The sequence below is a fragment of the Lycorma delicatula genome, chromosome 1 (genome assembly GCF_047948215.1).
Source record: "Lycorma delicatula isolate Av1 chromosome 1, ASM4794821v1, whole genome shotgun sequence".
NCBI classification, from domain to species: Eukaryota; Metazoa; Arthropoda; class Insecta; order Hemiptera; family Fulgoridae; genus Lycorma; species Lycorma delicatula.
Window position 1 is genome coordinate 372,219,916 of NC_134455.1, and position 576,716 is coordinate 372,796,631.

The 576,716-nt window shown below is 30.7% G+C and overlaps 4 protein-coding genes and 1 long non-coding RNA gene across 6 annotated transcripts; 1 reads left to right on the forward strand and 4 right to left on the reverse strand.

Moving 5' to 3' along the window:
- Positions 1-3,147: 3,147 nt before the first annotated feature.
- On the reverse strand, positions 3,148-93,623 carry Lon (lon protease homolog, mitochondrial). 2 transcript variants are annotated; one of them, XM_075353685.1, is made up of 15 exons: positions 93,089-93,623; positions 80,508-80,596; positions 76,283-76,449; positions 72,423-72,619; positions 64,793-64,984; positions 60,401-60,616; positions 53,378-53,466; positions 44,901-45,162; positions 36,550-36,710; positions 25,286-25,394; positions 19,077-19,244; positions 15,095-15,184; positions 12,068-12,451; positions 9,393-9,557; positions 3,148-3,498 (listed from the first exon to the last, which is right to left on the reverse strand). In XM_075353685.1, the coding sequence occupies exons 1-15, from the start codon at positions 93,509-93,511 to the stop codon at positions 3,334-3,336; spliced, it is 2,877 nt and encodes a 958-aa protein (XP_075209800.1). In that variant the 5' UTR covers positions 93,512-93,623; the 3' UTR covers positions 3,148-3,333. The 2 variants fall into 2 exon arrangements, with proteins under 2 accessions (XP_075209800.1, XP_075209799.1); XM_075353684.1 differs by having other exon boundaries at positions 72,423-72,673.
- A 462-nt stretch (positions 93,624-94,085) lies between these two features.
- On the forward strand, positions 94,086-266,981 carry LOC142317274 (death-associated protein kinase 1-like). Its single transcript, XM_075353687.1, has 23 exons — positions 94,086-94,305; positions 106,547-106,759; positions 107,740-107,884; positions 109,135-109,337; positions 115,499-115,651; positions 121,414-121,474; positions 176,023-176,175; positions 187,485-187,682; positions 193,133-193,333; positions 201,234-201,388; positions 204,032-204,152; positions 206,502-206,733; positions 207,924-208,039; positions 209,619-209,832; positions 215,217-215,323; positions 220,221-220,373; positions 240,459-240,647; positions 243,556-243,771; positions 247,667-247,846; positions 253,091-253,297; positions 257,735-257,947; positions 262,771-263,002; positions 266,507-266,981. The coding sequence occupies exons 1-23, from the start codon at positions 94,247-94,249 to the stop codon at positions 266,650-266,652; spliced, it is 3,867 nt and encodes a 1,288-aa protein (XP_075209802.1). The 5' UTR covers positions 94,086-94,246; the 3' UTR covers positions 266,653-266,981.
- A 57,433-nt stretch (positions 266,982-324,414) lies between these two features.
- Positions 324,415-363,967, reverse strand: LOC142318437 (uncharacterized). Its single transcript, XM_075355024.1, has 7 exons — positions 363,778-363,967; positions 355,977-356,111; positions 349,997-350,140; positions 349,684-349,806; positions 341,921-342,046; positions 332,051-332,188; positions 324,415-324,725 (listed from the first exon to the last, which is right to left on the reverse strand). Exons 1-7 carry the CDS (start codon positions 363,890-363,892, stop codon positions 324,457-324,459), a joined length of 1,050 nt encoding a protein of 349 aa, XP_075211139.1. The 5' UTR covers positions 363,893-363,967; the 3' UTR covers positions 324,415-324,456.
- A 78,430-nt stretch (positions 363,968-442,397) lies between these two features.
- LOC142318438 (uncharacterized) lies at positions 442,398-447,273 on the reverse strand. Its single transcript, XR_012754910.1, has 3 exons — positions 447,176-447,273; positions 444,216-444,367; positions 442,398-442,477 (listed from the first exon to the last, which is right to left on the reverse strand). It is a non-coding gene; the product is annotated as an uncharacterized LOC142318438 (long non-coding RNA).
- Positions 447,274-472,129: 24,856 nt separating this feature from the next.
- Positions 472,130-499,623, reverse strand: LOC142317275 (invertebrate-type lysozyme 3-like). The gene is made up of 4 exons (XM_075353688.1): positions 499,467-499,623; positions 479,080-479,265; positions 474,878-474,951; positions 472,130-472,522 (listed from the first exon to the last, which is right to left on the reverse strand). The coding sequence occupies exons 1-4, from the start codon at positions 499,525-499,527 to the stop codon at positions 472,364-472,366; spliced, it is 480 nt and encodes a 159-aa protein (XP_075209803.1). The 5' UTR covers positions 499,528-499,623; the 3' UTR covers positions 472,130-472,363.
- Positions 499,624-576,716: the final 77,093 nt, after the last annotated feature.

Genomic DNA, 576,716 nt, shown 5'->3' on the forward strand with positions numbered 1-576,716 from the left:
AACAATCCATGATGTTTGTGGAATCGTACAAATGTCATATGGGTCTGTGCAACGTAGGTCTATTTTACAATTGTCCTTTGTAATACACAAAATGAACACCTGTTATACAGTGAGAAGAGACCAGGTTTGGAATTCATGGAAACAAAAGCCTCAGTTTACTGTTCTTACAATTTGACTTGGGTCCAATCCAGCAGGTACAGACCTGCTGGACTGTAAATACAGTCCATACTGGAGTATATGTTTACTGGATTAGTGGACTATAAATAGCCCAGTAAGACCAGCTACAAATGAGTTATATTAGGACAAGTCTACGACAAATTATGGCATCAGTCCTGCAAGGAGTCCAGTGAGGAGAGGCTGTGAGTTGTGTGGGTTTGGCGGAGTTCTGCGAACCCATCTAGTGAGGCGTTACAACGATGGTCCAGCGAGATGAGTCATAGGTGTGAGTCTGTGAAACAAGGGTGCAAGATGTCAGTCCAACGAGGAGAGTCTTGAATCCAGTTCTATATTAGTAAGATGACACCATGAGTAATTCCAGTAAACAAGAAATACTATTGGTGAGTTACAGTAAAACTATAAGTAAAAAAGTGAAATAAATAATGCAATAAATTTCATTCATAAACTGTTAGAGTAGACAGCAAACATAGTTGCAATTGAACTTATACATGATTGTTTGTTAATATAAGACTAGTGGTTAAAAAGGGTTAAGACTAGCGATTTCTTTTCTTAATGGGTCTGAATTCTACTTTTCTATTTATCTACCTGGAATAAATTTCAAACGATTATTTATTATGAACTCTGTTATGTAATCTGTATTTGTTATTTACTATTGACATTTATCACTATTTGATGTGTAATATTTTGACTGTTATTCTTTGTTGATTACGTTATGTATTATGCTCTGTTTTTGTCATATTTACTGTTTTAATTATGTTATGTATAATGTCATGCATTATATTATGTATTAATTGTCTGATTTATTGACATTGTAATATTATTATTGTTTATTACTACTATTGGTACTAGTATCCGATTATATTATGGTTATAATTACTATATTAATATTTGTGTTCATTAATTGTCACTAACTAAATCATTATTGTATTTATCACCATTGTTATTATTATTAATTTTTCGGGTTGTAATTATGAACATTTTAAACCAATAAACTGTAATTATATAAATACTCTAAATTGTCAACCTCTCGATATCCTGTTCGAACCGCAAAACACGTGACACTATTTTACAACTTCCCACTCAAGGATTTTAAAAAGAAAACAAAATGAGTTAATGGTTTTAATCTTGTCAGGCTTTTACACTGTTCCTTTTCATCTTAATAAACATAGCAGTATGATGGTGCACTGATTAAAAACTATGACAATACTTTTCTGAAGTAACCTAATCATAGTTTCATGATGAAATTAATAATTTGAGTTTGGCTGGTATTTTTCTTTCAAACAAATGTAATTTCTTTGTAATCACAGTTTTGTAGAAGTGAAGAAGTGATATATTAATCTTCATTACCAATGTATGGGAAGGTTATGTTATAGTATGTACAATTATTTCTTTTAGTATTTAATATTAGAAATATTTAGAAGTAGAGTTTTTTTTTTTAACAAGTAAAACTTCATCTATATTTATTTAAATTACCTTAAAATTCACATAACCAAATACTCTAGAACATAATTACATAAAAAAGGTGTAAAATAAAATTTGGGTGAAGCAAAATGTACTGGGAAGGGAGGTTTATTAATGTGTAGGTTTAATTAATGTGCATCAATCTCTTTTGATTGGTGGTACATCATCAAAAATGTAGTGGGTATAAGTCAAGTGAATGCACTTGTTTTTTGGCCAAAAACTTAATAAAAAAACAGGGGCCACTACCATACATTTAGAAAAAATTTACACACGTGCTCAAATCACATTAATGTGTCATAATAATTTCAAATGTATTTTCATACTTCTTAAATTAAATTCCAAATTCATAGTCTGATCTTGAAAAATAAATTCATAGCAAGTCATGTCCTCATGAATAAAAAAAATTGGAAATGTTTTAAAAATTAGGCCCCTGTCTGTAGTTTCATCAATTAAATGAAAATTGCAGACACAGCAGAAGTAAATCTTTTCAAGCTTAATGAATAATGACAAGAACAGTGTCTATATATAAAATATTCAGTTACAATAAGGGAATATACAAGTGAGCATTTCATTTGTTTGAATCATTTTTTTAAGGATAACACCTTTCAATAACTCTTTAACTATATGGACATTATGGAAACACTCATGCTTTAAATGTTAATGAATGAATATTATAATGCATCCTTCTAGTACATCACTTTCATTATTTAAGAATTTTTTTTTTGTATTTTTGCGGGGTTTAACAGTTTGATTGATACTCATTTTTATATCATAAAATTAAATTACAAACTAAATTTTGACATGTTGAACTCAAGCTTTTATGCACCCTAAATTAACTAGGGAGGGATAAGATGGGACTGGCATTAATTCAGGAAAAATCATCCAGAAACTTTTCAAAAGCTCTTAATTATGCTGAGGTCTTTATATATAGATCTATAGACCAAAAAATGTGAAACAGAAGCAAATATATGAGAAGAAAACATATATAGATCTATAGACCCATAAATGTGAAACAGAAGCAAATATATGAGAAGAAAACAGTAGACTAATCAGTATTGAAGTAAAATATGAAACAGTTTAGTAAAACATGTGACAGAAAACTCTAAGTGAAGAAAGTTGGAATGTAAAATAAAAGAAGAAAGAAAAATATATGAATAGACTACACACTTCTCTTTAATGTTTCTCTAAGGAGAATGGAAGAAAAAATGTAAATGAAGACCTTTGCTTTATCACTCAACATAAGTAGAATAATAAACAGAACTATCATACTCATATCAGTACTTATAATAATAATAATAATGGAACACTACCACAAAAGAGCATTAATCATTTCAAAACATTTGACTTAAACAGGAATCAGTAATATATTGGTTTAATCAACATAAACCTTCAGTAGAAAAATTATAAAACCTCTTTTATTTAGTAACCTTAATTTTATTTTCATGAATAAAAACTCAAATCTAACATTAAATAAAATATTATATATAATACAAAATATAAAAAAGTATATGAGATTAGATCATCATTTATTAGAAATAATAGAAAACTAAAGATAACAAAATTGTGTACTCTTAGCTGTATGAACGAGTAGTATTAAAATAATACATTGTACACCTGAACAAAGCTGGTAAAAGAAAATAAATGTAAATCTGTTACAACAATTACTTTAAACTACCATCACTTATAAAGGTGTTGTTAGCTACTGCCAGAAGAAAACTTTTCAAACACAATATCATAAACTTGATCATAATTACTAACAAAATGAACTTCTAAACCTTCAGTTATAAAACTTGGTAAATCATCATAATCCTTTTTATTTTCATCAGGTAGTATTATGCATTTGACTCCAACTCTCTTGGCCTGAAATGTAAAAAAGTGAGATATACCACATTAGAATATAAAAACAATATACATCTGATTACATAAAAAGAGGTATATATGAATTATATTTGAATATATTAATTTAAACAAATTACACACCAAAGATTATACATCAATGAAGTTGTTTGCAAAATTTTGCATTGTTAAATAACCATGCTAATGACAGTTCAGTGTAAAACAATAATTATGATATAATTTAATTTTACAATAACTTTCTTACACTTAGAATTAACTATTTTCATAATGATTGAATTACAGTGAATCAATGTTATTAAATAGGGAAAATTCTTTATAAACACATTTTAAGTGTTAAAAACCACAGATTTATAGGTGCATAAAGTGTCCACAAGTGATGACAGAAGAATCCAGACTGTCTGCAGAACTGTAGTATGCAAAGTAGCAAATATGTATTGAGATAATAATACTCATCTGTGTCTTGGTAAATTAAAACTGAATCATTTTTCAACTATTTGTTTTTAAATGCAAGATGTACTGTTATTAAGTAAGATCTCTTAAAAAATAACCATAATATAAAAAAAGATTGCGAGCATTTCAGATGAACAATTTAAGTTTGAAAATAATAATGAGTTTGTTAATAAATAACCTTCATTATTTGAACTTTTATGATACAAATTGGATACTAAAATAACTACAGATATGCATAAATAAGCAAAATGATTCAGTTTTATCTACAATGACAGAGGAAGTAACAGCATCTTAAAAAATGAAAAAAAAAATGATATGAGGGATGTTTGTACAAAAATAAAGACAACCTTTTTCCTGGAAAAGTTTTCAGAGAAAAAAAATCTTTTATTTTTCAACATAATCTCCGTTTAAGTCTACATACTTAATTGACGCTCAAGTTTTGTGATCTTATCCTTATAGTATAATTTAATCAAAGCCTTCAAAACAGCTGATGTTTCACAATAACTTCATCATTCCACATAAATCTCTTTCCAGCAACAAGGGGATGTGGAAGAATTTTGTGGCATAATTCAAACAATTTTTCTGGCACAATTACAGAAGAGTGAGCTGGTGTATTATCTAGGTGAAAAAGTACCTGTTTGTCATATGTGACTTTTTTTTTATTTCCTCATTTGGAAAACCCAGCAAAAAGGTGTAATGTTGCCGAATTATCATTTTATGCTTCAGAAGATTATGTCAATAAAGATAATGCCACAAGCACCCCAAAAGAGAGTGGCATTTCCTACTAATGGAATGGTTTTTGCCTTTTCTGGAGCAACTTCCTTCATAGCAACTCAATGTCTTAACTGTTCCTTGATTTCAGATTGGTAGTTACATATCTAAGTTTCATCAATTATTAAGAAATGGTGAAAAAATTCTTCTTCATTATTTTGAAACAGCATTAAATCATGTTTAAAAATATTTACTCGTTCATACTTTATGGTCAATTGTGAACAAATGTGGTAACCATCTTGAGGACAGTTTTTGCATCTGTAAATGTTCATGTAAACTATGATCAGTTCATTTGAAATACCCCTTGTCTCGAAAATCTCTTTCCCTTTCAATCGTCTATCCTTCATAAATATCATAATTTTTTTTTCAATATTCACCACGATTGTAACTTATCAGGATGTCCAGAATGCTCTGAGTGTGTCATTTATGCTCATAAGATAACTGTGAAAATAACCAAACCAATGAAAAATATTTTGATCAATGGAGTTGACTCACTATAATATTTATCCATCTAGGCTTTAGTTTTCTGTACACTTCTACCTTTCAAAAAGTAATTTTTGAAAACCAGATGAAATTGTCTTGGCTATTTTTTTTACAAAATCACAATACTTGATAGACTCAAATGACTGATTGCCAACAACATAATATGAATGTATCCAAGTGAAACTACATATATACTCCCAGCGGAGATGTGCAAAACTATGAGGTGTGTGGGAAAAGTAATGAGACTGACGTTTTACTTACCAAAGTTTTTATTTTTTCAAACAACAATATCCTCTTCAAAGTAGTTGTCTTGGGCAGCTATACACCGGCGGAGTCGTTGTTTCCACTCCTGGTAACAGCGATGGAAGGCTTCAACTGGTAGGGCTTTTAACTGGTTGGTCACATTCTTTTGAATGTTCTCCAGAGTTCGAAAATGACATCCTTTTAAGACATGTTTCAATTTCGGGAAAAGGAAAAAGGACTCAAATCAGGTGAATAGGAGGGTTGAGGAACCGTAGGAATGCGTTTTGAGGTCAAAAATTCCCTGATGGAAATGGCTGTGTTACATGGGCATTGTCATGATGAAGCATCCACTTGTCTGCAATTTCTGGTCTCACGCGAATCACTCTTTTCCTGAGCCTTTCAAGGACACCTTTGTAAAGCACTTGGTTGACAGTTTGTCCTGGAGGAACAAATTCTTTATGCACGATACCCCTACTGTCAAAAAAGCAAATCAGCATGGTTTTGATCTTGATTTGCTCATTCTAAATTTTTTTGGTCGAGGAGATGACGGAGTGTGCCACTCCTCTTCACTTTGCCACTTTGTTTCAGGATCGTACTCAAATATCCAGGATTCATCACCGGTGGTCACACGATTGATGAATTCTTGGTCATTGTCAACCCTCTCAAGAAAATCAACGCACACGTTTCTTTGATTGTCCTTCTGTTCCATTGTTAGGTTTTTCGGCACCAATTTCGCACAAACCTTTCATATGTCCAAATCGTCTGTCAAAATTTGATGTAGATGAAAGTGTTTAAATTTAACCGTTCACTCATCATCCTTATTGTTAAAAGACGGTCTGATCTCACAAGAACCCTACGCTCAACGTTTTCATCAGATTTTGAAGTTGAATGTCTCCCTGAGTGAGGTTGATCTTCAACGTGTTCTTGGCCTTCCAAAAATGATTTGTGCCAGTGAAAAACTTGTACTCTTGATAAGCAATGTTCCCCATAGGCCTGTTTCAACTTTTCCAAGGTCACAGTTGCGGATTCCCCAAGTTAACACAAAACTTGATTGCACAACGTTGCTCTAAATTCCGATGCTCCATTTTCATAACACACAACAAAAACACAACTTCACTGATTGCGCTGTCAAAAATAATGTGTTGGCTGAATGGAGTTGAAACTCATACTGAGCATCTGGAAGGGATGAACAAACCGGTCTAGCACAGACCGGTAGACACAGCATTGCCAGATCACTCGCAGTGTTACCAATCTCATTACTTTTCTCACACACCTCGTAAGAATGATCTCAACAATATACAATGACCAGCATGTCAAATTGGATAGCCTTATCAAACATCCTCTTACTTCTTCAATTCTTTGAATTAGAAGTTGATATCACATTAAAAACAACAAAAATTAAAATAGAACTGAAAAAATTTTTTTTTTTTTTGGTAATTTCTATAATGTTTAAGAAATCTAGTTTTAAAGGATTTGTTTGTTTTTCCTATATAAATACCATCATAATTATTACAATTAATTTTATAAATTCCACACAGGTTGTTTATTTCATTATTATTATTCTTTAAATACTTATTATGTGGTTATAATAAAATATAAAAAAAAAACAAATAATGAATTAGGTTTATCTAATATGGCAGACCATCTAATAAACAATAAACATTCTATTTCTGAAATTAACAAAAATGTAGACATTAAATTAAATATCTCAGAAAAATATTATGCATATAATTACAAACAGAATTTTAATTTGATAAACCACCACACAGTGTTTGAGGGAGACAGTCTTATAAAAACTGCAATAGATAGCAGCACTTTTTTTAAATTAATAAGCATTTTCATTATTTTAGTATTTTAAGATTTTTACTATGCAATAACAGAATTATTTCTATCATAACTGAGGATGCGAGATTCCCATAAAAGTGTATTCACAAAAAATTAAGGTAAGATATATTTTTTCTTAATATTCTGTACTACACGGTTTATTTAATAATATATATATATCTTTTCGCATATAGACTATGTCATTTTCATTTACTGAAAGTTTTCTTGAATTTCGTAATAATATACTTTGAACATAATAACAATTTCAAGCTATGTATCATCTTATAAAAATCCAATACTACACAATGATGATCACAAAAAAATTAAATACGAGGTTCGTTCAGAAAATACACAAACTTTATTTTTTTAATCTTTATTATTAATTTTACAGATTATTGGTCTTTATGCCCTACTAAGTACTCCCCTCCCCTATTCAAACATTTTTTCCAGTAGTGTTCAAACTTCATGAAGCAATCGTGGATAGCTTCATTTGAAATGACCTTTAAGGTCCATGACAAATTTCCTTTAATGTCATCAACAGTCTCAAAATGGCCTTTTTTATCACAGATTTTAATTTTGTAAATAAGAAAAAATGCAAGGATCCAGGTCTGGCGAGTGGGAGCTGGGGAAGAACAGTCATCTGATTTTTGACACAAAACTGATGAATTGACAAAGCTGAGTGTGCAGGCGCTGTGACAAAGGCGAGTGTGCTTGTCGTTGTGAAGGAACCACGAGTTGCCTTGCCACAACTCTTGTCTCATTTTGTGGATTTTTCAAGTAACCGTTGTAAAACGCCATGATAGCAAGCATGGTTTATTGTTTCACTTTGAGGCAAGAATTCAAAATGCACAAGTCCATTAAAATTGAAAAAAATAGAGAACATCACATTGACACTGGATCAAGACTGATGGGCATTCTTGGTGTGGAGATCCTTTGCCAATCTAATGTGATGATTGAATTTTTGTCTCAATCTCATAGCCGTAAACCCAGCTTTCATCTTCTATGTTTCATCATCCTTGCCTTGTTCAAGAAGTTGCTGACAAACATCCACTTGATGTCTTTTCTGCAGCTCGGTCATCAAAAAAGGAACATACTTTGCTGCAACTTGAAGGATATTCAATTTTTCAGTCACAATATCATGATATGATCACCAATCGAGATGCTAACCTTTTCTGCAAGTTCTCTGACAGTCAATCTGTGATTTGCATGCACCAGATCATTGATTTTCTGAACGCAGGTGTGATCAGTTGAAGTTGAAGGCTCTCCTTGTCGAGGGTCTTCTTCAATTGACTGATGACCACTTTTAAATCATGAAAACTATTTGTAACATTGAGCACAACCCAGAGCATCATAAAAGAATATATGTAAATTTGTTTGAAAAAACTTCCACTTAAGTTAGCAAAAAAAAACTTATAACAGGACTACCAGAGGAACAACATCCTCTACAAAGTAAAAATGGAATCATTGAAATCAGTCAATTTAGTAGAGTACAGTTTAAACTGAGTTGTAAAATAAAATGAGAACAATAGTTTTAGCTTATGTAAATTATTATTCTCTTAGGTAACATAGCTCTTTGTAAAGCTGTGATTGGATAGCTAAAATTCTTTATTAAAATAACTTAAAAGATTTGTTGCCAACTTAACAGCAACCAATGTAATCATTCAAGCTAAAATATTCTTTCATTTATTACTGGAGAAATTTTTATTGATTTTTAGAAGAACTTCAAAGTTCAAGAAATGACTACCTACACTGAGTTAGTAAAACAAGTAAAAATAAAAAAATTACTAACATTCAAGAATATTAACTTTTGAAAAAAATTTAAAAAAAAGTATCGCAATAAGTTTTGGCAATTTGGAAAGTAGAAGGTGTATTCTTTGCAACAAATCATACTTGTGCTGAACATTAATTACAAGGGTTAAAGCTACAACTAATTACACATAAAAAACGGGCTACACTAAATCATTTTTGAAGTAAAATCATAAATGGAATAATACACTCAAGAAATGTTTATAAAAATAACATCAAAAATTATATATCCCTTTTGACTATTCAATAACTGAAGTAGTTTATATATTACATTTAAATGTTATTATAAATAAAATAATTTTAATGTGAGATAAACTGACCGCAATAGTTTTTTCTTTGATTCCACCAACAGGAAGTATTTTACCATGCAATGATACTTCACCAGTCATTGCAGCATCCTGTCTTATCGGTTTATTTAATGCAAGCGATAGGAATGCCGTGACTATTGTACAACCAGCACTAGGACCATCTTTTGGAGTAGCACCCTGTAAAAAGCCATAACTTTTATTAAAGTTTAAAGGGAAAAATGTTGTAAAATGGATATTAAATATAAGATATAAATTATAATATTAATTTTATTATGTAACATTGTATATTACTGTATGATAAGTTTAGAAAAAAAAATGACATAAGATACATAAAGGTTACACACTGTGATGAATGCAAATTAAAATTAAAAAGTCAAACACAAAGATCCTTACAGCACAGCTGTGAATGTCACTTTGAAGAATTGGTAATGGATAATGTGAAGAGTATTTTACATTACTGGACAATAAAATAGAAAATCAATTAAATAAAAAAGATTTATTAAGTAGTATCAATCACCCTAACTGCTGAGAATCCAGCTTTTAACTGCAGGGACTTGCAATCCCAACACAGGATATATTGTCCTAGAAGTCATATTCTACTGAACTTTGACCTTTAATTTATTGTTTTTCCATAGTTTTAAGTTTGTAAAAAAACAGTAACCTCACTTAAATATCACTATTATCATAACAGAATTAATTTATTTTATAAAACTTGAAATATTTAAAGATCATTTAGACCTTTTAATATATAATAAATAAATCACATCCTTTGAGTATGTGATGGATAAAACTTGAGATCAATACAGAATTAAGTTAATAAATTTCAGAAATTTTTTTTATTTGTTGCTAAATTTACAGCTGTATTAGCTGTATAGTTTAATATTTACAGCTATAAAGTTTAGTCTTATCACACATGATAACAATTGGTAGAAATAAAAATAAACTATCTTACTACGTTCAAAATTTAGGCCATTATACTGGGAAATCTGATATCCCTTAACACAAGAAGTTAAAATACAGGGTAGGCTAAAAGTTTCCCAGTTTTCCCTACATCCAGATATAACTTGTAACATTCTATAACAAATTGTGGAAAGTTTGTTTTTACTGTTGGTAGTAAGCAACTAATATAATTACTACAATTGTTATTCAGTTTATTTTTCGTATTAAGATTGATGACACCTAACTACACAAATCAAGAATAAGAGTTTTATGCTTCAGTGTTTGTAAAAAAGTAATAAAGATAGCGCTACTGTCTATGAAAAACTCAATGTAAGATTTCATAAATCTCAGTTGACCCATCAATATTTATGGACATGAAACTTGAAAATACTGAAGGTGTTGGGCAAGCTCCATATGATTAGGTAGGCGTAAATCTAATTTTTCTTTAGAAAACACACAACTTACTGCAAAGACATTAGTACATAGCCCTCAAAAGTCAACCAGAAAGGTTTCCGTAAGGCTGGAAATACCCAGAAGTTTACAAACAATTCTAAAGGGATTGAAGTTCAGATAAGTATTATTGGCCAAGATTACTTCATCAACTTCATAAAGATGATTTTGACAGAAACAAGAATTTTTTTGAGGAATTTATTATTTAATGTGAAGCAGATGATCATTTCTCAAGTTCAGTGATACGCTCTTCAAATTGAGTGGTTAATAATCCAGTACACATGCGTTTACTGGTCTGATAAAAAACTTCACATACTTATAGGGCAGAAACTTTATTTACCAAAGTTTACACTTGTATGAATTAAAAAACAATTGACATTCTTCAATAGACTTGTAACAGGGAATTCATACCTTAACATGTTATTCCTGAGCTATTTAACAACCCTATGGTTGACAATAAAATGAAGCAACTGTGCACCATGCTCTTTAAGTTCAAAACATTCATAAACATTTGAGTTCTTGCAACAATTAAAGATATTCTGGCACTCTCTTCAAGCAAACATCAAGCAAATGTTTCCTGAATAGACAGGATGCCAGAGAGAAATAGAATGTCATCACAATTGGAATTCCAAAATTAAACATTTTAAATATATCAGTCACTTATTAAAATTCTCATATTATTCCAAAGAAAAAACTATTGATAATTCCAATCATTTTTAAAAATAGTGTATAATTAGGATTATTTATTTATATAGTGTTATTTTATGGGAATCATACATGGAAACAGCATGACTAAAGTATTTCATGGTGTTATCAGTGGATGTAAAGATTTCATGGAAGAAAAAATAAGGAATGAAGATATTCCTGAGAGACAGAAGAGAATTTGTGTCTAGGAAGCAATATAAGTAAATTATATAAACAAATACATACATGTAATGGGTATAACACATATGGCATGAAGGGCCAATGAGCATGATGTTAGGGGTGTATCATGGAAGGAAACAATGTCACAGGTGGATCAAGAAATCTTAATTAAATTGTGTCGGGTTAAATGGTTTGTTTCAGTCATATGTTTGCAAGCTTCCGCTTCTATTCAATATATGATTTATATGAAAAGGAATGTAAAATTATAGTCAGATATCAACTAGACTACAGTTTTATACTTTAAAACAAAATATTAACACTTTAAACAGTTTTGAAAATTTTGATAAATAAGTTATGTTCACATTTAATAAAACTTTTTACTCAACAATAAGTGCTGTAATTGATTCTATATAATTATAATAATAAAATATTACCTCAGGTACATGAAGATGCAAGTGATTATGTTGTAGAAACTGGTTCTCTGGATCAATTCGTAACAACTGAGATCTTGCAACAATTAAAGATATTCTGGCACTCTCTTTCATCACATCCCCGAGATGTCCAGTAAGTTCTAAACTACCTTCTCCATCCTTTTCGGCTCCTTTAACTGGCAATCTGCGCAATGATGTCTCTATAAACAAAGTAGAACCACCCATAGCAGTCCATGCTAATCCCATTACAACACCAGGGGGTGTCTCTGTATATAGTCTATCATGGGTGAATACTGGCTTTCCAACAAATTCATGGAGATTTGATGGGTTCACGCTAACTGAACTGGTTTCATTCTTTACAACTTTAAATGCCACTTTTCTCATAATCTGAAAACATTATATATTAAATCTCAAACACTGTATTTAAAAAAATAACAAAGATATTTTAGCTAAAAAAATCCTATTTTACCCCACTTCCACTTGGAAAATGAATACAGTCAAACATAGTTATAAAAAATTTCAAAGAACCAAGTGAATTTGTTTGCTAAATTCATTATTTGTTTTAGAACCATTATGTGGTATATGGTTAAATGAAAATGCATGGACAAAGACAAAACAGTATATTTATTACCAGAATAATAAAAAATAATTTATAAGCATTTAATAATAAATAATATATAGTAATAAATTTATTTAAACCAATTTTCACCAGAAATAACAAAACATTAATAAATTTAGTTAACTTATGTATTATCTTTAAAATTTTATTGTAATAACATTCTTAAAATTACAATAATGCATTTAAAAAAAATAACTGTTTTAAAATTTCTATGACTGAATCTTGTCTAAATCTATGATTAAAAATTTGCCTATGTTGCAGTTGACTTAATAATAGTCACAATTTAGGAAAAAAATAAATAAATATAATATTTTGCAAATTTTTATATTTATTATTTAAATTAAACTACAAGATGGATTTTATTTTATATTTTAGAGAAAGAACAAAAAAATTGTACAAATTCGGCCCACCAGGCTAGTCTAGTCGGTAAACTCGTCGTCACAAATCACTTAACAGTTAATTTTCAAAGTTGAAAGTTCTGAGGTTCAAATCCTAGTAAACGTTATATGGATTTGAATACTATACATTGGATACCGGTATTCTTTAGTGGTTGGGGTTAAATTAAGTATACATTTCAGGAGTAGTTGTCCTGAGTTTGTACAAGACTACACCTAATTTACATCATGTATATCATCCTCATTTCATTGAGCCATGGGGGTTGCTTATAGTTCACTAGTTGAACAGATTGCAATGTACAAACTAGGAATATTAAATTTCTGTGTAACAAGGAATATGAAAACCAATAAACTGTTTTAAAAAAAAGTCCCAAGTTATTCTTCTGGTGAATATCATTCATCTGAATCTATTTCTTAATTTACTTCGCTACTGGGAATTCTTCTTTAGGAAGGTTAAATACCTAAATTCTAATAATTCAAATCAAAGATTCAAAACACTGTCTTTCCTTATGAACGTTTTCTTGGTGTATATTATCCTCATCTGATTGGAATCACTGCTAATTTGTGTACACTGGAAATGCTTTGTATTATTTCATTATTCTTTAGAATTCTAGAACTCACTACATCAGTATATACAAATTTACAGATGAATTTTTGAAAATGGATAATAAATTCTGAGATTTCTTGATTGAAGCGAATGAAATTTTCTCAGGATCTAGAAATTCTATAAATCCTTTTTTTCTTTAGAAAAACAGGATTTAATTTATATTATTTAAAACGCCACTAAAGAGAAGAAATCTATAGAGTACAATAATTCTGATGTTCTCTGTGTTATGTGATGTGTTTTTAGCATTTGTTCAATTAAATCTAAATCTACCAGTTAGTAGAAATAAGAATTGAAACCTTTTTTAATGATTCCTTGATCTATCAAATGTACATACAGATGTAGAATTCAGTAGCAAGTAGTCCAGTTTTATACTTGTTAAACTGGCTAACAGGATGAGCTGGACAATTATCAATTAATAGTAAAATCTTTCTTTTTTTTTGGAGAAATTCATCTCGTTGCTTAAATTCTTTTCCAAATACTGGATGACATCTATGACTTATTGTTAGCTATATAATTAATGGGGAGATGTTGCACATATTAAAAACATTTTGCTTTTCCAAATTTTCTATTGCTAGCCACTTTTTTTTGTCACTGCCAATCAAGTTAGCAAAAAGCAATTATTTAATACTGTAATTATGTAGTTAGCACACTATAATTATGCAGTGAGTCTGCATATTATAGCGCAGCAAGTATATTTTTAACAAGCTTACCACCAAAATATTTTTCATGAAAGAAAAGCGATTTCAATGTACCATTTAAAACAAAGAAACAAAACAAATCCTTCCAACAGGAATAAAAATTGTTGAGAGAAACAAAACTATTTGCAAATGATATAACTTATTTCTCAACAAAAATGACTGTATCAATGATTTATGACGTTTATGATTTATGCTTCATTATATTAAAATTATTATAAAACATGAAGAATTCCAATACAGTGTGTCACCTAATTATTTATTTGACATCTAGCGGCAGCATTTGATACTATCTTAAATATTACAATAATCCATTTAAAATGGATCATGAACTGCAATTGACCAGGTAGAGCTATGCTGAAAGAAGGAAAGTGTGGTAAATACACACATTACAGTAGTGAGAGAGACTAGTCAAAGAAGCAGAGGACACTGTGTGAATTCATAAGAACTACAGTTGTTAAAGTAAATGGGTAGTGTTACTTTGAAGTATACATTAATTAATTGGAAATAAAATCAGTAATTAAAAAGTAATGAGTGCTTGAGGTAGAAAAAAAACATAATTATTATAGGTGCTAGTATAACTCTCCACTAAATGATACATATGAGTTAGAATTTGTGTTGAATCATGTGAAATAAAATCAATGACAATGTTCTACTAGCCTTTAACTCAATACTAACACTTTGAACACTTAATCAGCAATTAATATTTATTACCTTTTCAATATGTTTCTGAAGATTTCTTACACCACTTTCTCGACAATATGCCTTGATTAAAGTCTTCAAAGAATCATCCTCAATAGATATCTATCAACAAAATATGTAAAATAATAAAATTATTTTAGTTAAAAAATGTTTCATTAAATATGAAATACTACATTGATTTCAATTGTAATTTCAGGATCATGAATCCTGAAGAATATAAGAAATTATTTATCTGATAATTAAAAATCCTTTTTATGATATTATTAACATATTATTATATACACAACATGACACAATGTAATTGAAGATTCTGTACTTGTTAAAACACAACAGATGGAGAACAAGTGCAAGCCAATAATCAATAACCCCATTATTTGCATTTGCTCAACTCTACCATTAAAACAATTTGTCTGCTAGTTAAAACTTCTTATTATACAAGGGTTATTTTTTTTCAAGGTCCAATCGGTCATGAAATAAAAACCCGCGCAAAAATCGGATGAACCTTTGCGCATATGTGTTGCACAGCGTCTCTAGTATGGCCTTCAATCACGCCACGTCACTTCAATTAGTTCTGAACACGCAGGTAGCACGTAAACATGTCTACAACAATAGCATCTCCCGCCAAGTGTGAAGAGCGTGCGGTAATTCGATTTCTTCAGGCTGAGGGGTGTAATGCAGCTGAAATTCATCGACGAATAAGTAATGTGTACGGTGAAACTTCAATGAGTGACAGCAAAGTGCGACAATGGTGTAGGAACTTTAAAGCAGGATGTGCAGATGTTCATGATGCAGGCGGTCAGGGAAGGAAGCGAGTATCAACCGATGATCTCGTTGAGCGAGTGGATGACGCAATTCAAGAAAATCATCGGTTCACAATTTCTGTATTGAGTGATTCGTTTCCTGAAATTTCAAGGTCAGCTCTCTATACCATTGTGAGTGAGAGACTTCAGTACCGCAAACTGTGTGTGAGATGGGTTCCCAAGATGCTGTCCGACCATCACAAAACAATGAGAATGTACGCCTCCCTAACGTTTTTCCAGCGCTACCACAATGAAGAAGATTTTTGAACAAAATTGTCACAGGGGACTTGACATGGGTCCATTTTGAAACTGAAGAAACAAAAGAACAATCCAAACAGTGGATGCATTCTCATTCTCCCAGTAAACCAAAGAAGTTCAAGTGAACCTTCTCCAACAGAAAGTGTATGGCTACTGTGTTCTGGGACCGGAATGGAGTTCTCCTGGTGGAATTCATGGAACGTGGCATGACCATCACTGCAGCCTCATACTGTGTGACTCTTCAATGACTACGAAGGCAATTCAGAATAAGCAGAGAGGAATGTTGTCATCAGGCATTGCCTTTCTCCATGACAATGCTCGGCCACACACTGCAGCTGTAACAAAGGAGCTCCTGCAGCGTTTTCGTTGGGAAATGTTTGATCACCCATCATAAGCTCGGACTTGGCTCCATCCGATTTTCACCTCTTTTCTCACATGAAACGGGAACATGAACTAGGAGGGCTACATTTTGGCACAGACATCGAGCTCCAGACCAGCGTAGAAACATGGCTGAAAACACAGGCGGCTCCGTTCTATGATGAGGGTATTGGAAAGTTGGTACCACACTACGACAAATGTCTAAATCGGAGTGGCGACTATGTAGAGAAATAGCGTAACTATGTAAGTACTTGTTACAAATAACAAATTTTTTATTTTCACTGTGGTTTTAATTTCGTGACCAATTGGACCTTGAAAAAAAAATAACCCTCGTATATTGATATTTATGTCTGGTTAAAATATTTGTATTACTAGGTTTCAAAATTTAAATATACTGTCTTCTTAAATCTTTCAATCACTACTTACCATTCTGATTCCCAAAAATCTATTATTTATTGGCAACAAATATACACTCCATCTATATATCTACAAATGTGTAGCAAGTTGAACAAAAAACAACAAAAAAAATATGAAGTGCAAATTTAGACTAAAACTGATATTTCTCAATTTCATTTGATATTGATAATTTGTTTTTGGGAAAATATTACAACAGAAAATCAGCTTTTTGGAAGTGCTCAAAATTCATTTGAGCAGAATTCTGCCTGAACATATTGACTTGATAAAGATTGATAATAACATTTATAGTATATTTTTAACTATTAAGCATCGTTGGACTATAGTGATTTTAAGTGGACATTTTATTTATTTGGTTAAACCGAATATGGTTTTTAAGCAGAATGTGCTTAAAAACTGTGTACCATATTCTTGAATGTGATAAGTGTAGAATTAGATTATTATCCTATTTGATTCATTTTTTCCGGTCTTTTATTTTACAGAAAACTTTAACCATGGCCTTGAAAAAGCCCAGAAAAAATTTTCTGGAGCAGCACCACCACTGATTTTAGCTACGAGCTGCCACTGCAGATATTCCACCAAAATGTTTTATATTCTACATAAAGACTTTGGCAATAAATTATGCCAAAAAATATGAAACTGTATTAATTAAGGGTGCATAAATTATGGAGAAGTTAATGTTTTTTCAATTGATATATATTAAATAATATGTAAATACGGAATACAGAACAATTCTACAGTCACCTGATTCTAAAATTCAAACAAGGTACTAATGTGGTAATGAAGTGTTTCAAAAGGGACTCTTTTAAAATTAACCAAATGTGTGGTAAGATCTTATTTTAACTAAGGTGCTAACACTCAAGCATTTAGGGTATAACATGCCACAATGGAATTTGTGGTATTTGTCCAATTTAAAAAAAATAGAATAAAATTGAAGTGTTTATTAAACATCAAAATTCACATTCATACAGTAGGATTGTAGGAGTGTAGTTCACTCTAACAGTAGGATTTGTTTCATCACAGCTCTGAAATAAATGCATACTAATAAAGAGGCAGCCTCTCAATTTCAGTCTGATATTGAGAATCAATCTCAACTGTATCAGTTTTCTCTCTAGACAAACTGCCTGCCATGGATATTGAGTTTTTGGATTCAAGTTTTTCTTTATTTAATCTCTTTGTTACTTTCTGTTTTATTGTGCAATTCTTTGAAACAATTTTATATCTTATTTTGAATTTTTGAAATTGATTCCTATATTTTAATAGGACAAGGAGTACGACATTATATAATTCTAATTATTCTACCTATATCTGATTTTGTTTGCTCAAAAGACCTTGTTCAGTGGTGAAGTTGTAGAAGTTTCTTTCTAGATTCCCCTTCTTTATTTGATAGTACCACTCTCCATTTTCTTTCTACAGACCGAGTACTCAAATTATGTTTTTTACATAATTCATTATGTAATTACAATTGTAGTAAAAATTGTACTCAAAATTGTTATTTTACTACAAGAAGTGAGCAAGATAAAACTTCTTTTCAGTCAGAAAATGGATAACTAATACACTAATATTTGCTCATACAAATTGTATTTGATAATTTTGCTTATCAATGAATATAAGAAATTTATCACTAGAAGATGAGTTTTGATTAAAATAAAGGCCCTATCAAGGGTAATATTCTTAAAAAAAAAAAAAATAATAATCTAATCCAGGCAATGTACATGACATGAGCACTTTTACATATCAGGGCAGATTAAGAAAGCTCCAATACAAAGTACATGGCTACTATATAGCAAATCTTGAGTTTAATTTCTGGAAAGGAATTAAACTCAAGATAACAATTTTTCATCAACATTTCTTTTGCTAAAAAATGTTCAGTTTCCCTTCACATCTTATTCTTTTCTTAAAAAAAATGAGTAAAAGGATATCTGAGTAATAAAAATTAACATTTTTTTTTCTTACATCTAATTAAAACATTAAACCATTGAAAAGTGATAATAAAACATAATATTTAACTTAAAAATATTTGTAGTTTGATATCTGGTTAATGAAAAATGAATTACTAATCAAGATAAAAGCATCATAATGCAGTGAAATTAATCATATTTAAATACAACTAAAGTTTATGTTCATAAAGAAATCTTGCTCACTTCATCAGTTTTCAGTCCACAATCCTTCATTGCCTGTGGTATAAGATATTGCTTTGCTATGGCTATTTTTTCTTCTGCAACATATCCTGATACATCTATCATTTCCATACGATCTCTTAGAGGTTCGGGTATTGTGTCAACAACATTTGCAGTGCATATAAATAACACCTAAAATAAAACAGCTTGATTTAATATAGTGTTAAATAAAATCTATAAAATTATTTATCTGCTTTCAAAATTTATAAATACCTTTAACTATATATAGTACTGAAATAAATTTTTAACTAAATTTTAAATTAACAAATAAAATAATAGAACAAAGATCATGGTAAACAAAATGATAAATAATATCCCTTTACAACCTATGAAATTCTACTATAGGTGAAACATCTTGGAAGTAGTACACTGTAAAATAAAAGGCTGAAGAAATCTCAGAAGTTGAAGAAACATCAGCTAATAAAATTGATTCCTGTACATAACACTGAAAATACACAATGATGGATGCAATTCACAACAGATATGACTATTATCTCAGCATTTAGTGATCAGTAGCTATTTATTAACCATAATCAATGTATTTTAGCAAGTTTAAGTTATGCGTGCTAGTGTAGCTGGCTGTTTTATTTTTTAACTGCTCTAAGTTAGCAATAAAAATGTTCACAACACAAACAAAAATATTAATAACAAGATTAGCTCAATAACATTAAAATACCATATAAGATAGTAAGTAGTACAGACTGGAAGAAGGGGAAATATGAACTGTCCCAAATATAAAAAAAAATTTGAATAAGAAGAAAAAAGACAGGTGTAACACAAAATTTTGAAAAAATATAATAAAAATTGATATAAATTTGATCCAGATACTGGCACAATATATATTACATAGTATGTTTGGTCCTGAGTAAGGTAGTTTTAATTACAATAACATTCAATAACCACCCACCAGGTTGGTCTAGTGGTGAACATGTCTTCACAAATTAGCTGGTTTCGAAGTCGAGAGTTCCAAAGTTCAAATCCTAGTAAAGGCAGTTACTTTTATGCCGATTTGAATACTAGATCGTGGATACCGGTGTTCTTTGATGGTTGGGTTTCGATTAACCACAAATCTCAGAAATGGTCAACCTGAGACTGTACAAGACTACACCACTTATACTCATACATATCACTCAATACCTGACGGTGGTTCCCGGAAGCTAAACAGGAAAAAAACCATTCTATAACATCTAAAATGTTCTGAAAATGACAAGTAAGAACTAATTTTAAAATTCCAATACTCAAAGACATCTTTAACCCTTTCAACCCTGAGCCTAAAATTTTGATAAAAATTTTTTACCTAAACATTTTTGAGGAGGTATCTTAAAAATACTAGTGCTTTAACCATCAAAACTGTAGGGTATTGGTAAAAAATTAATTTTTCATCTTCTGTAAGTGCTATTGTTGAGGTGTCAAAATTTTAAAAATTACTCTGAATCATTTTCAGGAATATATGTGGGGTCCGCATTGTTATCATCAAAAAGAATTGAAATTTCTAAGGCCAATGATCCATCATCATTATTAGTAAATGTAGCACCCAGCTGTCGGTCAATTTCACTCAATCTGTCGGCTATATTTTCAGCCATAGTTGTTAAAACTAATAGTAAAACTATACAAAAAAGATTCAAATAAAATCACTATACACATCAAAATAACACAGGAGAACTGGCATTAAAATAATAATAATAGAACACACAAACGAGCTACTAGCAAACTACACAGTAAACAAATCAATAGCTGACATCAGATGTCGGCTCCGTACAGTATATATATTTCTTTTGTTACAGCAGTTTTTAAGAGTAATAAAATATTTGATAATAATTACCAATGTAATATATTAAGAGTAATATGGAATGCAAAGAACACGTACTATTTTTACAAAAATATAAAAATAAACAGTTTTAAAGCAAAAATCCCTTGGCGACGATATACTGTTGCCTAGTATTTTTGATGGAGTTAATAGAGACGATTTATTGGCGCCATGGGTTTTTAGTAGAATACTTTGGCGACAGTATATCAATGCCTAGGGTTTAAAGGGTCAACAAAACTTATTCATATTAAAAGAGAAATAAAAATATAGTTATATAATCAGTTCAACTACTGTCTCCATAATGTGTCAGCTTTTTGGCTAGTTCAACTAAATAATGATTATTGCTTTAAAAAATCATAAGGGATGGTTAAAACAAAGAAGAAAAACTTAATTTCTTTACCAATTAAAATACACATTAACAATTAGACATTTTGTTAATTGGCATTATTTATTTATAATAATCATACCAAAACAAAAGCAAACAGAAAAATATAAAATGCGAAAAAGTACAAATATTAAAATGAAATAATTGACAAGGATGTTGAAAAATTGATAACAAAGGATGAATAAAATGTACAAACAAATTATTAAAACAAAATGACATCTGAAGTATTAAAAATAATTGTTTGTTTTTAAACTTTTTTTCTTTTTCCTGTTTAGCCTCCGGTAATTACCTTTCAGATAATACTCAGAGGATGAATGAGGATGATATGTATGAGTGTAAATGAAGTGTAGTCTTGTACAGTCTCAGTTCGAGCACTCCTGAGATGAGTGGATAATTGAAACCCAATAACCAAAGAACACCGTTATCCACGATCTACTATTCAAATTTGTGTAAAAATAACTTTACTAGGACTTGAACCCTGGAACTCTCGACTTCCAAATCAGCTGATTTGGGAAGACGCATTCACCACTAGATCAACCTGGTGGATTTTCTTTTTAAACTATTTCTAGTAAAACATTACTCCCTGATTCCTGCTAAAAAAATTTTTGGCAAGATGGGTGCCGTGTTTGTCTCAGAGAAGAATAAACGGAATTGTGTGGTCAATTCTGGGGCAGTTTTGGTGCTTTTCCGTCATAATCCTGACACGTTTCTGCATTGATACATAACTTTTGACAAAACCCAGATACACTACTACACTCCAGAGACAAAGGAACAGTCAAAACAGTGAGTTTTTGAAAGCGAATGGGCTCCAAAAAAGGTGAAGACGATGAAATTAACCGGCATGGTGATGGCCACGGTTTTTTGGGATGCATGCAGTGGTATCATCTATACTGATTACTTAGTAAAAGGACCAACACTAAAAAGTATTATGTGTTGTTACTGCACCGGTTGAGCGGAGATCAAGAAAAAACATCATTTGAAAAAAAAAGATCCTCTTCCATCAAGACAATGCACGGGTGCACACCTGAGCAGCTTCGATGGCCAAAATTATGGAATTAAAGTTAGAATTATTACAATATCTACCATATTCACTGGATTCGGCTCCCAGTGATTTTTTATTTATTTCCAAACTTGAAAAAATGGCTCGGCAGGCAACGGTTCATGTCAAACATGGAGGTAATCACCAAAACTGATGCTTATTTTGAGGACCTTCTGAAATCCTATTTTTTGGACAGCTTAAAAAAGTTGGAGAAACGCTTGGAAAAGTGCATAGAGTTAAAAGATTATGTTGAAAAATAAAAAAAAATATACAAAATAATTTGTTTTCTATCTTTTTCTAAGGATTTATTGAACGACCCTAGCAGTATTTTCTAACTTAATTATGAAAAAAATTATATAAGTAAGCTCAATTGGAAACAGACTTGCATTACAAACATAACAAATCATAAAGTAGATAAAAGAATGATATAATGTTAATGAAATCAAATATTGATAATGCAAAAAAAAACTTTTAGATTAACTACTCAAAAAGAAAAAATAAATAAATAAAAGGTCAGTTTAATAGCAATCTTAAAATTGAATACAGTTAAATAAATAAATTAAAAAAATGTAACCATTATATTCAAAATTGAATTTAGAAATTAAATTTGGGAAAATTTTTATTATATAAGTTGGCAATATTATCACCAGATCAACAATAAGATTTTGTGTACTTTATCTAAATAATATTGTAAGTTTGTAGAAATGAATAAAGCATGATACATACGAGTACATATCACAGCCTACAAAAGCCTTATCAATTTGCTAATGAAGAATATGTGAACATAATTTTTGTTTATGGATTTCATAATGGAAAAGTATTGGCTGTACTTCATGAATATCAAGCAAAAATTTCCTAATATGAGATTATTTATGAGAATTTTCCAATTCTGCAGAAGTTGTATAAAACAATCCTGATATGACATAAGAGAGCTGTCCAAGCAATTTTAGATTTAGCAGGGTATTGTATTAACAGTAACAGAAAATGATCTGAATAATTTTAGAAATTGTATGCATGTAACTTTTATTTATTTTTCATGGATCAAGACAGAGTGGTCTGTTCCAGCAACCACTTTTCCTAAGTTGAGCTTTGTCTCTTCTTTCTCTTAGGGCACAATATTACTCCTGTAGTGACAAACAGTGGAGAGGCATTTAAAAAATAAATTTATTCTTTTGTTCTTTACGTTGTTTAATGATAGGACTAGCCATCAATGGGCTAGTCCTTCCTGGACTTCATTTTTTATATGGTCTTTTCTAGAACATTCCTTTAGAGCTCTTCAATTTTTTCTGCTTTTGGAATTTATTCCTTGTACCAATGCTCTGTCTTTTTATATATATATATATATACACACCCTTCATATCAATATCTCTTCGCCAATTTCTCTGTTAAATGATTCTAATAAAAGAGTTTGAGTGCTATAATCTTGAAGTGAAGAAAACTTTTCTCTATCAGCATTATCTTTAGTTGAACATGTATTTTCTTTCAGCTGGCAAACAGATAAACTTCTCCAACCAGAAAAAATTGGTATGTGAAATCTCTATTTTACTCTACAATTCCTATATCCTGGAAATGTTTTGACAGTAGTTGATTAAAAATGATACAATATAGAACAGATTTTAGCTTTCTCACTGATCATGTGCACTTATGGATATCCTTTTTATGTTGAAGGTATTAGTAATTTTTGAATGATTAAATGTTACAAAATTTCTTAACAACGTATAACTACCATTTAAGTTTTTTTACTAAAAGTACAAGTACCAATACAATTTTTTTTTAATCTGTTCTATTCCTTTTCTGGTGATCCCAGAATATTAATTTTTGCTGTCATTGTTGCTTCCAATATCCATTTATCTTTACGTTTTGATATTTTAGGTATACTGTTTTGAAAATTCCTTCCCTATTCAAGAGTTCCTCCAGACCTTGCCAAACATATAACCCCCAGGTAGAGGCCAGGAGAATATGAGCGCTGTGTAGGTTAAGTATGGTGGTAAGACTGCGATCTTACTGCCTCCAAATAACACCTGTAAATATTTACAGGTGTTATTTGTAGGTTTCTATGCTTTCTCTGCTGACCAATTTCTTTCTCTTTCACCAATGAGACCATTAATTGGTTTTCAACTGTAATCTTAGGGAGGGACCTGTAACTGGGAGGTACCATTATTTATCTACCTAGCAATTATTTATCTATTTTCAATAGTTAATTTTACTATAAAAAATTTTTTTACCAAAAAGAGTTCTGTTTGGTTTAAAATTTTACCATTTTTCTGGCATGTTTAAACTATTTTACTATAAATAAAAGTAAAATTTCTCAACGGTGTTTGTTTTCAATTGATTTTACTTACATAAATTTTCCAAGAATTAAATCTGCTACACATTTTGTTAAACATTTTTATTTGTTCATTGGAAATTAAAGAAAATTTACACTAATCTAAAAAAAAAATATATAGTTATGGAATCTTTTAATTTTTCATACGAAAAAATTATAAAACCACTAACTAATTTTGCCCCATAATTTGTTAAAAAAAATTCTGTATAGTGTAATTTTAGCATTGTATCAGATTGAAATTTTTAGATACTCATGAAAATACATTTCTGGGCCCATAACATATGAATGTTTTTCATTATTTTAATCAGAATAATATCCTATGAAGTTTAGCAGAAATTTCCAAAAATTCTCTATATCAAGGACTGGATAGAATGAAAAAAAATATGCAGGACTAGAAAGGCAATGAATTAAATTTATAACAAGTAAGACACGTATACAGAAAATGGAAGAGGAGAAAGACAAAAAAAGAAAGATTTTGAGATTAAAATCTTAGTAAGTAATGAAAAGTATAGGGAACAAAAGAAAACTATTTTAATCAAAGTAATATAATAATAATTATATTAATAATAAAAATGTATGAAAAAATAAAATATACTAATTACAAAATGAGAATTACCTTTGACAAATCTGTTGGTACATCCAAATAATGATCAAGGAAATTGGCATTTTGTTCTGGATCCAACATTTCAAGCAGTGCTGATGATGGGTCACCTTGGAATCCTCCCCTAACATAAAAACAATTCTTTATTTTACATGAAAAAACAATCAATACCAAAAATATTTATATAAGCAGTCAAGCATGTCAGCATGTAAAGAATCCATTCAACCTACTGCCATATACGGCATATCAACGATGGGAAATGGGTTACATATTAAGTAACAAATTTGGTTTTAATGTTTGTCAACTACTTTTAAAAAAATTAATTTCAAAATACAAAATATACACAGGATACACATTCTCAAAAACCAACAAAAGAGAGCAAAACATCAACCTTTAAGAATAATAATATAGTATTTAACCTACTGAATAACAAAAAAATTATAATTTAAATTATATGTTCATTTCAAACATATAATAAAGGTGAACTTCTTAAAACTGTTTATTGTTATCTTTATTGAGAAACAATAACACTATCCCTAGCAGCGAGTAAGGATTCTTTTTAGAATTAAAAGCAAGGTTCAAATAAAGTATCAATTAATTTAATGCAATTAACCCAATCCTGATAATAATTAGCAAATAATAAAGATCAATTTTCTAATAAGTAATTCAATTAATAAGTAATCTTATTCAATAATAATGAGAAAAAATTTTAAAATATATTTTTGGCTTTGATATTTTTTAACCCTCGAAGCGTTAAGTGTCGATTAAATCGACAGATATATGGCCTATGGCTTATAAATTGCAACTGTCGATTTTGCTGACAGATGATTCAGCTCATGTTTTGAATTAACAGGTTGACCAATCTTCTTAACTGTACTATCATTTTAAACATAAAATTTCTATTTTTCTCATAATATACTTTATTTCCATTGGGAGCACTTTAGCTATTTTCTACAGCAATGAAAATCGAGGTAGCATTTGTGTGTTAGCTATCGTTGTTTACAATGGTGTGTTGTGTTTGCAGTTTGTCCTTGTGTTTATGTTTAAAATATCTTGTTTATTGCTAGTTATAGTAAGAATTTCTGATAAAAAAGTCTCATAAAAGTATATTATGTGATCCAAGTATTATAAATAAAACCTACATTTTGAACAAAACATACATAAAACTCTGCAGTGGTATTCATAACCTGTAATATTGTGTTGTCTGATCTTCATCTATTTTAGTTGTGCTTTACACCATTTTTAGTGTTAACAATTTTTTTTTTTTTTTGGCTTGTTTAGGTGTATAACAACACTGTTTATATTATAAAAACATGGCAGGGATAAACGGTTACAGGATAGTGCAATAGAAGATTATGTTTAAATTAGTGAAAAATGACTCTGACATTGATATTGAAGACCCTGATTATGTATCAGAGTCTGACAGTAATTCTTCTGAGTCGGATTCAGAAGATACTGCTTCTCTACCTGGGCCTCCAAATAACTCTCAGCCAGGGCCTTCAGGGATTAGTATTACACATGGACTGAGATACATTCAGATGAAGAGACTTCAGATCCTAGCAATGTTTTTTCTGTTAGAAATGTGCCCCTACCAATCCTATTCCTAGGAATGCTCCAATAGAATATTTCTCTTTGTTTTTCCCTGAAAACCTTTGGCTGCAATTAGTTTGCAAAGCTAATGAGTATGCCAGGAATGTAGCTGCTGAAAAACAAGAGTGGCTTAAGGCATAAATTCAGCAGACTACACAAGTGAGTTGATGGTAACTCAGCAACAACGAAAACTTTATGGTTTGTATATAAACATGGGATTGATTGTTAGGAAAAACCACAAATCCTGCTGGGATACTTGATCATCTCAACACATACCCTTCTTTAGTAAAACAATGTCCCTGATGAAATGAGAATTGATTAGCCATTTCATGCATATTGATTCTAAAGCAAATACACCAAGTACTGATCCAACTTATGATCCTTTTCAAAAACTACGATACTTCTTAAATTTTATGAACTCCAAATTTAAAGAAAATTATAAGCCCAGCCAAAACATATTCATTGACTAGTCACTGAAAAATGAGTTGGTCTATATAGTGTACTTGGCCAATAAATGTCTTGCATGATTTGGGATTAAAAAATTTGAGTTATATGATAGTAGTACTGGCTATATCCACCATACTGAATTATATATGGTAAAAACTTCTATGTACTTGGATATGAGTCTGTTCCATTTACTCATGCCATAGTAAAAAAGCTGTTATAATCATGTAACCTTTTACAAAAAAAAATTTCAATTATACACAGATAATTTCTATACTAAGATACCTTTAGTAGATCTTATTGAAAATGACACTTTTCTACCTGGTACAATCAATAAAATTTCAAAATACCTACCCCAGGAATTGGCGACATAAATTCAAGGAAAAATAAATAAAATATTTCAGAAAAGGCAAAATACTGCATGCTGGCTTCAAAGAAAAAAAGACATAGAAGCCAGTTTATGCCTTATCTACAGCTTTCAATGCTGCAACTGTAGATAAGCTATCAAAAAGTGGAAACCCTAGACACACATACCGTATCTGATTCACTGGTACAATCAATTCATGGGAAGGGTGGATGTAAAAGATAAATATGTTAACCATTTATCTTGCAACCGAGCCACTTGCAAGTTTTGGAAGATCTTTTTATTATTTTAGATATGTCAATTCTGAATTCATGTATCATAAATAAATAAAACTCTGACCAAATCATGTCAAGAGAAAAATTCATAATTTCAATAGTTGAGTCACTTTACATGAAACTTGATAGACCTTCCACTTCCAGTATAGCATCATCTGAACGTGTTCTAACCCATCTATCTAGAAGACAGGAAAGGATGTGTGGAGTTTTTGGCCATACAAAAAAGCAGGGAAGATCATCTTACTGGTGTCCAGGACGTAATTTGGGGATTCATATAAATTGATGGTCACAACTTGACCACTATTGTAGATCAGATAAAAGGAAAAGACATAAAAATTAAAATTATTCTACAAACTGGGCTTTTTGATGTGTAAATAGTGTTATAATGATTATTTAGAGTTAGACATTTACATTTACACATTACTGTGTAAATAATGAGACTTATGTTAAAATAAATTTTCTCAGTGAGAAGAAGGAACTAGCCATTTTCAATGAGTGTATTTACATTATACTTTTTTTCATACTTTCATTTCTACTGCATGTAAAATAATGAAACAAAAAGTTTTTCTTAGAATAAAATTTTCTATTACATATACATCTCAGAATAAGTGTAATTATTCACTTATTTGAGAAATGTGTGCAGTAAAAAAACAGATTTCCCTCTTCAAGATTATATTTCTCACTTTTTTATTTTACTAAATTATTACTTTACATTAATGACCAAAAATATTAACTTAGCAATATTCTTTGAGATTTTCTGTTTAATTTGGTATGTGTGAGTAATAGGCCTGATTTAGGGTAAATATCATTAAAATACCATAAGTTTAGGAAAAAGACTATATATTGTGCAAAATTATTCGGCATTTTAAAAGTGATATATTCACCGCTTTGAGGGCTAATGAATACTAATAAATTCAATAAAGTACTAACAATAATAATGCTAGTCTGACTGTACGCTTTGTGGTTCAACTGCATGCTTCCACATACCACACAATTCTGGTGAGTCAATGTTGTTCTTTTATGAACAATTTATCTTTTCTTAGGTAGATGTTTAATTTCTGAAGAAAAAGCAATTTCTGTTCTAGCATATATACTTTTCAAGCTGGTCACGAGATTTTTTAACAGTTATGACCTACCCTATCCTGGGTAAAAATCTCATCTCTTGAAAACTTTTAGTCGGCTTACTGCTTGAAGAGGATGGTAGAAGAGTCCACCATCCTCTCTCTGATGATGTTGGAAGCGTCAACTAACCTGTTACTTCGTCAAGTACCTGTTGACTTGGTTGCAGTTCTAGTAGCCCTGGCAAGGGCACAAAGGATGCTATTCTGAGGATGATGGATATAGCTTCAGCCATAGAATGCAAGTATGTGTTTGGTGTCTTTTTGGACATATCTGGGGCCTCCAATAACTTGTGGTGGCCCTCAGCATTGTTTCAACTGCAGAAGCGTGGCAGCACACAAAATGAAATAAAGACTTTCAAGCTATTTCAGCAACAGGGCCGTCATCCGTTGTGATGGCTTAGAAGTAAGAAAGATCCTGTCAAAAGGTTGTTTGCAGGGCAGTGTTTTAGGTCCCCTCATCTGGATTGTCGAATTCAACTCTCCGATGCGGTTGAGGTTGTCCAATGGCTGTCGCATCATCACTTATGCCGATGATGGGTTACTGCTGGTTGAGGGAAACTTGTGGAATGAGATAAGAGTTCAGGGCAACTCAGGAATGCAAGGTTCTCAGGTGGTGGAGTCTTCAGTGCAGGGAAGACCACTATGATGCTTCTGAAAGGCCATTTAGCTGAAACATGCGTGAGTCTAAATGGGCGGCCTTCCCATTATGTATGTTACCATTCAGAAGTATCTGGTGTAATCCTTGATGAGAATCTTCGATTCAAGAAGCACTTTCAGTTCGTCGCAAGGAAGGCAATTGACGCTTTCTTTGGTGTAGAGTCATCCATCCCTACTGGTGGTTGAATTTCCATATCATGTGGATTCTTTACAAAGGTTTCTGTGAAGCCATAACGTTGCAATTAGTATGTGAGGCCATTGTATGAAATTTCAGAGTTATAAGGATATTCTATTACAAGCCCAGTATCATCTTTTGCTAGTAGTTGTCAGAGGCTACAGAACTGTCTTGCGAGAGGCAGTGTTTGTGATCGCTGGCATGATACCATCGATATCCTAGCTACAGAACATAGAAAGCATTATGTTTCTAAGAAGGAAGGCATTCTTACCCCAGGGGATATGCATGAGATTGCAGACCAAGGTTTCGAATCTGGGAAGTTGGGTAGAATGAATCTTAAATTTGTCGTTATGTGCATGGTACATTCCTGGATGCGACAGGTTTGTGAGCGATTAGGTGGGTTTTCCCCTATTGGTATATTACGGAATTTCCGTCAGGACATGGTGCCTTTAGGGAAAGACTGGCTAGGCTTGGTTTGGTTGATTCAGGCCTTTGCCCGGATTGTATGGTTGATGACACTGTGAACCATGGCCTCTATGTTTGTCCCCGGTACAAGCCTGAATGTATCAGAAAACTTGATGTGTTAGGGAACTTGTGAGAGTTAACTCTTTCCTGTATCTGAGGGTCAATTGGAAGATCTGCATAAAGTGGTCCATTGTGGCTGGCTTCCTCCATTTCCTTGCACTGCGTAGATCAGCTGAGGGGGTCTTTCTTTTCTTTTTCTGTTTAGCCTCTGGTAAGTACCTTTCAGATAATACTTCAGAGGATGAATGAGAATGATATGTATGAATGTAAATGAAGTGTAATCTTGTACAGTCTCAGTTCGACCATTACTGAGATGTGTGGTTAATTGAAACCCAACCACCAAAGAACATTGGCATCCACGATCTAGTATTCAAATCCATGTTAAAATAACTGACTTTACTAGGACTTTAACGCTAGAACTCTCGACTTCCAAATCAGGTGATTTGGGAAGACATGTTCACCACTAGACCAACCTGGTGAGTTAGCTGAGGGGGTCTAAGTAGAGTAGTACTCTAGGTGGCTAGGGTTCCGCCTGCACAGTTGATTGGTTGGAGGTAGGTGCGTGCATTGGCAGCAAATCACAGTTAGTTGAATTGGAAATCATGTTTAATTGAGTAAAGTAACAGTATTGCTGTTGGCAGGGTGGTGTCTACACTACCAAGAGGTATGGTAGTCAATGCCGTCAAGAGGTGTGGGCACTATCTTGCTGAGGGTAGTCTGATTGAATGTGATGATAGTACATGTCATGCGGAACTCTGCAATGGAGCTGAGTAGGAGCAAGAGATCTGCTCTCGACTCCCTGGTAGACCAAATTGGAGTCTGTAAATTGCAGTTAAATATTAAAGGCTTTAAGTTGATCAGTTGTAATCAATTAAGGGAACTAGATCTAAATTGCCGTTGTTGTGATCAACACTTTTTGTGGTGTGCTTTAGTGCTGACTTTAAACTCATTCACTTCTGAAGTATGAGACATTTATAGTCGATTCTAACTTGTTTAAGTATTGGACTAGGCGCGGGTTTGTGCTTCTGCAAACTCGGTTAGTTAGTTCAGAGGGCAACAATGTAGGACAGAACTGAGAAGATATCTGAAAGAAGTCTACAGCAAAGGTAAAGGCTGAGTTAAAATTCACTGATGTCAATGTCTAGCAAGGTATTTACACCAGTGGCACCCCAACTGAGGCCTGGCTGATGACTGTGAGATGTAATCAGTTAGAGGGTCAAAAGATGACCTCCATTAAAGCCCATCAGGGCTAGGGATAGAGGGGCTGGTGTGGCGACCAGAATCATCACAAGGTGGGGGGAGTCTTCCCCTACAGGGGTTGGCAGGGGTTGGGATGCACTTCCAGTAACTCATTCTGTTTCACCATCCACTCATAAAGTGATATGGGAGTTCATCCTATACTTTAATATACCTTCGCCATATGTTATTCTGAAATAATGGAAGCAACAACTGCTTCAAACCTGTGCCTCAAATCAGGTAAATAAGTAATTTATTTGATTTTCTTTAAAAAACCTAAAGAAAAAATCACATGGGATAGGATCAAGTGAGGTTGGAGGCTATTGCAAAAAAAGCTGTCATAGAGTCTGTGCTGACTAATCCAACAATTGGGAAAATGCCCTTCAACCAATCCTGTGTAGAGTTTACTTTATTTTTAACTTATTTATTCAGTTGTATTTTTCACTAGACATGACTTTTTTCAGAAATTGTTTGTTTTAATTACATCATAAGATTCACAACAAGAAAGTTCTGAATTAATTTGAACATTTAGCAAATGTCTAACAGTAGATACTGAAAGTCTACCCTTTTCTGCAGATCAAATGTTCCCTGTAATTGAAAAAACTCTCTCAACTGGAACAGATTCCCAGGCAAAGACATTGCAAACTCAACTATTTTAAAAATATTTCAACATGAAATATCAGTCTTTTGAGACTCCTTAAAAATTGCTTTCCATTTCTCTTCAGTAGTATCTGGTACTTTTTCAGAACTTGAACCACAACCTACCCTTTGGTTTTGAATTACTTGGTTCGACAATGTAAGTTCATCAGTATTTATGGAATCTTCTTATGGAATTTATGGAATTTCATTACAATTATCTCTTCTAAATCAAACCAGGCAATTTCAGTTCATAAATTTATCTACTGAAACTTACTAAGTTATCAAAACTGGTTCTCCACAACTCTGTAATGGATACTAGAATTATAAAAATTGTCTATGCTTGAGAAGAATTTTTGTTACTGAATATCATTATTTTCTTTTAGTGTGCGTACCAATTCTTTGGCAGAAGATGGTATAAATTTGTGGGTTTTTATTTCCTGAAGTTAAAAAGTTAATTCAGAATATGTCTGAAATGCTTCTGTTGCTGTAATAGAATTAGTTTCCAATTTCAGAACTACATTATTAAATAACTGTAGAGTACCATATATAAATTTCAAAACAGATCACTTTCCATATTTTCAAAAAAACAAATAATAATTTTGAGCAATTGTCACAAGATAAGAAGTATGATTTTAGGCCATCAAAAATGGAAAGAAATCTTTCTATTGCAGGTAACAAACTAAGGAACCTTGTGCTGCTATGAGATAAAACGTTTTTGTAATCTGTTTCTACAAATTCACAAACTCTTTAAGTTTCATTATTCTTACTGTATATGTATGAAAATATTTATAAATTTTTATAATAACTTCTATGTCCAGGGGTAGAGAATCACATGCTATTTGTACTGAATTGTGTACAATGTGGGCTGAACAACCAATTCCTAAAATAGGTCTATCTAAATCACTTTGAACTTTTCTGAACACATCTTCATTTCCCTTTCTCTTCACACCACCAAAATTGCTGTTAGTGTTATCAGCAGTATAACAAACCAACTTTTCTTCAAGTTTGTATTTTTTCACACACTGCAAAATGTTCTGAGTCAACATTTGAGCAGTTTCACCTGACATAACATCAAAATTTAAAAACTTAACTTGAATTCCCTCCTCGAGATTGAAATATCTTACAACAATCAGAGAAAATTTCACTTCATTTCTGTTTGTTATCCATCATTACTGTTACATAATTAATGTTTTCCAAAGAATGCAACACATTATCAAATATAAATGCTGAAATAATGTTAACAATAATTGCCTCAGTTTTGGTTCTAACAAATAAAAATTTTGGTCGCATAACTTTTTAACCACTTTAGATGTGCAGTCTGATGTTTTGAAACTGAGTTCATGTCTAGTAATGTGGTATGAAAATGTAGGTTCTTTAACAGCACACACCATTATCACTGTTATTGTTACTCCCATCTTTGGCTTTAAAAAAAACTCTTATGTTTGCTGAAGCAGTAGCATTAATAGCACTCCTATGTTTAGCTGTTTTCACGTAGTCTTCAATATCAACGTGAGTGCAACAGAAAATTCTCCAGTACATAGTGTGCAATAAACACGTTCATTATTAATGTCATTACACAATTTCAAAAATTTGTATTCCTGTTGCAGGTTAACATTAAACACACATTTTCTTTTGTCTATTGCTAATCAATGATACAAAAAATGAATAGAGATAAAATGATCAAAAACGTGTACACAAGTTACTTTACACACAAAAACACATTGCTCATGTTGTGTTACCAAATAACTAAGTAAAAAGTTGTGGCTACACCGGTAGCCAAGCCTCCATCAAAATCAACATCAGTGCTTGCTCCAAGGTCAGCTGGAGATGCACGGTTATAAGAGAATGTTTAAAAACACAATGTCAGACATATAGTTCTGAAATTAAAAAAAAATCCTCGCGTCATAAAATTCTTAAACCGGACAATTTTGCAACCCTGGACAGCACAAAAAAACCAGGACAAATGTGAATTTTCCCCTTCATTTCTTACAAATGGCAAAAATATTGGCAGGATTTTTTTATATGATTATTCATATTAAAAAATAAATCACCAGAAATTAAAAGATAACACTTCTTCAGTTTTCTAAATTTCAATTTTTGTAGTTGGTTATATTAAGTTGGTCCTTATTCAGTGTTAGAAAGTTATTAGGCAGATTTCATAAGAAAGCTACCTATTATAACGGGTACCACAATTTTAATTCAGGAAAATTTTGACATATCTATGCATTTCACATCCTCCAGACCCCAAAACCACTGTAAGTGCAAACATTTATATATATATATATTTCACTTTCTTGTGGAAACAATAACTGTTGTAATTTTGCGTCAATCACTTTCAAATTGATACATGAAATATAAAAACCAAAATTCTCGGCCTAGTTCGTTAATGGGCAAAATCAGACCACAGGGGTGGTCTGATTTCACTATAACTTTCTTACTAAATAAAATATCAAATTCATTTAAAGTTCCAACTATCCTTTGGATAAAGGCCAAGGGGTGGAAAAAATGGGGTTTCAAGGACAAAAACACCATAGCTCCCTTAATAGGCACAGGATTGAATCCTGTTTAAAATGTAGTTAGTCCTCTAAATATTACCTTAACATTTTGTCTGAAACGATTTTTGATATGACCAACCCTTACGGCAAGGGATAACCAAAATATTGTTGGAATTCTAAGAAGAATTGACTTCCCATACGTGTAACATGTGAAACTTGTTTAGATATGAAACCAATGTCCTATAGAGTGAATTTGAAGTCACACATTTAAACTGCCATGAGTTAGTACTGTGTATATTTTAATTTTTGAAAGTGACAATATTTTATGTGGGTATAATAATATTTTATTGTACTTTTAAATTATCTTCACAACTTTATTGTTGTTATATTTATACATGCTTTTAAATAAAACTCTGAAAACATTGTCTTTTATTATCAATACAAAGAGACAAACCTAGAATCTCCCACTACTTCTCAAATAGATATTGTCAAACAGTTCAGGAAAAACCATAAGGAAGTCTTGATAAATTTAGCAATAGCTTATAGTCTAATGTGAAAACTTAGTGTCTGTAAAACATGGAAAGTAATGTCTGATACGAGCTCGTACAATCCGAGTTCACCTACCCCTATTTTGTCCCAGTGAAATCTATCTCCGCCTTCCATCATGCTGAAAGAATTTTTTTTCTTATTTGGTATTTCAAAAAGTTGAAATTTAAAGAATTAAAATAACACTGTTTTTTACTTCTTGGGTCTATTTTTTTGAAGTCAGTTTTATTTTATTTGCATTGGCTTTTTAATTATATAACATTTACTGATGGTAAAGAACACTTATATAATTTATATAATTTGTATGAACAACCTTACATATTTTAAAAGAAATAATGTTATACAGCCTAGCAAAGTGCACAGATAAGTCCAAAATATTTCATTTTTGTGAATGATAAATAAATATACAATTTTGAAAGTAATCACATTTTGTTATACCAATAACATTTTTAAGGAATTTTCTACACACTATGACCATAACAGGTATGTATTATGTTTGTTAGTAAAAATTAACATAGTAATGAAGGTAAAATCATAAAATAGTAAAATTATGATTTCGTAATACAACTCAAGAATTTTCATCACTTATCAGGTAACAATTAAAAAAATTTAACTACAAAAAGGGTAATAAAAATTTGTAGGGTTTGAGCTACTCATCAAATATGCACTAGATTTTTTTTAAACACTGAGCCACGATTCAAAATATTTAATTATCAAGGCTGATAGGTAGGTTGTACTTTTTCACATTACCCATTTTTTTTCATTATATCTTCTTTCCAATTAACATTCAGTAGGTGGTGATCAGACCCTATATGGTTTTCCATGTTGAGGATGCAGAACTTAAAAAGCTTTAGTAAATCCTTGATATTTGATTGGAGGGCAACCTGAGGTCAACTCAGGGAAACTGTTTTAAGTCTGTTGGCTAACAACAAGCCTAGTGGCTAAAGTAACAATCAAGGAAAGCCTGATCTCCTATCTCTAAAGAAAGGAAAAAAGAATTGTTTCAAGTTATTCTATTCTGTAGATTAGTTACATAATGACTGAATGTTAAAAGGAAATGAATAGTACTAAATTATAAACTCTCCATTTGTAGCCAAGCTACTGGCATATCATGTACAAAAGAAAGTAATGTGGTTTTCCACTGTTATCTTCAACATGACAAAAATAATTTTGCATAATATTAATATGCTAAGATTATGATAAACTACTTACTTGCCAATCTTATCAATTTCATCAATCAATACTAATGGATTTTCTGTTTTTGTTTTTTTAAGGCACTGAATTATTTTTCCAGGCATTGCACCGACATATGTTCGCCTGTGGCCTTTAATTTCAGCAACATCAGTCATGCCACCAACACTGAATCTGAAATACTGAACACAAAAAAAAGTTAATTTAACAATATTAGAAATTTTTCTAATAGAATGCCAAATAATACCATTCCATACCAAAGTGTGTGAACATTTTGATTTGATAATAAAGAATTAAAAAAAGAAAAAAACAATGTCAGCTTAATTAAAAATGGGCGTTTTTACTGTTCAAAATAAAATGATAGGAAAAGTAAAATTCAGAAAAATAATAACTCTTATTTCAATGAGAGAAGGATGTTTTCAGAAAAATAAATGTTGGTTTTGTCAATTTTTTCCCCATTAGACAGAGACTGCAAATATTTTTGCACTGAATTTTTCCAGGAAACATTTGGTACAAAATTATTTTCTCTGTACTGTAAAAAAAATATCCAAAAAAGGGAATATATTAATAGAATTTTGACATTATTAATATACAATGATATTTATCACACAAAAACATTTGGTAAAACTTTACCATACAAAAATACCATATAACATCATTCTTAAAAGAATATTTAGACAAATCATTACATCTATTAACACTACATCATCTTGATCACTGGTTGACCATAAATGTATTTTATCACTTTTTGCTTTTATGTCACCTATGCTAAAGAGCATAGGTAAAAAATGATGCTAGCTAAAAAACTTATTAAATCAACTTGTTCTACATTAGAACTTAACATTTTTTGAACTGGAACTGATAATGTAAAATCAGTAGAGCCAAAATATTAGTTTGAATTTTATCAGAATATTATTTTCAATTTAAAAATGAAGGCTGGTTAAAAAAATAATTACGAGAAGAGCAATTTATTTTATTTAAGTTATATTTCAGCATCAGTTTCTGGAGTCACTACCCACCCAATTACTTATTTAATTCATCAGTTTTTGAAGACACTGTTAAAAATCTTTTAGAACATGTAATAATTAATCCCACATATGATGTTCACATGGTTTCCAAGGTTATTCTAACCTTGATTTTTGCAAAACGATGGAGGTAGTCACTTGGCAGTAAATCTAGATTGTAAAATAAGAGACTAAAGTTGACCATTTGTACTGATCAAGGAAAGCCTATATGTGACCTGCAGTTTATTGCTGTACATTGTCTTGTGAAAGAACCACACTGGAAGTATTCAGTACTACTTAAGTATTGACCTAGAAAATGTTTTTCAGCATTTCATAATAAATTTTTGTTGTAATTCATATACTCTATGAATTAGGTCAGCATAATTCTCTTGCAGTTCCAAAATGATCTAGCCATATTTTTTTAATTTGAAAGTTCATGCTTGAATTATTTTTGGTTGTTAAATGGAGTATTTATCTAGTGTTTGTACTTCTCCTCGGTCTCTACAATACAAAATTGACCCAAGTCTTGTTTTAACTCTGTAGATATTCATCCCCCATTTTACTGTAATGCACAAGAATGTTAAAGACACAGGCATTCTTAGTTTTGTACATTTCATTATATTACTTTTGTATCTACCTTATACAGAACTTATGGTAACCTACCCTATCACAATTTTATGGCATTCAAAATTTTGTAAATTCTCTTAAAAATGCAGGCGTTGCAAACAATGTGTTATAAACTGACACAATTTATTGAATGAGTTAATCATGATTTGCTCTTTCCCTCTCATCGCGCATGTTTGGCACCTTTCTCTGAATTTTAAGTAACGACCTCTCATAGTGCTGTTACTTGTACCATTATTACAGTAAATGTTATACAAACATCAAAATACCTTGGTGATGTTGTATTCTTCAACTTGCTAAAAATGGATCACATATTTTACCTCCCAGTTGTAGGAGTAATAATGTAAGGTTCCGCACATTATCAACTATAGTTTTACCAGAACAGAACAGAATGAATGATAGACTGGGCACGTAACAAGATTATAGACTACTAGAGGTTATTATGCAAGTCTTGTCTTAAAATTGTGATTGGCAAGTGTGGTGTTTATTTTAAACAGCCCGTTGAAAGTGGATTTTGGAATAACCTATGTCAATTATCCTATTTATAAATACTTTCACGGTTCATAATTTTTTGTTTGAAATTAGAATTGTACACATAATATTTTTCAAATTTATATTACTAATGTTATTAACAATCTCAAATGTTTGTAAACTATATTTATCAAATAATAGAAAATAATTGCAGAGATATGAAACTGGTAAAATTATAATAGAACATACACAATGAATTCTGTCTGATTAATTTAATTCTCAATTCTGTGATAAATTTATTAATAATGATATTGATAACATTGATAGACAAAAAAAATTTTTTTAATGTTTCTCTAAGTATGATACCATTTCTTGAATGGCTATTTTGCATACATTACAGATCTGTAAATACAATTTTTCTATCACTCTTAGTTTTAAATAAATTATGTTTCAAAAACAGTTAAGGGAAAATAGTTAAAATCTGTAAAATTTATAATTTTGCATGGCCATACCTGTGTAAGAATGACTTCGCTGATGCTTTTCTTTTATAAATAGCCTAAGACACATCTCGAATTAATGTCCAACATTAATCGGCTAGTATGTTAGCATTCAATTTCCCTTTACAGCAGTTTTCCATCACCAAAATCGTCTTCGTGGACATGTTTACCTTGTTCATCACTTACGTCTCTGAGATTGTCCGGGAAAAATCCAGATGTGAGTGGAGGAAATGTATTTTAAAAGACATATTACATCTTGCAGCTCTGTGTGAAATAACAAGTTGATTAACAATATCATGCTAATTGTCAGATTTATGTCTTTAAAAGAAGCTCAAGCTGCACTTTCTACATTATTTAACATCGAGTTAAATACATCATCTTTGACCAACTCTCTTATTTGAGGACCAACAAATATTCCTTTCTTTAATTTCTCCTTCACTTAGATTCGGAAATTTCTGTCTGATGTACAAAAATCTGGGAATATCCTTCTTCATTGCTTTTACAAAACTTTTCATTAGCCATAGCTTGATACGGAGAGGAGGTAAAACTACAAGGGTTATTTTTTTTCAAGGTCCGATCAGTCACGAAATTAAAACTACAATGAAAAAAAAAATTTTTATTTGTATCAAGTACTTACATAGTTACGCTATTTCTCTACATAGTCGCCACTCCGATTTAGACATTAGAACGGAGCCGCCTGTGTTTTCAACCATGTTTCTACGATGGTCTGCAGCTCAATGTCTGTGCCAAAATGTAGTTCTCCTAGCCAGCGTTTCATGTGAGAAAAGAGGTGAAAATCGGATGGAGCCAAGTCCGGGCTTATGGTGGGTGATCAAACACTTCCCAACGAAAACACTGCAGGAGCTCCTTTGTTACAGCTGCAGTGTGTGGCCGAGCATTGTCATGGAGAAAGCCAATGCCTGATGACAACATCCTCTCTGCTTATTCTGAATTGCCTTTGTAGAGTCACACAGTATGAGGCTGCAGTGATGGTCATGCCACGTTCCATGAATTCCACCAGGAGAACTCTATTCCGGTCCCAGAACACAGTAGCCATACACTTTCTATTGGAGAAGGTTCACTTGAACTTCTTTGGTTTACTGGGAGAATGAGAATGCATCCAGTCTTTGGATTGTTCTTTTGTTTCTTCAATTTCGAAGTGGACCCATGTCTCGTCCCCTGTGACAATTTTGTTCAAAAAATCTTCTCCTTCATTGTGGTAGCGCTGGAAAAACGTTAGGGAGGTGTTCATTCTCATTGTTTTGTGATGGTCGGACAGCATCTTGGGAACCCATCTCACACACAGTTTGCGGTACTGAAGTCTCTCACTCACAATGGTGTAGAGAGCTGACCTTGAAATTTCAGGAAATGAATCACTCAATACAGAAATTGTCAACCGACAATTTCTCGAATTGCCTCATCCACTCGCTCAATGAGATCATCGGTTGACACTCGCTTCCTTCCCTGACCGCCTGCATCATGAACATCTGCACGTCCTGCTTTAAAGTTCCTCCACTATCGTCGCACTTTACTGTCAATCATTGAAGTTTCACCGTACACATTACTTATTTGTCGATGAATTTCAGCTGCATTACAGCCCTCAGCCTGAAGAAATTGAATTACTGCACGCACTTCACACTTGGCAGGAGATGCTATTGTTGTAGACATGTTTACGTGCTAACTGCGTGTTCAGAACTAAACGAAGAGATGTGGCGTGATTGAAGGCCATACTAGAGATGCTGCGCAACACATATGCGCAAAGGTTCATCTGATTTTTGTGTGAGTTTTTATTTCACGACCGATCGGACGCAATATTTTTTTGGATTCAACTAAGGGCTCATGAATAATATTTTTCCCATTTGTAGTTAAGTTGTCTCGTTTCATCCACTCTTTGGTAACATAATGTTTATCACTAGCTCGGCTGTCCCATTCGCAAAGAAAACACATGTACTTAATATAGCCTAACTTCTTGCCTAACAAAATAGCTATAACTTTCAAATAACCACATACAAATGTTCCAGCTATGTTTTTTATAATTTATTTTTTCCAGAATGACTTTCATCACATTGTATGTCTCTTTCAAATTAATACCATGGTATAGAAGGATATTTGTTACTGTTGTGTAGTAGAACCACTTTTAAACTATACTTGGACGAATCTATGAAAAGGCACCAGTCCTCAGGTTTATGAACTTGTCCTAAGTGCAATATAAGCTCATCAATATTTGTGCAATAACCAAATTATTTTCATTAATAAAGTACTGAGAAAGTTCTTTTTCTCGGCTTCAAAAACCCAAAATTTTTGTTTTTTTTTTAAAAGTAAATTCCAATCTTGCAGTCTTGATATTAACAGCTCAACTTGATTTTTTGATAAATTTAAATCTATCCTAGTCATTTAATTCACCTTGTGATACAAGATGTTGCTTATTGGAAGATAATTCAAAATCAAAATCATTGTTGTCTTCTTTAGTACTGGCTGATTCTTCACCACTGCTTTTGAAACATACATTCACAGGTGACTCAGGAACTGTGAGGTACAGGCCTGATTGCAAATTGCAATGAAGGATATTTTACAGAATGTTTAATTTTTTAGAAATTTCATACACACTTGTTAAAACAAAATTAACAATCGGTTACATGATCCTTTGGTTCACACCAAACAATAGGTACACCAAATGACAAAGCCTTCCATATTACCTTTTAGCCATTCTCTTAAATATATAGAATTAGTGCATACAATAGGAGGAACCCATGTCTTATTCTGATCACAAATTTTACACTGAAAGTAAAAATGATATGCTTTTTTACTTAAAGGTGTAATGTTTTTTCTATTTGATTTTGCGGTAAAGTCACCACAAACATAACAAAGGGCATCCATATTATTTACACAATTTCAAGGCATTATGACACTGCACTGTTAACAAACTTAAGACAGCAATAAGACTGAACAAAATTAATTCATTCCTAATTCCAGTGCTTAATACAAACAACACAGCTGTGTTTACAGCTTCATGTTTTGACCTGCACAGACATGATTAATCTTGTCCACGAAGGCTCACTTTTTAGTATTAGATATGATGTCATAATATGTAACTATGATATGATTTAATTCTTTGTCTAGTACTGTTTATTTATAGCTTACAAATTATGTTAACAAAGTTAAACAATAAAAAATGAGCTAACAAAATATAATGTAAGAGCTTAAAATGCTACCTATATGTTGAAAAATGAAAAAAATCCTTTAATTAAAATTTAGACATTTTTCAAAAATGGATAGTGACAGAAAGATTCTGAGTTCATATTCGTTTCAGCATTAAAAAACAGATTAAAATCATGTATTGCATGTTAGGAAACAAAAATTATGTTTATCAGCATAAACAATAGATAGATATATCAAGTGGATTCTTTGTTTAAATTAATAAAATAAAGAAAAATTTCATATTATTAAATGATATGATAAATAAAATTTTGTTTAATCGATACTATTACAGAAAGAGGGTTTTTATGTTTGGGATAAACAAAAAAAACTAGCCAATTTATTGCTACTAAATTTTTAACCATGTTTCTTGGTATAACTAAGAAGGTTTAAAGATATAGTTCATTTACAAAACAAAATATAAATATGTAGTAGTGGAGGTTTACTGGTTGAAGCAAAAACTTTAAACTGTGAACAGGGTTTGAACTGAATAATTTGAAACAATTGAATGAATAATATTACATAATAACAGAATTAAATAAAGTAATCTATCTATATCTATACTACGATATAAAGAGGAAGAAGGATTCTTTTGTTCGGGATAAACAAAAAACTACCTGATCTAATGGTAATAAATTTTTACCCATCTTTCTTGTCATAACTGAGAAGGTTTTTGGATATATTTCATCTTAAAAATGTCTAAAAAAGTATATATAATACACACACGAGGCTCGGCTGATAAATTTTGCACACTAGCTTGCTACACACAGACAAAATGTACTATCACATTGGGCATGGCAGCACATGATAGCTAAAATTCCCCTCTACAAACCTGCAATGATAATGTGTTAAAATCCGTTTACCACTTTGTTTTCAGTAGCAGTTAAAATGGAGTAGAATACGGACAATATGTCAACATGGTTAAAACAACGCGCAGTGATAGAATTTTTAATGACAGAAAATGTGAATCCTACGAATATTTTTCATAGTTTAAAAGCGGTTTACGGTAGTGAAACTGTTGACAGGAGTACTTTAAATAGGTGAGCATTGAAATTTCGCGAATGTCTGCTACAAGACGCATCTTGTAGCAGACGACCAGTTTCTGTGACTGACGAGAAACATTGAAAGGAGGTGGACGATTTGTTTCAAAGTGACTGGCGAATCACCCAGCAATGCATCGCTATTCAGTTAGGCATATCTAAAGTATGAGTAGACCTTATTATCAAGCAACTGGGTTACCGTAAAATCTGTGCATGAGGTAGCACGCAAACTCTCTGATGGCTCTCCACAAGCTGAAGTTTGAACCTATTCCACATTCATCATACGTGTTGGATTTGGCTCTGCGTGAATTCCACTTCTTCCCTCATCTCAAGAGGGATCTCAAAGGTAATCATTACACCAATGACGATGAGGTGAAGGAAACTGTGGCCACTTGGATCTGAGAAAGACTGCCAGAAATTTTCAGTGATGGAATGCAAAAACTTGTCATACGTTTCAGTGATAGAATGCAAAAACTTGCCAAACATTGGGAAAAGTGTCAGTGTAAACGAGGATTATATTGAAAAATAAATACTCCACTTTGTAGCTAAGTTACTGAACTTTAATTCATTTTTATTTCATTCCAATATCTCTTTTTATTTCTATGCTATACATATATGTGCAAAATTTATCAGCTGAGCCTCATATAATGTAATAGTAGAAATTTGGCGGTTGAAGCAGAACTTTAATAAATTGTGAACTGTAGTGTCTATCACTGTGGGTTTGAACTGATTGATTATGAACATTTAAAAATCAATTTCTAGAGTTTTTGAGTCAATCTGAGTTTAGAGGATTCAAATTTTTTTTTTGAAGAAAGGTAAAACATTGTTTGAACAATAATTGTAGATTTTCCTAATCCCAAGTATAATAAACGAGATATTCAGTAGATTTGGGCTCGCAAATACTGTTCAGATAAATATTTAAAAACCAATTTCAATTTTTTTAAGGGGTGTAAAGGTATAAGGCATTGTGGCTCAACCACTACAGCCACTACCACTGTTACTGTATATGTGACTGGCTGCACCTACCTTCGGTTACTTGACCAATAAACATAAAATTAAAAAAACTACCACTACGGAAAAAGCAAGTAACCATATAGCACAAGAAAAGTTGAGATGGAAAGCTAGTTTATCTAATATAACCAATATGGATTATGTGTACTCTTGCATGCGTACAAAACAAAAATTACAATTTTATAGTAAAAAATTATTTTATTTTTCAAAGAAAAATAAAATCGATTTAGTTTCAAAATTTTATTTAATAAATATAAAATCAAAATATTTTGTCAGTGAGAAATTACTGAGCTATGCTAATCAACACCATAGTTACTAGAACAATATGACAGATAACAGTAAATTTATAATTTGCAATTTACCTAATATGTTTAAAACAAAATAGATACAAGCAGAATATTGCTAAACTGAGTGTATACTTGGGCCCAACCTAGATCATATTGGAATGAGAAAACAGTCACAAATTACTATAGAAAGTTTAAGGCTATTAAAATTTTGAAGTAATTTTCTGAAAAGATAGAAATGTTCACCTCTCTATTAAGTGCCCTAGCAATTGATCTAGCAATACTAGTCTTTCCCACACCAGGAGGTCCATAAAAACATAAAATTTTTCCTTGTGTTGACTTCTTTAATTGACTGACTGCAATAAATTCCAGAATCCGTTTTTTGACATCATCCATCCCATAATGATCCTCTTCCAGGATTTTAGAGGCCTGGGAAATCTCTAAATTTTCTTCACTCCGTACACCCCAAGGTAATAATGTTAACCAATCCAAATAATTCCGAGTAACACTGAAAAAAAAATAAAAATAAAGGAAACCAGGTATAAAAATGCACTTTTATATAACACAATAGTTCCAAAATTCAATATTATAATAATTATACAAGTTATAGTGAAATATCTTGATAAAATTTTACTTATAAATTTATAAGATGAATCTCTGACAAATGAACACAGTGATATAGTCCAATTTCAAAATGTCAGCCACATTAATCTTTAAATATCTCTGCAATTGTCAGTTTAATAAAATTATGTTTTATTGGATGATTTTATTGTGAACAATTCATTATTTCCAAAAGTTTAAATAAGATTTGAACAACTTATTTATGATTGAAATAATTTAATATAAAGAAATGATTATTTTTTTATTTAACAGCATAATTACAACATTTTAAAATATTATGTCTCACTTTAAAAACACTCAAAACGTTTTATTCCGTAAAACATTTTGCAAATAATTACAAGCAACTTCTTCAGTGGAGTTACTGATAGGTCTAAAATAACTCCTCTGAAGAAGTACTGCTATTCAGATCTAAAAGGGGCTTTGGAAGAAAAAGATCCAATATTCTGAAAATGATTTTTCTAATAATTTTGAAATAGTTTTGTGTTAAACTCCAACTTCTCCAATGGGAAAATCGGTGCTTATTAGCTAATAACGATTAAAATTTTAATTTGAACCATATGGTACACCACTTATTTGAATATAACTGGAAATCTTTTCTGCAAAAACTCCAATAAAATGTAAATTATCATTTAAAATCAACCTTACTGTTAAACATTATAAAATAAAATTAGCTTAATTTTTTATAATATTTCATTTAATTTTCCTAATACAGTCCATTCGGAAAGCTGCTGTGTACTGTAATTATGGAGTGTAATGATGAATCTTTCTTAATTTTTACTTTGTAATTTTATTTCATTATTTTATAGAAATGGATATTACAATAACTGGAATAGTTTATAAAAGTAGTAGGAAATGACCTTCTCTAACATCAATACAACGCTGCACACGTTTCAATTTATTTTCAAAAACTATAAACAGAAGATGCCCTGGAATGTCTCGTGTTTATTTTTTTTTCCGGATTTAATTTTTTTTCAGTGGTATCAAACAGGTGATAATGGAAGCCATTATCACCTGTATAATATGCCAATATCAGATCGGTTTTTAGTACATCAATTATATGTGGTCTGTTGAATATACTGCTTGTTTCGCTGCCTCCCCCCATACAAAGTAATCCAATGGAGCCAGAATGCGTGATAGTGTAGGCCACAAACCCCTCAAAATGATTCATTCACAAAAGACACTTCATAAAAAAAGTCGCTGACTTATTAGTTGAGCATGTTGTGGCACTCTTTTTGGAACAATCGTGACTGATTTCCTTTTCTGTTAATCAACAAATGGAGTTTGTTAAAACAGCACAATAATATCATTATTAACTGTATTTTCAAAAAGAGATTGGGTCCACAAGGCGCATTCTACTCGCATCAACCCAAACTTCAATTTTCACTTTGTGTAAACATTATTTGTGTAATCCATGGGAGTTAGTTGTTGACCCCAGACATGTATTTTGTGAATTAATATATTCTCCCAGATGAAACCATGTTTCAGCTGTAAAAAACATAATGTCAAGGATATCTACAGAATTTTGGTCAATAAAACGTTTAAACCACTGACAATAATTTAGTCTTTTGGCATGATCTGTAGGTTTCAGTTCTTGAACACATTACTTTGTAGGGGAAAAGTTTCAGTTCTTTTCTTACAGTTTTATGTGTGGTAGCAAGTCCGATATCTTGCTGCAGTGCTAACTTACGTATTGATGTTGATGGACTTTCAGTCATAGCATCTAAAATATCAAACAGCTTCTGTTTGTTTAGGTATTCTTGCACTTTGATCAGTGTCTTTAAAAAGCATGTTTCAAAAATTTTTCGGTAAGAGTTTGAACTGCACTGCAGTGAGGAACAGGAGTATTTGAATACGTTTCAGAAAAGTAGTGCTTCACTAAATCAGTATACTTGTCACCTTCATGAAAGACATGTTCACAGAGAAAAATGCATTCCTCTACCGAAAGAACCATACATTTTTCGCAATTATTGATTCCGATAAACAAAACAACATGAAAAAATGAAGCACCTTCAATCTCAACTCAGCAACTGATGTCTTGATTTATTACTGAGCAATGCCCAATGAACCCACAGGGCAGCCAACCTAACGCCAAAAGAACAAAATGCACCACATAATTCTAAAGGATATTACACAGCGACTTTCCAAACATGCTATATGAATAAACTATTACCTCAACGATGGGGAAACTATAATTATATAAGATACTCAAATATTCAAGATATCTATCAACTTCATAGACAAAATCTCTTTATCTTAGCCTCAATTTACTCTGGAATGTTTGCTATTCTGGCAAATACATTTTTTTTCAAATACCTCACAGATAAAAATTCTCACTTGCCATTTAAAGCTAGTAGCACATTACTACATTTAAAGTTGTGGTGTACTATTCTCAGGAAACAAGCACTAGGAGAATTTCTGACACTGATATAGATAAATAAGTAGGGGTACCATAAAAAATGAACTACATTTTTGTAAATGTTCCAGAGGAATGAGATACATTAGCTTAAGTAACATCTTGATTCAAAATTCAAGTTCTCTAGTCAGTATTCTTAGCAAAAATTAAGAAACAATTAGCATGTCTACAAAGATATAAAAGGTACTTGTCCATAGTAAATAGAAAACTGATACAGATGCTAAAACAGCATGTACACATTTTTCTTCGGCATGGAAGTAACTGTTCAAGAAATTCCTCATTTCATTTTGATTAAACAATGTATCATTGGCAAACAAAATATCAGTCAAAAATACTGGTGAAAATGGTTTAAATCTACCAATTTCAGGGAAATGCTGATGGGTCCAATGAAGAGGTAATCAAGAGATTTTCTAGTGCTAAGAAGCTTCATATATACGTAAGTTATCTGTGAGTTGCATCCATCTGTCTTTCCAAATATCAAATGCATGTTGCATTTCACAATTTTTATAAAAATTATCACAATTTATACTAAAGTAACAATTTAAAGGTTTCTCAAAACAACAATGCTTAAGTTATCTGTTAAAAATTAAGATCACTTGCATTTTTATTCTGAGAATTCAACTGACTGAGTAATGTTGACTGTTAATGTGCCATGTCCCACTTGCACTAGCTGTATCTACAAATAATTTGGGAAATTGTGTGCAAGCAACAGAGTTCAATTATTGTGAGTTAAAATAAATTTTCTATTTTTTCATTTATTGTTTTTCCTTTTATCTCTGTTAAGTACTGTCACAGGATCTCTTATTCTTCAGAACATGTTTTATAAAGAAATAATTAAAAATATAATTAAGACTACAAAATTATAGAAAAGCCAAAATTGTCTCAGACACTGAAACAAAATTAATCATTTGTTTTTATTACAATCAGTTAATGTACATAGTGAAACTACTTTTTTGGTACCACATTTAAATATATTTTAAAATATAAATTTTCTTGAATAATTTTAATTATTCTTTTCGGCTAGTCTAACTTTACAATTGTATTTTGTTAATTAATTATATCTTTATTGCTTTATAGTTTAGGAAAAACTTTTCATCTCTCAAATGGAAAGTTGTTAGGAGGGAAAATGGCTACGGCAAAATTAAGTCAGATTGTGGGTGCATCCAAATCCAAATCTGACCTTGCACGAAGTTTTGGTTGCACAAATTGGAGTGGTTGAAAGGAATAGTACAAGTCATGGGGGAATAGCCTGCCAGGATTTAAATAGCAATAAATATTCAGTAAACTGTAAAATTGTTAACAATAGCATTAAAATTTTGGATTACATTTCAGGCTTAGTGTGTTATTAGCTTTTTTTTTTTTAATATGTTAGTGTATTTGATGTCTTTTTGTCTTTTGCCTTCAGAAACAGTTACAGAAGCAAATAAAAAGGAAAATTTTTCAAGTTTATTAACAGATTTAATTTACATTGAAATCCACTTACATTAAGTTTGGTACACAGGAGGACAAAAGGGGAACTAGTTTTGGTGTAAAAATCAGGCTCGCAAAATTTGTTGATTTTGAGACATGTGATTACATTCTTAGGTGGTATAATAAGGTTGTAAGTTTAACTAGAAACGAAAAGATATATTTAATTTTGGTAGTATATTTGAGTGGTAGTAAGGAAGAGGAAGGTGGTAGTAAGAGAATAGGAGATAGATTTCAGAAGATTAGAATGTTTTTCTGAGGCACTTGGAGATGGTAAAAATATGCTCATTGATGACTGTTAACAGTAGGATAAATATAAACCAGGTATTGCTAGAAAGATTAATATAAGAAATACTGTGAGGAAATCTAAAGATATCAGAAAGGGGAAAAGTTTTTACAACTATGTGACATTAAGTTAGTTATCTTAAACTGGAGGATCAATGATAACAACCAAGGAGGTTTTACATATTTATGGACACTAGGTTCTCAGTTACTGATTTTTGCTATATTTCCTTAAATTATATAGGTAAAATTAAATGTTAAGAATCAAGGCTGAATATTATTCAAACCATATGCCGATGAAGATAGAAATTTATCACTTCAGTGGAAAAGTTTTCCGATGAAACCTTTCCATTTCTTCCTAAACTTAGGTCATAGATGAAAGTTACTCAATATTGGGATGCAAACAATTTACAAATATATCAGTTAATATGGATAAAGGAAGCACTGGTGGGAGAGGTAAACAACAGCAGTAGTTAGACTATCAATGCTGTAAGGCTATAACCTGAATGTTAAATTTATTTAGAAAATATAATTCAGTGAGATTGCAAAAGAGTACATAAATGTCTAGGGTTGTAACAAAGAATTATGCAAAAGGAAAAAGTCATCTTTGAAAATATCTTTTTAAAAGGATGAGGGACTTAAAAGACTTTTTGAGAGGATATCTTATATTTAAAAAAATAGTGGACTCAAAGGCAATGTACAATGGAATCAGAAGAGTAAATAAGCTGTTTTAAAAGATTGTTTACAGGTGAACAGAGATAACTCAGAAGATTTATGCAGCGTCTTCTTTTTTTGTAAATCATATGTTAGATCAAGAAATAATATTAACAGGATTACAATCTGTTACAAAAAGGGCAAAAAATAACACACATAAGTTACAGGTAAGATTTCATATGAATTTTTAAGTGTGAGCTTGATTTTTATATGCTGTTAAAATTATATACTGAAATGTTGCATAAAGATGTACTGGTGGCCTTCACAAAAATTTTCCTCCTTCACAAAGAAGGCAGATATAACCTAGTAAATAATTATAGAGCCACTTCAAACACTGATGCTAAATTATTCACAGAAACTCTGCTCAAAGATTAGAAAATTGGGTCCATGCAAATAACATTTTAGTGAATACAAAGCAGATTTCAGGAAGAGTTACTCAATCCCTGATAACATTTTCAATTTATTTAGCATTATCAATATGTGTTAAAAGAGAAAAAAAATATGCTTTTATCGTGGACTTAAGTCAGCATTTGATCCTGTAAATAGACAGGCAATTTTTTTACAAATCCATACTTCAGGAATATAACTAAACTTGTAAGGATTTTAATGGGTTTTTACAAAAAAGAAAACACATCTTTTGTGTGGTATAGCGGGGGGGGGGGGGGAGATCTGACCCAATGTTTTTAAAAGAAAACGGGATTAAACAATGTTATCTTCTCTGTTTACCAATTATTTGGTTGATTTTGGTAAAGGTGGTATTAATAAATAATTTTAATATTAAGCCACCTAAATATGCAGATGATGTACTTCAGGCATCTGACTCATACTTCAGAATACCTACAACTAAACTAAGAACTTACATTCATTATGAATCCTACAACATAGCATTGGAAAGGGCAGATAAAATGGAATTTGAAATTGAACAGAAAAAAGGATTGATAAAGAGAAGATAGATTGGTTATTTTTTATTTGCTATTTGGAATGTAAAAAAGAAGAGGAAGACTCAGAAAGAGATGGTTGCTGGAAGATGGAGAGGAAAGACAAGTGATAAAGGTGGCAATATGGTAATAAGATTGAAGTAAGGTAGAAGAGGTCAGGGTTTTTCTGAAGCTATGGTGCCAGGATAAGTAATATTAAAAAAAGAAGCTTTTGTTGATGTTTTCACATAGTTGAATGTTAATATCTAATTTACTAGTAAAACAGCAATATGTAAATTTTAATTTTACTATTACATGTATATTTATTATATCTATTAGTAAATAATATATTTTCTTTTTTAATCATTAGCTAGTGATGTCCTTTTGAGGCAAGTAAGAAAGTAATCTATTCACCTTGTCAGTTTTGATCAATACAACTCTTTATGTTGTCCCTGGGCTTTAGATAGCAGCAATACATTAAATCAGTCTTCAGGCTATAACCATATATAGTATTTACTTTGTAGTTCTAAATAAATGCATCTTTTTTAATGTTATCTTTTCAGATAATATAGCATGAAGCCCTGTTTCTAGAACTTTCCAACATTCATATTATAAAACTGAATATGAAAAACAATAATAACAGGTGATAAAAATGTAGCTATAATAATACAACTTTTTCTGAACTGGGTAGAAGATGTTTTAGAAGTGAGGATGAACTGTTGCTTGTGCTCAACCTTTGGTTAAATACACTGGTGTGGCTTAGAAAAAGCTGGCAGTATATTACCAGCTTTTTCTACATATCAATAAAAGTACATAAATATGACTTGGTTATTCATTGCTTAAATGTTCTATATAACTCAATTATTTTAATAGTTCATGTTAGAAAATCTGAACAAATTCGAAGTGATGTAGGTTCCACTTCGTAGAAATTATTTACTATTGATATTCTACATGCATATAATAGGTGTTTTTTTAGAGTGATAGAACACTGAATTGAAACAAAGCACATAGAAAAGTAAGTTTAAAGCCAATTTTGTTTTTATTTGAAAGAATTTTCTGACATCTAATTTTTGAAATAATTTCCAGCATATGTCTACCACAACTAGCTTTGAGGAACTGGATTCGATCAGTCCAATCTTGAACCACTTTTCAAGTAATTGGGAATGTATTTTGTTAATAACACAAGTTATGTTTGCTTCCAAACATAACTCGTCAACTGTTAAATTGTTTAACTGACATAAAACGTCAATTGTTGCTGGTTTATTATCATAAACCAGAGAATTTACATATCCCTAAAGAAAATAATTCAGTGGTGTTAGGTCACATGATCTTGGAGGCCAATTCACTGGACCATTTCGTGAAATAATTTTGTCGCTAAATTGTTCTTTCAATAAATCAATTGTTTTGGTAGCAGTATGAGGTGTAGTACCATATGTTGAAACCAAAACTGTTGCAGGTCGAAGTCATGCAAATTTTGAAACAAATAATCACTGATCATCATGTAACGATCACCATTGACAGTAACATGCACTCTAGCCTCATTTTTAAAGAAATAAGGACAAACAATGACTCCAGCATGAAACCCACACCATACAGTGCAATTTTCAGGATACATTGGAGCCTCATGAATTTCCTGAAGACTGGTCTTACTCCATATATGGCAATTGTGCTTGTTGACATAAAAATTTAACGAGAAATGAGCTTCGTCACTAAACACAATTTTTTGATAAAAAAGTGGATCAGTTTCCAACTGATTTAGGCACCATTCACCTAACAAATGACACTTATTATGGTCTTGTGGCTTCAGTTCTTGCACCAATTGCATCTTGTGTGGGTGTAAACCAAGATCTTTACATAAAATTTTCAATGCAGTGGATGGACAAAGTCCAAGTTGTTCAGAACGGGGACGAATAGACTCATTCGGATCTTCTTCACAGCACTGGCACTGACAGCACCGATATTTTCTTTTGTATGTACAGTTCTCTGTCTTGTAGTTGGATTTTCATCAAGTAGAGTAAATGTTGTTCAAAATTTATCAATTGTTCAATGAATAAATTGCTCTGATGGATGATAAGGAAGTGCTCTATACGTTTGACAAATAGAACATTGATTTTGGAAGTATATTTCCACAATTTGTAAACATTGTTGTGGCAACAGTATTTTCATGATTATTTGCCAGTGCTTAATGGTCTGACATGATAAAACAAAATGTCATCAAAACAAAATAATGACAGCTATCCCTATCGAAAATTCTATCACTCTAAAACACAACACTCATTATATATATATATATATAAAGCTATTCTTACTTAAATTCAGAGGAATGACTTTCCAAAAAGCCCAACTTTTTTAATTCTTCATCAATAACTTCCATCACCATTTTTGGAACCACTTTATCCTGCAGTAAACAGAAAAACAACATTAGTAACAAAAACAATCTGAAAGGGACTAATAATTTTCAACAAGATTCTCATTATTTAATGTGGTAAATATGAACTTAATCACTGAATTTTCCTATTTTGTACTCTGGGACAATGTTTTGCAATTTTAATTTAAGTAATTTGAACAAAACTTTTCAATGTGCAAATAAAACCAGAACATAAAGATAAAAACCATGTATTTATTCAGACAGCAATGAAGATAACTACCAACTTCTAAAAATATTTCTATATTTCCTATAATAATGTAATTCTAAGGAAAATATTCACACACAGACATACACGCACACATGCACATGTAAGTGACACACACATAATGAAACAACATTATTCACAAAAAAATTTAAAGAAGATATTTACACAATATAAAATCTACGATTTATCACATCTTGAAAAGGTAAACAAAGTAATTTTATTAATTTAGAAGATGAAACTACAAGCAAAGATATTGCCACCATCAAATATATATACATACACATCAATTTGACATATTATTTGATATACTGAACCACAGGTACAGCCACCATCAATAGCTATATTAGATGGTGATATCTCTGATTCAATTTCATTATCTTTTTCACTTCCTTCCTTTCCTTCTTTGTTCTGAGAGAGAGCCCTTTGATGAGATTCTGAGATTCTATCGACTCCTACATAAAGATCCAAATCTGTTTCTTTAAGAGACTGCAAAATGTTAAACAGTTTGATCTACTCACTTGGTGGAAGATTGTTTTATTAACATAAACACTGTTTGTTTCTGTGTTTACAAAAAAAAGGCCAATGTATCAAAATGAATTTTTTACTGAATTTAAGTTACATTTTCCCCTGCTTTTTGCAGTAAATGAAATACAATGAGAAGATAAATTTTTCAAGTCTTACAAAATTAACTTCTGGAGATTATTCTTATGTATCTTATGACCCTCTGGTCATAAGATAACTGATAAAATAATAATAGTACTAGACAGAAAGAAACATATTTTAATTTGTTTATGATGTCAATAAATACCATACAGTTTTCTATCAGTTAAAAAGTTTTCCAATCACCCTTTTTTAAATTATAACCCATGAATGATTTTTTTCTTAAAAAATATCAGAAGTCATAAGTTTTCCCAATTTGTTACTTTAATACTTTACTAGATTTTTAATGTTTCTGAAATGTCTCAGATTCTTTGACTTACTAATAAGGGATGTTTTCCCATTCTTGATGTATGGCACGAGTTAAATCAGTATCACCTTTTTGTTTAGAAAATTTTCTACTGACATACATTTTTCAACTTTCAAATTTTAAATTCTGTCTGGAAGTAATTTATATGATATTCCTGATTTATTAACATTCAATATGTCAAATTTTTAAAAACCACCACTTACAAACCCCAACAAAATTTTTAATCAGGTATTTCCAGGTATTTAAATTAGCATCACTTATTTTTTCAAATAAAATATTGTAACAAGATTAAATTTTTCTAGCCAACCATCAGAACCTTTAATAGTCAGAAACTCTATTTTTTTTGCAAAGAATTCAGTTTTCTTTTTTATTACAGAAACATTCTACTATTATATTTAAATGCCTCATTTGTCAAAACCACTGCAGAACTGCTTGATTAATTTGGTCAAATTCTGGTGATAACTTTTTGAAGTTACTACTCTCTTTGTTAAAATATTTCATTGTTTTTTCCTTGGTTTTCCATATCACGCCTACAGATAAACTAAGTTAATTAAATTTTGTGCAGACATAGACTTAATTAACACTGCTTTCTGACTCATGCATTATATTAATTTTTTGTCCAAGGATAAATTTTTTCACTTAAAAGACATTTATAAAAAAAATAAAGTGACTTAATAACTAATGAACGCTAGCTGCAAACAGCAACTGAAATCATTGTACACAGAAGGATATTGGTCAAATGTAAAGTGACTGTTTAACTTAACAATGTAAATGTAAAACCATTTAACTTAATAATTACAATTTATCTTTCTTTATTCAGGTATAAGAAAAAGAAAGTTTGTTAACCTTAAATGAAGGAAAATTGATTTCTGAAGGGTAGGCAATAAGTACATAAGGAAGTTAGTAGCAATGGCAAAAACAAACCTGTAAATTTCTTGAGAAATCAGAATTCATAAACAAAAATATCATTAAAGACCACAAAATATCGTTAAAGACCACATCTATATCTGAAAATATAGATATGCCTATAACAAAAGAACAGACTACAAACTTCTTTTGGATTACTGAGCTGTCATTTCAAGAAGAAAATGAAGCATAATACAGGATCATATATAAAATATCCTATGTATTTTATGATTTAAAACTGTATAATCTATTGTATTGAAGATGATTGTGACCATATAGGATAATTACTCTCAGGGTTGGTAAAACAGTTCTGATAACATGATAATGGGTTTTGTTATTGCAACATAACATTAAATATCTTTAATACTGTATTGTATTTAATATTAGAAAAAATAATCACCCAATGGTCAGGAAAATATTGCTGCTATAGTGATTGCTGAAATTTTATCTGGCACAGAAGAAAAAGTAAAATATATTACACAATGTAGAAGTGTAAATGGACTAGTAAGTAAATATTGTTGCAAAAGAAAGTGCTGCTACAAAGACCTTTGCAATAACAAGAATTCACTGAACTTATCCTATGAAAAACACAGGCGGAACTTAACATAATACTGTGATTAACTTTCGATACATATAAATATTTTTTTCTAACCTTATAGTCAAAGTAAGTCAAGTAAGTAAGTGTTTGTGTTTAATTATGTTAAATGTATTTGTTGTATTATTATTTCATACATAATGATAAAATGTTGAACAATTCTGCTCATGAACTTTTCTCAAAAGGATGACAATACCTACACAGAAATGATAATAAAAATCAGCAAGCATTTGGTGATAATTCTATATAGTGGCACAAATAAAAGTACGATAAAAGTTTCAAACATGAATTTGATTAACTCAGTTTTTGATATTGATTACTGATCTACATTCTGGGACGTATTTTTTCAGTCTACAATTTGATAATAATATATTAATATTGGGTGATGTGAATAAAAATCAGTAATTACTTTTCTTGACTGTTTTTTAAGAAATTGCTCATGAATGTGAGAATAAAATATTAGAAATTGGCATACTTTTATCTTATCAGGTATTTCTTTCATTATTAGTAATTGTTTTTAACTACACACAAATACTGATCCTGCATAGGTAATTTCTTAAAAGGGTATGAATAAAAGCGACAAAATACTTATTTTTATAAGAAATTACTTATTGATTTTTAAGGTAACCCAGACCAACCTTATAATCATTTATGGCTGCATTTATGTATGTTCATAATAGAAAAAATTACAAAAGGAGATGGCATGTAAGTCCAAGTCGATGCAAAGACCTACTCTATTTTGAAGAAGAATTAATTAATCATTTAAGTGACATTTTCCTACTGGACGAAGTAAACGAGAAAAGGGGAGGAACATTATCATTGAAGCAGAAAATGGAAATATTTCTTCAATATCTTGCAGACCAAGGCTTTCAGACTGGAATGGGTTTTGATGTTCACCATGTCAGTAAGTAAAACATTCAATTAGGTTTTGGACAAAATAACATCAAAAGTAAATGACTGGATTCATATCCTGCAAAATGCGCAGGAGGTTAACAAATGCAAATTTATACAGAGTTTGAGGTTTAAAATGTTGTGTGCTAGGTGCCATACATTGCACCTGTATTGGAATTAAAAAACTGGCGCAGTTTGGTGACTGTTATATCAATCACAAGGGTTATGCAAGTATTAATGTGCAGGTAACTTGTGATGCAAATGAGAAGGTAAACAGTGTTGATAATTCATGCCCAGGCAGCACCCATGAGTCGTATTTGGAAATGCAGTAAAACACTGGAGATAATGGCAAAATGTAATGGGGCTGCTTGTCTTTTGGGAGACAATGGTTATGCTACTGCACCATGGCTGCTTACGCCACTTAGAAATCCTGATAGTAATGAAACAAAAAAAACTTTCAATAAATAACTAAGCAAAGAAACAGCAATTATTGAAAGTCTTCAGATAAATCAGTGGTCTTCAAATCAAAGCAGTGGTCCCATTGTTGGAAAACCTGGTTCGACTAAAATTAGAAAAAGTTCCAAAACTTTTTCTTGCTTGCGCCATTTTACACAATTTTGAAAAACTATGAATGATGTATATGAAATAGCAGATGAAGGAATTTATGCTGATGAAGAAATTTTGGAAAATGAAGAAGTAGAGTAAGAGTTAGATAGACAGATAAAAGAAGGAGAACAGAAGAGAGCTGAAGTAACGGGTATACTTGGAGTTAATTAATAATTGAAATAAAAATCCTAATCTTTAACTCTTTTGTCCTGTGTATTTACATTGAACCTTTTCATATGATTAAAATAAATAATTAATGTTACAATGTAAGAAGGTAGTTGTGTCTAAAAAAAGTTGTAAGTAAAAAAAAAAATTATTATATGCATATAGGGTCATATGAATACATAGGCTGGTAGAAGCTGCATACATAGGCTAAAACGTACATTTGTATGTATACACATACGTACATCTTACATGTTACAATGTAAGAAGGTAGATGTGTGTCTAAAAAAATTGTAAGTAAAAAAAAAAAAAAAATTATTATATACATACAGGGTCACATGAATGCATAGGCTGGTAGAAGCTACATACATAGGCTAAAACGTACATTTGTATGTATAGACATACATACGTATTTAAGTCTATGTATGTGCCTCATATGTATCTGGTGAAGACCACTAAATGGATGGTTTGTTTTTTATTTATTAATTTTTGTTTTTTTCGTTATAACAGGATGGGATAAAAGAAGACGAACTTAGTTACAAAACATTTAGATAAAATATCACAAATTGAAATAAGAAACGTTGAATTGGTCATTAATTTGTTCATTGGAAGATGCAAACAAAGTGGTGACAGTTTCCTTGCCGTTTTCCGCTTCTTTTTGCAATTTTTTAAACTCAAGTAAATCTATAATTTTATTTCTTCTCTTTTCAGTTTCACTTTTTCTCCTTTCATTTGAGTTCTGATGAGTTGTAATTGTTCATTGAGAACAATTCTCTGTAATTCGCTATTTGACAAGGGAGTCATTTCATTAGTGTGACCTGTTTTTTGTTTCAAAGTCTGCTTGGCATTACAATTATTCGCATCAGTTACAGAAAGTACTGGTGTTTCACATTCTTCAGGAGTATATTTATCTTTCCCATCTTCAATTCCAGTATTTGCTGCCACTGGAACTTGTTTGAAATTGGGATTTTCATATTCTTCTAGGAGGCTTAACAAATCCTTTTGCCAATTTAATAATTTTATTGCCTTGTTACCTGTTTTCTTTTTAATTTCATGGTTCATATTGTTAAGCATTTTCTTTATTTTGCGTGCACTATTCAAATTCTTTCAAAATGTTTTTCTCATGCTTTTTCTTTAGAATAAATAAAATTAATAAGTCAAAGACTTATTCAAAACAACTTGATTTCTTAATACATTTACTAAAGTTGCCCTACCATCAGCCACATAATTGGTATCATCTAAAACCAGTGAAAATTGTGTTTCTTCTTCACTCTATGGCATGTTTAACAATCCATTTGAAAAGTAGAGTTGACTAGCAAGGAATATGTGATATACTGAGATGATTAACAGAAATAACATATCATGGACAAACATAAATCATAAGGCTCTTTCTGGTTTTGTACGAACAAGTTTAAACATGCAGGCTTGTTTGATATCTTGATACCGTCAGCAATTTCTTAAGAGAAAGAAATACTTTTACTTAAAATAAACTACACGCAAACATAAGAATAAAAGTAATTACTTATAAGAAAAAGAAAATGTTTAATCACTATCTTTTAAGAGAATACTTTTCTGAGTAAGTAATTACTTTTCATAACAGGTAATTACTAATCAGTATTCAGTATAGTTTATTCACAACACTCATTATTCTACTAAATTATACACACCATATGGTATTCCTAAAAAATTAATTAAAAAAAAATCAGGAGGAATTTCATGGAGAGAAATTTCAAATCACTTTGGAAAAAAGCCTGATTAATTTTCAATCCTCAATGAGGCAACTGAAAAATTTAAATAAATGACTAGAAAAAGAGATTCTCAAATTTTTTCTGATTAAGAGACCACCCAGAAACATGAATTTGAAGCAAAAATAAATTTCTAGTGACCCTATTTCTAGAAGAAATTTCATATCAAACATATGAAATTCCTTATGGGTTTTTGAGTATGTCAAACAATAAATCTTCCATCATATAAAACATATTTTGCTAACATATAAAAGCAAACATATTTTGCTTTTGTTGATTATTGAAGATAATCAACTCTTCAATAATCAACAATTGACGCAATCTCTCACTTAGTTCACACATGTTAACTTATGAACTGATTGATCATTGTACAAATGATGCTCATTTTTTACTCTTTTTGTTTTCATCTGAAAGTTTAAAAAGTTTATGAAAACAACCAAATTTTTATAAAAAATCTTTATTTATAATAAATAATGAATTTATTTATTTATTTATAAATGCAGAAGATGAATGTTTTGTTTTCATAAATTCATTCTTATTTTATGGTTCTGAGTCCAATTTATAAAGAAATTCAAACTTTAACAGAAAGTAATGTAGTCAATAACTGAAATTTGACTGTAGCTAGTATATTAAGATCTCAAACAAATCAATTATTTTAAAGTAGATAGTAAGCATATAATGATTATTAGTTAAGATGAAATAAATGATGGCTACGAACCGCTATCTTAATTACATACTAGACGTGGAACTAAGAGATTCTTTGAAAAGTAAACAAGAAATCTAAGGGAATGTTATAGGGATATTGCTCTTATGTAGCCTTATATTACCTTTAATCGTTCTCTGAATTTTTCTTCAATGGCATCCTTATCATCTTTTTCAAGGCCAAGCTCTTTTTTTATTGCCTTTAACTGCTCATGTAATATGTATTTACGATGTTGCTGTTTAACTTTTTCTTCAACTTCTTGTCCGATTTTTTGCTGTAACTTAGTAAGCTCATATTCTTTTTTCAGCAACTTTAATGTTAACATAAGACGTTTAGGTATCTAAGAAAAAACAATGTATAAGATTAGATTCTCATTACAATAAAATCACCGATAAAATATATATAAAATAAGTAATTATGATTTTTTAAATAATAGCTCACTTTAATGCTTTTCAATTTCTATGTACACAAATGAGTGCTTAGCAGTGATCACTAATTCTTCAGATTAATTGTACATTTATCAAAAAACATTCAAAAAAAAAAAAAATGTTAAAATAAAGCAGATGTATGTCCTTTTTCCAGTCATCTGAAAAAATCAATTCTTAAAAAGATTCGATAGAACTAATTTTACAGTAGCAAAGATGAATAATTATTTTAAAAGAAAATGATTTATACTTGAGGAAAATGTCCCAACATTTGCCCCAACATTTTTTTTTTTAATAACTTTGTAGAATAATGCCTACCCAATTTAGTCATCATTCATTATCCAATCAGATTGAACATTTATAATCTTCTCACCATTTTAAATCCTGAATTTTAAACTAAAGTTATTTTTTTCTATATTTACACATTAAAACCCATACATACAATTTCAAAGCAATTTAAAATCATTATAAAAGTTTTATTAAAATACCAAACAAGTTAATTTTTCAAGAATGTTTCATAAAAATTTTAAATATCTTCTAGTCTACTGAAATAAAGAAAACTGATAAGTAAATCAGCGATTTTTGCTGATGATTTAATGATCTTAGACAAGAATAATCAAAGTTACAAGATAAACTGATGACACGGAATGGGCAAATACTTTTGAAAATATGCAAGAAGTAAGGAGACAATGAATGAAATGTGTATATATATATATATATATGGAGGGATCAATGAATATATCAATACAATTTGTTAAATGATAAAAATTTACTTACCCTGGTACAGACATTGAAATAAACTGATAATTGGACTAGAAGATCATTAAGAGGTTGGAGAAATGACTTAGATCTTTCCAATGTGAACATCTGTGCCTACAATTACTTATGCAGCAGTCATGAGTGTCTGAAAGGAAGTTAAGCGTGGCTCAAAAGAGGGAGTCAAGCACAGTTTATGATGAACACTGGGAAAAGCAATAAGAGATACCATCAGGAACTGTGACATTACGAATTCATTAAATTTAAACAACATAAGAAAGAAAATTGAGAAAAATAGATTGAGATGTTTTAAAGATCAGAGACACCTTGAGAGAATGAAAGGAAAATGAATAAGAGGTAGACCATGTGCGAGACAAAAAAACTGAGTTAAAAGGTTATGGAGAAATAAATTATTTCACAGAAGGTGGTGAGAGGAGCCATTTTAGAGTGACAGGAGATTATGATTAGACTTTATTAACTCCACCGATCAAGAGAGACAACTCAATAAATATGTAGATATGTATAGTCAACAATCATAAATTATATTTGTGTATTTAAACATCTGAATAGTTTTATTTGAACACTCCTCCAGTACTGTTTGCATAGATAACGAAGGCAATATTAAACAGTAAATATTGGTATGGTTATGAATGTTAATATATCATACATATTAACCCATTGATAAAATTATAAATAAATATTGAATTTTTTAAAGGTAAATCAAATAACCATATGTATGTAACTTCTGTAATAAATAAAATTGTTCTGTAATGTTTCAGAAACAATCAAAATTATGTCTTGGAATTCTTATTTATTTAAAAAAAATAAATAAAAATCTCTTCTGCTTATTTTCAAAGATGTTACAATATGCAAAGTAGAGGTGAAGTCAGTATTAGGCAGTATTTAATTCAGAGTTACATGTTTAGATTTATTCTTGTGAACTACAATATGTTGTATCAGTAATTACTAAGTAATAGTACAATTAAATCAATAATTATCAATTTTAATATTTAAAGTAAATAGCATTGAGATATTTTTATTAGCTGCTAATATAGTGAGTATAACTCACAAACATTAATAAAAGTTAACTTAAACTACATATGTCAACAAGTTCCAATACAGTTAGGATGCTAACTGAGCTGTGTTTCTCAGTATTGTTGAGCCTATACCAACACAATTTGAAATTATACACAGAAATTTATTTCCAAATAATGTTGCTAGGTACTAAAATTTACACAGTTTTAAACTTACAATCACTTATAATGTTTTTCTTGCAAGTGTTGCACTCACAATAGTCAACTACACACTTACTAAAATAACTTTTAATTTTAATATAACATGTCTTACTAATCCTACATTAAAACTGATACATTCTGCTCTATTTGTAGATAATACTAATGAAATTTAGATTATTATAGTTCCATTATATTATCTGCAATAGATCTAATATTTTGCTGTAAGTAGTTTTTACATAATGCTAGTTTTATATTAAATTAAATAAAAATAAATTAGTTTAATAATATATTATCTATTAAAAATATTAGTTTTAAATAATAAGAAAAAACAGGCATGGTCTCTCAATATATTTGATTAAAAATGTTTAAAAGTCTGATTAAGTCAGATTATACATATCCTTAAGTCAGATTATACAGATATGTATAATCTGACTTAATCATATGTATATGTATACATATAGAGCAGCAGTACATATGGATATGTACTGCTGCTCTGTAGAAGTATATACACAAAATAAATCAATTTTTTGTCAATTAATAATGTTTCATTAAAATATTTGATATATCACTAATTCTTTATGTACAGTTTTTATACATACCAACTTATTTAAAATATAATTATAAAAATAACAAATTTTTCATTTTTAAAAGCTATTTTACGATATTATTATAAAATATAATTTTATAACTTCAACAAGTCATTAAAAATATGTAAAAATTATATAAATATTTCAGCAAAATATCAATTTAAAATATTGCAACATTAAACCTACCACACAAAGGTAAATGAAAAATACATTAAAAAAGAAAAATTGTTAGAACACTGATATTTGGACCAAACAATGGTTATGAAATGTTTCAATAATTTTTATATAAGATTATAAAAAATGAGGAAATCAATATCAGTTACTTTCATAGCAAGAAAAAACAACCAGTATATAGGAAGTACTTCTATAAAAATATGTAATTTTAAAATGACAATTCCGGTTTTGAAAAACTATATTTATTTTTTGTGATCTACAGTCAGGCATTTGTTTGTCATATCTGTAAGCATTTCCATGTTCCTGAAAATATTTTTAATACTTCACCTTTCATTAAATTATGCATATGCACCAATTATAAAAAAAAATCTTTATAAATCTACATTCTAAAAAAAATAATTTAAAACTTATTAATACATACAACCATAAATGCTGATACCTTAAAACAAATAGAAATAATTAAAAATAACAATAAAATTTCATATGGTATTGAAGATATACACACAAAGTTCTAATTAAAGAATTTTTTTTTAACTTATGGGACCACCGTTAGGCATTGCTTCAGAGTATGAGATGAATGATTTGTAACATGTGAAAATGCCATGCCTAACTGGGATTTGAACCCGGGACCTCCAGATGAAAGGCCGAGATGGTACCACTTGTGCCACAGAGGCCAGCAATTAAAGAAAAATTAAATAAATACAAAAATTATTATTAAAACATTTTATAATTAATATTACTTTTCATTCAATTTATATTATTATTATTAACAAGTTACACTATTGTTGTTTTTAATTAAAATCCAAAATGTAACAAGCAATAATAATTACATTCACATAAATAAGAGAAGCAACTCCTTAAATCCTCAAATTAACAAATTAGTACTTAAGATCAAAAATTCTAAAATACAATATGAATTATCCAATCAACTACTTAATACAAGCAGAACAATAGTCATAAACTTTCCGAGTAACAGTTCTACTTTAATTTACTAAAATACAGATAATAGTATCATCTTAAAATTGAGTTTATTTCAAATCATTCTTTATAAATGACTCTCACCTAATAAGTAGATCATTGATCTAATCGGTGACCATTGTACAAATGCTTGTAAAAAAAAAGTAAATTTTAATTGAATAATTATATTCTGCTACTAGGATGAAAATTAAATTTATATTTATTACTGTATTTATACCTGTATAACATGCACTCGTAAATAAACAAAAGGTAAATAAATCAATAAAAAGAGCAAAAGTAACAACCACCACTAATTGTATAAATTTTTAGTTCCAAACTAAACAGTAGATTACATACAATAAAATTATACAAAAATTTTTACATCAGTCTCTTCTAAGACTTCTTGAAGTTCCTTAGGAGATGCCCCAGTAAGCGCTGCGCCTAAATCTGACAGGTATACAGGATTATCAACTACTCTATGCTCTGGGTTCAACATCTGGGCCAAAGATTCTCTGAATAATCTATTCATATGAACAATATCTCTTATAGTTTGTATTACTTCCTGTTTCAATGCCTGCAATAACAAAAAAGTAGTTTTAGTAATAAAAATAGCACTTTATGAAATACTTTCTTCACTAAAAATTTATCTAACATTAAAAAATTAGCAATAAATGTATAATTTTCTAAAATAAACCATCATATAAGTTTATAAAATATTTTGCTACCTACAATACAGCCACCAAATTTATACTGTTACATGGGCTGGATGAAATGTAATGGCCAATCGCTCATAACTTGCAGACATTGCATAACAGTAAATTTTATCTGCTATAAAACAACTGCCGTTTATTTTCCATGTATTTATCATTTACATCTACACATTTGTCCCAAGAATAAACCAGTTTTCTTATTCCTATTCAATGAAGAATACTGGTGGTCTTTTCTTGATATACAACCTTACAGCATCATCTATTGTAAAATAAGAACAATTAATATTCTTCTTTAATTGCGAAAAGAAGAGAAAATTGTACGGCACCAAACCTACTGAGTGTGGAGGTTGTGGAATAGGTCCAAATTTCAACTTCAAAGAGCCTTGGAGGTTGCATACGTGATGTGTGTAACCAAACATTATTGTTGCAGAATTATCGGCCCCAAGGATTGTTGAACACAACACACAAGTCTCCGAAGGTGCTTCGACATCTTAATATACATCACACAAGATTTATAGTTTAAGCTTCCAGATAGCCAATCATGTTCTGGGAATTCCAGAACACTGTCAAGAGAATTTTTTCTGAGGAGGGTGATAATGTTTGAATTTTTTTTATTGTGACAAACCAGTGTCAATATTCTATGCTCTGCAGTTTTTCTCCTGGGTTATAATGATACACCAGTTTTGTCTTCCTTCAAAGTATTGAAAAGGAAGTCATCTCCATTGTCACAATATAATTTCAGAAGCTGTTCACAAAATTCCTTTTGTTGTTTGTTCTCTTCTATATTTGGAACTGCCAAGAACAGATTTACAATATTCCAAATGTATAATAATGCATCCTATTCATTATTCAAAGAAGCCTATACGGGTAGCAATGTATTGTGTGATACCATGGTCACTTTGAAACAATTCATCCATGTCCTTTTGGTGCTTCTTGTTAATCACAGAAACAGGTCTGCCACTGTGAGGTTTATCCTCAATATTCACTTTACCAGCTTGATTCACAAAATTTTATTGCTCACCTGTTCACAGTACTTTTATCAGCAATTTCATCACCATAAACAGCTTTTAGATGACAATGATTATCACTAGTGTTCAATTTTTCTGCAGTTAAAAACTCGATCACTAAATGTTGCTGACATAACATCAAGATGACAATACCTGTTGCTTTGTGGGACATTTAGTTTGGTCGTTATGTTCCAATGTGCATTAAATTTCAGTTGCCACTTGTATGTAGTTGGTATTTACATTGGTTCCCAAAAATTTGATTATGTTTTGCATATAAAAGCATTTTCTGCAATGGACACAGAAATAAGTAGATTAATTTGCTCCATTACAGTTTCTGTCCCAGTCTTTCTTACGATAGGAAGTATTTGAAGCATTAATAATACATAAGCCACTATTTAGAGTTGATGTGTCACTCGCAGACCCTTATAAACTGTACCTCTATGGACTTTTCAAGCTAATAATTCAACAATATTCTTAGTAAAAAACTACTCCAGCCTTCATTTCCCCTAGTAGTTAGCAAGGATACTTTTATTTCTCCCCCTTCCTGAAACTGCTCAAGGAGAGCATTGCCTCTAAAAGGGGAGGAGTATCACGCTATCAGATGCCGATATTCAGAGTGCCTGTAGCCTCATTGCCAGAGATGACCCCTACATGCTCGGGGGGGCCCTCTAAGCACTCAACCATGGGCCTGTCCACCCCGCCACCCTCCTACGTCTCATTCTTTGGCAGGTGTACTCATACATATGTAATTTATCCATTACCTTCTTAACATAGTTTATAACCACTCTCCATTCAACACCCTACAAAATTATACATTGCGTATCCTCCAGGCTGAACATATCTTCCAAACCCAATGTGTTTAAAATCTTTCCAAGTTCCTCATCGAAACACAGGCAGCAGAAGTGTACATGAAAGAGAGTCTCCTCCTAGTTGCAGTCAGGGCAGGGATCCACGTGGTCCAGAGCACATTTGTACAGATATGCCCTGTAACCACCATGGCCCACCAGGAACTGCATTAAGCTGTATCCCAGCGAGCCATAGGTCCTTGTACACAAACTCCTGATGTCACTAATGAGGTGGGAGATCCACCAATCTTTAGTACCTCAGCCCCACCGCCCCTGCCAGATCTCCATTAATTATTCTCCTACCTGGGATGATATGCACTTCCTGTCTCCATTTGGCAAAGGCCTTTGCTCCCAAAGTCCCCTCCTCTGCGACATAACTGAGTCAATCGGCACTACACCCGCCTCCTTAGAGAAGATTCTATACGCAGCTATGACATGTAAACAACATTGTCTATGGATCACCTCTAGCTTAACTAGATATTTTGCATATCTAGTTACTTCAGCCCATGGCATACAACACTCCCCCAAGTAACCTTCTCCAATGCAGAATCAGTTCGCCACTATTTGGGAGGAGGCTGGCAATCAGTCCCACAGACCTCTCAGATTTTTTAGTCGCCTCTAAGACTTGTATTCCAAATCTTAGCCTAGTGTCTATCCATATGCTGAGGTGCTTAATTAGCAAGAATGCTTGTCTGTATTTCTCAAGATAAAATATGCTGTTTATAGGTGAAATCTATGAATTAAATCAGATTACCTGCAACTGTTAACAGTTATGGGATTCAATAGACAAAAATAATAGGAATCATTCAACAAAGTAAAATTTTTTGAGGTTATAAACTGAAGTTTGCTGATTATAGACTTAACCTAAAATCACATGATATGCTTCAATCCTATTAAAAGCAACTTTGTACAAACCGATTTTAGTTCCAGTATTGAAGATGAATAACCAAAAATGCAAAATCACTGTCCGTAAATAAAATAATTATTGAAGCAAGGCAAGAAATGGAAAATAAATAAATTTATGTGATGTTAGGTACCATGACCAAAATATAAATGGCTATAGGTGACTTTTTTCTTCTGTTAAGCTTCCGGAACCACAAAAGATATTAGTTCAGAGGATGATGTAAATGAATGTACATGAACAGTCTCAGTACAGTACAGGTCTCAGGTCGACCATTCCACAACCTCCATGGCGTAAGTGGTAAGTCAACCATTCCTGAAATATGTGGTTAATTGAATCCCAACCACCAAAGAACATACGTATCCATGATCTGGTATTCAAATCCATACAAAAGTAACTTTATTAGAACTTGAACCTTAGAACTCTCAACTTCAAAATCAGTTGATTTGCGATGATGAGTTTACTACTAGACCAACTCGGTGGGTCGGGTTGGTGACCTTTCTTTTCTTTTCTTTTCTGTTTGGCCTCCGGAACCACCATAAGGTGTTACTTCAGAGGATGAAGTGTATGAATGTAAACAAATGTAGTCTTGCACAGCCTCAGGTCAACCATTTCTGAGATGTGTGGTTAATTGAAACCCAATCACTAAAGAACACTAGTATCCACGATCTAGTATTCAAATCCGTATAAAAGTAACTGGGTTGGTAACCACCATGAGAAAAACTCATTACAGAAATCAGAATAGGTTAATAACAAACAAGTATCCAACAGTAGACAAATTTTTAAACCTATATTTATTGTGTGTATCAATGTTACCTAACTTTTACTTTTTTGTCTTTACAAAATTTGTCACTACGTGAATATCAATGTCCAATTTTTTTCATTTTGAATGCAATGTTTAAACAAATATAAAAATCATAAGTTAATTTAGTACTTATGAAAGTTACTGCTAAACAGCATGGTGGATGGACTGCAGCCAATTCAGCAAAATTTAATGCTGTATTGAATAATATTTACTTATTGAATAAGTTTAGGAATTTGTTTGCAAAAACCATCCCCAAAAGGATTAGAATTGTATTATTTAATCTCTATTTACATCTTCTACTTCTGCTGCAACAGAAGCTTGAAATTCAACAAAAACCATAACTTCAACATCTTAAACAGTTTTCCCTTTAAAATACCCCTATATAAAGTGAAGTTGAATTAAGGAATTTCATAGTTTCCACATACTTTGTAATCCAACTGCAATAAAATGTAAAATTTGGTTCTGTAACAAACAATATTTAGAAAAAAAAAATTAGCTTTCTTTTAAGTATCTAAACAGTTGTTAACCATGTTTATTAAACATCAGGACCAAATGCTTATTTATAATAGCAATCAATACTTAATTTTAACTTCAGATGACTACTTAATTTTATTAAGAGAATATTAGAAAGTAACAAAACTTTATTAATTGCAAGGGTCAGTCAAATATAAAATTTGATTTTTAACATTTATTAGTACAGAATAAAAACTCAAAAAATATTTATTGCTTTTCTATACAATCTTCCTGAAGTTCAGATATTTTTCCCTTTGCGTAGGTGCTTGTGGATCCGTTCTGAATAAAATATTTGAAGACATGCCATGAGCCAATTGCTCATGAACTCCTCTTCTTCACTATTGCTCTAGAATCAATTCTCTCAGTGCCTCCTTCAATGGTTAAAACAAAAAGAAATCTCAAAGGAATAAATCTAGATTTTATGGTTGATGCTTTACGGTTCTCCCATCAAATTTCATCCAGTTCATTCCAAGTGCTAATTACTGCGATGCCTGGTATTGTTGTGAAAGAGAATCACATCTCTGATTGGTTGATGAAGCCTTTTACTTTGTTCAAGAGTTGGCAGTAATAAAATTTACAGTGTGATGTTTGTGGAGAAAATCAACAAGCAATGCCTCTTTCCAGTCCCAAGAGATGTTGTGAGGACTTTTCCAGCTGATAGATACATTTTCACTTGTAGGATAAGGCTCTCTACACCTATGCCACTTCATACTCGCGGTAACTCTGGAGTATAGTGAAGGTCCAATGTCTCATCTCATGTGAATATTGATGGAAAAAATTAATTTCCTCTTGTTGAAATCAATTCAGTAGCCTTTGAAAAATTTCTTGTCAAGCCTATTTCTGACTTTTTGGGTCAAAGGTCTTGGAACCCGCCTTGCACAGAGACTTTACAGAACCCAAGGTACTTTGTGTAAATAGAATGGGCACTTTCATGACTAACATCCACTTCTGAAATAAATTCATCAACTGTAAGATGCTGATCTTACAGTAAATATCTTCAATGAAATTTTGAAGATATACCAACTGTAAAAGGCTGTAATATAACCAAATTTAATTCAGGAGTCTTTTAAGTAAAAAATAAACTATTATCATTCATTTCTCTGAGCATTATTAAAATTTCTATCAAAATAATTTATTTATTTCTACAATTTTAAACTTTTTACTTGTACGGGTCAATACTAAAGTTATAAATAAAAAACGTCAGAATTGAAGTAACCTGACTAAACTGGAATTTCTAACCAGCATTATTTACTTTAATGACACAGAGAATCTGTTAGGCATTACATCTTTAGTTCATATTCATTTACTTTCTAGATGTTAATAACAAATATTCCAGATGCTCCACAATCATTAGATTTTCAGAGAACATTAATATAATTATTAGATCAAGTACATTTCAAAATACAATTCCGATTAACTTTTGTTATATAAAGAAGAAATAATTTATTCAAGATATCAACAAAAAATTATTTTACAATTTCTTTAAAATTAGATATTCTTCATTTATTTTTCAACTTCAAATTTGGTAAAACTAACACCAATCGAGTAAATCATAATTTTATTTTTTTGTTTTTTGTTTCGTAGTTGATAAAGTGGAGACTGGTTTTAAATATTTAAAAAATCTTGTCATAAATTTATGTGTTGTTTTTTCTAGTGATTTGATTTAGTGCATCCAAATTAACTAACTACAAAAGAACTTTTTAAAAGGAAATGCATTTCTCGTCGGTAATTACTTTTTATTGTAAAATAAATATATTTCGAACATGATTAAAAATAACTACCCGTACAAGTTTCATTAAACATATTTCTGAGTTATATAATTGGAAAAGAGTTAACTGATATAAAACAGTACAAAATGGGATTTATCTGGCAATGTGCATTATCTTTTTTTTAACTTGAATACGTGAAACATTATATTCTGAACAATATAGAGATAAAAGCTAACTTCTCTATTTATACAATAACTATTAATTTTGCCAAATAATGTTAAATACAATCAGCTGTAAGATTTCCAAAACTGAAGGGAAACTGGGCTGGATGCGGAATGTACAGAACTCTTCAAATGCTCAAGGAGTTTTCTACCTGGCTCTAAAAGTATGAGAATTACTGAAAAAGAACATTAGAAAAGTAACAAATTTCAATTCTGACCTGAACTTCTTTTTCACTGGTGAGTTTTTCTGTATCTTTGAATATGAAATAAATCTTTTAAAAGAACAATATCAAGATAGGAGGGGTAGGACAGTAGGGCTAAAATTTTCAAGCTTTTTATAATAAAATTAAATACTAAGTTACATATATGCATGTCATTTCAGTGATCAAGTATTTTCTTTTCACCTTTCTGTATAGATTGTAATTTTTAAAAACAAATAATACATAGCACTTGATAATCATTAATAATGAGCTTACACAGAAGTTCATAGAAGACAATTAATAAGCAAGTATTACCGTAAGATAAATTTATAAGAATAAGATGAAAGAAAGTTCATGCTTTATATGCATTAATCACTTACCAGATAATACATATGCAAATCAATACTTTACATTAAAACACAGATGCTGAATTTTACTTAATTCATTGATCTCAACTTATAGGCTCATGTGTTCTAGTGAGGGCAATTTATATTTCAACGGCAGCAATGTCAATATGGAGGAACCCAGTGTTAATCCAAGCAACCCTATCCTCACATAATGGCAAATGCAAAAACCTAACTTCAATCTTAAATGAAAGTAATTTGATATAATTTTTTTAATATTTTCCTTCTGTAATTTAAGTCTTTACAGAACAATAACAAATTTTAAAGATCACAAGTTTATAATAAACACTCATAAATTAAAAGTCAGCAACTACTTGAATTATTTGCAATCAGTTGGAACAGAAATCACAGGAGTAGGCAAACGGGTGAAATTCGGGGTGGTTTATTTTTATATTCTGCCATTGACAAGGGAGAAAAATGCTAAATAATGGCAAAATTAGATTCTCTTGTTTTAACCATGAATTTCACAATTTGTGTAATTCATACATAACATTTTTCTACTAATATTGTTATTTTTATATTTAGCATAAAATTTTTATATTTATTTTTTTTTGTTTTACTGTATTTAGCAATATAAATACAGTAAACCAAATATAATAGCAATACTATCCTAATATTATAATACTTTAACCTACCAACTAATACTTATTAAAAATTAAGAAACTTATTTATTTCCAGAAGTAATTTTTCTACCCACCTTAACTTCTTCAGTCATTCTAAATTTTTCATGCTGCACATTTTCTACTTCAACCATAAGTACCGGTTGTGGTCCCACCTGTTTCTTTTCTGTTTCAGGAACTGTTTGACTCTGATCACTTGGCTGGGTGCCTGGCTGAGCTTCACCTGCAGGACGGGATTTTCTGTTATTTCTCTTCCGTCTGAACCGCTCGGACTCTTCAACAGACACGTTAATCTCCGATTTTACTATTGGAAACTTCAGGGTCATCTCTGTTAATAAAAATCAAAACCTACACTGACCGAACTCTTCGTCTAATTAAGACATAAATCGGTCAAGGAAAAGAGGATAAGGACACTGGATATAGAAATAAATAAGGTTTACTTTAGATAAGGAAAAATATAAAACTTTGCAATACAAAAGCTATCAAACAATGATAAAAAGGACAAGGACATTGGGCAAAGATGTAAGGTTTACTTGAGGTAAGGAAATATACAGTGCATTTGAAAATCACTGTGCAGTAAGCTTTAGAATTATGTGGTGCAATCTGTTCCTTTGGCGTTAAGTTGCCCTATGTGTTTGTTGGGTATTGCTCAGTAATTACCAAGAAATCAGTTGCGATTCAACGTGCTTTGTTTTGTTTATTGGAATCAATAGTTGTGAGAAATGCAACAATTCTTTCGGTAGAGGAATGCATTTTTCTTGATGAACATGTCTTTTGTGAAGGTGACAAGAATACTGATTAAATGAAGAACAAGTTTTCTGAAAAGTTTCCAAATACTCCTATTCCTCACTGCAATGCAATTCAAACTCTCATTGTAAAATTTAGTAAACAGGCTCTATTGAAGGTGCTGATCAAAGTGCAAGAACACCTAAACGAACAGAAGCTGCTTGATATTTTGGTTGCTATGGCCGAAAGTTCATGAAAGTCAATGCATAAGTTAGCACAGCAGCAAAATATTGGACTTGTTACTACACATAACGCTGTACGAAAAGAACTGATACTTTTTCCCTACAAAGCAATACGTGTCCAAGAACTGAAACCTACAGATCACGTCAAAAGACTAAATTATTGTCAATGGTTTAAACATTTTATTGATCCAAATTCTGTAGGTATCCTCAAAATTATGTTTTTTACAAATGAAGCACGGTTTCATCTGGGGGAATATATTAATTAATAAAATACATGACAATGGTCAAAAACTAACCCCCATGGATTACACGAATAATCTTTACACAAAGTGAAAATTGGTCAAAAAAATCAGGGTCAGTGTGAGTAGGATGCGCATTGTGGGTCCAATGTTTTTTTGAAAATGCAGTTAATAATGATCGTTATTGTGCTGTTTAACCTCATTAGTCTGTTAACAGAAGAGGAAATCAATCATGGTTGGTTCCAAAAACATGGTGTCACAACACATACAACTAACAAGTCAATGACTTTTTTATGAAATGTCTTGAGTTATTGAATTATTTCAAGGGATTTGTGGCCTGCATGATCACCTGATCTGACTCCTCAGGATTACCTTCTATGGGGTCAGCGAAACATGCAGTATATTGCAACACACACATACACGTTTGATGAACTAAAAACTGCAATAATGGCATACGTATGAAACATTCCAGTACATTAGCTGGTTAAAGTGTTTGAAAACAAACTGAAACGTGTGCAGAATTGTACTGATGTTGGAAGAGTTCATTTTCAACACCTTTTATAAATTATTCAAGTTATTGTAATATCACTTTCTATAAAACAATTAAACAAAGATACAAATAATTATCAGTTACATTACGCTGCCATAATTCCGGTGCACAGCAACTTTCTAAACGCACTGTAGAAAACTTACTACTACAAAAAAATTACAGAATATCATGATAACATCAACTGATAATCTCAGAGAATAAAAACTGTTTTAAGTAATTTTAATTTATAAATGTTATAACAAATCAATTAATTCACGGCAAAGTTTTTTTTTAAAAAATTACATTGTGAATTATACTAATGTGTAAGGGTTAAATGACAGCATGTTTCTGCAATATATTTATCCATTAAACCAATCATACACAAAAGAAAATGGTCTTAACTCATGAACCTGATGTAGATAATAAAACAGAAATTGTCTGAAAATTTTAAATTTGAAAGTAACTACACAAAAAAAAGTTTTTTCAATATTTCTGAGCATTAATTAACATTCACGTGGAGAATAATTGCAATGCCAAGCATTTTTTGAAGGGAAAGATTTATATTTTTTTTTGTATAAAACGTCAATTTTATTTAAAAAGGATTCATATTCACAAATGTATAATTTCGGAAGTACTTTCACAAAAAACTAATGTGAGATATGTTTTAGGTCAATATTCTATAATAGGTAATTTATTTTATACAATTTAAATATCATTTAACAGTACAGAGGAATAATATGAATCTTAAAACGATTAATTTCAGTAAAATAAATATATATTTAAACAGTACAAAAAAAAGTATAATTAAAAGTGGACAGATCTGTAAGAAATCTACGAATAATTCAAATATTTAAATTATTCAAGCTAATTAAGGAACACAAATACACTAAAAGAACAATAGTCTATAACCTATCTCCTTCTCTAAAACCAACTAAATAACTAGTACTAGTCTTTAGATTGTTTTCCCCTAGTGTAGAAAAAATCTGACTTAGTAAACTAAAATAATTTATGCTTCCTTAAAACCATTCTAACGTGATGAATAATTTTATTCTCTTTTCATTGCTTGTTCAGTGAAACTTACTTATGTGGTATAGATGTTTTTAAAATATCTATTTCCCATTTTTCAAGTGCATAAACAATGTATTGGCTGGATAGTTATCTAATATTATAATTAACTGAAATGCAACTTTTTACCTGGAATTTAATTTAATTTTAATGTCCTAGATATTCAATTTTGATATAACAATGAAACTTTTTTCAAAGTATGTTTGTGGTCTCCTGAAGTTCCCTAAATCCTTTAAAAAAATCTGCAAGCTCAAAACTATTGGTATGGTAATGGTTTTTTTATGATCAAAAATATGTATAATGTACACTCTTAATTTATGTTTTTTGCTATTTTTTATAAACAGCTATACATCTATTTTTTCTAGTTATTCACTTCTATTTGTTTATTGATTGTGTAAAATTTTAACGAGTGAGGCAAGTGAAATGTTAAAATAAAAAAGAATCACTCCCTCTGGTGGTCTATGAGCAACATCTAATTAAATTGTACTTTTTCAATCACATATTTTATTGTATACCATTGTTTTGAATCCTTAATCTATATCCGGTTATCACTGTCAGTAATAAATCTGAGTATTGTTTTTTTTTTTTTACTATGTTCTAGTATTCGGTTTTGCTTTAATACGATGTATCTTTTTAAAGCATTATTAAAAAGTTAATTGTTTTTAGTTGCATTTACAGTTCTACTCTTTTGTTTTCAGTTAAATTTTTTGTTTTATTTTCAATAATTTTTTTGTTTGCTGAAATGCATGACCTACTCTGTTTAACATCTGAAAAAATCCTTTGGAAGCATTAATAGACATTATATAGAGATGTTAATTTAAAATTTAATCAAAACAGATTTTTTTTCAACCAAAATAATTTAGCTTTAGCATTACCAGTTTACTCTCTGCTGTATATAAGACAATTATATATAAGTTTATAATTACATCAATTATGCATGTTATGATTAACATCAATTATGACTATATAGAAAAAAGTAATGACAATGGAATATAGTTTAAAATAAATAAACATAGCTTAACTCTAGAATATATAGTATAAAAAAAAAATTAAATTCTACTTTATTAAGTGATAGAGTAAATGTGAATAAAATTATTATTTTGACAAATATGCAAGATGAGTATTATTTTATTTACCAGGTGGTGAAGTATCTTCTTCAATGACTTGACCAACAATTCTAATACGACGGTGTGAAACTACAACTAACAATAAGCGTTCTTTAATATCTCTTACTTCATAAATTTGACAAAATGTTCCCATAGAATAGACATCATCCAAATTTGTAACTGTATCCTTCAAATTTCTAAAAAAAAAAAGATTACTTACACTTTCTTATGGATAAAATATCAACAAATCATAAAAAGTCTATATCCTTTTCATCAAAAGAATATCATCACATTTTCATGCAACTTGGCTGTCATAATTGTACATCAGAAAGGTTACTTCACAGTCAAGATAGATTATATAAATGTATTTTTTTTACAAAAATAAGGATAATGAAAAAAATTAACACTAGTAACTTTAAATAAATCAATTATGCCAAATATTCTTATGTAAGCTATATACAATATTATTATTTTTATTAACCTCAAAAATACCGGCAATCATGTTGCTGTTGCTAACCGGCCGTTTGTGTAGAACTTAAAATTGAACTATTCACAGTAATAAAAATGAAATTACTATAATTCTTAGAATACATAACTCATTAAGTGATTTCTTTGACTAATTTTTTCATTCAAATAAAAGTAAAAACATACTTATCACTGATTTTTATACTATTTGTAAAATTAGTACAAACTAAATTTTGTATTAAGATAACATGCCTTAAGGTAATATAAATGTGAATACATTAACATTCTAAATTCTAGAAAAAAAATGTAGTCTTAATTTTTTTTAAAAATACAATTTAATATTTATCCTCTACTAATAAAGATTGAAAAATATTTTCACCTGGTAAATATACTAACTCCTATATTTATGGAGTTTATTATTCCTAACATTCCAGTATGATTTGAAAACTGTACCCCTATGATAATGGTGCAATTAGTAAAAAAAATTGAATCTTATTTAAGAGATGGAATGTATTTTTCCTAAACATCTGAAAGACAATATGTTGCTCCGATCTTGGTAATCCCTCATTTAGAGAAAAAAATAACACAAATTTAAGGTTGACGGCTTAAAATAGCGAAACAAAGAAAAATTAATGGAAAAATTCCCGTTTATTCGTGGTACTATATTATCCCTATTATCCTTTTCACAGAGATAAAAAATTACTTATATTAAAAAAAGAAAAATAATTTAACAGATTTCAATCAGATACTTAGAAACAGTCTAAAATTAGAAAGATTTTTAACGGTGAAGTTGCAGAAAATTCCTTTAAAATATTATTTCTAAAGATATCTTTTAGCAAGCTAAAAAAATTGTTAAGTCTTCATTTCATTGCTGCTGGTGGGTGGGTGGGTGCACTGAGAGGGAGGTCATAGAGCTGGCAGTGAGCCAGGACAATGGATGGCTCAGATTGCAGGGAATGGAGTTGGCGGTCTGAAAGACACAGATGCTGGCTGTTGTGGGTCAGTGTTGAACTTGTGAAGTTGAGATCAGGCTAGGCAGATTCAGGATAATGGAGTCACTGCAAGTGAAGTACTTGGGGCTGCGGTTTGATCGGTCTGGCTGGTATGGCAAACATATAGCTGAGGTCACAGCAAAGGCAGAGACGCCAAATCAACCTTAAGAAAATTGATGGGTACCAATAAGGGTCCAAGAATGGCAAAACAAAGGCTGTTAATAGCGGTGGTGACCTCTGTGATATTCTACGTGGTACCAGTGTGGTGTGAGACCCTATAAGTCAAAAGATATTTAGGAAGGCTGGCCTCGCTTCAGAGAAGGGCCGTGATCAAAATCATTGCAGCATAGAGAATGGTGTCAGGGGAGGCTGTGGGAGTCCTGGTGGGTGTCCCGCCAGTTTGACTGAGGGCTCTTTAGTAGAAGTGAGTCTTTGAGGGAATGCTACAGCCTGATTCCATGGCCCTCCTACTTTAGGAGTGGCAGAAGAAGTGGGATACTGTGAATACGGGAGCTTGGACCTTTCCTTGGCACCTCGTAGCCTACATGCTATGAGGTGCCAAGCAGTGGAAGACAGTTGCGGGAATGGTTGCTGGGCAGAAGCAGGAGTCAGAGTACAGCATGTAGAGAGCAGACTGATTGTTGTGTAGTCTTGTGGTGAGGGGATCTATTGCTTTCACGAGGAGATCTAGTAAAATGATAAAGCATGGGATGAAGCGTGGCGACGTCTAGAGCTAGGGAGGTAGCCCGCAAGCCTAGGGTGTTCTGGTCCACCCACATGCAAGAGTGGGGGGTCGGAGCTACCGATCATGTTATGGGGGGTCTTCAAGGTGTAAGCGGACAGATCGTGTAGGGTAAACACCATCGTAGGTTATGGACAGGAAGGGCAGCTCTCCAGCTGGCATAATTTTCTGCCAATTATTGAGATCTTAGTTTCTGTGGTAAAATTTTGCAATTGTTTTCTTTTATATTGTATGTAATTAGTGCCAAAAATTATTTATTGTATTTATATCAACATCATGTTTTATTTAAATTGTGTTCTTTATTTAAAATTGACATTTGGTTTGTGTTATTGTTCTACTATTTGGCCTTTCATTTTTTGTTTTTAGTAAATTCGTCTTGCTAAAATGACTTACTATCAGGAAGAAAGGACTGAATTAATTTTTACATACAGAGAACAAAATAAATGTGCTAGAAGAACTGCCTAAGCGTTTAATGAACGACATCCAAAAAAACGTTTCCCACTCTTACACTGTAAAATTTATAAAAAATTTCCAAGAAACAGGATCCATCATGAATAAGAAACATGCAGAGCATTAGATTTTACACGAATCAACTTTGGTTAAAATCTTGGGAAATGTAGAAACAAATACTCAAGAGCTCAATTCGTAAAATATCCCATGAAACTGGAGTTTCTTATGGTTCTGTTTTCACTACATTAAAATTGAATAAATTTTTTCTATATAAATTTCAACTTCACCAAAAACTAAATGAGGATGATGTTGATAATAGAAGGATTAAATTTTGTGAAGAAATATTTCATGTAATAGATGCCAATCCAATATTTACGAAAAATATTTGTTTTTCTGACAAAATCACCTTTTTTTCTAAATGGCTTTGTTAATAAACATAACTGCCGATACTGGAGAGATGTACATACTCATGTTTTCAATGTTGGAAACACCCTGAAAAGCATCCAGAAAAAATAAATGTGTGGGCCAGGATTTACATAATTAACCCAGTATTTATTGATGGGAATTTGACAAGTGAAAAGTATTTGCAGTTGCTGGATGATGTTACTTACCCACTAATACTCCATGCCTTAGAAAATCAGTTAGATGATAATGGAAACATGTTACTTAACGAAGACATATTTCACTTTCAGTAAGATGGAACATCTGCTCATTGTTCACTTCCAGTTCAACAATGGTTGGATTGAATGTATCCTGGGCATTGGACAAGTAGAAGAGGAACAGTTGAGTGGCCGGCAAGATCTGCTGATCTTACACCACTGGACTAATTTTTTGTGGGGTCATTTAAAATCAATAATTTACAAAGAAATTCGTGCTAACATGCAAAAGTTGAAAAATAAAATTGTAAGAGCATGTAGGGATGTAACTAAAGAAACTTTAAAAGTATAAAGTGAATTTCAACAAAGTCTTTATTATTATTTACAGGAAAATTAGAATAATTTTGAAGAAATTATTTAAAAACTGATACTTTTATTTTATTGAAGTAAAAAAAATATGTTTCATTTATTATTTCTTAAGAACTTTTATTGTTCAAAAAACCTTCATAACAAAATAAACTAATGAATGATTTAAGCTTTATTTTTTTATTAACAATTAATTTATGAAATAGTTTTTATTTAATTATTAAGTTTATCTGGTAATACATTTTTCAACATGTTACCAGTAAAGAAGTAGGTACTTTATTATTGGTTTTTCATATGTTTAACTGATGTTATAATGCTGTGTTTACTGGTATGTTTTTTCAATGCTAGAGGAACCCTAAAATTCATATTTTTAACAAGAAGGGACGATTTCAGACCTATTGCTTTGGGTCAGTAACACTGTATCCCAACATAACCTGTTCGGAAATTGTTTGCTAAAAATTACAAAATTGAATTTGATTATTTTTAAGCTAAAGGGAGAAATTAGAAAGGCAAAGTCCAACTAAATATTAGATATTGACGATAATAAATAAAGCAGTTATAAACTTTTATAACAAAAAATTGTTCTGTTATACAGCCTATTATATAATAATAACTAAGTGGTAATGTTAATAACTGATACTTACTCTTCATTCTTTTTTAAAAACAGACCACAATACGGTTGATTCAGTCTTATTTTCCGTCTTAGTGTATCAATTAGGTGAGGATCAGATACCTGGAAAATATTGATAAATATTAATTCATAAATATAAAAAAACTACTCAACACTCTAAAAATTAGCTAAAAAGGTAAGTCATTGTAAAATTTTAGGAAAGTATCAGAAAAAAATTATAAATAGTTTTTAATCCAATTAAATAGTAGGGGTCAATTTTTTCTTACTATTCGCTAGTTAATTATTCTACAATAACATTTGTGTTTGTAGTGATCATTTATTAGACAAAAATTAAATATGTATTTTAAAAAAAAATTATTCTCACATTGATTCTCAATATAACTTCAACTGAAACTATGTAATAATTATTCTGTTGTCTTTAATAATGATATCTGAAAGTTAAATTAAGGAATAATATAGATTATTTATCAGTTTTATTGTATAATATTTTTAATAACTTGAATTAAAATAATGTATATTGAATATAACATTTATGAAACAATCATTACTTAAATCTTAATTGTTCATTTACTGTTTTCATTGTATGTAGCTTTTTTTTAAATATTAATTGGATTTTTATAATCAAATAAATTAATTTTGTGATATTAACATTCTTTCTACGTTTGAATATTTATGTATGTTTTTGTCAAAATGACAGAATAGACTTTTGTTTTCTAGAAAATTTGTCTTCCAAAAAATCTTTAATTTCTTTAAGTTTTTATTTATCATTCAAATGTAACATTTTTTACACTTACTTTCTTGATATACTATTTTATAAAAACCTGAATCTGTTGTAGTTTTTATATGAATTAGAATTATTTTTATTAATAATTTTATTGTAAATTTGTTGTTTTCGATAATTTGAATTTATTTATTAATCATCATTTCTATTATTTTATGCTGCAATCGTTATTTGTTACTAGATTTATTAAATTTAATTCATTTAAAACATTGCTGTCCTATGTATTTTAAAGCTCTATTAATCATATTTTAATATTTGTTACTTTTTTTTATAGATGGATTGATCTTTCACTTTTTTTATTACCAACAGTAGTTTTCTATAATTTTTATTATTTAGTTTGTTTTTATCTTGGTTCTACATTACAACAATTTTTTGAATCTCAGCTTTAATTAAAGTTACAACTAAGAGTGTATTAATTAAACTTTTACGCAAAGGGTATTTCAATGAAAAATATAAAGAATTTCTGGGCATGTTATACAATTGAAAATAAAAAATTCATATAAATATAGGTTCAGAAACACTTTATTTTTGATTTACAGTTGTGAAAAATTTTCACCCAGATTTCTACTCAAAGGGTACAATAAAGCTGTATTGCAATTTTTGAAAGTTAAATTAAGGAGTAAATTTTATCATTTTACTATCATTGTTGACCTGAAAAGTTGAATAAAGTAGATCTCACAACTGTATAATTTTTGAGAAAATTATTATAAAACACAAAAAATTGTTATGTTGAACAAAATAATTTTAGGCTTTAACATACAATAACTTTGTTAAATTGTCGTAAGCAAATAAAATTTTGCATCAAAATTTTTAGAGAATTTAATTTTATGAATATTTTTAAGCAAGTGACTTCAACTGTAAACAAAAATTAAAAAATTGTGAATTTTATTAAAAACAAAACAGACTGGAAAGTAGCAGAAAAATACTGTATTTTAATTTTAAACTGAAACAAGAATCATTTCAAAAATATCTAAAAATAAAATCAATAAATAAGTAAAAATACATTACAAAAACTAAACCGACAACGATTGTTAACGTCTATATGCCTACAAGCGCCCATGATGATGATGAGGTAGAGTGTGTATACGAAGAGATTGATGAAGCAATTAAACACGTAAAAGGAGATGAAAATTTAATAATAGTTGGAGATTGGAATGCAAGCATTGGAAAAGGCAAGGAAGGAAATATAGTGGGTGAATACGGGCTGGGCAAAAGGAATGAAAGAGGGGACCGACTTATAGAATTTTGCACGAAGTATAATTTAGTAATTGCCAACACCCAATTTAAAAATCATAATAGAAGAATATACACTTGGAAAAAGCCAGGCGATACTGCAAGGTATCAGATAGATTATATCATGGTTAAGCAAAGATTTAGAAATCAACTCGTTGACTCCAAAACTTACCCTGGAGCAGACATTGATAGCGACCATAATTTGGTGATAATGAAATGTAGATTGGGGTTTAAAAACCTGAAGAAAAGGTATCAGATGAAGCGGTGGAATTTAGAGAAGCTTGAAGAAGAGGAGGTAAAGAAGATTTTTGAGGAGGACATCGCAAGAGGTCTGAGTAAAAAAGATAAGGTAGAAAATGTAGAAGAAGAATGGGAGAATGTTAAAAAGGAAATTCTTAAATCAGCAGAAGCAAACTTAGGCGGAATAAAGAGAACCGGTAGAAAACCTTGGGTTTCAGATGATATATTGCAGCTGATGGATGAACGTAAAAAATATAAGAATGCTAGTGATGAAGAAAGTAAAAGGAACTATCGGAAATTAAGAAATGCTATAAACAGGAAGTGCAAACTGGTGAAAGAAGAGTGGATTAAAGAAAAGTGTTCAGAAGTGGAAAGAGAAATGAACATTGGTAAAATAGACGGAGCATACAGGAAAGTTAAGGAAAATTTTGGGGTACATAAATTAAAATCTAATAATGTGTTAAACAAAGATGGTACACCAATATATAATACGAAAGGTAAAGTCGATAGATGGGTGGAATATATTAAAGAGTTATACGGAGGAAATGAATTAGAAAATGGTGTTATAGAGGAAGTTGAGGAGGATGAAATGGGAGAAACAATACTGAGATCTGAATTTAAGAGAGCATTAAAAGATTTAAATGGCAGAAAGGCTCCTGGAATAGACGGAATACCTGTAGAATTACTGCGCAGTGCAGGTGAGGAAGCGATCGATAGATTATACAAACTGGTGTGTAATAGTTATGAAAATGGGGAATTTCCATCAGACTTCAAAAAAAGTGTTATAGTCATGATACCAAAGAAAGCAGGGGCAGATAAATGTGAAGAATACAGAACAATTAGTTTAACTAGTCATGCATCAAAAATCTTAACTAGAATTTTATACAGAAGAATTGAGAGGAGAGTGGAAGAAGTGTTAGGAGAAGACCAATTTGGTTTCAGGAAAAGTATAGGGACAAGGGAAGCAATTTTAGGCCTCAGATTAATAGTAGAAGGAAGATTAAAGAAAAACAAACCAACATACTTGGCGTTTATAGACCTAGAAAAGGCTTTCGATAACGTAGACTGGAATAAAATGTTCAGCATTTTAAAAAAATTAGGGTTCAAATACAGAGATAGAAGAACAATTGCTAACATGTACAGGAACCAAACAGCAACAATAACAATTGAAGAACATAAGAAAGAAGCCCTAATAAGAAAGGGAGTCCGACAAGGATGTTCCCCATCTCCGTTACTTTTTAATCTTTACATGGAACTAGCAGTTAATGATGTTAAAGAACAATTTAGATTCGGAGTAACAGTACAAGGTGAAAAGATAAAGATGCTACGATTTGCTGATGATATAGTAATTCTAGCCGAGAGTAAAAAGGATTTAGAAGAAACAATGAACGGCATAGATGAAGTCCTACACAAGAACTATCGCATGAAAATAAACAAGAACAAAAGTAATGAAATGTAGTAGAAATAACAAAGATGGACCGCTGAATGTGAAAATAGGAGGAGAAAAGATTATGGAGGTAGAAGAATTTTGTTATTTGGGAAGTAAAATTACTAAAGATGGACAAAGCAGGAGCGATATAAAATGCCGAATAGCACAAGCTAAACGAGCCTTCAGTAAGAAATATAATTTGTTTACATCAAAAATTAATTTAAATGTCAGGAAAAGATTTTTGAAAGTGTATGTTTGGAGTGTCGCTTTATATGGAAGTGAAACTTGGACAATCGGAGTATCTGAGAAGAAAAGATTAGAAGCTTTTGAAATGTGGTGCTATAGGAGAATGTTAAAAATCAGATGGGTGGATAAAGTGACAAATGAAGAGGTATTGCGGCAAATAGATGAAGAAAGAAGCATTTGGAAAAATATAGTTAAAAGAAGAGACAGACTTATAGGCCACATACTAAGGCATCCTGGAATAGTCGCTTTAATATTGGAAGGACAGGTAGAAGGGAAAAATCGTGTAGGCAGGCCATGTTTGGAGTATGTAAAACAAATTGTTGGGGATGTAGGATGTAGAGGGTATACTGAAATGAAACGACTAGCACTAGATAGGGAATCTTGGAGAGCTGCATCAAACCAGTCAAATGACTGAAGACAAAAAAAAAAAAAAAAAAAACATTACAAAAAGTGTTCAAGATGTTGTTGATCACAGTTTATAATAATCTGGTTGACTTAAAATTTCTTGGAAAACTCTTCTAAATGTATCAAGATTGTTTTATTTTATTTCAACTGTATTGAGAATTCTTGTCATTAATTCTTCTTTTCTAGTTACTTTTTGTTCATTTACAAATTATTTTATATGACAAGATAATAGTCTATTGTTTTTGTGAATCTTAAATTCCAAAAATTTTTAACTTCTTAAAAGAATGAGAAGTCCTATCAGTTGAAAAATGATTTCTTGTTAATAGTAGAATGTCTTCTAAGAGAGGTGACAAATTACTTTCTAAGAAATTTAAGTACACATTTCCTGTAAGGTGGTTTTCGAAAAGTAATAGTCCAATAACATAAAACTTTTATTGAAAACAACTTTCTATATGTTATGTGGATTTTCAAAACTCCAATGATATTATTTCATTAATTTACTAACTACATTTCTTCAAAAATTTGCCTAATTGATAAAATAGAATTTACATTGTGATGGTTGTTTTGAAGTCAGTAACAGAAATTTAGAAGCAACGGAAAATATCAATATAGGGAATTTTTTTTTGTTACTACTGCAAACTTAGAAAGTAAAAAGGTTCTAAATTTTTTTTTTCAAAAATATTTCTTAACAATGAATTTTCATTATTAATATGTTTAATATAATTAAATTTAAATAATGCTATTAAACTGCTGTTTTATTTAATTTTTTTTTAATTTATTTTTTTAATAACTTTTTTAATTTCTACATAATTCCCAATATCAGCTTAAGATAAGACCAGCTTAAGATTCAATGACCTCAGTATTTTCCAACCAATCACTGAAATCATTCTTGTTTTGTTTTAAAATAGTGTTTTTTTACTACTGTTTTGTTTTTAATAAAAGTAAAATTTTTGCAACTTTTCATCACGTTTAGTTGATGTTACTTACACACATTTTCTCAGAATTAAGTTCTCTAGAAACTTTGCTGCAAAATTTTATTTGTTTACTGGCAATTTTATGAAGTTATTGTGTCAGACAAAAGAAATTGTATTTTGCGTCACAATTTTTTGTTTTAAAATTCAGAAAATTATCAATTGGTTATGAGACCTGTCAATTCAATTTTCAGGTCAAAACTCATATGAAACTGCAAAATTTAAACCTTAATTTAATCTAAGTTCCAAAAATTTTAGTAAGGCTTCATTATCCTTGGAATAGAAAAATTAAGGGCAAATTTTTCACAAGCTATAACTCAAAAATTAAATGTTTCTGGAACTACATTTAACTTATTTTTTTTCTGTATTTTCACTTGTACACGTCCTGAACCTTCTTTCCAATTCTTTGTGAGGTACCAAGTATGTGTATAAAAGACTATGAGAATTTAATTATTTTTAATACTTTCCATTTGAAAATTGTAAGATGAAGTGGTGATCATCATTAAAGCACTCATGTGTCAAGCATAATTAAGCAGCTAATATTGAATATAACAAAACATGATATATGCAATATTTATATTCTGCATCTCCTGTATATCACCGTTACTAATTACAGACTTCCAACAAACACATTAATAAAATAAATAACCTGAAATTTTTTTAAAAAACTAGTGTAGAAAACAAATTATGAGACTACTATTTTACTAACAGCGGTAAAGTTAATTCCAAATATCACAAAAATATTTCCATGCCTTTTAAGAAGTGGATTAAGTATTTTCTGGGCAAGCAGAAACTGATTTTGGTTTAAAACGATGACAATCAGTACTGAAAAATAATTAGAAAACTACTGTTAATAATTACTGAAAGTATTGATATGATCTGATGAATATCAACATAGTCTTAGAACTTATCTGTTAAATAGTATGTTTCTAAAATGGTGGGCTGGCTGTACTATTTCAGAGTTTACTTGTAAAACTGAACAAAAAATATCCTTAGGAAAAATGGCATCTTCTCCTTTGCCCACATTCCACCATTTTGTTATTTTTATATAAAAATTTATATCTCAAGTTCAGATAACGGAATCACATTAATATCTGGTAAGCGTCTTGGTAATAAAGTTTTAAAATTAGCAAAAAATCAGGACTTAAATACCTTTGTAAATTACAAAATGGCAGCCATGTTTATCTTTCAACCCATTATATCTCCATAAATATTAGTTTTATCAAAATTTATGTTATTAGCTAAAATATTAAGCCTTTTATTTGAAAAAATTACATTTTATTTTTTTAAATCGGTTAAAAATAGGCGAATTATGGCATAAAATCGATGTTGTAATTTTGTGTCTGTTTTCATAACCTCCACTTTACGTTTAATTCGATTGCATATTAATTGTTTTTATTTACTGTTGATTTTAGTATTGTAAATTAGTAACAAATTGAGTAATAATTTTTTTACAATAATAAACCTAATAATTAAAAAAATAAAACAACTACCTGTGGTAATCTTACATTAATTATTGTACATTAGGTGTTCTTAAACAGTTAACAATTGTTAAAAGTTATCAGCGATGTTCAAAGGGTCCAGCATTAGAAATTGCCAGTATTTTTCTGAGAGATTGTCTTAATTGTTCAAAAATTCCGGAAGTATCTCTAATTTCTTGAAATCCATTTTGGATCCTTTGTTGAAAGACTTCAATGTTGAGTTGAATAAACAATAATATGTTTCAAATGGCCCCACAGGTAGAAGAGGGTTTATGTAAGGTGATCGGACAGGCCAGGGCATTGGCTTTCTGCGGCCTATCCATTTTTCATGGACAGTTTCATGCAGGAAATTTGGTATCAACAGACTGAAATGTGCTGGAACTCCATCATGGTGAAACCACATATTTCCTCTTAATTTTAGAGGTAGGTCTTAGGTAGGTTAAATGAGCAAGATAATTTTCTCCATTTAAACGATTTGGTAGAATGACAGGACCCAAAAGATAGTCATTAAAAATACCTGCCCATATGTTCAGGGAAAATCTTTGTTGATGGCTACTTTGGAAGGTACCATGAGGATTCTTGTCACTCCAGATACGCTAGTTGTGATAGTTTTGAATACCATTCCTGTTGAAAAAAGCTTCATTTTTACATTGTTAACATGATCAACAGTAATAGATGCTGTATAAAATTATTCAAAAGTGAAAAATTAACATCAATTGTTTTATTATTATTTAATATTAAATCTTATTGTGAGAAAATTATTACTTAATTTGATACTAATTTACAATACTAGAATTAACAATAAATAAAAACAATTAATATGCAATTGAACTGAATATAAAGTGGAGAACATGAAAAGAGAAACAAAATCACATCAACTTTCTGCCATAACTCGACTACTTGTTCACAGATTTAAAAAAATAAAATGTCACTTTGTTCAAAATAAAAGGATTAATATTTTAGCAATAATATTTACGAAGAAATAATGGATTGAAAAATAAACATGGCTGCCATTTTGTAATTTGTGATTTATTTAAGTTCTTATTTTTTGCTAATTTTAAAACTTTATTACCAAGATGCTTACCAATATTAATGTGATTTGTCTATTTGAACTTGAGATATAAATTTTTATATAAAAATAACAAGATGGCAGACAGGGGAAAAACGAAGGAGAAATTCCCATTTTTCCTAAGGATACTTTTTGTTTAGTTTTACAAATAGAATCCGAAAAAGTATAGCCTGCCCACACCATTTTAGAAACACCCAGTATAATGACATGAGGCTAATTTTACATAATTACTTTTTTATACATTTTACTTTGGTTACTAAGATTCAAAAGCATTAGCAATGGACAAAGTTCATCAACTCATGTGTTTCCAATTTCACTGCTGTGGTTATCTTCCTACAACTTCTAGGCAAACAGACATATTTAAATGTAATATATATATATATATAATAACAACTGGGAAATATAATAAGAAAAAAGGATTCAAAATAATGTTATTACAACAGTAATTACAAATTGTTAACAGAATTACTGAAATTTTAATACAATTTTTACTCATTACTGAAATCATTAAAATTTCATGCATTCATCATTATAATTGGATATTATATAATCTAATTATCACACAAATTATTACTTAAAAGTTATAAGTACTAAATTGAAACAAAGTGAAAATAAAAATATTATTGTCTATGATGCAGAATGTTAGAATAATATTAGAACATTAATAAAATATCAACTGAAAAAAAAAGTAGACCATACAATGAAATGTTGGGGTTAATTGCCAATAAAAAAACTATGTTATCGTGTTTTTCTAAACTGTATTAAAGGTCAAGTGAAAATAATCACAACTGCAAATTATATTTTGAACTGCATTACATGCATCAAAACAGATGCAGGTAATGCACTAAAGCATCTAAGCCAGAGTAAAGAATTGCTTTGAAGTAAGGACTGGCCTCCCAAATAAGAGAAGAAATGAGAAAAAGGTTATTTAACAAATAATATAAAAAAGGATAATAAAAAAATATATATTTATATATATATAATAAGAACTGTGTATCAAATAACAAACCTTATACTGAAATTTAAGAATCAAATATCAATAACCCCTTTCAGTGCTACTGGGCTGCTTTTGTAACCAAATGGTAGGCTTTTTTTGTTGAATTTTGTATTGGGCTATTTTGTTTTAAAATTGTAGTACTAGTAAATATGAGACTATTAATTGATGTTCAAAAAACAATTACATAAAATTTATTTAATGTCTAAATGTAAAAGCCTATTTCATTTGATTTACAATCATCAATAGGTATGGTGAAATTAGAGTAACAAACAACTTATATTTATTAATAATAATAAAGTAAAAGATGATAATGATAAAAAAATAAGTATAATTAATAACTAATAATAAATAACTTTTACAAGATATTACAAAAATAAAATTCTCTATATTTAAAAAATAAAAAAGCATTCACTAAAATTGATGAAGTATCACTTGAGAAAATTTCCTGTCAGAGGTAGAAAGAAATTTAGCTTATACATACAAAACAAGTGAAGCTTTCAATAATCATTGCCCACTAAGGCCTAATAAATGTCTATTTACAGATTGGATAACATAAGCCAATTAAAGAAATGTTCCTCCCTAAGGGAAGGAATAACCGTTTTAATGTTTTTATGATGGAAGACTTTTACAGACGGAAGGCTTTAATTTAATTCTAAAATGCTATTAAACATGGATGATTCTTTATTTTCATTCAAAAATTTAATTTCTACCTCAATGTTAATAAAGGCTTCCCAACTATGTAACACTTATTTATTACAGACATTTTTTAAACTTTGGTTTTTAATAAACTAATTTTGTGATCAATCTTAGCAACAATGGGCTATAACTGATTTCTATCCTCATCCTAGCTACATGTTTGTATATGAAACTAATTAACATGTTACTGTTTTTAACTGATTTATATTTTAAACAAAACTGTACTGTTTAACTATCTCATTCTAGCATACTATAAACAATTTATTTTTTAACTGTATGCTTACATAGTTCTTAGTATATTTTATAGCAAGTGGTACTTATATTTTTAACCTTTATTTTCATATCATAAAAAACAAGCTGTATAGTATTATATAAAATACACAAGCGACTCATAAGCACAAAATTCTATATCTGTAAATTCAAAATAGCATTAAAAAAAAAAATTTACAGCAGATACATCAATATACTTATGTATATTACATTACAGATACAATATACTTATGTATATTGATGTATCTTTCCTGTTTTATAGTGTAAATGGATACAACCAACCCATATTTTTTTTTTGTAACTGGTAAACGACTGACAAGATTAAGTTAACTTAAAATACATAGAATAACTTTAACTGTTTAAATTTCAAACTAGTCTCAAATCACTCAAAAATTAGCATAATATTATGAAAGTGTTTTCAAAAGATTACACTTTAAATCATGCAATGATTTAAAACATCCAATTACAATTTTGAAAAACTTCCCTTTTAGCATTTTTGTTGGATTTAAATAGTTTATTAAAATAAAATAGATACCAGTTGAATAAGGTGTAAATATAATATTCAAAATAAAAACTTTAAATGAAGGATTAATGGTAACATCGCAAATATTACTACTGAGATAAAGTACGTGGTCAAAATTTATTGGGAAAGCTCAGTTGATACACAGGCTAGTGATGGATTGTTAGGCCAGTGGCTAACTTCATGCTACCTATGACATCCTGTCACAGTTAATTATATCCTTCACTGTACTACTAGCAGTACTAACATTACTTCAAATACTCCAGGTAGAAATACTATCCATGTGTTTTTGCTTTCTAAACTTTGATGAGTAATAACTGTGGCTGTAAAGATAACACTACAATTGCATCATTAGTTGCAGGATTTGATTCAACAATTTACGAGAATTTTATTCTTTATATAGATTTTTAACCTCAGGAATTTTTCTATATATATATCACAACAAATATATAAATAAATAACTTCCATTTCAGAACATGCACATGCATAAAAAAAAGTTAAGACTAATGTATTACATTTAATATGTAATATAAATTCATACATTTTTTCTAATGCAACATAATGGACAACATTTTTTTAAAAATTTTAATCTAAATAAAATCTGGAACAATATATATATATAATCAAACTACAATTAGTTTTTAATATTTTCATTTTTAGTTACAAGTGAATCACATACATGGTCTAGTAAAAATATTTAAACACCAACAAAACACTTAAAGATGTTTTATTATCAAATATACTTATTAAAATTTAGAATTTTATCTGACTTTATAATATATTATAAGCCTATACAAGATGAAAATTTAATTTTCTGAATTTTTTTTTAAGATGAAAGAAATAAAACATCACTTTTACAACAAAAGATCTCACTTTACAATACCTGAGATTCACATACTGTATCATGTAGAAAGTACAATGTAAAACAAAAAAATGCCTCACCAATATACACATACCTGGCATGATAATGGATGAGCAAAAACAACAAAATTATTCTCTTTAAAAAATGAAAATATACATATATTCAAAAGAAATCAGTAATGAAAATAATTTGCTGAAAGAAAATGAGACTGGTCAAAGATAAATAAAAAAATTGTCTTCCTTTCCACTAAATGAAAAAACGGTATTAAATAAAACGGTTACGAATAAAGTCATTGAAATTATTAGTATTCATGATTAATAAAGTCAGCTAAATACCTCACTAGTATTTTTTAATGGATTCCTTGAATAACCCAGTAAAAAAGCCATATCATTACTGTTTATGAAGAACTACAAAAGTGATTTAAATAGAAATTACATAAACTTCTGTTTATGTGAGAATATTATAAATTTTTCATAAGGTTATGAGAATAACAAATAACTTTTATGATTCAATTTGATCTGATAAAGCAAAGTTGATTAGTTCAAAGGTAAACTTTTTCAATTCAATAACCAATTAGTTATAGAGGTGAATTGTAAATTAGTCACACAAAATGTCCAATTTCATATATACCACATTAAAAAATGTGACACATTTTGAGAATAAAGCATTCAAAAGTAAAGACTATTTTTAAAAATATGTCTACTGGTTAAATACCCAGATTTCTAATTTATTAGAAATGTTTGCTTTCTTTCACATACTCCTACGTTTTATTTCAATAACATTCTTTTAAAAGAAAATAAATATTATTTCTTTAAAATTACTCTTTTTCATTTTTAGTCAACATATTAAACCTGCTTTTAGAAAACTGACTTGTGAGCAAACTGTGTGATTCTGCTAACTTTGCAAGGTTATGCTATATTTATAAAACGTTGGTAGCACATTAGTATAACTGTGGAGATAATTAATGAAATCATACATAAGAAGTGATTTTTAGCAGAGGCATCCTCCAATGTAATGTATATCAATAAATTTGAGGAGAAGAAATAAATCTTCTGATAAAACTAATTTAAAATCCAAGGATTAACACTCTTAACGATCAAAAGTTAATGATGGCTGTCACCTAACTTAAAAATCTGCTGATGGTATATCAAGAGCTTAAATTGTAATGAAGATGACACAATACTTGGAATGAATATCATAATAGAAATAATTGTAAAAAATATAAATACAGTTAAGTCATAAGATAATTCATGAATCTTACAGATATGATAAAAATTAAAACAAACCTATCCTAAACAACCAACTGACTTGTTAATACAAACTACTGTTATGACAGCTGTATCTTTATTAAAAATTACATTAATCTAGGCCTTTATTAATATACTAGTACTTACTTCTATTACTTTCGTAAATCTAGGAAAAACTGGATTTCCAGAGAGCGCAATTAAAGGTACATGCGGCCAAACTTCAGGCACAACCACCGTAGCCGGCACAGACTCAGTTTCTGCTGCTACTACTCCTTGATAAGGTTTGCCATCTGCATCTCCGTCATCCTGACCAGCGGCGGTGCTATAAAGCCTTGAACTACATCTGTAGGCTCTTTTCTGTAAATTCCCAATGTATGTTCTAGCAATCAACCGACGATCACCAACTGGTTTTATGTTAATAAGACTCTTGTGGTAGGTAGAAGCAATAACTTCATCATGATGCAATAGCTTTATTTGATTAACTCTACAATATGAACTAATATTACAACCACGAAGACAATTACTAAGAAAGTTAGTGCTTCTTGAATGAAAACTTCTACACGAATGCATTGTAAAGATCAGTTCTTTTTTTAACCAGTAACTAGTAAATTTTATAAAGAATGAGTTATTTCGAAACTACCATAACCTACAACATGCTTAACACCAAGAAGTATCAACTCTGCCTTCGTTCACTTCCAACTTTAGAAACACAATTGTTTTAGCGCTCCTAACTGTCAACGGTAAAAAATGTAACTGCATTAACTAATATGACAACATAACTAATTGCTGACTTTTATCTATATAAATTCCATATAATTGAATTAAAATTTTTATTTTAAAAACAAAATGAATACACGAATGAGTTATCAATAAAGAAAGTTTCAACTTCGACATTTTACAACGTTAACAGAAAAAAAGATTAATTTGATTTTTATTATTTCGCCATCTTATTTTGTTTTGAAATAATTACTTTTAATAGAGTGAAGCCTTATTGTAGATATTGATTTTGTACTGTATTTCATTTTTTATTTGCAATCAAATACTTTTTTTTAATATCTTTAGCATACTCTATTTTTTTTTTTTTTTTTTTTTTTTAATAGTCGATAATTTGTAAGAATCAAAAGTTGACAAGTTGTATTATCAATCGAAGGGACATTCATAAAAAGTATGTTTTCATTTCAGCCTCCCCCTCCCGTGTAACAGTTCTGTCAGACGGTCAAAATGTCTAGGATTAATGTTTATCATAAGCTACTTACGTACACTTATTTCATTTTATTCGTTATAGCATAAATATTTCTTTGTAATATGAATTTTTCCCTGGATTCTTTTGAAGATGTGTATGATGTTTTTGAGGAACTGGGGAAGTAAGTATTTTGTGAAATTGAGTATTTTCATGTTTCTTGTTTATGCAAGTCTTTTTTTAACAGTACACTATATATATTATTACAAGTGAGGTATTGTTTTCTTCGAAGATGTTTGGTAGTAATTATAGATTTTTTCCTGTAAGCAAATAGATGTAATTTGTGAAGTGAATGTTTACGTTATAAACAATTTTACGTGTAGTTGGAAGTAACCTTAATTAATTTTTCGTCATGAACTAGCGTTCAGAAAATTAGTTGTATTTAACGTTCACTCGTGTTTATCCAACGATTACGGGTTTCCTTTTTTTATTCTTGTCGGAATATGTATTTTCCACATCAACTATTTTTTTATAGCTAGTTTCAACATAGACATCAATATTGTTCACATTGCTTGCTGCTTTATTTATATGTATAAATACATTTTTTTTGAGTGTATATGTTATGTAGAACTTGCATTTCACTGTATATTAAACCTGTACTACAGATTTAAGTTAAGTACAGGGTAAGTTAGTTTTGTGTCTGCTTCGATTTTTTTTTCATTTCATAATGTAAACTGATTTTTTGTTCACAAACATTTATTTTGATCCCGTTTTTATTATCAAATGTGAATGTAAAACAATATTCCACTCAAGCTAGTGAGAAGTTAATGTTACGAATGCAATTGATTTTTAAAATAAATTATTTTTCGTCAAAGTTTAGGAAGCTAAGTTGACGCACAAGATTGGGATGGACTGCTGGACTAGTGACTGATTTTGTGCTGACCTACAGTGCCTGTCGCATAATACTATCCCATTTTTCTGCTTTACTATTAACAATGCAAACAGTTCTTCAGATATCTCAGGTAGAACTACTGCAGCTATGTTTCTACACTTACTAAAATTCGATGAGCATTATTTGGCATTACTGCAGAATCTGAGTGCCACTAAAATTTCAGGGTCCACGGAATGCAGTATTACTAACATTTTGCGTTAGTATTCACTGAAACTGTTAAAATTGCAGTGATTTTGATTTTGTTTTTGCATTTACTGTTTGTGATTAATCCTTTTTTATTTATCTGAGCCATTCCATTTTATGAATTATAATTTAATCTATGTTGTCACATCCTTTAAAATGTATTGCTGCCTTTCAGGTTATTTTATTTTTATCACTTCATGCAAGATTAAGTTAATAATTTGATATTGTTTTCTTTTTGCCTGTGTTTTTTCTAAAATTATGCAATCTATATTGGTAGTGATGTTCTGTCAATTATGCTAATGGTTTTACTTGTTTTTCCACATTATTTATTTTCCATTTGTTATACCAGAAAAGCAATTTCTGAGTGTTTAATAATAAATATGATTTTAGATAATTGACACTGTATCAAGTTCAGTTGTTTGTTTATAATTAGAGATTGCTCAACTGGATCAGAGAGAGTAACACTTGTTTGCACTCAAATTTTTCCCACCAATGACCTGTCTCTTTAACTTTGCGCAAAACAGATGTAAATTTCTCCCGAACAAGCATTCTTGTTTTATGAGGCTGGCTTTCTTAAAGCATTCATGAAATGTATTAATTATTTGTGACATAATTTGGCCTACTCTTTGTCATTCACACACCCAAACACATTTTACCAATTGCTCCTCAACATTATAACTGCATTCACTCATATCAACTGTGACTTTGCTACTTATGTAGAAGAACAAGTAAGTGCCTTGTATGATCTTAAGAACTGAATTATTAATTGCTGTAAAGAAATTATTTCTTAGAAATTGAATACCAGTGAATTATTTCAAAACTGTAGTAACATATTAATTGCATGGTAGGGTTCGAGGACATCTTAAATGTACTGTACAATAATACGTTTTTATTTGGACAATATAAAACGTTTTCATTTGGACTGTGTAAGACTTGATGTGAATGGAAGTCCAGATAATTCAGAACTGTCTGAATATATGAGGTCACAATTTATGTGAAATGTAAAGTACAGAAATTTATTTACAATCATTGTTAATTTCACATTAATAATACAAATGTACAATAGATATTTATTATTATTAAATGTATATTCTACATATTAATATCAAAACCAGAACCAGGTTGGAACAGAGATGTTCTTGTGGAGTAACTATTGAAATTAATAATCATAAAATAATGAATCTGTATAAGCCACCTGCTGTGGCATGGACGGAATCGTATCTTCCTTTCACCAGCCACTTCCACATTATATTGGATGATTTTAAATCACATCACACTTTGTGGAGCTATGAGAAAACATTATGAAAACCAAGGTGGAACTTTAGTAAGGCAAATTGGAAAAAATTCGCTCAGGATCTTGATAACGACATACGATAGATATAGCCTTGTGTGGAAAATTATAATAGATTCATAATAATTATTATCAGTACTGCCAACAGGAATATCCCAACGGGTTTTAGAAGATCATACATCCTGGGCTGGAATGAGGAATGTCAAGAAATCTATGATCAGTACATGGAGAATGACAGTTTAGAGAATGCAACTACTGTATGCACTTGATCATGAGTGGAGGAAAAATTAGAAGGAAGTAATTAAAACTATCTATTTCCAATACTCAAATCAAAGGCCTGGACCTTGTTTAAGCGACTGTCTGCTGAGAAGCATGTTACAAAAAAGTAACCATTGATCCAAATAGTATTGCACATAAGCTTGTCAATATGGGTAAATTCAAGTGAAAAAAGTTTTTAGAAGGAAAATCAAACTGTCAATAAGTCACCCCTTGCTCAGAGAACATAATTTTCATCACCTTTTTAGTTATAGGAGGTTGATCAGGCAGTTACATTCATCGATACATGTAAAGCTGCCAATACAGATGAAATCAATCCTGAATTCCTGAAGAACTGTGGTCAAAATACTACAGAGTGACTGAAGACTTCCTATAATAGCTTATAGACAAAATTACTGTCCTTGAAAAATAGTAAGATAACAGCAATATTGAAACCAGGCAAATTTGTGACAGATGTTGCTAGCTGTCATCCAATATCACTGCTGAACTTATGTTATAAGTTGTTAGATAAGGTATTGTAATATAGGATAAAACAATAACTGACAATGCCCTGGCTTTAGAGAAGGAAGAAATTGTGCAGATCAGGTATTTGCAGTTACCTCCAACATTAGAGAAATGTTACAGCAAAAATTAGAAGCAGGAGTGGCATTAGTAGATTTATATTCAGCATATGATACTGTTTGGAGTTATGGACTACTAAATAAACTATTAGGAGTAATCAAAGGAAAAACTTTTATTAACATCATCAGTAAGATGCTGAGAAATAGACAAATCATGGTGCATCTTGGTTAGACAACCAGAGTAGGGCAAGACTACTAAACAACGGTTTTTTTTGAGGTGGAGGAACCCCATTCATGGGCACCGAAGCAGTGTCGAACTCGCTAACAGGTTCTGTAAGCAATTACAGAAAAAATGTATGTATCCCTGCGCACTACCGACTAAACCTCCACCCCACCTGTGGGAAACTGCTAATAAAGCATTACTTCTTTAAGCGCCCACACATATATTTGGTTTTCATTTCACAAGCAATCATCATCTGCACACCACAAATACCTAAAGGAGGAAAACATCCAGAAAAATAGAACTAACAAGTACTAAGACATACCACACACATTTATTCATACAATCAAGCCAACACAAGACAAGTGCTCAACAATCATGAAGATATGGCCACAAGATATAACTTATTCACCAAAGCATACTCAACAGTAAATTAAATTTCCACAAGCTCACCCAGAGTACACATACATAGACACAACTCAACTACTTACCAACTTATTACTTACCCACACTAACATCAGCCATAGTCACTAAAAACATGAGCAAGGCCCTCAGGCACCAGCAGTGGAGTGTCTACAGCCTCACTGAACCTAAGCAACCCTCCTCATGCTCAAGGGACTCAGCCACAGACTTGTCCAACCCGGCACCCACCAACGCCACATTCCCTTGCAGGCCGCACCAGTGCTCGCCTTCTGCTATGAGTTGCAATAATAGTCTGTTGTTTCACACCCTGAAGCATTATCTGCTGAAAATCCTCAGGTCTGAATATGTCCACCTGACCCAGGGCATCCAGCATGCACCTCAGTGCATCCTTGAACCTTATACAACAGAAGAAGACATGGTACGAAGTTTCTTCCACATGGCAGGTTGGACAGCGGTCTGAATGGTCAAAAGGGAACCTAAAAAGATACAACCTGCAACCACCATGCCCGGCCAAGAATTGCATAAGACCATAATGAATTGATCCATCAGTCCTACTGCACCAACTCCTTACATTCCCAATAAGACAGTAAGTCCACCGACCTTTCTCTACCACATCCCACCGTTCTTGCAAAGTATTCAACAACTCTTGTAAATTGGCCACAATCAATCTCTTCTTCTCTGAAAAAGGAAGCATCCTTTATTCCCTATACTTCTTTCTGTGAGCAGAAAGGTCAATTGGCATAACACCCACAAGCACTTCTGCAGCCTCTCTTGAGATTGTACGATAAGCTGCCGAAATCCAGAGGAGCATCTCCTATGCAGCGCAGTAAATATTCCCATATACCTCAGAACATCTGCCCAGATCTCTTCCCCATATAAGAGGGAAGAATATACTACACTTGATAACCTCCACCTGAGTTCTCCAGGCCCACTGGTGTTTGGAAGTAAGATAGCAACCGCACACATTGTTCTCTCCACTCTCTCACAACTTTCCATAACATGGACTCTGTAACTCAATCGAGCATCAATCCAGATGCCAAGATATTTAATGGCCATTCTGGAATAACCCTCCTTCCCGCCAGTACCAATGACAGTGTTTGACGTGTTTTCTTAGAGATTATAGGTACTATCTCCGTCTTTTCAGGGGCCAACCCCAGCCATCCAAGTGCTGATCCTAGTATACAATGCCTGAATTTTGTTCACAATCTGTCTTTGTGGTAGCTCTGACTGCAAATAATATGTCATCCGCATAGCCGACCACAGCAACTTCCTCCAGAAGTGAAATTTAAAGGAACTGTATTTCATAAGGTTGGTCCAAGGACCAACCCCTGTGGCACACCTCGATCAATAGTCCATACAATCGTGTCATTCTCCGCCATATAAGTCAGTTGCCTGTCTCTTAAGTAGACAATAATTTTAACCGATATGCAGGAACCTGCAGATTCCAGAGAGCATTCGCAATGGTGACGTGAGAAATGCAATTGAATGCATTTCTCATGTTCAACTCCACCAACATACACATTTTACGCTCTGCAAGATACATCTGAGCTGTGCCTATCACCTCCACCCCAACAAGTGCAGACCTGCCAGCTTGAAAGCCATATCATCTCCCCGAGAAGCCGCCTGCATCCTCCATTGCATGAACCAGCAACTTTGCTGGAACATATGCTCCATGATTTTCCTCAATTTATTAATCATCGCCAGTAAGACGATGGAAGCGCCACGTTTTGGCACCAATACAAGATACTGTGCCTTTCATGCTTCGGGGAATACCCCCTCGCTCAGACAAGTATTACAAACATCGAGAAATACATCTACATTAACTCAGACTGCCAATTTAATCACAAGGTTCGTTAATGCATCAGGAACAAGGGCCTTGTCATGAGGGACGCGCTCTATCACTGTGATCAATTCTTCCTTTGTGAACATTGATAATTCCACTATCTCACCTGAGGTAATCGCTGGAACTCCATCTCAGTGTGAAAATAATCCATCAACGATGTGCTGGGCTGCCTCCACATCCATAGCAGTGGGTACTCTAGGTCTCACAGCATACTTAACAATAATCTTGTATGATCTCCCCCATGGATCCTTTTCGATCTTTTCAATAAGTTTGCACCAGCAAGCTTTCTTGGATTCCCTTATGAGCTTCTGTAGCTCCCTCCCTCTCTGTTTGTAAAGTATTTTACAATGTTCCCTAGCTAAGTGGAAATAAGTCCTCTGAATTTCCCCTCTGGCCTTTAAGCATTGGTAATGTTTCCATGAGATCTCATTCCACCAATAAACAGGTGGATGACCAGCCCTATAACACCTTTGGAAAAGGAGACCATCATAAGCCCTCATCAATTCTAATAATTATGTTTAATATTACTTATATTACCTTTAATATTGCCTTTTATATTACTAATAATTGAACCTTTCCTTCTGCCACTGTGATCTCAGTAACCTTCCTCAAATCAAGGCCCTCCAGGAATAACTGGGGATTCATTCCCTTCACATTCCATCCTTGAGTCCCACACTCCATCCTAGGGTTTGCCCTATCACATGATGTCTGCCATCGTCAGTCGTCATAACAACAGCCTGGTGGTCACTCCCTGTGTAACCTTCCCACATCTGTCAGTCTCAAATTTTAGCCGCAAGAGCGGGGGTGGTAAAGGTGACGTCCACTGTAGTAAAGTGACGTCCATATATGCCTCTCTCCGGTAAGTATATTCCAAATTGCTGCCGTCTCAAGAAGCAGTCTACCCCATGCATCAGTGTAGGCAGAGCCCCATGATGCAGACCATTAAAATCACGCGCAACTAAAGCCGGGCGATGCACAGCTACATCCTCAGTAAGTATTGCCAGAGCCTCCTTATATTTATCCATGCTTATGTTAGGCGACTTATATACGCTGTAAAAATAGGCGTCACTGATCTTCGTTCTTGCAAACTTACGTTCACACAGAGTCCCTTATCAATAAAGGTGTACATACCCAAGTGCAGAAATTCCATCCAACGATTCTATTCAGTCTGCTTGAGAGTGAGGTCGATAAGGCTTGGAGATGAGTACTATATCAGCCCCCATCTTCGAAACACTGCACCAAAGTGTCCTGTGCCAAAGTCACATGGTTCAGATTCAATTGAATCGGCTTCAGCTTCATTGAAGGGTTGTTGATCACCCAGTCCTACTCTGGGTCGTGGTTTTCTTTTGCATTGCAACTCCCTGTGGACATAAAGTAGCTCCAGTACGATGTCCTTCCTTTTTGCATGTTAAACACCTTGTTTTTTTTGCATTCTCAACAGCATGGTGCCCCTCTTCTCCATAATTAAAGCAGATATTTCCCTGCTTTCTCTGTGGCAGTTCCTCACCACATGCCCAAGTTCAAAACAACGATAACACTTCAAAGGCATCTGAATAACGTCAGCCTGACAAGACCCCAGTCCAGCTTCACCCTTCCTTTCTGGATGACCTCCTCTACTTCTGTTATTAGTGCTACAATAACCTGTTGCTACTAATGAAAAAGATTATCAATGCAGTGACACCAATCAATGTATTTAGGGGAATTAACTAATTGACCTGTGAAATGTGCATGAGAACTGGCCCAAAAGTTTATAGAGGTGGACTTTAATATCAAATAAAATGGCAGATTCTGTGGGATGAAATCTACGACTTCTAATAGATAGAGGCAGTGCACGTGCAAATGCCAAGCTTTAATCTGTTAAGATAGTTGTGATGCAGACGTAATTGCGTAAAAACTGGACATGGTAGGTGTAACCTTATGAACAAATGGGAATATCATTTATGACTGGTTGTGAGTGTGGTGAGCCACTTCACTGATAAACATCTAATAAAGTACTGCTCACAGTGAGCATACAAGGGAGATCCATAAGACATATCATACTACCCCACCTGGAGTTAAATGGCTAAAAAAACTGGATATTAATTGGTAGCTACATTGAAATTTTTACTTATACTTATGAAAATATTATATATACATTTGCTGTGTGAATATTTAGTTTTAATTTCTTGGACGCAGCTTATTTATATGATTAGTAAATAAAGAATGTTAGTAGAATCAGTTCTGAAAACAATACATTTACCAAATAGAAAATATGTTGTATACTGTTACATGTTTTTGAATCAGGATGGGTGTCTTTGATGGCTTACAAATATTGTCCATGAAATCCATGATGAATAAAAAATCCATTAATGGAACTAAAACTTCCATAGCAGGTCAATCACACAGACCAAATTTTACCAGAAACCATGTTCTTAACCGTAACAAGCAAAACAACATTGAGACTGAAACAGGAAATTCCTCTTGTTTAATCCAAAAAGCACTTCTGAATATTGATCTTTAACCATATAGTTGTTTAAAAGTCTCATAGATCTGATTTCACTTAACAAAAATGATGATAATTACACAAGTTCAAAAAATGTAGATAATGTGATGTTCAAATGTTAAAAAAGAGGTTTGCCTAGATCTTGAGCCTCGGTGCAGCTTTCTTAATCATAAATATATCCACACAACCAGACCTGTGATCCCACTTCAAAATAGTGTAAAATGGCTTAAATAATTTTTGATAATATAATGGTGTAAAATGCTTGGTAAATTGTAATCAGATAGAGCCAACTTACTTCTCCTTTAAATTTTTTAATCTGGTCTATTACCCTCGCAGCTTGTTACACACTTCATTGACATGCAGATTGAGAACAGTGCCACCGCGCACTGATTTCTTTGCGGTGGTTGTGATGAACGTTAAGCATCTGTGCTGTAAGAAGCATCAGTAAAATTTGCTCAATATGTATTATGTTCATTAACATAATACATGTATTATTATGTTCATTGTATATTTAATAATCCTTAGTATAAAGTATGAAAATGCCATTTTTGGGATTAACTTTTAACTGCATTTCAGTAGGCTTGAACGGAAATCAACATTATATTTGGCTCAGTGAAGTAGGCATGGAAAACAGTGTAACTGTTTTTCCAGTAGCTACTTTTTTCAACTTCTTTCTATGGAAAAATCATAATAAAACATGACAAGATAAGATGTGATTCTTTGGAAAGTGAACTGAATGCTAGGAATGAGCAGTGGTTTTGTCATGATGGAGTTTTCATTTGCACAATTCCATAGGTCTAAATTATTTTAGACCTATGGAATTGTCTAATTGTGGTAAAGAATAACTTTTTCTTATAAGTAAAAAAAAATTCTTCTTTTGTTTTTGCCATGAAGAGTTTTTCCATGGTATTGGAATAGGCTGAGGTTTTCTGTGTTAGATATTAATATGTTAAGTTTATCTGACTTTTAAAGAATTTTGTAAGGAGAAAATGTTTACTTGCCGAATCAAAATTGTATAGGTTATATTATTTTTTTATTTTCTGTTAATTTTTAACTTGAAAAAACATATTTCATTCTTTCTATTATTGCTAGTGTGTTTTTTGTAAACTATTATTCCTTTATTATTGTTTAAGAAATGGTGCTCTAGTTAGTTTTTTTTTGGTCTTCAGTTGTTTGACTGGTTTGATGCAGCTCTCCAAGATTCCCTATCTAGTGCTAATCGTTTCATTTTGGTATACATCCTACATCCCTAAAAATTTGTTTTACATATTCCAAACGTTGCTTACCTGCACAGTTTTTCCCTTCTACCTGTCCTGCCAATATTAAAGTGATTATTCCAGAATGCATTAATATTTAGCCTGTAAGTCTGTCTTCTTCTTTTAACTATATTTTTCCAAATACTTCTTTCTTCATCAATTTGCCACAACACCTCTTCATTTGCCACTTTATCCACCCATCTGATTTTTAACATTCTACTACTACAACACATTTCAAAAGTTTCTAATTTTTTCTTCTCAGGTATTCCGATCGTCCAAGTTTCACTTCCATATAAAGCTACTCTCCAAACATACCTTCAAAAATCTTTTCCTGACATTTAAATTAATTTTTGATGTAAACAAATTATAATTCTGATTGAAGACTTGTTTCACCTGTATTATTCGGCATTTTATATTACTCCTGCTGTCTAGTCAGTCAGTGTTATTCAAAGTGTTAGAATATATTGGGAATTAATTTATGCTAAAAAAGAAAATGATTGCGACTAATTGATGAAAACAATAGAGGATATATTTTCAGCTACAAAATACTATTTTATAAAAATCTTAAAATTTCTGCCTACCCATCTTAAATCTGAGTTTATTTTTTAAAATAAAAGAATGGTCTAGTCATATATGTTTTTTATTTAAATTTTTTTTTTTAATAACTGAATTTATTTCTGAGATATCAGTAAACATAGATGCAGAAATGCAAATATTGTACGTATAAGGAATGAAATGAGGGGGGGGGGTTTAACGTGCTGTAGGAATTTTTTTTATTACATTTCATCTTCACATGGAATTTAGTAATTTTCTTATAACAATTATTGTTGTGAAACCTCAAACATTATTTAAACCATTAACATTTTATTGAATTCTTATCAGTAAAATACATAATTGCAGATACTAAAATATGATGGCAGTGCTGTAGAGATGATAATGTTTATCTGAATCGGTACAAAAAACTATGAATTTAAAAAATTTATGTAAATTTTTTTGGAAGTTCACTTTTTTATAGTATTTATTCAAATTGCTTTCCTTTTAGAGCCTGATTACATACTAATCTAAAATAATTTACATTTAGAACCTGTATCTTATTGGGTGGAGTGTGAGCAGCTTTGTATGTTATATTCTAATTTATGTCTGTCTGTATATCTGTGTAAGGTATAGTTATTGATGAGTTTGGGTTTGATTTGATAAACAGTATGTTTTTGTGTCAACCAAAACATAATCCAGTAATTATATTTTTTGATCTGGCTGGCTGCTCCATATTGCTGAAACCATATTTATTTTCCTGGCTTATGGAATATACTGATTAACATAAAATTAACTGTAGTTTTTGTAAAATTTTTTCTGATGTAGCTAGAAGGCAAAAAATTTATGACTGATCATTTGGTCCAGGTGTTCAGTTTTTGATGTTGATGCATACCCTTTATAATTCACTGTGGATTACTGTCACTTCAATATTGACCGATGTGTTAATCAGCATGGACATTTAATAAAAACAGTTTCATCTGAAAATACGATTGAATCAGTAAAGTTTGAGTTTGCATGAAACTTTTTTATTATATCACAGTATTCAATCTGATGATCACAATCATTCTAAAATTTGTGCATAAATGTTGTAGCTTCAAAGAGTGTAATCATAATTTTTAAGAACATTGTTAATTGAAATACTACTAATGTCATTAACCAAAGGCAGCTTTCTGAACTGTTGAATAGGGGTCTTCAAAAATATCTGCAGTCGATCTAATGATTTTTCCTCATTAGCAGTAAATTTTGGTTTATCCAAGCAGATACAATTAGTTATATTAATAATTTTTTCAACCCATTTTCTTGTCTTTTGGGCAGTTGATTGATTTTGTTATTTGTGTGCTTTTGGGAGATTATTTTATAACAGATCTATATCTGTTATAAAATATTGATTGTGAATATTGTACTACTGTAATAAAGAGATATATACTGTAAACTGTATTTTTCATTTTAGTTTTCAAATTGGGAAAAATATATTCTGTACAATCTTTTTTTATTGCCTGTATGACTCAGTTCTTCAAGTTGTGCTACTGGTGAAAAAATATTGATTTTTTTTTTTTTTTATAACCTTGTTTTGTGGTATTCTTTATATTTTATTTATAATTATTATATTTTATTCCATATTCTATGTATTTGGCAGCAGAAACATATCTGGTTGTCCATCCATTAGATTTTTAAAAATTTATCTTTAAGGATTTGTGGAGAATACAAATTTGTTTACATGTATATCTGTGTAAGGTATATAGTTATTGATGAGTTTGTTTTTTTTGTGTCAACCAAAACAAAATCCAGTAGATTATATTTTTTGATCTGGCTGGCTGCTCCAAAAGTGCCAAAGGTAGATATAAACTGGTAATATACTCTTAATTCTACTATGAAAGAGAAAACATTTTGTAATTTCTGCTACTATTTTTTTTTTTTCAAAGTAGGAAAATTTTTTCTCCTTTGTGATCAATTAAAAAAAAATTGTTTGTTTAAATTTATTGAAGCATGAAAGTACTGAATTGTGTTTGTTCAGTTGTGTTTTTGAAATTTATATGTAGGTGTTTTTCAGTATTATTATTATTGTTATATTTGGTTACAAAGTAATAAAGTGGTTTTTCTGAAATATTATAATTTGTTTTTTTAATTACTTTTCATTTTATTACTTAATGACAAATCTTGATCGATGAACTAATTGATTTTTTAGACAGTCACTTAAGGTAAGTAAAGCAAATAATTTTCAGTGAATTGTCCAGACACAACTATAATTTAAAATCTGATATATCATAACTTATATGAATAATAATTGAAGTTTATCATACCTTTGAGTAGGTTTTTCTTCAACTTACATTTTATTTTCTAAATTTAAAAATAATTTAATTTTGTTGTTGGATCTTCTATTTATAGTTTATTAATGTTTCTTTCAGAGGTCACTTTGCAGTGGTGCGAAGGTGTGTCAATAAGAAAGATGGTTCTGAATATGCTGCAAAAGTTATTCGGAAAAAAAGAGTTTGCCGTGGTGTATCGATGGAAGATATACAGCGGGAAGTTGAAACATTATCACGATTGCATCACACAAACATTGTCACATTACATGAAGTCTATGATACTGGACAGCACGTTGTATTATTGTTGGAGCTGTTAGTGTTTCATTTCTTTATTATATTAATAATATTGTATTGCAGGTTTAATTATTTTTTTATTCTCTTTCACAGTTCAGGTATAGAAATTACTAATTAATATATTTTATTTAGAGTTAAATGTTAATATTTATGTAAAAATAGGTAAATAAAAATCCTTACTTATTTGTTTTAAAATTATATACCTAATCTGATTTTTATTGGTTGCTATTTAGTAATTATTAAAATAATAAACATGATATCTTAGCTTTATTTAGCACTGAACATGCATTGTTTGTTTTAAGATTATATTGCTAATCTAATTTTTATTGGTTGCTATTTAGTAATTATTAAAATAATGTGATATCTTAGCGTTATTTAGCAAATAGTTACTGAACATGCATTGATAACATTTATTCAAAAAAAAAAATCAGTTGGGCTTCTAGGCTGAAAGACTGTTTTTGAAAAGCTAAGATAAAATTATCTGCTAAGTGTGTTAATCAGTTTCAAACTGTCAGTCGTTGTAGTTAATTGTGAGTGAGTAAAATTATTATTTTATTGACACCTAGGTTCCTCATTATGGAATTAATCAGCAGCATATTATATTTTATTATCAGATACATTTTCAAAATTCCAGTTGTAATTAGAGAAGTCATTGTCATCATGTAAAGCTCCTGCATTTTTCAAATTTGGATAGCAGATTAGTTCATGTACCGCCTAGACCTGTATTACAGTAAATATCTTCAAACAAATTATGTGAAGAAAAAACATTTCCCAGATGTCATTAGCAGAAATACACTTACAGTAGGCTCAACTCATAAATGCATAATTTAGCATTTAACTAAGCTGTCTATATACCATTTAAAAACAGTGTGTTAGTCATTTTGGTAATTATGTACACTATGTATCTTCTTTTTGCAGACCAGTTCTTCAAAAATTGTTTTCATATTGTTATTATTTTAGGTCATTTCTTATTTATGGTTCTTAATTTATTGTTTTAGTGTCACTGGAGGAGAGTTATTTCATTTTGTTGAAGAACAGACTGAAGGACATTTAACTGAAAAACAGAGTGTTCATATTATTAAACAAATATTAGATGCTGTAGCACATATGCATAATTTATATTTAGCACATTTAGATCTTAAGGTTAGTTCATTTATTTTATGAATATTAATATTATTTACAATTTAGTATATATAAGGGCTTTTTATAAATTTAACTTAAACATTCTTTATACTTTTAACTTTCAAAAGATATCACACAAAATAAAGGATAAAAATTCAGAGTAAGAGCGGATAAATAATTTCATATGATATATATACATATATATATATATATATATATTAAGAATTTTTAATTTAATTTAATTTAATTTTTTTTAAATCATTTCTTAAGGATAATAACACATAATTCTCCATAACTCTATTAGAGAAAATATTTTTAATGAAATATTAAAAATTAAAATGTGTTTTAAGTAAAAATTGAACCTGAAGGTTCTATTGCAGATGCCTAAAAAAAAAGTTTAAATCACAGAATCATTTTTACAATGATTCAGCAATAAGACATCTGGTAAAATTTATTTTACAAGATGACCTTTGTTGTGGAGTGATAGTGTCTCACTCTTACATTTGGAAGATTTTGGTCTGAAATGCCATCATGCTGACATTTTTTATATCTCACAGTTCATCGTCCATAACCAACTATCTGGGCAGCTTCCTTGTTCTAGACAGCCTTATTTTGTACTTTGCAACTGTCTCTCTCTTTGTGGCTTGATATGTAATTTCTTTTCTTAATTTTATCAAGGCTCAGGTTTCTTGAGTTTTCATTTCTTGCAAATGGATTTTTCTCCAAATGGGTAGTATGTTTTTTAGCCTTATCCTTATTTTAAGTTGAAATATAATTAAAATAAAATAAACATTAAAAAAAAAATATATAAAACACTCTAAGAACCAAAAAATAATATTTTTTCATTTTTTTTTGCTTCATACTGTTTGAATTCTGTACAAATTAAGATTTAGCAAGTTCTGGGTAATTTTTTTTTTTTTAATTTGATGCTGAATTCTAAAATTTTAAATTTAATACATATTGAAAAAAAGAGTTTGTGTGTTTTTTTTTTTTTTTGCTTAATTTGTAATATAAGAGAACATTATTATATTTTAATTTTGTTAGCCATGTATAAAATTATAAATATTGAAGTGACTGATATATAAAAGATTTTCAATAATCATTAAATGATTTGATATAGTAAATTACTCTTTAGTAATTACCATTGAATTTCATTACTGTTGCTTTCATTGAGTACCTTTTTAAAATCCCAAAAATATTTTTTTGTAATAATTATTTTTTAAAGTATAATTTTAGCAATTTTTTTTGTTATATATCTTTTATAATTGCAGCCAGAGAATGTACTGTTAGTTGAGAAGTGTGAGTATCCACTTATAAAAGTGATAGATTTTGGTCTTACACAACAGTTGGATACTGTGTCTGAAATAAAAACTGTTTTTGGGACACCTGAATTTGTCGCACCTGAAGTAATAAATTTTGATGTGTTGTCTCTGGCAACTGATATGTGGTCCATAGGAGTTATCACATACATATTGTAAGTATTTATATTTTTTCATTTTTTTGGGGGGAGGTAAGAATTTTAAAGTTTTATGTAAATAACTTATGATTTTTTTTATATTTTATGACAAAAAAAAATAGTTGAAAATTCTTTTTATGAAGTATGAAAATTTTGCTTCTTTAATTACAGCCATTGAGGACTTAAAATAAAATTTATTATTAAATATCTAATTATTATTTCTTTATTTCCTTTATCTTATTTAGTATTTTAATAGTAGTAATTTTTAATGTTGAGAGAGTAACGAGTGGTATATTAGTTTTGTTTTTGTTACTTTTTAAAATTTTTTATATTTTTATTTTGAACAATTATTAATATTAATTACTAATTTTAACATTATTTCACTATTCATGTGTAATAATTAGATCTCTCCTACTTATTTGTCTTCGAATAGATTTCTCTGTTAAAATTGGAGGTTGAAATCAAGTTCATATTGGTCTCTTTCTACCAGTTTTAATAGTGGTGTTTGCTATTCAAATGTTAAGTGCATGTGATGAGTAGATCAGTGCGTGCTGGGATCAATATTGAAGTATTGGCTCATGACTAGTTTTCAAGAATTCATGTTATCAGAATATTTTTATTAATAAAATTTTGATTTTAACCTATGCTAGAAAAAAATATTTTTACAGTTTGTTTCATTTTTCATCTTGCAGATTGAATTTTTTCTTTGTTGTTGAGTTCTTGATTTATGAATTTTAAGATATGTGTGAGGTTAGGGTGATAAATGTTAACACCTTGTGGTGTTAACGTTAAATCATTCTATTGTTATTTTCTGTATTTTTCAAATTATATCAAACGATTCTATTAGAAACATCTTTTGTTTAATTTTTCAGTAATCCTACAGTTTGTATTAAAATATTACAAATGACTTGAGACACAAATATAAATGAAGTTATTAATATTATTTTAGATGTTTTGTATTTTTATACAGCTAGCTAAAGGTTGAAATAAAAATTCAGTTTAATGGTTTAGATTTAAAATTATAATTAACATTATCTTTTTTTTAGAATGAAAAAGTTTAGGGGGCCCCTTAAACACTCAACTGCGGATTTATTCGCCCTGGCACCTTCTGACATCTCATTTCCTGGCAGGACTTCATAAATATGTAACTTATCCATCACCTTCTTAACATAGTTCTTAACCACTCTCCATTCTTTAACTCTTCTTAGCATTATGTTTTGTGTGTCCTCTGGATAGAACATTTCTTCCAAGCCTAACATATTTGACATTCCCTGCATTCATCATCAAAGTGCATTATACAGCTACACTCTGAAACTGCCAGGAACTGTGTTAAACTGTATTCCAGTGAGCCATGAGTCCTCCTACACCAACTCCCAATGTCGCTTATAAGGCAATGGGTACATCGACCTTTAGTGGCTTGGTCCCACTGTTCCTGCCAAGTCTCCATTAATTCATCTGTTAACTGGAATGTTATGCGCTTTTTGTCACTTAATGGCTTCTGCTCCCAGAACCTTTTCTTCTGCAAAATAACCAAATCTATCAGCATTGTATCCACCAGGATTTCAGCTGCCTCAGAGACTGTTCTATATGCTGTTATGATTCACAAACAACATTGTCTATGAACCCAACTAGTCTTCCGCGATATTTTGTAAATCTTGTTACATCAGCCCAAAGCTCTGCCCCGTGTAGCATTGTAGCATACGTAAAATGCATTTTTCACAATTACAGTGACAAGGGTAGAGATTCCTCATCATTCCCCTCTTGCAGCTCTACCAGCCACCTCACACACTACCGCCGCAGCATTGAGGCTGGACCTTCCCCTGTGAAAACCATACTGACTAGCAAAGAGTCCATCCCCCTCCTTGACTGCCTGTGCTGGAGCATACGCTCCTGAATCTTGCTCAGGGCATCTATCATCACCAGTGGCCAATAAGAAGAATGGGAGTGCCGGATTTCTCCCAGGTTTCGCGACAAGTACCAGCCCCTGGGACATCCATATCTCAGGAAATATGCCTTTCATGGGGCAACTGTTGTAAACCTCAAGAAAAACCTTTGGCTCAGCCTGAACCGCCACCTTGACCACCAAATTCGGCAGCCAGTTTGGACCCGGCATCTTAGCCGTTGGTAATCGTGTTGCTGCCTCCAAAAGTTCAGTTAAAGTGAAAGAAGGAGGGCTCTCCTGTTCACTCCTCTCATCAATCCTAAGCTCCTCTTTCGGGAAGAGCCCGTCTATTATATTGTGAATCTCATGGATATTCTGAGTAATAGGGACTGTAGGTCTTAAGGCCCTCCTTACCAGTATGTTGTAAGGCCTGCCCCCTTGGATACATTTCTACTTCCAAAATTAGTTTCTTCTAAGATCTATTCTTAGCTTCTCGGATGGGTTTAACAAGATGCTTCTTGCATTCATGATATCTATCTATAAGGATGTCTCTAAGGGCAGGGAGGTACACATCTCCGTCATGCATCTCCTAGCACCGTGGCAAGCCCTCCTCTTTTCTGCGATTTCAGGGGTCCACCAGTAAACTGACAGTGTTGGGTGCTTCTTTGTGGAATACCTTCGCGGTAGACTGGCACACATCACGTCAATTGAATCTACCAAACGAGATGCCTTCTCCTCCGCTATGCAGCTACAAACCCTTTGCTTACTCTTCTGAGGTTAAGCACTCGTGTAAAACCACCATGATCCAGGTTTTTGGTGCTTCAACCAATGAATGTCGGAAGGCTTTCTTCACCAGATTCTTCCTCCATTATTGTTGTTATGACCAGCTGATGGTCACTACCAGAGAAGCCCTCCCACACCCACCAATTACCAATACACCTGGCTAGCCTTGAAGTTACAAACATTATATCAAAAATAGATCCTGTTGCAACCGACCTGAATGTAAAAACATCTACAGTATTCAGACAGATAAGGTTGAGCGCTGCAGCTGTTTCCATTAATGTTCTTCCATGACTGTCAGTCCTAACAGATCCACAATGCATGGACCATGCATTGTGGATGTACTGCCCGGTCATCCTCCCTTCACACACTGATATTTTATGAGTGTAGGTAGCACACCTCTTGCCATAAATTTCCACTTGCATTGGTCCTATTTTTCCATCATTATTTCTTCTTATTTTACTGAAGACGTTGCTTGACGTCTTCAGTAAGTCTCTGCTTTCAGTCTGGGGAGTAAGCCCTCTGCCAATACTTCAGCAGGTGGTACGCCAGTAACAGCCTGGCCAGGCATGACCTCCATGTCCTCTCATCTGGAAGTCATAGGCTGAAGAGAAAGTATAGCTGTCGTCACTGGGCTCCCTCCATAACGATGGGGAAAACTCCCCTTTATCTACTCCGTTGAGTTTGTACTTTAATAACAAAAATTATCAAACACTAGTATATAAATACACAGTACGAATCAAAACACTCTGTATCTTGCTAGTGAATAAAATTAATTATTTATTCCACAATGTTATCAGTACCGATAACCCGATAACCACTATTGATACTGTTAACAACCACCCCGGTTTGTCCAGTAACATGTAACAGTGGCAGTCAGATATATCCTATTGCCAATGGCAATACGGTCGCTTAGACAAAAAACACTTAATAAAAAGTAATCCGTCCTCCAAAAATCAATCTTCTTTAAAAAAAACTTCAGATAAATTCCACTGACCATTGCATTATATCCCAATCAAATAATTAAACCGCAGAACCAATAAACACCAAAAAAAAGCCCAGATCGCACCAAAACCACATCCATACTCACCAGAACTTCTAACTCGACTACCACAACCTGGACCTAGCACAAGTGTAAGAAGGCCTACAAAGTGTTGCCAAAAAGGAAAAGATAATTATAAATTTATCTTGCGAAATGATAAAATCTTTAAAGTGCGATTCCACACTTTTTTAATGACTGTGATTCTCTGGTATTAATCCTAACCTTCAAATTTCAGAAGATGCTCCCAAACTAGACTATTTTTGATAAGATTCTGATGGACTTTATAATCAATGACACTAATAAATATTATAAATATCTTGTGGACAATAATATTATTACTTCAGAGAAAGCAAAAAAAAAAAAAAATGGAAAATACAACAGTAAATAAAATGTTTACTTTTTGGGCCTTTATCTCTGATGTCTCATATAAAAAAACCAGTGAAAGACTATTCATCAACCAATAAAATGCTAGAAACCCCCTTTCTTGGTAAAATTATGAATAGAGACCAGTTTTTCATGGTTTCAAGAACACTGTATGTCAGTGATTCATTTAATGCTCTAAATGAGAGACTGTTTAAAATAAGATTTGCAGTAGACCCACTTGCGACAAAAATTAAAATTTTTATTCTTCCCTTTCAGGGATTTATATTTTGATGAGTTCTTGGTGTTATACAAGGGGAAATTAATTTTCAAACTGTATATCCCTTAAAAAGACACTTTTTGGGATTCAAATATTTATGCTTTGCGATGTGGAAAGTGGGTATATGCTAGATTTTATCTAATACACTGGAGCAGAAACAAAATTGTAAATGTCACAGAACTTGGAATTTCTGGGTCTGTAATCTCAAGTTTCTTTCCCCATATTTGAATAAGTCATAATTTATTTTGTAATAACTGGTATACAAGCCCTAAAAGTTTTCAGTTTTTACATGACAATAAAACTGGGGCTTGTGGCAGAGTTAGATTCCATAGAAAGGATTCCTCAAAAACTTTCCAAAAGAAATATCAAAGGTGAACATGAGTTGGGAAACATGGATACTTTACTAGCAGTAAAAGTTATTGATAAAAAACCTGTTCATATGCGCTTTCTTTCATCCATGAAAATAAAACAAAAGATTCTAATAAAATAAACTTTCAGACAGATTTACCAAAAAAATAAAAAATAAACATAGCAGCTATAGAATACAGTAAAAAGAATGGGTTTATTTGAAAATCAGACCTGCAGATTAGTTCACTAGAGTGTGCTAGAAAGTGTACAAAATAATTCATGAAATTATTTATGCATCTTGATATTGCAATGCTGAACTTGTATCATCTCTACCAGGTAAAGACAGCAACAATACTCAAATGCTGGACTTCAGTCTGGCAGCATTCCCAACAATTATTTGAAAAATTCACTGATCCTAAAAGTAGTCCACAGGTCCTAAAAGGAGGCCACTGATTTTCATAAGATAATCCTCTTTTCCTGAACCTGCCCTTCAAATGACTGATAAAGATTCCAGGAGTCAACTCCAGTGTCATATATGCAAACATACTAAATAGAGTACAGAAAAGGAAGGACACTCAATTCATGTGTAAAGAGTGTGATGTAGGCCTATGTGGTCATCTATGCTTTTTGGAATTATCACATCTTCCTGCACTTTTAGAAACTAGTCCTAAACAGATTTGTAAGTAGTGAACAGTTTAGTGTATAAATAGATTATTGTGTCTTAGAATTCGGTTAGTTGATTTTATTTTTGTTGGAAATTATACTTGAATTTTTATGGATGCTATTTTGTTATTAGAATTTGTTATTTTGCCCCCCCCCCCAGGGGGGATTGTTACTTTGGCTATATTTTCTAATTAGTAGTTATGTTTAGTAGACCTATATTTAATTTTATTTTATGCTTATAATGTAAAGAAAGAAAAAAGAGAACCGTACCAAACTGGTAGGCATACCTGTACAATATTTTGCTTATTAGTGCAACATTTATTTTTAATTAGGGATTCTACCCTAATTATACTTGTTATTTGTGACTTTCTGACAATTATTTAATAATATCCAGACCCTAACCAAGTTAAAAAAAAAACACTGGAAATCAGTTACTGTTAGTACAAATTACATAGTTTAAAAAAAAATATATATATAATATTAGAAGAAAAAAACTCAGGCTGTAGGCACAGTTCACTCTGGAAATATCTAGGTATTAAAAGGTTAAAATATTAAAATTCAAAAAATCCAAAAATGGTTGTTAGATTTACCTGAAGAGTATTTGCAAGCCCAAATTTAGTGAATATTTTGGTTCAGTGTAGTCAGAAATGGTGAAATGACCTGATATTTTATAAGCAAGGTACTATAATAAATTCAGCTTTTCAGATGTTTTCTTAGTTGTATCCATTAATGGTAAGAAAAATGTACAACATATATCAAAATGTAATATGAATAAAAAAATATTGAGAAGTTGTATAATTAAATTTTTTGTCATTTTTTATCAGATTAAGTGGTGCATCTCCATTTTTGGGTGAAACCAAGCAAGATACATTTTCTAATGTTTCTAGTGGAACTTTCTCATTTGATAAGGAATATTTTGAAACTGTTAGTTCTCAAGCTAAGGATTTTATCAGCAGACTTCTAGTCAAGGACCCCAGGTATTAATATTTACATTTTCTTTTATGAATTAATCTACCTTATAAAGTAACACCAAGGCTGTATTGGTTCTACATATCTCAGTCTCCTCTACTTTAAGTATGTAGTGGGTTGTATACCCAAACTGATATTAGAGAAGAAGTGTAGGATGGGCAAAAATAATGCTGGTTTTAAAACTAACCAAATACAGAATCTATTCAAAACATCAATATTCAAAATCAACATACACTCATAGCACATCGAACAACATACTACATGTTTTTCAATTATGAGTGGAATATAATATCAGACAAATTTCCTCCAAGGCTCTGCTGGAATGTTGTCATTCTTTTGCTGAAGTTTTCCATCACTTTAAAATGTATAAGGTGTGTTCAGAAAGTAATGTCACCAAGTCTACAGGTATGAAAAAAAAATTTGTTTACATAATAAGAATAATAACCTGTACATTAAAGTTATTCAAAATATTGTCCTCCCGCGTCAATACATCCAGCGGGATTTCTAATCTGCAAAGGCGTCCTGGAAAGCTTGTTCAGGAAGTGTGTTTAAAGCCATTTCACAAGCTGCTTTCACGTTGTCAATTGTTCTGTAACGACATCCTTTCAGGGGGAATTTCAAATGGGGAAACAAAAAGAAGTTGCAGGAGCCAATTCAAGACTGTAGGGTGGCTGGGGCAGTGTTGCCATGTTAGATTTGGTCAGATAGCTGATCACGGTGAAGGCAGTGTGGGCTTGTGCATTGTCATGGTAAAGTTTCTAGTTACCGCTGATGTCTGGTCTGATAGGCTGGATCCTTGCTCTCAGTCTTTTGAGGGCTTCTATGTAAAATGTAGAGTTAATGGTTGTCTCGGGAGGTATAAACTTACAGTCAATAATTCCCCTGTTGTCAAAAAACACAATGAGCATGGTCTTGATCTTTGATTTGCTTATTCAAGTTTTTCTTGTGGTGAGGGGACACCGAGGTGTGCCACTTGGCACTTTGCCTATTCGTTTCAGGTTCATACTGGAATATCCACGTTTCATCACCCCTGATAACATTGTCCAAAAAATGAGGATCATTTTCAGACATTTCCAAAACATCCTGACAAATTTCCACTCTGTGAGATTTTTGGTTGTTGGTCAAAATTCTTGGGACAAGCTTCATACACACCTTTCTCATGTGCAAATCCTTGGTCACTATCTTGTGGATGTTAGTTTTTGGAATATTTAACATGTCAACCATTAAACAAACACCCATTTCACAGTTTGTTAGCAAAAGTTCTTTCACACTAGTCATGTTTTTATCGTTTGAGAAGCTTGACTAGCTTCCAGTGTGAGCTTCGTTGTCAACCTCTTCATGGCCTTCCAAAAATGCCTTGTGCCATCTGTAAACTTGCCTTTCTGATAAACTCTCATTTCTGAAGTTTTTCAAACTTGCTGAGCCTCACATAAAACTTGATCGCGTATTTTTGTTCCAGTGAGTGCTGCATCGTGACTTGTACAAGAGACGAAATAGAGGTTTACAAAATCGCTTGTCCTTCAAGAGCTTGGAGACAACTGAGCAAGCACTTGCTCAATAGTTGACTTACACCACCATCGATCCCGGCGGATGGTAGAGCGCGCTGCAACATACAGTTACTTCACAGTAAAAGTATGACATTACTTTCCGGATGAAACTTGTATGTCTGGCTCAATTTCTGCAGTCTCTTGTTGAATCTCCTCTTTATCTCAGGAATTGTTTGTTGAACCCTTTCACAAACCTTCGACTTCAAAAATCCTGAAAGAAAGTATCACATGATCGTGGTTTTCAAATTTGGTCAGCATGGTTTGAAATTATGTGACATGGGAATTTCTCATTTAACAAATCAAGTGTTTCTCCTGCAGTGTGGGATGTTGCAACATCTTGTTAAAAACTACACATTGTTGCCCCCAGTTGAGTTTAATCTTGACCAGAAAATTCAGTCAGCATATTACGCTATCATTCACCATAACTGTTATTGCATTTCCAACCTCTTCCTTGAAAAAATATGAGCCAATAACTATACCAGACTAAAATCCACAGCAGACTTTCAATAGATGTAACTGAACCTCATGAAGAGCTTGTGGATACTCTATGTGATAACAAATTCAACAATTTTGTACGTTAACATCCAGTCAAAATGAAAGTGTGCTTGATCACTAAAGTGCTGCAACACAAAATTTGCAAACTTTTAGTGTTTAAGATGACTCCTTGGCTTAATTTGTTGAGTTACCTGTACTTTAAATGGGTGCTTATATAGATCTTTTTGTAGAATTTTCTGTAAAGTTGTTCTGGCTATCCCAAGTTCTTGTAAACAATGATGAGTCTACGTTCTTGGATTTGCTGCATCACTGTCATGTATTGACTTGATGTTATCAAGAGACTGGCCGGTGCAAGGGGGACCAGATTGTTTATGTCTTGCTTTCTGTGCCAGATATTTCCTGAACTTTATAAACTGTTTCTGCAAAACACTCACCATATTTGTAGAGAATTTTGATAACAATGTGCTTTTCCTTTGCGTAGCATCCGTGGCTACTAATTGGAATTAACACATATAAGATAAGCAAAAAATTCAAGGTTGATAACTCCAGATGAAAATGGCAAGCAATTTCAAACCAGCATTATTTTTGGCCTCTCCATTATTATGAATAAGAAAAATGGTAGGTAGTGAGAAAGACAGTGTAACTTTGGAGTTGCCATGCATGAGAAACAACTCCACTTAAAGAAATTTAATAGCTTCATCTAACAGCAGGAGATTATCCTGTTTGCCCACAATCCCTCAGGTAATCATGAGACTTTTACCTGAATGGGAATAGTATATTACTAATGAACATTTTTTCATTGATCAGTTTAATAAATGGATGTTTCAACAGCAGCCTCTTTTTCTCTATGGATTAAAGAGTCATGAATAAATAATTGCAGGATTCATTAAGGATTAATCTGGAATGTCAATAAATCTATATAGTATGAGAAGTATTCGGTTAACTACAAACAGTTCAGCCAGATTCCCATTGGATTGAACTAAGTGCGACAGATTTCCATTTCTGTAATGAAATAATTCAGAATTTCAGAATAATGAACAGTCTGCAAAGAATTCAGGGACATGTATGGTTTCTGTAAATTCAAAGTCAAACTGCAATTTATAGATCTCATTGAGCTTTTGAATAAATTCAGATGTTTTGATAACTGAAATCTAGTGTTTTGATAATTCAGACAGAACTATTCATGTAAATTTTGATTGAAAAAGCACAATTTTTACCTTTCCTTTACAAAAAAAAAAAAAACATTACAGTGATGAACTTTTTTCATAAAGAAAATTAGTTATTTGTTGCTTATACAGTCAAGCAAATGTCCATCTTTGGAAATATTTCTTTTTGTTTTTGTTAAGATTTTTCCACACTATGCTAATTCTTTAAATATACTTTAAATGATTTTTTTTTAAAGATGTGCTTAAATTAACAACACAATAGTAAATTTATTTTCAGATTTAAATTCCATGTAACTTAAGTAATGGGGAAAGAGAAAGTTGTAGATGCTAAGTTTCCATTCTCTAAATAATAGTAATTTAGTTAAGTAAGTTACAAACCTGAAATTTAGTTAAGAAAGTTACAAACCAGATAGTGGTATGGTGGTTTCTCACTTTCACCATCCTTCCATTTTTCCCTTTGATTGGATAAGATTGAAAATAAATACACATCTGTTTATGATTAAAACGTTTTAATATTTTGGTTTATTTTAAGTAATTGTGTGGTTTTTCAACAAATGTGTAACATGAATAAATACATTCATACCACATTTCAAGCAAAGGGGACTGGCAAAAGAATTCATTAAAAGTAATGTAGCCAAAATCTGGATAAAATAAGATAAATATGTTTTAAATTAACAAGGTAATTAATTGCCTAATTGATTAAAAGCAAAATTAAATATTTATTTACACCTACATAACCATAAATAAAGAAATAGTCTTAAAATGGAAGAAAAATTGGAAAAAAGGTTTTGGAGGAATATTTATAAAAAAAAATCTATTTTTCAAAGGGGCATGAGATTGGATTTAAAAACTTTCAGAAACTTCAGTTTCACTTATAAATCTAATATTAAACAAATAGAACAAACTAATGAAGTTATTAAGTTATCATCTTGATATTTTTTATAATATCTTGAAAGTTGTTATTCTTTCTTATATATCATGAGTTTTAATGATATAGATATATATATCATAGAATTTTACTTCTAAGAAGTTCTTACAAATAGTGTTTTTTTTTTAAGAATATTCTCCTGTATAAACTTGCTGTTCTTTTTTTTAAACTTTCTGAATTTTACATTTGACATAAGTAGGTAAAACATTTTATTACTTCTTTCTGTGTAAAAACCTTTATTATTACTCACTCTTGCTAACACTTTTTAATTTAATTTTACACACTTATCTTGTATTTGTGATCATCAGTCCAAGGGCTGCTGCATGAACCTAGGTGTGAACAAATTTTCAGTCAGGATACTTTGCACATGGGGACTCCAGAGGTGAGTAGGTCTGGGGAATGAAAAAATCCTGTTTGGAGGTCACTTACAAGTGACATGTAATAAAAGTGAGGACCCTGTCCCAGCCGAACGGGTGGGACCCATGTCGGAAAAGGCATAGCAGGGTCCAATATTATGGTCACCTGGGAGGTTAGATATCAAGGTATCCGTAGTTCTGAGTTGTGCTTGTACAGTAGATCCAGGCTAGGGGGTAGGGAATTATAAAAAAAAAGATACTTTTATTTTGTAGCCAAAACTCTGAGACAAATACACTGTTAAAAAAAGTACAGTAGGATATAATGAACACTCTGCTAATCACTAATAATTAGTTGAATTTATTTATTAATTTGATTCTTAGAAGCTATGATATCAAATTTTATTGTTAATTTAATAGAAATAACATTATTGTGAGCATTGTGTTCTATTTACATGATTAGATTGTATAATTTAAACTTATATTTTTTCTGAATAAAATGGTTACATTTTTGTCTATTGAAATATAGTTAGTGTATTGATACGGATTTTTAACAATATTAACCAGAAGCAAGATTTATTGTTTTTCTCTGATATGCAGAAGTAAGAATCAGTCATCAGGGTAAAAGTGGATTTCATCTCTGAACAGGGAAATTTCAATTTTTTTTTTTTTTCAGAGAAAAAACTTCATGGGAGGATTATTTTGATTGGTATTGTATTTTGCCTTAACAATTAGTTAGGCTGATAAAATATTATGTGAAGTACAGTAGTCGTTTGAACAAGTATTAATGACACATGACTGTACATGTACAGTGGAACATGTGACTTTACTTTTCTCCTTAAAAGATTTAGTGGTCTATCCATTAAGTTTCTGAAAACTCATGGAATGCCTAATTTTCATTATATTACATTCTTTCTTTGTGTAGTTTATCATCAAATACCTAACTTACATGTTGAAAGTGTAGCAACACGTGATATGAAGGAAAGTTTCATTCATTTATATAATACAGTTTGCTTAAGGTGTTACAGTAATATGTTTATAAAGGGAAAAGATTACTTCTTATAGCTGCTAAAATTCAAGGTCAAGTTATTTTGGTATTTTACAAACAGTAAAATAACAGTGAGTTTAAAAAAGAAGTTTGGATGATAAAAGGTTAGCGCTTGTGGTTACCAGTTACAAAACTCTTACCAGGTTACCAGTTACAAAACTCTTAGTATAATAATTATTTGTTTATAGTTTTTTATGTTCTTAATTTACTCAGTTTTGTTTGTTTTCTTTTAGGAGAAGAGATACTGTAAGAGATTGTTTGAAACATAGTTGGATTAAGGATAACATTGCTTCAGTAAGTGTTAGATTGTACTTCAAACTAATAATAATTTTATATCACCAACCATTTAAGGTGTGCACAATTAAACATGTAAATATTAATATTATAAATTTTTGTGAGAATCGTTCTTCTTATGTTATTTATATATTGCAATTTATTTTATCACTAGGTGTAGGTGAGTTATTTTATGTAACAAGGTTTATTTTTGTTTGCTATAACAAATTATTTCTTAAAATATAATTATCTTTAAGGTTTGTAGCTTCCAAGATTTGTTTTTTCTTTAAATAATTACTATTCGGTATCTTATTGATTTTACCAACTTTCATAGATGTTTGATTTGCATGCAGGTATTTCATTTAGGGAATGGTATTTCTAACCCCATTTCTGAAATTTTTAAGACCAATGCTATAATAGTTCACCAGGTTATTATTGTTTGTTGACATGTAAGCAGATCAATACTTTTTAAATGTATGGAAATTATATATTTTTAAGAGTAAAAGTTAAATCTTTATTGTGTTCAAACATATGTAATAATATTTTTTAGTGTTTGTTTTGTTGTTTCACATACAAGAAATTATTTTGTTTTCTTGTTTTGCTCTGAAACATTGATATTTTATTCTGTATTGAATTACCCGAGTTTAATAAATAACAAGATTATCATTCTTATCTTCATAGAATAAAGTAGCAGTTGTACATTCCTTCTTAAAAATAAAAAGTTGGTCATTACAAGAAGAAAAAATTTTCAAATTGTTTCCTATTTCATTATTACTATATTTAAATAGTAAATTACCTTGATTTATTGGTTGTAAGCATTATTCTCACTGCAAGAAGAGAAGAAAGTAATGAAGAAAATCTTTAGAAGTATGATTAACAAGAAAAATATGATCATCCTGTTAGAAATAATGAGAAAGTACAATTTTACAGAAAAGTGTGTCTGTAAAGAGTTAGAGGGTTAGAAAAAAACAAGCTTGTGTTAGTTTGAATATGTAAGTAGGATGGAAGACTAGCTGGAAAAATGTAAAAAATTGAAAAACATTAAAATTTTGAAAGAACAGGAGAATGTTAAGTGGTAAATACATTGGGTTTCTGATAAACTCATGCCTAATCTTCACTATGCTAAATTTCTTCTTTGCTTATATTTATCATCAAATATCTAACTGACATGTTGAAAATGTAGCAACATGCTATACAAATAGGAAAGTTTCATTTATTCAGATCATCCAGTACTTGTGTAATCAGTACTTTTGTATAGTCTTGTACTTGTAAGCTTTAGTGACGAGATTTTCTGCCAGTGTCGTTTATGTTTCTTTTTGACTTTTTTTTGTTTCATTTCCCCTGGAAGGGGTTATCCATTATGAAATCTATCAATGTTTAAAGACTACTTTTACATAAACATTCATACTACTGATAAACTAGTGATTCACCATAATACTTTTTAATGCAATGTTATTGTTTTTGATTGTGATGTTTGAAGTAAAACTCAAATTTGACTTGTATACATTATTCAATGACTTATATATTGTACCCTGATAATGTCACATGTTCATTACATAAGTGGTGTGTAGATTTGCTTTGTTTGAGAGGAAACAATACCTGTTGTCATATTGAATCTGGTCATATTATGTATCATCATGAATTCTGCTTATGCAAACTTATGAAATTTTAATTTCTTTGTTATGATTACTATTTTAAACAAAAAATACTGTTTCTGGATACTTAACACTTACCTTATTTATTTAATTATTATTTTCTTCTCCAATTGTGTGGGATAGTTATTTACATATCCTTTTTTAACATAATAAAATTATCCTTTTTTTATAAATTAATTGTTAATTCTTATAAATCTAGTATCTGATTGTTGGAAATTATTATATTTGATGGAAACAATTAATGCTATATTAGTAAAAGTGTAAATTGATCTTTGCCTGATGGTACATAATTTGAACTGTACCATTCGTTTATGATAGTGATGTCATTGTTATACTTATTATCATGATAGTCTTTTTTCACAGATTGACGTACACTTCCAAAAGCTACTAATGGTTATTTTAAAATTTGATGTGACATTTTGAGTGTTTAAAAAATATTTTGTATCTGTATGTTAATTAATTCTGATAATTATGAATTAGTAAAAAATGTCTTTCATTCTTTTTTGAAAATATATTTTAAATATAAATATGCTTGTGAAAAATAACTAAAGAAATATCTCTTGAAGAGAATGATGAAATGCCATAGAACTTTAAAATTATTCCATATTAAACAACACTTTAAATATGGAATATTTTCTTCCTAAGGCCGCACAAAATTAATTAACTATTGCTTCTTTAGTATTTTTTCATGTTGTTCAATTATGATAAAATAATAAGTAGATAAGATCTACTTATTAATACATATCCTCATTCTTTGATGTGATATTTGATTCTGATTTTGTGTGTAATGTCTGTATATGTTCTTTTCATGTGTGTGTCCATATACGATCAGTCTATTTGGTGTAGTATTTAGTTTAAATCACTGCAATTTTATTTGTATTAAATATGAAATTTACAAATATGCAAAATTTGACATATTGCTTATAAACAAACAAATAACTTACAAATTGAATATATCTTATTCCTGATTTGTTTCTAACTCTCTATAAGACAGGTTCCCTTAGCAATCAGAAATACCATGATAGAGAAGCTGATGATTAGCTCCAAAATGCCTTTAAAATATGTTCCGTAATTTTAAAAGCAAGTTTAATATTTAATCATTTTAAACCATGAATTATAAATAAAAAATGGCATATTAATTCACTTCTATGTTTATCCATATCAATCTGTTCTGAGGTAACAAACAAAATGGTTGCAAGTTTTTGTGTTATATTTTCATCATCCAATTAAGCTGGTGGAATGACATTTTTACAGATTTGGGTTCAATTAATGATATTGAGTTAAAAAAAAAATTAGAAAGATACTGTACATGACAAAATCATTAATGAGAAAGTGAGATAAAATAAAGTGAGAATAAAATGTTAAGTTTAATTACTTGCTTAAAAATAATCATATATGAACATTTTATATTATTATTATGCTTAATTTCTTTTAATTTTAAATTACATCTGTTAATAAAATAAAATATTCATTTTGTAACAACAGTAAGATTACAAGAATATTGTTTTTTTACAGTCTCATACAAGCGAAACGTGTCCAATATTCAGTTGGCTGTGTTTTCCGTATAAACTCTATTTCTCCCTGTTTACATGTCATCATGAAAGATCTGAATCTTACTAAATAAATTGGTCATAAAAATGTTATCAAGGCAGTTTTTGTAAACTCAGAAAATGTTGCTACATAAAAACTTTGTATTAAATAACATCTGTAATTGTTTATGATGAGTGTTTTTGTGAATAACATCAGTGACCGTTTAAATTTGTGGATATAGATTGCAACAAAATAAAAGTTAAATTGTTGCCTTATCTCCTTCATAAATTATATTTTAAGCCTTTTCTTTACTGTAATTAGTATGAATTAATTGAAGTGAGTTTTACTTAATAAAATCACAATTGGTATGTTATTATTATAAATATTTAATAGAAAGAACTGTTACCAAAAGGAGGTGTAAATAAATTAACAATAAAATATATTTTAAAATCAACAGATGTAATAAGATTATTTGTTTTATTTTATATTCTTAATTCATAAAAATATATTCATATTCATAAATTCTAATGACTTTAGCATTAGTTGGATATTTATGTAATTCCTCGGTAGGAATCGGTAGCTCCTGAATAAGCCCAGAAATATTTAACACTTTTTTACAAAGCTCATCTATGGAAGCAACTCCACCCACCTAATTGTGCCAGTATGTCATGTCTCAAATTGGTGCTGTTTCAAATTTCACATTATTTATAATATAAATTATAAAACAAGAATAATACAAAGAAGTGATTTATAAATTATGCTTTGATTCAGAAAATTATTATTAAATATTTATTATTTAGAATTGTATTATTACAAAAATTAGGTTGGCAATCTAAAATAAATTAAAAGTTATATAATTTTGAACCCAGATTCCAAATAAGTAAACTAGCAATACATTGGTTTTTAGTCATTAAAAACTCATTCAGTTATGCTTTTATTTATAAAAAGAATAGGATACTTAACAAAACATAACATTTAATTTGAAAGAAATGTTAATGTAAAAATTTCATGAAATTTCAAACATGTAAAATATATAAAATACATTAAAGCTTCCCGTAATGGATACTTCCTGATGATGGATTCTTCTTAATAACAGACACTTTTAGATTCCCTGGCAGATTTATAGTAATATTAATGTATAAAATACTTCTAAATAACGGACAGCAGGAATAGAAGTTGTAATTTTCCTTGTTTTATTTTATACTCATTGCGACAAATTGGTTCATCTATTGTGAATTGCCCCACTTCCCGCATAGATGTTGATGTTATGATTTCAATCGATTCATCATCCAGCATGATTTGTCATCAGTTGCTGTGCAAATGTATATGGTTCATTGAAACATGTAATGTTTTTGTTTCGGTATAGTACTGTATTTTTTCTTATAGTACATTTTCTATATATATACGTTTATGATACATTCAGTTTTGTGTATTTTATAAAAATCCTTACAACCATCATTATTGCAACTTAAAATATCTCAAAATTGTAAATGCTTGACATTAAAAGAAAAAGTAGCAGTTATAAATGTATACAAAAAAACTAAACGTTTTGATGTCAGGAAAACTCAAGATATGTGATATCTTAAAAAGCAATCTTGATATTCTAAATTCATGGACGAAAATGACATTCAGTTAGGCAAATGTGCATTTCCTAAAACGCCAAGCTTAGCGGCTGACAATTTGACTTATGAGTGGTTTTGCAGGGTTCGTGCTAATTAAAATTCTAGTCACTGAAACTTTGATACTTGAGAAAGTCCTAAAGAAGTCAGTTGTAATGAATTTAAAGTATCAGGGGGTCAGGTAGATAAATTGTGAATTAGCGATAACTTTTCACATAAAAATGTTTGTAGTGATGCTGGTACTGTAGATGATAATTTTGAGTCCGAGTGGAAGGAAAATTAAATGAAATGTGTGTGAGTTAAAATGAAAAAAACATTTTTAATGTGATGAGATTAGTTTCTTTTCTGAACTTTTCCCAGTGAAACAGTGTGTTTGAAAGAAGAAAAATGTACAGGGGGAAGATATTAAAAGAAAGAGTGATTGTTATGTTTGCTGTGAATATGCCCATATGAATTTGAAAATCCACAATAATTGGCAAAGTTGCAAAGCCACAATGTTTTAACGGTGTGAACATAAATTTATTAGAGATTGAATGGTATTCAAATATAAAATCTTGGATGATTAGGGACATAGTGATGAACTGATTGTTAAGTTTTGATCGTATAATAGGAAGGCAAAATAGGAAAGTCGTACTATTCTTGGACAATATAAAATCCCACCTTAATGTTAGCGTAAAAAATGTAAAACTGATATTTCTTCCCCCAAATACTACTGCAATATGTCTGCTGCTTAATAATTCAGAACTTTAAAATTCACTAAGCATTAATGTGTCTGGATTATGGATTCATATGGCTATAAAACAGGTTGCTATTACGACAGTGAGAAATTGTTTGGTAAAAACCGATATTAAAGCTCCACAAAGTAACTTCCATTCTGACATTGAAAATCTTACTGAACCGAATGAAATTTCTGTGGAACGGATGAATTACAAGAACTTATTGAACCGTTTGGAAAGTATAAAGAGTAACCAAACATTGATGATGCACTCAACACAGAGGACATAGCGACTGACATTCGTGATCTTGTTGCTGCCTCAGATTTGACTACTTCCAAAATGAATGACGATTCTGTTGATGATGGTAATGACAATGAATAACACAGATTTACCTTCATGAGTAAGGAAACAAGAGAAGAAGTTAGAAAATTAAAGCAATATTTCTTATAAAAAAAATTGCCAGAAGGCATTATTTTAATATTAGATCTGCAGTCGCTTATTGAAGAAATATATACCAGGACTTAGTTCAAATAAAAGTAGACTGCTATTTTAAACCATTACATATAAATAAATTGTATGTATCCATATTTGTTTTTTTATTTTAATTTTTACATTATTTTTTGTACATTTGTTCTGATTAATATTCTTGTAGCTTCTTTGACTAATATTTTTATAGCTTACATTGTTTTTATTCCATTTTAGTATAGTACAGTAATTTTATTCTCTTATTTTATTGGTCGATTAGAATAGTACAGTATTATTTTTCTTTTATTCAAATATGAACATAAAGGACAGTGATTATTTTTTTTTTTTAAATTAAAAAAACTTGAATTTTACAAAATTGTATTAATTAGCAACTAAGTCTTTTTAGAGTTTAATTTACATGAAATAAATACACAATACTGTTTTATTCGAAGTGTTTTTTTTTTCTGTACAACAGTCGAACATTATAATACTGTATTCACATTTTTCTGAATAGCTGTCGCCTCTAAATAATAGACAGATTGTTGTTGCCGAGCTGTGTCTGATATTGGGAAATTTTACTGTACTTAATTTTTATAACCATTGAAAATTTGTAACTCTTTGAAATGGTTACCAGCTAATCAAAAGTAAATTCATCATCTTTAAGAAAAATGAAAATCTTTAGGGATATTCCATTCTGTACACCATTTTATTAGTTGTTCTTTTTACATTGTTACTATGAATTTATGCATTTATTTATTTGAACTACCCAAATAAATGATTGTGTTCAGGATCTTTATCAGGAATTTCAGAATAATGTACCTTAATGGAATGCACTGATTAGATTTCCTCTGGATTAGGATGCCAAACAAAAATTATTTGTTATTCACAAATAATATTAATTTCCATTGATGTTAGACTTACATTTTTAAACCTAGTACATCTTTTAACTAAAAAATACCATACAAATATAAAATACCTCATCATACAACACAGACTTCTTATATAACTCAGTGAAGTACCATTACTTTTTAAGTTTAAAATGTTAAAATAGTGCCCTTAAAAAATGTACTTCAAAAGAAAAATACTGTTAAAATATTTTTGTATAGATCCAATTCAGCTTGTTATTGTGCATTGAGATATTTTTGAAAAATAATGATTATTTTTTATAGTTACTTTTTGTTCTGTAAAGAGCAGTCATTTTCATAATAATAATAATAATAATAATAATAATGATTAGTTTTACATATTTGGTAAGTTTTTAGGGTAAAGTACTTAAAATTTTATTAATTTAATTTACTCTTTGTATTACTTTTTTTTTGTTCATGTATCTATAAAATAGGTGACATCTTAAAAAATATTTTTCAGTAGAAAATTATAAAACAAGAATAATACGAAGAAGTGGATTGTAAAGTGTTCTTTGATTCAGAAAATTATTGTGAAATATTTAATGAGTATTATTTGGAATTGGATTACTATAAAAATTAGATTGGCAGTGATGTTTAAACATCAGTAATGATTTTTTAAACTAAAACATGTATGAATGTTTACATTTGAATGTATTATGTTTTTGATGAGGGTAAAACATAATTTTTCCTTGATTTTGTTTTTATATGATTCAGCATGTCATTTTAGATAATTATGTAAAGCGTAAACTTTCTAGGTTCTGTAGTGTTGGAATTTCTTTTATATGGATTTGAATACTAGATTGTGGATACCAATGTTCTTTGGTGGTTGGGTTTCAACTAACCACACATTTCAGGAATGGTCAACATGAGACTGTAACAGACTAGTTCATTTACATTCACACATATCATCCTCTGAAGTAGTACCATACGGTGGTTCCGGAAGTTAAACAGAAAAAAAAAGAGTTAAAGAATACACATAATTTTATTGCAATGTAGCAAAAATTCAACATTCATTTTAATTATGAAAGTTTTTTCTTTGTTTCTTAATTGAGTTATGTAACTTGATATTACCTATTTATAATCAACAAACCAATCTTTAAGGAAAGGAAGTTTTTATTCGAGTAGAATGTGTTATTGGCTAAAAGCTTTCTAGTACTTTTAAAACTTAGATTTTCGGATTGTTTTAAGTTGTTCAGGCTTTTTTTTATCTCCCTTGTGTTGAGACTTTTTAAGTGATTTTGAATAATATTCAAATTTAATATTTCTCTAATTTCTTGCATAAATGATATCATTTTTTTTAAAACTAAAGTTATATGTAACATTTTATGTGCAGTTTGGTTTTTAACTGTTTTCAGAGAAGAAAGAGAGATTCCCAACACCATCTTTCTGTGTTTTTTTTTTATGCGCTTCACTTTACTTTTCACCAAATGGATAGATTTTGATGATCTTTTTTTGGAGGATCTTCCTGTGGTTGTGTTTTATGTTTCCTGTTATATGTTTCTTCTAGTGTTAATAAATGATTTTTAAAGTAGAATATTAATCTATGTAGATGATTTTGAAATGAATTTTAAATGTTTTTTTAAAAATATCTTCATATTGCAAGAACTAATTGTTGATAGCAATCATTTTATGTCTGTTCTTTTGATTCCATTTCTTATTTTTATTAAGACTGTAGTTTCTTGTTTTTCTCTTTCTTAACTCCTCATTTTTATATAGAGGGGACTTCCTTTTGGGTCTGTCCCATTTTATTATTAAAAATAATACAAAAATGTAAAACAAAATAACTAAAAAATAATCCAGCTTAAAGAACTTGCTAAAAAGTTATGCCCCTTTCATTTCTTTATATCTCAGTTGTTTGAAATAGCTGCTGAATTAAAGGTTAGTATTTTTTTGATAATTATTTTTAATTTAGTGAAATGAAAATCTCTTTGAATTAATAAACCAAACCTTTTTAAGCTTCTTTCAGTATTTGGAAGATGTCATAATTTCATTTATATATTTGTTTTGAGTAAAGAGTAAAGTTCCCTCTTGGTATGTAGTTATTTAATTCTCCTCATGAATGAATGGAAGTAGAAGGTTAAATAAGTAATTAAAACTGCATTGTTCACTTTCAAAGATTTATGTTTTTGTTCATATTATCTAGCTTAATTTTATAATTTATTCAACCATTGAAATGAATTTTGTATATATTTGGTAGTTTTTTTTTTTTTATTGAATGTAGAATCAGGAAAATACAAAACATGTTATGCATAATTTCAATATTATTACTACAAAACTGAAATTGTGGTAGATTAAACGCAAAGAATTGCTAAGTATGTACTGAATTCATTATTATATCAGCCATTTATACATAAAGGTAAATATATAAAGCATTATACTTCATTGGATTGGTATGACTGAGAATACTGTTAAAAAACAATACTAGCCTAAATGTAAATTTTTAATTTTAATTTTGTTTACTTTTTAAAACTCATCTTTAGTCTTAATATAGTACTGATACCTATTTTCTACTGTGAAAGCCTCACTCAGCTTTTCTGTCTCAGGAGTTCGCAATAATTTTCTGTTTTACCTTAGTGATGTGCTTTATCTAGATATGGCGTCAAGAAGAAGATAAAACCATATGGGGATTAAAAAAAGTCTGTCGATGGGAGAAAATGTGGTTCACTATATAACACATTCATTGTAAAAAATAGTTATTCTATCTTTATTAAAAATTGATAATTGAAATTAAAGAAGTTGCTCTGCTGGAAACTTTGTTGAGATGTGACAGCTGTGTTTTTTACTCAACATTCCAATCACATGTTGCACTTGTTGAAACGGTTATTAGTTATTTCAAAGATTGAAGGTTTTCGCTTATCAATCGGTTTTTTTTTTACAGTACTGAGTGTGGGTTCTTAGTACTCTTTATGGAAATTTAGTGAGTATTTTTACTAATCTTGAAGAAAATTAATTAAATTACATGAATTTTTCCAAGAATTTCATAAATATGATTCGTAGAAGTCAATTTGATAACATAGGATTTGAAAGATACATGTAAGCTTCATGATCGTGATCAATTTTCTGTAGGTACTGTTGATTGTCTTCTAATTTTTGTTTATCCATTGCCTTTTTAAATCTATCATCTGGTTTTCTCAAAATTATCAAACTTATACTTCTTTGTCTTTTTATCTTCTGTTTCAACATACTTGTACACTAGACTCATTGTGGCCTCTTTGTAAAATATTATCACTTCTGTTCTTTTTCCTGTTTTAACAAATGATATTAATTAATGTTATTCGATATTTGTTAATAATATTATTCTTAGATTAATTTTTATCCAGTGTCATAAGTAGATTGAAATTAAATTTAAATAAATAAAAGTTAATTGTTTTTAAAACAAGAATCTAGGTTTTTCTTTAAAAAAAACAATACGTGATTGTTCACAGCAAAACTATCAGCAAATATGTAGGTCAATTTGTATTCATTTATTTGAAGTATAAATATATTGAGTTGTCTGGTATCAGAAGGAATGATTTAAAAATTACATCATTTAGTTATCAAAATGCCGTTTAAAAAAAAATTGTTTCTATAAAAATTAATTTTATTTAATTTAGTTTTATTTATTTAGTAACTACAGGCTGACATACAATTATCGTAATTCTTTTTTTATGATAAATTAAAAATGACTTTTTTGGTTTTATAATAACACGAAGTGTTGACTAGAATTCAGATCTTTACACATGGGTGGTAAAAAGTCCTACGGTTCATCCTAGAGTTTGGTGGAGCAATTATTTACATTTTAATTATTGTTCCAATTTTAAAAAGAGTGAAGTTAAAATATTTTCCTTGAGATTGATATAATTTATTAAAATATGGCAAAAATGTTAATGAACATTTTCAGCATTTGTAAACATTTTCAAGCCTTTTAAAGGTTCTAATTTCCAATTTAATTTCTGTCATTGGAGTTATAGAACTTTTTAACTTTCAATAGAGAAAAAACAATTTTAGAATTTAATAATGTGCAATAATCTATGCAATATTCAGACTATACATTGATCCTTAAATTTGACTGTACTCTTTTGTTGTAAACTTCGCACACCAAACATTTTAGAACAAAACTTATTTTGTGGTTTTTATTTATTTGAAAAACCTCCAAATGCATTAAAATTTCAATTTTTTTTATTTTTAAATTAATTTATTAATAAAAAGACAATACAGCATTTGAACTATTTTCATGTGTGCTTTGAGGACAGAAATAAGTTTTTTTTTTTTTTTAATTTCTTTAACTCCTACGGTGAAACAAAAAAAAACTTCAGTTCTCTTTCTGTTTACCTAAACAGAACTGAAGCTTTCCTAACCCCACTAAAAATGAAAAAAAATAATGTTCTGAGAGAAAATTTTTTATTGTAAATTGCATGAGCTCTCAAAATTGGTATACGAGATGTATGAGAAAAGTAATGAGATTGGTAACACTGCGAGCGATCTGGCAACGCTGTGTCTACCGGTCTGTGCTAGACCAGTTTGTTCATCCCTTCTACATGCTCAGTACGAGTTTCAACTCTGTTCAGCCAACACATTATTTTTGACAGCGTCATCAGTAAAGTTGTGTTTTTGTTTTGTAATAAAAATGGGCATCAGAATTTAGAGCAACGTTGTGCAATCAAGTTTTGTGTTAAACTTGGGGAATCCACAAGTGTGACCTTTGAAAAATTGAAACAGGTGTATGTGGAACATTGCTCATCAAGAGTACAAGTTTTCCACAGATCATTTTTGGAAGGCTGAGAACACGCTGAAGATCAACCTCACTCAGGGAGACCTTCAACTTCAAAATTTGATGAAAACATTGAGCATGTGAGGGTTCTTGTGAGATCTGACTGTCGTTTAACAATAAGGATGATGAGTGAACAGTTAAATTTAAACACTTTCACCATACATCAAATTTTGACAAGACGATTTGGACATGCGAAAGGTTTGTGTAAAATTGATCCCGAAAAACCTCACAATGGAACAGAAGGACAATCAAAGAAACGTATGCGTTGAACTTCTTGAGAGGATTGACAATGACCAAGAATTCTTCAATCGTGTGATCATAGGTGATGAATCCTGGATATTTGAGTACGATCCTGAAACAAAGCGGCAAAGTGAAGGGTGGAACACTCCACCATCTCCTTGACCGAAAAAAATTTCTAATGAGCAAATCAAAGATGAAAACCATGCTGATTTGCTTTTTTGACAGTAGAGGTATTGTGCATAAAGAATCTCTTCCTCCAGGGCAAACTGTCAACCAAGTGTTTTACAAAGGTGTCCTTGAAAGGCTCAGGAAAAGAGTGATTCACGTGAGACCAGACATTGCAGACAAGTGGATGCTTCATCATGACAATGCCCTGTTGTCACACAGCCATTTCCATCAGGCAGTTTTTGACCTCAAAACACATTCCTACAATTCCTCAACCCCCCTATTCAGCTGATTAAAGGTAACAGACCTTTAAATGGTAACAGAAAATCAATGTTGTCCGTAAATCGTAGATTGTATGTAAAAAAATCGACATGTTCAACGCTAATTAGAATTATGTTGTTGCATTGCACTATTAAAAGAGTGAAACAAATGAGCATGTTGTAATTTTTTTTTTTAAACTATGATTAATAGTTTTTCCTTTAATTTTCAAGATTTGTATATAAATAATAATTTTTAATAAAAGCATTTTGTTTAAAATTGTTTTCAATTATTCTGTTCCCAGCTGTATAACATTTTTTAATAGTATTTCTATTTACTTTTTTATTTAATTTAAATTAATAAACTTTTTTTAAATTAATTGTTATATCACAGAAAAAATTTCCATAAAGAGGTTTGACATTTTCAAAAGATATATTTCAAATATGTTGTTAATATTTGGAGCATTTCAGTAAAATTCAATGATATAATTACTTTTATGATGTATAAAATAGTTATGAAAAATATTATCATTTGTTATTCCTTTTTTTTTAATGTTTTGTTGTTTGTATTTCATTTTATTTGCATAACTTATTTTTAACATAACAAAGCACTGTGTTTGTTTGACATCTGCTGCGTTATTTAGTTCAGTTGTTTGTTTTAAGATATTACTTTGCACATTATTTCACTTGTTTAGTGCATTTATTCTGTTGATGAATAAGAAAATGGTAATATTTATGCGCGTATGAGACATCAGTATCATCTTAATGTTTATATTTATGGTATTGTTATTATTAATATAAATAGAATAGTTTTTTAAGTTTTATTTTTAGAATTCAACTGAGTCAATCTTGTAATTATATATATAATTACAAGATTTGTGTATAAATAATTAATTTATGAATTAATTTTTATGATATATCCTATGATGAATGATCTTCAAGTCTGTTATATATATAATATTCTATATAAAATATTTTTCATTTATGAATATTGCTTATTTTATGAACAAAAATATCTGTATTCTTGGGAATCATTTATATATTATGTTTAGTTTTAAAGAAGCAATATTTTTTATATTTTGAGCACTGACTGGTTTTTATGTGTAGGTGTATTTCTTCACTAACACTGAATTATGCCTAGGACTGATCTTCCAATTTTTTATGTATTGCCAAGAAATTGAAAGTCAATTAGTTAATCGTGTTTGTAATAGTACAATTTTTTTTATAAAATTTATACATTTTATTTACAGTTTATTTCTACATTCGAGTAGCTGTTTATAAAATCGCATTAAGCATCATAGCAGTATAATAACAAATTATTATCTATAATTGTAACACTTCTGCTTTAATATTTTGTTTTCTATATGAGCACTTTCATAATGATCACGATGTTACTTCATCAGATTCAAATAAAAAAAACTGTATGTTAAAAATTAAAACAGAAAAGATGTATATTTCATTTTCTAGGTCAATAATTTTAAATTATGAAAAATGAATATCTGTATCAACATTTATATAAAAAAGCTTATAATAATATTAACACAAAATTCAACAAACCAAAAAAATAACTAATTATCCAAATAATTATAAAGATTATGTTAAAAAGGCTGACACCACAGTTTTTTTGAATTTCCTGTCATGCGGCTGTTTTTCTGATGCACAGCTTACACACACATATAAGCACAACTTAATTTAAAATGTTTATCATTTTATTTAAATATAATACTTTTTGTTTATTTAATTCAATGGTTATAACTAAAGGGTGTGCACATATTGTATTTTATTCACTTGGGTGTAGCAGTACTAGCAGCCTATTTAAATACTTTTTTACACTTTAAATATTATTCATTTATTTAATTCTACCGCTCACCTGTGACGTCACAACATAGCAGATAACTACTAAAACTGTAGATCAGTGCTATATTAGCGCTTCTTGTGGTGAGAGGATGTACTATTGATGCAGTATACCCACTCAGCCACTAGTTTATTTACAGCATTTTTCGAGGTGGGGGTGTGATTTTGCAAAAAATAAAATTTTTTCAAATATTATTTCTTTAATTGTTAACAAACACTTTAATTAGGTGAAATCTCAAGATGATTTCGCTGTATAGATGACCTTGCTGTACAGTCTCACTCCCTTGACCTTTTAAGTTGAAAACTTAATGGCATCAATGCCTCATATATTGAAGTAATCTGGCCAAGTTTGGTAATATCAAGCCAGTAGTTCTGAAAATGTAAGAAGGGCAAGACCAAACAGACACACACACGTACATACAAAGATCCAGAAAATTTCCATCTGGCTTTTGTTTTTTGGGTTCCTTTTGTGTCAAAACGTCAAGATCCTGAAAACCGCATATGCCCAAATTGGACTGATTACAATACTTTCCCCTCTAAAGCTGTAGCTGTGCTGTAGCAATAGATAGAATAATACAGTAGTAACAGATTACCTTTTTAAAATTCCTAATAATGAAAAAAAAAAATTAATAATTGATAATATAGCATATACAATAAAACATTAAAAATATAAAGAATAATAATACAGACAAGTTTAACTTAAATGATTAGTTTAAAAATAAAATTAATGAAAATAATTCTATAAGTGTTAAGGTAATCTTTTCCATTCTTATTTATTAAGATTAATGTAAGTAAAGATGTACTCATTTATAAAAACCAACTATTTAAAAAACTGAACAATTATTCAACTAATAAACTCAGTGAAAAATTAATTAAAACATTAAATAATAACTTTAACAAATTTATAAAGATATATATATATATATATGTATATATATATATATATACATTAAAATAATTCCCCACTATGTAAATTTTCAAGTCTAATAAAAATTCATCCCGCTAAAAGATTATCCAATTAGACATTTATAAGTTGTATTTCACAGAATTTCAACATTTTTCTAAAATTTTCTAAAAGAAACAATATAAAACTTTATATACTTATAGCATTAAAAACAATATTGAAACTATTAAAGAACTAAAAGAAATAAAATTAGATAACAATATTTTAGTTTCTTATGATATAAATAATATGTTTCATAAAAAACCAATTAAAGAAACTTTAAATATTGTTAAAAAATTATTATATAATTCAATAGTTCCATTATAGATCAAATGTTACTATTAAAACTCACTCCTAATCACAATTACTGTACATTTAATAATCAATTTACATTCAGGAAGATGATTTACCAGTTTTGAGGAGGCAATGCCTCCTCAATAATTTTCTTTAACTCTTCTTACTGAAGCTTCTCTAAATTCCACCAGTTCATTTGACACCTTTTCTTAAGGTTTTTAAATCCCAGTTTACATTTCATTATCAATAAATTTTTAATTGTTTATATCTTTGCAACTGCTGGTTTATTTATATGTTATGTTAATACAAAAAAGGTCTTAAGTTTTATAACAAAGAAAATTACACATTATTTATTCAAATCCATTCATAAATAACAAAGTTATGGCAAAAATTCTTGAAGTGAGTCTAGGTGACTCTAGATTGAAAAACCAGTTTCATTTCCTCCCAAATAAAGTAAATAACTTGTTATGACCTCAACTGGAATAGTTTTATTATTTTTATCATGTAATAAATTATAATAATTTAATAATATTGAAAAATAATTTGCATCACATGTTTTTAATGAACAGTTACTGGTTATTATACAAACTGTCTTTTTTTTCAATTAAAATTTATTTACAAACAATAAATTATTGTGTTAGGTAATAAAACATTAATAAAAGAAACTACAATAGCAGTTCAAAATTGTTGCTGTCGTTCAAAAATGATTTTAATTATATTTTGTGTATTTTTAATATTAATAAAATTATTCCAGTTGAGATCGTGTTAAGTTATTTAATTTATTTAGGGGGAGATTAAAACCAATTTTTTAATCTAGAGCATTGACTGTCAACGTTTTAGTTCTGCAATGCTCATATAGAAAACAGAACATTAAAGCAGTAAGTGTTACAATTTTTATTACTGATTATAATTTAAGTAACTATAGGTATAGTTATATTTACCAGTAATCAGCATAATATGTATGCATAAATACTAATCATCTGTAATTTCTCTCAGTTTTTATAATCTATTGATATATAGAATATTATAACATCGTAACAAACCTGAAAAAGTAATTAATACTGTGGTAATTAGTATTTAGTACTCTTTATTACGGTAGTAACATAATATATACATTTTTTATATCTATTATTATTATTATTTATATATTCTACAATTTGTTTTGGTCACTGTGGACCAAACTAAATGTTTTCACAAATTTTTTTCATTTCCTTCTTTTCTTTTTGGAACTTTTTCATTTTCAGGGAGAGCTCTTTTTTCCTCTCCTCTGACCATGTGTTTTTGGTTTTCCTTTTTTCAACCTCCAAAAAAGATTGAAATTCCATGATTTGTTGGATTGTTTTTTTAGGTTCTCTATCTAGTGTTAGTTCCACCTTCATGTGGTGTTTGTCTAGGTCCTTTTGTATCTCTTTGTACCAATTAGTCTTTTTTTTTTTTTTCGATAAAATTCAAAATTTTCTTTGCTATTCTATTTTCATTCTTCTAATATGTCAAAAAGATTTTAATTTTCTTTTCTTAAAGGTTATAGTGATTTTGTCAGTATTTTTGAAGAGGTTCACATTTGATATTAATATACATTTTCATTAATATTTATATCTATATTTATTTATTTACGTATATTTTTTGTACTATCAATGATAGTTATATTTACAAATTATCTCTTTATTCTTTATTTAATAAATTAAACTACAATTGCAATTAGATCATGTCTTCATGGTAAAACATCACCACAAAGAGATCAACATTTGAGCCCTCTGAGGCGTAGACACAGACTCATATCATTACGTAGTAAAAATTAGAAATAACTTCATTCTGTAAAGAAAGCAACAAAGCCAAGCCCCTAAAACTAAAAGAAAAGTAGACCCTACCCAACTAAGCAAGAATAAAAGTTACTAAAAAGCAACCAAAAAAATAACAATCACAGATAAACTTAAAGACCTAGTCAACAACCTTAAACAAATTGCAGAAAAATTGTTCCCAATAAAACCCCATAAAAAGCATCAATGGTGGAACAGCAAATGCGACAAAACAGTGGAGAAGATAGATGAAGCATTGCAATTACACCCCCCAAAAATCAGAAAAATCCTTCCGGAATCTAATAAAACAAAGTAAAGAAACCACCCAAACCCTAAAAAAAATAAAACTACACCTTAAAGACACACTGAAATCAATAAAGGAATAATTCAACAAAATGCAGTCAAGAGACTACCACAAAAGCGTCAAAAAACAACTCCAAAAATATGAATCCCCAACTCTACTAACGAAGTATGAAACCATATCTGGTCTATAACAATAAAGACAATGTGGAAATCCTAGCAAAATATTTTGATAAACTCCTAAATTGCAAAGAACTAACAGAACTTCTAAACTTCAACACTAGCGCCCTAATAACAACACCACCGGTAAACATCAACCTCCCCATGATAAAAGAAGTCTACCAAGCACTGGGTGAGATGAAGAATTACAAAGAAACGAGAGAAGATCAGACTTGTAGAGATCTGAAAACATGCAGGAAGACCAGAAAAATCGCCCTTTATCAACAACTGCATAAAAAGACTAATATTGGACGACAGCCCTCATTCACCTGCTACACAAAAAAGCAGACAGTGCAGACCCTAACAGCTGCAGGGGAATCTTACTGCTAGACATAACATACAAAATTCTTTCAAGAATCATCCTCAACAGGATTGTTTACAACTCAAGAAAAAACTAGGAGAATACCTGGGAGGTTTCAGACCATGGAGGAGCTGTCAAGACCAGATCATAAGTCTCAAGCTAATAATGGATTACTACAGAAAAAGTAGCAGAGACATGATGATAATGTCTGTAGACTTAAGAAAACATATGCTTGCATCCATAGAGAAACCCTACTAAAAATTCAAAGACATCTTGGACTGCATTCCAAATTAATAAACATGATAAAACTGACCATCACAAGCACTTAAGTAAAAAGTGAAATTCAGAGGCGAACTGTCAGAACCATTTGAGATCAAAACAGGACTGTGCCAAGGCGATGGATTCTCACCGCTACTATTCAACTGCACTTTGAAAATGGTAATGAGGGAATGGCTCAAAAAGTGCCCCCAAAACTATAAATAGTCCAACAAATAAAAACAAACTGCCTTGGTTTTGCCAACGACTTGGCACTGCTAGCAAATGACATCAACAAAGCTAAAACAAGATATTAGAACTTGAAAAGATTGAAATTAAAATTCTCCTCAACATATTTGAAAAAACAGAACTTTGCCCCAAAAAGCAGCACAATTAAAAGATAAACTAAACGGTAATAAAATCAAAGCAGAAACTTAATTTAAATACCTCAGAGAAATAATAACAAACAATGTAGATGAAAAAACCTCAATTCAAACAAGAACAAACAAAATAGCCAAAGCACAAAAATTAGCCTGGTACTCCTATAGTAAAATATGTCTATCCATAAACGTAAAAATAAGATACTGCAACATATTTATAAAACTGGAAGCCACATATACAGCAGACTTCCACCTGAATGAACAATCAAAAACCAACAGACTCCAGAAAATCGAAAGAAGAATTGGAAGAACCTGCATCAACAAAAAGTACCAGAAAAATGGTTAGTAGTTGATCGTGTCAACTACTAACCAAAGTCATGTACAAAGAATTAGAACCCATCACTGATACCATGTGTAAGAGGAGATAGAATTCTTTGGACACATCATGAGAATGCAGGATTTGAAACTTCTGAAACTGGTACAGTACATTCCAGTCTCAACTGTAAAAACACCAAGACAGGATTTAGGTGGATCAGAGAAATAAGATAGGATCTGAAGGAAATTGGTTACACTAAGGAACACAGACAACATAAAATTAAATGAAAAAATATAGGTCAGAAACACTCCCTTCACACTCAAAAAAGAAACTCATAATGCAAACATTTTCAACACCAGAAAGGACATGGTGATCAGAACATACGAAAAAGTTCTGGGAGGACCACAGGCTCAAACATTCCCTTCAAAGAGACCTGGATAATGGATAAATTAAAGTGATATTATGCAGTCATAAAAGAAATCAAATTACTTAGAAGAAAGACATCTCCTACATCAAAAATATTTAGCTTTTTATCTTTACAACAGATATAATTAAATTTATAAATAAAATATAAGAAAATAATATAAAATTAAATAATGTGTAATTTTGATATGCTTATGTAATATATTTACCCTTTAGTTGCATTGATTTTGCTAAAACACCCCAAAAAATTAAAGAAAATTATAAACATTAGGTCAAATTATTTGTTAAGAAAAACTATAAAAAGAGCTCTAATGTAAATTTTTCATAAGATAAATAGAACAAAAGTTATTACAATTTAAAAACATTCAGCCCTTAATTTTAGACTTTTTTATTATAGAAGTTACAAAAAAAGTTATTGATGTTAAGGTAAATATCATTATCTACAAAAAAGCTCGTTATAAAATTTCTGTGGGAGTTATAGTTTTCAAAATAAATGAAAAACTGATTAAACACTTATTTTCAAGATGGGGACCAAATGGGGTGCTCCCACCTCGAAAACTCAAATTTATAATTTAAATTCAGATTTGACCACATGAAAAAAAATCACTGCCTACCCAAAATTTGTGGTTCGATGGCGGATTTACTGCACTACTTGTATTTCAAATTATTTAGATGTAAATGAAGATGATGTTTTATAGCCAAGAAAATGTGATAGTAAATATGAATCAATTTGAATTTATCAGCCGTATACAAGGGATACAAACAGGGTTCTCTATTTTAATAATGAGTACAAGCCTGGCATTATTCAGTGAATAGATACTTGCATCTCTGCACTTGTACAGATATATGCATATCTGTACAACAGTTATACAATAATGTTGTATTGTGTATTATTAAATTTTTAGTAAGTGAAGAATGCTAGACAGCCTAATTATATGTGTTTGTGTCTTTTTTCTAAAATCTAAAATCTTGTCCAAGTTCCATCTAAAATCTGTTAGTCTTAAAAATCAATTTTAAAATGAGTCTCTCTTAATTCAGAGTGTATGAGCAATGCAAATCATTTACTTAGAGTCAAAAGAGAGTTGAAAATCCAAAAACTATATGCTTGTTGTTCAAGAACCTTAATCAGTAAAGACAGCAGACTGAAATTCCAGCAGTTATTTAAAAAACATCAGTAAAATACTATTAGGGAAGTCTCATGCAATTTTTAAATAAGTATTAGGAGCATAGAAATAATAGTAAGAGCAAAGCAAGTAATAGATGAGTTCTCTTCCTTTTACATCTTGAACTCGAAGAAAGAAAGCTAGTTATCCCATAACTTTTAATGTGTTATATAAATGACAGTTCAGATTTTAGACAAAAAATAAACACACGCATATAGTCAGTCTGGTAGCAACTAACACTCTACAAGGCTATGAAAATCACACATTTGCATTAGGTTCTTTTTCTGGGTTTTTCATTAGGTGTATTCAGCTACACTGACTTTTGCCACTCAAACCCAAATACATTCCGAGAAAAAGGATAAGGTTAAATTCTTTTTTAGTAGATCTCATAGGCTGAACCCACCGGGTTGGTCTAGTGGTGAACGCGTCTTCCCAAATCAGCTGATTTGGAAGTCGAGAGTTCCAGCGTTCAAGTCCTAGTAAAGCCAGCTATTTTTACACGGACTTGAATACTAGATCGTCGATACCGGTGTTCTTTGGTGGTTGGGTTTTAATTAACCACACATCTCAGGTATGGTCGAACTGAGAATGTGCAAGACTACACTTCATTCACACTCATACATATCATCCTCATTTATCCTCTGAAGTATTATCTAAACGGTAGTTACCAGAGGCTAAACAGGAAAAAGAAAAGATCTCATAGGCTGAATAAAAAATAAATCCTTCCATAAAAAATGAGAAAATAAGTTATAGCTATTGTAAATTTATTAAAATATATCACTTTAAAGAATAAAATAGGTCATACCTGTACTTTCTCCTTTTTCACACCAAAAAATTATTTGGTTACACTGCCTATTAGGAAATTATTAATTAATACACATAAATAACCACAGAAAAAGTTTTCTGTAAAGAAACACTATATTTGATACATTTGCTTTAATTGCTAGTGGATAATACATAAATTAATCAAATAATGTTCAGTTTCTCTAGTATTTTTAATAAAGAAAAGAAAATTGTCTAAGTAGTTCAGAATTACTGTTTTTTTAAATTTGAAAAAGTTTAGTTTTTATCAAAACAGTGCTAGAAGGTTCAGTAAAACATACAAAATAGAGATCAGAAACAAAAAAAAATACACATAAATTGTATGAACTGTATTTAAAAGTTAATTGGAGATCAATTTTCCAATTGATTTGTATATAAATATATGTCTACTGTTATGTTGTGTGAAAAGTTTATCAATTTACCAATTAATTTGTATATAAATTAATGCATACTCTTATGTTAAGTGTATTAAACGGTATTATAACCTGACACCAAGATACAAGTCACTTCTTAAATTTGAATATCCATTCTTAATAATAACAAACATCCAGTGCCAAGTTTAAAGAGGAAAGTGTAAAGTGAAGTGGTTTTCCACTATCTTCTCCATTAAGCCAAATATACTGTTGAACCTAAGCATGCCAAGCTTACTGAAATGCACTAGTTGTTCACCCCTTCAAATAAACTCTATTATTTTGTTCACCACAGGACATCTGTATAGTAAATATCACTACTCTCAAAGAAAGCAATTATGATTACATTGAGTCACAGCCATTAGAAAGGCATGGACAGTGTAAACTACAGAAAATGTTTTCTGTAAAGAAACACTATATTTGATACATTTGCTTTAATTATTAGTGGATAATACATAAATTAATCAAATAATGTTGTTCAGTTTCCCTAGTGTTTTTAATAAAGAAAATAGAATTATCTAAGTAGTTCAGAATTACTGTGTTTTGTTTTTTTAAATTTGAAAAAGTTAGTTTTTTTTATCAAAACAGTGCTAAAAGGTTCAGTAAAATAGAGATCAAAAAAGTGTAAAAATTAAAATTGATTAAGAACTAAAAGTTAAGCCGGTTGTAGAACAAAGTAAAGATGGACATGGTACAACAAACCCTCAGAGTAGACAACCATATAAAGAAAAGTATTTTTTTAAATTTCAAAATCCTTTCAAATTAATAAAAGTAATATGAATAAAGTTAACTTTTCAATCATTAAAAACCTGTTTTATTGGAATTATTGTTAAAAGAAAAATGATAACTGTATGCATTTTAATACTGAAATGTAACTCATAGAGAAGCCTGTAATATAACAGGTTGTTTTGTTTGTAAATAATTTATTTGTTACATTTGCGTCACAACTGTTTTTAGATAATGGGTAGTTAGTTATTGGTATAATGTTCTGAAGGATGTAATTTCATGTAGTGGTGGACACAATCCATATTATTGATTGAATTCTTCCCCTCACCTTACTTCCCCTTTTAATTTCTTCTTCCTCTCATACCCTCCCTCATTTCTGTCAGTTTACATTCTGCTTCATCCTTTTTTTATTTTTACCTTGCAAACTCTGATTCTCCTATTAAATTGATGTCTGTTAATATAATGTAACATTTGAGTGAACAAGATTCAGTAACCTTTTTGCACGGTCTTTTTTTTGTTGTGTCAATTTCTTATTTTTATTTTCTCCAACTGTAATAATGAATCCATATTATTTTCAGGTAATATTAATATATTTTATTCATACCGATAAATTATTGTATCCCTTACTACCTGAAATTTACATAATATTTGAAAAAATATCACCAGAGATCTGTGGCAGTACCTACTTAAAAATAAAGGATATGAAGTATGAAGTAAGGATGAAATTCTGACAGTTGAAACTATGTTTAATTATCCATTTTCTTTGCATTATAAAGTCTAATTTTATCGATAGGAGTTTCTCTTTAGTTTAATAATTATATAATGTCGATGTCTTTTGGGCTTATGAACCTGTTAGTTAATGCCTTAAAAAATCCATTGAAACCTTTTTTAATCCACATTTATTTCTCTTTCTGTTTTAATGAAGAATACTTCTGTCTATGACCACATACCGTAGAAGTAAGCATCTTTGATGCAATGTTTGTTTGTTTCCTCATTACTTACCTACATGTGTATCATATTATGTGCAGTTTTCACCAAATTGTAGGTAATTTTTAGGAGGAGATATATATTGGTGTTTAATGGTATTAGTTTTGTTCGTTCTATCAGAATTATTTGGAAGATACATATTTAATGAAAATAATTGTGTTTTGGAATAACCAATGGGATATTGCTGCCAATGCAATTATTATTTTTTATATGGTACAAAGATAACTGATAGATTACAAATATGTCAACATTTTTATTAACACAGTATTTACTTAAAAAATTACTGTCACATTAGCCAGTTGTATTAATTAGCCTACTTATGTTAGTTGATTACTAACATTTTATTCACATATAATTTCATCCTTCTGATCTCCTTATTTAATTATTTACTCACTTTAATAGTAAATAGTGTATAGTACATGACACTATAAGCACATTGAATAAAATTCTAAACTTATGTCATTGACATAATTATTAGTTAAATAATTATAACAATCATGATTGACATCATCCTATCCTGACAAAATTGGTATAATTCACATCAAAAACAATTTAATTGTTATTTCGTAAACTCAAAATTCATAAGGTAGATGCAGTTTTATCATACAGCAAAAAAGAAAAAGCAAAAATACAGCTAAAATATATTTAAGATTTCTATTTGAGACCTTCTATCTAAGAGATACAATGCTCTATTTATGTTATCACACACTTTATCGGCCTGTTTAACTCACTTTAATTTCTCATTTAATTTAACAGCTACAAATTACAATGTTTATCAGAATTTAACAAAATGTTGAAAAACTAGTTTCAGATATTTAACAAATTTTTGTTATGATTAGTATTAAACCAAAATTTATAACTTTTTTTTTTATTACCATATCTATATTAGGGAAAATATTCATTTGTACAGGTCATTCAACATAAAAGAGGCCCCATCACTGAGTTCAGTCTCTAAATCTGCAAACACTTGCATAATAGTTTACAGAAGTTGTTGAAAAATATGTCCATATACTTCTACGTACTTGGTAATACATTGCATTTGACCATGTTCCTGGCTACTGCTGTTAGGTGTACCCTGTCTATTTGTTTGTCTTTCCTGCAGGGTGTGTGGATTGCTCCTGTGAGCAATTACTTTTAAGTAACCCTCACAGAAAGAAGTCTGGACTAGTTAGATAAGTAGCAATTCAAAGAAAATATGCGGTTTTCAGTAGCCCCGTTCTGGTAGTTCTGACTGTTAAATACTCACCAAGGTGAAACCACACTTCATCTGTGAAAAACAATCTGAAATATCAATGTTACCTCTAATTAAGTTTCTGAACCAATGACAGTAGTGCACCCTTTTAGCATAATCAACATTAGTTAGCTCATGGAAAACCTGCATTTGATATGGATAACATTTCAGAATTCTCCTCACTGCAGTATGGGCTGAACCTATAATTTGTTTCATGAAAGTGGAGAAAACCATTAAAAGAGTGCAGAAACAGTATGATGATTTTAATTTAGTGCAATCCATCTGGTAAAAAATTCATTACCTCTTCTCTTTACTTTTATCATAAAAATGAAGTAAAAATAACTTGTAATACAAAAATTAGAAAATCGTGATAAAATTATATATTTATCTTAAAAATACAAATTTTAAGAAAGTACATTACCACTATATCAAAATTTCAACGAGTAAAAAAGAAACACTATTTGTTACCTCAGTGTATTTCTTCAAAAACCCCCATAAGCTGTAGTCTGTTGAACTGTTGTCATTGTTCCCCAAATTTATCACAATATTTTCACACAAACTGTCCATGTCCTTTCTTCTGTAACTACTTGTAGAATATAATTTTTCAAAGCATTTGCATCTACTCTTTTAACACCTACCAATAGATTTTTTGCATCACTTAAATGAAATGTTGTGTTATTACTACCAATGTAGTCTTTATCTTTTTTTTTGCCCATATCAATTCTGTTGGGTTAAAATTGCAACAGTATGAAGTTGCAACACGACACATTTTTTTTAATTTTGCTACTTCATCTACTCTATAATGAAAATGTATTTTTTTAACTGATTTTACTAATCTTATAAGTTCTACCTTTAACATGTCTTTGATGTATGCGAGTTTCTTTGATTTTTAACAATTTGGCAATTTCCGGTTTTTGAGGTAGAAGTGTTTGGAATTTTTACAGTTTTCAGGCACTGTTACTGCACATTATTCATTACTTTTACAGATCCTTCAGCAACAATTGACAATTTTTTTAAACCCTGCATAAAATTGTCGCTATACATTTCATTGTGATGCTCTTGGGAAGATCTGGATTTAAATACTCATAATCACCATTCAAAAACCCATTTTGACTTCCTATGTACATTATTATTAATTATTTATCTTTTACAGTTAGTGTACAAAAATATTTATGTCCCTCAATACATTGAGGTAATAAATTTTTTTTTCTGTTTTACTTGATGAGATTTTAATTTAGTATAATGTACTTAGTTAAAATTTGTATTTTTAATATAAATATATAATTTTAAAACAATTCTCTTTTTTTATGAAAGTCATCCCAGTTGATTCATAAAAGCATCTTTTGCGCTCTTTATTTCTTTATCTACATATACCTTTTCCCATACAAGATCCGCATTGACCTAAGTTTCATCTAGATAATAAATTGTCTTATCCTCTTCAAGAAATTGCTTAATTTCTCTTAAATATCCTCTATGCCATGAAATAATATCTTCGCATTCAATCAATAAAGAATTATTTTTTCTGGACATGAAATGAAAATTCATTGATTTTAAAACATGATGTAAGATACTTCTATAAAAATTCTTCAGTTCAGAATCAGTATTCATGGCATATAATACTTTGTTCAACTTAGAAAACTCATTATTGAAATAAAATTAATGAAATTTTTTCCTGATAATGGTTTTTAGTAAAATCGACCAACTTTTCAATCGTTTTCATATGCTTTCGGTCTTTTTAGGGCTATAATTTTTATTATCAGTTTTGTGTTTATTACACTGAAAATTGTTCTTTCGCTAATGCCTGTTGCGCTACTGCTTTCCAAGCAATGTCTCTCAGTTTCAGGGTTAACTTTTTTAAGGTTATATATGCATGTCTGATTATTTTTTTTCATAGCTGATGAAGGATTTTCTTGATTTATATTTCATAACAGAATCACTCATTGTGAAAACTCGGGGTAAATTAAAACTATGAAAATAGCAATGAATTAAACTGTTACAAAAGTGGACAATAAAACTATCATACCATATGGAATAGCACAATAACACAGATTTAAATACTTTCTTTCACTGGATTAAATGATGGTGTTAAGCATTACAAATGCTGTTATCATTATTAAACATTTATAACAAAGCCTCAACAAAATTTTTAATTGCTTGTCATCAGCATGCCACGGGGCCAGACAAATGATAGCTTAAATTACATTATTATATGCATAAAACAATAATTGTACTTGCACATGAGAATGACAGAATTATTCAGCCTAAACTATTGAGTTATAACCCACACATACTGAATTCATATTTGTATCTACTGCACCGTTTTGTGACGTAAAGATTAGTGAAATGTCATTTTTCCCACTGAGTCTGTAGAAAGATTTATGAGAAGATCTTGTAACTGCCACTTTAATGTCTTGTACGACTTACATCATTAAAACTGACCTTTGTCAGGCATGTTTCAGGTCTAACACTTTTCATTGGTGCTTCCTTTTCAAATTTCTCCATGAACATTCGCTGGCACACAACATGAGATTTTGTCTCTAAATAAGTTTCCATCATGATTACAAGTTCTTCAACAGTTAACAGAATTTTAACAAACAACAACACAATTATGCAACTTTGTTCAAAAGCCAGTGCTCAACACAGATGCCAGTACTCAAATGTGCAGGGAATAAACAGTCCTCCCCACTCCAGCTCCAGTCTTATCAACATCTTGTACACTATTTTACCCATCTCACCAGTATATGCATTTTAACAAAGATATGCATTTAGTATACTGAGTAACTTAAAAGAGACTTTTTTAAGTTAAACACTATTATTTGTGTTTATATTTCAGCAGTTCATCATAGATTTTTGATGTTAGAAATTTTGAGTGTTGGTAATTTTTTATTTTACCATTACCTAATTTAACATTTAAGAAAAAGAGAAACAGTAGAAGTTAAATATAACTTGGCTCAGTTTAATAACTGTCCTTTATGACACACCTTTAATAACTTTCTCCATATTTGAATTGAAAGATAACTTTATTGTTGTGTTTATAGTTATAACATATAGAATAACATAGTTATAAGAACGTAAAGAATTTAAAAAAATTAGTATTTATTCCACAAGAATGTAATTGTTTATTTTGTCATTACCTAGCATTATATCATTTATGAAAATAAGAAAGAACAGGGGTAAAGTATAACTTGGCCCACTTGTAGTGCACCTTTAATTACTCCCTTCATAAATGAATTGAAACTTGTAATTTTATTTCTGTGCTTATAGTCATAACATTTCCAAGGCAGTTTACTAAGATTAAAACAAGTAATTTAAAAAAAAAATAGTATTTAGTCCACAAGATTAAAGTATTTAAGGAGTATATTATAATATTGAATTAAATAAAGTAGACAGATTCAGGAATTTCTTGCAATATTTTGTTTTAGAAAAAGTACAATTTTAAAATTTTTTGTGTTTTATTAAATCACATCAAAATTTAACGATACTTTTATTTATTTTTTATGTTAATTAACATTCCGGTAAATAAATAAGTAAATCTTTCTTCTGATCAGTACATAAAAATCTGTTGTATAGATCATGCCAGTATAAGATAAATTATGATTGTAAAAACAAATTATAAGATTAAAAACACATGTATTTAAGCTGTTATTAATTATTTAAATACAAACTCATGAAATAATAATATTAAGATCAATTGTACATTACATATAAAAAATTCAAGATAATTCGCAATTCAGAAGCCGCTATTGAAAATTATTTTGAGCACATATAGTATTTATGTACATTGAAGGGATGCTAATAACAGAAGTTTTTTGTTTTTATTTTTAATTATTTTTATTTATTTAAAAATTCATGAACAGAATAATATTGTTCCCATAAAAGAAAATCTTTTAATAATATTTTAAATAAATTGGAGGGAAGATTTTCAAATGGTTCTATCTGTTTATTAAAAATGGCAACAGAAGTATAATATCTGTTCTACTGAAGTATTGTGTTGAGTTATATGGAAACACAGTTCCATTGTCTGGTATTGGTAAAGGTGTATATTATTTTTTAAGAATAAGTGACCATTCTTTTTAGTAACATTTTCTGGTATAATGTAGAAACTTAACAACCATTCTAAATTATTGGATTTTTATTATATTGTATTAAATGATGTATGCAAAAAAAAAATATTTTTTTAGTGACATATATTGGCTTAAAAAATATTTATAATGAACTAAAAACAAGAATTGTCTTTTTTTTTAAGATAGATAAATTAGCAAGATACTGAAAAATTTATATTGTAGACATGATTTTTAGATCCTCTGCTAGCTCAGTTGGTAGAGCGGTGGACTGTAGTGTAGACATGTTTTATCTAGCTTATTTTACTATAAACTGCCAGGTGATGTCAAAATATTTTTACAAGATAATTTTAAAAATCCATTCCAAGAATATTTTAGTGAATAGTTGATTTTATTTATTTGATAATTTTTCATTTTAAATTTAATAAGCTGACTCTAAAAGTTGGATCGATTTATAATTATGTTTTTTAATACTATATAAACAAAAGTATAAAGTGAATTAAAAAAACTTAGAGAACAGTACTTTTTTCAGTTATTTATTTATTTATTTATTTATTTATTTTTTTTTTTTTAAGTTGATGCCAAATTAAAAACAACTAACTCATACTTTATGGTTAATTTTAAAAAGGCAAAATTTAACAAATAATAGAAAATTTCAATTTAGTTTATTTTTGGAGTTGGTTTTATTTTTAAGATTATTTTACACTTAATAAGTTTATTTTTATTAAAAATTTTGTAGGTCTAAAAAAAAATGAAAAAAATAAAACTTCCTGCTATGTGAAATATAACATTTGCAAGAAACCTCTTTTGATAATAAAAGTAAGAAAATGATTACAAACAAACCGTACACAAATTTTGCTATCAAACATGAGTTGTCTTTAGAATGCAATAATTTATATTATTGTTCCACACTAATTTTTTGAAATTTAATATTATTAGACTTTTTTTTTTAAATTTTCATCCAAAAATAATGCCACTATTATCTATCATTGAACTATAAAAATTAGTACTAAGTAAGCATTGATGGTATCAAAAAAAATTTAAATACCTTTTCAGGTAGTTTATGAAGGCATCATAATCATAATCATTTGCTCAAAAAATTTTCCACTTAAGTAACATAAATAAAACGTTAAACTGGAACAACCAAAGGGACGTTTTCTGGAAAATAAGGAAAAATCATCAAAATTGGTCTATTTGATGAAAATGTGAAACTGACCATATTAAAAAAATATATTTTTAATATGTATATATAATTCAATGATGAAATAATTATAATATGTATGTACAATGTGTACCTCAAAGAGGTTTACATCTTTAATTTCTTGTGATTACTTTATTTACCAGCTGATTTGATTGAAATCTTGCATGACAGCAAATTATAAAGATTAAACCATAAAATTTCAACTTTTTGTTGCTTTAAAATAAAATAGTTACTGTTTAGAATAAAATTACAATTTTCAGTCAAACTATTTATTTTAAATGGATTTATTTTTTTTTACAGAAATATATTTTATTCAAGGGATTTATGAAAACTTAGAGATTTTGAAGGATTTGCCAAAAAACTCTTAAAATTCTTTAAGCTGAAATTTTTTCTTAATTTTAAAAAAAATAATGACAACTCAAACCGTAGGTCATCTGCACATAGCATACAAGATCTGTTCAGAACATTTTTTATTACGCACTAACAGAGATATTTAGTGACACGTGGTTGGCAGCATTGTTTTGCATAACCTCCTCTGTAACACATGTTCATGTAACAGATGAATTGTTGATACAGTATCTCGTTTCATTTTTGTGTTATTATTATTTGAGTGTAACGTGTTTAAGTGTTAGTAGTGATTTGTTTTAACATACAATTTTTGGAAGCAACAATACAACATAAAATTATGCAAACTAAAACTGGAGAAAACTTTCACAGAAATGTTTCAAGTTTTGAAACAAGGTTACACAGATGATGCTCTGGGTTGTACGCAATTACAAACGGTTTTCACAATTTAAAAGAGGTTGTCAGTCAATTGAAGATAACTCTCAACCAGGAAGGCCTTCGACTTCAACTGATGACATCCATGTTGAGAAAATCAACAATCTGGCCCATGCAAATCGCCGATTGATTGTCAGAGAACTTGCAGAACAGGTTAGCACCTCAATTGGATCATGCCATGACATTGTGACTGGAAAATTGAATATACATTGAGTTGCACAAAATTCATTCCTCGTTTGATGACCGACAGAAAAAAGAACATCAAGTGGATGTTTTTCGGCAACTTTTTGAACAAGCCAATGATGATGAAACATTCATGCAAAGGATCATAACGGGAGATGAAAGTTGGGTTTACGGCTATGACATTGAGACAAGGTTCAATCATCACAAGGGATTGATAAAGGATCTGCATACCCCAAGGAAGCACGTCAATCTCAATCTGTTGTCAAAGTGATGCTCTCTTTTTTTGATTTTATGGATTATTTATTTTTTTATGGGATATAATGGAATTGTGCATTTCGAATTCTTGCCTCAAGGTGAAACAGTGAATCGTGCATACTATATAAAAAGACCAGTTGTGGCAAGACAACCATGGTTCTTTTACCATGATAATGCGTCTACACATTCAGCTTTGTCAATTCATCAGTTTTGTACCAAAAATGAAATGTCTGTCCTTACTCACCAGACCTGGCTCCTTGCGATTTTTTCATATTTCCAAAATTAAAATCAGTGTTGAAAGGGCACCGTTTTGAGACTATTGATGACATTAATGCAAATTTGTCATGGACCTTAAAGGTCATTTCAAATGAAGCTAACCAGCAGTGGAAACACTGCTGGGAAAAGTGTGTGAATAGGGGAAGGGAGTACTTTGAAGGGGACAAGGACGTAATAATCTGTAAAATTAATAATAAAGATTAAAAAAATAAAGTTTGGTTATTTTCTGAACAGATCTCGTATATTGATAACAATGCTTGACAATTAACATCTAATCAGTTTTAAGAAATTCAATAATTTCTTCTATGATCCTTATTAAGGCTTCTTCAATATTATTCAAACTGAAGTAAATTTTTTACTTATTTACAACCAACTGGTTACATGATTACACTTGATTACATTACATGGTTACACCTCTACTGTAAGGGAAATTGTTTACAGATTAGGTTTATGTGGAGATCACAGTAAAGAAGATTTTTGTTTTTATATTCATGAAGGATGATTATATTTTTTTACTCCACTCCTTGTTTTTAGCAGTGAAGTCTTTCAATTTGCATGTAGGTTGTAAACTATCTTATTGGCTCTGTATGGGTCTTTCAAATGCTATAACTTAGTGTAACACTTCACTTGTGTCCTGATACAGACAGTGGTTTATGAAAATAATTTCAAGGAACTTAAGAAATCAACTAACAATTGTTAAAATTTACAGAACAGTTGTTCAGCAATAATCTGAAAAGCTATATTAAAAGCTTATCTGAAAAGACATATATTAAAAGTAAAAATGTAATGGTATAATAAAAAAACAGTAATTTTTGATAAAATTCTTGACTGAAGTTTTATTTTTTATTATTTGTATTTAAATAATAGGAATATGTTATGTAGTTAAATTCGCTGAGTGATTTTTGTCTGAATAGATTAATATAAATGGTTTATTTATGAAATAATTTAATACCCAGGTTGTTGTAAAGTAACAAACTATTTATAGAGTTTTAATAGTTGATTCTAGTATATTAAGAGCTGAAAAATAATATACACTGGAATTTAAACCAAGAACAAATTGTACGAAGCAAAAGACATTGCCATCTTGTAGTTTCCTTACTCCTAAAATTTCAAAATGATTCATACCTTCTCATTTTCTGTCAATTATGGAGTTGAGTATGCCTGCTATTTCAACTCATTTATAACAGTATGCAATGATTGAATCTGTAACAGCAGAAAAAGTGAATGATAGTGTCTTTCATTATCATCTAAAAGCCATTTATAGTGATGAAACTGTTGATCAATGAACTGTGTAGGTGGATAATACAATTTTGTTCATCAGAAGCTGGTAAAGTGAATATTGAGGAAAAACCTTGCACTGGTTGACCAATTTCTGTGACATGAGAACTGCCAAAGGAGGTGGATAAATCGATTCATAATGACCTTCATATGCATCATATAACAATGCATCACCATCTAGACAGGCATAGCATAGAAAACATGTGTGTTGTGTTCAACAATCCATGGAGCCAATAATTCTCTAACATGTAATGATCAGCAAAACACACGGCATGCAATCGCTGAGGTTTTTGTGAGGTTGAAATATGAATCTATTCCTCACCTTCCATACACACCAAATTTGGTGTTCTGTGATTCCTACTTCTTTCCTCAATTAAAAAGGGATATTAAAGATATTTCATCACAGATGATAAACTGATCGACACAGTTAAGATCGTGAATCAAGTAATGACTACCAGCATTCTTCGTTGACAGAATGAAAAACTGGTTTGCTATTGGGAGAAATCTATAGCTGTGACTCTATGGAAAAATAAATCTAAGATTATGTTGCAAATAAGATGTACTTTTACACCATAGTTATTTTATTTGATTATGTCATTTCATTTGCTACTATTAGAGAATGCCCGTTACATTTCAGCCACAATTATTATTATATGATTATTAAGTGTTTATTCTAATACTTATATTCATTCTTTGAATTATACAATCATTAATTCTTTATTCAGTTTATTTTCCTTGTTAAAATGTATCCGTAAAAGTATGTTTTAGATCATAAATAAATAAAACTTTTTAATGCAATGTAAGTGTATTGCATTAATAAAAAAACAGAAGACATTTATCTTATTGTTGACTGTTCTTTTTATTAAGAACTGATTTACAGTTAAAATTTTAATAGAAAGGGGAAGAATATGTTTGGTTTATTGATTTAGGTATAATCTAGGTTACAAACTCTTGTTGTAAGAATAAACTTAATTGCTATGCAGGGAAGTAATTACAAATAGATCACTTTTAAACAAGTATATATTGTGTTGCATTTATTTTGTAGCTTTTGCTTGGTAGAAAAAGGAAAACTATTATAAAATTTTATTTAGAACAGTTTTGAAAGTTTTTTAAAATGAATGTAGTAAATTATTTTTTATACAGAGTGATTCAAAGAAACGGGAAATTTTGAAAGTTGTGTTGGTAGCCATGGGCGATTCGTACCACTTGATAAGTGGCGCCAGCCTCTCTAACCTAACCTGCCATTTAGTTGTCATGGATCCTTGGAGTGGTGCGCAACATGCATTTGCTATCAAAGCGTTTTACAAAACCAATGACAGTGTGGAGGGAGCGCGTAGAGAATTTCGCCGTCATTTTAATCTGGGATGGCACGACCGTGTTCCATCAACACATGCAATTAAAACATGGATATCTAATTTTGAGGAAACTGGTTCGGCAATGAAAAAGAAACCTCCAGGCCGTGAGCGAACCGTCCGTACACCATAGAATGTTCAAGCTTTACAAGATGCTGTCACACGAAGTCCACATCGGTCAATCCGTCATCTCTCAGCATCTTTACAATTGCATAGTTCAAGTGTTCGAAAAATGTTAGTGAAGGACTTGCAATACCATCCACACAAGTTGCAGATCGTCCTGGAACTAAAACCGAACGATGCAGTTGTGCGAGCACAATTCTGTAATGTAATGCTTCAGAAGGTAAATGATAATGAAGAGCTTGTTCACGAACTGTGGATGTCAGACAAAGTGCATTTCCACCTCAGTGGATTTGTTAACAAGCAAAATTTCAGATACTGGGCACAAGAAAATCCTACACAGCTACACCAGCATCCGTTGCACAGCCAGAAAGTGACCGTGTGGTGTGCTATGTCATTTTATGGTGTTGTAGGCCCTTATTTTTTTGAGGATGACAACAGTCTTGCGATTACAGTGACGTCGGCTCGTTACATAGCCGTGCTTGAAACCTTTGTTGTGGAACAACAAAAGAGATTTCCACCGATTCTTAACACAGCCTGGTTTCAACAAGACGGAGCAACATCATATACTGCACGAATATCGATGGCAGCTGTACGCTGATTGTTTGGACGTGTCATTTCACGAAATGGTGACATTAGATGGCCTCCCAGATCGCCTGATTTCTCAGCTTGTGATTACTTTTTGTGGGGTCACCTTAAAAGCAAAGCGTTCTTCAGTAGACCTGCTACAATGGAAGAACTGAAGGCAAAGATCCGAGAAGCAATTGCGGAAATTCCAGTTGAGATGTTACGTCAAACCATGAACAATTTAACGAAGAGACTTCATGAGTGTTTACGTAGAAGAGGAGGTCACCTGGAAGATGTCATCTTTAAAAAATAAACTAAAATGTATGTATCCTAAAATGGCAACATTTGTACAATTACATGAAATAAAATTCATTTTCTAAAAAAAATTTTTTATTAACGTTATTTAATTTTTTAAATTTCCTGTTTCTTTGAATCACCCTTTACATTAAAAAAAAAATAATACCTACATAATAATTTAATAGCTTTTTTGGTAAAGTAACATATAATATCTATTTGTCGTTATAATAACAGTTATTTTATTGTATTATGAGGGGCGGTTGAAATATTATACACATAATGTTAATATGTTTAATAAAGTCATTCTGAAAGTTGCTATGCAGTATGCTTTAGAATTATGTGGTGCATTCTGTTCTTTTGGCGTTAGGTTGGTTGCCTTGTGGGTTCGTTGGACATTGCTCAATAATAAATCAAGATATCAGTTGTTCAGTTGTGATTGAACTTGCTTCATTTTGTTTTTGTTTCACGTATTGGAATCAATAGTTGTGAGAAATGCAACGGTTCTTTCAGTAGAGGAGCACATGTTTCTCGTTGAACACATCTTTCGTGTAGGTGACACGTATGCTAATTTAGCGATCACAAGTTTTCTGAAAAGTTTTCAAGTACTCCTGTTCCTCACTGCCATGCAGTTCAAACTCTTATTGAAAAATTTCAGGCAACATGTTCGGTTGAAAATGCTGATCGAAATGGAAAACCACCTGAACTAAATGATCAGAACTTGCTTGATATTTCAGATGCTCTGACTGAAAGTCCATCAAAGTCAATGTGTAAGTTAGCACAACAGCAAGATATCGGACTTGCTGTTGCATATGTAGCTGTAAGAAAAGAACTGAAACTTTTCCCCTAAAAAGTAATGTGTTTCAAGAACTGAAGCCTACAGATCTTGCCAAAAGACTAAATTATTGTCAATGGTTTATTGACCAAAATTCTGTAGGTATCCTTGACATGTATTTTACAGATGAAGCACGGTTTTATCTGGGAGGCTATATTCACACAATGCATGACTGTGATTGACGACTAACCCTCATGAATTACACAAACAATTTTTACACGAAGCAAAAATTGGAGTCTGGGTCGGTGTTGGTAGAATATGCATTGTGGATCCAATCTCTTTTTGAAGATACAGTTAATAGTTATCATTATTGTGCTGTTTTGACAAACTTCATTAGCCAGTTAGCAGAAGTGGAAATCAATTACATTTGTTCCAACAAGCTGGCACCCCAACGAACACAGCTAACAGGTCAATGACATTTTTACAAAATGTCTTTTGTGAATGAATCATTTCAAGGAGTTTGTGACCTGCATGATCGCTCATTCTGACTCCCCCAGATTACTTTCTATGGTGGGCAGCGAAACAAGCAGTGTATCAACCACCCAGGATTGATAAAATAAAAACTGCAATAACAGCATAAGTACAAAACATTCCAGTACAGCAGCTGGTTAAAGTTTTTGAAAATAAATTGAAGAGTGTACAATATTGTATTGATGTTGGAGGAAGTGATTTCCAACACCTTTTATAAATTACTCTTGTTATTGTAATATCCGTTTCTATAAAATAATGACATAAAAGTACAAAGTAATAGTTAAGAAAGTTGATCATTACACTTCCATAATTCCAGTGCACAAAACTTTAAAAACACTGTTTATAAAACACTTTCAGAACAACTGTATATATTGAAATATAATGTACGTTTACATTCAAAAAATATAGTTAAACAGTTAAATATACAGATGCCCTTCTACTTTTTTTTATAAAAACTAGAGAAGAAATATACTACATTATTTAAAAGTTGGCATTGTAAATTGTTTCCTATTTATGGAGTACACTAGCAATTGTCATTTTTCTTTCTTTGTTTATACTTACTTTCTCTATGTTTTTTGAACTCATTTTCTATTACCTTAATTTAGAACCCAGAATATATAAGTGTTGTATGCACATATCAGTGGGTGTGTTTGTCTGTTTATGAATGTGGATTCAGTTATCACATAGAACTGATTTAACCTCTTGAGCATTGGTCTACATAGTCAATACATCACTTTTGTACCAAATTTTTTTTATAAAATGAATAAACTGTCACGAGGAACACTTTAACAGTTTGTCAACACAAGTTGTGAGAAATATATTGAGTGAAAATAAGGCTTTGATGAAAGGGAAAATTTGAATAATTAATATATCAAATGACATTTTTATTTTTACCTGACTGCCCTCTTTATACTATTACTCTTTTTTAAAAGGCACAACATACATATCTTTTATATGTAGCTTTAGGTACCATTTTCAGGCCAGGCATCCACTACTTATATGCAATCTTTACCACAATTTAACTACATGTTAAGTTGTAGATACTGTAGTATAATCAAAATAGTATTTTTAATTTTGCACCAAAAAAGAAAAATAATAAACTATTTCCTACGTGCTCATAGTTTTTACCCTTTTTTTTGATTGCTTTATCTTTAACGTATATCAGTAATTGTAGGACATTCAGTTGTACGTAAAGAATAGGTACCTAAAGGCAAAAAAAAGAAAAACAGTTCTTAGAAAATGCTACATAAAAATGTTTTTTTAATATAAAAATAGCATGAGCATAACATTTTTTTTAATAGGTTTCTGTGACAATAAATAATAGCTTTTTAATTATAAACCAATTAGAGTTATTAGCTCCAATAGCTCTCTATGACAAAACTTCCAGCATTAATTCTTTGTTGCTCAAAATTTAAAAACCGATTTGATTGTTTACATTACTAATTTAGGAACAGATTTACCAACTGAATATTGTTCACCATAATTAAAAATTTATTGAACATTTACCATGTTTCATTATCCTTTTGGGAAAAGTGGTGTAAAGCAACTCATTAGCTAATTTGTGAGAGTAGCTAGACCAAGTAGTCTGTTTCATTTTGTTTACGTCATCAGTGTTTTTTCTAATGGCTAACCCTTTGTAATTTTGCAGTAAATCTGTTGATAGTTCAGTTAGCTGGCTCTTTTGTGAGAGTCTTAATCATCAATAAAAATTACCCTAACATTTTAGTTAACATCTTAGCCAGTCCAAACTTCTGCACACAACCAATGCATTTCAGTTTTTTGAATCGCAGATCATCTCCGAAGATTTATTTTTAATTACTTTGGAAAACCTTGAAACCACCCTCACCAAGATATTTAATATAATGAACTTCTTGTAATAGCACTAGTTATAAGAAAATGATAGCCAATCTTTTTTTATGAAAGAAAAACTATGCAGTCATTTTTATTTATTTATCCATCTTTTTCAAAAAAATGTTTTTCCTGAAGTGGGAAAGAATGAAGTTTTTTTTTGTAAAAGAAAAAAAAATCATTTTCACGTTCGCATAAGCTTAAAAAAATAAAATAAATTCGTTTTTAGAAATATTCTTCAAAATATTAACAAAAAAACTTATAATGAATCAAAAGGTATGAAAATTAATGTATTTGTGTAGTAATTTATGATTAATTTAAATTGAATCAATATTAATTATTTTGAGAAATAGTTTGAAAATGGTAATGAAAAATAGTCGGAACAAAAGTCATGTTATAAGTTGAATTAATAAATAAATATTTTGACTATTAATTAAATAATGCTGTTCATGTGGAATGATTATGAAATTGAAGTGTTTTATTTTGTTAAAATATATTCAAAAAGTTTTCAAAATTTGTAAAAACTCGCTTTATACTTTTTAGTCATATTTTAATCAAATTATTATTATACATTGCATGAGTTGAATGAGTAGGTTAATTTGGATTTCCAAAGATATCATATACTGAAACCCTGCACAGCTGTTTTGCAATTTTTTACACCCGCACCCTTAATTTCCACCTTTAATTTGGCAGAAATAATAATGGAATATTGTATTGTCATGCGACCTTAATAACTTTGCAAAATTTCATTAGTCGGCAATGTCAGGAAGTACAGGAAGTATGCTAAATTAAGGATACAAGATTTGAGGACTAACATGAAAAAAAAAATATTTGAGTTAAACAGAAGCAATTAATAATAAAAAAACTAATATTGTTATTATAATAAATATATGAGGATGAAAAGTAATTTAAAATAAATTTAAATATTACTAATTCTTCGAAAAATATTGTACTGAGTGAAGAGTGAAATACAGAATTGCATTTATTATTAAAAAAAAGTATTTGGTGTTAATGTATATTTTTTTTTAATGTTGTGTTAATGATAGGGAATGTATGCCAAATTCAAAAACAATTATAACAACTTTTAGAATATTAGGCTGCTGAATATTTCTAAGCCTGGGTATTCTACCATTAAAAATTACATGGTTTTCTTCTTTCATAAAAAAAAAGTATTTATTTACCCTTCTGAGAAATTAAATTTTGTAAATTAATTATTAAAATGTAGATCATTAATTGGTTGTGATGTAGGATTTTTTTTGATCAGCGTTTTTTTTTTTTTTTTGTATCTTACTTTGTAATTCATCAAATGAGTTTTGATGTATCTGTCAGCTTTTTTTATATTTTGTGTATATTTTTTATCCTATTTTACTATATCCTACATTCTCAATTATATTTTACTATTTTTTTTACCTTTTACTTTCACCTCCTACATGTCCTGCCATTCTTAAATGAATGAGTAGTTACTACCTTAATAGAAAATTATCCACTATATGGTTCTTCCTTTAGCAAGAATTTTCTACACACTTCATTTTTCTGGGTTAATGTATTTGTTTTCAAATTTTATCAACTCATTTGCAAATAAAATTATAATTTTCATTAGTCTATAATACCACATCAGTACTGATATCTAGTTTACCTAGTATACCAAGATTTTAGAATTAGAGACCACTATTAAAAAGTATTAGTATTATAAATTTAAGCCTGTTTAATATTAACCATAGAAGTGTAGTTCTGTGTAAGCATTGATGCTTTCTGTGATGCATTCATTAGTTGTACAGAAGTTTTATGAGATATTTTTTTTTGTATATAAATATAGATTAATAATATTATCAGGGTGTATCACAAACTTCTCCATGGACTTTCATAACTTATTTTATTTATAAAAATAATGGAAAAATTTCATATAAACATATATCCTAAAATGCTTCGTTTGCAAGTTACAGCTAGTGAAAAATTTCGTTTGGATTGTAGCTATCCCAGTAAAATGCAGTAGTACTGAACTTTTTAAGATGTTAATTAAGGGGTATAATTAGTGATTTATCATAGTTTTTCACCAGAAAAATTGAATAAAGTAGATCTTAGAACAGTACCTTCCGTAATTTTTGAGAAATCTGGCGTGAAAGCCAATAAATTGGGAGTAAAAAACCCTGTTTTTATGTTTTACATACAGTAACCTTGTTAAATGGGTAATAAACACATTAAACTTGTAAAACACAAGAAAAAACATACACCCATAAAACAAAACTTTTAGTGAATTTAATTCTGTACAAAATGGTGTAAGATAAGTTGAATAAAACAAGAAAAGTTAAAAAAATTCAAATTTTATTTATAAACAGTACACTAGATAAATTGCATTCACAAAAGTAGACAAGTTCAAAAATGAGCCCACCATTTTCAACACATTTCTTGGCACACTTTTGTACTACTTTTGTTGCTTTTTTTAGTTCTTCAGAACTGTCTTTAAGTTGCTCAGCCACATCCATAATGCGGACAATTAATTCTTTATGAGAATACATTTTTGTTTTGTATACAATATTTTCAGCCATCCCCAGACGCAAAAATCTAAATATGTTAGATCAGGCGATTTTGGTGGTCAGGAATCTGAACCTCCACAACCAATCCATTTCTGAGGGAAATGATGATTTAAGTGAGTGGAAACAGCATAAGAGAAATGGGGAGGCGCGCCTTCGTGCTGGAAGTATACTTTGCATCTCAGCACTAGAACATCTTCAAGCAGCTGCAGCAATTCTTGAAGAAACTGCAAGTAGACCTCGGCATTTAAGTGGCCAGGTAATATGAATGGTCCAAACAGCTGATTGTGAAGAATACTGCATCGTCATTGATGCTAAATCGTTGTTGAAAGTTGCCTTCCATAGGATATACTTCTGTTCATGTATGCTCATTCTGTAAGTTGCTGATGTTTTATCTGGTTTGAAATTTGACTCGGTAAACAACGTACTTGTAGAGTTGTAGATTTGTATTCTTACAGTTTCAGAACTTCAAGTGAAACGAATCGTCTCCTAGGAATAGATGTTGAACTGATTGTTTATGATAAGCATAAATTTGTTTTGTTTGAGTGTTCTCCAAACCATCAGTGCAAATCTCTGATCTGCTTAGAAAGATATCATGTATGGACACCTGGACTACATTGAATTGCATCAATAATAATTTCATCAATAACAATGTTGTGTTGGACAGATCTATCGTAGCTGATATGAATACTAGGTAGTGAACCCGAAGATTGTGAAAAGTCACACTAATTATTTTGGGATCTGGAATGCTGCAATTTGGAAAACATATTTCATATTCTACGTAGCAACTGTAATTGTATTACCATTGTACACACCCAAAATGAATACCATATCAGTATATTCCTCTGTTAAATAAGTATGGCATTACTTCAATGGCAAACCAATCATATTCAAACTGAAATTCACAGAAAACCTTCTTCATTAACAACAGCACAGTTCATAGTATCTGATACACTTAACGTACCTTACAGAATGCTTTAAACTAATACAGTAATGCACATAATTTATCAGCTGTTGTTATTTTATTGCCTCCTTTGAAATAATAATTTTTCAAATAATTTATTGTATTTCTGTCGTTAATAAAAAAAATTATTATCTAAGTAATTTTTATTTTACAATTGTATAATTTTAAGTTTTTAAAAACTTTTTAACAGTAAATTTTGTTTTTACAAATTTTTAACATCTCAAAAAAAGAATTTAGTTTTTGTTTACATTACTTAGTACATTTCTGACAAATGTAGTAATGTACTGTTTCTAAATTAAGTTCAAATTTTTCTTTGTTTTAGTCAACTTATCTTTGACCATTTTATTCAGATTTAAATTTTCTACAAGTTTTGTTTAATAGTTTTAAGTATGTATTACCCATTTAATAAAGTTATTGTATATCAAACGCAAACAACAGTGTTTTTTACTCCAATTTGTTGGTTTTCACCCCAGAGATCTCAAAAACTACTGCAGATAAGATTCTGTGTCTTATTTTTTTTCGATTTTCAGGTCAAAAACCATAGGAAGTCACTATTTCTGCTCCTTAATTAATGTCCTAAAAATTTAAGTACAACCTCATTTCAGCAGGGTAGCTGAAAAGCAAGCGAAATCATTCACTAGCTGTCAAATGAAGCACTAGGATATAATTTATGAACTTTTCCATTATTTTCACAAGTAGAATAGGTTATGAAAGTTCCAGGAGAACTTCATGATACACCCTTATTTTAAAAGTAATTTATTTATTATAGTAATATAATTATTTATATTATTATAATATAATTATTAGTAATATAATTATTTAATAATAATTACATAAATATAATATCAAGTTTGAATAGAGTTAAAAAATAAAATTATGTGTAAACAAAACTTTGCTCTTAGAATAAAATTGATAATATGAAAATAGTAATATTTAACTAAAAAGCGAGTATGTTGTAATGGTTATGTTCCTAAAAAATTTTGGAAAGTTTGAATTCATAAAAAATAAGCTATATTGTGGGAAGAGAATTGTGGTGGTACATTAGTTAGACGAACGCCCCTTGCTCCAAAATTTTTAATTTATTTTATTTTCCATCAAGATTATGTTGTTTGAAGTTAAATTTTAAAATTTCAAAAAAATATTGTTTTATTTTGTTAACAAATAAAGTCTTTTTCATCATCTCATGAGAACTTCTCATTTAAAAAAACACCCAAATATATTGCTGTCATTGCCATTCATTGATTAGAATTCAAACTACATATTTATCAATCTTACATCCATCTATGAATCCCTATGCAATTGTTTTATCTATATTTAAAATTAGTTAATTATATTCCATCTAGTGAATAATTTTTTGAATTGCTGGCATAGAATTGTCTAGTTCTTTTAAAAAATTATCTTCAGATATAGGTATAACTGTGTCATCTGCGAAGAGGGTAATAGTGAATGATTTAAGATTTTGAGGCAGGTCATTAATAAATTAAATAGAGCAAGGGATCGAGAACACTTCCTGTAACACAATATGTTCTAATTACTTGTTTACAAACTGGGAGTTTTTTAAACTAAACTTTTTATATAAATCTGATGACATATTCTCAGGATAAATAGATTGTTATATAATAATTTTTACGTAATGTCTTCCTACTTTTCATCTCTAATTTGTTATTTTTATAAAATATTATTTATTGTACTGTATTTACTTATTTTTTTCTCACTAACACTGTGTATTAATTGCATTACACATAATTTAATTTTTTTTACTGCAGAAATTGCATTTTATTACTTGTTTCTTATATATATATATATATATATATTTATATTTTATTATTAAATGAAATTATAAACTTATCATTAATTTGATTTGTATTAATAGCAAATTTTACAATTTATTACTCATCTCTTCAATTAAAAAAAAAATCAACTTTTATTATAACTATAAACTACATATGAATCAGTTTTAGATGATAAATATTCTGTTTATTCAATTAGACTTTGTAATCTATCATATGTAATATTGTTTATAGTGATTAACACATAATCTAATCATGTATGTGCAGTAAAAGTGACCATTCTGCTCATTATGAAATTGTATTTTCCTAGCAATTGTAAATATTTATTCAGACATGTGCCATCATCTGAATTAAAAATGCTGTTGTCTCTAAGAATTTGTCTCTTGTAGAATGTTGGAAAGCCTGTATTGTGATTTGTAAATTACAAGTTAACAAGATCAGTCTCTCAGGAACACATAAAACTAATTAAGGAGTCAGATAGCAATTTCTGGTATTGCTCAAACTTTCAAAAATATTTGTAACAACTTTGCTAGAAAGTGGATAAGAATGATTTAATATTCTCCTACTCAATCAGTTGATTTGATTTCAAAACAACTGTTTACAGACGATTAATTTGTCCCATAATTTCTCTTCTGCAGCCTTTCCTTGCCTTCTGCTTGTTTATTAATACATGATTTTTGTAAAAATGTTGCACTTTCTATGTACTTCAGTCTCCCCTCTTACTGTATACTTTGTGTATAATATTTTTTCTAGTATATATAATATACATCTACTGGTCTTTATATAGCTTTACATGTAATGCATCTATGGTACAAGCGACAGTAAATCAGGGTTGCTTTTTCGGAGAGGAATTTTATTAACTGCACAATCAGTCTCTGGGCTGATCTAATTAAAGATGTTACTTTTAGGGCTGATTATCACTTGTATTCTAGTAAATTTGATATAGCTGTAATGCTGACATGTAACAATATGTTTAGCTCAATAAGAGGATAGTGGAAAACCACCTAGCTCCTCATTTGCTTTTTAAGTATAGCGTAGGATGTGTTTAATTTTTGATGATGTCTATGCCTTTTTCAGGGCTAATTTACTCTTATCCCTAGTTACCCGCAATTTTTTTACCTTATTGCACTAAAAATTAATAAGGACATTTTAATGTTATTTCCTTAATTTTATATCTGGCATAGTAACTTAAAAAAAGTTTGTGAATTTTTGTGTGTGTATATGCATATTCACACTTGTAAATTTCATAATTACTACTTGTATATGTCTAATTAATTTGTAATTAGATTTCCAAAAAATACATTTTTCTGATTATTATATTATTAATCTGTTTCTGTAATTGTTTATATCGTATCACAATGTTTATTCATTTATAAATAAACGTACGAATTGATTTGTGAATAGTTGATGTATAAATTAATTTATAATAATTAGACTAAGAATAATACAATTAATCATTTTATGAAAGTGCTTATCAGTATTGAATAAGTTACTTATTGACCTCTGAGATTAAATTGATTATTTATTTACATATTTAGTCAATACATTAAATACAACTTTCTATATATAAGCAGTGTTTGTAGGTAAAGGATAGATATTCTGTTTTGATTAGTATGTTTTGTCTTTTACTGACATCAGTACATGATTTTAAGTCTATTATTTCTTGTAAGTATTGCAATTATTAGTGTCGTCATTTTTCAGTACTGTGCTGTAAATTTTGTTATTTATTTGTTGAATTTCTGTAATTATTTTTTAATAAATATTGTTAGACACAAAATTCTATTATGCTTTTTAAAAATATTTGTGTATATTGTTGTTCTGTGAAATAATTTAAGCCGTTTTGATGTGTTATATCAGGACATTCTGAGATGTCAAGCTTGGTTTATTGATAACTGATTTACAATTTTTGTTTTATATATCTGTATGAAGTGACATGTCTCATTACATTTAGCTGTAAAAATTATTTTTAAATAAAAGTTCATCTTTATGGTAGATTGTATCCAGATCATCCCATAAAACAGTATTTGTTTATGTCTGTTTTAGAGCTTCCATTATGAGTAGTTAATTGAAGTCATATTATTTGTAATTATATTTTAACCAAAAATGTCATAACATATATCACATTTGTTTTTATATTTTTGCTAATAAAAATAAATCTGTGATATTCTAAGTTTTATTTATGGCAGAGTTTGTTAATAATGATAACTGATTCTATTTTAATTATCTGTATTTAATTTTAACTGAAGACGTTAAAAGGTTAATTATTAATTTTGTGCATTGATATAAGTTTTGATATATTTGTGCATTTATATAATAAAGATGGATACTTGTTTACTTACCACAAAAATCCACATATATTTTTGAATAGTTAAATTCTGATTTTTTTTAGAGAGTTATATTTTTATGCAGTTAATTTACTTATGCCTTCATTATTCATAATTTGTTATTCCAAACATTTAGTTGCATTATATTGCCCATTTCATTGGTACCAGCAACGCTACAGAATAAATATTACAAGTTAACACAAAATAATATGAGGTGTGTTCAAACAGTAATGAGAATTTTGAAATTTTGCAGGTTGTATTAGTCCGATTCTCAGGATTTTTTCGTTGTTGTATTGGTAAACATGTCTAAAAAGTATATGTACATTTTTAGCCATATTGGATGTTTAGTCTAGAAACTAAGGCTCAATCGTCCCAGTGGAGGCATTCTGGATCACCAATACCAAAAAAAACTCGACAAGTATGGTCCCTCACTGTGTTCTTTGACTTTAACAGCATAGTGCGTCATGAGTTCTTGCCACAAGGTCAAATGATCAATAAGGAATATTACCTACAAGTTCAATGCCATTTACGTGAAGCAATCCAAAAAAAAGCTCAGATTTGTGGTGAAACAATTCATGACTTTGACACCACTATAATGTGCCTGCTCACACTTTATTGCTTGTTCGTCAATTTTTAGCCAAAAACAACACTGTAATATTACCTCATCTGCCTTATTCGCCAGATGTCCCCGTTTGACTTTTTCTATTCCCAAAAATAAAGAGAATCTTAAAGGACCGTCATTGTTTAACCATAGATGAGATTAAAAGCGAATAGCTGAAAGAGCTAAACACCATTTCAAAGATCGAGTTCCAGAAGTGTTTCAGGGATTGGAAAAGTGCTGGCTTAAGTGTATAATATCTAATGGGGACTATTTTGAAGGGGATGACATTAATGTAAATAAAGAAATAAAATTCTTTCCAAAAAACAAAAATTCTCGTTACTTTTTGAACATACCTCGTACATATCAAATTTAATTAAGATTTGATATTATTTTTCTTTTGGTTAATGAACAAAAGTGGGTAATATTAAGAAATTGATTATAATATAGTTGTATCTAGAATCATCTATATATAGCTTGTAGCAAACATGTTGCTTCACTAGCAACTGTTTGATGGAAGTATAATAAGGATTTATATCTTTAGCTTTTAAAATCACTAATTGGAAAACTTCAGTCATTTACAAAATTAAATGATTTAAGCAGTTTACAATTTCAATATAAGTTTCAAATAAGCACCTATTTTTTTTTTTTTTTTGAACACTTAAAATAGCTACACCAAATATTTTTAGGAAATAGAAGCTACTATGTTTATCATCTTATCACAGTTCATAAACAATATTATTTATTGTTCATATGATATTATTTAAGATTGTACTTATTTTAAAGGTTGGAAAAAATTCAATTAGGTAAACCAGAATTTCAAAAGTAGCTCATTGGCTACACTAAGTTATATTGAAATCACATCTTTGTTTATCTAGATCAGTTGGATTATAAGTGATCTGGATGAATGTTCATTCAGATAACCATTGTTGAGTTCTAATTAAAAATACATACTGATCTACTGGCTTAGGGATTTATTAACCCACAATGCAGCTATCTATTAATTAGACAAGTAAATAATTCTTTTAATTAAATTAATGAAACAGAACGATTAAAAAACCATTATTAATCAAACTAAGCCTATGTAATAAATAAGTCTCAAACTAATAAAACTGAACAAGGTGATGATAATACATTTTTTAAATTGTGTATAAAGCAAAAAATACTATATTTAAATTATTTTAAAATGATTACATTTTTAAGTTTGGTACCAAATTAAAAAATAATAGCCAACATTTTTCCTGACCTCAGTTTAAATTTAAAAATTAATTGGAAAAACATCAGTTTCTATTAAAAGTACCATTCTGATGAATTTTTTTTTTTAAGTTTATTATTTTTGTTTAAAAAATAGTTTGATCTACAAAACACATCCATCACCTATGTGAAAAAGGCTGTTAAAAAAAATCATAAAGATCTGAAACTTGTGTTTGAAAAAAAAAAGAAAAAAGGAGTACCAAGAAACAGTGCAGAAACTGCTAATAAGCTTAAGATAGGCTCTCTGGAAGGGAGAGGTATTTATTGTTTGTAAGCAAGCTTCACAGATAATCCTTCTCAATTTTTGTCAATACTTTGAATATCAGGATAAAAAAATATATATATATACAGTATCTTTCATAAGTTTAAGAACAAGTTAAAAATAACCAAAAAATCAGTATTTCATGACAAAATCTTTATTTTTTAAAAGTAAAAATTAAAATAACAGAGATAACTCTACAACATTTTTTAAATGTTTAGTGTTTTGTATGACCTCCATATGATTTTAGGCATGCTGCTACTCTATCAGGCATTGATTCAATCAATTCCAGACATTTTTCTTTCGTCACCTGTTGCCACAGACTTGCAATTTGAAGTCGTAACTCAGCCTTATTTTTAGGTTTTCTTTTAGCAAGTTGCAGTGCCATCCAATTCCATAAATTCTGAATTGGATTTAGGTCAGGACTACGAGCAGGCCAGTCCAAAAGTTCCACATCATTTGCATCAAACCATGCCTTGGTAACTCGTGATTTATGACAAGGTGCATTGTCTTGCTGGAAGATGAAATTCTCATCCAACAGGTTATGGACACTAGGAAGCATGAATTCTTCCATTGTTTTTATGTACTGTTCATTGTCCCATCCATTATTCTAAGGTGTCCAGCGCCCTCTGAAGTTATGCAACCCCACACCAAGAAGCATCTCCACCTTGCACAGCAGGAATGGTGCAAGCTGATATAAACTTTTCGGTTTTTGTTCACCTGACCCTAATTTTTCTGTTTGAATGCAACTGGTATCTGCTTTCATCAGAAAAGACAACCCTTCGCCAAGCTTCTCCAGTTCTTCGTTTGCTTGCAAAACTGACAACATTTTGACTTGTGGACAGCGCTTAAAGGAGGCTTTGCTAATGCAAAGTGTGATTCCATTCCAGATTCTTTTAAACGTCTAGAAAGAGTGGCAGTATAAACCTGAATTCCATGATTTTGTGCTACTTCTGTCGCTATATCAAGCAAACTAGCAGACTGATTAAGTTTTGATACGTTTATAATTGCTCTGTCTTGCCTCATTGACGTTTTTCATGGTCGACCAGATCATGGAAGGTCAACGACAGTTTCTTGATCACGATATTTTTTAACAGCTTGCTCTTCTGTACGCATGTTTTTGATATTTTTAATTGTTCAGCAATGTCTCTGTATGTTTTATTTGCTTTCCAGAGAACGATTACTTGCCATTTTAATTCTACACTAACACTTTTCTTACCTGTTATTAAAAAAATTGTTCACCAACCTAACCTCAAAGAAACAAATGCTAATTCATCACAGTTTTGGTGGGAAACAGCTGATAATAGTACCAACATGAAATTTTTAATTACTTTTGGTATGCCTGACACTCCAAGTTGGTGTACCTGACACTTTAAAGTGATTTGTACGTTTTTGAACATTACTCTCTTAAAAACAAAAATTTCATAAAAATGTTAAAATCACTTAAGCCCTTTTAACTTAAAAAATACATTTTTTAGAATTTTTCTTATTACTCTATTGAAAAACTCTAAAATACAGCTTTTAAATGATATCACACTCATTAACCTAGGTTATATATTTTACGAGAAATAGTAATTTCTTTATAAAAAAAATGAGCTAATTTTAGCTCATTTAAAATATTTAAATGACTCCATAAAATTTGAAGCATCTAACTTAGAAGCTTGCAGTTTTCACCAAAAGATGTATTTTTTAAAGCTGTTTCTCACAGACAAGATTTGTATGTAGTTCATAAGTTTAAAGACAAACTGACAAACAGTTTTTCTAAGGTGTCCTTAAACTTATGAAAGATACTGTATATGTATGTGTATATATATATTTCTTCAAATTGTCTATGTAGACAGATTTTTGTTAAAAAAATAAATTATCTTTCACGTAATTGTTTTTTATCCACGACATTATGGAGATGGTATATATGTTTGGGGTAAGAGGTTGTGTGTGTATGGTTGTTACCATTTTCCTCAACTGGATTGATTTTGATGCGGTTTTTGGTTTACATAGGTTAGGTATCACTTCAGAGCAGGTTCTTAGAATAGTTTTATGGTTATAAGCCGTCAGGGGGTGCTGCGATAGATATGTTTCTTCAGAACGGCTTTTGAATGTTTTTAAGTCTTTCTAACTCCAGCAAGACTACATTATTGTGTGGATTATTAAATAATTTTCGCCGGTCAAGTATACTAAACTTTCATCATCACGATCATCAGCCTATAAATGTCCTACTGTTGGGCACAGGCCTACTAATTTTTAAAGAGCAATAAATAACAATAAAATTTAAATAAAACCAGTAAACTGTGTAGTTAAGCTTTAGTTATCATCATAGTCGCACACGATGGTTAATCAAAATTTTAAGTTTTATTATCTTTAAAACAATATCACAATGCCATAGAGAATTATAAGGTAAAAATACAGTTATTTAATTATTTAAGTTTTTTTTTGGTGTGGGTTTTAAAAATTTTTAATTATACTTTTTATTGTTGATTATTCACCACATAAGGTTGAAGATTGTTTATAGGAATATGGAATGGAAATTTTGTAGCATATGAAAAATGACATAACTGATCAGGAATTAACCAAGGACCTTCTAGGATATTATCATTTCCACCAAAGAGATCTGTGAACAGTCAAGTGTTTTTATTTATAAGGGAACACTTAATATTAAACCATCAGAAGAAATTCCTGTACAAAATACAAAAACAAAAAGAATCATCAACGTCAGTAAAACCTAGCTTATTAAAAAAAGAAACGCCTCTAATTGAGACTTCCTATTATTGAAATCAGTTAAAGCTTAATAATTTTGTTTGTGATCATTAATTATTTCAAATGAAAGCCTATTAGGACTCAAAATAATTGGAGTTGTATTTAATACATACATTAATAAGTGAATGAGCAAATATAGTATTTAAGTGAGTAGACCTTTAAATACTATAATACAATTTCAAGGCACGTCAGTCTTACATTTCAGAAAGAATATGTTGTTGAAAACTATAAATTCATAAGGAAATTCCACAGGAGTTCTTTCTATTTCCTTAATTTATTCCTCTTTGAGGATTAATTTATATTGATATTGAAAATAGTAAAATAAATTTTTACTTTGGTATAAGTTTGCATTTTTTTAATATAAATATATATAGATTTAAAACTATACTCGTATGTTTTACTGATAAGTAAATGAATTGAAAAATAGGTTTGATAATACTGAGATAATGTTATTAAATAATTTGATAAGAAATTTCATTCAATTATATGCCAGGTTAGCTGTATAAAACAAATACCGAAAATTATAAACTACATTTAATTTGTTGCTAATTAAAAGGTTTAATATTATAATTATTTTATTGAATCATTGATAGTTTTATTAATTTTTGTGGCAATATAATTACAATGGAGTTAAAATGTGAGTTAAATCATAATTTTATTAATAACTGTTATCCTCATTAATGAATGTTAAATTAAACATAAATATTTTTTTATTTGTATCACAACATAACTAAAGTAAAATAACCACTTGTTTAGTTTTCCTAACCATTAATAAAATTTATATTCATGATTTTGCACATTCATTATATATAATGAGATCAGTAATCATATTTTTCACTTTGTAACCACATCATCATTTTTAATAAAATTCTTTGTTAATTCTATGTCAGTATTCTAAAATGAATTTCCTACAAATAATTTGTAATACTTTAATTTTTCAAAACGGATTTTATTATATGGAAAATAACTCTTGCCAATTTTTTTTTGCCGGCCTCCGTGGCGCGAGTGGTAGCATCTCGGCCTTTCACCTGGAGGTCCTGGGTTCGAATCCCGGTCAGGCATGGCATTTTTCACACACACTACAAAACATTCATCTCATCCTCTGTGGAATGAATTGCTTGACTGCGAACCCAGAGGCAAAACAAAAAAAAAAATTTACTTTAATTTTTGTGACAAAAATTATAATTCTCCCATTTGGAATCATAGTTCTTCTTTAAAGTTTAAAAAAGGTTATTTTCTGTTGCACTTTATTATGAGTATGTAATGTATTTATAGAGCTGAATGTGGTTTTTTATTATTTTTTTTTGCTTTCTTGTAATGTAAGATTAATGCTTATTCTACTGTAATGACTGTTATTATGATGTTACCAAAATTCAACCTCAGAGTTGAGATAAATTCATTATATAATTTTTATTAAAATTCAGTTCAGCAGTTTGTGTGAGTTGTATGAATAAATGTACACAGTTTGAGGTAATGGCTGATTAACAAAATTGATTTCTATAAATAAAACAGTAATGTAAGTAATATGCAGATTTATCTTTACTATTATTTAAAAAATGAAATAGAAATTTATTGTAGGGATATCTTAGATGGGTGCTATAATGATTTTAGAATTTTTTTGGTCATATATATTGATTTGTTGCTGTTTTTTTTTTTTAAGAAATTATTATTCAAGTGAAAAGAGGAAAAATCATTTTTATACCGATGAAATAACTCATTTAGAGAGAAAAAAATTTTTTACCAGGACTTTTATAAGTGGAAATGGTAAAGGGCCTTATAATAAACATAAAAAATAAATGTGTGTGCATTGGTAGTGGACGGTTGATTTGGGGGATTGAAAAGAGGTGAAAAATGGTATTATTGCAATTTCCGGCAAAAGTTGACATCAAAAAATTTGTGGTTATTTAAGATGCAGAAAGGTATACTTTCACCAATTTCGTCAAAATTAAATTATTTTTGCGGAAATGAAAAGTAAAAAATGAAAAAGAAAGATATTTCGCATTTTTTCACGAAAATGTTGAGGTTATGATAAAAAGTAACCTCTACAAAAGTTGTAGATTTTTGCATGATCTACAACTTTTGTATTGGAAAAATTTTTTTTCAACCCCCAATCCCCCCAAATCACCCCTCCACCACCTTTGCTCATACATTTATTTTTTTTACGTAAAAAAAATGTAATAACATTTATTATAACCCCCTTTACCATTTCCACTTATAAAAATTCAAGTAACAATTTTTTTTCTCATGTAATTTGGTTGAACTAGTTTGGAATGCAATATTTAACTGTAAAAAAGGATTTCATGTATTCAGCTAAATTTAAAATTGTGTTAAATGGTTTATTTTCTATTATACCTGCAACATTTGACGTATATTATAAAAACGACTGGTAAAGTTCTTAAAAATATGTGTAGCAACATAAGGAGAGTGCCAGATATCCATTTTTGTAAATACTAAATTTTTAGGACTAATTAAGTGGCAGAATTAGTGATTTGTTACAGCTTTTTATCTGAAAATCAAATAAAATCGATCTCAGAATCATATCTGCACTACTTTTTGAGAAATCTGGTGTTAAAACTAATTAATTGGGGTAAAAAAACCCTGTTTTTATGTTGGAAGTAGAACAAAACTTTGTTAAATGGATTATAAATACATAAAACTTTTAAAAAAATCTTGTAGAGAATTTAATTCTGAGCAAATTGGTGTAAGATAAGTTGAATAAAACAAAGAAAAGATAAAAAAATTGAATTTTATTTACAAACAGTACATATATTATAACAATATATATAAAACAGCAAAGGCAGTAATAAATCGCTTTGCTCCTCACTTTCCGTAATAAGACAAACATATATTAATCTTGTTTTTCTTGGATATGCTTCATGAGAGATTTGGCTTAAGTATCAATTTATCTACAAATAATTAGGTTATGGTCATCCTTCATAAAATCAACTGTAAAAAATTTTAAAAAAATTCATAAATTTCTACTAAAATTACGTTTTTGGTTACTCACAAAATATACTCACAACTTCATCCAGTATAATGTTCAAAAGAGTTACAAGAAATCGAAAGAAAAAGATTATGTTATTGTTCTCACTGAGGCCTATTTACGTAGTTTTTCCTACTTAAACATATCACAAAATTGTAGATTGAATTCGTATTTAATACACAAAGTCTGTCAGTATTCGAGTATCCATAACATATGTTTTTACACCAGTTGGTAAACTACTCCAAACAATAAAGAATTAAAAGATTTTTAGGTTTTTAATAACTTTTATCTCAAAAAAAGTTTTAATTCAGCAAAGATGTTTTATTAGAATTTCAAACAACATAAATTTTTAGTTTTTTTACTTGGAGTTATTTAAATTTAATAAAATATTAGTCCACCAAGCTAATGACCATAGCAGTTAATGCCCACTCTTTCATATAGAGATGGAATTCCTGATTACTAAATGTGAGCTGTGTTTTTTATAGACAGAATTTTTTTGCAGTTCAAATTTTAAATTAAAATAAAATTAAGTATAAAATCAATGTTTTTAAAATGTAAAGCCAACATAAAAAAGAACCTTGGACTAAAATATTTCCCAAAAAAATATTTCTTTAATTTATTTTTAAATCTTGGGTTTTGAAGTCTATAGCATTTAAGCGATAAGTTGGTGATAGTTTATTTTTAATTTGGCTCTGGTTTTAATAGTCAACATTCAAGGAAGAATTAATATTATTTTTTATTTTTATAAATGTTTCTTAAGTTCATTGTATTTGTTTTATATAAGTTTATTTTATTTAATATTCTAAATATATAGATGATTATTAGATATTGTTATATTATTGTTAGGTATATTAATTAATTTGTTTCAGGAATTAATTACTATGGAACCAGAAGCTGCTAATGATAGTAGCAACAATAAACAAATTCCATTAAGTTTGGTTGAAGCTGTAGAAAAAGGAGATAATAAATCAGTGGAAGATGCACTTTCAAGAAATGATATTGATCTCTTTCAAGTAAATAAAGTAAGTAGTTAGTATTTTGTTGTACTGTTGTTTTTAATATTTGTTACTGAAGATGATAATTTTTTTAGTAAAACATTTTATGGTTTAGAGACTCAAGTTTCTTTTTGTGGTTTTGAAACTTTAATACCTTCTTAATATTTAAAACTTATTAATGGGAATATAAAGAGGTGTGAATATATATATTATATAATTTTTTTGCAATTTTTTTGTGTATATATATATATATTTATATTATATACATTATATGCATATATATTAGAATTGAATTATTTATTAATAAGCAGTAGAAGTGAATTAGTAATTAATTACAGCCGTAATTTAAGACGTAAATTGATCTACATATTTTTCAAAGACTATACAATATATTTTATATGTTTATTTAAAAGAAAAATATACTGTTTCTAATCATCTAGAAGTATCACCTTTATGTAAAACGTTATTTTAAATTATTTATTTCTTTTAAATTCAGTTATGATAAAAGAAAGTTTTTGCTATTTTGGCTATAGGTGTGAAATTTACCAGCAAATTAAGAATAACTCGTGGTAGTAAAAATATGATCCAAGCTGTGTCACATTTTTTCAACAGTATTTTCTTTAAAAATTGTAACCATTGTTAAATAATAACAATAATATTGACAATTATAACTATAGTGTTGTTCTGATTTGATTTTGTTGTCTTCCTTATTTCTTCCATGTTGATAATTTTTTTTACGTAAATAATACACATTTTCTATCTCTTTTCCGATATATTATGTTTACTATTTGATATTTCTTTTCAATATATACCTTTCTCTTACATTTCATTACTTTTATTGTATTATGCTTTATTATCAAACTGAATTTTACTCTTATTAATGATTCCATGCCACAACATATATACATACTTCCTCTATCACATCCATATTCTAATGGTTGAATTTTTATTCTTTTGTACACAGATTGTTACTCTGGCCTCAATTTTTTGTTTTGATTTCTTTAATTTTTCTTCCTTTTATAAATGTAAAAAAATTGAGGATAATTAGAATACTTGTTTTATTCCTTTGTGTACCATACCTTATTACTCCTTTTTTCTACTCTTGTAACAGCAATGTATTATTTTCATATTCATATAGATATGCTTATTTTTCTATACTTCAGACTTTTTTTTAATTTTAAATATTCAAAAAACAAATTTTTCGTAACAGATATCAAATATAATTTGTTTGTAAATTAAACAAATTGATTATTAGGATTTACTGGATAAGTAGTTCACAACTTTAATTTTAATGATTATGATGTTAAAATAATACTTTCATTTTTAATGATTCTGGTAAGCTTTGTAAATAAGATATTTGTTTGCTCCCTTAAATATTTTATTCAAGAGAACATGAAATCTGTGAGACACATTCGTGTTTTATTACATGAAAGTACATTTCACACTCTGGTGAGCATGTCTGCAGAAAATCACTTCCACAGCTGTTGTAATTCTTTGGCGCAGGTGGTCAAGTGACTGGATTTGTATTTGGTTTCTGATGTCTTTAATATAGTTCCAAAAGAAGAAATGCATTGGCTCAAATCAGGACTCTGCAATGGTCAAGCAATGGGAGCTTCTCTGCTTATCTAGCCTTCTGGGAACCTACCATTGAACCTCTTTTGCATAATTTCTGCATGATGTGGAGAAGCTCCATCTTGGAGAATTAGGCCTTTCATATTTTCAATCTGTGGAAAAACAAATTTCTCTAACAAATCCAAGTAGACTATGCCTGTAAAAGACTGATCATGGAAAAAAAGGTCTAAAAGTTCAATTATATGTGATACTACACCAGACATTTACTTTCTGATAGTTGCGAACAAACTCCATCTATTGTGTGAATTTTCTAGCCCCATACTCAAAAGTTATAGGGATGCACAACTTCATAAACACGAAATATTGGTTCGTTAAAAAACAAAAGGTACTGCAGGTAGTTTTCATCAGCAGAAGTGAAATCTAACATTGTTCAGAATTGAACCAAGTTCAATTCAGAGTTCAACAAAATTGAACTCTTTTTGACTTATCATTAGGTTTAATTTCATGGAATGTTTGTATTTATAAGCACAAAGTTTCAATTTTTGTTTACAACATCATGACAGTTCTTTTAGGAGTGTTTAGTTGGCGACTGACCCTACGAACTGCATTTTTGGGCTTGATTGGGAAGACAGATGAATTCTTTCTGTGTTTTAGGCCTGTCTGGTGAGTGTCCTTTCAAAACCGTTTTGGTTTACAAAAACCGTTTGAACCACTTATGTATCCTTTTGTCACTGAGTATTTCTACTTTAATACTCAGTTTAATTTCTTGGTTTGACAGTCACCAATTTTGTTTCTTCAAATTAGTACACGCATTGAGTTTTCTCTTGTGTTGTTGCCGTGCTATTTAAACGTGGGTTCAAAATGGGTTGTCCTGTGCAAAAGTCCAACACAGCCGCTACCTGATGGAGAATGTGTAAACTAAAATTTCATTGTTGACAAGATTATGTATAAAACACTATGCAATGCTACAAAATAAAAATTATATTTGTTCTTGATATCCTGACGTTCTTTTACAAGCACCCAGTATTTCAGAAAGTTTAACCACTTTATATTAACACCTCAAAGAAAATAAAAATGCTTACCAGTAAACTAGTAAAAAAAATGAATATATAATTTAATAACGGTTAACAGTGTAAAACGTTTATGAGTAAATTTTATCCATAATTAGTAATAATTGATTGCGAAGGTTAGTAATTAAAGGTTAACCTTTCATTTATTAATTTTTTTTTTATTGTTTGGTCTGAGATGCAAAAAACAGTATAAATGGTAGCTAAAATAATAATAGACTATATAAGCATAAAATTTCCTTGTAGAATATTATTTATTTGAGGAAATTCCGGGTCCATTACATTTTACCTGTGAATTTTTAAAGCCAGTGTAGAGATTGACACTGGAACATGACAATGTTTCTCATGCATATATCTCTGAAAGTTAGATTTCACTTTAATGAAATATTTAAAACTGAATAAAATGGAAAATTTCTATCAAGTTAATATTGTATAAGGTTATTATTAAAAAATCAAAAAGGTAAATAAGAATAACAATCTGGACATGAAAATTGTAAGTTAAAAAATATAAGTGTTTTACTTTCATAAAATGATTTTTTTTATAATTTTGTGAAAGTTGCATGTGAGTCTGGAATTATACACATACATCTTGAATTCAACAAGTGGTGCTTTTATGCAACAAGTGGTAGAATTACAATCAGTTTTATTGGTTAGCATATTGGCATAAAAACTTCATGCTGGTCTTAGTTTCAATTTTTGTCAAGGGGCTGGCATTTTTTCAGCTATCAATTCGTACATCTCATATTTCTCATTGAAATATGTCTGTAGCATGTCTGAAATTATAATTTTAAAATAAAATAAAAATATAAATTAATAAAAACTACAATTAATAAAAACTACTACTCCGTTTTAAGATTTTTATTTTTAAGAATATACAAAGAAATTATTGTTTGTTAATTTGTGAAAATCATTTGTACATGTAAAAAAAATTTCAGAAATTAGCATTCTGTACAACAATAAATATATTAATTTTATAATTGTTTTTGCAAAATATTGATATTGTCGTTGAGCAAAGAATAGTCACTTTATCGTCAGTAATAGCGGGTTTTTAATGAATTTTTAAAAAGTGTTAAATTTAAAACCATTTATTTCTATTCAAAATATATGAAATGGATTATATGCTATTTTTTTCTATTCACACATTTATAAATTTTATTGTAACAAAATTTTATATTAGTTCATATTTCATATAACCTTTTCATTTGTTATTTTTTTTTAGCTGTTTGTTTTTCAAATTTGTTATCTTACAGGTCTTTCCACTCGCATAAAACAAAAATACTTATTCCCAAAACTTGATTTACAAGGATTCATTAAGAAATGGCAGTCAGATTTTAAATAGCTGATGTTATTATCACAATATTTCCTATTTGTATGTTACTAAAAGTTGTAAATTATTTTTGTTAATTGAATCAGCTTATTATTACTAGGCTTTCAGTACAATTAGTTTATGTATATATGGTACTTACATTGTCGGGGTTTTTTTAACAGCGTGCTACAGTTTAGAAGGTATATGCAGCTCATATTTGGAGGCCTATTTATTATTTATTTTTTGTTTTAAAGGAAGTTTCCATTTTTGTTTGCTTTAAATTGCATCTTAGTTGTTTAAAAATATACATTTATTTGTTACAATAAGTCATTCATGAATGGTTTTTTGAAGTTAGTCTGTGGTCAGCCTTTTTAAATGTTTCTAATAGGAAGAAGCAGAAAATTTTTTTCGTACTTTTTGTTTCTTATATTAATTTATTTTTTAATTTATCATATTCTTTATTAAAAAAATTAGTACTTGTAGTATTAGAATATGTTTGAGTAACTTAGACATAAACCAGTTTGTCTGGCTTTTAGTGTTTAATTTATTTTTTAGCTTGTTTTAATGTTATGAATAAAATAATTAGTTTACCAAATACCAAACTGAAGCAAATCAATAAATTCAGTTGGAATTATTTGTTTTTATTATTAAAAATTAAACGTTTAAATTCTTCCTATTTTTATTTATTATGGAAAAAATATTAATATTTAAACAAAAATATTCGATGACATTACTTTTGTTTGAATTTTTAAAGTACGGTTTGTAATTTATTTTTAAGGATTAAATTTGGCTTACATTTGTATTTATTAATGTTTACTTTGAATACTTAGTATTTAATTTTAGGCATTTTTAGTTAAGTTTTTTTGTGTTGTCTAGTCTTGGATAATGCATAAAAATTGATTTATACATATTGATAATACAAGGGTTATTTTTTTTTCAATGTCCGATCGGTCACAAAATTAAAACCGCAGTGAAAATAGAAAATTTTTTATTTGTAACAAGTACTTGCATAGTTATGCTATTTCTCTACATAGTCGCCACTCCGATTTAGACATTTGTCGTAGCGTGGTACCAACTTTCAATACCCTCGTCATAGAACAGAGCCGCCTGTGTTTTCAGCCATGTTTCTATGCTGGTCTGCAACTCGATGTCTGTGCCAAAATGTTGTCCCTCCTAGCCAGCGTTTCATGTGAGCAAAGAAGTGAAAACCAGATGGAGCCAAGTCCGGGCTGTATGGTGGGTGATCAAACACTTCCCAATGAAAACGCTGCATGAGTTTCTTTGTTACAGCAGCGGCCGAGCATTGTCATGGAGAAAGACAATGCCTGATGACAACATTCCTCTCCGCTTATTCTGAATTGCCCTTCGTAGACGTTGAAGAGTCATGCAGTATGAGGCTGCAGTGATGGTCGTGCCACGTTCCATGAATTCCACCAAGAGAACTCCATTCTGGTCCCAGAACACAGTAGCCATACACTTTCTGTTGGAGAAGTTTCACTTAATCTTCTTTGGTTTACTGGGAGAATGAGAATGCTTCCACTGTTTGGATTGTTCTTTTGTTTCTTCAGTTTCAAAATGGACCCATTTCTCGCCATGAAACGCTGGCTAGGAGGACAACATTGTGGCACAGTCATCGAGCTGCAGACCAGCGTAGAAACATGGCTGAAAACACAGGTGGCTCCGTTCTATGACAAGGGTATTGGAAAGTTGGTACCACGCTACGACAAATGTCTAAATCAGAGTGGCAACTATGTAGAGAAATAGCGTAACTAAGCAAGTACTTGTTACAAATAAAATTTTTTTATTTTCACTGTGGTTTTAATTTTGTGACCAATTGGACCTTGAAAAAAAAATAATCCTCGTAATTGATAAGCTTTAACAATGAGAGGCTGTAAAGGTTTCATTGTTTTAATGTAGTAATTTTCTTGCTTTGCAAAGTGAGTGGTAATTGAGGTGAGAAATGTGGCATGAGGGCTTATAAAATGATTTCTTTAGACATTGGTTCCATCTATCTTAACATTGTTTTAAACTCATAGAATTGCTTAGTGTATCAAAGTTAAATATTACTGATTTAAATAAATGGGCAGATGTTTAAAATATTGGCATTATCTGTTAAACTTTTTTCAGTTGTCCTGTAACCGGTGAATCACGTAAAAAAATGTTATAGAATCGTTTTATCTGAGTTATAAAATAACCCAATTAATAATTGCTTGAATACGTGAACAAAATTTTGTTCATCCACGTTACAAATTAATGGTTCAGGTATTTTTAAACAGCAACTTGTAAACTATGTGTCAGTGGACAGGGTACAAAAATTGGCTCAGAAGATCATGTGATCACTTAGATGTGATTTTTTAGTGTAAGAAATTATGAAAAAAGTTTTCTTTCACAAAAGCTTAGAAATTCAGAATATTTAAGAAGAATCATTAATGTAAGATTTGAAACTCTAAACAATGACAAGAACTGTGCTGTACTTTTGTATATCTTGTAATGCTACATTGTTAGAAGTATATTGTTGTAATGGATGACAAACACTTTTTAATTTATTGCAAGAGAAGGTTATGCTCAAATCGTTTTATTGAAATTTTACTTAAAATCTAAACGTAGATGGACATTTTGATTGTTAAACAATTATCAGTATAGGCAGTGTGGATAAAGTGTAAATAAAAAAATTAATAGGCAAATCAATGAAAGTAAAAAAACACAAAATAATTACAAAAAATATCAGCTAACTAATGGACAGTACATAAGAAACGTTATGAAATGATTGATGTAATACTACAATTTAAAAAAAACCTAATAAAATAGTTTTAGGCCAGTGTTCTATTGGGATTTGCTTTTAATTTTTGTTTTTTTATTATCTTTTATTTATTTATTTATTTACATTTTTTTCTATTTCGAATACTGATGATTTTGATTGAAATGGCAATCTAGATTTAGAAATCAAGTAAAATTTTCATAAATTGATTTTGAGCTTAATCTTGTCTTAACAATAATTTTTTTCAACAACTATTTGGCTTAGCTGTTTATTTATAAGTTTTAAAACAAGTTAGCAACTATTATTTTTATTTTATAGTTAATTTATTTCGCTGTTGTATATTTATCTGTTTGACCATGTAAAGTTCTGTTCCTGTAAAGCTATTCAGATTTTAGATTTTATAGTTCTATATTAAGTATTCATTAATAATAAAAAAATTAGTATTAGTTTTTCTACATCTATACATATGTCACCTGTAAGTACTCATTTGTTTTATTATTTTTATAAGGTAGTCTATAAAGTAGTGATTCATCAAATTTCAACCCATGTCAGTTTAGAAGTTGTTTATTTTCTATTTATTAAAATTCTGCCCTACTATAAAAAATTACATTATTACATTTGTATCATATATTATGTATTTTTAAAAACTGAATTATTAGTGGTAATTTGTACAGTGAAATTTCTTTTAAGTATTTTGTGTAATTACAAGGTGATATTTAAAACAGTATGTACTATGCTATAAAAAATTAACATCTCATCTTAACTTTTACTGTCATCATCATTAAGTTCCTTTATGTATGATAAATGTATCTGCACTCAGAACTTAAAACATGTTATTTTGAGATGAAAGACTATAATCTAAATTACAGTTTAACAGTTGGTTTACTCAAATCCCTGGCCAATATTCAAAATAATTAAATAGTACTTTCAACATCCCACATTGATAAACATGTAGGGGATTGAAGGAGTTATCTAAATTAACTAGACTTGTTGATAAATATTTTTTAAAACCTAAGAATTTAAAAGTATTTTATAGAAAAATTACTTTCTGCTCTCTGTAATATCTACTTAATGTATAGATTTAGAATAATCTCAAAATCTTGTTAGAGCCGATTAGAAGGCAATTCCGAAAAGGTGTACCTGTAACATACAGCATTTATATAACATTTGACTGGTGATTATGGTTAATCAATCTCCCAAACGTTAAGATGTATTTTCAATAGGAATACTACAATCCTTCTAAATGTATGCATAGTGTGGAAATAATACTTTTGCTGATTGTTCTTTATTTTATTAACAAGAAAAATCTCATACCCAAATCTGAAAATGAGAAAATAATAGTGATGATACAATGATGATTATGATTTTTTAGTCCAAAATTGTGTAGGATATTAAGATCTCTGTGAGTTGCACATTTATGTGACACTTGTTGAAATACCAAACATGATAATACTTTGATTTATTCTTACTCAATTACTACAAAGTATATTAAGAGTTCATATTGACTGCAAAAATTAACCTTTGTGCTTAATTTCCTTGACCTCAATTCTGTTTTAAAAGCGTTCAGCATATTGTGTTCATAATTATCTTCACTTGCCTGTCTTTTTTTAGATTCAGTGATCTAGGTATTTCAAGTAGGATGACTACTCCTTTGTCTTGGAGTCATAATATTCAATTGAGTTACTACCAGTTTCAGTTTATCTCTTGCAAAAAAATTGTTTCTAAAAAAGTGGCTTGTTGTGCGATCATCCAGTGAAGTAGATGAAGCTTGGTGCAAATGTCAACTATTTTGTCAACCGTTAGGATCCTGGAAAAACTTTGGTGTTATTTGGTCTGGTTTTAGTTCTTCAAAATTTGAGCAATCATTTCCTTATAAATTTTAATAGATTTTCAATAAATAACTGAACAATTCAGTTTTTATTGGTGCGATTTAAACATTTTGAGAATTTTTTTTGTAAAAGACTTATGATTATTTTTAACTGGCCTCAAACCACATGCTTTGAAAAATGGTATCCAAAACTGTAAGGTTGTTTGACAAAAAGTTGTTGAATAATGTTGGTAGTATCTTTATTGCATTTTTTCTGAAGTTTGCCAAAAATTTAATATCCTTTGTTATATCAGTTTTGAAAATCAACACGCAATACATTTTTTTTTTGTCTTCAGTCATTTCACTGGTTTGATGCAGCTATCCAAGATTCCTTATCTACTGCCAGTTGTTTCATTTTGATATACCCCTTACATCTTACACCCCTAACAACTTGTTTTACATATTCCAAATGTTGCCTGCCTTCCCAATTTTTCCCATCTGCCTGTCCCTCTAATATCAAAGCGACTACTCCAGGATGCCTTAATATGTGGCCTACAAGTCTGTCTCTTCTTTTAATTTTATCTTTTCCAAATGCTTATTTTTTCATCAATTTGTCACAACATCTCTTCATTTGTCACTTTATCCACCTATCTGAATTTTAACATTCTCCTATAGCACCACATTTCAGAAGCTTCTAATCCTTTCTTCTCAGATACTCTGATCGCCCAAGTTTCACTTCTATATAAAGCGGCACTCCAAACGTATACTTTCAAAAATCTTTTCCTGACTAAATTAATTTTTTATGTAAGCAAATTATATTACTGAGTAAAAACTTGTTTTGCCTTTGCTGTTCACCATTTTATATCGCTCCTGCTTCATCCATATTTAATAATTCTACTTCCCAAATAACACAATTCTTCTACCTCCATAATCTTTTCTCTTCCTATTTTTGTATTCAGTGGTTCATCTACAGTATTTCTACTACATTTCATTACTTTTGTTTTATTCTTGTTTATTATCGTGCTGTAGTTCTTGCGTAGAACTTCATCCTTGACATTCATTATTCCTTCTAAATCTTTTTTAATCTCAGCTAGAATTACTATATCATCAGCAAATCGTAGCATCTTTATCTTTTCACCTTGCACTGTTACTCTGGATCTAAATTGTTCTTTAACATCATAAAATACAAAAAAAATTAAATACTTCATAAATACCAAAAAAAAAGAAGAAAAAAAGAGATTTAACTGCTAGTTCTATGTAAAGATTAAAAATGTAACAGGGATATGGAACATCCTTGTTGGACTCCCTTTTCTATTATAGCTTCTTTCTTATGATCTTCGAGTTTTACTGTTGCAGTTTGATTCCTGTAAATGTTAGCAATTGTTCTTCTATCTCTATATTTGAACCCTACATTTTTTTAAATGCTGAACATTTTATTCCAGTCTACGTAATCAAATGCCTTTTCTAGGTCTATAATTGCCGTGTATGTTGGTTTGTTTTTTTTTTAATCTTCCTTCTATTATTATTCTGAGTGCTAAAATTGCTTCCCTTGTCCCTATACATTTTCTGAAATCAAATTTGTCTTCTTCTAACACTTCTTTCACACTCAATTCTTCTATACAGAATTCTAGTTAAGATTTTTTATGCATGAGTAGCTAAGCTGGTTGTTCTGTATTCTTTACAGTTACCTGCTCCTGCTTTCTTTGGTATCATGACAATAACCCTCTTTTTGAAGTCTGACAGAACTTTCTCTTTTTCGTAAATATTACCCACCAGTTTGTATAATCTATCTTTCTCTTCCTCACCTTCACTGTGCAGTAATTCTGTTGGTATCCTGTCTACACCAGGAGCCTCTCTCCCATTCAAATCTTTTCAAATACAGGGCAATAAACATAAACTTACTCTTAATGTCAACTTAGCTTTGTTCCACTTGGCCTGCTGGCTCACAACATTCTAGTATTTCATCTGGTAATGGTTTGTTGTCTTTAAGCATAATTCTGGCTGAAAGGTTTGCAGATCAATTTGATACTTCCATGTCATACAATTGTACAGATAGATAATAATGTACATTTAGGAAAATATAATCTTGAGTGATAGGAAATATAACCTTGAAGAAGTAATTAGTGATCAATAAGCTGTGCTTATTGATCACTAATGTGCTGCTTTTATTAAATGAGTAGGGAAGTAAAAATTTGTTGATTCATCAAGGGTTTGTAAGTAGGATAAATCCACTATGTTGATGAAGTCTTGAACTAACCCTAGGAAGGGTTGTTTGTTTATCCTGTATTACAGTTCCTCCATATAAATCCTATAGTCTTAGAATCCACCCTTTTTTCTTATCCTTGACTCCTTTTCCTGTATTTTTATTTTTATGTGTGTAAGTCAGACCCTGCTAGATCATTGTTTAAGATGTGAAATTTAAAGCCAGAACACATCCTTGTGATCTGCTTGAGATAGCCTTTAGATCAATTCAGAGACTCTTCTTTCTCTCTTATCTGGTAACTGCAGAATAAGCTTAATAGCTTAAGTTGTGTCACCTAAAATTGGATCTAACTTAACTTTTCTAAATATGAAATACAATGGTGTGGCAACTCTCTTATAAACTGAACCTGTCCAGAATATTTCACATACTAAGTGGTTTTTATAGTTTATTAGTTGTGACTAATCTATTTTTATAACTGAATGATATCTATATTTATACTAATGTTTTATTGAAGAAATCATAAAACTATTTCTAATTGGTCAAAAAATTGTTTTACTCTTTTTATGTTTTATTTTCTGTTAAAAATTATCTTTTATAAACATGATTTATTCATTTTTCTACAGAATGGTGAAACTAGTTTACATGTAGCAGCTCGACTTGGTAATATATCAGTTGTACGAATTCTTGTTAGTGCTGGTGCCAGTTTGACTGCTACAGATTGTAATGGGGAAACACCACTCTTGCATGCTGCAAGACATGGTCATCTTGATACGCTTCAATTTCTTATTATGGCTGGATCTTGTTTAACTACACAAAATAAGGTGAATTTTTTTCTAAATATGGATATAAATGTTTTCCTAAAAAAAAATTTGTGTATCAGTCAGTAAGTTAAAATTTCTATAAAATTTCATTCATTGAGTAATAGTGATTAAAAATAATAGTAAAATCCAGGTATATATAGTAATAATAAGACCATTCACAGGTTCTAAGCATTATCTAAAATGTTTGCCTGTTTTCTTGTAAACATATTTGAAGGTTTATGAATATTTTAAAACTACAATAATAATAATAATAATAATGTTGGTTTCTAAGTTATACCAGAAACATCAGTTACAACTTAGATAAAAAATATGCTTTATTTATCATTTTCTAGTTAAATTAGACATAATGTGGAATAGTAATATCCCTGAATGGTTAGCATAAATTTTGGTATTTTTGTGACTTTAATTTTTGCTAATTAAACATAAGTAGATTCTTTAAAAACAAATTTTTCTTTAAAATCATGTGTTTAATGCATTTTATGGTGAGATTGAGTGATACCTGTAACATTTTTGATTGAATTGTCATCTTCTGAATCATGTCATCATTCCTTCTTGATCCTAATAGCTTTCTAACCTTTCCATAGCTTTTGCATAACAAGCAACTGCTCCAGATACAGAATTTTCATAAAGTCACTGTACATGTGTTAAATATCAACAAAAAACTGACTTCTTTCTGTGTCTGTATTCTTTATAAACTTTGAAGATATGCTTGTTCATTTGAATTAGTACATTAATTTCCTGAATACTTACTGTGAATATTTGATATCTCTTGCAGCTTCTATGTAAGACGTCTGTATAGTTAAAAAGTAGGAATATGAGTTGAACCACAAAAATTGTACTTTCATCTTCTTTGAAACAAGTATAAATTGTGACTGTTCTTCTGTAATAGTGTAAATTTTATCAATCAGCTTACAGAAGCAAATGTCTGTTACGAGGGTGGGGTGAAAAGTTTGGGCTTCATGCAGAGATGGCATTAGTATGCTTAATTTCCCAATTAAATGATTCTTCATTAGTTTAAGAGTTTCAAGTCACTGCAACAGTTAGTATAGTATTTACAGTCCATTTAAAATTGAGAATTAAGGCATTTTTTTGGAAAATGGAAAAATTGAAAATTCATGCAAGTCATTAAATATTTTTTTCTAAAATACTTGAGTGTTAATGAAATTAAAGAAAAGCATCATTGAGAGACTCAGTGTTTAAATTGAGACTGCAGAAATGCAAAATGGAAAATTAAAAAGAAACTGCAGAGTTTAAAATGGGTCATAGATGCACTACTAGCGATGAACCACACTGTGAATGCCCTTCTGAAGTTACTACGCCACAAATGATAGAAAAAGTGCGTAAAATTGTTTTGGCAGATTGGCGAGTAACAGTAAACCACTAAGCAAAGTCTGTAAACTTGTCATCAGAATGCATGCATGATTTTTTGCACAAACATTTAGGAATAAATGAGCTGTGCACTAGATGGGAGCCATGTTTGCTCACACCCAACAAAAACAGTAATGAAAAAACATTTCAAGCAATTGTCTCAAGCTCTCAGCACAATCCCCAAGAATTTTTTAGGTCGATTTGTGATGTTTGATGAGACTGATCTGGCTCCCAGTTACTATCACTTATTTTTTAACCTAAAAAAATGGCTTGGAGGGAAGAGGTATTTCGCCAGCCACTAATGGAATTATTGCCGCCATAGATGCTTATTTTAAGGTATTGGACAAGTCGACATTTATAGACCTTCATGATGACTATGCTTAAAAATAAATCAGAATGTACCCAGAAAAATGAAGTTTTCTTATCCAGGCTGGGAACTTTTCATCCCACTCTCGTATGTTTTAGACTGCACATCTATATGAGAAAATTACTTAAATCTTTTATAATGTAAAATCTATAGTAAGTATTACTACCTGTAAATGTCTATTAATCCCTTACATGAACTCATAATCCCTTTCCATATGTTTTGTTCATCTGGATATAATTCATGAAATTCATGTAAGGAATTTAGTGAAGTGGAATTCACTGTTAATGAAGTCAATCATTAAGCAATTCTTAATGTAAATTTTTCATCAGGATTTTGAATGATTATATCAAGGACAGCTGATAGTTTTTACACTTTTCTTCATCATGTTGTCTTCTTGCTTTAAATTCATGACATAATTATGCCATAGTTATGTATTTTTGTTTAACCACAAAAAAGAAACAAGTTGCCGATAAATTTCAATAAGTATTTTTTTTTCACATCAAAATACTGAATAACTAAACATATCCCTTTTTATTAGGATTAGTCCTAATTAAACAGCCTATTAAGCATTACAATAAGCATTAAACATTATATTTATAACGGCCTATTAAAACATAAACTTCTAATGGGGTGGCTGCTGCTGTTATCAAGTACTATGAAGTGGGTGTTGAGACCTATGAACTGTATACACTCTCTCTTTTTCTGTTTCGCCTTCAGAACCACTGTAAGCTATTACTTCTGAGGATGATATTTATGAAGGTGTAGTCTTGTACATTATCAGGTCAACCAGTCCTGAGATGTGTGGTTAATTGAAACCCAACTACCAGAGAACACCAGTATCCAAGATCTAGTATTCAAAGCCTTATAAAAGTAACTGCCTTTACTAGGATTTGAACCTTAGAACTCTCAACTTCAAAATCAGTTGATTTGTGATGACGAGTTCACCACTAGACATTGGATTATAAACTGTATACACTGTTGATATAGAATCTTACTAAAATTTTGTTTATCTGCCATTGAAAATGTTTGATCATTAATACTTTAATATTGTCCTTTAAATAAATATCTTGGGTGTCAGTTTCATTGTTACGATATGTGTTGTAGTAAGTGTTTGGAAACAATGCAGTCTTTCATTATACATTACAGTAGAACAAAAATCTCACACAAATTAATAATAAATAGTTCTAGTTTTGACTTACCATTATTACTAAAACTGTGAAATCACCACTGACTGAAAGATTTGAATGCAGTTTTTTTTTCCATAAAAAAAAGTTTCATCTTTATGTAACCCCCTTCATCCAGTCTAATATAATCATGTAGATTCTTCATTCTTTTACATTCTTTTAAAGATTTGTTTTCTCCAACCAACCAACCAACAATGTGTGTGCGTGTGTGTGTGTGTGTGTGTGTGTGTGTGTGTGTGTGTGTGTGTGTGTGTGTATGTGTGTGTGTGTGGGTGTGGATGGGCAAATTCAATTACTGTTACCAGCTTGCCATGCCTGATATAGTGCAATGTAAATGTACCAGTAAACATGTAGTCTGGAATAGACCAAGATTGATCGCTCCTGAGACGTATGGTTAATTGAAACCTAACCACCAAAGAACACCAGTATCCACAGTTTAGCATTCAAATCCGCATTAAAGCCGCTGCCTTTAGAAGGGCTCGAACCTTAGAACATTTTGACTTTAAAAATCAGCTGATTTTGCAGTGACGAGTTTAATCAAGTTTAATCAGACCCGGCAGTAGCTGGAAAACTAGTTGGAGAAAACAACATTTATATAAAGATTTGTATATATGTATATATATATATATATATATATATATATATAACATGATATTTATGATTAGTTATTTATATATAGATATAAATATCAGCAAGTGATATTTTCTGTCAAGTGCATAGAAATAATGTGATATTTTATACCATGAGTCTTTAATCTTCAAAGGTTTTTGTGGACTGTGGACTCAATAGAATTAATTTGAAACGTTTAGCTTATTTTATTAAATACATGTGTATATAATAAATTTATAAAATAACATTGATAAAAATTAAATGTAAATCATTGGCATTAATCTTTGGTTGTATTTAATTTCATTCATTATTTGTAGAATTTGTAATAAATAATAAATAAATTTTAGTAATTTACACCACAGAACTTGAATTTACTGATTAAATAACAGATTAGAAATTTCCTAATCAAAATTGGCATATCTCAGTTTTCTTCTCAATTAAAACTTTTAAAACTTAATTTTTCTAAGTAAACAGTATAATGTTAATAAATTATTACACAAGAAATGATTTAAATACATATCATCCTCTGAAGTAATACCTTACAATGGTTCCAAAGGCTAAACAGAAATAGAGAAATAAGATCACATAAAAAAAAAATGCTGTAATAAAATTTAAAAAATCTTTCATACCTAAAAAGTAACATTTTCATACCTCTAAAAGCAACACAGATTGTTGTATATTTGTTTACAATGGATTGTGGCCCTCGTCAATATAGGTTAGAAATATTAACCTGAAGATGAAAAGAGGTTCAAGACCCATGTTTTATACAACATTAAAACTTCTTCCCACCATAGCTTGAAATCTAGCTCACATATTTTAAGGAATAGTATTAAAAAATATATTATTCATCATCAGGACTAGATAAATTAATATGTATCTAAGAGGAATGTCTGTAATCCAAGAGACATCTTCATTATACTATTTTAATTATAGGAGACACTAGATTGAAGTTATACAGTAATAAATTTTATTATACATTCACTTATTAAGAAAACATAAAATAATATAATAATATTCTTACATTTTTTTCCAAAACATACTATTTTGCAACTAATTTAACAATAGGAAATCAGGTTTAAGTAGCATTTTAATAAAATTTAGAGAAACTTACAAAGTTATTTTTTATGTAATTTTTAAAAAAGAAATTTTAAAATTAGTCATGGAAAAATTTGCCACAGATTTTTGCCCTTAAAAAATATACTAAAACTAAAATAGTAGGTTTTGGAAATAAGCTACTCAATTATTGTGAAAGTAGATTTGAAGGGAAAAAACCTTTTTTTATAAAATTTGCATAGTGCACATATTAGAATGATTTGTTAACACTATTTCTAAAAATTATTGAAAATGAGATTTATAATTTAAAAACTCTAGTTTGCAGTTCAAAAAATGTAAAGTTTTGTTTATATTCTAATTTTTTTTTCAGTACATTGTAACACTGAAAAAGAAAAGTGATGTTACATAGATAAAATTTACTGAATTACTTAACTTACTCTCATTTTTGGTAAATTAATTTTGACTACCTCTTTTCTATTGTAATTTTTAAAATTAAATTCGGTGCAGTTTTGTTTTTGATGTAGTGCATTAAAATAGAATACAACCAATAAATGATTGATTACTACCTGGCAAGAAAATAATGCAATCAAAACATTTTGAGAAAGTAACAATCCACTGTATTGTAAAATTCATGCTTCTCAATAAATTAATGCGTAGTCAAATGTATAGTTAGTTATACAGTATTATAAATGTAGTAAGTATACCCTAAATAAATTAATCGTAAATAAATATTAAAAACAGAATAAAAGATGTTAGATTTTATGAAGTTAAAATAAAACTAAAAAGGTAATTTTAGTAAAATAAAATTATACATATAATTTATGGGTTAGTTTTCTTAAGTAATAAATCAACGTTTTATTTTAATACAGGAAGGAGAACATGCATTGCATGTTGCAAGTGCATGGGGGCATCACAATTGTGTCAGTACTCTGGTTGAAAATGGTGCTACTACAGATACTGTGAATAACTTTGGTGCTTCTCCATTGCATATTGCTTTATCTAGAAGAAATTCAGATATAGCTCTATACCTAATACATGTTGCTGCTGCAGAATATGAACTGCAGGATATGGTGGGTGAGACTTATTTTCTTTGCATTATATTTACATATTTTCAAATATTTAGTGTTAAATTACATTATTTATTTACTAACAGTAAAAATATTACAACTATTATTTTTGACAAGTGTTAATCACTTACTGTTATTGGGGCTTGGAAGACTTTTGACCTTATTGTTTTAGTGACAACATATTTCACTAAATGTGATTCAAACATCTTGAATTAATTGCTTAGACCATTATGTGAGTAAATATATTGGCATGACATTTTGTAAGTATGTAATTTTATCAATTTTTTCGTGGTTGGTAATGATTCGCTTAGAATGAAACATCAAACCCTTAAATCTTCAAAAGATTCATTAGTTCTAAGTTTGTGTAACTTATTTCTAAAAATCATTACTTTGAGACAATTACAAGACTATATAGTTTATTTATTTATGTTTTATTTAATATTCATTGCTGATTTGATATTTTGTGATGTCTTTGTCATTTTATATTTGATTTGATTTGATATTTTTTTTTACCCTTCAGTCTCAACTATATCTGATAGCCTACAAGACTTTATGCATCCTAATCTCTGTCTTCCTGTACTGTTTAACCTTCTATGGTTTCTTCGGAAACCAAATTCACTAACACCTGATTTAATAATTTATGGTCCTTTACCTTTTGCTCTCTTTTCAGAAGATTCTACTATAAACTTCTTTGGACCCCAATTCATCTTAAAATTTATTTATTATGCAATTTTTCAGCCCTCTTAATTTTCACCATTCATCTGTATTTTGTATATCAACATTCATTTGAAAATCTTCAATTCTTTATTTATTACTTTTTGTATATGTTTTGCTACTATAAATTGTTAAATTCTATACAAATGTGTTTAAGAATTTTGAATCCCTTCATCAAAAAATTCTGCTTCCTAATTTTTCAGCTACTCATCTGAGTGACATCTACCTGGAGCTCCTCATCATCATCAAAGCACTTAGTTGCCAGCCAGTTTTTCATTATACACTTTAAACATGATAAATCCATGTTTAATTTCAAACAAAGGAAACTTAATCAAAAAAGAAAATAAAACAAAAAAAAACATTAAATAATTTCACACCACTGTCTCACTGCACCATTACTCATTACATCTTTCCCATAAACATCATAAAGTTCCAATAAATCTAAGTGGTTTTATAGTTTTATGCCAAAAGAAATTAATAATTGTTCTCGCTTCATAACTGGCAGGATTTTCTATTGGGGTATACATTTAAAACAATTGTAAAAAATTAAGACATGTCACAGTCTTTTATATAAACCAGCATACATAACCCACAATGCCTACTGAGTCAGGCTAGCAACAACCACTAAGATGGTGGCATTACCCTTACTCCTTCGTATATAACAGCAAAATGTTAGTTTAACTTTCTGAATAATCATCATAATATATTAAAAATAATAAAATTACTGATTATCAGAATAATAAGATAATACTTTAAAATTAACAATAAGTTGATATTAAGTTTGATGCCGTAGCTAAAATCTGATTGCCTTCTTTCTTTTCTTTTCCTGTTTAGCCTCCAGTAATCGTTCAGATAATACTTCAGAGTATGATATGTATGAGTGTAAATGAAGTGTAGTCTTGTACAGTCTCAGTTCGACCATATTTAAGATATGTGGTTAATTGAAACCCAACCACCAAAGACTGTCGATATCCACGATCCAGTATTCAAATCTGTGTAAAAATAACTGACTTTACTCGGACTTGAACGCTGGAACTCTCAACTTCCAAATCAGCTGATTTGGGAAGACACATTCACCACTAGATCAACCCGGTGGGATAAAATCTGATGGCCTGACATTGGAAAAGGTTACTCCTATAAAATAGTATAGCAATTCCCAAGAATAATATCCTCTTTCAGGGTTATCAAGGAGAGTGAGGAATGAAGTGGTTTCCTGTTCAGTGACCTGACAGTGTTTGATATTAACATTCCAAGCCTATCAAAGTACAGCTGATATTCATTACAAGTAACACCTTCACTTTTAAAGACTGGTTGTATATTGTACATCATCACTCTTGAGAAAGCAATTCTGATTAGTGCCACTTGTACTTCAGATGCTTTACATATGTCACAATCAGAAGAAGGGATGTGACAAGTTGACCAGCATATCTTTTCTATGGCAAACTAGTTGCACACTGCCTCCATTCAGTATGGAAAAGTTTTTGTTATATGAAAATTTTGAATTTAAAGATAAAAAAAAATTAATTTTTTTTCTGTAGGCTTAAAAGTAATTATAAATATTCTAAAAGGAAATAGTTTTTAATTTTATGGTGGTTTTTGAATAAAAAAACATTCCTGTTAAAGGTTTTTATTCAATTTTTTATATAAACTTTAATTTTATTTGACTTCTGTATTTCAATTTCTATTCTTTTATATAAAATTAATAAAATCTCAATTATACGTGTGAAGAACTTCATAAAGAATGGATCCCAGAACTCAAAAACCTTTTAAAGGTTTGGTTTTCTTGCAAAACTAAATGAAGTCTTAAGCTCTGCCCTGCCCTGCTCTGCATTATAGTAGTGTAATCTATTTAAAATGATAATCCCTTCTCAGATCTAAAAATGCTATCTAGCTGACTTTATTTTTAAGCCTGCCTTGTAGGCATGAGTATGAGGTTGATGAAGGTTAAATTGACAGTGATACATGAAGAAGCTATGGGAAGGCTGAACAAGAATAAAAGTTAATTCAGAAAGGTTTAGAATAAGAAAGCTAACTGGCTGGAATATGTCATGAGAGGAGAGAATTTGATTAAAATATTGCTAGAAAGATCAAATTTGGCTGAAAGTAAAAGATAGAGTAAAATATGGACATAGTGGAGGACCTGTGATTCTATTTTTCTGACTAAGGGCAGATGGCCATATGATGATAAGATCATAAATATTATTTTTTCCTATTAAAGTTTTATTTATTCCTATATTTTCATTCTATTTATTTTTTTCCTATACAGTATAGGAAGTCACTTAATATGTCTTGCAACTGTATATTTTTACTTTTTTGTACAAAGTAATATAGGAAGTATTGTGATGTGAAAAATTTCGTTCTTTAAATTGCATCTTCTTTCTTCTTTTTTTCTACTTCCTCGTACAAAGTAAAGGAAGTATTGTGATTGAGAAACATTTTGGTTTTTATATTTCAACGGAAATATCTATTTTGACCATCCTTGAATCCATTTTAACTAGTTTTGGCATGACATACATACGTATGTATCTCACATAACTAAAAAATGATTAGCCGTAGGATGTTGAAATTTTGGATTTAGCACTGTTGTAACATCATGTTGTGTACCTCCCTTTTTCATTGCAATTGAAATTAAAATTAAAATTTTAATTAATTAAATATTTGGATCTTAAAGGGAAGGCACATCGCTTCGAATTAGACTTCATATCCTTTTTTTAAATTATTTTTTAATTTAGTTTTTTAACTTCTTTTTTAATTAAATATATTGAATTAATAATTTATTAACCCGTGATTGTAAAACAAATTTGCAATAAATAATAATTCAATGATAAAAAAAAATGAAAAGAATTATTAGTTAAATAAAATTTTATGTATTTTTAAAAATGTGTAAATGTAATTTAATAGGCATTACATATGTGTATATGCAATAGATTTGGTGAAACATCTGATTATTTAATATTAATCGAAATTTATAATTTAGAATCATATTATTTTTGTATTTTCTAGTTTAATTTTTATTTAACTTTATTTAATTATTCTGGAATTTCTGTTAATTTTATCTACATTAAGTTAACTACAGAGGTGACTGAAAAATAGACCCTCACAAGAACAACTTATACCCTCACAAGAACAACTTATACATAGAGGGATACCTGCCCGATCTTTAATAAATTGCAAAAAAATTCTTATCTTTTAGTTCATTACTCCTCTGGTATTATCGGACAATATTTTCCCTAAGTCGGAGTTGATCATCATTTCATTTGTTTGTTTTTTTGTTGTCAATCATTTAATCGCTCTTTGGTTTGACATAATTGTTCTAATCATAATTTGTGTATATGTTTTCTAGTTTTCAAATTTTCTTTCTCTCTTTATATTCATCATCCTCTCTTAATCTTTTTATTCTTTCTTTGGTTTTAACATTTTCTCTCTCTTTATATTTATCATCTTCTCCTAATTTTTTTTCTTCCCTTGTGCTTAACATTTTCTTCTCCTTCTTATTTATCTTCTTGTTGTTTTTTGAGATATATTTCTTGATGTTATCTTTCTTTTTCCAGTATGATTGTTTCTTTTTCATTTTTGATTATTCACCAAATAATCCAATAATAAAAACTGAATATTTTACACCATTAGGTTAATTAACATTTGTAACCAGCAAACAGCAGTTCACTAAACTGAATAGTTAAATTATTATTAATACACCAGTAATCTAAAACTTTTGTTAATCAGCAACTCACAAATATACAAATATTACTGATTTAGTAATACGAGTAATAAAAGGACTTTTACTTTGTATTAATATTTCATTTAAGATTGTTGAATTAATAATTGTATAAGTATTTAATGTTAATAAAAACTAATATTTCACCAATTCTGTAACTGTCCACTTTATTGGAGAATTTGAGGATCATATCTCACTTTCAAATGAAGTAAGTTTAAATGAAGTGCAGCAAAAAATGTGTATATGTAATTTAATAGGCGTACAAGGAAGTCATGTGCTGTCCATAGAAGATTTTTTTTTTTATAATAGAGCCTCTATGTAATTAAGATTTTAATATAGTTCTGAAATCATCATCTGTCATCTATAGTTTAAAGGTGGCAGGAAAAGAGAAGAAGGAGCTTCCCTCTTCTAACCATAATACAAGGCATGGTTCAAAATTAAGGGCTGATCAGTAATAAGATGAGAATAGTTGAAAAAATGGAAAATTTATCAATGATTTCTAATACTTATTTACTTTATTTTTACATATATGTTTATTATTTACTATTATTTATTTATTTTTTGTACATATTTCATTTAATTTTTATACAATCACCAATTTGTTCGAAACATTTTTAATATTGTCTAACAAGTTTCTACAAACCCACTGCACAAAATTCCACTGCCTGAAATTGTAGCCACTTTTGCACCTAGAGTTTCAACTCTTCACTTTCCTTGAATTAACACACAAGCCAATTTTTGTGGTTTAGGAAGAGATGGTAGTCAGTGGGCGCAAGATCATGACTGTAAGGGAAGATGGCCAAAACTGTGAGGGAAATTATCTTCCATCCAAATTTTTGAATAGTTTCTGTTGTGTATGCAGCCATGTATAGAAGTGAGTCATCCTGAAGAACAACAATTCCTGATCTCACCATTCCCCTTCGTCGATTTTGAATGGCAGGTTGCAGTTTGAAGGTACTTCACAGTAGACTTGTGATGTGATGGGTGTTCCAGTTTCCAAGATTTTCCTTTGAGACTGGGCTTGTTTTAATTTTTTCAGTTTAGATGAAACAGAATGATACCACTGCACGGATTATTGTTTCATTTCAGCATTGACATATGAAATCCATGTTTTGTCATCAGTGATAAAATGGGAAAAAATTTCTCTCCCTCTTGGTTAAAGTGGTTGAGAAAAGCACATGCAGGTGTCATTCTGTGATCTTTGTGAGCACTTGTCAACATTTTTGGCACCATCATGCACACAGTTTACAATAGCTTAGAGTGTCAGTCATGATTCTCTACAATATTGTCTTTAAAACTTTTGGAAATTTTGGAGAAAGATTGCTAATCATAAAGCAATGATCTCCCACTTTTGCATTCACACGTTCAAACAACATCGTCAGTCTGAACGTATGGCCTACCACTTCTTTGTTCATTGTGAACATTTGAATGACCTTCCTTAATCTAGCAACACTATTACCTCACTTTTCCTTCACTCATTGCAGCAGACCCGTATGTTTCACATAATTGACAGTGAATTTCAGCAGCATTGTGTCCCCTTGCATTTAAAATATCATCACTGATTGTAATTTACAATTGGTGGGATTTGTTATTATTGCATTTATTTTAACACACTGTCTCACAAAGGCAAACAACAATGAACTAATGAAAATTTGGTGGTTACATGCCCATCAGACCACTACTGCGCATGCATGAACCAATCATTGTTGCTAATCACTATTTCCCTGACTCAATGGCCCTTATATTTTGCTGTAATAATCATTTGTAAATGCTTAACACCAGATACCATAAAAGTTTATAGACAGTAAAACTTTTAGTAACAGTTTAGTGTCCTTGATATGCTACATGAAAATTTTTGTAATATAAAAATTAATGAGTTATTTTATTTATTTTAAAAATTGTAACCAATTTAAAAGTAGTAACAATTTCCATAACCAATTTATAAATATTAATACTGTATTTATTTAGATCATTGTATAGATTTTTAGAGTAAACTTATGAGGTGTGTGAGAAAAGTAATGAGATTGGTAACACTGCGAGCGATCTGGCAACACTGTGTCTACCAATCTGTGCTAGACCGGTTTGTTCATCCCTTCCACATGATCAGTACGAGTTTCAACTCTGTTCAGCCAACACATTATTTTTGACAGCGCCATCAGTGAAGTTGTGTTTTTGTTGTGTGTTATGAAAATGGAGCATCGGAATTTAGAGCAACATTGTGCAATCAAGTTTTGTGTTAAACTTGGGGAATCCGCGAGTGTGACCTTTGAAAAGTTGAAACAGGCCTATGGGATACATTGCTTATCAAGAGCACAAGTTTTCTGCTGGCACAAATCATTTTTGGAAGGCCGAGAACACTTTGAAGATCAACGTTGCTCAGGGAGACCTTCAACTTCAAAATCTGATGAAAACGTTGAGCGTGTGAGGGTTCTTGTGAGATCAGACCGTCGTTTAACAATAAGGATGTTGAGTGAAGAGTTAAATTTAAACACTTTCACCGTACATCAAATTTTGACAGACGATTTGGACATGCGAAAGGTTTGTGCAAAATTGGTGCCGAAAAAACTCACAACTGAACAGAAGGACAATCGAAGAAACATGTGCGTTGATCATTTTGAGAGGATTGACAATGACCAAGAATTCTTCAGTCGTCTGATCACAGGCGATGAATCCTGGATATTTGAGTATGATCCTGAAACAAAGCGGCAAAACGAAGTGTGGCACACTCCGTCATCTCCTCAACCGAAAAAATGTCAAATGAGCAGATCAAAGATCAAAACCATGCTGATTTACTTTTTTGACAGTAGGAGTATCGTGCATAAAGAATTTGTTCCTCCTGGACAAACTGTCAACCAAGTGTTTTACAAAGGTGTCCTTGAAAGGCTCAGGAAAAGAGTGATTGGCGTGAGACCAGACATTGCAGACAAGTGGGTGCTTCATCATGGCAATCATGCCTCAAGTCACACGACCATTTCCATCAGGGAATTTTTGACCTCAAAATGCATTCCTACAGTTCCTCAACCCCCCTATTCACCTGGTTTGAGTCCTTGTGATTTTTCCTTTCCCTGAAATTGAAACATGTCTTAAAATGATGTCATTTTGAAACTCTGAAGAACATTCAAAAGACTGTGACTGACCAGTTAAGCCCTACCAATTGAAGCCTTCCAGTGCTGCTACCAGGAGTGGGAAAAACGACTCCGCCGGTGTATAGCTGCCCAAGGGAACTACTTTGAAGGGGATAATATTGTTGTTTAAAAAAATAAGAAACTTTGGTAAGTAAAAAGTCAGTCATTACTTTTCTCATACACCTCATATAACTATAATTTATTGATTAGACAGTAATTATTATCCAAGATGTTAGTGATGTTTACTGTGTGAAATGCAATTATGTACGTGATCATATTTAACATTTACCCTAGTAGATTAGTGTTTGTAATTTTTTCTCTAAAATGTTTATTTTTTTCTCTAAAACAGGCAGGTGATACTCCTCTTCATATAGCTGCAAGGGAGGGCTTATTATCAGTAGCACAAGCTTTATGTACATTAAACTGCACAGTTGATGTTGCTAATAGACAAGGATTGTATCCTATTCATCTTGCTGCTAGACAAGGCCACACAGAAATTGTCAGGTAAAACAATTGTATTTTCATTAAAAATTTTGTCATGAAACTACAAACATGTCCATCACAATTGCCATTTCTTTGATAATTTAAATTAATAAAACAAATATAATTTGTCTTTTCTTAGAAAATATTATTGGCTGATAAATAGTGTGAGAAAAGCCATTAGTTCATCTTTTAAACATAGGTAATTATTCAGTTGAGGTGCCTCACCCTGAAATCACAAAAAAACATATCAAATCGTTGTAAAATCTTTTGAAATGTATTTTATGATGGAAATGAAGTGTCGGAAAAGTAGGTATTTGAATATTGATACACTCGATAATGCAGATTCTCACCTCCAGAAAATGTAGAATTCTTTCTTATTCACTACATTACTTTTATTATTTATAACGTATTCATTACATTACCGTGTTGTCTGTTATTCTCACACGACGTCTAAGTTTTCTGAGTTTTCTTTATAGAATTTACAGTGTTCAGTAAGTAAATAGAGTCAACTACGATGGATGAAAAAAAAATCTGCTGGACATGAAATGTATATCTAAGAATTGTGAATTTACATTTATTACACTTAATCAATTCTCTCAGTCAGTTGATAGTGTGAGACAATTTTTTTACAAACATGGCATTTTGCTGAAACACAGGTAATGTCCATCGTGTAATAACGAAATGAAGCTGAATGAAGATTGACACATTTTCCATTGTAGAAAACGCCTTTGTGTATTTAACAAACATAAGAAATATGAAAGTAAGTAGTGTAATTGTAACCATTTCGCAATACGCCGATACATGGTTAGCCTGATAGGTTAGAATTACCTGTTATTTTACGTTTCTCCATAATATGGTGTGTAATAAATCCACCTCGGCAAGATATGTTGTGTAGTGATCTAAATTTATCGTCTAGTACTGTGGTAGATTGGAGCAATTATTTTTGAGAAATTTGTTTGAATATTTGTGTACTAATTTGAAAAAGGTTAGAGGAGTAGGCAAAGTTGTAGAAATCAATGAAGCCAAAATCGGTGAATGAAAATATAATCGTGCCAGAATTATAAACAGAAATTGGATATTTGGTGGAATACAAAGAGACACAAAAGAAGTTTTCATGGTTTCAGTACCAACACGTGATAAGGAAACTTTGCTCTGCATTATAAAGGACTATGTGTACCCAGGTACTACAATTATTAGTGACTGCTGGAAATCTTATGATTGTTTACAAACAGGAGGCTTCCAACACTTAACTGTGAATCATAAATACAATTTTATAGATCCGGACACTGGGGCACATACGCAGACAATGGAACGTCAATGAAGGGAAGTAAGAAGCAATGTGCTGCGTTATGGAAATTCCAAACACATTTCCATGGACATATGGCTGAATTTTTATTTTTATTTAATTTTATTTTTTCGCAATCTGATTCAGATTAACAATTTCTAATTTATTTTCATATTTATATCTTTAAATATAATGTTTCACTATGATATAAGTATTTTTCTCGATTTTCATTGTGTTATTTGTATCAATATGTAAATTTTTACTAATTTCTTATTTTCTGACACTCAAAATACATCATTAAATGAATAAATATTAATTTTGAATGAATCTGATATGTTTTTTTGTGATTTCGGGGTGAGGCACCTCAACTAAATAATTACTAAAACATATTTAAAACAATGAAAAAGTGAGTACTTTTTCATTGTTTTCTTCTTTATTTTTTCTTTTCATAATTAGCATTTTCGTTTTGCAGTACACTTCATCTGACAGGTAAATTCAATACGTTATGTATAAAAATGTTTAAAATTAAAATTTTTTTTTCAAAAAAGAGAAAAGCCAAAAAAGTTAGAATTATTTAAATATTATTTATATATTCTGTCTGTTAAAATACATTTGATGAATTTTGGTAAACTATATCAATCTTCAATGATGCGTTGTTTTCAGTTACTTTTAACCAGTACTGGTACTTTAGTACCAGTTTATATTACACTAATGTGAACTATTTTAACAAAAAACGTTAAATTAAGATATGACTTGAACATTTTTTCCGTTCAGTTTAGATTTATTCCACTCTTTTTAAGTACTAAGAAAATTCACTTAACACTCAAATATCTTTCAAATGTAAAGTGTGCTAACTTAGGAAGTCTGTACTCTGGGCATTCGGTAATTTTTTCCTGAAATGACCAGGAAAGCAACAAACAAATTTTTCTTTTAAGAACTCCCTTGCATTTTCTCAATATCATTCAAATACCTGAGAGTTCAGTTTTTTGCATAGAAGAGAGTTGCCAATGCCATTGCTCTAAACAAATAAATACAGCCACTATCTATCATAGTTTTCGTAAACAATGATGTTCATTCCAGTCATTATAACTAATAGCTAATAACTTCAGATACTGAAAGCTATACTGGACTGACATCATTGGAAAAAAACAAATGTGGACTGATCATGTAAGCCTGTAAAAGATGTATGTGAACAAAAATGAAGTTTTTTTGTTTTAAGATTATGATCCTAACTCTCACAGCCAAGTAGAATGAACTCCATTTGATAGAAGTTGAATTACACAGTGTGATCTATGAGTTTATGTCTGTACAAAGTTCATTTTTGTGAATTATTTTGTAAAATGGTTGTTATTTCTTTAATTTTTTACTTTATTTAACAGGTGTCTATGTTTGGCTGGTTGTAATACTGAGCAGAAGAATGGAGATGGTATTAAAGCTGAAATTACAGCCATTAAACATGGTCACAACGATATTAGTTTTTTACTTAACAAAATGAAAATTGTAAGTAATATTGTTTGTTATCATTAACATTATAATTATTGTACTACTATTTTTATTCCTTTTTTTCTTTAAAGTATTACATCTCATGACAGTCTACTAAACCTAAGTGCAAGTAATCAATTGATTAATTGCCAAACTTAGTAATTTTATCCAGTTGTCGGTCGACAACTACCCTGAGTCAGTCAGTTTCAATAGTTAAACCCCTGTATTTGATTTTAGATAATAAGCACTATTACAATATCATTTGTTATATTTCTTGTTTTTATCCTGACATTTTTTTTTTTATCTTTCTTCGCATAGAAAACCATCTTAGATCTTTTTTGTGTATAGAACATTTTTCTTTTGTCTTTTATAGTTGTTTTTTTTCCTACTCAGAAAACTCGCTGCTTAATGATCAATACACTGTGAACCTATATTGGATGAGAGTTTATGAGAAATAGTAGGCTTGTATTTACATTGTAGGTTCCTTAGTTTTTTGTTTTTTTTATGTGACCCACATTCAGGAACTAAGACTGTTTCACAAGCAGGTGGTAGCCATCCCAGTGAGCCCTGTTTAAAGCAGCTGTCTGTTAGTTGCTAAAAAGTTACAGCAAAATGTCAGTATGGAAGAACTAGAGCAGAAATTAGCCTATGGTACTCATCCAAGGAAGAAGGAATGAAGGATAATGGAAAAAAGGGAAGATGAAGATTGACCTACAGAGTTGTGGTACCTCTGTACCTCTAGACAACTTAGGACTTCTTTACTGTGAGATTACAGTAAATGAAAATAGTGCTTTATATCCCAATTAGCATTTTTTCAGATGTTATATATTTTTATCTTTACTGATATACTTAATATTGCTTGGTTATCCTTGTAACCGCTAAATTTTTTCATGCCACAGCTAAATAACACATTTTAGTATGGTATAAGCATAAAAATATTGCCCTTGAGTGAGGCGCTAAATGTGTGTGTAGTATTGTTTTTTATACAGCAGACAACTCATGTGGTTTGTGGTCGCTGTAGGTTTTAGATTATGAGAGCAGCTGGTCAAGCCATACACAGCCCATTCTAAAAGGCTTTATGTGTACTCATTTCCTATGGCTGATTTTTGTTGGCCCAATTTTTTACCTTAGTATGAACAAAACTTTCATTATCAAATCACCATTTCTACCTGGAAAGATATATCTCAAAGGTTATACTTATTTCATTTTGGAGCTTCTTACATTCCAACAGTAAATATATATTAATCATCTCTTGTAACGTTTTGCGATGGATGTGTTACATGGCATATCAAAATGCACAGGGGTCTGATCTGCATTACCTATCTGCAATAATTTATACAGAGTAGCTTGCCATTTGCGTAAAACAAAATAATGAAATTGTACTACTTTTTCCATATAATCCTCTGGCAGTTTTTGGGCAATAGACATTCGTCTTCTCACACATAAGTGTGCTGCCACATGAATCTATGCAGCCAACCACAACTTCCTTGGAATATTTCTTTTGAAATGTTTTTACTTGCCACTTTGGGAGCCTTACATTGAATCATATCATATGTAACACAGAAACCTTGTTTCTTAATTCTTCAGAGTAATTAAAAACTTTCACATTACCTCAGGATACTCGCCAAATTTAGCCCCCTCTGAAAGCATGGCGAGAAACATTTGTGTTTTTTAATTTGTCTTTAATTTTTCACCTGTCTCACACCAACTTTTCACTAACAGAAAACTATTGTTTGGCCACTCTTTTACCATGTTGTTAGCATAATCAGTAACTGTTAATTTAAAACCACTGTGTAACTACTGTATTTCCCCATTTTGTAAAGTTATAGTGGTAGTTATAGGATCACCGAACAAAATACTAAACACACTATTATGGAACAGGTTGAGATGGGTTTTTATGGCACAACAGATATTGAGAAACTGACAAGTATATAATAACTAATGTTGTGGGCATCAATGGCCACTTCCCTACACTTTCTATTAATTGGCAAAGTGAAAGAGTGAGAGAAAGTTATGACAACTGCCCAGGGCTATCGTCAGACTAACAGTGTTGCCAGTTTTCATTTTATAATTCTGAGAAAACCCGTATAGTAGGTTATCTAAACTAAAGTGCATCAGTATGCAAGAAAGGTTTTTAATAGATAGAGTATTACCATTATGCAGTGAAACAAGATATTTAGCTAAAGCTAAATTAATTTTTTTTTGTATTTTAATTGTAATCCATTATTAAGCTTCCATGTTGAGCTACTATTCCAATTACTTATTGTTTTTTGCCCTTACATGATCAGTTTTAGGATATTATTGTTTATTAAACTAACTACTTATCTATTAATGTGTTTGCTTATTTATTTATTTTTTTTTTTAAAGAGTTCAACTCGGGAGTCTTATGTACGACAGTTAATGCCATTAAAAGAGCCAGTACCCAGAATTAATATTCAATTATTTGGTCATTCTGGTGTTGGAAAATCAACGTTGGTTGAAACATTAAAGGCTGGATATTTCAGTAGTTTTTTTAGAAGACATAAAGCATCTGCCTGCTCATTTACTAATGGTACTACTTCGGCTTCAAACATTACTGCTGCTGCTGCTATTACTCGTTGTAAGTATTGATTCTGTCAGCCTTATTTCTATCAGAATATATGAATAAATGATTTGTTATAAGTAATTTTATGCAATTCTTCAGAGTACATTTTTACAAAATTGCTGTACTGCCACCAAGTGAGACCAACTTATTAATAATTTTTTAAATCAACTTATTCTCATGAGTTAAATGTATAAAGGGAACAAGTCTGGTACATGTTACCATAAAAAATTTAAAGTTGATTTTGAAAATTAGATGAGTTGAAAAAATATAAAATGAAGAGTTTTAAAGATAAATAGAAGAGGAAAGAAATTTTTGGCAGAATCTCTTAAAAAAATGAACAGTGTTGAAGGGCATATACTTATGTTTAGTTGGTTTGTTAATTGAAGAATGCAGAGGATAAACATTGTTTAGGATAAAAGTGTACTGAGGGTAGAATTCTAGGTAAAATAATTAAGGAAAACTAGAATTTATAAATAGGTAACTTAGGATAGATTTAATAATTGTGAGATTAAAGGACTAGCATATAACAAAGGAATGAAGAGTAGCCTCAAATCAGACAGTAGCAAAAGAAAAAAATTAATAAATACGCAATACATTTATATTCAGAGTTTACATATCTGTTGCGTACATGGCATTTGTATAAATTTGAAAATTATCTACTCATGTATCTTTTTTTTTAAGCCAGGAGCTTGGAATCATATTCAGAATTTATTTTAGAACAGATTTTGTAGTTTAAAAATAACATTAGAATTTTTATTTCTGAATTCTGCAACAATTACTGAATTGCTGAAAGTAATTGATATTTTCTACTTGAAAATTCAAAAGAAAAGAGACTATTATGTTTCATAGATATAACAAATAATGACTTCAAAACTTAAACTCTAACGTTCACTGAATTTAGATACGTGTTACATTTCTATTTAATTTTTAAAAAATATCGAATGGAATCTGGTAAAAAAAATTATGAATCAATCCAAAAGAGCTTAAAAATCAATTCTATGCACTGTTATATTGAGTATATGCCATTTTAAATTTGTATGTAATTAAAAACAATAGCTCATGATATTTATAACCTTTGTATGGCCATGAAAACACCCTAGCAGGTGCTGTACGCAATCTTAAGGTTCAAAGTTTTAAATAGATGAATTTTCTTACCATTTATACCTGGAAATGATAATTTGATTTTATGTTTGGTTTTTTTTCAGCACAGCCAAGTTCACCAAACAAAATTCACATTGAAATGGATTTAACATCAAGACAAAATTCACTCAATTTTGATTTATATAATTATCACTATACAAGGGGCATTGATGTTCAGCAGGTACATTCTAAATTTAGTTTTAATTAATGGCTTGAAAATTCTAATTTTGAAGGGTTTTTCAAGTTTACAGACTGTTTTTAAAATTATGGTTTATATATATTATATTGATAGCAGTTTGATTTTATCTTTTAATTATTATTTCACTTTTTACCTAACACATATTATTAATTTGAACAGATTTACTTAAGATATTTACTCTTTATCAGCTAAACATTACTGTTTTTAAATTTCATGGACAGGTATAATTTGAAGTTGTGCATTAAACTTTAATTTTGCTTTGCTATAAATAACATACGAGTAACTGGACTCTACAACAACTCAGTTTATATACTATACTAACCATGTATGAAGAAGATTGAACATTTTGAATATTTAATTATCTAATTATTTATTCCATTTGACTTTTAACCTCGTTAGTTAATCAAACTTCTATCTGTAACTGGACGGTGGATGCTCATGATTGGAGGATATCTATAACTTACTGAGGGAGAAACTCATCCCAAAGGATAGTTGGAATTATCCTGTAACCCGTCTACACGTACCATACCTTACTGGCCATAAAAATTAGAATCATTCTTTTTTTTGGGTTATCTCTTTTTTCTTTAGATTAAAGAAAAAAATTTAGTATTTATTAATTTTTACCTTTTTTTCTTTTCTCTTTAAATTAAATTAGGAAAGTTATCTCTTTTTTCTTTAGGATGTTTATAAGTAGATCCACAGCTTGTAATGAAGGGTAAAGTAGAAAAGAAATATATCTAGTAAACTTATCAGTGTTTTCACTTGGCACCTGCAACAGTATAATGAAACTACCAATTCTTCCTGACATATATAATTAAACCCAACTCAACTTTCTAATTATAAACCTCTATTTACAGATATCAAAAAAATATTGCAATAATCAAACAGTTTTACTTAACAGTTTTATAAAATCATGTCGTTGAATTTTTCTGTACTATTACACGTTATCTGAAGTTACATACGTCCCCTTTGGGTATAATTAAAAACAATTTCCACAAATTCTTTATCCGTAGATATTAGGTTTGATAAAAAAATATACAGAACTTTTAAATTTTTTAGGCTTTATAATTTTGATTAGAATTTTTTTTTTGTTATATTGGTACACATGTCCTTAATATATATTTACATTGGTAGCCATACTGGATGCTTAGTTTATTGTTGGCTGTTGAAAAGATTACTTGTGTTTTGAGAGTAGATGTTTGGAAAATCTGGAGTGAGATATTCTTTTGTTGACTTATGGTGGATGTAGTGGCTTTTTGAAAAATGTTAGTATGAGCATGCAAAATGTTTCTATCTTCTTTAGTAAATTTGAATTTACGTTAATGTGATTCAGGTTTGAGCTCCATTAACGCCTTCTAAAATTAAAGATCTCTTTTTTTTCATAGATTGTAGTATTTATGATTTTTTTAGATGTGGTGGTAAATATATCTGAAAGGTTTTAGACATACCTGTGCATTTTTACAGAGAGGTTTGTTTGATAAAGGTCCTTGTAAAAACAATTTAATTAATGCAACCTTATTACAATTTACCTTATAACAATTTAACATATAATTATTTCTAGGTATCATTGCCAATTGTGGGTGATGTAACAACCTGGGATTTTTCTGGACAAGATACATATTTTCCACTGTACCATCACCTTGTTACTACTGATGGTAGTAATGCCATACTAATTCTTGTGTTTAATTTAGAAGATTCTCCTAGTATACAGCTTAGACAGTGCTGTTTCTGGCTTTCATTTTTACAAGCTAGGATACCACCAAATGAACCAATTGGTAAGTTGTACTTATGTATTTCTTCTAGTGAAATTTATTTAACATGTTTGTGTAAGAATGTTTTGTTTAACACATTTAATTCAATTGTAATTTCTCAACATTTAATTTCCGAGATGCCATCAATTCTCTAAGTGTTTTTCACAGAATTGTTCTGATAGTTCTTTAAAATTATTTTCACGAAGCTGTGCTGGCTAAGATTGTAAAGAAGTGTTTAGTATTTATTAATAAAACAACAAAAAAAAGTTACATAATTGAATGATATTGAATTTTTAAACATTTTATTTTATGTAAGTAAAAAAAATCACTTTATGTAAGATGTAAGATGTTACAACCGGTTGTTTTTTTTTAATGCACTTTTTGGTATAATTTTTTTAAACAGAAATTTAAAAATTTTCATAACTTACAAAAGACTTGGTATAAAAGGGATGAGTCAGAAGACTGCCTGAAAGCTGAAATTTATAAAGAACATCTGCCAAGTTGTACATGCATAAAAAAGATTCTTAAGATTGATAAGAAATAGCAAATATTGTTACAGCTTTTACATCTGCCATCACCAGCACCATACAAAGTGTTTAAATGGCATTGATTGCTGTGTTCATTAGCCATAAAAATTTTAATATCGTAAAATGAAATGTTAAAATATTATAATATAGAATTATTAGAACATATTTTATTAAAGCTTGATTTTGTCCATTGACATTTAACTTTAATTCAGACCCTTCAATATCCAAGTTTCTAGCTAATCCTTGACATATATAATGTAGGAAATATTTCAGGGAGTAGCTGCTTGGAAATTGAAGGATGTATAATGCAGTGTAAAATTTATTATTATTGTGTAAAATTTATGTTTACAGTTAAATTTTGTTATTTTAATTTTATAGAATATTATCACTTTCTATCAAAAATGATGATGCGTGGGTTTGTTTGTCATATGTGCTCACATTTTTATTTCAGCTGCTGTTAGCACAGAGTGGACCAATGGTGGCAAGCCAGGCAGCTGCACATGTCTCTCTCCTGTTAGAAGCAGTCCATTGTTAATTAATTTACAAATTGTTTAATTTCATTTCTAAGCTTAGATTATTTTTACTTATATTTTATATTTGTATTTTTATTTATTTATTATATTTATTATTTATTAATTTTATTTATTTAATTTCATTAATAAACAAAAGGAATTAAGTTGTTATTTAGCAATTTAAGTTAATATTTAAAAAAGAATTTTCATTTAGCGGGAGATTTAGCAATTTAAGTTAATATTTAAAAAATAATTTTCATTTAGCGGGAGATTTTTGTTTGTGCGCAGCCACCCAGTGCATCGTGTCGTCCACTCTGCGCCAATAGCAGCAGCTGGACTGGCAACTAACACAAGCTCACATGAACACACATAAGCTAAACGAACACGATGGTGTCTCTAAGCCAACTTTCTGTTATCAGTATGGCTAGTGTTAAGCATTATATTTCTATTAAAAATTATTAAATTCTATTTTTACTCACTCCTTAAGCCTATTGTAAGTATAAAAACTTGCTGTTTAGAAAAATATTCTCTACACACTAATATTTCTTTTCTTAAAATATTTCTGTAAAATACTTAATATTGCCACAAACATGACGGAAAAAACGTATCGAGTGTCCAGGGGACAGAGCCCCTAGCTAGACAGTCCAGTGAGCAAAACAACCCTTACCGGCTAGTGCGTTTACAGGTATGTAGATCAGCTTTGGCCAACCAACAGCACACGTGGCATGCAGAGTCACAGTGAGTGGCATGCAAAGAATATAGAAATAGAAACTTTTTGATATGTCAACTTTGGACAAAAAAATAAAATCTATCATAATTTGAAAACATAACGGAAATAATAATTAGTGATTTATGTCTACCCTACAATAATTACTTTGTTTTCAGTAGAGTATACGAGTATTCAGACTAGATTTAATCTAAATGGTAGGAACTTTTTGCTTGCTAATCAAAATACATAGAAACAAGTTTGTTTTTTTGTGGTGCTAGTGTAGTAGTGCCCAAATTATCTTGGTGCAACATTTCAAACAAAACTATGTCAATTTTAATAAAACATTTTCCTCTTGGTTCATCTTTGAGGACAGAATTCGTTAAAAAAAAAGAAAAAAAATCCTTAATAAGCAAACAAATAGTTTTTAAAAAAAAAAGAAGAAGAAGAATTAACATGAATGGTCCAAGCTTCTTATGAAATTTCTTTACTTCTAATGAGAAAAAAGAAACCTTACTCTGATGGGGAAGAAATTATCAAAACTAGTTTCAAATCTTTGCTAATTACACTTCTAATGCAAAATTAATTAATTAATTATGATGCCTCGCATAGCTGTGAGCGTTAATACAAATTTGTGTCTTCATTAGCCTCATGTAAATATTTTTCTCTAGCAGTTGATTTTTAGCATTTCTCTAGCAAGTATTTTTGTACGTTGTACCGATGAAAATTTTGATGTTATTGAAGAACTTTTAGACGTGCAGCAATTAATATCAGTGAGAGGCGAAGACATCTTTAATGAACTAACATCAATCATTGAGAACAATAACTTACGATGGGATAAATTAGATTGCACATATAAGGATGGTGCCCAAGCTATAACCAGTAAAAATAAAGGTTGTTTATGACTATTCGAAAATTGCTTGCAAAGAGACATTTTTAACTATCACTGCATACTGCATAGGGAGGCATTTTGCACTAAAGATATGAATTTATTTATCGTTCTTGTACCGGTAGTGCGGTGTATAAACAGGATTCAATCACACGTGCTTAATCGCTGAGAATTTCGTTCCTTGTTTCCCTAAGAGGTAGAAGAAGACTTGACAGATTCTGGAATCCTTGTGAAAGCGTCTTACATTTTTTGAAAGAAAAAGGTGAACTGTACAATAAGTGCTTGCTTTTAAAAAAATGCAGACCGGCTGTGGAATTTAGTTTTTCTTACAGATGTTATGGAACATTTAATTTAAATGTAAAACAATGTAAAAATCGCTTGTTTCCGATATTGTCTAGTTCTATATCTTCTTTTATAGTTAAACTTTCTCTTTTTTTTTAAACCATTTTAATAGAAAGAAACTGATACATTTCAAACAAATGATAGAGTCAGTAATCAAATTTGACAACCTTTGTAATTATGATAAGTATGAAAACTTAATTTCTAAATTGTCTGATTTGAAACAAGATTTAATGATTTCCAAAACGACAAGAAAAATGTTGAACGTTTTACAAACCCCTTTTCTATTGCTATTGAAGACTTGTGCCACTACTCTTCTGAAATTCAAATGGAAATAATTGATCTTCAGCACCTTAATGTTTTTAAAAATAAATTTAAGAAAGTAATTTCAATCCCTGGTAGTGAAAATTATATTGAGTTTTGGAAATTTCTCTCAACTCCTGATCTCCCAAATTTGTATGAGTTTGATCTGAAATTTGTTATGGGTTTGGCCCCGCATATGTTTGTGAGCAGTTATTCACAATTATATATATATGATAAAAAATAAATTCCGATCAAGGATATCTGATTCTCATTTAAAAATCTTGTTATTGTTGGCTTCTCCAAAAATCAACCCGGATATAGATGAACTTGTAAAGACCTTGCAAATTCATTAGAGATAATTTCCTTTCTGTTGAAATAGTCTTCCCCTTAAACACAATTTCGTAGAAAAATTAATTTTTTGTAGAACGTTATTATTTCTGAATAAATCTTATCATTAGTTTTACAGTAATTTATATCTGTAATAACTGTGCATGTTTGGATTAATTTTTTACAATTTATAATTTGTCGCCGAATGGCTTCGACAGGATGCGGCACTTAATAACCTTATGGTGGTCCTGAAAAGGGCTGTTGTTATCGAATGGCTTTGACGGTTCATATTTCATAACCTTGTGGTGGCCCTGAAAGGGCCGTTTTTTGGATTAGCTTTGAAAAGAGCTGTTGGGTGTGAAAACGTTTTTGGGGAGTTGCAGCTCACTCATTGAAGTCCGACCAGACTTTCCCTCAGCGGCAGTAGTTGGGGCCCCACTACAGTGTGGCAGTGGTGGCCCCTAGAGCCCCGCAGTATTGGGTCGGCCATCACTGGCACGGCCGAGGCAGTTCTCCCTGAGCGATCCCATGCTGAGCCGGCTACTGCTCCGAGTTTGCCGGCCAGGGCAACTGAAACCCCGCGAGCTGGAGCTGAAACGGGAAGGTAGCATCCGCGTCCAGCGATTCCCTTGGCGGGCCGGTCAGGCCTGCTGCTCCAGTGGGGATATTGGCATCTGCTGAGAGCTCCCACGTTGAGCCGGCCAGGGAACTTCTTCTGTCTTCTTGGTCTTCTCCAGGTGGTGGTCGACGATGAATGGCAAATTCACTCTTGTGCACACTCTTTTATTGGAGCCAGAGAGTGGTGGGGCTGCAGCGCCACTATGGTGGGAGAACTGTGCAGTGGGAATGATGCTTGTATGAGCGCGTCCATATACTGTACACTTGCTCACATTGTTGCTACCGTTATCACCCGCCGATATTAAATTAGGCATATGTGGTAACAAATTATATTTCATAATAAAGTAGCAATGTTAATATTCAGCTGTCAGTAATTCATTGTAAAATTAAATATTTTTACTCGTTATTGTTAAGTCAACATATCTGTATAAACTTTTTTATTAATGTTATGTTAGCATCATAAATTTGTACAGTACCTAATTAAATTAAAAAATATCGTGTGAAATATGTTACCTGTGAATTCGTAACCATCTGAAAAACTGAAATTTTTTAAATTTAATTTTTTTCATTTTTGTTCTACCTGATATGATATTTAGGATAATATTTTTAAAAATAAGTCCATTAAGAAAATTATCAGATAAGACATACCTGAAGTCATAAGCTTAAAAATAAAAGAAAGGTAGACAGTGGATAGAACTTGGTCATGAAAGTGGCACTCTTAAGATTCAATTCTCAAAAAGTGGCACCTATTAAAAAATATTGGCCACAGATGGTCTAGATCATTGTACTAGCCATGTTGAAACACAACATGACTCTATGTTAGTATATGAACCCCAAGGCACGTAGGTATCATTAATAGTGTTAAATAAGTGGATAAGCATTGATTTCTTTCTTTGTATCATATGCTGCTGGCATTCTCTGGTGTTTTATCAGGAAGGAAATGTGAATAAAAATCCTGCCCACTCTATGAAAAGCATTCAAAAGATTTTAATCAACATATAATATGAAATATGTACCATATGAACAGATATTCATTGTATACATGTGATATAGTGCCTATCCTTTAACTGAGTTGTTCATACTTTTTGATATATAGATGATTACTGAGCCTAATTATTGTTCAATAATTTATTTTTGTGATAGAATCATATGCTTTTATTAAAAGTAATGTTCATCTTATTGTTTAGGTCCATGTGGTAAGACTGCAAATACTGCTTATGTCATGCTTGTTGGGACTCATGCAGATAAAACTAGGCTTGGTCGGAATTCACACGGTGAATATTGCAGTTTACAGGTTAGTGAACTCAGCATCATTTTAAAATTATGTTTTCATGTTAAGTATTTTTTTTTAATTTGATATAAATAATATTATTAAGTGGAATTTTCTGTTTGTAATCGTTTTTAAAACTTTCTAAACATTCTACTTAATTGTCCAAATATTTTGTTGTTAGTTGTTAATATCACGTATCTCTATGTTCATTACAATTTTTCAGCTCTAAATTTATAATCAATTCTATACAATTTATTAAAATAGTTTCTGATCTATATTGAGTTTGTTAACATAAATTCATTTTCTGTTTAATATATTAAATTTAATAAGGAAATTACATTCATATCCCTCATTTTTAAACATACAACATTTTTAAACAAATGTTGCAATGTAATTTATTTTGTCATTTTTGTTTAACTTTTTAGGCTTATTTAACTTAAGCCTCAACTTTTTATCTTCATGAAAACAATTAACAGTTTAAAAAGATATTTAAAATAAAGTCTTTTAGCTAAAAAATAAAAACTTAAATTTTCTATTCAAATAGCTGAACTCCATGGCAGCGTAGTAGTAGCATTTCAGCCTTTCATCCAGGGGTTCCGGGTTCAAATCCCAGTCAGGCTTGACATTTTTCTTATTCTATAAAATTCCATTTCCATATCCCCACATACAACCTTCAAAAACTTAAGTGGAATTAATTCAAACCAAAAAAAAATAAATAAAATAAATGCAGCTGTTGCTTTTATTTAGTTATCCTAGCTTTTATTTATAAAGTATCCCAGCTACTTTATTGTAGCTGGGATACATGAGGCTGTAGTCACTCACGTTTTCTGAAAGTAATGATGCTCACCACACAGTCAGTCCCTGTGATGCGTAGATTAAGTGCAATACTTAGAGGCTTTAATATAAAATGCATTTTGATTGGGTTGTCAATGCTGATATGCAACATTATATTTGGCTTGGTAAAGAGCATGTTATTTTTAAAAGAATTAATTTTTTTGTGACTTGTGAATAATTTTAAATCGCCTACACCCCATACAGTAATGAAACAATATACATCACACCTAGTACTTGTTTGTTTAACCTATTTTTTTCCCATGCACAAATGCACAAGCTTCAAGCTTATGTGGAGATATCAAGCAAAAAAAACAGCTGGTAGTTTTTGTAAAGGAAATTGTAATGAAATTTAGGATATGACAGGTGTTTGCATTAAGTTTAATATTTGGAATATTTAATTTCCATAATGTTATAAAAATATATAAATTTCATTATAAAATGAAAATAATGATAAATCCACTTCACAGAAGTGGGTTGTATCTGAATAAGATGCAAATTTCTACTTGTTACTTAATAAAGCTTTTCTAAACAGGAAACTATATTCCTTCACCTGTAAATAAACTCTTAGTCACCAAGCTTCAAAGAATTAAACTATTTTTAAAATAAATTTTAAATCTACAATGACACAGTACTGTAAAAAACAGTATAGTGTATTTTGTTTTACTTAATTGTGATATTATATTATTAATTTTCAATATTTATAATTATTTAAATATGTTATTAACAAACAGATGTCATATTATTATGAAAATTAAAAAATAAAAGTATATATTAGTAAATAAAACATGTAGCTTCATAGTGATTTATTCTATACAAGGTTACATTGATCCTTTTTTTGTTTCACTTCTTACATCATATTTTCCATTTTTTTTTTTTTTTTTTTTGACAGAGTTAACATCTTTCAACATAACATATTTATGAAAATATGGTAACGGCAAATACAGTAACATTCTTTCAGTTATTTCAGAAATGAATCTCAATCAGTCATTTTTCATTCACTACAAAGAATCTACACCATATTTCCATACTTCATATGTTATGGTTAATTAATCATTAAAAGAAAACTTTCTACTGCTAGCCAAATTGTACATTAAAAAGGAAGGTTTACTCTGCTTTTTAAATGCTTAAAAACTTAAAATCAAGAAATTAACATACAAACATTTTAAATTTTTACCAGTACATAATTATGTGGCAAACTAGGGATCCAAACTTTCTAACTTTCTTATGATGTAATGAAACTGTAATTTAAGCAAATATTTTCATATTTTCATTTTAGAAAGTACGTTAAGTATTGTTTATAGTGACATCTGTTGGTTTGGTTGGTATGCTGTTAATACATAAATACAGTATGTATATTGTTTATAATTACATTGGTTGTAGTGTCATATCAGTTAATATGACTTATTTTTTCTACTGCAATACAATATTTTGTCGCTTGTAATGACAGACAGTAGTGACTCATCAGTAACACAGTACATCTACATTGTTGCTACAGAAATATTTTGACGGTTAAAATGTGTCACATTTTCCCTTTTACCTGCATATATACTATAGTTCTTGTTTTTCTTATCTTCTTCTACCAGATTATTGTAAACTGAAGTAGCCACATTCAGTTGTTATTAATATATTACTGTGAGCATATCATATCATGCATGGACAGTATTTTATTTTATGTATCCTGTGTAATTCATGCAATAGTTATTTAATTATGATTTTGCAAAAAACATTCACGATAGAGGAAAAGGAGCACATTATCTGGTGGCTAGGGAATGGTGAAACTAATAAGGACATTGCCCGAGAATTAGGCATAGGTCATTTGACAGTATTGGTGATATGGAAGAACCGTGAAAAAATTAAGAAAAATTTTGAAACAAATTCTATGAAATCAAAAAAATTATGGGCCTAGTCATCATAATGATGTAGATCAAGTGCTGCTAAAATAGTTTAAATACCAGAGTTTAAATATCCCTATTAGTGGCCCTATATTGCAAATTAGGGCGAACATTTTTTCTGAAAAATTCGGTAAACCACATAATATAACTTCAGCTTGGATATAACGGTCCATCAATGTCATGATATTGTGTCAGGGAGAATAAGCAGCGAGGCCACAGTAGCTCCAACCGGTGTGTCAGAAAAATGGCTGGAAACCATTTGGCCAAAATTAGAAGAGAGCTATTTGGACTAAAAAATCTATAATGCTAATGAATCCGGCCTTTTTTTTAAACTGACACCAGAAAGAACCCTTCAGTTTAAAGACAAAACATGTTCAGGGAGAAAATTATCAAAAGAAAGACTAACAGTAATAATTGTTACAAATATGACCGGAACTGACAAAAAAAAACTTTTGGTTATAGGAAAAATTGCTAAACCCTGATGTTTTGAAAATTTGAAATCGCTTCCTGTACAAAAGTAGCATTAAAGCTTGGATGACAAGTGATATCTTTATGTCTTAGTTATGAAAATGGGTCTGTGAATTAAAGATTGAAAATGACAAAAGACTGCTATTGACAACTATCCGGCTCATCCACAAGTTGAAAATCTTTCATGTATAAAGTTAGTGTTCTTACCACCGAAAACAGCAGGAGTCTTACAGCCCTTAGATCAAGGCATGATCAAGTCAGTAAAAATCCTCTACAAAAAACACCTAATTTTACAAATGATACAGGATTTAGATTAAAAAAAGGAAATACAAATAACAATTCTGTATGAAATAATTATGTTAGAAAGATCATGGAATGAGGTTTCTCCTCTGACTGTAAAGAATTGCGTTTAACATGCAGGATTTTTATCACAGACTGGCGAAGTTACTGACGTCACATGTGAAGAAGAACCTTTAGCGGAATGGGGCAATAGTCTGCAAAACCAGTCGTTGTCAAATGCATTGTTTGAAGATTATCAAAAGATTGTCAAAGATTTAGAGACGCTTGAAACTAAGATGATGATGTAGTGGCTTCAGTACTAGCAGAAATAGACGGGGGAGGGACGTAGGTAGTGACAACGAAGGTAACAATAGCGATAACGATGAAGACATCAACTGCCAAATCTTCCAGAATTTTTAGCAGCAATGAAAACCGTGTGCCAGTTTCTCAGTTTTACAGAAATTACTAATGAAGAAACAAGTAGTGTTTGTTTTGATTTAGAAAAGAACCTTCAAAAACTGTATTACAACACAAAATGTTAAAAAAATAAAATAACTGATTTTTTGCAGAAAAAGTATTTTTTTCAATATTTCTCTATCTTCTTTTACTCTACCATATTTGTATTTATTATTGCATAGTTTTGTTTTTTATATTATTTTATTACAGAAATAAATTATTATTATTTTACTGTATTACATTACCAGTGTAGATGGCATATTAAGGTAGTACCACTAAGCTAGCTACCTAAACATCGGTTATTGTGACTATCGGTTATAATGACCTAAAATCATCAGTTCCTTGGAGGTCACTATAAACGATATTTACTGTACTTCAGTAGATGTTAATATAAAATGATTTTTTTTTTGCAGACAAATCTATGTTATTCAGAAACTTCTTAGAGCATGAGTAGCCTTATCATATACAGAACATGTAAGGAATGGTTAAGGTTACTACACAAGAGAAACAAAGGAATTGTTCTGGATTTGCATGAGCTAGCAAAAAAAAACAATGTTTATAAAATTCAAAAATTCATTGATAAATGAAATAAAAGTAGGTCATAAATTAAATAAAATAATCCAGAGTAGTAAAAATTGAAACAGTGATGTGTTCATTTAATAAATTATTCCCAAATATGAAAATATATAGAGTCATTATTCTATAACTTTTCATTTCAGCTTTGTTAAAGACTTATCTCACACACACATGCACACATAGTGGTTCAGTCAACTCATATAAGTACATTCGTGAAAGATTACTACTTTTATATAGTTTCTTGTATCCTGTTTGATTGAATGTCCTCATTGTAGGATTGGATGCCATATTTTTTATTATAGTTGTATTGAAAAATCGATTACAGAATCAGTATATAGTTTTTTAAACATTTTGACAGTCTCTGATGTTGATTATGGTATCTACAATGTAATATTTACTTTTTGTTTCTTGTTTAGGCTCAAGTTTTAGTTAAACAATTACGAGAGAAATTTTCAGCCACATTTGAAATATATCCAACAGTAGTTCTATTAGATGCTCAAGCAGCTCATTCAACTGGTATTAAACAATTGAAGACTTGCCTTTCATCAATTAAATCTAAATTAATTCAGGTTAGTAAATGTTTTTAATTTATTATGTTTCAAAATAATTTTATTAATATATATTAATCATTATCAATACAGAAATTTTTTCTGTATTATATATGGCAGTAATTTGCAGTACCATTTTTATTAATGATTTAAAAGATTTGCTTTCAGATAAGTATTTCTTTGTTAGCTATTTTATCGTATAAGTTGTGATTATTGTTAATTTTCTGCTTTGACAGTGCTTTTAGTCAAAAAGCTAGCTCTTTTGTATTTAAAAAAAACAATACTACGTCTTTCAGTAATTTAAGGATGTAGCTTTATTCATCTAAGTTAATAAGTTAAATTTTAAGGTTAAGATATATATACAAACCATTTCATTTCCTGATCTATTTTAAGTTTATTTATTTTTTTTAATAAAATTAAAATTTGCTTATTGTAGAACTCACTATTTTGAAACAAGAATAAAATTGCATTCTCAGCATTTACTAAACTTGAATGTCATTGTGTTGTGTAATGGATAATTTGAGAGTGATAGTGGTTAATTGGCTTGGACTTGACTGTATGAAGAGTTGTTTTTAAATTTTGGGGTTATTTGTCACATTGTTTCTAAAATTCTGCAGTGTAATGCTATTATTTATATACCCTGCTATAACAGGTAGACACACTAAAAATAAAAAAAATTTTTTTTATCGATCGTGATGATGAGAAACAGCATGAAAGATAAATTAGATGCTTGTGAGGAATGGAACCTAATGAAAATGAAGAAGTCTAGTATGCTAATCACCATATCATCAAGCTGGCCACTGATATGGAATTTATTATTTATTTCAAGCACACTTATAATTACAGCTATATAAAGAAAATGATCTTTTCTGTTTGTTCACAATAACTGAAAAACTAATGAACCAATCATTATGAAATTTTAACTGTGGCTTTCTTATGACTACTGGAATATTTACCACAGTTCAATCCTCATCAATATTTACTTTACAAATTATAAAAAAATATAAATAAATAGTCTAGACTTCTAGTAAATTCAATATCATTGGCCATACCAGTCATTATATATATATATTTTTTTTTTTGACTTCTTCAGTCAGTTATTATGTGATTTATTAAATTTAATGTCACTGTCTATAAAGATCAATTTGTATTATTATCGTAATATACATAAAAACAAATTAGTTTGATAATAAAATTAAAGAGAATGACGACAATTTTACATATTTTTGTTAACAACTAAAATTTTGTTATTCATCCAAATTAATTTATTTTATTTGGTAAGCTGTGAATATTGAAAACTCAGAGAGCAAACAGCTCACTCATAATTACTAAAAACTATTTCCAAGTTCTATATGCATGCAGCATGGGCAAAGGCATGACAGGGAATACTAATATATTTAAATCCTATTAAAAACCACCTAGTACAGAATATTGAGATAAGCCTTGTCTTACCTTAATTCCATTGCATAATAAAAATACTCAGTGATAATTGTATATTAATTTACATGAGTGCTGCTATCTGTTGCAGTTTTTATAAAAACATCTCCCTCAAACACTGTTTAAGGTTTATCAGATTTAAATTTTGTTTGTATATATATATATAAATATATAAATTCATTGAAAAATATTATAATTAATTTTATGTCATCTTTATTAATTTCTAAATTTTTGTTAATATCAGAAATAGAATGTTTATTAAGTGGTCTGCCACATTAGATAAACATAATTTATTATTTTTGTAATTTTTATAATGTTCAAAAATCTAGTATTTGTTTTTTAAATATTTTATTATGTGGTTATTGGATTTGTATGCTGGTTTAAATATTTCTTTATTATAAGTTTTATTAATGTTTTCAATGATATTGTCAGTGTATGAATACTTTATGGATATTTTTTCTGTCTCATTACATATTGTTTGTAAGGTAGCTATTTTGTTATTGTGTTTTGATAGTTGTTTTTTCTTCCATTATGAATCATGAGACCTTGCCGATGGTGAGGAGGCCTGAGTGCTCAGTGATACAGAGTAGCTGGACTGAAGGTGCTACCATATCGGAGAGGTATCTGTTGTTAGCTAAACTAAGAAGTGATTCCTGAAAGAGGGCAGAAGTTCTTTCAGTAGTTGTTAAGGGCATAGGTCAGGAAGACTTAAATGGCCATATCAACATCATTCAATCTTCTGAGTACTGCACAGCTGAAAGCAATGGAAAACTACAGCTGTGTTTTTTCCAAAAAAATGTAGCTCTCTGCATTTTCAGGTAACAAAGATGGAGGCGCCTTCCTTGGTGAAATATTCCGAAGGTAAACCAGTCCCTGCTCGGATCTCTGGGTGGGGACTACCAAGGAAGAGTCACCAGAAAATTATAAAATAACATTCTACAAGTCGGAGCATGGAACTTTCTAACACATAACATATAAAAAGGGATGAAAATTTAATAATAGTCTTGGATTGAAATGCAAGCATCAGAGAAGGCAAGAAAGGAAATATTATGGGTGAATATGAGCTGGGGAAAGGGAATGAAAGAGGGGGCTGACTTATTGAGTTTTGTAAGAAGTATAATTTAGTAATTGCCAACTTCCAGTTTAAAAATTATAATAGAAGAATATACACATGGAAAAAGCCTGGTGATACTGCAAGGTATCATATATTTTATAGCATGGTTAAACAAAGATTTAAAAATTAACTTCTCGACTCCAAAGCATATCCTAGATCAGACATTGATTGCGACTGTAATTTAATGATAATGAAATGTAGATTGGGGTTTGAAAACCTGTAGAAAAGGTGTCAGATGGATTGGTGGAATTTAGAGAAGCTTAAGGAAGAGAAGATAAAGAAGATTTTTGAGGAGTACATCACAAGAGGTTTTAGTAAAACTGATAAGGTAAAAAATATAGAAGAATGTTAAAAAAGAAATTCTTAAATCAGCAGAAGCGAACTTAAGCGGAACAAAGAGAACTGATAGGAAACCTTGAATATCAGAGGAAATATATAGTAAGTCTGAAAAGTTCTTGAACTAAATTTTTGTAGTCGATACAAGTAGTGCCATATCTCGGACAACCAAGGAACTGTATAGTATGATGTCTGACGATTGTGTGTACAAAATTTCATCACGTTTTGTCATTCCAGTCTCGAGTTATATTTGGCCACGTATAGTGTGTTCATGTGACCTTGTGCAAGCTCGCGACATGGAACAGAGAAGCGCAATAAAATTTTGTGTTTGACTTCAAAAGTTTTTTATTGAAACTTATTCTTTGAAACAACAAGCATTCAGTGATGAAGCCGCATCTCATACTACAACATACATGTGTTAGGAATGGTTTAAAGACGGTATAGAGTCATTGGATGATGACGAACCAAGCAGGAGGCCATCAACAGCTGTTCATGACGAAACCGTAATGCAAGTGCTCGCATTCCTGCTCAAACAATCTCACCTCATCCTTCAGGCCGTAGCAGAAAAGCTAAAGATCGGTAAACATGCGGTACATACAATTCTAACAGAAAGAATGAACCACTGAAAGGTGTGCTGACGTTTTGTTCCACACTTCTTGAACAAAGAACAAAAACAGTTGTGTCATTCTTGCGCTCAAGACTTCATTGAAACTGCCGGTAGCGACCCATATTTTTGCAAACAATTGTAACTAGGGATGTAAGCTGGTGCTTCATGTATGATCCGCAAACAAAGTGAGAATCCTCTGTTTGGTTGAGTCCTGAAGCACAAAGATCGGCAAAAGTCAGGCAGAAAAATGAAGAATAAAAAAAAAATGTTGATTGCAATCTTCAACTCAAAGGGCCTGATTCATCATGAATTTGCCCAATCTGGTCAAACCAAGAAATTCTAAATTTTATTTGGAAGCAATGAAACACTTGATGCTTCACATTTGTCGAATTCGGCTCGAGTACCAGGATCCAAACAGTTGCACTCTCTTGCACGACAATGCCCTGGCACACATGGCAACAGTTTTAACACATTAATTCGCCACAAATCAAATCACCATCTTATCCCTTTTTTTTATTCACCTGACTTGGCTCCAGCAGACTATTTTCTGTTCCCGAAACTCAAGTTGACAATGAAAGGCCACTTTTTCGAAAACATTCCAGCCATCCAAAGTACTTGCATCAAGCAGTTGATGGCGATCCCACAAAGTGATTTCTCCAGAATGTTTTACAGGCTCTAGTGGTGCTGCAGCAAGTGTATAACTAGGGAAGGGTTCTATGTAGAAGGCTGATGTGAGTAAATTCATTTATCTTTAAATTTGTATTTTTATTTAATTTTGTTCGGGAATTTTTCAGACTTACTGTGTATTGTAGCTGATGGATGAACGTAGAAAGTATAAGAATGCTAGTGATGAAGAAGGGAACTATCAACAATTAAGAAATACTATAAACAAGAAGTGCAAATTAGCAAAAGAAGAGTAGATTAAAGAAAAGTGTTCAGAAGTGGGAAGAGAAATGATTACTGGTAAAATAGACAGCATACATGAAAGTTTTGTGGTACATAATGTAATATCTAATAATGTGTCAAATAAATATGGTACACCGATTTATAACACGAAAGAAAGGTCAATAGGTGGGTGGAATATATTGAAGAGTTATATGGAGGAAATGAATTAGAAACTGGTGTTATAGAGGAAGAATAGAAGGTCGAACAGGATGAAAAGGCAGATACAATACTGAGATCTGAATTTAAAACAGCATTAAAAGATTTGAATGGCAGAAAGGCTCCTGGGATAGACAGTATACCTGCAGAATTACTGTGCAGTGAGTGAAGAAGCGATAGATTATACAAACTGGTTTGTAATATTTACAAAAAAAGGGATTTTCAGTCAGACTTCAAAAAGAGTGTTATTGTCATGATAGAAAGAAAAGGAGCAGATAAATGTGAAGAATACAGAACAATTAGCTTAACTACTCACACATGAAAAAGCTTAACTAGGATTCTGTATAGAAGAATTGAGAGGAGAGTGGAAGAACTGTTAGGAGAAAACCAATATGGTTTCAGGAAAAGTATAGGGACAAGGGAAGCAATTTTAGCGCTCAGATTAATAGCAAAAGGAAGATAAAAAAAAAAACCATCATACATAGCATTTATAGACTTAGAAAAGGATAACATAAACTGGAATAAAATGTTCAGCATTTAAAAAAATGTAGGGTTCAAGTATAGAGAAAGAAGAACAATTGCTAACATTTACAGGAACCAAACAGCAACAGTAATAATCGAAGAACATTAGAAAGAAGCCATAATAAAAAAGAGAGTCCGACAAAAATGTTCCCTATCCCTGTTACTTTTTAATCTTTACATAGAACTAGCAGTTAATGTTAAAGAACAGTTTAGACCCAGAGTAACAGTGCAAGATGAACAGATAAAGATACTACGATTTGCTGATAATATAATAATTCTAGCTGAGAATAAAAAAGATTTAGAAGAAACAATGAATGGTATGGATGAAGTCCTACACAAGAACTACCGCATGATAATAAACAAGAAAAAAATGAAAGTAATAAAATGTAGTAGAAATAATGTAGATGAACTACTGAATATGAAAATTGGAAGAGAAAAGATTATGAAGGTAAAAGAATTCTGTTACTTAGGAAGTAGAATTACTAAAGATGGACGAAGCAGGAGTAATATAAAATATTGAATAGGACAGGCGAAACGAGCTTTCAGTCAGAAATATAATTTGCTTACATCAAAAATTAATTTAAATGTCAGGAATACATTTTTGAAAGTATATGTTTGGAGTGTAGCTTTATGTGTAAGTGAAACTTGGACGATCAGATTACCTGAGAAGAAAAGATTAGAAGCCTTTGAAATGTGGTGCTATAGCAGAGTGTTAAAAGTCAGATGGGTGGATAAAGTGACAAATGAAGAGGTGTTGTGACAAATTGATGAAGAAAGAATCATTTGGAAAAATATAGTTAAAAGAAGAGACAGACTTATAGGCCACATAGTAAGGCATTCTGGAATAGTCGCTTTGATATTGGAGGAGCAGGTAGATTGAAAAAATTGTGCAGGCAGGCAACATTTAGAATATGTAAAACAAATTGTTAGGGATGTAGGATTTGCAGGGTATACCGAAATGAAACGTCTGGCAGTACAAAATCTTGGATAGCTGCATCAAACCAGTCAAATGACTGAAGAAAAAAAAAAGTGCTTTTATAAATATTATTAATTAAAGTAGTATGATATCCATTTTCAAGTGCTATATATTTTATATTTATTTCATCATTTCTTATTAATACTGTAACATGTAGCAGCATTCATGTAAATTAATAAGCAATTATCATTATTTTAGTATTTTTATTTTTTGATTTAATAAAAAAATTATTTCAATCATGACTGAGGATGCGGGATACTGCGAAAGTACTTTCATGAAAAATGAGGTAAATATAGCTTATCTCATTATTCAGTACTAGGTGGTTTATTCAATATAATTTATCTGTACAGAGGAATAATATGAATCTTAAAAAGATTAATTTCAGTAAAATATATATATATTTACATATATATACACATATATATATTTATAAAGATCATTTCAAGAAATCAGGGCATAGTCCCCCAAATCAAAATAAAGAAAAAACTTTATATCAACATATGTCTAGAAACCCTTAATTTACCGGCTCTGTGCCATTTTGTACCTTTAACATAAAAATTTATTTCTCGGGAATGGTTATTCTTATAAAGGTAAAATTTTTTATACTGCTAAAATATTTAGATGTTTTACTTGTATATAAATAATGAACATGATCTCTCAATCCATTTTAAAATGGTGGCCATAAAGACTTTTTAATTGTTAATATCTTTGCAACTACTGGTTTATCTAAATATTATGTTTTACAAAAAATCTTAAGTTAATGTTAGAGAAAAAATTATACCTTATTTATTAAATCTGTACATAAATAACAAACTTATGACAAAAGTTTTGAAGGAGTAATTCTAGATTTAAAAACCAGTTTTCATTTTTTCCTGAAAAATTAAATAACTTTACAAATCTCAACAGGAATAATTTTATTAATGTTAAAAACATTCAAAACATTTACCTCCTATGGTTTCCATAGGGGTGTTGCATACAACTCTCTTTAAATGGCCCCATAAGAAAAAGTCAAAAGGACTGAGTTCGGAAGACTTTGCAGACCATGTTACTGGGCCTCCTCAGTCAATATATCTGTTTGGATATGCTTCATGTAAGTAATCTCAAACTTGTAATCTGTTATGAGCTGGAGCCCCGTCCAGCATGAACCACGTTTTGTTTCATGTTTTTAGTGGCAAATTTTTGAGTAAAAGTAGGAAACCAGCTGTCAAGAAATGTAAATTTATTTCATCAGTGAGCATTTCAAGTGAAAAACAGATAAATAGATTATCCAGAACTAAGGTCTACCAGAACTATAGGTCATCCAGAACTAAGTGATAACTAAATGAACTAAGAAATAAGTGATCAGCTCATATATATACAGAAAATTGATATTGGTGACAGTTCTCTGAAATGGCATGAGAGTTTTCAGTTGAACACATGTAGGTGTTACTAATGGCCGATCTTGTAAATTTGGCTTCATAAGGAAAATATCATTCAAAAAATTCAGAATAGTACATTTTCGCATAAGCCATTGGCAGAGCCAAACACAGTGAGCATAATCTTAAGGTAAAATAGATTGTACTTGCTGATAGTAATAGACATGGAGTTGCTGCTCATGTAAAATCTTCCAAACTGTTGCATTACTAGCACTGAACTCAAGGCCACCTCTAGTTCTTTTTTTGGGATGGTTAGATATAACATCTAACGCACCCTTCTCGAATCTGGGTGTACATATTGAATATAGTCATTCTGATTTACCACGTTTTTCAGGTTTTAAGATTCCTGTGTTTCTTAAGTCATCTATGAATTGATGAATACATTGTGTGAGAAGATAACACTCAATTGGTAAAGTGTTCCTGATAGAGCTGTTTCGCCTCTCACTGGGTAAATAGCAAAAGACAAACTGGGTTATTAGTTTTTACATTTACAACAATGATTTATTAATTACAACACTACTGATTTTCAATATTATTTAATTGTAATATTATTAAATTATTATAATTTATCACATGATAACAGTGATAGAATTATTCCAGTTGAGATTGTGTGAAATTATTTAATTTTATTTGGGAGGAAATGAAAACTGGCTTTTTAATCTAGAGTAACTCACTCAAGAATCATTGCTGAAACTTTGTCATTTATGAATGGATATGAATAAATACAGTGTCATTTTTTTTTTGCCATGAACACTTAATATTTTTTTGTTAGCATAACATTTAAATAAACCAGCAGTTGCAAAGATATTAGCAATTAAAAAGTTCACATGGCTGCCATTTTAGAATGGATTGAGAGATCAGGTTCATTATTTATACACAAATAAACCTCAAGTACCCTAGCAGTATACAAAATTTCAGCTCGATATGATTAACCATCCCTGTCAAATAAATTCTTAAGCTAAAAGTACAAAATAGCAGATAGCCGGTAAACTAAGTGTTTCTGGACAAATGTTGATATAAAGTTTTTTCTTTACTTCGATGTGGGGGACCATCCCCTGAATTCTTGAAATGTTTTTTATAAACATCCTGTATATAATTTTTTTAGATTAAATTTACCTTATTAATTTACAAAAACCGGTTTTTATTGTATTCCACATTTTCAGTTGGTATTCAGTTCTATTCTTTTTCATTAAAAATTATTTTTTTTCATAATTTTTTAATTTTGTTCTTTAAATTAGAGAATTCCATTTGACAATGTAAAATATTATAATTTCTGGAACAAAATTGACAAATTGTTAAAAAATAATAAGTTGTAATGTAAAAAAATTGAATTAATACAAATTAAAGATCTGGGATATCACAAAAATCCGTTATTGGAAATTAATAAGGTAAATAATTTAACTTATCTAATTACTGTTTTGTTTTTTTTTTTGTGTGTGTGTGTGTGTGTGTATTATATTAATAACAGACACAAAAGTAAAATAACTTATTGGAAATTAAGAACATTCCATAACTAGTAATTAAATTGATTTCATTAATACAGCATTATACTCCCCCTCCCCTTTGTGAAGTTCCTTAGGTAAAAATGTTACAACAATGTATTACAACAAAGCAGAATTATAATTTACATTTGCACAATTCTCAGTGCTCATTTATCAGTGTTCCGACTCGATATTTAAAATTATCTTTGAATACATCAGGCCATATATCAAATTTTTAACCACTGTCAGATTTAAATTACATTATTAACAATTATACTGGAATGAATCAGTTCTTGTCGATTTAACATCTCTTAAATACTTGCCTATTTTGTATTTTGTTTTTCAAATTGAGTATGTTGTAAAATGGACTTTAAAATACTTCCTGAATGACTAGCTAAAATGTTTAAAAACATATTTTCTGTTACAAATTAACTTGATACATATTAATATGTTGTAGATTCTTAAGAGAACCATTCATGTTCATTGTACTGATTGATAATGTTATGTTTGTGACACTTCTGTATGGATTTCTTATGATTTTAGAAGTAATTAGCTTGTAATAATACTTTTCTCTTTGATAAGGGAAAAATATTCATATGCATACAGAATGTATAGTGGCATAGCAAATGCTTAATTCAGTGAAATCACATAATTTTCTGGGTAGAAGAAACATAAAAAATTATATTTCTTGCCAAATTAGTCATTACTTTTGTATCTTATTACTTATTTATTTTATTGATATCGTATGCTCATTTACTTATTACATTTTAAATGACATTGAATCATACATCTTTTTTTAAGTAGTTGTATGCTAAAGTTCTTCAAATTAATTATGATTGTTCTGTTTAGTTTTTTAAATATATTTTATTATTATTTTAGTTGTATTATTGTAAAATTATTTAATTTTACTGATAATATTAATGATAATCAACAGTAATAACAATAGTGTAGGGTTGTTGTTTTATGAGTGTGGTGATGGTAATAGTGGTTAATTGGCCATGGTAGCAGGATAGAAAGAACGTGTCATCTGGTGATGGTGGTGGTTTTGCTTTTATTTATGGTGGCGGTGGTGAAAGTAAAAGTCAGCTACACAACAAGGGTTATCGTCTACTTCGTGAATCTCCTACTAAACAAGACACATTCCCTACAAAGTTAAGTAGTGTTTAAGGTGTCATTATTCATTAATCATTTGTTGTTTGTGTTTTGATTTAAGCACAGCTGTTATTGTAATATTCATCCATTCAGTTTTCATTTTCTATTTTTTTTTTGTTCTCTTTTTCCATTAAATTGTTGTACTATTTCAGTCCTAAATCTTTTCTTTTTTTATAAGATAAACATTTAAAGATATATTATTGGTATTTCTTGCAGTTTCATTGTTAAACATTAGAGGAACAAATGCTTAACACTTTGCTACATAATTTGTGTTTACCTAATTACTATTAAAAAATATATATATATATATATATATATGTTTAATTTTCACCATATAAAAGAGTTATGCTTTGTTTTTCGTATTTAACATTTTTTTGTCTTATATGACTTGAGGAAGCTTTCTAAAACAGCTTATAAAAATAATGTCTGGTTATTGCTGAATTTTAGATTATTTCAATACCACCACCTATTCAGTCTTAATAAATATCATAACTTTTATTTTTATTATGTGTATTGTTATCTCTGAAACCTATATCCCTATCCCAAGGAGAGTTTAGAGATGAGGATTTTGAGTCACCTTATTTCACAGCCAATGGTTTTGATGGGAATGATGTAGGTAGCACCATTCTTGGTGGTTGGATTTCAATTAACCACACATCTCAGGAATGGTTGACCTGATGACCTGAGACTGTACAAGATTACACTTCATTTACATTCATACATATCATCCTCATTCATCCTCCAAAGTAGTACCTACGGTGGTTCTGGAGGCTAAACAGAAAAAGAGAGAGAGGTAACACTATGCCCAGTTTCTTTTAATTTAACCTTTGTCAACAAAAATTAGATACAATTTGTTCTTTAATCATCTGTAGAATCATCTATTAAGTTATAAAATAAATTAAATTTAATTTTTACTGTTTATAACACTTTGAGTTTTGATTATGGATTTATATTGTGATTTATTTTATTTTGTTTGTTGACAGAATCCTAGATCATTAGTGTTAGTTTTTATAGGTAACCGTTTAGTTTTTGTAATTATTCATATAATGGTAATTATAAACTGATGTAGACATAGTGAGGGTATTTTTATAAGTAAAAATTTATGCAAGAAAATCTCAAATGTGATAATAAGTAAAAATTAATTTTGTGGAGCAATAAGGAAACTGTATAAAAAATATAAAAAAAAGTTAAAATAAATACCCAAAAGTTACATTTTTGCAAAATTGCAAAGAAATTAGTCCAGTAGTTTCAGAAAACATACTGTCATGCATTTGGAGTGTAGAATTTTAATAATATTGTATAGATATTTGTTTATCTAGTTAGAGTTTTTTTGTGTTCAGTTTAATTTTACCTTGCCCAGAGATTTTTCACTATGTACCTTCTTTCTTTATGTATATAAGGAAATTTAAAATCTAAAAACCATATTTATTACCTTAAATTTTTACAGAACGTAACAATAGACAATTCATCTCAATATTTGTTTTTTTATTTGCAAATGATTATACTTTACAAATATGTATTTTTAAGATGGCAACCAGCAGCACAATGTGTTTTAAACTGAAAAATTTATCTTTTTTTCTGTTAATTTTAAGAAACATTCCTATAAAGTATGTGCAGATAATTATAGTGACTATAATTATATAGTGACTATTGTCACTTTATTACTCCATATAGTGACAATAGTCACTACGTAGTGAAACATTTTTAAATTCGCCAAGTTATAGCAACTATTTGATTTTTTAAGAAATTTAATTTTTAAATTTAGTTTTTAAAAAATATATAGAAATAATAATTTTCATTAATTTTATAAATTCATAAAAATTCCTTGTAGTGCTGAAAATATGTGTCCAAAGTTAGTATTCTATATAATGTACATTGCATGTTAAAAATATGCTATATAATAATTAATGTTAATAATAAGTTTTTATCAATTTTTTAAATTAACATTAAGAAAATAGATTTATTCTATCTCGTTTATACCATATTTATAGGGAGATATGACAGAATCTACATACAGGCTTACACACTGTATAATAGTTAGGCCTACCATACAAACTTTTTTATTTCATTTGATAATAAACGTTAGCCTTTCTTGTATTAACTAACAACATGAGTAACTTGAAAATTATTTTATGCCTGAAGTTACTTTACTATCGTTTACAATAATGGACTACATATTTATCCTACTACTTATCTATATCTTAAAAGAGGTATGTAATGGGTTCAGTAATAATTAGAATTAATTAGGTATTACATAAAGTATCTTGAATAATATGTTTTAATAATTAAAATAGATTGTTTAAACAGATTTTATTAAAAGATAAAAAATTAGCTAAAGCTTACTTTGTAAAAAATCTAGGGAATAGAGAATAATTTTTTACATTTATAACATGAAAATCATTCTTGTAGTAATTTAAAGATTTCAACCTCCAGTCATGTAATATTTTTATTATTAATCAACCTCTATTTTTTATAAAAGTCTGTTATTTGAATTTGTTTTTTTGTATAGTATACCTTGTAAATGTGCTTTTTGTTTAGTGTACCTTGTAAATGTGACTTCTGATTGAATTAAGTCATAACTTTTCACTAAATTGATGTTTTCTGTGCTTTGAACCATTTGAATCTTGTTTGTATGACATTAAGAGCCTTATCCAATGAAAGAAATGTTTTCTTTGCTGCCTTCATTTTTGTCATTTTTTATGTCTTTGTACTTATTTTCTTTTTTAATCATGCACTCTACTGTGTCTTTGTTGGTTATCGTTTTATTTGTAATTGGCGTGCTTTTATATATATTTGCCTACTGCATCACAAATGTCTGTTATATCTGAATGTCCAGTTTTATCTTTTAACTGACTAAATGCTAATCAGTGTTAATCGACCATAAGCTGATAATTCTTCACTTGTTTCCTTATTTTCTTCTCTAGCATGAAAAATTTCTTAGAATCAGACCTAGTAGTTTTGAATTTTATTTATTATTTCTAATTTTCCTTATATTATCCTACAAAATTAAATGTTTAACAAGAAACATTTTTTGTACGAGAATAAGTATTCATGATAAAAAAGATTAAGGCAACATTATTTACCGGTATGATATCTGTATCTGTGCTATATACAGAACATAGAAATAAACTGGGAAGTGGTGAATTATAAATTTCCTACATTATTATATTAGGTTCCAGGTTTGAATTCGTAGTGTTATTCATGTAATTCAAAATTTATTCCTCTTTATAAAAAAGTACATAAATAAAATAGGACATTTAATGAAATAAGGGAAATTCAAAAAATTGATCCATTAATTAACAAAACATTAGTAAAATAATTATGTAGCAAAAGAGTTCACATTGGTTTTACCCAGCAGGTAATATTTTATTGAATTTAATAAAAATTAATCTATTTTTTGTTACAAAACTTTAATATGAGTCATCATTATCTTGTTTAAATATTCTTCCAGGCCACAAAAATATCCATTCTTAGCAGACCCTTGATACACCTTTATTTTTTCGTATAATCTTTCAATAAATATTATCGTAATTTAAGATAATTTATATTACTCCATATTCAGTAGTTGTACTATTCAGTATATTCTATTCTTAAAATTTTATAAAAAATAAAACATCAAGGCATTGTTTTCATTTTTCTCAGTATTACCTATTCCGTCGTAATCCCAAAATTCTATTTAATATTTTCTTTAATTCTGGCTATTATTATCTACGTTTATACTTGTGCATGTTGATGGTAGGAACCAGAGTATTTTTTTTAAATTTTAATTCAGTGATATCTGATTGTAGCTTACATCAGTAATGAATGCATCCTTATTCATCAATAATTCTCAGTTTCCTACTGGTATTTTGAGTACTGTTGTTTATTCACTTTTCACCATTTCATTTGATTGCTTTGTTAAAAAAAATAAAATATATATATATTAATATTTTTATTAAAATAAGTGTTAAATTTGGTGTGCATAATTTTTTTGTCTTTTAAAATAGCTAGTGTAAGGATCGTTCTCTTTTTTCAAATGATGTGGCATTTAGCATTTTGTGCAGTGGCACCTTTTGATTTTCAATTAAATTTTTTTAATTATTTTTTATCTATCTTTTTTTCCATTATTTTCACTAGCATTATCATTTTCATCTACATTTTCATTGTTGTTTGGCAGATTATGACACTGTAAAAACCAGCGTTTGACTTACACCTGTATTTTATGTAAACATGTCTTATTACACACATGTGTGTTATATGTTTTATTTGTAATGAACTTCACAATTTTTTTAAACACTGTAGCATAAACACATTGTTTTGATTATGAAGTATAACATTTACTAATTCGTGTTTATGTATAATGGTATATTTTTGTATAGAGATAATTTAAAACATGTACAAATTTTTGTTTATTTCATTTTAATTAAATGTTGTTCATTTCTGTGTAGTAATGATTTAATATATTCATTAAAATGTCTTGTTGTAAGAACATATTCTGAATTATAGGATTACATAACTTTAATTTTTGTGGGTTTTTTAACGTTTTTATATATATATTTATACAGATTATTACTTAGTTCATAGAAAATTTGTAAAAATAACTGATTACCTTAAAATATTATGTATATTTAAAGAAGAAAAGATTATATACAGACAAATCTGAAAACTTCAAGAAATGAAATCTTTTATATTCATAATATTGATTGAACCAATAAATCCAATCATACTTCAGGTAAGGAATGCAGCTGTACTTATAAAATAATGTTATAAAGAAACTGTCTCTAAACCTATCTTGATTAGAATATAATTTTACTTCTATAAGTGTAGAAGCTTTTGTATTGGAGTAATGTAGAGTTAATGCTTGTCTTCGCATGCTGGACAGGAGAGGACAGTTTGAGGCCCAACCAATAGTTTTATTACAACACTAACAACTCTTAAATACAGATCTACCATGTGCTGCTTAGTTCTAATTAAAAACATATCTTGGCCTAACATCCCAACTAGAAGTACTCTTACCACTTGGGTAAGGGATACAGTTGATCGAAGGCCCTGAATTAAGAAAACTGCACTAGATAAGTTTAAGTTTCCTGAATAACATACAAATCAAATAAGCATTGTGATGCTGTTATGCATTCATTATAACTAGTTAAAGAATGATTCATCATTAGTTAACAACAGTTTCATTTGAAATATATGTATTTAGTTCATCAGTTCTGTTCACGCTGTGAATAATCATATCAGTTTGATTAATTTTATTTTGTCACTTTGAATTTGAAGTTTAAACAGTTTTTTTTTAAATCTAATAATTATTGAGCAGTTTTTTAATATTACTTTTTTCCTTTTCTTTTTCCCAGAACTTTTGAATCCAATTGTAAAAATCTTGAGAGACTTGAAATTAATTTACTTAAAAAACAGCAGTTAATTTAAATACAAAAAAAAAATTATATATCCTGCAAGTAATAAATCGTTTACTTTAATTGATCCTAAATGTTAAAAAATTGACAACTGGGACAGTTTTAAAAGTAAGCAAAAAGTTTTAGTTTATGTTCATAGTGCAGGTTCTGTTCAGTTAATAAATATAATGGATTATTGTTATGGAAGAAGTGGAACGCTTGCTCATAATTGGAATCAAAATGAACATAGAAATTAATGCTTCAATGCAAGATTGATTCAAGTCAAAAGAAATATAAAAGCAAAAAGTATGCGTCTGAATTTTTAATAGCAACTGTGACTGAAAGTTGAACTGTACTAGTATACATAAGATGCATAAATACACTGTTTTATTTATGTTTATGAATCTTATCAATATGTTTTAAAATTTTTGTAATGTAATGGTGCTATATTTGAACTGAAAGAATAACAGATTTTTAAGATTCATTAATAACTAGAAATATGTTTACTGATGTTTACATCAGTAAATAAACACCAGTAAATGTGTGTTACATTTTCATGTAATACACATACAAATATACATTTCTGTGTGTGTGTGTGTGTGTTGTAGTTGTAGTTTTTTTATTAAAAATGTTTTATTTGAGACATGAAGTTTAAAGTAAAGAAAAAACCGAAATATGTGTGGATATAAAAATTTTGTGTGTAATGTTAAAAAAATAAAGTACATCCCTAATTTATGAATTTTCTCTATAATGTATAAAAAATAAGTTATTGACTATTCACACAAAGAAGGGAAGGGATTGTTTTGTTATCTAAATATGTTCTTGCAGTAATTGTTAACATATTTTTATTATCAATCTCTCCTGCAGTATATCTAAGAAACCTACTTGGCCCAGAAACTTGCCTCTTCCATCTGACTGAAAACTCCTACAATCCAACCAACAGTAATTTAATCATTTCATTTTCTTAATATTTTACTACATGGTTTAGTAGAAATGTGTGCTATTATGAATATACAAGGTCTTTTCAGAAAATAACTAAACATTTTTAATTGTACGCCAAAGGAGATATTTAGTGATATGCGGTTGACAGCATTGCCTTTCGCATAACCTCCTCTGTAACCGCATATTCTTTGATTATTGATATCTCGTTTAGGTTTCGTGTTATTGTTATTTGAGTGCAACGTGTTCAAGTGTTAGTAGTGATTTTTGTAACGTGTGATTTTTGATGATTGAACTTTTGTCTCGATGTCGTAGCCATAAACCCAGCTTTCGTCTCCCATTATGATCCCGTGCATGTTTTATCGTCATTGGCTTGTTCAAGAAGTCGCAGACAAACATCAACTCGATGTTCTTTCTGCGTTCGGTCATCAAACGAGGAACAAACTTTGCTGTAACTTAATGTATGTTCAATTATTCAGTTAAAATGTAATGGTATGATCCAATCAAGATGCTATCCTCTTCTGCAAGTTCTCTGACAGTTAATCAGCGATTTGCATGCACTAGATCATTGATTTTCTGAATGCGGGTGTCATCAATTGAAGTCAAAGGCTTTCTTGGTCATTGATCAGCTTCAGTTGACTGATGACCACTTTTAAATCATGAAAACCATTTGTAACATTGCGTACAACCCAGTGCATTATCTCCGTAAACTTTTATCAAAAGTTGAAACTTCTCTGTGAAATGTTTCTCAGATTCTCGCAAAATTTGACGTTGTATCGTTGTTAAAATCGCACATTACAAAAATCGCTACTAACACTTAAACATGTTGCAACAATCCAAGAAGATGTGGTTATAGAGGATGTTATGCAGAACATAATGCCGCCAACCGCACGTCATTAAATATCTCCATTGGTGATTAATTAGAATTGTTTGGTTATTTTCTGATCAGACCTTATATGTAATTGAAGACATAAAAATCCATGGTTTCAATCCTATGAAAGTTCACATTCATAGCCATGATTTTATATAACAGAGTAATACAGAACTTGATTATTTAATCAAAATACTGAATTTTAACTTTACAAAAAGGTTCAGTGAAAGGTCAATTATAGGAACATGATCTTCCTATAATTGAGCCTCTAACAGTATGATTGTGTGATGCTAAAAGCTTGACTTAGGACATGTTCTCCAAGAACCAATCAGGTTGTTATAGCAAGAGTCTACAGAACTGCTATATGATCAGTGTAATATCTAAGTTTTTATATGATATGGCAATCAGTAACAATTTTTAGGAAATTAAAAAATTATTATTTACAAAGTAAACTTTGCGTATACGTAAAATGCCAAACTTTCAATATAAACTTGTGTTATTTTTAGTTATTTGAAATATTGTTAAGTTGAAATTTTCTAATAATTATAATGCAGAATCAGGATAAGAATGAATCTCTTTTTTTATTACCTATTTTAAGCTTTTCATTGTGTTAAGAGTATGATACATTTTAATATTCAATCATCTAAATCATTGAATTAATTGTAAGATTTTTACAATTTAATTATCATTATTCATTAATTATATGTTCATTATAAATTAACTATTAGTATTATTATTTGATTTTATATAACTTTTCAAATGTGAGATATGAATTTGTTAATTTAAAAGTGATTTGCTTTCAATCTTTAAAAGAATTTTTTTGTTTATAGTTTTTTTTTTTAATGTAACCGCTTTGTAAATTAAAAATATCCAAAAAGGTTTTGGTGCACATTTTTTAAGTAAATTTTTTTGAGTAAATGGTTCAAAGTAGTGATATAAATCAAGAGCATGTTATATTTTAAGCTCATTCTTTATTTAGTGTTATTTTAGATTGTCGAATAATTTACATTCTGTTACAAGTAGCTGCACAGAATTTTCTTCTTGTTTTTTTTTTTTTTATAAATGTGTGTAATCTATTCTGAGGTAAAACAGAGATTTAATACAAAATTGTATTCTTTTATCTTTTTCTTAAGTCAGTGATTTGTATAATTTTTTGTGGCATGCACTTTCTGCTACAATGTATATATGACGTTTATTCTGATGGTTTGTTAAGATGTCAACTTATTGTAATGTTTCCTTTGTGTTTCATACGTAAAAGAAAAACATTATATCAACTTTTGTCGATTTGTGTGTATTTTTCTGTTTGTGTACTATTGTGTTTGATTGTCAAAACTTTTTTTAACCAAATTTACTGGATAAACTTGTTTTAATCAGACATAGAAATTTATAGAAAATTGAAATCTTAGCTCTCTGCTTTACTTTCAATTGAAATATTTTCACCTTTGATAAAACAGATCCTTGGCATTTATTTTCTCAGAATGAAATTTACAGGTAAAAAAAAAAGTGATGGAAAACATTAGACCCACTTCTCACTTGATGATACATTTTTATAATTTACATACTAAGAATTCATGTTACCAAAAAAGTTCATATACGAAAATAAATGTTAAAACAACTTTTACATTTCAAGATGATTACATATTCATTTAGTTGTAACTGTATTTCATGATTTACTTGCTGAAGGGATGCATTTAAAAAAAATTCAAGCAAGACTTAGGGAAGCAAGCAAGTTTAGGGAATAAAATATAGAAACTCTTTTTGTGAATTTTAAACATGTTATCCTTATTTGCATTGAAGACACAGTCATTTTATGATGTACTCATTACGAATTTGATTTAGTAAAAGATTTTGAGGTGGCAAGAATTAAAGCAAATGAAATTTGAATCAATTTTCATGTGAAATGCTTTTAAACATTTTGACTCATGGTTCCATTTCGAGTAATTAGTTGATAAGAATTAGTATCTGAAGGAACAGTCTATTAATTCAGCTCAAATAAAATGAAATTCAAATAATCAACATAGAAGAGTGTGAATTTTGTAAGCTTGAATTTGGTAAATTTTACCATATTTTGCATGTTGAATAAATAAACTAATCTAATAATAATAATAATAATTGTATAAAATTACAAAAAATTTAAAAGATTGATTTTCAGTTTAATGGAGATTACGTTTACCTACCACGTGTCATTTGGTATTTGCTTAATTTATTTAAGGTTATCTTTTTTCATGCATTCTTTCATTTAAAACCCGTGTTTTGTCCTCTTTCAAGTGTCCAATATGTTCTGCATTTAAATGTTAATGTTATTGTAATTATTTCAATATTAATATTCGTTGTTTGTTAAAAAATAATAAATTGGATTCAAATTTTGTTTTACATCACAAAATTGTTTACAGATGTTTATTATGATAACATTTAATGCTTTATTTTAAATTATTTACAAATAAATCTGTGATTAATAGAAGTCTTGTTAATTTTAAAAAAGTTCTTACATTACTGAATAGGTAATTCATGAATAATGTTTCAGGACTTATATGAGTAATATAGAGTTTAATTTTTATTTAAAAAAGTATTTTTTTAACTGTTTAGTTAATGTGAATTTTCTTTAATTACATAAAAGAATTGGTTTGAGAACCGTATTTATAATTTAGTTTAACTTTTTAATCAAAATAAAACAAATTAATTTTTATTTACTTTTAATATTGTTGTTAATACTTTCAATATTGTATTAATAATCATAATTATAATCTCAATTAATGGCAATTTTGTTATAATTATAAATATAGGTGGTGCCACAAATGACTGGATTTTGTAGTGCAGTACTATCATGGTTACCTACATTAAGAAAAACATCATCTACATTCCCTGTTCTGTCTTGGGATGCATTTGTTGACATGACTCGAACTCAAGTTAATCCTCTAGCTAGTGATGGACACATGCGTGAACTGTTATCACAGCTGCTTCATATGGGGGAAGTAAGTTATTTTCTGTATTAATTACATTAACATTTATGTTTTCTACAATTTTGTTGTACACTTGGTCGTCTGTAGTTTAATCATAAGCCTTATGTCTGTGAAGATGATAATATAAAGTTTTAAAATAAAAAAAAAAATTATCTCATAATTAATAGTATTAAAAGTTTTCTTCTCTTTTTGTTATTAAAAGTAGCAACAAAAATTAGTGAAAAGAGATATTTTTATTTTCTTTTTACAACATTGCATGATGTGATTTTTTTTTACTGTGCTTACAGTTTATACTGGACTGTATGTATTTATATTTATATATGTAATTTTAACCTGCCAGATTAGTCCAGTGGTTAAACTTGTCGTCATAAAATCATCTGATTTTCGAAGTTGAGAGTTCTAAGGTATGAGTCCTTGTAAAGGCACAGTTGCTTTTATATGGATTTGAATACTAGACTGGACACCAGCGTTCTTTGGTGGTTGGGTTTCAATTAAGCATACATCTCAGAAGTGATCGACCTATGTCTGTTCCAGACTACATGTTTACCAGTACATTTACACTTACATTGCACTATGTCTGCAGCTACATCAAGTCTGGCAAGCTGGTAGACGTAATTGTATTTGCCTATATACATACACCTAGACTCAACAGCAGCTGGAAAACTGATCTGATTTTAGAAAATAAACATTATATAATTTCTTTCCTTCTCTTGAGTTGTGCAATTAATAATTATTTATAAAAATGAGATTTGTATAAAACTTTTTGAATCTGTAGACTTATTATCAGTTATAAAATACTATATCAAGTAATGCATTACCATTCGTTTAACAAAATAGATTACGGTATGAAACACAAAGCTTAAAAATTTAAACACAAAACAAAATTAGACAAAGAATGTATGTAAAACTAAATGAACACATTGATGAAAATACAAATAAAAAAAGCATTCAAAAAAATAAATATTGTGAATATTTTATTAATCTATTTGAAAAAATAAGATACATAAACTTAGCAAATATATTACTTACAACAATAAAAATACAATACAACTGTTAATATCTACAATAGTGAAAATTACTACTACATTTTAAATATATAAGTCAGCAAAATATTTAAATCACAAAATGATATCACAAGATAAATCTAACAATAGTATATCATTTATAGAATTAACTAATTCAGAAATGCTATAAAAAAAGTGTCGTTAGCTTATTCTACCTGAGAAGATAACCATTCCTGAACAGCTGTTTTGACATTGTCATTGTTGTCATGGTGCTGACCATCGAGGTGCTGCTTTAAGTGCAGAAACAAGTTATAGTCACATCAGGACTGTATGGTAGGTGATCAGTTTGTTCCTAGCCAAATGACACAATGAGATCTTAGGTGTTATGAAGTGTGTGTGGTCAATCATTATCGTGAAGCAGCACAATTCCTGTACTGAGCCTGCCACACTTTCTGTTTAAGATTTTATAATGGCAGTTCAGTCATGATGTCACAATGTATCTTTGCTTATATTGCTTCTCTCCAATGTAAAAAAATCAATCAGCAACGGTACTGCTCCTGTTTATCCCAAAACACACATTGCATATGATTTTCCAGGCCGATATTGTTTGCTTGAACTTCAATTTCTTGGGAGTTGTTGAGTGTCTCCATTCCAGGGACTGTTGTTTTGATTCCAGTGTAATGTAAGACACCTATGTTTCGTCACCAATGAGAATACATCTTAAAAACAAATCACCTTCATTGCTATATCTTGTGAGAAAATTCAAAGCACTGGCCAAACATTTGTTTTTATACAACTCATTCAGAATTTTTGGTATTAAGCACCACTTCCGATAGTTCAACCCATACAATTTCATAGAGAATACGATGTAAAACTCAAGGAAATTTATTGCATAGTGATGAAATCATAAACCGTTTATTCTCAGGGGCTTTACCATTACTTCTCTGCACCAGATCATCAGTAATGACAGACGGTCGCCAACTCCATATCACATTGTATATGTTTGTACAGCTCTCTTTAAATGCCCTAGTCCATTCTCTCACCATTCCATTGTAGATAGTGTTATCTGTGTACACTTCACTAATCTGTTGATGAATTTGGCTACTTTTGTACCTCTTGCATCTAAGAAATTGATTTTTGTAGCACATGTTTTACAATCAGCAGCACTGACTATAGTCACAGTCTTTTTAAACATGCACAGGAAACTGTAAAAAAAGACTAACAATCATATAATGGTGTCTGTAGCCAGCCAATCACAGATATAATTATTCAGTGCATATGCACGAAATGGCAAGAGCTGCACTGTAGTGAACTTATATCAGAACAGTACTTACTTATAAAACTTACCTCATATGATTATCTTTCTCATACAGTAAGAATCCTTAGCTTTAATACTGTCTTAGTTTTACTGTGTTAATTTCTCAACATTTATGTCAAAAAGCATCAGTGACATTCAACATCTTTGTCATATTCCTCTTCCCATTAAAAAGAAATTTCTTCTGTAGATCCACTTTCTAAAGCGGGGTTGCTCTTATTTCATATTCTTATCTACCTTCCCTTTTATCCTTAACATAAACATTGTCATGGTCCTTGTATCACAAATGATTTAAAACATGTTGTCCTTTAGGTGTGAAATCCTTTGTATTGTTTTTCTTTGATGAAGTGACTGTAACAGTCTTAAAAGGAACTTGAACGGTTCAGGTTGGAGCATGTATATCATAGATCATGATAACTAGATCAGTCTACCAACTATTGTACTTTAAAGTAAAGTATTTATGTTTGTGATGGTAATGAAACTGTAATATTAGTAAGATGTCATGTTACAAAATAATATACTGAAAACTTGAAAATGTGTGTTAATTTTTAATGTATTACTTTCATTGATCATTTTTTTTACTCACTTTTTAATGTTTTAGGTTGTATATATAAAATCCACTTTACATCCTGATTTGTTAGTCATTAATCCTTCTTGGTTATGTGGACAAATCATTGGCCAATTATTATCTATTGACTTCATTGCTCAAGCACGCATTACAGGCTGTTATACAGTTGATGATTTTCAAGTTGCATTTCCTGAAGCTGATGCCTTGGCTATGTTACAAGTTTTAGAAACTTTACACCTTTGTGTCCAGGTACATTAAGATTAAGAAAATAATAATATTTAAAAACAAAAACTACTGTTTTTAGTTAATTTCAAATTTATTATTCTCATCCAAACAAGATTTACATTATAATTTTATTTTTATTACCTGATTGTAGAAGATGGATAGAGAATCTTATTTTTTATTTCTTTATAACTCGAGAACAGAAGAACTCTTTTAAAATAGTATCAAACAGTTCTCCTCAGTTGTAGAAATGAGACTGGTACATGATGATTTGAATGACAATATGCCACATGGTAATAATATTTTATCTAGTAGGATATAGCCTAATATACTGTTATTATTTTATGTATTACATACATATGTTAGAACATGTATGTATATGTATTAAGTTAGAAATTAAGTATTAAATAAGTTAAAAACTAATGAGTTAACGTTAATCCAATAGTAACTAACAATTCAATAATCATATAACTTCATTAATGAGTTAAAAACTTAACTCATTGAGTGTTGGATTTACTATTTGATTTTTGATTTTTTTTTTCTATTTTTTATATGTATTTATCATAAATTCAAAGGGAGTCCGTATAAAAAATAAGTAATATGGGATTAAAATGGTGTAAGAAGACTGGAAGTGCTGGAAGCTTCAAATTTGGCTTGGATATTCACCTTAAGAATAAGCAACCACAAGGTGTTTTTTTCTCACTCATCCGTAAAGTGATGAAAAGACAAGCAAATCTAATTTTAAATACCAGTGCATCTCATTGCAATTTAGATGGAATGCTGAAAGTTATCAGCAATATCACTCCAATGATACTTGTCTAGTATTTAGCCAGTGGTCATGGGACATTTAATTAAAACCATCCCTAAGAAGGATATTTAGGATTCAAATTGTTTCAGTTATATCTGTATTTCTTCTAATTGTGTGTTACTTATAGAAATGTGAAATTCAACATTGTCATTTCAATATTCTATGAAAAACAATCTGCCTTTTCCATCTAAACTGTTTGTAAATAGGTTGTAGATGGATTGATGTTGAATTTCATATTTCTTTTGTATTTTGCAATCCATTTGTGATAGAAACCAGAATTCAATTCCAAATCTACTCCAACTCTATCTAAAAAGATGAAGCTTCCTTTATAAACACCATTAAAGAATGAAAATTAGTATGCTTGTGTGTCTCAGCAGTATGTCACATGAAATTACTACACTTACTTTTGTCACCTCTTTGTCATTATTTTTTTCATTTCTTGAATAACTAGAAATTTTTAATTTGAACCACAACTCTGAGAGTAATTTCTGACTTCTGGAAATGCTTTTTGCTCCTGTTTGCAGCTTTCACTTTTTCCAAGAACTGGCACTAGTATGCAGTATTTTCAGTGCAACATTTGTGGAGAAAATCAACAAAGACGTATGCCTTACCAAACACTAAAGACAGTTTTGAGGTTCAGTTGACAAATGCGTCTTTTCCTGCAGGGCAAAGCTTTTCACTTCTACACCATACTCTCTGATTTTAACTCGGGAGTGCAGTGATGAATCCATGTCTCATCACATATGACTGATGCAAAAAATTATCTCCTAGTTGAAACCAATTCAGTAGCCTTGATAGATTTCCTGTCAGGCCTGTTTTTGATTTTAGATCAGAAGTCTTGGAACCGACCTTGCAAAGACCTTGTGGAACCCAAGGTACTTTGTGATATTGGAATAGCACTTCCATAACTGATACCCAATTCCAAAGCTATTTGATTAGACATAAAGACAATATCTTCAATGAAGCATGAATTGATCAAATGTTATCATCAATCACATTTTTCCTTGAATACCTATTATCATCGAATTTACCAACACAATCTATTTAAAATTTTGGAAGGTTTGGTGTCTTCAAATCCTCAAATTATTGAGAAACTTCATTATAATGCATTGCACAACTGATGGTGGAAATATCTCTCTGATGCTACTGACTAGAGAAGCGCAAACACCAAGGTGGTAGAGCAACCATCCCCTCTGTATATATTTAAATCCCAGCCCACTCATATTTGTATATGAGCCGTGAAGACAAAAGTATAGTTTATATGTGACTGACAGTCAGAAAACAATCTGTGAGGGGTTAAAAAGTAGAATTCATAAAATTAAAAAATCAGCACTTCTTTTTTGAGAATTAGTACTTCACTAAGTGCATAGGCATATATCAGGGTTGAATAAAAGAGATTGATTATATGTACTTAAAAAAAAAACAATTTTTAATTGTATGTAAAACTGATGTGTCCCTAAAATGTACATATATTTATTTATAACTACTCTGATTTTTTTAAATTAAAAATCTTAAATTTTTCATTTTTAATATTTTCCGCGATTCAATTTAAATATCTTCATGTTAATTTTCACTAATTATACATTCTTTATTAATTTTCAATTAAAGATTACTTCTGCTAATTGATTTATTTTTAGTTTTTAAGTTTTATAATCTGTTTTCTTCCATGATATAATTACATTATATGTATAAAAAAGTTATCATTTAAAATTGAACCACTTGAAGTACTTTTAAAGTTGACAATTTGTTACAAAACAAGCAAAAGAAGAAATGATCTTTATAGATTTGAAAAATGGTGTATTTTTATGAATATAGAATCAAACTTTATTTCAGTCCTATCAGTGGCACATAACATTTTCAGTAAAAATTTAGAAATTTTATTTTTTATGGTGTTCTTGAAGATTTTTGTGTTCTTTAAAATTTTACACTTAGATTGTATTGTTTTATTTTTCTTTCATTAAAACTATTTTATTCACTGTTTTAACTGATATATTGATATACTTAAACAGTGTATTATTTTGACCAGTTTGTTATTGAATAACTGTGGTATGAGATTTTTTTTGTTAATAGTTGATGTATAAGTCAGATAAAAGTGTATTTAACAGAATAAATATATAACAGTTATTCAAAAATAAAGATACAAAATTTAAAAAATACTACGAAGGAGATTATTTTTTTACTCTTAGCTGTGTTTTGTCTTTTACAGTACATGCTACATGAAGAGTTTACCAGATCATATCACAACATTGGGCTTAAAGTGTCAGGTGTGAGGACACACAGTTTTTTAATTTTATTCAAAATAGGAAATCCATCATACGATAAAAACAAACAATGAGGAATATTGGTGAAAAATGTTTTCCAAACTTCCTAATGTGTGATAACACGTACCTACTCATTGTTTATATTATACAGAAGTTGTTGTAGACTTTTAAGCAGGAACTTTCGGCTTAACATCTTTGGCACTTTACACAACTGTGTAAATGTGTAACTAATATATATATATCATTAATAGTTTATATAATCACACATATATATATATATCATTAATAGTTTATATAATCACACATATATATATATATCATTAATAGTTACACGTTTAGTTAATAGAATGTGTAACTATCATTAATGATGATTAATTATTTATTACTAATAAGTTTTTAACATTCATAAAATGTGTGAAGTTAAAAAAAAATCTGGTTAAAAAATTATTGATGGCTATGAATAATGGCATTAATAAGGGTAATAAAGATTCAGTGAATATGCGCTTAAGAAATTAGGCAAAAGAGTTGTATAACGTCAGAATCAAGAAACTCCTTCCCATTTTTACCAAATGCATTGATGTTATGGTGATTATTTGAAAAAAAAAAATATTTTCTAACTGTGTTGTATTTCAAACTCAATTTAATGATTTTAAAGTATTTTCAGACTTTTGTACCTTTACTTAATGAGTCGTCTTCCCCATTTTTTTACATCCATGACAATCTTACTATCAACATTATGGTACTGCTTTTAGGAAAAACTTACAGAATAATTATATTTAATAAGTTTTATTTTAAGGTAAATAATAAAACTCAATTTTAATCTTGTTTTGGTGTTTTTAATTTTTATTTTAAGTGCGAAAATGATGGTGAAATTGAGTATGAGTTTCCATGTTACAATCTTGTTGAGACAGTTGAGGGATTGTGGGATGAGAATGATCCACGTTATACTGGCGATAGTTGTTATGGTGGTGTGAGGCTTCATACACCACCTGGAACAGTTCATTTACTACATTCTATTTTTCCATGCATTCAGGTATGTTATTTTTTAATGATTTTTATTTTTAAATGCAGACTCATCTAATTAAAATCTATATGGAATTTTAATAAATGTTAATAACTGTTTTTTAGTTAAATTATAAATCTTATTTTGAATCTTATAAATTTGTGGACAGTTTTTTAATGCAGCTTTGAAATTAAGTAACTGGCTAATAGATATATAGTCTTTTTTAGATTCTGGATAGGGTAGTCAATTGAAAAGTATTCTAAAATGATTTATCTTATAAATGTAACATAAAAATCTGATATGACTTCCTTGTACACTTATTAAATTACATATACACATTTTTTTTTATGAAAAGTACGTAAAGTTTTATTTTGTTAATAACCTCTGATATTTTTTCATAATTTTTTTTTTTTTGTTATTATTGAATTATTATTTATTGTAATTTTTTTTACAATCATAGGTTAATAATTATTAATAAATCAATATATTTAAATTTTACAAAAAGAAGGAAATGAAGCCTGATTCAAACTGATATACTTTCCCCTTACAAGATCCAAATAAATATTTCATTAATTAAAATTTCATTTGGCTGTAATTCTTGAACCAATGAAAATAAGTACTACTTATGATATATCATTGAAAAGCTCTCAGTGAGTGCTTATTGCTGCAGTTAAGAAGTCAAAAATCCAAAATTTTTAATTTTTCAGGTTTTTTAGACCCTTTTGGTTCAATCGATCGCAATCAAAAGGGGAGGTGCACAACTAGATTTTACAACAGTCCTAAATCCAAAATTTCAACATCCTACCGCTAATTGTTTTTGAGTCACACAAGATACGTGAATACTGACGTCACGCCAAAACTAGTCAGAATGGATTCAGAGATGGTCAAAATGGATATTTCCGTTGAAATCTGAAAACCAAAATTTTTTGTGATCACAATACTTCCTTTACTTCATTCAAGGAAGTAAAAATTATTGTGAACTTAAATTTTAATTTCAATTAATAAAACTTTATTATAACCTTTACATTATCATCATACTTCCTAATGGAAACTAATGTATAGGTGAAAGATACTTCAAATAAAATAAATATGATTACTTAGCAACATTTACTGGCTTATCATTGCTTACAGAACATATGTTACATGTTTTTTAAAGACTACAAAATAATGCTTCAACAATATAAAAATGTTTATAGCTTTATGAAAAAATAAACAATTAACAGTATTAAACAATACTATGTAAATTATGTCCCCAAAATTACCTTGAATTTAAAATAAATTACTGTCAGATAGAAGTAGGTCTCTTAGCAGTGTTATCTTAGTTAACACTGATTATGTAATTGAAGTTACGAACTATGACAACGCCAAGTTCATAACTTTATCCATGTACATGTTATTTTACTTTAGATCTCTTATGTAGATAATGTACAAGTCTTAATTATTGAAAATGAATACATCATTAATAAAGAAATGTATGACATAAATAACTTTACTGATAAGTAATTGAATTTTTATCATGAATAATACAAATTAAATCACTTTGTTATTTAGGTACGAAAACTTAATAGAACTGATTTTTAAAAGCCTTATTAAAAATTGGTAGGTAATATTTTAATTCTACATTCTACATTTTTAATTCTACATTTTATATTGATTTTTACAACTCAGCATTAAGAACTTTTTAACCCTTTAATCAAATTTTTTTTTAAAAATTGAAAAGTTATTGTATTTTTATGTAATTTTTTTAATTTTATATGTATATGTTTTTATTTTATCTTAATTCATTTTTTATTTAAAATATGGATGTGCTTATAAGAATTGCAATGGTGATAGAAACTTCCTTATGGATAAAATAAAGAAGGACTGCAAAGAAATAGCAAGCATTTACTGAGGCTCTCTGCAGTGTAGAAATACATGTTTTTTTATCCTAAACTTTTTAACTAATGTTCTTGAAGTTTTGCATAAAGATGCTGAAAGTAACCAAATTATTTCAGGTTATGTCATAAAACCAAAACAATTATTTGTTGATTACAAAAAAATCTTTAATCATTTATATAGACAACCTTTATTTATAAAATCAGAAATTAAAATTTTATAGAAAAAATAAGGTGAGCTCTAAAAGAATTTATTTTATCAAAAAAAAGAAATATTAAACTTAATTCATTTAGTGAGTTAAGGCTTTAGTGAACAAAAAATGTTTTATAAAGATTTCACCCTAAGGTTTCAACAGTACATGTCACCTTAGAACCTTACAGTAGCCTTGAAAAGGGCTGTTTAAGGTTTTTGGGATTGATGGCCCTGTAAAGGTAGCCCTGAGAAAGACTGTTGGGTGCAGAAGCTGGTCTCCAATGATGTCGACTCAGCAGTAATCACATAGTTGCAGCTTGTTCATTGGGATCACACCCCAAGCTTCCTCAAAGCAACACTTGGATCCCCACTACAGCATAGCAGCGTTGGCCCCCAGAGCCCTGCAGTGTTGGATTGGCGGCATTGGTCATCTTCTGCCAGCATAGCTGAGGCGGTTCTCCTGGAATGATCCCACACTGGGCCCCGAATGAGCAATCCCATACTCCTGCTGGGAGCCCAATGGCCAAGGCACTTGAAGCTCAGCTAGTTGGGGCAGAAAGTTAGTGTCCATTCCCAGCGGCTCCCTCAGCAGGCCGGCCAAGAAACTTCTATCTTCCTCTTGAGGTGGTGGTCAGCGACAGAATGAGCTTGTAGTACTGGAACTAGTCTTTTGTAAGCACCTGCAAGTGGTGGGAGTGTGCGTGATCAGTAGGCTTAGTGGGAGGGGGATTGTGCAAGCATGAAGGTATACTGTACTCCCACTGTCATCTGAACAACTAGCGTTGCACTTGCTAATATGAAGTTTAGCATGTATGTTGCAACAACATATACATATAAGTTAAATTGAAACCTTCCTTCTTTTTGAACTGAATGAAAAACAGAAATTCTAAATTACAATTTATAAGTGATTATGCCATTAATTTTGATAATTGCATATAGAGATCATTAACCTTTCCATTGTTAACTAAAGTCACATAATCAATCTTGGAAAAAGAAACCCTATTTAAAATTTTTACTATCTCCTAACATAAAATATATACTTATGAGAGCATGTGTGCTCTTGATGAAGAATAATTTTTTTGTGGTATTCAGTCACTCAGGAAACATACTGTAGGAGAAAAAAGTAGTAGACAAAAATTACATCTTGTACAAATTACTGCAATTTATAAAATTAAGATAAATTGTAATAAAGTGCTTCAGTAAAAAAAAAAAAAAGTTTCGCTATTTAACTAAAGTAACTTATTGTATGATTTACTTTGAAAATTACTACTTTTCATTTATGTGTTATTCTGAGTAAAATTTCCACCATTTTTTTTAGATAAAAAATAATTAATTTTATATATATAATAATAATAATAATAATAAGAATAATAGAGAATTATTATTAGCTTTAGTTAACTTTATCCTTTAATATAATTATTCTCAAAGCATTATTTTATCCTTTATATATTTTGAGTAAAACAGTAGAAATTTTTTTTAAATGACAGTCTAATGTTATAAAAATTTTATTTTTATTTTGTTAAAATTAAAATTCAGTATTTTTAAAACAATTTTAAATAGTTTTTAACTTTTAATTGTTTTTTTTTAATTTTTAACATTTTAAATAGATTTTTAACTTTTTATTGTTCAGTTTTAATTGGAAGATTTAAAAAAAAAAAACGTTTCTAATTTTATTTTTATTTGTCTCTTGAAAGGCAACCAGTTTGCTATTTTTGCAAAAAAAATTTAGTATGAAGAAGACCTAAAGAATGATCAGTTAAAAAAGAAAGGAGATAAAGGAGAAATGGAAAATTTGTTATACATCTGTTGCTCCATTTATGGCTTACATGAGATAATGGGAACAAGAAACCTTCACTTAGACATTTCAGTTATAATGAAGGTGTTGAATTTACATCAACTTGTTTTATCTATTAAAACTTTTTTTTTTAAATTGTTGAATCTATTGTTAAAATGCTGTATCTATTTTCACAGCTAAGATCCATCTTAGAATTATATTGCTCTAGATCATTGATTCTCAAACTTTTTCGCCCACCACCCACATTGAGAATCAAAGGTTTTCTAGCACCCCCAAAACTTTTAAATTTACCATCTGTTAAAAGTAATAATTGCAATTGCTGTTTTTAAGATTCACTCTTAAAAATAGCAATTGCAATTATTGTTTTTAAATGTGGCATATCCTATTTCTGAGCTGAAATTTACATTTTAAATGAGAGAAATTAAAACGCATATTTAATCATATTTGGAAGTATTTTTATTAAAATTGCTTTCATAAAAATTACAATTGCATCTATATAATTATATAACAACAATGTAACGATAGTGTATATAATATATCACTATAAGATAGTGATAGCATATTCGATATAATAATAATAATAATAATACAGTAATTAAAACAAAGCTTTTTGAAAAATTACACTTACATTATATGAAGAATGAATCTGATGTGCTTTAACGAGTTTGTTAACATCAGGCTCGAATTTATGTAAAAACAACTGTAAGTTGTTGCATTCAGTAACATGCAGCCAGTTTCACTTTTTGGTTAGCAATGTTACTACAGCAGTAAATCCATGTTCAGACAAATACAACGATGGGAATGCTATCAGAAATCGTTGAACAATCAACCATAAGCCAGGGTACAGTTACAGGATTGGCTTTTGCCAATCCCGTAATTTCTTCAGTTGTTGTCAGTTCTAAAGTTTTTTTTCTAACTGGGATGATCCTGCTGTGTTAACATTTGAAAAAGAATCTAACACCCAGTCTGCTATGTCCATATTTAAAATATCCTGGAATCAATGTTTGAAATCACAGTGGAGGTTCTGCATGTGTTGATAGTAAAGAAGTAAGTCATCGTTGTTGAAGGATATAGTTGATAAATTAGGGAAGTTATTAAATTCACTTCTGCCAATATGTCTCTTGTGTAATAGCAGTTTGGCTAGCAAACCAGCAACAACATTTTTTTTTGTTTTAATCAAGTTCAAGTTGTCGTGTTGAAGCTGGAGATTAACATCATTAAACAATTTATATAGGTCTGTCAAATATGCAATATCATTCTTTAATGTATGCAGGCGTTCACTCAGGTTTCCTTTAATGTTTTTAATGTTGGACCCATTTCCTTGTTACACCTGTTGCATAAATAAATATGAATCATTAATATAACTTCTAAAATTGTTCAGTTTATTAATAATTTTTTTTTTTCAAATTCAGGTTGAATTAAGAGGTTGTGATCCAGAAAATGATCTATATCAGTGGTTCAGAGGCTCAAAATTGTCATCAGGGTTGTTGGAAGCTTTAATAACACTTCATGAAGACCAAGGTGGGACTGATTATATTGAAATCAAAGTTCGTGGTCCTCCAATGTCATCTACACTTTGTTTTTTTCTTATTGAGGAGCTGTTAAGTGTTATTGATCAGGTGAATTAATTTTATTTTTTCTTATTTTCACTTGAAGGCTTTCACATATATAACATATTTTATGAAAACTAAATATGCCATACAAATTTTAAATTATAACAAAATTAAAATGTGATTATAAATATATTTATTTTTCAATCTATGTTAGCTAATGTTAAAAATTGAAAATACCAACTGTAATATTTTATAACAAATTCAATAAAATGTAAGCAAATTTAAAAAAATTATATGGTATCTTTCATATCAGGTAAAAGTTATTCAACTTCATTGAAATTTGTTCATAAAAGGTCATAATGAATTGCAGAAATAATAATTTTCCAAGTAATATCTGTAACAAACATTTCAAAAGTCATTGAAATAAAAAAAAAAAACTGCTACTGAAGGTCCATTGAAAAAGATACAAACCAATAAGATTTTTTTTTTTGTCTTCAGTCATTTGACTGGTTTGAAGCAGCTCTCCAAGATTCCCTATCTAGTGCTAGTCGTTTCATTTCAGTATACCCCCTACATCCTACATCCCTAACAATTTGTTTTACATATTCCAAACGTGGTCTGCCTACACAATTTTTTCCTTCTACCTGTCCTTCCAATATTAAAGCGACTATTCCAGGATGCCTTAGTATGTGGCCTATAAGTCTGTCTCTTCTTTTAACTATATTTTTCCAAATGCTTCTTTCTTCATCTATTTGCCGCAATACCTCTTCATTTGTCACTTTATCCACCCATCTGATTTTTAACATTCTCCTATAGCACCACATTTCAAAAGCTTCTAATCTTTTCTTCTCAGATACTCCGATTGTCAAAGCTTCACTTCCATATAAAGCGACATAAACATAAACATATAAACATATACTTTTAACAATTTTTTCCTGACATTTAAATTAATTTTTGATGTAAACAAATTATATTTCTGACTGAAACCTCGTTTTGCCTGTCCTATTCAATATTTTATATTGCTCCTGCTTCGTCCATCTTTAGTAATTCTACTTCCTAAATAACAGAATTCTTCTACCTTCATAATCTTTTCTCTTCCAATTTTCATATTCAGTAGTTCATCTACATTATTTCTATTACATTTCATTACTTTCATTTTGTTCTTGTTTATTATTATGCGGTAGTTCTTGTGTAGGACTTCATCTATGCCATTCATTGTTTCTTCTAAATCCTTTTTACTCTCGGCTAGAATTACTGTATCATCAGCAAATTGTAGCATCTGTATCTTTTCACCTTGTACTGTTACTCCGAATCTAAATTGTTCTTTAACATCATTAAGTGCTAGTTCCATGTAAAGATTAATAAGTAACGGGGATAGGGAACATCCGTGTCGGACTCCCTTTCTTATTACGGCTTCTTTCTTATGTTCTTCAATTATTACTGTTGCTGTTTGGTTCCTGTACATGTTAGCAATTGTTCTTCTATCTCTGTATTTGAACCCTAATTTTTTTAAAATGCTAAACATTTTATTCCAGTCTACGTTATCGAATGCCTTTTCTAGGTCTATAAACACCATGTATGTTGGTTTGTTTTTCTTTAATCTTCATTCTACTATTAATCTGAGGCCTAAAATTGCTTCCCTTGTCCCTGTACTTTTCCTGAAACCAAATTGGTCTTCTCCTAACACTTCTTCCACTCTCCTCTCAATTCTTTTGTATAGAATTCTAGTTAAGATTTTTGATGCATGACTAGTTAAACTAATTGTTCTGTATTCTTCACATTTATCTGCCTTGCTTTCTTTGGTATCATGACTATAACACTTTTTTTGAAGTCTGACGGGACTTTCCCTTTCTCATAAATATTACACACCAGTTTGTATAATCTATCAATCGCTTCCTCACCTGCACTGCGCAATAATTCTACAGGTATTCCGTCTATTCCAGGAGCCTTTCTGCCATTTAAATCTTTTAATGCTTTCTTAAATTCAGATCTAAGTATTGTTTCTCCCATTTCATTCTCCTCAACTTCCTCTTCTTCCTCTATAACAATATTTTCTAATTCATTTCCTCCATATAACTCTTCAATATATTCCATCCATCTATCGACTTTACCTTTCGTATTATATATTGGTGTACCATCTTTGTTTAACACATTATTAGATTTTAATTTATGTACCCCAAAATTTTCCTTAACTTTCTTAACAATAAGAATTAACTCCAATAAATTCATTCATTATTAACCTACCACCTCAATAAAATTTGTCCCTCTGATGAAATTGTCCAGTAATTAGATTATACATACAGTTTCTTTTCTTCATTATGTAGTAACAGCTTCTTTACTTTTTTTTGAGTTGTTTAGGATCATTAGTTCAATAATATTAATACCATATCTAGTTGTCTAGAATTAGTAAGTGAATAACACTGAAACGGGTATTGCTGTTTTTATTGTAGAGAACAGTTGTTGAACGCAAGTAGAAGGTGGTTGATTGGGGCCCTACTGAGCCCCAATCAAGAAATGGTTACCTTTTCATCTGCTAAAAGATGTCAGTTTGATGCTATAGTTGGAACTAGAATGGAGCCTGTCCCAATTACGATGGCACCTATCCAAAGAAGAAGGAACAAAGGGTAAGGGAATGGGTGGGATGAAGAAAGGAGTATGATCAACCCATAGAAACTGCACCTAAGAAGTTTACCCATCTTTTCGCCTAGTAAATGGGTAATTCAAAATTAAAATCCCACAGCTTTCTCAGAAAAAGAAAAAAAATTTCATACAAGATATGTCCTAGCCAAATAATCATCAGCTGTCCTATTCTGGATTCTCTGATTCAACTTCTACTCTCATCCACTTTTCTTATTACTTCTTCATTCAACATTTGTTTGTCTGCTTAATTTTCTACAAAATCCTCCATACCTACATTTCAGATGTCTTCAGTCTTAATATCCCTTCTTGGTATCAATTTTTCACATGCATACAACAGCATACTCCAAACATAATAGTTCACAAGACACTTACTTCTTAAAGTATAACTCCATTGTAGTATGTAACACTATTTCTTTGTATTAAATGTTTCCTTATCCGTTAGTATTCTTTATCTCATTAATACTTTTGTATTCTTATATTAGAATGCATTATAAGTGCCTGTACTGTTTTACTTGTTTCAAGTTTTCATTACTTTGTATTAATATAAATTGACTAATTGTCTCCTACCATTTTGATTTCTTAGGATTCATTTTCATACCATAGTCTGTCATAATACTATCTAATGTTGTAATCATCTGTTGAATATTCTCTGCTTAATCTCCTAAAATACTGTATTAGTTGTGAAACTTATTTTCCTTTCTTTACAGCTGACTCATTTTTTTGAATGATATCTTTATTATACAAATTATATAAGAGTAGAGTCAGGCAGCACCTTTTTTTTTTTTTTAACCCACCGGGTTGGTCTAGTGGTTAACGCATCTTCCCAAATCAGCTGATTTGGAAGTGGAGAGTTACAGCGTTCAAGTCCTAGTAAAGCCAGTTTATTTTTACACGGATTTGAATACTAGATCGTGGATACCGGTGTTCTTTGGTGGTTGGGTTTCAATTAACCACACATCTCAGGAATGGTCGAACTGAGAATATACAAGACTACACTTCATTTACACTCATACATATCATCCTCATTCATCCTCTGAAGAATTATCTAAACGGTAGTTACCGGAGGCTAAACAGGAATAAGAAAAGAAAAAAGGCAGCACCTTTATCTTACATCTCTTCCAAGTTTATCCACAGTTTATATACAATCTTGTTACGGTATTAGGGATGATGCAATAAAACTTTTAACCAATATGTTGACATTTAGAGTATTTTTCAGTACTTTCACAGTATAAAAAATTTTCAAATCAAAAAGTTATAAATATAACTTTGAGTAGAAAATTCTATGATTATTGTTTTAAACAATTACACTCACTCTAAAACTGTTAGTTATTAATTATCTAGTTTCTTATACCACAATATTAAACAATGTTGGTCCTATTTTCACTATGTACGTATTTGTTTGGCCAAATGAACGTAACAGTCTGTATAATTTAAAATTTGATAAAATATAATTATAGCTACTCTATAAGTAATCCCACAGTGCCAAACAGTAGGTAATGTACTATTAAAATTGCTCATATAATATTTACTAGTGATTGTGCATGAATGTTACATGGTTTTAAATTTTATTTAAACAGGTTATTATTTTTTGAAACAAAAACCATACTGATTATGGAAAAGAAAACTTTGCTCAGGTCAAAAAACAGTACCTAAACACATAATTGCTTGTGAAAAATAGCGTTTCATTGAGTAAGAGTCATAATGAAAGTGTGACAGTCTAGTAAAAGTTTAAAAAAAATGGATAATTTTATTTATATTAATTCATAATAAGTTTTAAAAAACTTAAAGCTCTGTTAATCAGTTAATTTTTTTTGGCAGTTCATATTTTTTTACTGATCCATAAAATAATCATGTAAATTTTAGGTATTATTAGAAATGAGTCCTGGATTGGCAGTTGAAAAGCATGTATTGAGTGTCGCAGATCTACGTACTCATTCAGAACCACCTCACTGTTTTCCTCCTTCTGAACTTATGATGGCTCTTTTACAACCTACTCGCTTAGAAACAACTGTTTATAATCCACTTGCTGATTGTTATGAAAATCTTAAACAACTAGTCGCTTTTAATGATTCTGAGGTAATTTTTATTTTACATTTTAGTTCATTACTGTTTTAACTTTATTTGTTTCTACCAATTTCATTCATTCATCAACCAATTGAAAATTATTAAAAAAATGATTTATGTATTTATAAACCTTCCTGAAAATGTGTTGGCATAGTTATAAAACTAATATTTTAACTAATGTAACTATATTTCAGTTTTTGTAGCTTCATTATCGTTTAAAATTAATTTATTAATTTGTAAAATTCTTTCAGTGTTAATATCCAGAATTTAAAATTTCACTCATATTTTTGTAAAAAATATCAGATCTATTGATGTTAACAGTAAGTTTTTACATTTCATTGTAAAAGAAATGTGCCACAATACCATGTTTGGAAATTTTATTTTACTCATTCTAAAATTATTAACAATATTCTAATTTTCTGTAATTTATTACTGTTGGATTGAATATGTAGGATTTTATTTGAATTGTATCACAAAATTGTAAAAGAATTAAATAAAGTATTAAAATAAAATAAATTAAGCTTAAAAAGTAAACATAACAAGAGGTAAATATGAAAAATTAAAAAAACATGATTGCCTTTTCTTTTGGTTTGGTTCCATGTTGATTTTGTATCATACTAGGAAATATTCCATTTGAATTTCGAAAACCGGAATATTGGTTGCAAAGATATGACAACATATCCGAATAAACGTGATCTGTTAGATCAAGAGTGTACCTGATGTGATGCATGCAAAAGTTAGCTTTCAACCTAACAAATTCCCCATTTGAATTTTGAAATCAGACGATCGTTTGCAGAGATATTATAAGAGCACCCCATTGCATTTCCCAGAACAACACCTCAGGGGCACCACGTTTGTTACCAGTAGATGATGACGATTGATCTCGCCTCACACGAGGTGCTCAAATTGCCTCACCTCCAGTCTCCACAGGAAGCCCATTGTTATTAAATAGAATTTTTTTAATTTATTTAATTTTTTTTTACTTTAATGAAAATTTAATTATTCTATTATTTTTGTAATATTTTTCAATCGATTGATTTGAATCATTCAGTTCAAACCCAGCTCACACAGTGATAGAGTTCATTAATTCAGTTCATTAAAGTTTGTGCTTCAACTGCAAATCTTCCACTACTACATATATATTTTTATATATATGTACGTATTTATAGAGCCTGTGGTACTCCCGGTAATGTAAGGATTCCAATGTAAGACATGTCTGTTACGTGTAAGGATTTTGCAGGGTCATGCATGTAAATCGGTTCAGCCGTTGAGCTGCTACAGTGAAACAAACATGCATACATACATATATACACCGTAACTATACTACACTCCTTTTTGGGCAGTCATATAATAAAACATTAGTAAATATCATACATATGAGTATATATCACTAGTGATTTTGATGATATAAATTTAAATTAATAATGATTCAGTTTGAAATGCATTTCATAACTGAACTTATTTCTAGCAAACAAAGGAAATAATTAATATTATTGCTGTTACAGTAAAATGGTTAAGTAAATTCTTTTTGTGTTGATATAGAATGACAGTAAAATTATCATGAGAAAATATGAAATTTTATTTCATATTAACAATAAGCATGTGATAAGTATACTCCTCAGGTATACTCCTACAGGTATACTCCTCTTTTGTTAATTGTTCCAAGAAAAAAAATCAAATAAAATTATGGTTTATAATGTCTTCTCAAATTGATAAACATTTTTAAAAAATTATAAATATAATATTAAAAACAGTTTACCAGTGTATTATTTGATTTCCTCAAATGTTTTTAGTTATTATGCCATCTTCAGAAGGAATTTATAATAATTTAGAATTAAAATATATAAAAACTGTAAAATTCACAAAATAAAATTAGGACATAACAATAGATCGTCATAAGATAAAAATTTTGTAAATGTTAAAGTCATAAGTTAAATTAAATAATTACGTCCTTTTTATAAGTGTCACAATTGTTATGAATTTGGTTGATTATGGAATTAGTTAAGCCAACTTATTTTAAATTCAGTGTTAAATTTTGCCAAGAGAAAGGACTTGCCATGGGATCACTACTTTTGGCAGTTATGGCAGACATTTTTATGAATAAATTTGAAAACACAATTCTGCCTACAATAATTAATAAACATCAAATTAACCTGTATAAAAGGTATGTGGATGACATTTTAATTATTTTTAATCTGCAAATTAATAATAAGAAAAAAATATAATAGTTAATAAAATCAACTCATTGGATGAAAACATTAATTTCACTGTGAACCAAGAAATTAACAATAGCATTGACTATTTAGATATAACAATTAAAACTTTAGTAATAATAAAAAATTGCACAGAAACATATATAGGAAACCAACCCAACAAGATAATATAATATACTGTAATTCCTCTCATCCATGGAACCAGAAAATAGCCACTTTCAATTCCTTAATTTACAGAGCAATTAAATATCTTAAACATAATATTATAAAATTAAATAATGAATTAAATAATATTAAATACATTGCCACATTGAATGGATATAATGATAATTTTATAGAAAAATTATATTTCAAATTAAAAAAATAAATTATATATAAAATAAAAAATAAAACTAAAGCATAATAACTCGGGGAAACAAATATGTAAAAATAGAATGTAATTTAAAACTGTAGAAAATGTAATAAAATATATAAGTTTTTTATTTTAAAGATAGCATATGCCATTAATAATAAAATCATAAATTATATAAATAATAGAGATTCAACTAAAACCATATCAACTGGAAATAAATATAATTTGAACGGACAAGGTGTGTATAGTTTAAAATATGAAGATTGCGATTTATGTTATATTGGTATGACTAATCGTTCCTTTTTAATCAGAGCTAAAGAACATATCAATTGCATAACGAAGAAATACAAAGATTGTTTGAATTTTTCTAAACATATTTTAGATTCTAAACATAATTATAATCCATAGAAATTCATAGAAATATTAGATTACTCTAATAATTTTTTTAACACCGTTAATCTGGAAAAATTCCACATATATAATAATAATAATAACAAATTAATAAATGAATAAATTAGATTCAAAGATGTCATTTATATAAACAATTATTAAGTTGGCCAAACTGATTCCACAATCAACAGAATTCATAACAATTGTGACACTCTTACAAAACTGACTTATGACTTTAACATTTATAAAATTTTTATCTTATGATGGATGATCAGTTGTTATGTCTTTAGTGTTATCTTGTCAATTTTACATTTTTTATATATTTTAATTCTAAATTATTATAAATTCCTCCTGAAGATGGCAGAATAGCCAAAAACATTTGAAGAAATCAAATAATATATTGGTAAGCTGTTTTTAATATTATATTTTACCAACAGTTTGAAAAACTTATTTTTTTTTTTAATTTTAATTTTAGTTTTAAATAAAAAATAAACAGTGCAACTTAACCTTGTTTTGTACATTATATTAGTTGAATCAATGAATCACTACTTATGGAAACATTGCGATTCTAATAAAATAAGTTTATTTTTTTACAACTTAATATGTTTCTAAACTGCAAGTAGTTTTTAGATCATAAAATGTTTTTTATTCTTATTGTTGTAGGAAAAATCACTAGATTAAAGGAAATAAAAAGGGAGAAATCTGTTGACACACTAAATTTGTGTAACAGATTTGTGTATCTTTACATTTTGTCAGTTTTACTGGTTAAGTTTTTTATTTGTAATTTAATATGTCTACCAATTAAATAGTGTCAAACATAGGACAGGTTTGTAGTATATCACCTTATATGAGAATTATATCTATTAAAACAGGGTTTTTAAGCAATCTGCTAGAGGATTAATATAAAGAGGTTCTGGGTTGGTGTTTATCTTTCTGGTACTCATAATAGAACATAAATATTTATAGACTTGGACTTGGACTTTGGTGAAAGCTGTGTTCTTTGTGGAAACATAGTACTGTTTAATATACTGTTACAATAAATATAATTCTTTTAATAATCTGTTATTTTTGTTAGATTGTTTTCTGTTTTGAATTTTATTATGAAAATATATAAATTTTGTTATCCAGTAATGGAATTTTTTCCAGCATCCGGAATTTTATTTAATTACTATATTTTGTTGGTTTATATTTCAGATAATATTAAATTTTATTACAGATACAACTTTCTAAAAATCATTTAAACTGAAATTATTGTTTGTTTTTTAAAGTGTATTAAAATGTTCTTTGTTATAAGATAAAAAAACCAATTTTTTATTTTAATTTCTTGTTTTGTTGTGAATTCTGTTATTTGATTTTGTTATTATAAGAAGAATAATAAGGTAAAATAATTTATTCTAACCTAATATTTTTATCTTGCTGCATTAGGAGAGTAGAAGTTTTTACAATCTTTATGTACATTTGGGGTTTTGTAATTTCAGAATGACTGGTACTGATTTTCATGAAAATTTTATCAAACTTTGTATATCATTCCTTCAAGTACAGATGACATTGATTTGCATTCATGTTTGTCTAACAAAAAATTATACTTTCATTCATTCATTTTGAAAAGTTATGTACTGATTAAATTTATATTTTTCTTGTGTACAGTTAGAAAGTTATTAGATCTGGTAGATTTTATCGGTTATAGTTTAGAAATTATTTTAAAATGTAATTCATTTTTACTAAGTTTTTGACAATGATGGTCAATGATGAAATTAATATGTTCTAAATTAGCTCATTGGTAGACCTTTTGTAGATCATTAATTGTATGATTAGATGTAAATGTTCTGATTAAAATAAAAAACTATTTGTCTTTAATTTTGTTTTTTTAATGCTTCAAGGTTGAAAGTGTAATGGTATGTGCTGACCAGCTGTCTGTTGGATGTCTCAGTTCCATATACAGACAGGCTCTCTGTTCTATGCTTGATCCACCTGATCCTCTTGGTAAAGACTGGTGTATGTTAGCATTACAGCTTGGTTTAGCTGATTGTGTACCTGCCATAGAATCATCAACAAATAGTCCAACAGCTACACTGCTTGATTTTTGGGCTACAAAGCAATCATCATCTCTTGGTAAATATTAATATTGAGTAATATTTTTTTAAATATTTTTTCCTGTTTAGCTCTTTATTTAAAAAAAAAAATGTTATTTTCACATAATTCTGCTTATGAAAGTTCATTGTTTTTTATAATTTTATGCAACCGCAGGATGTTAAGAAATAACAGAAAAGTTTATAGTAATATGTCCTCAGGAGAAAATGTGTGTTTGTTAGGTACCATAGGGAAAAAATAGTAAGTTATTAGTAAATATTTTGTTTTTCTGAATAATAACAAAATTAGAACATGTCAGGAGTGGTTATGGTTACGTATGCTTACTTCATAGATAAAAAACAAAACTGTCTTTCCAGCAATCGCCTGAATAGATCATGGAAAACTATGGTAAATAAAACCTTGATCAGAAAAATTTGATGAAGTACACAATTAATTGTGAAAATGCTAATAAATAATATAATTATGAAATAAATAAAAATTCATACACTGTTAGTGAAAATTATACAAGAATGTATTATTTATTCATTTAACAGAAATAGAGAAAATTCAAACTTTTATTGCTATTTCTTAATAATTCATCTGATGTATGTATAAAAATGTAGTTGTTTCTGTGAGTCTATAATTGGGGTATTGTAATTTCAGAATTACTCTTTCATACAAAAACTACTTAACCGATTAAGCTGAAATTTTACATGAACATATGTTTTATACCTGGAAAGAACATAGGATACTGTTGTTATTTCACTGTTTCAAGGTAGTGGCTGTTTTAATGGCATACTGTAACAACTAGATTATGTTCCTTGTCGATATTCAACTTTATTATACTCAAAATGTTGATCAAATTGAATTCAGAGACCACTTGCTGTATTTTAAATTAATTTTTTTTTTTTACAAAAAAGTCTGTCTTTTCTGATATCTCTTTCAGTTATTGAGAAAAAGTAGCTTTAAAGTGTGATGATGTACAGCAGCAGCGGCTCAACCAGCATTGCTACTGTTACATGTGTATGTGACACAATCGGCTACTTAACTAAAAAAAAATAAAATTGCCTGACTAAAGATGTGTTTTATTTTAATGAGTTCATTTCCTAGTAGTACACCAATGGGAATATCACATGTGGTATTTGCACCGGTGGTATCCTGACTGAGAGAAAAACAACGCTGAGTGATGCCTTTTGCTAGGGTTCTAAAGATGACTTCTGGTAAAGCCCATAAGGGCTAGGTACAGAGGGGGTGGTGTGGTGACTGAAACTGCCATATGGAAGGTGTCTTACCCTACGGGGTCAGGATGACCAAAAAAATAAAAATTGAGAAACAAAGTTTAACAGTCACCTCCTTGTTTGTCAGGTAATGCTTAGAACTGTGCAAAATACTTTTTTCCCCGGCTATAACTACTGTTTTTAAGGTGGGAGTTGACTATTTTGACACATTCTTCAGATCACTGAAATTTCAAGTCTTGTGCTGATCAAACTGTTGCTCTGAAGAAATTGCAATAGACTGGTAGTTTTTATAAATTGAATAGGCTTCAATTGTTGTATATCAGAATTATTCGCATAAGCTTGAGAATAATGAATGCAGTGGGGGTCCAGACCAGCTGCTATTATTTAACAATTCTTTGGCTGAATAAAATTCATTTCTTTTTTTTACAGGAAACTTATTTTTTTATTTTAAGTAAATTGGTGTAAATATTTTTAAAATAGGTTCATAAACCATTAAAAACAGACTCATGATAAGGTAATACAAACTTCCTGTGCTGTGTAATGCAAAAAGTTTTGTTTGTTTCTATGAAGGTTTTGTTTTTGTTGTCTTTGTAAAATAGGTCACTGTGTTTTTGCGGGCAAAGGTTTTTCATTCATTTTTGTCAATAGATTTTAGTAAATTAAGATTTTTAATTTACCAAATGTAAGTCTGCATATTTACAGGCACCAAACAATGATCGGATAGTTAGCACTTGTTTTGTAGGCAACCAGTCATGAGAAACAAATTGCTCATAAAATTTGCATAGTTGTACCAAGTTAATAATTATACCAGGCTTACTAAGGAAAATGAGGAATGAAGTATTTCCACTTGCATTATTCATTAAGTCAAAGATTTTGTTATACATCTGTATGCCAAGCCCACAAAAGCTTCATTCTGTTAATTTCAGGGTCTGGCTACTGGCTGTTTATTGAACATCATTACTTTTAGAAAAGGCAACTCCAAATATTGCCTCATATCTTAAATGCTTTACATGAATCTCAGACGTAAGAAAAATTGAGATTAAATAAATCTCCATTTGATCTTGGTCAGTCTTAATTGGAAGTGTCAATAATTTTAATGTTTTAAGCTAAATGTACAGTTTCTACTGGGATTGCCTAAATCAATAACACTTGTTTTTATTTCTTACTGTTATTTTAAAATATTGCTAAAATTGTTAATTTTATAGTTTTTTCTATTTATTTTTCAATTAATATTTTTTCCCAGTGTCTCTGATGATTATTTGTCAATTGGAATGGCCTTGTAGTTTTAGATTTTAAGTAAAACTTTTGTGAACAGTTAATAATTTTAAATTTCATAACATTGTACTAGCATTCTCTCTCTAAAAAGATTTTCTGTTATTGTAATTTTGTGATAACTAAATTTCTTAATTGACTCCAATAAAAGGAGGAGATTCTCCACACGTACTATATTATTTTGTAGAGGAAATTCCTCTAAGTCTTGTTTAAATTACTTTACCAGTTTTTTTTTTTTTTAACAGAGGTACAACATATATAACTAATAGATCTTTTTCTTTTACAATCATTATTGCTTAATATTGGATTATTCTATTATAATGATTCATAGCTAATGTAATGTTCTGGTATTTTAAATATTTTTGTATGAAAATTTAATGAATAAAATTAATTAGAAAATTAGGTAACAAAATTATAGAGTACATATTTTCCCATTCTAGAAACCCTAGGTTATTTGTGACAGAGATTTCTTGCATTTTTTTTTGGAAGAATCAAGATACAGTCAAAAAATAATAATACATATTTCTATACTTCATAGAGTAACTTCACACTTGATTTTTGTTTCTTTTAAACTTGAAAAGCCATTTACAAAACTATGTAAGATTTATGATTAAACTAATGAAACACAAACACAAAAACCTAGAATATATTAATTAAACTGTAGTGATTGTACTATATAAATTTGTTACAAGTATTGGTTGCTCAGCATCGACTTGATCATAATTCTACATACAACAAAAGACAGCGGGTGGAAAGTTTGGCAAGGAGAGAAGTATTAAGAAGAGAAAACAGAAAAAATATAATTTTTATCAGTCTCAAACAATATACAGTCAATATATGAAATAATTAAATAAACATCATTAAATAATATTCTTTAATATGAAATTCTGTTCCTATTTTCACTTTGACAAATGTAATGATCAAAATGCTTGATCAGTTAAGGATTTAATAGTTAAGTCAGTGTATCCTCAGTTAAGGATATACGTGAATTTTTGAGTATTAATTATATTCTAATAATTATTTATGATGTTTGTAGGTGAACTCATAAAAACACTACAGTCTTTAGGTAGAGATGATGCTGCAAATGTAGTTTTACGTGGTGCACCTTTGTATCATGTATCACAACAGTTGATGGAATGTTCTGATACACCAAGTATCAGTTCTCGTAATATATCAAGATGAGAATTTGACTATCCATCTTTATGGTTCTATCACAGCTGAATTGATATAGCTGTAATTTATGCCATTGATCTGTAAATGGTTAAATAAATCAGTTGATTGATAAACATCGAAGTTCAAAGTTTGTCATCACATTTTGGAGATGTTTATTATAATAGTGATATCGTATGTTAATTCATTTTATAAAGGTTGTATTATTCTTTACTATATTATATCTTTAATTATTTGTAAATAAGTAATTTTTTTGATGCTATATGCAGAGTGAGTGCATTTATAATAGTATGTGATGGCTTAGATTGAAGCAGTAATAAGCCATATAAAAAAATTTTGATTTATTTATGACCGGGTTCATAAGCTTTTTATATGAGTAAAAGAATTTTATTTAAAATTTTACTATCAGTTTTATCTTATTGATAATTGAATTAATAGAAATGATATTTAAATGATTGATAGAAGATAGATATAATCTACAAAAATATACTTAAGATACTAGATGATCTTAACATTCTGTAAAATGGATTAACTAATTACTGCATTTCATGACAGAAAATCTGTTATCAGCAGTACCCTTGTTAGTTGCACTTTCATGTGATCACTCGTGCCTTAGTGCTGCATGAGTGATCTTCCGAGTGCTTCTTATCTATGATTGTAAATGTTTATATTCAGTTTTTTGATACCACAATTTAAATAGTCCCTCCATCTCTTCTTAGGCCTTCCGTTCTTTTGATCTTAGTAGATCCTTCACAGTATTCTTTTTCCATCATTATCCTCATCAGTTCTGCTGTTTGAACAGTGTTGCTTCTTGTAAATATGTTAAAATGTTAAAATCTCCTTTTTTTAACATTCTCTGAGTCGCTTTTTATCTACTTGTTAATCAATTGTATATTCATTTTAATGAATCTACCACATTTATTAATTTTCTATTGTGTCCTTCCTGTAGTAGTTCATGTTTATGTTTATGTGTCATATATAAGGACGTCTCGAACAACTACAGTACTTTATAAACTTTAATTTTTATTATAGAAAACATTTCCCATCTTTTCCAAGCCATACAACGCTACTAATAATATTATTTTTTCAATCACCGTTTTCATTTACGGCTGAGCCAATGTAGAACCAAAGAACATTTAATGGTAATGGTTACACCTAAATTTTTTGCAGAATTACTACCTGCTGATTGTCTACAACTCCAAAATTTTTTCATCTCTCTCTACTCAGCCTCATTCCACATCCTCCAGTGCTTTTCTCAGTTTTCTAATAACTTTTCCAATCTATTTCTTGAATATCTACCCAAGCAGCACTTACATTCATTACCATAAAAATTTAATACTAGAAGTCATCAGCACAATTTTGACAGCAAACAGTACCTTCAAAGAATAGATGTTTTCCTACTTGTAAGATTAATAAGTTTTCTCTCTTTAGAAGCCCTCTGAATATCTACATTTACTTCAATTTTCACTTAAGTTTTCTACAACAGAAAAGTTCTGGTATAGTAAATTTTGATTGTTTTTCACAGTCATTTCTAGGGGTTAATAAATATGAATTGTACAAATATTTTACTAAAGCTACTTAATATTATTTTTTGTAAAATTTTGTTTTACTTATTAATGATTTCTTTTTTTTGTGAACCCTGTTATTACATATATCGTATATTTATTTACTGTTTTTAATGGTTTGGTGTAGTTAAGTAATAATCTTGAGTAATAATCTTGTCTTTTGACAGAATTTTGAAACTTCTCTAAATCTAATTTAATGTAACTTAACAGTTTTTTATCACTTCTTCAATTACTTAAATATGTTTGGTACAGAAACATCCAATAAATTGCACTTGTTAGCTATGATAGTTATAAGGGAAAATGGCTGATGGACTTATAATTTCCTGATAACAGTAGTGTTATATGGATTGACTTGCAAGGATTTCCATATTCCCATAAAAAAAAAATAAGCATCGTCACTGTTAAAAATATTGAGTAATTTAAGTGATAATTTTATGTTATTAATGCTATTAATTTATGCTAAAAAAACAGTATAGGAATTGTCTATTTTTAATAAATAAATTACATTCATTCTGTTTCATAATCCATCGTTACAAAGAGAAAAATTTATTTTTTTCAAGTATGCAGAAAAAGATTTGTTATTTTAGTTTAAAATATTATAGAATCATTCAGATTTGTGAAATTATATCATTCTTTAGAATGTAAATGTTTTAACAACCTGCACTCAGTGTTATTTGCTTATTTTTTTATTTGTGAACGAATTTGTATTTTATATATTGTTATTTTTATATTTGTTAATTATTAATAATTGTTTTGTTTATTAATTTATATTTTTGTGTACATAAATTATTGTTAATATAAAAAATCAATCATATTCTTATTGTATTGCTAATTATTATGTGATTTTAAGTTATTTATATAAATAAAATATTATAATATTCATATATTTATTTAATGTTATATTTTTAAGCACTGTGTGCATTTTCATTTTATATATATGTTTATTTGTATTAAAAATATTTAATATCTATTTGTATATTACTGATGTTAAATCAATTTTGTTATTAATATGATTGTTGCACTTTTTGTTTGATAATTATCTAAAGATTATATTATTTTATTGTATTAATCTTGTAATTACTATTTTTGTAGTTTCTTTTTTAACTGTAGGAAAATTGTTTAAACGAAAATAATAATCAAATATCGTTATAATTTCTTATGTCTGGTTATACTTTGTTCAGATTTTTGTTGGTATTCTTTCTTTTTTTACAGGGGATGGTGTTTATTTCATTATTTTGTAATGAATTTATTGTGATTGTTGTATTATTGTTCATAAAAGAAATTTAATTTATATTTGTTAGTGTAATTATAAATGAATTATAATGAATTTTCTGAAAGAAAACAATAAAATGACATTTCTGGAGAAAATTTATCTTTCAGGAGGATTAGGGTTGTTGATAATTGTAATAATAATATTAACTTAATAACTTACTGCTGGGGCACCATGAATCTCAGTTGATTGTTCATCTTGAGATAAGCCTCCTCCACATTCCTTGTCATCCACCATGTGAACTCCACCTCTCAGTAGTTTAAGCCCTTTACTACCTGGTCATACCATCTGAATTTTAGCAGCACCGCTGTCTTCTTCCCTCCATTATAGCGCTCATTACTCCTATTAGTCTTGTTCCTTTTTTCTTCCTAAAACTATAACCAGCTAATTTATCCTTCTTGCTTTTACCGTAGCTATAATATCAGGATCTTAATATAACCATCTTAGTTTTCTGTTTTTTCTTATCCTCCATACTCGTCCTTCTTCAATGGGATCCCATATTTTTCTCAATATTTTATCTTCAAAGACTATTAGATGTTTTTCATTGTTTTTTTATATGACCCTTTTTTTTACTGCCATATGTCAGAACAGATTGAATAGTAGTTTTATACACCTTCACTTTTGTTATTTGAGATAATAGCTTTTAGACATCAGCTTTCTGCATGCATTCAGGTATCTCCTGGCAGTTGCTAATCTTGGTGGAATCTATTCATCTTCTGAATTCGTGTTATTGATAGTTACACCAAAGTACTTAAACCTATTTATACACTCTACTGTCATTGTAATTAGTGTTTTTATCCCTCTAGTTACATTCCTTCTGAAATGAATTTTTTTAGTTTTCTCTTCATTCATATCTAGTCCAACATTTTTGGTTTCTTTAATGAATGTTTCTGTTAATACCCTAAGATCTTCTATTGTTTCAGACATAATTGCTATGTCATCCATGAATGCTAGTATGTTTAAGTCCCCCCCCCTGAATTTTTTTCCTCTCTTCAAGCCTTTTTGTTCTCTGTAGAGCTTCTTCCACAGCTTTATAGTATTGGGGAGATATAGTCACCCTGTCTCACCCTAGTATTTATAAGAAAACTTTCAGATACATCTCCATCCAACTTCACCTTTGCCCACTACTACAATACACACATTTTAGTAAGTCTAATTAACTTTCTTGGTATCCCATGCTTTTCCATACTTTCCCATAAGCCATTTCTAACGATACTGTTGTGCACTTTCTTAAAAGTGTATGAATGTTGCAAAAAACTCCTTATAAAATTCCCAATACTTTGATATTGATTGTTGCAGTAAGAAAATCTGTTCAACTGTAGACCTTCCTTTCATTAATTCAGTTCACTGCTCCTCTATAATTGTCTCACTATAAGAATTTAGCTTCACTGACAGTACTTTATAAACTGTATTTAAAAGGTAGATAACTCTTGTAATTTGAGCACATGTGCTTGTCCTCTTCTTTGTGGGTAGGATTAATTATTCCTTATTTTCTCTCTTCTGGATTGTCTCCTTATCCCACATAGTATTACTCTACGAATTTCCTTAATTAAACATTTCTCCACTCTATAACATGTCATAGCACCATCACAGCCTGGTAACTTGTAACTTTTACTGACCTCTCCACCTTTTCTTCTTATGATGGAAACACAAATGACTGGACATGGTAATATTTTGCTACATCCTTGTTGCAGTTCTTTTCTACAGGTTCACAGTTCCCTAAAATACTCTTTCCTTACTTTTTAAGGCAGCTTACCTCTCCATCATGATATCCCTGTTTTTGTCCTTTATTCCATAATTTCTAGCTGAGAATCCAATAGAAAAATTGTACAGCTCTGTATAACATTATTTGCTGTTTTATCATCCTCAGCACTTTTGAACTTCGCTTCAATATACTCTCTTTTACATATCTTATTTACTTATTCACTTCACAATATGCTTTTCCATTGATTTCTCTCCTTTCCCTTGTTCTGTTTGATTCTGAAGCCATTTCTGTTACATCTTTCGTCTTTTTACAATAATTTTTTGATGGTTGTAAACCAAGAGTTTTTCTTTTCTTTTCACATTTACCACTTAAATAGTCTCTTTTATCACTTTTTTTAAATCTTTGAGTAATAAATTGTAATTATTTACCTTAAAATATTGCTTATTATATTTATAAATTCATGCAAGCGCTTTCACCATAGCCATGGTTTCTTCAGGTGTTTGTTAAATAAAATCTTAAGTTAATATTAACAATTTTTAGAGATTTGTTATTCTCTCAGTTATTTAATTAAAAGTGAATTGCTATTATAAGATACTATATGCTCAACCTGGTGGTGTATTATAAATAACTGATCTAATATATTAAAATTGTCAAAAATTAATTGTTAGGCTACAATATTTCATTATCACTATTTTTAATTATGTCATTTTTCCATCACTATCGTTTTACATTTATTATAATTTATTTCTAATATTTTTATACTACTAAATTATTAAATTTTTATTTTTGTTTTTTTTTTTATATGTTCTGCATAATTTTACTTTTGTTCTGAATATTTATAAACTTGTAAATGTGACTTTTGTTTTGAATATTTATAAGCTTACAAATGTTCATGGTAACTTTTTTTAATCGTTCCATTAGACTTACCTGTTTAAAACTTTTCACAATCTTCTTTACTGCATTTTATTTTATATCATAAGTTACTCATTTCTAGATTCACTATGATCTAATGAACCTAATTGTTATTCAATTAAAAAACTGATTGTTTGTAAATTTTCATTAACACCTAGCTGTCTTGAATAAACCAGGGTTCTCATATCAGGATTGTATCCCATGATTGTTTCTCATGCCCATCTGAAAATGATGTTTTTTGTTTTCTTTTCTTTGTCTTTTTATGGTTTATTAACAATGATTTGTAAATTTTACATGACATATAAGAAATAATTGAAAGTTCTATATGCTAGCAGTATTGCTGTAGCCAATTTGTATTTTTCTCTGGGATAACATTAAACTATAAATAAAATTTATAGTTTTTCATTATATTAATATAAATGTTATTATTATATTTATAATAATAGCCTTTGGTTTTCTTTATATAATATGCTGTAGAATCTATTTAATTAAAAGTAAACCCATTTAATATTATCCTAAGAAGGATTTGAAGACCACTCGGCTCTTTCAGCCTTTGAACATAATGTGGAACCACTGAATAAAAAGCAGTCTTTGAATAGGTTCAGTGGCAAATATTCACTCACATCCAAGTCAAATCAAGAATACACCTACTCCAAAGGTTTGTATGTTCTTAGCTTGGACATGATAGGGTCTGATTTATACTCATAAAATCAAACTGAGAAAAAAGGGATTAAGGATAAAGAAAATTGGTGTATAATAATAAAGGGTAATCCTATCTATCAACCACTGCAGTGCAAAATAATCAGCCTTACACAAAAGGTCCTTCAATGTTTATTCTAAGTAGCTGTCATTAATTCACAAAACTAACCCCAACCTACATCAGTAGCTTTCTTTACCCAGGATGAATGCTTCTAATTATTGATCATTGATTTTTTTTATCTTCATTAAAAGTTATTTCCCTCTAAATAAAGAGCCATCCAAGACTGGGCTCAGTGTTAATGAAAGAACAGCATCCTTGAAAATTTTGATATTTTATGGTAGATTTTATTTTTTAAGAAAATTATCAACCATACTTTTTTTGGTATAGATATTAAAAATTACCTTCTAATGTATCTGTTTTCTATATGACAAACTCAAATAACAAAATGCTTGTTTTGGGTATTACATGTTTTTTTGTTTTTTTACCCTCCGGATCCACGTTAGGCATTCTTCAGAGGAGGAAGATGAATGATTTGTAGTGTTTGTGAAAATGCCATGCTTGACCGGCATACAACTAAACTAAACATATTTAGTTGTATCTAACATGTACAATCTTTTATAAAAATAATGAATACAAATTATTTTTATTTTAGTTAGTTTTAATTTAATTATTAGTAATACAGAATTTATTACTACTGTTTTCAAAAACACCATATACTTTAAGTATTGTATGTGAAGTTTTGCAATCATTCTTGCCTTCTTCAGTACTCACTGAAGGCTGAGTTATAAAATATTAACCTTCATTTCCCGTAGACAAAGTAACATTTTAAAAACTGGATAAACTATTTTAAAAGTAGAAGGATTTATACTGTTTCCCAATTACTGTAGTACATAATCATGAAAGCAACTCTTTAAATAAAATCTTAGATATGGAGTTCATCCTCATTCCTAGCATCCACATGCAGTCAAAATCAATTCAACAGTTTCAGTATTGATATAAATGAAAGCATGATAAAATGACTATGCCTAAACAGACAATTTTTTATGGATGGGTGTTTGCATCAGGGTGGTGTTTTTGGAATTTTTTCTTTCTCATCTAGTAAAAAGGGATTTAAAAAACTAAAGTGGTATTTATTCAACGATTCTTATAACCACAAAGAAAAGTGGTCAGTAATTATATCATTTATGCAATAAATGTTTGAATAAAAAAGTAATAAAAAAATGAAGAAAGACAGTTTTACACAGTTAGGCTAACTGTAATAGGTTTATCATTTTCAGAATCATAATAAGAAATTTTTTAAACTTTTGATTTTCATGAAATAAATATTTTTAGTATGATGAATAATTTTGCACAGATTAGAATTTATTAATCACAATTCAAATAAATAAAATATAAATTGTCAGTATGACATATACATGTATTCTACATAACAATTAAAGATTTTATTTATTGCAATAATTTTGGTAGTATGTTGTATATATTAATGATAATTAAGACATAATTTGATCATATACATGACACATTTCATTATCTCTCTCTAGCAGAATGTAAACAGAACTAGTGCTGCTCTCTCATCTGATTAAATGGTTAGTTAGTTTTTCATAATATTATTATTATTATTCTTTAACATGTAATATTTAGTCATGCAGCACTTAACTTCCCCCTTTCCCTTCCTATGTATATATATACATAAGAATATGTACACAAATAAAATATATATATATATATATATATTATTTTTATTTGTGAGCAGCCTGTTATAGCTAGTCTTTACTGTCGTCCAACCAATTTAGTATAATTTCCTGTCATTTGTTAAGCTTAGTTCTTTATTTTAACCATTTATGTTAATTACTTTATAATCTATCATTTGTTTAATAGTGTGCTTAACATTATCACTACTTATCTGCTTTGGTAATGCTGCAGCAACTTGATTCTACATACCTGATTGTAGTTAAAGAAATTATCTCTATTTTTGCCAGTGGTGTTCAGTTAACAGTAGTTTCTTTATGTTGATCTACACAAAACTAGATATGATCAACATAAAGAACTATACTATACTTGCTGTACTATGCTGAACTATACTTAGATGTCTAGACTGTTATGAGGCAGTGTGATCTGAAAATAAATGAAACATCTCTCATTGCAAATTGGTTTTTGTTTTAATGAAGATATGCAAGTTAACTGAGAAGTCACTTGCCCATTTATAGTTATAACAAACACTATGTACCACTCTAAATCTGAACAAAGTTTAAAAACCTTTTTTTAATCTGTTTAATTTAAATAAGACTGAAGTTTTTTTAATAGTTTATAAATACTTTGTTAATGCTACCTATATTTATATTGTTATTTTTTAATAATTTTGTTATGCTGTTGTAAGTTTTTTTTTTGTAATATTGTACAATTAGAGGTATGATTAATCACTGCCTTAAATGTACTTAAAAATAAAAACTTAATTATTATTTGCTTTGTTAATATAATAGTTATATTATCAAAACTTAATTTATTAAAATTAAATTATTTTTTTAATTACGTGAATATTTTTAAATGGATTTTTTGTTATTATTTAATGAAATGTTATGTTTGTTTTAATTCTCTACATTTTAAAATGTAACATTTGCATTTCCTGAAATTTTAAATAAATTGTGATGGTGTAGAAGAAAATAAGTTGCACTCGTCTAAAAAAAAAAATCCAAATTATATTCTGCATATGTTGCTAATGTTAGGTTCTTATTCTCACATTCATAAATTATTTTGTAAAAATTACGATTTTTCATGGTAAAATTACTAACTTTTATATGGCAATTTTCCCTGCACTTTTGCAATGTGATTATCACTTGATGTTGATGACTCATCAGATTTTTCATTCTTTTTTGTTTTACATAATCTTAAATTATTAAACCATTCTTAACACTATTTATGATTCATGTATCCCTCTCCATAATCTTGCTGTTACATTTAAGTCTTGATGAAAGATTTTTTTAATTTATAATGAAATGTAACATACATATTCTTCAGTACACTGAATTTTTTCATAAAAAAATGGCCATACTAAAAAACAAACTAAAAATGACAGCATCTGAAGTTGCATGAGAAAACTCTATTATGCAGTAGTACTGGATTGATGGGTCTACATGATTGGATTCAGACACTTTTTTCAAGTCTGTTTTCGTTATGGATAGGCCTTAATGAAGAAGATGATGGTGATTCATTAGGGAAGATAAAAGATGTAGCAGAACAGCAGCAGCAGCAAGTCATAAGTTATTTTTCAACTGTGTTATTAAAATTTACTTTAGGATGTGCCCTACATTTATCAAGAAGACAAAAATGAGTAAATAAGATTTTTGTCTTTCATCTATTTACTCGGGTGTATCTCGTCTGGTAATACAGATTACCATTTCTATATATTGTCTAAAAACTCTAATTATTCAGCACACTAGAACTATTGAAGCACCCTAGAACTGATGAAATTTATTGATAATTTTTAATAATCAAGAAGAGTAAATTAAATAAACTCTTTCTAATATGATACATTTGTAAAGATCTCCTGTTACGAAAATAATGTCACATGCTTAAAAGCAACGTGATGTAAAAAGTAGAAAACCAGTATGCATAGCTACTATGAGCTGTGCAGTAATCCCTAAACTTCTAAATTATATCGAAAGTTCAAAAATTATATATGTTTAAATTTTCTGATTACATACATTTTGTATTAATTTTTAAAATACAAATCTTCATGGATGATTATTTATATTTGTTTAAAAAAAAAATATTTTTGCATTCCTGTATTTCCTTAATGTTAAATCTCAGTGGCCTAAAATATTATATTTTTTAACATGTAGTTAGAAAACTTTTCTAATAAAATATTACTTGTTCAACTTTTTTTTCCTTCTTTATGTTTATGACTTGTATCATTATAAAACTGTACCAATAAGATAGTAAATTAAAACTAATTATAAAAAATTGAAACACTAATTATAAATGTACCAATAAGATAGTAAGTGTTTTTATATACTTACTGTCTTATATCTATCCACTATCAGTAGCATTTTGATTGATAATGTTAGTTCAGTCACTTAAGTATTTCCTTTGTTGGCGCTTCTGAATATATATTATTCCAAGATATTTACTCTTTGTATGAACTTTCTCTTTTATATAATTAATTTACCATATAAGCTCAAAACTTATGTGTGAAAATATGGTACAAAAATTTTGTTGCATATGAAAAATTGCAACCCATGATTTTAAACTGACAAATAAAATATTAAGATGTTACTCTACTATAGATTTAAATCATATTTCTAATTGGTCACAATTTTTCTGGTTCAATTTTAAAAACTATTTAAAGGCTAATAAAATGTTAATTACTTTTTTAAAAGTCAGCAGAGTAATGATGCAGTTTTTTATCAGAAAACCTTCTAAAGAAAGATTAATCAATCAAAGAGTTAACACAAATTCTTTAATTGTGTATATTTGAAGTCAGCTAGTTATCTGATATCTATAAATATTATCATTTTCTTCACATTTTAACAATATTAGTAAGCTATTGAAGTTTCCCTTTTCATTGCAAATATAAAAAAAACCAAAAGGTAACTTTAAATGATTATTTAATACAAAATGAGTTGTTTCACAAGTTGAAATTTACTTTACAAGATATTACCTCATACTTCTAGGATGTAGTGGCAATTTTAGTAGTGTTTATGATGATAAGTTTTTGATGAGTGTGACTTAGTTTGATTCGTCCTTTTACTACTAAAATATATGTATATAAAATATGTATTTTAAAATATAAAATATGTATATTTATTGAAAATTCAAATAATTCATTAACATATTGACCACTGCATTTATAAAATTTAGTATTATATGAAATATAAACCACCAAATTACAGTAATTAGATAAATTAAACTTACCATATTAATTTACAATAATCGATTTTCATGGTCAATCTTCAGTTTGCATTGAATTCTATAACTACATTAAAATACATTCTTTCTATAATTTTAATGATTCATTCCAGCAAAATTTACATTTATGCTCATAATACAATTTAAAATTTCAAAACGAAAAAACAATTCTGTATAAAATGACAAATTATTAAAAGATATGGTGGGTATTTTAATATAGTTATAGAATCCAATACCAATTGAAGATGCAAGATACTGCGAAAATCAGTTATTGGAAATTAATATGGTAAGTTCAACTTACCTAATTATTGTGATTTGGTAGTTTATATTTCATATAATATTAAACATATGAGTATATATTTATAAATATAAATAAAATTCTTTCAATATACAAATTCAATTTTGTAATAATTAATTATTTTACTGGAATTCATAATCAATCTTTGTGATAGCAGTAATTAATATTGTTACTGGATTTTAATTTGACTTCTACTTAAGTATAAATGTAAATGTATTAGCTTATTTTAAAGTGATAGATACATTTCTGAATTTTTGACAAAGAAAACGTTTTTCAGCACTTAACATTTAATAATACAGTGTATTAGGAAGAAAATAGTAGAAGAAAGATTTTTTTCCTATTAGTTTTATTATTAAATAGTTTTGCTATAACTTTTGATATGGTTTTGTGTGTGTGTGGGTGGGTGTGTGTATATTAATGGATCGTTTTTAATATGTTTTTTTTAAAGGGACCATGAAAAATAGAAGGAATGCTAAAGATTTACTCTTAATCTTATTCATTAAAAATGTTGTAATTTTTAAAATATTAATTTTCTACTGCACGTATTATTGTAAAGTTGTTTAAATTTCGTGTTATTAATGTAATTGAACTATCCGTCAATCTTTTACAGCATATTGCTGAAATTTATTTGTTAGAGGTGATCATATAATTGTTTTATAAGAAATTGTAAAAATTTACTGCACAATATATTCTTAGTAAACATTTGCTCATATTTTAGCAATTTTTTCTATCGCTAAATACTATTAGATTAAGTCTGTGAATTTGGGTATATATTTATTCGAAATATATTTTATATTGTAAATAAGTTTATGTAGTAGAAAAAAATTATATATTCATATCTACCTCTTACCGATTTACTACAGAAATAATGTCAAAGATTAGTTCACTAATACATATTTGCATTGTATCATCCCATATTCAGTTTTGTTCGATTTAATTTAAAAAAATTGGCTTTTTCGCCTTAAATTTTAAGCTTAAGGCAAGGCAAATAGCTTAAATTTTGCTTAAACTAATGATAACTTTAATTTTATAAATTTTTCACATACATTCCAAGTAAGTAGTTATAAGCGAGGTTTCTGTGGAAGCTGGTTTTTTTGTTTATTTTAATTTTGTCTTGAATCAGTATATTAAACAAATAAATTGTGAGTAAATACATAATTTTTATGAAAACATCAAGAATGATATGAAAAACAAGCAAATTTTGTAATAGAGTATTTGTATTTTTGTACATGTTGTAATCAACATAAATGATAGAACAGTAAAATCTGTTTAGCAGAATATTAATTTGTGTAATATTCTATTAAATATTCAGTTAAAAAAAATATCCTTAATAGGGATGTAGATAGTATAAATAAACATTGATAAGAATAGTGGATAAAGGAAAAAGGATAATGGATAAATCTGCTTTTAGAATAATAAATGATTAGAATTTTTTGTTTTTTTTTCTTCATTTATAATGCTGGTTTATTTCACATGATTTTATAGATTCACTACTGTTGTAAATAAATTTAACCAGTTTTGGCTATGGAGAAATACTTTAAAATGTTTTAATCTTCTTTAGACCATATTCAGTGACTATTACTGCTGCTTTTTTGCTGGTATTAACTAATTATATGTCTGAAAACTTTTTTATTTAAGCAAATACATATTTAGAACATGATTGATGAATGTGTTGGATTTAAATTGTGTCTACTTTGCTATAATTGTTTTATATTTTTTTTTAAATTAATCAGTTACAGTACCACTTATGAGTAGATACCAAATAACAACTTGAATAATAGTATTAAAATTGACAGTAGTTTATTAGAATTTGTAAAAGATGTTGGAAGTGTCAGTACAGCTTGTAAAAGAAACTGAAGAATAAAAATATTATCAAGATAAAAATATGAAGCATTCAAGGCAGTGTTCACTCTAATATTTAGTGACCTGTGTGTGCAGGTTTTTTGAAAATAAAAAATTTGTGTGCAGCAGTTAAAGAATAAAAAAAAGAAAAGAATAAAAATAAAAAGAATAAAAAAAATTTTTTTGCATATGACATAAAAAAATGATAAAAACAAGAGTATAGACAAGAGAATATTACTACACAACAAATACCAATATAATTAATCATTTAGTGTACAGCTGTGTGGCGTCCACTTGTAAATTAGATATAATTATAATTTTAAAATTACATTTAAAATCAGCATTAAGAAAGTGGTCAAGACAAACGAAAAAAAAAAATAGTAAAATTTTAGTGACTTACCTTGTAAAAACATAATCTGGTTCTAATTTTTTTTGACTGCATGTAATTAACTCAAAATTGTGTATTATTAATATTATTCCACAATTTAAAAAAATAATCACATAAATAACTAGATAATTAAAAATATTTATTATAAATTTTAAACACTGTTGAAATTACCTAATTTTACAACTTTTCTCTCCTGTCTTTTATTTTAACCAATCTGAATAAACTTCATCTATATTAGCATTAACATAAGATTTTACTCTCATCAACATATCTAAATGAAATTCGTTTAATCAATTTCTATGTTTTGTTTTAATTAAATTCATTAAACTAAAGCCCCCACTTGCAATCTGCACTGCTAGCCAAAAGATACCCCAAATATCTAATAATTTTGACAATTGGTTAAATTGTTCATTATGTAAAGAAAGCATTACAAGTTTACAAAATCTTTAATTTGTTTCAATTTAATTTTTTCACACAGCACATTTAAAGTCATTATAGTATTCTGATGTTACAAATTTATCTCCAACGAAAGTCTTATATTTAACCTAATAATCCATAACCAAAATCACATAATTATAGGGTTTACATCAAAGGATATCCAGTCTTCTACCTCATCTTTTGGAAATTTTTCTTCTAAATTTTTGCATAGTAAATTAATAAATTTTAACATATCTCTTGTATTTACTATAATATTCCTGTCAGTAGCTTTTTGGAAAAGCATGCTCACCATACTGCTCCAGGCAGTGTGGCAAATAAGATATTGTTCTTTTATTTTACTTATTTTTGCATGAGCAAATTGAAAAGCATCAAGTGGAATTAGCTATTGGCACTGAAAAATTTGAAATAAACACCAAATTCTTTTAAAATTGTATTTAAAATTTCTAAATTAATTTGAAATTCAATATTTTCTAATTTCTTTTAACACATTTTTCAATTACATCATATTTATCATTAAAGTATTCAATTATTGCTTCAGAATTACAAATTATTGTCATTACAGAAAAATGTTTCGATAACCATCTCTCATTCATTCATGGCCTTGAAATCTATAGCCTCATTTTCAGAAGCATCAATAATATCTTTAAATTTACTTCACTTCATTGTAAATCTTGAGAATAGAGTATAAAATAGTTCTTACCACAGTTTCAGTATCTTGTCTCATTAACTTCTTTCAAAGTGTCAGAAATGCACAAATCTTCACGATGTGCAACATAATGTTATTGAACCAACTATGGTACACTCTGTTTTAATTTAACCGCTACACCATTTCTTTTTCCCAACCCGTGGAGACTCTGTCAGAAGTAAACATAACAAATTTTGTAAATCAATCTGGTTGTCTACATAAAATTGTAAAAACAACAAATAACTGAAGAGGAATCGCAGGACTTTAAAACTGGGTTATTCTACCAAAAATAGTTTTATATTGATAAGATTTTCTAAATATAAAATATAAAATTTCATTGTAGAGATGTCTATACTTTTATCAATAATTAAGATATGGAAATCAGCCAATTTAACTTCATTTATCATCTCTTTTCTTAATAATTTATTAACTACTTATAAAAATTAAAAGGCATAATTTTTACTCCCCAACTTTCTGGTATTTTGTCATTTTTACTGCCAATAATAAATTGGATCAATTAAAATTTTTACCTCCTCAGGATTTGATTTTTTTCTCGCAGTCATCTGGTGTTTCTTTTAATAAACGTACTAAACCAACTGGTGGTAATAAGACTTCTTAATTTTTATATACTTTCTAAGTGGAATTTACTAATTAGATGGCATTCAAAAAGTCCAATCTCCAAATATTGTCCCACATTTTTCCAATAATAAAATCACTATGTGCCACAATGGGATAGATGTGTATCCATGTCTATCCTGTCCATCATGATAATAAAAACAAATAATACCATTTTCTTGATGAAACAATAATATTTCTTTTTACTGAATTCATATTTTATTATGCTATTTTGGAGAATCAGTTTTCACAAATTCACTAAGGCAAAATCTTAAATTCGTTAGCTTTTTTTTTTTATTTTTAAACTTCTGTCCATTTGTAAAGCTATAATGTAGGGTTTTGGTAATGTAATTTATTAACAAACTTAGAAAATTTAACTTATTAACAAAAGTTATTATTAATCAAAGAATATTATTAAACTAATTATTTATTGTACCAATTATTGTAATAAAATTATTTTACTGAAACACTGATAAAATTATTTAATAACAAAAGTCAATAATCACACAATTATGATTTTAACACAAATAAGCTATTAGCTTAAACACTGATGCAATCTTATACACATTTGGCGCCATAAGCGTGACAGGGATTCGCAGAACTAGCTGTACAAATGAGCATCACTATATTACAGCCTCACAGTCACCACTGACAGTTGCTGCTATCTACACAGACTTTATCACAAATTTTTATAAGAATTTATCATACACAGAATTTAATTTGAACTTAAACTAACATATCAAATTTTAATTTTTGAAGCACCTGCACCCAAAAATCTTTTGTACACATGAAAATTTTTCTTTTTTTTAAAATCTATGTGAGCGCGCATACATGTATAGCTAAGAGGGAACACTGATTCAAGGTACTATCAACTCAAATAATGAATGCTTATAAAATTATTAAAGATTTTTGGAAGCTCATCCAAATGTGGACTAGAAATTATTATAAGATTGAGCATCATCAGTTAAATGAAATATTCTGATCTGAAAGAAAACTAAAAATCTAATTTCTCTAATAAAAGTAATTAGTAACATGTATTAATCCCAAAAATAATCTAATAAAATATATTTATTTGAAAGATAAAAATAAGAGAAAATAATTATTAACTTAATAATGAAAAAAGAACTTGCTTACTAAACTGATTTAATAAAAATATTAAAAAGTATAGTTCCTAAATGTCATTTAAATTAATTTATTATCAGGCTTTTCTAAAGTTTCTCAAAACAATGAAACTAAATACATATTAACATTTAAAACTTTTTGCCTTTGCCATTATTGTCTAAAGTCAATTTTCTACAATTAAAAAAAATTTGTATAACTTTTAAACAATCCTAATTTAGTCAAAAGTTTTTTTACAATCATCATTGCATTAATGATGACCAGTGCAAGGGATTTTAAAATTATTTATCTTTTGATATATTTTTCCATCTCTGATATAAACAATAATTTACGAGTAATACCTTAATTATAAATTAATTATTGTGATTTATAAAAATTTGTATTAGTGACAGTGCTAATACTTCATTCAAAAAAGTTTATTTAGTCTACTGTATTGTCCAATCCCTGTTAATGTATAGGCCTATTATTATAATATTTTATGTAATGAAAAGATTTTTTTTCTAAAAAGACTGTCCATTAAGTGATTTTTTTACTGTACATATTTGATTCAAACTTATTTCACGATTGATTTAGGAATCATATAATTTGTTGTTCCTGTGTTTTCTTTCTATATAAAAAAGGTCACTTCCCGGTCTCATATTATGTTAAAATATTATTGGATCATTTACCATGACCAAATTTTTTGTATAAATAAAGATATCTCATACAAACCCAAAAACCTTACGGTTTTACAAAATAATAAATTTTTAAAATCATTTTTCTTTCAAATTACAGAATGTTGAATTATGCTTAACGATATACTTTTATCTACTAAAATTAAATATATCATACCTGAAAAAAGAATGGGAACTGTAAAAATAAAGGGATTGTAAAATAAAACAATTTAAATTAATGTTTGATTTTGAAGAATTAAGCTTTAATATAAAAAGATATAGTTTTGTTTTTTTTTTAATTTGTTAAATTTTTTCATTTTACAATGATTATTTATCATAAATAAATAATCATGTTAAATTTTTAATGATTTTCCTTAACCGTTGATCACTTATTTTGTTTTTACTAGCATTATACAATTATTGCTATGCGTTTTAACGGTTTAGCTAAAAAATCATACCGATTTGCTGGTTGCTTAAAGAATGAATATATATATATATATATATATATATAAACAATATATTTGTAGGTTAAACTGTAATTAATTCAATTTGACATGTTTATTTGAATGACTTTAGAGACCATTTCATACTTCCCTTTATAATAATTTGATACATCATTTGGTTATAAAAAGAAATTTAGATTGATTAAATCTAATTAAATCTTATATGAAAACTGAAACATGTTATCTGTTTGATGAATCATGAAAGACAAAAGAAAGAACAGTATGATTTAATAAAAGAAAGGTCATTTAATAATCTGTTGATTGAATTATATTATAGGGTCACAGGACTGTTTACAAAATAAAGAAGAAATCTTTACATGATTTCATGTTTGAACAAGCATGAAATTAATGTCATAATTATATTAAAAATATTTATACCAAAAATAAAAACAAAGAATGAGTATGTTTAATTTTTAAAGAGATCACCTTGTTTCGTTTGAGGGTTTATGCAGAAAGTAATATGAGTCTTACAATAAGAAAAAAGTAACCAATAAATCATATTTTACTTCTACATACCTTAGATACTCATAATCACATTTAAGTATTTATCATAATTGTAATAAGTTTTTGTATATTCTCATTACACTGATATAATACTAGTCATCTATTCAGAAATACAATAATCACGACCTTTAACTTTTTATCACTTGCAAAGGATATCCTTGTTATTAACTTCTTCACTTTCATGAAAAGATAGAAATTGTAAGCAATCCAGTAGTCCAGTCTATAGAAGGATGGTCAAAACTTCCCATTTAAATTGTTCAAGGAGTTGTATTCTTTGACCTGTTGTATGGGGTTTGATTTTGTTGATGAGAATCATGCTGATAAGTGAAGCTTGTAGACTTATTTTTGAATTTCATGATTACAATGCAAGAAATGTAAGACAATTTTTAATGCACATCATCATCTGTTAAGAGGCCAAACACCAACCAGTGCATTCATCATAATTAAGTTTTCCACATTAAATTTTCAATATCATTGTAGTGCTATTGATTCATACATAGCATCATCATAATGCTCAATACTGGCAGACCTATTTATGTCAAAATGAGCCTGGGCCCAGACAGCACGTGTGGGGTTTGAACTAAGCTGAGTTCACTAAGGGAACTAGGACTAAATTTCGTTGTTGCAATCAATATCTTTGGTGGTATGTTGTGTTTAATTGCCTCGATTTACGAAACATTCATGAAATTCGCTCATATTAAGTAGAACTTTGGTGCAGGTTTGTGCTTCCACGAGCTCGGTTAGCTAGTTCAGAGGGATGTGATGTAGGACATTCAAGATGTCCAGATGAGGCCTACAGCAAAGGCAAAAGCTGAGTTAATAGATCACTGATACAAATGTCTACAGGGTCATTTACATCGATGACATCCCAACGAGGCCAGGCTTATTACTATGAGATGTAAAAGGTCAGAGAACAATAGACGACTCCCATTAAAGCCCAACCGGTGTGGAGGGGCGGTAATGACCAGAACATCACTAGGCGGGTGTCTTCCCCTATGGGGTTGGAATGTAGATGCTCTCCAGAGAGTAATTGGCTAGATCAGACAGTGCATGGTTGGTACCTGGAAGACCAGAAGGTCCCCATTTTAGTCCTGGATGTGAATACCTTCAACAGTGTGCTCTGCCCAGTTGTGATGGAGGAGCTTCGGCATAGTAACATCAGCCAAAGAGTGGTGTTTGGTGGCTTCAGTGAGTGAGTTTGGTGGTGGCACTGAACAATTTCCTGCATGAGAGGGACTTGCTGATGGTGACGGAAAGGGGGATGTACGCTTCTAAATGTCTGGGGATGTGCCTCAGGGTCCTCTCCTGTGGAACCTGGCCTTTGATGGAGTCCTGCAGCTGGGTTTCCTGGGGGACATATAAGTGGTTGCCTATGCCGATGTATTGGCACTGTTGGTGACTAGCCATACAGAGGAGGAGGTGGAAGAACTGGTAAATATGACTGTGAGATGGGTGAGTGCTTGGCTTCACAAGAGAGGCATGGAGTTGGCTCCCATGGGTCCTGGGAGGTTGAAGGAAAAAAAGACCTATTTATTGAATTTTCCAGAGGATTTTTGTTAACCACCTTATTTATTTTGGATAAAAACATAAATTAGTAGCATTATATTTAATTTTAAAGGCTTATTCTTGGACTTTTAGTAATAATTGTGAAAATTTAATATATGTGTGAGAATTAAGAAAATTAAAATGTATAAAATAGAAATGTGTGGGAAAAAAAATATTTGTTTAGTATCTAATTGAAAATGTATAATTAGATAATATATAAAAAAAAATTTGATGTATTAATTTAGGAAACCATATTTTCACTTTTTTCACAAATTTCAGATAATATGAATGTCTGAAAAATAAATAATAATTTATAAAGGAGGAAAATTCTATGTTATGCCAGTAAGACTGATACCCGTTATGCAAAAATATAAGTTTTAATAGTGGGATTATTTTATTCCATATAAGTTTTTTTAAACATTTACTATTATTATTAGAAGGTAAATTGTTATTATCTGGTAAGCAACCTCAAATATTCACAAATAACATAAAATATTTCAGTTGTCATCTTCATTAATATCAAGAAAATTTGAATTATTTCATTATTTTAAATTAAATAATTGCATAAAATAAAATGTCACTTTCCTTTCATAATTTATCATACATTTTTACAAATAAATAGTGAAAAAGAAGATGTGTCAATAGAAAGACAATGTCAACAATTTTGCACATAAGAATAGATATTTATTGATAAAATCTGCTCAGTCAGAAATAAAAAATAATAAAAGATGTCACATCTAATAATGTGCTTCAAAACTTCTAGAGTAGACATTTCAAGATGTAACTATCAGCTGTCAATGAATCTTCCATGATTGTGTATTTTTGTGATAAGAAATTGAATGGTAGATCTCATTTCACGTGATGCAGGATTTTTTAATGTATAATTATTTATAAAAAGTACATAATTAACATAAAAGCTTCCAAAGTAATAAAAACTCACAACATAATACTGTAACTGGCTACTGATACTAAATTGGCTGGTTGGACCTGTAATGTACAAATTAGCTTTCTACACAATCCTTGTGCGCAAAGCTTTTTCTTTTATTCCATTTTTTATTTATTTATTGCATTCTGTGGGTAATAATGAATAACATGGGAACTTAAGATCAAATTAATTCCTGATATTATATCAGTAATGGCAATGTTAAGTTGTAAAGTTTTTACAAAAAGTCTGTTAAATATGAATGTGACAAACTACATTACCCTAGAAAATACACATGGTTTATTTATATCTAGAACCTCCTTTATTCTTCATAATCTGAAAAAAAAAAGTTGTTTATTAGTTTAACAGTTGTTTCATTCAAAAGTAATAAGACAAGCAAAAATTCATTTTTTAGGGGGTAATGTAACGTCTATTGAAGTATGTTAAAAATAGGAAGAAAATAAGGAAGTATAATTAGAAAATAAATTCTTTTCTGTGGTCTTTTTTGTAATATTAATATTCTTGTAAATTTATTTATTTAAATAAAACTATTTTGTTTTACTTTGATTAACGTTAGCTTATGAGATGAAATTTTTATACATATTTATTTTGGTTAATTAACTTTTTTCACTGATTTTTCATTGCCTACTTGGACTATACTTGGTGGTTTTAGTATAAATATTGTAAGAATAAAGAAAGAAGTATGTACATTAAGTAATGCTAATTTCCATATGCCTATTTTACTACAATGTGCCTTTAAAACTACACTACATGCCATTACATTACAAACTTATGTTTTAGATATCACTGGTTGGTGGCATAGCATTGTGAGTTTCCTAAGAGTAATAAGTTTGAATGTGAACAATAATTTATTCCTAGTATTAGAGGACTCTTAAAAATTATCTACTGTTCACTAAGCTCTAATTTCCAGTATCACATTTACTGACCTGCAGTTTAATTCAGTCACTCACACACTATATAGTACCAAAACTGATTTTACTACACCAGCTCTCTCTTTGTCCTGCTGCTTTTCATACATCATTCATTAGCTAAGGAACAACATACTGTTTACACTTAAGTATTCATAACTGCAGATTCAAACTCCAGCATGCCTGCTGAAGAGATGTCCACTTACTGCCAGTTTTCTATACGTTCAGTAAGGATTTTTATAAGAAGATGGACCTGGTTGGAAGCCCAGCCTAGATTTCAGGCATGGCATGGTCAGAACAGTATAGTTTTCCAGTTCCTGCTGATGAAATTGCTTGGCAATCATTTTACCGATAGCTAGACCTAACTTGACACATCTACTATGCAATGTCAATACCGTGGAGGTACAAGGCAGAAACATGTGTTACTGTGTCAGGTTAAGATGTGAGATGGGCCCGGCATGAGTATTAGCATCTCGGCTTTTCATCTGGAAGTCCCGGGTTCAAATCCTGGTCAGGCATGGCATTTTCACATGCTACAAATCATTCATCTCATCCTCTGAAGAAATACCTAAAGGTGGTCCCAGAGGTTAAAAAAAAAGGGAGATGATCCACTCAGAGCAGTTCTCATTCTCTGCATTTGAAAGAACAGGCTTCCTGCATTCTCTTAAAGATAAGGTCGCCATTCCATACAAGGGCTCCCTCAAGAGCCAAAACTTCAGTGTTAAGTGTAAAATTTGAATAAATATCTATTGACCCAAAGAACATTTTACATTTTTTCCATGTCACTGAAATTTGACAGCTTCTTATGACACCAGAAATTGGTCATTTTACTAAAAATAAATTATATTGAAAATGTCATAAACTGAAGTATTAAATTAAATAACTTGAGGATGGGAATAAAACAGAAAATTACTTTAAGAAAAAACAATGGTAGTATTAATGTAATAAACAAATACATTATTTTTTTATCTAATTTCATTACCTCAGACACATTCAGTACAGTAATTTTAGTACTCATGATGAATTGTGGAGAGTGTCATTCAGGCCTGAAATACCAGCACATCACCTAATCCATATTGTTAAGAAAGTGTAACATTATTATATTCTGCAGTTTGTTGTTGATATTAATTTGTACTGAATACATATTTTCAGAGCCCAACCTTACTTAACATATAAATACTAAAGTTGTTTTATTTATGCAATAATGACAAAGACTATAAAAAAAAGTATTGTGATATTTTGAGCTTTGTTTGGTATGTACAAGTCCAAGTAGTTACTCACTGAAAACCTTTTAATAGTAATATTTCTACATCATGAAGAGTGTATAAAATCAATGAACCAATTGTTGGTGAGACTATGCAGAATGTTCTATTCAATTCACAGACAAAAATCATTATACATACTGTCAGTTCTAGGCTTTTAGATGTTCTTTAACAGATCTTAGAGATCTTTCAAATGTATGTATTTCATTTAAATAATTATATCACTTACATAAATATAAATTAATTTTTTTCTTTATGCCTTTTTATGGTCATTTCTGAAAGTAAATGGGGCCAGTTGTATTCCCACTTACCTTCAGGGGTATAGCTGAGCAGTTTATTGTTAAGTTTGATATTTTAAGCACTGCTATGAATGGGATTCTTTATTTCATTTTATAGTTCTTAAGATAAGATTTGAATTTTTGCTCTTCTGTTTAACCTTTATCCCCAGTGGTGTTCTATGGGTTTTGAATAGACATTCACTGGACTTAGCTGAGGTCATGAGAATCAGTTTGAGTTAGCCATTTAATCAGAATAGTTAAGTCTAGATTTATCTAGATGGCCAGCCTCTGTGGCATGAGTGATAGCATCATGGCCTTTCATCTGGAGGTCCCGGGTTCAAATCCCAGTCAAGTATGGCATTTTCACACACGCTACAAAATCATTCATTTCATCCTCTGAAGCAATACCTAACATTGATTCCAGAGGTTAAACAAACAAAAAAAAGGAGATTTATACAAACTGTTTTTCATCATGTCTGTATAAAAAGCCCAGCCCGGAAGTGAGATGCTATAAATAAAGCTGGACCTCTAATCCCTTATAATTCATAATGCATCCACTTATATTGTACTCTTGATGAAATTGATCTTATTCAATTATCTTGATGAAATCAGTATTTGATTTTCAGTCCAATAACTGTTTGCAGAAGTCATGAACTTCAACTTCAGTTTTTTGTTGCTGCTGAAAGAATAGTAGTAAGACAGATGTTACACAAAACTCATCTGGTGATTTAAGTGACGCATGACAGTGAGCATGAGCAATTGATGGGTTATCTTTAAAGCTGGTAAAACAGTTTCTACTTCCTGGCAAAAATATTTTAGACTTTTCTATTAACTTTTATTCTTGTAATGTTAGTAAAGATTGTAATTAAAACTAGATGAGATTTTGCTTCAAACTTCTCAAAGAGGGTTATTAGTAATAAAAAAATTTATTTAAATGAGCAAAATTCATCAGAAGAAAAGAAAATTAAACATTATTTTAGAACATGCTCACCTCAGCCATCTTTCACGTTGAGACCAATAATTTTGTTAGCTCACAATTTTGACATTTTTATCATTTAATAGGAATTTTAAAATTATTTAAGTAATAAAATTAACTTCTTCAAAGCATATTGATTGCAAAATTTTTCAGTTATAATGTTATAATAAATATAGCATCATGAGCTTAACCATTAAACCTAATTGATACCATTTTCACACAATCAATTAAAGGAGAGAATTAATTATTTATTAAAGAAAAAATGGAATTAATTAACTTGTGCACAAAACAAAAACCTAAGCAAAGAATCTTACCTTTTATATACATACTCCCCCTTCTGCTACGCTATAGTGTTCATCGCAGGCTTTCATTTTTTTCTCTTCCTCTCTTTCTTTATTGCACAAACCTGCTCCCACTCTACACATTTATGCTCGTAGAACTGCACATACTCTCAAACCTATTGCATTAAAATTTATGTATTATATTTGGTTATCAAACTTTGTATCTCCATGCCATATGCACATCACCGTTCAAAACTTCAAACAACTACTGCTCAAAGAAAACTCAAAACCAAACTTGGCCTAGCATATTTCTTCCAAAGCAGGGCATTTATCAATAAAATAGGTTATGTGGTTTTCTTCTCCTAAATTACATAACGTGCATAATAATTCACCTACCCTCATTACTACAGTTAAGATGCCATAATATATATCTTGTTTTAAAAGTAGTAGATATATTAGTTCTATTAAAACTTCCTGTAAATTACCTTTATTTCCCAAGTCAAAGTTTAACTTTGAAAGAATTGTGAAAACTTGTCTTTTCACTTCTAGCATTTTTTCCTAAAATCCTATCTCATACTCTTCACTTAGGTATGCACTTGTTTTTTCATAGCAGTCTCCCATTCATACTGTTACTTATAGATTTCATAAGAAAGCTACTTATTGAAGGGGTACCATGATTCAACTTCTGGAAAATTTTGACATATCTTCATGATTCACATCCCTAGGACTCCAAAACCACCGTCAGTTCTAGTTTATATATATATATATATATATTTCACTTTCTTGTGGACACTATAACTTTCATAATTTTGTACCAATCACTTTCAAATTGTTCCTTAAAAATAACTCGCCCCAAAATCTCGGTCGAGTTTGTTAATGACCAAAATCAGACCTTGGGAGGGTATTCAAAAAAACAAAATGTCAGTATAACTTTCTTATTAAGTAAAATATCAAATTCATTTAAAGTTCCTACTATTCTTTGGATAAGGGCCTAAAATTTATCTAAGTAAAGTTTTTTGATATCACCAATCATTGGCTCAGGAGGTGGAAAAAATGGCGTTTCAAAGCCAAAAAAATTATACCCTCCTTAATAGGCACAGTATTGAATCGGTTTAAAGTGGTTGTGTTAGTCCTTTAAACATTACCCAAAACTTTTATCTGAAATAGTTTTTTATATGACCAACCATTACAGCAAGGAATAACCAAAATATTGCTGGAATTGTAAGATGGGGCTTGTCGTATGCTAAACATGTGAAACTTTTTTTTCACATGCATCTACTGTCATATCTAATAAATTTGAAGTTTTTCTTAACTTTAAGGTGGAAAGCTTTTTTATCTCCTACTTAACACCAGTTAAATCTACCTCTGGCTTCCAGCGTGCTGAAAGGGATTTTTTTTCAATCAAACCTTTTAGCCAAACTGTTCCATTTCTTGTATTACCCCAATCTTTTTTTGACTATCAAAGCCAAAATACACAGTAAATGGTGATCAGTAAATTCAACATATCTATTGTATATCTACAGTTCATCTTAAAAATATTAAAAAAATAAAATCTTTTTCTTTTTTTAAATAAATTGTATACTTCAGTGCATTCAATGATATTAAGTATAATTTTTTAATAATAATTCTAATACTCAAAAGCTATATAACTCTATTTCTGTCTGTCATAACTTACCATTACCTAAATATAGCTTCAAAAACATTGTTTTTTATTAATTACTTAATTCCACAAATTATTTTAGCCTGTTTTAGGCATAGAAACCCTTTCTTTTACATTGTTGGCTAAGCGGTATTAAATTCCTACATATATAAGAGGTATATTCACTAGTATTGACATTGAGTTCTAATTAATTCTCTGATTTTTTGTTTTACTTTTCTTCTCTTCAGTGTAACAGTAATAGTTATTATTCTGATTACTAGATTAACTGCTATATTTTTATTGGTTAGTTTTTATTAAGACACATTAATTATTTGACTGTTTATTACATTACATTAGAACACATAAATCCATATTTCTGATAAATTGGGGGCATGCAATTTCTCCCAGAATAAAATAATGTTATAGACATTGAAAATGTAGATACTACATTATACTTGACGTTAAAAGCTACTCATTCAGTCAGTAAAATACAGTCAGTAAAACACAATAAAGTTACTTGTAAAATTGCTATACTAAAGGCTTTGATTTCAATTCTGTATTTAAAAATCGTTTTTAAAGTTATGCTCAAATTTTAGGGGACCAATTAATGAGCTTTATATGTGTTGCCATTATCAAATATATTAATGTGGTATGACTGAGATTTATGTTAATTTGGTTTCTTAACATTATAAAAAATATTTAGAATTATTATTTTAATAATTTTATTTACCTCTTCAGAGTTAATACATCATAGAACAATTCAGTTTTAACAATCAAAAGTAACTGAAATATGTCTACAGTTAATTCAGGCTAAAAAAATACAATGAAATTTGTACTTCTAGCACAATTCACAGAACCACTTACCACAAAAAATGTATTATGTTAATACTTGTTTTATGTATGCTAACATTTTTGAGAAAGGTGGTTAGAACAGAATTGTACAAAAAACTATTAAAAACACAGGAACCCAGGAATATACAAATAAAACTTTTGACTAAAAGTTACACAGGAAACATTAGTTTCTAAATATAAACATATATAAGCATTCGACACAACAGAATTTGGTTTTGCAAATAACCTTCACGTATTAAGTTATTTTAATTTTACATATATTTAAAGGTAAAGACTTTTGCATTATATAAATTTACATCGCCTTTTCTGATTAGAATTAATGCACACAGTAGATTATTTTTTTAACAGAAGGGATACATTAATTTCTTGCTTTTACATTTTCTTATGTTTATAACACATATAAAGTACTCAAGGTACAAAAGACACTAGGCAGTTTGGTTTCTCTAAAAGTAATGATGTTCATATTATAACTAGTACCTTTGATCTATAATGTGAAGATGTCTGTTATACAGATGATAATCTTCTAAATTTTCAGTGGGCTTGATGTATTAATCTACTACTGTATGTTTTGCTCAGTAGAGGAAGGTAACTTCATATTTTATATTCCTTAGTAAACCTGGCATGAGATCGTGACTATCTTAATCCTATTTTAGAAGTGACTTATATCTCATTTCACTCAATAACAACCATTTTGGTTATGGCATCTAACATTTTTTTTAAATTTATTGTAATTAAATTTAATTGCAGAAATCCCTTATATTGAAGGAATTTTGTAACAACTTTAGATGTTGTTAACAACTGTATTGCTTCCAATGCCAGTGATGAAGGGACCATAAAAAAGTTTCAAAAAATTATTTTGGAAGTATAACTCATCAAATTGTAAAATAGATTTGTTTAAAATTATATTTATTACATTCTGTAATCTTATTCCCATTTCCGTAGGTGTTTGAAAATTAAGGCTTAAGATATTGGAACATTCTTTTTTAAGGCTCTTGTATACTGTCCCTTTAATCACCTACTAGAGAATTCTACAAGCATATGTTGTAAAATTTAAAACTCTTTCATAATTGTTACTTAACCGTAATCTAATGACAGATTAATGGTTTAATATTAATAAAGTATATTTTGTTCTAAAATTGGCCATGTTTTTATTTTTTAATGAAATTTAGATTCGTAGTAGTATTTTTTCACATATATCTATAAAAAAAATAATTTGCTGTAATAACAATATAACATATTTTTTATCAAGATGTGCTAATACTCATTTCAGAAGTATTGTTTTTTTTTTCATGCAAGTGAACCATTTATCTGTTCAATACATTTCGCTTTCTTATTACTTCCTTCATTAACTTATTCATGTTCTTTCACAATAATCATCTAGCTTTAGCTTTTTATTATTTAATCTTGATCATTTTTTTTTTATTTGTATTTGGAATTTATCTGTTCCTGTATTACTTAATAAGTGTATCACTTATTAAGTGTGTTTTTTAACTTTATATAAATAATTTTGTTATTCAATCAGTATTGTATTTATATTTTCATTAATCTGTCATTGTTGGCTGTTGAGTATTTTGTTCACTGTGCCTTTATTTTTTATTTTTTTACTTTTTCTCTGGTTCTTAGAGTTGTAAATATCTCAGTCATCTTTACTGACTACATGTGTACAGATATAGATCATCTTGTAAAGCTACACATTTTGCATTACTTTAGTTACATATGAATTGGCACTGTGTTCAGGAGTTGTCACATAACATGTTTTATAATTTTCAAAAACAATTTAGTATTTTAAAAGTTTCATGCTCAGCTGCTTACTTTTTTTTATCATTTATTGTTTACAAGTTTTATTTTTACTTATGTCTTCTACTTTTTATTGTATCAGTAACACATATCCTTTGAAATGTTCACCTTTTATTTCTCTTTATTTCGAGACGGAGATTGTAAACCAGTTATTGTCTGTGTGTTTTTTGTTTGTTTAAATGTATAAAATATTTTTTACTTTATAGGAACCAATCATTTGGTAGTTGTATAAAAAACTGTTTTCTGATTCCTCTAATTTTTGTTGTATTTTTTGTTTAAAAAATTTTTTTTTTTTTACACTTACTATGTACAGTAAAATATAGCTAAACAGTAACGATTTGTACCAAATTTTATTTGAATATATGGTCACAATTAATTGGCATTAAATACAATGAGAAGTACAGTCTGAAAGTAATGGTTAATGTATCTTAGTTATTACATTTTTTATAGTAATATTGCATAAAGTACAGGTGACTATATTTAAGAAACAAATTATTAGATGGCCATTTTACTTTACTAATAAAATAAGGTGCTTAATCATTTATTTATTTTTTTTTTATTAATTTCTAAAATATATTTTTTTGCTATTTTATTAAAAGGGCACTTAAAAAATTATGAGAAAAAACTAATGTGCATTGCTATAGTAAAAATTGTAATGTAACATCTTAATCAGTTGGAGAAAAGTAATTTCTATAAATATTTTATCAACGTAATTCATTATGAACTATTATTTTTTTCAAAAAGACAATTTTTTAAATTATTAAAGTAGCATAAATTGGATAAAGCATATGGAGCACAACCAACCAACCAGTAACAGAACCATTTATAGTATAGCAGCTTAATCAGGTGAAGAAAATATTTTTTCTGACATCTTTAAGCATCTCATTTACTATAAACTTTACAAGATTTGTTATGAAATTAGAATGAAATAAGAATTATTATTTTATTTTTAACTTGCTCTATTATATATACTGATTTTGGATTTTTTTCATTTAGTAGGTCACAATAAAAATTAATCTTCTCCTACAGTATAATTTTGAATAATAGATTTCTTTTTTGTTAGAAAATAGATCTCATTAATAGAATTTTTGATTGCATAGGTAATACTTTTATAAATTTTATTCCCTACAAAATACATATTATATTAAATGATTTTATGGTTAAAAAATATTAATTATAATTATTTAGATCTCTTTATAATTTTCAATTGTTAAAACTGACTTCAGTTACTTTTAATAATAAAAATCATGTTGATCAAGCTGGCTGTAATTTGTTATTTTTGGAACCAAAAATATTGGTTATGTTTGGGACCAGAATAATGACTGAAAAAGAGTTACATTTTATATTTAAAGACTTACATTTTATTTAATTTATATGAAACAGTTATCTCCAAAATTTATTATTTAATTAATTAGAGTTGAAAAGTTTATTTTTTATATTGTTTTTAACTGTTTTACAAACAAAATTGCATGTTGATAGATCTTTATATATTGGTATCTCAAATAACTCAAGTTTAAATGTTTAGTTGCCAGTTGAGCCAGTATTAAGCATCATTACCAATTAATTGTTTTAATAGTTGTTCCATATTACTATAGAACCAGTTTAAGTTCCAGTTACAGGTATGATTATCTTTTAGTAGACTGAGATTACCACAACTTTGATTATTAGTGTTCAATTAGTGACAGTGTGTCAAAATAATTAGGCCTAAGACTGTTAGCCGTGAGTGCCAAATTATAAGTGAGCATATTTTAAAGCAGAATAATTTCAGTTAACCCGCCAGGTTGGTCTAGTGGTGAATGTGTCTTCCCAAATCGGCTGATTTGGAAGTCGAGAGTTCCAGCATTCAAGTCCTAGTAAAGCCAGTTATTTTTACACGGATTTGAATACTAGATCGTGGATACCGGTGTTCTTTGGTGGTTGGGTTACAGTTAAGCACACATCTCAGGAATGGTCGAACTGAGAATGTACAAGACTACACTTCATTTACACTCATACATATCGTCCTCATTCATCCTCTGAAAAAAAACCTGACCGTGAGTCCCGGAGGCTAAACAGGAGAAAAGAAGGAAAGAAGAATTTCAGTAATTATGTAGACCATCAGTAGTGAAGTGAAACAAATTATAAAAATAATGATTTCTTTTTTTTATATAGTAAATGTTTATGTAAAAATATAGAATTTCAAGATTTACATATTAATTTTAACTTGAAATCAATTTTAAAGAATTTTTAAATCTTGAAAAAATCAATTAAAATAGAAGACTATTTTCTCTTAATATTGATAGTTTATTGTATTATTTACTGGCCATCTGGTTTATGTTTATATGTTGCTTTCAGCTGTTAACTTGCTTGTGGCAATTAGTTTCAAAGATAAAGATTTAGTGACAAAAACTAGTTGCCACAAGGTTTGAAATTGTAAAAAAAAAGTGCTTGAAGTTTCATTATTAAACTAAATTTGAAATATTGAGTTATAACAACTGGGCTTTCATTCTCTATTTATCTTTCGTTTGAGAGTTTTTTTTTTTTGATAGGATTATTTCATATAATTTAATTTAACACATATAACATTGAATACCAGACTATGTACATTGATTTAGAAAAATTGATTACACACCGTCAAAGTTAGAGAAATTAAATATATGTATGAGATGTTTGTCACTCATTTACATGCAGTGAGTATTTGTAGTTAAAGAAAAATTAACTTTGAAGGTAGTGAAAAGAAAGCATTATCTCAAGAATAGTGTTGCTAATGTTACCTCAAGAAGAAATGAAAGTATCCCAATGCCAACATTACCACTTTGTAACTATATTTCTCCCCTAGAAACATACTAAGGCATGTTTTGTTTATTACAGTTGTTCTTGTTCAGTTTGAAATGAAGTCAATACTAGTCGATTTTCAACTTAATTAAAACAGTGTACAGGGATTAAATTTTTAATTATTGAAAACATTATGTCTAATAAATTGATGTTGATTACAAGCTGTTAATGTTGATTAAAACTGCTGACATACTCATCTAACTTGGAAGCATATTAAATTGTTTCATTTCATAAATCTGTACAGATTGATTAGAAATGCCAGATGATCCTTGTAGTGGACGACAAATTACTGTGACATTCAAATCATTTAATTGATAGATATGGTAACTCAAAAATGAATCAGATAAGGTTGGAGCACTGAAAAATGAGTTATCATATTATTTGTCAACTCGCACACTGAAACTTTTATGGATTCTGTGCATGGGTGTCAGAGGTAAATAAAAAAAAGTAAATAAATAAATATTTTATTCAGAACAGTATACACTCTTACATTACACAGATCATCAAAGGGAATGGGTAAGTTGCTAATTCATTGGACAAAGACAGAACATTTCTAGAATTTATTGTCAGTAGGGATAAAGAAGTAAAACTTGATTTAAAGCATTACTCTAGAGTACAAAAATTTTTTTCTTTAAATTAAATGGTTAAAAGTTATAATAATAAATAGAATAATAACCATGTGAAATAACAGTAAATAAAATGAATTGAAATAATAAAGAAATAAGTAATTATAAAAATTAATTACTTAGGATATTAATGAAAATATTTGTATATATATATATATATATATATATATATATATATATATATATATTAAACGAGGATACAAAATAGATTTGTTTTTTAAATTATTTTCACTTATAGGGGCAGTATTCCAAAAAAAATATATATTATGTAATTTATTTTAGATAAATTGATGTGGTAGTTCTTTTGAATGAGTCAGATGTTTTAAAAATGGAAGCATAATTAAAGCCCCTTTTCAGGGAGTATTGTAATGTTATGTAAAGAAGTTCTATTTCTTTTTTTTATAGAAGAATTAATTGTTTCAAATAACTATTAAATTGGTGTCTCAAAGAAAAGAAATGGATTCTGTTTCAGTACTGTGACTTATTTGTGTGATACATCACTTCAGTATAAAATAAAAAAGGCAGAGCATGAAATATCACTGAAATCATCTCTTCAAGTGAAAAATTTTAAATGTAACTTTCAGCCAAGAGAATTATTTTTTTTTAATTCAAAAATGCTTATCTTTCCATCTGTATGGTGGTGGTGGGCAGGAATTCTTCTGTATATATTGAAAAAAAAATGAAATGATCTTGTTTTGTTTAATAAATGTTACAATTATTACCCACTAAAATTATTGTTATTTCACATTTACTGAATTTATGACCAACCTTTAAAGTACATTAATTAGAATTTTAATATTTTATTGTTTATTAGATTTGAAATTTTTGGGGCCATTTTTATCATTATTGTTATATCTATTGAACATTATATTCTGTGTGTTAGATATGAATAATTAATTTTAATATAGATAAAAATTCATTAATCAGCATCTACTTTAATTTCTTATTAATATATGTAATTCTTTGGCAGCAATAGATTATATATGAAATAATAATGTAAGCTCTTCGATGTTGTGTAGGTTTTTTCCAATTTTCATCAGTCTTATTAAGCTATTTAGGTTAAATGTGAAAAACTGTTGTTGGTAAACTAATTTTAAGTTTAAGGAAAATTTCTATGTTGCTTTCATTGTCGCGTGAAATTAGGTTTAACTTTTAACATGAATAATATTCATTGTAAGTTCATCATAGTACATACATATTACTATAATATCAATTATTGTTCATTAAAAATGTATATTTTGATTAACTTCAATATCTACTGCAGTTTGGTTTAACTAAAAACCTGTCCTCGACCACTACTATTAGATGTAATCTAGAGTTGACTCTGTAAATATAAATATTACTACGAATAGTTATTGTTTAGTGCTCAATCTTTCTTACTACTTTTTAGTGCTAGTTTTGCTACTTAAATATAAAATATATTCAGGTAGAAAAATATTAACATATACTTTAAGATAAATAAAAATAAATATACACTGAAACTTGAGGTATATAAAATAGTCACTTATTAATAAGTAATATATTAGTACTTAAGAATTTATTTATAAGGTATTAAGGTTTAATACCTAATTTAATTGAAAAGTTAAATATTATTATGTACGTAGAGGATACATTATATTGTAAAATATTTAACAGCTTTATGTGGTTTTGTCATGATAAAGTTGTTCTACAAATGATTTACCCACCATCTGTGCAATTTAAAGAAATTTAATTACTTCTTGATAATATTCCATATGTTGTTTTATTAGTTTCTCAGCAGTTTTGTAGAAATTAAATAAATCATTTTTTGTATTTAACTTTATTATAATAATACTGGAAAATAATTTTGTCTTTTTGATTTGTTTGGATTGGTTTATCATAATTTTATAACAGAGCATTTTAGTGAAAATAATATTTTTGTTTAATCTTTTATGCTCTTATTCTAAAACTAAATTAAAGAATAAAAGTGAAGTGGGAGTCTGCTGTCTGCTGTTCATTCTGTTAAAAATTATTATAATAATCTTTACCACTTTCAGTGTAATTTTTTTTTTAATAGTGTATCAAAAATACAATTAGGGTTTTTTTTAAATATCAACTTCAAAAATCTACAAAACAAAAATGGGTTGAGACAAAAATTTTACATTTTGATCAAGCCATTCTTTATGACGATAAGTTTCAGTTGAAGCAATTGTTATAACATATCTTATTTGTAATAATTTTATGAATATTGATAGTATAACCCTAGAGCGACATGAATTTGATTATGATATAAAAAGTAAACCAAAGAATCTGGAAGCTTATAATTGAATTGTAAAAGAAATAAAAATTACATTTAAAGACGTTACCAGTTCTTCTCTCAATGTGGTCTACTAAATTATACTGTTTCGATGGCATAAATTACCATATGATCTCAAAATGTAGATTGTTACATCTTTCTTATAAATAATTAAATTATTTCATATAATTGATACATTTTTTCTGTAGATTCATAGTCAGTTATTTACCTTCAAACTGTTTATTTGATGTTAATATTGAATAATAAAGCAGTACTGAAAAAAAATTTCATTACGTTTAAATTAACAATTACTGTAAATTATTATATGGTTTTACTTTCATTTTAATGCCTTTGTTACAATTGCCATACTCTTATAATAGTAAAGCTGACATAAAATGCAGTTTTTTTTTTTGGTTTGTTAAATTTTTTTATAAATATATTGCAAGTATATAAATTCTAGTATTGTAAATTACAATACAATAAATAATACAATATTTAAATTCAATAGTTTTATTCAAATTACAATATTTGAATAAAACTATGATGAAATTCCAGAAAAAGTGTGAAATAATAGAATGCAAAATTAAAATTTATTTGTTGAAATATTTGTTTAAATTTAACAGTATCAACCATTAAAAAAATCTCAATATTTCTCCATGCTAATAGAAATAAAAATTGAGGATATATTGAAGAGGATTATGAAACATGATAACCTTTAAAAATTATTGAATATTAAATGATTCACTTTCAAACTAGCAGAATTTTTTTGTACCAAAGACCTTTTAAAGCTATTTATTACTTCCTCTTCATTAGGGTGTGATTCTTGGCCTCCTGAACTTAGCCCCGCCATGTACCTCAATCCTCTAACTGTCTTCTCCAACTGAAAATGGCAAGTGTCCTTAAGTCACACTGTAAATCATCCAACCATCTATTCCATGGTCTTCCTTTTCTTTTTTTATTATACATTGTTTCCCTCCTTATCCTTCTAGTCATCTTCTCTTCTCCCAATCTTACCACATGACCCACCTACCTAACTCTTCCCAATTTGATGAATCTTACATTATCTAAATTTTCCAGCAAGTCAAAAGAAAGTCAGATTTCAACATTAGTTCTTGTTCTCCATCTTTCATTCACAGACCGGTCCAGTGATTCTTCTCATTACTTTTCTTTCAAAAACTCTTGGCTTCAGTTCATCATTCACTCTACATACCCACATTTCAAAACTTCATCCAGCTGAAGTGAAATTTTGAATTAAGAAAATTAAATTTTAAACAAAATACAATCAATGAAAGGATTAACCTAAATGAAATTGTAGAGCATACAAATCTGATCAAATTTTTGGCGACATTCCCTTGTAAAGTAAAATTACCTCAATTTTTTTCTCTAATTGTAGATCGTTCCATAATTTCCAATAAATAAAAATTAAATAATTTAGTATTTATTAATAGATGGCAAGTAACAAAATAATAAAAAAAAAATAATTGAAAATCACCCTGATAGTACGTTCACTTAGACAAATGTCATTTGCAACCTGAACTTCACTTTTAGGATATTTTAAAAGGTTTTCTGGTGTTTACATGCGTAACTTCTTTTTCTTCATTATTGTTAGCATTGATTGTTTTTTATAATTTAAAATTTAACATCAGCTGAATGTAACTCATTGGCTGGGCCAGACTTTAAAAACACCAATTTAAAGGCCTTTAAATTTTGAAGATAAGTAACTAAAAAACTATCAATTTTAGAAAAAATTCAGAAATAAAATTTTTATTTTTTTTCAAAGAATTCGATTCTACAATAAAAATATAGTAGGTTACTATTTAAAAAAATTAAGTTGACCTTGAAATGACATTTATTTGACCTTATCGAGGACAACATAAATTGTGAATGTATTTCCCCCTTAAAATGGAAAAACTTTAATAGGAAACATTTTTTCCTAAAATATGTAGTTTTTGAGATATTGATGTGTCTTAATTTAAATGGATTACCCGGTATACTATAATACATTTGTATACTACAATTACGTACCATCTTATCACCCTTTTTAAAAATTGGGTAAATCAAACTTTTCTTCCATTCATCAGGTTTCCTTTCGTTTCTCCATATCATCAATATCAATTTATAAACTTTTGCTTTATTCTATCACTTCCATATTTAAGTCAACTCACACCACACATTGTTCCCAGGAGTTTATTGCGTCTTAAAACTCATCCCTGGTACGGTCTGATACAACCATATCATTGCTTAATCTGCTGTTACTGTCAGCGCCAACTCAAATCCATACACTCCCATCCCTTCTCTTTTGTTACGGTCTCTCATCGTGGTATGGCTGTTATTAAGTTGCTCCTCCACATCACCCTTCTCCTTCCCATTCAAAACCTCCTTAAAGTCCTCAGTTGATGTCTCTAAAACTTCTTTCCACCTTCATCCTTGGCTGATATGCCTTTCTAAACCAATCCACTTCCTTTCAGCTTTGATTTCTATCAGATAATGCCTCCAATTCTTCCACTTTCATCATTGCCACATGCTTCTTGCATCTCAATATTGACTTTACTCTTCTTCGCAATTCATTGTATTTATTCTGAGCATTTCTTGTATCCCTTTGCATCATCCTTTGCCTAGCCTCATCTCTTTCCCGCATTACCACCTCATACTTCACATCATACCACTCGTCATTTCTTCATGCTGTCCTCACTCTTATTATCTCTTGAACCACCCTTTGCAAAACTCCATTTATATTTCTCCACTAACTTTCCACATTTACCTTCTCCATTGTGTCTCACACCATCATATCACTTCAGCAAGCTCCTCGTCCAACCTCTCATGGTACCTGTTTCCATCTTTCTTAACCTTCAGTTTATCTACATCCAACTTGCATCTCTTCATCCCCCTTTCTTTATGTACATTGGCCAGCCTTGATCTAAGTGTGACTCTAATCAAGAAATGTGTGAGTCGCAAATTCAGCCTTCTCATTACATGGACACCTAAAATCCTCGACGCGTATCTAGCTGTGACTAAGACATAGTCAATCTGATTTACCACATCCAATCCCAGGACTTTCCAACTTCTTAGGTATATCCTTTTATGAGGGAATCCTGTGCTCTTAATTAATATCCCATTACATTCTGTAAATTGTAGTTGTAAGAATCCATTAGTATTTGACTCCTCATGCAGAGAATGCTGACCCACGACATACCTTACCGATGTGTCTCTCCATACATTAGCATTCAAATCCCCCAGTATCACCATCATGTCATACTTCTGAAATCTAGCTGTGTGAATTGTTTGTGTAATCTCAAAATGAAATTGATAGCCTATCCTTTTCCTATTATAATCATTATAAATTTTTTTCTATAAAAAAGTAAATAAAGGAAATCTAGTCTCTTAAGTATACAATTTAAAAAAAAAAAAATATTTTATCCATCTCATTAAACTTATTTTTTTTTTTAATTATCAGATTTTCATAACTCACAATTTATTCAAGTCTGAAAATTCATAGTGTTTCCTGTTTTTGTAGTTTAACGTTTTTTATCTGAGTTTAAATTAATAATATTGGGAAATTTTTTCTTATTTAAAATGACAACTATACATAAATCAAAAAATATGTAATAATCAACTTAAAAATTGTCCTAATAACAATTCTCATAAAATTTGTTTTTTCCCTTAACTTTTAATCTTTTAATGAAGGATTATTTTTATTTAATGATCATCATGTAAATATTACTATTACATACATCATGATATTAGTAGGAAATTGAGATTTTTAAAAATAAAGTACTTTTATTTTATAATGTTTTCTACTTTTAATAAAATTAGAAGTAATTATGTACTACTGAAATATAAAAATACATTTAGAATCAGTAATATAAATTTCAGAAGTTTTCTGCTAATTTTATAAGATCTCGCTAAATAAAAACATAGCTTATCAGTGTAATAGCTAAAAAAATCAAACTTAACCAAGTCAATCTATCCAGCTATTAATAATAACTCTTCTGGCACCACTGACATCTAAGAGTTTTCACAGTAATTACAAGCACTCATAACGGTCGACCATAGTATAGCTCTTGCCACACAGTAGCTTCTCTTTTGTTGAAGAAATATAAGCATGCATTTATCAAATATACATCTCATGTATATTTAATTTTAAGATAATCAGTTAAGTTTTATAATGGTCTGTTTATTTTTACAACCATACTTAGTCTGTTTTTTTCTAAGCACGTCTACATTGTGATAATTTCACATTTTTAATGTATTATATCTTTTCCCCATAAGTGTGTAACAAACCTTTATAGATTATGTAAGTGGCGGCTCATGTATAGGCCTGTGGAACTGCAGTACTCCCTATTTTCACTTCATATTATCATTAACATTTAATGTAATCTTTTTTTTCTTTAATTTTTTTTTATACTTGTACAATATATGATCCTTAAGCTTAATGTCAGTAGCCATCCACAATTTTATGAAAAAGATACAAAAATCTTTGTATGGAACTGTGCACTTCACAGTTTCAGCAGTGTGGTGTTCGGCTGTTGTGTGCATGCACACATAGGAAGCTGCAAGCAAGGCTGCAAGGGAAAGAGAGCACTGTTGCTCTTGCAATGCCAACCCTGGTGTGCTGGTAGAAGGTAGTTTTTTTTTTTACTCTACGTGTGTATGAAACTTCCTTGTTCATTCCCTTTTCTAGTTTAGTCAGTGGAAGGAATATGAAAGTAGTTTAGTTTATTTTTTAGTTGTGATCAGAAGATGGCGGAAAGCAAAGGACCTTCGATTGCCAAATCTGTTTTTAAGCACAATGTGCTTAAAAATTGAGTACCATATTCTTGAATGTGATAAAGTGTAAAATTAAATTATTATCCTACTTTCAGCTATTCCATTTGATTCATTTTTTTTCGGTTCTTTTATTTTGCAGAAAACTTTAACAATGGCCTTGAAAAAGGCCCAGAAAAAATTCTCTGGAGCAGCATCCCCACTAATTTTAGCTACAGACCACCACTAGAATACGTTTTGTTGTAACTTTAATTATGATTTCATAAGGTATGTTATTAGATTTATTTACCTCAAAAAGAATTATTTTAAAAATATTTACTGCATACCAGTTCTACATACTGAAATACTTAGTGCATTACGAGTTGCACATGACATGATAAATCATTTGTATGTTGTAGTTGTTTTTAAACTACATTTCATTGACTGTATTAACCAATCTAATCATTTTGTACTAAAACTATATTCTAATGTTTTTAATTGATTGTAATTGTGATCGATATTATGTTATAATACACATGTCAATTTATAAAATACATTTTTGCACTATTTATTTTAATTGACTTTTAAAGTTATAAAAATAAATGAAAAAAGAAACATTTAGATATTATTATCATAATTAAAGACTTTTTTTTCAGAAAAATGATCACATCCATAATTGTAAAGAAGTAAAATTATTTTGATATGAAAAATTATGTTTTAGATTAAGGGTATAAAATAATTTAAGGGTATAATTTGAAATTATTAATACACAAAAAAGATTAATTTTCTATTGTGTTTGTATGCACATTTTTTGAACAAAGAAATATTTTGTAGGTAGAACATCTTTTGTTTCATTGTGCTGTTGTCTTTTACTTGAAATATTTGATTTAACATTCAACCAAATGTTTATTGTTTAAATAAATCTCCTACATGTTCTGTTTGAATTATTGCTCCCATATGACTGAAAGATTTAATTATTATTTGGTTGAATGTTTATTAAAATAATTTTACCTACTGTTTCCAATTTTTTTGCTTTTATATTGGTAAAATGGTATTGTGTAAGTGTACTGTTTGTTGTCTTTCTTGAAGCTTCATGTAAAAATGAATTAATAACAAATTGAGTATTTGAGAAACTTATGATTTAAAGCAGATACCAACTTATAATACCAAATATAGTACATTAGTATATATAGTACCAATTATAATAAATTAATGAATATTTATTTGTTAAAAAAAAAAAACAAAAAAAAAACAATACTTATTACTGTTAATATTTGAACTGAATATAGAGATTATTAATATATAAATTATATTTACATATGATTAAACTATTTAATGTTATAAATGTTAATTCATTGTGCTGATTTTTGAAGGACTTTAATGTATTAATTTCTTTGTGTGTATATATAAAGAACCATCTAATAATAGAGTATAAAATTTTCCATATAAAGAATTTCTTTTCTTTCTTTCTTTCTTAAATTCTGAATTTTTATATTATCATTATTAATATAATCTTTAATTCAGAATAATAATATTTACTGTATTAAAAAAATAAATGCTATTAAAAGAAATTATCTAGTTGAGATTATAATTAGAAAACAACTGGCAAGCTCTTATGTTAGCTATTCTTATTTTAAATCTTAAGAAAAAATCTAAAACAAAATTTCCCTATATATTCCAAACCTTCTGTTCAGATGGAAAAAGAATTCTTTTATTTAAAAACATTTCATTTATTTTTATTATTTATTTTTAATTAAATATAAATATTACTGAATTTATAAAAACATTATTAATTATTAAAAACAAAGCTTTTTCATATTTTAAAATTATAATTTAAAATCAAGAGTTGTACTTTATTACTTTTTTGATGGTTCATTATAAATAAACAAATATACATATATGTATGTATGTATATATATATATATATATATATATATATCTTCTAGAATATTATTTTACTTACTTCTTTTAGAATATTATTTTTTTTAATAAATTTTCTTGTAAGTATTGTTAATCATGTATAGTCATCACCATTATGTATATTAATCTATTTCTGCATGTTTGCTAATTGGTCTGGCCATTTGTCTGTGATTGTGATTGAAATTGATATATGTTATCAAATTTAAAATTAATAAATATTTTGATATAGCGTTGATGATTATCATTATTAAAGTATTATATTACTGTAAAATTAATTACATTTTTAAAAATTTGTTATTAAATTTTCTTATACAATCATTTGTTCCTAAATGTTCTGCATTGCTTTCTGCATTATATATATATATATATATATATATATATATATATATATATATATATATATATATATATATATATATATATAAAATTTAATTTTATAAAATTAATTTAAATTATTTATTTTACTCATATTTTGGCCTAGATAGTACAATTAATTAATGCATTTTCTATATAAAATGTTTTTGCAATTTTGTATAAAATTAAATTTATAATCTTATTTATATGCTCATACTTAACATTAGAATAAGTTTAAAGGAATTCAATCTGCTAATAGTTTTTTATTACAGTTTTTGTATTTTAAAGAAGAGCTAGTAGGTAAACTGTCTTACTTTTGTATTGGTTAGTTTTTATAATTTGCATAAATAACTGTTTGCTTGTATGTTACTATGTATTATGTTTATATATTTTGTCTCCTAAAATACTGTCTTTCAGATTTTATCTATAAATACTTTTTTCCACCTCCTACTTTTTAAGTTTATTTTCACAAATTATATTACTAATAATTATCATTTATCACAAAATATTTAACAATATAATCAAGATTTATTATGTTGTTTCAAAACTTGTAATTTTTGTAATGAAATGATACCAGTTTTATAAAATATATCAAATTAACATACATTCCAATCAATTTGTGTAAGATCATAGGATATAAAGAAAAGAAATATGTTTATTTTTGATGTGAAAATGATTTATTCTTTCAATAATAAATTACATAAATAATATTAAAAAAAAAACTTGGAATTGAAAGACCACCAAATTCAGTTCTACTGAATTGTCCTTTATTCATCAAATAGCAGATTACCTTGCTTTGCTATAAGGCTCAGAGCTTTAGCAAAGATGTGGCATGTATTATTATAGGTAATAATCAACTACTACTACTACTGCTATTTAATAAAGATTATATCAGTTATATAAATGACAAAAGAATCAGTAGACCTTATTACATATTAAACACAATAACTAAAAAGTTCTTAATCTTTTTCTCTTTTTGTTTTTCCTCCTCTTCATATTTCCTCATTCTGTTCCATTTAACTAAATCTAAACGTTGTAAAACTATATATATTTACAATTTTTTGAAGTACAGCTTTTTTGTAAAAAATTAAAACAGCTGTACATTTTTGAAAATAATAGATTTTATATTTCTGGTAGCTTTATACAAATTCGATTGTGTGTGCTTGCACATTTATAAGCATACACAGTGCACAGCAAAGAAAAATTAAAACTGAACAATAGAATTGTTTAAATAGGAAGATGTCAGTATTTTGTCTTATACATAATAATAATAATAATATAGGTAACAATACAGATAGCAACACATAAACATTAGAAGATTACAATACAGATATCAATACATTTTTTTTTTTATAATCAAAAGTATTATTAGTACTGTGTTCTTTACACAATGTAAAACTTTGTTGTCATTTCAATCTCCAGTTGAATTATTAATTTTCACTTGCCTTCATGTGACAAAATAAAAATATAATGTATCAACTATTTATTAAAAACCACTCAACATAAACAAACATTCAAATTGAATATTAATATTAACCATTTTGTTGATACAAATTTGTTATTTGTATTTTTTAAACAATTGGTCTGTTGGAATAATTAAACTGTTCCAGTTTTAAATAATGGTCAGATAAGAGAGGTGGATCAAAAAATAAGTTGCCCCCTTGTTGTGTTCTTGAACTGAAAGGAATATATATTAATATCTTGTGGTGGCGGCTCTGGTTGTGTTGTCTTACGCCCCCCCCCCCCACAATAGCAATTCTGTACGACATTCAGTATGTGTGCAGTGTTGTTAATATGGCGTGTCCTCTAGAGGTTTTGTTTAGCATAGAAGTGTGTTCAGTAGTTTAATTTTTGTGGGCAAAAAATTACAATTGTGAAATTCATCATCAAATTGTTAAGGTATATGGTGAGAAAACAATGTTACGTCCCATGATCACAAAATAGTGCTAAATGTTCAAAAACGGAAGAACAAATGTGACTGACCAAGTGCATGCTGGGCTTCCTTCAACTGCAGCATGACGGGTAACACGGAATGCATAATGATGCATGATGCATAATGCATGATGTTGAGTAACCAGCACATTAAAATTAGAGAGATTGCAAGTGAACGTAACATCAATTATGATAGTATGTTTGCGATTATTCACAATCAGCTTGGTTACCGTAAGATGTATGCCACATCTGTCAACCGACAACCACAAACATCAATGTTTTATGTCTGCTGTTTCTTTTCTTTACATTATTCCAGACTAGTCCACAGCTTTTGGAACAAATCATCACAGGGGATGAGAGATGGGTGCTTCATTACACTCCTTGAGAACAAAAACGAAATTGTACATAAAAATTTCACAAAAATGAATGGAGACACAAAAATTTGCCACAGCCAAAAATAGATGAAAACAACTCCACGTGGTTCAAAAAGTTATGCCGACAGTCTTTTTCAATTCTGAGGGAGTTTTTTACAGTGAATTTATTCCCCGAGGAACAACAATCAATGCTGAATCTTACTGTGAGACTTTAAAAAAATTGCATAAAACCATTAAAGATAGAAGACTCAAAAGATTGAGCAATGGGGTCGTTTTTCTTCACAACAATGTTACTCCTCATTCAGCTCGTGACAAAGGAGTTACTGCAAAAATTCAAGTGGGAAGTGTGGTTTCATCCGCCTTACACCCCTGACCTAGCACCCTGCAACTACCACCTGTTTGGACCTCTAAAGCGAGACCTGGGAGGGTAGTGTTTCACTAATGATGATGAACTGAAGGAAACAGTCTGTAAATGGTTAAAGGAAATTGGGCAAAATTTTTATGAGAATGGAATTGAAAAACTTGTCACAAGGTATGAAAATTGTTTAGAAAAAGTTGCTGATTATGTCAAAATATAAATAAAAATACGTAGTTTTTTGTTAAATAAAATAAATTGTCTTATAAATATGTGATTATTAACTTACTTTCTGATTGTCCCTCGTTATTAAAAGGTGTACATTATATTTTTCTTTTATAATCACAATTAATATTATTATATTGCATTAATACTGAACTGTTTTGAACACAAACAATTTAGAATTTTGATATAAAATGTCCTCTCCCCATTAACTCCTAAATTTCAATAACTCCATACCAGATAATTAGTGAAACATTTGATATAGATTACTGCAGAAAAATTAAAAATCTAATTCTTAGCTAGTACTAAAAAACATATGTAATTATAGTTAGGCACTTGCCTAATTCAAATTAACTATCGATAATTTAATTCTTAATAGAATACCATTATGTCACTTGTCATCAAAAATTATCTGGTATTCTGCATGGTGGAAGGTTCCTTACGACCACTTCTCGACTCCATCCATTTTTGTCCAAGCCTTCTCCTTCCTTCCTTCCTTCTATCATCCCCTTGTAGTTTCTAATCCTTACCTCAACTATTACTTTCATCCTTCTTCTTTCTTGCTTCCTTTTTCCTTTTGTTTATCCTTCCAGTGCAATTGTCAAGATTCCACTTCCTGTAACTACATGTCCTGACTAGTTCCTTTTATTTTTTTGTATTTCCCACGTAATTGCTCTTTCTTCCTTAATCCTGTTCATTACTTCCTCATTCATCTCTTTATCCACCTATTTTACTTACTCCAGCCTTTTCCATATCCACATCTAAAAAGCCCCAATTCAGTTATTTCCTCTTCCTCAACAACCATGCTTCAAGATACTCCATTCATACCACTTGTACAACCTTTCCTTAATTCTAAGTTCAGACTTTACTGCTTAGTAATTCCCTTTTCTACTAAAGAATTAGCGTATTTATTTTTTTTTCTTTTATACTCTTCCATTCTTGACTCCAAGGACATTAAAATCTTTGAAGTGTATATCTGCCATCAGCTAGAATTACCATATCATCAGCAAACCAACATTAATTTTTCATCCTCCTACTTTTATTCCGTCTTCATTTTCTTTTGATTTATTCTTTATCATATCTTCAAAGTAAATGTTGAACAGTGTTGATGGGAGGCAGCATCCTTCTTAACAGCTCAACCTAGACCCACTCAGTCAGTTATATTCTTACTTACTTTCATTATAGCTGTTGGTTTCTTGCATAATTCTTAACCTTATCTCTAATTCTCTTTCCTTTTCTGAAGCTAAACTGTTATTCTCCTGCATTCTCATACCTTATTCTTATCAACCTAAGATTCTTAACAATATTTTAGCAGCATAGATTATATTAAACTTATTGTTCCTCACATTATATGTGATTCACTAATAAGAGTGGTGAGTTTCAATATTTCATATCAGCCTTCCTCTCCAAAATAATTTGAATTAGCAAGGTTTAACTATAGTACAAAATACTATGCAAAGGTTGTTGTAGTTCAGCTTATAGCCAGCTTTTGTTTTTTGACTTTTTGTGACAGTTTTATCTGATATCCAGGTAATTATCTAATACCTAGTGTAAGTTGTAATACAAAGAGATTTGGGTGTTATCCAAGATGCTGTTATACCAAACTGAGCAATAAATCATTCTTATTGGATTTCAGTTAATGGCATTAATCAGGAATATGACAGGAATATGACTATATATAATCAGACCTGAGTCTGAATCAGACCATCTTTCAAAATTGTGTTTGTAAGTGTTATGTTGAAAATAAAACTACAATAAATATATAAATTATTAAATAATTACTAATCAAGTTATCAGATATGGAAAGAGTGAAATATGTAGTACAATATAAGGTAGTTATTATTTGTTGGTGAATCCATTTAAACTTATTAATAAAAGAAAATTTTCTTGGTTGAAAGAGCTTTGGCTAATGGAGGTGTCTTATCGTATTGATGTACTATATACAAGACCAAGTATTTTCTTAGTGTTATAAAACTGGAAGTATAAACCTAATTATAAATGAAAAAGTCTCTTGTTTACCTACACTTCATTATAATACTTTTTTTTGTTGCACTTGTTTTTATATGGTAAAACAGTGTATTGTAAAACATTTACAACTTTAAATGACATTATATGTGATTCTATTTTATAACATAGGATTATTCTTGCTGTATGTAAAAAAATTGTGATATTGTATTATAATATCTTTATTTATTGCGACATTATTATATAATCAATTAAATTAATCTCTAAATCATTCTGCACTTATGTAATATTTCTATAGTGTATAGTGTACTAAATGTTAAATCTACTGTTTTTATATTTTCTTCTTTTTTTTTTAGTGCCTTATAAATATTTATTGCTTGCTCAATTTATTATTAAATGCTTTTTAATCAAGTCTAAAAAACATTCTGAGCTTATTTTTTTTAATAATATTTATCATTGTAGAAACTTGTTTTCTATAATGATTTGCTGAATGAAAAAAAATTATTTCTTTATTATTTATATTATTAAACATTCTTATTTAAAAGTTATTAAAATAGCTTTTTTTATTGGCTGAATTATAATAGTAAAAATTTTAATTGTAAGAATATTATGCAATAGGTTCTAACCTGGAAGAAATCGTCTCTTTGAATAATATAACTTAGAAGGACTTTGTCTTTCAAGGTTATAGAAATAATTTGGTGAGTTTTTTTTTCAGATAAATCAATTCTATAATAAAGTAGCAGTGTCCATGTATCTATGTAACATATTTGGCATGTCCGCTTAAAACATTTATAATCTGCTCAATACACATTTACAAATAAATTAAAAACTCATATCTTATTCGCTGTCTTGATATTGTTTTTGTGCTTTTTCAGATATTAAAATGGTGAAAATTCTAAATACTTAATTTTTTTATGTTATATTTTTCAATGCTGTGAATTCTCATTGTTCAAAAAGGCAAAAAACTAAGGTCTAGTGATACAATATATATATATATATGCAGGTGTGCATATATATATATTGTGTATATATGTGTGTGTGTGTGTGTGTGTGTTTTGGTTCTATTTTGTTCATTGTGTCAGGGCAAGAATATATAATCATGAAATTTGATTTGACACTCATTGTACTACACTCATACACTCATTGTACTTTGCCACTGATGCTATTAAATTCTTTTACAAAAGTTGGACAGTGGGTGGGCCCCACAGTCCAATGTTTGTAAAAGAATCCTACGTTTTTTTTTTCATTTATTATTCAGTTGTTTTTTTAAAATACAATACTTCATCAATTATACCGATTGTTATATTGAGGTTGTAGAATTAAAGCATAATAAAAATTATAAAGTAGAAAAAAACAAAGAGTATGTATACTTTTACTAAAGAAAAAATAATTAGATCTTGTGTAAGGTAAGAAATTTAAGTTCTTATTCTGAAAAGCATATTTGATGATGAGTAATTACACACTATTAGATGAATTAAATTTATTAACCTAATTAGAACTGTTATTCGTCTACTGCTGAAACAATTAAACAGTCCTAACTGGAATTTTCAATATTAGGTAAATGTAACAGTTTTCCAAAGAAAGGGAAAACTTTAAAACAGCTCCTGTGATTTAAAAAAAAAATTTATTTAATGATTTGTCTAAAAAAACAATTGCAGGCATCCACTCTCACATGATGAAAATCAATTATGCTTTAATTACCAGCTAGATAATAATTAGTTAATTCTGTCTTATAATATTATAAAATTATAACATTATAAAGTGATTAGTCATTATGAAGTTAAAAAGTTATAGTAATTATAAAATTATAGTCATAGATATCCAAGACAAAATATAATTTCAGTTTTTATGAAAAATAAATTTAAAATTACTTCTTAATCTAAGTATACTTTTAGTTCTCAAAACTGCATTACAGTTACTGCATCAGTGGTATTGAACATCAAAAAACTACACTAAAACAAGCTTTCAGTTGAAGCAACAATAAAACTGAAACAAAGAATATGGTTTAAAGTAAACCATTTTGTAAATATATTAAAATATGATTCTAGAAAATTATTTTAATTTGCATTTCCTTCATAAATTTAAGTTAATATGAAAAAATTTCATTCTCGAAAAATTTGATTACTTCATTTTTGTGTAACCTATGAATACACCTACTTGGATGTTAGAAAATTTTTTTTTATTCTAGCTAACTACTACAATCAGTATTTTAGAAATCTCATTACAAAATATTATAAAAACGGTTCATAAAAATTTTATTTTGAAGGAATTTGTGTGTGTGTGTGCATGCGTATGTGTGTATATATATATATATATATATATATATATATATATGTGTATGTGTGTGTGTGTGTATATATGTATATATATATATATATATATGAATTGTTTTCCTGAAATGTTGATTTTTTTACTATACTCAAAGTATATAACTGCATGCATTTTTGTAGTGCCTTCTGTGCAAGCATTTAACATATTTTAAATGTATTCTGTATATTACAGTCAATAAGTACTGCTTTATTATGATTCTTTATACTTCTTGTAAGTGTATTTATGTTCATTCTAAATAGTAATAATCAGTACAATACAGTACAGTCTTTTCTTATCCTAAAGGGAAGGATGAACATGCAGAAGATTAAAATCATTGAAAGATAATTTATTAATATTAAATGCATGGTTTATTTTTTGTTATTCAACCAAAAAATGTACTTATAATGACCATTTGCTATACTATATAAAAGAATGTTTGTTTATAATTTTAATTTAGAATCTAGTTATTGCAGTTCCTCAATTTGGTAATCTATGCTATCCAAAAATAAATTGAATTGCCTGTTACCCATCAAGTCTTCCTTAAAACACTTTATTTCTGCATGGGTCTTATGTTTTTAAGAATCTCTTATGATTATTAAACTAAAATATTTGTGCGCTTACTTGTGCTTATATCTGCTCTGGGTAGAATGATATAAACTACTAAATAAAGTAAGTAAATACCACTTTAAATTGCATTTTTCATAATTTAGATTAAATTATACTTCCATAAAAAATGAACCATTATAATTTTGAAAACCATGTTAATCTTTAACACTGTGAAAATTTCCACTATTATATAACATTGTTTTCATCGGTAACTTTTAACAAAATATGAAGGATCTAGTTAGAATAATTATTGTATAGTAGAGAATTTTTATGAAATATATTTATTAAATTCAAAATTTGATTGACTAGATAGTACGGTGACAGCATACCACTAAAGGTGTCCTATGTTCAATTTGCAGTTAGGGTCTAAAAAGGTTTTAATAAGTCACCCCATGATAATTGCATATCTCAATTGTTGAGCAGGTTAAAACTATCAAAAAAATAAATAAATTATTTTATTTTATTTAATTCAAAATAATTAATGAATAAGAAATCAAGATAGACTATTACCAGTTGTACATTTACGGATATTAGTTTCAGGATATGCTTCCTTAATATTTTCCAATGTTTGTATAGAAAATATTGGTATGTTAATTATACACTCAAACTCACTATATTGCCTATTTTCTTAACAATTACATGAATATAAAATTTTCTTCATTGTAATTATTGTTTATTTTATAATTACATCAGGTAATTATTTTATTCACATGAATTAACTTTCTAATATGCACAATATATGAAGAGAAATGTATGGATATTAATTTTTGTATTCTTTTGTATGTTATGAGTGATGTCTGATTTCATTTAATAGCATTTTAAAAGTATGAATTTTGGGGTTTCATACAATTAGCATATCAGAAATGTTGCTCTTTAAAATAATCAGAAAAGCTGTTTTGTCTATTAAACAATAATTTAATTACTAAGCACTAAAGCAAAAACTTTCAGTTAAAATAACTTAATAATGTTGTAATTTGTCATGCTTCGTTAAATAATTGTTTAAATGTTGATTGTTAATTTTTTATTTATTGTATTTACATATTAAAATATATATATATGAATGAATGAATGAATATATATATATATATGTATATATATATATATATATATATATTCATTCTTATATGTGTACCTTTCATGTAAATTTCATGTCTTATTTAAAAGAAAAAAATACCTCACTTTAGTTTTATAGAGTAGAAGATGTACCATATTTATGTATTTTTTATAATTTATTTTATTTATTCTGTTTTATAAGTTAACTATAATTATTTTAAAAAATCATTGTTTTAAGTTAAACATTTTTTCTTATTAAGTTAAAAATAAAAAGCAGTTTATATTTTTCGCTTGAAATTGTGTTTTGTTTACATAATACAGAATTTTTATTTTCCTGACTAATATATATTATTATCTTTTATGACTGCATAAGATCACTGTAATCAGTCCATTATCTAAGTCTGTTCAATGGGACAGTTTGGGCCTTGTGGTTCTCTCAGTACTTTATCGTACGTTCTGATCTTTGAGCCCTTTCTAGTGTTGAAAATGTTCATGTGAGTTTAACTATGTTGTAGTGTTCATTTTTGTGTTTAATAGGCATTTATTTTTTATTTTTTTTATTGTCCAGGTTAATTTTTGAGCTTTAGCTAGTTTGTTTCTTCTTATTTGGATTGAAGTTTTTTTCATTTAACTTTGTTATTATTTCACCAAGGTATTTAAATTGGGTTACTATTTTGATTTTATTACCATTTTTTTTTTACTTCTTTTAATTGTGTTGATTTTTGGGGCATAATTTCTGTCTTTTGAATTATTTTTTTTGATGCCAATTTTATTTTCAATGTTTTGAAGTTATGATATTTGTCTTTTAGCTTTGTTGATGTTATTTACTAGTAGTACCAAGTTGTCGATGAAACCAAGACAGTTTTTTTTTTTATTTTTTGGCCTATTTTTACTTTTGGGGGCATATTTTGAGCCGTTCTCTCATTACCATTTCTAGAGTGCAGTTGAATAAAAGAGGTGAGAGCCCATTGCCTTGAGGCACTTCTGTTTTGATCTCAAATGGTTCCGAGAGCTTGCCTCGAATGTTACCTTTGACTTAGTGTTTGTGAGGGTCAGTTTTATTTTTTTTGTTTGTGGGCGAAAAACGCTTGGGCGTTATCATCGCCCGGTAGTTATTAGTAAAAGGGTAAAATAACTCCGAAATAATAAACTATACAAGGTGTAAACGTAATATTAAAAATTTAATAAAACAAGCCAAGAAGGCAAAATAAAACTCAAAACTAATACCACAGACAAAGTTGATAAAATATAAAAGTTAAAATAATAGATTAAAGAAAGTATATAAAACTTACCTAACTCCGATGTGTTGTGCAAAAATCCCCTATCCGGATAGTAAAATTAAATACATATAACCAAAAAATCAAATTGAAAATAAAGGTTAAAATCATTAAAAAAGCTGTCCTTACAGAAAAACATATACGAGCATATTAAATCCTTTGCAGTAACCCGGTACTATGCAAAAAGAGAAACATCCGTTCCAAAATCTCGCTATCATTGCACAAGATATCACGAATGCTTCTGGGTATATTAAACTGACGACGCAACGCCGCATAACATATGCAATCCACGAGAATGTGGTGCACAGTCATGCGGCAGTTGCATCGTGTGCACAGCGGTGGGTCTTCTCCTGACATTAGTTATTCGTGTGTGACCCTCGTATGTCCCAACCGTAACCGGCAGAGGACCACTTCCTCACGACGAGAGTTTCTGCAAGAGGAGCCCCGCGGCAACACTGAATCCTTAATCCGTCGGAGTTTATTATCGACGGTAGTCGTCCAGTCACTTTGCCACCTTGCTCGCAGTGATTGTTTTATATGAGTGATAAAATCAAAGGTAGTAACTTGGGTGGTGAAAGGAGGCTGAATACACGCTTCCTTGGCAGCAGAATCTGCCCTTTCGTTACCTAGAATTCCAACGTGGCTAGGGATCCAGCAAAAACCTACCTCCCTGTTGCATTAATCTAACTCAGCGATTTTATCATAAATGTCAATGACGACAGGATGTCTGGAATAAAGGTTTTCCAACGCTTGGAGAGCACTGTACGAGTCACTGCAAATAAGAATGCTCCTATATTTAGGGCCAACGATACTTAAAGCCCTATCCACAGCGAGTAGTTCCGCGGTGAACACAATCGTAACACCGGGTAGGCCAAACATATAAGTAAGTCTATTCATTGATAACAAAAGCACAACCAACGTTACCGTCATGTTTCGACCCATCAGTGTATATCACCACGCCTGGGTTCGACTTGGTGAGGAGAAACTGAAATATCTGCCGGAAAACAATAGGTGGCGTTAAACGTTTGTCGTACGTCGTAAGATCAAACGTAAAATATACATGGTTTATTCTCCTCGGGGGATTCGTGCACGGACATGATGGAAAGAACGAGAGAGTGTCAACATTTATACGCTGCAGCAGACGTCGTGTACGGACACCCACAGGTGCAGTACAACGTGGACGGTTCTCATACTTCCTCAAATTAGGATTCTTAAGAACTGGGTCAAAAGCTGGGTGATTCGGCTGTCCGCTGAGACGGGTAAAAAAGACAACAAAAGCTGATCTCGTCTATCCCAAAGTGATGGCTCGCCACTGTCTACAAGTAAGCTTGCGATAGGGTTCGATTTAAACGCACGTGTGGCAAGCCGAAGAAAAGCATGATGCACACGTCCAGCATTTTAAGTACGGTTTGACGAGCTGAAGAATAGGCGACACAACCATAATCCAAACGGGAAGGAACAAGAGAGTAGTAAAAAGGTAACATACACGACCGATCGGCCTCCCAGTTGGTGTTACTAAGGTCCTGCATCATATCTAAAAGTTTGAAACATTTTGTCCTCAATTCCTTTATATGTTTCATCCAGGTAAGACTGCTATCAAAAAGTAAACCCAGAAACCTGAAGTAAGTAGAGACATCAATAAGCTCTCTGTTCAGAAAAACCAGCGGATTAGAAGGGTTCCGTAGCCGAGAAAAGACTACACATTTCGTCTTGTCGGGTGAAAATGTGAAACCAGTAGTTCCTGACCAAGCCTCAAGGCGAAATATAGTGTTCTGTATCAGTCTTTCCGCAGTGGGTGTAGAGCGGCTCGCAACGTAAATAACAAAATCATCAACGAAAAGAGAACAAGAGACAGGAGCCTGTACACAATTGGTAATGCTGTTTATGGCCACAGAAAATAAGGTGACACTTAATACACTACCTTGAGGTACACCATTTTCCATGACGACACTGACTGAAAGTGAATCGTCTACACGAACACGAAACGTTCGGTGATTTAAGAACCCCGGATAAAAGCAAGCATATTGCCATTGATTCCCCACCTCCTAAGGGTGTCAAGAATGCCACGTCGCTAGGCCGTGTCGTACGCCTTTTTTTATATCGAAGAAGATAGAAACGAGGTGTTGGCGGTTCAGGAAGGCGTTTTGTATGGCTGTCTCCATTGACACCAAATGGTCAATGGAAGATCTCCCTTGTCGGAAACCACGCTGTTCCGAAGAAAGAAAGCCATGTTTCTCCAAGTACCATGCAAGCCTGCGGTTTAACATTCTCTCCATTACTTTACACAACACGCTTGTTAAAGAAATAGGGCGGTAGCTTGAGGGATCGGTTTTGTCTTTACCAGGCTTTAGTACTGGTATAACAAACGCTTCTGACCAGCCGGGCGGAAAGACTTGTTCGGAGAATAAACCATTGTAAATACTCAAAAGATGTTGTAGTGCTGAGTTAGGAAGGTGTGAAAGCATACAAAGCCGAACGTTGTCCGGTCCAGGGGAAGTGTCACGTGAGTTCTTACGAGCGTGCAACAATTCTTTAAGTATGAATGGAGTGTTCAATTCACCAACCAAAACACCAATATTTAACGCAAACATTTCCATCTGTGCTTTGTATCTCTGAAAGTCGTTACTATATGATGAAGTGAGAGACACCGAGCGGAAAGATTTTGCTAAAGTATTTGCTACAGCCAAAGATGATGAAAGGAGTTCTCCTTCATCGATGAGACCGAGAATAGACTGCCCTGGCGACCTGAAAATTGCATGGATTTTATTCCACACAGTAGACGTGGGAGTAGTACATGAGATGGTGGTCACATACTTTGTCCATGAATTTCTCTTAGCGTTCAAGAAGACCCGACGACATACCGCTATAGCTCTGCGGTACAAATTTAGATATTCAGTTGTAGGTCTATTATTGAATTTGCGTAGTGCCTGCCGTCGATTCTTAATGGCACATTTGCAATCATCGTTCCACCACGGAACGGAAGGACGTGTAGGATTACCCGATGTTTGTGGGATATATCTACTGGCAGTTTCAAGAATTATGGACGTAAAAGAGGTTATTATGGTAAAGAGTTTAAAGTTATTCAAGGATGTTCGCACCGACGTCATACTGCAATTGGAAGGCTTTGTGATATCCATCCCAATCTGCCTTTCCAACAATCCACCTCCGTGGCCTTCTCCGAATATCGTGGTCCACACCGAAACCAATAACAATTGGTTTGTGGTCACTGCCATGAAAATCATCAAACAGACCAATCAAAATGAGGAGTAAATTCGGCGAGCATATGGAGAGATCGATGTTAGACACAGTACCAGATGATAAAGACATGAATGTACGAGATCCATTATTCAGCAAACAAAGGTCCAAGTCCTCACATTGTGTACTATATTTCCTTGAGTGGAGCAGAAAGTCGAGCCCCAAGAAACATAATGGACATTGAAGTCTCCTACTATTAACGATGGAGATGGTATTTGTGTGAGGAGGTTTGAGATATCCAGAGCACTGAACTCAATGTTCGGTGAGAGTTACAGATTGCAGATATGTAACTTGAAGGGGACAGATATCCTCACTGCAACAGCAGGAATGAGAGTGGTCAGTTGAATCCTTCTAGCCGATACTCCATCCTTCATGAAAATAACCACCCCACCACTCTCTCTACCATCTACTACACAGTCGTATCTCTCACAGAAGTATCCTCTGAGTGCTACCGGGTTATGTCGCAGAAGATAAGTTTCCTGGAAACACCTGATAATCGGATCATGTACTTGCGCCAGTACCCCAATATCTTCAATGTGAGACCGTACACCTGAACATTCCACTGAAGAATGTTCATAAAAAAAATAAAATAAATAAATAAAAAAAATAATAAAAATAAAATAAAAAATATAATAATAATAAATATACTTAGGAAACGATATAGAATTTAGTTGTATGTGATTCTGTTTTTCTTTTTCGTGTTCTTTAACTTAGATGACTCCGACGCCCTCGGGTCGGGAGGTTCTTCAACCATATCCTCCAGTATATGGGGTGATGGTGGAGGAGACTTATGAGAACGGAATGTCGCTACTGACATCCCAGGGGGTGGTTATGTGGGTTACCTTCGTAGGGATCTTGTTAAATGGCTTACTGCCAGCTGTGGTAAACTCTGCCCATACCAGTAGTACTTTGGGAGCAGGAATTTTTGTATGGACTACACTGTTGGATTCAGTTATTGCGACGCAAGACTCACCTTTGTCAGCCCGGAAATAGTGTCTGTAAGCAAAGTAACTTGATCAGAAAGCATTTGAACGAGTTTCTTAAGTTCGGTGCAGGATCTGCTCTGTGGAGTATGAACAGGTGAAGTAGTCTGTTTTGACGCAGTGGTGGCGAAGGACACATCAGGTTGTACGAGGTTCTGTGAGTTAACTATCTTCCTATACTCCCTGTCAGTTTTATTGAGTTTATTAATTTGGTATATAGTCCGAGGTGTGTTAGAATTTTTATTAGGGATCATCTGTGGGTGCAGTCATAAGCTTTCTTTAGCAAAGTCCTTAAACAGCATATATGCTATTTAAGGACTTTAAGCAGGTCTTTGATGAAATAGATAGGATAAAAAGCCCTGAATGCCCCTGAAAGTTATGGAATACTTAGAAAACTAATTCAGCTTGCACAACTGATACTCTCAAGCAGCCTTGGAGGTGAGTAGGGAATACAATATGGGTTGCGAGGTTAAAAGGGAAGTACATTGTCCGTTCTGCTCTTCAACATGGTTCTACATGAGACATGGAAAATCTTGATACCGAAGGAAATATTACCTAAATGATCCAGATGGATGCATATGCAGATGACATTACATTGGTAACCAAGGATATGTGATAACTGTAAGAGATTTCTGGATATTGGAGGATGAGGGAAGAGATGTGGGCCTAGAGGTGAGCGAGGGGAAGACTAAGTATATGAGGATAACCACTCGTGCCATGCCGGCCTCTGTGGCACGAGTGGTAGCATCTCGGCCTTTCATCCAGGGTTGATGGAATGGTGAAGTATGAATCAATGACTATGCATTTGAGCAGGTAGAGTATTTTACATATCTTTATGCATTATTCGCTCAGCAAAATAAAGTTTCCAAAGAAATTAAAAAGTAAATAATACCAAATAACAAAGCATATTTTGCATGTATGATATTTAAAATCTAAAACAATCTCCTGTTTTATTAAAGTGAAGATGTATAAAACAATTTTTGTCAGATGCTGAATGCAGCTGAAAAAAATTGCTGCTAATCCTTGAAACGTAAATAATAAAAATATATGGTCCTATCAGTTAGAATGGAACCTGGAGGTTAAGACATAATGAAGAAATAGAAACTATATTGCAAAAAAGAAATATTCTAAGATTCATCAGAACCAGGAGAATTGGCTGGCTGAGCCATTTATAAAGAACACCAGCATTTCAATAACAGAAACAAATTCTGGATGCAGAAATAAAGGTACCAAGAAGAAAAGATATACCCAGAACTTGATGGCTCTGGATGAGACAGAAGATTTGAAGAACATGGGTGTTTAGGTGTTGTGAAAAGGAGAGTTGACACAGATTAGAGATGAATGGAGACAAGTTGAAGAGGAGGTCAAGGTCCACGTTGGACTGTAGTCATAGAAAAAAGAATATAATATTCTTTTGGGACTATTTTCCTAAAATTTTTGGGAGTTTTGTGAATATCCCATTTATGCTGGGCGAATCCAGGATCTCAGTGATAACCCACTGACCTCAAGTTACTCACAATGCCTCTGAGATATTTTTATATAAAAAATAATATTGTTTAGTATTTATAAAGCAACCTCTTATTATATTATTCTAGCTGAAGGTGTTGTGCTAGGAAATCTAAAATTGTAAATTACCTCCTACTTTTGTTTGTTTTTTTCATTTATTGTATTGCAAATGAAAACAGATATATTGTCAAGTCAATTTGAAAGTATGTTTATGAAAAAATTGTATAAAGAAAATCTATTTCATATTAAAAATGTTCTCCTTTACATGATGCCTTTTATTAATGTTTCCAGTAATTTCAGAACATAAATCTTCATTTCTTTATGAATGATTTAAAGGGAAATTTTGAAATCTTTTGTCAAAGAATTTTATACTCTGTATCTGTACTGCATTGTGTTAAAAGTGAAGACCCACCTTTTTAGGGTGTTGATATTACTGCAAGAAGAAAACATTGTACTGAATTCTACTTTTGCCATGAATAGTATGATAGTATAATAGTTATAAACCTGTATGTATGATAGTTATAAACCTGTATTTATAACTATCATTAACTTTTCATAAAATGGAATTCCACAAGTTACTATTAGTTCTTAAGTGTAATTCATACTTTACATAATTAGTTTTTGTTTGTATAAACATACTAATAACAATTAGAAGCACTTTATTTCACATAAACAAATACATACTTAGTAACAAAGATAGATATCTAACTGATATGAATATATCATTGATAATGTAAAAATTAATAGCAACAGACCCATCTGCTTGGAACTTTCATTTGCAGAATTATTGTTATTATTTCTTGGTGGTAAATGATCTTTACAAATAGTTGGATCTTCATCACTCTCATCAGCACAATCAGCTTCTTTATCACAAGTCAAACTCTTCTTTACAGTCAAGTTAACACACTGGCCACTTTTACATTTGTGTTGATTATTATTACACATTCGATCCTCTGTAAAATAAAAAAAGTAATGGTTAATAACATAGAAGCTGTTTTCTTTTACATGTATACTAATAGTTCCATAACACTGAGAACTATCTGGAAGAAATACTTCAAAAAAAAAAAACAAAATGTGCAGAATATTTGTCACAATCTTAGGGAACAAAGACTTACCATTATGGACAAACCCCACTGTGTATAACCTTTTGGTCATAATGATAAGGATTTTCCTTCCTGGCATAATTAATGTTGGTCAGTAATATTAGTTAACAATATTACCTGCATAATGTCAACATTTAATAAACAAAGACTGTAGAATTCAATATTCATAAAAAAATTATATCTGTTGTAGGGCATTAACATATAACTGACTTTATAACAAACTAGTGTAACAAGATCAGTATAATGAATCTGGGTGATGGATTCCTTCCAATTAAGAAGAAAGTATGAGAAAATAATAATGAGAGAAATTTATTAAGGGAACTAAACGGGATCCTTTTCTCAGGCTAACAAGTCCGTTTAACAATCTGTTCTTTGTAATACTGTCAATGGTACATCTCCAACAGCTGTTTTTCAATGAGAAGGGTTACCAGACTGGAACAGGAATTCATGAGAAAATGTAAGGGTACAGACAATGATATTTCTTACACTTTGACAAGGTTCTGGTTTTGCAGGTCAAGTGGATATAAGTACTCCAAAAGAAGGAAGTTAAGGATCGGTATGAAGCGAGTAGCTTGGTAAGGCCATGTTCGACGTGATTGTGAGACGGCATTATCAGTCAACTTATTCTTCTAATTGTTATCAGTTGTAGAACAATGAATGAAGTGTACATAATAGGCATTCCAGAATGGACAATGGGTGAATGCAGGCAGTTGTTCGGTGAGTTATTGGTAGACAGTAGTGAAAGTTACATATTTAAATTCATTCACAAGTGTAAGGTAGTTTTATTGCAAACAGCAAAGGTATGAGCAGAGAATGGAATTGAATGAAGTTCAGGCTTATCTAACCTTGTCTTGTTGTTAATGCAATATTAGGTGTTAATATTAGCAGTCATAACGTCTTTAGACAATTGGACTGTATTCTGGATTTTATGATATAACTACCAACTAACAAATTTTGTCCTTATTCTAAATATTATTTTGTATGTTATTTATTCTCTGTTATTAATTATTATTATTATTATTGGTAGCGACCACCAATAGCTCTGTCATTTAGAGTCCTAGATAGTGCACGAGAGCGCCCGGGGCCCTCACGGCTGATGAAAAGATGCATCAATAAAATCGACGAGAAGAAATTCAAAAGAAAGATCTCCTTAGAGGTAGTAGCCTCTGAAAACATCACCAACGGGGAGAACGCTGGCGCTGAAGTCGTAGTTGCTTCGACCATGTAGCTGATCGCTTCTGCATGCGATGCTTCCATGCCCCACGGGTGACCGAGGCACCGGAAGCGACCCGTGTACTGGTGGACACCGGAGATTGCGGAGTTGCGCCGAGGGTGTCTTCGACTAAGACGAGTGGCGTAACGTGCAAGAAGTCGCACAGACGCAAACGCCAGATCAGATGAGTATAAGACGGCAAAGAAGCGGCTCCGTCGAGCCATCAACGTGAGCAAGACAAGCTACTGGAGAGAGCTGACGGAGACCGTAGATGCAGACCCTTGGGGGCTGGGTTACAAAATAGTAAGTAACTCGGCGATTAGGGATCTCGCGGTCACCAGTTCCACCAGACGAGGCTAAAGCGGAGCTCGTCGTTAAGATGTTGTTCCCGGCACCCTCGGTCCGTACCGAGCGGGACATCAGCGACGTGGACGACTTCCCACTCTTCTCGATGGAGGAACGGGTGTGAGTCCTACGGTCGCTGAAAGGAAAAAAAGCCCCTGCTACCGACGGTATACCGGCCGAGGTGCTCAAACTTGTGGGGCGCTGTTTTCTTCTAGACATGTACAATGCATGTTTGAAGGCCGGGTCTTTTAGCGCGAGATGAAAGATTTGCGCTCAGAGATCAGTCTTGCGCTGATTCCCAAAGGTAAAGAAAACCCAAGTCGCCGTCCTCCTATCGCCCATTGTGTATGCTTGACATAGCTGGGAAGGCATTGGAGAAGCTGTTAAAGAAAAGACTGGTTGCGGTGATGAATCAGGCAGGTGGCCTGTCACCTAACCAGTTTGATTTCCGGCAGGGTCGGTCGACCCTAGATGCAATTCAAGAGGTTGTTGAGGCAGTGCGGCGAGCAGAGGACCACAATCATTTTTCGCGACTTGTGATCCTTCTCGTTACGTTGGACTTAAAAACGCTTTCAATTCCACACGGTGGAGCGATATGGTTCGGGCTCTAGAGCATTCGTTCCATATGCCTCAATACCTCCTCAGAATGGTGGACGCATACCTGAAAAACCGCGGTCTCATTTACGAGACCGCGGCAGGCTGGCGTAGAACTACGATCACGTCAGGGGCGGCGCAGGGATCGATTCTTGGCCCCGACCTTTGGAACGCCGTCTATGATGGCTTGCTGAGGCTAGAGATGCCTGAAGAATCTGTAATGGTTGGGTATGCTGACGATGTTGCGCTACTTGTCGCAGACCGCGACGTGGAGCGAGCCCAACTAAGGCTCAGCCGAGCCATGCACAGAGTCGTTGCCTGGCCGGACGACCATGGGTTGTCTTTAGCCTTCATCTCGATTCCCCCCCCCCCCCCCGAAGGGAGAAGATCCCACCTCGTAGCGTGTCCGGTCGCTACACCACCCCCTCCGTTCCTAGCCAGTAGTGGCTTTAACGGAGGACATCTTCTCGCCCTCTAACTGATTGTGCCACACAGCTTTCAGTCCAGGCCCCGCAGAGATGCCACCGATGCAGATGCCCCGAGGGACATCTACATCGGTAAAAATTCACCCCGAGATAGATTTACGTGTTTATGCCTTCAGAATGAAGACAACGGACACCTGCAGCTACCACGTCGCCCTCAAGAACTAAGCTAGAAACCTAACGGAAAGAAGACCCCGCGCCTAGATCCAACTATTAAAGAGCCACTTTTGTCTTTAGCCCTCAGCAAAACGAATATCGTGTTTCTAACGAAGAATTGTATCGAAACCCTTCTCTTCCTGCGGGTCGAGGTGGAGGTCGTCGAGACCAAGCCGGCCGCAAAATCCCTCGGTATGATCATTGACCCGAAACTCAGCTTTGCTGAACAGCTTCGGAGAGCCGCCGACAAAGTTGCGAGAGCCGTAACTTCTCTCAGCCGGCTCATGGCGAATGTCGGTGGACCGAAGGCCAGCAGGCGGCGATTGCTGATATTGACGGTGCATTCCATCCTGTTATACGGGTCGGAAGTGTGAGCCCAGGCATTAAGAGCTGCAAGAAACCGGAAACGGCTCGCGCAGGTGCAACGCTCCGCAGCCTTGCTTTTCGCTTCCACGTATCGGACGGTTACCGAGCCTACAGTACTGGTGGTCGCCGGGGTCATACCATTGCTCTTTTGGCAACGGAGCGCCAGGTGACCTACAAGAGGTGACGGGTAAGCGAAGACCGGGAGACCATTGCCAACGAGGAACGCACATGCTGCGTTCCTCCCACAGTTCCGGGTCGAGTCCTGGCGGAAAAGGGGGTGGTTTTGGTTGGTAGTCTGTTGATAGTGATTGAATAATACCATCAGCGGGAGCCCGACACTCCGTGCGTAAATGCATTTCCACCTCCCTCCGCAAAAAAAAAAAAAAAATTATTATTGTTAATATTATTAAAATACTATGTTATTAAATTACTATATGATTTTATATTTACTGTACACTGTGAGAATAAAAATTCTTCTATGAAAATTGCTAAAGCAATTGATAATGTTTTAACTCGAATGAAGATTTCCTTTCTTCCCTATTTGTAATTTAGATAGTTGTAGGTTTATAATTGAATTTTAAATTTAAATTTTGATTTGCCGTATATTCAGTTTCAGTTAAATTATCATTAATTATCACTATTTCAGATTTATACAACACATTTTTTTGTTATTATCGCTTCCATCAACACAGTTATTATCATTATTACATACTTATCTAGAAAAATTAAAAATTTCCTATAAATTTAAAAGTGTAAAAAACCAACAGACATATACACTCACATTCACAGACAGATATACAGATCCTAATTAATAAGTATGTATTATTTATATACTACACTTACTAATACAGTACAGCTTACTGCTGTTAGAACTTAATATTTTGGTCAATTCTTCAAACTACTTCAGAGTGTTTGATAGAAAATGAATGTTTACTGCATTTTTTCATAAATTGTTTAATTATCTTCCTAATTTAAGATTTTATTATAATCGTATATATTTAAAAGTAGAGAAGTATAAAATCTCAACAAAAACACATACACTTTACATAAATATATTCTAATATACTATACATTTTTGTTTGTGGCTGTTAAGATTCATTACTCTGCACAATACTTAGCTTTACTTTTTAATGTCTAAAAAGAAAATCTATGTTTACTAAATTTTTCACAAAATTCTGTAAAATATCTTCCTTTCTGAAAATTCTATTCTATTATAATTGTTTATGCTATTTATATAATCATCAGGACTATTATAAAAAATGGTGATGAAACTATACTATTTCTTCAAACAGCAATAATGAAAATAAAAGCAATTAACTACAAAAAGTACACTATAATTTCTTTCTGATGAAAGCTTATCATGCTTTTTCAACAAATTGAACAGTTTACATAAAGTATTTTTATAGAAACAAGTAAGGCGATTGTGAAAAATGTTTGATTTTAAAAAGAGGGTTATTATTGTTATTTTTTTTCCTCAGTGTACCAAAAAGATAAAATCCATACCAGCTTTCATAATTTTTTCTTTGTTATTTTGTATAGAACATGATTTTTGACAACACTCTTCATTCTTATTTAAGTAAATCATCACAGTATAAAAGACAAAGAAATTGCTTGATACTAGTTAAAAAGTAGAAAATAAATAATAAGTTTGGTTTTAGAATAGATATAGAAATTAAAATTCATCAAGTACCATTTATCTCATTTAATCATTATCACAAAAATTATCATAGTTTAAATATATTCTGTAGAGATCAGATTTTACATTTAACAGAACCAAAGATGGTGACTGAAGACTTTCTCTTTCTTTCTTTTTTCTGTTTAGCCTCCGGTAACTACCGTTTAGATAATTCTTCAGAGGATGAATGAGGATGATATGTATGAGTGTAAATGAAGTGTAGTCTTATACATTCTCAGTTCGACCATTCCTGAGATGTGTGGTTAATTGAAACCCAACCACCAAAGAACACTGGTATCCACGATCTAGAATTCAAATCCGTGTAAAAATAACTGGCTTTACTAGGACTTGAACGCTGTAACTCTCGACTTCCAAATCAGCTGATTTGGGAAGACGCATTACCCACTAGACCAACCCGGTGGGTTGGTTGACTGAAGACTGTAAGAAAAGTAATTACCTGTTACCACATCCTTATTGCAGATGTCTCTTAATAAACTGATCTCAGTCATCTGTCTACTGAGTCTGTATGAAACATTATTTCATTTTCACACTTGTGTTTTTTCTGTGCACATATATTCACCACAAAATCAAGAACATTTGCAAAGAAATTATGGATGAATCATCAGTACGGCAAAGGTGTCAAAATTGTAATACAGAGAGAGAGAACGACCATGATAATGAACGAACTGGTTGTCAGTCTGTCATTATGGATGATTTGCTATGTTGTATTGATATATTCATCAAACAGGATCAATGTGTTACTCTTGATGAAATAAGTAAATACTTTTGATCTATTTCTTGCATCCATGAAATTGTTACTGTTCATCTAATGTACAGAAAAGCTTGTATGAGGTGTGAAACTTGCAGGTTAGTGATGAACACAGAGAAACCAGATGATGCTGTGTTTTCATTTTGAAAATCATTTTGAATTATTATGCAAATAATTTAGATGAATTCCTTACACATGACAAGAGAAAAACAAGTTTTGTTCCAAAGAGTTAATGTAGTTTATGGAATGATATCACCCCCTTGCTCACCAAGGATAAAAGAATTTAACCAGGCAGTTTCTGCTCAAAATGCTATGGCTATTGTCTTTTGGAGCTGAAAAGACCCACTCCTTGTTAACTTAGAGCTATGGAGCTGCAGCAAATGTTGATGCATACTGAAAAACATTAAAAAAAGGTTTTGACTGTCCGTTCAAAATTGCAGACCACATTTTGTCCCTTAAGAAAGATGCACAGCCTCATACTGTTAAAAAAAACAAAACCGTTGCTACTATAATTTAAGTAGAAAATTATTTATCATCCATCTACAGCCCAGATCCAGCCCTTGGTGACTATCACCTAATTACTGAATTGAAGGCCTTTTGTAGAGGAAGCACTTTGAGAGTGATGAAAACTTGAAGAAAACAGTGGTGAATATTTACATCAATGAAATGATATCAGAAGAGTATGATGTAGAATGCATAAACTCATCAGAAAGTTCAATAAGTGCTAAAATTTACACTTCGAGTATATATTAGTGAAGCACTCTGAGGTTAAATAACAAGCTTTCTTCAGAAATCATGGTTGGATACTTTTTTTATCATAAAATCTGTCTACTTTCTGGATGGCCTTTATACTTAACATGACTATTTACTCAAAGTACATAGGAGGCAACAACTCAAAAGTTTTAAATTGAAGGGGTAAAATTGTGACAAATCACTTGTCCATATTAATTATTTAAAATATAAGTATGATAATAATAAAGAAAATATGTTAAATACATGAAGATATCAACTAAAACTAGATACATGTTCAATAAATAATTATGAATCAATAAACAGTAACTGCCGTTGTCAGTCAATAGATGAAGCGCAGTCAATAAAACATCTTGGAATAATAATGAACGATCATTTGAAGTGGAATGTCCATGTACAGTATTTAACATCAAGACTAAAATACCTTATTCATACGTTTTACAAAATAAACAAAATTTAAGATCTTGAAATAATAAGCACTATATATTTTGCAAATGCTTATTCACTTTTTCAATATGGAATTGAGATGTGGGAAGAACATATGATATCCAAGTTAATAAAATACTAATCCATATGAGGATTTCCTGTGAGTTGAAAGTAATGCAATACCAGTGCTTTTTAAATTAAAATATTCTTTTTCTTAAAATAGTAGCCTAAATTCTTCATGAAAGAAATAACAACTACTAAAGGAATTTATTAAAGTAAGTTTGGCTGTTAATTGATGTAGGTGAATTTCAGAAAATATTTATAAAATTATTACAAAGTGACTCTTAACTAATTATTTATTTAATACAGAAATCATAAAAGAAGTTTTGAATTACTTACTACACATATTTTTATTTTCATCACTTTTATCAGAACAATGGTTTTCATTGTCACATACATTTACTTGGTCAATACACTGTCCACTGTCACATCGGAACAAAGTTTCTCCATTCATTGCACTTTCACATTTTCGCTCATCTGCAAAATAAAAAGAAACTGTTCTTAAAATTGCTTTGTATTCTTATTTTTCTTTTTTTAATAATCTGTGAATAAATTTAATTCATCTAATTATTTAATTTATAAATTACACAACTGTTTCAGTTTTGCTAGACATGTCAAAGCATTCTGTTATTACCAAAGTGTGTTAGTACTCCTTAAGGCATAAATCAGTTGCTAGTAATTATTAAAGTTATCATAAAGTAACAATTGATTTTTTTAAATTCTTTGTAATACTACATGAAATGCATTTCATAAAAACATTTGCTGTTCTTTTTTAAGAAAAAAAATTGACCAGTTCTGAAATATATTGTTCACAGACAAAAACAGCAAAAAATAACCATATTTTGTTTGAAGTGTGCAACATATTCTCACTTATCAATGCAGCAATACCTATTCTTTCATCAGTAAATATGCTTATACTGTGGACTTATTACTTGAAAAATATTAAATTGTAAATTACACCTTATTAAAGGTTTCATTAAAAAAAAGAGAATCCAAGTAATCCAACATTAGTGACTGATTAGCCTTTTTATTAACAACAGATACGCAGCCTCTTTATCAACTTCTGGATGAGAAAGATTTCATATCTACTCAAGTGATATTAACAACTAACAGTAAATGAATTCAACTTGAATGTTTTGAAAATGCACCAGAAAAATGAAAATCAACTGCATTAACATAACAAGTGATGAATCTGGCCGCGCTATTTAATAATTAATAATTGCTAAAATTAATGTTTTATATAGCCATGTTTTATAATTTGCCATACATACAATTAAGTAAACCTCGTAGGGATTAAGTAGCCACGTAGGAATTCCAGGTAATGAACAAGCAGGTTATGCTGCCAAAGAAGCGTGTACTCAACCTCCTTTCACCACCTGAGTTACTACCTCTGATTTTATTAATCGTGTAAAACAATCACTGAGAACAAGGTGGCAGAGTGACTGAATGACTACCGTCGATAATAAACTCCGTCGATAATAAAGATTGCAGAAAACCTCAACGTGAAGAAGTAATCCTATGCCGATTGTGAATAGGATGTACGAGTACCTAATGTCAGGAGGACATGCCCCCCTTATGCACATGATGCAACTGCCACATGACTGTGCACCACATTCTCATAGACTGCATATGTTATGCGGCGTTGCATCGTACATTTAATCTACTCAGAAACATCCGTGGTATCTTGTATAATGATAAAGAAATTTTGAACCGGATGTTTCTGTTTTTTCATAGTACTAGGTTAATGCAAAAAATTTAATATTGTCATATATATTTTTTATGCTAGAAGAGTTTTTGATAATTTTTTTCCCTTACTTTCAATTTTGATTTTTTTGTTCTATGTCTTTAATTTTATTATCCGAGTAGGGAGCCTTTTGCACTCGCTATCGGAATTAGTTGAGTTTTATATAGTTTCCTTTTTTTATTATTTTACTTTTTGTATTTAAAGACTCCGTCTGCAATATTAGTTTTGAGTTTTATTTCAATTTTTTAACTTTTGTTTTAACTTAGTTTTACATTTTTTATTATAAAATTTATATTAATTTTAAACCTTATTTAGTTTTATTTTTTTAGTGTTATTTTACCTTTTTATTACAGAAAATTAAGGGCGATGATAACGCACAGGTGTTTTCCGCCAAAAAAAAAGAAAAAAAGTAAACCTCAGTCCAGGAAAGTGTCCATTTACTCAAACGAGCCTTCCCGCCTGCCAGCTGTAAATCCGGCATGGCAGTTCGGCTCGCTGGTTGGCTCTTTTCTTTTTCGCTTGTGCTCACTATAATGGGGCTCACCCAAAGGTGTCCCCACCGGTTCGGGTCTTTTATCTTTTTGTTCTTTCACCCCATGTAGTCCCCAGCCGTTAATTGGTACCACCACGCCTCGTAATACCGGACCTCGCAACTGGGGCTATCCATCCCTACTGGTCTTAAAACTCGTGTTTTCGAACCTCTTCATCCTTCTTTCTTAAAACTTCGGTCGCGTATTTGTCAAACGCTCGCCAATTCTGTACTGTCTCAATCATATATTTGACAAGATCTTCTGAACTTAAACCAGTTAAACCCTCCTGGTCCCGGAGATCGTTTTACTCCTCACAGTGAAATACTGTGTATTCAGCAGAATCCTCGCCACAACGGAACATGCAGCGAAGAGAGCTGCATCTATATGTAGAGCTGAACCTATAAATGTAATAATCATACGCGCCGTGCCCTAAGAAGAACTGCGCAAGCTGGTAATTCACTTTGCTGTGGGGGTCTGTTAATACATGTAATGAGTTCCGGCAATAACCTTTTTGTCCAGATAGACCTCACACCCGATCTCCATCTTTCGTTCCAATCATCTAATATTTTCGCTCTAGCGTCCTTTCTGTCCATGCCTTCGTAAACCAGGATGCGCTTTCCAATTAGTAAATCAATAGGGGACACATCTGCCAGTACGCAAGCCACCTCGTACGCAACCATCTTTTACCCAGAAAATATTCCCAACAACGTCCTTCTATGCACTTTCTGTAAATTGCTCAAATTTTGCTGAACACGTGCCGCCTTACCCCAGACCGACGTGGCATATAACAAAACTGAGATAACTGCTGATGAAATCAGCCTTCTCTTAGATGCTCGAGGAGCAGCATGAGATAATATATCAGTAATTCAGTGACTGAACGGTCGTATCCGCTCGATTATATGTATTTGCCACATGTGTGCTAAACCTGCATCCTTGATTTATTGTGACCCCTAGATACTTGATAGAAGACCTGACATGAAGGGGATGATCACCACTCTCAAATTAATTCTACCAATTCTCCTTCTTCCCGTGAGTGTTATGTACTCATATGCGTTGGGTGATAACTCGTGACCTTTGTCGCGTATCCAATTATTGATAATAGCAAGTGCCATATTTCCACGCTCCTCAATCAGCCTCAGTTCTGCCGCGAACCAGCACGGCAAGATCGTCGACATATGCAGTCGTTTCCGAGCCCGCAGGAAGATTCAAAGCAAGGACACTATAATAAACTATTAGCCATAACAGGGGGCCCAATACGGACAATTCTGACAGGGCCGTTCAACGTATCAGCCACTAACCATTGGTCCTTAACGTACTCTCCGATCTGTCGGTGAAGATCATTAGTTATACCTTTCCGCCTCAAAGCCTCCATAATCACCTTCTACGGCAAAGAACCGAATGCGTTTCGAACGTCGACAGCAATGAGTAACGGTATGCCCCTGGTCTTCCATGTACCCCGGCCACTCACTCTACGACCTTGGAGACAGCTTGGAGCGTCGAGCGGCCCCGCCAAAAACCAAACTGGTTAGCGTGTATGTCAGCCCCCGCATTCAACTCTTCTATCACACACGAAGCCAGCATCCTCTCGACGATTTTGCCCGTACAATTGATCAGGCATATTAGTCTATACTCCGGGATCCTCTCATCCCTACTCTGCTTAGGAAGGAAGACGAAACGCGAATCTTTCCAGCACCTTGGGAATGTTCTATTCACTACGCCATAATTAGTAACTGTCATCTCCCAAGGTGCACGTCTGATCAGTCCCTTTAATATGGCAGCCGGGATACCGTCTGGGCCAGGGACCTTCCTGCCACCTAATCTGAGTACTGCCGCAGAGACCTCTTCTATTGAGAAACGCTTTTGCCACAATCTATGGCTTCTCCTTCTTTACTGCCCTCACAAGGGAAAAGCTTGGCAACTTTTCTACACGTTTGTTCTTCTGTGAGAACAGACAACCGTTGGCTGAACCGCTTCATCGCGATCCGGTACGCCCGTTCCCACGGATCCGCATCCAGCTCTTCACAGAGCTTGCGCCATTTACTGGTCTTCGATCTTTTGATCTCATAATTCAAGGCCCGTCTGCTATGACGTAGAATTGTGCGGCCGCGTCATAGGCTGCACGACAAGCTCTTCTCAGTCTCTGCATACGGCGGCTATGACGCTATAACTCTCGTCTCATCTGAACGATCTTAGGTGATCACCAGTTTACCGATCGGTACCTCCGGTCACTTTTGAGAATCTGGTCGATTTCCTGCCTGTCTTGATGCCCGCTACCACCACAATTGAAGCAAAGGCTAATACGATTGGGTCCACGACATTCTGAGCCCCTGTGGCCGAAGCCCCAACATCTAAAACAGCGCTCATGATCCTCGCGTATATATGCTCTACACTGGACCCGACCGATCCGAATTCTAGACTCTCCAGTTTCCGGGCAGCACAAAGAGTGGTGATTACAGTAATGTTCTTGGTTTCCCCAAAAAGGGGAATCAGGTTTAATGGATGAAACTTTGTACTCTTCGGAATCGCCAAGCCTCTAGTCCAAAGCTTCCTTAATGTCCTGATCAATCGTGTTGATGTTCACATCTTTAATATGAACAACAGTTCTTCTACTAGCGCTGGACTTCAAATCTACCTGTAGCTCGGCTGCTTTTTGTCTGAGGACCGCGTAAATTGCTCCGCACTCTGAGCACCTTTTTATCGAACGTGAAGTTCCTCGTTATTTCCTTTTCGTAATGACAGGACGCTCCCCGCTTCGTCCCGCGTTATGGAAGTCTTCATAATCGTAGTCTGACACAACCGGGCTGTTAATGCCTTTAATTCACATGTAGTGGGATTCTCTTCCTCTGAAGAAACTGGTCTCATCCGTTTTGTTCCTTTAAATTCTGTCTTCTTAGGTTGCTCAGAAGCAGCCCGAGAGGTCTTTGGTTCAGGCAGCGAACGTCGTCTTCTCATTTTACTAACTCTCGAGACACGCTGTATGAAGTTAAATAAATTCTAAAGTATTTAATAACAACAGATATGTCAATAAAATAAAATAAATTATTGTACCAGTAATATCACAATAGATTTATAAGTAAAGCTACTTAGTAATCTTTCTTATCAGACCTGATAAGATAACAAGAAATTAAAATGAAATTATTAAATCAATAATTTAATACTAAATTATTATTTACCTTCCGCATAATAAACCACTATCAGTATTAAATAAATTACAAACACTATATTAAACACAATTAAAACACAATGTTATCAGAATAGATAACGAAATATTCAGTTTAATAAACAATTGCCCTACCCGGACTAACAACCGGCATATCACTCGAGAGTACTCAGTTAGAGACCTTAATGCTGAGGCAATAAGGACGAACTAAAAAAAAACTTAATAAAAAATCAGTCGAATGTCCAAACTCAATAAAAATACGAAAATACTGTTCCAAAAAATCCTTCTTTCAATAACCAGTTCTACGTGCCTTGTATATCTAACAAAAATCCGTAAATAAAAGAAAAATTCAAAGAGTGCAGAACGTTACGTCTACTCACTTCAACATTCCAAACTCGACCGGACTGAATACCTTCTTTTCTTTCTTTTCCCTGTTTAGCCTCCGGTAACTACCGTTTAGATAATTCTTCAGAGGATGAATGAGGATGATATGTATGAGTGTAAATGAAGTATAGTCTTGTACATTTTCAGTTCGACCATTCCTGAGATGTGTGGTTAATTGAAAAACCCAACCACCAAAGAACACCGGTATCCACGATCTAGTATTCAAATCCGTGTAAAAATAACTGGCTTTACTAGGACTTGAACGCTGTAACTCTCGACTTCCAAATCAGCCGATTTGGGAAGACGCGTTAACCACTACACCAACCCGGTGGGTTTCGGCGTGACGTCTGTACGTACGTTCGTATGTATGTATCTTGCATAACTCAAAACTCAAAAACGATTGCCGTAGGATGTTGAAATTTTGGATTTAGGATTGTTGTAACAACCAGTTGTGCACCTTCCCTTTTGACTGCAATCGAGAGCACCATAAGTGTCTAAAAAAGTCCAAAATCCAAACAATTTGAATTTTGGTCTTTTTCTTGACTGCAGTAATAAGCTCTCATTGAGACCTTTTCAACGATAATCATAAGTAAAAAATTTAATTAATTAAATATTTGGGTCTTACAAGGAGACACATCGGTCGAATCAGACTTCATCTGCTTTTTTTAACTTTTTTTAAAATTTAAATATATTAATTTATTAATAAGTATTAGGTACGATAAATTATAAAAAAAATTGTACGATAAATAATAATTCAATAATAAAAAAATAAAAAAATATATTAAAAAATATTAGAAGTTATTAATGAAATAAAGTTTTATGTACCTTTCAGTTTAAAAAATGTGTATGTGTAATTTAATAGGCGTAGAAAGAGAGTCATGTGCTGTCCATATAGGATTTTTTATAATTTTAAAAACTGCTTAGTAAATATGGACAATAATGAAATAGGCTTAAATTTTTGTAAACAAGTGCTGATCCTTACTTAAAGACGTGAATAACAACAGAAGTCTTAATGCATCTGGGAAATATTCCGTTGTTGAAAAATTCATTAATTAAATTTGTAACAACAATTTGATGGGCAACAATCAATGACATCTAGAACTTCTTAAAATTAATGGCAGAAATTTCAAAAATATCAATGAATATTTTTACTTTTTATACTTAAAAAACATTTCATATTTAATTACCTGGAAGTCAACGGGAAATAGAAATACTCAAAATTTATTTCCAGATCTGCCTTACATATGATGACCGCTCACAGTCTAGTTTTAGATTAATTGTTTGATTTGGATGTTAAATTATCATAATATAATCTTTTAGCAAAGTGAATAGCTTAATGGAAATTCATTTACAGTTTTTCAAATAATTATGAATGTTTTCAGACAAATTATATTTAGATATTTCATGGAGATTTCTCAGCATAGAATGATTTTACAATTCTTTTAGTAATCAATCTGTTTTTTTTTTTATGTTTAAACTCTTTCTTTTTTACTGAGGGAAAAGTAGAAGACCTTCTGTAAAGCATTAAAAGTAAGTTTGACTGTTAATTGATGTAGTTGTATTTTCAGAAAATATTTATAAAACTGTATTAACAAAGTGACTCTTAACTAATTATGTGAGAATCAGGCTGGATTTTGTTATGTAATAAAATTAATTTTATTCTAATTAAAGTTTTTACAATTATATATACTGGTAATTATGATGTATATTTTTTTGAAGCTTCACTACTTCAATTAAAAAAAAAAAGAAAAGAATTAATTTCTTAATTCACATCTTTATGTGATGATAGGGAATCATGGAGAGCTGCATCAAACCAGTCAAATGACTGAAGACAAAAAAAAGAAAAATTCACATCTAATGTAACTTACAAACTTAATCAGTGCACCATAATTTATCAGTTATCATTGGTTATGTTTATAGATTACACCATCAGAGTGCACTAGAAGAGAACTATTAAAGGAGTGTACAAAAAAGCATATCAGGGGTTTAAAGCTACGACCGGTCATTCAATATTTAAAAAAAATTTGCTCTATAGCTAAAACAGTTTATTTAATCAATGTGGCATTTTTTCACTTTTCAACATAATCTACAGCAATGCTAATCCCCTTTTTCCATCTCGGAATCAGCTTATTTATGCCTGCTGCAAAGAACTCTTTTGTCTTGATGTTGTAGTCAATTCAGCATATTTTATTTGACATTGTCATTGTCATTAAACTTCTTACCACGTAGAACCTCCTTGAGTGGATCATGCAAATGAAAATCTTTACATGTCAGAGTAGTATGTATTGTTTATTGTTTGCTGATCTTGTAGACAATTGAAAAAATCTGGGTCTTTTGCATCCCAAAAGATTATCATCTTAAAGATCTATCGTTAGATAAGATTATCATGATTTTTCTTGCTGATGGTCAGGTTCAGAATTTTTTCTTGACAGGTGAACCTGTGTGCTTGCACACCATGATGTCTTCTAGATTCTGCTTTGTAATGATAAAGCTGTGTCTCATCACAGGTAAGAATGCTGTGCAAAAAAGCATTCCTGCTGAATGCAGTTGTTTCAGCACTGTTCACATGCAAAACCTTGTCTCCTTATAGTGATCTGTCAACTCGCTTTGAATCCATCTTGCACTTGTTTTAAGGTACCTGGGCTTGATGGTGACTGTACCGATGCTTATTTGAAATTTTTCAACTATAATATAACCTGTACTCTGTTAGCCTTCTTGGATGGAGAGTCTATATGATTTTCAACTTTTGGAGTTGAAATTTCAATTGGATATCTGTATTAGTGCTCACCAGTCACTGAAATTTAACTATAATTAAATTTGTGTACCCATTTGTAAAACTTTCTGCCATATCTAAAAATTTTCTTTTCATAGAACTTTGTCCAAATTGTTTGGTCATACAACAGTAAATGTTGTATGACAACATTTATTGTTGTTTTTCTCAATTTTGACCTTGCGTAATGAATCACAAATAAAATGAAAGAGGATCTCTTACAATATTTCCTTACAATGAGCACCTTAAATGAGCACCTTTCATCACACGGCACACATCCAATCAATAGGAGAGTTTGTTATGTACTTTAACCAGCATGTTTAGAGTTCTGGAGTAATGGACAGCTGCTTCAATCTTTTGCCTCAAATTGGGTAGATCACTAGGGTAGATTAAAATACAGAATATATTTTAAAAAATCACATCAGTCATGATCTTAGTTCATGATCCAGTCAAGCTCTGGAAAACCAATTCAGTAGTCAGGGAAAAAATCCTTCAATTAATCCCATACAGAGTTATACCAGTGAAGAGGTGTTGTCTATATTGTTGCCAAATATCTTGTCCTTCTTGCTGAGAAACTGAGAAAAGAGCATTGTATACAGATTATCTAAATAAGCAACGTCTGTTAGCTAGCTTTAGCAAAAAAAAAAATGGTTGGAAATTCCATCAGGATATTGCACAGAATCTATTTAATTTTGGAATTCTTTTTACATTGTAAGAGTTCATGGGAATTTTCAGACCTCCAGATATGGACATTATATGCATTAACAAGATGAAATGTTGACTCATCACTAAACACAATATGATCAAAATTGCTGTCATCTTCATGCTTCAACATTTTGGTCGTTTAAGTTGGAATGCACTCTGTAGTTGACAGGTTTTAAAACCTGTAACACTAGTATGAATGCATATGTAAGCATTTTTTTAAAACATTCCACATCATCACCACTGGCAATGCTAATTTGCGGCTGGCCTTCCTGACAAATTTCTAAGAACTATGGAGCTATTGCTTGACATGTTCAATATTTTTTCAGACACCCTTGATTGTTCCCTACTCTTCTTACACAGATATCTTGTCACTTCAAACTGTTTATGCCATTGATAATTGTTATTATCACTTGGGGAATCACAATTAAATTTTCTACAGAATGCACATTGAACTTTCATTTAGTTTCACATTTAGAAAAACCAAACAAAGAAAGCTTTCTGTTCAGGAGTTGCTATCTTTGCCAGCAGCCCTGTCAAGTGGAACGACAGGGAATTAATCAATGGCCATGCACACATCTAAAATTGTCCTTTCTGCTCCTTGATTTTGTCCTTAAATCAACATTGTATAACTCATCCAACAGATATAAAAATTAAAACCCTGATATCTTTTTTGCACATTTGATACATCATATTCCAAAACTGTGCATATTCTGAATAGAACCAGTAACTGAAGTAATTCTTATTTCTGTGGAAGAAAGTGGTTAGATCTATTATTTAAATACTTAAAAAAAATTTTTTGTGTAAAGTACATTTTGTGTTTATTTACTCCACGCATCTGCACACTATATTTACTTTATTTTTGTAACATTTTTTTTTTGCCATAAACAATTCAGTAAATCATATAAATCATACTCACTGCACATTTCAGCCTCTTCATCGGTCTTATCAGGACAGTCTGAAATTCCATCACATACAAATCTTTCTTGAATACACTGAAATGTTTTATTGCATGTAAAATATTTTTCAGGACATATATGACTTTCTGAAACAGAACACATGATTATTGTGATTTTATTATTGTTGTTATTACTGTACTTTACGAGTATGAATAAATAACTTGAGTATTAATTATGTTTATAAATTTCTGTAATAATATACAATAAATTACAGCCAATTGTCATAAAATTTTATTTTGTCAATACCTTTTCTATGGTTTTATTTAAATTTTTAATACATGAATGTTTTATATATCATCACATTCTGGTTTACAGTTAGAATAGTAACATCTTTATTCCTAACTTTTTATATCCTTAAGTACTGACAAACTTTTCTTTGAATTTTCAGACGTTGAAGATCAACCTCGCTCAGGGAGACCTTCAACTTCAAAATCTGCCGAAAACGTTGAGCTTGTGAGGGTTTTTGTGAGATCAGACCATCATTTAACAATAAGGATGATAAGTGAACAGTTAAATTTAAAATACTTTCACCGTACATCAAACGGCAGACGATTTGGACATGCGAAAGGTTTGAGCGAAATTGGTGCCGAAAACCCTCACAACAGAACAGGACAATCGAAGAAACGTGTGCGTTGATCTTCTTGAGAGGACTGACAATGACCAAAAATTCTTTAATCATGTGATCACAGGTGATGAATCTTGGATATTTGAGTACGATCCTGAAACAAAGTGGCAAAGTGAAGAGTGGGCCACTTCGTCATCCTCTCGACCGAAAAAATGTCGAATGAGCAAATCAAAGATCAAAACCGTGCTGATTTGCTTTTTTGACAGTAGGGGTATCGTGCATAAAGAATTTGTTCCTCCAAGGATACAAAGGTATCCTTGAAAGGCTCAGAAAAAGAGTAATTTGCGTGAGACCAGACATTGCAGATGAGTGGATGCTTCATCATGACAATGCCACGAGTCATACGGCCATTTTCATCAGGGAATTTTTGACCTGAAAACGCATTCCTTCGGTTTCTCAACTGCCCTATTCACCTGATTTGAGTCCTTGTGACTTTTTCCTTTTCCCGAAATTGAAACATGTCTTAAAAGAACGTCATTTTGGAACTCTGGAGAACATTCAAAAGACTGTGACGATCAGTTAAATGCCCTACCAGTTGAAGCCTTCCAGCGTTGCTACCAGGAGTGGGAACAACGACTCCACCAGTGTACTAATGCCCAAGGGAACTACTTTGATGGAGATAATATTGTTGTTTGAAAAAAATAAACGCTTTGGTAAGTAAAAAGTCAGTCTTACTACTTATCTCACTCACCTTGTATGTTGGTTAGGGAACTGTAACAGCAATGAAAATTTTTACATTCTCAAGAACTGAGATTTGTAATGGGAAACTGGTGGTTAATGAAATTACAGATTGATAATAAAATGGAAAGGCACTATTCAAACTAACAGAAATTTGTTGTGAATAAAAAGGTGGCAGAAAAAACAAAAGTTATTATAATTAATGTTATTTTACATGTATAACAATAACAAATGGAGTAGAGGTACGGAAGTTGACAGAAGAGATTGGAGTAGGCTTCTAGCTATAGAACTGAATTCCAAAGAATTATCAAAAAGGAAACCAGGTATGAAACATATGAAATGATCTTAAACTTAATAATGTAAGAAGTAGAATTGTGCGAACAATATTGTGATGCCATGGTTACAAGGCTAGGAAGACAAAGATTACACAAATTGATGGATAATGACCCTAAGAACATCTAAGGGGAGAATAACAGTGGAAAAAAACGTGGAAGAAGATTTATTCTGGTAATAAATTGAAGAAATATGGTAGGAGTACACGAGAAGAAGTCTAGTGCGTATTAAAATCTTATTGGTCACAAGTATAATAAAATAATTTTTTTTTGGAGGGAGGTGGAAATGAACTTATACACGGAGTGCTGGACTCCCATTTATGATTTTATCAAACAATCATCAGCAAGCTACCAAAAACATTCCCTTTCTACCAGGGAACGTTTTTACACATTACTACAGGCTGACTCCTCCTATCCTAACCTGAGAAGGCGATCATCTAGTTTGCACCTGGCTCAGGAATATCCAGGACACACTTCTTGGTCCTGAGAATGCTTCCCCTGAATCTGGCCACAATCTCCCAGCAACTCAGATCCTGGAGCAACCACAATAAGGGGACTCAGTCCTCCAAGATCCACTCGTAGTGTTCCTTGATCTGCCGCCTACGAAGCACACTCGAAAAATATGTGCTCATGGTCGTTCCGTACACCAGGATAATAGAGGCAGTCGTAGGATACCGCTTTCCCTATGGCATAGAGATAAGCGCAGAAGTATCTGTGATCGTTTAAAAACTGGGTTTACGTAGTACTCTCCATGGCACCGCTCTGCCCACAGTCTGACTTTAGGGACAAGTCTTGGAGTTTATCATCCTCTGGTTCTGTGGTCTCAGGTCTCTTGCCAGGCGATTAATATGCGAGTCCATTCCTCCTCGGCGATGGTCTCCGTCTGCTGGCTGCATCCTGTAGGTCGCCTGGCGCTCCCTAGCCAAAAGAGCAGTGGTATAAAGCCGGCAAGCATCAGAATGGCAGGCTTGGAAACTATCCGATATGCAGAAACGACTAGCAAGGCACTCAATTGTCGACGCACTACGACTGCTTGTTCATGAGGTTCTTCGTGGATTATTCATCCTCAGTACATCTTAGCAAGTCTGCACCCGACTACTTCTTTTGAGGTGTTTAAACGACCCATGTGGTGTAACCTCGATGTCCATAACTTCAATCTTCGTGGATTTTGTTCATTTATAACTGTGTATACTACATAGTTATGTCATAGTTTACATAACTATGTTTCCACTACTTTTTTCTTTTTCCTATTCAACACTTTTTGCATAAATACCAGTGAATGATGATGGTTACTTTGTTATGGCTCTCTAAACTGTTCGTTTGTGGGATCTTCTTGCAGCTGCAAATTACGTGTTCAATTGTGTCTTCAGCCTCTTTGCACAGTCGGCATTTGCTTCCACTCTGTAATAATCTTCTTACTTTATTCACCTTCTAGAGTAGAGTCCTTCTTTGCAGACTTTCTTCAACTGTATTCTTAACTTCCTTCAATACATTCCACCAGTGTTTGTTTTTCTTCCTCTACTGATTGCTGTATTTGAATCAGATCTATTTCTTCTTCATTCCTAGCCTGAATTCCTCCTTCATTCCTTTGCGGGAGCAAGACATGAATTATTATCATTATCTGCCGAGTCTTTCGGTCTAGGTTTTCTAATTTAGCTTGTGTCCAATTGACTGAGTATTCCAGCAGGAACAGCCCAGGTGTTCATGGCGTTGATGGTATTGCCAGCGTTGAGTTCTGATTTTAATACTGTCCTAATTTTCGTGATAAACTCTTTGCTTATTCTGATTTTTACTTCTTATGCTTGATTATCCGTTAGAATTCCTATTATTTGTATCCTGTTTCAGGGTCTAGGCTCTTTATTTCATTGTTATTTAGCATTAATATGCCAATGATGTACTCCAATTTTGCAAGACCAATATTATTGCCAAGACCGAACATTTATCCAGCTCGAATTCCCTGGAAATATCAGATCTATAGATTTTTTAATGTGTTTAATAGGGATTCAATTTCATCATGGAATTTGCCATACAATTTTAAATTGTCCATATAGAAAAGGTGGTTTAGCTTTGCTAACGACTTGGAGACTTGATATCAATGGCCTGTTTTGTTCAAAACGTGGACATGCTCTATTTGAGGCAGTATTATCCAAATCCAGCCGCAAAACATCCTCCATGTATCAGAAATGGCTGAAGATTCCATGTCTGAGGCCTCAGACACCTTGTCATCAGAGGTGGATGCCATCAGGAGAGTGGAAAAAAATTGTCCTAGGGAAAAACTAGACAACAAATATTATGAAAGTTAGTTTTCTCAGATATTGATGAATTTACTTTGTTGAGTTTTTAAGAATTGCAAGAACTTCACACATGTTTTGATAAATTTAACATTTCTTTAGAAATTAGTTGTGTTGGTAAAATTAATTAAAGTGGAAAGGTCATACAGCTTTGTTATCTTGTGTTTTGATAAGTCTGTTTTCTGGGATACACCCTCGTCGCTGCACTTCCCATCTTGGACACTGCAATACTACATGATTGGATGTATCAGGATCCTCACAATAAGGGCAGTTCGGATCTTCTGCCCTCCTTCGGTCGCACAGGTAGCTCCTAAATATCCCATGCCCTGCTAAGAACTGTGTGAGTCAGAATTTGGTCTCACCAAACCTCCTCCCGATCCACACCTCGATCCGGGGTATCAGTCGATGTGTCCATCTGCCCTTGGTGGACACATCCCATCTGCATTGCCAATCACACATTAAAACAGCTTGTACTTACTCTCTTGATTCGCTGTTACATCTTAGAGCAAGTTGTTTGACTAGTTGCTGCAGAGCGGAACTCCCGTCGCTGCCATTACCGCCTACCGCCTCCGTTGTTACAGAGGCGTAGGCCGAGATGGTCTTGAGATCAATACGCCTCTGTACCCCCTCGAGTATTTGTCTGTTATGCCCACTTCTAAGGCTCTATCCCACACAGGAATCCCGTACAATAATAGCGAGTTCACCACATGAACATATAATCTTCTTTTGGATTCCCGGGGTCCTCCAACGTTAGCGAGTAGTCTATTGAGCTTCTTCACCAACAGTTCAGGTTTATCTTCCGTCTCACGAACGTGGGGCGTGAATTTCCTACTGCAGTCCAACCAGACATCCAAGTACTTGGTAGTGTCCCGTGGTTGGACCGCCTCACCCTCTATGCGTATTGTTATGGGTTTCAGCACACGTCGTCCCGTCATACTGATGGATGTCGTCTTTTCCTGCGATAATCGCAGACAATTGAATTACATTATTAACTTTTATTTATACGACACAACAGAAGTAACCAAAAAGTGTCCAGAAAAACCCAAAAACAATTTGGATTTTGGCCTTTTTCTTAACTTTAGTAATAAGCCCTCATTGAGAGCTTTTCAACGATATATTATTAGCGGTACTTATTTGTATTGGTTCCATAGTTATCGCCAAATAAAATTTTATTTAATGAAATATTTGGATCTTATCAGGAAAGACGAATCAGACTTCATTTTCCTTTTTTTTTTAACTTTTTTTTTAATTTAAATATATTGATTTATTAATAATTATTAACCTCTGATTGTAAAAAAAAATTATACGATAAATAATAATTCAATAATAACAATAAAAAAAATTATTAACACATATCAGAATTATTAATAAAATAAAATTTTATGTACTTTTCATTAAAAAAAAAAAAATGTATATGTAATTTAATATGCGTACAAGGAAATCATGTGGTGTCCACATCAGATTTTTTTAAATATCTATATTAAAGAAACTTACAATGAAATGATTCTTAATGATCTTATTGTCCTTATTGTCCCATAGGAGACGAACTCTTTTGTTTAACAGCTGCTGTTTTCTTCTCCCGTTTTGGACTACCTTCTCAGGTTGGACGATTTCCAAGTTTGTTCTTTACAATACGTTCAACCATACTAGCTAATGCCAGTGCTAATTCCGCAATCACATCCGTTGCTTTGAAAGAGGATGCAGGATATGACAAAGCCTGTGCATATGACAGTAACTTCGGCGATATATTTTTGACCATTTATTTCGCCTCGAATTAGCTTACTTTTTGGGTGGTCTTAATCTCTTAGATGCTACCTCTTCTTTATAGATTGAACAATTTAAAGATCATGCTGAATGATTCCTCTGACAACTGACGCAGACAGATGGATCCTTGCACGGGTCATCAGGATGGAGCGGTTTACTGTAAACACAGATCTATTTCCTAGTGCAGCATGCTGCTTATAGCCAACCTCTGAATCCAAAGCATTGCACTTGAGTCTGGGTGAACGAATAGACATTTAATCTGTGAAAGTCAGTCTTTATCTTTTCTGAGCACTTTGTCTTGTTGAATATCAATACTTACGACGCGGAGAGTAGTACTTCTCCTCTGCGTTGGGGCTTCAATCATTGTCGTGATATAACTCCTTGGAGATAACTAAGGCTGTAGTGCAGCAGGTTGTTTGCAGTTTTGCAAGACATAAGGCTGCTGGGTATGACGGAATCACAGTGGAACTCCTTGTTTGCTGGTTGAACGTAAGAGTAAGTGCAATAATGAAGGTTCTGAATAGAATGCTTTTTTGCTCGCTATTTTTTGGTTTGTTAGAAAAGAGGTATGATTAAGCTTCTTTTTGAAGATGGTAACAAGGATCCCACCGCGAGTTCGTCGTACAGACCTCTGACGCTTTTGCCAGTGCTTGGTAAGGTATTTCAGAAGGTGCTGTATTTGCAGATTAATAGAAGGTTGGCCACGCGAAATCTCTCGATGGAAGACCAGTATGGTTTTCGATCAGGGAATAGTACAGAGGAAGCAATTTTAAAAATGATTGACATCGTTACATATCCCAACTCTGCATATGTCCTAGGAATATTTTTGGATATATCCCGGGCATTTAACAACTTGTGGTAGCTCTCTGCCTTGTATTTACAAAGGCGTTCTGCCTTGTATCTTTGTACTACAAAGTTACATTTGTAACCGATATGTAGTGCTCGTGATGGTGGCACTGAAGTAAGTAAAATGCTGTCCAAGGGGTGTCCCCAAGGCAGTGTGCTGAGCCCTCTGCTTCTGGTTGTAGAGTTTGACTCTCTTATGCGGATGAGGTTGCCTAGTGGATGTCATGTCATCGCTTATGCCAATGGTGGGTTTCTGTTGATCAATGGACACTCGCGGGACGAGGTCGAATTCCGGGCAACTCAAGCATGTAAAAGAATAGAGGTGTGAGACACTCAACACAAAATGGTATTTAGCCATGAGAAGATCACCATGACGCTGCTGAACAGCCGTTTGCCCGCTACCACGAGGCCAAACTAGTAGCCTCATGACCGGCCATTCAATTCGTTATGTTTCTTTGAAACAGTATTTGGTTGTACTCTTTGATGAGAATTTTAAATTCAAGGAGCACTTTCAGAGTGTCGCTAAGAAGGCGTGTGATGCCTTCTTCAGGGTGGTCCATCCCGACTGGGGGTCTAAATTTTAAAACGATGAACATTTTGTATAACGTGTATGCGAGGCGATTATGCTTTGCGCAGCACTATTTTGGACAAACAGAATGAGGTATAAAAGCTATCACGATTTTTTGTTGACAGCTCAGTGTCTCCCGTTAAAGACACTGAGCTCTAGGTTAGGAGAGTATCCACTCTCCTAGATTCAGGTAATCTTTCAGATTCAATAGGCAAATTTCAGTAGCTTATCTGCCTGAGTCTAGGTTGTTATAAAAGCAGACCCCCTGCTATAAACAACCTAATTAGTTTCTGGAGAGTGGTTGTAAATCAGGTGGTCTTAAATTATGCAGTTGCTCAAAATGTGTGGGTAAAAACTATAGGTGAAGCTAAGGTTAGAATATACACAGTAAATAATTTAAATTGTAGTATGTAGCAAATATGTTGAAATTTTTCATTTATATAAAGAATAAAAAAATAGATTAAACACTGAAACAATTGTAACTGAAAAAACAGTGTTTACTCATACATATTAATACTAAAATAGAATGAAATTTAAAATTAGGCTTAAAATCATAATAACTTCCAGAATTTATAACTATTATTCATTAATTATGACAAAATATAATATGATAGCTTACCACAAACTTCAATAAATTCATCAGTTTCGTCAAAGCAGTCAGGAATTACATTGCACTTACTTTCAATATGAATGCACTGACCTCCTGCACATCTAAACATATCCATAGGACAATAATTTCTGCCTGTAAACAAAGGTAAAATTAAGGTTAATATTATCAGAAATAACTAACAATCAATCTTCCTACATGCACACACATGTTATGTGAATACTACATGCACAAACGCACATAAACACTCATACAAAGTTCAGTCTTCACTTGGTAAAAGTAGGCTAGCAAGAATTAAATATTAAAATAAAAATTGATAACTTACTACAGAGTTCCACATCTTCCTCAGATCCATCAGCACAATCATCCTTGCCATTGCAAAGAAACAGTCTATTTATGCACTCACCACTTTTGCACTTAAATAAAATGGTTGAGTTATTATTGCTAATCTCGTCACATTTACCACTATCTGAGAAGAGAAAAATTTATACAAGATTAATAATGTAGGAATAATATGAAACACGGCTGTATTTCAATATAACATTCATATATAAAAATAAGTTGGACTTTTTTTTACTAAATTCATATAATAATTAACCATTTGTTACGGTTCAGTTTTGAAAGTCAAGATCATTTTCAGAACCTCACTATTTAAGGCTTCCAGTATTGCTCTTTTTATCTGTTGGATGATGTCTAATGTTAAAAGCTCAACTCCAGATATGTCTCTCAATAAATAATTGCTTAATCATGAAATTATTGTTTCATAAAAATGGTTAAATTCTTGAAAACCAATTATGTATCATGTAATAAGTTCAGCAAAAGTTTTCAGTCATTACTTAATTACAAACCCAAATGAAATAATTAATAATATAGTAATTAAATAAAAACAATTTGTTTGTTTATTTCTTTTGTTCGTGCTACAGAACAACTACATAAAACCTTTTATGTTGCACAATATTACACAAAATCATATAGAACAATCACAATATCATAACAATAGCTACAAGTCAACAATTGACATATAAATTAAAAATACAATATTTAAAATACAATAATAACAATTATATATTCAAATACAACAAAAAAAATAATTAGAATTTTAAATATGGTAGTTATGAAGTGATAATAAAAACACATAGATGAAAACATACAAAATATTAACACTAATACATTTCAAATATAACAATAATTTATAAGTAATAATCTTTTAAAAATAACAATAATTTCAAAATCATAAACGTGAGCATTACTACCAGGGTTATAATTTCGAAGAAAGTCAAAGAACAGGCTTAAGAATTTTTTAACTAATTTTCACGTTTCGCCTTTAGTATTACACTTCTAAGGATAAAAATCCATCGCTATGTAACCCTCTCAAACTTTTAATGAAGGTTTTCTCATCTTCCCAAAAGCTTACCTTATCCTGAACGCCACTGCAACGCTGGTACACCGCTCAATCGGAGACGCGGTAGAACCAACCGGTGTCACAAATTGTCTAAAAAACCTCATTGACCTGGCCCGATTTCGTAAGATGACTTGGTGGTAATGCGTCGGAAGTTTATTGTGTAGAGCTTTATAAAAGAAAACCAAGTCAAAGTACGTTCTACTATCAGACAATCTGGAAAGGTCTAATCGCCTCAACATATCTTCTCTACTAGCGTCAACAAAACAATCTCTAAACTTAAAACGCATCCAGTTCAAGAATCTATTCTGAACACTCACAACCAGATCAGAGGTAAAACTCGTGTATTATCCCACATCGCGGTCTAGTACTCCAAGCGACTCCTCACCAAAGATTTGTACAGCAGGTTACAAGTGGAAATAGTGTTAAACCGTCCACAAATCCAAAGGACAAGACCAAGGTCCCGGCGTGCTTTATTCACAATCAGAGTAACATATTCGTGATAATACAATTTCAAATGTCCATCGACAATGGGAGCTGGAGCCCTCATAGAGTTAGACATCTGTCGAGAAATATATTTCCAAAAAATCCTCGGATTAGAACAAAGGTCAGCTTCACATTTCCGAACTCAACCACTTTGGCATCCAGTAATGCGTACTTAACATCTCTACGCAGCCGAGAAAATAAGAAATAATCATCTGATAATGTTGTATGTGATATTAAGTTGATTATTATTGCTAAAATTGTTTGGAGCATTTTATTAATATTATTTTTATGATTATGCACAGACTCATAACTTGCATTTATTATTATATATTATATATATATATATTGATTTATAAGATGGTAAAGGCGATGGTCTGATTTTCTTGCCGAAAGTTCGTCTCTTGAACGAACTTTATGTATTTTTGTAAACTTTTTTTAAATAGTGACTTGAAACTTTAATTATTATTTTCATTGCTGTGAATTTATAATTTATTATTAGTATTGTATTCCGATATTTATGTATTTAAATAATGTATTTTCAATTTATATGTGAATTGTTACTTATAACTGTTTTAAGGATATTGTAACTATTGTATATATTTTTATGTAATACGTGCAACATATGAAGACTTTGTAAAGCTGTTCTGTTGCATAAAAAAACAAAATAAATAAATAAATTATTATTAATAATAATAATAAATTTTGTGTCATGCTTATGTATTTAAGAATATTCTTTGCAATATTTTGATGATTTTGCTGGTTGCTAAGGACTGTTTATCCGTTTGTTTACTTTTTTTATGTTTATTATTTCTCTTTATTATTTTACGGAAGTGTAAAATTTGGGTCTTTTAACTCTTTTAAGAGATTTTCATTAATTTTCTGGTCCATACGTGGGTCACGATGACAGGCAGCGCGGATCGTTGTCCTCTATGTGATGAAATTTTCTTTGGGAAACAGAAGTAATTTCGTTGTGAGGTGTGCAAAATTTGATATCATCAAAAATATTTAGGACTTTCGGCTGAGGAGAATAAATTATATTAACTGTTGTAAGCAGAGTGGTATCATTGCTGATAAGGATTTACTTCAATCTCTATGGTCTGCTGTTGACGAAGGAGTTCTAGAAATAATTCTCAGTCTGAACTTAATGATGTAAAGTTTGAAATTAAACAACTTCGATATGAAATTTCCGAATTAAAATCTTCGATTAATGAAATAAGAAGTATAGTCATCAGTGAGATGGTTATTCAAGGTGGAAATTTACACAAGGATATTCTTTCTTCTAGTTCTTCTTCTCTTTTGCCTGTTAACCTTATTTCTGATCCGGTTAGACCTCGTTGCTAGTAATGAATTTTCTACCTCTTCGGATAATATTAACCTTTCCTTGCCATCTCACTGTGCTGCTTCTGTAGTTAATGCGGCTAAGAGGAATGGCAGCATCATACAAGTGGAGAGTTTTGATACTGGGTATATTCAGAATGCGTGAGATCCTCCGGTAACGCTTCGCATATGAATTTTGACAATGCTAAGGTGTTTACTTCTGCTAAAGTTGACATTGTAAATAAATCCACTAACCCTGTGAATGATGTTTTAACTGCAGCCTCGCATGATGATGTGGCTAAGAAGACTGCTTGGACTGTTGTTGGCTCTGAGAAACGTAAAGACCGCAAAGTAAAGTCTGTTCTTGAGGGTTCCATTGCTCCGTCTAACCCTAAGAGAAGGGTGAGGTCTCAAAAAGCTGTTTTTGGGAAAGGCGACGTATGCTCCAATTTGGTTGAGCCCAAAACTAAAGCGCTTTTTGTTTCGAGATTTAACTCTTCAACCGGGGTTGGTGATATCACAAAGTTGCTTGAAAAACACAACTTTCAAAATCTTAAACATATTCGTCTGAAGACTAGGTACGATTCGTATAACTCGTTTCGAATTGAAGTTTGTGCTTCTGATTTTGACAGCTTAGTTCGTCCAGAAGTCTGGTATGCTGTTGGCTCCATTTTATGGTCCGTTGAGGCCTAATGCAGTGTTTGTAGATAAAGATCCACGGGAGGATGGATTGCAGCTTGGTAGCAATGGATAAATTGAAGATGATCTACCAGAATGTTCGTGGTCTGCGGACTAAACAGGATGAAATTTTCGCGTCCTTGATTGATTTTCACTTCGACGTGGTTACTTTGACCGAGACTTGGCTCAGTGATGACACTATGATGTCAATCTGTTTCCAAACAGTTACCATATTTTTCGGGCTGACCGGGATTATGCTGCTTCTTTACTTCAGCGTGGCGATGGTTCGGCTATTCTCGTAAAGTCAAGCAATAGGTGTACGAGGAGGAAGGACCTCGAGACATTTTCTGAAGCTGTGTGGATTGAGCTAATTCGACCAAGCATGAAGAATTTGTTGGTTTGTGTTATGTATGTTGCTCCGTTTTTAGCTTCAGGACTCCTCGACCAGTATTTTGATTTTCTGTTTAAACACGTAGATATTTTATGTTTTGATATTTGTATTGTGGGCGATTTTAATGTATCTGGAATATGCTGGTCGACTAGAAGTCTTCCTGCAGATATTGGGTTTTATGCTGAATGTAAGGCACGATTGGTTTTTGATTTTGTTAACATGATGAACTTAAGACATTTTTACACACGAACAACGAATCCTTCCTTCTACAATAACGGTTTGGATTTGATTTTGACTAACTGTAGGACTTTCACTAGGGATGTTGAGGCTCTTGTTTACCCTGATAAGTTCCATCCTCCATTTGAAATTGGATTCCTTGAAGTCGCAACCGTTGATGTAGCGGAAACGATCCTGGTTTTTTCGCTATGATTGTGGTGACTATCGTGCGTTGTATGATGAGGTGAGGTTTGCTGATTGGTGTAATATTCTCTTAATCGACGATCTGGAAGAATCGGTTCTGGGTTTACAGAAAATAATTACTGCAGCGATTGATAAACATGTTCCTGCCTTTCGTCCTAAGTCAACCAAATTTCCACCTTGGTTCAATAGAAACATAGTTAATCTTCTCAAGAGGAAGAAGGCCGCTTATCGCAGGTTTAAATTTTCTGGTTTGTCAGATGATTATTTCTTATTTTCTCGGCTGCGTAGAGATGTTAAGTACGCATTACCGGACGTCAACGTGGTTGAGTTCGGAAATGTGAATCTGACCTTTGTTCTAATCCGAAAAGTTTTTGGAAATATATTTCTCGACAGATGTCTAACTCTATGAGGGCTCCAGCTCCCATTGTCGATGGACATTTGAAATTGTATTATCACGAATATGTTACTCTGATTGTGAATAAAGCTCGCCGGGACCTTGGTCTTGTCCTTTGGATCTGTGGACGGTTTAACACTATTTCCACTTGTAACCTGCTGTACAAATCTTTGGTGAGGAGTCGCTTGGAGTACTAGACCGCGATGTGGAATAATACACGAGTTTTACCTCTGATCTGGTTGAGAGTGTTCAGAATAGATTCTTGAACTGGATGCGTTTTAAGTTTACTACTGAGGTACACTAAATACTGCTACTTTTTATGTATGTGGAACAGTAGGGATAGGAAATCACATTATATTCAAGCAGACTGGGCTGCAAGAAATTGTAACTTTAGCAAAAAAAAAATCATTGCTGAGTCTCTCGTGGACCCAAAAGATGTTCTTCTTCCACCCCTTCTTATAAAGGGTTTGATGAAATATTTTGTCAAAAATATGAACTGAGTTTGGACAGGCCTTTAAGTTCTTAAGAGACAGATTTCCTACATTAAGTGATGCAAAAGTCAAGGAAGGTATTTTTGTTGGGCCACAAATTTGACAACTTGTAAACGATCCTGTGTTTGACCGAATTATGGAGGGGAAAGAAAAGGAAGCTCAGAAACCCTTAAAAGAGGCTATTCATGCAACAAAAGAGATGAAAACTAGTCAGTTGGTGACAGTACTTCTGCAAAAATATCATCAACTCAGATGCAACATGTTCCTTAAAATTCATTTTCTCCATTCACAACTGGACTTTTTCCCTCTAGTTGTGGAGTTGTCAGTGATGAACACAGAGAAAGATTCCATCAGGATATTTCTATAATGGAACAAATATATCAGGGCCATTGGAATGAAGCAATGCTTGCAGATTACTGTGGTATGTGTATAGGGATGCTCCAGAACTCACTTACAAGAGGAAAACCAAAAGACAATGATCTCATGAAGCCACCACATGATTCTCATCAAAGCCAACCAACTGTCAGATATTCTTCTATCAATTAAGAACTCTTACAATGTAACTAGTGTCATAAGAAATAAAAGAATGAAGCCAAGAAAGATAACCAGTACTAAATGTAGAAAATAAATTGAATATTACAAAATTCACAAAATTTCTATCAAATCATCACACTGTAATTCAGTGTGCAAATTTCATCATAAAGTTTACAAGTTTAAAATTTAACTTACTGCACATTTCCTCATCAGAATTGTCATAACAATTGTTAACTGTATCACACACTTTGTCATGGTTGATACAATTGCCATTTTTACAAAGAAAACAGTTGGAACCATTTATTCCTTTTGTTTTAATTAAATGTCTTTCTGAAAAACAAAATTAATAATTATATTAAATTCATTGATAATTTAATTTTTAGACACATTAATTAAAAATTAAGATTTTTATATAGGCACTTTAAGACACATTACATAGGTACATTTTAAAACAAATGTTGAATAAAATCTTAAAAATTAAAAAAGTTGTTAAATTATGGTATGGTTTTAAATTATTTAAAATCGTGATTCAAGTATGTTCACATTTAACTGCAATCAGTTCTATTATTGTGTAATTGAGATTATCTCAATTTTTTAAGTAGATATTTAAGTATTTTTCAGTAAATACATCTCTCTTCTCTATGGTAACTCTGGGCTATGCCCAAATCAATAATTTGACTTGTGTATATGATACAATAGTAAGTTTCTTGAGATAGTTCAGACAGAAAGCTGAACATTTTTATGAAAAATATACTGAACATTTCTTATACAGTAGATTTCTTATGTCCATCAATCACTGGTCTGCTTTTTCCAGATACCAATATTTTGATGTCAAGATTCACCTTTGAAAACCCAATTATGTCCTTTTGACAAATGAGTAACAGATTGATAGTCACAGTACATACTGAACTGCCTTTTGTATGGTCACTGTCTAACTGTAATTGTGTAGGGTATGCTTGTTGCTCACTCTTGCCTGTGCAAAGTACACTCCCCTACCCAACTTTTCATCAGATAACACAAATAATAAAATTTTTCTTTAAATTTGGTGTTTATGTAATTTCTCAATCATTTGTCCTTTCAAAGTTACAAGATTGGTATTACAGCTTGGTATATTTTTAAACCACTGCTTGTGTAATAATACCACTAGTCTGTAAATTAAAAGAAAACATTTGAAGCTGAAACAAAAGTAGATGCACACAAATCTACTTTTTATGGTGAATTTTAAAATGAAAACTGTTTTCCTCCAGCACCTGCATATTATTAGTTATGAACCTTCAAAAATGACAGAAAAAATTTAACTTTATGATCTCATGACCTTATGTTACCTAAGTTATGGCAATATAACCTACAAAATCACTTTTCTTTATCATATATTTCTTTTTTTCTATATTTACCTTTATCATATATTTCAATATTTCTTTACCATAACCATCATTTCAGAAATAACTCAAATGTAAATCTGTACTTGTATTTTGCAGAAATTATTTTTTATTTAATGAAAAAATTATTTTTTCCTTTATGTTAAGTACTGAGAAATCTTTTTTCTAAATCCAGCTGTAGACACTCATTGTGACAGATCCATCCCATCTGCCTTGATAATGCAGTGCGTTTTCTACTTTACTTGCAATATATTGATGGAACTTTTCATGTGGGTCACTGTTCACAGCACCCAAATTTGACGGGAAGAAGCCAAGATGAGTGTGAAAAATAAATTTTCCATGATATTGTCCACATATTTTTTTTTATTTTACTAAGATTTACTATTAAGTGACCACTATTTTCAGCTTTTTTCTTTCTCTTTAAATGATCTTCATGTTGATAATTGCTTAGAATTCAATTTGCTATCAAATACGTGGTCGCATATTTTTTGATTTCAGGCCCAGAAAGTATTCTCTTTCAATTCAACATCACTTAATCGTGGAAAAACCTAATTAAATTCTATAGCTTTAAGCAAATTTATATAATGCTTTCACAAAATTCTTCATTAGTCCTAGTTTTATATGCAAATTTACTCAGTGAATTTCAACTGGAATATTTGAGTACTTACATCTATCTACTCTCCTGTAATAAAATTATCTCTTTCTGCAGTCTTTAACTAAAAAATGTTAACTGGTAGCATGACTGTCCCATAACCCAAGAAACAGATTTTTTTTAAATCATTCTATGGACTGAGAAGAAGCGCAATAACGTTCAGGTCATTATTACATTACAGGTGATTACAGACTCACCATAAGCGTTCATCACACCTTTCCAAGTAAGTGACATATTTTCATGTTTCCTTCACTCTAACAGCATGAGCTTCCAGCATAGAGGAAAGGTTATTTGAGTGTCTTTAAGCTTTATTTAGAAGTCTGTAAATAAACTTCAATTATCTATAGCATGTGTATTAACCAAACATCAGCTAATTAACATCACAATAGGAATAAATTTTGTTATCCACGGTAAAGTATTTCATTAAATTCTGGAATTTGGCCAATTTATACACAGGAAGATGCAACACACTTCTCTTCCACATTGATGACAAAGTAAACAACTGCTCAGCAAAGCTGAGTTTCCAGTCAATCAACATATCGGTATGATGATTGACTGGCAACTCCGTCCTGACCCGCAACGGGAAGAGGATGTCAATACACTTCTTTGTTAGAACCATGATCTTCATCTAGAGATAACCCATCGTTGTCCAGCCAGGCACTGAACCTATACACCGCTCGGCTGAGCCTCAGATGGACACGCTCCATGTCGCGGTCTGCACCAAGTAGTGCAACATCGTTAGCATACCCAACCAATGGCTGACTTTTCCGGATTTTCAGCCTCAGTAAGCTTGCGCCCTACTCGACGTGATTGTGGTTTGACCCGTAGCCTCGTAGAGAAGACTGCAGTAACTCAGGTATGCATCCACCATTCTGAATAGGTATCAAGGCAGGTCGACAGAATGCTTCAGGGCACGAAGTATATCACTCTACCGTGCAGAGTTGAATGCATTTTTCACGTCCAACGTGAGGAGAAGGACCACACGGAGTGAAAAATGATAGTGGTCCTCTGCTAGCTGCATTGCCTCAACATCCTCTTGTACTGCATCTAGAGTCGACCAACCTGCCACATACCCCATACCTGCCTGATTCATCACCGCAACCACTCTCACCCTTAAGAGCTTCTCCAATACCTTCCTAGCTATGTCCAGAATGCACAATGAGTGGTAGGAGACATTCCGTGTCTCCTTTGCTCTTGAGGGTCAGCACAACTTGCGCAGTCTTCCATCTGGCGCTGAAGGTCCTAGGTTTTAGACATGCATTGTACTTGTTTAGAAGCAGAGGGCTCTGCATCGTTCCCCCAGCTTCAGGATCCTGTCCGGTGTGCAGCCGGGAGTAGGGGCTTTCTAACCTTCAGCAATTGTAGAACTATCTCCAGCTTCTCCATCGAGTAGAGCGGAAAATCACCTAAGTCACCGTTCAATACGAACCGAGTGGGCCGAGAACGTCTTAACGATTTCCTCCACTTCAGCCTCGTCTAGTGGAGCTGGTGACCACGAGACCCTCGTCGCGGGGTCACTGTCTTGTAACCCAGCCCCCAAAGGTCTCCGACCAAGGTTGCCAAGGATCTGCAAGAATTGATGAAAGTCAATACTTGCCAGCAACGTGCCTTGCTCACGTTGATTGTCTGACGGAACCACTTCTTCACCGCTTTTTGCTCAGCCAACCTGGCGTTCCCGTTCTTGTTATTCCTGCCACGTTGCCCCACTTGCCTCGCTGCAACCCCGCAATCTCCAGTGTCCATCAGTATATGAGTCACTTCAGGTGTCTCGCTTCCTCTGGAGCATGGAGGCGTCACTTGCAGAAGCTATCAGCCGCATGGTGAACTAATCACTGCTTCAGTGCCAGCGGAGACCCCCTTTCACCGGTGGTGATGTTCCCAGGGGCTACCACCACTGAGGAGATCTTTTCTATAAATTTCTTTCCGTCGATTATTGATGATGTATTATTCACCAGCCATGGGGCCCCAGGTACTCCCAAGGACTCTAATCAAGATGTATTAGTGGTCACTGCCAGTGTAGTCCTTGAGCCCTCTCTAGTCCTGGATGAGCGTGACCAGCTCTTCAGAAGTGAGGGAAATATTGGGAATGTTCTCCGAATATCCTGAATGGCAGAGCGTTGTTGTGTTTCCTATATTGAAGAAAGTAGGAAACGTCACAGGCTCTCCCTAATTAAATTTGTTAACAGAAAAGAACTCACAAAATGGGTAGAAGATGTGAACAGAGTCATGAAATCATTGAGTATAAAATCGTTACAAGATACAAACCAACACTTTCAAACAAATCAATGTAGTTTTTGTACAGTAGAAAATGGGATGCTAAAAGCTGAAGTTGGAAATGGATAAGAAAGATACATTACAATTCTGGCAAGAACTATGAAGCAGCCCAAAGGGGTGCAACAAAAAAGCAAATGGATAAAATATGTGGAAGCCAAGCAAGAGGGGCAAATCATGTAAGATCTAGTCATAACCCAAAAGCAATAAAAGCACACATCCAATAAAATAAAAAAAGGACACCACCTGGAATCGATCAGCTACACAGATTTTGGGTAAAACATCTTTGTAATGTTAAACAAATTTTTTATATTTTTTTAATTTATATTTTATGTTTTTTTATACTGCTGGGATAATAATTTAAAATTTTTAATTTAAATAAAAGAATGCAAGTTTTTGATGGTTTTGTAATATATATATATAACGTATGCAGCTGATGATGCGAATCAAATTTGCGAAAGCACTTCTGTTATGTAATGAAATAAGGTAAGTAATCCTATTTCAATTGTTCTGTACTTAGGATTGATCTATAAAATATAAATTAATTTGTATTGCTACAGAAGAGTATGGTATTTAAAAGAATTCCTTTTACAAAAGTATTTTTTTTTTTTTTTTGTCTTCAGTCATTTGACTGGTTTGATGCAGCTCTCCAAGATTCCCTATCTAGTGCTAGTCGTTTCATTTCAGTATACCCTCTACATCCTACATCCCCAACAATTTGTTTTACATACTCCAAACGTGGCCTGCTTACACAATTTTTTCCTTCTACCTGTCCTTCCAATATTAAAGCGACTATTCCAGGATGCCTTAGTATGTGGCCTATAAGTCTGTCTCTTCTTTTAACTATATTTTTCCAAATGCTTCTTTCTTCATCTATTTGCCGCAATACCTCTTCATTTGTCACTTTATCCACCCATCTGATTTTTAACATTCTCCTATAGCACCACATTTCAAAAGCTTCTAATCTACAAAAGTATTATGTATATATATATATATATTTTTTTTAAAAATCAGTACTTGTATTAGGCCCTGTCAGATAGCAATTTGTCATGTCAACATGGTATTGTGTCTATGAGGTCTACTCTTACATTTCAGACACCATTTAGACATTAATTTTTTTCATTTATTCCAGACACCCTTATATCTTGTCACCTCCTTCCACTATTCATTGTTGAGGGTTGAGAAAACATGAACAACAGAACAGACTTGGACCTACGTCAATACAACAACCTTAATACATGTATATTGCACTGAATTCAGTTAAATTATTCTTCAAAACTAAAACTAAATCATGTCAACAAGAATAATATTTCTAAATGGAAATAACATTAATAAAAAAAATTAAATTTTGAAAAAATTTAAAAATAATAAATGTATAAAAAAATGTCAATAGATTCAATTATTTTTATTATTGTTAATATTAAAGAATTAATATGTAAGAAACAAACCATAAAGCTTTTGAAGGGAGAAGAGTTACTTTTTTCCAGATAAATTAAATTTATTGAATAAAAAGCTTAAAAATATCAGGAAGATTAATTCTGTTACTCCTCTTTGTTTATATCTATGAAAACATTTTTTGTGTAATTTTGTTATATTAAATGTCCTCTTATTTTTTTTATAAACTGCTTACAATTATAATTTCTATAAAGAGTGATACCAAAGCAGTTTGAAGATTATTAATAACTGTTTAAAAATTCCAGCGCTATATGCTAAATATTTTCAATCATTTTAAAATGTTAATTTCCTATTTCTTTTCTGGCATAGATCTAGGGCTATGCTGTCAAAAGGAAAATATGGTAATTAGTAAAAAATTGGGTATGACCTTTTTCCATTTCTCTACATGTAAGATATATTACAATCCAGGGACTCAAAAAGTTAAAAAAAAACAGGGGATAATATTCATACATATGTACTTATGTTGATGTGTTTGAAGTTTAATAATTTTTGACTGAGTAACCAATTTTGATCAAATTTGGTACAGAGTCTCGAGCATATGAAGGAGTTTTTAGGTAAAATTTTGGGGTCAATATCTCCAGGGGTGATGAAGTAGGTAATTTCTTTGGAGTCAATTTTCTTAAAATTTTGCAAATATAACCCCACCTTAAATTAAGCTCAGTATAAGGGTACATGCTTATGTTACCATTTTAAAAAATTATTTGCCCTTTAATTTTCCCCCTTCCCCAATATTTGAAAAAACTATTATTTTATTTATTGCCTATTTTCTAACCAATTTTTTTTTGTTTTCCTAGGCATAGTAGTAGTTCAAACAACTCAAAAAGAAATAATATTTTGGGGGCAATATTGTGAGTAAGGGAGCCGATCAAAATCTAAAAATATTGATTTTTGGAATTTTTTAAGATCATTTTAGGTTTATTTAAAGTCTAATAATAATATTACAATAAAATTTCATAATAATTCACCCTCACCCGAAAAAAAAATCTTATGTAATGTTTTATGCGTTGTACATTTTTCAATGGAATTCTTTTTTATTTAAAAATATACTTAATGCTTCTAATGATTGAATCTAATTTATGTTATTAAAATACCAATAAACTTAGAGTAACGTTTTTGTACTGATTACAAATCAAGAATTCAATATATTACTACTTTTTCAATCATAAATTATTTTATTAATATACTTACATAAATACAAAAAAATATCTGGAGATAAAAATAAATCTCATTATTTTTTAAACCTGTACTATCTTGCTAACTGTGAAAGAAGCAGAAATAGATAAAGACAAAAATATTTTAATAATCAGAGGAAATCATTATAATGAAACTGGAAATGGTTAATGAAATAAATAATAATAGGAATAGTAACCTAGTATATCTTTATGATGTAGTTATAGTAAATGATATGTATAAAAGAGTTTAGGAATGTGTTGAACATGAAATAGCAAAAATCTTCAGAAAAGTAGTTCAAGATCATTTGCATAATATGTAAGAATGATAGATATGAGACTTCTTAAGAACATGAAAGGAAGGCAACTGCAAGATAGAACTTATGTCAGGTACAAAGTTTGTGTAAAGGAGGAGTGAACAGAAGAAATGTTTCATAGAAGATGGTGGAGAAGGAAGAGTGCTGAATTGTGAGAAAAAGATGGCAAGTCTTGATTAACATCCACAGTGATGAGGAGCAGAAAAGGATGTACATGTGTGGTTCAGATCATTCCTGTTTTTAGTAATTTATATACTCAATGACTACAAATTAACACCCAATAGCAGTTGCAGTAGTGGATGATAATTACTTTTTCTTGTGTATTTAAAATGCCATACATGTCTGGGACTCAAACCACAAATCTCCAGATGGTAGTGATGTCACTCTCTGCCACAGTGATTTCAATAAATACTTTCTACAATCAAGTAATTTTAAGCTAGATTGTGTTCACAATCTTCTTGTAATTGTAAGAAAAAAATATTGGTAGAAATATAGTTTATAAATAATCAAAATTTTGTCCAAAAACTTACACTTTTCTTATATTTTCTGCTTTTTACATAAGTGTTTAGTATGAATACTGTTATTGCTGTCTTTTATTACTACTACCACTTTATTATTATTTGATAAATGAATGTCAATAAAATAAGAAGTTTAATATACAATAAATAAAAAGCCATCATTTAACAAGAAAAACGAAAAAGTAAGTGAAATTTAATACATGCTTGCAATATCTTATATTATTTAGTACATTACCTTCTACATTGACTCCATAAATGAAGTTAAAGATTGAAAATAAAACTACTGTAGTAATCATGACAAATGTTGTATTAAATTTACAAGTATTTTTTTTAAAGTGATGATCACACATTTTATAATTTGTAATTTTATGTAGAAATATTTTGTATGAATAACTTCCCTCATAAGAAGAACCAAATGAAACTAGTTATAAAATGTCAAAAGTTTCCTGTTTAAAAAATGTTTTGTTATTTTAACAGGAAAACAAATTTTTATTGTTAGTAAAGGTCATAACTGTAGTATTAATTCTAGAAACTTGATAAGATGTATAAATGGAACAGGAAATTATATTTGACATCCTTTAAAATAGCAATTTATTCAATTCAGTTAGGTTTCATATCTGAAAAAAAACCATCTTTTTCTAGTGTATTTTCTTTTTTCATAGTTGTTAGTAAGTAGTTTCTATTTATTAATGGAATAAAAGAAAATTATTTACAACCTAAGTACTTAATTATCATTAGTTAAATAATCAGTGCCATTATTTCATTTTTTATTGAAAATTATATAAAAATAATTTTATACAAATAAAAACGTTGACGTAAAATTTAAATGATATGAAATTACAAACAAAAATATAGCCACAAAAAATCCTACATTGCATTGATCTAAACTATTTCAATGCATATGATCAAAGAGAAAATAAAACATTATAATAAAAATGAAGAGGTCTTGTTTGATTAAAAACATCTTCATGACATTATTATTTGCATCTCATAATTGTGAAAATACATTTTATTTTTAAAAAATTATAAAGCTTTAATACATTATTTATTGAACTCTGTCATCCCATAAAAAAATCAGTGCATTGCAAAAGCATTTACCACAAAAACACAGAAAACTTAAAACTCTTTAAATTTTTATTAACTAGACAAATATTTTTTTGTATCAATAATATCATAAACTGAAAGAATGTGTAAAAAGTGCCTCATAATCACATTGATAAGTTCAAGAGCTACCTTAAAAGGCTGACTGTTTTGGTGGGGTTGGCATGCCGATGAAAGTAAAAATGTATCTTAATATGTAAATTCATTGTTTTGGTACTAGTAGAAAACAGCAAGTTTATGTGAGTGTATACACACACAAAACACACACAGTATGTATATATATATATATATATATATATATATATAAAATAGATTCAACTTGATCCACCCAAGTACAGATCGAATAAAATAAAATGACACTCACCTTATTTTTTCATACAATTTCTATTTTCATTTTTGTGAAATATTTAATGTTAAATTACATATTAAACTCAAAATTAAAAATTAAAGTAATAAAATTAAAATATATAAAAATTCCAAAATAAAATTTTATTATTTATTAAAGGAAGTATAAAAACATTAAAATTATTAAAATAAAAAATAAAAAATTTGAAATGGACACCACATGACTTCCTTGTGCGCTTATTAAATTACATGTACAAATTTTTTGCTGCACTTCATTTAAACTTATTTCTTTTGAAAGTGAGGTACGATCCTCCAATTCTTTAATAAAGTGAAGAGTTATACAATTGCTAAAATATTAGTTTTTATTAACATCAAATATTTATACAATTATTAATTCAACAATCTTATATAAAATATTAGGATAGAGTAAAAGTCCTTTATTACTAGCATTACTAGATTAGTATTATTTGTAACTTTGTGAGTTACTGATTAACAAAAGTTTCAGATTTCTGGTGTGTTGTATAAATAAAAGTTAATAATATTTGTAATTAAACTATTCCATTTAAAGAACTCTATAATGGTTACAAATGTTAATTTTGACCTTACATACAAACGTATGTATAATAATGCCTATTAAATTACATATACACATTTTTAAAAGTACATAAAACTTTTTTTAACTTCTGATTTTTTTCATAATTTTATTTTATTGTAATTATTGAATAATTATTTACTGTAAAACTTCTTTTACAATCACAGGTTAATAATTATTAATAAATCAATACATTTAAATAAAAATTAAACAAAAGTAAAAAAAAGGAGATGAAATTTGATTTGAACCGATGAGCCAACCCTTGCAAGATCAAAATATTTCATTAATTAAAATTTTATTTGGCTATAACTCTGGAACCAATGAAAATAAGTACCACTTATGATATATCGTTGAAAAGCTCTCAATGAGGGCTTATTACAGCAGTTAAAAAAAAGTTCAAAATCCAAATTGTTTTGGATTTTGGGCATTTCTGGACACTTTTGGTTCAGTCAATTACAATCAAAAGAGGAGATGCACAACTAGATGTTACAGCAATCCTAAACCCAAAATTTCAATATCTTACGACTAATTGTTATTTAGTTATGTGAGATACGTACATATGTACATACGTACAGATGTCACACTAAAACTAGTCAAAATGGATTCAGGGATGGTCAAAATGGATACTTGCGTTGAAATCTGAAAACCGAAATTTTTCACGACCGCAATATTTTGTTTACTTCTCTTACAAGGAAGTAAAAATTAAAAATTACATAAAAAAATATGACGTCATGTATTATAAAATTAAATAAAATAGATAATATAAAATATAACGTACAACATGTGTTTGGCCAGTCAATACTACAGTAATGAACAATTAATTAAATTTTTATGTAAAATAATTAAATAAAAAAGGTTGCTATTTTATGTATGATTATTTTAAATAAACATCATCAATTCTCTGTATTATTTATTGGCTGTAAAGTTATTGCACTGTTAATTTTTTACATTTGTTTTTTATATGTATTATCAAATAATAATTCACTATACCCATTATGAATTGCAATCTGTTTTATGTTATCCATTTCCGTGTTTAATTTATTTTTATTATTTTGTGTGTAACTGATCGTTCTATTAAACATGTTTTTTTATGTGTTAATTTTGTGAGACCAAAGATGATTTGATTTTCTATGGATTGTAGTTTTATTGTTAGTTGGTGTTCTATATACTGAAGTGAAATTTGATTATTTTTTTAATCTCTATGCTGACAACTAGATAATTTATTGTTCTATTTATATATATTTCAAAGATAATTTTAAATCTTTGTAATATGAACTGAACTTATTTAAAATTATGAGGTATTCATTATATATAACCAGATTACAAATAACAAACACATCAACTTAAAAATTTTATAATAAGACATTCTTTGTATTTATTTGTATGATTAATGCCATAAACTATTTTAGTTTCAAAATCTTGTAAGTAAATTTCAGACATGATAACAGACAAAGGAAATCCCATCGGCAAGATATTTTCCTGTGTATAACATTTGTCACTAAATCTGAAGTAATTTTGTTTGCATATATTCCTTATAATAGTGATGATGTTATCAATAAATTTAAGATGTTCATTATTGATATTAATTTATTTTTTATTATGTGAATTGTTTTGTAAATAGGTGTGCTAGGATACATGTTAAATATATTCCATATGTTATGGAATTTTTATTAAATATTCTTCCGTGTCACTGTTCCTTAATAGAGATTTGTTTTCCACATTTTGTTAAAAGATAAAGTATTAAAAGATAAATCTAAAATATGTTTCCAACTGAAGAAATAACTAATTGTATGGCTCAATATCTCTAACTGAAACCTTAAATTAACTCTGATTTATTTTAATTCACCTTTAGTCTTATTTTAAAAATAATGAGTATTATTGTGTATTATGAGTATTAATAAAGATAGTATTAATGTACTATCAATCACAAGGTTCATCCATATTTCTTTCAAAAACTGGATGAGGATATAGTAATAAATTATTTTAGATGATCCACTGACAGGTATATTGATCATATTCTAAGCTAGAAACCTGCATACAACATCAAAAAATAAATGAAACTGTTTAAAATCTGGATTTTTTGTTTTAATGCCAGGATATCTTTGGAAACATTTAAAATATTTTTTCTGTACTGAATCTTTTCTGATCTTTTCTGGGGTTTTGCTGATTATAAAAGGTATTTACATCGCACAAATCATCTGTTTAAAGAATGAAGCTGTTCTTTTTTTTTTTTTTTTTGTCTTCAGTCATTTGACTGGTTTGATGCAGCTCTCCAAGATTCCCTATCTAGTGCTAGTCGTTTCATTTCAGTATACCCTCTACATCCTACATCCCCAACAATTTGTTTTACATACTCCAAACGTGGCCTGCCTACACAATTTTTCCCTTCTACCTGTCCTTCCAATATTAAAGCGACTATTCCAGGATGCCTTAGTATGTGGCCTATAAGTCTGTCTCTTCTTTTAACTATATTCTTCCAAATGCTTCTTTCTTCATCTATTTGCCGCAATACCTCTTCATTTGTCACTTTATCCACCCATCTGATTTTTAACATTCTCCTATAGCACCACATTTGAAAAGCTTCTAATCTTTTCTTCTCAGATACTCCGATTGTCCAAGTTTCACTTCCATATAAAGCGACACTCCAAACATACACTTTCAAAAATCTTTTCCTGACATTTAAATTAATTTTTGATGTAAACAAATTATATTTCTTACTGAAGGCTCGTTTAGCTTGTGCTATTCGGCATTTTATATCGCTCCTGCTTCGTCCATCTTTAGTAATTTTACTTCCCAAATAACAAAATTCTTCTACCTCCATAATCTTTTCTCCTCCTATTTTCACATTCAGTGGTCCATCTTTGTTATTTCTACTACATTTCATTACTTTTGTTTTGTTCTTGTTTATTTTCATGCGATAGTTCTTGCGTAGGACTTCATCTATGCCGTTCATTGTTTCTTCTAAATCCTTTTTACTCTCAGCTAGAATTACTATATCATCAGCAAATCGTAGCATCTTTATCTTTTCACCTTGTACTGTTACTCCGAATCTAAATTGTTCTTTAACATCATTAACTGCTAGTTCCATGTAAAGATTAAAAAGTAACGGAGATAGGGAACATCCTTGTCGGACTCCCTTTCTTATTAGGGCTTCTTTCTTATGTTCTTCAATTGTTATTGTTGCTGTTTGGTTCCTGTACATGTTAGCAATTGTTCTTCTATCTCTGTATTTGAACCCTAATTTTTTTAAAATGCTGAACATTTTATTCCAATCTACGTTATCGAAAGCCTTTTCTAGGTCTATAAACGCCAAGTATGTTGGTTTGTTTTTCTTTAATCTTCCTTCTACTATTAATCTGAGGCCTAAAATTGCTTCCCTTGTCCCTATACTTTTCCTGAAACCAAATTGGTCTTCTCCTAACACTTCTTCCACTCTCCTCTCAATTCTTCTGTATAAAATTCTAGTTAAGATTTTTGATGCATGACTAGTTAAACTAATTGTTCTGTATTCTTCACATTTATCTGCCCCTGCTTTCTTTGGTATCATAACTATAACACTTTTTTTGAAGTCTGACGGAAATTCCCCTTTTTCATAAATATTACACAACAGTTTGTATAATCTATCAATCGCTTCCTCACCTGCACTGCGCAGTAATTCTACAGGTATTCCGTCTATTCCAGGAGCCTTTCTGCCATTTAAATCTTTTAATGCTCTCTTAAATTCAGATCTCAGTATTGTTTCTCCCATTTCATCCATCTCAACTTCCTCTTCTTCCTCTATAACACCATTTTCTAATTCATTTCCTCCGTATAACTCTTCAATATATTCCACCCATCTATCGACTTTACCTTTCGTATTATATATTGGTGTACCATCTTTGTTTAACACATTATTAGATTTTAATTTATGTACCCCAAAATTTTCCTTAACTTTCCTGTATGCTCCATATATTTTACCAATGTTCATTTCTCTTTCCACTTCTGAACACTTTTCTTTAATCCACTCTTCTTTCGCCAGTTTGCATTTCCTATTTATAGCATTTCTTAATTGCCGATAGTTCCTTTTACTTTCTTCATCATTAGCATTCTTATATTTTCTACGTTCATCCATCAGCTGCAATATATCGTCTGAAACCCAAGGTTTTCTACCAGTTCTCTTTATTCCGCCTAAGTTTGCTTCTGCTGATTTAAGAATTTCCTTTTTAACATTCTCCCATTCTTCTTCTACATTTTCTACCATATCATTTTTACTCAGACCTCTTGCGATGTCCTCCTCAAAAATCTTCTTTACCTCCTCTTCCTCAAGCTTCTCTAAATTCCACCGATTCATCTGACAACTTTTCTTCAGGTTTTTAAACCCCAATCTACATTTCATTATCACCAAATTATGGTCGCTATCAATGTCTGCTCCAGGGTAAGTTTTGCAGTCAACGAGTTGATTTCTAAATCTTTGCTTAACCATGATATAATCTATCTGATACCTTCCAGTATCGCCTGGCTTTTTCCAAGTGTATATTCTTCTATTATGATTTTTAAATTGGGTGTTGGCAATTACTAAATTATACTTCGTGCAAAACTCTATAAGTCGGTCCCCTCTTTCATTCCTTTTGCCCAGCCCGTATTCACCCACTATATTTCCTTCCTTGCCTTTTCCAATGCTTGCATTCCAATCTCCAACTATTATTAAATTTTCATCTCCTTTTACGTGTTTAATTGCTTCATCAATCTCTTCGTATACACACTCTACCTCATCATCATCATGGGCGCTTGTAGGCATATAAACGTTAACAATCGTTGTCGGTTTAGGTTTTGATTTTATCCTTATTACAATGATTCTATCGCTATGCGTTTTGAAATACTCCACTCTCTTCCCTATCTTCTTGTTCATCACGAAACCTACTCCTGCCTGCCCATTATTTGACGCTGAGTTAATTACTCTAAAATCACCTGACCAAAAGTCGCCTTCCTCTTCCCACCGAACCTCACTAATTCCTACTATATCCACATTAACCCTATCCATTTCCCTTTTTAAATTTTCTAGCCTACCAACCTTTTTTAAGCTTCTAACATTCCACGCTCCGACTCGTAGAATGTTATTTTTTAATTTTCTGGTGACCCCTTCCTTAGTAGTCCCCACCCGGAGATCCGAACGGGGGACTATTTTACCTCCGGAATATTTTACCAAGGAAGGCGCCTCCATTGTTGCTATGTGAAAATGCAGAGAGCCACATTTTCTTGGAAAAAAAGCAGCTGTAGTTTTCCATTGCTTTCAGCTGCGCAGTACTCAGAGGACTGAGTGATGTTGATACGGCCGTTTAAGTCGTCCTGACTCACGCCCCTAACAACTACTGAAAGAGCTGCTGCCCTCTTTCAGGAATCATTCCTTAGTCTGGCTCTCAACAGATACCTCTCCGATATGGTTGCACCTTCGGTCCAGCTACTCTGTATCCCTGAGCACTCAAGCCCCCTCACCAACGGCAAGGTCTCATGATTCATAGAGGAGGGAAGCTGTTCAACAGGATTATATTTTTAGTGGATATTAAAATGTGGATTTGTCCAGTTCGTTTTATACTATATTAACTGATTGTAATTCGTATAGGTATTGTATCTCCTTATTTCTAATCCATAATATTTATTTATTTATTTAGTAGTAGTTTAACTGACCAAGGTGTAACAATAATTTGTTTTTATAAGGCATACTTAATTAATTTCACCATTATGTACATATTTCTTCTTTTTCTTTTCTTCCCAAGGTTGTACTGCACTTTTATTATTCCTAATTTCATAGTTTTAGAAGTTACATTAATGAAAATTGACCACTGTGTGATCTCAAGAAGTGTATTTCTTTGTTGCTTTGGCAGTGATTTGAAGATTTTATTCTATTTCAAGTAATATTATTTTCATTTTATTAATATATATAAACTGTAAACAAACAACTAATTATTTATAATCAAAATAAATAAAAATTTTATCTTGTAAACAACAATTGTAATGCTAATATTAATTTTTTTTTAACTTAGAGTTATTTATATAAGGAAAATCCTAAGGAGAAATTATTCATCATCCTATGACAATAAATTTAGTGTTTTCAAATATAGCCAATAACTGAAGGTAATTATTCACATCTAGCGATTGAATTATCCTCTAAACTTAACTCTACTATGTATGAAAGTATTTATCAACAACAAAGAATATTTATATAACTCATTTATATAATCCCCCTCCAAGGAAAACTGTTACTTATTAAAATTATTTTCATTTATTCTTCTGTAATTTCTTATGTAGTAACTGTATTATCGTCAGAGGCTTTAATATCTCTCAGGTAGATTGTGTTAGGCTCCTGTTTAGTGAGATCATTGGGATCTGGATGATTTTGAAGCCATAATTAATCTGACTTCATATATTTGAGGCTGTAAATAAGGATAATCAGCTGAACACTAGATCTGGCCCCGAGTTAGTTCTATCCAAAAACGTTAAATGTTTTAATTTTTCCTGAGGATCTTCATCTTACAGTTCATAGATTATTCATCTTGTCATCTTTGTCATCTGTCTACATATTTTTATATTACTGGGGCAGATATTTTTATTTTACTGCAGAGCAATTGAATAGTCTACTTTAGATGACCTACAATTTAATCTAAAATATCAAATTTCAGATGATACTGTTTCTTAAGCTTGTTTGATAAGTTACAAAAAATTATAAAGTTAGTGTTGTAGAATATACATATATTTTGTGTGCTTGTGGTAGAGATTTAACAGTACAAGTGAGTTGGCTTCAAGTCGAGCTGCCGTGGAGAAGTGTGCATGCTCTGCAGTGATCAGTTAATAGATGTTTAGACAGAATTATAATTTATACAATATAATTACCGTTATTCAAATAAGACATTTTTATACCACATTATTTCATAAATTCAATTGAACTTTATTTTGAAGTACTTCATTCCCTAACAGTTAGTACAGAAAACATTTTCATTGAATAAGTTAAAATACAATATATTTCCATAGAGATTTAAAAGAACTAAAAATTTAAACAGAAGATAATATTTATGTATGAGTGTATTGACCTGTTATAAAAATAGGATTCAGTATCCTATTTTTAACCTATTAGAAGTAACTTAAACCTATTAGTGCTTTGCAAGCTGTCACATGAAAATTTAATGTTTTAATCTGAATTAAATAAAAAAAGGGCAAATAATGTTACATAGTATCAATTCTAAAAAATATTAAAAAACTTATAAAAGCCAAAAGAAGCCCTTATCGTCATTGCCTTCAGATTTAATTAATTATTAAGTTAACATGATCAAATAATAACACTAGAATAAATAACTCCCTTTATGAATCATGAGACCTTGCTTTGATTTAATTAATTATTAAGTTAACATGATCAAATAATAACACTAGAATAAATAACTCCCTTTAGGCCTTGGTGAGGGGGCTTGAGTGCTCAGTGATACGGAATAGCTGTACCATAGGTGCAACCATATTGGAGAGGTATCTGTAAGAGCCAGACTAAGGAATGATTCCTTAAAGAGGGCAGCAGTTCTTTCAGTAGTTGTTAAGGGAGTAGGTCATGACGACTTAAAACAGTCATATTAACATTACTCAATCCTCTGAGTACTGTGCAGCTGAAAGCAATGGAAAACTACAGCTGCTTTTTTCAAAGAAAATGTAGCTCTCTGCATTTTCATATAAAAATGATCGAGGCGCCTTCCTTGATGAAATTTCCGGCGCTGAACTAGTCCGCCGTTCTGATCTTCGGGTGGGGACTACTAAGGAAGGGGTCACCAGAAAATTAAAAGATAATATTCTACGAGTCGGAACGTGGAATGTTAGAAGTCTAAAAAGGTTGGTAGGTTAGAAAATTTAAAGAGGGAAATGGATAGTATAAATGTTGATGTAGTAGGAATTAGCGAGATTCGGAGGGAAGAGGAAAACGACTTTTGGTCAGGTGATTTTAGAATAATTAACTCAGCTTCAAATAATGGGCAAGCAGGAGTAGGTTTCGTAATGAACAAAATGATAAGGAAGAGAGTAGAGTATTTCAAAATGTATAGCGGTAGAATCAGTGTAATAAGGATAAAAAGAAACCTAAACTGACAGAGATTGTTAACGTCTATATGCCTACAAGCGCCTACAAACGTTGCGTTTGTTTGAGGGAGTTCGTCATAATTCTGCTGAGCCACGTCCTGTGTATCAGTGCCGATTTACAACGCGGCCATATTTATACACAACACTTATAATCATTACTCATATCACCATATAATTAGTCATATAATATTAATGTGATCAAACTTTTATACAATATTACGTCTTTTCAGTTCTATTAAAACCCTTGATCTTTTCATACGACACTCTGTTGTTCTCGTGTTCAATTTTTGTGTTTCTGTTATTTATTTACTTTAATATTATTTATTACAATTTTTGAAGTTTACTGGAACATGAGTGTAGTGTATTCCTAGATTTGTATCTGTACGACTTGAGTTATACCATTATTTTGATACAATGTCTGATGCTGATTCAACTGACAATAGTGTACCATTATTGATATCCCTGTGCAAAAAGGCCGCGAAAAAACCGTAAACATTTATATAACTTATCTGTTTATATAACACATTCACATTTGTTCGCAGTGTTTATGTCACATTTATGTGTGTTGAGTTTTGCTGTTCCACACAGTATTTCTGATGTGCTTACAAGCAGTATTTATGCATCTTAAAACAACACATATTTTTGTTTTATATTACTCTGCAAAACTCACATCTTTTGTAAATTTAGCTGCTGAAAGTCTTCCAATCACTTACGTTTCTCTTTATTAATACTTACATTTTATTCAGGAGATGAGACCATTTTATATTTTATCCAGCTTCTTACAAGGAAATATTTTTAATTTCTATGGTAAAATCAAAATATCTTTTGCTCAGTAATTTTTGCTCTCTGTCTGTATTTGAGAGAATATCGCTTAAGTAAATCATCACCGTAAAAATAAAATTAATATCATAAAATAAAATTCATCCATGACCTGCCTTACCATACAGTTAGAAGTTAATATTATGATTCATTGTTTTGTCTTGTGGATAGCTTTTGTGGTTGTTTCTGATTAACAGCACATCATAACCTTTCTTTTCTTTTCTTTTCTGTTTAGCCTCCGGAACCACCGTAAGGTATTACTTCAGTGGATGAATGAGGATGATATGTATATGAAATGTAAATGAAGTGTTGTCTCTCGATCGATCATTTGTGAGATGTGTGGTTAATTGAAACCCAACCTTCAAAGAACATCGGTATCCAAAATCTAGTATTCAAATCCGTATAAAAGTAACTGACTTTACTAAAATTTGAACCTTACAACACTAGACTTAGAAATCACCTGATTTGCGATGACCAGTTTACTATTAGATCATATGATGATGTTGTGTAGCCGATGTGCGGGTTGCACATCATAACCTGAGAAAATAAAGTATTACTGTACCTTTCACATGTTTTTTTATTTTTTTATGAACAAAACAAAACAGATGCTGATCACTAAATAATGTGGTATCAGATATTACTTATAAATCTAAATTGTCATATGATATTGTTATCATCTGAATTTATTAATTGTTTAAAAGAGGATTAGGCAGCTTATCTGTTTCTGAAAGATACTTTAGTCACCACCTAGTTGTTTTGCGGAAACCCTGGGAAGAAAATAGGTTCTCTAGACAAGGTTACGTACACAGAAGATTGACCAAGTACCACATAAGGCATTGTGATGCATTAAACAGAACCAGAACAACAATTGATACGAATTTCATTCTACCTGTCCAATGAAGAGGAATCAAGAATAAAAAACCCAAGAAGTTTCCAAGATGGGTCGATTATCTGTTAAACGGTCAATTAAACGACGACAGAAGTTCAGGAAGGAGAATAGAAGAAGAAAAAAGTAGTCGGAGAAGAGAAAATCAATACTGAATTTTATCGTTCTATGACAGAACAGAACTTGATAAAACAGAACATGAAGAAAGAGAACAGCGAAAGAACAGAACAGTGAAGAAAGAGAACTATGAAAAAACAGAACATATCATATTTACATTCATCTAATTTCAATTGATTAAAGAAAATACGTATTTATTTTTTGACTATCGAAGGGAATAATCAGAGAAATACTTATTCATATAATATAATTATAATTAAATTTTCTAATGAAATTTATTTAGGATTCCTGACACAAAACATGCGCTTAAACAAAATAACGAACACAAATAATAACAAAGTATTTTATTTTGTAGTCATTTATTTTATATGCTGTAATCGCAGAATAGGGAAAGAAACAAAATGTTTATTATTAATTTTATCGTTTAATCTTACCTACTGTTTAATTGATGAAATAAAACACTTTGGTTTTAATATAAATACAAATAGACTGTTTGCTAATAAATCCAAAAACACTACGTTATAAATTTAAACACTTTTACCTACACTTATCAAAAGAATTGTTATAGAATGTTGAAAAAACTTAACTGTAAGTTAAATTACAAAATTTAAACACTATTAGGTACTAAAACGCTCTTTGAAATATTTGATTGGTTTTTGAAAAAAATAATACGATAAAATACAGGTAACCTTCTTAAAATCCTATTAGACAGACTCCAGATTAATAGTTCCACGAAGCTATTACACGGATTTTAATATGCTTTTCCAAGAAATGAAAAAACTACCTGTGATCACATCACAGATTCTCAATTTGAATTTTAAAATTTTCATTTTGTCTTCGTAACATAGACAATTGTCACTGATAAGTCCGGCCAAAGAAAATCTACTTACGGTATTTTTACAATTTTTATACCGTCGTATTTTATAACAACTCTCCATAATTAAAACTAATTTATTTATTTATATTATTTAATTACGTTTTGCGGCTTTGTTTAGCCAGATCTTCTGATTTGTATATTTTAGGTTAGACCTTCGCATTATAATAAAAAAATAATCGAAAAATAATCATCAAGAGGTCAGGAATTATTAAAAAAATTTCAGTAAATAGTTCCAGTAAGTAGTAAAAGTTTTCAGTAAGTACAACATTGGTTTGTCAAAAAAAATAATAATAATCGTTCATTTATTAAATCTAGTAAAAATTATGAAAGTTAAGTTAATTTTATATTCAGCTAAACATATTTAATATTAATTTTGTACAATAAATGTGGTAGTAATCTCTTTTACTAAACAAGCTAGACCACTGTAATGTAACTGAATGCTTTCTGATAATAAGTGATTAATGACAAAAACAACAAAACAAATTAATCTTATTGTGGTTTATTTTAATGTAATTTGATAAGATACATATATTTTTTTAATGTTCATTAAGAAATGTCTGTGAAAATGGATTTATTAAAGCATAAAGTCTGTTTTTTAATCTTTAACTAGAAAAAGTACATAGAAAATTATGTATGTAAAATTATGTAAAGATCTAACAGAACTTTTGGAGGCACATTTTTAGAAAGTGAATGAATATTTTTGACATTTAAAAAAAATTTTATTTACTTATTCTACGTAAATATTTGTTATTCACAGATTTCCGTCACAAAATTTAAAAAAATTCAAATAACATTCACTTTCTAAAAATGTGCTTCCAAAAGATCTGTTTAGATCTTTATAAATCCATCAGTAATGTTGCAGATGGAATTGTTGGTTGTGCCTGTTTTGATTATGTAATAAGTGTCATAGGCCAATCTACAAAATTACCAATGAAGAAGATTTATAAATCTGTGAAATTTTCTTAATTTAAAACTTATTTAAGTGACAATATATTTAAATAAATATTTATAATATATATATAATTAATTGTAATTATGCACTATTATTATTAATTATTTATTATTTATAATCCAACACTGTTAGTTAGGAAATCATTTTTTAGTCCACCTTTTGGAAAAAGTATTCTTTATAAGTGCTGTAGGAGAATTCCTTTGTGCTGTAGCATTCTAACCACCTGCAATTACAAAGCTATCTTTTATTCATCAACCATTTTTTGCAGACAATTTTTTTATCTTCTCTTTCCTTCCATCTTCATGTCCATGTACTTTATTTATTCTCTATTTGATTAAAAAATACAATTTATAATGCATTCATTTAAAACTTCATTAAGATTCAGGATGATCACTGAAAATCATTATTCATAGTAACAGCTGCTTGGAGTCTAATGATCTTCATATTTCAAAATATTAAATTTTTGTTCTGAAATGGTTATTATCTTTATTCAATTACTTTCAATATTACACTTTTTTTTTGTAATAGAAAATGTCTTATTGGTATGTCTAATCGGTAATAGGAATAATGTCTTATGGTAATTTTAACCCCAAATTTTGTTTCTTCCTTTATTTGGTTTCCAAATCTGCTTTTCCCATTAATCTGACCTTTTAAAAGCTTTTTATTCTTGCCAGATATACAGAATTTATCTGTAGACTTTAGTTACATAAAGTACTGCTTATTGCAGAACTGCTATCATAATACCACAAGCTGTGCATGATTTTGTTTCAGTGTTTACTCCCCTAAGTTCTTCTGATCTACCTGTAGGAATACCTTTTCGTGAAATAAATATTCAGTGTTGCTATGAATAACTAATCAAATCAGACTAATTCTAAATGAATTACCTTAGTACTGAGGCATATAAAAAGTGCAATATAAGATTTACTTATGGCTTTAAACTGCTGCCTGCCATTAATTGTAAGTGGACCTCCATAGCTCATTGCACAGACAGAACAGACAGGAATGTACTACTCTGAAATGTGGTAACTGACCTAATTGTTGCACTTAAGAGTTTTTGCGTTAAAATGAAAACAATTTAAACTTTTATTAATAATTGATTTAGCATTTAAGATCCAGTATTGAATGATGCATAATGAATGATGAATTAATTGCATACCAGAATATAAAAAACACGTGTTCAGCGATAATTTATTATATTTGTGTGGGTGAGTGTAGGACAATAAGATGTTTAGCTTAATAATAAAGACTTGTAATCTAGTGTCATTAAGATTCATTGTAAATTAGTGTCAAGGTTTAACTAGTATTTGACAATATGTTTTCGCTATGTCAGATGTCATGACATAGTTATGGATTCTAAATCTAATTATTATTGAGAATAAATCCTGTTGAACAACAGACCCAAATAATACTGATTCATTAGTTTGTCAGAATTAAGTAATAACATATGACCTAATCTTAAGCATTCTTACATAAATGTGAAATATTCTGCTTTAAGATTAGAATTGTTGCATACTCTTCATTCCAGATATAAGAACCTATTTTCAGCATTAATGAAAGAATCACCTAGCCAAAGTTTATCAGATTTACACGGTAATGAGACGATAAATCTGCCTTGATTATTCCTAGTGGTATGAAATTGGAAGTGTTTTTCACATGAAGTTTCAGTTACAAACATCATAATCAAGTATAGTTGAATGATTGTTGCTTGTTATCAAGTTATTGTTGCTTGTAAAAAGGGATGTACCAGCATTCTTATATTTAAATTTAGTAGGAAAACAACCACTAAGAATATATCTAGCTTAGGCCCTTAGGATATCTTTAATCTTGAATAAGTTTACGATGCAAAATAAGATTTAAATAAAATTGGGCTTTGATTAAAATATCTATATTTGATATATTAAATTTGGCATTTGCAAAGATTAGATTTTGAGAAAAATTAAGATGAGAAGTTTCAAATGTATGTAATGAAAGGTTATTAGTTATGCCTGGCAAAACGCACAATGCACGTTGAATGAAAAGTTTTTGTACACACTATAATCATATTTGACTAATTCATTATTAATGCCTGAAGTAGGCAAATCTTTATTGATTTGAAGTCCCAATTTTCAAGCATACATATGTGCAAAAGTTTAATTGACTGCCTGAGTAACAAGGGTATACAAATGAGAATGGTCAAAAACATCATCTACTTGCATAAAGCTGTAAACAAAATACATTTTTGTCTAATTGTGAACAATAGTCTTTACTAAATATTTTATTTGAAGTCAGTTTTACCAGTATAAACAAATGTGTTGTGTCTGTAGGCATAAATCACATTAAGTTATTTAAATAACATTTATTGTTACTATGACCTTTGTGAAAACAAAGTCTCTTTGTTCATCATTGGATAAATTTAAAACTTTATAGCATTTTTGTAACTGATGACTGATTAATGTTTAAAGTTAGATAACTTTATGTTTTTTTTTTTTTTTGTTTTTTTCCCCAGTAGGGGAAAAATACTTTATTATATAATTATACTTTATACTTTATTGGATTAATACTTTATTGGATTAATACTTTATTGGATAACTTCCCCGGGTCGGTTATCCAATAAAGTATTCTCAACCTGGGGAAGTGTCCTTATACTCAAAGTCGGCCTTCCCGCCCACCGGCTAAAATTCCGGCACGTCAGGTCAGCCTCCCCGGTCGGTATCGCCGCCTGCCTCTAGTCCCCGGGGCGGACCACCAGGGTCCGGCAACGCCATCGCCCAGAACCACCCCAGAAACCGGGTCTCGGTCTTTTCAGTTGCCTGCCTCAAACCCCACGACAAGGGACCAGGCCCGACTATGCCGTTCCAGGCCCCCGCCGCGAGGCCGGGTCTCGGTCTTAATAATTCCCCACAAAAACCAAACGCCTACAAGCAATCCGATACATTCATATAGAATCCATATTCATCACTAACTTTGTACTACGATTTCAACATTCGTCTGCTAATATCTCATTCGTCTGCCGATATCGTCTTTTTCTTTTAGGACTAGAAGTGAAAACCTTTCGAATTTTCGCCAGTTTTGATCGGAACTTAGCATAAAACTAATTAAACTTTCGGGGCTAAGATCTTGAATACCCGTCCGGTACCTATTAATTGTCCATTTCGAACACTCAAATATGGTGTGTTCTTCTGTCGTCATCCTCGCAAAACATACAGCATGGGGAATTTCTTCTCCCAAATCGGTGTAGGTAGTATTCAAAATTACTGTGTCCTGAAATCATCTGCGAAATATGGAAATTGACTTCCCCGTGTCTACGGTTCACCCACTGGTTAAGGTCTACGATCAGTCTTTTAGTCCACTCGGCCCCTTGATATTGATCCCATCTACGCTGCCATGATTGCATCACGATATCCGCACAATCTCGAGGATTCATACCCTGGAATCGGAGCCATCTTTCTATTATTTGAAGCTCTATTGGCATCGCCGAGGCTAAAACACATGCAGTTTCATAGCATAACGTCCGATATCCAAACGTCACCCCCCCCAAGGCACGTCTGTGTACACTCCTCATGCGTATTGCGTTCCTTTCTGTATAAATCGCGCGGTGCCAAATCGGCGCCGCATACAGCAAAACAGAAGTACAGGCAGAAACCATAACCCTGCGTTTAGAAGATCGAGGAGCGTCGCGCCCAGACATTAGTACTAGAATAGCTTTAAGTTTCTTTTCCGCTGCTTTACATCTATCGATCACATGAAGACCGACATTCAATGACTTATCTATGATAACACCTAGATATTTGGTTTGTACAACTCTTTTCAGTTCATGGTCACCTATCTTCAAAACGAGATCTTGGAGATTTCTTTTCCCGGCAAGCATTATATACTCGCACTTATCAAACAATAACATCAGACCCTGTTCAGTAAGGCAGGCGTGAACCAGCTCCAATATTCGATTCCCACGGTTCTCGAGCTCTAACTCGGTCCTAGCACTAACAAGAGTTGCCAAATCGTCTGCATAAGCAACAATCTCAGCCCCCGCTGGTAATTTGAGTCGTAAGACATCATCGAAAGCAATCAACCATAACAGTGGTCCAAGGACCGAACCTTGTGGGACACCAGATCCTCCATGGATCTGGTGTCTTAGTGTTCCCTCCAAAGTATCTACCGTCGTCCATCTATCTGAAAGATATTCTGCTATCTGCCTCCGAAGGGTAGAGCTAATACATCTTCTGCTAAGGGCTGACATGATTGCATCCCATTTAATCGTTCCGAATGCGTTCTTGATATCTAACGTAATTAGAAGTGGTATCTGCCTCATGCGCCAGGTTCCACTCTTGATTGTGAGAGCCTATTTTACTATTTTATCCATTGCCTCTAAAGCAGATCTTCCCTTTATGAATTCGAAATGGTTTTTGTGTAAAGCATCATTGTCTTTCAGCTCTTGCATTACTCTGTCTGCAATGAGTCTTTCAGCCACCTTGCCCATTTCGTTGATTAGGCAAAGGGGACGGCATCCGACCTCTGTGGATCCAGCTGCATTTTTTGGCAAGAACACCGTTCTCGAGGCCTTCCAACAAACCAGGAATGTCCTCTTCTGAATCGCGAAGTTGGCAACATCAGTCATTTCCCAAGGGACCCTTTTAAAGAGCCCTTGAGTACAGCCGCAGGAATTCTATCAGGCCCCGGACTCTTTTTATTCTTTAATTTCATTACTGCCGTGGCAACTTCTTTTTGCGTAAACCTGCCTCTTTCGCACTGAAACAATTCAGTAATCTCAGAATCTTCCACAGGGAACAATTTCTTTAGCTGCAAGGCGGCATTTTCTGACGTAAGGACAGGCAGGCGACGTCCTAGTTTTTTAGTCACGACCTGATACGCTCTGCCCCATGGATCAGCATCCAGTTCAGCACATAACTCTTACCACCGTTCTTTCTTAGAGCGCTTAATTAAATAATTAAGCATTCGTCTTGCCTCAGTAAACATAGCCGTAGCCTCTTCATAAGTTGATCCTCCTGCTCTACAAGTTCTGCATTTTTTCCTTCGCCAGAATTGGAGCCTCCGACGCTGATCGGCAATTTCCGCCGTCCACCAATAAACAGGGTGTCGTCTTTTATTGCTCGAAGGTATTCTAGCCATTTCTGTGACAATTATGTCCTGCAATATCATAGGTGTAATCGTCCTCCCATCAGACAATTTGCTTGATACTCTTTCTACAATTATCTCCCCCTGTCTATCAGTAAGATGCAATGGTCTATTATATCCACATTACATGTCAAAGTATCCTTCATCACCAGCAGTGTAGCATAGTGATCGCTTGCCGTCTCAGCCCTCATAACACACCACTGAAACAATGTCGGGTCCCATCTATTATCCACTAGAGTGAGATCTAGTACCGAGCGATGACCCCGGGCCTCATAAGTATGCGATTCATCGTTAAGGCAAACCAAACCAGTCATCACCATCATATCCGTGAAGATCTCACCTCGCCTGTTAGTATAATTACTACCAGCTGCTGTTGTTTTACAATTAAAGTCACCCAGAAGTACAATTCTTCTAGGCGACCGCACAACGACTCCCTGGAGCTCATTCATGTATTGTTCATAAATATTCCGGCCAACATTAGGGCTAGCGTAACCAGCAATCAAAACCACACCCGGTAACACTACGGCTATCATACCTTCACCCCGATAATGGAGTAGCCACCCGTATTTATTGCTAACATTCTTAACGGCAACATCGCCGGCGGTGTCTGCCTACCAATCCTGTCTAGCAGCTGTATTGTAATTAGGTTCAGTGGATACAATAAAGTCCACCTCCGCCTCTTCAGCGATCTTCCCCACTAAATCATGGGAAAGAATGCTCCGGTTAGCATTTGTTAATAGGAATCTAAGCATCAGATCTTCGTCCGCACATCGTGTCTCCAGTGCGGTGTTCTACGCTGTTGCAATATAAACACTTCATCGGCTCTCTGCAATCGCGGATGAGATGTCCTTTCCCGCCACAGTTGTAGCACACCATAGTCCTATCAGGTCCTCTGCAGTCTACACTCTTGTGCCCAATCGACCAGCACCTATAACATCCTTCGTATTCAGTTCGGATGTATGCACGGCAGTGCACCCATCCCACTTTTATTCTATTCGCCACCAATTTCACCGCAGTCCTATAATTGGTGATTATAGTGGCATTTTGTGTGTTACCATAAGCTTGCCTTATGGAGGAGACCTTGAAGGTCTCGGCTCCTCCAATTATCTCGACTATTGCTTCTTGTATATCACGTTCAGTTACATCAGGCTCAAGATCTTTTATGTGCACAACTGCACGCCTGTCTCCTCTTGTTTTCATGTCTACCTGAAACTCCGCAGCCCTTTCTCGGAGTACAGGCGTGAATTGGGTAGCACATTCTTCGCCTTTAATTCTTACTTCAAGGCATCGATCAACGAGCGGAAGCAGATCGCGACCGAGCACGACTCATGTCTGTCCTTGGTACCACGACTGAGACAGATTCCTCACAGGTCCTATGCAGGTATATCAGTATTTTCCGTATAATATTGCCATACGGTCCACTGGGAAAAATAAATATCGCTTTCGGCGATTTTTTAAGGACCCTGCGTATTGCGTTCAAAGCACAGCTAGCAGCTTGTTTCTCATCGTCAGTTGTGTCGTGAAAAATTGTAAACGTTCTTACGTGAGATGTCTCGTCATCAGTATCTTCCATCATGGAAGATGTGTCCAGGGCAATCATGCCTGCTTTTTTCCCCTCAGACTTGGCTCTCTTGGATTTGACAACATCTACAAACTGACATGTGTCAGCCTGTCCTTCTACAGGGAGGGTCACTGTATATACTTTACTCATGACCTGTGTGTTCCATCGTTGTGGGAGAAGTTCGATCAACTCCTCATCTGATAAATCGAGACTCAGTATGTCTGGTTCCACGGGAACAAACTTGTATTCAGTTTGAGTGGCTTGTGTAGTAGTCTGTACAACAGTGGTCACCTCCTGCAGCTGCTTGAGAGCAGTGCAAATGCTTCTAAGCTCTCTTTCGTGTTCATGCATATATGTGAGCATAGCCTTGCCGAAATGCTGTTTATGCCGTATCATTGCCTGACCTAGCCTATTAGTTATTTCCTTCAAGCTATTGGAGTGTATTTCCTCCTCTGAAGACGATTGTCTGATTCGTTTTTTTCCTTTCTGGTCAGTATCTTTACATGGTGGAAGTCCAGTCACTCCATGTTCACTCGGGCCGCTCTGCTCCATTATGTCAGCAATAAATGAAAGCTAGCCGCGTCTAAATAATCGAAATGGGATCAGTTCCCAATTCTTAGTAAATTGATACCTCACAAGTGATATTCTGCAGGAATCCAAAAAAAGTAAAAAAAGGGGGGCTTAAAAAAGAGTACAAGGAAAATTGGGCCCCGGATCCTGAAAACAGGGTACGAGGTGGTCAAAAGGAAGAGGGATTAAAAAAAGTGGGTAAAAAAAAATCCCCAAAATTTTGGGGGGTGAGTTATGGGGTCTATGGAAAGGAAAAGTTATGATCTGGATAGATCCAAAAGGATTTCTGAAAGAAGCTGTTATATGAGGAGTTATATGAAAAGGAAGATTCCCCTTATATATAGTCGCTGAGGACTTAGAAAAAATTTCACTGTTATGAATAACTTTTATAAAATTATTACAAGTCCTTGTTTACTACACGTTATCTTGCAAGACCAGACCTGTCTTTTCACTTAGAAAATTTTATTATAAAATTCTCAAAAAATTGTCCACATTAATTATCTTATGTCTATACAATAGTAAATACAATATTTACCTGTAATGGACTTACGCCCTTTTACACACTTGTCCGAAAAAATAAACACCAGTTTCACTTTTCACTACAGAAAAACAGAAAAATTTGAAATATTTCATGTGTACGTGATCCAAATGGCATAAAATTTTCCAGTAATATCCGTAAGCCCTTAATCTTAGATCCAGCCAAAAATCAAGAAGAAAATCCGTAAAAAACCAACTGAAAACTTAGTAAAACACAGGAGCAAGCAGTAGACTACCACTTGCATTGAGCATCCACGCTAAACTGAGATAACATTATGTTAGTGTTAATAAATATCCCACTTCAAATTAAGGTTTGAAGTAAGATATTTGCGATGAGAAAAAGCATTTTTGTCATGTTGTCCTTTAAAATTTCCAATACTGAATTGTGAGGTTGTAGTACTTAAGATTTTCCAGGATGTGTCTGGTCTCAAGATCCTTGACAGCTCTTATTTGATAATTTTTCCTTCCATAATAACTAAAAGTTAACTAAAAGTTTCATTGCTTCAAGCGAGTTGACAAATGAAATGACAATGAATTTAGATAGAAGATCTAATTATGCTCTTTTCAAACAGTTTATTTTTAAATTGTGATCTGCAATAAAATATGCAATCATGAATTTATTGTCAAATCATTTTATCAAATTAATGCGATTTTATTATTTAATTATTTTTTTCCTTTTTGATGTTAAATGCTTCTCATTTAGACACAGTGATAAAATGGCACACCCCTCACATTCAAACTAGTAAAAGAATACTTCTTTCTATTCCTGTTTAGCCTCCGGTAACTACCGTTCAGATAATACTTCAGAGGATAATGAGGATGATATGTATGAGTGTAAATAAAGTGTAGTCTTGTACATTCTCAGTTCGACCATTCCTGAGATTTACTGTATAATACTAACTGTACTCTAAGTTTTGCATAAAGAAAATGTTTCAGATTTGGCTAATTCTAAGGATATGATTGCGTAATTTGTAAATATTAACATAAAACATTGCATAGACATTAATATTGGCTCATGAAATAGACTTTAATTTAGCATCCTTCTTAACAGCTCAACCTAGACTCACTCAGTCAGTTATATTCTTACTTACTTTCATTGTAGCTGTTTGTTTCTTGCATAATTCTTAACCTTATCACTAGTTCTCTTTCCTTTCCTGAAGCTAAACTGTTACTCTCCTGCATTTTCATAACTTATTCTTATCAACCTAAGATTCTTAACAATATTTTAGCAGCATAGATTATAGTAAACTTATTGTTCATCACATTATATGTGATTCACTAATTAGAGTTATGAGTTTCAATATTTCATATCAGCCTTCCTCTCCAAAATAATTTGAATTAGCAAGGTTTAACTACAGTAAAAAATACTATGCAAAGGTTGTTGTAGCTTATAACCAGCTTTTGTTTTTTGACTTTTTGTGACAGTGTTATCTGAAATCCAGGTAATGATCTAATACCTAGTGTAATTTGTAATACACAGAAATTTGGGTGTTATCCAAGATGCTGTTAAAAACTGAGCAATAAATCATTCTTATTGGATTTCAGTTAATGGCATTAATCAGGAATAGTTAACCTGAGTCTGAATCAGACCAGCTTTCAAAATTGTGTTTGTAAGTGTTCTGTTGAAAATAAAAGTACAATAAATATATAAAGTTTTAAATAATTACTGATCAAGTTATCAGGTATGGAAAGAGTGAAATATATAGTACAATATAAGGTAGTTATTATTTGTTGGTGAATCCATTTAAACTTATTAATAAAAGAAAATTTCTTGGTTGAAATAGCTTTGGTTAATGGAGGTTTCTTATCGTATTGATATACTATATACGAGTAAGACCAAATATTTGGTCTTATACCAAGTATAAGGACTTTAAGCAGGTCTTTGATGAAATAAATAGGATAAAAGCCCTGAATGCCCCAGAAAGTTATGGAATACTTAGAAAACTAATTCAGCTTGCACAACTGATACTCTCAAGCAGCCTTGGAGGAGTGTAGGGAATACAATATGGGTTATAGGGTTAAAAGGGAAGTACACTGTCCGTTCTGCTCTTCAACATGGTTCTACATGAGACAATGAAAAATCTTGATACCAGAGGAAATATTACTTAAATGATCCAGATGGATGCATATGCAGATGACATAACATTGATAACCAAGGATATGTGATAACTGTAAGAGATTTCTGGATATTGGAGGATGAGGGAAGAGATGTGGGTCTAGAGGTGAGCGAGGGGGAGACTAAGTATATGAGGATGACCACTCATGCCACGCTGGCCACTGTGGCACGAGTGGTAGCATCTTGACCTTTCATCCAGGGTTGACGGAATGGTGAAGTATGAATGAATGGCCATACATTTGAGCGAGTAGAGTATTTTACATGTCTTTATACATTACTCGCTCAGCACAATAAAGTTTTCAAAGAAATTAAAAAATAAATAACACCAAATAACAAAGCATATTTTGCATGTATGAAGTCTTTAAAAGCTAAAACGATCACCTGTATTATTAAAGTGAAGATGTATAATATAATTTTTATCAGATGTTGAATGCAGCTGAAAAAAATTACTGCTAATCCTTAAAAGGTAAATAATGAGAATATATGGTCCTATCAGTGAGGATAGAACCTGGAGATTAAGACATAATGAAGAAATAGAAATTATATTGCAAAAAAGAAATATTGTAAGATTCATCAGAACCAGGAGAATTGGCTGGCTGAGCCATTTACAAAGAACGCCAGCATTTCAATAACAGAAACAAATTCTGGATGCAGAAATGAAGGTATCAAGAAGAAAAGATATACCCAGAACTTGATGGCTCTGGATGAGACAGAAGATTTGAAGAACATGGGTGTTGTGAAATGGAGAGTTGACACAGATTAGAGATGAATGGAGACAAGTTGAAGAGGAGGTCAAGGTCCACGTTGGAGTGTAGTTACAGAAAAAAGATTATAATATTCTTTTGGGACTATTTTCCTAAAATTTTTGGGAGTTTTGTGAATATCCCATTTATGCTGGGCGAATCCAGAATCTCGGTGATAACCCACTGACCTCAAGTTACTCACAATGCCTCCAACATATCCATTTTACTTCTGATATAAGAGTTATAACTTAGAAAGCTTTCTTTGATTCTTTTTATATAAAAAATAATATTGTTTAGTTTTTATAAAGCAATCTCTAATTATATTATTCTAGCTGAATATGTTGCACTAGGAAATCTAAAATTGTAAGTTACCTCCTACTTTTGTTTGTTTTTTTTTTCATTTATTGTACTGCAAATGAAAACATATTGTCAAGACAATTTGAAAGTATGTTTATGAAAAAATTGTGTAAAGAAAATCTATTTCATATTAAAGATGTTCTCTTTTACATGATGGCTTTTATTAATGTTTCCTGTAATTTCAGAACATCTTCTTTTCTTTATGAATGATTTAAAGGGAAATTTTGAAATCTTTTGTCAAAGAATTTTATACTGTGTATCTGTACCGCATTCTGTACCCAACTTTTTAGGGTGTTGATATTACTGCAAGAAGAAAACATTGTACTGAATTCTACTTTTACTATGAATACAAGAGTATGATAGTTATAAACCTGTGTTTATAACTATCATTAACTTTTCATAAAATATAATTCCACAAGATAATACTAGTTCTTAAGTGTAATGCATACTTTATTTCATACTTTACATAATTAGTTTTTGTTGGTATAAACATACTAATAACAATTAGAAGCACTTTATTTCACATAAACAAATACATACTTAGTAACAAAGATAGATATCTAACTGATATGAATATATCATTGATAATGTAAAAATTAATAGCAACAAACCCATCTGCATGGAACTTTCATTTGCAGAATTATTGTTATTATTTCGTGGTGATAAATGATCTTTACAAATAGTTGGATCTTCATCACTCTCATCAGCACAATCAGCTTCTTTATCACAAGTCAAACTCTTCTTTACAGTCAAGTTAACACACTGGCCACTTTTACATTTGTGTTGATTATTATTACACATTCGATCCTCTGTAAAATAAAAAAAGTAATGGTTAATAACTTAGAAGCTGTTCTCTTTTACATGTATACTAATAGTTCCATAACACTGAGAACTCTCTGGAAGAAATACTTCAAAAAAAAAAAACAAAATGTGCAGAATATTTGTCACAATCTTAGGGAACAAAGACCTACCATTATGGACAAACCCCACTGTGTATAACCTTTTGGTCATAATGATAAGGATTTTCCTTCCTGGCATAATTAATGTTGGTCAGTAATATTAGTTAACAATATTACCTGCATAATGTCAACATTTAATAAACAAAGACTGTAGAATTCAATATTCATAAAAAAATTATATCTGTTGTAGGGCATTAACATATAACTGACTTTATAACAAACTAGTGTAACAAGATCAGTATAATGGACCTGGGTGATGGATTCCTTCCAATTAAGAAGAAAGTATGAGAAAATAATAATGAGAGAAATTCATTAAGGGAACCAAATGGGATCCTTTTCTCAGGCTAATAAGTCCATTTAATAATCTGTTCTTTGTAATACTCACGACATTGAATACTTCAAATCGGCGCTGGCCGATGAAGCCTTCTAGATGTTCACCGCCGTCATCTGTGATCCCACTGTGCCAAAGAAGCGATTTGGCGTTCGCATCAACTCCTGTAAGAATAGGACGACCCGCTATCAGCCTGATAATTCTATCCCATCTTTCCAAAATATATATATATATATATATACAAAAGTTTTGGATTATTACCTTATTATTAGTATTGTTAATAATAGTAATAATAATTATAATAATACACGAGGTAAATAAATTCACTAAGCTCGGTCTACATCCTTTTTATAAAATAAATTTTAGGACTGGTAAAAGTAAAGAGAAGAAGCCGAAAGTAATTAATATATTATCCCAACAGTGATAAAAGATTGTGAAACATGGCTGTTGATTAAAAAATAGTAAAAGGTATGGTAAATAGACAAAAGGAAGGAAATAGCTGTGTCGAGAGTAATACTGAGATATAGAAAATATAATTCCTGATTGATGAACGAAAATGTTTTGAGATTGTATGAAGAAGAAGTGTTAGGACAAGTGGAAATGGCCAGGGCATGATACAAGATTGAGAAATGGATTATTATCCATTGAGAAATGAAGAATTATGAACCAGGTGTCCATGAGGAAGAGAATGAAATGATCTTAAATGCTGCAGGAAAATCTAATTCAGGAGAGTCTAGAATATAACAAGTTAAATTACAGCCTGAAAAACCTGGCAGGCCACCCTTGACAACGTACGGGTGTTGTAGAAGTAAAACATCGAGGCTCCGCTTTTCAACGACGTTACCTAACTCTACTTGGATCGCATAGGCACCCTGGGCATTATTGAGTTGGCCGAACCTAACCATCGAGCGAGTTGAAGTAGACCTCAGCCGCTCTTAAATAAATACCACACTCCCTACTGTTGATGGAGTGCCTATGATTTTAACGTAACCGCTTGCAGTTAACGCAAGTCGGAGCCTCTTTATTTTGCGGACAATCATCACGCTTGTGGCCCTCTTCACCACAATGCGCGCAGACTGACGCATACTTACAAAACTTGGCCCTGTGGCCAAACCTACAACATTTGAAGCACCTCTGCACGACAAGGTATTCCTTGACGCGACAAGAGGCAAAATCAACGAAGACCCTACCCTCGGACAAAAACTTCTGGTGGAGACCAGCACCTAATTCAAATACTCCGTGATACCGAGAGGCATCACGCTTTCCAGTCTTGAAGACTAGTCTGCACTGTTCTTTGAACGAGGCCTCGTCCAAATCAGTATTCTGCTCCCGAATGAGAGACAGAACTTCTTCATCAGAGAGACTCCGCTCGATGTCATATATAATGACCCGGGGCTTCCTCAACCGCTTGGGGTCCACCTTAATCTCAAGCTTCTGCACCGCTGGAGTCATCCCTATACAGCGAAACCGAGAAGCACAACCGCAACCAGCTTGGAACTGCCAATCCCGTATCTCCAGGGATCTCCTGCGAAAAAAAATTGCATCAGCCTAGAGAACAAGGTCAGCAAGTTAAGATCAGTTTCCAGTAAATTGAAGGGAATGAATGAATAAAAAATTAAGCAATGCAAAACAACAGCATAGTTGGTAAAGAAATACCATCTGAATAACAGAACAGTGGAAGAGGCTCTTGAAGCCACAAATCAACAAATTACAACTGTTTAAAGGAAAATAGTAACACTACACGATAATCCAATTATTCAGAAAATATCTAATTACTTAGAAAATGCAATTTTCAACAACTCAATGCAGTTTTTATACAATAGAAATTGGAGAGGCTGAAAAACCAACCAAAGTTGGAAATGGACAAAAAAGATACATTGCAATAACAATACAACAGATATAGTAGAACAAGATAGCAAATGGATAAAAGACGTGGAAGCCAAGCTAGAGAGTCAAATCATGCAAGATCTACTGCAACCCAAAAGCAAGTAAGTACATGCCAAAAAATAAAAAATAAAAAACTGGACTTAACTGGAATTGATCTGCTGCACAGATTTTGGATAAAACATCTGACCGCCTTATATCCAATAATAGCGAAGCAGTTTAATGTTTTGTTAATTGATTTAATACTTTAAATTTAATACAAGGACACCTAGAGAAGAACAATCTCTACTCACTGGAACAAAAAAGCATCAAGCAAATTTCAATAAGAAAACACCTACTCCTCATTGACGACAAAATAATCCTAGAAGATTGTAAAAGGCGCAAAAAAACTTGCACATGACCTAGACAGATTATAGAAAACATTTGACTCCTTAATAGATGACCGGATCCTAAAATGCTTGGAAATTGTAGGAATCAGCTACAACAACTGACAATTTTTTGGAATAGTAATGGATATTAGGACAACTAAATTGACGTCAGGAGGAGTAATCATGTTAGTACTAATGCCCACAGTTTTGAACAAAACAGGACACTGAATCAAGTCTCCAAGTCACTAGCAAAGCTAAACCACCTTTTCAATATGGACGATTTAAAATTATACGGCAAATTCCAAGATGAAATTAAGTCCCTATTAAATGCATTAAAAAATCTATAGCTCTGATATTTCCAGGGAATTTGAGCTGGATAAATGCTCGGTCATGGCAATAAATGAAAGAAAATTGGAGTACATCGTTGGCATATTAATGCTAAATAACAATGAAATAAAGAACCTAGACCCTGAAACAGGGTACAAATAATAAGAATTCTAACGGATAATCAAGCACAAGAAGTAAAAATCAGAATAAGCAAAGAGTTTATCACGAAAATTAGGACAGTATTTAAATCAAAACTTGACGCTGGCAATAGCATCAAAGCCAAGAACACCTGGGCTGTTCCTGCTGGAATACTCAGTCAATTGGACACAAGCTAAATTAGAAAAGCTAGACCAATGGACTCAGCAGTTAATGATAATAATTCATGTCTTGCACCCGCAAAGGAATGAAGGAGGAATTCAGGCTAGGAATGAAGAAGAAATAGATCTGATTCAAATACAGCAATCAGTAGAGGAAGAAAAACAAGCACTGGAGGAATATATTGAAGGAAGTTGAGAACAAAGTTGAAGGAAGTCTGCAAAGAAGGCCTCAAGAAGGTGAATAAATTAAGAAGATTATATCTGTCAACTGGTCAATAGCAGAAGAGAAAGATGGCATAGTAAACCACTGCATGGCCAGTACATTACTACTCCATGAAGATAGCAACTGCTGTGAAACGTGACAGTGGTTAGAGCAAGGAAAACTGAAGAAAGAAATGGAAGGCCTATACTAGTGGCAAACGACGAAGCACTGCGAACCAATTACATCGGAGCAAAAATCGATAAGACCAGAGTGGAAGCAAATGCTGACTGTGCAAAGAGGCTGAAGACACAATTGAACACGTAATTTGCAGCTGCAAGAAGATTCCACAAACGAACTGTTTAGAGGGACCATAACAAAGTAACCACCATCATTCACTGGTACTTATGCAAGCAGTATTGAATAGGAAAAAGAAAAAAATTAGTGGAAACATAGCCAAGTAAAATAGTTATGTAAACTATTACATACCTATGTTGTATACACAGTTACAAATGAACAAAGTCCATGAAAATTGAAGTTATGCACATCGAGGTTACAAACACCACATGGGTCATTAAACATCTCAAAAAAGTAGTGGGGTGCAGACTTGCTAAAATGCACTAAGGATAAATAATCATCGAAGAACTCCATGAACAAGTAGTCGTAGTGTGTCGACGATTGAGTGCCTTGCTAGTTGTTTCTGCATATCGGATAGTTTCCAAGCCTGCCATTCCGATGATTGCCGGCTTTATACCACTGCTCTTTTGGCAAGGAAGCGCCAGGCGACCTACAGGATGCAGCCAGCAGACGGAGACCAGGAGACCATCGCCGAGGAGGAACGGACTCGCATGTTAATCGCCTGGCAAGAGACCTGGGACCGCAAGACCAGAGGATGATAAACTGCAAAGCTTATCCCTACAGTCAGACTGTGGGCAGAGCAGTGGCATGAAGAGTTACAAAACTACGTAACCCAGTTTTTAACCGATCACAGATACTTCTGCGGTTATCTCTAAGCCATAGGGAAAGCGTCATCCTACGACTGCCTCTATTGTCCCGGTGTATGGAAAGACCATGAGCACATCTTTTTCGAGAGTGCTTCGTAGGCGGCAGATCTACGAACATTATGAGTGGATCTTGAAGCACGGAGTCCCAACACTGTGGTTGCTCCAGGATCTGAGCAGTTGGGAGAATGTGGCCAGATTCAGGGGGAGCATTCACAGAGCCAAGCAGTGTGTCCTGGCTAGTCCTGATCCAGGTGCAAACTAGTTGATCGCCTTCTCAGGTTAGGATAGAAGAAATCGGTATGTAGTAATGTGTAAAACCGTTCCCTGGTAAAAAGGGGACGTTTTTGGTATTTTCTGATGGTTGTTTGATAAAATCATAAGTGGGTACCCAACACTACGTGTGTAAGTTCATTTCCACCTCCCTCCAAAAAAAAATTATTTCATTATACTTGTGACCAATAAGATTTTAATACACAATAGACTTCTTCTTGTATACTCCTACCATTTTTCTTCAATTTGTTACCAGAATAAATCTTCTTCCACGTTTTTTCTCCACTGCTATTCTCCCCTTAGATGTTCTTAGGGTCATTATCCATCAAATTTTGTAATCTTTGTTTACCTAGCCTTGTAACCATGGCCGCACAATATTGTTCTCACAATTCTACTTCTTACATTATTTGGTTTAAGATCATTTCTTATGTTTCTTACCTGGTTTCCTTTTTAATTTTCTTTTTATATAATTATTTGGAATTCAGTTCTACCGTTAGAAGCCAACTCCAGTCTCTTCTGTCAACTTCCATGCCTCTGCTCCATTTGTTATTATTATACACGTAAAATAGCATTAACTATAATAACCTTTGTTTTTTCTGGCACCTTTTTATCCACAACAAATTTCTGTTAATTTGAGTAGTGCCTTTTCATTTTATTATCAATCTCTAATTTCATGAACCACCTGTTTCTCCTTACAAATCTCAGTTCTTGAGAATGTAAACATTTTCATTGCTCTTACAGTTCCCTAACCAACATACAAGGTGAGTGAGGAAAGTAATGAGACTGACTTTTTACTTACCAAAGTTTTTATTGTTTTCAAACAACAATATTATCCCCTTCAAAGTAGTTCCCTTGGGCAGCTATACACCGGCGGAGTAGTTGTTCCCACTCCTGGTATCAATGCTGGAAGGCTCCAACTGGTAGGGCATTTAACTAACCGGTCAGTCTTTTGAATGTTTCCAGAGTTCCAAAATGACGTCCTTTTAAGACATGTTTCAATTTCGGGAAAAGGAAAAAGTCACAAGGACTCAAATCAGGTGAATAGGGGGGTTGAGGAACCGAAGGAATGCGTTTTGAGGTCAAAAATTCCCTGATGAAATTGGCCGTATGACTCTGGGAATTGTCATGATGAAGTATCCACTCATCTGCAATGTCTGGTCTCACGCAATTCACTTTTTTCCTGAGCCTTTCAAGGACACCTTTGTAAAACACTTGGTTGACAGTTTGTCCTGGAGCATCACATTCTTTATGTACGATACCCCTACTGTCAAAAAAGCAAATCAGCACGGTTTTGGTCTTTGATTTGCTTATTCTACATTTTTTCGGTCGAGGAGATGACTGAGTGTATCACTCTTCACTTTGCCGCTTTGTTTCAGGATCGTACCCAAATATCCAGGATTCATCACCTCTGATCACACGATTGAAAAATTCTTGGTCATTGTCAATCCTCTCAAGAAGATCAACGCATACGTTTCTTCGATTGTCCTTCTGTTCTGTTGTGAGGTTTTTCGGCACCAATTTCACACAAACCTTTCACATGTCCAAATCGTCTGCCAGTGCATATCGTTTGATGTACAGTGAAAGTGTTTTAATTTTAACTGTTCTTATATATTTCACTTCATTCCAAGCATTAAGCAGGCTGAGCAGAACTTTCATCGCGTTCCTCCTACTATGATATCAACAGAAAAATCATATTATAATCCTTCTTCTTCACCTTTTATTTTACCTGCCTACTCAATCATTACAGTGAAACAGTGAACTTTGCTGGGAATAGAGTACTTCCCTGCTTCAGTCTATTTCTTTTACCTAACCGAGCGGTATTGCTGATGAAACCCTAACTCTAATCTAGAACTTTTGTACACATATTTAACTACACTTTAGTATCTCTCTTGAACTTGTTTCTATTCACATAATTGCATATTCAGAGGTGTAGAGAACTACACCTCTGAATAACATAATAAATTTCATATTCCTAAACTTTTCCATCAGCTGATGGATTGTAAAGATGAGGTCCACTGTATTTGTAACTGGTTTGAAACAACATTGTTCTAATTTTACTTTGTGTTTACTTTCATGATAGTCAGTCTATTAGGATGATTCTGTCGATAATCTTTACTTCATGAATCATCTTTGTAGACCTTTGCTCATAATATGTGTTAAATTTCTGCTTTTCATTTTACTGCCTTTCACAAGTAGTGATCAGTTATCTCTCTTCCAGTTCATCAGGGATGGTTCTGATTTAATATTCAGACTTTTTAAGGCAAAACAACTGCTAAAAAATGTGATTTAAGAGACTATACAATGATCGTAAGTACTGTACAGACAACAGTGCAGTATATTGTTCTTATACAAGAAATGCAGCATTCTTAATTCAATTTTTTCCATCATTTTCTTGGTACATTTTTATAAATTAGAATTTTTTTTAGTCTGAAAATTCAAAGAAAGGTTTGACAGTACTTAACAACATAAAAAGTTAGGAATAAAGATGTTATAATTCTAAATGTAAACCAGATTGTGAAGATATATAAAACATTCATGTATTAAAAATGTTAATGTGTGAATAAAATATAATAAAACCATAGAAAAGGTATTGACAAAATAAAAATTTATGACAATTGGCTGTAATTTATTGTATATTATTTAAGTAATTTATAAACATAATTAATACTCAAGTTATTTATTCATACTCGTAAAGTACAGTAATAACAACTACAATAAAATCATAATAATCATGTGTTCTGTAAGTCATATATGTCCTGAAAAATATTTTACATGTAAAAAACATTTCAATGTATTGAAAAAAAGATTTGTATGTAATGAAATTTTAGACTGTCCTGATAAGACCGATGAAGAGGCTGAATTGTGCTGTGAGTATGATTTATATTATTTACTGAATTGTTGTTTATGACAAAAAAAAAATGTTACAAATATAAACTAAATAGATTGTGCAGATGGGTGGAGTAAATATAATATACACAAAATGTACTTTACACAAAAAAAAAAAAAATTGTATATTCACAATAAAAATTTGTAAGTATTTAGATAATAGCTCTAACCACTTTCTTCTACAGAAATAAGAATTACTTCAGATACTGGTTCTATTCAGAATATGCACGCTTTTGGAATATGATGTATCAAGTGTGCAAAAAAGAATACCAGGGTTTTAATTTTTATATCTGTTGGATGAGGTAAACAATGTTGATTTAAGGACAAAATCAAGGAGCAAAAAGGACAATTTTAGATGTGTGCATGGCCATTGATTAATTCCCTATCGTTCCACTTGACAAGGCTACTAGCAAAGATAGCAACTCCTGAACAGAAAGCTTTCTTTGTTTGGTTTTGCTAAACGTGAATCTAAAGTAAAGTTCAATGTGCAATCTGTAGAAAATTTAATTGTGATTCCCCAAGTGATAATATCAATTTTCAATGGCATAATCAGTTTGAAGTGACAAGATATCTGTGTAAGAAGAGTAGGGAACAAACAAGGGAATCTGAAAAAAATATTGAACATGCAATCTTTTTCCACTGTTCTTAAAAATTTGTCAGGAAGGCCAGCTGCAAATTAGCATTGCCAGTGGTGATGGTGTGGAATGTTTTAAAGAAATGCTTAAATATGCATTCATACTTTACAAGTGTTACATGTTTTAAAACCTGTCAACTACAGAGTGCATTCCAACTTAAAACGACCAAAATGTTGCAGCATTATGATATATAAATTTGAAAATTATATATAAATATTTGTATTATCCATACATGCGCTTTGTTTTCAGTGCTATAATATCTTATTCTGTTAAAAGTGTTTAATTTGTTTTTGTTTTAGTATTTTTTCTACAGCTATAACTAAATTATTTAATGTTTATTTATTTTAATTTTTTTTTTTATTTTGAGTAAATTTTAAAATGGATACTTTGAATTTGATGGCTTCTGACCATAGTTTCATAGGTTTGGTTGGGAAATAAACAGGCTTACCAAGAAACAGGTTACACAAATGCAAGCATTGATGACTTTGATATGGCAAGGGCAAGGAAGGAGACCACTTCTCTCAAGAAAGTTGTGTAGATGTCTCTGGACAGTAGAAATTTCCCCTAATCTTTGAGAATATCAAGCATGGCTGAAACTTGTACTGATTGTTAAACAGATGAAAATTCTTGTAATTTGACTGTAATATCTTCTATTGGTTCTGAATCCAAATCGCGAGATGAAACACTTGAAGGCAACAGCTTCACTATCAAGTCATAGAAAAATGTCTCTATCAGTCAAGCTGATCGTAATCTTAAAATATCATATTCTGATTCCTCCTCCCTGCAAAACTACACTAACATTAAGTTTTCTCATATAAATATTCAATTCCTAAGAAACAAAATTTGAAGATGTTGAAATAATGCTTTACTATGAGTCACCAGATTTTGCATATTTTCAGAACACTAGTTGACCAACATGAAAATATTTTTAAGATAAATAATTTCAAGTTTGCAGAAGCCTTTTATATTGCTGCAAATAAAAACTAAGAGTCTCCTCAATCTTTGTTAAATTTACATGTATTCGAAGAAATTAATTTGAAGGCAGTGCAAATCAACACCATAGTCAAAAATTGATATTGATGTTAATTTATAAATTTCCTTCTGGTGCTTTTGACCTATCTTCTTAAACTAACAGAAAAAATATTAAAATTCCTTGTAATTCAATGTCATAGCAAATAAACAATGATTTTAACTTTCCAGACAAATCTAGTTTAGTGATGAATGAATTATTATTAACTGGAGTTACTTCATGACTAAATACTCCAATCTCTCAGCCAACTATAATTACAAGTACCTCATCCACTTGTAAAGACAACATTTTTAAACAAAGTTTTTGTACAAAGTTACCTATACCCAAAGATAATTTTCAAATACTTTTGTGCAGATTACAAATGTCAAAATGCAATATAACCATTTATTATTGAAAACGCAACCAGTCAGTTTGAGAGCAGATTCATTTAGCATCAGAAACAAAGTGGGAAAGTAATAATAACAAACTTAGTTTTGATAAAAAATTAACAATTTTCTTAATGCTTTGCAGAAGGTTTTCTACTTTTCCCTCAGTAAAAAAGAAACAGTTTAAACATAAAAAAAAAACAGATTGATTACTAAAAGAATTGTAAAATCATTGACATTCTATGCTGAGAAATCTCCATGAAATATCTAAATATAATTTGTCTGAAAACTTTCATAATTATTTGAAAAACTGTAAATGAATTTCCATTAAGCTATTCTCTTTGCTAAAAGATTATATTATGATAATTTAACATCCAAATCAAACAATAATTCTAAAATTATGTGAGCGGTCATCAGATGTAAGGCAGATTTGGAAATAAATTTTGACTATTTCTATTTCCTGTTGACTCTTTTTTCATCATTTGGGGTTGGAGTGCCGTGTGATTTCATTGATTAACCTGTGTGGTTATGAGCCATTTATACTTTACAAGTATTTTTTATTATTATTTATTATTATTATTAATAATAATAAATAATATATATAATTTATTTCCTTTTTTATTTATTTTTATTTATTTTGTTGAAGAGTAAAAATATTCTATGCTAAGAAATCTGAAATCTGAAATTGCTTGCATACTTTTCAAGATCAATGTAGCTTGCAGCCCCACAACCAGTATCAACATTAATGAATTCCATAGGTAGCAACAGAACCATTGTATGATAGAAATTATGTACTTTTACACAAACTAATTAAAATTTGTCTTAAGGAAAATTATAAGGAATGGCTATATATAACATAAATTTTAGCAATTATTACTTATATTTAATAATGCGGCCAGATTCATCACTAGTCGTAATATATTAATGCAGTTGATTTTCATTTTTCTGGTGCATTTTCAAAACATTCAAGTTGAATTCATTTACTGTTACTTGTTAATATCACTTGAGTAGATATGAAATCTCTCTCATCTAGAAGTTGATAAAGAGGCTGCGTATCTTTTGTTGATGAAAAGGCTTATCTATCACTAATGTTGGACTACTTGGAATCTCTTTTTTTTTAATGAAACTTTTAATAAGGTGTAATTTACAATTTAATATTTTTCAAGTAACAAGTCCACAGTATATGGGTATTTACTGATGAAAGAATAGGCATTGCTGCATTGATAAGTGAGAATATGTTGCACACTTCAAACAAAATATGCTTATTTTTTGCTGTTTTTGTCTGTGAGCAATATATTTCAGAACTGTTTAATTTTTTTTCTTAAAAAAGAAGAATAGCAAATGTTTTTATGGAATGCATTTCATGTAGTATTACAAAGAATTTAAAAAAATTAAGTGTTACTTTATGATAAATTTAATAACTACTAGCAACTGATTCATGCCTTAAGAAGTACTAACACACTTTGGTAATAACAGAATGCTTTGACATGTCTAGCAAAACTGAAACAGTTGTGTAATTTATAAATTAAATAATTAGATGAATTAAATTTATTCACAGATTATTAAAAAAAGAAAAATAAGAATACAAAGCAATTTTAAGAACAGTTTCTTTTTATTTTGCAGATGAGCGAAAATGTGAAAGTGCAGTGAATGGAGAAACTTTGTTCCGGTGTGACAGTGGGCAGTGTATTGACCAGGTAAATGTATGTGACAATGAAAACCATTGTTCTGATAAAAGTGATGAAAAGAAAAATATGTGCAGTAAGTAATTCAAAACTTCTTTTATGATTTCAGTATTAAATAAATAATTAGTTAAAAGTCACTTTGTAATAATACAGTTTTATAAATATTTTCTGAAATTCAGCTACATCAATTAACAGCCAAACTTACTTTAGAAAAAATATAGACTTATAGAATAAATTCCTTCAGTAGTTGTATATTTCTTTCATGAAGAATTCAGGCTACTATTTTAAGAAAAAGAATATTTTAATTTAAAAAGCACTGGTATTGCATTACTTTCAACTCACAGGAAATCCTCATATGGATTAGTATTTTATTAAGATGGATATCATATGTTCTTCCCCACATCTCAATTCCATATTGAAAAAGTGAATAAGCATATGCAAAATATATAATTCTTATTATTTCAAGATCTTTAATTTTGTTTATTTTGTAAAACGTATGAAGATGTTTTATTGACTGCACTTCATCTATTGACTGACAATGGCAGTTACTGTTTATTGATTCATAATTATTTATTGAACATGTATCTAGTTTTAGTTGATATCTTCATGTATTTAACATATTTTCTTTATTATTATCATACTTATATTTTAAATAATTAATATGGACTTTGATCGTATTTATTTTTCATCTTAAAATCAATTGTACCCATTCTTGACATGATTCATATAATGTTTAATTATGTAGAGATTAGAATAATTTTTTACGTATTTGTTTATTAACTCAAAGCCTTTCAACTTGTTATCCTAATCTGGTACGTGAAAAATAGATCATAAAGGTAAGAGAATTTGCTTAATTTAATTTTTTAGCAACGCTGAGGAAAATTAAATTGTTTTTAGTGCCTCTTAAAAAAAGATTATTGAGCAGTTTTTATAACATGCACTATAGATCACATTTGAAACTAGTTGTAAAAACATTTAACAGTTGCCATTTTGGATAGGGTTGTCCACTCCAGGATTTTACATCAAAGTTTTTATGTTAAATTACTTTTAAAGTGATTTGTCACAATTTTACCCCTTCCATTTAAAACTTTTGAGTTGCTGCCTCCTATTTACTTCGAGTAAATAGTCATGTTAAGTATAAAAGCCATTCAGAAAGTAGTACCACAGATTTTATGATTAAAAAAAAGTATCAAACCGTGATTTTTGAAGAAAGCTTGTTATTTAACGTCAGGCTGCTTCACTAATGTATAGTCAAAGTGTAAATTTTAGCGCTTATTGAACGTCTGGTGAGTTTTTGCATTCTACATCATACTCTTCTGATATCATTTCATTGATATAAATATTCACTGTTTTTTTCAAGTCTTCATCACTCTGAAAGTGCTTTCTCTACAAAAGTTCTTCAATTCAGTAATTAGGTGATAGTCACCAAGGGCTGGATCTGGGCTGTAGGATGGATGATAAATAATTTTGTACTTAAATTATAGGAGCAATGGTTTTGTTTTTTTAGCAGTATGAGGATGTGCATCTTTATTAGGTGCTCTGGTCCCTTGTGCGTCTCAGAGTATCACTGTGGTATACTTTATTATCAGTGTTCTTTTGGCTGTCGGTCGTATGTGTACCTTCCGACAGTATCGAGGTTAGCTGATCTTAAGGCTGTATTCACGATTAATGCATTTTAATTTAGACTCAACACTTGTAGCTTGGCTGCGGTGTATTTGGCGTGGACTTATACGACGCGTACTCGCCTCAACGTGGCGAAGGGGTGGCAACGACTGCTGGTCGTTAGTCCACGTAACAGAAAAAAGGCTGTGCCTTTTAGTCCTTCTGCGCTCTTGTCAGAGCGAGGGTCGTAATCAGTGGTTCATTGTTGTACATTCAGTGCACCAATCAATCGTCCCAGCAGCGGCGAAGAGGTACGAAGTGTGACAGGAGAACGCAAGTGTCTCCGGCTGCCCGTACTCGCTGCGGGTAGTTGTCACTTTGTGGGCTTGCCCAAACTTACCAGTAGGAGGAAGACAGCGAGATTTTAGTTAATTCAGTAGGACTTAGGGAATCTTCGGCCATGTCGGAGTTCCAAGAAGTGAAGAAGTCCAGGCGGAAGAGGAAATCAGCGCCGGCACCGTCAACTTGAGGACGAGGTAAGCGAAGCGATGGATACAGGGGCACCCACCCAGGTGCGGTCCTCCCCTAAAGTCGAGGTTTTCAAGAATTCTAAGGGCAGACCTGGCAGTTCTGCCCTGTTCTTGAAAGTAGTCCAGGAGGACCTGGACTACTTGGTCGATTTTCTGACGATTCCCGGCGGGGTCAGTTCGGGGGCGAGGAAAACAATTCTCCCTCGACTTGGCAAGTTGAGGGAAGCTTTCAAGGCGGTTAGTGAGGGTTTCAAGGCCTTGACCTCCAAGCCCCAAGAGGTCAAGGCTCCCAAGGTGGTTGTCCAGGTCCCAGTGCAGCCAAGGCGCTACGCTGAGGTCCTGTAAACCGTACGCGAAGCCAGCAAGGCGGTAAAGAAGCCGGAGGTTATTTTCGTGAACAAGGCAGAGGGCTCGAAGACCACGAGTCAAGACTTGAAGCGCGATTTCCGGGAAGCCCTTCGTGGTAAACGGAATCGGCTTAGGATTCGTGATATAAGGGACACCAGTAAAGGGTTAGTTGTTGTTGCGGACAATAAGGAGACGGTCCAAGACATCAAGGATTCTCCAGCGGTACAAAAGCTTGAGGTTAAGGTGGACCCCAAGCGGTTGAGGAAGCCCCGGGTCATTATATATGACATCGAGCGGAGTCTCTCTGATGAAGAAGTTCTGTCTCTCATTCGGGAGCAGAATACTGATTTGGACGAGGCCTCGTTCAAAGAACAGTGCAGACTAGTCTTCAAGACTGGAAAGCGTGATGCCTCTCGGTATCACGGAGTATTTGAATTAGGTGCTGGTCTCCACCAGAAGTTTTTGTCCGAGGGTAGGGTCTTCGTTGATTTTGCCTCTTGTCGCGTCAAGGAATACCTTGTCGTGCAGAGGTGCTTCAAATGTTGTAGGTTTGGCCACAGGGCCAAGTTTTGTAAGTATGCGTCAGTCTGCGCGCATTGTGGTGAAGAGGGCCACAAGCGTGATGATTGTCCGCAAAATAAAGAGGCTCCGACTTGCGTTAACTGCAAGCGGTTACGTTAAAATCATAGGCACTCCATCAACAGTAGGGAGTGTGGTATTTATTTAAGAGCGGCTGAGGTCTACTTCAACTCGCTCGATGGTTAGGTTCGGCCAACTCAATAATGCCCAGGGTGCCTATGCGATCCAAGTAGAGTTAGGTAACGTCGTTGAAAAGCGGAGCCTCGATGTTTTACTTCTACAACACCCGTACGTTGTCAAGGGTGGCCTGCCAGGTTTTTCAGGCTGTAATTTAACTTGTTATATTCTAGACTCTCCTGAATTAGATTTTCCTGCAGCATTTAAGATCATTTCATTCTCTTCCTCATGGACACCTGGTTCATAATTCTTCATTTCTCAATGGATAATAATCCATTTCTCAATCTTGTATCATGCCCTGGCCATTTCCACTTGTCCTAACACTTCTTCTTCATACAATCTCAAAACATTTTCGTTCATCAATCAGGAATTATATTTTCTATATCTCAGTATTACTCTCGACACAGCTATTTCCTTCCTTTTGTCTATTTACCATACCTTTTACTATTTTTTAATCAACAGCCATGTTTCACAATCTTTTATCACTGTTGGGATAATATATTAATTACTTTCGGCTTCTTCTCTTTACTTTTACCAGTCCTAAAATTTATTTTATAAAAAGGATGTAGACTGAGCTTAGTGAATTTATTTACCTCATGTATTATTATAATTATTATTACTATTATTAACAATACTAATAATAAGGTATTAATCCAAAACTTTTGTGTATATGTATATATTTTTTTTTCACGAGTACAGATTAACGGTTACGCCTTCTATAATTTCATATCCCCAGATTAAAACCATATACTCTACCATATTCTTCCTCTTCGTTGGATATTGTTATTTATTTCATTATTTTTCGATTGTTTCGATACCTTATCCGACTCTTTCATATCCCTTAGTTCATCATCTGAACGCGTCATAATCATTAAATCGATTGCAAAACTGATGATAAAGGGATTTCACCGAGCTGCATTAATGTCTTTACTTTCATGATACGATTGGCTCGTTTCTAAGTAAACGATTTTATTAAACGATCATAGATTAGCTCGACTCATTCCTTTTCCCATTTTTGATTTGTCACTTTTGTTTTAGACTAAAATTATGGGTGTAGCTTTATGTATGTGACTGATCAATGAAGCATCGTCGTATAGAATCGAAGGATTTTTTATAATCCACGAAACCTTTATGCCAGCGATCTCCAAACGTTTTTGTTTGGACCCCTAAGACAAGAATAATTATAAGATGTTTTTTTTTTTTTTTTGTCTTCAGTCATTTGACTTGTTTGATGCAGCTCTCCAAGATTCCCTATCTAGTGCTAGTCGTTTCATTTCAGTATACCCTCTACATCCTACATCCCCAACAATTTGTTTTACATACTCCAAATGTGGCCTGCCTACACAATTTTTTCCTTCTACCTGTCCTTCCAATATTAAAGTGACTATTCCAGGATGCCTTAGTATGTGGCCTATAAGTCTGTCTCTTCTTTTAACTATATTTTTCCAAATGCTTCTTTCTTCATCTATTTGCCGCAATACCTCTTCATTTGTCACTTTATCCACCCATCTGATTTTTAACATTCTCCTATAGCACCACATTTGAAAAGCTTCTAATCTTTTCTTCTCAGATACTCCGATTGTCCAAGTTTCACTTCCATATAAAGCGACACTCCAAACATACACTTTCAAAAATCTTTTCCTGACATTTAAATTAATTTTTGATGTAAACAAATTATATTTCTTACTGAAGGCTCGTTTAGCTTGTGCTATTCGGCATTTTATATCGCTCCTGCTTCGTCCATCTTTAGTAATTTTACTTCCCAAATAACAAAATTCTTCTACCTCCATAATCTTTTCTCCTCCTATTTTCACATTCAGCGGTCCATCTTTGTTATTTCTACTACATTTCATTACTTTTGTTTTGTTCTTGTTTATTTTCATGCGATAGTAATTGCGTAGGACTTCATCTATGCCGTTCATTGTTTCTTCTAAATCCTTTTTACTCTCGGCTAGAATTACTATATCATCAGCAAATCGTAGCATCTTTATCTTTTCACCTTGTACTGTTACTCCGAATCTAAATTGTTCTTTAACATCATTAACTGCTAGTTCCATGTAAAGATTAAAAAGTAACGGAGATAGGGAACATCCTTGTCGGACTCCCTTTCTTATTAGGGCTTCTTTCTTATGTTCTTCAATTGTTATTGTTGCTGTTTGGTTCCTGTACATGTTAGCGATTGTTCTTCTATCTCTGTATTTGAACCCTAATTTTTTTAAAATGCTGAACATTTTATTCCAGTCTACGTTATCGAAAGCCTTTTCTAGGTCTATAAACGCCAAGTATGTTGGTTTGTTTTTCTTTAATCTTCCTTCTACTATTAATCTGAGGCCTAAAATTGCTTCCCTTGTCCCTATACTTTTCCTGAAACCGAATTGGTCTTCTCCTAACACTTCTTCCACTCTCCTCTCAATTCTTCTGTATAAAATTCTAGTTAAGATTTTTGATGCATGACTAATTAAAGTAATTGTTCTGTATTCTTCACATTTATCTGCCCCTGCTTTCTTTGGTATCATAACTATAACACTTTTTTTGAAGTCTGATGGAAATTCCCCATTTTCATAAATATTACACAACAGTTTGTATAATCTATCAATCGCTTCCTCACCTGCACTGCGCAGTAATTCTACAGGTATTCCGTCTATTCCAGGAGCCTTTCTGCCATTTAAATCTTTTAATGCTCTCTTAAATTCAGATCTCAGTATTGTTTCTCCCATTTCATCCTCTTCAACTTCCTCTTCTTCCTCTATAACACCATTTTCTAATTCATTTCCTCCATATAACTCTTCAATATATTCCACCCATCTATCGACTTTACCTTTCGTATTATATATTGGTGTACCATCTTTGTTTAACACATTATTAGATTTTAATTTATGTACCCCAAAATTTTCCTTAACTTTCCTGTATGCTCCATATATTTTACCAATGTTCATTTCTCTTTCCACTTCTGAACACTTTTCTTTAATCCACTCTTCTTTCACCAGTTTGCACTTCCTGTTTATAGCATTTCTTAATTTCCGATAGTTCCTTTTACTTTCTTCATCACTAGCATTCTTATATTTTCTACGTTCATCCATCAGCTGCAATATATCGTCTGAAACCCAAGGTTTTCTACCGGTTCTCTTTATTCCGCCTAAGTTTGCTTCTGCTGATTTAAGAATTTCCTTTTTAACATTTTCCCATTCTTCTTCTACATTTTCTACCTTATCTTTTTTACTCAGACCTCTTGCAATGTCCTCCTCAAAAATCTTCTTTACCTCCTCTTCCTCAAGCTTCTCTAAATTCCACCGATTCATCTGACACCTTTTCTTCAGGTTTTTAAACCCCAATCTACATTTCATTATCACCAAATTATGGTCGCTATCAATGTCTGCTCCAGGGTAAGTTTTGCAGTCAACGAGTTGATTTCTAAATCTTTGCTTAACCATGATATAATCTATCTGATACCTTCCAGTATCGCCTGGCTTTTTCCAAGTGTATATTCTTCTATTATGATTTTTAAATTGGGTGTTGGCAATTACTAAATTATACTTCGTGCAAAATTCTATAAGTCGGTCCCCTCTTTCATTCCTTTTGCCCAGCCCGTATTCACCCACTATATTTCCTTCCTTGCCTTTTCCAATGCTTGCATTCCAATCTCCAACTATTATTAAATTTTCATCTCCTTTTACGTGTTTAATTGCTTCATCAATCTCTTCGTATACACACTCTACCTCATCATCATCATGGGCGCTTGTAGGCATATAGACGTTAACAATCGTTGTCAGTTTAGGTTTTGATTTTATCCTTATTACAATGATTCTATCGCTATGCGTTTTGAAATACTCCACTCTCCTCCCTATCTTCTTGTTCATCACGAAACCTACTCCTGCCTGCCCATTATTTGACGCTGAGTTAATTACTCTAAAATCACCTGACCAAAAGTCGCCTTCCTCTTCCCACCGAACCTCACTAATTCCTACTATATCCACATTTGTCCTACCCATTTCCCTTTTTAAATTTTCTAGCCTACCAACCTTTTTCAAGCTTCTAACATTCCACGCTCCGACTCGTAGAATGTTATTTTTTAATTTTCTGGTGACCCCTTCCTTAGTAGTCCCCACCCGGAGATCCGAACGGGGGACTATTTTACCTCCGGAATATTTTACCAAGGAAGGCGCCTCCATTATTGCTATGTGAAAATGCAGAGAGCCACATTTTCTTGGAAAAAAAGCAGCTGTAGTTTTCCATTGCTTTCAGCTGCGCAGTACTCAGAGGACTGAGTGATGTTGATACGGCCGTTTAAGTCGTCCTGACTCACGCCCCTAACAACTACTGAAAGAGCTGCTGCCCTCTTTCAGGAATCATTCCTTAGTCTGGCTCTCAACAGATACCTCTCCGATATAGTTGCACCTTCGGTCCAGCTACTCTGTATCCCTGAGCACTCAAGCCCCCTCACCAACGGCAAGGTCTCATGATTCATAGAGGAGGTTATAAGATGTACCCCATATAATATATATATATATATATGTGTATGTATGTATTATGTATGTATATATATATGTGTGTGTGTGTGTGTGTGTGTGTGTGTGTGTGTGTGTGTGTGTGTGTGTCTGCTATACACTAAGGAGACCTCTGCTATTTGCAATGAGAAATTTTATTTTTTATATTTTTCATTTGGCACATATTTTTTCATTATACGTAGAATTCTATTTACACAGGCATTATGTACCTTTTGAAAGGTCAATTTACATGCATATGTTTTAATTATTTTCACGTAATTTTAAGTCTATACCTTATAGAATTTTAAAGATAATATAATTTTTAATTACTTTAAAAATTTAAAATTATATTTTCAAAACCGTCGAAAGCCTTCTGCAATAAGTTTAGCTATCGAAAGTCTTGTGCAATCTTTTAAATAAATCTTTATAGAATAATAAACATTTTTAATTTAGTAATTTTTTGTCAAATTAAGTGTAATAGTTCTGTTATACAAGTGAAATTAATGACCAATTCTTCTTAAAATTCAGGAATTTAAGATTCTAGTTTAACTCTTTAATAATTTTTTATTACAAAATGATTTGGCGTTAAAATACCTTTTAAAAAAAAATTCATATAAAATTAAAATAAATATTTTTTTCGGCTTGTCTGTTTATTACATATTCTATTTATTTTTTTATTTTAATGTAATACTACCACTTTTACGAAATGCTTAAATTTATTTATAAATATACAACTGTCTAAAAATATGGATAAACCATTACGCGATTATCATAATACGAGTTGAAAATAAGAACATTTGGTCACACCCACTGATTCGGGGGATCAGTGTGAAATCGGTATTATACTAAAATCATCTCCGCTAAAACAATTCTTCAGAAATGAAAGAGTGCATCTAATCGGTTTGATTTTTGATGTTATTTCTTTGTTACTTCATTAAGTTACATTGTTCTTACATTTAATAATACCAGATTTATATAACTCAGCTGGAAGATACATTATACGGAAGTTATTAGTTGCTGATTTGGTGGACATCCTCCACATATACTGTGTAACCTCGCTATAACGCGGTTATCGGGGGACTTACGTGACACCCACGTTATAGGCTAACCGCGTTATTTCGAGCAGTAAATTTTAAATCACAAAGGGATCAATTAAAAAATAGGTAAAAAATCAAGCAACAATGGTTTAATAGAAAAAGCGAATACAGTATAATGTGTTCTTACATAGAAACAAGTTAAGTGCGGAAGATACGATATTTTTTCTTTTTTCTAATCTAGGGCTAATCGTTTTTGAGATATGCGAGAAACATAATGTTAGATTTTTAGATTCAAATATCACCCTTTGAATACCCATAATGTATGCTTTGTTACCCTTAATGTATAAATATGTAAAAAAAAAATCTACCCCACCTTTTGTTGTTTTTTTGTTCTTTTCCTCTCTCTTCCTTCAGTAAAGCTATTTTTCAACTATTTCATGAAATTTTATTTTATTTTAGAACTATTAAGAGTTGTTCTCTCTTTTTCAAAAATATGTATTCTGTTTAATTTTTTTGCTTTTTAAAAATTAAGTTAATGTTACAAAAAAATCCTGTGCAATAGATGAGTAATCACTTATCTTTTTTTTGTTATTTTTCTCTCGCTTCCTTCAGTAAAGATATTTTTCAAACATTTCATGAAATTTTATTGAAAATATTTATCTTAACAAAATATTTAAAAAAATTAGTATGCATTTATTTTTAATTTTACATTCAGCAAAACATATTTAATATGAATTTTGTACAGTAAATGTGGTAGTAATCTCTTTTACTAGCCAAGATAGACCAGTAATGTAACTGAATGCTTTCTGATAATAAGTGATTAATGACAAAAACAACAAAAAAATTAATCTTATTGTGGTTTATTTTGTATGTAACTTAGTAAATTTTTTTTTTTTTTAATGTTGGTTAAGAAATGGCAGTGAAAATGGATTTATTAAAGCATAAAGTCTGTTTTTTAACCTTTAATGAGTAAGAATAGATAGAAAATTATGTATGTAGTATGTAAAGATCTAAACAAACCTTTTGGAAGCACATTTTTAGAAAGTAAATGTTATTTGAATTTTTTCGAAATTTTTTTTAAATTTTATTTACTTATTCTAAGTAAATATTTGTTATTCACAGATTTCCATCACAAAATTAAAAAAAATTCAAATAACATTCACTTTCTAAAAATTTTCTTCCAAAAGATCTGTTTAGATCTTTATAACTCCATCAGTAATGTTATAGGTGGCATTGTTGGTTGTGCCTGTTTTGATTATGTAATAAGTGTCATAGGCCAATCTACAAAATTACCAATGTAGAAAATTTATAAAGCTGTGAAATTTTCTTAATTTAAAACTTATTAAGTGACAATATATTTATAATATATATTATATATATATATAAAAAATTATACACTATTATTATTAATTATTTATTATTTATAATCCCACACTGCTAATTAGGAAATCATTTTTTAGTCCACCAACTCCCTTTTGGAAAAAGTATTCCTTATAAGTACTGTAGCAGAATTCCTTTGTGCTGTAGCACTCTAATCACCCGCAATTACAAAACTATCTTTTATTCATCAACCATTTTTTGCAGACAATATTTTTATCTTCTCTTTCCTTCCACCTTCATGTCCATGTACTTTATTTATTCTCTATTTGATTAAAAAATACAACTTATAATGCATTCATTTAAAACTTCATTAAGATTCAGGATGATCACTGAAAATCAATATATAATAGTAACAGCTGCTTGGAGTCTAATGATCCTCATATTTCAAAATATTAATTTTTTTTCTGAAATGGTTATTATCTTTATTCAATTACTTTCAGTATCACACTTTTTTTTGTAATAGAAAATGTCTTATTGGTATGTCTAATTGGAAATAGGAATAACGTCTTATGGACTTAAATGTCTTATGGTAATTTACAACCCCAAATTTTGTTTCTTCCTTTATTTGTTTTCCAAATTGGGTTTTCCCATTAATCTGATCCTTAAAAAGCTTTTTATTCTTGCCAGATATACAGAATTTATCTGTAGACTTGAGTTGCATAAAGTACTGCTTATTGTAGAACTTCTATAATAATACCACAAACTGTGGATGATTTTGTTTCAGTGATTACTCCCCTAAGTTCTTCTGATCTACCTATTGTTAGAATTCTCCTAATCCATCTTTAAGATGGATTAACAGAATAAGTGGCAGTCAGAAACCAAATTTTCTGAAAAATTGAACAGAAGTGGGACTTTCCAGAGTCCTGAACAGTAGCTACTTTCCAGAGGAGTCAGATGGACTTAGATATTCTGATAAAAACTTTCCCTCCTCTCAAAACCAGGTTGAGGAAAGGCTTCTGTGTTCATATCAGCACCTGTTGGATAAAACTGATTTTAAATAATTATTTTGCATCTTATGTTTTATATGAAATTCCATAATTATAATAGTGAATTTTATTCTATTGGATATTTTTCTGCTACATTCACCTCTTCTGTTATAATCATTGCTTCCTTAATATACTTAATGCATGTTCCACATATCGTATTGTATTAATCAGAAGTAAACCCATAACATTTTTGTTGAAGGATTCAAATTTTGAGAACAATCAACATTAATGGTAATTACCTAATTATTTTTATGTCTTGTTTTCATTATGAACACGTCTGACCTTAGAAATTATGTTTTCCTAAGGTTGGAATATATATCTCGCCCTGTGTTTTGACAAAACTTATTTCCTATGCCAGTTATTCATTTCATAATCATTTTTTGCATCCTCATTATAATTCAGGAATTGAATGAAAAAGACTTATCTAGTGTCTGCACCTCATCAGTTGAAAAGTGTTTAAATATGAAATGTGTTTTTTTTAGTACTTTTCTCAAACATTTAAGAGCCTTGATTCATTAAACATCATCATACTCTAGAAAACATGTATGGTGCATGGTTTTAAAGATCCATTTTGTACTGGCTGCCTATATATGCAATGTTAACAGATGGTGCTTGCGTAGTTCAGTTATTTTAATCAATATTCAACTTTTTGTTCAGCGCTACATTCCATGATCCTGCCAAGTGTGTGTGAATGAGTAATTCAACTTGTTGGGAAAAAACAATTCTGTGGCTAAAATTCAAAGGCAAATTGATATTCATAAATTCACAAGTAATGTTCAAACTTCTCTATCTTTACATATTACCATAAAAATTGTTTGACAGCAACTAATCTTTGTTTTGTAGCTGCAAAAGGCAGAGAACTCACCATTAACTAGATATTATGTTCAACTTTTATTTCAAGTTTTTTAGCTATTTAAAAATTCATTAAATTTTCAAGTACATGTTTCAGTTTTTTCTGTCTTCATTCATTAAGGTTCTTGACCAATGAGCACATAGTTCATTTTTACTCTCTTCCTTCCCTTTCCAAATGTTTTGCACCACTCACACTCTGGACTCTTTCTGTTTAGCCTCCAGAAACACTAAGGATGATATGTAGAACGTAAAGTGTAGTCTTTTACAGTCTCAGACTCATTCATACCTAAACTGATAATTTTAAGTTTCATTCAAATCTAAGGTGGGTTGGGGCTGTATACTTGGGACTGTATGCTGATTACAACTGACAGGGAGTAAAGAAAGAACAGCTGCCACTGCCACTTCTACCATTGATGAAAAGTTAGATAAGATGAACTTAAAACGTCTCTCAGCTTTCCTTTATTAATTATTTTAATAAAGCATTTTTAACCAAGAATGCTGGATGAATATTATTTTGTGAAGTTAGCCTATCAGAACAGAAGTAATACATAAAACAAAATGTTTTAAAGAAACCCATTGAAGATATAAAAGTTAAAATTTACCCGTTAATATTTACCCATTATAATAAAATGCATAAATTTACCCATAATAAATAAATTTATCCATAAGTAATTCTTTGAATTTTAATTACTAATCAGTGAAAAAAAAGATACAATTTTTTAAAAATAATTCATTAAAATATTGTTGATCACTGTGCTAATTAAATTCAAAAAACAATTAACCACCAAATAGTAACACAAAAACCTTAAAAAACTAATACCAATGGACAACTTTCACAGGATCCATTATTTGTACATAAACAAAAATATATGTACTCTACTGATTTTATAAATAAAAATTACTTATTTTTTAAGATTATTATTCATTTAAGATTATTCATGCTTTGTTGGATAAAAGTCATGACTGAAGAAATTTCATCTCAGATTGAACAATCATTAAACAATGCTGGAAGTGGCAGTGAGGGTTCGCTATTCATAGTTGATGTTAATATAGCTACTTCAAAATATGTCTATGTCCATGACTAGTCCAAAAATAATGTAATGAAAGCAAATTCAAAAGGAGACAGTCAAAATGAAAATAGTCAAAATTTTAAAAATAATGTGGAAAATAATTTATTGAATTTGAGCTAGTACATGCTTTCACTATAATATCAAAAAAATACAATTTTTTCTTTTTTTAATATTTTTCAGCACTGATTACTTCACAGTAAAAGATGAAATGATTGGTAAACATGGGCTATTTATATTAGAATACAATTTGGAAAATTTTGTAAAAAGAACTGGGTGGGGATACCCAAATTAACTATTTTTGTCATAATTCTTTACCAATGTTATTCTTTTGTACCGAACAAAACAAAGACTGCAGGCAAGAATTTAGTGATAAGTACTAGCCAAATTTCTAGTACATTACAAGATGTACATTGTAGGAGGGAATGGTAGAATATATGAAGCATGAGCCCTAAATTATATACATAATGAAAGTTTTCTTCTAAAAGATTACAGTTCATTATTAATTATTGGTATAGGATTTTATTTTTGTGGTACAGAAAAAAGTGAAAAAAAAATCAAAATGAGTTTAATACAGTCATAAATTTATTTAATTATTTAAAGAGTACTAGTATTGTCACTGGCAACTTTAGTATAGATTTTCACAATATGTAAATAGTTCTACTGTGAAAAAATTAAAAAAGAACAGCTTAATTTTATCATCTTACAATGAAACTGCATATTTATAGATTTCAATATTTCTCTCTTCAGTAGAATATACTATGGAACTATTATGAATGAAATAATTTGTATATTCAAAGAAATTCTTGGAGTGAAATTCCAAGTAAGTGTAAAAATGTAGATATGAATATCATAAAATAAAGATGATTAATATTAAATCTATACCATAAATTATGAAACAGTATGTTGACGAGAAACAGATGAATGCAAGCATATGCAAAAATTTCAGAAAGCTGATATGAATAAAAATCTAATCTTGTCTTATTCCCAAATGGAACTATATATCAAGGCCATCCACTGGGTTGCACAGATGAAGATAATAGAATTTTAGTTGAACAATCAATCAAAATTAAAACTGGTTTGGATAAATGTCATAATTTTCTCAGTTATATGAAATTGCTAGATCTTTTTTCAATGTAATTGAATAAAATTTATCTAAGAATTTTATATTGGTTTTGTCCACTGATAAAATATATGGAAAATTAAGAAGAGTGTTTAATTTAGCTTTCAATGCAATTTTCTGGCAAAATGACCATGAAAATGTGTCAAACTGTATAATGAGATACAACTATGATACTACTAATGTGATAGATTCTATCAATCTATTATCAGATAATTGAATAAAATGTATTACAATTTTTTTAAAATATAAAACAATTATTTTTCATGTTTATATACGTCAATTCTAATATATCAGTACTTAAAAGAATATCTATATTAATAATAGATTAATAATGATAACAGATTAAATATAGAATATCCGTATTATTCAGTAACACAAGATAAACCAAGTACATGGTTATAATACAATTGTATAAATGTAAAATAATCAATAGTAGTGGTCATAAGAATGTATAAGAATAATACAATAAGAATATAGGATATATTCTTGCACTCTTGTACCTATAATCTGAAGCAACTAGGATTTATTTAAACATGTAGTTCATGATGCAGAAGAAGAAGAAGTGTCCAGTGGTCTGAATAACCATGGTGCCACTGGATAGAAAGTGTAAATAATTGCACATTGTACCTGTAATCTTATAGCAACTAGGATTTCTTTAAATATATTGTTCTTGGTGCAGTATTAGATGTGTCTAATGGTCCAAATAACCATGGTGCCATAGGATATAAAGTATAAATAATGCACATTTAATGACATTGCATCTGACGTACACAAAATGTCTTTTGTGTGCATATGTTGTATATGTTGTCTGCGTATATGTGTATATAGTACATACGTACTTGTAAATGTAGTATAATTAGTTTGAAGAGTAGAGGTGTTAGAAGAGCATATGAGTAAGATATAAATAAACATATTAATTATAAGTAACTATTAATTAATAATAAGTAACATTTATGCCATAATATAAAAAAAATTTAAAGCACATTAATAAATTACAATAAGTATAATATTAATTAAAATTATTTTAACAATATTCTCAATTAGTAACATGTGAAGTATTTTTTTATTTTAAATAAATATTCAATCAGACATTGGCAGCAAACAACTTATGCACAGGTCTTCAGAACTGACCATCAGCAGTCTGACGACTCGAACTAATTGGTCATGACCTGGATAAACCTTAGTGATCATTCCAAATTTCCATTGTATTGGTGAACAGTTCTTACAAAAGGTGAACAACAAATAAGAAAATTCCCAGTCAATAGTGGTTCTGGGTCCCTAAGATCTGTAGAGTAAAAATGGGATGACAATTAAGACAGGCTTCAACCTGTGTTAACCGTATACAATTCTTCAAAGTTCAAGATTGTTTGTCCTACAACATGATGTAAATGATATTTCACGCTTTTAATTGCGTTCTCCCATAAGCCACCAAAATGGGGTGACGAGGGTAGATGAATGACCATTATATGTTTTGTTTGGATGAAAGGACTTTAATGTTTAATTTTAGATTTTTTGAATTTAAGAATTTAAATAGGTCATACAAAATATTTTTGGCAGAATGGAAGTTGAATCCATTACCAGAAAAGATTTGGGTAGGTATACCTCTTCGTGAAATAAATATTCAGTGTTGCTATGAATAACTAATCAAATCAGACTAATTCTAAATGAATTGCCTTAGTACTGAGGCATATAAAAAGTGCGATATAAGATTTACTTATGGCTTTAAACTGCTGCCTGCCATGAATTGTAAGTGGACCTCCTTAGCCCATTGCACAGACAGAACAGACAAGAATGTACTACTCTGAAATGTGGTAACTGACCTAATTGTTGTACTTAAGAGTTTTTGCATTAAAATGAAAACAATTCAAAATTTATTAATAATTGATTTAGCATTTAAGATCCAGTATTGAATGATGCGTAATGAATGATGCATTAACTGCATACCAGAATGTAAAAAACATGTGTTCGGCGATAATTTATTATATTTGCCTGGGTGAGTATAGGGTAATAGAATGTTTAGCTTTATAATAAAGAGTTGTAATCTAGTGTCATTCAGATTCACGCCACAAAATTCATTGTGAATTAGTGTCAAGGTTTAACTAGTATTTGACAATATGTTTTCGCTATGTCAGATGTCATGACATAGTTATGGATTCTAAATCTAACTATTATTGAGAATAAATCCTGTTGGACAACAAGTCCAAATTATACTGATTCATTAGTTTGTCAGAATTAAGTAATAACATATGACCTAATCTAAAATATTCTTACATAAATGCGGAATATTCTGCTTTAAGATTAGAATTGTTTCATACTCTTTGTTCCATATATAAGAACCTATTTTTAGCATTAATGAAAGAATCACCTAGCCAGAGTTTATCAGATTTACATGGTAATGAGACGATAAATCTGCCTTGATTGTTCCTAGTGGTATGAAATTGGAAGTGTGTTTCACATGAAGTTTCAGTTACAAACATCATAATCAAGTATAGCTGAATGATTGTTGCTTGTTATCAAGTTATTGTTGCTTGTAAAAAGGGATGTACCAGCATTCTTATATTTAAATTTAGTAGGAAGACAACCACTAAGAATATATCTAGCTTAGGCCCTTAGGATATCTTTAATCTTGAATAAGTTTACGAGGCAAAATAAAATTGGGCTTTGAATAAAATATTTATATTTGATATATTAAATTTGGCATCTGCAAAGATTAGATTTTGAGATAGAATAAGATGAGAAGTTTCAAATGTATGTAATGGAAGGTTATTAGTTATGTCTGGCAAAACAGCACAATGCACTTTGAATGAAAAGTTTTTGTACACACTATAATCAGATTTGACTAATTCATTATTAATGCCTGAAATAGGCGAATCTTTATTGAGTTGAAGTCCCAATTTTCAAGCACACATATGTGCAAAAGTTTAATTGACTACTTGAGTAACAAGTGTACACAAATGAGACTGGTCAAAAACATCATCTAAGCTGTAGACAAAATTACATTTTTGTCTAATTGTGAACAATAGTCTTTACTAAATATTTTATTTGAAGTCAGCTTTATCAGTATAAACAAATGTGTTGTGTCTGTAGGCATAAATCACATTAAGTTATTTAAGTAACATTTATTGTTACTATGACCTTTGTGAAAACAAAGTCTCTTTGTTCATCATTGGATAAATTTTAAACTTTATAGCATTTTTGTAACTGATGACTGATTAATGTTTAAAGTTAGATTGCATTATGTTAGTGTTAAACATCCCACTTCAAATTAACATTTGAAGTAGGATATTTGTGATGAGAAAATGCATTGTAATGTTGTCTTTTAAAATTTCCAATACTGAATTAGGAGGTTGTAGTACTTAAGATTTTCCAAGATGTGTCTGGTCTCAAGATCCTTGACAGCTCTTATTTGATAATTTTTCCTTCCATAATATGTTAACTGAAAGTTTCATTGCTTCAAGCGAGTTGACAAATGAAATGTCAATGAATTTAGATAGAAGATCTAATTATTTTCTTTTCAAACAATTTATTTTTAAAATGTTATCTGCAATAAAATATGCAATCATGAATTTATTATCAAATCGTTTTGTCAAATTAATGCGATTTTATAATTTTCATTTGTTATTGGAAGATTTTTAACAATGGCTAAGGCCTTTCTTTGCGACGAATGTAAATGTAATTTTTAAATTTTTGTTAAATCTTTTTAAGTGTGGATTAAGTCATTAAATATATTAAAAAAATGAGGCAATTCAAGAATGTCACCTTTAAGCTATAGTAAATTGTTAGGTTGCAATTGTAATTGTTTAATAGTTGCGCCTACAGAATGTTCTAGATTACTTTATGTTGACTATTTAATAAATTTTGCAAAGCACATTTTATGTTGCATAAATTTTCTTCTACTTGTTTTTAATTTAAACCCGATTCATTTCTGATTTGACTGAATGGAATTATTTGCAGTGCAATTCAAGCAGATTTCGTTAATTTGATTTCCAAGGAGTGGCTGTCACCTTGTGACGCATCAAATTTGTCTGCAGATGTTCCAATTCTTGTCTTAATAATTGTTCTTTATCCATAATGATTACAATAACCAATATGGCAAAAAACAAAGTAAAATTTAATTGTATAATTTAGTTAACGTAAATTATGAACCTATATTCAATGTAGTGAAGAAAACTCCAAAATAATATTTTCGTTCAATCATAAGTTTATTATAATTGAAGACCACCAATGAAGATTGAATTTGTTAAGCTGCAGTGTATTTATAACAATATTAGAACTTCATTATCCGGTCTATTCAATTTTTTAATAACCGGCCCAGAGGACCAAAATTAATGTATTGCAATTACAGCTGCAGTGTAAAATGTTGGTTGGGTAATAGCATATACTAAGTAATTGACGAATAAATAAAATATGGATAATTTACACTTTCTTTATTTACCTTTAAATTTACATTGAATTAATACATTAAATAACAATAATTTCATACTTTAAATAAATACAATTTTAAAATATGTTAAACATACTGTCTAGCTAGAACAGGTATAAAATTAGTAATGTTTACTTCACATTTTAAAAGAAAGTGAAGTCATAAGTTATTAATTATACCTAACAGGGGTCCCGGAGGTTAAAAAAAAAACAGTTGCTTAATAATAATTAAGCTCACCTGGTTTATTATTAAAAAATAAGAAAACGACGGGATATGTTTACATTTATGAAGAGTATGAAGATAATATTGTTAAAACTAATTTAATATTGTTTATCATTCAATACCATATACAACACTTATATTACTTGATACGCTTATATTATTATTCAGAGTAGTTTTATAAGTTCCAAATGAAGTTGAATGAACTTTAGAATTATTTTTGAACAATTATTGTTCATGTCTAAAGTATGCTTAGATTTCACAAATAAAATTTATTATCCATTGCTTTATTAAAAACTTTATTGAAGACAACAAAGTTAGCTTCAATGAAAACAATTTACAAAGTAAAAATTTTAAAGGCTTCAGAACAACGAACTTCCCCTTCAAGGTCATTGTCCCAATCCTTGAAGAAAATGAATACCAAGGATCTCTGTTATTTAAAACTAACAAGGAAGAAAAAGAAAATACATATTTTTTTGGGTAAATTAACAGAATGTTAATTTATCATTCAGGATTCCAAATAGATGGTCTTATATTATTTGATGTAGGATTGTAATCATTCCTTAGTTGTTTATTTTCAAGACTCAACTTTGGATAAAACTTAATTCCTATTAAATATTATCAAGAATCTCAATATTGTTTCGTAGATGTGGGTAGAGGTGGCAAAGTTATATCTGTTTGTTGTTGCAGCTAGCCAAGAACACATTCTATTGCTCTAGCCATTCAGCAGAGAACATAGGTACTGAAGTTTTACACCATCTACTATTGCACTATATGAGTTAATGTAATTTTAAGGTTACAGTTCAAAACACTTTTAATGTCATAATAATTTTTAATTCATTTCATTTTAAGATAACTACTTCTGACTCATAGTTAACATTAATCTAATAATGTTATTATTTTGAATCGAGATTTCATTTAGTGTTATCACAAAATTTGAATTACATGGATCAGTATGTTAGTGACGTTCCTCAAGAAAGATTATCTAATAACAACAGATACTCTATCTGGCAGGATTAAGCAGTTACATAAAATTCAGCTAATTGTTAATAAATTAGTTTAATAATGTACTTATGGGAAGGAAGGTTGTGTTTCTTTAAAAATAATTTACTTCAAAATATATTTCTAGTTAAAGTATTAAGTTTATATAATAGAATTACACTCTTTACATATTAGTGCCTTTTGTAATAATATCATTAAGTGTGTGATGTAAAAATGGAATGCTTATTTTGATCTAATGTATATCAATCAGTCTTGTAATGTTGTGTTGACCTGAATTGCATGAAATTATTATTTTATGTAGACATAACAAATATATTATCAATCCTTGTTTCAGAATTAAGAAATACCTGTTGAATTGAAGTTAATTATTTGGAATAATTGTATTAAGAAATTATTTTATATTTATTTTGCATACAACAAATTTCTAGATTATTTATAAATAAATAAAATAATAATCATTAAATTTTGTCTCTTTTAAAAATATAAATTAAAATGGTACAAGCATACTGATTTGTCTGAGACTTAGTAGACATAGAAAAACAACTGATGACAATTTATAAACTTCCATTTTGCTACACCAAAAAACAATGACACTCAGATTGTGTCATCTTTAACTAAATTTTAGTGTACATGCTTAAATCATTTATTAAAAAGAAATATTGGTGATTCTTAATACTTTGAAGTATGTGTTTAGAAAATATTTTCAGAAATAAGTTTGCAGTTATATAGTTCTTAAAATAATTTGTAGTTTTTAAAAAATCACAATTTCCCAGGTGTGTTTAATACCTACTAAAAATTTATAAAATATATAATTCTAAATTATAACCAATGTTTACATAAAATTGTAAAAATTTTCTGAAAGAAAGGCTACTGCATTGATTTCAAAATGCTATTAATACACAAAAGATTATATAATATACTAACAAAGCAAATATTACACAATAGCCCAGGAATTAAACTTCCTACTTTATGGAAACTGGTCATCAATATATATTAATTCTATAAATATATACATAACTCAACAAATATATATATATATATATATATATATATAAATGTATTAACTCATTATCAAATCATCTGCCCTGAGGAGATCACTTGTACCATTTCTTCTCCATTTTCCTCTATTCCCAATTAAATGTTTTAAAATCTTTATATATATAGTCCTGTTTACTTTTAGTTCATTTATAACCATTACTATTGATTGTTCATCCTTTCTTTTTTATATATTCTACTGATGTTTCTAGCACCTTTTTTATTAATTTTTCTTCTCACAACCTATGTAGCCTAGTCAGTTAAGATTTTCCTTTTCTAAATTATTCTTGTTAAATCTCCCCATTACTTAATTTTTCCAACATGGATATTAACTATAACATGTAAATTTTAAACAAGGCTTGGAAAAAGTCATGAATTTATGAACCAGAACAATGACAGATTTATAAGCACGATGAAGTTGATAAAAAAAAATTATTAAATGCAGTCATACAATACCGATCACCATCAATTTGCTAAATGGGTTTTCTAATCACTTCAGTATGAGTATTATCTGCAACCACAACAAAGATCCAGTGAGGTTGAAAATGTACAATAATTCTAGATACATTTAGAATTACTGTGGAAGTATATTTCTAGTTAATTAGAAAGTGAATCTGGATTTAAGTCTGTAATACAGAAGTAATAATAAAGATGTTTTAAACTGAATTGTTTTCACAAATCTTTTTCTTGAATTATTTTACTTAAATGTATTTGTTTAACTGGTTGATCTTTGAATAGAATATTTTATTAACTGAAATGAATAATAAAAGTTTTTATTCACATATTTCTTAACAAACGTATTTTGTTTTGAATAATCATACAAAGGGCATATTGTATTAAGCCTGTTGCCATTTTTTAAAACTTTTGTAGTTAGTCTCATGCTATATAAGTTTACCTAATATCTTATCTTTTGAAATTAACAATCTTCTAAATCTAATGTCTATTTCTAGTTAATAAAGAATCAATAAAATGAATTTATATTTGTTTGTTCACAATGTCATATGTTGCAGAGAAGTAAGTAATTTTGTTATATTTCTATAGATTGTTGCTGGTTGTACTTTCTGAAGTTTGTAACAAACTGAATACTTTTGTTAATATCCGACTATTGCAAATAAGTACAATAAATACTGGTATACCTTCAGTACTTATTAGTAGAGATACTGTGTATATAAGCCAATCTGGTATATTAATCACTAATTGATTAAAAAATAAAAGCGTGTATGAAAGTTTAATAATCCCAAGAATAAAAAATACCTTGAAGTATAAATAAAATCTGAAAAAAAAATTAGCTAATATTAATAAATTAGATTAAGCACAATTATATTGATTTTTATAATCAGGTCTAATCAATCAAATATTTAATTACCTATAAAATATTTTGTCTGGGTGATAAGCTAATACTGCTGGTTTTTTTTAAATTGCTTTATTAAAAAATTGAGATTTTTTATATAAATGTTTATCTAATCAGCCTTAAAATGGAAATATAAAAGAGCAAATTCAGTATTCATAATCTTACATTGATCAACATAATGTGAGTTTTAATAAAAAACGTTCTAAATAAAATCATAATTAACTTAGAAATTCTGATCACATTATTTGTCAAGAAATAGGGTAATTTAAAATTAACATAAATAAGATAGCTTAAATAATTTATTTCTATTTCTATTTTGTTTTCATTTCATATTTGGTTTGTTAAATATACATATGTATTTATATTTAATAGTTAGGAGTGAGATGAAACACAAAATGATCTCTATTTTATTTAGAATCAAATTAATAATTTTGTCAGTAATATTATAAGGATCCTCAAATTAAAATTTATGAAAGGACCTCAATATAATAGTTTAATGACATTAAATATAATCTTGCTGTAACAACCTCATTCAGTCAAAAGAAGTATTTATCCCTTCATATGTGAAATTGCAGTCATCTATCTATCTTTGCTAATAATCAGTCTGTTCAATACAGACTATGATGAAGGAAGAAACAAAAAACAAGGACCTCCATCTAAGATCAGTTCGTATTAATTCTGCATTAAGAAGAACTCCATCTGACTGTTTCCTCCATGTGTTCTCAGTGCTAAAACCAAGCCCCAGCTCCTGTTCCCAAAAAGCAGTCAAGAGGTCTGCAAGAGGGCAGTAACCACATGAAAATGTTGATAATCCTACGAAAATTGTTGGTGATTGATATTGCTGTCATTATGAATGCAGATTCAAAAACAAACCACAAGAGGATTAATACTTATATAATAAACACATGAAATAATAATGAAGTACCGTAAGTAAGTAAAGACATAAGTTTAAGAAAATAAGGGCAAAAACAATAATAAAAATATATTACAAAGCATAGTGGAAATTGAGTGCATATATTAGCTAAATAAGAATGTATGAATGTAAATGAAGTGTAGTCTTGTACAGTATCAGTTCAACCATTCCTGAAATGTGTGGTTAATTGAAACCCAACCACCAAAGAACATCAGTATCTACTATCTAGTATTAAAATCTATACAAAATTGCCTTAAAATAAACTTAAATGCAGGAACTCTGACTCTCAAATCAGCTGATCTGGGAAGATTCATTCACGCTAGACCAACCCGGTGGGTTAAACTTTTTAAATTGCATGTCAACATCTGCAGATGCCATGCTTCAAGCACTGTGCTCATGTAGAAGCATATCTTGGTTATAAATTGTCTTTTACTGGGTTCCGATCTATGTGTTAGTCGTCAATTAACTCTCATTTAAGTGAGTAAGGTAATTCATAGGATGCCAGTTGGATTAGTGAAAAATAAAAAATTGGAGGAATAATGCATGTGTGAAATTTGGCGTAAAACTGGAGTAAACTTTCACGGAAACATTCCCAATGCTAAACCAAGCATATATGAATGATTGCATGAGCCGAATGCAGTAGTAGTGTTGGTTTAAACATTTTAAGAAGGGCAGAAGTTTGGTTGCCAAAGATTCAAGGACTGGATGCCCTTCCATGTCAACAGACGACCATCATGTTCAGAGTGTGCATGCTGTAATTTGTCAAAATCGTAATTTAATTGACCGTAAGCTTTCTGATGAAGTTGGCGTAAGTGTAGGATCTTGCCATCAAATGCTGACTGAAAAAACTGGCAATGCATTGATCGTGTCAGTTCAAAATTCATGCTGCATTTATACAGATGAGACCAGAAGCAGAATCGAGTGAAAATCTGTCAGGACTGCTTGCATGTGTTTGTAGCTAAGAGTATCAACTGAAGTTTAATTCCTGAATCTTGGGTTGCTGACTAGTTGATTAATGAAAGTAATTCATTAGAGGTTGATAATTTCTTGTAGACAATATTCATTCAGTAATTTTTTGTAGACCATCACCTCAATGGAATTTAGAAAAAAATTTTAGGTTGCAAAAAGAAATCAATTGATACATTTTAAAATAAGAAAATATAAAACCTATGAGCAATATTTAAAAAAAATGTAATTAGATATTTCCTTCAACGTGTGTGATGTAATACACAGATATATCAAAGAAATATACATGTTTGTAACTGAAGGAAAGAAATAAAACAAATATATTTTGGAAGTCTTTAGAGCAGCACTATTTGAATACAAGATCTCATTAGACCCAAAATTCATTGAAAAAGTTTATGAAACCTATGAGGATGGAAAAGTTTTTATAAAAAAGCTAAAGCAATTTTTTATTGAAAACCATGTCCACTCAAGTGAAGAATACCACTCCCCTTCTCAATCATTAATATTGTAGATAGGTGTTTTTGTTTCTTTTTTTCCTGTTTAGCCTCCGGGAATTACTGTTCAGATATTACTTTAGAGAATGAATGAGGATGATATGTATGAATGTAAATGAAGTGTAATCTTGTACAGTATCAGTTTGACCATTCCTGAGATGTGTGGTTAATTGAAACTCAACCACCAAAGAACACCAGTATCCATAATTTAGTATTCAAATCCGTATAAAAGTAACTCCTTTTACTAGGACTTGAACGCTGGAACTGTTGACTTCCAAATCAGCTGATTTGGGAAGATGTGTTTACCAGTAGACCAACCCGGTGGGTTAAGTGTAGATTTAGTAATACTGAAGTTAACTTAATTTTTTGTTTAACATAGTTAACTATGGATTCACCTATACTTAGCGCTGAGACAGCAGTAAATTGTATTAAAAAATGGATGGTTTTCCTATCCTTCTGCATTTCATGACAATAATCTTTACCTTTAGATTCCAAACTTACTTACTAATACTATTTACTGAGATTAAATTTCAGTTGATTTGTTTTTCTTGAATTTGAATTTGTTTTAATACTTAAATAAAACAGAACTAAAACAAATAACCTATAACTGAATATTTCTTACCTCTTTTGTAAAATATGATTATTATTATTGCTATCTATTGAAATAAGCAGTCTTGCTTCATTATCATGTTTATAAATTTTGCAGGTAGTTAAAACAAACATGGCTACATTTGACATTATAACTATGGTAATCATAGTAAAGGAAATCAGAATAGCAAAAATCGCAGCATTGATTGATGGAAATAGGTCTTCTGTAACAGGTAAAACAATATTTAAAAGTATAGGAAGGGATCACAAATCCTGCAGGATGCAGGCAGTGTCTTCTAACACCTAGACAAGAAATGAGATGTGGTTCTGATCATAATCAACAGTAGAGGAATGATTCCTGATTTTATTACAAAACAACTGTAGATGCTAGGGATTTTCCTCAGTTTTATTGAAGACGATATTATTGATAGTTCTGAAGTTAGATCTTATCCTCCACTGCATAGACAGACAGCTGATCACACTTATCAAAATTCTCTTTACATGTAAGTTAAAATGTAACTTCTAGAAAGAAGTAAAACCAATGATGGAAGGCAAAACCGATATAGTCAATCTACGGCAAGTTTTACCGCTTTGTAGAAATATATCAAATGTACTTTACGATAGACCTATGGGCTGCAATAAGGAAATCGTTGCACCTTTAGTTTTAAGTGTAGTTTGACAATGTGGTCTAAAAGCTCTTTGAGCTAGCCCAACTTTGCGAAGTGACCTAGAAAGACGAATTCCTCAATATAATTAATTAATGTTTTAAACCTAGCTAGGAAAAATTTTGTTGCTGAAAGATCATTAACAAAATTTGTAAAGAGGATAGCGATAACATCTATGACTTTATTTAAAATACTAGCAGGAACATCATCAACACCCACAGAATATTTACTCGTTATATTTATAATACAAGTTTTAAATTTCCTGGGTATCAACAGGAAATAAAAGTATTGATCCATCAACTATTCAAGGTGAATTGAAATGGAAAGTTTGAAATATATCCATGTTATAGTTGTTTGAAATACTGAAGAAGAAATTGTAAAAATCCTCTGCTATCTGAATAGGAGATGAGAAAGAGGAAGTCAAATGAAGTTATCTGACCTGTTTTCTTTTCGAATCTGCTTTCACTTTTGATAACTGCCCACATAGTTTTAGATTTATTGTTCGAATTAAAGTATTGTAATATAATCTTTTAGGAGTGGGAATTACTATAGCTTTGTTTGTATGAACTTTTTATGTTTTAAATAATTCTGGAAGTTACCAGACTGCAGCCCAGAGGACTATATTAAAGTAAATTTGATATATTCCCACAAAGCGGGAGAACTCAAAGTGGATTGAATAATCCGGTTTTGCCCTTCATCATTGGTTTTAATAGTTACTAAAAGTTGAATTTGGACTTGCATATTGTAAAGGAAATTTTGATAGCTGTCGTCAAATGTCTATATGGTAGAGGTCAAGATCTAAGGAGGACCTCAAAGCGATCAGTAACATTGTCTTCGTTAAAGCTGGAGAACATTTAAATATTTTAGGAAATTTCTTTGCATAGCGCTACATTATATAGTTTCTTTAATAATCTATGCGTTTTTCTTTTTATGCCTAAACTGTTGCTTTTTTACTAAAGGATAAGGTAGAAAGAAAACCTTCTGAAATGTATTAAGAAAAAAATTTTTTATATGGCTATATTTACTTCATTACTTTCCCAATTTGTTTTTGATAGCAAGGTTGTCAATTCTAACAGAATCCTTATTGATTACCTTCTTGAAAGAATAAAAATAATAATTTTTCTGCACAATAGGGTCGAAAATTACCATTTGGTAAATTGATTATTTACCAAAATTTTATGTTATGTAATTGTGGTAACTTTGGTAAGTTTGTAACTTTGGTAAGCTGGGAAATTGAGATATTTAGAACTCAGTTAACTCAAAATCACTAACTCAAACTCAGTTAATAGTTCTTCACATGTTCAGAATTGTTTACAGAGTTAACATTAGAATCACCACACACTACGACTAGGAATTTTATATATAGTTTCCTATTGTTTAACTTGAAAGGCCTGAAAAAGATAGATGTGTAAATAACCATCAGTATTAACTTTATACTATGGCATTTTATTGCACAGCATCAAAATTAAATTTGTTTGAAGAATATATGATAACTTTTAGTTTTATTAATAAGGCAGTCTTTCATAAGAATTGAGAATCCACCATTTTTTATTAGAAATTGTATAAAAAGGTTCGGCAAGCTTGAAATGACTGAGCTCAGAAATGGCTTGTGTGTTGGTCAGCCATTGTTTTAAAAACATGCAAATCTGGTCACTTGGAAAGAAATATTTCAACTTCCTAGGTTTATTTCTTAGACCTTGACTCTTTAGATGGGAATTCTTAAAGTAAGTGTCGGTTGTTTTTAATGGAGAAGGAATAAGCATTTGATATTTTTAGATTAGTTTTACTGTTGATGTTATATTTATTATTAATATTATTAGAATTATTTGTATTTTTAGGGAAAGACTTGTTAATACTAATTGCTGTAATAGAGCAATTCATAGGTGAGTGAAAAATAAAAAAGGAGAATATTTTCAAGATAGAAAAAGGATCCATCCTGTCATTTATAAAAAAAAATTTAACATCCTTGTATGGCTCTTCTTCGCAACACCGAAGATCTGCATCACCAGAGATCTCAGGTAAATATTTCTGCAGTCCATTTTTCCTATTAACATTGGAGGAAAAACCAATTAATGACTAAATTAAAAAAAAAAACTTACATCAAGGTTCAATTATGAACAAGAGTTAAATTACAATCAAGACAGATTAAATTGGGATTCTGAAGGACACTATAAGTTATATATTGCGAACTCTTTAAATACGTATGATGAATTAAGTATGTGAAATATCATTAAAAGCGTAAGAATTAGTGGTAGATATCATAAGTAATCTTCTACAGTTGCCTATAATAATCTTATAACAAATCCTATAAATTATTTTCAATTAACACTTTTCCACAATATACTCAAAAGCAAACAGACTTTTCAAAACAACCCCTAGCATACGTAAAAAAAACAAACTGAACTGTTACTGTTACAGGTTAGTGGTGACATGTAACATTTTTTGAATGAAATGAAAAACAATTTCTCCATTCCTTCATATGTTCAATCGTCGACTACAACAACTCTTTGTTCTTCGAATTTAACAGTTTCGTCTGATAGGCAGTTCTGAAAATCCCTGCAAACAGCTACTTTCTCCGAGGTATTTAGCGTACCATGCGGTACAACCTCAATGACTATGACTCTCATCTCCTGGGCTTTAAGTAACCGTGACAATTGTATGTTGTTGACAGTTTTAATAAACTATAGTAGTTCCAAAGTAAACTTACTTGTCTCCTTAACGTGGCCATCCTACAAATTCCATGTTCCCTCGAGCAATTACAAAAGGACTGATCTTAGTAAAATTCCCTTCTTTTTTCTTTACCATGAAATACTTTGGCATTGCTTCACTATCCTTTCATCACAACTTAGTTCGATCCTTCTTTTCAATATCACTAAACTACACACTCATGTTTCACTTCATTTGTGAAGACAAAGGCTCTCCAAGACGAGAGTTTTTATGTGAATCCTCTCACAAAAATCGTAAAAATTGAAGCTTTCAAACATAAAGTGATGTCAGTCAATATGTCGCAAGGTGCGGGTGGAGAGAAGATTGAGTATGCCCCGGATAATCAATCCTTCCTGAGATCCTCATTCAGCTGCCTCTTACAAATTTAATTCGAGCCGATAAGTGAGGTACTCCCTTACTCTTCATACCTACATCTCAGTGCTCGCACGTATTAGTAAGTGCTACGATATCCTTACCCATAGGACAATTCCTGCCAACAGCCGAGGTGACCGACTCACGCGGAGCAACGCAGGACTTCACCAAAGCGAGCTCACATCAGCTCACCCTCAACACGATTTCCACCACCGGGAGGAAAGATAAGCACTCCCCATCCGTATTCCACCCACCTTTAGGAAAAAACAGTTCGGGATCTAAAGGTACATGCCTCCCTACCCCGCTGCAAGTAGGGAAACCGAGAGGTACAACCGCAACAGTTCAGCCAGCTCGGGACCGCCAATCTCGTATTCCACAGGGAGCTACTGAGCGATACCATATCTCCGTTGGCCGTCATAAGTGGAGGTACCAAAGTACATGTTGTTGCCCGCACTGAACGTGTCCGCCGTAGATGAACGGATGTATGGTTGGATTTTTTCGAGGATATTAATATTATTATTATTATTGCAATCATCTTAAATTAGCACATTTAGCGAACTTTTATTGGATTTTGATTGTTTATATCGGCTATTGATATTAGTAGATTTTCTAAAGTTAAAAAATATGCCTTTTCTTATTATTCAAAGTCTTTTAAAAGAATGAGAGTATCCCGGCCCTTTGAAACAAATTAAGTGCGTGAGTGTTGGTTAGATGATGACCGATGGCTGTTTGTTCAGATTCGAGCTGCAATAAATTTGCAACGTGAGTTGCAGTTATATTCCTCACGAGCTCGTATTGATGTCACTGTAGAGTTAGCATGGTCATATAAGGATAGAAATGCCTTTGTACAGGCACTTACATGCCTACCAAAAGGCCTTCACCCCCTTGTTTGATCACTCAGTATAGTCTTTAACCAGCCTCAAATTTTGTGATTAAGTTTACAAATATACAACAAGAAAAAAAAATCGTACTATGGAGATCAAAGATTACTGAAAAAAATATTTTCGAATAGAAGGACAATCAAAAGTGGTAAAATAATAATATTAAGAAAATAATTATGTTGGAAAAAGGGCCTGGAAAAATTAAAATTTTGCATTGGAACTTCTGACCCCGTACCCTTCTAACCTATCGAAAAGATACCGAAGAAAGAGTACTGGTCAGATAACTTCTACACCAAAAAAAGCCATCCGTGCGTCGGAAAAACCTGAATTACGGGAGCTTCATCTACAACAGGAGCGTATTAGAGCTTCTACGTCAAGGGAAACGTTGGAGAAAAGAGAGCTTTTCAGACTTTAATTGTTTTTTAACACTATTATTTTCACGACGATGAGGATAATGAACACAGCGGGTCTAGACGGGAAGAGCGAGTGAAGAATTTGTTTGAACTTGGAAGCATAGTGTTATTTCTTTTTTTCTGACTGGTTTGTTATAAGTAGTGATAAAGTGGGTGTGGTGCACCACTAGCCAATACTGTTGCAGAATTTTGGTCATGTGATGTCCACAATCTTAAACCAGGAAGTTTGAGATCCAGCCGCCACCTTGGAAATTCCCTCCTTTCTTTGTGGAAAATTCCCATTTACCTCAGGGAGTTTTGACAGGTAACTTTAAAATTCAGCAGCCATCTTGGAAGTTCCCTATTCCCTGGTCCTCTTTGATCGAGAAATTTAAAATTCTGCAGGGTGGCCAACCTAATTGATATTTTACGCTTTATATATTAATAATTTATTTCAATTAATTATTCAGATACTTCAAATATGGTAGTACATCACCTGTTGAAATCGTCTGCTAAGATGTGATATAAGAGGTGAGCAGCAGAATTAAATAAATGAATAATAATTTTTAAACAGTAAAAAGAAACTCAATCTGGCTACGACTCGGTTACTCAATAAGGTGGGATACTGGTGCTTCAACTCGCGCCACTACACCGGCTCCCAGATCGATTACGCAAAAGTTTTCTATATAAATTGTCAAATCACATTCCACCTCTGGATTCTGCCACACTGGCGTAATATTTAAAATAATTTAAGTGTGTTTGCTTATGTAAAATAATTCTCTCTCTCTCTCTCTCTCTCTCTCTCTCTCTCTCTCTCTCTCTCTCTCTGTGTGTGTGTGTGTGTGTATGTGTGTGTGTGTGTGTGTGTGTGTATATGTGTGCGGGGAGGGAATAGAATACATATACATTAATAAGAATAAGGTTTTAATGTAGTGAAGAGAGTAGAATTTAAGACAAAGACAGTAGACGAGATGATGCTGTTAATAAGTTACATTCTCAAGTGTAGAGTTACACATGTATACTGACTGTAAAGTCACTTTATGCACTTTCCTATAGTTTGCGAGATAAATAGCCTGCAATATAAATATTCTAAGAATATTGTATGACCTTTAGAAACGTATACCTCGTATAACACTATCTCCGTATTACATTACCTCTGATTGTTAGCTTATGACCTTAAAAAAAGGTCCAAGGTCATATGTGTGACTACATATTCTAATGTTACATTTTCTGCTCTTTTCATTGGTGCTGTCAAATGATACTATTTTACAGTTTAAATATCATTATTTATTTAATTCTATCGCTCATCTGTGACGTTACATCCTAGCAGCTGACTACAACAGCTGATGTACTACCAACCTTTGAAATATACAAATAATTAATTAAAATAAATTATTAATATTTAAAGTGTAAAAAAATAATTAAGTTGGCAATCCTGTGTAATTTCAAATTTTCAGGTTCAAGAAAAAGAAGGAAAAGGGAATTCTCCAGAAAGGAAAAGGGAATTTTCAAGATGACCAATGAATTTCAAACTTTACTGTCTAAACTCTCTCACGTAAATGGTAATTTTCCACAGGGGAAAAAATGGAATTTCCAAGACGGAGGCATCCTGACTGAGGAAAGAACAAGGCTGAGAGATGCCTTTTTTCGAAGTTTTGAAGCCCTTAGGGCTAGTTAAGGAGGGGGTGAGGTGGCAATTGCAACTGGCACATTTGAGTGTCTTCTCCTACGGGGACAGGATGGATACTGAATTTTAACTTCCCGGTCCAAGATAGCGGACGTCATGTGATCAAACTCCTGCCATGGGATAGGCTAGTAGTGCACGGTGCCGCCCACTATCACTACAGTTATAAGTAAGTTGAAAATTGGATCGGCTAGAAATAGATTCTTGGCCAGGTTATCAATATCCAATTCTACCAATAAGCCACAATAGGTTACATACTGGCTTGAAACCTACCCGTTAACAATCAGTTTAACAAGCCACCTTAATATCTTCGCTTGAAGGCATGATTCTGATTGTTCATTTCTCATTGAAAGGTTCTGGGAAGTTGAAGAGTATAATACACCTAATAAGTTATCATTTGAAAATCACAGTTGTCAATCCCTTATTTTTAAAATACGTGTTAAAGTAAACGAGGCAGATTAATTGTTACTCTCCGATGTAAAGCTGAGACAAACTTTGATGATTCTCTAAATATTGGGAAACTAAGATTTTTAAATTTAGAAGACAAGCTAAATCGACAACTTTATCTCAAAAAGAAGTACACTATCTTCATACATGAATATTTAAAACTAGATCATATGTCTGAACTCAACTTATATAACTGGTTAATTGCAGAACTAAACGTGGTTTACTTATCACATGACCACAATGTACCGGATCTAAATTTCGTTCAGTTGCCCATCTCCTGCCTGTGGAAGAGGCAGCAGAGCCTCGCGATGGAAGCGTGGCAGCTTGAATGGGACATCACAACAAGGGAAGATCCTTGTATAAGTTTATACAGGATTTGGGGGATGGTATGCCTTGAGCTCGTTTTTAAGGGGAATGGGTGCCCGGGTGCTCACCAAACCATGCTAACTTGAACCAATATCTGTTTCGGTTCCGCCTGGCAGCTGATGAGTTGTGCATCTGCGGGGAGGTCCAGTCAAATCAACACCTGATGTTTGACTGCCCTGCTCTTGGAAGGGCCAGAGACCGGGCCACCCTGGAACTTAAGAGTTCAAGGAGAAAATTGGTCACTCACAAGCGGCGAGTCAACGTGGCGAGAGCCGCATTGTCGGACCAAGTGGGAGTTTCTAGATACGATTGCTTTTTTCAACCGGCATCAGTAGTTTTCTTAAGGGAAAGACTTACCGCATTGCCATGGGAAGCTAACCCTGAGTATAGCTGACCACCAGCCAATTATTATGGCTCCAAGCGCTATGAAAATGGTGGACAGGTACTTGCTGGCATTCAGCGACCTAGGCGTGGCAGCGAATTGCTGCCTAACACAAAATAAATTTTATTATGGATGTCATATATATTTTTTAGTAGTTGATGGGGTGCGCCTATCCATTTTAGCAAATATATGACAAGTGAGAAGTTGGGACACGTAAGTCAGTGGTATATGGCACCGCGCTTAGTCCACTCACGCTGTTAGGTAAGCTCTAGAAGCTATTTGGGATACTGGTCACTAAACTGTTCGAGGCTTAGTTGCCGTTTGTGGCATAGACATTGAGTCTTATGCTTCAGGGCGACCGAATGGGGCGGTGGCGGGAGAAATGCTAAGCAAACCAAAACTTATCACATAATTAGGTACTTAAGGAATCAAGTTTAATCAAGTTACGAGTTGTTTTTGATGACTGCTAAACTTTTAAGCAACTCGCTCTCAATGACACATTATATGTTGACCCTATTAACCAGAAAAATCTGTTTTCGATAATCCTTAAGAATCAAATTACATACTTATATTATTACAGCTGACACAGAAAAAATGTATAGACAAATTTTATTTACGTCAGAAAACAGAAATCTACAAATGATCTTACGGCAATATTCCACCGACAAAGTGTTAAAACACTAGGCTCTGAGAATTGTGGTACCAGATAGTGCATCTTTTTTAGCTATTAGGTGTCTTATTCGGATTCCAAAGGATGAAAAAGATCAATTTCCATTTGCCTACAAAACTATATTAAATTATTTATTTCTATGTCAAAGAACTTATAACATTGCCCTAAATTTATTATCTGAAACAAGTTCCCTTGAAAGAATAATTGGCAGATTACACACTAAAAAATTAAATGTTACTCTTAATACTTTCATACAATTTTAAAAATTGAGATTTTTTACGTTAGGAATAAATGACATACAAAATGCTCATCAGATTAATGATGAGCATTTTGTATGTCATTTATTCTTCTCTCTCAAACCATTTATAGAGTCAAATGACATGCTTTGTGTAGCTGGTCGACTTCGGAAATCCAATTTACAGTATAACAATATACATCAATTCATTCTGCATCGTAACACACATTTAAGGAGATATTTCTTTAATAGAAATCAAACATTCATGTCTCCTAGACTGAAGTATTGAATAGTTCTCAATTCTTTTTGTGAACGATATTGAATAATCAATGGAAAGGTTATTGAAATGTGTTTAAAATCTTTTCACTCTAGTGCTATAAGGTCAATTGCCAGCTGTTAAGTCACTCCTTCTAAACCTTTCTCTTGTTCATTTATGTTCTATGTTTGTCTCTTGTTCTTTGTTGCCTATAGTGGTTCATTAGTAATTCGTTAAGGCGGACATAGATCAAATACCTCTTCAAAATCTTATATATGTCTATTAATATATCTCTCAACTAAGCCTAAACATTTGGAATTAGTTTCAGATTTAACTGCAGAAGCTTTCATCGTCACACTGAGACGATTTATTTCCCGTAAGAACATTCCAAATAAATGTTTTATGATTACGGATGAAACTTTAAGACAGCAAGTAATATCTTACATAATATATTTACAAAATTTACTTCAAAGGAATTCTAACATAAAATTCAGACCTTCACTTCCCAAGGAATAAATTGGTCATTTGTATCTCCTTCATCACACACCGGTGCCCAAGGAATACATTGGTCATTTGTGCTTCCTTCGTTACACACTTCGGTGGATTATAGGAAACGGGATAAAAAGTTAAATATCATCGTCTTCATGTCATAGGACAAATTGTTCTTAATTTTGAGGAACTATCCACTGTACTAACACTAATTGGAGCTGTTAAACTCACGCCCACTATACACTGCATCCTCTGATTCGAGGGATCCACAAGCACTGGCTCCCAGACACTTCCTTATTGGATCTGCTCTGTCTACAATTCCTAAACCTGATATTGCTGGAACTCATTTAATTGCTTAGTCCATTGGTTAATAATTCAAAACTTTACGAAATCTTTAAGGAATATTTTGACTAAGGAACATTTACATCAATTACAACTTAATAAATAGCAGATTATTAAGAAAAACTTATGTGAAGGAGATTTAATTTTAATAATAGATGAAAACACTGCTTCCTTACAATGGAAATATGGCTTGGTAATAACAAAATTTAGGGATGGACAACCTAGTATATGCTGTAAATGTAAAAACCACAAATGGAATAATTAATAAGCCAATACCAGTAAACAAACCTATTACCGATATTAAAAAAAAATTATATGGTTATTAAAGATTCTTTTTTTTTCTTTTCTTCTGTACTTTGTATGATATCTGCTTATCATGCAATTATTATCTGAGCTCACTTACCCATCGTATATACCCAACTCTACAAGAGAAGCATTACATAATTGTCCATTATGCGTTGCATCTTCTCGTCTCTCTCACAAGCGATTTGTTTAGTAGTAAGTTATGCAGCTTTACTACTTCTTGCATAAATAAGAAATCCTTCGGACAGTGTATCTGCAGTCTATTATCCTTAACAGTTATTTACTTTTACAGTAAATCCTGATTATACATATATAACTATTATATACATATGTTACCTGTTATACATATGTAACTAAAGATTAATTTAAAAAAACATATTTATAAAAAATTAAATGTTAAGTCAAAAAATTAGAAAAGTTTAAATTTAAAAAAAGGCTAAATAACTTTTATTTTTTAAATATGAATACTTATATAAAACGCAAGTATATATATATGCATATTTTACGAATCTTGCCTTATGTATCTATTTTAGAAATAAATATTCATTACATAATTTAATATACTTTTAATTACAAAAAATGTATATTAAACCAACAAAAGAAAAAATAATTTATATATTTATTTTTACTAAAACTTTGTAACAAAAAAAAAATTAATTTATTTGATAACTTTTGTATAGAAAAAATAAAATAATAGTTCAAATTAAATAAGTTAATGAAAATATTATTGTTCCGTTCCATGTTGAAACGGTTGGTGTTGCACTCTTACATCTACTAGCGCTGGCCGGCAAGTTAGTCTCGTACGATCATTCCAGTCGAGAATCCCGCCAGATGCGGTCATGATTTGTTTAATATAGCATTATTCTAGTGCAGATAGTTTTATTTTGTAGTCTAAAGTCTAATGTGGCTTATAGCGTTTATTGATAATGTTCAATTGTGTAATTTTATTAATGTGTCATTTATCCGTCTAATGTGGCTTGTATTTTCAATATTAAAAAAAATGTCTAATGTGACAAATTAAAATTTGACGATTCAAGAAAAATATGTTTTAGATAAGATTCAAATAAAATAATTAACAAACCCATACAAATTACATTAAAATCTATACAAATTGAGCTTTTTCATGGTAATGTGAGAGTTTGGCATAAGGTTTTTGATCTTGTTAATAGTTTAGTCTATAACCGCAAAGAAGTTTCTGATGTTGAAAGATTTTACTACCTTACAAATTTCTTAAGGAGTAATGCTCTAGATGTAATAAAAAATTTATTAGTAACGTCTAAAAATTCTGAAACTACAACAAAATTACTTAAAGCTCGTTATGACAGCAAACAGCTAATTACAGCCAAATATGCTATAGAAATTATTAATCTAAAACCATTAAAAAAGGAAAATTCTGAAAATTTATCCAAATTCATTGATGAAATTAATTCAAATATTAATACATTAAACAATCTAAATATTAATCATTTAGAATTTATTATAATACAATTAATTACTCAAAATTTAAATTTAAATACTTTAAAAGACTGGGAAGAAACATTACTAGTTAATGAATTCCCAAAGTTAGAACAAATATTTCTTTCTTAGAATTTAAGCGTAACTTACTTAAATCCACGGACACAATTTAAGGTATTGAAAAAGCACAGCCGTCTAATGTAGGCTTCAGCAGCACAAAATATGATTATTCAAAACGTAGTTCTAATAAAAATTTATTTTATGTAAGTAATTCTAATAATTTTATGTGTGCATTATGTAAAACTAGCAAGTATCAATTGTATCAGTGTGATTAGTTTTTAAAGTATGATATTAGTAAAAGGAAAAAAATTGTATTTCAGGAAAAATTATGTCTTAATTGTTTAAATAAACAGCATATTGTGAAAGAGTGTCCAAGCAATCGTACATGTAAAAAATTCTCACGAAAGCATCTTACACTGATTAATTCAGATAAATCGCTGCAAGACGCAGCCAATAAATCTTCCAAGCCGAATCAAGCTCCCTCGACTAATAGTTCAATTGTACTTTAAAATCAAAACCTAACAAGTCTGTTTTACTTGCAACAGCTGTAGTTAAGATCTAGGATACAGAAGATAATTTCATTCAAGCCAGGGTTTTACTTGATTATTTTTCGATGATTTCATTTTGTACTGAAAAGTTTGCTGCTAAACTTGGGCTTCAAACCAATCCTGTTTTAATGCCGATCTCAGTTATTAGTAATGTTTTTACAAAGTCTAAGTTATGCGTTGACTTAAATATTAATTCTAGGTATGAAAATTTTAATTTTAACTTGAAATGTCATATACTGCCATCGATTACAGGTTTGTTACCGAATGATTTTATAGAGTAACCGACTGGGAAATTCCTTGTCACCTTTTTCTTGCCGATCCTAATTTTAATGTCCCTGGGCAAATCGATCTTCTTCTAGGAGCTCAATATTATCTTTCTTTGCTTAAGCCTGTCCAGATAAGTCATAATTCTAATCATACTATACTTCAAGAAACCCGTCATGGTTTCATAGTCTCTGGTCAAATCCCTACTAAGCCTAGTAAACGGAAAAATAATTCAGATTCATTCACTTCTTGTTAGTAATGAACAACTTTCCTCTCAAGTAGAGTCATCCTGTAGATCTGAAGAGTTCGAAGATCGTTTACCGACTAATGGTGAATCCTTCTGCGAAAAGCATTCCGTTGAAAATACTTTTCGTGATGACCAAGGCAGATTTGTTGTATCTCTTGCTCATAAGGAAAACTGTACTTTAGGAGATTCGTATGAGAATACAAGGCATCGTTTTAATTTGTTACATCGTAGATTTCAGAAAATCGCTAAACTTCTATTTCATGAAAGAATATCAAGAATTAAATCACATGCAACCCAGTACATTCGTCTCAATGTAAGGATCCATCTGAAACCTTTTATTTGCCTCACCACGCAGTATTTCGTGAATCTTCCACCATTACCAAAACCAGAATAGTATTTGACGGTAGTGCAAAAACTTCAAACGACCAATCACTCAATTCAATTCTTGCTACAGGTCCATTAGTTCAATAAGATTTGTTTTCAATTATAATTCGTTTTAGAACTTATACCTACGTGCTGTACGGAGATATTCCAAAAATATATCGATAAATTCGCATTAATTCTCAAGTTTTTCCATTGCAATGAATCCTCTGGTATGATAATAATAACTCATCAATCATTCCATATAATTTGCAAACAGGTACTTACGGTTTGGCACCTTCAAGTTTTCTAGCTACGAGATGTTTGATCGAAATTTCTAATCAAAATGAATCCTCCTTTCCTGAATCAATCAAGCAGGATTTTTATGTCGATGATTTACTCACTGGTTGTGACAGCATTGATCAGTTGAAAGAACTGTACAATGATATTTTGTTATTGCCCTGCATAAATGTCATTCAAACGTGTCTGGTAGTCTGGTATGTTTGATGATTCTGTTTCCTTTATCAAACTGGAAAAATATGAAATTATCAAGACACTAGGATCCTCAAGGTGATGATTTCATTTATCAAATCAAACCAAAGGATAATAATACTTCTTACACTAAACGTTCTCTTTTATCAATTATTTCTTCATTGTTCGATCCTTTGGGTCTACTTGCTCCTACAATCGTTCCATTTAAGGTGTACATCCAAGAGTAATGGTGCGCTTCAATGGGATGAAGCTCTTCCTGCTCCGCTAGCTGAAAAATGGTATTCTCTGTATTCTCAGCTCAAATCGTCAAGTAATTCTAGGATTCTAGGTTAGGTTCAAGTAATTCTAGGTTAGTCAAAATCAGTAGTTTCATTAAGAGCTATCAATTTCATGAATTTTGTGATGCAAGTAATGGTGTTTTGTCTTTTCATCAGATCTGTTGATAGTAATAAACACGTTGGAACTCATCTGTTGTGTTCAAAGTCTAGAGTTGCGCATTTCAAACAAATATCTATTCCAAGGCTTAGTTGAATGCTGCTCTTCTGTTATCTCGTTTATTTAATAAGGTTAAGTGTATTTTAGGTATAAAATTTGATTCAATCCATTTTTGGTCGGATTCTAAAATAGTACATTACTGGTTGTCTTCGCTTCCTAATAAATGGAAGATATTTGTCGCAGATAGTTTGCGAAATAAAAGAGTTAACTAAGGAATGATTACGGAAGCACTTTACTTTGAAGGTAACCCTGCAGACGTCTTGTCACATGGTTGTATAGCAGATGTACAATCTTGGTTGTACATCTGAGGTTGTAACCTCGTTACAACCTAGTTGGAACGGTCCGTCGTTTCTGGAACAAGATGACGACGCCTGACCATCCAATCCGCCTATCGTTTCTATGATTCCGCCAAATTCAAAACTAATGTGTTTTCATCTACTTTTCAAACAACAGAAACTTTAGAACTTTCAAAACCATTTTCTTCGTTTGTACGAACATTAAACATATTTTCATACTGTTGTCGTTTCATTTATAATTTAAAAATAAAAATAATCGTATAGTGTCAGATATTTCACCGGAAAAAATCAATTCCACGTTGGAAATACTTATCCGTCATGGTGAGCGGCGTACTCCATCTACTAGTCCTGGACATTTTTTAACCTTTGCTCCATTAACTTCTTTACCTGATCCTGATTTCTCAGGCATTAATATAAATAGGTTTACTAGGTGGCAGCTTATACAAAAATTATTGAAAGACTTTTGGAAAACATGGTGAAATGACTATTTATTTACATTCCTTGCAGCAGAGGAATAAATGTAAGAGCTCTAACAATAACGTTTGTGTTGGCGATGTAGTTATAATAAAAGACATTAACCTCCTTGATGTGGAAATTGGGAATAATTATGAAAGTATATCCAGGTAATAATGGATTAATTAGATTAGTTGATGTAAAAACTAATATTACAATAGTAAAAGAACTATTAATAAATTTATTCTTCTTCCAAATTTAGACGTTTGTGATGACCTTAATGATACCAAATGTAATTAACGAAATTTCTTTAACGTCATTTTCATGTATTTGTTTAATTTTAAGTTATTTGCTTTGTAGTCTTTTTTTGCTTTTGGCAACATTGTATGAAGGTAACTTAAATTTTTACGTTCTTTCAAGGTTTATGTAACTATTTTTATATGTATTACTTTTCATTTTTGTATATTAAGTTTCATCTCATGATAATGTCTCTTAAAATTATAATTTAATGAAATTCTAATTGGTGGGCGGTGTGTTCCGTTCCATGTTGAGCCAGTTGGTGCTGCACTCTAGCATCTACTAGCGCTGGCCGGTGAGTTAGTCTCATACGACATTCCAGTCAAGAATACCGCCGGGTGCGGTCATTTATATTTAGTCTAAAGTGACTAACGAGTCTAATGTGACCATTTGACTCCCGCTTGGAGCGGTCATGATTTGTTTAACGTAACATTTCATTCTAGTGCAAAATAGTTTTATTTTGTAGTCTAAAGTCTAAAGTGGCTTATAGTGTTTATTTATAATGTTCAATTGTATAATTTTGCCTAATGTGTCATTTCTTCATCAGTCTAATGTGACTTGTATTTTCGATGTTCAAAAAATGTCTAATGTGACAAATTAAAATTTAACGATTCAAGAAGAATATATTTTAGTTCATTTCATCATTTCAACCAAATACAGCCCATACTAGCTCTAAAAACTTAATAATTATTAATATATTTTTATCGTTAATTAGATATGTATAAGTTTCATACATAAAAAAATGTTTACCTTTTTTTGTAATGAATGATTAATATTATTAAAAATATTAAGTTCCTCATTTCTTTTTTTGTATATTAAGTGAAGAGGGTGTTTATATATATATATATATAAACAAAATTTTCTTTTTTAAAATTATTTTTTTTCTGATTATGTTTAAAGAAAAGATTTATTTATGATTGAAAAGAAAAAAATTGAAACAGATTTATAAAACAATACATATAATATTAAGTCAAAAAATTAGAAAAGCTTAAATTTAAAACAGTTAATGTGACTTTTTTCTTTTAAATATGAATTTAAGACGCAAATATGTATATATTATACATATTTTGCTTTATGTATTTATTTTTGGCAATAAATTTTCATTAGATTATTTATTATATTTTTAATTAAAAATTTATATTAAACCAACAAAAGAAAATAATTATATATTTATTTTTTACTAAAATTTTTAACAAAATAATTCATTTATTTGATAACTTTTTTCATAAAAAATCAGTCAAATTAATAAGTTAATGAAAAGATTATGACTATTAATAAATTTTTCGTTAATAATAAGATAGATAAATTTCATTATTGAAATTAAAATAATTAATTTATTATTAAAATTATTGAAAAAAATAATGTAGACAAAGACATTTAAATCATAAACTGCTTCATTTTAAATGAAAATATTACAAAAGATTCTTAACTAACCTAAAAGTAGAAATTGTTAAAAAATTATAAGTAGAAAAAAAAACTCACCAAATTGTAATTGATGTAAAATAGAAGATGCATAGTGACACAGATGCACAATGAGTAACAGTCAAAGTATGCAATAAAATTCTCTCTTGTAACGCGTGACTACATATCTAATAAAAAAATTATTATTTTTTTTACAAACATGATTGTCATGAAAAATACACATCGGCGTTTAATAAGCAAAATAAATAATGTATGGTTAATATATATATACAAAATGCACCTATCACATCCTGTGATAATTAAATAAAATATGCATGAGGTAGTTTTGTTTTAACACCTAAAAATAAAAAAAACTTTATATATTCAATTGCGCGCGCGACCACACTCAATAAGATAGGATTTATCTTATATCGGCGGCCGCCGATGACGTAGCACTTCGAATTTTTAAAATCCCCCACCCGTTCAAAAGTTACTCAAATATTTTGAAATAGCCCACCATCGAAGTGCCGGTACCTTCGCGTCCGCCCCGATGCGCTGATGACGTAGCACTTTGAATTTTCAAAATCCCCCACCCGTTACGGAGTTATTCAACATTTTGTAAAAATAACCCCCAAAAAAAGGGACGGGGCGCAACCAAAACTAACCAGAACTGTTTGCCCTGCCGCCAAGACGACGTAGCACTTTGAATTTTTAAAATCTCCCCACCCGTCCCCGAGATATAGCGTTTCTTGGAAACGAACGACTTAAGACAATTATCTTATCTTTTAAGAGAATTTTCTTAAATTTAAGACAATTTTCTTAAGACGCTCAGGTAAACGTCTTAAGACGTTAATTAACACCTGAAAGTCTTGAAACACACCTGAAGACTTTTTTCCTACAATTCACAGTTACTTGCATAAACCAACTGGAAATTTTAGGACAGTTTCGTCCTAGAGTTCCCAGTTTTATACTACTACAGTGATAAGAAACAGCCTTGCCTCCCTTATCTACCTAATTCTAACCATTTTGTGAGATTCTCATAGGTTCTTTCTGTTTCATATACAATTTTCTGAACAGCTTTCCAGTCAATTCTCTTTTCTTTCAGAATTTCAAATAGCTTTTCCCACTGTACTGTCGAATGCCTTTTTCATATTTATAAAGCACAAACTCAATCTTCCTCTTTCTTCCTCTTTCAAAACACTCTCTTCAATCATTCCAATCAGTACTATAGCTTCTCTTGTTCCTTTTCCTTTTCTGAATCCAAACTTGATTCCCAAGGTTACTTACTCTCGTATTTATTAAAGCTCAAATTTATGTCTATTCAACACTCATTCTCGTATGATCCTATGCAATTGACTACTATGTTTATAGGAGACCTGTCTAGTCCACGCGCTTATTCAATCAACAATTACGCTACTCAGAGCTTACTTATCCTTCAAATGCTTAATCTATCTATTCAATCCTTGAAAATTACACACTCAATTGTTTCAGTATTAATCTTACCCAAGAATTATTTGTTGTAAACATTCATTCAATTTAGGATTGGCTTATTGAAAAATTTTACTAATAGGGAAATTTTACTTAAGAATTATTGTGTACTTGTGCTTAACTACTTGTGCATGAATGAATTGAAATTATAAACATATGAAACATTATAAACTTTTTGAAGTGGTAGTTCTAAGATTGTTGTGAGAATTATTATATTATAAAAGAATCAGGGAACAATTAATTTAACATTATTATTTCATAATTATCAGATTTACCTTCTACTACCCAATTTATAGTTTTGCTAGCATTATACTTTTTGAAATAATATATATTACAATAATAAAAGCACAAATAATTCATTTGATAAATAATAAATTATAAAAAGAATAGTTGATAATATAATAATAAATGATATTTTCAAATGTTGGTTTTACTCACTGATAAATTTTCGAAACAATTTGTCAAATGTTTTTCCAAGTAGCAATGACGAAATCATCACTACAAGTGGCATTACCCATGCATAAAGTGAGTACTTCCTTAGTGTTTTAACCTCTTCTTCTTTTGTCATATTTCGAGTTGAGAATAAACCACTAGAAATAAATATAAATAAAAATCTGTTATTATATGACCAAAATTTACTTCATTTATTATTCAATGATTTTATTGCCCATGATATCTGAAAGTGATAACGGCAAATGAAAATAATTTTTTTTTTGTGAAAGGTGCATAGATGTAAAACGTAATCGTGAATATAACCTACTGCGGTGAGGGGAGAGCCCAGCCTAATAATAAATCCAGCTTGACGGTCTCTAGTGCTGGAACGGAACGGAACTCAAAAGTGGCGGGAGTTTCACAAATTTCTCCCTTCGAATCGCAGAGCCTGGACAGTGTCCCTTGCTGCTGTATGATTCTGTTAATCGGGCGTGTTTCAAGGGTTTATTTTAATGTCAGGTCTAAGTTTAAAGTTTTGTTTTAATTTTATGGACGGATTTGTGAATAGCGTTCCATATCCGTTTGAACCAGCGTTCTCAAACCCATTTCTGGGTGTAATTGGTAAGAAAAGGTAGCCAATATTTAGAAAAGGAAGGGGATGGAGGATGTTGAAGAGGAAGAAGATAGTGTATAGTGGGGTAGTGTAGGGTGTGGCTGGATAGCCTCGTTCATGAGGAGTGCGATGCTGAGGTGTTGATCCGATAAGTGAGGTGAGGTGAAGTGAGGTCCGATAAGTGAACGGGGACACTCCTAGGGTGAGTAGAAAGGGAAAGCGTAAAGACCGAGACCCGGTTAGGGGACCCCTGATTTGAGGCAGGCGATTGAGAGGACCTAGTCCCGGCTGACCGGGTAGTACCTTATTCCGGGGGCGGCATAGCTGGCCCGGAAGGTTAGAGGCAACGGTACCGCTAGGACCGAGTGTGCTTCCGCGACGAGTCCGGGCCTAGGGGATGGGAAAAAAGGGATGACCAAAATGTTGCTGGAATTGTAAGAAGATGGGGTTTCTCGTATGCTAAACATTCAAAACGTTTTTCACGTGCAACGATTGTCATATTGAATAAATTTAAAGTTTTTCTTAACTCTAAGGTGGAAATATTTTTATCTCCTACTTAGCGCTGGTGAAATCTAGCTCCGCCTTCTGGCGTTCGGAAAAGGATTTTTTAACTTATAATATTTTTAATCTCCTGATGATGGTTTGAAAAACCGAAATATCTTGAGAACATATATATCTTTTTTGCTGGTAAGGTGCTTACAAAAGATTTTAAATTATTTTTAATATTTTATTAGAGTTGTGATTGTTAAAATAAAACGTCGCTTTTTTTACGATTAACTTTTAATGCCATGAATTTTGATATTAGTAATATGATTAACAGTTTTTATGTACTTAAAAATTATTTACTATTTCTCACATATTTTTTTTTTTTATGTTTAAGTAGCTGTTGAGACGTCGACGGAACGCCCTTGATCAAAAGCATTGAGGTAAATTTTAGAGCGAGGGTGGACTGTATGTGTTCATAAGTGATGAATGAAGATAACACTTTGTTGATTACTGAAGGATTGTTTAATTGTACGCAGTCTTGGCGGTTTAAAATAATTTTGTAACATAACACTTTTAACTTATTAACGTTAAAGATAGCAAACATAAATTAAACAAATCTTAAAATAATGTTTATCCGAACAAGAATTGAGAGAGTCCATCGGACACGACCGCTTGGGTCAGGCATGAGTGCAGACTGGTTTCGAAGACGCTACGTACAGTGCTTGACGGAGCAGCTAGTGACGTAGAGTGGCGTGATGGTCTGACGACCATAGTTTGCTGTGAGCACCCTATAGCCACCGCTAGGTTTTAGCACCCGATGGCAAGAGGGGGTGAAAGCGTAACAGTGCCATAAGGAAAATTGTATATATTATTATTATTACTACATAAAATATTTTTAAATAACAATAATTCCGTTATAAAGGAAATTTTTAAATATTTTATTATATAAAATATTTATTTCCTATAGGAGCGTATTACTCTATTTAAAAATAGCGTAATAGGCAATAGTTCTGTCTGAGGTGTTTGAATTAGAGTTGGCAGTTGCAGAGGATAGTTCAACTCGACAGGACGTCACAATCTACGGTTCAGCAATCCATCCCTAATTTGCATGTCAACTGAGCTTTCTAAACTTTGGTAGTAACTTAACTTTTAAACTGGTTGTATCGGTAACACTAAAATCCCTGAGTGGAAAAGTAAGCAAACAGATGTGCCATAAGTAACTATGAATGTTTATCTCCCCATTATTTATGTCAGGAAAGACAAAAACTCTAATGGAAAGTATTACGCATTAAAATAAAATGTGTTTTACATTTCGTAGGCAAGAATAAAAGACTGCTTAATTTTATTCTAATAGGAATCCCCCCTCCCAATTTCATTTACTAATATAATCTAGTCGATTAAAACTCCTTATGCCCCTTTCTCTTAAGTCCTCCAGTGATTTAGCGATAAAAGAGACTTCTAAAAAACCAATTTTACACTCTTAATCATACAAGTAAATTTTAATGTATTTTTTACTAATTTTCCGCCCCATTTACAGTTCCCAAAAAGTAAACGCTACCCTTTGTAGATAGTAGCAGTTAAATTACAGATTATAAAACTTATAGCTCGTACGATAATGTTTGTATATTTTCAGGCCCTTTTACAGTAAATTACAATTTTCAAAACCGATTTTTTGCTTATTAAAAATAAGCTATAAATAATTCTTTTCTAATATTTCTCGGATACGATATGTCGTTCCATGAATACCAGAACCTATCCATTAATTTATTTTAATTTCACACCTTAAGACTGTATAAAAAAGCCTAAAATAATTAAACAGTAAAGTAATTTTTAAGTAAATTTCATCTACTTAACAGAATAGTTTTACCTTATAGTCCGCCAAAGGTCGTAGCATAGCACATTGTCCCAGAAAAAGGTTGCCACAAAGACGTAAGCATATACGGTTAGAAAAATATTATTCTGACCTAAAAACGGATTTCTTTATTAGTGAGAGATATAATAGACTTCATAAACAAAAATAAATTTGTATCTTAAATTTACATGCAGAAAAAATCTAAATATCTAATATTAAAATAAGCAGTTAGAAAAATGATTCTAACTTGTAATTTTCTGTTACAAACTACAAGAATATATGAGTTATTTAGTCATACCTTTAAAAATTATTAAAATCAAGCTTATAAAACGTTATATTTTGTATAAGTTCACATACCTGGTTAATAATTTGTGAAAGTAACTTTCAGATTAAGATTCCTTTACATTTACTTCATTACTAACGTACAGTTTTCTTCAGCCGGGTAGGTAAGGTTCAGGTTCTTTGTTCTTAGAAAGTCATTCTATCTTGTTTTTGACTTGGCTTGATGTGTTTTGTTTTGAGTTTATAGGACACCGATGGGAATGTCGCTTGTGGAAGTTCGCATCCTGGCTGAGGCTTGACTGAAAGATATCATTGCCGAGGTACTTAAGATGACCTCCGGTAAAGCCCATAAGAACTAGGTACGGAGAGGGCGGCGTAGCCACCGAAACCGTCATATGGAGAGTGTCTTCCCCTACTGGGTCAGGATGATCAAGTTTCATTACAAGAAAAAAATTTGGTCCAGTGATTAGGGTCTTCTAATGATTGGGTACGTTGATTCTAGCTACAATATTTCTGTTGATGATATATTTCACACAAGAAATACGATAAAACTTTTTAAGTGCTGAAAATGGGAAGCGTAAACGTGTATATACCGACAAGAATAAATGAAGAAGATAGGTGAGTGCAAGAGTATGATTCAAAATGATTTCATAACTTCTGCTTACAAGCCAGAAGAAGGGCGAAATTTCGGTAGATCTCAACATCGTTGTTATTGAAACACTTCGTATGATCTAATATCTATGTTTACTAGATCTTCGAGTTTATCCGTGATTGTTCTTTTTTCGGTTGTTTTTTGATAATTTTCATTCTTGATTAATTGAATAGGATCCATTTTTTTTAAGGGCTTGTTTTTGTTACTTTCTTTGGGGAATAAATTAAATTTTAATCTTTATCACATAGTTATCTAAGCCCGTGTCTATCCGCGAAGGACTTTTACGTTGCAGATCTCCTTATGGTGCTGTTTTTCCATGAAGATATCGTCTAGTTCCTATTTTCTTTAGTGTAGTCGGGGTTTTCCAGATTTTGAGGTTTCCTCTTGAAATATGTGGATTTGAAGATTAGGTTATGGTTTCTGCAGAGATCGACGAGTCTCTACCCGATTTTGTTTTTCTTTTGGGCGGGCCATTTTCCAATGATGACGCGATATGTTCTTTCTCCGCCTAGTTGAGCAATGAAGTCCGATTAATTGTTTAACATTGTTTTCTGGGGATATTAATTACAGTCAGGTCGAGTAGATCCCAGAACTTTTCTTTTTCTTTACGGTATTTTGTAGAGTTATTTTTATTATTAGTAGGTGCATGGGCGTTTATTGTAGAGTAGATTTTATTAGATACTTTTAGGGTGAGTGTTGAGATTCTTGGGGATTGTGATTTGAATTCTTGTATGAAGTTTATTATTTTGAGGCTGACTAAAAGGCCTGTTCCAAACTGTGAGACATTTTTCATCACTCTCTTCCCACGTATACCTTTGTAGAGCCTATATCCTTGAGATTCTGTGGCGTCCCGGTCGCTGTTCCTTATTTCCTCCAGACCCATGATGAGAATTTTTGTTGGTCAATTAGACCGGTAATTATTTTTAGTTTACCAGTCTGCATGGGCGAGTTTACATTGTTTGTAAGTGATTTACTTTGGTTTGATTTTGGACTTCGTATTTTTTTCTTGTTCGTGTGTGTAGTGTTGGGGTATTCCAATGCTACCTGTCGCATGTTATCTTCTATTCAGCCCACCGAATCCAAATGCTGCCTTCTCTAAACTCTGGTGTTGCTTGGTTCAGTCGCTGGAGTATTCCTTAAAATACCTTTCATGATTGATTGTCAAGAGGTCAACTGTGGTGGGACTGGGTCCCAAATTACGACTCTAGATGTGATATAGTGAGTTATGATTTGATGATAAATGAAGCTGTGAAGTTTGTTTAAATTCGGTTCACAGGACAAATTTCTCCTTTTTGTGTCTTTTTTTCCTCTTTAGCCTCCGGGAATCGCCGTTAGGTATTACTTTAAAGGATGAATGAGGATGATATGTATGAGTGTAAGTGAAGTACGGTTGAAGTATGAAGGATGTACGGTTAATTGAAAACCAACTACCAAAAAGCGCCGGTATTCACGATCTATTATTTAAATCCGTATAAAAGTAACTGCTTTTAGTAGGACTAACTCCTTTTTGTTCTGGTTATACCCAGGCGCACTTCCTGGAGGCTCAATCCAACTTTTGTTAAAGTTGTTATTTTGGAGAAAAATTACAAAGTCTGATCCTAAACATTACGCCCTACTCTTTATATATACATACATACACACACACCCGCACAATAAGGTTACTTTCGTTTATCAAAGCGGTCAATAATTTGTTTTTTTTTTAAGCAAAAAACAAGAAACCGGAGACAGGGACAGCCAGTAGCGTCGCTTATACAATAAAAGTGGCCGTGGCTGTGTGGATTGAACCGTCATAACCCCTTAAAATATCGAAATGAAAAAAAAAACTTGAAAATGGTTTTTAGATATTTATCTGAAGAGTATTTGCAAGCCCAAATCTATCTTCTTTAGTTTAGTCGGAAATGGAAAAAATACTTAGTAACTGTTCAAATTATTTTTACCTTTCTTCACCCCTTTCAAGGCCGAATTTAAAAAAAAATCTAAAAGTTTTTTATTGGATATTCACATGAAGAGTAGACACATAGAAAATCAAGTTGATATCTTTATTTGTTACCGAGAAATTTAAAATAATAATAAATTTCATTGTTACTCCATTTTAACTCTTAAAATTCTTAGTATAAATACAATTCTACACATGGGCTACATCCACACAGTGCTCAAGCATTTTACATACATTTCATGTGTATATTATAATACTATTACTGAACAAAGGTTTTTCAACCACATCTATGACCAAAACTATCCCCCCACCCTGAATATTTTACTAGGGACTTGAAACTACGGGAACAATTTTTTTGAACATAGTCATTTTGTGTTTAATGTAAATTAAATTTTACATCGTATTTTATGAACTGAAGTAACGTCTATTTATATCCAGTGTTCATTTTTTAGCGAATTAAAAATATTTTTGATATTAGTTCTTTAAATAAGTCTTATAAGTTAATTTTAAGAAACCATTCGAAGGAAATTCCGGTGGCTTTCTCGCTTCTGTAGGAGGACAAGGGGTTGAAGGACGGGATAACCATAGGAAAAAGTTCTAAATATATCTGAAAGTTAGATTATCTAATATATCTGTCGTAATAAATACGTTAATTATAGAATTCGGTGTTCAGTTTATTTTATCGACATAAAAATAATTTAAACAGTATAATTTCTTACAGAAAAAAATATATATATGGTGTAACTTGTGTTTTATGTAAAAAAAATATATTTGGTGTAATTTCTTTCGTTTGATTAATCCTTAAGGTTCGGCAATAACATTTTTTGACAGTAAAATAATTAGACTTAATGCAATAATAAAATAAAATATAATTGATTCTGTAAAATAATATTTGTTATAAAACAAATTCTTATTAAAAATTATAATACATGTTACCGTATCATTTATTCTGCAGCTTATTGCATAAAGGAACAGTAATCATTTAAAACAGATTTTGATCAATACGTTTCAATTTAAATGAATAAAAAAACATCCATGTACATCCATAATATATATATATATATATATATATATTTATTTTTTTTATTTTTTTCAGTTTTTTGTAGATCAAATCAGTTTAATATTATTTTGTTTTTACCTCAGATGCGTTTACAAATTAACGTTTTCAAAAGTACTTTTTCTATCTACGAAGATTAACACTCGCAGTGTATTAAGTACTCTCTCTTTCGAAAGGAAGGAAGTAACCCTATTTTGTTAATAGGTGTAATAGTTAATTACATCTTGGTTTTTAAACTTGGAATAGTAACAATTCAGGAATAAATAATGAACATTCAATTCAATAATGCTTTGGATAAAAGAGAACTCTCTTGAAATTAAAGTGCGATCAGAAATTTCTGTAATAATCAGCACATATCTGAGCCACACTATCGGTTGATATATTTAGATAATTTGTTATTTTTAATCCAATAAGGAACAGCCGGTTAAGCCCAGACCGATCTGACTGAATCTACTCTATCGATCATAAAAGAAAGTCTTTTTCTTCCTGGGAACATATTGTTTACTTATCGACTAAACCGATAGGACGGTTGTAAATAGATCTCTCAATATGTAACCACAAAAATATCTGAAAATCAATGGCACAATAAAGAAAAAAAAAACATGAATGAATCTAGTAAGTAAACAGATCGATTCAAAGAAAGAGGAAATTGCATTTTTTACAGAACATTATAATTTCTTGTAATGCCCTCTTCCGATTTCCTATCGACACTTGTATTAAAGTAATACTCCATGAATATCATCCACCTAACAAATCATCCTCTGAGAAGTGGATGATAAACGAGGGGATTGGTATACCTAACGAATAGAAGTGTCCTTCATTTCCTATTAAATTTCGTAACATTCGGTTCTATAGCCCTAATGTATCTTACCGACCTACTACTTCATTGTGAATATACTAAACTTCAGACGGCAGGGAATACAATCTTAACGCTGAGAGATTAATTGGGTCTTATTAACTTTGATGGTTACAACATCCGATATATACGGAACGGCAAGACCGGCAAAACGGAAATAGTATCCATAGTTTTTCCACAGTTTGGAAATTACTACCACCAGCGTTTTTTTTTTTTTTTTTTTTTTTTTTTTTTTTTTTGTGTCACCTCTTTATGGTCATTTAGTATGATTTTTGATACCACACTTTAATGTAATGTACAGTTCTTGTATTTATAAATGAATAGGCACGTTTTTACAGTAATAAATTTCTTATTAACGAGTTTAAATACATCAAATTGGGTCGATCAATTCTGCAGTTTTTTTGACTATAATTTAATAGTTAATATTATTAAAAATAAACAAAAAAATTTAATTAAAGGATTTAGTTTCAATAAAAAGAAAAGATATTCACCGATTATTTTGTAAAGCATTTGTTAGCAATCACTGTACGTAACATGCAGGCCTATTGATTTGTATATTAAAAATTATTACATTTTCTTTTACCCCTACTAAGATTTGAAAAATATATTCAAAAAGGTTGGTTTTCTTAAATATGTATGATCGCTTGCTTGTTGATTTTACACTTTATGTAACGACCTAATTAATGTTTGTTGAACAAATATTAACTTTATTAAAAAAATAAATGTTATTTTTATAAACATGCTTTTCTTCAAAAGAAATTATTAAATAACAAAAGTAAGACAAAAAAAAATTTGCACTAGAAAGTAAGAAAAATCGTTTTCAAGAAAATTACTTTAATAATAATTATATACCGAATCCAGGATGTCCAAAAAGTTTCCCATAAACAAGGTACATGTAGAGGATATCCACCAAATTAGCAACTAATAACTTCCTTATGATGCATCTTCCAGCTAAGTTATCTAAATCTGGTATTATTAAGTATATTAACAATGTAACTAAATGAAGTAATAGAGAAACAGCATTAAGAATCAACAAAATTGAAATTAATACATACAGTTTTTCCATTTCGGAAGAACTGTTTTAACAAGAGATGATTAAAGTCTAATAACGATTTCACACTGATCCCGAATCAGTGGGCGTGACCAGATGTTCTTACTTCCAACTCGTATTATGATAATCGTGTAATGGGTTATCCACATTTTCAGGCAGTTCTGTATTTAAAAATAAATTTATTCGTTTCCTAAAAGTAATAGTATTAGATTAAAACTAAAATATCTAAAATATTCAGACAGCAGAAAGAAGGATTATTTTAATTTTATATGAAATTTTTTTTAAAGCCACATTGTTAATGTTGTAATATTAAGTTATAGCTATTAAACCATAATCTTAAATTCCTAAATTTTAAGAAGAATTAGTCATCAATTTAACTTAATTAATACGTAAGCTCTGTGCCTGTATAATAAAACTCATAAAAAATTATTAAACTAAAAATATTAATTATTTTATAAAGATTTATTTAGAAAATTGCGTAACACTTTCGATAGTTAGGCGTAATTTTCAATGCACTCAGAAACAACTTTTACTTTCCGTCTAGCTCTATAACAGAGCTATAGCTGTAGAAGGGAAAGAATTGTAATCGGTCCAATTTGGGCACGTGCGGTTTACACCGGATCTTGACGTTATGACACGTAAGGAACCCAAAAAAAACCGGATGGAAATTTTCCGGATGTTCATATAACGAATGTGTGTTCGGTCTTGCACTCCTTACATCTCAAGAACTACAGGACCAATTTTAACCAAACTTGGTCAGATTACTTCCATGTATGAGACATTAATGGCATTCAATTTTCAACTTAAAAGGTGAATGGGGTGAGGCTGCACAACAAGATCACTCTCATTATATCAATATTTCGCCTATTTTTTATAAGATTTCGTCTTATTTTACTTAGGTAGACTTGTTAGCAATTAAAAAATAATATTTGCAAAAAACATTTTGAATAATCACACCCCCACCCCAAAAAAAATGGATCTAAATAAACTAACGGCTAAGTAGGTTAATAGTACCCTCTCTCACCACAAGGATCGCTAGTGTAGCACAGACGTATAGCTATTATAGTTAACCGCTATGTTGTGACGTCACAGGTGAGCGGTAGAATTAAATAAACGAACAACATTTCAAATGTAATAAAGTATTTAAAGTGGCCGCTAGTACCGCCACATCTGCGGGAATGAAAAACGGTATGCGCACCCGCTTCAGTTAGCATCATTGAATTAAATAAACAAAAAGTATTATATTTAAATAAAATGAAAAATATTTTTAATTAATTTGTATTTATGATCGTGTGAGCCGTGCATCAGAAAAGAACCAAGTGACGGTAAAGTCCTACAAGTGCGTTGTCAGCTTTTTAAATTTCAGTATGCATAGACGTAAAATATGTAAAAATAATAATTAAAACATACGAATGTAAATGTACCTTCTTTCAAAAGGTATGTAATACCTGTGTAAATAGAATTTTACGTATAATGAAAGTGTCAAATAAAAAATATAAAAAATAACATTTTCACATTGCATATACCAGTGGTGTCCAAAGTGGGGTACGCAAAGTGATACTTAGGGGTACACTAAAGAAGTATAATTAATAATTTGATTTTTGACTACACACATATTACGTTATATGAGAGCAACTTATAATTTAGTCTAGTCTTAAGAGTATGCGAGCAAAAAAGTTTGGAAATCGCTGGCATAAAGCTTTCGTGGATTACAAAAAAAACCTTCGATTCTATACGACAATGCTCTGTTGATCAGTCATCATACATAAAGCTACAACCATAATTTTAGTCTAAAAAAGTGATAAATCTAAAATGGGAAAAGCAATGAGGCGAGGTGATTTACATAAGATTGTTTAAGATTTTCATTTTTTTCTTAGAATTTGAAATGTGCCAGTCGTATCGTGAAACGAAAGATGTTAATGAAGCTCGGTTAAATTGCTTTTTCGTTTTACAAACGATTTAATGATTATAGCAAGTTCAGATGAAAAGTTAAGGGATATGAAACAGTCGAAGATGAGGTATCGAAAGAGTTTAAATCGAACAAAAATGAAATAAATAACAACAACCAACCTAGAGGAAGAAGTATACGGTTTTAATCTAGAGATATGAAATTATAGAAGGCGTATTTATCTGTAATCTGGAAACAAAAACGTATATAAAAAAAGGGTTGAATTATTCCTAAATTATAGTAGTGTATGAGGTCATTAAATTTACTAATCTCGGTCTACATTCTATTGAGAAAATAAATCTTAGGAGTGGTAAAAGTAAAGAAGAGAAGTCGAAACTAATCAATATATTATCCCAACAATGATAAAAAAATTGTGAAATAAGGTTGTTGAATAAAAAATAGTAAAAGTTTATGGTAAACAAACAAAATAAATAAAATAATGGTGTCGGAAGCAAAACTGGGATATAGAAAATATAATATTGATTGATAAACGAAAATATCTCGAGATTAATTGAATGAGAATTGGTAAGGACAAATGGAAATTACCAGGATATGATACAAGATTGAGAAATGGATTAGGAAAGTTATGGACCAGGTATCCATCGAGCAAAAGATGAAGTGATAATATTGTAAATGGTGAAGGAAAATCTAGATTAGGAGGGTCCAGAGTAGAATAAGTTTGATAAGTAGAACCCACCGGGTTGATCTAGTTGTGAACGCGTCTTCCCAAATCAGCTAATTTGGAAGTCGAGCGTTCCAGCGTTCAAGTCCTAGTAAAGGTAGATACGTGGATACCTGTTTTCTTTGATGGTTGGATTTCAAGAAACCACATATCTCAGGAACGGTTAAACTGAGACTGTACAAGACTACACTTCATTTGCACTCGTACGTATCATCCTCTGAAGTAATAACTGAACGGTAATTCCCGGAAGCTAAACAGGAAAAAGAAAGTTTGATAATTAGAATCAAATCTAAATCAGGAAAATGATATTTGAACATCTGAAGGCCAGAAAAAGATTACTGTTGTTAAATTTAATCGGTCTTTATTATTTTATAAATTACAGTTTGTTCGGTTAGTGGTGTCGTATGAGCTGCACGAACTCTTAGTTGTCTCGATCCAGTAACAGAGATAGTTTCGTTTTGCAGACAGTAATAAAGAGAGCAAACCTTCATCTACAACCTTAGTTAAGAACACTCGGCCCCATAATTTCTCCTTCGCCAAAGTTCCTTAAGTCTCTAATATATTACACTTCAGTAGCTAATCATAAATCTATTTTAGGAAAACAAAGCTTGTCTTTGATCTTGTCTACGTAGTTTTAGTTCTATATTTAGCTATATGATCGTGAATGGTGACGTTAATTCATGATTATTTTTATTTATAAGAATCATTACCATATGTCCAACGTACACAATACACGACACTATACGCAAGTCAAACATATTAAAACAAAACATACGCTGTAAATTATAAACTTTAACTCTTTTGATGTCAATGGGATCTAATCTGTCAGCGAAACATAAAAAAAAAATTCATTACAAAATATCGAGATCATTGATACTAATAATAATGTAAAAAAATTACTTATTAAAAAACCAACGACTTACCGTAATTCAAAAATTAATCACATTATAATAGTACACCATTTCCATATTGGTTCTATAAATAATTTTTACTAAATTCACTAAATTAACACATTACCTAACACACTCGGTATAACCTGCTCTTCGTAATTACTATTGTTCATGGAATAGACGGAACTGAAATCAGTTTCATGTAATTTTACAATAAAACGCTCGAAAATTTCGTCTAACATCGCCTCAAGTTTTAAATAATTTGACTCACAATTTTCCAGTTTTGCAAACGGCCTTCCACAAATTTACATTTATTTCTCTAAATTTTTCTTTCGCCAATTCTATTGAGTCTTCTAAATTGAATGCTACATTCTTCTGGGCAATGTAATTATTAACACATGCTCAGAAATTCTCAATAGCATATAAGTAGGTTTGGTAAAGCGGTAAATCTGACAGCAGTGTGTCCTTTTCCAGCAATCAAAGAATCTATTTTGTACGTTTTAAATCGCGGTTTGTGTAGTTTTATCAGCTTATATAATTCAGGTTTGAACATTCTACGAGAAAATTGTATCTTCTTTTTAATGAGACAATCGATCACGTCTTGTTTTTTTTTTTTTAATTCGAATTAGGAGCTTTATTTATTTGAACACTGTAGTACAAATGCGTTGTCCATGACTATTACAGATCTCGGTGATAGATTCGGTAGCAACTGAGACACAAACCGTTTTTGAAAATTCACATCGCCATGGTAATGGTCCATTTTTTTACCAACTTAAATATTAGGCTAGCATTTTTTATAAAATCGTCTTCTCCTCCCGCATTAACTATTATTGCTCGTCTTCCTTTAGAAACGGGGGCTGTTTTTTTAGCCCTTCTGAAGAACCATCGGTCCGTGCTTGACCCTTCGTATGGGAAGAATGAATATAGGTTTCATCTAGGTATAAACGAGTGTGTCAATTATTATCCGCAATTTAGTTAAATTTTTGTTTACGTTGGCAGTACTGTCGTGTTGCGTAGATGACGCATGCGTGGTTTAATTGTTGTTACGTCTGTGCAGGTTTGATGTTGCTAGGTTAGTTCCATCATCGCTGTCCTGCCGTTAACCATGGCTGCTCCGCTTTCTGTTTGCACCAAAGAAGAGCAACGTTCAGTGATCCGTTTTTGTGGTCGGAAGATGTATCAGGGGCCGAAATTCATCGAAGACTTTTGGTACAGTACGGGAACAGTGTCTTGCCGCAACGAGGTGTCTACGAATGGATTGTGAAAAATTAAAAAATGGTCGCACAAGTGTTACGCACGACGAAGGAGCCGGACGACCGTTTACCGCCACAAATGAGGAAAACATTGAGCGTGCACGTGGTATGGGTTTCTTAGACAGACGAGTAACTATCGATGAAGTGGCACATCGTCTGCAAATAGTCACGGTTCTGCCTACGAAATCATCCACAACAGATTTGGGTTTCATAAATTCTGAACAAGATGGGTCCCAAAACAACTCGCACAGTTGCATAAACAAACGCGCTTGAATAACTGCCAAAAACATTTGGATCGTTATGGTAACGAACGGGACATCTTCTCAAACAGAATCATCACAGGTGACGAAACACGGATCCATCATTACGAGTCGGAGAGTAAACGACAGAGTACGGAATGGAAACATCCAAATTCGCCCTGTAAAAAAAAGTTCAAGACCCAACCGTCCGCAGGAAAACCGATGCTTACGGGTTTTTGGGACTCACAAGGCTCAGTACTGAAACATTATGAGGAAAGGGGCACGACAATTAACAGTGCGCGTTACAGTGATGTCCAAGTTGAAGCAAACGCCGAGGACTGCTGTCGAAAAGTGTTGTGTAGTTGCACGACAATACCCGTCCACATATTGCTGCCCACACCGCTGAAACGCTCCAGAAACTCAACTTTGAAGTACCGGCTCATTCTCCGTATAGTCCTGATCTTGCCCCTTCTGACTACCACTTGTTTGGTCCAGTCAGAGAGGCATTACGGGGCCATCGATTTACCTCGAACGAAACAGTGAAAAACGCGGTGCATTCCTGGCTCGCAGCTCAACCGAAAACCTTCTTTTATGAGGGCATCAAGAAGCTTGTCCAACGATGGAACAAGTGCGTTGAAGTGCAAGGGAACTATGCTGAAAAATGATGTACATGTAAGTTTCCTATTTGTATTGCAATACAATTTATAACTACATTGCGGATAATAATTGACTTACCCTCGTAACTGGATGATTTTCTTTCGTGTACCGCGTTTTGGAACGCAGATAATGCAACCTTTTATCTCGTATATTATTCTCGATCGAAATTTTTCCATTTTTAACTTTTTTCCATCGGAAGCCTTTTATTACCACACAAAGAGCATAAATGACCTCTTAAAACGTTATTTGTTCCTTTACTAATGACAAAAGTAAGAGGGGCTCTCCATGCCGAAAGTGAAACTCATTCACCGTCTTCCGAACAATAACTTCGTTGAAATCGTCCAGGTCAGTTTTCAACTTCTTCTTTGGCTGTTTTTTACCAGGAATACTGAATTTACTTTCACTAGTTTCATGTTCTGGTTTCTTTAAAATGAGCTGAAGAGATCTAACAGATACACCGTTTGCTTTATGAACACAAGTCTGAGTTTTGTTTTAAACTTTGCTTGTCTTTCTTTGGCTTTTTTCTTCATGAAATTGTAAATATTGCGAATAAATGCTAGAGTTTGTCTTTTGATAATGCTCTTTCAACCAATTGTACTGGGTTTTTCGGACATTATGGGTCTATGTTTACATTACAATAAATTAAATTTTCGAACAATTCAAATAAATTTTATTAAAAATAATTTTTCTTAACGACACTAACACTATTAATAAACTTAACAAATAACAGTTGCAAACAAAGCTCGATTACGTAAGTATTAAATCCAGTTGTTGGTTATAAAAAACGTATATAATGTTTTCAAAAAAGTAGACACTATAGTAGTAAACACTATGTTTTACTCTAGAAGTTCTGATCTCAAATGACAAGTTGTTTACCCCCTAACCCCCCGGGTTGATCTAGTAGTAAACACATCTTCCCAAATCAACTGATTTAGAAGTCAACTGTTCCAGCGTTCAAGTCCTAGTAAAACCAGTTACTTTTATACGGATCTGAATACTAGATTGTGGATACTGGTGTTCTTTGGTTGTTGGGCTTCAATTAACCACACATCTCAGGAATGGTCGAACTGATACTGTACAAGATTAGTCTTCATTTACATTCATACATATCATCCTCATTCATACTCTGCAGTATTATCTGAAAGGTAATAACATGAGACTAAACAGGAAAAAAAAGAAAGTTGTTTACCCCCACCACAAACTATTGCTGCGATGCTACGGCGCACCCAGTTTCTATACCCCACAACTGAACAAACAAGCTATAGTTATTTTACTAATAATTAAAAATAAATAAAAAATTTGGTAAAAATATTTTTAAAAATTCGTAAAACTATTTCTTATCAATCCTTTTAATAACCTTATTTTGACATCTCCCTCCTGCAAAAAAAAATTTTATTGTTTTATTAATACGATGTGCAGCCATGTTAAGTCTTACCTAGTAATAAAATGTTTGTTCAAATACCGATCATATTTTTTCATGTTGTCGGTTGGACAAAGGACACTGAGAGGTTAAAATTCTTACAAATAATTTATTTACTCTAATATTTTACTATTTACAAAATTTGAAAGAGATATGTCACAATAATTCTGATTCGACTAAGAAATTTACAATAAATAATGAAAATTAATAAGCGATTATGGCAGTAAGATATCAACTGCACTGCCTCTCTATGAGACACACATTTAATGAAAAACTGGTACCTTATAGGAATTAATTAACAATCTCAATTTTTTTATTTTATGGCAAGTGAATTCGGCAGAAAATAAACATTTTATCGAAGCACACTAAAGCATTTCAAAATGTTAGGTTCAGTTTGAAATAAACAAAAAGATGTTATGAAATTGAATTTTTTTTGGAAGAGCTTATATTTACTGTCAGTGGTACCGATTTGAACAGCAAACAGTTTCAGTTAATTGTAACAAATAGTCCGCTGCTGTCAGTCTCTATAATTATTGAACAACTCTCCTAAAATTAAAATATAGTTTTTCTAAAAACAAAAAAAAATTGCATTATAGAAAATTTAATTAGAAATAGTATTGAAAGACATGAAGTAGAATAAACTGTGTAAAAATATTACATATAATATTGTTCTCTTTATGGGATTATTCATTTATACCTATGTTACCATAATACTTATAAAATAGTATTCAAATGAGCATCATCACTGGTAAGAAGCCAACAACAAAAATGACCAATTTAATCCCACAAAATTTATTTATTTTATTTATTTACAATTTAAAACTTACATGGTCATCCGTCAGACCTAAGTCTGTCGACAGATATACTAAAGAGTATTATTACATTATTAAGTGGTTAATGTAATAACCAATTTTATGTAACAACTAAAGATATTATTAGTTTTATAATACTTATAATAGTAGTACAATTATAAAAATTAATTTTACAAAATTAGACTAAATATTTAAAAACGAATGAACAAATTATTTCTTTAATAATTGTAATGTATTAGATTTAGTAACTAAAATTATATTCAAGAAACAAAACTATATTTAATTACAACAACAAATTACACAATTAATATCTTGTTGCAACAATTACATAAGAAAATAAATAACTAAGCTTTAACCATTCAACAATACATTATTTATTGATTTACAATAATTATCAACATTAAAATAATAACTATAATCATGTTATAATTGTCTGGACTGCCAGTATAAATCCAACATGAATCCTGTTAGTACCTATTACGTTATAATTAATGCCCACTCAAAGAGAAGTTTTTTTAAATCATTTTTTTTATTTTTACATTATTGAGGTGATTCGGTAAAGAATTAAGTAATGCTGGAACAATGTACTTCTTTAATCGTTTACCGTAAGTATTATTATATCTATCTGTGATAAAGCTCATTGCTCTCAAATTGTATCCACTTTCTATATTTACCCTGTATTCACTGTTGTAAAAGTTCTTAAAAATAATTAAGAATTTAAATAGACCTCTAACTGACAGAAACCTTGTAAGATTATTTAAATTAGTGTCATAATTGTTATCAGAATCATAAAGAGCAATATCTTTGAGGACCCTATTTTGTATTAAATTTATTTTATTTATGAGATAGTCTGCGGCTGATCCCCATGTTGTCAAGCCGTATCGAATAACAGATTCAAACAAGGATGAATAGAGTAAGCGTTTACAGTGAATCGGTAATAGGGGTGAGATGTGGTGGAATTTCATAGCAACCACTCTTAAATTTTTACATATATGTTTTATATGGTGATCCCATCTAAAAAAAGAGTCAAAATGTACACCCAAATATTTGTATTTGTCAGCATTCTGGAGATGTTCACAATTACAATTTATGTGGTAATTTTTTATACAGTCACATGTATGACAAATAATTTTTATTGGTCTTTGGGATTGAAGATAAGGAGATCTTACATGTAAAACAGTAGTTTTTTTAGCGTTAATAATTAGGCCTTTGTCATGAAGCCACTTTAATAGATTATTAAAATCTTCTTGCATTAAAAACTCTGCTTCTTCCAATCGCTTATGTCCAAATGCTAAAACACTATCATCAGCGTATTGCAACAGACATGAATTAGAGATCGCGCTAGACATATCATTAACGTACAGATTAAAAAGTGTTGGGCCCAAGATAGACCCTTGAGGCACGCCACTATCCGTTTCGTATCTATCACTATATTTATCTTTAATTTTAACAATAAGTTTTCTGTTACTTAAATAGTTTTGTAGCATATTATTAAAAGGGCCATTAAACCCTAGCTTATTTAGGGCATCTAAAAGTTTATGATGGTCTAACGTATCAAAAGCTTTACGAAAATCTAAAAAAAGTAAGATTACATGGTTACATTTATTTAAGTTAATATTGACAAAATCAGATAAATCATTTATAGCATCGTTAGTCCCAATCCCCTTTCTGAAACCATATTGAGTTTCACTGATTAATTTGTTATCATCAAGGTATTTAGTAATATGCATAGAGACATACCGTTCAAAAACTTTTTCGATACATGACAGTATAGAAATTGGCCGATAATTATTTAAATCTTTGAAAGAACCAGCTTTATAGATAGGTCTAACAATAGACATCTTCAGTAGATCAGGAACCCTCCTTGATTTAATTATTGAAATTAAAGGGCTGACTTTATTAACGACATATTTCAAATCTTTGATTCGTATGCCATCTACACCTGGCGATTTTTTATCATTCATAGATGAAATTATATTTTCTATTTGTTTAGGAGAACTTAAAGGTAAATGAAAAGACACAAGCTGCATGCAATTGCCACCCGTGAATTTCAAGAACTTATGTATACAATTATGTTTAATATCATCTACTGAAGTTACAAAGTGTTTACCGATAGTGTCTGCAGCGACCTTACCCGCGTTATTAGATGTACCGCTTACATATTTAATTATAGTATCGTCTAAGTTACGCTTAGAGGGTAACCCCATCAAAGAGTTAAGTAGTTTCCAGTTACCCTTAATATCATTCTTTTGAAAATTTTTAAATTTATCATTAAAATACTTCTCCTTCGCTTTTCGTATTTCAATATTAATTTTATTTCTATATAATATGTAATCTTTTCGAATTTCCAGGTTAGCTGGTGCTTTTTTCCATTTTTTGAACAGTTTGTCTCTATACTTTATTTTATTTAGAATGTCATCCGTCATCCATGGTTTTTTTCTATTTTGAATTTTAATCCTATCAGTATTTCTGCGAACTAAAGAACTGTTATACACAGAATTAATTATATCAACAAATTTCTCATATGCAGATGGATTATTATCCATCTTATTACCTAAGGTGTCATAATTTATGCTATCTAACTTATATCTAATTAATGCATTATCTAAGTAAAATGAACCAAGACTGTCATCCATCGATCGTTGGGATGAATTCTTGTACAACAGATCTGCTATTGTCACATAGTGATCAGAAATTTTAGTTTCAATTACTCCAGAAAAAACGTAATCAGGAAAGCCTCTAATAAAAATGTGATCTATACAAGATCTAACAATTACCCCATCTCTTATTTCCTCCCTCGTTATATCAGATATGCAACACATGAATCCCGTTGTATGTAATAAGGTTTGATAGTAACTAACTACAGTATTTTCCTTAGTAAGATCAATGTTCATATCTCCGATTAAGACCGCATTATTATTATTACAATTATGAAGAATATTTTCAAGATCATGTAAAAATTCATGAACATTTAATATTAATTCATATATTTAATATTAATATTTTTAACAATTACATTAAACCAATATATTTTTCTTACAGTTAACTAGTTGACAGCAACGGATGACAATAATTTGATCACATCTGTGTTGGTATGATTGAATTTTGACTTTCAATATAACACCAAATTTACTGATCTCAAAGACTTACATTGCTACAAATCAATTCAAACCTAACATCTTATTCCTACTACAATGTTTTACTGCTGTATTACGAAATCTCTACATTCTAAATGATTCCTGGTGCTGTTTATCTTACTTTTCTACTGCAAAAGGTAAATTAATTAATAATCAATATTAAGTTAAAACAAAAATAATTTACAATCTAATAAATATGAAGAAACAGTTTAGTAGATATCTAATTAATACGTTCCATAATTATGAATATATGTTTAAAAGGTAAAAATAATTGAAGGATATTGTATTTACATTAGGGAATTAGGGAAATGAAAAACCCAATAATGTCTAAAAAACTGAATTAAGTAATTTTTTTTATATTTCTTGTATATGAATAAATTAAATTTTTCAAATCCTATACAAATGGGGTATCATAGCATAGAAGTTTAATACTGTAATTTACTCTCTAACATTTTCTCATTTACCACAGTAATGTTCTGAAAATATTTCAAATAAAAAAAATTGTAATGTTCCAGTCATGAATTTTTTTATTTAACCCTTTACAAGGGGAACTTACATCAAATTGAACTTGGATGTACAAAATTTTATTCTTTATTACAGATTTTTTATTCCGTGTAGGTGCGTATATAAAGAACGGCATTAAATCATAAAAAATTGCTTAATCTGTTATGAGCATAAGATATTATGATAAAAAGTGAATGAAATCCATGCCAGTGAATAAAACCATAAAACCATGTTATATTCACACGAGAAACTTAATAAACGATTCCTTAACAAATTCCTTTCTATAATATTCTGTCATTTCTGCTTTATTCTTAATTTATTTTCAAACTGAATTTCTCTCCTATCAAGAAACAAATCCTTCCCATTGCAACTCGTTTTGGTTTTCCCTCAGAAAAACAACATAGTCAACAAACCTGTCTATCTTTATTTTCATTCCTTGAATATCTACTTCATTCACAAATTTGTCATTGATTTTTTTCTATTGTTTCTATACATACAATTTAAAAAGTAATGAGAGCAGATTATACGGACGTCTCATTCTTTTCTTAGTCAAAGATTGTCTTTTTCTCATCTTTTATTCTTCATTACGTTAAATAACTCTTTTTTCTTATTATTTCAATATGACCCATGCCTTGCAAGCTGGTTATTGGACAATCAGGACGTTGGTCTCATTAGTAGCTTTTAATAACTAGTACAGACTATCTGTACTATCTATTAACTAGTAGATTTTCTGTGTAAGACTAATTTATGGATAAATAATATCTCATAACTAATAAAATACTAATTTTTTGATTTTCACTCTACAATTTCTTCCATTAATTAATATCTAAAATAGATATTCTCTTATATTTTTTTTGTCTCCAATCATTTGACTGGTTTGATGCAGCCCTGCAAGATTCCCCATCTAGTGCCAGTCATTTCATTTCAGTATACCCCCTACATCATTTCAATGATAGAATTTAATGATTGATAGGATCATTTTAATGATTTTTCTTGTGAAGTTTTTTGTTATAATCTTTTGTTAAAAGTTTTTTATAATCATTGATATTTCATTAAACCAAGGAAATTAATATATTTTGTAATTAAGTAATAACAATTTTGTTCTTAAAAAAAAAAAAAAACATCAATTATATCTCTGCATGTTTCCAACCATATTATTTAAAAAGTGTGTATCACAACGAATGCAAACATACCAATTTATTATTCTTACCTCCATGTATGATTCACATGTTTCTTTCACATTTTGCTCCTTATAAAGGAAATTTATGAAATGAAATTTAGTTTAGAAAAGTTTCATGATTTTAATAATGAAATTATAATCAGTTTAAGTATGTACATTCATTATTTTTTTTACTTAAAAAAAAAAAAATCAGTACTAGAATAACTTCAATACCACCAATTTACTAATTAAAGTTAGAAAAATTATCTTTAAATAAAAAATTTTAATTTTTATTATAATTAATAATAAATACCAAAGGAAAAGATATTTCCTTCTAGAATGTACAACTTGTTTAAGATGTTCTCTTATATTTCTTCATAATAAATCTTTTTTTACTTTCCAGTCTAGATAGTGCTATAGCTCAAAGGGAAAGTATTGTAATTGATCCTTTTGGGCATATGTGGTTTTCACCGGATCTTGATGTTTTAACACCTAAGGAACCCAAAAAAACAGATGGAAATTTTCCAGATGTTAATGTTCGTATGTACATGAATGTTTTGGGTGTTGGCCTCTAAATCACCTTATATCTCCAGAACTACTGGACCGATTTTGACCAAACTTGATCAGATTTCTTCTGTATATGGGGCATTGATACCATTCAATTTTCAACTTAAAAGGTCAAGGGGGTGGGACTGTAGAGCAAGGTCACAGTCAGTATCTTGAGATTTCACAGATGATCAGTAGAATTAAATAAATGAATAATATTTAAAGTATAGAAAAGTAACTTGGTCTCGAATTTGATCGCTCAGTCAACTCAGTACTTGGTATGTGAAGCCTTACGACTACACCAGTCTGCCGACTGTACAAGCGAAATTTCTTCTATGTAAGTAGTCAAATTACTTTAGTTTCATTAGTGCCGACCATCCTTGCTAATGCCGCCACACCTGCGCAAATTAAATACGGTATGCGCACACACTTTAGATTGAATTAAATAAACAAAAATATATTATATTTAAATAAAATGATAAACACTTTAAATTAAATTGTTTGGTATGCGTCTGTAAGTCATAAATCAGAAACAACCCACAGTTATCAGCTTTTTATAATGGCATTTCTCCTTCATACATTCTTCTTTTGTTCTTCCCACAGATTATTTATTTCATTGTTTTCTTGAAGCCTAATAAAGTTAGAGTTAAGACACTGTTGATTTTTTATGCTGACGTAAAATGTTAATATCCTCTCTACTGCAAGTAATGTGTCCAAGTTAACTAAAACTTGTCCAAACAGATTAAAGGTGTCACTTTTAGAGCTAAATATAATTTAAATTTCATGAGGAATGGAATGGTGATTTGCAAAAGTCTGTTCAACTCATTCAAGTTGAAAACAGGAAACCTCTTTAGTCCTCATTTCATTAATTAATCTGGCAGAATGCTTCTGGTTTTTCTGATAACTATTTAGCAAACAGTGTAAGCTGTATTTTCAAATAATATATAGTCTGTAATACAGTACCCAACATAAATTCATATAAGTCTAAATTTTTTTTAATTATCTTTAAAAAAATTATTTTTCACAGATATTATGTATTATATAAGAAGTTTTTTGGTTTTATATAAATTATTAATAATTTATATAACATTTTCAGTAAGTGTAAAATATAGCATTGCCATAAATTAAGTGTGAAATATTTTACTATAATAATAGAAATACTTTATATATGAACTTTGTCTAACTTCAAACATAATACAAACTTGTAACTTCAGAACTGTGCAAAGCATCCTTCAAGTGCTCAGTTATTGCGCTGTAGAACATATTTAACAGTTAAGAACATTACCTCAGAATAGTTCTATAATATCCATATCTCAAGTATTAGGCCTTCATTGAACAATTTTGATAACCAATTATAATAATTTAATTAAGGCATCTCCAGAACAGAAATTTGTACTAGAATCTTAAAATATCCATTAACTATCATTGGAGAACCTAACAAAGTGAATGTAATTGATATAAATTAAAATGTAATAATTCTCATATATTTATTAGTATTTGTCATATAACTACTAAAATTTTAAACATTATTAACATTTTGATTATACAAATGCAACTACTTTATACAGTAAATTGATAGGTCCTATTTCATCTTAATTGATACATAACATTAACCATTTGTTAGATTTCCGTAAAAACTTTTATCAACTTATGTATAAAAAAAGATTAGCAAAAGTTTATTTTCCTTTGTAAATATGGAAAACCAAAAAAGGAACCTGTGACAGCAAAGGTCAACAAATCTGTACCTAAGTAAATAATATTTTGCATACTTTGTTTTTAAAATCACTAATTAGATGCATAATCATTGTTTATTATTTCATATTGAAGGAATCATAGTAACAAAATTATATTCTATCAGTAGTTCAATGTATAACAATAAACAGATTAGCACCATTTCAGTATATTTCAAAATTTCTCAATCGATCTCTCTCTCTCTCTCTCTCTATATATAAATAAATTATATATTATATAATATATATAAATATAATTTTTTTGAATGTATATATTCAAAAAACAACGACTTAACCAAACACAGTAAGAGAAAACCCTAACAAACTATTACCAATAGTCGAATTTTGCGGGATCCTGCATCATCAGTCATACACAATTCTGCAATTACATCAACAAAAAAGAAATACAAACTTAATTATTTATAAAACGTAAAACCTAACAACCACAAAATGTTTAACAACACAGCTTCACTACTATACTTGAAAGATTTTAATTTAAAACGTCACACAACATCGTTCATAAACACTGTCGCCAACTGCTACAATCCTCTATGTCATTAATTAAAACATCTTCAAAAACGATCTTCTGGTTAAGCATTTCATACTTCTGTTTAAATTTATAAATATAATATTTTTCAAGTATACTCTCTTTTTTATTGTTGTTACAAATTTCTAAATTATTTTTGTAAACAGTAGTGCTTATATTGCAACTAATGGTCGGCCACATAGACACACTTTTCTGTTTTTGTAAGAATTGTAACTTTCCATAAATGTTTTTTTTTTTAAAACTTAGTTTTACTAATTAAATTTGATTTTATTTATAATATCCTCACCATCATTTTTATTATTATTATTTCTTAAATATTTTATAATATGGTTATTTGGTTTGTAAGCTTTTTCAAATTTATTTTTATCATAAACATTAATAATTTTTTCTATTATTTTATTTATGTAATTGTATTCTAGGAAAAAAACTACTAATGATCTCTGTTATTTTCTTGTTGCAATTTTGTAAAACTATCATGGTACCACTGATCTCTTTATAACTGGGTAGGCGATCCTTAGGGCATAAAGTACATTTAAGTGTTCAATATTGAAGTAAGTATACTCTAGCGCCGCGCAGAATGAGCGGCTGGGACCTAAATAAAACAATTGTATGTTTACGCGAATCTAATCATGATGGTAGGAATGTTTATTTTACTCAAGTCAGATAACCAAAATTGCCCACCGGGCTGTTCTAGTGTTTAATTCGTCATCTCAAATCAGCTGACTTCGACGTTAGGAGTTGTAAGGTTCAAATCCTCGTAAAGGCAGTTGCTTTTATACGGATTTGAATACTAAATCATGAATGCCGGTTTTCTTTTATAGTTTTTTTTTGTTTAACCTCCGAGTCCACAGTTAAGCATTACTTCAGAGGATGAGATGAATGATTTGTAGCGTGTGTGAAAATGCCATGCCTGACCGGGATTCGAACCCTTTTTATAGTTAGTTTCAATTAACCACACTTCTCAGGAATGGTCAGTCTGAGGCTGTATAAAACTACACTTTATTTACATTTACACATTTCAAACTCTGAAATAATACCTTATGGTGGTTCCGAAAGCTAAACAGAAAAAGAAAGATTAACAAAAGTGGTAGCGTCTCGGCCTTTCATCCGGAGATCCTGGGTTCGAATCACAGTCAAGCATGGCTTTTTCACACACTACAAATCATTCATCTCATCCTTATAAGCAATACCTAACTGTGGTCCCAGAGGTTAAAAAAAACAAAACAACTGTTTTTTTGCAACAAGCAAAAATCTACAGACAGTTGTAGAAAATCTATATAGAGATCAGTGTTCAAAATACAAAAACAGAACACTTCTATTGCATCGATTTAAAACGTGGTTTTACACCTACTCTTACACTCACCTCTGCACATGTGCCGTTTCATTTTATTTAGTTCTACCACTCATTTATTGGTGCTACTTTATGCTTCAAATTTTACCATTTCCAATACATGGGGTTCCCTATCCAGTTATATAGAGATCAGTACATAGTTCTCAGTGCGCTGCTTTTTATATACCTTTTCTATAATTTCCTATCGAATGATTTAATTCAATATCTTGTTTTTGATATCTATTAAAATTACTATGAAAATTAGGTTTATTTAATAGGTTAATATAATTTTGTGGTTGTTAGGGTTTATGTTTACTAAATTTTTATTTCTTTTTTGTTTGTTATTTGTTAATGCAATTGTAGAATTTTGTACTGACTGATGATGCAAGATCCCAAGAAAGTTGACTATTGGTATTAGTTTTTCTAGGTTTTCACTAACTGTATTTGGTGAATAAGTTGTTTTTTGAGTTTAATTGGCAGTGGTTATTATCCTGATGAATTATTTGAATTTTCAGAAAGATAGATTTTTTTTCTGCTGCAGATCATTTATTAAACATTCATGGCATATATGTAAGCCATGCATGGCATTTATTAGCATTGTGGCCTGTAAGAATGTTACCTCCTATATGTATTTAATTTTATATTGACCACACCCAATTTATAATTCTGTCATTTATTCTCAGCACTGTAACTCTTAAGCATCATCCATTGCTAAAAAAACAAACATTGTTATTTTAGGAAAAAGTTTCTTATCGTCTTAATATGTGTGCGAAATAAATATTACATTGTTTGTTTATTTTTAGCTTTAGTAATGTGGAAATAGCCTCAGTTTAGAAAATTCAGTATCATGGGGCTTGAAAACATTCCAGATTTGGAATCTACTGTTAGTGGAGACCCTTACCATTCACAAAGGTTGCATTTATAAGCTCTGCTCTACCCAGGTCATCTTGTTTCATTCTGACTTTGTGGTTGACCAAACAGTTCATCTCGTGTACCAGTTGGTCTTAGGGTGGTTAAGGTCCCTGTAGAGTTATTCATTGGAAAAGAGTACTCATTGGAAATTGTGAGTACGCAGGGTGTTTGCACCAATAAGGGCTTCCTGTGGTGAGCCTCAGAGCAGATTCACCCTTGGAACAAAAATTTATTACTCTCCGTGGAATCCTATTGAAAAAAAGGATTTATTCATGCATCTCTCAAACGGACATACTGAGCAACTTTGATTGGCAGCTACAAATGCCAATGGATTAACAGCACTAAAGGATTCTTTGCAACACATAGGTAACAAAAGAACTGCTTATAACCTATCAAAATAACCGCTGATGCTGCATCTATTATGTTTGGAACTAAATCCCTTGTTAAGTATCTACTAATCTGAATGTTGTAATTACTCTCAGTAAATTGCGGGGCTAAACGGGCACAACTAGCTTGAAGATCCCACAAATAGGTTACAGGCTCACTAGTCATAAGTTTACCATATTGTCCCTCACAAGAATGAGTCATCTAGTAAAAAAAAATTAGTTCAGAGATAGTATAATTCTGCTTCATTTTTACCAAATTAACAGTTGAATGATGATCGTATTGATGAGTCAAGATTAAAACAGATCTTGCTGACTTGAATTCCTTAGTCTTTGCTGCATTTGAATTAGTCATTCCTGATTATTCTATAATTAATATAATTTACCAGGTGTTAATAGATCAAATCATTTATCATTTGGTATGAAAAGTATGTTAATTCATAACATCTCTGTTATAAAATTGGCATGAAAAAGTAAATATTCATAGTTATTCATTCTGATACACAAATTAATATATAACCCCTTCCATACTATTTCACTCAACTTATATCAATACAAATATAATTAAAAGTAAAGGGATTTGTTTACTAAATCCATTGCATTAAAGATTATCTTCATAATCATTATTAACAATAAATTGGCAATTCTTAAGAAATAGTAAATACTATATAATTATTATTACAGTTGCTTTGTGATACAGAAGAATTGTGGTTCTTATCCAGTTAAAGATGTAGTTACTTTAAGCTGCACTTAAATACTTTCATTATCACTGTAAACTGGTCGCAGAGATTCAGCATTTAACACCACCTCAAGGATAATAAATTAGATACTAGACAAGATCAATTGTCAAACTGAACTACCTTTTAGTCTGTTTTGAATAGTATAAACATAACATAGAATAGAAAATCGTTCAATAATATTTTAAACATATGGGATTTTCAATAATTAAGAAATACGTTATGAATTGTTCAAAGGAAGACAAAACCTTTAACATTTATTTTAATTTATTTCAAGGCTTGTTTTTACATTTTAACTATTTTATAAAAAGATAATTTATGAATTAACAAGTTATACCCTATCACTTTTTTTTAATAAAATAATGACTGTGAATTTAAATAAATCAGTCTCAAATAATCATTAATTATTGTAGTTTTATTTTTAAAGAATTGAATTTAAAAAATTGTCTGCAGATAATTTAATTTATTTTACTGAGCTTTTTATTAACCAACAGTTGGTTGTGAAAACTGTGCAACTTGTTTCTGGCAGTTATAAAATCTTTGTTCATATATGGCATCTAAAGGACCTCTGCAGCCATATCCACCAAGTCTATGTATTTTAGCATAGTCACCACATTCAATTCTTCCATCACCATTGCAGTCCTAAAAATTAAGAAAATATGTAAATTACATTATTATAACAAATTTTAAAGATAAATGATTACATAGTATTAGATTTGATCTAATTCTCAGGTAAAGTTCAAACTTTGAGAAATGTTTGTTTGAGCTGCTAATCTCAACAATCTATCTTTAGAGTGTATAATATTTATAGGCCAGAAGCATGTGGAATTTTTATCTTGTCTTATTTTATTTTGTTAAATAAAATAAGGCTTAGTTATCTTAGCAGTTTGGTAGTTATCAGAGGTAAAAACCACTGTCAATATTTGGTGCAAAACACAAATTCACTATGTTTAATTTTTATTAATAAAAAAGTTGTAATTAATATATTGCAGCTGGTTTTTATTTTTTACAAACTAGGCACTTCAGCCATTCAAAATATACAAACATGGAAAGCAATATTTTAAATGAACAAACAGTTTAAATTGCATAATCACTTTCAGCGCTCCCAGCAATAGTTTGAAGAAGCTTAATTTGTGAAAGCATAGGACGGTATAAACTTCTATCTTAAAATGAACTGCAGCATAGTAATTTCTTTAAATTTTAATTTTGTTTCAATTTTAAAATGTTGTTACCATAAGCATAAAAATTCAGATATTCTTGATTTACTCTTTCATAACTATAAGAAAGTGACAAAAAAATTACAAATTCTATGCTAATCTTTTTTTGTAGCAGTTTTCATGAATAGCAAATTATATGGAAATAAAAACTTTATAAACTAATTCAGACAAAGAATCATGAGTAAAGTCACAATAGTATTTTTTTTGTAGTTAGTAGGCCTTAAATCTCATCCAGTCCACAAAATAAAAATATTACTATAATTAAAAAATAATTAGTAAAACTTCTCTAGCTACACACGTTATTAAAAAAAATAATAATAAAAAATTTCTGATGATCATTTTTTTTTTTAATGTTTGCAAGAGAATAGAAAGAAGAATAGAAAAAACCTAATCCTCCTTTATACAAGAATTTGTCAAAAAAATTTTTTTAATTCTAATAAAAACACTTGTATAAATTTTCAAAACTGACACTTTATATAAAAACACTATATAGCTATTTCGATTCCAATGGAATCACCTTCAGTAGTATAACATTAAAAAAATACTAAAATTTTTTAACATTAATAAACACTCATTATTTTTGAAACACAGAAAGAACATATAGCTTCTGCAAAGATCTACATGTTACTGAGAGCAAGGTTAAAAAGAAGTTGCTGGGAGATAGGTAAGTGTGGAGGGGTTTGTATATAAATTGGTAAAAACTGTTAAATAAGGAAGCGACATGATTACATTCGTTTAAATTTAGATAATACCAAAAGTAAACAATTATATTCAAACAAGTCGAGATAAATAATATTTATAACAATAATCAACTAAATTCTTGCTAGCACTTGTTTATTTTAAATCAATTTTTTTGTAAAGCCATCTAAACATTTTTTATCCAATAATTTACTTGTTATTGGTCGAGTTCTCTGTTTATGATATTTTATCCTTATACCAGCCTGCTTTTGATAATTTACTTTTTTCATCAATCCTTTGAAATTTTGGTGGTTTTTCTATAAAGTTTGTATCATGAAGAAAATTACGAGTAAAATAAAAGTGGAATTTGAAGAAGTACAGAGAATAAGAAAGTAAAATATAATGTACGAAAGTACAAATAATTGTTATAATAACAAAAACAATAATAATACAGAACTACATCTGCAATCAGAGTGATCTGCTGAAGTTGGTAGCAGCATTATAAAATGAAACTAAACATATAATTGTAGGTGCAAATACCTTTACATGATGGAACACCAAGGTAAAAGTTTTTTAAATTAGTAACATTTACATAATATTAACTCTTATTTACAATTTATGATTTTACACAACCATCATGATTCTACACTTTTTCACATATAACTCCATTTATAAGCCTAACCTTTGCTTCTGAGACATTCTTCCTACTATTTTAAGCATTGTGATTTAGTTTTATAATATTGCTAATAAATTACTTCAAACTATTCAAAATCAAACACAAATAATTCTGGTTTGTACTGAATTTTAACTTTAATTTTATTACTTAAATTTTATTACATTATTCTATTTGTTTAATAAAATAGATTATGAGGAAAATCTAATGTTTCAGAACTGTTACTAATTATGCAATGTTCTAAATAAAATAATAATTAGATCACAAATTACCTTCGAGTTGACTCTATTTAATGAAGCGTACATGATTATCATTGAAGTAATAAATAAAATGAACAATAATTAATGCTAGAAATAAAACGATTATTATATTCTTAAATATAAATTATGCTATAGATTACTTAAAAAAACAGTGAAGTTTCTTACTAACCTGTGCAAACCTGTTCATATAATTTGTCACCGCATTTCCAGCACATACTGGATCATTCACACAACGAGAATATGCTGTAAAATAAAAAATTAAAATTAGTATATCTATTTTTTAAATATTTTAAAAATAACTGAATGCTATATCATAACCTTAAAAAAATTCAAGCTTTTCCAGAGGATATCAATTTCAATCTTGTGTATTTAAATTGAATCTTCATGTTTTGAAATAAAAATTGGAATTGTTACTTTACCATCAAAATTAGTTCGGCAGAAAGCTATGTACTCATTTTCTAAAGTTTAGTAAATTACATGCAAAAATATACTGTTGTATTTCAGACATGATCAAAAACATTAAAAATTAATTGTAATGGATTAATGTTGTAATGCAGTGATTCCCAAACTCTGTGTTGTGGTGATTCAGGGGAGCCACAGCCTCTTCACAGAGGCATTGCAAAATTAATTTTGGTGATCTACAGAAAGTATTTTGGGTTTGGCCACTGGTATTTTTCCTCACTTCAAATTTTTATTTTCCAGGAAATATTCTGAATGTTAATAGGAATATTTCCTGAAATATTCTATCTGTTGCAGAATCATAATGTTCTAAATTATTGCAGTTTATCAACACACCCAGGATCCAAAATTTCTCTTTCTGTAAATATAAAGTAAAAAGATAAATATCAAGATGATTGTTATGTCTCACCAATCATAATTATATTTATACTTCACTTAAAACATAGTTATATTTACTTCATCCATTTTTTTCCCAAAAAATTTGGAATTTAATTTTCTATTGTTTCAACCTAAATAATTCCTACAGTACAAGTATCTGAACAGCCTTCATTGATAAACGAATATTCCTTAACATATTATTCCAAACATTTTTTTCTCAAATGTTTATTTTTCATCTACACATAAGAGGTGTGTGAGAAAAGTAATGAGACTGATTTTTTACTTACCAAAGTTTTTATTTTTTTCAAACGACAATATTATCCCCTTCAAAGTAGTTCCCTTGGACAGCTATACACCGGCGGAGTCGTTGTTCCCACTCCTGGTAGCAGCCACTGGAAGGCTGGCTCCTGGAAGGTCTTCACTCCTGAAAGGCTTCAACTGGTAGGGCTTTTAACTGGTTGATCACAGTCTTTTGAATATTCTCCAGAGTTTAAAAATGACGTCCTTTTAAGATATGTTTCAATTTCAGTGAAAGGAAAAAGTCACAAGCACTCAAATCAGATGAATAGGGGGGGTTGAGAAACCATAGAAATGCATTTTAAGGTCAAAAATTCCCTGATGGAAATGGCCGTATAACACAGGGCATTGTCATGATGCAATGTCTGATCTCACGCGAATCACTCTTTTCCTGAGCCTTTCAAGGACACCTTTGTAAAACACTTGGTTGACAGTTTGTCTTGGAGGAACAAATTCTTTATGCACGATACCCCTACTGTCAAAAATGCAAATCAGCATGATTTTGATATTTGACTCGACAATTTTTTTGGTCGAGGAGATGACGGAGTGTGCCACTCTTCGCTTTGCCGCTTTGTTTCAGGATCTTACTCCAATATACAGGATTCATCACCTGTGATCACACGATTGAAGAATTCTTGGTCATCATCAATCCTCTCAAGAACATCAATGCACACGTTTCTTCGATTGTCCTTCTGTCCCGTTGAGAGATTTTTCGACACCAATTTTGCACAAACCTTTCGAATGTCCAAATCGCCTGTCAAAATTTGTTGTACGGTGAAAGTGTTTAAATTTAACTGTTCACTCATCATCCTTATTGTTAAATGACAGTCTGATTTCACAAGAACCCTCACACACTCAACGTTTTTGTCAGATTTTGAAGTTAAAGGTCTCCCTGAGCGAGGTAGATCTTCAATGTGTTCTCGGCCTTTCAAAATGATTTGTACCAGCAGAAAACTTGTGCTCTTGATAAGCAATGTTCCACATAGGCCTGTTTCAACTGTTCAAAGGTCACACTCGTGGATTCCCCAAGTTTAACACCATACTTGATTGCACAACATTGCTCTAAATTCCGATGCTCCATTTTCTTAACACAAACAGAAACACAACTTCACTGATGGCGCTGTCAAAAATAATGTGTTGGCTGAATGGAGTTGAAACTCGTCCTGAGCATGTGGAAAAGATGAACAAACCGGTCTAGCATAGACCAGTAGACACAGCGTTGCCAGATCGCTCGCAGTGTTACCAATCTCATTACTTTTCTCACACACGTTGTATAAGATGCAACAAATAATCTAATTGCTACAAAATATCTGTTAGGAAGACAAGTAAATTTGTTTGGAAAGCTTGTTTTAAATAATACTTTATAGTAGTATTATTTAGATAGTTATTGATAAGAAGACTAGTCATTAGCTTTCTACCTTTTAAAATAAAAATAACTTTTCCTCTAAACAATGGAATCCACTACCCAAAACTAAACTAGAGTATTCTAAGTATTTTTCATTAATAATGTATACATTAGTAATTTTAAATTAGTAAAATAACAGCTTTTTGTTAATTTGAGGACATTCAAAAATTAATAAATTTTATTATACAAAAAGACAAAATTGATGTTGGACTACTGTATAGCCTGAGTGTGCAACACAACAGAGTAACAAATTTTCTGCTGCATATCAGTGATTATCTTTAGGATAGATTTTTCAATTAAAGATATTTTAAAGATCGAGGTAGCATTGTAGAGGATGATACAAAAGGGCCTGTCCTACCACAAGTAAATGATAACTGAATTAACCATATCAATAGTTAAAAAAAAGTTGAGTTCAGAACTTCCAACTTAAGAAAACATAAGAAGATTAATTTAATGAAAATGTTCACTTGATTAAATAAATAATGTTTTTACTAGTAATCCAGTGAGTCATGAACATTATAGAGGATTATTACATCTATAAGATACAATCCAAGCTTACAATCCAACCGTCAACCTCCCCATGCAAAGATTGACATTCAAGGCCAAGTTTGACAGTTTGCTAAGATATACTCATATTAATAGATTATTTTTTTCTGATGCCAAAATTGTTTTCTAATGTGCCATATATTGGAATATCTAATAAACTATTATGCATTCACTTTATTAAATAAAGTTTGTAGATGGTTTCATTCTCATACCATACTGATACCATAATTTTCATGTCTTTCATTACCATAATTTTCCAAACAACAAATATTCAGTATGGACTTGATGTAAGACTCTCATGTTTGGATATTTTATTTTGCTGAATGTCAACAGTGATATTTCCTACTGTATACACAACTTTTCAAATATGTGAAGGTCAGCAACATTGAAATGGATTGGGTTTATTTTTTTGAATAAAACAATACTTCACCTACATTGCAGTCACGTTTGACAGTTTTCTCCAGCTATTCTGAACAGTTAGGTTAGAAGAATTAAGTTGTCAGCATGTTGAAGTTAGACATCTCAATTAATGACTTTCAATGGGTAAACAAAGATTTATTATGATAAGAACTTGAAATAAAAAACTTTCAATAGTTCTTTGTAAGATATTATAAATTACTGTATTTATTAAATGAATAAAAATTTCATTTGTCCTAGCCTCTAAGTTCTGTATATATTTTTTTTAACTGAAAATGTAGTGCTTATTGGTAGAAATGATATCAGTTTCATCAGACATAAGTTTTCAAATGAATTGTTTAGTTCATATGTTAATTGCTATATCTTTTCTTTTTTCACTTTTAAGGATTTCTTTCTTCATTTGCAGACTATAGTATAATGTGACTTGTGTATAACACTATTAAATTGATTTGATTATATATTTTATTCCATTGGTCTACATATTTTGAGATGTCTTGCAGATATAGAAATTGTCAGTTATGCAACTTGCAATTAACAATAATTAATTAATAAGTAGAAAGTACAATAAAATAAATTTCCCTTGTACAAATTAGCAACATATACATCTTATTCTTAATGGTAGGAGCAATTTATAAAAAATTAAAATTAATTTAAAAAATACTGTACTATTTTACAGTGCTCTTCATCTAATAAATGATTTTTATAGTAGTTGTAATTTTCACGGAATTTATTATCATTTCCTTAACTGCAAATCAAAAGAACATATTATTGTATTTATAAGTATTTCTACATTAAACTTATATAATTAATTTCTTTTTTGTTGTATGTTCAATATTTTAATTTTAACTTGGTTCAGCATAATAAATTACCTCCAGGAGAATTGGGATCATCATTTAAAAGAATTGGTTTACCAGCATCAGCCCAGTAAGCCCATGTAATGCGAAATATACCACAAACATCACCTTCACATGTAAGACTTTTATTGCAATTTGAGATGGCTTCACAAATACAGCCTAGACAGATGTCTGTAACTGGTTCCACGTAAGATATTTGACCTGAAAAATACCAATTCAGCTATTAATATTTTAATATATATGAAAACATTCTTCCATATTTTTAAAAATCAGTAAAAATGGATTTCATTAATTATTTTTTTTTTTTTTGCTTATAAGTAAAATGAACAATCAAACTTTAAGATATTTGTTTAGACGAATGTCTTAGACTATCAAATGAATAAACCTAGGATTAATAATCATAGGGTTATTCTTCTTTTTTTTAGATACATTGCCTCACAACTGGCTGTTGACATAATGTTGTTTGATACTTCTAAAATGTAATGATAATATACCAATAGCAGTGAGTTTGGTTTACTATAGTTCTGGTTCATTATTTTATATATTATAAATGTTGATGATTTCTAGATCTAAATAAAGGAACAAAATTAAATTATCCCTAATCCAACTGTGATGTTAACATTTCTTGTTTTTTTTCCTCTGTTTTTCTTTTAAGAAAACTATAAAGAAAACATACTACAAAAAAGTCCCCTTAAAAATGTGTTTATAAACTAGCTCTTTTCTTAAATTACTGATTTAATCAGTAGAGAAATAAGTACAGCATGCATGTAATTTATAGTAATTAATTTCCACTCTATATAACCATGATTTTGGATTTTTTAATCCTAACTTCAAATTAATGAAGAGCAATCCCAGTAATTTTTAAATACTAAATTTTAGTTGAAAGCAAGTTTTATTTTCATTAGTACCTGTTTAAAAGATATTAGCAAAACCAAATAATAAATTAATTAGTATGAATAAATGTCTTTGTGTACTTTCAGTAACTTATTCAAAAATGTTTCTAACTATTTAATTAACATAATAAATACATTTTACTTTGTGTTAAAAAAGATCATTAGTAAAAAAAAAATTTTGTAAATGGTTAATAATATATTTTAGCATTCTCTTCTGTAATAAAAATTACTTCTGCATAGAACAAAAACATTCTGTGCATGCAAACATTTTTAAAAATGTTTTTCACAGAAGATACTTTTTAAAACAATGTAATATATAGACTAATGACATTGATTAGACAGGTTACAACATAAGACATTTTTTTTTTAATTTTTATACTTCATAATAAAATTTATTAGTTAATTAGTTTCATTTTATTTTTATTATTACTATCTCTGGCATATTTTCATAAAAAAATTTATTTTAATGAGGAAGATGGGTAGGATACCCATCATCATCATACCCATCATCATTTTATGTGTAGGATACCCATAATTTTATTTTAATGAGGAAGATGGATCAGACCAGCTGATTACGTATAACATATTACCACAAAATCTTGAACACCAAGGTTTTCAGAGACAAAGAAATTATACAAAACCATGGAATAGTAGTCTACCTTTAATGATAAAAGGAAATAATAGTTTCATTTTAATATTTCATAAAGACAATTTTCTCATCATATAACATCTTAGTGGATTTATTGGATTACAGTTAATTTTATCGCATACACTTTTTGTAGAAAAATATAATTTACCTAGTTTTTCCTATTAGTAGTTCTATCAAAGTGATCATACCTGACCTCATACAGAATCATCCTAAAATGGAATACTCATAGATATTTCCAGTTGTAGATTAGCAGTGCAATAGAACAAATACCGTATTTTCAACATATTAGAAAATGAGTATGGGGTGATTTCGCATTCACCTACTGAAAACAAGAAATGTTAAGTGATGAATACTTTATCTATACTGGACTTTACTGTGTTGGGAATGTCTGAACAAGAACATTAGAGCATTAAATTTTGTTCTGCAGAAGCGGGGACAGATAGGAGGAGGATATCCTATCGCCTACCAAGGTGAGAGCTGATGCTGAATTTACCAGGTGTGGTACCATTGGAAGTGCTGTTGATTTCACTGAATAGTGAAATTGTGATGAAATTGACATGTGATTGAAAAAATTTATGAGAGCTAAACAAAAGCCACTTAGTGTCAGGTAGGGATTAATGTAAGCTTATTTGTTGTTAGTTTGGCTTACTGTCAATCACATAGAGAAACTCACAAAGTGTGCCATTATTTACTAAATTGGGGAAATTCTGTTTCATGAATTTCTTGGTAGAATGATCAGGGATTACTCTTTAACCTTTCCCTCTCTTTGTGTAGAACGATTGGGAAGCTCAGAGTAAATATGATTGCACAAGTACAGAAATCATTCATTTTTATATTCTTGGCAAGTTTTTTATGAACCCCTCCATCAAAAGAAAAATATTGAAAAATGGTAATCCCTCAACATAGTAGCCAGTTACTTTTAATAAAAAGTTCCTCTGATTGTGTTTAATTTTTACTGACTAAAAATAAAATTTTACAGTTGCATATCTCTAGAATAGGTACTGTAATTATTAAATAATGCGTCTAAATTGAAAAGCATTATTATTTTCTCTATTTTTATTATGACCTTGATTTCATTGCAGTGTATTTATAGAGCGCATATAAATTGATTGCAGAAAGGAAGATTAAAAGAATTAAATGAATCTATCTGGTGATGAATTCAGAAATAAGACACATGATCGAACTAGCTTTCATTTAAAGAAAAAAATTATATATTTTGAAGTTGAAAATGTCTAACTGTATTATCCAAATATATTTTTTTATAGAATTTCGCATATAAACAATAAACTACTACAAATGAACAAAAATGAATGAACTTTCCAAGTAAAAAACTCAATGGAAAATTGCCTTCACTTTTGAATTCCAGTTGATCTTATTTCTGGATCTTCATTTTTAAATAGATTTTAGACAAGTGTACAAAGTGACTTGGTTTTGAAACATACTCTAGAACAATTAATCCTTTAATTGCTGAAATAATTTTCTGAAAAAAGAAAAATTATCTCATTTTTTTGTAATATTAGATAAGTATGTATTGCATTTTTGTAACTGGTAATTTTGCAGAATAATAACGTGATATTAATGGTAAAACAGTCAAGAAAAAAATCAAAAACTGGTACAGCTCAGAATGATTAAAATAAGAAAAAGCGCTAGAATAAGTAATAATTTGTTCATATTATGAAGCCAATTTGGTGATTTAAAAATGAATAGGACTATATATAAGTTAGTATGAAAAACATGTAATTGGCGAAGTATCTTTAGAGTAGAATCCCCAAAAAAGTAGAAACAGGTTACATGCCCTACCTGAGCTACTCAGATAACTGTGATTAGATAGAAATTCAAGAGGGGCGGTCACTGACATGGAAAGGAGCGAAGCAGGAAGTATATTCTGTGCCGGATTACTTTTCAACTCACATTATGAAAGAGAGAATAGAATAATTGAAAAAAGAATTTAAGAATGGATAAATAATCCAAAAATAAATAAGATTAAAGTGTTAGGTTTGTTTATGATATTGTACTTTTACTTGAAACCATACATTAATTAAAATAAATACCCAATGGTTCAGATTCATTGATAGAAAAAAAAATTAAATAGAACTTTTTGAAAATAAATAAATAAGATTAGAACAAAGCCATGAAAGTGATAGAGAAATTAAGTAAGATACCAGTAAGTAAACTATTAAGACCAGAATTGTAGTTTTATTATTTAAGCAATCAAGTTACAAAAGGTAAATGTGTAAGGAATGCATCAAAAATAGATTAGCACAAAGAAGAAGAAACTTTATGATGTGTTGAAATTTACTGGTATCATAGATTTAAGATTTAGAAAGAAATGTTTAATAGTACTATAATTGTACAAGTGTCTGTAGTATTGAAACATTGGCAATAAAAAAAGCCTGGAAGGCTAGTTTCAAACCAATATTAAAAATCGAAATATATATTTCAATCTTATGTATTGTTTACCACATTTCCATATAATCATTAGCATTAATTTGTTTGTCATTCATTCACTGCATTATTAAAAATGATCTTTTGAACTGATGTACTTTGTTAGATTACTGTCAGAACTCAAGCTAGTATTTTGTAAAATATCTGATTTGTTTTTGTAAATAAGAATAAAATACAAAATTTATGTAAAATAATTGCATTGTCAATTATTATAAGTCAACAACATAATTGTAAATTTCATACTTATTTTGTATAATTAGTGATAAATAATTTTTGTTTTTTTATATTGTTACAAATGTATGACTTCATTACCATTAAAATAGTACTTATTAAATATCTTTTGTCACACTATTCATTACACTGTAATCTCACAAAAGGATTTTTTTGAAGTATGTTTTGTAACTCTGCTTGAATTTTATACTTACTTAAAATGGATTTTTTTTTCACAAACTGGTTAAAAATAGTTTTATATTATTTTTCCCACAATTATTCTATAGAAATAATATTTGATTATTTTTATCGATCTACCTTCAGAGATAATTTTGAATAAATTTAGGTAGACAAGAGATAGTTTTGAATTTGAGTAGCATTTTGTTTGTTCATTTATGTCTCTGCGAGTCAGAACAACTGTTCTGAATTTCATGAATTATATATTAAACGAGTGTCCCAAAAATACATATGATACTAGAGTATCATAAAGAACATTTCAGAGAAAAGGGATCAAAATGTATTACTATCAGAAATACAGATGGAAAACATTAATAGAGTAAAGAAAGCTTAATTGATGCCAGAACTGTAATTTATGGGGGCTATAATGTGGAAGGTTACAACAATATCTAAAAACTAAAAATTTTAGAAACTGACAAGTGCGGTATCAAATAAAAGCACTTAAAAATTACAACCATTAGGTTAAGGATTCTATATTCTGTTGCAATATCATCCATAGAAAATACTTCAGTTGAAAATGCGTATGTTATTAGATATAATGAAGAAAATAATTTTTTAAATAAATTTGAAAACGATGTCTTTGGTAGCAAAGCTGGTAGATAGAATACTTGGCTACTCTATCAAAGATCTTTGGTTCAGTTCCTGGTTATGGTCTGGAAAATTGATAATGTGAACCCTTCCAACATAGTCACTAATTAACTTAATTGTTGACTAATAAAAAAATTAAATTTAAAGACAACATAATAAATCAATGAAAATTAACATAAAAATGTTATTAAAAGTAATTAATAAATTTTCAGTCAGAAAATACAAATCAATGAAAATTCATTACAACAGATAATCTTAAAAATTGGTAATAAAAAAAAGGAACAAAAAGACACATTTAATAAATTAAGTTAATAAATATTATTTAAATGTAGATTTCAAAATATTTGAAATTTTTAAATATTAGATTTTTTTAATAATAATATTTAATCATTTTGAAGCCACATCACAATAATTTCTTATGAAATTATTTCACAATCCATATTCCATTACAAAATGCTGATAACATGAATGTGGGACCAAAAGTCTATAATTGTGCACATGCAGTAATAACTTCAAGTTTTAAATTATGGTCACCATGCTAACATGATATAACTACATGTAATATGGGTTTAGAACTCCTGATTTCCCTTCAAAATCTAATCTTTTGTAGAACAGCCTAAAATAATTCGGTTATTAGTTTAGTTTCTCAAAAACTATCATCATCCATCAACTGCATAGGTTGTAGGAGTTTCTTGGTACTGTCCTAGAAAGAAACATTAAGCTAACTGTATGTTCTTCAATGTTAGCCAAGCTTTTGCAACTTTTGCATTAATGTTTTATTATCAGAATTCAAATTCTTGACCTGGAAACAACAATATTGTTATTTTGTTTGTCAGCTTTCTGTCATTAATTAGTTTTATAAGTTTCACAAGGTGGTAGTGCTTAGTCTGACTGTCTTTCCTGTTTGCAGGAGTACCACAAGCTCAATTTTCACTCCATTCTTTTAACATATTAATTTCACATATGTTTTTCTATCCCATAACAACGGTCTCCTACGCAGACGATACTGTTATTTTATCCAATTCAGTTTCCCTTATAAGATCACCTTAAATTTACAAAACCAGCTTAATTATCTTGAACCCGATAAAAATTGGCATACTTTCTGACATCAAAATTATGCATGTGTTTATGGGACAGCCATGTCTCAAACGATCAGAGTGAAATATTTTGTGAATTGCACTCTGATAAATGACTGACTTGGACTGAACATGTCACCACAATAAGTAATTTTTTTTGAAAATAAACTACTTCTTGATTTTCAGGTCTTCAAAACTTCCACTTCATCTGAAACTCTAGGTTTATTTGCGATTTTTAAATTCAGTTAGGTATAAGATAGCAAAAATTTACTGAAATTAAAAAATATCTCAAATAAAACATTTTAAACCGAAACCATTAAGGCAAATTACTAGTATATCTTTGTATAACATGTAACAAATTCTATATTTCACTGTAATTTACGGATCATGTGCATAAAGATCCAATCATGAATTTTATTGTTTATACTGCATTTTAGGGATAAGATTTCTAGCAAGTCCCGATGAATTATTATATAATTTAACATTTTTAATGACAACTTCATACTGAAATAAGACTAAGTTAGGAAAAAAAAATTATCAAAGAATAAAGAAACATGCCCTCCATTTTTTTTTTTTCACTTATTATGAATAAAATAATTGAAACTCTTCGGAAAAGATATATTTGCAACTAATATCCATGTAATTTTAGTTGTATATCAGAGAAAACTGACAGTTTGAGATGAGCAAGGAACGAAAGCTGGTCCTAGTTATCGTACATAATGCTGTGGCCCTGAACATTTTAAATTGATGTGATTAAAGGAGTAAGTAGGTTTTCTTTGTAGTACTGTAGGAACAACCATTATATAATTAAATAAAAAAATACAGATAATATTAACTTGCAGCCTTTTAATTTACGATTTTGTAATAATTGTCACAATTACTTGTAATAATAATACTACGAAGTGTTAATTCTGTATTTTATTACTAACATGAAAAGTATTATTATTTCTTCAATGTAGTTTATTTTTTGTTTGAAAGAAAATCATTACTTTATTATCATAACTAAATATAGAAATTCAAATATTAATTTTAGTAAGAGCCGTCATTCAGTCTCTCCTTCTTAATTTAATAGCTTATTTTGTAAATATTTTGCGTGCTTTGTTTTTTTTATACGTAATATTAAACTGAATTTTAAGTTATAAAATCCCAGCTTTATAGCCTCTAAATGGTTGTACATGAACAGTGATAAGCTAACACAGAATTTATCAAGATAATGGCATAAAAGTTGATTTTATTGTGACAGCAGGTTTTTTGAGCAATACTCTAATTTTAATAGCTGGGTCTCTACTTTGTGAAATAGTTCATGTAATTTTTTTTTTTTTGTTATACTGTTTTAATTACAAACTCTTCCTAAATAACGAAACTTTAAGTAAATTGTATAAAATAATAATGACATAAAAGAGTGGTAATGCGTGATATCTCCCAAGTCAGTACAATAAAAGTCTGAACAAAGAATAACACAATTAAAAGTACAATGGATAAAATATAACTAATAATCCACATAAAGTGCGTAACAAAGAACACATAAATCAACAAGTAATTAGATCAAGATCTAATATAGGTTAGGCTTGTAAACCTAACCTATGTACTTTGAACTAAACCGGTCAAATTTCTTCACGAATAGATGGCATCCCTAGGTAATCGTAGATTTTCTCGTTCTTCCCAAACCAATGGTGCCTAGCACATATACTCATATACAGCACTTTGTTCTGGAACCTTTGAATGATGTCGATTGCTTGCTGTACCCCGAAGTTGTATCCCGTAGGCCCATATTGTGTTTAAAAACTCCTTATACAAAAACATTTTGTTTCTTAAAGACAAGACAGACCTCAGGCTTAATATTTAATTGCTTTCTCTTCTTTCTCACGTGATTTTTCCTTGTTAAGCGGAGGTCTAAATGAAGTACTAGTTGTGTGTCCGAATGAGGGATGTGAAAGTTGACGTAATGTGATCAATAAAAATCGCTTAGAAATGTTATGTTAATTTTGGTAATCATTAATAATTTTAGGAAAACGAATTATAAATAAGGTGGAAGTATTGAAAAGAGTACCGATCAGAAATCAGTAAAATTGTTTAAATCACTTCCTATTCCTTAAAAAAGGAATTAGATAATTTTACTTAAGACCCAAACTGATAAATCATTGTAAATTTATAAAATAAAACTTGGGTAGCTTCCATCGATCGTAAATGACTAAAATTCAATCAGAATGAAGCTTCCATAGACAAAAATTTATATACTAGATTTATTCGTTAATTTATTTTTATTTATTTTATTGTAAAATAAAAATCGCCTTTAACACATATTGAATGATCTTTAAAAACCTTGAGCTGATTCTTTCATCGTTAATAATGTAATATGAATTGCAAAAGGTGACTGAAGATTTGATTCCATAATACATTTAATGTAGATATTTATGTAGGTATTTAATGTAGTATTATACATTAATTACGTAACACTTGAATATGCTCCAACTGCTACAGTTCAAATCGATAGCATTGTTTTTTTTTCACAAGTAAATGACAAGTTTATTATGAAAAATCCATAATATTATTTTTTTCTGATAACTTCTATTGTTTTTAATTCTATTTTGAAAATAATTCAGTAAACCGTTGATCCTTAATATTTTTATATTAGATAAATTTATAAAATGAAAAGAAGCGTGTAGGCCTACAAGTACACAATTTTCATTATTTATTATTTCACAGATACAAATTTTATTTCTTTTTGATTTCATATAGGTTTCATGAACAATGTTTATTAAAACTTTAATTAAACATGAACTGAAAATGTTTCATTAACGAATGGCAGAGCCGTCTTAGTTGAAAGGACGTATTTATCATTTACATATTCAAAAGGAATGGATGTCTTGTATTATTATGATTCCCGAGATAAGCGTAAAAGTCTGCTATTTAAACTTATTGTATGCGTAATCTTGAAACTACACAAATCGATTTTGATATACGATATTTTTTTGTAAGCAATGTGTGAAAAACATTGAAAGTTTTTCATTTTTGTTAAACATCACAACTTTACTACTACAACTTGATAAAACAATGATAAAAGTTGAAAATCAGATAATAGAAAATAATACATATATATTTTTTTTAAAGGAATACTTTTTTAAAACTAAGTTCTGCTTAAAAAATTAATTTTTATGAATTATAATGTACACTAAACATCATAATTTTGCCTTTGCTAATAATCTTGTTATAATTTCAAATGATTTTAATATAATCAAAATTAAATAATAGAAACCTTAAAGGAAATAGAGAAAGAATAGATCTTGAAATATTATCTTAAGAAAATACTGCATGCATGATCCACAATAAAAAGAGTTCAGAAATTTAGTAACAATGTATGGTAAAATAAAAATAGTTAAAAAATTTTAATACCTAGAGAAATATAAAACAACGGTATAAAAAAACTAAACCTAGAACGCATAGCAAAGAAAATGGAATTAGAATATATTTAATAAGAAATTTTATAATAAAAAAGACCATATCTCTAAGATATAATACCTATAAGAAAAAAAAAATACATCAATAAAACGTGAATGTTTTTATATCCAAAATCAATAACGATAGAAAATAGATCAAGGATGGAAAAAGGATGGAAAAAGGATCTTTAAAAAAGAAAGGAAAGATAATAAAAATATTCAGAGGACAAATGAAGAGCTATATAAAAAATTTGAAAAAATTGCACACTCAATACGAAAAAGGATGTTATGCTTATTTGGAAATTTAAAAAGAATGAGTGAAAACAGACCAAGAAAATATTAAATTACTTCCTAAATCTTACCAGCAAGCCTAATCGGTTTATAAAGAAAAAAACTAAAAGAACCAGACAAAAGGAAGAAGATATTTATTTATGATAGAGAAATATTTAAAAATAAAAACAAAATTTACAGAGTTAAAACAAAATCCAAGAACAAAAACGAGTTCAAAATGAAACTATGAAAAAATATAAACTAAACACCAAACCAAAAAATATAATTGATGAGGATGAGGGACAGCTCCGTACGGAGCTGCCGTTCGGCCGTGCTTGCACGCGGGTGGACCGTGGTCATGAAGTGCGGGGACTCTCGAGCCCCTGAGCTAAAATACTGAGTCCCAGCAGGGCCGTCCCTCCGGGGATGTCCCCGTTAGAGGCGAAGCACAAAGGACCGAGTCCCAGTTGCTGAGTGATGGAGGCCGGGAATGGCATAGCCGGTCCTGGCGTTTTCCTCGTCTGGCGACTGGAGGCAAAAGCACCTCCCGGAACCGTGTTCAAGCTTAATTGGGGGTCTGGTTCCTCATTGGCTACATTGAAAGGAGAATTACTGCCGTCCAAAAAAGTCACTACTCAAGTTATCCCAACAATCTGGTGTTAAATACACATCTTACCGTAAAATTCTTCATGAATTAAAATTGAAACCATACCTCATCACAACTGTGCAACAACTGAAGGAGACAGACAAAACTAAACGACTTGAGTGTTGCAACTGGCTTCTCGAAAACATTGTTGATGGACAGGTAGACCCGATGTCGTATTTCATGTCAGACGAGACATGGTTTCATTTATCCGGCCATGTTAATTCTCAGAACACCAGGTATTGGATGGCGAGGAATCCTCATGAGATATTCGAGGGTTCACTTCACGATGAGAAAATTGGTGTTTGGTATCCCGTTTCCGGTAATCGCATAGCAGGACCAATATTTTTCGACCGGACTGTCAATACACAACTTTACCTCACAATTTTAAAAGAATTCTATGCGAAATTAACTGATAATGAAAAAGAATATAGCTTCTTCCAACAAAGTGTCACACATCAAACGTTTCACTGAATCGCGTTGATGCAGCTTTCACAAATGAACGAGCTGTCAGCAGAGGACGGTGGCCAGCACGTGTCCTAAACTTTAGGGAACACTTTTTAAGCAGCCTTTTAAGCTACGTGAGGGAGAGAGTTTATGCATCTACTCCCCACAATATTGATGAACTGAAGGTAAACATTCAACGAGAAATCAACACAATTGACAACAAAGTTTTACGTCAGACGATTCTCAATATGATCAGTTGAGCACATAAGTGCATCGACTGATGCACTTATGTGCTACTAAGGTAGTCATTTTGAATATCTTTTGTAACAATAAGGTTACATTTAAATTACGTTTTATGTTTTTCTTATTTAAGTTATCCGTATCATTCATAAAAGTTCATTCCAACATAACCTTGGCCGGCCTCCGTGGCACGAGTGGTAACGTCTCGGCTTTTCACCCGGAGGTCCTGGGATCGAATCCCGGTCAGGCATGGCATTTTTCACACACGCTACAAAGCATTTATCTCATCCTCTGAGGAAAAAATTGCTTAACTGCCGACCCGGAGGTTAAACAAAAACAAAAAAACCTACCGATTCTACAGTAATTACGTTATGGGTTCGGTTTCATGTTGCTCATTCTGTATATTACTTGGTCGTTAGTGTATAGCATTCTGTTTAATTTGCATACCCACTATTACTAATATATCTTTTTTTATATGTTTCTATAATAATCTCAGTTCATTAAAAAAATAAAATCTATAATTCTTAAAATAATAACAGATAATAATATAAATAGAATAGGGATAATATTCGTAAAGTTTTTTTTTTGTGAAATCATAAATGTAAAATTAATTTATTTTCATAATATGGCACAAACTAATACATAATGTTATAATATGTCTTCATATTTACTTTTTTTTAATTTCTGGATTTTTTTCTTTTACAGCTTGTTTTCCTAGTTTGTTTGGGTTTAGAAGTTATGGATGGGCGTAATATTTATAATCAACCTACCATAGATTATTAGCACACAAGATCATGAATAATTACCCATTAAATAATCACAGACTATTAAAATATTACAATCGCCCCTTAACGGTTCTAGAATTTATAAATATTATACAGCTAGTAATCGCTTTGATCTAGAATTATTCTAAATAAGCATAAAATTATGTAAGGCTAAGACACTACAATAACATAAAGCCGTAATTACACGTTTGTTCAATCCTGTAACCAGCCTTGATCATCGCTACAGGATCTGAGCTCAAGGTTATATATTTAGCTATTTAGTGGTAATTTCAATCTTATGTAAATGAAATTTTTTTTCCTATAACTAAATCCATGTCTACTAGTTAGTTTGTTTTTGTTAATGCTTAACAAACTTAAAAGGAATTAGTACTTATTTAAATTTATAATCTAAATTTAACTTGTTCAATCATTGAGCTATTTTTTATTATTATTCGTTTTCTTAAATATTCTGATAGTTTTCTTAACAAAATTATGAGTCATTTTTATCTATATTTTATAAATTTGTTCCCTTAAATTGAGATCGCAAATCTATTTACGAAACTATGTAATAAGTTTAAGGGCAACTATACTCTAAAATTAAATACCGGTAGGAAAATGAACTGAAGTTACCTTTTCACATCACAATGATCCGCGGTTGATTAGCGCTCCGCGAAAATATGTTGGTATCTGATTGCCTCCCTTCATAGTCTTATGCTACCCTCTTGTAAAAAAAATTTCAGAAAATTACAGTATATTAAAGAGATTTAACAGATTATGACAAAAAAACTGTTACGATTGGATATTTTTTATGCCTGCAACAACAAAAAAATTGAAACAGTACAAAAATTACGACAATTTAATTGCAGAATCTTTTTGCGCATTTCTACCGCGTTTTTTTATTAGCGAATTTTTTTTTCTTTGTGTTTATAAAACATAGTTTTCTGATTTTAAAAGTAATACTTTCAAGCAAATCGGTTGAAAATTGGGCAAAATATGATGAAAAACCCGTGTCATAAATCACAGATTAGTAACATATATTAGTATAAGTGAAAGTAGATTCAGAAAACTACGTTTTATAAAATTCCCACCACAAAAGGCTATTCAGATTGACAAAAAAAAACATTTTTACTGTATACTGTTATTCATTACGAATCGATATGTGTTACATGTTTACCGATATCATTTGTCAGAAAAGATATTTATAGACCTCAAGTAAAAGTGACGTATATTTCAAGTAAAAGTGACGTATCACTTTCTTGTGGACACGATAACTGTCGTACTTTTGTGCCAATTACTTTCAAATTTATACATAAAATATAACGAACCAAAATCTCGGTCGAGTTTGTTAATGAACAAATTTGGACCATGGGGATGGAAATGGAAGGGGGGATTTTTCGAAAATACAAAATATCGCCTTAAATTTCTTATTAAGTAAAATATCGAATTCGTTGAACGTTCCTAAAATTCGTTTAAGGTTCCTATTATTTTTTTATATAAGGGCCTAAAACTTATCTAAGTAAAGTTTTTTGTTATCACCAACCATTGGCCCAGGGGGTGGAAAAAATGGAGTTTCGAAGACAAAAACAAATCATACCTCCCTTAATAGGCACAGTATCGAATCGGTTTAAACTGGTCGTTAGTCCTCTAAACATTATCTGAAACAATTTTTGATATGACCAACCCTTACGGCAAGGGATGGCCAAAATGTTGCTGGAATTGTAAGAAGATGGGGCTTATATTCTAAACATGTGAAACTTTTTTCACATGCAACCATTGTTGTATTGAGTATATTTGAAAATTTTCTTAACTTTAAGATGGAAATTATTTTATTCCCTACTTAGCACCGGTGAAATCTACCTCCGCCTTCCGGTGTGCCGAAAGGGATTTTTTTTCTTCGTAGCTCATTTAGTTGTAGCCTACTGGGTTGGTCTAATGGCGAACTCGATATGCAAATCAACTGATTTCCAAGTCGAGAATTCTAAGTTTCAAATCCTAGTAAAGGCAATTACTTTTATACGGATTTAAATAATATATCATGGATACCTGTATTCTTCGGTGGTTTGGTTTCAATTAACCACATATCTCAGGAATGGTCGACCTGAGACGATACTTCATTTACATTCATACATATTCATCCTCATGATGGAATACCTTACGGTGGTTCTGAAGGCTAAACAGAAAAAAGAGAGCTCATTCAATCGTATTTGAATTTTACGAGTTTTTGATAACAGTTGATCTTTAGTTCTGATTGTACCCTTCTACATAGTTCACTAGTTCAACTTGAGTTAATAACTTTACTGTCTAGGGCAAAAATATTTTTCTTTAACCAAACACCGGCGATATTCAGACTTATATTTCAGTGATATATTTACATCAGACTTATATTCCTATTTATTGTGTAAATCTACAGTTCATTTACAAAACGTTGTTAACGTAAAAGATTTGCGATTAGCATTCGCTTGTAAACTAAAATTTCACAATTTAGTTATTAAAACAAGCCAAATATTGGGCTGTGTTTTTTTGAAGATGTGCTCGGTATTTAAGGATGAGAAAACGTTGTCGTATTCTTTTTGTATATAAGATTCTTCTGCGTTCAAGTTTCCATTGCGGTTCGATAATCTAAAAAACCCGTACAATATGATAGACACCGATAATTTGGAACGTCTACGAAAGAAACTCAAAACACCTGAACTTTGTACTGTGAAAAATACAAACGTGTATGTTCCTTTGATTTCCCTTCGAGGAAGTACAGCATGTATATTCGGTCGAAAGCTTTGTCTGGAGGAGGAAGATGTTCTTCCATTTAGGTTTTTATATTCAACCTTGTGGTGGGCAGGGTGAATGCTCTTGATTTCTTCGGTAATTTGAGTTTCTTGTTCTCACTTTACTTAGTCGTGGAAATTTTTATTCCTTTATGAAACGTTTAAGCACGACCGGTCATTAATTCTCTTCATGGAATAGAATCCAAGGTTATTCAACAGGCAAAGTAAGTTTGGATCCCTTTCATTTTTCACATAAATATTATAAAGCTAGGTGATGCTGATCAAACAGATAGGTTAAGTTTAATAATTCTTTAAACCATGCCATGTATTACGACTACCTTCATTTTTATATTAATTCTTTTTTTTTGTTATTGAGTTTTTTACTTATTTAATAATTTTTTTTTTATTACATAATAATAATGCTGATATATCTGCAACCTATCGTTAATAATTTCTTTGTATCATGGAGATATATTTAGCTCCGCCTGTAGAATAGAATTTTTTTTAATTTACATATTCACGAAGAGAGAATTAAAAATAAAAGAATTAGAATGTTTAAGTAACAGTTAATGAAATCATCATTATAGAATTTAATTAAAGATCACATAAACTTTTTTTAAGTAAAGAAAAAAGATTACTTATCGGATTTTCCGTGTTTAGTTATTATAATTTAGATTATTAAAATCCTGTAGCCTCATTGAATATATATATATTTGAAAAAAAAACAACGTGGATATTTTAAAATATATATTAAAAATTTTAAAGCATCATAGATTAATTCATTTATTTGAATTAAGAAAAGCGTAATGAAAATAAATACTGCTTCATAATAGTGAAAATCATAAACTAAATAATCTCAGAAAAGTAATACAGTTAAAAGTAATTAGTTTATCTGCGGTTTACGTGTAAAAATGAACATAGGAAAATTGTATGAGCTCACTGGGCTGTCAAGTGGTTAACTCATCATCGCAAGTCAGATGATTTTGAAGTCGAGAATTCTAAGGTTCAAATCCTAATAAAGACAGTTACTTTTATACGGATTTAAATACTACATCGTGGATACCGGTGTTCTTTGGTGGTTAGGTTTCAATTAACTTTCTTTTTCCTGTTTAGCCTCCGGTAACTACCGTTCAGATAATACTTCAGAGGATGAATGAGAAGGATATGTATGAGTGTAAATAAAGTGTAGTCTTGTACATTCTCAGTTTGACCATTCCTGAGATGTGTAGTTAATTGAAACCCAACCATCAAGGAACACCGGTATCCACGATCTAGTATTCAAATCCGTGTAAATATAACTGACTTTACTAGGATTTGAACGCTGGAACTCTCGACCTCCAAATCAGCTGATTTGGGAAGACACGTTTACCACTAGACCAACCCGGTGGGTGGTTTCAATTAACTACACATCTCAGGAATAGTCGACCGTTTTTGTTTTAGCTGTTTCTTTACCCGCCCTGGGCTGGATTCACCGTGAAGTATAGCACAGCCCAGGGGATTGTCCACTCTAACGGATCGTTTCAGTGCCTGCCTCTAACCCCTAGAGCAAGTTATTCAGGCCCGACTATGTCGTACCTGAACCCAATCTAGGGGCTGGGATTCGGTCTTGATGCCTTACCTCCAATGTGAGTATCCCACAAAGAGGGCCCACACAGGGTCTCGGTCTTTTAACAGCCGCCTACCTCTAACCGGGTCCCCTGAGGTGGCCCCAGCCGGGTCTCGGTCTTAACACCTCGAGGGTGACGAAGTCCTTATATCTCATCGTCCTGTCTTATATCTTTCGCCCATCTCGGCAAGCCCGGACAAATGAAAACTTCACAGGGGGCTGTCCATCACCGCCTCCCTATCTCTTCGTTACTGTCTTTGTGCTGTAGTATCGTTGTTATATATTCTGATACAGACCTGAATTTGTCGACTCCAGATAACATTGTCGATACAATTGTGTCTACATCGAGGGGTCCAGTTAGTTAGTTGCAGATGCCTCTTTCAACCATCCACCGTCGACACCTAAGCACAACATCTTCAGGGGAGTCATAGTCTTCACAATATAGGCACTCGAGAGTGATAGCCCTCCTCTTCCCGAAAAGATATGATCTGTATACCCCGTGCCCCGTTAAAAACTAGGTTAGCCAGAAATTGAGTTGGCCAAATTTGCGGTCAATCCATGGTGATAGGTAACAGTGTTCTAATTACTTTCTTTCTTTTTATGTTTAGCCTCCGGAACCACCGTAAGATATTACTTCAGAGGATGATATGTATGAATGTAAATGAAGTGTAGCCTTGTACAGTCTCAGGTCGACCATTCCTGAGACGTGTGGTTAACTGAAACCGATTCACCAAAGAACACCAGTATCCACGATCTATAATTCAAATCCGTATATAATTCAAAAGTAACTACTAGGATTTGAATGTTAGAAATCTCGATTTCGAAATCAGCTGATTTACGATGACGAGTTCACCACTAGACCAACCCGGTGAATTAGTGTTCTAATTATTAAATCATATTAGCTGTCTACTGTACAGATATTATAATAGTTTAAGAAGTTTGAAATTTAACTTAGAAAACTTAAATTAGCTGAGACACTGGAAACTACTTGACAATTACAAAATAAAAAATTGTGATCTCAAAATATTTGGCTTTTATTAAAAAAAAAACAAAAACAAATCTAACATTGGGTTGTATATATCGTAAAAAACAGTCATAATTATTGAATCTGATATCAAATGAAACAATTAAATATGGAAATAACAAAAATTATATTTTTATTATGAGTAGTTATTTAGTTTTTATACTCGTATTATTAAATAAAAAGTTTAAAATAAAATTATATTTTGTTTTATTCTCCTTTCACGGGATTTTCTGGGTTCGAATTCCCCGATCAATTCTCATATCGTTTTTCATATACTAAAAACTTCATTTATTATTATGAAAATCTAATTCAGTCTGTTGCTGAAAAATAAAATAAAAATAATTTTTTATAAAAAAAAAGGGTAAAAATCTTTTATTAAAACTTTTATTTTTTGTAAATAAAAGTTACCAATCGTTTATGATTTTTCGTCTTTTACTAATTTTTTATGTTAGCTTGGTTTTATAAGCTGAATTTAAAAAAAAATTTTGAAGTGTCTTAAAAGCTTTTATTTTAACTTGATGTAAACTTTTAATATTCATTGATTTTGAATATCTAACAAATTTATACTTATATTTATTTTTTACAAAAAAAATATAAAAAATAATACTTTCATATAATAATAATAAAAATACAAAAACAAAACTGATACATACAAACAAGGTGTTAAAACCAAAGCTTAGCCCAAGAGAAGGAGCTTAGTAAAACATCTTACAATTGAGCATGAATTTCTTAAGGTAAGCAGTCTTCATTATTTATGTAATGAGTGTAATTTTTATAAACATAAGATAAAAAATAAAACCTAACAGTATAAGACTTATGTGTACAATGAAAATAAAAAAATTCCACAATTTATATACACTATTAATATCGAAGTCATGAGCTATATTTTCGTTATTTTTTATACGACGGCTCAAAAAGGAATGTAATGTATTTAGGGTGTTTGTTCCACCGTATCAGCTAAACCGCTGAACCGAGTTAGATGTATGATCCCGCGTTGGAATGCTTACGTTACCGGAAGTCCCAAAGGCTATATAAATATGTTGTTTTTTTGGCAGTCGTGTATTTTAGGTGGATTTAATAAAAAAGCTACCTATTGTAATGGGTACCATGATTCGACTTCCAGAAAATTTCGACATATCCTCGCGTTTCACATCCCTCAGACCCCAAAACCACCGTCAGTTATATATATATATATATATATATATATATATATATATGTAAACTTCAGTTTTTTATAGACACGATAACTGCTGTAATTTTCCGCCAATCATTTTCAAATTTATACATAAAATATAACGACCCAAACTCGGTCGAGTTCGTTAATGGACAAAATCGGAACATGGGGGTGGAAATAGGAGAGCTATTTTGAAAAAACAAAATATCGCTATAACTTTCTTATTAAGTAAAATATCGAATTCTTTTAAAGTTCCTACTATTCTTTAGATAAGGGCCTAAAATTATCTAAGTAAATTTTTTTGATATCACCAACCAATGGGGTTTCGAAGATATAAAAAATCATACCTCCTTAATAGACACAGTATCGAATCGATTTAAAGTGGTAGTTAGTCCTCTAAACATTACCTAAAACTTTTATCTGAAACGATTTTTGATATGACCAATCCTTACGGCAAGGGATGACCAAAATCTTGCTGGAATTGTAAGAAGATGGGGCTTCTATGTTAAACATGTGAAACGTTTTTAACATGCAACCATTTTCATATTGAGTAAATTTGAAGTTTTTCTTAACTTTAAGGTGGAAATCTTTTTTATCCCACAGTTAACACCGGTGAAATCTACCTCCGCCTTCTGAAAGGGATTTTTTAATTTTTAACAGATTTAAGACTTGTTTTAACATAATATAGTATTAAAATGTTCTACACTAATACTTCATGAAACTAACTTCAATAAAGCCGACTACTAAGTATTAAAGGACCCCGTTTATAGGTATTCTTAGTAGACAAACAAATAATAGTTATTTATAAATATCTATTATTTCTGAATGTCTATATTAAATTAAGATATAGTTTATCTATTTTGTCATGTTTAGATTTTTCATTCGAAAAATTGTTTGCAGTTTGCATAATTTTTTTTTTCATTTTTTTACAGTTTTTCATTAGTACTCATGAACAGAAAAGAATAAGTAATATTTTCATAATTAATTTTACAGAAGTTTATAGACAAAAGGTTTTGTAAAACTAGCGTGATCAATATTACAACAATTGAAAAAAAATATTGTCATTTCAAAAACGTTGTTAAAAATAATACATTGTATAATTATTTTTTACTTAAATGATAGATATTCAAGCAAGAAAATAGAACACTAGTTTCTGAAAACAGAGATAGCGTTTCGTCTTTGTGAGATACTGACCTAAGGTTAAATCTGAGCCAACATCCAAGCTCCATTATAAACGGATGGACTGTTTAGTAGTAACTGAATAGATATCTATTATTTAGGCAGTTACGTCTGAACAACAAATAGACTTTTAGTGTTTACGTTACAATTTATCTATAATTATTGTTTCTTGGTTATTATTTGTTTTATTTTAAAATTATAATAGTTGTTATTCCACTGTATAAAAATATTATAGGTAAAAAATTAAAAGAATATTTCTGTTGTTTTACGCGCAAGTACTAAAGAAAGAGAAACTTTTATCTTCCTAAAATTTACCTCTCTCCACCAAATACAAAAAAAAATAGAAAAAAAACCACAAGATTCGTGGATCCAAAGGTTAAAGAACCCTGAACTTAGTAATCAACAAACATAGAACATTACTACTCACTCTTGTTTATCAGTTAATTTTTATTTATATGAAAGTTAAATTAAATACTCGATTTTAGTGACATCTTTTCTAAATAGTGTTTAGATCAGAACACAAGTTATCACAGTAACAAAACAAAATAAAACATTATATAATTTATTCTGATTTAAATTATATATATATATATATATATATATATATATATATATATACAGATGCTAAGATATTTTATATTAATTTAAAAAAATTAAAATCAAGATTTTTATTTGCACATTTTTATATATTTCTTATAAAAACAACTTTTTATTTATTTTTAAAAATGTAATAATTATACAAACAATGGATCACATACCGCTGACGAATCGTTCAGTAAGAAATCCGAAGATAAATATTAACGCTAGAAAACAACGCATCTCTATTGTTATCAACACTGCACTAGTAAGTAAACTGACTAGAGAGTCTTCTGCAGCAGTTCTTATAATGGCAACGTGACGTCATATGTATCTTCGACTTATTCAGAAGAATGAATGAACTTGAATAATCCCACCTCTGCAGTTTGAATTCTTACATAGTTTATTAGTATATGAGTATCTGGATATATGTATTTGTGTGTGCGCACGCGTGCGTATTTGGTCACTCACACATTCATCTATTATTTCTGTGAACAGTAAAAGAAAAAATAATGTTCTACAAATGATTTTTTATTATTATTTTTATTTATTTTTCTATATGTTAACCTTGCATTTAAAAAGTCATGTTTGTTCGTTTAAATAAAACATTTTAAAGAGATCTTTTTTTTCATTTTGTTAGAATAAGAACCATATAATTTTTTTTTTTAAATCTATTCACGGACTCACAAATTGATTTGTACGAAAACGCTTATGCGCTCATACTAACACAAATATTTCTTATGGCTTAACCTCAGGGAGATGTTTAAATCATTACTGAATCAGATAGTCTACAACCATAAGGCATTAAATAAGTAATAGAGAAAATGTTTTAGAAATTATATGGAAAAAACGTCATATTTATTAGCTCACAAAATCCTGGTAAAATCATGAAAATTTTTTTTCTTTTTGAAAAAGATAGAAATAAAATTTGTTAAAAAAGATTATTTACATGATATTATTTTATTAGATCTCAAATCACGTAATACAGAAAGAGATTAATAATTCGAACCCATGTTTTTTTTCCCTTGTCTATTCAAATCATATTAGCCATAATGATTATTTTCGAAATCACCAATAATGACGAAATTCATCAATTTCGATGTTTTCTTTTCTGAAAGTTTTTTTTTTTTTTTTTGTTTTGTACTGATTCCAGACAAGCTTTTTTGATATCAGTGGAAAATTTGTAAACAAAAAATTAAATTACATGTAAACGATTGGAAGATATATTTTATTTCTTTGTTACATCATTACGCAGTATTAGATTTTTACAACGTAATGATTTAGCCTGAGATCATTAAGACATTAATGTAAAATGTGTATTTTCACGCAAAATTTCGAGATAATTGTTTTAAAAACTTACGTAACTAATTAGACATATCCTAACATTCTAGAAATAGTTTTTACCTTATTTTAGACTAAATTAAGTTTTTACTTCTATTCAAACCCCCAAAGCTTCTGAATCCTTTAGATTTTTGAAGTACCCAGAAAGATACTGAAAAATCTTAACAGTGGTGGTTTGTAATTAAAATTAATGGGGTTGCTCCTCCAGAGAATTCTTTTCTGAGCCTTTTCAAGGCCATGGTTAAAGTTATCTGTAAATTAAAAGAGCCGAAAAAAGTTAATCAAATAGAATATCTGGAAGCAAGATAATAATCTAATTCTACACTTTATCACATTCAAGAATATGGTGTAATATTACCACATGGTGTAAACCGTATTCGGTTTAACCGAATAAATAATAAAATGTCAATACAGATAATATTTTTTAGCATTATTAGGCAATAACTTAATAAATGTCCGCTTAAAAACACTATAATCCAACGGTGCTTAATTTAAATTTCTATGTACACAGAAACAAATGCATAATTAATTATTAGTAATTACCTTCTCTTTTGCCCTTCCAGCGTATTTTTGGACAGATTTGGTAATCAAAGAGACCTTGCTTTTTGCCATCTTACGATCGCTACTGAAAATACAACGGAACCGCTTTCACATTTCTTCCACCGACTAAACTAGAAAAGGGAACGAACAAGGAACGTTCCATATACACGCGGAGTAAAAAAAACTACCTACCACCAGCACGTCAGAGTCGGAACTGCGGGAACGACAGTTCTCTCTCTCCCTCGCAGCCTCCGTGCTTCCCACGCGCGCATGCGTACAACACGCATGTTCCCACGCCACAGTTCCATACAAAGAATTTTGTATCTTTTCCGTAAACTGGGGAATGGCTAGTGAAATTAAGATTAAGGATTATAGATTGTATAAGTATTAAGAAAGAATTAAAGAAAAAAGGACTCATTATATTAAATGAGTTTTGGATTATATCAAGCGGAAATAGAGGTGCTGCAGTTCCATATTACCTAAATGCGAGCCGCCACTGATTCTAAACCGCAATAAAATCCTGTAATCAGGTGATTGGTTAATCTTAGAACTGAAATTTCACTACCTTGTTTAAAAATTTTGTCATACCTACCTACCAAAACTTCCCTGATAATAAAATATGTGTTTATACTGACAGGAAGTCTAAAATTAGCAGTTCTAATAATTTGATCCATTAGAATCGAAGCAACAGTAAAGATATATCTTTCAAAAAAGAAAACTTGTCAAAAATTCACCTCTCTTACCACATATCCTCCTACACCAAGACTATTCAATGGCTGCATATTTAGGCCAAGCATTCTTTTTTTATTTAGTTAAAAAAATAATTATTATCAGTTCATCCTAAAACGTGTTGACTATAGTCTACTACACCATAATAAAAAAATTTGCATCAGTAAATCAAGAAAATTTAATAAGCCAAAAATCAATTTTCTAAAATTTTCTCCAGGGGACTGATGAACTTTTTAATGAAGAATGTTTAATATGAAATATATTTAGCTTGTTAATTGCATAGTAGCTTCTCAATTAATCGGGTCAGGATTTGATTGTTAACAAAATGGCATTTTTTCATTTTATCTGAAAATCATTTAAAAAAAGTTTTTCAATACAAAAATGTATCTTTTGTTAAGAAAACAAAATATAATATACTAGTTAAACACATTTATCTTGACTGAAAATAGCCATTATCAAATTAGTTGTGGATGGCATGATGTGAGAAACATAACTTCTGAAAATGGCATACCTGTAGTTGTTCTCCAGCATTCGATGCCACATACACTAGAATTAAATGATTGATGAAAATAACTCCTATAGTTACTTCCTCTCTAGCTTTCACCTCTAATTTATTTTATTTTTATTTTCTATTTATTTCTAGCACTGCTTAAACAAATTCTTCATTCTGTGTATAAACATTGTGCATAATGAATTATTTCTGGGTAAATGAATGAATATAGTTTTGTCAAAATCATATTACAACTTCTTTGATATACGTAATGCATCTGAGTTACAAGTTTTAGTAGACAAAGTTAATAATGTTCATTCATAGCCAGTCCTTTTGGTGAAGAGAGTAAAAGATATCCTTAGAGGTGTAAATATCAGCTGTATTACAATGAGCTTGATATATTTATATGCAAATATATATTCAGATTGATGAAGGAGGCAACAGGAAACAATTTCATATCTCATAGTCCTTAGTAAGCCTGGCATGGAACTATTGTTTACTTCCACTCCAGCAGTTACAGAGCTACACCCAATTATAGTTACTTACTATCTCTTTTTTTATGAGAAATAAATCTTGTAGTATAGAAAAAAATATTTATCAAGAAATAAAATATCAAGTAAACTTCCAGCCTCAGAATTTGTAAATAAAGACTGAACATAAAAAATGTACTTAAACTTATCAAAATATCTTCATTAAAATTATGAAAACTGCTTTACACTGTTGTTCAAAATCTATTCCTAAAGGATCTGTTTCCATAATCCAGTTTCAAGCATTTTTTTTCAGTGAAGCTACACTTTTACTTCAACAGTACTTTTTATTTTTAACTGTAAACATTCTTTCTCTGCAATTCTGTGAATTATACCATCAAAGTCGATTGCATACCATTTCAAATAAAAATGGCAGGAATTTTATAATCAAATTCAGGCAGTTTGAAATATCAAAAATATATATGTTTTACTCCAGCTACATATATATATATATATATATATATATTTAAATTCTATTATAATAAACCCCCATATGCAGGATATTGAGATAAGATATATCTTACCTTAATTTTACCATGAAAGTACTTTCACGGGATACTGCATCCTCAGTCATGACTGAAACAATTTTATTATTTATTAATAAAGTTTAAAAATAAAAATAGTAAAATAATGAAAATCACATATTAATTTACAGCACATATAAATTAATGCACAAGTTCCATTATTTTAATATTTTCATTTTTAACCTTCATTATTCAGAATTATTTCAGTCATGACTGAGGATGCAGGATCCTGCAAAAGTACTTTCATGGTAAAATGAAGGTAAGATATGTCTTATCTCAATATTCTGTACTAGGTGGTTTATTTTATAGAATTGTTAATATAATTTAACAGTACAGAGAAATAATGTAAATCTTAAAAAGATTAATTTCAATAAAGTAATATGTGTGTGTGTGTGTGTGTGTGTGTGTGTGTGTGTGTGTGTGTGTGTGTGTGTGTGTTTTCACAATCCTTATTTACTGAATTAAACATCTAAAAAAGAAGCTTTGTCTATTTGTGTGGAATATTTTATTTTGAATCATAAACAATTCCTTATGTGTTCGCATTCACTGATTCTTGCCATCATCGGATGTGTATTTTATCAGTTGGTACTACCTGCTAATCCCAACATCTATCTCTTCTGTAACATTTGTACTTATCATTTTATAATACAAATAAAATAAAAGAATCAAATGGAGCCATTGTAATATTAGTTATTTTTGGAAGTGAAAAAAAGATTGTATTTAAGAATAAAGTGGATAAATAATATTTTGAACATGTACTGTTAAAAAATGTTTAATTTAGGTATAAAATTTTCCATTGTTGAGTCCTAAGTTATGAGAGTATAATCCAAATATACAGAGTGAGCAACATAAAACCAAACCCATAAAGAAACCGCTACCTCACACTATTTATGAAAGATTCGAACACAACTAGTGCGACTAGTGGATGTATATTTTACTACTGATTGTTGCTGCCATTTGTCAGGTGGTTACGTGTCAATACAGTATACCTTTTGTTGCAGTGCAATATTGTGAGTGCAGTTGTGTTTGTGTAAAACATCTTATACAATCCAGGAGTGGATAGCTATAGTTGAGGCCTATATTCTTTCTGGATCGTTTGAAGAATCAAGTCACGTATTTGTAGAAAAATTTCCGAATGCCTGTACCCCAGTGAAGAGTAGCATGCACGATTTAGTTAAAAAATGGCCTACAACAGGTTTGGTTTCAAATGCAAAACGAAATAGGCAACCTTTCCTTTAGGATTCCACAGGCCATTGGGAGAATTACTGCCGTTCAGAAAAATCACTACACAAGTTATCGCAATAATATATGTTGTGTTAAATACACATCTTGTTGTAAAATTCTTCATGAATTAAAATTGAAACCATACCGCGTTACAACTGTGAAACAAGTAAAGGAGAGACAAACTGAAATGACTTGATTATTGCAGTTGGCTTCTCGAAAACATTGTTTGTGGACAGATAGACCCAATATCACACATTTCATGTCAGATGAGACATGGTATTATTTATCCAGCCATGTTAATTCTCAGAACACCAGGTATTGGATGGCGAGAAATCCTCATGAGATGGTGTGCCATTTCCGGTAATCGTATAGCAGGATCAATATTTTTCAACCAGACTATCAATACACAAGTTTACCTCACAATTTTAAAAGAATTTATGCGCAATTAACTGATAATGAAAAAGAATACAGCTTCTTCCAACAACATGGAGCAGTGTATCACTCATCAAACGTTTTACTCAATCATGTTCCTGCAGTTCTTACAAATAAACAAGCTGTCAGCAAAGGACGGTAGCCTCCATTTGTTTTTCAGAGTTGTCTACTTGTGTTTTTTTTCCTTTGGAGCTATTTAAAGGAGAGAGTTTATGCATGTAATCCCCACAATATTGATGAACTGAAGGTGAACATTCAATGAGAAATCAACACAATTGACAACAATGTTTTGCATCCAACAACTCTCAGTATGATCACTTAAGTACAAACATGCATCGATGCACAGGGTGGTATTTTGAACATCTTTTGTAACAATAAAGCAAATTAATACAACATTTAAATTATGTTTTATGTTTTTCTTATTTAATTTATCCGTATCATTCATAAAATTTCATTCCATCCTATCCTACCAATTCTGCAGCGGTTACGTTATGGATTTGGTTTCATGTTGCTCACTCTGTATAATGAGCTGAACAAAATGTTTATTGATACAGCACATAAATACTTATCATTATTTAAGTGCTTTTACTTGTAGTATTATTTGATTTCCTGGTGTAGTAATCAATTCCTATATGACTTCCCACAAATAATCTAATGTTCATGTAATAACTTACATGGCCATTGACATCATTTCAATAATTATATACAATCATCATCGTTTCTTAATCGTCACTTACCTTGAATAAATGAGAAACAAAATATCATCTGACCATATATATTTTGGAAATTATAAATATTGTAAAAATATTTTAAGATTATTTAGAATATTAAGTAAAATTAAATTAATTAAGAAGGATCAATCCTTGAAAGGGATTCAATAAGACTATCGTTCAAGTACAGTTACTTGCTCTTACAAGTATCATATCAATTGGAGATCAATTTATATTAAATTCCAATATCAGTTGACAGATCCAATCAATCTGTCAATTTTTTCTTAAATTCAAAATTTATTTTTTAAATAATTCAGTTGTAAAATATTACCTCCATATCGTTATATTTTTAACTTTCAGAGTTCTTTTTTCCAGTTTATCACATACTGAGAAAATTTAACTGAAATGAAATTAGTTTTACTATGAATATGACTTCTGTATTACTAAAAACAAGTTATTCAATAAATAAAATTATTTAATTTATTATTTCTCTGCTTAATTTTAACAGATGTCGGATATTATTTTACAATATACTTTATTTACAGTTATTTATTTTGAAAGATTGATGAAAGTTTAAAAGAGTAAATAAAAATTATATTATCTGCATAATTGTACTTAAATAAGGCTTATATAAAATGACAATAAGGATCAGAGTATATAATGACAGAATTTGTTTGAAAATGCTTGAAGGAGCATTGAACAGAAGAAAAAAACTCCCAAGCTGCTGATGTATATTAACAGTTAAAAGCGAGGATATTAATTATATGTATGAAAATTACGTCATCATGATCACAATAATCTAGTTTTAAGAAGATACATATTGCATACAGAAGGCTGTACTCAGTTTTCAGTTTAGGATAATCAAAAATACCTTTACTTTTTACGAGAGTCCTTCATACTGTAAATCCTTAGCAATACTCTGATCCTTAGCAGCATAAATATAAAAATTGGACTAGTGATTCAGAATCTAAGGTTTTATCTAGAGTATGATTTTTTAGAAATTATTTCTCTTTACCTAAATTTATTCTTTAACTAAGGAAACTAAAAAGAATATAAACAAATATTTGATAAAATTCTAAATAAAATCTGTCAGTTTGTCAAGGCAGTAAGTGAATAAGTCAAAAATATACACCTAACCCTCAATTCGAATATTAAGTAAAATTAAATTAATTAAGAAGGATCAATCCTTGAAAGGGATTCAATAAGACTACCGTTCAAGTACAGTTACTTGCTATTACAAGTATCATATCAATTGGAGATCAATTGATATTAATTTTCAATATCAGTTAACAGATCCAATCAATCTATTAATTGTAGATACAAATGACAACTCTACTTGATTAATTTTTATTATCCCTTCCTTATGACAATGAATTCCACAAACGTATCTAGTACACATTTAGGAACCTATCTATAACGTGCCTATATGTTTATAAAATAATGATATACCAAAAAAATTTCAAGAAAGATACATGATTACCAATATGGCCATTATGTATATGATATTGTACAGAACTTAACGATTTTTAAATCAAAATAGATTGGCAATTCTGACATGTAGGCGGAAATCGAACTGGCTATAACTTTACATACCGGAGGAGATTTCAGTAATGATGGAGCAGCGGAATTCTGTATACTGTGCGTTCATAATGGAAACACGATTCGGTTGTGATTGCGAAACGATTATTTGTCGGCATTTCAATATTCCACGTCATGATGCCGGGAATTATTTCTTTGGATCTTAAGAGGAAGGTACATCGGTTCGAATCAGACTTCATCTCCATTTTTATTTTTTAACTTTTTTTTAAATTTATTTATTATGGTTTGTTTTTTTTTAATATATTGATTTATTAACGCGTGATTGTAAAAAAAATTTACAATAAATAATTATTCAATAATAACAATAAAAAATAAAATATGAAAAAAAAACAGAAGTTATTAGTGAAATAAAATTTTATGTACTTTTAAAAATGTGTATATGTAATTTAATAGGCATTATTACATATGTGTGTATGTAATAGATTTGGTGAAACATCTGATTATTTAATATTAATTGAAAATTATAATTTGGAATCGTATTATTTTTTTTAATTTTCTAGATTAATTTCTGTTTAATTTTATTTAATTATTCTGGAATTTCTGTTTAATTTTACATTAAATTTAACTTCAGTGAATGAAAAATAGACCCTCACAAGAATAATATATATATTTAGCAACCGTCCCCGAACTTTAATAAATTGCAAAAATGTCTTATCTTTTAGTTCATTACTTCTCTTATATTGTGGGACAATATTCTCCCTAAGTCGGAGTTGATCATCGTTTCGTTCATTTGTTTTTGTTGCCAATCATTTAATCGCTCTTTGATTTAATATAATTCTTCTGATCTTAATTTGTGTACACGTCCTCTAGTTTTCAAATTTTCTCTCTCTTTATACACTCATCATCCTCTCTTAAACTTTTTATTCTTTCTTTAGTCTTAACGTTTTTATCCTCTTCGTATTTGTCATATTCTCTTAATGTTTTTATTCTTTCTTTGATTTTAACATTTTCTTCCGTTATATTTATCATCTTCTCTTAAATCTGATCATAAGATTTAATTTTGTGTACTTTTCATTTTTTTTTTTTAAATGTGTATATGTAATGTAATTTAATAGTCGTACAAGGAATTCATGTGATGTCCACATCTCTTTTTTATTTTTATTGATTTTTCGAGATGAAATATATCTAAAAACCTTCTCGGTTATGACAAGAAACATGGATAAAAATTTGGTTGATCAAATAGTGTTTTGTTTATCACTAAAAAACAAAATCCCTCTTCCTTTTTATATAATAGTATAGATGTATATATATATTAGTAGATAAGTAGTATGAATCAAGAATTACTCGTATTTATAAAATTCAACTGTTTATTGTTTTATGCCCGTATATTTCTAATTTAAGTTGCTTTACACAATTATTTTTAGCATAGTTGATAGATTAACAATTTTAGTAAAACATTCCCCTAATTTAAACTATTTACCGTTTGACAGGAGAAAAAATTTCACTCCCTCGATAAAAATTGAGCTCAAGAATAACTAATTAAAATAATCAATGCGCTTTAGCATGTAAGTAGTTCAGCTAATTAACAGATAAAATAATGAATAATTCAAGTATTAACTGAAAATGAATAGCTAGTTACTATCTAAGATAGAAAAACAATACTAGAGAAATTTTCAAAAGATGTAGTTATAAGAGAGATAACGCGTCGTAGATGCTACTCTCACCAAACACCTATTCTGCCACTATTCGTATGCAGCAAGCACAGCGATGTACTGTTCCGAGCTAGAGTGTTGGCAAGGATAAGGAATGCGGCTAGTTACAGTTAGTAAACCAATAAATATTGAATCTTCCTACAAACATCATATTGACTACTATTCGAGGCACGTCCATAACCCATATATATCCATACACATTTGCACCTACCTACAATTAACCCTCTCGATCGATAAATGATTACTATTTAATTCAATTCGTTATTTCAGTTAAAAAATTATAATTTAAATACCGTACATTGAACATATCTTTTATTTATATACATTAATGTTATTTCACTTATTTACATTTATTAGATACCAAAATTTATTTATTTTATTTCCACTACCCAATAAATTAATGACTGAAAATAACAAAATAAAAAATCTTCTACATTATAATTACTTAAATTTAATATTTACTCTAAATATGTTTCATTTCATTTGGTAAAAACATTAGCAGAAGCAGATCCGTGGACTACCGGCATAGAATATACAGTACGCTATTATTTTTACACGACTGCCCAAAAAAAAAGTGCAATGTATTTAGAGTGTATGTATGTATAAAAGTTTGTTTCACCATAGCAGCTCATCAGTTGAATCGATTTAGATGTTTGACCGCGTGTTGGAACCTTACGTTATCGGGAGTGTCATAGGGTACATATATATATATATATATATATATATATATAGTAGTGGATATTTTCCGGTTGAAGCACAAACTTTAATGAATTGAATTAATGAACTGTGAACTGTAAGCCTCTATCACAGTGTGAGCTAGGTTTGAACTGCTGAATGATTCGAATCAATCGAATGAATATTATTACAAAAATAATAGAATTAAATTTACGTTAAATAAAACAAAATAGTATTAAATAAATTAAACAAATTTCTGTTTAATAATAATGGGCTTCCCGTGGGGACTGCGTGTGAGGCTAGAGTGGTGAGGTGATGCAAGCACCTCGTGCGAGGCTAAACCAATCATCACATTCAACTGGTAACAAACGGAGTGCCCCTGGGAAGCTGTTTTTGTAGGTGCAATAGGATGCTCTTATAATATCTCTGCAAAAAATTGTCCGATTTTGGGTGATGGGTGATTTTCAAAATTCAAATGAATTTTGAAAATCGCCCATTTTTTATTAATAGCCCATTTGGGCTATTTGTTAGTAGTAGGTTGAAGGCTAACATTGATATGCATCAGCTACACTCTCTAAGAGGTCACGGTTATTCGAAAATGTTGTTATATCTTCGCAACCAATCTTCCGATTTTCATAATTCAAACGGGGTATTTTCTAATATAATACAAAATCACAATGGAAACAAACCAGAAAAATAAGAACACAATATTTGTCAACAATGATTTTTTCGGCAGTCGTGATTTTTAATTTTTAATATTTATCTCTTGTTTTTATTTACTTATATAAAGTACACTATTCAGTTTATTTATACATATAATTTTAATTATATTTATCAATTTTGGTAATTTTTTTATTAATTTAGTATATAGACTACATTAAACATTTATTTTGTTATTTATGAAAACTTGGTTTTATTTATATATATGTATTTCCAAGTAATTATAGTTGAAGATAACACGTATTAGCCCTAATGAACTTTTTTAACATTAAACGAATACACAGTTTCTCTCTAAAGAAAAGTAATATATAAAAACAAATAAATAAGAAACAAAAATGGATTTTGAACATAAATTAAAATGTAACAAAACGATAACAAATTTCAGGACAACCCTCTTAAAGAAAAACAAAAACAACTATTTAAATTACATAAATGCTTTTGAACACACATGTCTGTACCCACAATGGCAACAGAATTATGTCTGTTACCATTAAACAGATAAATATTCCTGTTGATTAAGCTCACAATACTGGCAGTTTAACAGCAGAATTTAATGGGAATTTGCACTCTGCAAGGTAAGGATCAAGGTACACTGCAAGGTAAAAAAAATCTACCACTTGACAACTTAAAATACTAATTTTTACTACATCTTACTTACTACGTAAAATACTAATCTTTCAAAAATGTAATGAATTTGATTAAATTATTAATAACCTTATGTAGCATTAATAATTACAATAACTCACGTCTAAATTTAAGAGGCATGATGTTTAACAATGTACTTAACTGAGACATAGAAAAAATATAGAAACAAAATTCATTATCAGCCTTAAAAAACATTACCTTAAAAACCTGTTTTGTTAATTGGTGATTCCAATAATTTCTGAACGGATTTCATATCTGCACAGCATATTCAAGCCGACTTCTCACAGAATCATAATAGAGAGTATTTTAATTGCTTCAATATTCCGAAAATATTTAGTTTCTTATTATAAACCCCAATCGTCTATTAGCATCATCTAAAATAAACTGAAGATGTTCATCAAACTAAAACTTTCATCAAATATAATTTCCAGATCCTTAAAAGACTCGATCACAGATCACATGCAATCATTAGTGAAATAAGAAGCTACTAGAACTAAAGATCTCTTCCTAATCGCAACCAACAATTTACATTTCTTTGGATTTAAATAGATTTATCTGTATTACACCAAACAAATAAATTATTCAAGTCTGCTTGAATAAATCGGGAGTCAGAATCGTTTCCACATGGTAAATTTTGAACATCATCGGCATGCATACAAAATTTACATACCGAAAACATATCAGGCAAGTCACTGACAAACTGTAAAAAACAATGGCCCCAAATTAGACCTTTGAGATACTCCAGAAGTAACACAATAACTATTATGTACCATATTTGAGTAACTTACATATAGCCTCTTTTTCATTAGATGATATGATTCAATCAACAGCAGTAATTTATTAGAGACCCCGAATTAGCTAATTTTATTTAATAGTACATGATCAACAGAGTATCAAAAACTTGAATAAGATCTGTATAAATAAAACTGATCCTAGCCCCATTATCTAGGACTTGCAAAACATTTTCTGTGAGGAATAATAAGTTTTAATTTTATTTAAATAATATATTTCATCTAAAGACATGGAATAAGAAAGGAAGGGAATGAGGCTTAATTTTTATTTATTTTCTTCTTGAAGAATTTCTGCCAGTGGTCCATCGTAGTAGCTTATGTAATTTTCATCATTATCATAGTTGGTGTTTTCATGACTAGAGTGGTTTGTCAAGATGACAAAATCTTCAATAACATTTTTGATAAAATCATCTTTATATTTATTAGTAATCTTCTTCGATTTTTTTTTCACATGTCTTCTACAGTATTGATTCTATTAAACATATACTTCGAAGAAAGTGGCGAGATGACTGGACTGCTACGGAAAAAAAAACTCCGATATATCAAGAATACTGTGCTTCCATGGAACTCTTCAGGCAGGAATAACCTTCGAGAGGAGGTTGTGATTGCCGTTTGCGAATAGGACACTCAAACCTTATTCATGGACACCTAATGAATCAGACCGATGCACCAGTTTGTATTCGTTGCGTCTACCAACTAACGATACATCACATTCTTGTGGACTGTGTGTATTATCCGGCAATGCGTCAGAAATTTAAATTAGGAGCTAACATCCAAAGATATTCTAGTGGACAATATGAGGATGCTATCGAATATCTTTTTGTATCTTAACGCCATGCATTTGTATTCCATTATTTAATAATTATTGTAATATTTTTTTTTTTTAATAGAGTATTATGTTTGTTCCGGTCAATGATAACGCAAAAGCGTTTTTCGCTCTCAAAAACAAAAAAAAATAGTTCTCTTCATATACAAATGTAAACCGCTGCTCGGGTTTAGTATTTTGAGACCGTTCAAAGATATATCCCCTGAGTTTTTTATCTCTCAAAAGGCTTTTCATTTCTGCCCAACTAATTCAACCGCATTCAGTCCTCAGATATACGGAGGAAGTGTTAAAACTGACTGTCCTTATAATTTTAAAATTAATTCAATATTTTCGCCTTGATATTTAGAAATTAATCTGGTTATTTAAAATGTTTGCCTCTTTACATAACGTTGTTTAAAAGCCTAAATTAAATATTGTTTTTTTGCTATTCTCTAAGATGGTTTATTGAATGAGATGTGCAAATTCGTACGTTGCATTATCCAAAATAACCACACTTATCTGGAAGAAAATGCTGTGGTCCACTTAAGACTTATATAAAATAGAAGATGTGGAGTTAACTTTTTAGTAAGCCATTTTTAAAAATTTCTAGAATTCATCTGGCCGTGGTAATTGCCAAATGGTTTTCCTGCTGTAAAATGAATTATGAACAAATCCAGTTCTTGTGCCGGCATGAACAATGATTATCCTACTCAGTGAACTCATATTTGTTACCATTCCTTGTGTACATATTGTAACAAGACCGTTATAACGGACCTAAGTGACGGATTCCTGTCAATTAAGAAGAAAATAGTAGAACATATAATAATAGGAGAAATCCAGAAAGGGACTAAAAGAAACCCTTTTAGTGAAGGTAACAGGTCCGTTTAACAATCATCTTTTGCAATACTGCCCACTGTCACACAATGAACAAATGTTTGTACCGTGAGAAGAGTTACCGGACCAAGGCAAGGAATGTAAGGACTCGGTCGATCGTTCTCACGCTTCGAGCAGGGTCCGGTCCGGCAGGCAAAGAAAATAAGAGTATAAATACCCCTGGTAAAACCAGTTAAAGATCAGTTTTGCGAGATGTGATCTCTGCGAACCAGTCCAGCGAGACGTTACGACGTCAGTCCAGCGATAGTCTGCGAGACGTCTGTCAGCGAGAGCATTCTGCGGGGAGGATAGTGAAGGAGCGAATTTCCAGTGAAAATTAAGTTCGATACGGTTAAGGTTACGCCACGAGTAATTACAGTAAACAAAAAATACTATCGGTGAGTTACTAAGACTATAAATGAAAAAGATAATATACTAAATTTCATTCATAAATTGTTAGGGTAGTTTTAACTGTGAACAGCAAAGGTATTTGTAGTGAAAGAACTTTATACTTGTCTATTCTATTGTACTATTATTTATTAATGCAAGACTAGTAGTTAAACGTGTTAAGACTAGCGGTCATACTATGGCACTGAATTCTTTCTGCTTTTTCCGTTCTATTTATCTACCATTAAATAAATCCTGGAGATTATTTTAAATTCTGTTTTGTATATGATCTCTGTTTATAATTATGATTGACATTTATGATTATTTGTTTGTTATTGACATGTAATATTATTGGTTACTGTTGCTATTATTGGCTTTGTGTTTACTATGTGGTAGATTTTAGAGCGAGGTTGGACTGTATGTTCATAGGTGATGAATGAAGACAATGCCTTGTTGCTTGTTGAATAATGGTTTAATGAATTGTCGTCTTGACAATTAATGAGATGAATTGTAACCTAACGTATAACTTGATATATAAAAATAAAAAGATATAAAATTAAATACAACATTAAAGCTAACATTCATCCGAACAAAGAATGGAGTCCATCCGGACTAAGAGTATGACGTGACCGCCTTGGATCATATTCGAGCGCCCAATGTTAGTACGAGCGGAACTCTCCGGCGAGCGCTAGCATCCACTAGATCGGGCACCGGACGGCTGGACGTGGAACGGAACACTATAATTAATATTTATTTATTTACTATTTTCTATTAATTGCATTATTGTTGTCGCTTATTATTATTATTTTATATTTTTAAACCAAGAAACTGTAATTATGTAAACATTCTAAATTGTCAATATCTCAATATCCTGATCGAGCCGCGAACACGCGACAATATTTTCACTTTTTCAGCACTTAATAAAGATCAGATGATTGTTAACAACGAATCATCCACGTATCAACAAAAATTGCTTTTCAGTCTATACTTTCAAATATAACTCAAAAATTGTCTGCTCCAGTCAACGGTATCTGTTTAATTTATTTTTTTATTTTTTTTATTAATACATTTTTCCCATCTGAATCCCATTTTCAGTAACAATCTTTTTATAAGTGAACTCTCTAACGAATTTGTTCCGAATCTCTCTAACTGCATAAAAATCATTTACAGTTTTTCGAATTATACTCTTATTCTTTGAACGGATCTTTCCCAGTTTGGACAACTTAAAAACCCCAACTTCAACCTCTTCTTCACTTATAATTGTATGTTTGGATACTCCTATGCATGTTGACGCAATTTCCTTCATTTTAGAAAATGTTGGAATTTTCCTTCTCGAGCTTAATCATCACAGTTATGAATTACTCTCCTTATGATTGCCCTGGATTCATTATTAATCCATCTGTCCTCTTTTATGTTTTGAGCTCATTTTAAAAAATAAATAAATTGAATTACAGAATAATAAACATATTACAGAAACCGACTAAAGATTAATAAAAAAAAAATGATAAAAATAAAAAACTGCTTCTAAAACAGGAAAGCAAAAAAGTAAGTATTATCTTTCGGTAATGAATAGATAAGAAAAATGAAGATATAAACGAATAAAAACTTTTAAAAAGGATTAAACTTTTGAAAAAAATCTACAAAGAATGGAAAAAGTATGTGATAAACGGAAAATGCTGAAAAAAGTAAAAGAAAAAAAATTGCAGTGTGAGAACGCTAATCGAAACGATTCCAGTATCACAATATAATTGGAAGAATATAATGCGGAAAAAGTTAAAATTATGTACTTTTTTGAAATGATTAGTAGTAAGATTTTCTTAGAATCTTCTACTTTCTAATATTTCTGGAGATGCAAATACTTCTGCCCTGCTGCAGGAGAAATTACCGTACTATCCAGCTAGGAGCAGTATATTTTCGATACATTATCTTCTTCAGTAACCTGTGTGCCATTTAATCGTAATTGTCATGACACGTTACAAAATTGGCAAAAATGTGGGTAAAATTATGTGTCTATTACAATTAACCTATTTGGTGTTTGGAGGGAATTAGCTTCTAAGAAAAACCATTTTTTTTTCAAATTAGTTCTAAAGATATAATTCTTTAATATAATAATTATGAACCCACCGGGCTGGTCTAGTGGTTAACTCTTCATCGCAAATCAGCTGATTTCGAAGTCGAGAGTTCTAAGGTTCAAATCCTAGTAAAGGCAGTAGTTGCTTTTATGAGGATTTGAATACTAGATCGTGGATACCCGTGTTCTTTGGTGGTTGGGTTTCAATTAACCATACATCTCAGGAACGGTCGACTTCCGTTCCGCAGGCTAAACAGAAAAAGAAACTCAAAAAATATAATAATTATATTAAAGCTTGAACAATGAATATCATACCATGCAATTAACCACCCGTACATTCGTATATTTACTCCACCTTACTCATACTCGTATATTTAACCCACCTTCATTAGCATCCTTTATTAGCATACTGAACACTCTACGAAGAGATGATAGGTGCGCCCAACAGATTTACATGTAGTTCACGCTTAACAATAATAACTAACTATTATGTCTGCTTCGGCAGTGCTTGGCCGAAGCAGAAATATACTGACAAGTTATACGAACAACATGTAAAGATCAAATATTTTTTAACCTGGACTAACATTAATATATCCAGCCTGTCTGCTTGGGTTTATGTCTACTAAAACAATAAACTTGCAGTATGTTTTATAGAAGAAAAACAAAAACAAAAAACAAAGTAACCGTTGTTTGACGGACTTATATTTCTTGGTGTAACGTACGAGGCATGATTAATTTCTAGAATATCGACTTCACTGTTAATGGTTTTCATTTTTTTATTTTTTTGTTACAGATGTATGTGTGTGTATCTTGTTTTCTTTTATTTCTGTAAAATAAAATTTATATACAGACAATAGACTTTTGTTTCTTTTATAAAAAATCAAACACCATACTTGATTCTTAATTAACCAATATTTTTACACAACATATTACAATGTCTTCGCTTTTTCGAAAAGAAGATTTTATACTTTTTTTTTAACTAGATTAAGTGTTTTATTAAGCCCCACACCATGGATTTTCCCCTGTAAAAGATAATTTAAAATAAAATCTGATGTGGACACCTCGTGACTTTCTTTTACGCCTATTAGATTACATGTACACATTTTTTTAAATGAAAAGTACATAAAATTTTATTTTATTGATAACTTCTGATATTTTTTCATATTTTTTTTATTTTGTTATTATTGAATTATTATTTATCGTAAAGATTTTTTTGCAATCAGAAGTGAATAATTATTAATAAATCAATAAATTAAAAGAAAAAAAATTTAAAAAAGGGAGATGAAGTCTGATTCGAACTGGTATATCTTCCCCTTGTAAGAATCAAATATTTCCTTAATTAAAATTTTATTTGGTTATAACACTGGAACCAATGAAAATAAGTACCACTTATGATATATCGTTGAAAAGCTCTCAACAAGGACTTATTAATGCAGTTAAGAAAATGCCAAAAATCAAATATTTTTCTGGATTTCGGGCATTTTTTGAACACTTTTTGTTCAGTCAATTACAATCAAAAAGGAAGTTGCACAACTAGAGTGCAGTCATAAATCCAAAATTTCATTGTGCTACAGCTAATAGTTTTTGAGTTATGCGAGATTCATACGCACATACGTACGTACAGACGTCACGCCGAAACTAGTGAAAATGAAAACCGGAAACCAAAATTTTTTTTCAATCACAATACTTCCTTTACTTCGTACAAGGAATTAAAAAGGATTTTTATTGTTTTTACATTTTTTTTTTTTAAAGTATTACTTACATTTTATCTTTTTACAAATGCACCATGTTAACCTCCAAGGGCCTCATGGATTCTCTTGGATCTGTCAGTTGTACTACACCGATTTTACTGCTTTTTCAATTATTACGATGACATTTATTTGTATTATTTATAAATAATAATATAATATTCTATATTATTAAAGATAAAATAAAAAAATATTTTTTTATTGAACTGATCTGCCCAAATATTACTGCCCAGTAATTTTTCTTCCTGATATTATTACTAGGTTGATTGTAATCAACTAAACTAACAATAACAGAAAAAAAAAATTATACTTAAAATCTATAATATTGTGTTACTTTTTCAAATAATAAATAAAATTTGTAATAAGTTATGTGGCCTGGGCTTGCTAACACTTCATCAGAAGATATTGTATTTCCAAATAGTTCAAAATATCTAAGTAGGTTATTTCAGTTAAGTAGGCCTGTATCCTTATATTGTATTTATTATAATTTTCTACCAAGCGGAAATTTTTATTAATCGTTATTTTGAAAGTTAAAATATTTAAAAACAATACAAATGTCCTTGAATTTATTATACCTATGTATTTTTCCATTCTGAAGGTCAATGGCCTATAAAAATTAATTGACTTGCTTTATTATAACTGTTTAAGAAGTAGAAATAGGAATTAAATAAATACCCCCGGTAGTTCTAAAATAGCGATTTCTAAAATAATTATTAATCTAAATAACAATAGTCGTTGTTAAATACATGCTGTGTTCATTTCTAAATTGTTAGTTGTTAAAATCAATTTTCGAATTATGAAAACAAACAATAATCTTTGAATTAATTAATTAATTTTTTTTTGTCTTCAGTCATTTTACTGGTTTGATGCAGTTCTCCAAGATTCCCTATCTAGTGCTAGTCGTTTCATTTCGGTATAATCCCTACATCCTACATCCCTAACAATTTGTTTTACATATTCCAAACGTTGTCTGGCTGCATAATTTTTTCCTTCTACCTGTCCCTCCAATATTAAAGCGACTATTCCAGGATGCCCTAATATGTGGCCTATAAGTCAGTCTCTTCTTTTAGCTATATTTTTCCAAATGCTTCTTTCTTCATCTATTTGCCGCAATACCTCTTCACTTGTCACTTTATCCACCCATCTGATTTTTAACATTCTCCTATAGCACCACATTTCAAAAGCTTCTAATCTTTGCTTCTCAGGTACTCCGATTGTTCAAGTATCACTTCCAAAAAAAAACGACACTCCAAACATATACTTTCAAATTAATTAATATTAATGTAATTAATTATTATTGTAACATTCAATTAACTATTAAAAAAATATTTTTTATTTTCAATTCATTTTTCCATTTTAGTGCAATTTTTTAAAAATCACAACATATGAATATTTTGGTAATTTATTAATCAAATATTAGTAATACGGGTTTTTATATATATTTTTAAAACATGTACAATTTTTGTAATTTCTTAATAAATTTGCAAATGGTTATCGTTTATAACACGGCAGATATCACAAAGATATTCTGCTTCTTCCAACTTTTATTGGATCATTTCTAAGTGATCAAAACAATAGTAGCTTCGAAAAAAATTCAATAGCATGAAATATAGATGTGGGGACTCCTTTACCGATCCGATTTCGATAAAGGACAACTTTACTTGAGATTATTTTTAACTTTATACGTAATTATTATTCTGGTGTTCCATTCTCTTGATTCACAACTTTACTGTATTCTTAATCAATTTTATTGGTTATCCAGAAAAAACAAAGGGTTGAAAATTATTGAATAACTGGTAGCCGTGATGGTTTCCTGCCCTTATAACATTTCTGTAACTGTACCCTCACAAAAGTTCCACTTCGAACAAATTCAACTATGGTTGCTCTGAACCCCAAATTCGGATACCAAGTTACGTAACCACTGACATAAAAGGTTGCACTAAAAGTTACATGTTTTAAGAAAAGTTAATAACTTTCTCCTTTGACTATAAAAACCTGACACTTGGGACGATCATCTTTATTATCTTAGCTGAATTCTATCTGCTTGTAATCGAAATTTCTTCAGTAAAACATTATTACTTCCTTATACGAAGTAAAGGAAGTATTGTCATCGCAAAAAATTTTGGTTTTCAGATTTCAACGGAAATATTCATTTTGACCATCCATGAATCCATTTTGACGAATTTCGGTGCGACGTTTGTACGTATGTATCTCACATAACTCAAAAACGATTAGCCGTAGATGTTGAAATTTTGGATTTAAGACTGTTGTAACATCAACGATATCATAAGTAGTACCTATTTTCATTGGTTCCAGAGTTATAGCCAAATAAAATTTTAATTAATGAAATATTTGGATCTTACAAGGGGAAGGCACATCAGTTCGAATCCGACTTTATTTCCGACTTTTTTTTAATTTAAATATATTGATTTATTAATAATTATTAACCTCTGATTATTAAAAAAAATTTACCATAAATAATAATTCATTAGCAGCAATAAATAAAAACATATGAAAAAAATCAGAAATTATTAGTGAAATAAAATTTGATATACTTTTAAAAATGTGAATATGTAATTTAATAGGCGTACAAGGAAGTCATGTAGTATCCACATCAATTTTTTTTACTTTAAGTGCTTGTCTTTATTGGAGTCCTACTTTTCTTTATATCTTCTAGAAAATTGAAATTTTCTTTTTATATTTAATAATTAAATTAACGATTAATTAGTAAAGGTTTAATTAGTATTTACTTCTTAAGAAATAATATCGAATAAAATAAAAATTAAATGATAACGAATTTCAGGTTAGGGAACTGCTAATTTACAGAAAAAATGGAGGCCAATATAAAAGACAAGAACTCAATAATGAAATCTAATAAATGGAATAATCAGTTCCTACATAATCTGTATAACAGAAATACGTCAATAATTTTACGCAATGCAAATTTCTTAATTTCACTAGAAAACAAATATTTTTTCCTCTGTCATACTTCTTTAACTTATTACTTAGTTTAAGTGTCCGAAATAAAAAAAATATTTAAAATTGTTTCTTACTTATTCATAGATTCTGTGAATTTTCTTACTCGTTTAAATTATACTTTATTGTGAAATGAAGAGAAAGAAAGAAAAAATACACATAAAAAGCTATAAAAAATGTCATAATGAAAAACATATTAAAATGTATTCCTCATTTGGAAATATAGTTTTTACCAACTGATGATCTAAAACAAAAAACCATTTAATTTTAATTCTTTTTCAAAAAGTAGGGAAATTTCTTTGCCTTAGACTAAGTGACATTTTACGTAAAATTAGCATTTTGTAATATTTCTTGAGGTATATGAAACCGGAATACGACAATGATCTCACTTTCTACCTTTTATTTAATTTTGTTATACTACTTTTCAATTATAACTTCGTTTACCAGTGTTTTTGTTTTCTTTTTTTAACTTTTTTTTTTTAATTAGCTACGTACAAAATTATTTTGTTGTTAAAACCTCATTTTCTAATTACAGATATTATTCGTAAATTATTAACAATTAATTCTTGTTAAATATTTTAAAATGAATTTTATTTTAGTTATTTCTTTTTTTTAAGAAATAAGAAACAAAAATCCAGTATTGCTTAGCTGTTATTTTTATATTATTTATCATCAATTAGTATTAGCTGTTATTTTGATTGTATTTTTATCTCAGAAATTACAATACAAGCAGAATTACATGACTCATCCGTTAATTATACACAAAAAAAAAATCAGGGGATAAACCTTAATTATATTTTTTAAATTATTTTATTTAAAGTCTTTAGAAAACTTTATAATTCCATAAATTATGGAATTGAAAACTATTCCATAACCTACAAGGAATAAACCAAAACACAAAGATAAAAGTATACATAACCAGGACATAAATACCAAAGCGAAATAAAACCAGACCAGAATACATAAACTGTAAATAAACCCGTAAACCGCAAAAGGTTTTAAATAAACTCGAACACAAACATATACATAAAACATTAAACAACTTCAAAGAAAACTAAAACAAAGCTCAAAGAACGATAAAACAATAATATACCTAAAATAATCAAAACAAAACGAGAAACAAAAAATTATACATCTATCCGGCGACAAAGAATGTCCCACGCACGTTTGTACGTAAGACACTCATCCGATCGGAAGTCGGTCATGGCGGCTTTCCCGACACGGGAACATTTAGGACACGTGGGTGAGCCCCTTCCTTTTTCACCAAGCATTCTTTAACATGATGGCCTTTTCCATAAAAGGAGCACATGTTTGCATGTCTTTATCACGTGCACCAACCAAAAACAACGATAACACCGACCCATTTTAATGTAATCTTTGACCCTACGTGCTGTGACGTCCACAAAAATTCGACCTTTCTCAATAAATAATCTCCGCAATTCTTGGTCACATTCAATAACATAGTGAACATCAGCACAATCTTTCCTTCCGGCACGAAACATGATCTTAAAAAGGCTTTCAAATTCACCACACGTACATTTCATGTTTGGATACGAACAGCATCCGTAAAACCTGTCTAACCCAGCTCTCGCGGAACGTCATATACCATCATACGAGGCTGCAATAAATTAGCAGCAACAGATTTAATATTATACTGATTCACCGCATCGTTCTGCTGAATATTCTTCTCTGTCTCGCTATCGTTCGCCACGATCCTTACACCTCTTGGGTTTTCTTTCACGTTAATTATCCGTAATTCTTGCTTACTCGCTTCCAACTTCTTAATATCACCTTTAAATGACGCAAGGGTCACACCAACCAGCTTATCAAACAACAGTGCTTTTGGTTTCAACGGAGTTCTAACAACATCGGAAACCAGCTTCCTTCTAGTTGACAACTGCGTCAGCGGAGAATCAACACTCCCCCGCTCGACCGTCCCATTTTATGTACTCCTGCAACCAGTTGTTTCTCTTCAGTCAATAACTGCAAGAACCGCTGCTTACGAAGACTGTATATAATCGGCACTTTTCTCCCTAACATTTCTCGTGTTATTGACGAACTCTTCCACCTTAACACATATGTCATTAAACATAACTACAAGTTCAGTAACCAACTCTGTCCATATTATGTCCGTCACAATCAAGCGCATTTCCATTTCCTTAAGAGTGGTATCCTCAGCCTTTCTGGGCTGAAGGGGCGGCAAGGTTTGCATCTGATGGCCCACAGATGGACCGAATATTTCTTCAACTATCTTAACATTGGAATTTGAAATGCATTCTCCCCCTCCCCCTTGCAGGTACCGAAATCGTCGGCTTAACAGCCCAGCCATCTCCACGCTTCTCCCAGCAAATTTCCTGGATCGTTGCTGTCGACCTAACGCATCAGCCTCACTGACAATCTCAACATCTGATAAACCGCTGCTGCTCTCCGCAGCTTCCTGAGTCTCTTTTAATGCTCTCTCTTTTGCAAGACGACCCTCCTTCTCTTTGGCCTCACGTGCCTCTGCTTCCTTGGCCTCACGTACCGCTCGTTCTTTGGCCTTCCTTTCTTTCCATTGAAACTTCCTCTCCATACGCCAAAAGATGAATAAAAAACATAAAGGAAAGCTTAAAGGATTTACGAAAAACATTACCTCCTCCTCTTTTATAATCGGAAACCTTTTAGCCATTATTGGGGAAACGTTTTCCCCCATTTCACGAATGAGTTTATATAGATTTTTCTATTTGTAAATATGTTTTTATCACAAAACCGAATTTCCTTAACAAATTTTTGAACCATTAACCATAGAGGTAAGAATTTCGTGATGAATGAGTCAGTTGATTACAAAGTGAAGATTTATGAATGTAACATGCTAAATTATGTATGTAGAATGTAACATGCTTATCTCCATAAGGTGGGAAAAAGGAATGAGCCCACGTGCATGTACTGCGAGGAGAATGACGATTCTGAACATACCTTTTTAATATGTAATAAATGGCTAAGGCAAAGACATGACGTGGGTATTCATGGAAAAACACCGAAAGAGACTATGGACTTCATGCTTAGCAGTGAGGAAAACTGTAGGAAGGTTGCTGAATACATAAAGACAGTGTTAACACAAAAGAATGTAGATGAAAAAAGGTTGGGTTATTAGTATGTTAGGTTGGATGGACAGCCTCAGCGGTGAGAGCCAGCATGCTTAGGTGTGCTGGTTTCGATGATCCGCTGAGGACTCCATGGGGTATGTTGTTAGGATAAGAGAGTATTACAAAAGATCCTGGGGCCACATCACGACTTGTAGGTATGATGTGGTTCCGTAAAGGACAAAATAGTGAATAAAAAATCTCAAAAGAGCCACCGGTAGCCCTGACCTGCCATCCCGGTATATAGCCGGTATGTGGGGAGGGCCTATTAGAGTAATGGACACTCCCCTGGGTGGCGTAATACCATCAAGTCGGTCCGGCCCAGCGGAGTAGAGATAAAAAAAAAAAAAAAAAAAAAACATGCTAAAAAAAAAGAAATAATTTGCTTCATCTCTTACTTTTATTAAGTCTTTTATTTATCTCTTACTAAGTTATATTTACTAACTAGTTAACTTCATTTAAGTTTTTTATTAATGAAAGTGTTTTTAAAATCTCAGGATCAAAAAAAAAGAATTTTTAATACTCTTAACAAAATTATTAGATTATTTAGAAAACACTATAAAGTTTATATAATGATACTAAATGAGATAAGTACAAAAAATTTATTCTTAATACAAATTCTAAAATATAAAACAATTATCAGTGTCTTAGAACTAAAATGTATTTTTAATTTATGATATAATAACTCACATTAGAGTGACACAAAAGTACGGGAACTTTTGAACTATCACTGTATATGGGAACTACCAAGATCACCTTAGATCAAGCGATCTTGGTGGAACGGAATATGGATCTCCACAGCCGATCCATTTCTCTGGGAAATGATGATTTAACTGAGAGGAAATTGGCTGTTTATGATAAGGACAAAACTTATTTTGTTTAAGTGTCTTCCAAACCATCGAAAGTGAAATTCAGATCCGCTTAGAAAGACGTCGTGCCTTTGTCTTAGAAAGACAAAGGCTGGTGCGAATACTAGTTAGTGAACCTGTTTCCCCAAGATTGCGAAAAGTCGCGCTAATTGTTTTGGGCTCTGGAATCCTGCGATTCGGAAAATGTATTTTATGTTCTACTGCACCAGCTGTAACATTGCCATTACACACATCCAAAATGAATATATCAGCGTATTCCTCTGTTGTAAAAAATTATTGCATTACTTCAACGACAAACCAATCACGATCAAACTGAAATTCACAGAAAACCTTCGTTAACGATAGCACAGTTCACAGTTCCCGATAAATTTAATGTACCTTAGAAAATTATTTAAACATTAATATAGTATTGCCCTTTGTTGATCAGGTGTTGTTACTTTATTGCAAACTTTTAAATAATAATTACTTCCGTGTACGAATTAAAGGAAGTATTGTGATCGCGAAAATTTCGGTTTTCAGATTTCAACGGAAATAGCCATTTTGACCATCTCTGAATCCATTTTGACTAGTTTCGACGTGACGTCTGTACGTACGTATGTATCGCGCATAACTTAAAAACAATTAGCCGTAGGATGTTGAAATTGGATTTAGGACTGATGTAACATCTAGTTGTGCATCTCCCCTTATGATTGCAATCGACTGAACCAAAAGTGCCCAAAAGATCCCAAAATAAAAAAAAGTTGGATTTTGGATTTTTTCTTAACTGCAGTAATCAGCCCTCATTGAGAGTTTTTCAAGGATACATCATAAGTGGTACTTATTTTCATTGGTTCCAGAGTTATAGCCAAATAAAATTTTAATTATTGAAATATTTGAATCTTAAAAGGGGAAGGCACATCGGCTCGAATCACACTTTATCTCCTTTTTTTTAACTTTTTTTAATTTAAATATATTGATTTATTAATAATTATTAACCTCTGATTGTAAAAAAATGAGTATATGTAATTTAAAAATTATTTAAGTCATTTTTACTTATTTATTTTGCAATTGGTTGGTAATTTCAAGTTTTTTTTTAATTTTTAATATTTTTTAACAGTAAATATTGGTTTTACAAATTTTTCACATCACCAAAGAAGAATTTGATTTTTGTTTTCATGAAATAAATATTTTCTGACAAATGTAGTAATGTACGATTTCTAAATAGAATTCGAATTTTTCTAACTTTTCTTTGTTTTATTCAACGTACCTTAAACCGTTTTGTTCAAAATCAAATTCTCTACAAGTTTTGTTTAAAATTTTTATGTGTTTATTACCCATTTAACAAAATTCTTTACGTGAAACATAAAAAAACAGGGTTTTTTTACCTCAATTTATTGGTTTTCACCCTAGATTTCTTAGCAACTACTACTGATACGGTTCTAGGACCTATTTTATTCAATTTTTCAGGTAAAAAATCATAAGAAATGACTAATTATGTCTCTTATTAAGATCTAAAAATTTCACTACTACCTCATTTCACCAGGACAGCTGAACCCGACCTTACTCTTCCACTAGCCGTAACTCGCAAACGAAACATTTTAGGACATACGCTTATATGAACTTTTTCCATTATATTTACGAGTTGAATGGTTATGAAAGTCTAGGGAGAACTTCGTGATATACTCTGTATGCAAATCTATATTAAAATATTTTAATTGATAGTGGCCTCATCAGCTGATGTCATCTTTCCAAGTAAAAAAAATTACGAATTATTAATTCACAAACTAGATAGTATAAACTAAAGACTATAAAAATTATAATAATGCTTATAAAAATTAAATTATTATAATAATTATAATTATGCTTTTTTTATTTATTTATTTTAAATTAATAAAATAAAAAAATAGTGTGAAAGTATTAAGAAACTTTTAAAAAGATATTGGCCCTATTTTTTGTTTATGTATAGTCCAATACAAGATAACAAAATTAGACACAAAATATTATGTATTCCTAGGTTAAGGCTCTCTTTTTCTCTTTAGCCTCCGCAACCATCGTAAGGTATTACTTCAGAGGATGATATGTAAATCAAATAAATCTTTTATAATAGTCTCAGGCCCGACCACTCCTGAGATGTGTGGTTAATTGAAACCCAACCACCAAAGAACATCCGAAAACCCCGTAGGAGAAGACACCTTGTGACGCTTCCGATCGCCCCCCCCCCCCCCCGTTCGTAGCCTTGATGGGCTTTATCAGAATTCGTATAAAAGTAACTGCCTTAAAAAGGATTTGAATCTTACAACTCTCGACTTCGCAATCAGCTGACTTGCGATGACGAGTTCACCACTAGACTAACTCGGTGGGTTCCTAGGACAAGGCTGGCTTAAACCAGTTGAACCTCGATCATGTAGATTGACTTTATTTCTCACTATTAAGAATGAACCGATTAATGTCTGCCGCTATTAAAAAACACAGCAAATAGCTCACTTATCTATAGATAGTAAAAGAACGATATAAAATTATAAAAAATATAGACATGCTCTTCTGTTAGTTAATTAACTTACTCCGCCCTATGCTAGTCAGTCTAGTTTTAATATTATAATCAGTTTGGAGCATCTCTCAGGTATAATATTAAAATGTTTTTTGTTTTTTCAAACGGAACACAGAAAAAGAATAAACCAATTAGAGATTTTTATAAAATCGATAACGGGAGCAATTTTAATAAACTTTGATTCTTCAACGATTACATTCTAGATTTAAGTTAATTGACTTTAATCGTGTCTAATATATTTCCTAATACAACTAAATGATTGCAAATGAAATAAGTAACAGGTATTCTTTCTTTAATTTAGAATCGTCCCAAATCAGCAGAAGGGATAGGTTCCGGTTTTTTTAATAAACGGCATTAAAGCATTTAGATAAAGTTTTTAATTTATATCTTACGTTGTTACAAGCCTCTTTAACCATCTGTAGGTTCAACAGAAATTACTGTATTTTATGTATCAAGCGTAGACCTACACTTATTATAATGATTAATCTAATGCTAAGATTCAGGAAGTTATAATATGATATTAACTGTTCAGTGATTAACGGTATAACGTGAACAGAGAATATCTGTATCGTAAGATGTTTTAGTTGCCTTAAGCTTTAATTAATATTTTACTATACAAAACTAATGCCAAACAATAGAAATGAATTAATTTTACCGTTAGATTACGACAATTATATTAGATATATTTACACTCTTTTTTCTTGTATCAGATTTATTTTTATTCATTTATTATGATAATAATTATGGAACTCTACAGAGCAACCTCCAAACTTGTTCCCACATCAATAGTATATCTTAATGGTAGCGTGAATTCAAATATCTTAAAATAATAATAACAGAGATGTGTAATTTCATTTTTTTTAATGTATATACCAAATATTTTTTTTAAAACGCAAACCCAGAAACAGCAACTCATTTTAAAGAAAAATAATGAGCTATTTTTAATAGGATTATTTATAAATATTACAATTATTTGTACAAAACGATATTGAAATCAAATTTTTTTATAACAAATGTTGAACACCATTTTCATCAATGTAAGCCTTTACCCTTTCTTAGCATTCCGTCTAACCTTTCGAAGCGTACCGTTCCAATTTCTTGTAATTCTTTAGTTACGTTGGCTTTCAGTTCTTCAATAGTGTGGTCGATTAGTTTTGAATGCACAACCTTTTAGATATCCCCAGGGAAAAACATCTGTAGGAAAAAGATCAGGCGACCTAGCTAAGAAAAACTGAATTGGTTTCCTGAACGGTAACGTTGCTTTTACATAAAGCAGTGCTGTCCTTTCTACATGACTTCCACTTATTAATAATAATTTTTTTTTTGTCTTCAGTCATTTGAATGGTTTGATGCAGCTCTCCAAGATTCCCTATCTAGTGCTAGTCGTTTCATTTCGGATACCCCCTACATCCTTATCCCTAAGAATTTGTTTTACATATTCCAAACGTTGCCTCCCTGCACAATTTTTTCCTTCTACCTGACTCTCTAATATTAAAGTGACTATTCCAGGATGCCTTAATATGTGGCCTATAATTCTGTCTCTTCTTTTAACTATATTTTTCAAAATGCTTCTTCTTCATCGATTTGCCGCAACACCTCATCATTTGTCTTCTCCTATAGCACCATATTTCAAAAGCTTCTAATCTTTTCTTCTCAGGTACTCCGATCGTCCAAGTTTCTCTTTCATATAAAGCGACGCTCCAAACATGTACATTAAAAATCTTTTCCTGACATTTAAATTAATTTTTGATGTAAACAAATTATATTTCTGACTGAAAGCTCGTTTCGCCTGTGTTATTCGGCATTTTCCTGCTTCGTCCATCTTTAGTAATTCTACTTCCCAAATAACAAAATTCTTCTACCTCCATAATCTTTTCTCTTCCTATTTTCACATTCAGTGGTCCATCTACTACACTTCATTACTTTCGTTATGTTCTTGTTTATTTTCATACGGTAGTTCTTGCGTAGGACTTCATCCATGCCGTTCATTTGTTTCTTCTAGATTTTTTTTTACTTTCAGCTAGAATTACTATATCATCAGCAAATTGCAGCATCTTTGTCTTTTCACCTTGTACTATTACTCCGGATCTAAATTGTTCTTTAACATCATTAACTGCTAGTTCTATGTGAAGATTAAAAAGTAATGGGGATAGGGAACATCCTTGTCGGACTCCCTTTCTTATTACTGCTTCTTTCTTGTGTTCTTCAATTATGACTGTTGTTGTTTGGTTCCTGTAAATGTTAGCAATCGTTCTTTTATCTCTGTATTTGAACCCTATTTTTTTTAAAATGGTCTTCTCCTAACACTTCTTCCACTCTCCTGTTAATTCTTCTGTACAGAATTCTAGTTAAGATTTTTTATGCATGGCTAGTTAAGCTAATTGTTCTGTATTCTTCACATTTATCTGCTCCTGCTTTCTTTGGTATCATGACTATAACACTCTTTTTGAAGTCTAACGGAAATTCCCCTTTTTTCTAAATATTACGCACCAGTTTGTATAATCTATCAATCGTTTCCTCACCTGTACTGCGCAGTAATTCTACAGATATTCCGTCTATTCCCGGAGCCTTTCAGCCATTCAAATCTTTTAATGCTCTCTTAAATTCAGATCTCAGTATTGTTTCTCCCCTTTCATCCTCTTCAACTTCCTCTTCTTCCTCTATAACACCATTTTCTAACTCATTTCCTCCGTTTCTATCTTCAATATATTCCACCCACGTATCGACTTTGCCTTTCGTGTTATAAATCGGTGTACCATCTTTGTTTAACACATTATTAGATTTTTATTTATGTACCCCAAAATTTTCCTTAACTTTCCTGTATGCTCCATCTATTTTACCAATGTTTATTTCTCTTTCCACTTCTGAACACTTTTCTTTAATCCACTCTTCTTTCGCTAGTTTGCACTTCCTGTTTATAGTATTTCTTAATTGTCTATATTTCTTTTTACTTTCTCCATCACTAGCATTCTTATATGTTCTACGTTTATCCATCAGCTGCAATATATCGTCTGAAATCCAAGGTTTTCTACCAGTTCTCTTTGTTCCGCCTAAGTTTGCTTCTGCTGATTTAAGAATTTTCTTTTTAACATTTTCCCATTCTTCTTCTATATTTTCTACCTTATCTTTTTTACTCAGATCTCTTGCGATGTCCTTCTCAAAAGTTTTCTTTACCTCCTCTTTATCAAGCTTCTCTAAATTCTACCGATTCATCTGACACCTTTTCTTCAGGTTTTTAAATCCTAATCTACATTTCATTATCACTAAATTATGGTCGCTATCAATATCTGCTTCAGGGTAAGTTTTGCAGTCGACGAATTGATTTCTAAATCTTCGCTTAACTATGATACAATCTATCTGAGACCTTTCAGTATCGCCTGGCTTTTTCCATGTGTATATTCTTCTATTATGATTTTTAAACTGGGTGTTGGCAATTACTAAATTATAATTCGTGCTAAACTCTATAACTCTGAAATAATAATATAAACCCCAATTAATTGGTTTTCTCCCTAAATCTCTTAATAACTACTTCTGCTACGGTTTTAGGACCTATTTTATTCAATTTTTCAGGTCAAAAATCATAAGAAATCATTAATTCTGTCTTTTATTAACATCCTAAAAATTTCAGTACGACCTCACTTCACGAGGGCAGCTGAAATCCGAGCGTAATCTTCCACTAACCGTAACTCGCAAACGAAGCATTAAGGACATATGTTTATGATGAACTTTTTCCATTATATTTACGAATTGAATGGTTATGAAAGTCCAGAAAGAACTTCGTGATACAGTCCAGGGTGAACTTCGTGGGATATTTGCCGCTTATTAATTAGAATATCGACTGGTATATAAGCCAGTCGATATCACTCTTTCACCAAAGAAATTTCTAAATAGGTTCATTATTGCTCTTGCCGTGTGATATGTAATTCCGTCTTGTTGAAACTACGAATTTCTCTCATTTAATTCTAAATTTGTAATAAATTGTGTTACAATTTCTTGGTAGAGGTCTGCATTAAGAGTGTTTTCAAAGAATATGGACCAATTATTCTTCGCATGGAAATTGCACGTCACCCACCGATTTTCTGTGGGTGTAGAAGTCATAAATGGATCATGTGAAAATTGTTAGAGCTTGTTAGAGTTAAGTTGCCGCGTAGCTTTAAAGGCTCAGACAGAGATATTCCTTTTTGTTGCACAAGTTTTCATAATAATTTAAACCTTTTCTTAATCCTTAGACCTTTCGTAATTATTTAAACCTTGAGTTTTCGTAAAGCTTATTGAAAAATCTTCCAATATTTCGTCATTAAGTACTGAACGTTTCCGGTTATGTCTTTGATTGAAAACAGAACCAGAGAGAGCCATCTGTATTTCTTTTTCAAACTTTGAATTGAAAATTTATTTGGTACATTCTTACCCGGGAACTGCGATTAAAAAGCTTCTTGGCACAAAGCAAAAGGTTTAGTTGTTAAATATTCTCCACAATAAAAATCTATTTGTACGTATTCAAAACCATTTCTTCTTAATAAAAAACACAGATAACCAAAATAACTGTTTACAAAAAAAAATAATAGAAAATTATACCAGCTGACTATAAAATAACAACAATAAGCAGTATTGCCAACCGCTTCATCCAAAATTATTGTAAAAGTAATAAGTTTTCTAAAAAGTATTTTACTTGAGTCTCGTTTTAAAACAAATACCCAGCATATAAATAAATAAATATATATATATATATTATTTAATTTAACGGAATTAATATAAAATAAAATCAATATAGGAAAAAATACTGCTTAATAGCAGTATTAAAGCATTAATATGCTTTTGATTTAATAAAGTTAACTAATTTGAAAAACTTATAAAGTTAAGCAGCTAACTCAGTCTACCGAGGGCTTCGTCTTGAACAGACTATCTCTTAAGAGAAAAATTAGGTAGAGCATTAATGTATACAAGTATAAAAATAAAGAATTGTGTAGAATTATAATTCTACTTTTTAAGAAAGGTTTTGAGACATAGGACTCATGGTGACCATATATCTTCACCCCTAGATAGATTACAACAAAAATTAAATTTCATTAACGATCCATATTCGGAATTAACGTTAATTTAAAACTTATACGTAATTAATTTTATGTATCACGCTTTATTTGTATGTTAAGTTAACTTATAATGTTATAAAATTATAATTAAGAAAATTATAATTTGTGGGCAGTGTGTTACGTTCCACTTTTGCCGTCGGGTGCTGCTACCTAGCGAGGGCTAGAGCTCTCCGGCAAGCTACGGTTATACGATGTCCTACGTCATAATACCGCAAGGAGTGGTCATTATGATGTAGCGACCTGTAATTTCGGCGCCAGAATCTGACCCAGAGCGGTCGTATTGAACATTCAGTCCGGATGGACGCGCATACTAATGTTCGGATGAACGCTTATTTTATTTGTATACTTATAAGTTATTAAGTTCAATTATATGTGTTACGTTATATGTTAGATGTTCAATTATATGTTATCGAAATGTCAAGACGACAAGATATTAAATAACAATTCAATAAGCAACAAGGCGTTGTTTCAATTCATCACCTATGCGTCTACAGTTCATACTCGCTTTAAAACCTACCACAAAAATTTTATTGTCCTCCACATCCCAAAGGATCTACCAAAAAGGTTTTTTCTCCGATTCCTTTCGGAAAGTTTTGAAACGGATTCGTTTCGGAACCAAAACACCATCAAATCTATTTTAGCTACGTAAAGGATAATAAATTATATGAGAATATGTAATTATTTTTAAATTAAAATTTTAATTGATATTGAACTCATAAGACCAACTATGACCAAAATTAAATGATGTTAATATGCTAAATTTTATCCAAATCGGTCCCCTCGATTCGTGGTAACAACAAAAAAATTGGCCAGTATATATTCATATGTACTGATATACATTGTAGTGGTAAAATTTGTTTTTTGCCTAAATGGGGTAATGACATCAAGATCTGTCAAACCCCTTCATGAAAAATATGAACCAATTAGCATACTTTCCCTTATATAGAATAACTAAATAGTCCGAAAATTAAAAACTTATATAAAATAAAAATAATCTATCGGAATAGTAATTTCTAATCATTCTATGTCAAATGGTTTTTTGGTAATTTAGAATGGGTCAGTTTATAATAAGTAAACTGAATTAAAAGGCCATTAAATCATGTATAATCTCAAGTTATAATGATTCCGTATGTAACAAGATGAGCCAAGAAATCTAAAAACCAAACGACGAGAAACAGATGAGAGATAGATATTAGTTTTAAAAACAATAACGGAGAATCAACAAACCTATTGAGGATGACATAATGGAATAAGAATAGTTGCAGGTAACGCCTTGTTTTCAGTGAGTCCATATTAATAAGCAACAACAATTTGCATAAATTTTCCCTCCCAAAGATAAATTATATAACAATAATAGCTATTAAATCATGATAGAATTAGAATTAAAACCAATATTAGTTGAAATTCATATCTTAAAATCTTTTAGGCTAGGAGCGGATTTTTCAAAAACATTTTCTGCAGATATTAGTTGTTATTTATATAATAGTTTCCAGTTACCAACAATCTTTAATAGCATGTTCGAGCGCTTTCGGATTAGTAATCCATCCTCAGGAACATTGATGTGTTATAATTATAATTATTTACTTCATATATCATAATAATACTAAACTGAATTTTAAAAACTTACGTTAACTGACGGAGAAAGTTTATATTATTTTACCTCTTGATGATCAGTTGTTATATTTATAATTTTTGTTTTTAAAATTCAAATTAGTATAATTAATGACATATGAAATAAATAATTATAACATATCAATATTCCTGAAGATGAATTAATAATCCAAAATCGGTCGAACATATTATTAAAGATTGTTCGTAAGTGGAAACTATTATATAAATAAATTATATATCAATACCAACGGGCCGTGATTAATAAAATTAATATTTCTTGTACTTGAAAAATGGACAAACAGGTAACAAAAAGATTTTCTGATACTTGTCCAGCCAGCCTCCATGGCGCGAGTGGTAGCGTCTCGGCGTTTCACCCGGAGGTCCTGGGTTTGAATCCCGGTCAGGCATGGTATTTTTCACACACGCTAAAAAACATTCATCTCATCCTCTGCGGAATGAATTGCTTGACTGCGGACCCAGAGTTAAAACAGAAAAAAAAAAATACTTCTATACAGAAATGACAGTCATTTAATATGTATCTCTTCAACCCCTCGAAGAAATAAATGTTTTTCAAAATTTTAATGTCATCAGTGTTTCAAAGGTGGAGAATATATTAGTAGGTTTCAAGTTTTTACGTAAACTCGGTTTATAGATAAAGGTGTGAATTTAAATTCATTACGCTTTTCAGTTCTTTTCAAATGTGTTCTTTTAAAAAATAAGACTTCTCTTTCACTAAAACATATGTTATATTAATACTTAATCATTAAAGTATAATAAGATTTTTAGAAATCAGCATTCATTGAAATTCATATTTTGAAAATTTTTTGGAGGGTTTTAAAAAAAAATTATTTTACACATTTTAATTATAATGAGAAAGCTACAAATATTTAATAAAAATATTCTGAACATATTTATCGAGATATGACATCTCTACTTCTACAACTCGCTGCGCCTTAAATTTTTCAAAAATGTAATTTTCCCAGTTCATCCTAAAAATTTTAAAAAAGCTTATAATAAATTTTGTTGTTAAGATATTAAGTGAAATATAGGCTAAAACAACTGCATAAATAACATAAAATATACAATGTAAAAAATATACATCAGCATTTTTGAAACCGCTTTTTTCGCCGGATCTCGACATTTCATAGTTCTCTGAATCAGAAAATTCATATTTACGGATGATAATTTTTGACACCATACAAATGCTTTTTCTGCATTATATTCTGTAATAATCAGAAGTTGAATTCCCCTAAAGACCTTTTCAAATCGCACGTCCCATCCGTCCTCGGATACGAGATAGATAGACGTTTAAAAAATATCGCTCGCCAACTTAATAAATGAGACTGTTCATATAGCCACTTATTAATTCATCGGACGTCCAAGGATAAATTTCCTGAGATGGTTCGCCTGTCGGTTTCTCGATACAGATCCTCGGGGTAGGTTGCTCGTACCTGTATTGTTGTATGTTGTAGCAGCTAGTGCTCTGGATACAGAGCTGCTTTTTCACGTAAGAATACCTCCTCTTCTATAGAAGCCCTTACTTTTGTAGTGAGATATCATTACGAAGAAGAACACGGTGAAAGGGCTACTTTGAAGAAGAAGGCCTTGCACGACTTTGCCACCGCTCTTAGAAAACTGAGTTTATAGTAGAACTAAATTTAAATTTACTGTGCCCTTTATACAAAATCATTCTAATACCAAGAAACCCAATTCCAGGATACAGTAATTTTATTCAGAGATATTTGATCAGTCAAATGAATATATAGTAACTGGAATGGGCGTGGCAATGCAAATAGATTCGCAGATGACCATTTGCGATGTGAATTAGCAGCCCGTAGATGTCTCGAAGTCTATTTTTTCCTTGGAAGGATGGAACGTACAATCTGAAAAGAGCTTTAAATTGTGTAAAAGCAACTGAGCAGTTTATATTATACTTATAACAGAAACTAACAGAGGAGGACAAGGAGAGGTCGGTTGAGGACAGCGATGGGCGCCAGCCTTCGCGGGCGGGTGGCGGGTGTGCCTCGGCATTGTCGTCACCAATGGCTCCCGCGGGACGCGTTCCTGTTGTCTGAGGCCGGCATAGCTATAGTGTATGTATTCTGAGCTGTATATATTATTAATTGTAAAAATTGAGTTTAAATAATGTCTGAATAGTGTGCCTGTGACGCGGTTGGTGCTGATGTCATGCCTTTACGTCAATTCCAGTACCACCCTGCGTGAGGGGTGGATTTTAGTGGGTCCCACTGCATAGGCGGTGAACCCCACACACCCAGTATGTACGGGCTGTTGGGCTTTTGGTTCAAGCAAATCTTCCCACTTTCTACAGAAAACAAACAAAAATATAAATAAAAAAGTCTATATTACACAACTTGCAGTAGAGATATCTTAGAAACTTTTCTGTACGTACTCCAGATCAAGTTCAGCGCCAACTTGATAGGTTACATAATTTCTGAACTATATTCTATTACATTACGAATAAGAATTTCACTCGCCACGGGGCTGCTTTAATTACAAAATAATAAATAGAAAAATAGATGAAAAAAGGACTCAATATATTAAATGTTATCGATAATATCAAGTGGAAATAGGGGGTGCTGCAGTTTCTCAGTGCCTATACGCGAGCCGCCACTGGTTGTGAGAAACGTAATAGTTCTTTTGGTAGAGGAACGCTTCTTTCTCGTTGAACACGTTTTCGTGAAGGTGACAAGTATACTGATTTAGTGAAGCACAAGTATTCTGAAAACTTTCCAAATACTCCTGTTCCTCACCGCAATGCAGTTCGAACTCTTATTTAAAAATCTCCTGCAACAGGCTCTGTTGAAGACACTAATCGAAGTGGAAGACCACCTAAGTATATAGACAGAAACTGCTTGATATTTCGGATGCTATGACCGAAATTCCATCAAAGTAGATGTGTAAGTTAGTACAGCAGCAAGATATCCGACTTGCTACCGCACATAAAGCTGTAAGAAAAGAACTGAAGCTTTCCCTCTACAAAGTAATGTATGTTCAAGAACTGAAACCTGCAGATCATGCCAAAAGACTAAATTATTGTCAACGGTTTAAACGTTTTACTGACCAAAATTCCGTACGTATCATCGACATTACGTTTTGTCAGATGAAGCGTGGTTTTATCTAGGAAGGGGTATATTAATTTACAAAGTACACGACTGTGATCAACAATTAACCTCCATGAATTACACGAACAATCTTTAGACGAAGCGAAAATTTGAGTTTAGGGCAGTGGAGTAGAACGTGCATTGTAGGTACAATCGTTTTTGAAAATACAATTAATAGTAATCGTTATTGTGCTGTTGTGACTTCAGGCTGTTATTATACAGATTAAACTGCATTAGTCGGTTAACAGAAATGGAAATTAATCACGGTTGGTTCCAACAAGATGCCGTCACAGCGCATACAGCTAACAGGTCAATGACTTTTTTACGTAACATCTTTGGTGAACGAATCATTTTGAGGGGTTAGTGGCCTTCCACTAATCCTCCTGATTACTTTTTATGGCGGATATCGAAACAAGCATTCAATCGCAACAGATCACGCCCAATTGCCGAACTAAAACCGCAATAACGGCATACGTACAAGACATTCCAGTACATCAGCTGGTTAGTGTTTGAAAATAAATTGTATCGTGTGCAGTGTTGTATTGATGTTGGAGGAGATCATTTTCAACCTTTTTTTAAAACTATTCCACTTATTGTAATATCCGTTTCTGTAAAATAATGAAATAAAAATACAAAGTAATAATTAAGAAAATTAAGTCATTACACTTTCATTACATTCCAGTGCACAGCAGCGTTCCGAGCATACTGTACGATAGACCATGATATACTTGTGTATAATGGCCATGATATATCCATAATACTTTTTCGTTATAAAGTAAAAAAGTCCCTTTCGGCACGCCAGAAGGCGAAGGTAGATTTCACCGATGATAAGTAGGGGATAAAGAAGATTTCAACCTTAAAGTTAAGAAAGGCTTCAAATTTATTCAATACGATAATGGTTACACCTGAAAAAAGGTTTCACATGTTTAGCTTACAACAAGCCCATCTTACAATTCCAGCAATATTTTGGTCTTCCCTTGCCGTAATGGTTGGTCATATCGAAACTTATTTCAGACAAAAGTTTTAGGAAATATATAGAGGACTAACTACTACTTTAAACCGATTCGATACTATGCATATTAAGGGAGGTATGTTTCTTTTTTGTCTTCGAAACCCCATTTATTTTAACCCCTTAGGCCAATGATTGGTGATATAAAAAACTTTACTAAGATATGTTTTAAGCCCTTATCCAAAAAGAATAGTAGGAACTTTAAACGAATTCAATATTTTTCTTAATAAGAAAGTTATAGCGATATTTTGTTTTTTCGAAAAAGCCCCCTCATTTCAACCCCCATGGTCCGATTTTGGCCATTAACGAACTCGACCGAGATTTTTGGACGAGTTAATTTTAAGGAACAATTTGAAAGTGACTGGCGCAAAATTACTGCAGTTATCGTTACACAAAAAAGTTAAATATAATATAGATATATATATATAAAGTTTTGAGCAGACGGTGGTTTGGGGTCTGGGGGATGTGAAATGCGAAATTATGTCGAAATTTTCCGAAAGTCGAATCATGGTACCCATTATAATAGGTATCTTTTTTATGAAATCTACCTAAAAATTCAAAGATAAATCCCAGATTTTAACTTTAATCTATTTTATTGGGTTTCTTGAATGTTCTTTTGATTTTGTAACTGTCTAGTTCTCAACGGCCATAATTTTTTCTCAAGTAGAACTGCAAAGTTTAGCAAATAAATTAATTACCAATGAATAGATTTTCATCAGCGGCTTTCTAAATTATTCTGAGAGTTCAAGGACATACTTCTTTAAAACTACTCATTTTATTAATTTTTCTAAAACGAAAAAAATAATAAGTAATTACTAATATTATCTTTATTACCACAATTTTTTTCTAATATGTATGATTTTTTTTTACTTCGTATTTCTGTTAAGTGAATAAATACAAGTACTTATAAATTTCATGTATTTAACGTACCTCAGTGACAGAAAACCTTAAGTTTAGTCACATGAGATTCAATTTAAAAATACAATTAATACATGACATACATAGAAAAATCATTAAGTCATTCTTCACTATTAGATATAGATAAATATTAGTTTTTGTAGATTATAGTTTTCATAAAGAAACTAATAATAAATTATTAGTTTTCTTTATGAAAACTAATAATAAAAATTAATTATTTATTTATTTAAATAGGTTTTTAGGTAAAGGGTACTTCAACATTTTTATTGAATAGTCTGTAATACTTTACAACGAAACAATGTCAATAGAGAAGCTAAAAAAAGAAATTAATTTTTTTTTATACAAAATATTATTATTATTATAAATTAATATATAAAATGATATATAAATAATTTATATATATAAATTAATATATAATAATATTAATATATAAATATTAATATTATTATTATTTTGTTATACAAAATATTATTCCATAAATTGATTAAAAGGTGAGCGGTCATATATCATTCGTTAACATAGCTGTTGAGAAGCCGGCTTCCGTTTTGCCCACCGGGTTGGTCTAGTGGTGAACGCGTCTTACCAAATCAGCTGATTTGAAAGTCGAGAGTTCCAGCGTTCAAGTCCTAGTAAAGTAAATTATTTTTACGCGGATTTTAATACTAGATCGTGGATATTGGTGTTTTTTGTTGGTTAGGTTTCAATTAACCACACATCTCAGGAATGATCGAATTGAGACTGTACAAGAGTACACTTCAGTTACACTCATACATATCATCCTCATTCATCCTCTGAAGTATTATCTGAAAGGTAATTACCGGAGGCTAAAAACGAAAAAGAAAGAAAGCCGGTCTCCGTGGCGCGAGTGGTAGCGTCTCGGCCTTTCATACGGATGTCCCGGGTTCGAATCCCGGTCAGGTATGACATTTTCACACACGCTACAAATTGTTCATCTCATCCTCTGAAGCAATACCTAACGGTGGTCCCGGAGGTTAAGAAAAAAAGCCTTTAGAAATTCAATCATCGATTAGGGAAGATGAGAGTATTTTTGATGTTATTTCATAAAGGTTATTTGGCGATTACAAAATGATATCTTTTTCGTGCTAATATACTGTAGTTTGCCTACAGATAGAGGATTTATGAAAATTTCATTTGAATTCGTATACGGGAAATTTATGAGATTAGAATCAAGTGATCAGAAAAAATAATTTAAGATCTGAACTTATTTCATAAATCAATTTTTGAAATAACTAGTATAACCTGCAGGCACATAGTTATATTTATTTTAATTAAAATAGATGCATTACTACAGAGTGTCCCATATAAAGCGCAACCCATCAATCACTCATCCATGAAATTTCAAAAGTCAAGCTTACTCCCCTACTCGTTACTGAAATGGACTCGTCCAACATCTGAACATCGCGGCGACGCAGTAGAACACTACCGATAGTAACAACAATGCAATCATAACGTTCAGTGTATTGACATAACGTATGTAACAAGATGGTGTTTTCACTGGCTAGTCGTACTTCAGTACGAAATCAGCGGTTGCAGTGCAAGATTTGTTTCGCCATAAGTACCCAGATAAACCAGCTCCTAACAAAACATCAGTATTAAGGTTAGTCGCAAAATTTAGAGAGGCCGGTTCTGTTAATAACGAGGAACACAAAAGATATGCGTCAGTGTTGAATACAGATACAGTCACTGAAATCAAAGACCGATTACTCGTCTCGCCAAATAAATCGATCAGATGTTTGTCTGCTGAAATTAATTTGTCTAAATCAACTGTTCATCGGGCGACCAAACAATTACAATTACGACCTTATCGCATTCAAACGGTTCATCGACTTCTTGAGCCCGGCAAAGAAAAACGGCTACAATATTGTCAACGGTTCCGTCGATTTCTGCGTGAGGGAATTAATGTTATGGATTCGTTATTTTTCACAGATGAAGCACGGTTTCATTTGGACGGCTACGTAAACAGCCAAAACAGTAAAATTTGGAGCGCTGAAAATCCCCATGTGTATCACGAAAAACAATTACACCCGCAGAAGTCGGGCGTGTGGTGCGCGATATCGCGGAAGAAAATAATCGTCCTATTTTTTTCGAGTACACCATTAATGCAGAACGATATCAGGATATTTTATTTCAGTTCATCGCACTCTTGGAAGAGGACGACAGACACTGCTGGCTACAACATGACGGTGCGACATCGCATTACGCAGGTTCAACTTCTGATTTCGTCGAGGAATTCTTTGGTAATCGTGTTATCGGTCGAGGCTTGTGGCCACCAAGATCTCCAGATTTGACTGCGGCGGATTTTTTTCTACAGGGTTACCGTCAAAGAAAAAGCCTTCAGCAACAAACCACGAACACTTGAACAATTGAAAGTCAATATAGAACAAGCTGTATTAAATATCCAGGCACAAACTTTGAAAAAAGTTGCAAGAAACGCTGTAAAAAGAATTGAAGCTTGCATTCAAGATGATGGCGGCCACTTCCAACATTTACTCTAAATGTAAGGTAATGGATGGTAATAATAAAAATTACATTTACATTTACACATGCCTTTTTATTATTTCAATACCTACCAGTATAAGGTTGGGTTGCGTTTTATATGGGACACTCTGTATATTAATGTGTCTAGTTATAATGTCCGGATATAATGTATCTGGTTATAGTTTTAGGGGTCTATCTGTAACCAGCGTACACGAATTAACATTGTTGGGTAAAAAATGTTCCAAAAAAAAAAATTATATCGGATATCGTTATGGGTATTAGGCGTAAATGCGCTAAGGTGATTAGGGGTTCGATAGAATTTGTTCCCAATGGATGAATATCTTATTTATCCCTCGAGATCTCGGGATTACAAATAAGATATATTACTGAATAACATAATAAATTTAAAATTATACTGGGTTAATCCTTTTGGAAGCAAAAAGAGCAAAAAAGTTTTGAAAAAAATTTTATGAAGTTAAAGGTATCATTAGCAAACTGTTTAAAAACAAATAACTGAGACTGTTAAGGTGTAATTTACAAACTTCATTTACATTAAAATTAAACAGAAAGGAATGAAAAAGTATTAACAAATAACTGATGAAAAATTTATTATTTGAAAAAAAAATTGTTGTTCATTTTTATAGTAATAACATCATTCATGAAAAACTCCTTTCAAAAAAATAATTTTAAAAATTGTGAATAAAATTTTTAATTCGTTAAAACAGTTTTTCTGCTATAATGTTATAATAGTAAATAATAAGTGTATGTGGATATTTTTATTCACATATGGTTTATTATCTTAAAATTTTGGAGTGTAAAAGTACACTGGATATTCGAGAGCATATATCTCTACGAGAGGTTTTTTTAAGGCCAATGACATTTTTACAGCGTCACTTCACATCAATTCTACCACACCTCAGCAATGTAACTGTGTCCTTGGCAACAGATTCTTTTCTACTAGAACGACCCGTGGGTAGATCTTATACTGTAATAAACATAAACATTTATGATTAATAACAAAACGCCTTCGCAGAAGGTTACGTACTCGTTTGCAATAAGTAATCACTATTAAGGATAAAAATTTAAAGTGTTAAGTACAATACTCAAAATGCTTAAAATAATATCAATTCGTAATCTTTATTTGCGTTTCTATTCTAATGCCGTTGTATGAAACAATAAATTTTTTCTTATATATAACTTTATTAGAATATATATATATATATATATTATCTGGTATTATAGAGGTCCAGGGTTCGATTCCAAGGTTTTCATGTATTCATTTTTATTAGGGCCGACGGACCCGGCAGATCGCATTTCTCAACGATATTAAATTATAACTGACAGATACCACCTGTAAGGTGAATTATACTGTTGCAAAATTACTTTTATTACAGTTAAAGCTTAAAAACAACATGTCTTAACAAAATACAACAATTGTAATACTTTCTAACATAAGAATAACGCAGACTCCTCCTCATGACACAAATTTTACTCTTTGTGGGAAGAGCAAAGAAATATAAAAAAGAAAAGAAAATTTAAATTAGATAATACAGATTTTTTTGGTTTTTTTTTTTTTTTTAATAAACTTACTTTTGAATTCGAATTTGAGGTTAAATAGATGTCAGTACATGCTACATTACCCGGCAAAATAATTTATGTACCTTTTTCTTCTGTTCCGACCAAGTTTTAAAATTCATGTTTTTTTTTCAAGTATTTTATTAATAAAATTTCATACAATTATCGGATTTAATTAATTTTTGAAAATAATTGTTCAATTAAATTTAACTTTTTACTTCATTGTACGAAGTTAAAGGAAGTATTATAATCGGGAAAAATTTCGGTTTTCAGATTTCAACGGGAATATCCATTTTGACCATCCCTGAATCCATTTTGACTAGTTTCGGCGTGACGTCTGTACGTACGTACGTATGTATCTCGCATAACTCGAAAACGATTACCCGTAGAATGTCGAAATTTTGGATTTAAGACTGTTGTAACATCAATGATATCATAAGTAGTACTTATCATATCATATTTTAATTAATGAAATATTTGGATCTTACAAGGAGAAGACAACATGGTTCGAATGCGAGTTCATTTCTTTTTTTTTTTAATTTTTTTAAAAATATATTTATTTATTAATAATTCTTAACATGTGATGTAAATTTTTTTATAATAAAAATAAATTTTTTATAATTTTTTTTTATAATTTTTTCAGTAATAACAATAAAAAAAAATATGAAAAAATATTATAAATTATTAATTCAATAAAATTTTATGTACTTATCATTTTAAAAAGATGTGTATATGTAATTTAATAGAGACCTACAAGGAAATCACGTGGTGTCCACATCAGAAAGTACAATAATTTTTCTTAATAGAGAGAATTATAAAATTGATAGCGATTTATTACTTTTTAAAAAAAAAACAGTTTTTAATAAATAAATTTAATTATAATGAGCTCTTCTATGAATGAATTAAAAATTCAAATTATTTATTGAGAAATGGAACGTATTTATTTCTGTTCTGTAGAGTACAGATTTAAAGATCTTTTCTTATTAAAATCACTACAAAACAAAACAAAAAAATGTATGTATAATACACACGCGCGCGCCCGATTTATTACACAATGGTAAGTATTTCTGTAGATATGCTTGTGTTTTAACTGCTACTAATGCGACTAATACACATGAAAGATTATTTTTTATGACGTTTGGAAAAAAGAAAAATATCAGTTGGAAGGTTTTTTATTATTTTTAAATCTCATCAATTTACAAGATCGTTAGCGACTACTTGGGTTCTGACTCATTCATTTTCCAGAACTTAACCAGGAATACAAACCAGGATCTTCCATTGGTAAGACTGTTGGTTAAATGTTTATTTCTGTTCGAGTACAATACAAAATACGGAAATTAGCTGTTAGTATTGCCAACTTATGAAATAAATTATTTCAAACAAATTTAGATAAAATTAATTTTTAATTATGTTTAATGATTCTAATAAATTGTTTTATTGATGATTTGGATTTTCTTCTTTTTTTACTTTCTTGTACTTGTACAAGGAATGTAATCGCAAAAAATTTCGGTTTTCAGATTTCAACGGAAATTTCCATTTTGACCATCCCTGAATCTATTTTGACTATTTTCGGCGTGATGTCTGTACGTACGTATGTATGTACATATCTCGCATAAATAAAAAACGATTAGCCTTAGGATGTTGAAATTTTGGATTTAGGACTGTTGTAACATCTAGTTGTGCACCTCCCCTTTTGATTGCAATCGACTTAAGCAAAAGTGTCCAAAAAATCCAAAAAAATTGGATTTTGGACTTTTTCTAAACTGCAGTAATAAGCCCTCATTGAGAGCTTTTCAACGACATATCATAAATGGTACTTATTTTCATTGATTCTAGAATTATAGCACAATAAAATTTTAATTAATGAAATATCTGGATCTTACAAGAGGAAGACAACATCGGTTCGAATGTGACTTCATTTGCTTCTTATTTAATTTTTTTTTTTTTAATTTAAATATATTGAATTATTAAAAATAACCTCTGATTGTAAAAAAATTTAACAATAAATAAGAATTCAATAATAACAATAATATAATCTGAAGTTATTAATGAAATAAAATTTTATGTACTTTTAAAAAATATGTACATATAATTTAATAGGCGTACAAGGAAGTCCCATGTGTTGTACACATCAGATTTTTTTATTTTTTATTTTTCTGAAACATTTCATCCTTTCCTCTTGTAATATTAAAAATTTTGTTTCGTTTAATATATAGTTAAAATCTGTCACATTTTGATATATATTTTTTTTTAATAAACTTCAAAATTCTTTCGTTTGTTTAGTTTTTGTGGACTATATTCATGCCATTTTATTCAGAAACAAATGCGATTTGTTTAAAACTTTCAGTATTTATTACTTTTTTAATAAAATTATTTAACGCCATGCATAGGATAGTGTGTTTTTCGATCCCAATCTTTACTTCAAATTTCTCAAATATTACTAAAAGTACTGTTCTGGGATCTAATTTTTTTCTCAGTTTTTCAATCAGATTTCATATAAAACCACTAAATTTATTCCTTTATTTGGGTCCCAACAGTTATAATCTGTCTTAATTTTGTCAAAGACCCAAAACCAGGCGAAATCTTTCGTCAGCTAACCCCTACTAACCATATATTTCCGAACATATATTTATTTGAACTTTATTCTTTTTCTCACCAGTAAAACCATGTCCTGAAGATCTGTTATATTTTTTGTGAATCATTTATATATATATTATTACAATTTTCATTTATGATATCTCGTTGCGAAATTCCAAACAAAAGATTTCGCTCGGATTTCAGCTATCCCCAGTGAGTTAAGATCGTACTGAAATTTTTAGGACGTTATATAAGGAGAAAAATTAGTGATTTATTATGGATTTTGACCTGAAAAATCGAATACTAAGGTCCCAGAACCTTATCTGTAGTAATCTTTGAGAAATTTGGGGTAAAAACCAATAAATTGGACTAAGAAACCCTGTTTTTTACATGTACATGAAATGTACATCAAATGTTTAAAATTTGTATGTGTTTATTTCTCATTTAACAATAAGTAAACACTTAAACACAGAAAACTTTTAAACAAAACTTGTAGAGAATTTAGTTCTGAAAAAATGTTGTAAGGTAAGTTGTATAAAACAAAAGTTAGAAAAATTTAAATTTTATTTAGAAACAGTTCACTAGACCAAACTGCATTACACGTACCAATCTATTTATCTATATATAAATAAAAATGTAAATGTTCGCTTGTTCAAAATGTTAAATCTCCGAAAGTTCTTCACCGATTGCTTTGAAATTTTGACACAGCGTTGCATTCAAATACGCGCGCGTTTTTATATACCTATTATTTACATACCTAAGATTTCACACCTGTGACAGGTAAAAACAAACTTTTTCTGAAAAACAGCGCTATCTGTTGGACGTAAAAGCAACAAACGCTATACTAAATATTTTACGATTCCATTTCAATGGTTCCGATATGTGTATCCACTATAGACTATAAAACTACTGGACCGATTTTACGCGCGGGTGAAAAAGAGAGAAAGGGAAAAATCCAAAAAGTGAAAACCGAAAAAGGTAAAAGGGAAGAAGGGGAAATGGAAAAAAGAAAAAGGGGGAAACGGGAGAAAGGGAATGAAAAGAGGAAAGAATAAAAAAGAAAATGGGTTTGAGGAAGGGGAAAGGGAAATAAGGGAAAGATAAATGGGGAACGAAAGGGAAATGGGAAAATGGAGAAAGGAAATGAGAGAAAGGAAAAGGGGAAATTGGGGAAATGGAATATGGTAAATATGAAAATGGAAAAGGAAAATGGAGAAAGGGGTGTGGTAAAATGAAAATAGGAAAAGGAAAAGGGAGAAAAAGAAAGGGGCGAAAGGTTAAATTTTGTGAAGTTGCGTAATGTTCATTTTGTTTTTTTTTTCAAACTTTCAATAGTGTTCATTTAATATATATATATTAATATATATACACTCAAATATAGCAATAGCGAAGCATTGCTGTGTCTGCAAGTTTATAATAAATGTTCAAAAATGAGCCAGCCATTTTCAATACATTCCTTGGCGCTTCTGTACTGCTTTTGTTGTTCTTTGTAGTTCATCAGGACTGTCCTTAATTTGCTCAGCCACCATAATATGGATAATTGATTCCTCACGAGAATGTATTTTTGTATTGTACACAATATTTTTTATCCATCCCCAGATGCAAAAATCTAAAGGTATTACGTCAGGCAATCTTGGTAGCCAGGAATATGGACCTCCACGACCGGTCCTTTTTCTCAGGGAAATGATGATTTAAGTGAGTGGTGACGGCGCAAGAGAAGTGGGTAAGCACCCCATCGTGCTGGAAGTATACTTTGCGTCACAGCGCTAAAGGAACATCTTCAAACAGCTGCGGCAATTCTTCTTGAAGAAAGTGTAAGTAGATCTCACTCAACATTTAAGCGGCCAGGTAATATGAACGGTCCAAACAGTTGATTGTGAAAAAGGTCGCACCATGCATTGACGCTTAATCGGTGTTAAAAATTGCCTTCCACCGTTTCGTAAGGATTTACTTCTGCCTATGTATGCTCATTGCGTAAGTTTTTGACGTCATCTCGGATGAAATTTACCTCGTCGGTAAACAAAACGTACTTGTAGAGTTGTCGATTTGTATTCCAACAGCTGCAGAACTCCAGGGGAAGCGAACCGTCTCCTGGATGTAGATGTAGAACTGATAAGCATAAAACTTGTTATAAGTGTCCTCCAAACCATCGAATACTAGATAGTTTTGCTAATTTTTTTGAAATCTGGAAACCTGCGATTCGGAAAACGTATTTTATATTCTACTGCAGTACTACAGCATTACCATACACATACCCAAAATGAATACCATATCAGCGTATTACTCTGTTGTAAATAGAGTAGTGGGCATTGTTGATCAGCTGTTGTTATTTTATTGCCAACTTTGAAAAAATAATTTTTCAAATAATTTATTTTATTTCTGCCATTAATAAAAATATTATTATCCAAGTAATTTTTATATTTATTTATTTTTATTTTATCTTTTTTTTAATAATTTTTAGATTTTTTAAATCTTTAACAGTAAATTTTGTTTTTACAATTTTTCACATCACCAAAAAAGAATTTGGTTTTTTTTACATTACTTAAGTACTTTTCTGACAAATGTAGTAGTGTATTGTTTGTAGATAGAATTCGACTTTTTCTAACTTTTCTTTGTTTTCCAAACTTACCTTACACCACTTTGCTCAGAATTACGTCTCTACAAGATTTTTTAACAAGTTTTACGTGTTTATTACCTATTTAACAAAGTTATTGTACATCAAACATAAAAAAAGAGTTTTTTATTGCAATTTATTTGTTCTTACCCCAGATTTCTCAAAAATTATTACTGTTCTAGGATCTATTTTATTCTATTTTTTAGGTTAATACCATAACAAATCACTAATTCTGTCCCTTAATAAACGTTCTAAAAATGTCAGTACGACCTCATTTCACTGGGGTAGCTGAAATCCGAGAGAAATCCTTCACTAGGCGTAACTCGAAAACGAAACGTTTTAGGATATATGTTTATATGAAATTTTTCCATTATTTTCACGTGTAGGTTATGAAAGTCCCGGGAGAACATCGTGATACATTCTGTATATAATCAGCCTTTCATCCGGAGGTCCCGGGTTCGAATCTCAGTAAGACATGTCATTTTTCATTCGCTACAAAATTTCCATTCTACATTCTCATGCGCAAGCTTCAAGCTTATATGGTGAATTAATCATTAAAAGAATAACAAAAAATAATTTAACATCTTCTTTAGCAACTGTAGAAAACAAATATAACTCTTTTCAAAAAAATATTTAATTACTGATTTATTTACATTCATTTAAATATATTTTCAAATTCATCATGAATGAACCAAAAGCTAGCTCTAATGAACATTTTGATACATTATGAAAAAGTGAATAATTTTTTTGTTTATGATCGATCGATCATCTTTGAAGAATAGCTTGTTCGTTAATTTATTTGTTAAAAAGATTAAACCGTATTTCTTCAGGCTAATATAACAGTATTTAAAATTTCTTTTTGAAAAAAATATTTTTAGTTAATGACGATGAAAAAAATTTATATTAAAAACGAATATCCATACAGACAGAATTCTAGTGAATTAAATGTATTACCATATTATTCGTTATTTAACTTTTTATTAAAATTATTTGCTAACAAGATTTAAAATTTTTGATTGCCAAATATGGTTGAATTTGAAAATGTGTTTGTATTTGAAGACACCAATTTTTTGAAAAATTTTTCTGGAAAATTTCGGTTGTTTTCTTGTATGTTTGTCAACGGGTTGTTAACTGTTAATTTTCTAAGAGATCGAAAATCTTTCTTGCTCACGTTTTACAAAACCAGACACCATTTCAAAAAAATAATTCTAAAACATTTAGGATAATTAACGCTATAATTTTTGAATAGATTAATTTTTAAATTGTAATTTCATTTAATCCATTGTTACAATACATAAATACAATAATTTCATTACTGTATCTCATTTAATAATTTTTATTATAAAATATTTGTTTATATGTATAATAATGAAGACGGTATAAATCGTAAAAGAGTCCCTCTACTGTCTAGAAAGAAGGACAATGTTGAGTCAGTATTTACTAATAATACTGCAATACGTGCGGCAATGGTTTTACATCAAAGCAGTTTTCCTAACTAACGTTTCGATGTAGTTGCGTGACTCATTTAGGTACATTCCCTTTAAATCTGAATCATTTAAATCATCAATGACGATTGAGAATTCCAGAACTACCGACGTCATCATTTTAATGACGTTTATACTTCACAAATTTAAAATTATAGAAGTGAGAGTAAACAAGAAAGAGCTTCTCTTTATAGGTAGATCGAATGAAGGTAAAATAGATAAAGAAAGCGATATTCCAGCATAGACGAGAACAATGCTATAAGGCTGACCTCAAGGTGACTGTTACGGTCATTATTAGATGCACCACATGTCGATTCGAAACTGTTTTGCTCTGCTGGAGCCGTTAAACGCCAAGTAATGTCAAGGCCGATGCGGTTCCGCGTATTATCCACAGATTAAGCGGCCTAGCTTCGCTTTACGTCATCGGTTCAAATTACTTATCACGGGAAGAAAGCCTAACAAAGATCCTGTTTATAAATATTTGTGAAGAAATCCTTGTATTAAGACGAACCGTTTTGAAATATATTTGGAGGTAAATTAATAGAATACATTTAACTCATTCTTTACTTAATTCTTTCTCGTCATTACGGAACTAACTGTAAACTTCAGGAAGTTTCATAACTGTTACCGACCATGATTTACACGTAAAAGAATGTTCATATTATTTCCAATTATAATTTGTTATTACTTAATTGCTCTCTTAAAGTATTAACTATGAATATTAATATACAGTCTTAGAAAATTCTTTAGATTATCCATATAAAAGAAAGATGCGTACAGATACAAATTACTGTTTTTTTTTTTTTTTTTTGTTTTACGTTGTTTCTATCTGTTAACTCTGACCTGCGATTTCAATAAAAATTACCCTTTTTATTCGCTAGATAAGCATGTGATATATCATTTTCATATGAAATTTGATGAGAGAAACGATACTAAAACCCTTTTTCCAGTAATTAGCTCTGTTTTGGAGACATAAGCGAAAATATTGAATAAAAATTGCTTTTGAAATAAAAGGAGGTTAAAATCGTTTAGGGATTTTTTGTTACGTTTATATTAAAATCATGCATTATACAGGTGATTCCAAATTGCACTGCAACCTCTCGGGAGATTATTACAAAAATAAAATAAAAAAATTTAATGTGGACACCACATGACTTCCTTGTACGCCTATTAAATTACATACATACATTATTTTTTAAAACAAAAGTACGTAAATTTTATTTCATTAATAGCTTCCGATATTTTTTCCTATTTGTTTTATTGAATTATTATTTATCATAATTTTTTTTTTACAATTAGAGGTTAATAACTATTAATAAATCAATTTATTTAAATGACAAAAAAAGCAGATGAAGTCGAATTTGAACTGATGTGTCTTCCCCTTATAAGATCCAAATATTTCCTTAAGGAGGCAAAGGTCCATGACCTTTGCCTCCTCTAAGATTTAGACTTTTTGTTTGGCTTCACAGTAATGTTTTTTTTTTTTTTTATAGTGTGAAATCACTGACCTCCCTGATTCTTAAAACAGTCTCGCAAACCATCGATACCAAACGGTATGAAAATAATCACCCACATAATAAAGCATCAATGTGTGTCCGTAGCCGGCATTTAATGAATGTTTTAAATTTTGACACACCTTCTATTTTCCCAACCTATCCCTGTTCATATCCTCCGTAGAGACTCGACCCCATAAATTTTAATTATTACCTCACCATATATAATAAAAAATTAAAAACTCCTCTCGTCTTTCAGCAAACATTTTACCATTTTCTATCCAAGGCAAACCCAGATGCAGTAGTATACACAGATGGGTCGAAGCAGAATGATACCGTTGGATGCGCTTTTGTTGAAAATAACAGAATTTATGTGTTTGGTTTACCTGGTATTACAAGTGTGTACACTATTGAACTGTACATCATCAATAAAGCTTTGAATATCATTCATCCAAAATACTGTCATCCTTATTTGTAGCGATTCGTGTATTCCACATCAATTCGTGTATTGTACATTTCAAGCTCCAAATCGAAGATACGGTGTTGCCAGGGACTCTTCATGCAGAAAAATTCGCCGAGAGGAAGTAGTCCTTTGCCGATTGCGATTAGGACATACTAGAACTACTCACGGATACCTTATGTCAGCAGAAACGTACCACTGTGCGTACGATGTGATTGCTGCTTGACTGTGCGCCTATGCTTGTGGACTGCATGTTATACGTTGCAAATTTAAATTACCGAGGGACATTCGCCGCATCCTAGGAAATGATAAGTACTTAGTAGACCGGGTATTATTACTTCTAAGAAGTATCAACATACTTCGTAAAGTTTAATGATAACCAACTATAAATTTTGATTTTATTTTGTTATTCATGTTATATATTTTATCCTAACGGTTACGTTTCTTTTATTATTTTAGTATTAACCGTTATTATCTTATTTTTAATCTTATTTTATTAATATTTTTAGTATCCGAGAAGGAACTTTCTTGTTAATTTTTTGAACCGGGCGATGATGACGCGAAAGCGTTTTTTGCCCCAAAAAATAATAAAAAAACCAACCTCCAACTGAAGGACCAGGGTTTTCTGTCACGGTTTCCTTCTTTTAATCAATAAGATCCCGTTTTGAAGGTCCATACATTCTCTCTTATCCTAATGCGAAAGGATTGGCTTTTCTGGGATGACAAGTTTTGTTACGTGCTTTTCTCCGAATTTATTGTTAACATCACATTGAAATACTAACTCCAAGACACCTAGCCTTCCATTGATAGCTCTTCATAATTACGTAGTTAATAAATTGAAGAAAATTAGGCATATACACTATTCTTGGATATAGCTGAACATTCAGAATAGGTTAATACGTCATTTGGCAACACTCACTAATTTTGTCTAAAACTGTCCAATTTTTTTGGATATCACTTTAAAGTTCATTTGACCAGCCAATGTTATTCAGCTAATATATAGTTTCTAGTCAGCATCAGAAAGGTAACTTTAACTGAGATTATTCGTAGTAGGTCGTTTCCTTTCCCTCTCAGAATTTAAACTTATGATTAATGCATTAGTCAGATAAACCATCCTACGTCTACGCTATCAAGAATTTTACTTCCAGAATTCTTTAATAATTATCAGTCACCTACAGCTAACATTAAAGGAATCTAAACTTCTCTTCTAATAAGCACGATTCAATATTGTGGTTATTAGATAAGATAAAGTAATACAAATCTCCAGATGTATAAGTGAAGATACGTTTTACACGAAATTAAGAAAATCCCAATTACAGTGAAGGTATTCCCCAGAATCGTATCACTCAATCTCTATGAATTTTTCATTGACGATGTTTGCAATCTCGTCATCTACATCCGGATCTCCCATTTTATATGTTTTTTTTTTTTTTTTTTTAAATAAAATAATTTCGACTTTTTACTATATTTTATCTATGAAATTTAGGTATAAATGACAACCGAAACGTTTATCAAAATGCAATGTTTTTATAAAAGGTCAACCAAAATTTTTAATACAATATTGAAAAATAAATGCTTCTGTTATATTAACTGTGAAAACAAGCCGGCATCGGTGGTGCGGAAGCATCTCGACTTTTCATCCGGAGGTACCGGGTTCTATCCCGATCAAGCATAGCATTTTCACAGGCTACAAAATCGCAATTTCATCTCATCCTTTGAAGCAATAACTAACGGTGGTCCCAGAGGTTAAAAGAAAGAAAAACGTTGACAACACAGTTGTAGGACTTTCCCGTCACGCGGCATTTTTCTGAGGCACGGCTTACACACACAACTTCATTTAAAATATTTTATCATTTTATTTAAATATATATTTTTTTTTTATTATTTAATTCAATGATTCTACCTAATTCTCGTGCGCATATCGTATTTCATTCGCGCGACTGAGGCGGTACTAACATACACTTTAAATACTTTATTAAACTTTAAATATTATTCATTTATTTAATTCTACCGCTCACTTATGACGTTACAACATAGCAGATGACTACAGAAGCTGTACGTCAGTGCTATACTAGCGCTCCTTATGGAGAGAGGAGGTACTAATGACGCAGTATACCCACTTAGCCACTAGTTTATTTAGAGTATTTTTTGGGGTGGAATAAGACCGTAATTAGGCGAAATCTCGAAATGATCTTGCTGTACAGTCTCACCCCCTTGACCATTTAAGTTGAAAATTCAATGGCATTAACGTCCCATATGTAGAAGCAATCTGACCAAGTTTGGTCAAAATGGGTCAAGTAGTTTTGGAGATATAAGATGTGAAACACCGAACACACACGTGCATACGAACATCCGGAAAATTTCCAAACAATTTTTGGGTTCCTTAGGTGTCAAAACCTCAAGATCTGGTGAAAACCGCATATGCCCAAATTGGACCGATTACATTACTTTTCCTCCTACAGTTATAGGTCTGCAATAGCGCTAGACGGAAAAAAAATACGTGTAAACGAAAATACATAATTATTTATTCTACTAACCTCAATGTAATTTCAAAAACATACTTAGAAGATTTCACCGCATTTTCACCAATAAAAAACCGACCCCAACTAAAGACCAGGGTTTTTTGTCACGGTTTCCTTCCTGTAGTCAATAAGACCCCTTTTCGAAGCACCAGCCATTCTCTATTATAATACTGCGAAATGATAGGCTTTTCTGGGGTGACAAATTTTGTGATGTGCTTTCCTCCGAATTTATTGTTAAATCATACTGGAATGCTACTCCGAGACCCCTAAAAAACAGTAATACGGGCAGATTTGGCGTCCCTCCGAGTAAATCCTTCTTTCCGCAACAAACAGTAAGTACGAGTAGACTACATTCTTATTAGATGGTCAAGTTATACTTTCGACTGTCGAATAAATAAAACTTGACTGAATAATGTGGAAAACTGAAAATAATCATGCTTTATCCAATCATTAAAGTGTAAGTATAAATAAATATAATAGAATTAGAACTATGTATCGAATAACAATTTTTTGTTACTATTTTTTATGAAAAATAATCGTTGTTTTTTAATGAAAAATTATTATACTATATCCTGCTCATCTACGCAGTTCTTGCTGGAACAACATCAATATGTATAAGTAGGTCGGGCTATGACAAAGCAAATCCCGCTGAAACAGATCATAAAAACTGATTACAACATCTATAAATAAATAAATCTGTTTTACTGAATATTTTAGCATCATTAATTACTCTCATCTTGGACAAAAGTAAAACAGGCCTACATCATTCAATAGTTAAGTAATTAAAAAAATATTACCTGAAAAGCCATGTCTGAATAAAAATAAAATCGTTCTTTTAGATGTACCTTTTTTTCCACTTTTATTCGTCTACATTATTGTTTGCTGTGATATAAAACTTTGTTATATTAATCAAAACAAGGATACAGAAGGAATTCATTAAAAATGAACATTAAAAAAAGACCGTTAATAAACAACGTATGTAATCCGCTGCCAAGAGATCATATTATAAGCTATCGAGTATTGAAGGTCAAGTATAATTATATTACAAATTTCATTGTATATAATAAAATATTACTTACTCGTTTAATTCAGCCGACCTTTCTGATCTCTTTTGTATTTTTTATTAATATACGTATTTATTTATAATAATTATATTAATATCTATTAATTCCTTATCGAAAGATAATGTAACTAATCTTAATATAATAAACAAATTTTCATAATTTTTTTCATGTAATAATTATTAAAACACTTTAGCCGAGTGATAATTAGTCATTATTTTTAATTTATAACCGTTATTAACATGGTTATATTATCCTTCATTTAAACTACGTACATTGTACGAGCAAATAACGTTTTTATGAATCTATATTTTTTTAATAAAACTTTTTACGATACTTATAATTTGAGAATAAAAATATAAAAGAGTACAAAAAGTAAGTTTATCACAAATCTTGGAAATTATAAAACATTACTTATATTATGGATTATTTAAATTTGAAAAACTTCTTTACATAATACTACAAAAATGTATTATATTGGTACACTGCGTTCATATCAAAACAGTTTACATCAAGAAGTTAAATAAAACTTAAAGAAAAATAGATCAAATCTCACCGAGAACTGTTAGTACTTTTTTCTGTAAATGGTGTCCTTAATGGAAGTAGAAATAAGACTCAGGACTCGGGTTAGATAACTGATATCTAAGAACTAGTATGGTTTTCATGTTTTTGTGGAATGGAAAACAATAGTTAGTAAGACTTCTAAAATTATTACAAATTATTATATTACATGGGGCGAAAGTATGGAGCTCAGGCGTTAAGATTTGAGAAAAACCGGAAGCGGTTCGCGCAGGTGCAACACACCGTTGCCTTGCGAGTTGCTTCCGCGTATCGGGAGGGTTTTCGAGCCTGCCGTTCTGGAACGCATTATACCCATCGCCAATTGCCGGTTGCCGGCATTATATCTATCGCTCTTTCGGTAAGGAAGCGCCAGGCGGCCTACAGGAAGAGAAGAGCAGCCGAAGATCGGGAGACCATAGCCGGGTAGGAACGGACTCGCACGTTCCTCACCTGGCGAGAGGTCTGGGAACGCGAGACCAGAGAACGATGTAAAGGCTTATTTGTCTGGTCAGATCGTGAAACGGGGAAAAAGGACGATGCCTTTTTCAAATGTGCTCGGTGAGCGGCAGATCAAGGGATACTAGAGGCAGATCTCGAAGCACTGAGTCCCCACGACGTAGCTGCTTAGTCTTGCTCAGACTGCTCAAACGTTGCTCAGATTGATCTGAGCAGTTGGGAGATTGTGGTCCGATTCGTCGGGGGCATTCTCAGGGTCAAGAAGAGCGACCTGTGGATAGTCCTGAACCAGGTGAAAACTAGGTAGCGGCCTTCTCAGGATAGGATAAGAGGACTCCGCCTGATGTAATGTGTAAAACGGTTCGAGTCCTAGTAAAAGGGGGGGGGTGGTTTTAGCCGGTGGTCTACTGATGGCGATCTGATAAGGCACTAGTGGGAGCCCGGTACTCCGTGCGTAAATGCATTTCCCCATCCCACCTAACCCCCAAAAAAATTATTATTATTATAGGTTCAAGTTCATAATCTAGAGGAAGATGAAAGAAGTATTTTTCGTGAAAACAGGTGTCTGAGAAGATAACGTTATTTCACTAGTTACATTTTTATATAAAAAGTATTAGGAAAGTTTTGTAACACGACAGAACATATCATCACAAGCGGTCATAAATTAGTAAATGTTCAGATAGATGCCAACATTCACTGTAACTGCTCTAGTCACTATCTTAGTTTCATTTCCATTTCAGCTGAGTTAGTGAAAGAGCTGTGCTTTTTTTCATAGTGAAAAACTTAATACCGGGCAAATTTGCGCTACAATTTTTCGTGTGGGTAAGGTGATCATCAGTGTTTAGAAGAAATGATTCCTGTGTTAATGAAGTTTGTCCTCATCGTACAACAATATTTAGGTGGAACCGAGAGTTTGAAAGAGGGAATTTTGGCCTTGAGGATTCTTCACATTCAGGTCAACCGCCTTTGTCCGTAATTGAGAGGAATATTGCTGCATTATGAAAAATGCTTCAGAGAGACCTGTGACCTATCACCAAATAGAGGTGTCCTTGGACATTATTGTACCAGCAGTACGAGCTATGCTGCAAGATCACTTTCAAGTTAGAAAGCTTTGTAACCTTTTGGTGCAGCATAATTTGACCGCCGATCAGATGGTACTTCGTGTTTCATGGTACCGTGAAATGCTGAGAACGTTTGAAAATGGAAAATTTTCCTATGTGAATACGTATTTTATTGTGACAGATGACAAAACTTGGCTGTATTATTATGATGTCCTAATCAAGGTTAAGAACAAAGTGTGGGTGTTCAAAGATTAGGAAACCTTCGCAGCTGTTTGAAAATCCAGATCAGTGAATGATGGCCGTATTTTTTAGAGTGAGAGGAGTTTAGAGTGCATTGTGTTGGAAACTCGGAAGACAGTTACAGGATGTGGTATTTCGAGGAATGCCTACCTAAAATTGTCAAAGCTCTCAAGAAGCTGCGCCCAAATTCAACGATGAAAAATGGTTTATTCATCACGATGATGCTCCAGCGCACAAAGTTTGCTCCAAGTATTTTCCAGCAATTGAATAAAATGTTAAAGCACCCATGCTACAGTCCTGACCTCAGTGACTTTGCACTCCATGTGATTCTGCTGACTCCAAGTGACTTTGCACTGCTCACTCAGGTGAAGAACAGACTGAAAGGGAGGCATTTTACAAGCAATGATGACCTTGGGATGATAAGTGTGCCCAGCTCTGATAAAACATGGCAGGGTTTCTTTGAAGATTGGATTCAAACGATTGAGAAGTATGTAATAAAGTGGAAATTATTTTGAAAAATTATGAAAAATAAAGTCGTATTGCAAAACATTTCTACTGCCTTTGTACTCTTAATAGCATAATGGTACTAATGATGTCACAATGCAGGAAGAAAAGTCAAAATTTTAAATTATTGATGAAATACTTCTGATTGAAGGAAATGAAACTGAAGTGTCATTTCTTTCTATTATTTCTAATTCTTGAAATTATTGGCTTTTACTATGTGAAACTAAGCGGGACTAAAAATAAACAAAAATACTTGAAAAAAGGTTATGAAATATTTTCAAGAGATGACAACAGTGTGCAGCATTTGAAGGTGAAACTGTAAAAAACTGTCAGTCATAAGCCAGTTTGATGCTATTCTACATTACTTTCTGTTCTGTGCTATTTTTTTAACCTCAACATGTTTCTATAGTCTACACCCTCAATTATACGTTTCATATATTGCAATTTTTGTCTTCCTCTGCAGTTTTTATCTTCACACATCCCTCCATCACCAAATTAGCTACACCGGATATCTTAATTCTTGGTTACCAATCTAGTTGGTTTCTAAAAGATTCTTTCACAAATTTCAGTCCTTTCCTATTCGTGTTAAAACTGCTTCATTTTGGCTTTTATCAACCTATCTAATTTCCAATAACCTTCTGTCACATTATGTTACAAGAACTTTATTATTTCTCTTTTTGTTTTTCTATTATCTATGTTTCACTAACATAAACCACATCACTCCAAATAAATATTTCCAAAAATTTCATTCTAATTCTTAGAACTAAATTTGATAGTAGTAGATTTCTTTTCTGTATGAAAGTTCTTGTTTATGCCAAGAAGTTGCTTTTTATATGTGCATTACCAATGTATCAGTAATCCTTTGTAAATTTGCTACCAGAATAACAAATTCTCCTACTTTTGTTGTATCAGATTACCTCACCTCAATAATTAATTTCTCGTTATCATTCTTACTGTCAAATTGAACATTAAGACAAAAGAACATTGTTCTCTCAAACGAACAGTGCCATCAGTAAATCTCAATAGCTTTATTTTTACTCCTTAGGTAGTTACTTCACTCTCAACTTCAATTCCTGTATTGCTTCTTCTAGGCATACATTTCAAAGCAACAAGGCAGAGGCTACACCCTTCTCACATTTCTTTCTGAATCAAAGCTTACCATTCTTTATAACTAATCTTAAAAGCATGGCCTGATTCTTGTAAGAAAGCATAAAATAAAACAATTACAGCCAAGCATAAAATAATAATAATACAAAGAGAAAAATAAGCCCACCTTTAGTGGTTAACTCATCATCACAAATCAGCTGACTTTGAAATCGAGAGTTCCAAGGTTCAAATCCTAGTAAAGACAGTTACTTTTATATGGATTTGGATACTAGATCGTGAATACCAGTGTTCTTTGGTAGTTAGGTTTCAATTAACCATACATTTCAGGAATGATTCACCTGAGACTGTACAAGGCTACACTTCATTTACATTCATGCTTATCATCCTCATTCATCCTCTAAAGTAATACCTTATGGTGGTTCCAGAAGCTAAACAGAAAAAAAAGAGGTAGAAAAATAATTTTTTTCCTTGTATTTAAGACAGGATTTTCTTTAAAATTTTAACTCATTATTTCATTGTACATTATAAAATAGTTTCTTCAGATTTACAAATGCCAGTTAGAAGTTTTATTCTTTTAAGCCTGTCTTGTAAAAATTAATTAAGCCTGCTTATAATATTATTATTAATATACCACTTTAAACTCAAGCACTTTCTAAAATCAAACTGGTCTTCATCTAATAGACCTTCTGCCGCACATTATGTTCACCAATAAACTATCCTATACAGAGGTGCACTCGTAAACTTTCCAGTACCAAATTTTTTATTTTGTATTTCAGCAGATTGCAAGAATATAATCCTCAGACACAGGGCAGAGGATATTATTCATATATTATGAATAATGCACATTTATTTTGATTTTTACAATAATAAGAAACAAAACTTAACTTTTTCATGTCAAATGTTTAACATTTTCTCATTAATTAGATTTTTAGCAACTTATTCTGTTGCTATTTATCTACAGATATCCAAAAGCAAGGATCATTTTCATGCAGTCTGATTTTTTATAATTTACATTACTTTTTTTATTGGATATGTAAAAAAAAATTTATATCAAAGAACAATTTTTTATTTCTCCCAAGAAACAGCATCAAAATGGCATTCTGGTGCATTCCGGCACCAGCACATTCTTCATTATCCTCCTCCACCAGATGCTCCACATTATCCTCCTCCAGTTCTTTATCAGACAATTTTTCTTTACCATACAGTTCTTCTGTGTATTTCTGTCACCTCTTCTTATCAATTATTTTTAGCTGTAACAAACATTTTCAATTCACATTTCTGAAACTAAACATTTGGCTTCACTTCCCCAAAGTTTCTCTTATTTCTTTTTTTCTTCAACTTTTTCAATATAATAATATTTTTCTCTAGCTCTTTTTACATTTCTTCTGTATCCCTTCCTTTCAAGAGATGCGTGTCTTCCTTCGCTACTTACACTTCCTATTAATTTCATTTCTTATGGTTGATAACAATTTTCTGCCTCCATTATCTTCTCCATTTTTGTACAGAGTTGGCAAAAAACATGACAATTTTGACAAAAAATCCTCTCTTTTAATAACACAATCACATTGTAGGTGAAGAATTTCAGAACAGCATAGTGTCAGAAGGAATGCCATCAGGAAAGCCAAGATCAGTACAATCACTGGAGAACACTGAAGAAAGGCTGAGGGCCTTCCCCTATCAAGCCTTTGAAGCCAGCCCTCGGTGCTCAGTGCATCAACATTCCTCCACTCTGAACACTCCCAATCAAACTGTCAGAAGAATACTGCAATTTGACTTGAATTTCAACCCCTATAAACTGATTGTGATTCAAGAACGATACTTGGTTGAGAACAATGTTGAGTTTTGTAAAGACAGTGTTGGAAATGATGATAGGAAATACAGTAACCCTTATAAGTAATGAAGCCCATTTCCATCTGTCAATTAGTGTAAACAAAATTTCTAATATTGGTACAACAAATCCAGTATTGGTACAGAATATTGATCTATGTAATTCAAAGACAGTTGTTTCATCAGCATCCACTTCATACACAAAGGATCACAGTGTGATGTAGGGTGGTGAAGTTTGGGATGATTGCCCCAAACTTTGTTTGAAAAAAGCAGTTGATTAGGCAGTCACAAAAATTGCAGAACAGTACATTTCAATGCTGCAGAACTTCCTTGCTCAAGAACTTCTTAGAAAGTGCATCAACTAAGCAGAAATGTGGTTCCAACAGGATGGAGCAACTGCCCACCAGGCAGGATGCATGCTGCAAAATATAATCAGAAGTTTCGGCTACCAACTCCAGCAGTGCATGAGCCAAAATGGACACATGTGCAAGATTTTGTTTTCTGCACTTAATGTTACTATAAATCAGTAATCTGGGTTTTCAACAGTAATGACATTCATCTGGATTTAAGTCTAGCACATGAATAAAAACAATGACTGTGTTATATGTAATTACTATGTTATATTATTCTAAAAATCATCAAGTATTTCTGCTCCACCTGTACTTTTCGTATTCTTCTATCATTTTTTGTATATTTCTAATGAGAAATATACAAAAAATGATATAATAATCATCATCATATATAATGATGATACAATAATCATGCATAATGATGCAATATTACTTGTCTATCTAATATCTCCCCTCCTGCCATAAGATAATTTTTTAACTTTATTCATTTGTTTTAAACTCAACCTTCTGTTTTAGTAACTTCTTTTCTGAACAGATAAATTACTCACATTTTAACTTTACCATACATCATTTTTTTTGGCCTATCAGTATTCCATCTTGTATATTTTTTTTTGTTTTTAATTTCTTAAAATTTAACTATATTTATTACTAAATTGTGGTCAAAATCGATGTCTACTGCCAGATACATTTTTCCATCCATAATCTAATTCTAAAATTTCTTCCTAAGTATTACATAACCTACCTGATAAATTTTCCTATTAGTATCTCGTCCACCTGTATTTCTGGTCTCAGTGGTGTATACCTTGTTATCACTAGCTTATATTAAATGAAAAATATTAAAATTAATGTTTCCCTTCCACTTCTATGGCCTCCAGGACCACCATTAGTATTGCTTCAGAGGATGAGATGAATGATTTGTAGCGTATGAAAATGCCATGCCTGACCAGGATTCAAACTCAGGACCTTCAGATGAAAGGCTAAGACACTACCACTCGCGTCAGAGAGGCTGGCTGGATTAACCTTAATCTCCAATTACTTTCCCTTGTTGTCCCTTTGCTACTATGTCATTCCAGTTTACCATGACTATTAAATTATCATTTCCTTTACCATAGAATATCCTTCAAATAGATCTGTTTTTTTTTTCAAATATTCTTTGTATCAATTCAGCTGAGAGGTTGACGTATAAACTTCCTATAAATTGTAGTAAGATTAAAGGCTACAAATTTATCCAGCCTATAATAATATATTCATTGTATTTTTTTATAACACATTCTTTGCTCAAGTTCTCATCCACTATCACTCTTATTCCTGTTTTGGGCTTTGGGTTAATTATGCTAAATTTAATCTATAATTAATATACAGGAGTTTGTTTAAAACTCATGATCAAAAATCTTGTTCATCTTTTTTTCATTTGACCTCATTAATTTCTGCTACATCTAGCTTTAACCTATCCATTTCTTGCTTTAAATTTTCTAGCTAACCATTTTTATTTAAACTTCTGACATTCCACATTGTGACTCAGAAACTGTCATAATTCTTACATTTTCTGATAAGTTCTTCTTGAACCTTGTTGATATATCCTCTTCATACCTTGTTGATACCAACAAAGTATCCAACCAGAAGAATATTTTGCCCTAGAGGAAACCACCACATTGATTTAAAGTAGAAAAAGGAATGAGAAAAACAGTTTCTTGGAAAACACAGTTGTAGTTCTTTATCTGTTGCTTTAAGCTGAACAGTACTAAAAAACTAATAAAAAATGCTTCTTTAAATTTGTTGTTTGGGCTGTTTCACCGATCAATTATTTGGCAATTTCAACAACTACTAGAGCTGCTACTCCTTTCAGGAATAATTTCTTTGTCCGGCCTCTCTATACAAACCCACTCAAAATGGTATCAGCTATGATATGGCTATCTGTTTTTTGAGGCATGAGAATTATAAGTTTATTTACAGGTAGCCAGCCAATATTCACCTGTGGCACAGTATTAGTATTGGCTCTGTGACATATTTTAGGTGACTTGTCCCCCTTAGATAGCTACCATACTGCAGATACTGCCACTGCCATAACTCCTTATTTGGATTATTTCTAACTCACAGCTAAGAAATGGTTTTTCCTCCTGTTTGCAACTTAGGGATGCATCCTGTTGCATGAAACTTGGCTCCCAATACTTGCTCACGGCTTGGTCTAGTGGTGAACACGTCTTCTCATATCAGCTAGGTTCCCATATCAGCTAAGTTGAGAGTTCCAGCGTTCAAGTCCTAGTAAAATCAGTTATTTTTACACGGATTTGAATACAAGATTGTGGATACCAGTGTTCTTTGGTGGTTGGGTTTCAATTAAGCACATATCTCAGGAGTGGTCGAACTGAGACAGTACAAGACTACACTTCATTTACACTCATACATATCATCCTCATTCATCTTCTGAAGTATTATCTGAAAGTTAATTACCGGAGGCTAAACAGTAAAAAGAAATAAAGGCTTCCAATTCATAGGGCAAAATATAAAAAACAGATACTTGTAAGTTGCTAGCAAAAACAGTAAGTATGGTGAGATTTGCTGATGAAATAGCGGTATTGGTAAAGAATGGTCAGAATCTAATGGCAATGTGGAAGAGATATAATTTGTGCTCACCCCTACAGTATAATATGTGTAACATTAAAGCAAAAATGCATGCTGGGAGAAGGTAATTAGAAAATGTGGACTGTTTCACATATCTAAGTAGTAAGATGCCCGATCACAAAAGGAAATAGTGAGCTGTATCAACCAGGCTAAGAATAGATTTAATAAAAAGGTTAATCAATTCATTTCATCATAATAATGATGTCAAGAAGTTGTTAAAAACTTTTATGTGGAGTGTATTTTTGTTCAGAGTGAGACATAGGCTCATGGAATGGAGGAGGAAAGGAAAATTAAAACTTTGAAGTGTGGTGATAAATAGAATGAAGAAAATCCAGTAAATAGACAAAGTGACTATTGAGGAGGTATTACGGATAGTTGGCAATGATAAAACAAGTTAAAATAAAGAAGGGCCAACTGGGTTGGTCTTTCATCATTAAGACATGCGGGTTGATTAAAATGATATTAGAAGGTATAGTGGAAGGAAAGAATGCTAGAAGAAGAACGAGGCTCAAATATATCAACGAAATAATGAAAGATACGAGATGTGGTACCTGTAAGGAGTTAAAGAGATTTGCCACAAATTAGGAAGACTGGATGCAACCCAACTGCAAACTAATCCTAGGATTGTCATCAAAAGAAGAAGAAGAAGGGAAAACACTTAACTTGCAATTAACATGAATAAGAAAATTGCAGCTAGAATAGAAATAGCTGTAAAATATCTTGAATAATGAAGCAAGATCCTTCGATCAACCTGTTATCAAGAAAAAAAGAAAAAAAGCTGTATAAAACGGTTACCTATTGTTATAAGTCAAAAAAAAATTATAATACAGAAATGAAATTATGATTTCTTTGAAATCATTATGAATTTTTGGCCTATATGAGGAATTAATAAGTGGGGAGATAGAAAAATAAATAACTGAAGGACTTGCTTAAAGAACGAGACTTGTTTGCAACAATAAAGAAATAAAACTACAGGGACGGGAACATTTTTTAGAGTAGATAGTAAAATAAAGAATTTATAAAGGCATTGATAAATTATAAATTAATAAAAGCAAAATTAAAAATGCTGAGATTACATGAGAAAGTTACTGAGGGAATAGTTGTAGGTATGTTCGTAAGACAAAAGTGAAAGGATTGTTGTCTGATAATATGGATTGAATATGACAGGCGAACCCAAGAAAGTTAAGTAGGATAGAAAAAATTGATCTTAAAGATTCAGCAGAAGATCACTTCAAGTACAGAAGATAAAGAGAAAATACATGGTTTTTGTTTTTTCAAACCATTATACCAAGAAATATTGAGAAAGTAAATGAAATGACAGGAGGAGCTGGATATTGAGATAATGAAATCTTAGTTCTAAAAAGATTTGCTAATTTCTATAAAAATTGAATTAAGAAACAATTTTTTGCCATGATAAAATTAATGTAAATTAATCTCATTTCTCAGTAAAATTAAAGTTGGTAGAAACTCAGAATTATAAGTTTTTAATGAACATTTGGTTCAATTAATTAATACCACTATGTTTTGCTGGAATGTAGCAAGGAATTTCACTTGCATCCTCACACTGAAATCAACAGTTCTAAGTCGACATAAGATTATATTTTATTGTTAACGGCTTCTCAGTACTCTTCCCTGACTACAGTTCACTCTAGGTGAACTGTTTTTCTTATATAGTACTTTTTCCTGACCGCAGTTGAGTTCTTATTAACCACAAATATTAGTCTGTTGATCCAGTTACGTAACAGATACACAACACAATCAAGGGATGCAACTACCTATGGACCCTGAATTAAAAACTATGCAGAATATTTTAGAGACTTCCAGATGTGAAAAAAATCAATCGCCAAAGAATGGACAAGATCGTTACTGATCTACAAATGGATTACAACCAGGATTATAATTCTTTAAGAGATAAAAATATATTTAGTATATTTTATACACATACTGTTTCCTAATATTTCTAGATAACACAGGTAAAACAATTTTTTGTTTTTATATATCAACACAGAGTTATGAAATATTCCATTTATGGACGATGTGGATGTACGACAGATGAGAGTGGCACACAATTATTTATTGCCCATAATTGTACATAACTTTAATATTGATTAATTCTCTAGCATTTTGGAATTTATTCCAGTACACCAACTGTGTTCAGCTATTACTTAATCTACTATTGTTAATTATTTACTAAAAACCATTTTTCTTGGATTATTGTGTGCATGTCATGTGTGAGCGCCCCCACACCTATGTTAGTAATATTTTCCAATTTCCTCTTATTTTGGTTATTATATGAAATAATCTCCCTTTTTTCTTAGAATCATGTTTATTTTTTTTTTATTATGCCAGTTGTAATACTGTAAATTCAGAAAAGTATTGCTATCAGTCAAAAAATATCCTCCTTGGTAATTCATCAATGTTTTGAGTTTCATAAGTTCAAAAAAATTACAAAGCTCTATATGAACAAGTATTAATATTAGGTCATAATATTAATATGGTCATAGTATTAATATGTCATACACATATTTATGTTACGTTACATGTATTTATGTTATTTTAAAACTCATAAGCAGTTTCACCTAATAACATCTCACAACAATTTAACCAACAGATATGTATATTTGATTTTTTATGTCTTGTTAATGAAACCATCCAATAATTATTTCAAGAATACATTATGAGTATTAGACAATTTGTTATAATGTTTGTCCATGAGCCCACACATATGGGCATGAATACATTTGGCCAAACAGTATGAATCTATTACGCTTTAAAACTGATCATTCTAACCTAGGCTTTCACTTTCCATTTACCTTTCTTCCCATGTTTGTTTTATTTTTTTGTTTTTAATAAGAGCTTGGGAATACCCTAATAAAGCCACATATTTGTTTAGCACTTGACATTAGTAAATATTTAATTTAAAGATGCATTAGTAATGTTTATTCACATAATATTTACATCTCTCCCATTTTTAAATTCTTATTGTTACAACCAATCAGATGATATGAAGAATCATATTGCACTGTACATCTCTATAAAAGAACCTTATTCTTATTAATTGTGCATTAATTTTTTATTTTTCTTAATCCGCATTTCTAAGAGAATAAAATTTAAATCTAGTTGAAGATTAAGCCTATTTTAAATTTGATATGCTCATTTTATAACTATAAACTGATGTTCAACATTTTAATTGGCAGAATTACTTTGGGCTAATCAGTTTGAGGCTTGAAAATATCAAAATAAATATTACAATATAAATATATTTTATAAATAAATGTATTACACAATTACTTTCATAAAAATGTAGCTGTTTTGCTCTTATAAATGATTAAATAAATATTTGCATTACAAACTAAGATTTTAATAACCATTTCAATTAATAAGAGATAATTAAGGCTGGAAATTTTAAAAAAGGTGTTTTCTCGATCTGTTTTTGCATATCATATTCATATTTCATTTGAGAGAATAAAATGATTTCTTTTCTAGTCTTGATCTTATTAATACATGGAATTCTCAACCGTAGAATCCCTGGATATCTTCAGGTTTTCTTCTAGTAGTAGAAACTGTAATGTCCTCTTGCTATCAAGTAATGTCTGATAGGTCTACTTGCATTTTACTTTCATCTCAACACCTCTCTTCCGTTGAATATGCGTTTTGCCTAACATTATAGTATGAAATATTGCATATTCACAGCCTTATTGGTCAACAACATAAATTTCCTCTAATAGTACTCGTATTTTGGAAACGTTCGAAATTACAAATAAAGTTGTTAATGTAATTAAACAATTAGTGATTAATACTAATTACATATGAATATATAATACCATAACTTCAAATTTAGTAATTTTTTTTTCAGTTTATGAACTGAATTTGAGCAGGATAAAAATATTTTTTTATTTATTATTTGTTTTAATGGGGTAGATTACACCAAAGATAAAAGTAAAAAGTATTGTCCTTTTCCAATATTTTATTTCTTTGATTTTCTTTTTAATTTGCTAAATAACATGCACCCTCATGGAGTATGCACATTACATATAATATGACAATGGTATTTTGATTGGAAATATTTAATTTATTTATGTTTTTTTTTAGATTTCTAAAATACCAAAACACAACCTACGTTGAAAAGCTGAACTAAATTTTAAAGAAATTTTGGTTGTAATGAAATTTATAGACATAAGGAAAATCTATCTGTTCAAATAATGAAAGAGATGCCTTGTATTTCACGTGACCAAGTAGACTCCAGTCTCTTAGGAAATGTGTGCACCACAAAACTTTAAACTTGAATGGTCTATGACAGCGTAATGTAGTAGCTATTACCAAAATTTCTTTTCTTTCATTAAAATCATTGAGATTTAGTGTTGTTAAGTAATAGTCAGTTTTAAAAGCAATAACATAGTTAAAAGTTGCGTTTTTAATAAGAAAAGAATAAAATCCGGTTAGGTACTGTGTTACGGTTGGACTAAGCACAGTTTACCGAGCTGATAAGGACATTAATGAATATCAGAAAAACCCAACAGAATCAGAATAAAGCCAAAAGGAAACTAGAAGAGCAGAGTGTGAGGAAGAAGAATCAGAATCAGGTCCACATATCTGCTAAGTTATTTCTAGACTTGTTACTACTACTTTACTAGACTTGAACTTATTACTAGACTTACTAATTATGTCTTTACTTTAACACACATTTTTTAAAAAAAATTATTTTTGTTTATTTAATATAGGAATATCATGATTTATAAATTATTATTAAAGTTAAAATAATTATTATTTAGCTAAAAACAAAATAAGAATAATTATTAACAGAAGTAATTCTAACTTATTAGAAAATTAAGATTTAAAAAAATCTTCTGTGTATTCTGAACAAATAATGACAATAACTGAAAATTTTATGTTGATGTCGCTTTTATATTTTGAGGATAAGAAGTAATAATTTTCAAAAATTTCATAAGCAAGATAGAAGTGTACCCTACCTCCTTGATCATTACAACCTCCAACATGCTACTTACATATTTTAACAAGAAATGTGAGAGGGATAAAATGAGAAGGTGGAAGAATTCCAAGATTTTCGTGCCAATCAAGCATGATACAAATTTCTCCAGAAAAAAAATTGATAAATCATTTGCTTGGTGCGAAACTGATTTGTAATAAAATTATCAAAAAGCATTCTTAGTTTATTTTACATTTTGGATAATTTAAATTTAAATTTTAAATAAACTCAGTTTATTTTTTAAACTCACCGGGTTAGTCTACTGGTTGAACTCGTCATCGCAAAATCAGCGGATTTTTTTAAGTCGAGAGTTCTAAGGTTTGAGTCCTTGTAAAGGCAGTTGCTTTTATATGGTTTTGAATGCTAGATTGAGGATGCCGGTGTTCTTATGGCGTTTTGTTTTTTTAAACTCCGGATCCATCGTTAGGCATTCTTCAGAGGATGAGATGAATGATGTTTAGCTTGTGTGAAAATTTCATGCCTGACCAGGATTCGAACCCGGGACCTGGTTGGATTCCAATTAATCGCACGTCTCAGGAGTAGTCGGTCTGAATCTATTCAAGACTAAACATTTACACGCCAGACTGTACTCAGATGCCTTGGTATCTCTGCAGAGTACAGTAGATATCATGTCACTGTGCTGTTACCCTGTAACCTGGTGTACATAAATAAATAAATAGGGACAGAACATCACTGTTAAAAGTTTGTAATTACTGTAAGTGTTTAACCCCCCCCCCCTCCACCCCATTCGATAAACTAACGTCGCTTTGAACATATCGTCGTATTAAGCACGCAATAATAACAAATATTTTCTTCAATTCTTGTTTTTGATTGTTTGCTTTTTTATTTGGGAAACTGGCTTTTAATCCACCAGGTACTGTAATAAAAAAATAAGTGTCTGTATTTATTTTAAGGCTGATGAATGTCAGTGATCTCATTTTTAATAATTATATTTTAAAAAGGAAATTTAAAATTTTTTCACCAAATCAAATTATCTATTAAAAAAATAAATTTATATATCACTTAAAAAAACAGACTGTTTTATGTGTATATATAATTAACCAAAGAAGTCAAATCGATCGCATATTAATAGAAGAATTAAAAATCTGATATCCAAAAATTAATAAAGAAGGCTTCCTTTGCAGAAGTTTTAAGTTCTCTTTCTACGTTTAAAATACCAAAACATTCAACGCTGAATTTTTCAAAAGAAGATATTTTTTCTGTGATAAGAATTTTACTTCTTCTTTCTTTACTGTTTAGCCTCCGGTAACTACCGTTTAGATAATTCTTCGGAGGATGAATGAGGATGATATGTATGAGTGTAAATGAAGTGTAGTCTTGTACATTCTCAGTTCGGCCATTCCTGAGATGTGTGGTTAATTGAAACCCAACCACCAAAGAACACCGGTATCCACGATAAGAATTTTACTTGATTTTATTATGCTTAACGCCTTAAACAATCTTAAAAAATAATGAAAATAGTTGCTTTTCAACATTCCTTTGAAAGTCTAATTTTCAAAATTTAATTTAAAATAATTTTTACTTCCTTGTACGAAATGGAGGAAGCATTGTGATCGCGAAAAACTTCGGTTTTCAGATTTCAACAGAAATATCCATTTTGACTAACCCTGAATCCATGTTGACTAGTCTTCGGCGTGACGTCTGTACGTACGTATCTCGCATAACTCAAAAACGATTAGCAGTTGGATGTTGAAATTTCGGATTTAGGACTTTTGTAACATTTAGTTGTGCACCTCCCCTTTTGATTGCAATCAAATGAACCAAACGTTTCCAAAAAAAGATGAAAATTCAAACAAAATGTAGATTTTGGACTTTTTCTTACCTGCAGTAATAAGCCCTCATTGAGAGATTTTCAAAGTTATACCATAAGTGGTACTTATTTTCATTGGTTCCAGAGTTGTAGCCAAATAAAATTTTAATTAATGAAATATTTGAATCTTACGAGGGAAAGGCACATCAGTTCGAATCAGACATCTCCTTTTTTTAACTTTTTTTTATAATTTAAATATATTGATTTATTAATAATTATTAACCTCTGATTGTAAAAAACGTTTTACGATAATTAATAATTCAGTAATAACAACAAAAACAAAAATGAAAAAATATCAGAAGTTATTAATGAAATAAAATTTTATGTACTTTTCATTTAAAAAAAAAAGTGTATATGTAATTTAATAGGCATACAAGAAAGTCAAGTGGTGTCCACATTACATTTTTTATATTATTTTAATAAAATTTTTATATTCATTATCGTTCGAAATATTAAATTTTAATTACATTTTTTGAACTGCAAATAATTTTTTTCTAAATTGTTGAAAAAATTACATTTGTCATTTGAAAGCGCTTCATGCACTGTTTTAGAACTACAGGATTTACAAAAAAGAATAACGAGGTTTTAAAACAATTTATATCTCTTAACTTGACTTACAATAATCAATCACAAATAAAATGAAAGAATAACTCTTAACAGTTTTTCCCTATTAATTTTGAATGTAAGCACCTTTCGTCACAGACACATATCAAACCGACAGGAGAGTCCCGTACTATAACCATAAAATTTTTTTAGCTTCCGCGACCAACGTTAGGTATTGCTTCAGAGGATAACCATCATATCTAGAGTAATGGAAGAAACAATTACTTCAATCACGTGCCTCAAATCGGGTAGATCATTAGGTAGTCACCATGGAGGTACATAGAAAAAATCATTTATAAAACCCCGAAGGAAAAAAATCATATTGAGTCAGATAGGGTGGTCTTGGACACCATCTCAAAACCAAGCTCTGTCGTCGGGTGCGTGTCGATTGATTCAGACGGGCAAGACGTCATTCAACCGATCCCGTACAGAGTTATACTAGTGTGGAAGAACCAACTTGTTTATTAACAAACTTGTTGCTTAATAAAATTCTCTGGTCCGCCTTGTAGTTAAGGAAAGAGCACGTACGCAGCGTATTGCAATAAGAAGCATATCCTGTTACAATTGCTACAACGAAAAAGAACGGCTAGTAAACTTTCCATCGGACTATCGCACAGTAAACATTTAATTTTGGGGAATCCCTTTCGCATTCTAAGAATTCATTTCAAAAATTCAAACGCAAAAGAGTCTGTTTAGGAATCGCCAATTTTTGCTAGCGGCGATTTTTTTTCAGGTAAATTTTACATTTTCAACTTACACAATATTGTATTAAATTGTAGTTATCAATCTGAATTGAAGCTTTAAACAGTTAAAATATGTTTAAACTAAATTGAAGCTTTCTACTAAATGTGCCTCTAAATATGTTGATTTTGCTTTTATTTTATAATCAATCTAAAAACAAATTGTGTTTTTGTAATGTTTTGTAATTAATATTTTTATTACTATTTCTTCTTTGCTCGTTTATTTATTTATATTTTTATTTTGACATTTTAAATTATTACGTGTTCTTAGTTAAAATCGTGCTTCTTCAGTAGAATAAACCGCGCCATCTAAAATACACACGATATTTCCAACGAAACGGGTAAACATTTCTTACATATTATTCTTCTAATTCTTGCACATTCATGAATCCCGGTTTTTTTTATATTAATATTACAACAGCATTGAGAATTATTAAGTTACAAATTAAATTTAAAAATAAATAATTAAGATGAAGGCTTCATTACTATTCTGGATATTGGATTTATATTGGATTCTAATAGAAAGTTAGAATCCATTTATTTACAACTTAACTTTGAATTTGTTTTATTTAATAAAAAAGTTTAAATAAATTAACAAATAATATTAAAAATCATAGCATTAAAATTAATTTTGAACAGCATAAAAATAAAAATCAAATCTTATTAGTCTAGCTATTCGACGAAAGTTGTAAAGTAAGGTTTAGCCCAATAATTTAGATGTTGGTTCAGATCTTCCTGTTATTATATTAATTAAATATTTGTTTGAATTTTTTATTTTATTATTAAGTTTAAATCGTATTATGTGTTTTTTTGGTACGATTTCATAAAAAATTTTGTAAGTCCTCTGTCTAGAATAGTTCCACAATATCGTTATTTATTGCAAGAGGTTCATTACAACTAGACATTCCATACTGATTCCAGTATCTTCTTTTGTGTTATCTAATTGTATTTCCTTTTTATATACCTATATGTAATAAACACAATTTTGTAATGTTCAAACAATTATTTAAATGTTCCTTTTATACAGAGTGAGCAACATAAAACAGAACTTATAACGTAACCGCTGCAGAATCGGTAGGTTATGTTGGAATGAAATTTATGAATGATATGGATAAATTAAACAAGAAAAACATAATTTAAATGTTGCATTTATTTACCTTACTGTTACAAAAGATGTTCAAAATAACCATCCTGGGCATCAATGCACTTTTGTGCTCGACTGTTCATATTGAGAGTCGTCTGACGCAAAATGTTGTCAATTGTTCACCTTCAGTTTATGTTCTGCGAATTAACATGGCCGGAAAAAGAAACCATGCCTCGTATGACATGAAATACGTCATCGGATCTATCTGTCCGAGAAGCCAGTTGCAATAATCAAGTCGTTTCGGATTGTCTGTCTCCTTCATTTTTTTGGGAAGAAAACATTTCGTGTTATCATTCCCCGGAAAACAAAGATGTAAAATATAAAATCTAATAAGACAAAGCAAAATAAAAACGTAAAGTAGAAATTTCAAACTAAAATACTAAAAACAAAGACAAAATAAAAAACTTTAAAAATATACAACTACCGTAAAAAAAAGAAAATTTCAAGAACACTGTTAAAAAGTATCTAAAACACTAATACTTTGGAGAAATAAAAACACCCGGTTCAAAACTTCTTTATTATTGTCCATAATTTTTTACTTATTTAGTAAGGTATTACAAATATTTTTACCGGAATTTCATATCTTTATATAACGAAATTTCACTCAAAAATCTATTACTCAATGAAAATTATTTCTCACGATGTTTTTATTGTAACTTATAGAAAAACTGGGTAACCTTTTTACTTCTTTGTACGAAGTAAAAGAAATATTGTGATCGTGAAAAATTTCGGTTTTCAGATTTCAACGGAAATATCCATTTTTCCTAGTTTCGACGTGACGGTAATTTCCTCTCGACAGTTATTTCTGAATGAGGAGTTCCACGGTGATACAGTGTTCTTAACTGGACAAAGTTTATTGTTGATTGTAGCACTCCATTCACTTTGCCACTTATCATGAACAATCCTCTTCAGAAAACAGACAAAATCGTTCGAAATAATACAATTAGTGAGAGGGCTGCAAATAGGCCTCTTTTGTCGCACTATCAGCGCGCTCATTGCCTAAAATTCCAGTATTGCTAGGGACCCAGCAGAAGCTCTCGGTTGTGTAACGCTGAAACATTTCAGAGATAACGGACTGTATATCATAGACAATAGGGTATCTGGAGTACACGTCACTAATCGCCTGCAAGGCACTTATAGAATCTGGACAGACAAATATGTGTCAGAAAATTGGGCTAAGTATATTTAAGGGCTTACTAATAGCATTCAGCTCCGCGAAAAAAACAATGGCGATGCTGGGATGGCCAAACACATATGCTCTATTGGCAACTACAAAAGCACAACCAACAGAATTATCGTGTCTAGAGACGTCTGTATAAACTATAGCGTTTATATTCACGCTATTTACAATACTAAAAACGCTTTCTCATAAAATAACCGGATTGTGTTCTTTTTTTATATCCACCGAGACTAAGCCAATATTTCACAAGGGAAAGCCATAGCGAGTCCTCTTGAAGTTTGCGTATTAGTTGAACAACGTGCAGTGAACGTTTTTTGCTTTCTAAAGGGGAGAAATTTTTAAATTACTATTGTATGACCAAACAATAAGAACAAAGTTAAATGAACCGGAGAAAGTTTTACAAGTGTGTAGAAATATTTAACGATCAAACTTCGCTGACCAAAAAGCAATGTTCTGGACGTCCAAGTGAAGTTTTAACTCCAGAGTTTGAAGCTCGCATAAATTACCTTTTCTTGGATGAGATAATCTAATACCAATAGTTAACAGTTGATATTATAGCTGAAAAATTACAAATAAGTGTCGGTAGCATTATCACTAACAAGCTCGAGAATCGTAAAACAAGCGCATGATGGGTTCCAACAGAGTTAACAGATCACCATAAGGAGAAAAACTTCGCACGTACACTGAGCTGAAACAATGGTATCACCAAAAAATAGTGCTTTTTTTCACAGTATTTTAACTTTTAATGAGATATGGATTCATAATTATGAACCGGAATCAAAAAGACATAACATAGAGGGAAAGCACACGAGTTCACCCTCAAGAGAAAATTTCGAACCCGACCATTAGCAGGAAAGACCATGATGACAATATATTTTGGGATACAAAAGCACCGGTCTTTATCAATTTTCTAGAAAATCAGCGAACAATAAACAGCACATAACTACTGTGACATGCTTATCGACAAAGTGAAGTCAGTGGTGTAGAATAAACATCCTGGATCTCAAGGCAAAGATCTCATTCTACTTGACGATAATTCCTGGTTTCATACAGCTGAGGTAACTCGCGAAACCCTCAAAAAATTCCATTGGGAAGTACTACCTCCCCTCATACATTTCTGAGTTGACACCATCGGATTTCCACATGTTTAACCCACTCAAAAAGGTGCTACATATAAGAAGTTTAATGGCAATGACGACGTCAAAGAAAATATGATAAATTGGCTCCGACATCAAGACAAAACTTTCTTTGCAGCAGGCATAAATAAGCTAATTCAGAGATGGGACAATTAGTATTGCTGAAGATTACGTATAAAAGTAAAGGAAAAGCTGACAACACATTTGTAGGATTTTCCTGTCACGCTGCTTTTTTCTGATTCACGGCTTACAACACGCACATACACCTACAGCTTAATTTAAAATATTTATCATTTTATTTAAATATAATATTATTTGTTTATTTAATTCAATGTTTCTAACTAAAATACGCGCTCATACCGTATTTCATTCGCGCAGGTACCAATTTAAATACTTTTTTCCGCTTGAAATATTATTCATTTATTTAATTCTACTCTTCACCTGTGACATCACAACATAGCAGAGGACTACAAGAGGACTGTCAGTGCTACACTAGCACCTCCTGTGATGAAAGGGGTAACTATTGACGCATTATATCAACTTATCCACTAGTTTATTTAGAGAATCTTAATAAACTGGGGGTCCGATTTTGTAAACATTTTTTTTTGGCATTTATTATTATTTTTTTATAGTTAACAAATGCGCGTAAGAAAAATAAGACTTTAATTAGAAGAAATCTCACGATAATAAGGGTAACCTTGCTCTACAGCCTCACCCTCTTGAAGTTTGAAGTTGAAATTTTAACGTCATCAATGTCCCATATATAAAAGTAATCTGACCAAGCTTGGTCAAAATCGGTCGAGTAGTTCTGGAGATAAAAGGTTTAGAGTCCGACACCGAACACACACACACACACACACATAAGAATATTCGGAATATTATTTCCATTCGGTTTTTGGTTTGCTTAGTTATCAAAACGTAAAGATCCGGTGAAAACCGCATATATCCGAATTGAATCGATTACAATACTTTCTTTTCTAAATCTATAGCTCTACTACAGCGCTAGACGGAAACGTAAAAACATCACATTGATTAAATAAAACGTTTTAAACACAAAGCAATCCGTGTTTA

Bases quoted from the DNA above. Each gene is read 5' to 3' on its own strand.
- Lon (XM_075353684.1), bottom strand. From the start codon at position 93,511: ATGCATTCGTGTAGAAGTTTTCATTCAAGAAGCACTAACTTTCTTAGT. The intron at 80,597-93,088 runs GTAAGTACTAGT...AATATTTTCCAG, and splicing joins GATTTACGAAAGTAATAGAA to GTATCTGATCCTCACCTAAT. The intron at 15,185-19,076 runs GTGAGCAAGATT...TTTTGTTGATAG, and splicing joins GTGGACTGAAAACTGATGAA to ATATCTATTGAGGATGATTC.
- LOC142317274 (XM_075353687.1), top strand. From the start codon at position 94,247: ATGAATTTTTCCCTGGATTCTTTTGAAGATGTGTATGATGTTTTTGAG. The intron at 106,760-107,739 runs GTTAGTGTTTCA...TTATTGTTTTAG, and splicing joins GTTGTATTATTGTTGGAGCT to TGTCACTGGAGGAGAGTTAT. The intron at 204,153-206,501 runs GTAAGTAATATT...TTTTTTTTAAAG, and splicing joins TACTTAACAAAATGAAAATT to AGTTCAACTCGGGAGTCTTA.
- LOC142318437 (XM_075355024.1), bottom strand. From the start codon at position 363,892: ATGTGTGATCATCACTTTAAAAAAAATACTTGTAAATTTAATACAACA. The intron at 332,189-341,920 runs GTGAGTATGATT...TTTATTTTGCAG, and splicing joins TGAAGAGGCTGAAATGTGCA to ATGAGCGAAAATGTGAAAGT. The intron at 324,726-332,050 runs GTAAGTAATTCA...TTTATTTTACAG, and splicing joins TGAAAATAAAAATATGTGTA to AGGATCGAATGTGTAATAAT.
- LOC142317275 (XM_075353688.1), bottom strand. From the start codon at position 499,527: ATGCGTTGTTTTCTAGCGTTAATATTTATCTTCGGATTTCTTACTGAA. The intron at 479,266-499,466 runs GTATGTGATCCA...GGTATTTTTCAG, and splicing joins TACTGAACGATTCGTCAGCG to GTCAAATATCTTACGTGGAA. The intron at 474,952-479,079 runs GTAATTTATTAT...TTTATTTTACAG, and splicing joins TGATCCCAATTCTCCTGGAG to CATATTCTCGTTGTGTGAAT.